The 576716-nt window shown below is 38.3% G+C and overlaps 4 protein-coding genes across 5 annotated transcripts; all 4 read right to left on the bottom strand.

Annotated features, from left to right (window-relative positions):
- Window positions 1-146817: 146817 nt before the first annotated feature.
- LOC146327374 (dehydrogenase/reductase SDR family member 13-like) lies at window positions 146818-154422 on the bottom strand. The gene is made up of 5 exons (XM_084716311.1): window positions 153892-154422; window positions 151618-151736; window positions 150997-151120; window positions 149141-149467; window positions 146818-147328 (listed from the first exon to the last, which is right to left on the bottom strand). The coding sequence occupies exons 1-5, from the start codon at window positions 154016-154018 to the stop codon at window positions 147069-147071; spliced, it is 957 nt and encodes a 318-aa protein (XP_084572437.1). The 5' UTR covers window positions 154019-154422; the 3' UTR covers window positions 146818-147068.
- Window positions 154423-166296: 11874 nt separating this feature from the next.
- Window positions 166297-174469, bottom strand: LOC146327373 (dehydrogenase/reductase SDR family member 13-like). The gene is made up of 5 exons (XM_084716801.1): window positions 174294-174469; window positions 171584-171702; window positions 168952-169075; window positions 167242-167568; window positions 166297-166705 (listed from the first exon to the last, which is right to left on the bottom strand). Exons 1-5 carry the CDS (start codon window positions 174415-174417, stop codon window positions 166446-166448), a joined length of 954 nt encoding a protein of 317 aa, XP_084572927.1. The 5' UTR covers window positions 174418-174469; the 3' UTR covers window positions 166297-166445.
- Window positions 174470-180719: 6250 nt separating this feature from the next.
- Window positions 180720-197600, bottom strand: phf12b (PHD finger protein 12b). The gene is made up of 15 exons (XM_084716800.1): window positions 196870-197600; window positions 196408-196589; window positions 193964-194036; window positions 193126-193582; window positions 191588-191708; window positions 191361-191493; window positions 191072-191236; window positions 190383-190526; window positions 187993-188692; window positions 185096-185200; window positions 184848-184994; window positions 184603-184698; window positions 183436-183518; window positions 183193-183331; window positions 180720-181926 (listed from the first exon to the last, which is right to left on the bottom strand). The coding sequence occupies exons 1-15, from the start codon at window positions 196933-196935 to the stop codon at window positions 181448-181450; spliced, it is 3090 nt and encodes a 1029-aa protein (XP_084572926.1). The 5' UTR covers window positions 196936-197600; the 3' UTR covers window positions 180720-181447.
- Window positions 197601-231996: 34396 nt separating this feature from the next.
- sez6b (seizure related 6 homolog b) lies at window positions 231997-538241 on the bottom strand. Of its 2 annotated transcripts, XM_084716798.1 has the most exons (18): window positions 537700-538241; window positions 478494-478559; window positions 415696-416226; window positions 409429-409562; window positions 341982-342171; window positions 300511-300696; window positions 295376-295544; window positions 287125-287291; window positions 281671-281865; window positions 279630-279768; window positions 267687-267883; window positions 258029-258223; window positions 251167-251358; window positions 242261-242455; window positions 235183-235218; window positions 234782-234890; window positions 232610-232709; window positions 231997-232035 (listed from the first exon to the last, which is right to left on the bottom strand). In XM_084716798.1, exons 1-18 carry the CDS (start codon window positions 537770-537772, stop codon window positions 232012-232014), a joined length of 2898 nt encoding a protein of 965 aa, XP_084572924.1. In that variant the 5' UTR covers window positions 537773-538241; the 3' UTR covers window positions 231997-232011. The 2 variants fall into 2 exon arrangements, with proteins under 2 accessions (XP_084572924.1, XP_084572925.1); XM_084716799.1 differs by lacking the exon at window positions 478494-478559 and having other exon boundaries at window positions 537700-538240.
- Window positions 538242-576716: the final 38475 nt, after the last annotated feature.

The raw sequence follows: 576716 nt of genomic DNA, 5'->3' as shown, positions 1-576716 counted from the left end.
CCACTGTAAGTTGCTTTGCTTGTAGTTTACAGTGAAATTCATCCACAAACTCCTGCATTTATATGAACTTACATCAGGTAGCAGTAAATTCAAAGCAAAATCCAATTTGGTATGATTTGACTGGTTAGCTGACCTGTTGAAATAATCTTAGTGCCAGCATTCTTTTAAGATGACTTGTTCAGCACTGGAATCCAGTATCTCTGTCCTGAGCAACTTTTGCTTTACTGATGCCGCAAGGAAGCTGCAGTGGATCTGTGGATCCAGAGGGGGGATCTGTGGAGCACTGCAGCGGTGTCTGATGACTGACAAAACACCCTATGACCCCGGGTTCATCACTGAAGATATTTCTAAGTAGCGCCAGAAAGTGTATTTCAGAATTTTGGCCTGTTCCTCATAAGCACTGTCATAAATGAACAAATTTGTTGAGTCATTATGAGTTATACAAATCTAGTCTGGGCAGTTTGATGAACTTAACTTGCCAATTAACTTTTCTTTTTTCCCCTTTTCCCCTCTAAGGTTGGTCAAGTCTTGACCATAGTACATCTAAAAGACAGTATCTTTTGAATGACTTTATAATCACGTGTCAACAGAAATTTGGAAACATAAATGCATAGATTTCAGCAGTCATGATTAAAATACCTCACTATCTTCAACTAAACCAGGTAACAAGTAGAACTTGTTTTCTATGTAACAGTGTTTGGTGTGATGGTTCAGTGTTACCAGGTTTGGAGCCAAAGGCACATCTGAGAGACCAGGCAGGTATAGTTAATAGTTCAGTTTTACTTGTGGTCAGAAAGAGGAAAAAGGCAGTACGAAATAGGCAAAGAAGGTAAGGCTGTTAACTAGTTAGAGACCAAGCAAAGGGACAGAAGTCCACAAAACAACCAGTGGTTCATGCATGTATGAATCAGGCAGGCAGAGATGATGTCTGTAATGCTAAATTGAAAGAAGTGAGTTAGATCTGCATGGACTGGCACAATTGAACATGGACTGCAGCTGGATTGGTATGTATGGAATCCAGCACTCCTGTTTGGCACACTCCAGGCCTGGAGTCAAATCTTCATCTGCCTGAATTTTACTCCAAATTTCCAGCGGCTTGTCTGCCTTTCCTAACTCAGTGCTCCTCGATCTTTGGCCACCAGCCCTCTTACTTCCCATCAGACAGGACATGGGTAGCCTACATAATTTCCCAGGTCATTAGCAGAGCCAGGGACTAGGCTACTGTCGAGTGGGACAAACAATCAACATGACATGCTCAACTGTGAAAATGTTACCTACCAAGCTCAAGAAGGTTGCTGAAAAGCTCAAGAGGATGCCTCAAAGTATTCTGAATCTAAGCGGAATTTATTTCCAGATTGTCAGTGTAGAAGTGGAATGGTCTCTCTTTGGATCAGTGGACAGATCCACAAAGCGTCTCTGTTCATTGACTCTAGTACCAATCTGAGCTTCATGGACAGCATGCTCTCCTCCCCAGCTGGGTCTCAATCAGGAACCTCTAGCCAATCCCATGGAACCTGGGCCCTCGATGGACGCCTCCTCTGGTTAGAGACACACTTAACTGTGTCTGTCTGTCTGGGCATGTCAAGTGATCATCACAAAATACTCTACTTTCACCTCATAGACCCTCCTCAACAACTCATCATTGTGGGGTATCCATGACTTGTCTGACATAATCAACATATTTTGGGCTGGAGTCACTCTGTCATCGTGGTTGCCTCAGTGTTCTGTCTGTCTCTATCTCCTTGTGATTCTCCTACATCAGAGTTTGCAGACCTCTGAGGACTTCCTCCTCAATACCTGGACTGAAAATCCTGGATCTGAAAAGGTTCTCTACCTATCCCCCCAAAATGACAGGAGAGTTAGTATATGGCAACAGAAAAGAGCAGATAGAAAATGTTTCATAATTTCATTGTGATGACACTGTAATTCCTTCCTGTATCAGAAGTGGATGGCAGAGGAACAAAGTATAGGACTTTGGCACCACAGTCTGTGGTTCGTGCCCAGACTCCTGCAACAACAGCACTGTGGTTATGGTTTGGGAAAGACTGGGATTTCAGTTAAATAGTTGATAAAAAATTGTATGTTTAATGATGAATATCAGACAAAATTCCAAGTGAAAGCCCAAAGCTTCAAGAACGCTGGATATATACTTTATCTAAAACATTTCTGGGTGAAATACTGGCAAAGTGACAGCATATCATGGATTTACCTCCAAAAGTTGCTGCGGCAAAATGCACCCCTCACTGTGGAAAGATGGACAAAACCTCCTGTCCCACTTCTCACAGCAAGTGAGTTTTGCTTTTCAATTTTGAGTGATCATTAACTTTATTAGGTCAACTGTTTCTAACATAACAGTGCGCACGGTCCCAGCCTTCTGCTGGTGATGCACCAGCAGCCTCTGAACGCTGACAGATTATGGAATCTGGCTCAATAGAATGACTCTGAAAACACTGAATAATGTGTTGAATAATTGAATAATGTCTGTTTTAACAAATTGTGTTTGTTTATAATATAAAGAATTGTAAAATATCACTTCATCAGGCTGTTCAGTCAGGCAGTGACAGATCACAGGTAATATATTTGGCATTTTATCCTTGCAGCTGTGGTGAAAGACAAGCTGCATCGAGCATGTGCAGTTTATATTGCGTTCATTATAATGTTGATTAATGTTGAAATGACATTCTTCTGCCTCAATAATTATTAGTACCACTAGATAATACATTAAAGTGGTCAGGTTTTGAACCCACAATTCTCCTTGATAGATATTTGCCTGAAATATGTTATGACTAATGTGTTTTGACAGTACAGCCAAAATTATACCTTAAAGACAAGTGCATTTCGCTGGAAAATGAACTTCTACTCCCAGGTTACACAATGTCTCATTTTCAGCAAAAGTTCAGACTCCTCACCACATCACACAATCTAACATTACAGGGGCTGACATTTTTGCACACCCCAATGTTTAATCCAAGCCATGACTGTACATATAAATAAAGTATCAATATGGTACCTGCTCAGTGTTAATTAATGGTGCAGCCCTATGTTGGCTACTTAATTATTTTCCAGGTAATACACTAAATAATATACTCCTGTTGACACATGGCAACAGTGCAGTAATTTCTGATTTGCAGAATGTGTTGTTGTTAGTCTTCCAATTACTCTCCTTCCACCTGCCCTCTTGCTCTCACACCCCCGCCCTCTTCCATCCGTCCTCCTCTCTCTCCGCACTGCTCTGGGTATGCCATGGGGTGATGGATCTCTGGCTCCCCAGCTGTGTGGCTGCAGGACAGGGGCGGTCACTTTTAAGCCCAGCATCAGCACTTTGTCTCTGCCAGAGCTGTCAGCGCACACCACTCGCTACAAAGAAAAAGAACAGAGGAGCAAAGAAAGAGGGAGGTGGGAACGACTGAGCGGGCCCTGGGTGAGATGGACAGAGTGAGAGATGGCCGCCTGATGAAGGAAATGAATAGATGGAGGAGACTCAACAGACAGGAGATGGAAAGAGAGGTGAAGAAGAGGAGACAAAGTGCTTCTCTCTTCTGTCATGTCACAGCGAAGAAAGGCCCTGCAGACACCAGTGTGTATGTGTGTGTTTGTGAATGTGAGGACATTTTGTTGGTTCAGTGTCTTTCTGAAATGGAATCGTTTAGCACACCACGCAGCTGTACATCCTAACATGTGCTGATATTAAACGCACAATATGTAAGTTCTGCCACTAGGGGTCTCTCTCAAATCAAAACAGCAACAAAGGATGAAGTCTGATGTCTTGAAGTGTGAGACCTGTTATCTTCACAGCAAATATAATTTCTGCATGTGCAAGGGTCCACTGGGCTTTACATTCACACTATATAAGCCTCCTCCCCCTCCCCTCTCCCTTTCTAACGGTCAGTTACAAACGTACCCTCAGTGACTCTCAGTCCAAATGAGCCCAGCACTCCACTTCAGCACACTTCAGTTCCAACAACTCGACACAGAAGAAAAAAAAATACCATCCTGTCACCGTCCTCTGGCTCTGGTGGCTCAAACATGTCTGGACATGTCCAGTAAAGCTGCTAGACAGAGCGTCCATGTTCCAGGTTGTTTTCAGGACATTTTGAGGTTGTAGACAATGCAGCGAAGCGGACACACCCCCTGTGTTTCAGAGCAGAGAAAACTGCTCATGATTCTGAGACTTAATTCTGAATACATAGAGATTTTTTTTAATATTTCAAATTTCACTGGGTGGTTAGTAACACATGTTTCTGTGGTGTGACAAATTCACAACACATATTTATTATTCCTTCACACAAACTTTAACTTGGCAATGGGTATAGGGACCTCAGTGTGGACACTGTTTCAATATTGTCTCCATTGCTGTTTTGGGTGGAGAGGAGGCTGTATGGCTCGTGTCCAACAGGCAACACACAATGTTCTTTGACATCCTCTTCAACTCACAGTCTTTACACATATATTATAATTCTATTCTCTGTATTACAAACTCTGTTTTCAAATTCTTGCTGTTTTTTGTGATTTTGTTGTTCTGTACACACATCTATTGCACACGTCCATCCTGGGAAGGGGATACCTCCTCTGTGGCTCTCTGTGGTTTCTTCCGTTTTTTGCCTGTGAAAAGGTTTTTTTTGGGGGGGGGGTTCCTTACTCTTTTGAGGCTCTACAGGACAGCAGGGTGTCACACACTGTACAGATTGTAAAGCCCCCAGAGGCAAATTGTGTTTTGTGATATTGGTCTGTACACATAAAATTTGACTTGACTTTAGGCTAAATAGATGACACAGATTATTATCCAGTACCAGTTGTAACTTGGAATTCTGTACCTCAGTAATTCAGTTCAATTACTGATTAATTCAATGCTCTTTGTCTAAATATTCCATGAGGATTGCAGGAATATCTCACCGCCTCAAACCCATTTGTTTGTATCTCTATAAATGCACTTTGCCTCTGGTTTATTTCAATATAAAATTTCCATACGCCCTTGACCCCATGTTCATCAACATTCAAATTCTACCAATGACAATGAGCACATTGAGATATGAGAATGTAAGGCCAAAAAACCCTGATACATTGACAATCCTTTTCGATATCACCTTTGATTCGCTTAAAGAATGAGCAGGGAGATTGGATTTCTGCGAATGATACGGCGCACCCAGGAGGCCATTCATACCCGGTACATGTTCTCACTTTGTGTTGGCTATTCAAGAGGAACCTCCATGTGGAAGGCAGCCTTTGGAACGGGCCTTATTATTACCTGTGAAGCAGGGAGCGCCCCTGTGAACTATTCTAATGCGTGAATGGGACATGGGGTTTGCGGGGAGGAGGGGGGAGACTATTGTGTCCTCTGTTGCTTGTGTGTACTTCTCTGCAAACACTGGAGGATGACGGTTTCACTGGCCTCTGCAATGGCCTGTCACTACCTTTAGGGGGCATCCCAGGGTCTCCACTGTCCTCCGTTAAAGACAACAACAGAGGGGACTGCCTAAACATGTAAACAGATGGTGCTGACTATCTCATTTGCTCTGTGTATTCGGCTCTAGATTTCATAGGTAAGACTGAATGAACAAGGGGGCATGGGGTACAAAGGCTGAGGGGGGAACAGAGGTGGGAGGAGGGCTGAAAACCTCATTTCCATCCTCCACTGCCTCCCTCTGCCTCTGTGTAAGAGATTACTCTACAGAACACCAACCCACATTCTGATGTGAGTGTGTGATGTGTGTGTTTTTAGGGAAGAGGGCAGCACCCTTAGTAGGGAAAGAGAAGAGTTGTTGCAGGATGACAAATACACATACACAGAATAAGATAACACTGAGACAACAAAAGAAAACAGGAGTCTTGGGTGGATGAGGTGACCAGGGGGCTGTACTGTGAGCGAAGACAGTATAATAAATAGTGGATGGAGCTTGTGTGATGTCACCAGTAGCGTTCTGAAGAGCCATTTTGAAGCTCACAGTCTGATAGCTGTTACTATCTTGGCAGTGCCTGACTTAGCTAAGTCCCAACTGATGCAAAAATGGGCAAAGAGGTGGAGCGTGGCTGGAACTGAGGCGGCTGAGTAAACATGCATGAACACGCATTTCCAGGGAAACAACAGTAACAACTGAGCCATTTTGACAGAATCCAGTGCATATGCAGCCTGAGGTCGCCGATAGCCTAAATGAGGGAGAGTACAAGCGTGGAGAGGACAAAGAGCCGACAGACAGCTGCTGAGAGTTGAGGAGCTTTGGGGGAGAGAGCCGAGGACAGATCTGATGCCGACTTCTTTACTGTCAAGAGGAGAGCTCAGAGTTTATGTTTCACACTTTTGGACAGATTTATCTTCACTCCTGCTTCTCAACCTGTCTGCAGCACCACAGAGTCGCAGACCTGTTTACGAGTGAAAGGACAGCTCACAGTTTGTATTTTAAAGTTGTGAGATTGATAAAGCAGATTCATCTTCACTCCTGCTTCTCAACCTCTCTGCGGCAGTGTCTCCATACGAGGTGACCATGGTCAGCTTTATACAGTAAGCTAATTAGCCTCTTTGTCCATGGTGACTGCTGACTGGAGGATTGATGTTATTTTCATGAACGTACAGAGAGGAGGGGGGAAAGAAAAGAGACAGAAGGAACATAACAGAAAGAACCAGCTTCTCTGGTGAGTGCTGTCAGGGGCTGACACCCAAACACTGCCAGCCTTGTTGTTAGCATGTTGCTCATTAGCTTATGGCTGCCTGTTTAGGGTGAATAAACACACTTGTGCAAGTCACCGTGAGGCAAACATTTGCTTTGCTTTTGGCGTGAAGCACTCACAGTCGGTCTCGCATCCGTCACCTCCCCTCCTACCCCTGTCCTGCGCATAAACGCGAAGGTCACCTGTTGCTGATTGGCTGGAATAGCGTTGTGTGGCTCGGTCCAAGCCACTTTGTTTAATATCCCATTTACAGAACCAGGGCTGTGTAGAAACATCTGAGTTTTTTCAGCGTGCACACAGAACAGGGAGGATATAAAATTAAATTTTTTAATTTTTAACTTATTTTTTTAATTTTTCCAGCACAAATGCACTACAGACTCAAAACATACAGTTATGACCTGCTGGACTAACACAGGTACAGAGCTGTTCATTGACTTTCCAGCACTCTATAGTCAGTCTGGTACACATTTTTAAAAGAGTATGGCATTGACGTGTGTGTGTGTCTCTGTGTGTGTGTGTGTGTGTGTGTGTGTGTGTGTGTGTGCGCTCACACACATTTTGTAAACATGCACATATGTACTTGCTCATTTGTAGAGGCCCAGCCTTGAGCCTTAGCCTTGGAGATGTAGCTCTGGACCTGGAGTCCAGCCTGCTAATCAATAGCAAATCAGCCCACTAGGGAAAGGACAGAAGAAGAATAGAAAAGGACAACAAAGGCAATGCCCCGCTCTCTCCATTTCACCCAGCTGCATCTTTCTCCTCTCACCTTGCTCCATCGACCCCTGGCCCCACACACGCTCTGAATGTCCCTGTGTAAACACAAAGCTACTTGCTATTCTCCATCACTTAACAGTGCAAGGGTGTTTGCAGTCTGCTGCCCTTCAACCATTCATTATCAACATGGCCCGGCCCGAATTCTTTACAAAATCACAATACGAGCTCATGCCACACTCTGCTTTTCACATCACACGAGCCGAGAAACTGAAACAGAAACAGCATTGTTTGCTCTCAAGTGTTGCATATTTTCAAATCTGCATTCAGCAGATTGCATAGATTTGAGGAGCCGCTTACAATAATCATTTTGAATTCAGCAGCACTTAACAAGCACATAACTTCTAGTAGTGTTGTGTGAATAGGGATATAGTATGATGTGGTAGACTGGCCCAGCAAGGCCATCATTTGATTTGAATGAATGTTACAGCTCTTCAGCATATATACTATAGGAGAAAACATGGAGTACATGGATGTGAATGGACAATAACAAAGACAGAAATAAAGATGAGCAAATAATGATGCTGAAGTGCAACAATCTTGCATTCTAACATGGTGCAAAAGGCTGAATGATGGAGAACTATACATCGAGGAGGGCAGCAGTCATATATGCAGACTGGAGGCCTCACAAGTGTTATCTTTGCTGTTGAATGAATGGTGCATAAAAAATGAATTGTTGAGAGGTTAAGAAGGGAAAAGTAATAAACGCCCAACCTTAAGTAAATTAACAATATGTTTTACTCTCAGTTACTTTGGTAAAGTCAAGCAAACATGCTTTTTTATTGCATCTTTTTGTTGTAATCCTTTAACATCAGTTCAAAAATACAGTATAGGCTCCGCAAGGGGCAATTCAAGGTTCAAGCCTTTTACAGTCCACAGAAGCTTAACTTTAAATTATATTTTCCATAAAATACTGCCCATGAAAGGTGTGTCCTCACTCTCCATTAGATTTGTGAAACATTTTGGTCTGCTATTACACTTAGAACCCCTTTTCCATTTCCTGTTCATGGTGGATACAGCAGTGGGACACACAGATTCCTGTCTTGATGCAAGCGGCATTACTATTTCCTTCACATTTGCAAGATAGCAAATGAACTTGCACCTGTCTGTGCACCTATTGGTGGGAGGTCTATGTGTGTTTGGTATCTCATTGTAGTTAAAACCTCTTGTGCCACAGACCTGCTTAAACCTGGTAAAAGCATAAAATCTGTAGCGCTTCACGTCCATCTGCACAAAATAGCAAGTGACACGTTTGGCTGAGGCGCACACACATCTCCACAATCACACATGTTCCCACAATCATGAAACACTTCATCTACGTATAATATGTTTTCTTCCACATAGGAGCCTGGATCAGTAAAGTGTCCTTTGAACACATTTCAGCAATAAAGTGTATATTGAAATAAACAGATTGCATGTGTGTGTTTCTAAAATTATTCTCACAAATAATGAATGGGGAATGATGATTAGGATTATAAAGCCTAATAAATATCAACAGACCTGCAAAGTGTGCACAGGATGGGATCACAGCTGTCAGATCGTCTTTAACAGATCAGTCACATGACAGTTGGACCAACTATAGTGTTTGTGTCTGCATGTTTATTGGGATCCAGAAAAATAAGGATTAAACAATAATCAACAAAAAAAATGAACAAGACGTTCTGACCATGAGACCGGTGTGACCCAGGAAAAAATGGTATGTGTACTTCTGTCAGAGCCTGATGTTGGTTGTGCATCACTTCCTTCAAACTTCAGAAACACTTATGTGAATCCCCACCATTTGTGACTGAGGTCACAGCCATTTGAGCACCAAAATATAATCAGTACATCCTGGCATTCCATTGGTTGTTTGTTCAAATTTTGAAGAAATTCCCTCAAGGTGTTCTTGAGATATTGTGATCACAAGAATGGGATGTATGGATGGAAAACCTGAAAAATAATGGTTCTGGACATGGCTGTCACCGGCACATAGAGGCTCATAAACCAAAATGGCTCCAGTGTACACATGGATAAGAAGACAGAACATTCCAACAGAATTCAGCTCTGATGGAGTTGACATGTATACTGATGTGACTGACAAATCATCCCAAAAACTCTTCATTATGACTCCTCTTTTAGAATGTGAGGAATTATTATGTCGAGAATCCTGATATCAGTGCTTAAAGTGGTTTAAAAAAAAACAGATAAAGGTTAAAAATGTTTAGAAATGCAGATATAGGTGCTAAAAATGATCAAGAACCCAGATATCAATGTTAGAAGTGGTTTAGAACCAAGGTGTAAGTGTTAAAAGTGGCTAAGAACTCAAATATCATCACTAAAAGTGGTTGATAACCTAAATATAAGCATTAAAAATGGTTAAAATCCCAGATCTAAGCAGTGTGATGACGGTAAGACACTGTGTCTATGATATGTTAAGGTATTATAGTCCTATTACACCTTGAACATGGCAGTTAAAGGTATCACATGGTAGTTACATTGTAGTTAATGTTGTAATAAGATGTTGCATTGTAACCAATAATGAATTTTAAAAAAGACTGTAGCGTTTCACTTCATCTTCATGTGTTCAGTTGATGGTTATGTAGGGTAACAGGAAAGGCTGACGGTGTGTAACAGGGTGGGATACCTTTGTTGATTATGTAGCATGTGCATCCAAGTTAAATGAAAATTGACTTGCACAATACTTGAATGTGGCAGATAGATGATGTATTTCAGTGCATTTTTTATTGTTCATAAAGCCAGTGAGTAGCAAGTCTGTATCAGAGTTCAGCACATTAATGTTCACCTTTTTTGGTGTCCATCAAGCATAACTGCAATCTGCCTAACCTTAACCAAACCTTCTTGTGTTTTGCATAACTGTCAAATATAAAACTTGTAGTCTGGTGGTAGGGTTGAAGACGCACGTGAGGAAGGACAAAAGAAAGACAATAGAAAGAACAAACGCAACAATGCAACATCCATATTTATTGTGTGCTCTCTACAGCTGTCATCATTTCCATATGATCATTAACACATTAAGTGATGCACAAATCAGCAGATGACAACCTGCACACACAGGGGATGGATAGGAATACAAAAAAGTCCGTCCCTGAGGAGCTGAGACAGCTGGGGAGCTTCCCCATCAATGCAGCTACAGCACAAGTCCCTCTTTTCTTCACACATCATAAGAATGAACTACCACTACTAAATATAGAGGTGAGCTTCAGAGTCGGAGTCTCAGGGGCTCTGGACGAGCCTTATTTGATAATTTGGCCTCATTTTATGGATCCTATATAAACCAGCCTTAGTGGGATTGCAAGCAGAGACACCTAGTGAAAAGGCTGGATGGGGTAGCGTGTGCATGAGGAGGGGTAAAAGGGCATATTATCTACATATACACACTTATATCTATCTTTATATTTGTGTGTATGTGCAAATGTGCGAGTGTAAAAGTCCTCACCGCTGTGGCAGCTTCAACCGAGCAAGAAAAAGTGGAGCGGATCCCAGTGGTGAGACTATTAGCGCCTGCGAATTATAAAACTATTAACCAGAATGTAGCTCCCAATTAAAAGATGATTCAATATCAAGATCTGATGGCTGAATTTTGATTAAGCAGAGACCCCATTAGGAGCGAAGGGAGATGGACGGCGGTCGGCGACTGGGCCTCCGCTTAAGAGGCAGTGGTCTAATACAGATTTGTCTCTTTTTGGGCAAATTAAGGTTAATTACTTTAAATAACATGGCTGGGAGCAAATGGAGGGAGAGATGTGTTTTAATTCTCTGGACAGTCGGAGGGCAGGTGGAGAAGGTGGACCTGCTTGTCTGCTCCAGGATATTGTCAGCCAAGGGTGAACGGGCACACACACACACACACACACACACACACATTTCTTTTGCTATACTTATAAGGACTTTCCGTTGACAGTGTTCATTCCCTAAATCCCTAAACCTAATTTAAACTTAATCCTTATTCTAATCTTGAACCTAAACCCAACTTTACCCCTAAACTTACTTTAACCACAGCTTCCACTCTTAACCCAGTTCTTAATCTGATTTGAATTTATTATCCAGACCCTAATCCTGAAGTAGGATTTGATTTTTGGGTTTAACAAGATTATCATCTTGTACAAACCTCCATTATGGAAATTTGGCCAGTAATATTTTGAGATACTTTTATGTGCTAAAGATGTTGGAGCAGAAATTTAAAAGTGAAGGATAAAGGTATATACAGTATATTTATATCTGACTAAAAATGATCATTTTTTAGTAGATATACTTGTTATGACTTGTTATTTGTTGCACTGTGTACATATGTTAACCCAAGTGTTTCCAATCATATTCAAATCAGAGACATATGTCATTTAAATCAAGATAATGGTGATTTATGGTGCGTTGTCAGTCAACTGCATCCAGGGAAACATGAAATTTGTGGAAGAAGTCGACTAAACGTAACATGAATAAAACTTTGGCAGGCTGCATGAATTCAAAGATCAAGGAACCACTAAAATCATCTTCTGGAGAACATGAACAACATGAACATGATTGATGTTGGTCTAACTGGTCTGTACTGGTTAGATGTCTTGCTCTGGACCACAGTGTTTGAATATGCTCAGACAGAAAGACCCTGGAGGTAACAGCCAATGTTTCAATGCTTCCGGTGTATCCAGCAGACATATCGGACCAAAGACTTCCTCCTCTGTGTGCCGGCCAGTGCTTACAGCCCTATTTACATCTTGAGATGCAAGAATGGAGTTGCAGGCAGAGGTGGGGCAAACATACTCACATTCTGTACTCATAAAAGTATAAGTAAAAGTATAGATACTTGTTTAAAAACTGGTACTAGTAGAAGTATGGATTCAACTTCTTTACTGCAGTAAAAATGAAAAAGTACAGGCTCTGAAATGTATAGTAAGTATAAAAGTAAAAAGTCGTCCTCTGAAGGACATTTCTACTGATGGTTTCAGTGCAAAGCTAACTGAACCTCATCTTCTCTCCACGGTCGAGTCTCCCTCTCTGTCTGTTTTATCTTGTTACATCTTTTATGTCATTTGTGTCTTGTTATGTCCTGTTATGTCATTTGTGTCTTGTCCTATTACTTCTTTTTAATTGTTTTCATCTTGTTGTGTCTTTTACATTGTTTTTCTTGTTACAACACTGGCAGTTTGTTACATCTTTTACATAGTTTTTGGCTTGTTATATCTTTTACATAATTTTTATTTTGGCACATTATATTCATCTTGTTACATCTTTTATGTCATTTTCCTCCTATTTATTGTTACATTGGTTCCTCTCTTTATATCTTTTACTCAGTTTTCATCTCATTATGTATTTTTATGTGATTTTTGTCTTGTTACGTCTTTTTATGCTGTTTAGGGCTGGGACTAAACTTATTTCGATTATTGATCAATTCATCGATTATTTGCTCAATTAAACCATTATTAATCAACTAGTTTGGTCCGTAAAATGTCAGAAAATGTTGAAAAATGTTGTTCACTGTCTCCCAAAGACCAAGGTGATGTCAGAAACCAGGAAATATTCACATTTGAGAAGCTGAAACCAGAAAATGCGGGCATTTTTATTTAAAAATGATTCAAAATGTTTAATTGATTATCAAAGTAGTTGGCAATTAATTTGTTAATTGATTAAGCCTGTAGCCTGTTTTGAAATTAAGTACAGATACCTGACAAATTTACTTAAATACAGTACAATTTAGTAGGACGCTAATGTCGATGAGCAGATATCTGCATATCAAAGCAAATCATTTAAAAAAATAAAATCCCTAATGGATTCAGAAACTGCATTTTGGTAATAAGTTCTGTCTCTTTTGCTTTCAACCCAGACTGTCTACTGACAGCCAACCAATGCTTGCTCAAACATGATTGGTCAATAGGCTATTCAGACTATAAACAGACTACAAATAGGAAATCAGAACATTTCTGGCACAAAACCTGTCCCTCTCCTGCAGATTCTGTCTTCATATGCAGATATCTGTTTACAGAGCTTAAACAAAGGACAACTCTTCAGCACCATCATTAGGTCCATCATCTGTTTAGACAAAATAAGTCGCTCAAAACATTTGTGACACAGAGGTCACACAGTCATACAAATACCAGTGAATGCTGCATGTGATGTGAATAGCTTTAAATTAAACCACACCGACAACAAAGAGCCACCATGTCCTCTACAAATCAAATGACGAATACTGCAGACTCCATACAGAAGACTGAATGATAGAGGACAACAGTGTGCACACTCCATACATTAACACTGCCAGGAAGGACTCAAGCGTCCGTTTTTCACCTCTTCGTGTTCCATCTCCCAGTGGTGTTATAACTGATGATGATGTCTGTCATTGATTGGTCAAACACAGCAGAGAGGGTGAGAGACACACACACACAAACAAACACACGCACAGATCGAGGTAGTCATGTGAGTCCTCTGTGGGTTCATATGGTACACACACTATAGGGCATTACACAACGCTGCACATGGTATATGATAATATGCTGAAGAATGTGTCGTCACTGCTTCAGTGGCTCACTGGCTGATCAGGAAATATCTCATTATTATTATCTGAAAACTACTGTACTGTGTTTGTGATGTTCTTATGGTATAATGGGGTGTTTCCATTTTATATTGTTTCACACTTATACTGAGACCTGGGAGATATGAAAAACCTATCATGATAGTGAAGTTTCATATTGGTTTATATCAATAATTATTGATCTTGTAGGTTGTCATTGACAAACCAACATTGACAAATCAAATATCACAATATTTTTGGACCAAACAGCTTGTTCAATATTGTGAAAATATTAAAGGGATAACTACTGGTAACCTAACACGGCAGATGGTTTGTTACACAGAACCATCTGGAAAGTCACCCTTAGAAACTGTTTGGAAAAGGGCAGGCACTTTCAAGCAACAATTTGATGATTGGTTGAAGTTAGCCCATGTTAGATGTGGTAGTCAGATGGTTCATCCAGTCACCTGCAAACTCTTGCCAAAGCTGGTCAGGAGGAGAACAAAAACATCTTTTCCATGGAGAAAAGCCTTCAGTGTTGTTCTTCATTTTCTTTTAGTGAACCATCATTGTTTGATCAAGATGAGTCACTTCCATGGACACTTCTCCCTGTCACACCTAAAACCACGCCTGTAGCTGCCAGTAGTCCCTCCTACGATGCTGATTGGCTGCAGACACAAACAGATAACTTGAAGCCTGGCAAGATGGATTCTCACACAATCATGTGATCTCATAAATCCAGCTGCCTTGCAAGGAAACACTATTGGTGCTTAAACTAAAAGGTAGCAGCCAATAATGCAAAGGTGCCTTTGTATTATTGCACTAACTTCACTGACCCAAAAAATAACCAGTTCATGTTAAGTTCTTCCTTTTTTAAAAATTCAATCTATAAGTAACTTCCTCCCACCAGAGACACTGGAGACCACATAATTATATTATACTAAATGATGCACAATATTCATGTTTTTGCATGTATTTTATTTCTAAATGTAAAATTACTTTTAATTCAATTCAAACAAATAAAAATAAGGATTTGTGATACAGTGGGTTATTATGATTTTTTTCTGTGCTAGCAAACAGCAAATATGAGAAAGATGTGAAACACAGGGGGGTGATGAACTGACACAGAAACAGAGAAATAGAGAAACATCAGGACTAAATAGGAAAGAAACTAATCAGACACAGGTGAAAAAAATGCTTATCAAACAGGGTGGGAAAGGGACAAAGAGAGGAAGTAAAGACAAGACATACAAGGGAAGACCAGGACTACAAAATAAAACAGGAACTAACAAACCCCCCAATCCATGAGAAGGTTTAAGCCAAATATTCAAAAGACATTTACTGTAAAGTATCTTCACTTTCACCCAGTGTTGACAACAATGTGTGTTGACAGTTAGCTCACCTCAGACACCTTACTCTTAACCACAGGGGGTTCACTTAGGGACCATCAATAAATTACTCTTTGAATGACACAAAAGTATGTTTTTTTTTTTTTTTTACCTTTGTGCAGATCTTCACATATTAATGACAATAATATTACAGAATAATATCATATATACTAACTTGCACACGTATTTTGGTTGCTAATGTGTAATTAATTCATTTTAATGTGAAATAATTGCAGTCTTTTGAATAGTTTCCATGCACTGTGGCCCAGTGACTCCAAAGCAATACCAACTAATATGTATTATATTGGATTTTAATTCTTCTTCTATTTTATTTTATCAACATTTTTAATCAAAATTCGGCATTTTGTTTTAATAGATTGTATGTCATATGTGACCCACTTGTTGGTACTTGTTAACTAGTCAAGCTGAGAAAAAAAATGACCAGCCAACAGCCAGGAGAGTTTTTTTTTTTTTTCTTTCATGTTAATGCCTGTGCCAAAATAAAAAGTACAATTTCTTATATTTTTTTTTGTTTGTTTGTTTCATATTGTTATACAATCTAAATCCTCATGGACACTTTTGTGTGTCAAATCATGATTTTTTGTTTTCACTTACGTGCAAGAAAAATATCCAAGGAAAACCCTGCACAGTGCTATCTGCCTCCTTGTGTCTTAGTCTGTTTGAAACTAACGTTTCAAGTTATTTGCCTGTGGGGAGGAACTTGTATTGATGCTCAAGGTTTTGTTGTGAGCAAATACCTGCTGATATAAAGGACAGAAGTTAATTACAAAAATGCAAACATTAATCAGTCACAAAAACACTCTTTAGCCTTCAACCACCAACATTTTATCATCACATATAAATATATTTTACTATCATTATGAGTCTAAAGCTTGAATGGCTTTAAAGAAATGCCTGTAATTAATTCAAATAAACAGATCCATCCTCACATCTTTGACACCGTGAGCCTCTGTTGTGGTCAGCTGTTGTCTATTTACATGTCCCCTCTGGTTTCACTCATTGTTCAAGAGACTCCAAGGCTGCTCGTGGTGTGAAACAGCTTCTGAAGGACACGCAAGCCTCCACATCTCTTCACCAGAATCAGACCAAATAAAGCAGCCTGTCTTTGAACAAGTGAACCACATTATTGACACGGCCCTCCCAGCATTACTCTGCACTGGGGTTTGTTGTGGTTATGTACAACACCATATGCTGACAGTGAAAGATATTTGCTATGTTGCTCTGACATAAAGGAGTGATTTAAGTCCTCCTCAGAGTAAATTATTATTTACTCCTTTTTATTAATATTTTTCACTATACAGAAACGTATATATTGGCATACAGATGACGTGTGTCACTCTCCTCCCTCCTCCAGTCCCACATCACATACACATAATAATGACAAAGACAATAATGGCAGTGATAAGAAGCATACAAAAAGCTGGGATTAAAAACAATAATATTAAAAATAATAATAATAAAGTTAAAGCCAGACAACATAATAGGAACAATTTCAGTTACAGTTTATTAATTTACAGAGAACATAAGAGCCTCATCATATCTAATAAATGGGGACCATGATTTACCAATTTTTTTTTATATGAACTACATACACCAAATTTGAAATACATTATGTTGCTGAACAAACATCATTGCTGCATGATGTCTGCGCATTAATTTGGTTGTGGAGTAAAGTATCACATTTTGTTTTTTTTAAAATGCAGATAGAACAACAAAAATAAGAAGTAAAACTAAATAAAAATAATAAAAATGTCCATCTTGTTAGATCTTTAATGTAGTTTATTTATTTGTAGTTTATTCTTTAATATAATCTCGTTACATCATTTTTTTTACATTTTATACAATTTTTGTCTTCTCATGTTACATCATTTCCATATTATCCATCTTGTTGCATCTTTTATGTTATTTGTGTGTTATTGTTGTGTTACATAATTTTCTTCTTGTTACACCTTTTACATCATTTTTGTGTTGTTACATCTTTTAGTCTTTTCCTTCTTGTTATGTCTTTTTGCATTGTTTTTTGCATTAAAACTAAATTAACAAGCCTGTTTTGAAAATGTAATGAGTACAAAGTACATATATTTGTGTTAAAATAAAAAAAAATGTTGGAAATTTAAATACTCAAGTAAGATACAGATACCTGAAAAATCTACTTAAGTACATGAACAAAGTATTTGAACTTAGTTAATTCCCATTTCTGGATTTGCAGAATATGGCAGAAATGGAATATAATATTACTAAATATATTTTCATTAGTGTATAATCACCTGAAAATAAGAATAATTGTGTTTTTTTATGTTACTTTAATGAGGCCCATAAGGGGTTGGTTGGACAATAAGATTTTGCCACAAGCTCCATCAGCCAATCACACCTTTACTGTCAAATTTTCATTGCAACCCTCCTCCACCTCATTCATCTCCAGTTTCATCACTTCCAGTCCCCAGGTCTGATCCCCTCTTTTCATCCATCCAGATCTCACCATCCTCTTCATCCACCACCAGAATCTAGACTCCATCGTGGAGCATCCTACCCTAATCACAGCTCCGCTAGCCCCTTTAAAAATATGGCAAAGAGTTTTCATATTTATGTTGTGTAAGTGTTTACTCTAATGAAGCCTGCCCTGGTTGAAATATGTGTAGACTGATGGTAAAATGTCTAATTGAAGCTTAACCTTTATTCCAAAGTTCTACCTCAGCAGTATTAGACACAGGGTGCCCACCTGTTGAATAATCAATCTACATTTCACACCCACTGGATTCATTTGAAGTTTGCAGAATGTGAGAAGCTCAAGCTTTGTCTGAGCTAGTGAGCTAAAACCCATGGGTACATGGACCCCACACACACACACACACACACACACACACACACACACACACACACACACACACACACACACACACACACACACACACACACACGCCTCCCCATCCAGTGTCTGGCAGAGTGTCACTATCCCATCATTCTTATGTGTTACTTTTCAATTTATAGCGGAGAAGCAGAGTCTGGTCCCTGCCAAGCCTTTGTGAGGGAGATGAAGAGCGGTAGCAAGAGGAAGATGGGATGGGAGGGTGGGCTGTATAATTGACACTGACAGAGAGAAGTCAGCCTTGATTAGTTCAGCCTTGGTAAGCAGTTCATTAGCAGCCTGGGTTCAAGGGGAATGGCAGAAGAGAAGAAAAGATGGGGGAAAGAACACCATGTGCAGAGACATACGTGGAAGACACTATGTGAGGACAGACTTACAATTAAAACTGTGTGAGGCAATATTGCACCTTGGTGGCCTCAAGTGGTTGGAAAATAATTGGAAAATAATAGTTTCCTCAAGGAACCAAGAAATTGCATCTTAAAGATCACGCAAAGCAACAATAAATGTATTCTGACTTTGTCACACCACAGAAACGTGTTATTTACCACCCAGCTAAATTTCAGTGATTCAAAAAATCACCAAGTATATGCTCTGATACACTGAGGGTGTGTCCACTCTGCTGTCTCAGTGTCAAAAACCATTGAGACCTGAAAATTACTTGAAACACAGACACTCTGTCTTTATTGGACATGTCCAGACATGTTTGAGCCACCAGAGCCAGAGGACGGTGACAGGATGGTATTTTTTTTCTTCTGTATCGGGTTGTTGGAACTGAAGTGAGCTGAAGTGAACTGCTGGGCTGATTTGGACTGAGAGAGTAGCTGAAGGTACGTTTGTAACTCACTGTTGGGGGGGGGGTGAGCAAATGGGGAGGAGGTATTGTTTGTGTGTTGGTTCGTGGGGCTTATATAGTATTGGGGGACCATGGCTCCAGGACGTAACTGAGACATGTTTCAGGTCAAGAGTTATGACCTCAAAGTTTGGGCTAGGGGATGAGGGGAGTATCATGAATTATAAGTACCCTGGGGAAAAGGGAAGAAAGGAGAATTGAGACAAAAGTGCAAATAAAGGTTCTTTTTAGTAATAAATCAAGTTCAAATTAAGTAAAGCAAAAATGCCAACAAAATACAACAAGTGTCTTTGCTACCTGGGGGAATCTAGCAAACAAAATGATACACAAAAAGTCAAAGATACACAAACAGTCTAGCCTGTCATTGCAGGACTAGACCGCAGACATGCTGACCAAAGACTGCCAGACGGTCCACTGGTCCTGTTCTCCTGCAGACTCCCTGCTTTTAAGCAGCAGACCCTGATTGCTGATTGACTGCAGCTGCTGCCAATCACTGCAGCTGCAAGGAGGGGGAGGAGCAGAACCTGGGCACAGGAGAAACCCAGCAAACAACACACAATGTGGCACGTTACACAAAATCATGAACAACAGTGTAATGGTTTAACTCCACAGTTAAGTACTACACACACACATTAAAAACTCAATCATTAAACAATTACACACTTCATGTTTCCAACTTCTGGCACTTTACACTAAAGAATACCAAAGGGATTATCATAGTCCTTTCCTGCATAGTGACTTCCAACTATTCTCCTAAACTGTGATTTAGAATGGCTACAATCTTAGCCACACTAACAGCACAGCCCAGTCCCATGCCAAATGTGTAATAAAGACACTGATCCACTTGAGGATACCATGTCGGTGTCGGGTTTTGCATAAAAAGTCCACGACAACATGATGGTGAAGTACCAGCAGGACTTTAACAGAGGAGAAGATGTGGTTAGTAGTTATTTTAACCCAAACCATTATGTTTTCAAAAACTTTCAAAAACTAGTTTTGTTGCGTAAACCTAACCAAACTTAGCCTGAGAACCACACAAATCTGCCAAGTTTTCATTTGCAGATCCAACCACCCTTCCATTCAGACAAAGTCCAGTCCAAACAATTTATTTAATATCCAGTTGCATCCAGTCAGCAGGTTCTTCCAGCACAACATCTCCCATACTCTGCTCAAACTGTCAAACTTGGCAATGCTGATCAAATATGGATAAAGATTCTGTCGCTGCATTGCCTACTTCTTGCCTCAAATGTTTCCCGAAACATATTTTAGTGGATTGTTTACCATGGTGTAGTGCTTGGAAACAGACCAAGCACTGTTAGGTCACATACTTCGTTGCTCTGATTAGCTGTAGTCTCTCAATTGTGTCCAGAGGCATTTTTGATAACACCCTTTGGAAATGAAGAAAAATTAACTGGTTCCAGACTAATTCAGATTTGCAAATTACTTGTTGGTACTAGTCTAGTGTCATTTCTGGAGGCACACGTCTTATCTTCTGTTTGATGTGTGATTTAAGTCATGTGATGTTGTATAAGGAGTGAGCGAGTATTTGCGTGGAGGAGGTGGGTGGGTGGATGGGTCACAGAAATTCAGCAGACTGGGGTCCATATCCCAGTGAAGCTGTGAGTCAACAAAGTCATTGATTTATTTTGAACCAATGTACATAGCTTAAGTTATGTAAGTTATGTGAGTAAAGTAAATCACACAAGTAGTGAAGTTTATTATAACCACAATCTTTGCCTGCAACACTGCATCGTTAACAATGTCTCTCAGCTAACTTTATTTTGAAAGTCATGTTGTTGTGGATGTTGCACATTTGTTCTTGATAACTTGACAGCAGAGCCCTGCACATGTGAACATAATAGTTTGAAGTGTAGTGCCACTGACCAAGCTGCTGTATTTGATGAAAAAGGAATTACCTCACAGAGTTGATCACTGCATTGAGGGTCATTTCCACAAATAAAGAGTTTGGAAAGTTGTTTTTGGTCAATCATATCTCTGCTGTCACTCTGCTATTAGCATTATATCTAATATCACTGGAAAACCTGTTCATTTCCCTTTACAATGATGTCCCATTTGAAAGCATTTTTGTGATGAGCAGCTCAGCTGATTATGTGGGTGGGTCCCAAGTGAAATGTGCCAAATTTCCCTGCCAATATCAAACAGAGTATTCTCCTGTTGGTACTGACTCTATTGTTTTGAGTTGACTGGCTGACTGAACTCTCAATCAGTAACAAGGAACAAACAAGACATATTGGTAATTTTACACGTTACTTAATGAACAAACAGTCAGGAGCCTCAGTAGCAGGTGGAAGAACCACACACAGACAACATGGCAACATGGCAGGTACAGGCTCTGAAATGTACTCATAGTATAAAGGTAAAAATTCACCATCTGAAAAACATTTCTCCTCAGGGTTTTCTATACAAATCTAACTGAACCTCACCTTTTCTCCATGGATAAATCTCCCTATCTGTCTGTTTCATCTATTTCCAGTCTTTTTGTTCTGTTATACTAGTTTTATCTTGTTATGTTTTATGTTACTTGGTCTGTCATTTATGTCATTTTCATCTTACGTCTTTTACATAACTTTCATCCAGTTACGTCTTTTGTGTCATTTTCATCTTTTTATGTCTTCTTTTACGTCACTTTTGTCGTTTCATCTTATGTCATTTATGTCATTTTCGTCTTGTTACATCGTTTCCATCTGATGTTATTTACATCATTTTCGTCTTGTTACATTGTTTTCATCTGATGTTATTTACGTCATTTTGTCTTGTTACATTGTTATCATTTTATATTATCTATGTCATATTTGTCATTACATCTTTGCATGTAGTTTCCATCCTGTCATGTTTTATGTCTAACATTGTATTGGTCTTGTTAGGTCTTTTACATCACTTTCATCTGGTTTCATCTTTGTCATTTTCATATTATGTCTTTTATGTCACTTTTTATCTTGTTACGTTGTTTTGGTCTTGTTATGTCTCTTACTGTATGTTGTTTTTGTCTTGTTACGTCTGTCGCGTTATGGATACAACAAGGAATTTTCTTTTTAAAGTGTTATTGTCTCACCCATTTGGGTTGAAATCAGTCTTGATGTTAGGAAGGTGGTGTGCAATAATGCAAAATAAAAATAAGCAATAAATTAGTACAGATATTTGTGTTCAAGTGTAGGGAGTCAAAGTAAAATACTCAAGTACAGTACAGATACCTAAAGCTCTGCTTAAGTACAATAACAAAGTATTTGTACTTAGTTTCTTCCCACATCTGCTGAAAACTGAATATAAAGTTGGTGGGAACCACTGCCCTTACCCTTGAAATGATGCCACTGAATACTGCAGGTCATAAACTCATGTCTATATGTCCCATCATGTCTATAAGTCTTTGAGTGTCTACTCAAGAACTGCATCTCATATTAGCTTTTGTCCAAAGGTTAGAGGAGACACTTTGAACCAACCCTGATGTCATCTTCAGTTCTGTTTCCTCTAAGAAATATCTTTACTAAAGTCCATGGAAAAAAAAGTGAAGGATGATGATGACGATTATCATGGTTTCGTTTGCAGTAAAGAACATCTTCATTACCTTTTCTTTTCCCGAAGAAATGAAGTAGGGAAACAAAATGGAAAACTGGAGGGCTCTCCCCGCTGTGAATAGAAGACACTGGAAGACAATAGAAGAGAGAATAAATTTCACCCCAGCCTGTTCATAGTAGGCGAGGCAGTGGAGAGACTGCACAAAAGGAGAAACACATCATAATGTTCTCTCAATGGTGGCTGACGTCAACACCTCTATCCTATTATGGTCTATTGAACAGGATGTGGTCGGAGAGGAGAGAGGGGACGATAAGGCTTACATTACCAAATCACTCTGTTTGTGTGTCTGTGTGTGCGTGTGTGTGCACCCAAGAAAAGATATTCTGAGTCTCTAAAACAAAGACAGATACAGTGGCGAGGACAAAAACAGAGCAGGGACTGCAGTGTGTGTGAGCAGGAAAGCAGAGGAGATAAGATGGAAGCAAAACATGAAAAGGAGAATATTTAGTGTCATAAGGAGAACGCTTTGTGAAGAATTACACAGGACTATTAGGTTTTTGACCACTCTGGCTTTTTGTAGGCCAACACAATATTTGTGCTGATATTCCAGATCTTGTTCAAGACAAAAAGAGAATGCAAACACAAAAGTTCTACATAGAAAAACCTTGTTATGACTCTGTCACTGGATAATTCTGCCAAGTGGATCCAAACTTCTGTAGCATATTTCTTCTGTGACTACACAACTTCCAAGTGCAGCAGAACTGTAAATAAAACTTACATTAAACTGCAAGATAATGACTAAAATTAAAGCTACAGTTGGTAACATGACAAATATTCATATAACTATTCCAGCAAATACAAGTTATACTCAGTGAGAATGGTGCTTTTTTTGACTAGCTGCTAAATGCTTTAACTTTCTGGAAAACACGTAGTGACATGAAAAGGGAAGTCAGCAAACGTGACTAAACAGAACGTAACACATTACCTCATCAGTGAACGTGATTTCTACCTCCTCTCAAATAGATTTTCATCTACAATTGGGTTTGTCTAACAATGAAGAAAACAACTCCCATGATCCCATGCTACTTCACAACATCATCAAACAATGTCTTTTATTATTGTTTTAATGTGAAAGAGACTCCCAGTGGCAGAACTGAGATATTGTTCATTTAAGGGCGATTTTATGCCAAATTTCCATATTTTTAAATTGATGATCTAACAGTTACTACAGGGAATTCAAGCTAGTATTTGTACTAAAGTGAGGCATTATCAGTCCTAATATACAAACGTTTCATATTTAAGTGTCAGTTAAAATCTGAATGATTATGTCAGTACTTTCTGAGAGCAAAGTCTACAACATAACATTATATAAGTAACCAATCATCCTTCCCATCAAGCACCCACCATCATTTCAACATTGTCTTTTGAGCTAAATCTGGTTGGTCCATTGTTGCTTTTATTTAGCCCAAAAATAGATGTTGAAAATTGGGCTGTGTTAGTCTGTTTTTTTTTTTCCAATGATGACTTGTCACCTTTCACTTTCAAATAAAATTGGACATAGATGGGACATCTGAAATACTTGTTTCTTCGACGACTCGCAACAAATTTTGTTGGATGGGTTGTCCTTGAGGCAAATGTTAACTAATATATTACTCTTGACAGATGTTAAAACTGACAAGACAAAAACAACTGTAAGACAAGATGGAAGCGACATAAATGGTCTAACAAGATGAAAACCATGTAACCGTACATAACAAGACAAAAGTGATGTAAAACACGTAATAAGTTGGAAACAACCTAACAAAGTGAAAAACAATGTCAAGATGTAACAAAACAAAAATTGCGTAACAATACATAACAAGACAAAGATTATGTAAGAGACATAACACGAAAATGTTGTAACACAACATAAACAACTTGACAATACATAACAAAATAAATATGAACTAACAAGATAAAAATGACATAGAAGGAGTAGCAAGTCAAAAACTACATAACAACACAAACACATAACAAGACATAAATACCACAACAAAAAGATTAAAATGACATTTTAGAGTTAACAAGATGTAAAAATACAAAAACTGTAGAATCACAGGGCAGAGGCAGGACTAAGGCAAAACTGAGATTTTAATGACGTTCAAAACCAATAAATCAAGACAGAGCTGAGATACAGAGGCATCAGGTAAAGGTTCAAAACAGGTAAGCAGGCCCAAGTCCAAAAAGACAAAACATATGAGCTGGCAGGAAGGAGCACAAACAACGATCTGGCAAACAACAAATGCAAACTGACCGGTATGAGTACTGAAAGGTGAATGAGTGTTCATGTAACAGGTGCTACATGAGCAGACAAGCAACAAGTGAGTGGCAGACTGAACAGGCTGGCTACTGATAGGCTGACAGTCAATACAGGGGGCGTGCTAATGGGTGTGGACAGTGTACTGGTGGAGAAAAGTTGAGCTTCAGTTATCTATGCACAGAAACAGTCAATAGAAATGTCCTTCAGAGGACGACTTTTTACTTTTATACTTTGAGTACATTTCAGAGCCTGAACTTATTCACTTTTACTGCAGTAAAGAAGGTGAATCAGTACTTCTACTTTTATAAGAGGGGTGTTTTTGCCACCTCTGGACGTTTCTTGTAAATGCACAGAGCAAACATTTGTTTGCTGATACATTAGCTCAAGGGTGGGTAATTATTTTTCATGGGGGGGCACATGAGAAATTGATCAGGCTGCCATGGGCCAGACACAAATGATATAAAGTCCTGATAATGACCAAATCTCTAATAATGGAATGGTTTCTTCTATACAGGGCACCTCTACTGTTGGTCACCTTTTTCTGAATTGCCATGTGATGAACTGAACAATAGCAGCAAAAGTAGAAGAACAACATAAACAACATGGATGTGCAGCACTGAATGAATAAAGTTACAGTTTAATATGAAAGATACAGTTCATTATCATTACCAATGAACACAGCACTGAGCCCTTTCAAAATAAAGGTCTGATAACAGTGCTAGATGTTTAATTTTTGGTATTTCCATGATGGCCTTGCAGGACACATGAAGCCTTTCAGTGGGCCACATCCGGCCCCCAAGCCACATTTTGCCCAGGTCTGCATTAGCCACTATAATCTTATATCCCAGATATACTGAGCCTGTGTAGCTGTCACCTAGTTTTGATGGGGTTTATGCTTCTTAGTGACCAAATATTCAATATCTATAATTTTCACAAAATAATTCAAATCAATTACACGTGTGCCTACATAATCAAACTGTATACATTATTTCAAAAGTGGATGAAGGCACTTGGTCCAAATTAGATAAAAATACAGCACCAGCCGTCTATTTCATCAGAATCAGATATGTTGGTGTAACCAGAAGCAACACACACACACGTTATAGGCATGGTAGTGCTCTGAGACAAACATAACAAAAAGCCTCTGAGGCCTGAGCGAGCAACCGACAAAAAGGCCATCCCGAACAGTTCCATGATCTAAATCCTAATCAAACATCATTTACAGCTTGTTTTATTTGGGCCCCTGGAGAGACTGTCCCTCCCCGCTTTTTGCCATGGCAACCCGCCTCTCATTTCAGAAGTGTCATGCCACATTATCATCCAGCGGGCTCACATACACTCCCGCCTGACAACTTCACCGTGGACCCTGGTGAAAAATAGCCAGCCTTTTTACACTGCCTCTTCACCTCCCTCCCTCTCTATTTCTGTCTATTTCGCTCCCTGCTGTACCTTCACCTATTCGCCTCCCCCCTCCTCTGTGCTCCTTTCTTCTCTCTGCAGGTAACCAGTGAAGATTGGATGTGTGATATATACCTCTTCTAATTGGAAACAAGTCCAGGCACTGGCATCGGTAACAGAAATAGATAACGATTAGCCAAAAGATGGATAGGACATGTATGGTGTCTAATGTGCATGAAAGTGTAATGATTTTTCATCAAGGTCACACTGAAACGCTTATAATCACACAAACATGCATGCAATACAGCGGTTGTGCTATGGTGTGGATTCATTAATCAATGCTGGAGAATAAGTAGTCCAGTGCAAGCCTGGTTGGTGTTGTAATATATCAACCTGCTGATTAAATGCACAACTATGAACGGGAACAAAACTCACAGGGCTACAATTGAACAGCAATGACAGAAAATACCTGTGAACCTTCAGTTGTTGTACGTTGTATTGTGTTGTTCACACTTTAGTTTAAGGTCTGTGTAAGGGAAAAAGGGAGTTTTTCCTTTAAACACATTATACCAGTTGCTGAAAACATGTGAAAAGACTAGACTGTTAAAATGTTGTTCTGTGTTGAGGGTTTTTTTGGTGGACCTGAAACATAGCTTGGAAACATGCCGGAGCCGTGGCCACCCAGTGCTGATGATCTGACTTACGAATGACTCCGCCTCCCCGTCCCCAACGGTCAGTTGCAAACGTACCATCAGTGACTCTCTCAGTCCAAATCAGTCCAGCACTTCACTTCAGCTCACTTCAGTTCCAACAACCAGACACAGAAGAAAAAAGAAAATACCATCCTGTCACCGTCCTCTGGCTCTGGTGGCTCAAACATGTCTGGACATGTCCAATAAAGCTGCTAGATGGAGCGTCCATGTTTCAAGTGGTTTTCAGGTTGTGGTGGTGGTGCTGAGACAGTGGTGTGGACACACTCCCAGTGTTTCAGAGCACGAAAAACTGCTCATTTTTAAATGATTTTGAGACCTTATTTTATATACTTAGCAAATTTTTAATCATTCATATTTGGTTTATCTTATTCTTTCTGTTTTATTGATTTATTTAACAGAGGCAGTGCACATGTTACAAAGTCACCCTAAAAAATAGCACATGAGGTTGAAATGACAAAATTGTTCATCATTTATCATTTATAAGCATCTAGAGCAGTTATAAAAAGAAAGTTAATAGAAACATCATTCTGGACACTCACCCACAGTTTTCGCCAAGCACGGCTACACCGCGTCATGGCCACACTGCGGCAGTTGTAGCAATACATGCTCATTCTAGACAATGCTTGTGTTTCCACCAGAAGCACCATGACGTGTTTCAGACACTTCCTAGAAGCGACTCAGCATTCGGCGTTTTTGATGGATGCCACGTCAATTGGCACAGAGAAGGTCGAACGGGAAGGAAGTGAGACACAGAAAAAAAAAAAAAAAAAAAGTATATATATACATAGATAGATAGATATAACTACGTAGCCTGCATATCCATGGTAGAAGCACAACAAGCAAGGAAAGAGCATTTAATAAATAAAATCAGAGAAAGTAAACATAATTAGATGGGTAAAACGCTCAGCTGCTGAAACGCTTTTGAAACACTGCTGGTGGGCACTGCAGTTGCGTGTATGATGGAACAAAACCATGGCACACATGCAACGTCAAAAAGGCGTGTCTGGTGGAAACCCCTGGTTATACCACATTACCACATACCACAGTATTAAAAACATGCAACCCAGAGACTCATAAAACAACATATGCAAAGCAAATAAATGAGCAATATTAATGTTAATAGAAACATGGAATAAAGATAACATGCTGCATTATTAGACACTAAAATATGCAAAGCAGAGACATAAAAAACACAGTATAGACCTGCATGCAGGTAATAACATGTTTCTGTGGTGTGACAAAGTCAGGACACAAAGGTATTAACTTTAACAATAACATCTAAATATAAATGTTCTTACTGTCTAACTGAAATCATAATTAATCAACCAGTTTTGCTGTCAAAAATCATTTCAAAGTAATTTTAAAATTAGAATTAAAAGCAAATATTTTTATGTAAAAAATTCTCCATTAGGCTCTAGTTCAGATGTTTGTCCGTACTGGATATATAATTCACGATTGTTTGCATCATCCATCGAGCACAGATGAAACACTGCAAAAAGCGATGACCTAAGCGGACACAGCTGGGACACAGTTGTGTCCCACCTAAAAAGGTAAATTTTTAGTTAATATTTCAATAAACATACCCCAGCTGTGTTCACCACTTTTTAGCGTCCTCTGTGATTTTGGAATATCATTAAAGCCACAACATACAGGTTTGTTTGTGGAAAAATGTGTAGCTTTTCTTACATTTCAGCTCAGTGTCCCTGGTGTGGATCTGCAGGACAGGAATCATACCAGTGCTGTGGATGTCTTGTGTGGCCCTGATCCCCCCTTCTACCCACATGGACAGTTTGGCATGCCCTGCTTTGAAATGGCTGTTGTGCCTTTGAAAGAAAGTAGTGGATTTCCTCATTAAAACTGCCATGTCCAGACACAGAGCCACCGAAACCTCCTGCTTTGATGGACATGAACATCTGCACAGACATTTACAGGTTACAGTAACCGCCTTGTGCACGTCTGTGGCGTGAATGCAGCTTCACCAAGAGTTTTGCCTATTTTTTTAAGTGACGTGAAAATAGACAATAAAAATGTTCTTTTGATACTTACATCTACGTCATACCAGCAACACAACATCTTTCACTACTATTTCATTGTCTATATCTGTAACCTGACACACCAGGTGGTTTGTTACACAGAACCATCTGGGAAGTCATTCTTAGAAACTGTTTGGAAAAGGGCAGGCACTTTTGAAAAACACAGACATGATGAACAGATGGTTCAGCCACTCGCCTAACACTTAAACCAATCACATCAGCGTTTCCACAGATGCTTCTCATTTTTGTCACACCTAAAAGCACACCCATAGCTGCCAGTAGTCCCTCTGAGGATGCTGATTGGCTGCAACACTTTTGGTGCAGACGGATAACTCAAAGCCTGACAAGATGGATTCTCATGTGATCTTGTGATCTCACAAATCCAGCTGCCTGGCAAGGAAAGTAGAATATGTCATAGACATGAAAAAAACTAGAGGTGTACTGTATTTTTCCAGTGCACTCTCTCTATTTCGTTCCCTGTCTTTTGCTCTCTCAATCCCAAATTGACACCATTTGACATAATGTGGACATAATGAAACTTTTTATCTTGTGATTCTTGATTCTTCTTTATGTGTTTTTGCAGACACATTTCGCTTCTGCATTGACTGCAGTTATGTATTAGTTTGGTTAATGGTTGACATTTTAGTAATGTGTGTTTGTATTGATTACTGACGGTGGCTGATCAGGCTAATCAGCTAATTGTACTAATACAATTTAATTATCACTTATAGTTATTGCACCGTTGGTTTTGGGCTTGGTGCCCAAACATTTGGCAGCAATGCCCCAATAAACTTGCATTTATCAAAGGCCAAAGTGGCCTTGCTCTAAAAGAGACTTAATTCCAGGCCTGGATCTGTGTGGATCAGTATGGTTTTTGTACTACCACTGGGGAATGCTATTAGTTTGCATCAATTTGTTCCAGCACTTTATTGAAAGTAAACCATAATGTCATTTTATATTTCAATCAAATTGAAGTATTCTAGTATTGTATTCTGTGTCATTTAGACATATTTGCATAAACTTTTGTATTGTAATTAAATTGTAGATCCAGAAATACTTCTGGGAAATAAGGAAAATGAAGAAAAACATGGACAAGACTGGAGGAAAATAAAAGACCTGGAGCTCCTGGTGAGCTCTGAGATCATTCACAGTCTGAGTTGTAACATAAACACACACAGTCACACTCCATATACACACAGCAAGTGCATATGTTAATAACTATCTGCAGCTAATGGCTGCACACTGAGTGTCTGGGCTGAATGAGCAGAGAGTTCACAAACAGTCCAGACATATCACAAGGTGAAGGTTCACTTTACCTTCTGTCTGTATGTCTCTCTCAATCAATCAATCAACCAATTGCACACAACAAAGGAAGGAACAGCAGAACAAACTAATAAACCTAACAACATAACATAGAACACTTAGAGCAGCAACCATTAACATGTTATTGATTGACTACTAAATCAACTTGCATCTATTTTGACAATTGATTAATCATTTTGAATTTAATTTAATTTAAAAAGTCCAAATTCTCTGATATAAGCTTCTTAACTGAATATTTTCTGGTTTCTTTACTCCTCTCTGACAGTAAACTGAATATCTTTGAGTTGTGGACAAAACAAGACATTTGAGGACATCATCTTGGACTTTGAGGGACATTTTTTTCCATTTTCTGGACAACAAATCGATTAATGGAGAAAATAACTGTTAGTTGCAGCCCTACAAAGTATTAGACTAAATAATTTCACCATATTTTCTACTGAGGTAATCCAAAAGTTACAGAAAGTAACCAACTCACATTACTTAACATTACTGTACATTTTTAAAGTAACTTTCCAACTCTGCTTCATTTTTAACACAACTTCAGCTACAGTCACAACCAACGACTGCATCCACAACAACATTCATCTTTTAGGCTTACTTCAACCTTTTGGCTTTTATCTCGTGTGCTTTAGTCTTGCTAATAATGTGCCAGTTGTAGAAAGAATTAAACCCATGACCAAAACATTCTGTAGCAAAACTCACTCACCAAACTTCCTTATCAAACCCAAACCAAATCCAAAACTTCTCAGTTCTACTCTCCAAAAACACATTAAAGTTCACTCAGCTAAACTGAGACAAACCTTTGGGGTGTCTTCTGAATTCCAAATTATATTTCCCATTGCAGTGACATGCAGAGCAGCTGGTAGGCCCTCCCTCCCTCTGCCTAATCATTCTGATAGGCTGCCTTCACACCAGGCTCCGGCACATATAGCCAGCTGGGATCTCCATTCCAACAATCATCAGAAGCGTCTAACAAAGTGTGCCTGTTTGTGTGCATGTAAATAAATAACCATATTCACTTTCAACTCTTGTATTGGCCCCATGACAAATTTACTGTAAAATCAAGCGAGGATGCTCCTGGGTCGTCCACAATAAAGCTGGCAAATTGCATCGAGATGCAAACATCCCAATAAAAAATCTCATTTCACCCCAAATAAACCACAGGTTCCATTGATTGCAAACCACCACTGTTTTCATATCAAGCAAATCAAAAGATATGACAGCCCCCCTCCCTTCGCTTACAACCAAAACACAGCACGGCCCCTCGGTTAATGGGCTCGGTTCATGCATTTTAGCATGCAATGCAAATTAGGGGAGGGGAAGACGGGGACGGGGCCTACGCTTCCTCCTCTGCTGTTTTCTAGCATCATTGCAGGTTAGAGCCTGATGAGAGCCAATCACTTTAGCATAATATTTGCTTGCATGTGGATCAACAACACACCCCTCCTTCCATGGTCCTGATGCTGAGAGGAGGCATGTCAGCAGGGTGGCCATCCCTCCATCCCTCTATCCGTTCACCTCCTACTACAGGATGTAGGCAGGCTCAGGAAGGACAGTAAGGGATGGAGCAAAATGGAGAAAATGAAGGAGGGAAGGGGAAGTAAAAAGAGAGGAAAAAGGAAGAGGGTGAGTGAAGGAAGAATGGAAAGAGGAAGTATAAGAACAAGAGGAGAGGGAAATTAAGGAAGGGGAAGGATGGGAGATTCAGGAAGTAGGGCTGGAGGAAAGAAAGGTACGGACGGTTGTGTTGGACGCAGGAGGCAAAAAGATAAGGGATGGAGGACAATGAAGCAAAACAAGGAAGCTGAGGAGCAAGAGGGAGAATGGGAAGGAGTACAGGAAGTTAATGAAAAGGGGAAAGATGTAAGAAAAGGATCATATAGGGAGATTCAGGGGAAAACGTAAAAGGGATGTGGAAAAGGGATGTGGAACGCAGGAAAGGAAGGAGATGTTGCGGAAAGCATGAAGAAAAATGGTAGAGAACAGTGGGAAATGGAACAAACGCTGACAAAAAAAATTCTGTTTTGATCCACTCAAAAAGATAATCAAATTTTTTGGCATCATATTATGTAGATCAGGCAAGAATAGTCTTTGAATAAGCTACTTAAAGGGACAGTTCACCCCAAAATCAAAAATGCATATTTTTCCTCTGAATGTTGTTTTTTTTTTCTTTTCTTTTTTTTTGGTGTGAGTTGCAGAGTTTTGGAGATATCAGCTGTGGAGAAGTTTGCCTTCTCTCCAATATAATCTAAGTAAATCATGACCTGGTTACTCAATTTAATTCTAATAGAAAAAAGAAGTAGAGATGGCACTACGGGCCACAGGAAAAGTATGTATTTTTTGGATTTTGTCACTTTAAGCAAAGCACTCTCAGCATGTTTCCAGTCATTTTTGAGGGCGTGCTCTGCATAATTTCAAGACTGTCATGTAGTTAACTATGTACTTTTGTAAAAAGAAATTTGCCTTCCACCACTGGCGCTTCTCAGGGGAATGATGGAGAATGGGATTTCTATTTGGACTGAGAGTGGGACTAGTAACCTGACATGGCAGATGGTTTGTTCCACAGAACCATCTGGGAAGTCATCCTTCGAAACTGTTTGAAAAAGGACAGGCACTTTCAAAAAAACACTTGGCAGGTAAACCATCTATCTCACTGAGCAAAAACATCTTTGTGAAGAAAAGCCTTCAGTGTCGTTCTTTGCTCTTCTTTCTGTGACAAAATACTCTCTCTTCTGATATAACTGATGCTATCACAGTATCTACACTAACCTCTTCAGGAGCCACCATTGTTTGTTCAAGACGAGTCGCTTCCATGGATGTTTCTTGCCGTCGTCACACATAAAACCATGGCCATAGCTGCCAGTAGTCCCTCTGAGGACAATGATTGGCTGCATCACTTTTGGTGCAGACACAAACAGATAACTTGAAGCCTGGCAAGATGGATTCTCATGTGATCTTGCAAAAAGGTCACATGGTCGCTAAAAGGATTAGGCTAAGGTGGATGGGCCTGAAACTCATCATCAATAAATACTTTAAAAATAGATATACTCACGCTAATATACACACTTATTTTTTTATTGTTAATATCACATTTAATTATGCTGTATTTACATCTGGAAGCAAAAGAGAGAGGAAGAGGTTGAAGCATGGAGGGAGAGAAGGAAGGAGGTGAAAGAAAAAGGGAAGAGGTTCCCTTCCCAACACCTTCCTTCTCTCCTTCTTTCACACTGTCCCCCATTTTCTTGTCTCTTGCCCCTCTTTCCTTAACTCCTTCCTATGCACTATTCCCCCCTTTATTAATTTTGCTCCCTAGCCTCCATCCTCCTCTCCCTCCATCCTTCTCCTCCTTCCCTCCTGCTTCCCTCCAGACACTTCTTTCACCTCTTTCTTTAACCTCCCCGTTTTCCTTCACTCCCTTCTCTTCCCTCTCCTCATTTTCATCTCTTTTGCTCACTACGGCCTCTTCCATTTGCTCATTTCCCTCCTTTTTCCTCCTGCGTCCTCCCACGCCTCCTTCCTTCCCTCTGCCCTTCCTCTTCCTTACTTCCTCTCCTCCTCACCCTCTCCCTCTCTCCCTCCTCCCTCCTCGCCTCTGTTTCGTGCGGTGGCAAAATGAAATTCCCATCATCAGAGGCTGCAATTTTCGCAAAACAATGTGAGATCACACGGCATGCTGGAGAGCCCCCCCTCCTCCAACCCCCCCACCAGCCCCCGAGGCGACCAGTGCCTATGTAGATTGGAGGATTAATGTTCTTTCAGTCTGTGTGTGTGTGTGTGTGTGTGTGTGTGTGTAAGACAGAACAACGGCGGCAAAGAATTTAATAGTATTTTCAGAATTGTATGTATGTGTGTGCACGTGACATGGTGTGTGTGTGTGTGTGTGTGTGTGTGTGGAGGGATGGTTGGTTGGAGGAAGCACACACACACACACACACACACACACACACCGACACGCACATACCTGCTAACAGGACAGCAGGTTCAGACAGGGTAAATGGAGGGGGTGAGGTGGGCGGTGTCTCCATCTTTCTTCTCAGCATCTCTCTCTTTTAATATCAGTGTTTTCAAAGGATTGAGCTAAGCTTCCAGGGTCCTCTTGAACATGGGAGACACAGATAAGGGACGGGATTGTGGAGCAGAGCAAAGAGAGTCGGAGTGAGAGCGTGACTTTGCCAGGGGAAAGTTTTTCACACACAGAAACAAAGGGATGGAGAGGCTGTCACGAGATGCTGCAGGTCCACGAAAAAGTCGAAAAGTCTTTGTGTCACTGTGCCATCTGGTGTACACAGGCAGGACAAACACCAGGTCAAGCACGTTAGGAATTGAAGTCAGTTGCACTTCACTTAATCTGATCAAGGCGTCGCTGACACTTGATCTAAATTACAACAAAAAATAAATCCAGAGGATGCAAAATCAACCTTTTTTGATTTTGGCATGTTTATGGTGAACCTTTCTACATCTAGAACTCAGTAAAGATCCCTACCAGGCAACAGATGGTGAAGCACCTACTGCAATGACATCACAACTGCCAGATGCAGCCAGCAGAGATTAACTCTAGAAGTGGCAAAATTCCAAAACTGGAGAATGACCATAAGCTTCATTTTGACCTTTGACTTTCAAACTCTATTATCTGTCATTATAAATACCAGTCTTAGAGATTAATGCATTTATTCTGTTAGTTTATCTTTTTACAACACCAAGATGTACATGTCGTAAAATGTATTTATATATTTCTCAATATGCATGTCATTGCATGTAATGAAGCATAAGGACTGCATTATAATCACAGCAGTATTTTTCTGTAGGACAAAAAGTCAGATACCAGCAGCACTGTTTATTTTAATTCAACAAAGTTATTGCACATATAAACTTGGAAACTGTCAAAATGACTGCCTGGCTTGTTCTAGTGTTAACATGTCCTCCACATACATTGCCCTGAGCTGAAACAAGATTTCCTACTGAAGAAGTTGTTGATCACTTGCAGCCCCTAGCGGTTAAGAGTGAGAAGTCAGCTGTCAATCATAAAATAGAATTAAAGCTGCAAGCAGCGTTTTACGGGCCCTCGCACACCCGCGCCACTCGGGGGGCCGGCGGCCGCGGCCTCGTGGCAGGATTCGCCCCGGGCGAAGAGGCTCTGCGATTGTCACGGCCTTTTGACGTCCCCTTAAGGAATTCGATGCCGCTTCCTGTCGCCGCTAGGTGGCGCTATGAGTATGTCTCCTGATTGGCATGTGGATGTGTTCAGACCGTTACTTCTATGACACCTGTGAAGTTTGGTGAGGATCAGACCATTAGCACCCAAGTTATAGCAATTTCGTTTTTCATGGCGAGACATCAAAACTCGACGCCACGCCACGGCCACACCGTTTAACGTTGACCAAATCTTTTCATAAGTTTTGATTACACGCTTGTCTAGATGGTACACACCAGTTTTGATGTCAATTGGAACATTTCTGTAGGAGGAGTTCGTTAAAATGCGACACGTGGAAAACGCCAAAAATGACCAATAAATTCAAAATGGCCGACTTCCTGTTGGGTTTGGCCAATGGGTCCAAGAGGCTTTTTTGTGCGTCTGGATGTGATACATATCTGTACCAAGTTTCGTGCATGTCGGTGAAACGTGCCGCAGGGGCTGATGTTTAAGGGGTGTGGCCAAGCCATTTGGCCACGCCCATCAACGAAACTCATATCACATGTTCAGACCTGGACCGTTAACGCACAAGTCAAGTTTCAGGCAGATTCGAGTAAGTATAGTGAAGTTAATGCTAATTTTTCATTTTTGGCGAAACATCAACTTCACCGCTCCGTCACGGAAACACAGTGTGACATCACGGCACGATTTTCATAATACACAATTATCAACATGTTAAAGACGGTTTGACCAGATTTGAGTTGGATATGGTCAACGTGCTTGGAGCAGGACCTCAAAGAGTAAAACATGTCATTTCCTGTCGCCACCAGGGGGCGCTATGACAATCACACAATATTGTGACATAGATGTGTTCAGGGCGGGACTATTATCCATCACAGCAAGTTTGGTGCAGATCGGACCATTTATGCTAAAGTTATAGCAATTTCGTGTTTTTTGATGTGGGTGTTGCGAGATATCAAAATTCGCCCTTCCGCAGCGACCGCGCCCTTCAACGATACGAAGATCTTTTAATAGCTTTTGATCACACAGTTGTCGAGCTCGCACAAACCAATTTTGAAGTCAATTCGCTGAAATCTGTAGGAGGAGTTCGTCAAAGTACGACGTGTGAAAATGGCCAAAAATGACCTTATTTTGAAAATACAATTCAAAATGGCTGACTTCCTGTTGGGTTTAGGGGGTCGCTCCAAGAGGCTTTTTTGTCCGTCCCGGCATGATACATATGTGTACCAAATTTCGTACGCCTAGGGCAAAGTTAAAGCAGGGGGCTTCAATTTTGAAAACTGTTAGGGGGCGCCGTTGAGCCATTTTGCCACGCCCCTTTCTAACGACCATAAAATATCGAATTTTTCGCAAGACCTGATGAGTGTGCAAAAATCTGGGACTTTTTGAGCCCGTTTAGGCCCTCAAAAATGCGATCTTAGGGGAAAAAGATAAAAAATAATAAGAAGAAGAATAATTCCTTCAGTTTCAATAGGGCCTCGCACCGCCTTCGGTGCTCGGGCCCTAATTACAGCCTCACAGTTGTTTGTCTCCACAAGCCAGTCAAGTTACAGTTTACATCCATGTCTGTCCACACTCATATAATGTCTGTAGTGGCGACTTAAAGAAGGAATTTAATGGAAGTTTATTTTTTGGCAAAATAGAAGTTCTTACTATACATGTGTGATTCCAGTGAATAAATTTCAGGTAGAAACATGCTGTCATCACTTAAAGACTATAGGACTGATAGAGAGCTGAACATTATGATGTCACAGTGAAATTGACCTGTAATTTTGTCATAATTAGCTCATGAAATCTTGAGTTGTGGCCACAAATGTGTTTCATGAGGTCACCATGACCTTTGACCACCAAACTCTAATCAGTTCATCTTTGAGCCTGAATGAACATTTGTGTCAAGTTTCAAGAAATTCTCTCGAGGTGTTCTTGAGATATCACGTCCACAAGAATGCGATGACCTAAAGATATAATGCCTCTGGCCATAAAAAATGTTTTTCAGCATACAGTCACATGCACAAAAAAGTAGGTTAATCGGTCCAGTTGTATATAAGATTAGCTCTGGAAAAGATGCAGGTCCACACATGTGCAAACGTTTACATGATCCCCTCCCAGCTTACAATTGGCGGGAATAATAATTTTTTTGTGTAGTTATGTGAACAAAACAAAATTCTGACAACTTTGTAATATTTTCTTTAAACTCATGTTTAACTCACCAGGTCCCTTGAGATGTTATACATTTTCTAACATAGTCTCAATGCAGAGCTAGTGTTTACCAAGCTAACAAAGCTTACCATTTGTTACCAGGAGTGACATGACATGACTCAGCAAGCTATTAAAACTTAACACAGCACCTGTTCAGCTCATCAGTGCTCTCAGACAGGACACTTCACACAGTCAGTATTTAGTTTTCGGCTGCTGCAAGTGAAAAGAAAGAAAAACATGTTCATTAAAAACTGTAGCTGATATTAGTTAGCAACATTCATTATAGTCTGGGGCTGCAGCTAATGATTATTTTCATCGTCAGTTAATCTGTCAATCATTTTCTAAGTTAATTGATTAATTAAACCTGTCACAATCTTATCACTTGAAAAACAGGTCCAAACATATGGAGCACACGGACATGTTTGGACCTACATTTCAAGCCTGTCCTGTAATGATTATTTTTCATTATCAATTAATCTGTTGATAATTTCTTGATTAATCAATTAGTTGTTTGGTCCATAACACATAAAAAAAAATTGTGAAAAATGTCATTCATTGTTTCTCAAAGTCCAAGATGACGTCCTGAGAAAACAGAAAATATTCACATTTATGAAGGTCAGAGAATTTTCCCCTTTTTTCTAAAAAAAAAACAAAAAACGCTCAAACCAGTTAATCACTTATCAGAATAGTTGGTGATTAATTTAATAATTGATTATTAATTGAATTTAATCAAAATTAACTGATTAATTAATCATGCTAAATTTGTTCATGCTACTGAGTTCATGCTAGCAACTGGCCAATTCACATTTAGCAATCCCTGCAGGAAGTTGTGATGTTGTGATCGCAGCAGTTAACGAAAATTCTACATGACCTGGCAAATTTTATCCAATAACCCCAACTTTTTTTGGTCGCTCACACAAACATCATACTTGTAGGTCTCATTGAACTGAATGTCTTATTATTTATGTTTTGTTTTTGTTGTATACAAATATTTTTCATCTTGTTATCTGTACAGAATAGAGCACATATAAATTTATATATATTATTTTCTGCTATTTTTACTGAGTTCAAGCTCCAAAAAGATTTGCTTTTTTTGGAATATCGCTAAAGTGCATGTCTTCATTTACAAATAAATTTGTCACCAAATAATTTAAAATTAAAATCAGGGAAGGTTCAAATTCTCATAGCAAGGGCTGTAATACATTTTTACTTATTTATCTTAGAAAATGTGTAGTAAACCCTTAAGTTAAACTTTCAGATGACTGTATGGCATTTATGGGTTTATGTCTGGAGTTTTAATTTGGAACCATAAACTGGAATATAATATTCTAGATTATGAGTAATCACTAAAGACTAATTGATTCCATTTTCCAAGTAACATATCCAACATTGATCAGTACCTGCTTCCCTTGTGACTGCAGGATTGTGACTTACTCCTCTATCACCATATATGCTGGAGTATAGTGGTACAGATGGCTACTTGTGCACAGACACACTCTCTGTTTCTGTGTGTGTGTGCGTGCATGTGTGTGTAGTGCACGGACCTGAGGGAGTAGGAGCTGCTTCTCGGTCCCTGCTGTAATTTCCTGGAAGGCTGGCGGTGAGGTCGGCCCTGGGCTGCAGCCGAGCCGAACAGCCCTCACCTCGCTGACCTGAGCTGCTGCTAAGCTTTTCCCACAGCGGGACAATGGGCTGCAGACAGCGCTGTTTCTTTTGTTTCTCACCTCAGGAACACTGGAAGGGGTGGGGGGGGTTTACCTCGACTCACTAGTACTTTTTTTTCTCTTAAACCCACAGGCCCACATGCACACACACACACACACACACGCACACTCTCTAAGTCGTTGTTTATGGTTCTGAAGAGGGAGAGGCAGCAGAACAGGGATGCTGGATCCTCTGGATGTGTCAGAGGGTGGATTAGTAAATGTGTTGGCAGGTGCTCGGTCATGAGATGAGATGCTTTGATAACCAGTGTAATAACCTGTTGTCTTTGTTCACTGAACACAGTGAAGGAATCATTACCATCATTTGCTAACTTTTGAAGAAAATTCTTTCAAGAAAAAGCTTCACACTTTTCCTCCATTTGTCTGCAGCAGGACCAAAAGATACTGATGTTGATAGGTCTGTCCATCTCAGAGACAAAAGAACATGCATATACAGCATCAGGCTTAGGGAGTAACAGATTACATGTAACATTACAGACAAAAATGATGTGATCAGATTAATCTATTGTTAATCAACAATTAAATTGTTTGAATCTCATTTGTCTCTCTGACAGTGAACTGATTTGGGGACATCATCTGAAACTGATCAATATTTTTCACCATTTTCTGACATTTTATGGATCAAACACCTAACTGACTCATGGAGAAAATGGTCGACAGATTAGATCCAAACGTGAAGCACTGAGATGTTGCACTACACATGGAGGAGGAGGAGGAGGAGGAGGAGGAGGAGGAGGAGGAGGAGGAGACCAGAGGTTCATGTCCCATGTGAAGCCAAAACGTTATCAAAAGTTGTAAGTTGTAAGGTTCATTACAATCATAACATCACGTAACAAAGGTTGCATGGCTTTCGTGTTGCATTCATGGAGTGACACCTGAGTTCCATATGTCACATGACTTTGGTGTTGTGAGTCACTTCAGTGACACGTGACTTTTGTAGTCATGTTAACCCCAAACATGGATTTATCCAAAACCGAACCATGTTGTTTTAGTGCCTAAACCTAACCAAAGTGCCAACATCTTTCTGATCATGTATCACACTGGAGCCAACAGACAAAGGACTCAAAAGCACTCACTCACTGAGAAAACACATGAAATAAAGGCTAGAAGTTAACACTCAAGTAACTGAGACAAACTGGCAACAGACACAGGGGAACACAAGGAATATATACACAAGGGAGGAGGGGTAACGAGGGACATGTGAAACCAATTAGGACAGAGCAGGTAATCACCAAGGTGAGAAACACACAGGGGCAGGAAGTAAAGTATCCGAAATGAGAGACAAAGGTGAGTATCAAAATAAAACAGGAAATACTGACAGAAAACAGGAAACAATGAAAACATGACCTTAAGTGGGAGATCAGGATGTAACACCATGTCAGATACTACAGCCAGAGGGTGTCAAACCTGTGACATTACATCAGTATCATTTATACATTCACATTTTTGTTGTTAAGTTACTAGGTGGGCTGACTGATGAGTGGCTGAAAGAGATAGAGGGGCATGACTTCTTTTTATAAGAAAGGAGAAGCACTGAAACTACTGACTGAAAATTTAAAGAGCTGGAAAAGTCAGGAAACTAGTTGTTGTAAAGCACTATATTGCTTGGCGTAAGAATGATTACAATAAAAACTGTGTTTGTTGTTGCTGTGTGTTTATTTTATGACACCTTGTCAGGTATAAGCAATAACTGCATATAATACTGCATATAAAAGCAATATGTCACACAATGCTCAACCTTGTATCTAACACTCCAACTCTCCTGTTCTAAAATCACTGTCAGCCATGGCTTCCTGTGGATCGTTGCTTCATTGTACAAGATAGAAGCCATTTCTCAATATGCGTTCTTCTCTGTACTTGTGGTCTTGTGTACTTGAGAAACGTTATCAGTCTCAGTCCAAGTACTGTTCCTATTCAAAAGTCCGCATCTCGCCAAGTACAGTCAAATACCCGGATGTGTTCTTGCCCCGCCCGTTTTATCGAGGATGCATCGGGTGGTGACTTGTGTTGACTTGGGGCAGCCATGTATCCCAGAATGCATTTCGTAGCAATAATGGCAGAGGAGAGGACCCACAACTTTAAGTTACAAGTGTCAAAATACTACTGTTTTAGTACCATGGAATGCAATTTTAAGATTATTTTATGCGAGAATATAGACATTAAAACTTCAAATCTGTGGTCGATTCATCACGATAGCGCGTAGTTTAAAATTTGCTCCGACGTTTTCGGAGATGTGTCGTCCTGCTAACGGGACGACCAGCATACCTCGCCAGCTGGCAAGATGACCGGGCTGATAGCATACATGTTACCCCGCAAAAACAGCCTTATCCCGGCATGACCTTTTGAAATTGGCCACTGGCTCTGATGTCTCTATAGTAGTAAAACAAGATATAATTTGTTTTCCGCACATTTAGACCAAAAGATAGAGGGTTGTGTTTTATATCATATTTCATTTTCAAATATATATTAAAGGTGAAAATAACTGGAAGTGGGTAAGCCAGGATGAGCTGAGATGGTGACATCATTAAGTACGCTACTGTCCCAATAGCAGAATGACCGTCCTGTGTCCTCCCGTCCTCGAGACTGTACTCCCAGATCAAACTTGCTAAGTCCGAACTGCCAAGTCCATAAGTCCGAATTTGGTGTACTTGGTATTGAGAAATGCCTGGAGTCTTGCACTGGGTTGGGTAACGGGTACCCAGTGGATGACCCACAAAAACATGTGTGTACGGCGCCCCTATAGCTCAGTCGGTAGGGTGTGCGCACCATATATTGAGGCTGTTAGTCCTCTGCAGCAGCTGCCGGTTCGAATCCTGCCTGTGGCTCATTTGCTGCGTGTCATCCCCTGTCTCTTCACCCCCCTTTCCTGTCATACCTTCAGCTGTCACTGTCAATAAAGCCAAAAAATAACCTTTAAAAAAAAACAAAAAAAACGTGTGTAACGGGTAAAAAATGTACTTATGGGTTCAGGCATGGGTAAAAATGAATTAATTGTGGGCAGGCAGCAGCTGAGAACAATAATATAACACAGACAATACAATAATACGTCCAGAAATAAAATTGATCATGTTGTATTTTAAACATTTTTATCTGCTAATACAGTAATACTTTTATTGTGAAAGCCTGAACCTTTGACCTCACATCCCACCATCATGTTTGATCTGACAGTGACGAAGGCTCACTGACAGCTTAAACTGATGGCTTAGCCAGTGGAGGATAGCAAATTGTGGACAATACTTTGTCGAAGGTTAAGTGGGATGCGCACTCAGAGACTGTGAGAATAACATTGTCAGATGCTTTGCTGTTGTAGAAAGTTCAAAAAAAGTGTTAGCTTTTGATAGCTAGGCTCGCCGTCACTACGGAAATACATGGACAGCTGCAGAAGCACAGGTGCGGTACCAATTGAGAACACAAGTGAGTGACTGTATGTGTGTGTAATCACAGGTGCAAGTCGGGTCATGGGGCTGATATAAACAGATGCGGGTAACGGGTCAGCTTTGATTCTCAGATTTGTGGGTTCGGGTGGGGGCGGGTTTGGAAAACTGGACCTGTGCAGAACTCTGGTACACTCTGGTATTGGTATATGCCTTCCATACAGTGTCAACACTGTGGCCTGATGGTGGCACTAGAGGTCATTAAGGCTTCCAAATGGACAGGGTTCATCCTCCATGGAGCATGAATGTGCTCAGTAAACATGACAATCTGCTAAATGTGACATTTCCTCTATACACATAATAAATGGTGGCACTAAAAAAGGTCAGCAGGTCTAACTGATGCATTGAAACTGCCTTAATAGCCATAACAGTAAGTTTTTTTTTTATTTTGTTCAAAAATGGACAGAGTGACATGACTTGATAATAAAGCCTAATATGCTCTGCATGAAAGTCAGTTCAATACAAGAGAAAAGAAAAAAGCATGACTAATTCTCATAATGCCATTTTGTTTGATACAAAATACTGAATGTAGTGTCAAAGCTGTGTATCACTTTCAAAATGTGACACACTGTGCTGCATATCTCCCACCACACTCTAACATACACACACACATACACACGTTGCACTTCTATCCAGAAGGTGCCCATCAAACATCAAATTCCACACACCACATTTAGCGAACTCTTGACACCTCAGTTCACTCATAGTGGTTAGAAATTTCACGGCCGCAAATTAGCTAATAACTCATGGGCCGTAATGAACCAGGGGGCTGTCATGTAAAATTTATGCCGTATTTTCAATTGTGTGGGGGGGATATTCATTTAGCTGCAGGAGAGAAAGGAGGGGCCGAGCAGGAGAAATAAAAGGAGCAGAAGTGGAAAAGTGCTCTTGTCTGTGTGCACATTCAACCAGTCATCAGAGACGTTTTCTTACACATAAAGACATTTTTCTCTTTTCTCTTAGTGGTAATACGTTACTGAACCAAACATAGGGTGAGGTTAAGTGTTTATAATTGCTCTAAGACAGATAAGTTGAGGACCACAAACATAATAAACTGGATTCGTCCCTTTAGTAATTTTTTACCAATTTGTCCATAATTCCTATCACAGTGAGAACACTGTAGATACCAGTTTAACTGTTGAGAACTGGTGATGACCAAAACTACAAATATAAGACCCAAGTTGAAATTAGATTTGTGAGCTAGTGTCTGGTGGAGTTACTGCAGATAAAGGTGTTGGACATAAGTGAGAAGTAACTAAGTAAAAATACCTAGTTACTGTACTTAGATTTTTCAGGTATCTGTACTCTACTTCTTACATTTTCAAAACAGGCTTGCTACTTAAGTTTTAATCCGAGGGGAATTTTTATTTATTTATTTATTTATTTATTTATTTATTTTTGCATCATTGTGCGCCACCTTCCAACATCAAGACTGATTTCAAACAAGTGGATGGAATAATCAGACAGAAAAGATGATTTCTTGATGTATCCATCAGTGCATATCACACACAACAGACATAATATGCTGAAAATGGTATAAAAGGCGCAACAAGACATAATAAGATGTAATGAGATGAAAATAATGAGAAAGACGTAACAAGAAGAAAACAATGTAAAAGACACAATGAATTGAGAATGGAGTAAAGATGTAACAAGATGAAAATGACATAACATGACGAAAACAATGTAAAAGGCATAATAAAAGAAAAAGTGTTGTAAGAAGATGAAAACAATGTATAAGACAAAACAAGCTGTAATAAGATGTAAAGAGACAAAACAATGAAAAAGACAGAACAAAATCAAAAAAAGTAAAAGATGTAACAAAACGAAGATGACATAAAGGACATAACATGAAAAAATTACTTAAAAGACATAAGAAACCTAAATGAAGTTGCATGTCATAACAGACGTAATCAGACACTTTAGACTTACTTTACTTTTTTTCTTTTTTTACACATGTATCTGCACTTTTTCTTGAATAAAGAATGTGCATCAATGTGTGTGTGTAAAGGGCTGTGATGGTTTGAAATCTGATTTTATTATTTATTAGAGGTATTGAATGCATCACCAGTAGACAGTAAAACTTATTATATTTACTGCACTTGGGGGCAGATCTCAGGGGGTGTCGGAGGGAACCCCCTGACCCCCCAATAAATTATTCCTAAATGAGTTACTGAATAATATATAGTAAATTCATCATAAATGGATTGTGTCCACACCAAAAGCGGTGCAGCCAATCAGCATCATAAGGCAGCTACAGGCATGGTTTTAGGTGTGACAACAGCGAGAAGCGTCCATGGAAGCAACTCGTCTCAAGCAAACAATGGCTGCTTCTGAAGAGGTAGCCACTGGCTTCAGCTTGTTTCAGTTTGATCCGACTGAAGTTAGTCCGTGTTAGATGTGATGGACAGATGGTTCATCCAATCACCTAAAAAGTGTTTTTTTTTTGGGGGGGGGGGTGCCTGCCCTTTTCCAAACAGTTTCTTTGGATGAACCTGAAGGTAGGAATTTGGCAACCAAAGTTTTACACTTTACTTTTTCATCCTGATACATCTGAGCACAATTGAAGCTACTATAACGAACTTTAATATTTTGTTTATTTTGGAGGCCCCTGTGCGTATTGTATTGTTTCCACAGTAATAACCACAAGATATAATGTCAAAAAATGTAATGATCTAAGTAAAAATCTCCTCTTTGTTCCTCGTAGCTGACTAATGTTCTCACTGTGACTTTGGCTGAGAAAATGTAAACACAGACACGTGTCACTTGATTTTTATGGAGAATCCAACCTGATGGCATGCATTAAGATTAACTAACAGAAACAGCCAATGTTCTCACAGATGGTCTCGTTAAAAGTGTTTTTGTACTTTGCATTTACTTTTTAGACATAGTGCTTACAGGGAACATATTCCTGAACAGATTTGTGTTCAAGCAAATTGCTGCAAACTTATCAACACTTAAGCAACCTAGGGCCAGTACTGTTACAGAGCAATGGCTGATTTCTGGGTCAGCTGATCTCAGACAGGAAATGTTTTCCATTTGTATTCATGCATATACACAATTCTGTATTACTGCATTTTAATATAACCGTTTTGCAGGCCCTGTGCTTGCAGCAAATTAGGGGAAAAATAACGTATAAATCTCATGTGCATCAGCTAATGTTTGGTTTCTGTTGCCGTCTGTCTTTGCAGCCACACACAGATATTTTGCTTTTGCACACACACACACCCTCAGTGTCGAGGCAGAAATGGACACCAGTGCTGCTGTTTCAGAGAGACTCGGTTCTGCCTTCCAGGCGATGTCGCGGGTACCTGTTTGTGTGTGTTTATGCGTGCGCGCTGTTTGCAGTGGCAGTCTGAGACTCGGCGTGCTGTAAATGTCACCCGTCATCAGGCGTTTGTGCAGCGCGTGCCCTTGTAGGAAGGAGAAAGTGCCGATGTTGCAGATCCCAGCCTTTGATTTAGACACGAAAGGCAGACCGGCAGCAAACGCACTGAGGCATGAAGGTAAATTCCCATAATTCACAGCTGAAAGGTTAGCCAGTGGTGCGCTTTGCTCCTCCCTCATGATAGTTGCTAACAAATGTCACCTGATTGAAATAAGCACAGCTATACATTCTGTGTGTGTGAGTGTGTGTTTGCTGGTGCGACTCCTCTAAAACTGATATAGTGTGTTTTGTCAGAGGGTCTCGGACGGAGTAAATCTGCAGTGTTGGTCTGCGTCGGCACAGATGTCGTCCTGTGGCAGCTTCAGTCAGCCAGTTCATGAACACTACAAGGGCAGCAGCTACAGTGATACATGTTCTCCACACAACACGCTGAATTATTCCAACTGAACAACACTCCCCTGCAAACACCATTAAGGCCTGTATAAAAACCCTTTATTATACTAGTTCTACCTTTTTAATATGAGCTCTGCAAAAGCGTCTTCACTTCACTGTATAATGTTTTAAACATTTGCATGTGAGAGCTTAAGAAGTGATGCATATATGAGAGTTGCTTACCTGGTGCATAAGCCAGAAAAGTTTTCTAGCTTCTAGGTTTATTTGCTGGTTATACAGCCCACTGAACATGGACTGTAGTGTTTCCCCCTTTAACCCGCAAACAAGTTCCTACTTCACCTAAAGACTCCAACATTAGTCCTTACTCATCCAGACCACTGTCCAGAAGTGTGGTCAAGTGCATCAAATAAAGACATGTAAAAACTAGAGTTAGTCCAGAATAGAGCAGCACCACTTGCTCCGAACTGCAACAGAAGAGCTAACATCATCAGAATGTACATAACCTCAGGTTGGTCATTGTTGAGGGACAGGATGGTTATTAATTCTGCTCTGTTTTAAAAGATATATTTCTTTGTTCATGATCCTGAATGTCCTGTACAATCAAATGTCATATATGACAGAAAAGGACATAACTTTAATACAAGGCATGCATCAAAAGATTGTTTTTTACCTCCTGTCTGAAAAATTAATGTAAGGTGGTGTACTGTTATGTACAGAGGAATTACAAATTTAATAAGGAAAACTGTTTTTAAAAGGAGTTTCATTCAATTCAAGATAGAAAGAGTCATAACTGGCCTTGTTTGCAGTTTGAGGTGTCTTGTCAACAGTTTGCTGATGTTTCTTTTATAATGTTGGCTTACGGGGGGAAATTGTTTTTGGGGCGGTGGGGAATTTTTCACTGCAATACTGCAAGTGGCCACTGGGAAACACTGTCCACAAAGCTGAGCAGCAGTGTCCTGTCTAGTTCTATTATGAGTCTATAGTCCTCTTCCATGGAGGCTGCTAGTAGTGTAATTCACAAGTTTCATCACGATACAATATTTTTCGATATCAATTTAGTTCAATCAATTTAAAGGAGAAGTGTGTGATTTCCAGTGGCATCTAACGTTCAAACCTTAGATTGCAACTAAGAGGATTTACCCCGACACTCTCACCAAGAGTACGGTGGCCATCAGCAGACAAAATGGCGAGTGAAAGCTATCTCACAACAAACTACAATTATGTGTGTAGGATGAATTACCTGTCCAGCAGAAAACAGGCAACCTCGGCGTCACTGTGAAAACGTTTGTCCTCCATCAGCGATTTCCATCGTGTAAATGCTATGCCGATGTTGATTCGTGTTTTTCCCTTTTCCTGTCATGCTTGCGTTTACTTTCTTCGCGTCTCCGCTTCTTGGATGACAGGGATTCACTGTCCGCTGCTTTTTGTTCTGGTACAGTGTATGTATGATCCTCCATTTGTCAAAACCAGTGCCAGTCAAGGTTCACAATGCTAAATGGTCTGCCAGCAATCACCCGCGTCTATCCTCCCCGTCTACTTCCGTGTTTATGATGCGGCGTCTATGTAAGGTCGCCATGGGCTTCCCAAGACTCACTGTTAGTGCAGTTTGTCTGCTCTGTGCTGCCATAGACGGCACAGGATGATGATCTCCGTAAGTCGACCCGACAGTATGTAACTATAAATGGCTATTTCTAAAGTAACGGGAACATATAGATTATGAGTTTATGTTGATTGATAATAATAAATAACATACTTATATATACTATATCTCATTTATGTACATAAATTCCTGTAATTATTACACACTGGTCCTTTAATTGTGTGTTAGGGCCCCCCAAAGTTGAATTTGGGGGTGCAGTAACCCCCCAATCTTTGGTCAAAGAAGGAAAAAATGCAGTTGTAAAATAGCCATAGACTAATAAATTCAATTGGTATTTGACAGAAAAGGAAAATAAAATCATAGCATGTTTCTATTTAATTTTCATGCAGGGTGGTGCTCTTATGTGTCACCAAGTACACCGAGCACTTTAATTAATTTGTGAACAATCACAAAGCGTCATTAATTCAAATACTCTGATCATTAATGTACTTAATACAGTAACTTGTGGCTCTACCATCTAAATGAGACACACAACACGATGTCTACCACCAGCTTTGTGTGGAAATATCAGACAAAAACCCAGGTGAAGCCCAGAGTTTCAAGAACACTGAATTCATACTTTATCCAAAACACATCTGGGTGAAAAACTGCAGCATCCAATGGATCTTCAGCAGCTGGCTGTGACAAACAGCGCTCCTCACTGAAGAAAGACGCCCAAATCTCTCAAAGAATCCATCCACAGCCTCACACAAAGAGAGTGAGAACTTATTTAGAGTTATTCTTTTTAACTTTCAGTGATCATTAACTTCATTAAGCCAACTATGTTAAACATTGAAGCGCACACGGTGGGAGGCATCTACTGCGCTCAGCAGCAGCCTCTGTGCGCAAAAATAATGTGGAATCTGTTTCAGCTCAGTAACATGACTTTAAAAACACCAAATGACTTGGTTTAACAAATTTCATGAGTTTAAAATATGAAGAATTTTAAAATATCACTTTAATGCGGCTGTTTAGTCTGACAGTAACAGATCACAGACTGAACTTGGTATTTCATCCTCACATGCAGTGAAGGTCAAGCTACACACAGCCTGCAGGATATTATGTTCATTATGATGTTGAAATGATGTTCTTTTACCTCAGTAATAATTATTAATACCACCAGATGACAGACTAAAGTAGTCATGTGGTCAAAATGTGTTATTTTTCGGGAAAATATTAATCCCTACCCTTCACTTCATCACACCTTCACATTATATAGACCAATATTTTTTGACCCCCCCCAAGTCAGCGCCTATATGTCTGTTTAACACATTTAGTTACTTTTATGCCAACTCAAAAAGGGAAACCAAATTAGGATTTGACAATTCTATGACTGTTGACACAGATATACCATGGGAATTTCAAAATAAAGGAATATCTTAAGGATCAATACTTCCACTTTGCATGAATGACACTGGATCACTGAACAATCAATATATGAATCGTACAGTAGCCCTGAGCGAACAAACCAAGCACCAGCTGTGGAAGCGGTCCTTTGCATTTTTCACAAGTTTCCCTTCCTACACACTTGGAAGGGGAGAGTGAGGTGAGTTGGTACACACTGGTGCTTTGAAGAAAAATGTAGTCATGTCCACGAGGATGTTTTGAAGCTTATGGGAAATGTGGTCTTAATTTTTAGAAACATGTGGGCCTGCAGCAGCACTGGGAAAGCAGCCATCAACTGTCTCCCATTGGGGTCATTTTTGTAAATATACCAAGAGATCACAGGTAATTTGAAAATGATGCTCTGATGGTTATAAGTGACCCATGCTGCTCCTTTGCGACATTAAACTGATTACTAAAAGTCATTCATGATGGATAATATCAAAAAGGAGCTGTGAATCTAATGTGTGAGGCAGCAGAGACTCAAAGACCAGAAAAGCAGATAGCAACAAAAGATGCTCAAAAAGCGAGTAAAGCCATAAAAGAAAATTGTCCTTGGGGGGGAGAAAGGGGGCGGGGGTAAAGAAAGAGTTCCACAAACGCAAGGCTGAAATATAGAGAGGGAAACTGAAAATAGGTGAGATTATTTCTTCCCCTTCGATGTCTGTCACGCTGCCTTGGGAAAGCAAGGCGACCGGTGAGGCTGACTTCGCAGAGCTACGCGTCTCAGTCTCTCCACTTCACCAAGACATGGCTCTCATTTATTATTTGAACAGCTCAACAGGTAATTTTCCAGCTAAAATCCTGATTTCTGCAGACGTCTGCTTCTCTTCAGCATGTATTCTAATTACCGGCAGCTCGCTTTGATCTGAGGCCCCTTTGCAGCTTCACAACTTCCCCTCCGATCGCTTTTCATCAGGACTCCTAATTTCTTTTTGGCACCGTAGCTTTCTCTCTCTCTTTCTCTTTTTTTCTGCAATGGTGGGTTCAGTTACGTGGCTGAGATAAAGGCAGAGGGGTGGTGTTAATAGAACCAAACACAGGCAGGGGGAGATATCAGGTGGTGGCATTTTCCCAGCATCCTTCGAGTTGGACACGGTGTTACGACAATAACGTCTGGGATGGAGTGAGCGGTGGAGAGTCTGGATTAGAGTTTCACCTCATTAAAAGTTGGAACTAATGTGTAATTTTCATCTGCCCTGGAAATCAATCATGTGACGGAACACACATGTTCCAGAACTTGTAATTAGAGCGTTATATTTTGTAAGGAGTGATTGGCAGTGGTGGTTAGAGGAATCATGTGCTTTTGTTTCATTTGAGTTCCTCTCTGTCAGTTCACGGGAAAAGCAAAAGTGACAAATCCTTTGCCCGGAATATCTTTGCTCTTAGTGTCATCGCGCTCCAAAAAATCCAGTTGTGACTCCTTTGTTTTTTATCCCCGGGCCAGTCCAGGATAACAGCCTGATCAAGAGCTTAACCTAAGTCAGAGTATCAGCACATTACGCTCTCCGCGTTACGTGGAGGATAAAACGAGGTTAGACCTTGTCTGCGACACTGTAAAGGCTTTGAGGATGAATTCCTGTGCATACTTATCTCGCTCTTATGTCATTAGCGCTCCGCTCGCTCTATTCACTCTTCAGCCCACAAGCCGGACTGTCATCGTCTCCGCTGTGTCCACTGTCTTCAGCCCAGGCAGGCAGGCGGGGTGTCGGGCGGTGGGGGGGGGGGGGGCTTTTTTGTTAGAACAGTTTCCAAGCTTATCTCTCGGGGACAGCGCCGTTAAAGAACGCCACATGCCGCAAACCTGCGACCTCCAACCCCCTCCCTCCACCCCACCTCCCTCTTGCTGTGCACCCATTAAGGCAGAGTTAATTAAACCACAACTCATTGCCTCAGCAGGAGGGGGCAGGAGGAGGAAAAAGGGAGGGGAGGGGAGGGGGGGCACAATTATACATTGGCATTTACCTTCCATTTTCAACGTATAGCGCTCGACTGGCAGTCGCTTCTTAATGCATGTGCCTCACGCTCACACACACTGTAAAAATAAACTATTAGTTTTAACTTGAATCCTGGATCCAAAGGAAGTGGGGATCATGTTTCTTTAGAAACTTAATATATGGTAGAAGAATTGGTGTTTAAAAGTTCTGATGTGTTCTGAAAATAAATAGCAGAATTTTTAAGTTTAATTAACTTGAATAAATAAAACGTGTATATTTATGTTAAGTAAATGTGTAAGCATACGTTGATTTGACCAAATTCTGTATGATTGTTTTTGCAGTGTGTCTCAAGGAATATCTTTCCAGACAGAATAATGATGGGACATGTTGAATCCAGGATCCATCACATTAAGGAAGTCTGTTATATGGGGATCATGTTTCTTACAAAACTAAATAGAATGAGTTAAAAGAACTCTGTACAGTTCATTCATTCAACTCACCTTTTCAAGTCAAAAGACTTCAAGTTAGAAGAACTAGTGTTTAAAAGTTCACATTAAGTTAATGAGAGAAGATAAGTTGATCTTACTAAATTCTTGTATTCTTGGATTTTGCAGTGTGTCTCCAGGAATATATTTTCAAGCTGGATAACTGAAGTCTGAAAAATTAAGTATGCTAATATAGTGATCATGTCTCTAGACACTCAATGAGTTGATTGAACTCTGTACAATACATTCAGTCAACTCATCATTTCAAGTCAAAAGACTTGTTAGTTAGAAGACATTGTGTTTATAAGTTCTGAAAATAAATGCTAATATTTTTAGATTAACTTAAACAAATAAAACTGTAGTGTCTGCACTGCCTTAAAATTTGAAGTTGACTGAATTTGAAAAGAGATCTTGATGTAATTTGTAATAATTAAAAAAAAATAAATAAAACTTTTGTAGTCAAAACATGTTGAATGAGCTCAAGACATTAAGTTGAACCAACAACTCTTCAGTCACATTCATTCATTCATTTTCTGTAACCACTTATTCCGTAAGGGTCGCAGGTTGCTGGAGTCTATCCCAGCTGACATTGGGTGAGAGGTGGGGTTCACCCTGGACAAGTCACCTGTTCACCTGTTCATCGCATAGAGACAGACAACCACTCACACTCACGGACAATTCAGAGTCATCAATTAACCTAGCATGCATGGCTTTGGACTGTGGGAGGAAGCCGAAGAACCTGGAGAGAACCCACGCAGACACGGGGAGAACATGCAAACTCCACACAGAAGGACCCTGGCTGGGGGATCGAACTCAGGACCTTCTTGCTGTGAGACGGCAGTGCTAACCACTGCACCACTGTGCCGCCCCTCTTCACTCACACTGACAAATATTACAAACAAGTTTGATTTCCTTTTTCATTTTCTCAGTTTGAAGACTCGGTTCTTCTTCTTTCACACAAAGAACTTCCAGCTGCAGCTGCTCCTGTTGGAGACACTTTGTTCCAGCTTTGGAACAAAGACAATTTGTGAAACTGCTCCCTGTGAATTTATTACATTTTAAGTGCGAGGAGGAAGAGACTGATTTCAATACTCACCTTCATCACTATTTGCTGTGTTTTCATTATTGTGAAAATAAGAAACCATGACTAATCCTACAGTGTATTAGAGACAGCAAGTTTCTTCATATATGTTTTCTTCAAACTATAAAACAGAAGGGTCTCAAACAATGCATTGTGGTAAGTATGATGATCATGTTTCTTTCAAAACTTATTTTTATGAGTTGATTGAACTCTGCCTTAGACTTAAGTTAGAAGAACTCATCTTTATAAGTTCTGAAGTGAACAGAAAATAAACACTAGAATTTTAAGTGCTATTAAAGCTACAACACTTTTTAACTGGTTTTGTTATGTCTCAGCTTAATACTGATGCTGTTATATGGCCTATGTAAACAAATGAAGCCATCTGTGAAAAGATGGTTTATTTCTATGTAGTTATCCTTAATGCCTGCCACCGGGTTGGATTCTCTGTGAAATCAGGCAAAGTTATAATTAATAGCACATTAGCCTGTTAAGAAGAAGCAGGTGGAGATTTTTATTTATAGATCATTTTATTTTTGATGTTATATTTTGTGGTCATTACTATGGAAACACTACCACTTTTGTCCACAGGAGGCTTGTAGGTTCCTACAAGGTTCCTTGTACTACCTTTAAAATGCAGTCGAGATACACAGCAGGTTTTCATGTGTCTCTTCAAATTAGGGACGCACCAATACCACTTTTTTCAGGCCAGCTACTTACATTTGGTCACTTGAAGATAGTGAGTACCAGTGAATACCTGATAATGTAGTTACAGTTGCTACAATGACTTTAAAAGTTTTATTTTCATCAGATGTTCCTCATTTTGTAAGTGTAACTAACTGTGGTTGCTATATCCCACTGTTAGCATTAGCAAACTCCCTGACCTCTGCATTGTGTTGGTTGTGTTTGCTTGTGTTGAAGGAGCTACTTTTCATAAAGTGGTATTGGGTGTGTTGATATCCGAGTATGAGTTCATTTGAGAGATTTGGACTGATACCTCTGGTGTTGGTATTGGTGCATGCTGGGAAGTCTGCTAATATGCTGATCATGTTTTATTTATTAGTGTTTGACAAACAGCAACAAAGACTAAAGTTAACTGTAATGTTAAGTGTTGTTATTATCGCAGAGTCTATAAAATGTCAGACAGAAGTGAAAAATTTACATTCTAATTTTTCAAAGCCCACATTATGATGCATTCAGGAACTGCTCAGATAAATCCTCTTGACTCTACCTTTAAAATTTTGTCAGTCTAAAACCCAAATATATTCAGTTTAATGATATTAAATAAAGATTACCCATAAACCTCTGTACTTGAGAGGTTGAAATCGGCCCCTTCTGCCATTTTTGCATGAAAATTTTAATTCAACTCTTTTTTTCACCATTTTCCTGGTCGGGGCAAATGAGTTGCGAGATATACTTGCATTCGCTTATCAAACTGCTTGTCTTGAAGAAGCTACTTTCTGTAAAGTTAAATCAGGTGTGGTGGTATCTGAGTAGTTAAATGAGTATGAATATGCACAGACTGATACCCAGACTCGGTGGTCCTATTGTTAATTATTTGGTTTTCTCAATAACAAGCTTGTTTGCTTGACAAAACAAAAGGCTGCTTTCTCAGTAACAAGATAATTTAATCCCAAGAAAAATTTTAAAACTTACTTTTGTTTTCTCAAGATCAAGAAATGATTATAAAGAACTCAAATGAGCATCTGATTCTTTGGATCAAACCTGATTTCTGAAAGCTTGATTTCTTGTGACAGCAGATTAATTTATTTTGTTATCATAAGAAAACAAAAGTCAGATTTCTCAAGATAATTTAAAACTTAATTTCATGAGTTGATTGAAATTTTCAGTAGTGCAAGTTAGAAGAATTCATCATGTTTATGAGTTCAGAAGTGTTCTGAAAATAAATACTAGAAATTTTCAGTTTGATTAACTTCAACAAAAACAAATACAACTTTTATCTTTACAATGAGTTAGTGAGAAAAGATAAGTTGATTTCGTTTAATTCCTGTGTGATTTTTTTACAGTGCATCACCCTCACCACTGCAGTTCATCGCTCAGAGACGGCGTGCTGGAAGTCAGCGAAGCTCGCTTTGAACCGTGCATCTTCTGAAGAATCTGATGGCGAATCGTCGTGCTTTCGAGCAACAATATGTGTCCATCTGTCTGTCTCCCATACAAGGTCATCAGGTGGGGACGCGGGGGTTCAAACACTGTCACCGTGCCACGCCGAGCCCACTGTAGCGCCTCTCTTGCCCCCTCTCCAGTCGTCAGATATGCAAGCCCCCCTTTACCTGCTGCGATTCCATTACCCCGGCTGCCTGTTCCGGCACTCGAATGTTTCTGTAGCATATTAAACAGATTAATAGAACAATGCTCCAGGGAGAGAGCAGCCTGTCAATCTCAGCTAAAAACACAAAAGCAGAAAATTAAAAAGGCCCATGGCTGAACTCCAGCACTGATAAAAAAAAAAAAAAAAAAAAAAAAAAAAAAAAAGTGCTGGAATCTTGCGTGGTGGAGAGAGAGAGAGAGAGGGGAGGTAAAAACACCACAGATGGTAAATATTTATTCTCCTATCCTGCTTACACAACACACACACACACACGTGCACACACACACAAATAGATAGGCCACAGTGGTAGCTGAAATGACAATGGGGAAAATTAGCTCTGAAATTATCAAAGAATGTCGAGGCAAACACAGAGCGCTTTGTTCCTTTTGTGTGACTATCTCTATACTGGGGATCAGCTATAAGAACTCCAATCTAGAAAACACGCTCCTGCTCTCCGAGGACGCTGCATTTCATGCCAGATGGACTTTCCTTTGTTTATCAGCAAATTCCCACTGTTGACTAGATGTAAAATCTAAAGTGAATCCAGAGCGTTCCCGCCGCATGGCCGACGCCTTCGTATCTGAGGCGTGCATCTATAGGGCCGCAGCAGGAGGCGGCGAGAGGGAAGTATCCTCCAGTGACGTCCGCTCTCATCCTGGGAGACTCCGGAGGAAAATTCAATCTGGTCCTCTGCTTGCAGAGATATTGGGAGATTGAGTGAGGTCTGCAGACGGCGGTGAGGGGCCCCGCTCGGTCTTTACCTCGATTGTAAATAAAGGCTGAGAGACGAGGCCTGCATCACAACAGGAGCCGCAGCGGGGACACGCGTGGCAGGTTCAGTACGGTGCACACGGCAACACGTCTGCATATCAGAATAAAACAGGACTTACATCACAGCACAGTTTGATCTTTAGATACATGAAGAGAACATCTGACATCAACAAACTGTTACAAGATCCAGCATCAAAAACTCACAGTACGATAATATCACAATATTTATCACGATATTGCAAAACTAAGAAGAATAAAACTGACAAACTGCACTATAATGTACACGACCTGTGCAATATCATTACCTACTCAGGTCTAATGTCACTTCATACTATGCAATATTTCACTCAGGTAAATTCTAATATCAACATTTTAGTCAGGTGTATTATCATTCCAATGTGCAATATCAATATTCCCTCAGTGGAATGGTATAAATTCAGCTGCTGGGTCTGTTTATATTCTATATATTGTTACATTTTTTTCTCATTTGCTCTTGTTTAAACTATTAATATTATTTTTATATTTCCCTTTGTTTATGTTGCTTCTTTACTTGGTTTATATTTATAGTTGTTATTGACATTTCTTTTATATTTTTGCTATCCACCTTACAGCATCTTATCTTATCTAAGCATGTTTTAATCGTGTTTGTGCAACTGTAAAACTAAAACAATGCAGCAGTCAGCAACAGTTCTTTGCAAAATTAAAAATAAATAAATAATAATGATCATGTAATATAATGGCAGATATTATCACAGTCCACTGTGATTTTTTTATCATGATATTGTGATATTTGATATATTGTTGCATCCCTGCACATTAAGCTTTGGGGTTATCACAACCAGATTTTAGTTTTAAGTTACACATTTAGAAATGTTCCAATTAGAAAAACAAAGTGAATCATTTTGAATATTTTCTTTAATGCTTAATCAGCTGATTGTTTTTATATTTCGCAAAATACTCAAGGAGTGCACACTAACTTTTCCAAAGCTTTTAACCACATCTGGCTGTCTTCATCACAAATAAAACCAAAACAAATACTGTTGTTTGAAGACCTTAAGTAAAAATTATTTTCTGAAAAAGAGGCTGAACATGAACAAGATTCACTGAGGAAAACTTCAGTGATCTGAAGTTGTCTTCATCCCATAATACTCAGCATGTGACCTTGCAGGTCCATATATGGTTATCACCTGATTAAACCTGAGTCTCAAGATATAGATAAATGTTATGAATATCTTATGTTAATAATACTTTTATCTCTTATCTGAAACTTGTAAGTAATACATATGACAACCAAACCATGTATAATGTCCTCAGTAAATTGGTGTAATATGAAACTTAAATAATTTAGGATCTTACAAACACTATATATGACAACAAATACACATACAATATCCTTAGTAGGTATGTTACATGAGTTGGGTAACCATCAGGGACACGGAAATCAAATATTGAACAAAAGACTTTCAGCACATGCAAGCTGTCACATATAAGATTACTTTTAAGAACCAACAAAAACCTGTATATGAAATATATGTCTTTATAACTGAGACATGTTTAAATATTCACTTAAAAACTACAAACACAGGAAACCCAGTGGCTCACCTAGTAGAGTGTTTACTGCAGAGCTAAATATTATGTGGAACATATACAGAAAATATGTTTACTTGATTCATACTGAATACAAAAAAATGCAAAAAACATCACTTTCACGAGTAAATCTGTAGGAGACATAAAAGTTTTATAACACATACAATAAACATTTACTATTGGAGGCAATGGGATTTTTTTTATGTTTTTCCATGTTGACTGTTTTGTGGATCAGATTATTTTGTCAAACTACTATTTGTATTGTCAAGACAGAACTCTCATGCTTTATTTCTGATGAAATGAAATGGATAGCCACTAATAAGGGGCTAAAGAAAATGTGAAAGATTGGCATCAGACTTTCCCACAAGCCAAGAAACACTCAAGCGTGTATGAAGTGACCACTAGAAACATTTACATCCCTGTGATGTGAAATTAAAGTTATAAACCATAGAATTCAGCAGTAGATTACTTCATTATTAATGTGCTGATTTCACTATTAATCACTTTGTCTATGAAACGTCAAAAATCACAGTTTCCTAGAGCCCAAGTGATGTCTTCAAATTGTCCAACCAACAGTCCAAAACCCAAAGACTCTTCATTTGCTGTCATAAATGACAAAGAAAGGCAGCAAATCTTCACATTCAAGAAGGTGGAACCAGAAACATCCAACCTTTGTGCTTGAAAAAACTGCAATGATTATCAATCGATTATCAGTATAGCTGGCAAAAGTATAGCTGGTTGAAAAATCTAGATTTTAGAGACTGTATTGTCCGTCGATACATCTGGGACTTGGAAATCGCGACCTCAATATTTCAGTAAACCTTTGCTACATCTCTGTGGTGCAAATGGAAAATAATAGAACAATGAAATACTGCAAAGTCAAAGTGGATAAAATTGTTCCTAGAGGAGAAGTTTTTTGGAGGTCTTGTGAACATTAACTGAAGGGAGGGCTTGGCTTTTGCCCTGTAAGTACTGTATCTCAAACCAAGCTAAGGAAGTACACTTACCAGCTAACTGTTTTATTTATTGTTATTTTGTTTTTTATGTATAATAGTTTTTAATTGTGTCTTAAGATTTTGCAAGAGAGACACTACCATGCAATACAATACAACGCCACCCTCCCCTGGATTTGCAAAAGTATTTTCTCTGACAGAGCTTAGTCTGGGTCACTAAGAGGACAGTGCCCTCTCCCAGACCCACTGACACAGAGTAAGAATATGTACTTTGTGCATGTTATATATATGTTTATGAAACACACACAGACAGACACAACAGGACAAATCACTCCCCAAGGACCTCTACCCCCAAACACCAAGAATTTACTGTACACAGCACCACATCAGGTATGGTGTCCACATTTTATCATATACCTTTAACCTTTCTTTCAAATGTTTTATTACTAAGTTTACGGACATTGATGTTTCCCATTCCTTTTGTGATCTATCTGCAGGTTCTTTTATTGTGAACTATCCCAAAGATTTGAGATCTGCAGATGTCAGTGCTCTTCAGTAACTTCAATATTCTATATGCAAAATATTTAAGTTTTGTAGATCACCTCTGAAGACCGCACCTTGTCTTACAGAACTAAATTCTCTATTAAAATCACTTAAATCTGGATTATCATGAAAGGTTTTCCTTTTTCCCTCGATTTGAACATATCTGCAACACCCGTTTAATTTTTACCTATTATTTTATATTTAATGTTATTTTGTTGTTGTGTTTTCATATTAATTATTATTTTTATTAGGATTTGCATATATATTCATCATTTATAATCATTTATATGTGCTATGTCTCACCAACCTGTGAGCGGAAGTCAAAGCGGAGTTGATGTGTGTAGTCCAGACCGTTTTATCAATAAACTAGTTTTCACTGTGCACCAATCCCATATTGAAAGAATTTGCTCCTCTATTTTCGCTCTTTTGTGCATCAGCATCCCTCAGATGCATGCTGGGAAAACACCGGTTAGTGGCCTAATGTGCCATGTCTCTAAAACCTCCCCCCACCGTTCAGAACTGTGTAGATCAACTTGCTCCATTTATCATGTCCGTCCTGGCCGAGAAGAAAAAGGGTCCCTGTAATCTTTATCTGGCCAACAATGAGAGAATAAAGAGTTAACACTATCGTCAGCCAAAACTCTTCTATCTCCTCTCTGCACTGGAACACTGCAAATCATCTTTAATAGTCGTCATCTTGATGGTTCATTACGTTAAACTATCTCTGCTAGCATCCTCTAATTCAATGGCTCTCCTATGGCCTGAGGGGCTGTGAGCTCAGGGAGGGAGGAGGCCGTGTGTGTGTCTCTGTGTGTTTGAGTGTGTGTGTGTGTGTTGGACGAGGAGGGGGACTTGTGCTCATTGTATTATTAGCAGGTTAATTGCCCCGGTGCAAAAGAGTGGCCGGTCGGCAATAGGATGCCATTTTAGTTTAATTGTTAGCCATCCTGTACTGTAAGGCCCAAGTTGTGCACCAGCGGCCCCGCGGGCGCACACACACACCACCAGAGGCTGCAGCTGTGTCATACTGTATGTGATGTGAGGCACATCAGCATGGGACGCTGTCAGGGAGAGGAGCTGGCACACAGCGCCACCTAATGGAGACAGAAGAAGACAGCAGGACTGTGAGGATCTGCAGAGAGCAGCGTCTGCTCTGCAGGATCATGTTAGATCATGAGGAGAGTCACTTTTGTTCATTCATTTCTTTTTCACTATAATTTTAACATCATGTGTCCTAACATGAAAACAGGTAAGGCAGTCATTTTGACTGTTTTCAAATTGATATGTGCAATAATTTTGTTGAATTAAAAAATATAATGCTGCTGGTATTTTCATTTAAAAAAAATTAATATATAAATTACACAAAAGACAAAAAATATGTGAACATTTTTATCTATTTCAGCCACAGGCGGTCATACTGACAACATGGAAATTGCCACTGTTATATTGTCATGTTTTACACAGTTGGAGATGCATCTTGGTTGCTTAGCAACTATCATTGTCCCTGTCATTAAAACTTTGCAAGAGGTCTCAATTTCCAGTTTCCCCAACATTAAAATGCAAATAATTAATCGATTAGACTCAATTAAAAATAAGTAGAGGAGACCAGGGATGGTTGTAACATTTTTTGTCTCAGCACCTATAACTCACTGAAGTTTTGTGTTAAAACTCTCAAATTTTGAACAAAGTACTCATCCTTATTAAAACCACAGTGTTTTCAAGTTTTGCTTGCACCTTTTCATATTCTTTTCATGCACAGCGGATTCTACAGAATGTTTTATAGTTTCATCCAGAACTAACCTGAGGGGTTCTATGGTGAACGTTTTTCAAGGGTTTTGTCTAGAACCCACACAGGGGTTTCTCATGGTACAGGTAACCCTGTACAAAAGAATTCCTTGATGATTTCAGCAACCCTTCTTCCAAAAGTGTTGTTCATGGTACCCTTTGTCTTAAAAAGAACTCTGTCCTCAAAAAAGGCTCTTTTGAAGCAAATGGTTCTAGGTGGAACCCTAGCAATCTTGCAGGAACAGGCTTCAATACACAAGTTGTTCTTGTTCTGGTGTATCTGACACGATGTGTTCCCTGTTGTTCATCTTTGTGTTTTGTGTTAGTATTTCCTGCTTTATTTTGTAGTTGCTTTCCCTCTTGTTTCTGGCTTAACTTTCCCGTCTTCGTCTGTTTTTCCACCCTCACTATTTTCACCTGTCTTTGATTGTTTCCGCTTGCCCCTTGTCAACTTCCCAGTATATTTAGTCCTGCGTCTGTCCACTTCCTGTCTCTGTCTTTTCTGCCAATTTTGATTGACCGTTCCACCCTGATTAGTTTCACCCTGATTAGTTTCACCAGTGTCTTGTTATCCTCCCCCTCATAGTGTATTTAGCTGGTATGTGCCTTTGTCGTGCCAGTCTGTCTTTGTGTCATTTTTTAATTTTAGTATTTCCTGTTTTATTGTGTAGTTATCATCCCTCTTGTTTCTGCTTTACCTCCTGTCTTTGTCTGTTTTCCAACCTCTTTAATTCATTGTTTCCACCTGCCCCTCACCCTCCTCCCGGTGTATTTAGTCCTGTGTGTTCCCTCCTTAGTTGCCAGTTTGTCTTCGTCAGTTTGTGGTCAGGCCTCCCGATGTTTCCCTGCAATCTTTGACTGTTCTGTTTTCATGCACTTTGGTCTTTGCTCTCCTTTTATGGATTTATTTGCCTCCCTGCTCAGAAGGTGTTTGAGTTTTTCATTAAACTGTTTAATTTTTGCACTTACTCTTGTCTGTTTCTTGGACTTCGCTTGTGTTATGACATTGGATTTCGCTCATTCTCTTGGATGTGTTGTTGGCCTGCTTTCCAGGTATTGACCCCTGTCATACAATATTTACACCTGAAATCTAGTGTAGTATCAGAAAATGGAAATGGTGAAAAACAGAATAAATACCTCAAAACTTCGCTATAGTACTTCAGTAAATGTACTTGGTTATTACCCACCCCTGCTGTCCCTGAAGGGAACTTGCACATTTTCCTCCATTTTTTTTACATTTCTCATTTGTGCCCTGGTCTACATTAAAGCAGAGGTTTTTGAAGTGGGTGGCGAGTCTCCCCAAAGGGGCTCCAAACATTTTCAGGGGAGGCTCAGTGAACTGAAGTGAAAAACTATGACATTAGTTATTACTATAGTTATCAAAGGACGATCACACAGAATAGCCTAAATGCATGTGATTTGGTTAAAGAGAGTTCAGAGATACAGACAGTCAGAAACTAATAGAAGCCTGTGGACAGACTGTTTTTATGGATTTGCTGCAGTTTGAAGCTATGTAAAACACATATATCTTGGCTCAGTTTGAGTGTCTATCAAATAACATAATTATGATGGTGAAAAGTACACTGTAAAAATAACATTATAATTTCAAGGCAACTGCCCTCACTTAGTCTTGTATAGCCAGATGTCTCTCTATGGCGCTCAGTGGTGGAGAAAGGTCTGGCTCCATACAAACACACTCTGCTGTAGGGGCATTTCTTTAAACCAATCACAAACATTTGGGCGGAGCTAAATCCAGGACTCAGTAATGGTGCTGCTGCAAGATACTGTTGAGGGGGAACATTTGCATGTCCGGAGGCAAATTCTGACATTAAAATGATTACATCACTGCTAAAGAAAGGCTAACAGCTGTTAGCTTGTTTATCTTCATACCATTAGCATTCCAGGCACTAATTTGCTATTTTCAGTGTGTAGGTTGCAACTAAGAAGTTTCTGCTTGATGACAGTATGGAGCAACAAGACTTTAATTTGACCTCTGAGACAAATTTAAGATCTCATTAAAGGCAACAGAGTTTTCTTTTAGATCTCACCGTCAAAAGCTGATTATTTAAGACAAATTTAAGATCAGTGCAGTGAGACATAAAGAACATTTTAAGATCTTCAGTTGGGCTCAAAATAGTCTCAGGCTGGGATGAGAAAGAGGCTGTTTCTCAGGAGCCGAATTTAACAAGTATGAGAAAATGGTCCTCGATTGAGTTCATTTAGTGTATATCTGGGAGACAGTGGCTACACAAAGACAAGGTCTTATTTTGAAGTTTTGGGTTGCCATGGAATTTTGCATCTGTACCCCCATCTTGCAAACTGTTGGCTAGTTGGTTTGTTAGCAACACGCAGAGCTGATCGTAAAGAGGCAAGAGGACGTGTGACAAACTGCAGTAAAATCCCCAACTGAGACTCACATTCTGAATGTCCAAAGAATGCTCCTAAAACAAGAATAATACCAGTGTGTCTCACATGTCTTAATCAGAATATGCCCCATTCAGAATAAGGCCTAATTCAGAATATCCAACCGAGGTAGGCGTTTACATGGTCCAGATCAAATTAAGAATATCGCAACATTCTGAATAAGACTGGAAAATTAGTGTGCATGTGAATATAGCCACTGTGCAGATTATTCAGGACAGGCAGGTCCAGGTTTACTCCAAGTTATTCCTCCCCTTCCTATACATGTACTGTATATTGACTTTTTCTGCATTTAATAAACTCAGCCGTGTCTTCCAGGAGCATATTTTCTCATTTGCTTGTTTTAAAAATATCAAAATCACACCATGTTTTTAATTAAACCTTTACTCACTGGTTCAGTTTGTGTATCTGATGCTGCAAACACACTTTACGATACAAAGCCCAATCATAACTCCCGTTAGCCATGACCAGAGTTCTCCAAGATCACAGACACTCTCCAGTTATCTGCCCAAAATGGGTGAAGTCACACTGGACACTCAGCAGGTTTAATCCATTATTTGAATTCTAAACATGTCCTGCAGTGTGTGTGTGTGTGTGTGTGTGTGTGTGTGTGTGTGTGTGTGTGTGTGTGTGTGTGTGTGTGTGTGGCAGGGTGCACTACCAGACATGTAAGGACTCACATCTCTAACCTACTGAAAAACAAGTGATGCTCTGACGGTCCATTTCAGTAGGATGTCAAAAAGTATAAGAAAATATTGTTGAATATTAAAGATCCATGACCAAGATTGTACAAAATAAAATAAAATACAAAAACTAAAGCACACAAGACTCCTGTACATTTGAAGTTACTGCTTTAGCTTTGATTTAATATTAGAATAACAAAATTACCCACGTCACGTCGCCTGTAAATCAAAATATAAATCCAATATTTTATTCTTTCCAAAGACATGCAAAAGAGACTTTTTTAGTCCAGTTTCCATGCATACCCAAACAAGCTCCACCAATCACAATTGCAGACACCTGTTTTGGGCCTTTGAGGTCAAATTCAGGGCAACAAAGTCCATCAAGCACTCGCCACCTTACAGAAAACTTAAAGGTATAATATGCAACATTTTCTTTAAAACAATATATAGATTCATACAAATAAAATCACTTTCAATCATCACTTATGCCTGACTAGAGGTGTGTAATGTGTGAGCTCCTACAGCACTCAGCCTGTATTTTCTTTTATTCTTCCTTATTTTTCTGTCAGTATTTGACGTGTTGTATCTTTCTGATGCATTTACAAACAGCTCGGAAAAAATCCTACTGATTCTAATATTCCTATGAGAGCATGGTAATGCTTGAAGATGACACAGTCCATTATGCATAACGTTTGAATCAACTAAGACCTTCTCTCTTTGTCTATTTGTGCATTTTGTGTTGTTGCGTATTGTTACGTTGTTTTTGTGTTGTTACATCTTTAAGTAATTTTCGACTTGTTATGTCTTTTACACTGTTTTTGTCTTATTACGTTGTTTTCGTCCTGTTGCATCTTTTACTTTGTTTCATTCCGTTATGTCTTTTAGGTTGTTTTTGTCTTGTTACATTGTTTTCGTCTTGTTGCGTATTTTACACAGTTTTTTTCGTTACATCATTTTCATCTTATGTCTTGTATGCTGTTTTTGTCTTGTTATGTTGTTTTCATCTTGTTGCTTCTTTTACGTTGTTTTTGTCTCATTACCTCTTTTATGTCATTTTTGTTTTGCATTAAAACCAAAGTAACCAGTCTGTTTTGAAAACAAAAAGTATAAAGTATAGATATTTGTGTTACAATGTGGGGAGTAAAAGTAAAAAGATGTCAGACTGTACTGTAATGAAGTATTTGTACTTAGTTACTTCCCATCTCTGCATGTGAGTATTAAAAAAAATCTGAATCTAACCTTTAACGAAGAGTTGAGTTTCATATCTGTGTACTTTTTTCATGCAAATGTGCTTGTTCTGTTTTCTTCATGAAGTATGGAAACACAGACTTCAGTTTACTGGCTACAGATTGTGATTTTCAGCCCAGACTCTGCCCCACGCACACACAGCTGAAATGAAACCTCCACCTTGCATTCAGATGCTTCACCGCTGTCTTTGGGACTCCACTCTTGCCTTGACCTTCTGTCCTCTTCCTCCAGCAGCATCGGCTGCTTTGTGCACTCGTCTGTCTCACGAGTCTGACACCTTCACCAGCTCCTCTCTCTCATTCTTACACACACACATGCACCTGATCCTCCCCCACCTCCACCCTCCTACTCTTTTATTTTTCACCCCCGTCCCTCGTTCACATTCCTCTCCCGGTGGCTCGCATCTCGCGGCCCCCGCAGATCATCTCCCAGGCTCCAGGTGCCCAGGCCGGGCCCTGTCTGTTTTCATTCCCCTCCTGGAGGACAAGTAATTTGGGGGAGAGAGAGGGAGAGCAGATGACCACTGGCTCCTGACCTTTTCTCCCTCAATTTAACTCCTCACCGCCGTGCCCGCCGAATGTGGCAATCAGGCTAGGCAGAAGTGACACCCTCATCTGAGCGTGGCCGGGCCCCGCACACAATCACGGTGTCACTTTCCATCTATATGTGGGGGCCGCAGGCAAGTGGTAGTCCTGGAATAGGGAATGGTGGAGGTGAGGGAGGAGGGGGGATCAGGTCCCAGCAAGATCCCTGTTAGCATACTTAGCTTCATAGTGCTGCAAGTCATGCTAGTAACTTAGCAAAAATGTTTAGCTGTCATCAGCTATGAAGAACACGTGTGCCATTAGGTCTACATATATTTTAGTTTGCTTAATGTTTTGGATTTCAATACAATGTAAAAAGTATGTTTCAGTAGGAGTTGCAGTAATGTAATGTTTTGAGTCCCATTTAGCTTTTTGTTTCAGAGATGGTATTCTGTTTTTGTGGATTATAGCAACTTCAAAGTACATCCTGTTCCCTCAACCTGCTGTTCTTATTTCAGACAAAGCACATCAGTCAGGTTCGTCTCAGTGTTGTACATCCATATTGAACGTCCATGTTTTGACCCGGCATTTTCTCTTGGCGACTTTGGAAAGAAGGTTACAACTAATGCAGGACAAAAATTATATTTGGTCATCTATTAATACAGTGGTTCCAGTGGCACTTCATTTTGCTGCCAGTTTGCGGCCCCGACTCCACAGTTTTTATCAATTATTAATAATAAATGGGGATGGAACGGGAAAAAAAAGATTTCAGTGTTGAATTTTAGTAAAATAAAGGACAGCAGGATAAACTCTTGTTTATTTTCCCTGTATAGATCATAATCATTCAACTTTGTTTCATTTTATTTATGTCTCCCCTGGTCACAGTTAAAGAGGAGTAAGATTACATTTATTTTACTTTTGGGAAAAGCAAATAATTGAGTTGGGAAATCTGAAACTTTTAAGTTGCATTAATGCAAACTGTTGATTTGAAAGTAATCAGATTATTAAGTACATCTCATTTAAAGCAGTTGTGTTCATCTAACTTGTAACCTTGATTTGAAAAAACTTAATTCATTTGTATGTTACCACCTGAAGTAGTTTTTTCAGTTTTCAGTGTAGAGAAAACTATCAGAACCATAGATTGCCATCAAAAACACACTTGACATTGGACAACATCAACATACATATTACCCAAGAATCATAATTAGACATCTGTATATGACCAAAATACCAATGAAAAGAAGAAATTCTTAATTGAATAGTTTTATAGTTTATTTATCATGTTTCATAGTTCTGTAGAATAAGTATATCACATACACTCAACAAAAATATAAGTGCAACAATTTTTTTTTTGTTCTCATTTGTCATGAGTTAAAGTGTCACAGTTCAAGAACAACAGATTTGGACCCACGTGCAAGAACTGGAGACAGTGAAAGCAGTTCAGTGATGCTTAATGAACAAAAACAAAACTATGCAAAAGGTTTTTGTGAATATAAGGCAGGGAGAGTCCTCAACTAAAGCAAGGTAAAACCAAACAATAAACCTAAAATATGAAGAAGGAAATACGACAAAAAAAAAAAAAAAAAAAATGCAACAATCTAAAAAAAATAAATAAATTTTAAAAAAAGCCTGAGAGACAATTGAGGAAATTTCAACACAAAACAAGGACAAAGAAGCAACTAAGGAGGCAGAGACACAGGATTAGATACACTGGAGAGGGAGAGGATAACAAGACACAGGTGAGGGCAATCAAGAACAGGTGAAAATAATCAGACAAAAGAGCGGGAAAACAGAAAGACAGGAAGTAAAACCAACAAGGACACGCAAGGGAAGACATACCAAAATAAAACAGGAAGTGACCATAAAAAACCCAAACTGTTACATAACGTCCGAGAGCTAATGTGGAATGTGTGCCATCAGTGGTACGCAAGCTCCCTCTAGTGAGAAGGAATGTCACTGTTTTTAAATGAAATTAATTTATTTAAAATTATATACTACTATGAAAATACTACAAAAAGTCAAATGAAAATACATAAAAAATGATGATGATAATTTAAAAGAAGGTTGTCCAATATTTTTGTGTAAATATCAGCCTATAATCATGATCACATACCAAGTGGATGTACAGTATATCATCCATGATTACTGGTAGGTATGAGCTAAACGGTGAGTGGAAAGATAAAAATAAAGATAAAATGTAGAGAGACTGAAAAAACACTTTAACGGTAGCTCCAAACTGAAACTATTTTGTGGAGAAGTACAGATCAAGAAGAGCATATTTCGAGCACCGATGCTGGAACTGAAATGGATAACAATGAACTAAGCACAAGCGGTTACTTAAGAAGTGCCAGTGAGGTCTCCACAGCGTCTGCCAGCACCAAACAGCACGGAGATATGACTTGAGTTACCTCAGAATTTGATTCATTTGGAGGAGGGACTTAAACCTGCCTGCTTCATGAACTGTCCGCAGCAGAACAGTGTAGGTCTACTCTACTGTATTTTAACACTGGTCCTGATGGTGGTACTTGGGGAGCTCAAAATTTTCTGAAGTGGTACATGCTGTGAAAAGTTTGAGAAACACAAAAAAAGGTCTATTTCTCTCAACTTTTGTTCACAAATGTGTTAGTGAGCACTTCTTCTTTGCCAAAATAATCCATCCTCCTGATAGCTGTGGCATATAGAGCTGCTGATTAAAGAGCAGGATTGTGTTGGACTGGTCACAATAAAGCAAAACTCCAAAATGTGCAGGCTGATCTTGAAAAAATACATTTAGTAGGCACTGACCTATGGCTCTTTCACACAGGGCAACAAGGACATAGTCTTGACCTGCCCTACTTTTCCTGTTATTGGCTTACACTCACCCAGCCAATCACTTCTCATGCTTAAACATAACCAACATGGCTTTACCTTCATGAGAAGAAAAAACTTCTGTCACAGCTCAGTGTCTAATAAATGTGACCTTTTATTGTGACCAGTCCAACAAACCTGTGCAATCATCCTGCTGTTTAATCAGCAGCTCTATAAGCCACACCTGTCAGGTGGAGGGATTGTCTTGGCAAAAGAAAAGTGCTCACTACAGAGCTGCAACTGTTAATCAATTATTAATAAATCATCAAATGAATCTCCAACCATTCTGATAGTCCATTTTCTTTTATAATAAACAACTATTAATCCATTAATCCTTTACAAACACAGAGTTTAACAGATTGGTGAACAAAATCTGAGAGAAACAAACCTTTGGTGAGTACAGAAAAAGTCTTCAGTTTTATACTTAAACTCTAAGATCTCTAAAATGAAGGCAAAAACAAAAGTGTTGTGGTTATATTTTTGTTGAGTGCAAAATAAGTATATGATTTTGTTATACATTGCTTCTGACTATTTTAACAAAAAAAAAAAAGAAAAAAAAGAAAGAAAGATAAGAAAACCATGATGGAAATGACTTTGTGTTTTGAGGGCATATGTAGCATTTTTTTCAGTTTAATACAAGTTCTATGAACACAAGTGTATGTCCTAGGTGGCAATCTGAGTCACTCACAAAGGCCTGTTGTCCATCCAACATATTGTTGGAAGCCCAGCTCTCTCTACAAGCCCCCCACCCCACGGGCCCCAGTGTAACTGCTGTGCCTGCACCATCTAGATTTACGCCCCTGGTCACCAGTTGCACTTAAAGCTCTATTATGTAACATTTCTGCATTACGAATATCTAAAAATGCTAGACCTATGTTCTATATTTTGCTGAGCTGTACACTTAAATTATCCCAAATGTTTCAGACGTTCAAATGCAGAGAAATGTGGAATTTATTCAAGGTAACAGTGTGTTTCCTGCTAACAGCTAGTTGCTATAGCTTCAACGGGACATGAGATACATCATATGTCAGAAAATAATGAAGGAAGTCGGAAAACATGAGAAAACTTAATACATTATCTCAGTGGTGAACATGATATCTGTCACTTCAGATGGTGGTTATTTAACAATGAAGACAACAACTTCCATGATCTCATGCTACATCACTTCATCAAACTACATTTTTTGTTCTTGTTTTAACATGAGAGAGATCCCTAGTGGCAGAATTTTCATATTGTAAGTTTTATTTTTCTTACTAGCTGTGTGTGTTTAGCTTCTTTTCCATCTCCATCAGAGGAGGATTCCTGCTCTTCACTCTCCAGCATGATTAGAGCACACATCACTTCTTTTCCACACGGCGGGTGAACCAATTACGTAAGCCAAGAGAGGGAAAATCAGTAGATATGTTTTTTCGCTGAGCTGCTCAATATGAGGCAGCCTCATGACCGTTAGCGTCAAACGATTAGACCAGCGTAAGCCAGTGTGAAATACAATGAAACGCAGAAGGCCGAGGAACATGCGTCAGAACATGAGCTGCCATGTAATAGACTGACTAAGAAGGAGGCTGAGAGTGGTGGAACATGGGAAGAGGGGCTTGGTTTGGTAAGTTAGCGGAACAGTGTATCCTCATCTGCAGAGAAGAAGAAGCCACAGCGGGGCCCGGGAGTCTGCTGGAACAAAGGATGGAGGGCTGGAGACAAAGTGGAAGTGTGGCTGTGGATTATAGTTTGTTGATAGCATGGAAATGTGAGAGAGAAGAGCGATTGGCTTTCCACTTCCTCTTTTGAGAGCGATTTGACAGAGAGCATCAGCCAGGGAAAATAAAATGAGGGAGAAACAGCTTGAATAACGTTCAACAAAAAGTTTAGAGAATGAAAAAGCAACATGATTGTGCTGTCGATGTTCTTCTTTTGAATGTGTGCCTCGTCCATCTTTAAAGTTTGAATCCTTAAGATCTCAAACCTTTTTGATTTGTGCAGCCACACAAACTGAGAGCTGAGAGGATTTGTCACATCACATTTTAACAGACAACTACAGAACACAGTCAACAATACTGTGCATGTGGTGTGGACTTGTGTCATAAATTTTATGACTTAAGATTCAACTTGACAAAATCTGAAAAGACCTGCAACTCAATTCGGACGTATGAAAACTGTGTGGTGGTCATTGTTGCAGCATGTAGAACGTGCAGATCAACAATTACAGGCAGAGACACAACACAACACCTTGCAACTTCATTCAACATCTGAAGTTGCATAAAGAACAGTAAGTGTCATCAGTCATCAAAATTGTGATGAGTGTTCCCAGTATGCAGTGTACAAAAGTGGTCCAAGTGAGGACAATCAGTGAATGCCCAAGACTGATTAATGTATGATAGGAAGCAAAGGCTAGGCAGTTTTCAGTTCAGTCCCACAGAAAATGGAGCTGTGTAGCCCCTGTGCACTGCCAAAAGCACCAACAATGGACACATTTATCAGAACTGGATCATGGAACGATGGAAGAAGGTAGTCTGGGTTTTACAAGGCGTTGACTCCAAGTTCCCCAGATCTCAGTCCGATTAAAGATTGAGGTCCAATCCAGAGAGGCTGCACCTCGCAACTTAGGACATGTTTACATGACAGCAGTCTAGTTAAAATTGGAATTGTCTTTCCTTTGCATTTTAAAAATGTTCTGTTCTTCACATTGTGAAGCGACTGAAAACACCGTAGCATGCATGCCAGGCCAGTCCATGTTTTGGGCTGTTGTAGTGGTGTTTGACACTGAGACAGTGGAGCGGACACGCCTGAACCCTGAAGCGGGTATACAAGCTCTCACCCAAGCGGCACGGCACGTTGAAGTCTTCAGACATTTCCTTCTATGTTGAAAGTTTGCAAAGTCAACTGTGCGTGTAACAAGTCGCTATTTCTGAGCAGATCTCTCTCTGTTGTCTGACTCACTTCCAGGTAGCATGTAAACACAGATGTGAAGGTATCGCGAGATCTCGTATATCTCGTGTCCCGGCGCTTGGGCGAGAGCCTGTGTACCCACTTCAGGCGTGTACACGCAGATCTAAAAACATGGTGTAAATGGCGTCTTTTTGGGTCAAATTTTAATGTTGCGGTTTACGGACACTTGGATTACACCACACGAGCAGTATGGAGACATTTTGTGTTTTTTTTGTGTTCTTTTTTTACATTTTAAAACTGTTCACCCTTCACTTCAATTGTACTGGATTTGGCTGCAACGCTATTTTCTGCTGAAGCTCCAGGAGTGTTTTGTGAACTGGAGATCTTCACCCATCCTCACATCAGCACAGGGGTGACTAGATATTGAGTGAAATTTCATTTTTGGGTGAAGTATTGCTTTCATAACATGACTCAGTAGTGTGACAAACTCAGAACACACATTTATTGTTGCTTTACACAACCTTTAAGTACACTTTACAGTTAATATGCATGTAGTTATACTAATTTAGGTATTTATAAACCATAGTAAGGTCCCTCTGCAGCTGACAGATTGAGATGTGACCAGTTTAATCAGGCCCAGTCAACCTTTGTTTCATTCCCTGCCCCCTCATTTATTGTCATCTCTCTATTTGCTCTATTAAAAGCATCAAATGCTCCTTTTTTACATGGTTATATTAGTACTTTTCCCGTAAGTTAAGACTTATGCACTTCAACTACTATGTGAAAGTTCATCTATACTTCTAATGGGCTCATAACTGCAGTGCACCTCAAAGAAAGTGCCAAAACACAGAGACACGTGCCTCTCTGGTGTTGTTCATCAGGCCTGAGGTGACGTGTCTGCACAGAGAGGGACAGAGTAAGAAAATCTAAATGATGATCCGCCTCTGACGGGGACATTATCATCTGAAAGGATCCAGGTATTGTGCGACTCGTCCCCTCTGTGCCGAAAATGAAATTGTCTGATGTGCAAGATTTACCTTTGCGGCGTTGTGGCCCCTGGACGGGCGCTGAGGGTCGCGAGTGTCACGTGTCATCTGCTGGCACTGCCGGGGCGCCTCCAATTTACACACCGAGCCGCTCTGCATTTCAAAGGAGCCCCGTCGCCAGCCTCCTGTTAGCGATCGCTATCTGGGCCCCACCGAGGGAAGATTAGGGCCGGCTTGAAAAACTGCTAACCACTACACACGCCACCGCCCCCTCTCCTCCCCTCCACACATTTACATTTTCATTTTCATATTAGATTTTCCTCCTCTGCTCGACCTCGCCTGTCACCACCTTCTTTCTCTTTTTTTATCCCCTTACCTGGATCACAACCGCTCTCTCTGTCAGCCACACCAACATACCAGTTTATCCATACACCAGACTCACACTGTCATTACATCAAAATTAATGAGAGATGAACATGATGCTGTTCAGTTGGTTCTAATATATCTAATATATCAATACACTGGTTGTCCTTAACCTGAACCTCAACTAATTCCAGGATTTATCTGCTGCCACAATAGAGAGATATCTGTCTCTGTTAATATAAGACACATTTAGAGTCACATAATTTCAATGCCATTAAAAATGAGCAAATATTAATTTACTTGTGGCCATCATGTTGGTCACATATAAGTTTTAGATCAGCAAAGAGATGAAGCGAAACAGCAACTCTACCAAACTGTCAAAAGTTACATTACTTTTCAAAGTAAAAAATAAAGGTAAGCATATTATACTTCAGATTTGTTCCTTCCTGTACCATACTTAACCACTAGAACAGCCAAGACAATGCTGCTGGTACCTGACCTTATTTTTTTTATAGAAATTACACAAAAGGCAAAGAAAATGCGACAATTTTTGCCTATTTAAGACACAGAAATTGCCACAGTTATATTGTTACTTTTTTCACACTTTTGGAGATGCATCCTGGTTGCTTAGCAACTACCATCGTCTTTGTCAAGAGAGCTTCACAAGTAGTCTCAATTTTCCAAACTTTAAAATACAAATAATAAATTAATTAAATAAATCACAAATAAAGTAGGGGAGACCAGGGATGGTTACGTCTTTTACGTCACTTTCGTTTTGTTGTGTTGTTTTCGTCTTGCAACTTCTTTTTGTCATTTTCATCTTGTGTCATTTTCTTCTGTCTGTTACACGGTTTTCATCTTCTTACATTCTTAATATTGTTTTCATCTTATTATGAATCACTACTCCGTTTACGTCTGGTTAGGTCTTTTACATCATTTTCATTTTATTATGTCATGTTACATTGTACTTGTCTTGTTGCATCTTTTATCTTTGACATTTTTGTCTTGTTATTTTCATCTTGTTGCATCATTTAAAGTTGTTTTTTTCATGCATTAAAGTAAAGTATTTTGAAGATGTAAGGAGTAGAAAGTATATATTTGCATTAAAATTTGTTTGTATCTAAAAGTTGTCAGAAAAAAAAGTTCTTGGACACAAAAAAAGTTCTCAAGTAAAGCTACCTGAAAAATCTACCTAAGTACAGTAACAAAGTATTTGGCTTAGTTACTTCCATTTACCTTTATGTCTGTACTGTTTAAAAGATCAAAGCTCATAATTAGTTTTAATTTGACTCAGATGAACCTAAAATCGCCAGCTATCAACTCTTTTGGGGAAAAGAAAAACAGCGGAAAGAAGTTTTTACAAAAGTACAAATATCTAATATGGTGCTCAGGTCAGTCATCTGTGGTCAGGGTGATGCAGAACACCCTACTTGTTGGTGGTATGCCAAATTGTACTGCTTACTGTTGTATCATTGTATTGTTCAAGTGTACTTTTCTATATGGCAGAAAACATGTATATAGGTGACATTTTGGATGATTTTCATACCAGAAAGTACATTAGATATTAACATGAAACATCTAGCAATCTATCTTCAATCAAAGATTACAAATTGATGAACCACGTCTTCACATAGATGTGAGAGCAGTATACCTCAAAAAACATATTGGTCAGTGTAGCTTCTCCTCCTGCAGCTCACCTTCATCCCTCCTTCAGAAGGGAAGCCAGTCAGCTCATACTCTCCTTCAAACTCTTCCCTCACACGCGCTGTGTTTCTGTCACACTCTCCCAGCAGCCCCTGCCTTTCAGCTAATGGAATAATTAATGAAACTTTTGATGTAAAACAAATAATGGAGTTAGTTGACTGTGCTGCTTTCAAGTATTTCATCTCTAGGAGCGAGGAGAGTGTTTGAGCGAGAACATAAATAGATCAAAGACTTCCTCAAATCTAAGCGTTAAAAAAAAAAGAAAGAAAGAAAAGAAAATACATTCAAAAAGTATCGTGAAATTAAACGAGCTGCAGATAACGTCAAGTTCACACATGCTCATGAGAGCCAGAGAGTCGTCTCTGTGAATTGAAGAGTGAGCCCGGACCGTTGTAAACTCATGATCTGAAGTTTTCTGCTCTCGAGACGAATAGAGAGAAATTTAAAGACATACAAACTGAGGAGGACGTGAAAGCTGACGTCTTGTCTTGGCACTCTGCTCAGAGAGGCGTGTTCCCATCATGGGAGATAACAAACTAAAATGCAGAGACAGTAAAAATGAGGCACTCCAGGAACTTGAATAGTATAAGAAAATCATACAGAAATTTAGTGGAATTAACTTATCTTTGCTCATTAACTTCATATGATTTAACTTGAAATTTCTAGTATTTATTTTCAGAACACTTAAGAACTTGAGTTGTTCTAACCTGAAGTCTTTTGACGTGAAATGCTGAGTTCAATCAACTCATTAAATTAAGTTTCTGAAGAAACATGATCAGCAGATTAGCCAAATTCCCAGCATGCACAGTCTGAGAGTAGAGAGTCTCCTTAGAGTTTGATGAAAGCATGATGAATCAAATGTGTTTCAGCTTAATATCTTAAGGTTATTGAACATGTGTTCTTAAGTATTACTGGATTAATTAAGTTTATTTAAGTAGAAAAGTTTATTTTTTCATTTCATTCATTTGAATCATTGCAGAATTACCTCAACTTGCCCTAATTTAATATTTTAAGGCAGCCTGGACACTAACTCTCTTAAGAAAGCAAGCAAACAAAATGTTAGTTCTATGGCACAGATAGTGAGCCACGAAAGTTGCAGCCACAAGAAAAGATACATAAAAAATACCAAACCAAAACCAATTAAAACCAAAAGCAAAATTAAATAACTTAAGACCAGCACCGACCAGTAAAATAGTACGACATGAGAATTAAAACCATTTAGATAACATAAGCTATAATAAGATGAAATGAAATAATTAAAAACAGTTGTTGCGCATAAAAGCATGTGAGGTAAAAGAAATAAGAGTATAACTAAAATAAAAATAAAAGTTATGATCCACCAACCAGACTACATTCAGTTTACTTTTAAAAGACAATAGCTGTGGCACACCTAACATGATCAGGTAGCACATTCCAACAGCTTGGAGCATAAAAGATAAAGGCAGGTTCACCAATTTTTGAGGAGAGCTGGGGAATAACCAGGCAGCCCGTTCGAGATAACCTTAAGGATTGAACTGGTTTATAGCTTATAGCATGAAAAATTAGCAATAAAGTTGAAAATAAATTCTAAAATTCACTGGGAGCCAGTGTAAAGACCTAAAACTCCAGCAATCAAGGTGCAAGCAGCGCAGCAACACAGTCGTGTAGCAATCTGGAAAGAGAAGCATGGCCGTAGTTTTTCAGCATCATCTTTGGCTACAAAAATCTGGTTTTAACTATACAGCTCTCTATATGGCTCCAGACAGTGAGGTCAGCGTCCAAGATGATGCCAATATTTCTGACCTGTGTGCTGCTTTCCAGAGACCACTGTGACAATTTAAATGAGATTCCCTGCCTGTTAGCTTTAAGGCTAAATTCCACCAGGCGCGGCGGCACCACGTCAGCTGGAGCTGAAGGCAGCCATTCTACACAATGCTTATGATTCCACCAGCGACGCCGCAGTGTGTCCCAGAAGTGGCTGTCCGCTCCACTTCAAAAATGTGCTGAGTCTGTTTTTGATGGATGCCTTGTCAATTAGCACAAAGTTGATCAAATGGGCAGGAAGTCAGACACAGAAAAGGCAGGGAGAATCTGGTTAATTTTCAAAATAAAAGACCCCATGCAGACTCATGATCTTAAAGATTATTTAACCACGTTGCCTGCTTATCCATGGTAGAAGCACAAAGAGCAAGGAAAGAGGACCTAATTAACAAAATCTGAGCAAGTAAACACAATCAGGTGGGCAAAATGCTCTGCTGCTGAAATGTTTCTAAAACAGTGCTGGTGGAGCTTGCAGCTGTGCAGAGGATGGATCAGAACTGGTGTAGACGTGCCGTGATTGGTGGAAGGAACTGGTAAGCCACAATAATGATTTCATCTTTCTCTCTCATTTAAGTTAAAACAAAGTTTATTTTTACAGTGAACTCTGCAGCTCTGAGCGGAGGATAGGCCGTCAGCTGAGGCAGGCTATCCCAGCATCCTCCACTCTGGCGCTCTCTGTTCCCCTGTGAGACAGACAAGATGCTAATAGAGGCGAGTGAATCCTCCATTCTGTATGCCTCTCTGTCTCTCTGCCAGACATTGTTTACTCTCTCTGCTGGGAGGTCTCATTCAGAGGGATGGTGAATAGACTTAAATACTAGGCAGAGGAGAGACACAGACTGGGACAGACAGGCAGAGCTGAAGGGGGGAGACAGAATGAGAAAGAGAGTTGGACGGAGTTGCAGAGCTGCAGCAGATGCACCTGACTCACCTGCAAATCCCTCCACACCTTCTCTTCTCAATAACAAGTCAACATAGACAGGGACATCAGAAGACATGCGGGCGTCTGATGTCACTGAAGGAAAAATAACGTGTGACCCTACATTGGCTCAACAGCCACAATGTAAAAAACTGAAAATGTCTAAATCTGGTGCGCCCAAATACAAATAGCCATTGGGAAAAAAGGGTGATAAGGGTGCTGGTGGAGCTTCATGCCTCCAGGTGGAGGACCAACAACAAACAACCTGCCTGATATTGCACCGGGTCATATACATAAACATACCCGATAAGTGATCCGCAAAAACACTAACGGGTGGAAAATATATTTATATAAATTTGCAGGTACGGGCATGGGTAAAAATGAACTAATTGCAGGTGGGCAGCAGATGAGAACTATAATTTGACACATACAATACAATAATATGTTTTTTTCATAAATGAAAATAATTGTGCAAAATTTTAACGTTTATATTTGCTAATACAGTAATATGAAGTCTAATCAGCTGTCAGGATTTTAATGTGAAAGTCTACAACACAACCTTTGACCCCACATCCTGCCAAACAATGGGATGTAACTGTTTGATTTGGCGGCGATGAGGCTTAGCTGCTGGTTACAAATTATGACAAAGTTTGGGACATTTTCGTGCACTCAAATATTGTGACAATAATGTTGTCAAAGGCTTTGCTGCTTGTGCATAAAAAGTGTCAAAAAGTATTAGCTTTTGATAGCTGCAAGCTAGACTAGTCATCACTATGGAAACACATTGACAGCTGCAGGACCACAGGCTCTGCACCAGTTGATTACACAAGTGAATGACTGTATGCTTTTTCATCATGGGTGCAAGTCAGGTCGTGGGGCTTCATGGTTACAGGTGGATGCAGATTTGACTTTGAGATAATTGCGGGTAGCAGGTTCTGGTTCTCAGTTTTATGGGTTATGGGTTTGCAAAACTGGACCCATGCAGGACTCTGGTTTAGGTCCCCCTCATGTTGCCAAAACAGCTCTGATCCATCGAGGCATGGACTTAAAAAGGACTGTGGTGTCTGGCACCAAGATGTAGATCCTATAAGTCTTGTAAGTTGGATTGGACATGTTGTTCAAGCACATCCCACAGATGTTCGATCAGATTGAGAGCTGAGGAATTTAGAGGCCAGGTCAACACCTTGTCAGCACCAGGTCACCTTCTTCCACTGCTCCATGGTCCAGTCCTGGCGCTCAGATGCTCAGTGTAGATGCTTTTGACAATGGACAGGGGTGTCAGCATGGGCACTCTGACTGGTCTTCCACTACAAATCAGAAAGCCACGGAAAGCCATTACCCTGTCTCTGGGTCAACTGACTGTTCACTTGCAAGGTTGTGTTTCTCTGTTGCATTAGTGTCCTCCTCCCCTTGGCCCCTATCAGCTGTGATATCTTTTTTTTACTATGGCCTTTCCCCCCTAAACAGCATTTCCCATACTGCTGACCTCTGTGTCTGTCTCTGTTTTGGGGCTTTAGGATAGGGTTAGGTAATGATCATGCATTGGGATTGTCTCTGTGGAAGAGGAGTACTGCATCCTTCCTATAGCAAAGTGGGATGCAGCTCTTTATTGGAAGTATAACTTTGGTATTTTTCAACCTGGATCCTATTGCCCCATTTTTTTATGTGTGTGTGACGAATGGAGACAACAATTTTTGAAACTGGTCCAGTATTGAGGAGAGAAGTGAAAATGAGCTGCAATGTAATACCTCCAGAAAACTGTGCACCATCAAAGTCCATCCATGATAAGTGCTTGTTTTACCACTGATGGGCTCAGATTATTGTAAGTGCCTGACAACATTATAGAAAGGATCCAGAGAGAGATAGAGCGTTTTTTAACAAGTAAGATGTGTATTTGTTTCACCAGAAACAGATGTGCAAAGTGACCAGATACCACAGACAAAAACTGCCGCCTCAATCAGTTTTTAACCCTTTAAAAAAAACACACAAGTCATACAATAAAAATTAGCAAAAATATCACCCTATGTGCAGGTTTGCTTTGGTCTGAACAAACAAAATGCTACATATTGTACTTAACTTGACACACCGAGTGATTTTTTATACAGAACCATCCATAGAAACTGTTTGGAAAAGGGCAGGCACTTAAAAAAACACTTGTCAGGTGATTAGATGAAACATCTATTCATCATGTCTAGCACAAGAGTTTGATCTGATTGAAGTTAGCCTGTCAAAGCCAGTTGGGAGAAGAGGGAAAACCTTGCCATGGAGAGAAGCCTTCAGTGTTGTTCTTTGCTCTTCTATCAATGAAGAAATACTCTGTTAGCTCTGATATAACTGATGCTATCAGAGTATCTAAGCTAACCTCTTCAGGAGCCGCCATTGCTTGTTTGAGATGAGTCGTTACTGTGGACACTTCTCGCTGTCAGCGCACCTAAAACCACATAGCTGCCAATAGGACGGTGATTGGCTGCACCACTTTTATTGCGAATGCAAACTTGAAGCCTGGCAAGGTTGATTCTCTTGTGATGTCATGATCTCGCAAGTCCAGCTGCCTCGCAATGTAAGGACCCACATCTCTTGCAGTCAAAAAAGCTGCATTCAAGAGCAAATTAATGGTACCATATGTACCCCGGACTGTGGAAAGCAGCAGTGACATAGAATGGATTGAGCAGCGCATAAAAATGAAAGAAGAACCTTGTTTGCTTTGGTCTGGGCAAGTGAAATGCTACATAATGTAATACTGTAGTGTAGAAAACTGTGTGTTTTGTTTTTTACAAACACAAAGATGCAATCACAAAAACTGCAAATTAAAAAAATGACGTAAAAGTGCATTACAAGACTTTAAACATGAGCACAAAATACCGCCTAAACCAAATATATTCATACCTGCCTCCAAAAATACACAATGATCCAACCCTGACGTGAACACACACACACACACTCACAACGAGCTGTCTGCGGGTGTGTGTGCTTGGATTAGGCCTGGGATCAGTGCTCGAGAAGAGAAGAAAGATGAGCGAAACACAGAGGGAAGGAAGGAAGGGAGTAGAGGGAGGGAGGGAGCGGCTGATTTTACATTTTGTGCATGTTGTCGGTGGCAGACAGCTGACCTTCAGCGCAGACACGCTCGGCTGGGTAACAACAGCGAAATGAGGGCCGTTCCAAAGGACTACATGAAATGGACCACATGCTTTAAAGTTGTTCAATTAGATTATCCTTTACATTTTCTTACTCGGGTGCAATCAGAGGATGGATACAGAGAGGCGGCAACAAGGAAACATCACAGATACATATGCTCCTGAGCTCACACAGCCAGGGAGAGGGGGAGGAAGACGACAGACAGAGAGAAGGTTGGACCAATCCAGCAGCAGGGACAGTTTGTGACTGCTCACAAATGCATCATGTCTAATGAAAAGCTGGTGAATCATAATTATATTAATTCAGTTACAACTGAAATGTACAAAAGATAAGTGCAATACACCATTTAAGCATAGATCAGAGGTGGCAACAGTACACACGTTCTGCACTCAAGTAGAAGTACAGATACTTGTTCAAAAAAAAAAAACTGGCTCTACTATGAAAATCTAACTGAACCTCACCTTTTCTCTGCAAACTTTTGTTACATCTTTTATGTTGTTTTTGTCTTATGTCTTTTTCATCTTGTTACGTTGCTTTTGCCATGGTAAGTCTTTTACATCTTGTGGAGGGTTTTGCATCTTGATAGGAGTTTTTTTTGTCTCATTACATTGTTTTTGTCATGTTAAGTCTTTTACATCTTTTTCATCTTTTTAGGTCTTTTCCATCATATTTGTTTTGTTATGTCTTTTATGTCATTTTTCTATAAATGCTATAAATGAATAAACTTATGCAACACAGAACCAAGAAAAAATAACTAAAATACTTTAACCAGAATGTTGATGTATATGAAATGTAACCAAATATAATGCAAAACACAAACAAACATAAGATAGTATGTATTTGCAGGGTACAGATGGATGATGGAAACAATATTTTCAGTAGGTACACATCCATGTTCTGTTGGTTCTTTGAAGGTGATGGTGATGGAAGTGCATTTGTTTTCATCACATAGAACCAGTATAGTATATTTTAGGTTGTAACTTGTGTATTTTATAGCTATATAACTACAGCTAAGGTAAATACAGTAGGTCAAAACTAAAGCTGGATGTGGGTCTGTAAACTATGAAGGATATTTATAATGAACACGTAATAATTTGTCTAAGCTGAAGGTTTGTTTACAACCTGTCTGATGGTCTGATGCTCCCACACAGTATTATAATGTCTGGTACACCATTTCCTCACTGCTTTTTCCTCACAATGGTCCACATTCATTTGTTGATGATGTTTTGGTCAACAGCCTGAAGTTAGAGTTGTAACAGAGTATTCTGTGGTGATTACATTTGAACACAACCATGACAGTGGTTTGTGTCAAACTAATATGACAGAGAATTTGGACATTTTTTAAATTACATAGTGACTCAAAATGATGAACTGATCACCAGAATAGTTGGCAATTAATTTAATAATTGATTATTAATTGTTTCAGCTCTAGCTGATTTCAGCTTCTTAAATGTGAATATTTTCTGGTTTCTTTACTCCTCTCTGACAGTAAACTGAATATCTTTGAGAGGTGGACAAAACAAGACATTTGGGGACGTCATCTTGGACTTTGAGAAACACTGATCAACATTTTTCATTATTTTCCGACTTGTTGCAGACCAAACTAATCAGTTATGAGAAAATGATCGACAGATTGATCGATAATGAAAATAATTGTCACAGGAAAGATTTGAAAAATAGGTCCAAACATGGAGTATATGGACATATGTCCACAAATATTATGACACATTATGACAGGATTAATAATCGATTAATCAAGTAAATAATCAAAAGATTAATCAACAATGAAAATAGTGGTTAGTTGCTGTCCTACCAACAGCAACACATATCAGATTTCTAAATGCCACAGACATCAGAGGACTTGAAAAGACTGTTTTCAGTGGGATAACTGATAATAATAACTGGCAGAACTAGTAATACCATTAATTTTTATATTCCATTTTCATTTATTAGTAATTACTTTCCTTTTGCTCCTTTACGATGTATCTGTTTTTGATTATATTTACCTTTTATTTATTTATTTATTTAATTTTTTAGTATTTTATTACCAGGATGCAAAGTCTGTTGACACAGCTGAACACTATACAGATATTAATTTTATAATGATATTAAACAGAAAATCAGCTGGAACAACAGAATGGTATTTATGCTTGATATTACCTTTTCATCAACCAATCAATAAAATCACTTAATCATGAACACAATATGAATGTATATACTTATATATATACAGTTATAAATAAGAATATAGTAGTACATTGGAAAATGCCTAGATATAGAAGTGTCAATGAATAAGAGTATAGCAATAGGGTGGGTAATTAAAAGTTAATGAATAAGGTTGTAAGGTGGTATTGATAAGACATAAATTCTTAAATATATATTATTAAGTTTTATTAAGTATTATTGCATGTGAATAAGAATACAGTAGCCTTTACATTTCCAGGAGGAATTTGGTTCATAATATTTTTCTGATTTTAATATCATAAATGTCATATAATTACTAAATTGTTTGTGTCTTAACTGATGTCATGTTTTTTTTTATGTTTTGTGTGGACCCCAAGAAGACTAGCAGATGCTCGACATCAGCAAATGGGCATCCTGATAAAATCCTAAAAAATAATATATCCATATAGACATTTCTATGTGATGGTTTTATAAATTCAGTCATAAAGACAACAACTACAACACCAAACCACTGGACTGTCACCTCACATATGATGTAGGAAGTGAAAAACACAAGCTGAGGGGGGAAATATTCCTCTACATTTATTCATTCACGTTTGGCTGTTTGGCGATCGCCACATCACTGAACATGCAATATGTCAAACAATATGTTTTGCACACATCAGGAAATCTGAAGCCATCACTGCAGACAAAGGCAGGAGAGGGAGTCAGCATCTGTTGTAGAATAATCTACATGAGAAAAGACCACTGCAGCCCCCCCCCCCCCCCCCCCCCCCCCCGTCTACTCTCCACCCCCTTCTCTTCCCACCCCTCCCCTCCCTGCTGGCTGACAGAGGACTCCACCTGAATGACATTTACAAATTACCCGGCCCAGAGTGCTCGGTCCCCTGACCCGTGAGCCTCTGCTCAGCACCCGGAGAGACTCGCCAGCGTTTTGTCATATAATTACTGCAAATCCCCTGAAAGTAGCCCCCCTCCAACCACCCCCCAACCACACACACACACACACACACACACACACACACACATATACACTCCCTTCCTAGATGTATGCAGACAGATGCATGTAGGTGCATAAGAAGAAAACTTGCAGAGCTGAATGTTAATATGTGATGAGCCACTGAGTGACCAGCGTCCTGACAGACTGCAGGAGTGTGTCAGCTGAGAGGGACCAGAACACAAGAAGAGAAGCAGCAAACATCTGATGGACACTGCAACACAGTCTCCTGACAGTTCAGGAAATAGTCACCAAATTTCCACTATTAGATTTATATACATGAACACAAATTTTGTCTTTTTTTTCATGATATTCATCACAACCTTCAAAATAAAGGTGCCCACTTGGGATGTTAATTAATTGATGTTCAGCAAACCAGTTGTTTAGAATCAGACTCATCAAGTAAAATTTAATCAATCTGCTATCAAATAAAGATCTGTAATATATCATTATTTTAATGAACACGTTCCACTTATTTTGGGTTTTATATGTCAGCCTTTACATTTTTATATGTTTCATAAGCTGTAAACCTGTCAGAGAACATGTAATATGTTGCTGAGGAAATAAAGGGAAAAAACTTACACTGTAAAAGTGAATGCTCAAATGTTCTTTTGTCTTTATTAAACTCATAGTTTTTTATTAATGAGGGGAGTAATGTCCCTAAAAAAAACAAATATTTTAAGGGATTATATATGCATAACTATATTGAGTTTACTGAACATGAAATAATGAGTTTTTATACTTAGAATTTTTCTCATGGAAGGAAGTGAATAAATTTCGACTTGCATGTACTGAAATTACTTGGCTTGATCGATACTTTTAATTTAACTGTTGTCAAAGAGTGCATGTAACACTAACTCAATATATTTAAGCTTTGAAAACCTTCAACTTTTGGGTTTCTAAACTCAAGAAACTTGTTTTCTTGAGTTCCGTTAACTTATTCTGGTGTACAGTGTATTTGTTCTTGGTATTTTTCTTAAATAACGAATAACTGATTAATGAATTGGTGATGTTATGATGGATTAATGAAATTCTTACAATTTGCAACCCTCATGCCCTCCATATTTTCCAACCTTGAGACCTTGAAAATACAGGAGAATAGTGACCCTGGGAGGAAATAGGGAGAGGCCAATGAATAACAGGGGGTCTCTCTTGGGAAAAGTTAGCTTAGCTAGCTTTAGCTTTAGCATCGGATTCAGCTACGTTTGTAAACTAAACATTTCATCATGACTTACTTGTCTTGATGAGATTGTGGTGTGTTTTTTAATGTTGTGTTACAGAGTTTGTGGAATTCAGTATCAGTTTTTCTTCCATCACCCCTCTTGCATGTGTCACTTCCAGCTATGTCACATACAGCTGTAATCTCATTGGCTGGGCTTTTTCAACCATTATTCGAGGAAGAAGGTGATGCTTTCTTTTTTGCAGGAACATCCTGATTACATTTACACAGTTTACACCTTGAAGCTGCCCAGAACAAGCACAGTCTTATCTGCTGACCACTGAGCAGCTCCACTGGAGCGGTTGTGGTTAAGGGCCTTGCTCAAGGGCACCTCAGTGGTGGTAATGAGGGAGGGGCAAGTCTTTCACTTTCCCCACCCAGATTTATCTTGCTAGTCGGGGGATTGAACCAGTGACCTTCTGGCTCCAAGTTCACTTCTCAAACCTTTAGGCAACCACTGCTTTGAAAGGTCAGCAGCAGCTGAGGTCAAAGTTGAAATAATCTGAACCTTGAGCGCAGCGCTCGCTGGTGATTTCAAGCAGTGCACCACACCAAAGGCAGCACCTCCACTAGTTGGCTGCTACTGCGTTTCTCACAGGAACACAATGGCACAGCCAGGAAAGGGACAAGTATGGACTCTGATGAAGACACAGTAGTGTCGAAACATAAGTGTTTACAATATTAAAGCTGTATATTGATCAGTTGAGGTCCAGGAGTTTTTTGAGTTTGATGTTTTGGATTTGGATACTTTTTTAAAAGTTATTATTGTGCCCAGTATTACTTATATGAGCTCAGAATACTAACCAATGTACATACAACAAACCTATGACTTAACATTTCAAAGATCCAGTGACATTTATTATCATTATACAACACAGGATTGTACAACAATATTGGAGCTGGACTTGTAGTTCCTTCAACCCTCTTAACCCACAATGTTAATTTTTTGGCTGTTATTTAATCATTTTTTGTGAGTCATCACTGAATGATCCCGGCATGAGTGGCCTTTTGTTGTCTCCCTCGACTCCTGTCAAACAAGGAGAAAAGGTGAAAAAACAAAAGCATTTCTGTCTGTATGAAAAGGCTTTCTCCCAACAGCCAGCCTCCTCCCAAGGGCCTGAGGAGGAAGGGGAACCCCTGCACTCAACAGGGGCCAAAATATGAATTAAAATTAAAAGGTGGTTAAAATTGAACCCTGTCTCCATGAAGCCCACTTTTTAAATTTGTTTTCACATTTTTTTTAACATTCTGTCTTAAACAGAGAATGGTTGTGTGGTTAATAGTTGGACATAATCCATTATAATGGCAAGCCGATTGGTCAACATCAATTAGCATGAAGCGTGATAGCATAGATACTAGGACTGATAACAACTCAGAAGATGGTGCACGGCCTCCTCCACATGGTCCTCAGCTAAGCAGCTGTTTATGTCCTGCTGGTTAAATCACGCCACCCTCCTTTGCTTCACTTGCAGAGCAGTGTTGACGTTAATGCAACTTAAACGACTGATTAGCTACATCCCTAGCAAACTAGCCAATGCTAATCCCCATGGCAATGCTCAGTGATAACCTTGTTCTGGTCCATGGTGACGGGACGGCATTATTGTTGAAGCATGGTGCATTCATGTCGAGTCAGATTTTATTTCTATAACGTCTAGCTTATGTTGTGTCACCACAGAACAAGCAGCTAAAGGGTCAAGAGGTATGACAGTGCAGCTGACCAAGCTTGGAGGATGACATATGACCTGCAGCTTCTGTTATAGTCACGGTTCCATTTTAGCTGCTTTAATGTTTTAACATTGAGCATGAAGTTAATTTGTCGAAAAACATTTGGCAAACAGTGTGGATAAAGCCATAGGCCTTTCAATAGGCCTATCAATGCCTGTGAGCACATCTGTCACTGGCATGGATGCATCATGGTTTTCCAAAAATTGTGACTCATGGAGGTCCTTCAGCATGTAGTCATTAATATGCACAAAAAAATAGGCTGTTGGGTACAGGAGTGGGAAAGAACGGACATGCACAAAGTCAGCTGATCACACACGCAATTGATTACATCATCCCCTCCAGGATTATGCCTGATAGAAATAAATAGATTTCCATCTGATGGGATGGGGCAGATTTTATTTATTTATTTTTTTTTTTATGTGCACTTGTAACAGATTACATGTAACAGGATTATGTAATCTGCATAAAAAAGTAACTGATAGTAACTCTAACTCTCTGACAATAAACTGAATATTTTTGAGTTGTGGACAAAAGACATTTGAGGACGTCATCTTGGACTTTGGTCCATGAAATGTCCAAAAATGGTGAAAAATGTTGATCAAACAACTAGCTGATTAACTGAAAAAATAAGCATTAGTTTCACCATGTTTTATACTGAGGTAATCCAAAAGTGACTGAAAGTAATCAAGTTACCTTACTTTAATACTGTAATACTTGAATCACTACATTTTTAAACAGGTAATCAGTAACTATATCAACATAAATTTTTAAAGTAACCCTCCCAACACTGAGAATGTATGATACAGTCTGAAGGTCTGGAATAATATGAGTTTTTTAACCCTAAAGCTACTTAACAGGTAATTAAAGGGGCAACCTGGATTTAAAGGGGTTAAGGAGGAGGATGGTGGGGTGTAGAGGTGGGATTTGGGCAGTCAGGGTTCAGGTTTGTGTGATTTTGTGTGTGTATGAAGTTTCCTGTGGTAGATCTAAAATGTAATCACGGCAGCCCTCGCATATGCCTCGGCTCTATAAGCCGCTGTTTTCAGAGATAGTTGATCGAAGGCCGGAGAGCTGGCGAGAGATTGAGTCTTGGCCTGGCTTTGATAGATAGAGCTCTTTATTCAGACGGGGAGAAAAGGGGAGAGTGTGGGTGAGCAGGGGGGGGGGGAGGAGGGTCTCTGAAAATCAGCAGAGGCTGGAGAAGAGAAGAGAAGAGGCGGCATCGCGGCTGAGGTGAAGGGGGTTTTGAGAGTGGGCACAATAGCCTATCACAGACAACCTGCCGCTGCAACAATCACACCGGTGGAGAATGGAGAGATGCGATGGCGCTCAGCGAGACAGAAACGTATAAAACTCTCCAGCCAGCCCTATTATACCCACTGTAATAAAGCCCAATAGTCTGATAGCACCTCTCCTCTCACTTTCAAGCTATAAAAGTCACCACTGAATGCTGCAACCGCTGCAGGAAATTTATGTCACGCTGTTTATTTGTCCTTCCACACACTTGGTAAAGAACTGGAACCCTTTTAATGCTGTTTGAGTCCAGGGTGGCTGCACAGGCTGATTTTTCTTCTGTTGTTTGCAAAGAAAAAAGACTGAACTTAGTTATTAGCTGATTGTGCATGTGCAGACTGAATATAATATTTAATACATGATGTTAGAGAGCACGTCTGCACGTTAGCAAAAGGATGAAAAAAATAACAGAGGCTGTCTTGTTGGTGAAGAAGATATCAAGGTTTAAAGTCACATACACCACCCTGAAATCTTGATGCTTCACCTCTTTTAGTTGATAAAAGTGTAACAAGTTGTGCCAAATCAGTAATTAAGAGATAAAAATACTCATGTTACCTTAAACAAGTAGTTTTTTCAGGGTACTTTTACTCATACTTAAGTATGCATAACACTATGTTATCTATTTAGTTACTTTTAAAATCATAATTGAGTACTGAGTACAATTTAAATTAATATCCAAACCTTTCATCTGCATTTTTGTAACCAATCAGGTGATCTGATCACAAACAGGCAGGTGAAAACCAGGACAGCACAGGTTTGGAGTACGGGTGTTGATGATTAATCAATCATCAATTAAGTGCATTGAAAATTTGACCAATTAATTCATGAGTCTTCATGAGTATTTAATCAATAGTCTAGAAATGGCAGTGCTTGCACCTCATTTGACATTTATTGAATAAGGAAACTTAAACTGACAATGACAAAACAATCAAAAATGAAAATTAGGGAAATGCACAAAATTTACAACCCTAGTTTGGAGAGGTGACCTCAGACCAGAAGAGAGCAGGAGTTTCAACTGCAGACTTGGAGAAACAGAAACACCTTAAATTGAATGCTGCTACTGATAATGTGTTAAAAACAGTTTTTGAGGTGAATACTTTGTACTTATACTTTAGTATTTTCTGACACCAGTAGTTCTATTTGTAACTGAGTAATATTTCCATGATGTAACAGTACTCGCAGTCACCGCTGGAGTTAATACCCTCTTAAAGGGATATTTTGAATATTACCTACAGTTGATATATTTTAGATGACAAAAAAACTATATCAGTTTAAGTGCACACTATAATTTAGAATATATACACCATTTAAACTTGCTGTCAGACAATCATTTCAGATGCAGCTGTTACACATGGGTGATTCCAGAGGGAGGGGGGGCTTGGGGGCCATCTCTGAAATTTGATTGGCCACTCCAGTGTCCAGTGAGAGGACTGACCTTAATTTGAACCAGCAGTTTGACAATTACCTGTTAATGGGTGTTTTATTTTGTCACCTGTTTTTTTTGTTTTTTTTCTAGGTTCTACCTAGGAATCTATCAATCGTTTTATAATATAGGGTTGTATAATGAGATTAGATGGAGAAACGAAAAACAAAAACAAACATGCACAAAAAATCCTATAACCTACAGCAATAAGTTAGTAATAAATAATGATATAAATTAAAGCCACAAGCAGCATTGAACAGGCCCTCGCACCCATCAGGATGTACACCCACTGCGACCAAACCACTGGACCAGACAACAAGCCTCTGAATTGTCACGTGTTTTGGACACTGCAGGAGGGAGTTTGACGCCACTTCTCATCTCCACTAGGTGGCACTACAGAACAGCCACTGATTATGTCATGTTCCAGTATATTAAGTGCAGACAACACGACAACATGTAAATCAGATGATGACTGTATATACTCAAATTAAAGTAATTTCCTGTTTCATAGCAAGACATCAAATTTCAACACCATGTCATGCCCTTTAACAATAACACTAGACATTAGAGTATGAGGAAGTTTGTCTTGTGCAGACTGGACAAAAGCTTTAAATACACATATGAGTTCAGGCCAGAGACACAATAACATTTTGGAAAGCTGCAAAAGTAAAAGTGGTTATCCTCCATTTGTCACCTCTAACATAAACTCTAGCGATGGCAGTCAGACACCAGTGCTCCAATACGTGCTTCAAACTCAAAACTACACTTCCATTGAACCACTGCTTCGATGCTTGCTCTGGTGCAGACAAAATCGCGTGATCTATGACGTCCAAAGCAGCAACTGGTTCATTCCCTTGACGAATCAGGTTTGTTGTACCACGTACCGATTTTGACAGGTAGAGAAAGGTTTGAATTTTGAAAGTTTCCCTGCTATATATGCACTCAAAACAATACACAATGTGTGAGGTTTAATAGTTGTTTTCCCATCCAGCACACACTCTGATTAATTTATGTGTGCATTTATGCATTTTGGCAACATGGCAATCTGTATTTGTTCAAAGAACCTACATGACACTCCGTATATACATACACATATATGCTACTACATAGTGTGAATTACATAAAATACAGTTGATCCGTCTAATCAGACTGCACCAGTGATTTTCTCCAGTAGAGGTCACTGGTTTTCACCAAAGCTTCGAGTAATGAACCTTCACCCTGCCCATCACTAATGACCACTCTTAAACATTTCACATAGTTAATAAATTCCTGAACATACCTGTGAGTCCATAAAAAGCCTCTTCACGGAGCAGCTGTCTCTGTGGCCGAGGAAGAAACAAAACTGTTGTAGAGGCAGCAGTGAACATATATAGAGACCAAGTCAAACCAAATGACACACAAGGGGAAAACAAGATGGACGCCAACTACAACTAATACAAGGCACAAACTAATTAAAGTCTAAACTCCCCTCTGACTTGGCAGCACATGGTTTGGTCCAATGAGGTGGTTTTCCAACTGTGTACAGAAATGCATCAAAGTGGTAAAACTACTGGTTATAAAATGTTTATCCCCTAATCAGGCCAGGCACCTGTGGGTCTCCCCTTTCTGTCTCCCGCTTTGTCCCTGCTGTGGCTGTTCATTGTATTCACTCCATGCCAGAGGTGGTGAGTAGGGTTGCAACATAAAATCATAATATACAGTATGGTGAGCCTGGCTAACTCTGGTTTCCTCCTATTTCAGGTTTACTTGCCCTTTAATCACTGCTGGTTTCTGTTTTTCCCATTATTTTCCCATTAGTTTAACCATCAGTTATCTTTTGTTTTGCTATTATTTTGCTCATTGTTTAGCCATTGATTGATGGGTTAGTTTATCCTAGTTTGCCCATCATTTTGTCATAGTTTGCCCTGATCAAGTTCTTATGGTCCATTTTTCTTGAGTTATTTGGTCGTTCTGTTAAAACCAGCTGTTTGTTTCTTGTTTCTTCTTTTTCTTTCAGAAGCAGAGAACCCTGTTGTTGGGAGGTTAGCCACCCATGTTGAGGTCCCTTCGCTTTTGCATGTGAGTAAAGACACTGGGACACCATATGGACTGCATCATTTTTGTTTTGAGGATTGCCGTGATGTTTGCTGTGTGCACCTGTGGTGAATAGTGGTATCACCCACATAACATAAAGATTACAGACTGGTGTCCCCAAGAATACACTACTGTGAGCAACAAACATCATGGCAAAATGCAATCATTATACATCATATAGTTATTTCATTAATGTTCCATTATTTTTGGAAAGTTAGTTAATTTGCCTATTGGGTAAACAGAATATTTTTTTTTCTTGAATTTTTTTCTTGAATTGCAGCTTTCAGCCCAAATACAATCCATATTTACCATCCTTTGATTCAACAGCAACTCAATCTTTTAATAGCTTTTAATCACAAACTTGTCCAGATGTCACACACACACATTCTGAATTCTGTAGGAAGAGTTTGTGTGGAAAATGAAAAAAGTGACCATAAAAGTAAAAACTTCTGTTGGGTTTAGGCTGTGGGTCAAAAGATTTTTATTTTTGTGTGCGTCTGGGCATGATACATGTGTGTTTTCACATTTAGCCGCTCAAAAATGTGACTGAAGAGGACGAAAAAGAATTCCCTAATAATATTCATTTGACCTCATAGAACACGACAGTTAATGTTATCTGAAGAGGACACAAACAGATCATTATTATTTTAGGAAGGTTACAGTTGCACATAGTGTGAATTGATTTTATTTATTTATTTTTTAATACAAATTGCAGCTTTTATCCCAAATAAAATCCCCATTAGTGCTTAAATGCTTATTTACCATCCTTTGATTCAGGTATCATTTAGATGTCAGTCATTTCAAGTAAAAACATCATTTTTGTTATATTTATGTGCTGACCCCAGTATAAAATAAATTAAATAAACTCACATTATTTTAAACTTTAATGCTTTTAAACTGTATTTGTCTTCAGTACAAAAGTAGACCTTGGTCTCAGCATGATCTCCTTTGAATAACATTTATTGAAGCTTTATTCTAAATTGAATTGTATGCATGCGTGTCTCCTTCAGAGGGCCCCTACGTCCCCATGACCCCAATACATCTGCATTTAATAAAAAAGCACAAATCAAAACAGGAAGAGTAAACAATCTTATAAAGTCATTAGAGACAAATTGACTAAAGGCATGAAAAAGCTGTAATGATGGTGACCACGGTAAACATGATACCTGCTGAATATCAGTGTGTTATTGTGAGCATTCAACTCAAAGCACTGAGAACTGACATGTGGCCAACATTTTGACTTTAGTCCAATGATTGTTCCACATCTCTCTGTGTCCCCTTCACCTGTGCATGACACTTCTAATAAGTCAAGTGTGAAGGTTGTTTGTATGTTCTGTCTGCATTAACACACGCAGCACAAGTAGAACATAAAGGTGGTGTACAGTGAAGTCCTCCCAGCAGAGACACTGATGCAGAACCTTGTCACAGTGTTTGATAATCAACATTAATTAGAGTCACTGCTTCAGGTTTCTCTTTTGTTCAGCGCTCTGCTGCAATTAACCATCAGATGTTTACATAAAAAGGACAGTTTCTTAGATTTTTTGTCTGCAGATGTGAACCAACCTTGGTCTGGAGTGTTTAAACCTGCTGGTTGCATGTGTTTCATGAGAATAACACCTGGAATTAAACAAACAAGACACGCCTTGAGTGGAGAATATGTAAAGGGTGTAAACTTGTAAAGAGCGTCTATACTGGCTTGATGGAGTCCTTGACGTTTTGAGGGAAGAATACAGCCCATTTGGATAAACACAGCCGTTAAACTCAATATCAATCAGTGTCGCTCTGACCTGCAGAATATTCCCTTCAGCACAGCTGCAGCTTTGTGGTTGGAGGACAGACGTACATGAATAGCCTTCTCTGCGGCGACGCTGATTGGCCACTTAAGAAGAAAATGAGACGTCGCTTTCAAACATGATGGTAATAGTGCATCAGTGCAACTGTACGGCGCTGATGAAGTAAAACTGGGGAGAAACACTTTGTGCAGACGGGATGTCTGATGTGTCTGCTGGTCTAATCAGCCGGGTTTTCGTATCTGGATACTGAGAAGTCATAAAATACAAACACACACACACACACACACACACACACACACACACACACACACACACACACACACAAACAGCAACATGCTCAGGAAAACACACTTGAGAAGTAAAAGAGGGGCACAATTGACCCCTCATTAAGCCCCGCCCCCCTTAGTTACTGTTACTATGCCTTTCAAGCTTTCCCTTCCAGCATAGCACACACTGCAGTTTACAATATGCAGGTTTTCTCCGTGCCAAGACTGGACTTATGTCTTTGGATGTCTGAATTTAGTAAGTTTCTCCCAGCTCTCCCTGGAGAATCATGTTTTTCATTGCCCCTTAAGTTTCCATCAGGTTGCAATTCTCCCATATTTCTCCTGATTTATGACAAATTTTCACACCTTTTTTTCTTTTAAGTTATCATTGTGCAGCATCTATTATCCTGTCGTAACTGAGTCAGAAATGTAAAGAAAACACTCAAATATCAAGACATCCTGAAAAAAAAAACAAAAAAAATCCTGTTTCTTATGGAAAGGGGCACATTTTTTCTGAGAGCAGCATTAAGAAAAAAAGAAGTAAAATATTCATTTTCTGTGTTATTGTTGCCAAATCAAGGCTAGATGTTGTCGTTCCATTGAGGTTCCCAGATAAATCAGTTACCAGTCATCTGCAAGCAGGGTTGGGAGGATTATGTTAAAAACATAGCCGGTAACCTAATCTGAGTATCACAATATTGAAGTAATGTTACTTGATTACTTTATGTTACCACATAATAAAATATGGTGCCATTGTTTAGCCTTTAGGGGTGCAACTAACAATTATTTTCAATATTGATTAATCAGTTGATTATTTTTTCAATTAATTACTTAATTTTTTGGTCCTTAAAATGTCAGAAAATGGTAAAAAAAAAAAAAAAGATCAGTGCCCAAGATGACATCCTCAAATGTTTTATTTTGTCCACAACGCAAAGATATTCAGTTTACTGTCAGAGAGGAGTAAAGAAACCAGAAAATATTCAAAATTTAAGAAAGTGAAATCACAGAATTTAGACTAAATTTAAAAAATGACAAAAAACGATGAATCAATTAATTAATCCTAGGACAATCTTGTGTGTTGTCAAATAATTTATGCATTTGTTGGCCTAAAAGTAGTCAACTTAAAATCTTCTTATGAAATACCACCGTTATTTAATCAGGATTAAGTGAGGACATGACCTCAGTGGGTCATCCAGCCTTGAACATACAGGATTTGGTATGTTTGGAATCCTTGGAACAACCAGCAGAATTTAAAATAAAGTTCCGTGGCTTTGACTGAAGTTTGGCAGCCCAGCATGGCTTGGTAATGACTGGCCCAGTCAGTGGGTCAGCGGGGCTGAAAGGGTTAAAAATACAGTCATGCTAAATGCAGTAAGTAGCTTCAAATTGGTGAGGCAAGCTGTGAAATTGAAAAAGGGCAACTAAGTTACAAAAAGCCTTAAAAGGCCTCAGAAGATTATGACCACTTGGATTAACTTGCCTTTAATTAGCTGAGCGCAGGTATGAAGGTAAATGCACGTGAAGAACAGAATAAGTGAGCAGATCTCGGTGATACTGGTCGCAGGAGAGGAGACCACTGAGTAACTCACTCACTGTGTTTGTTTCTTTATCTGTCAGATAGGAAGATTGGAAGAAAAGAGAAGGAGGGAGAGATACAGAGGTGTAGAGTTTTAAGCCTGGCAAGGCTCAGTGGTTTGCCCCAGTCCCCTCTTCACACTGCAGGCCTGACTGCAGCCCAATATGGTAAGAACTTAATGCCACCAGGGACCCAGCCCATTTGAATGCTCAGGCTTCCTTTATCACAGGCACAAGTGGTGCAGAAAAATTGCTCGGGATTAATTCTGGAGGCCTTGCAAATACACACAGCTGGGATCAGTGCTTACAGCTTTCTCGGAGGTGGCACTCTTTAAAAAGTGGGGCTTTTTCGGATGCTTTTATAAACGGTGGGACGGGCCTTTCCATTGAAGCTTTGCCTTTTGTGGGGCTGAAGGGGGTACCCGATTTGCTAATGCAACTTAAAATGGTGTTATAAGACATAATAGCATACATGTACAAAGTGATAAGGGAATTAAGGCTTTTTCGGCACTCCCCAAAACCCGAGCCTCCACCGAGGTTCCCGAATGTAAAGAGTTTTATCGCCTTGTTGGCTGTGAACTGTGCTATGCTGGTATATATCACCTCCAAATACAGTGCATGGCAGGATTTGGGTGGGGAAGATAGGATGGAGTGCAGTTGTAAGGAGGTTTTTCTCTTGCTGCTGCACTTCTTTCACTCTGTCCATTAACAAGAGGAAGACAAGAGTGAAGCAGGCAGCTGCAGCCCCGGACCTTCCCTGGACCTGAGCGCACACTGACGACTGTTCAGAATAAGAATTCACCCGAGGACTGATTTAGGACTGGATGGAAACTGATAAGCCTGTGGGTCTGGAAGTACAGTGTTAATACCATTTATAACCTCATGTTGAAACACATTTATTCATTACAGTGGGTCAAATCAGAGCTGTTGTACATTTTTATGTTGAAATTGCAACAGTGCAGAACAGGACTAATCACATAGCTAAAATGAAAAATGGCTGAGGGGGTTCAGGCCAGTGTTTTGCAGAAATGGTTTGCAATGTCCCCCAAACACTTTTTAAAAAAAAAAAATCTTTTCATTTGTGGGGGGTTGGAGTAGAGTTATACCTCAGAGTGAGTCTAATGATTCCTGTGAGTCTTATAACTGTATGGATAATAATTTAATTATGGCCAGGATTGGGAGGCTGACTTTGAAATTGTGTTCTGACACAGTTACTAATACCTGTTTAAAAATGTACTCAGCAACCTAATCCAAGTATCACAATACTAAAGTAATGTAACCAGAAAATATTCATATGTAAGAAGCTGAAATCAGAGAATTTTGAATTTTCTTTAATTTAAAAATGACTCAAAACAATTATCTTGTCACAAACTTGCCACTTGAAAAGTCTAAAATAAATTCTTGTGAAAAGGTGCTTTCACTGTGTGGAAATTTCACCATTTTTTTGAAAAAAAAAATCAATGAATTGCATACAACAAACACTTCTATTATCAATCTATTTTTAATCTACTATTAAATTAATTTGTGCGTATTTTTACAATCGAGTAATCATTGAGTCATTTGTTCGGTTAAAGAAGTCAAACTTATCTGATTTCAGCTTCTTGAATATTTTCTGCTTTCTTTACTCCTGTCTGATGATAAATGGAATATTTTTGAGTTGTGGGCAAAACAAGACATTTGAGGATGTCACTTTTTGACAGTTTATGGACCAAACAACTGATCAATTAATTGAGAAAACAATCGACCGATTAATCAGTGATGAGAATAATTGTTAGTTGCAGCCTTGAAAACACTGTATTAGGCAATCCAGAGAAATTAAGTTATATTACTTATAAATATTGTGATACTTGGATTACATTACTGCCTACATTTTTAACAGAATAAGTTTTTACAGCAACCCTCCCAACCCTGGATACATACAGTATATGTTTAAGAGTGAGAAGGTCTGCATATGGAGGAGGCTGAGGTGGACGATCAATGCCAAGGTCTAAGTTACTTACATTACGTATGTGACTTACGTAAAGTAACATTTATTTTAAGCCAGAACATTTTCCTAAACTTAACCAAGTAGTTTTGTTGCCTAAACCTAACCAAACTGTATGACTGTTAATGGTAATGTCTAACGTCATGTGACTTAGATGACATATAAGATCCAGTACACTCATCACTGGTACTGTTGTTCTGGGAGTTATCAACATGTTCTGTTGTTTAAGCATGAGAAGCATATTAGTATTATTGTGTTTACAGCGACTCCACATTATTAGCCTTGCTTAATTGTATTATGATTATGACTTTATTCTTTTTTCTTCATCTGTCTCTAACTCCTCAACCTATGTCTATACAAGAAAAGAACAATACAAGAAAAGAGCAATACACACACACACACACACACACACACACACACACAGTGGGTGATGGCTGCAGCAGCCTAAAGGTAAAATGCTAGCAGCAGCACACACTGTCGCCCATCTAGTGGAGTGCACTTTGAGCACCAGTCTACAGCACACAGCCAAGCTATCATGAGACTAGTCAGCGTGATGCACACACACATTCACACAAACACACAGTTCAATAAACACAGACAATCATTCCCTCCCCCCATCACTCTCTCTCTCTCTCTCTCTCTCACACACACACACACACAAACACACACACACAGAGCAATCAGCATGGGCATTCCCCTTCCCTTAATGCTGATGACACCGTTTCCATTTCTGTGGAGACAGTGCTCTGTAGCTGTGGCGATATGGATTCTTATGGCCGACACACTCCATCGGCCAGCGGCATGCTTCCAGCCACATAGCTTTGTTTATGTGGAAAACCATATCAAAGTGAATTACTATTGAGAGGTAGCTAAATCAAATATGTGGTGTGAGGAGAGAAGAAAAAAAAAACATCAAGTTTCCCATTTCAAAGTCGTTTGCCCTTGAATGTTGTTCTAAAGCTGTTAATAATGAGTGCTTTTTATGATGTAATAGGGACGCTGGAGACATCCAGAGCTCAGCTCCCCCGAGGTGAGAGATATGGAAGTGGACAGACTCACTAACCATCAAGGAAAGCGTAATTTCACTCAACTCCACCACCCCATGTTACTCGTGCACTTGATAAAAGGTCATGTTCAAATAAGCTTTGTGTTTGCTGCACACTCAGACTGAAGTGAAACTAGCTGTAGCTCTGTACAAATACACAGAAGAGAAGAACATCACACACATGATTCTGCTACTCTGAAGGCTCTTTCATACTGGCAGTAACAGCACATGAACATTGGTGTGGTATCTAAGTTTAGGAGAGATTTCACAGAACCCAGAGTCTACGTGTACAGGGTGTTCTGAGATCTGTTCAAATCACACTGATGCAACTTTTTCCTGTTTTGTTAGAATGCAATTCATATTCTTATTGGGAACTTTTGGGTTTATAATCTGTTCAGTCTAGACCTACTTTATATGAAAAATGACCTGAGTTAACTTTATACAAAGAAAATTAAAGGTGGGGTGAGTCCTCCTTCAGAAGCCCCCTCCCTCAAATTTGTGTACACACATTGCCATATTGCTCAGCTGTTACCGTTGTTTCCTTAGCAGATTCCAGCACATCTGCAGCCCAAAGTTACCGGCAGCTTCAATAGAGGAAAATAATATTTTATCGCTATGAAAATCAAGTGTGATGAGGAACGGGACAGAGCTGAGGCACAGAGCAGACAGACCTTAGCTTCTGGTGGAAGAAACACCGAAAGTCAGAGTTAATGTTTCAAACTTTGGGGATAAAAAAGCAGATTTATCTTCACTCCTGCTTCTCAACCTGTCTGCAGCAGCGACCCACGGAAAAATTGTGGACTCACTTATGAGTGAGAGGAGAGCTCAGAGTTAAAACCTGGATTTATCTTCACTCTCGCTTCTCAACCCGTGTGCAGTACCAACCCACAGACGACCTGACCGCGCTCAGCTGTTTACCATATGCCAGTCTCTCTGTCCATGTAGACTGCCGACCGCAGTATTTTAACCTTTGTGAGAGATGAGGGACAAAAAGAAAGAACCTAACAATACATAATAAGATGAAAATTAAATTACATAAAAGTTATAATAAGATGAAAACAACCCAACAATACCTAACAAAATTATGTAATAATTTGTAACAAGATGAAAATTATGTGATAATGTAATAAGATATGAATGACGTAACAAGATGAAAATAGCATAAAAGATGTTACATGATGAATCAGACAAAGAGAGACCGTTAACTTCGCACAAAAACAGTCAGTAGAAATATTGTTTAGATTGTGACTTTTTGTTTACATTTTGTGTACATTTCAGAGCCTGTACTTTTACTTGAATTACTTTAACGTACCAAAGTCTTTTTTTTATCTGTACTTCTACTTGAGTACACTTTTGCCACCTCTGATCCACAGACGGTGAGGAGAGGAAATAAAGCCAGTGTTCAGGACAACCGAGATGAATCAGATTGTGTTCAGGTTGCAGCCTTTTGAACTCAGCGAGGTGGTCAGATGGGCGCACGGCGCCGCCTTTTAGTAAATATGTGTGATAGCAATCAAACAGCGTCTGGCTCAATTGTCCATTCCCATCAGGATGAGACGCACAGTGAGGTGAGGGAGGTCTGAGGGCGAGGGGGAGGGCTCAGCTACAGCAGCTCTCTAATCAGCCAATGGACTGCCGGAACCCGTCAGCTGCTACCGTCTGTTCCACGGCGTCCAGCCCCGGCCTTCGGATCATTTCAGCACACACTGCGCCGTCAAGTGCAATCGTCAGAGTAAATAGGAACTGCTGTTTGTTTCCTACTCCGCCACTATCTTCTTACTTCTTCCTCTCTTTCTCAACCCCTCACACACTGACACACACCTCCTTCCTCCACTAAAGACGGGGGGAAAAGAGGATGCCATTAGCTCATGATACACAATCCTCCCCAACTGGCGGGAAATTGCTGTCAGCGGGGCAGCCCGCCGCACGGCAAGCCGCAAGACAATGGATGGGCCTCGACCAAATTAAAGCTCCATAAATCACAAGGTGTTTAACTACGCCACGCATGTGAACAAGGGGGGAAGAGATGGAGAAAGATGGAACGCAGATGGAGGGGTGTCACAGTGTGAGGAGGTTTGGATTTGTGTGTGTGTGTGTGGGGGGGGACTAATGACAGAGTCGTATCAGCAGCGAAGGAGGAGAACATATTCCTGTTTCCTTATGGGAGGCAGGATTATTCTGTTTCAGCGTAACGCCAGAGTGCAACGCTACAGGTACGACTGAGCCTCCACCAGCACCCAGGTGAGACACAGAGAACAAAGAAATCCAAAGTGCTGATATAGAGCAGCCAGAACACCATGATACAGTCTGAACTGTGTACATGTGCTGCTTTCTTAAAGGGGCAGTTTACCCCCAAATCAAAAATACATATTTTGACTCTTGCCTGTAGTGCTATTTATGCATTTTGGTAGTTTTGGTGTCAGCCACTGGGTTTTGGAGATATCAGCCGTAGAGATGTCAGTATTTTCTTTGATATAATGGAACTAGATGACACTCGGCTTGAGATCTATGCCCGAACCAGATGGGACCCGACAGGTTAGGGTCAAGTTGGGCCTTTTCTCCTTCACATACTTCACAGGCTCACATTGGGTTTGGGCTGTATCCCCAATTTAGACCTTTAATCAGACCTCAAAAGTTGAGCCTGACCCTCATTAACATTTTTTCAGTCTGAACCAGATTCCAGCCTGACATTTGTCCCAACAGGCTTCCCTCTATGCATCATAGGACAAAAAATGCAGACAGGTAGGATAGATTGTTATCAGGGATCAGGGCATGTCTTGTATGATGAAGACTCAAGTTAGACAGTCAGTGTCCCATCCTTGAACAGCACCTGATTTTTTAATCATCAGTTTTTTCCTTTCACAATGCCAATACAATTTTTTTGGACCTTGTGCAGCACTCCCCATTTTTTCTTCAGGAATGCAGTGAAGTTTGAGGTACTTACTAGCTGTTGCCATGAAGATGATGATGCAGTGTGTTGCATGCTCATCTCCCTCAGCTGAAAAGTGATTCATGATTAGTGATTAGGGTTTTTGAATGGGCTCTACCCAGGGAAAAGACTAACAGGTTAGACAAATTGAAGACAGTTTAATATTTTGTTCTGTGGCAAGAACATAATTTTATTAAATGAATACAATGTTAATATATGTTTGTTAGAAATGACTAATTGTATAATTGTCTTAGAACTACCTCTGCTAATCATTGTGTAATTACACTGCTTTCAATGTTCTAATACTTTACTCTCACCTCTTAAAACTTGATATTTAAACATACTTGAAGTGGTAAAATTCTGTAACTACTAGAATACTCAAGGGGTCATTCTGGCATTTGACTTCCAAACTCTGTTATCTCTCATGATTCATACCTGACATCTATTCTGTTTATCTTTTTAAAAATAAAATGACACCAAAATGTACATTTTGTAAAATTATTCATATATTTATCAATATGCAGGTCATCATGTGTTGTAAACCTTAATGATTACATATATTCACAGCAGTATTTTTCTGTAGGATAATAACCATCAGTGATCTGATTCAAATTTTAGATTAATCTAGAATTACTCAGAGCGAAAAACAGTTAAATATATTTTATAAGATTGTTAACATGTTATTTTAACATTAATAAAAAATATCCATCTAGAACTATCACAAAAAAACTAAAAAAGTTGCTGTTTGTAATGAGAAAGGTTTGAAGATTTGAGCACTTTAAACACAAAAACTCAAAGTTATAGGTGCTGAGACAAAAATGTTACAGCCATCCCTGGTCTCCCCTACTTAAAAAAATTCTGTCTGATTAATTCATTATTTTTATTTTAATATCGGGAAATTTTAAATTAAGACCACTTGTGAAGTTTTATCAACAGACACAATGATAGTTGCTAAGCAAACAAGCAACTTTGATTACAACTGTGCTTTAAAACACAATAAAGCTACATACCTGATGGAAAAAAAAAAAACTTATTTAAATTTAAAATGAATTACCATGGTGACCACTAACCAATCCAGTGTAGACAATATGAGTGTTGAGCACTACATGCCCCTAAACAAACGCTGCAACAACCAAACTGTGACAAATCAGTAAAAGACGGGGCCAAAGCCGATGCCACCAAAACAGCTGTGATGGCCTCTGAAAGTCTATTGTAACTGCCGCGGTCACAGTCATTTCAAATAAAAGTGAAATTGTCTATGAACTCTCTCCAGCCTCTGTGTCTTTTTTCAGCTGAAATAATTGAGCTGGGAGTGGAGGTGCTGCACACCTCAGACACAACATTTTGATAGGAAGGACAGAGACATTTTTTGTATCATTTTTCAAGGGCGCTGTGCTGCTTTCACGAAGGTCCTCATGGATTTTCAATCAGTGCTAACAGCAGTATTTGGTGACTACTACTCAGGAGAGGAGCTCGCACAATGATATTTGACTTGGGGTTCAAAAGGCCGTAGAGTCATTCAGACTTTTTCTCTTTTTTTCCCCTCATGGTGGCTGAATGTAACATTTCAGACTGAATGGAAGCCTTTGTGTGATACGCGCTGACAACAGCCCGACAATGACTTCTCATTACTTAAAAGATATTTGGAGCAGTCTCTTAAATTACACTAGGCCTGACAATTGGTTAGACCTGGAATTCGTTTTCACTGAAAAAGACAGTTGGACAATTTTCAACTCTTACATCTCTCGAAGAGAGAACAAACCATTTCACCGAGAGGAGGAAGAGGACTATTTTGTGCGCTGAATTGTGGGACAGCTTAGAACAGATGAGGAGTTCTTCAAGGTCCAGTTACAGAAACACGCTGGAGGTTGTGGAGTGAAGACCATGAGATATTAGTAGGTACAGTCCACGTCCAGAAGAGTCTGATCCAGCCTGCTCTATCAGTGCACACAAACCTGCACACGTAATAGATACATTTCTTTAATATGCATGGGTGAATAATTTCTGCCCACCCTCAGAAGAGAAGGCAGAGTTCAGAGTCCTGCACGGGTCCAGTTTTGCAAACCCACATGCACCTGCAATGTTCCAGAACCAACCCTCCTGATTTTTCCCAGATGATTCCTGTTTTTGATCGCCATCTCCTCATTCCATGATTCTGCTATATTTCTCCTGATTCATGACAAATTTTCACGTTTTTGTTTCCCTTTTCATTATCACAACCTTTACAGTGTGTATAAGCCCTGTAGACAAATCTGGTGAAGTGCTGGAAGTTAACAAGCTGCCATTGCTGCACTATGAACATAAATGGATGTTCGCCATCATAAGAAGTTTACAATTTTCTACTTTTACACTTACTTTTTATGTAATGTTGCTTAGGACAATAATATCTAGGAAGACAGGAAGAAGCTGTTCAGCTGCTCCAGCAGTCGTGTTGAACTTCAACTTTGGAAAAAAAACAGACTACTAAAAACTCAAGCCTTTACTTCATGAAGAGTGCTGCTGTCTGAGAGCAGAGACTCAACATATTCACCAAGTGTGCAAGTCAGTTGAGAAAAGAGAAAACTGGCGCACAATATGATTGTCGTTGTGTATGAATTCAGTTGTATTGTTTGATATTGATAATATTTGTATTTATTTTCCATCAGTTTGGGCTGATTATGAGCAATTTTTGGGCTGGAAGACAATCTGGGAACACTGGTCAGAGCAGGTCTTTATTTAGCCAGATGTGAATTTAGGCAGCAAAGGTTGTCGTAGGCTTTCACAATAAAACTGTGAATCCTGTTGGCTGATTAGGCTTGATAGATTAAAAGTACTGCACATTTTATTTCAGATTTCTTTTCCAAATTAAAAAAAAAACATTTTTGTGGGTTACCCAGCAGGTACTGAACCTGGTGCAGGGTCTGGTGGAGGTAGTGTTTTGCTGTTATACAACTGAAAGGCCTGTTTCAACAGTTTTTGGGGGTTTTTTGCCTCACATTATTTACAAGAATTGAACAGTTGACCACATCAACAAACTGTCTGCACTGACTGTATGTGTGTTTATGTATACATGTATCTCTTTTATTCACAATATCAATAAAAGAGTGGAAAGCAATATACATGGAAAAGTGTACAAAGCTGTGCCACATCATTACAAACCCAAAGTCTGAGGTAGGGGATGAGGGGTGTAACAATAATTGAAAGTAACTGGTGAAAAAGGAAGATGGGAAAGTGATGTCACTGATTTTGCAGCCTGATCTCCTCGGGCAGGTTGCTCCAAAGTTGAGACATCTTGATGGAGAAGGTGAGGTCATGCTTCAGTTTTAGATTTAAGTCTAAACAGCCAGGAGAGCCTCGCCCCCAGGGATCCAAGGCTGCACACTGGCTCATAAGGGGTTAACATTTCAACTGTGTAACTTGGGGCCAGACCCAGAACCCAGGCTTTAAAAGTGATCAGAAAAATCTTTAAATCAATTCTAAAAATGCACAGTGGAGGAAAGCCAGGACTGGGTTGATTTCATGTCGTCTGCTAAAACCAGAAGAAAGCCTCACTGCTGCATTTCTGACCAGCTGGACAAGGAGTGTTTCTGCTAGCCGGAGAAGTTAGCAACAACACATAAGACACAGAAAGACAACAAGTGTCCTTGCTGTCCAGTGAAGCTTGCAAGACACGCAAGACACAGAAGACACAAGCAGACTAGCCTGCCAGCAGACAACTTGTCTTCTCCTGCAGACTCCCTGCTTTTAAGGAGCAGGTCCTGATTGCTGATTGACTGCAGCTGCTGCCAATCACTGCAGCTGCAAGGAGGGGGGAGGGGCAGAACCTGGGCACAGGAGAACACAGCAAACACACACACACACAGAACACACAGCAACAATCATCAACACAGTGACCCGCTCTGTTCACACATGAGCTCAGCTGGACATTATTGACTTTTAACGATGATGCTGACAGCAAGTCCATTTAGTCCAGTACTTGTTTTTTTATCTTTCTATTTTTGACTTACTGTATGTATGTGTTATGCACCAAAACAGCCAGGCAAATTCAGCGTAAGTGAAAACCAATTTGGAAATAAGATATGATGATAAGATAAATTAAGATAAGGAAAGAAATTTGTAACGTTAGAGCAGGAAAGTGGATAGCAGAATAGAAAAAGCATCAATAAAAAACAAAGAAATAATGAATAAGTCAACAATCATTGTAAACAGGAAGAAATATAATAATTAGGAGCAACATAAACAGGAAGAAATATTTTAAAAAGGGAATATAAACAATAAACAGATTAAACGTTGTAAGTTTTCATTGTTTACACTTTTTCTGCCCTCTCTAAAATTTGGTGATGTCAATTCAATAAATAAAAAAATGTGATAACAGATCAATCAGTCTGGTTTTTAAAGAAATACATGTTGGTGACTGTCTGTTTATTATATAAAAGTCCCTTAAAGGAGACAGGCCTGTTCTTTTTGTGTTGCTCCTAAAGAAGAAACCCATTTTAAAATAGTACCAGCAAAACATCCTGCCAATGACTTCTGCATAAAAGATTTAAATTTATAGTTGATCCATGTGACTTTCATTCTTGAGAGTAAAATAGTTTGAGCTTTGCCTCCTTCTGCATTAAAACACTATATTAGGCAAAACAATTTCAACATATTTTATATTGCGGTAATCCAAAAGTAACCAATAACCAACCAGTAATCAAGTTACATTACTTTAATATTGTGATACTTGGATTACATTACCAACTACATGTTTAACAGGTCATTAGTAACCGTATAGGAATATATTTTCAAAGGAATCCTCCTAGCCCTGCTATTCCATCAGTTTCCACAAACCAAAACCAGCAACTGCCTTAGAATTTACCCAGAATGCACCTGTGGAAATTTGTGAGCATCTTCAATAGATTTTATTTCTCATCACTTAATATGATGAAGATGATGAAACCCATGACTAGAGGATGTAACTGTGATAAGAGTGCAGCAGCTCTGACAGGCTGCACTTTGTCTTCCGTGTGTGAGCACGTATTGAATCACAAGTTTGCTTAAAGTCTCCATAATGGAATAAGATCTGTGGAGGCAATTGCTTTCTCAATACTGATTAGTACACAGTGGCCTCTTAAACCTGCTGCCTGAACCTGCACCAACACACACACACACACACGAGTCAGTCTATCTTGCAAATGAGGGAATAACACACATTTCCTGACTTATTACTGAAATAAACACATTTAAAAATCTGGTGCAAAATCTGTTTTGGTGAATTAATAATAAAAAACTAATCATAAGGGGAAAAATGAAATGGAGATATGGACAAACTGAAATGAAATAAAAATATGCCTGATTTGTTTTCTTTGCTTTTGGCAGTTTTCTGAGATGAGGAAGAAATTGTGATAAATGATCAAGTCATTATCAGCACATGTATCAGTTCATATTGTTAGTATGTTCTTAAAACTGAAACTACTGCAACACACAATGTGAATTTTTAAACAGCTCAAATAAATTTTGATTTGACAATTATGAAAGCAGAAAGCTAAACCTAAAAAAGCAAATCATATAAAGAAAAATTAAGATAAAAATAAGATGTTTTTTCATCTCTGCAGGTCTCCGCTGCCTGCCAAAACTTTTCATATGAGCTGTTTCTGTCTGCCACTTCTGTGGTTCAGGTTTGATTCTGTTCAGGCAACTAAAACCACTTGGTTAAAGCTAGAAAACATTGTAGTCACAAGGCTGACTGTTAGCAGAAGATGGAAAGCAACCAGCATTGAACTTTAACAATTTTAATTCCCGACCATCTCAGCCTCTTCCTGATGCTTCCAGACTGAAGGCAAAAGTCATTTTAGAGGCAGAGTGAGCGGACAGTGATGAACAGGACACGTTTGTCATTGAACTCCTTAAAGCCACACTTATCACTTTCACTAATTATCACAGAAGCATTTTTGATTTACTTACCTCACACTGAAGTTAATACTGAAGTTTCTGAGACAACAACTGAATCAGTTGCAGTGAACATTAGACAAAAAAAACATAACACAAAGAGAACACAAAGGAGCAACTTAAGAGACATTAGATTGGCATTCTCACTATCAGTTCTAACATTGATGTTTGGTCCCTGTCTTGTTTTATATATTCTAAATAAAGTTTTTGACCCAATTCTGAAACCACCTTCCTTAAAATTTTTTGGACAACCTGCTCCACCACCTGAGCTAATGAACTGATGTTCTGCACATCTGTACAATGTGAAGTGAGACTATAAACCTTTAAAAGAAGAAATGACTTTTTTCTCCTCCAGATTTAAAGTTGAATTAAGGGGAAACAAAATGCACCATCACACAATCCAATTCTCTCTGAGGGCTTTTGTACTGCAGTCTAACTTGTTCTGGTACAACCACTAGCTTATGGTGGCTAATTTTAGCTAACGTACGGGAGACCAGGGCCAATCATAACAGGGGAGAATGGTAACACATTCCATTCCTCCAATCAGAAATAATCTAGAGTGATGACTCTTGCACGTGCTCAGTAAGACTCTCTCTTTGCTCATGGAAGAGGAGCAGGATCATTTTAGCTTGGCAGAGGTTTAAAAAAAAGAAAAGGATTTGACTTATATGACTTAAAAGATACCCTTATGTTTTATCTCAAGGTTATTGGCCAAAAAAAACATACAAAGGTCACATGCTGATATACTTTTACGTTAGAAAAGGAACATATCTCACTAAATTTAAGTGTAAATTACCCAGAAGTCAATTGAAAGAATTTAAATCTAGTTACCACAAGAATAGTATCAAATATAAAACACTTTTTTTTTTTAATGCTTGACATCTTAAAGAATTACAGCCGGTTAAATATTAATAATGTCTTCACTGTTGCAATTCCATTATATTAAATATCATATCTGTGTCTTTATTAGTGAAAATATAGCAATTGTATTTTTAATTAGTGCACATATGTTTCTTTCTCTCTTCCCTTCTATCAAAAATGACTAGTGTCTTTCAAGTAGTCTGATTTATGAAGGTAAATGTAAAAAAAGAGCAATGTTATAATCACCCCTTCTCCTCTACTATTACTGTAAAACTGTTTTAGTATTTATCATATACTGTAATTGTGTGTATGTCAGTGTATACACAAAAAATATTTAAGTTTTATTTTTTTCAAGTCCACTAGACTTTGGCAAAATTGAAAAGATTTTGTGGCAACTCTTGTGAAACGATGAATAAAATAAACACAAAAATATGAACACAAAAATGTGTTTCACATAACCCCAATAAAAAAAAACAAGTCCTTACATTTTACAGTGGAACATTTACACTTGCGCACACATACGCAGGGTATTAACTGACTGAACTCGAAATAACCAAAACACATGTACACAACTATGAATAGCATTTTACAGCAACAACTTATTTACAGTCCATACTTTGAGTATAACTCACCTTGTTCCGCTTACCAAGGGTGCAAAATCTTCTCTGTCACAGTGTGTCAAAATAAAACAAGACGGTGGACCCAAAAATGCAGAGAGCAAAGCAGAAACCAGTTCAAATGTATTTAATAAAGAAAATGAATGATCAGAGCTCACGTCGAGGCAGTCAGGTCACAACCAGAGTCCCAGAAATGAAAAGATTCCAAAAAGGGTAAAATGCAAAAACACAGTTCAAGAAAATAAATTCCAGGTCCAACACATGAAAGCATAATCAGGAGTGTACAGGGTGACACACAAGGGGTACGACAAACTGACGCAGTAACAGAAAAACACAGGGACTAAATAGACAAAGAACTAATCAGATACAGGTGGAGCTAATCAGACAGGTGAAACAAATGGCAATCAAAAAAGCTGGGAAAAGGACAGAGACACATGTGGGAGGACCAGGGGTGCTTTTCATTGAATTTTGCCTCCTCATCTCCCCGGAAGTCGTTTCCCCTCCGCCATGATGAAGGATTTTTCAATTGCTTAAATTCACCTGGAGGAGACGAGGAGCGAGGAGAGAGGAGGCTTCTGGAGGAGCTCAGAGCGAGGATACACCAGTGTATCCTATGCAGAAGTCTTTTATCAATTAAGGGGTGTGCTGTAGAAATGACGCACTTCACGTTATCCTGAACACAATGAAATCATTTTAATTACACAGTTTATTCTCACGGTTACATGATGAAACATGATATCATGCACCATCAGTCTGTGCATGATGTGTCTGGGACTTTAGGATATAACTTTAACTTTTTTTTGAGTGATCATCAAACAACACAAACCCATGCATATATTAGATTATTTAAAAGAAAGTTTAAATGATCCACATATTTAAACAAATTACAAAATTAAAGAGTCCTGTGAGTTTTTAGAAATTGTTCATAAGTAAAGGCTTCTTTGGGCATCCAGCTGCAGTCCCTCTGACAGCTAATACAGCTGTGCAACACGTCATCAGTAACTGACGTTGCTTCGGACTGACGCTGTGGAAAGAGGATTTTTCATCTTCATCTCTCAAAGCAAGTGGAGGAGACAAGGAGACCAATTTACCAAATGAAAAGCACCCCAGGACTACAAAATAAAACAGGAAATAACCAAATAAAAACCCCAAACCATCACATTCTCTTGTAGTGTTTGCACTGTTCTTTAATGGATTCTCCTTCGCAAAACCAAACTCCACACTGGCTACGTTTACATGCACACAATATTCTGTTTTTTTGTTTTTTTTTTACCTTCATTCTGAAAAAGATCATATTCCCATTTACATGCAGCTGAGTGTGCTCTGATTATGGACGCTTCTTTCCATCAAAAAAGTGTTTTCAAAGTGTTCCACCGGACTTGTTTTATCTTGTGAACTCTGCCTCCTCTTTCATTCATTTAACCACCTTCTTGAAGAGGTCAGCATTGTGATATTTGTGCATATCCAAAAATATGTTGGTATCACATGTTTGAAATGTTTAAAAGTAGGTGTTTCTCCCTCCAACCACAAATTAGAGATTTTCTTTTTTGCTTGCATCTCTATCCCTACAAACTGTTGGCTGGATGGCTTGTTTACACCACAGAATATCCAGTTGGAATATGCTGTTACATGACCTGAATCAAATTCAGAATTTTGTAATATTCTGAATATTAGTGGAAAAGTAGTTTGCATGTAAATGTAGCCACTGATGCACTGAACAAAACAAAACACAGATTCCCAGAACAATGTATATTAAAGTCATATTAATTATAAACTATACGATTAAAGAGACAACAAAACTTCAACATAACCTTGCTGATCCCTGCAGAGGGATGCTTTCAACCCCCTCATATGACTGACTACGAGTTACTGAGAGCTCAGTCACCACTTACAGTGTTGGACCGGATTCTCCTGTGTTCTCTGAGGTTTTTGCTAAAGGAGTCTGCTTCCTCAAACTGAGTTGTGCCAACCGCCATCTATGGTCCCTCATTCACTTCCATCCAAACTACTTCCAAACGATCCCTTTAAGCAAACCGACAGACAGGCGTTAAAGCATAAGACATCTGAGTGTGAGTAAATTTTGAGTCATAAATCACCAGTGCAGCTTGTGATGGAGAAAACAAAGCTTGTTGTCATGTTTGCTCACTTCCAAAGGCAAAAGAAGGGCACCGGGGTCTGTGAGGGTCTGTGAGGGTCTGTGATGGTCTGTGAGGGTCTGTGTGGGCAGCAGACATCAGACTGTCATTTGGTTTCACATAAATCAGCCTGTGAGTGCCAAATCACTGCTGCTTATTGTCCCACAGTACAGCAGCAGGTGAATTCCACCACAGTCTCTCTGTTTCAGTGAAGAATGAGAATCTGCCACCAGACTCAGCACCCTCTGAGAGTCAAAGTCTCTGCAACACATTCATGTATAAATTAAAAAAATAACGTGTTGTTTTTTTTTTTTTTTTGGTCACTTTCTCCACTTGTTTGTTCTTCAGTGACACATTGCACAGAAGCAAAGTGAAACACGAGCAGCAGAGTCATCATGTATGGGGGCCCGCAGCAGGCTCAGCCAGCTGTGTGGAGACGGAGCTGGTCAAAGAGGCCACTGCACCGTGTCCAACAGTGTGTGAGCTGCCTGCCTGCTGTATGATCGCAGCTCCATCTAGTGTCGCACACTGAGAACACACATTCAGCCAGCTGGAACAATGCTCTGCACGTACACAGCTACAATATACATTCTTATCTTTCATCTATTCCTGATCATTTTGATCAGTGGAGACTAATCCAAGCTGAATGTGATACAGAATCCAACTAAATATGGAAATAAGGCTTTGTATGTTCATGTTGTATGTCTTCATATGCAATTAGATTAGACCTTTTTTGTCATTTTTTTGTTGATTTGTCTGAGTACTGGCCATCTGTAATCCATCATGACTATATCACAGTGAGATACTGCATAAAGAAATGTTTTTTATCTACAGAAACATCAACACTAACTTACAGATACAGTACAAGATTACAGCTTAAAGTGTTTCTCGTAATACGTCTTTATCAGAGAAAAAACAGAAGAAAGACAGGGAAAAAGTCATAGAAATACAATTTGAAAGAGTGAATTTGATAATAATATAAAAATGTAATATTATTAGAATATAAATAAAGACAAAAATATGCTAGGACTGAACAGTTATTCGAAGATATTATCAAAATCACAATATGGCCAAGTGCAATATCCAAACCGCAGGAGCTGCAATTTTCTGATGTAGAGATGTATAAAGAAGTACTGTAGAGCTGCAGGGATGTTTTGTTCTACAAATCCTGCTCTCAAGATGAAAGAAAACATGTTTGTTGACAGACCTCAACAAATGTCACATCATCATGATCTTTATTTTTTTTTTCTTCAGTGAAAATGAAATGTAATGTAAAATGATCATTACTACTAATCCTGATTCATATCCTGATGTGTGTCAAGATTTCTTTTTTATTTACCATATCATGCAGCCCTAAAAAATATGTACAGTGTTTATGAACATAAATATTCACAGCATCAAGTTGGTATACGTTGAGTCAGGACTTGTTTAAGGGTAAAAAATGATAATAATGATAATTTTGGCTTCATCTGTATCATATAAGCAGGTTTTTAAACAAAAACCTGAACATTACATGTTCTATTATTAATGATAAGGTATGTTTTCACTCATTTGTTTCCATAGCAAGTATAATATGACTTTTGATTGCCATTATTTCATGAGAAAATGTTCATTTTAATGAATATTTGCTTGGAAAATTTGATGATGGATTCTAAATGTTACAATTATGCCTGCATAATAACATCTTATATCATTCACTTTCTTGTGATTCTTTCCATAATCTTAAATATTCTGTTACAAATTAAATCTATAACCTCTTCTTGTCATTCTTTGTTTATTTGACAGGACCATACAGACAGACATTGTTAGATAGATAAGTAAGTTAAATAAGTAGTAGTCTGTTACATTATTTTATATTTATATATCTGCTTTAGTTGATTGTTCTTCTTTTGTTCTTGTTCTTCTGTGTGTCTTGTATTTTTATTTTGTATCTACAGGGTTTTGCCCTCAATGATTTTCTGGATTAAATAAAGACAAATAAAAGTAGTAGTGCAACAAATGTCCCAGTTCATTAGCAGGAGCAGCGCACGTTAATGAACATCCATATAAAAAGATGGGATGTAAACATGTCGGATTTTAGCAAGAATGCTCTACTTACGTGTCTATATGTGTCTATATGCAGGTAACACAAACAGAGACATCACAAGTTAAAATGTACAAACACAAATATACAACACAGATTAAAAATGCAACAGTTAGGATTTTAAGTTCAGGTTCAAACAGATAAACAAACACATACATGCAACAGATTGAGAACAGATCTGATCAAACAGACTGTGGATATTTATATGCATGTGTTTATGTGTGTGTGTGTGTGTGTCTGTATTGGTATATAGATGTGAGAGTGTGGTTGAGGTTTACAACAAAATATGAATACATAAATCCATTATTCAATGCCATCACCTGTTTATAGTTACGGATTAGATTAGTTGGTCTCATTCTTTTGTTTTTCACTTATTTTATTTCTATTCACCTCCTGCAGAACAGGACAGTTAGTAACACGTAATGACCTGTCAGGACCTTTGAGAGGATGAGCATTGCCAGCACCTCATCTTGTAAACAATATACATTTCCTCAATAAAAGTCATAATTAGTCATGTGATATGCAAAAGCAATTGGTGCCATTACTTTGAAAGCACATGATCTAAATGTAAACCCACTGGAAGCTCTTATTACTCTAGAATTGATCGGCAGCTCATTTAAAAACAAGGACTAAAGACATGACAACAACCAAATAAACATTTATTAATGCAGTGCTAAAGATGATAAATAAAGCATGCTTATTTTGCAACCATAACTTGTACCTGTACCTCTAAATAATATAGTCAATTAAGTGTAATATACATCATTTAAATTTTGAACTGCATCCAGTGTTTTTTAGATTGATGAAAGCCACATGAATATGAAAATGAGGAAATACAAAAAAAAAAAAAGGCACAAACATGTCTGCATAAAGTGGGTAAAATAAAGTGTGTTGCAGTGAGCTTGCATCAGAGGAATGGCCCAGTCACCTTTTGTTTCCTTCCCGGGCTCTGAAATCCGCTAAAGGGCCCAGCAGCGGAGCATATCATACAGCCACATGCTGCCTATCTGGGAGCGGCTGCACGCTGAAAGACAGATCCTGCCTATAGCGCCTGCACCTCTCACCCCCACCAGCCTCCCCTTCCATCCCCGCTGCATCCCAGTCTGAGTCCGCCTGCCGCCGCCGCCTCTGCTGCTGCCGCTGCTACCGCCGCTGCACCGAGAGGGAATTTACATTTTAATAGGCAGAGCTGCTCACCGTCTCCGAATGAGGGTATGTGTTCAGGCAAACAGCAGGAAACGCACCCAGCTGCACAAGTTTCCAATGAACCCTCCAGACAATTCCTGGGCCAGAGAAAATGATATTTTTAGCCACCGGGCCTCCCTGGTCTGCAGCTTATGGCAGCATATACATAAACATACATATATATACACACATGCATATTTTACTAAACAAACCAGATCTCTGAAATGAGATTTGAGATGGTGCCACCTTACATCAGGGGTGATAAGGTGAGATTGCAGGCTTGTGTTTGACCTTCAGAGCTCCCTCTCTGTTGGGAGTGTATAGAGACGGAGAATGAGGCGAGCGGAGGCGGCAGCAGAAAGAAGGCCTGGCTGCGGGCCGGTGTGATCACAGAGCATGACGGTTCCATCACAGCTGTCATTAGGCACCAAACAAAAGGCACATCAAGAGCAGGACGGAGAGGAAGAGGCGACGGGGGGGAGGATGGTCCTCGTCACTCCTGCTCTATCACAAGGCCTCTTGATGAAGTGTCAGCCCCGGAGCACGGGGAGAGAGAGGTCAATACGAGTGCAGCTACAGACGAGCTATAGACTACAGAGGAGGATCCAGGACCAGTGAAACACAAACACATTTAATACTGAGGCCATTACAGCAGAGCGCTGCTCTCACAGCACACAGAGAAAAACACAGCAGCATCACCCTGCAACATGGAAAGTTTACTGTTATAACAACATTTTTGTCACGTTATTACACGTTATACAAACTTATCGCTTACATTTCATGTTAAAATATGACCTTTTATAACATGAAACATGTTATGTTTACAATGTAATAACAATAAGTTATCACATTATAACATGAAACATTTATCAATGTCATAAGAATAGGTTATTCCTTTATAACATGGAACCTTTTATATCATAACAAAGTCATAAAGACAACTTACCAAATTATCACTTGGAACATTTTATGTGATAACAATAAGTTATCACAATATGACATGAAATGTTTTAGGTCATAACAATAAGTCACTACATGATAACATGAAACCTTTTATGTCATAACAATGTCATAATGATAAGTCATCACATTATAACATGAACCCTTTTATGCTTTAACGATAAGTTATAATGTTATAACATGAAGCATTTTATGTTACAGTGATGTGCTGTTACATCATGAGAAGTTTATTTATGTTATAAAGGAAAGATTTTATGTAATAACTTTAGATTAACACATTATAACATGAAGCACTTTGCTGTAACAATAAGTCATCACATATAACATGAAAAGTTTCACATTATAAAGTGAAAGACGTTATAACAAACTATCACATTATTATAACAAGTAAAGTTTTTGTTATTTACATGATTTGTTTGTATAATGTGAAAATATGTTGTTATAACATGAAAACCATCTTGTTATAATATTAAGCTTCTCGTGTGAACGTGACACTGATCTGTTTTTATTTTTCTGGTGTGACAGTCATACACTTCCACAGGTCATGACTATATGTAGTTGCTTACTGTAGCATTTCTAGATAGTATTAGTGTTTTCCATCTCTTTAGTGCTTTTAAGCATCAAACACACTAGAAAACAGTGATACAATGAAGTAATCACATCAAATTAAGCTGTCACTGTCCCCACAGACCAAACAAAACACTACAAACATTATACACAGTCAACAGAAATCCCACTACTTCTCAGCTGTTTTCAGCACACTGGCTCTGGTCGTGTCGACCTGCCCAGCAGCAAACAGCAGACACGCACAGTCAGAGCCTGGCTGGTGAACATAGTGGAGCAAAACAGAGCTAATAGGAGAGTGAATATTGGACTCATCATCAGGTGGACACAGATACAACTCCAACTGAATGTTAATGTAGCTCTGTGTCTGCTGGAGGTGTCAATAGGCAAACGTTTGCTGACCTGTTAGCCACTTCGACTGTGTCAGACCTGAGACCTGAGAGGGATATTGGAGAGAAGCAGTGAGTGATAGTATTTGGGAGATGACTCCAAAGTTTACAATAAGAACATCATATTCTTTTGAAAGAGAAAGAAAGGTATTTTTTATTTTAACTCTTCACTTGTAACTTGTTTGGTCACATTGCACATCTTTACATATGATTGAAAGCAGTGTTTGAATTAGACTGTTGCAGACTCAATATATATGGCAAGCAGGCATTCAGTATTTCTAGAGTGCATGATGAGTCTCCAAAATCATATGACAAAATAAAAAAATATAGTACAGAGTGCATCGAAAGTCTCTTCTCACTGCAGGTGTTGGCTGAACATTTTAATGCTAGGCCTATGTTATATATTTTGTTGAACTGTGTACTTTAATTATCCCAATGTTTCCAACAATGGTCAAATGCAGAAACTCAGAAAAACATAATTTAGGTAAGGTAATGGTATGTTCTCTACCAGCTATTAGTTGCTAGAACTTCCAAATAAACACAGGATATGTCAGAGAATGAGGGAGGAAATCAGCAGACGTGATGGAATAAAAAGTTAATGCATTACCTCATTGATGAAGTTGATTTCATATTGTGTATTTTTTTTCTGCAATGGATATGGCAGAATTTCATAACTACTAGAACAGCCATGAGCATCATTTTGACCTTTGACTGCCAAACTCTGATATCTCTCATGATAAATACCAGACTAAGAGATTATTGCATTTATTTATATATTTAGTAATATTCGTGTGTGTAGTAAACATTAACGACTGTATATATTCACAGCAGTGTTTTTCTGTAGGATTCAAATTTTAGATTCATGTAGAATTACTCAGAGTGAGAAACAGTTAAATGTATTTTAGAACATTATAAACATGTTGTTATAACATTAATAATAATAAACTTCCACCTAGAACCATCACAAAGAGGCTGGAAACGAGTACAAACATAAAATCATAAAAAGTTGGAAACATTGATATTTGTAATGAATAAGTTACAACCGTCCCTGGTCTCCCCTACTTTATTTAATTTTTAACTGAGTCTAATTAGTTAATTGTTGTATTTTAAAGTTTGGAATTTGAAAATCAAGACCCCTTGTGAAGTCTTATTGACAGAGACTATGATAGTTGCTAAGCAACCAAGATGCATCTCCAACTATGAAAAAAGTAACAATATGCAGTGATATGTGAAGGTGTGGCAAGGCCTCTTATGAATTCTCAACATATACTGTATTTATTCTAAAAAAAAAAATCTAAATTCAGATTCAAGATTTTTTTTCTGAATTAAAAGATTAAAAATCATATGTTCACACACACACATACACACACGTGTATTATTGTAATGGTCTTCATGTACTACAGTACACTGGCAGTTATGAAAGTTCTTCACTTGAAGTATTTCTCAGACAAAAAAAAAGAAAAATGTAAAAAAAAATGTAATTTTTCACTGGCTGAAAATAAATGACTAGCAGGACACTCTGTCCACATTTAGCTGTTAATAATAAGCTGTTAGTTTAAAAGACGTTAAGGGGTTACAACCCCCACCCCTGCACCAGTCTTTGATTTTTCACAGCATCTCTGTTATTCTGGAGTGTGAGACGACACGATGCGTCACAGCTTCGGGCGTGCAATCAAGACTGGGGCCCCTCCCCACTCTAATTAATAACTATTGAACACGCCAACAACAATCAACACTAATTAAATTGTGTGCTTGTTGACAAGGGTACAAGCCTTATCAAAAGACAGGAGGGTGTGTGTGAGTGTGTGTGTGTCAGAGGGTGTTGGTGAGGGCCTCAGTTTTCCATAATAAGTTAACTAAGTGCCCCGAGCCATAGTTTTAATTCAAAAGCCGCCACAACCGCCGTCACCCTGTGACACTGACTGTTGGCAGAGGGAAGCAGGACGGCTCCCACAGCTGCACTGTGAAATACACAATATGATTGTCTGTGTGTCTCTCTGTGTGTGTGTGTGTGTGTGTGTGTGTGTGTGTGTGTGTGTGTGTGCGCGCACGTGTCTTTCAGAGGATTTGATCATTGCAGCATCACTTGCTGAAACAGACACTCTTGTCCATGGTCATCCCAGGACACTGTGTGTCCTTTCTAGTTACATGACACACATCACACAGGACAGATCCTGCTGCAGAGGGTCAACTGAGTCCCTTCACACATGAACTGCACCTCTCAACTTATCTATAAACATCTCATAATCATTAACCAGAGCAGCTATATGCAGAGGTAGGAAGTAACTAAGTACAAATACTTAAATACTTTTACACTCTGCATTTGAAAACAAATATCTGTACTTTTCACTCCTTACATTTTCAAAACAGGCTTGTTAGTTTAGTTTTGATGTTTTTGCATCATTGCACACTGCCTTCTCAACATCAACACTGTTTTCAGCTTCATTGATGGGAGAATAACAACTAGAAAAGATGATTCCTTAGTGTATCCATAAGTGCATATCAAGTATGACAGATGGACAGATGTAAAAGATGTAACAAGACAAAAATTACATAGAAGACAGAAAGACAAAAATGACCTATAAGAGGTGATAAGACAAAAACAATGTAAAAGACGTCACAAAATGAAAGATGTACAAGGGAAAAAGAGCTTAAGAGATGTAACGAGACAAAAATTATGTAAAAGACATAGCAAGAAACAAATGACATAAGACAAAAATATGTAACAAAGCAAAAAAGAAAAGACAAAAAAGATATAAAAGACATGACAAGAATAAAAAGTCACTTAAAGGGACAAAAACTACTTAAAAGGTGGAACATTTAGATTACGTTAGTAAGTAACTAACGTTAGTAGAAATGTCCCTCAGAGGACGACTTTTTACTTTTATACTTTGAGTACATTTCAGATTCTGTATTTTTTTTTTTTTTTCACTTTTACACCAGTAAAAAAGTTGAATCAGTACTTCTACTTTTACCAGAGTCTTTTTTTTTTTTACAGAAATATCTGTACTTCTACTTGCTACCTCTGGATATATGTCTGAATCATTTGGAGCAGACATTAAACAGACTTTACACTGCGAGCTCCCTTGTACACAGTCCATGTAATGTCTGATTAAGCCTATGTGTCAATAGAGAAGGACATAGCAGAGAGCACAGCCGGCAAGTGTGCAACTGACATGAAACCAGAAGAATACAGACGCAGAACACTGTACTTTTTGCATCACGTCCTGCAGTGTTTCCAGTTAGTGAGAATGTGTCTGATGTGGACAACCTCTTGTGCGCTTCATGTGTGAAAGAACTGGTCTCATTTTTAAAATGGACTTATGATCATTTTTGATCTTACAATTTTTTCTCTTGGAACTTAAGCACACCAGTGCAAAAAAATTCAAGACATAGTTCAAGTACAAATCAAGAACATGTTCATAAATGAGGCCCCAGATCTGATTCGTCAAACACTGTTTGGAGTTCATATGAGAAAACGTCTTAAGTTGCAAATATCGGCTAATGGATGATAAATTATTTACTTACTCAAATCATTTGTACACATGCACAGAACAGCCATGTTCACCTGTTCAATCAAAAATCAAGCAATTTTGACCTTGTGAAAAAAAAAAAACATATGTAACTTAACTAACATTAGTTATAGAACTTAACTCAGTTGAGTAAGTTAAGTGAAATAACTTATGTTAACTAGTTTATTTACTTTCATCCAAAACATGATCTTCTGGGGTTTAAACCTCTACTCAAAGTCTTTTTATTGGTATTTAAAGTCATACAAAATGTAATCAGTCACAGATGTAATATAACCCCCATGTTTCTGCTCCAACAGAGCCTCATCCCTATAACAGTATTACCGTCCCATTTAATAATCAAACAGAGCTGATTTAATAAATGGTTACATTCATCCATATAAATAAATTCAATGTGTCAGCCAAAAGAAGAAGAAACATTAAGGAATAACTTATAATACATATGTAATGTGGGGTCAGCAGTGTAACATTTCTGAGCTCACAGTGAATCATCTCCAACACCAAATGATGGCTAAGATTTTTAATCCACATCTTAAAGGTTGGAGGGAATTTCTCCTTCCATTAAAGGAATATAAGACGTCGAGCTAAAAGAGATGAAAAGCTTTCACAGCTTTTGTCTGAAGACTAAGATGTATATATCTTGTGAATCTACTCCAAATACTGCAGTAGTAGCAGAAGGTCTGTGGGTGCTTCCAAAGTATCTGAAATGAATTTAAATATTGATCGACCAAAATGATTTAGTTTTGGACTAAACCAGTCTGGGGCCTAAACTTAACCAAACTGTGACACATCACAACATCCTCGCCTGAAAGACCAAATAATTTGACTGACCTGAAGCTGCTGAAGCTTTATTTTGAAAGTCTATTATTGCTAATATGACCACAGAAGTGACAACTTCTTGCTCTGATGGTGTCAAAGGATTTGACAAAAACTCTTCCAGTCCTACACCTACAGGACATTATACTCTGATCAAATACAATAATGTTTCTGTGTAAAACTACCTCTTAAATGACTCAAAATGCATTTTTATAGTGTTGATAAATTATTAACAATTAATAAAACTATTAGATACGATTTATGAACCTTTACAAAGTGTGTCTTATTAGCAGAGGAGTCAAAGGTACACACATTCCTTACTCAAGTACAAGAGCAGATAGAAAAAGTGAGAAAGTACAGGCTGTGAAATGTAAGTGTAAAAGTAAAAAAAGTTGGTCATTGTTTTTCATCATTACATCCTTTTTGCCTTTTACATTATCTTGTTACCTTTTGTTTTGTCTTCTTACATCTTATTATGTCTTGTTATGTCTTTTTTATCATTACAACTTTTTTTTTGGTCATTACATTTTCTTGTCTTTTAGGTTTTTTCGTCTTGTCTTACTACTTTTACATTGTTGTTTTGTATTATTATGATGTTTTTTACATCATTTTTCAACTTATTTCATCATACATATTTTATGTCTTTGTCTTGTTAGGTCTTTTGCGTCTTGTTTTTCTTGTTATGTCTGTTATATGTTCTATCTTTTATGTCTCATTATGTTTTACTATCTTTTTTATGATGATTTTTTTGTCTTATTACATCTTTTTTGTCTTAATCTTTCATGCCTGATATGCACTGATGGATACACTCGTAAATCATCTTCTCTATGTGTTATTGTTCTGTCCAAGTCAGTGTGCAATGATGTAAATCAACAATAATCAATAATCAGAATCAGATTATAATACAATACTTTATTGACTCCCAAGCCATTGGAAGAAAAAATCCAAAAAATATTTTAAAAGTAAAAATATGTACAATCTACCAAATATGCAGAGACATAATAGCAATAATAGATAATAAAACAAAACATATACAGTAAAGTTATGTGCCAATAACAATGGAGATATAAAATAAGAAATTAGAAACATTAGAATTTTGTACACAGTGTGCATCATGATCCAAAAGTATATTTATTTATGAATAATAGTATTAAAACTAAAGTAACAAGTCTGTTTTGAAAATGTAACAAGTAGAAAATACAGATATTTGTGTTCCAATGTATGGAGCAAAAGTAAAAAGTTGCCAGAAAACGAAATAGACGACAAAAAGTACAGATACAAGTTCAGTAACAAAGTATTTGTACTTCATTACTTTCCACCTGTGCTTATTACAAAGTGTTGCCCTAAGACAACAGTCATATAAGGTCATGTCTGCATGTATTCAGTGATGCCACATGAACCTCAGTGGAGCTCCACATTTATTGAAAAATTGATTATGAACCTGACCTAGAAACCCTTTAGCCTGCTGAAGCCAACTTTGAATGGCCTACATTCCACACGCTGACAGTCCGCTGGGTGCTGCAGTCCCCAGCGGAGCCGCAGTAAATTAAAAACAAGTAGCTTAGCCTGTTCAAATGGGACAGTTCAAGGATTTAAAGAAGCAAGGTCACTGACACGCAGAGCAGAGCCGCAGCAAACAGGTGTATTTGTTAGTGTGTGTGGAGAAACATACATTCTCCAGAGGTCAACAGGGAGCCTGGAAAGCCAGCGAGGTGTTTGTACGTGTGCGAGTGTGTGTGTAATTGCTTGTCTTGAGAAACATGCCGGAGAGCTCCAGGATCTTACAGCTCTAATATTACAACCTGTGCTTGGATCAACAAAATCAAAAGCCCTCAAGTTTACAAGTCAGACTCTTGACCTCGACATGTTTTCACTGGGCTTTATGGGCCCCAAGCCCGAAGCTAATGAATCAGCACTTTCATCCACACTGGGTTTTAGGTGGAAAAGGAAAGGCAGCAGAGAGTGAGACACTATACTGTGTTTCCTCTGAACATCAAGGATGACGCTGTTTTTAGCCATGGGTCTGAGATGAGTGATCACATTCACCTGGACTCACCAGAATCATCTGAAAATGTGAATTAGTCTAGAAAATGGCTGGGTATCGTTTATAAAATTACAATAACAGTACTAATACCAATAATCCTTCCACATTTTCTGCATTTATTTTTATCAGATGACACACATGTGTAGTGCAATACTATCAGGGATGCACTGATACCACTTTTTTCAGACTGAGCACAAGTTCTTACATTTGAATACTTATCATACAAATTATCATTTGACTGAAGAAGTTTCAGTGCTATTTGGTACAGGTTTATTTCAAATGATACCTTAAAAGTATTGAGTATTGATACCCAGCCCTGGGCTAGATCTCTCAGTTCATTTTAAATTTCCAAGGGGCTTTTTCAAAACATGCAGGCCAAAATGCCTCTGAACGGAACTGGACAGACTTACAACCAATCAGAGACATGTAACATTTGAGGGGCAGATGCATCTGCCAGAGCAAATGAAACCATGAGTTCTGCAGATTCATTTGATTCCCAGGCAGCCATCACATTAGTCTAGACTGTACATCTCAACATTGGATGGGTTGCCAAGGAATGTTGTAATTAGCTCAACGTCTGCTTGATAGACTGGGACAATTATTAATCACATTTGTGGACTCCAGACAATGTATCCTTATGATTATTCATCTAGGACCACAAGCAGGTCAACAGAAAGTTTGTATGTTCAACAGCAGATGGTAGCTATTATTATTACCAATAAACATTTTGCTGATATTGAATGTATAACTGATACTAAGAGTGGAGGAAACAGTCCTCAATTCTCTCTAGAAAGATTATGAATTGATGCAGAAAACTGAAATTTTAAAACCCAATTCTCAAAATTATGATCGCCCATAACAATGTTGTAAGATGATCTGTATGTTACTCAAACATTGTCTGGGGTTCATGTGAGTAAATGGCTTAAGATTGGAACCATTTACTCATAATGCAGCCTTTTCAAAGGTTTTTGTAAGTGGTAAATATTGGTTAATGGATGATAAATTATTCATTCATTCATTCATTTTCTGTAACCGCTTAGTCCGTAAGGGTCGCGGGGCTGCTGGAGTCTATCCCAGCTGACATTGGGTGAGAGGTGGTGTTCACCCTGGACAAGTCGCCAGTTCATCGCAGGGCTGACACATAGACAGACAACCACTCACACTCACATTCACACCTACGGGCAATTTAGAGTCACCAATTAACCTGGAAGCCGGAGAACCCGGAGAGAACCCAGGCAGACACGGGGAGAACATGCAAACTCCACACAGAAAGGTCCTGCCCCAGCCAGGGAGCTGGGGGATCGAACTCAGGACCTTCTTGCTGTGAGGCGGCAGTGCTAACCACTGCACCACCGTGCCGCCCTGATAAATTATTTACTTATTAAAATTATTTGGACAGTCATAAACCAGACATGGTTGTTTTCAAGAGAAAATCAAGCAACTTTGACCTCTAGAAAAAAAAACAATAAAAGATCTAAGTAGTTGCTTTGCACATCACACCCCAACTTATGTCAGTTAACTTACATTAACTATGCAACTTAAATAACATACTTACTTTAACCCAAACCATGATCTCTTCCAGACCCTAACTAAGTAGTTCTAGGGTTTAAAATGAACCAAACTGAGACCACATCACAATGTTCTTGCCTGCACTTAATCTGAAAGTCTATTACTGCTAACTTGACCACAGAAGCAAGAAACAATAGATTCTTAGAGGCATCAAGATTCTCTCTAGACTGATTATGAATCTACTGCACAAAAGTCAATAATTCAACATTTAAAACCCATTTCTAAACATTAAGATCACCCATAACAATATGTTGTAAGACTGTATGTTCCTCATGGCTGGAAAATTGGATGGTTAAATGTAGCAGAGGTAAACATGTGCATCATGGTTGGTGAGTATGGTAGACTGGTGTGACTGGGTGGTGATGATAGAATCTGTCCAGCATATCCAGGCTTAAAAGTCTAAAACTTTGATGGATCAAGATGCTTCAATAATCATTGTAGTCCTCTGAATCTGCAAGAAAGTGTGACCAACTTAAACTGACACTCATATTTACTCCAAACATCCATTGTCAGGGTGATAGTATGGTCTGATCAACTTTCGACTTTCATCATCATCGTCACAGAAGTTGGTGAGGTATTTCAGTCTGGAGCAAAGGGGTGAAGGCCGCACAATTAATCAAAATGTTATCGAAATCACAATATGGCTTTCAGCAATTTTTAAATCACAGGAGATGCAATATTTGTTAAAGGCAAAATGTGTGTCAAAAAACCTTATTTGTGCTTTGTCACTTTCAAAGTAAGAGACAGCCACACACTGCCCCCCTCATATGACCTGGCCTACTAACAGTGCAGGCTGCTGGCACCAGGCCCAGACTGGAGGCTTAATTCTGACTGACAGCTACCAAATGGACACTTGTTCCCATCAAAGGCTCCGGCCAGAGACAACTGGGTTGGCCTGTGACCCCGAATCAACATCAGCCCCAGCCCAGCCACCCAAACACAAACATGCACAATGCTCATCCTCATCAATGAGTTGATCAATAGCTTGTGACTGATATTGATGACGCTTCTTCATCTGCTGTCTGTCTCCAGCTAGTGGTGGTGGTGTCACACACACACACACACACACACACACACACACACTTGGTGAGAGTGCTGACAGATGTATAGTATTAAGGTTGACAGTCACACAAATCTTTATCTGCATTTTTTTTTCAATCACACACATGTACAGCACACTAAAAATTTAATTCCATAATTTCCAAAGTTTTATTTTTGACTGTATTTAAAATATTTACACATTATTGCACTTGAACTAATAGTGCAATTCAAGGAAAGAAATATGTAAGGGATAATATACAGTCAGCAGGTCATTATTGGATGATGCGGTTTTGAATCATCCCGAAGGGGTTTATACTGTAATAATGGCCTGCTCACTTTACATTAGTCAGCTTGTTTATATGGTTACGCACCAAAAAAAAAAGGCATGTATTTATGTGACACAAAATATTAATTTTAAAATGATTTTAGTGGTTTAACAGTGATGATCAGAACCAGACTCTATGATCAGAACTGTGTCCATAGCAACAGTCTGTTATTCATAACACTGATCTATTATACATAGCAATGGTCTAGAATGCTGTAATTGACCAATCAGAATGAAGTATTTAACAAAGCCATGTAACACAGTGGTGTTATTAGCAGCAGCAAGTCAGGAGGATACAGCGTACAATAGTATATTTAAAAGTGTGTTCACACATAAAGACTGAATTGAATTAATGGAACCAATTTGAGAATGATACATTCTTTCAATTACCAAATGATGCGGTTTGCACTCACAAAACTCAAATGGTCTAAAATGATTAATATCATTTGATTATTGGTCAGCAGTAGGGCTGAACAGTTAATCAAAATTTTATTGAAATCACAGTACAGCCTACGGCAATTTTCAAACTGCAGAAAGTGCAAAATGTTCTATGCAAAATGTGTGTCAAGCTACAACGTTAGATTATATATTGTGCTGCAGAAACGTCCTGTCCTACACATCATTTTACAGATGTAAGAAAACATTTTTGTTTGGTAGAGATCACACAATAATAATGTGTTTAAAAATGAGAATAATAATGTAAAAATTAACAATCCCTCTCATACTGCAAATCATACTGCAATTGCAAGATCATTCAAAATAATTGCAATTAGATATTTTTTCAAAATTGTTCAGTCAGCAGGTAAAAAGACAACAAATAATCAATTTCTACTCTGTCAGTTATCATGGAGCACCGTCAAGTTCTGTTTATGTTGGTGTTGCACTGAAGTGTATATCAGCAGACTTTAGAAGACCGTGGTCACAAGACAGCTGGTAAATAATCACATAATGCAGGAATTTCTCATATTACCATGAGTCCCTGTTTGCCCCCTGCCAGAAGTTCAATCACCAAAACAGGAAGAGCAAATGCTTTTAACCAATGAAATGACACATACAATGGTATGCTTCTGTGATTGGTTTGAATGGTGTTCACACCAGAAATGAATCACTCCAGAGCTGGTCGACACCCCCACTTCAAGATGAGCCAGAGAGCAGTTGTTTGGTCCACACCAGAGTTCACACTCCAGGGTTCAGTTCAAACCGACGTCTCTCTAGCGCTCAGTGCTCGAGGAAAGTCTGGCTCCACACATCCACATTCTGCTATTGGGGAAAAACATGCCCTTTCTTGTTTGCATTTCTTTAAACTGATCACAAACATCCGGGGTGGAGGTAAACCCAGGATGCAGCGATGCTGCTGCTGCAAAATAGTGTTGAGAGGAAACGTTTCAGAGGAACATTTGCACATCGAGAGGCAAGTTCTTGCATTAAAATGACTACATCACTGCAAAAGACAAGGTAACGGCTGTAAGCTTGTGTACGTTTGTACCATTAGCATCTCAGGTGCTAGCTTGCCATTTTCAGTGTGTAAGCTGCAGCTCAGAGACACAGACGCCATGATGGTGTTTGGAACGAGCAACCAATGGCAGGACTCACACCAGTGTGAATCAGTGTGTAAACCAGTGTGCATCAAGTGAGACAGACTAAACCAGACTAAACATGGCTGGTGTGAACCCGCTCTAAGGATGTGTTCACTCGTAAACGTGTAAACAAAGCAATCTGGTGTACTCTGTTTTGGTTTAATGAGTAACCTACATCTTCTGTTTCTATTTTCTCTACACATTACTACTTTAACACTTTGTGTAGGACTTTAAATGCAGGATTTTTTACTTTTAATGAAGTATTTTTTCATTGTGCTATTAATGCTTTAACTTCAATAAAGGATCAGAGTACGTCTTCCATCACTGCAGGTCACAGAATCTGATGGGTCACCAAATACAGTGTAACACTGTCACTAGGACAACGACTTATTTTGCTGAGTCAGCAGTTAACCTATTAAACCAGGACACCGGTGGGTCTTGCTTCATTACACATTTGTTTTTATTTCCTTTGTAACTTACAACAATGATAGACATTAAAATGGGATAACAATATTGATACAGTGGGAGTTATCCTTGATTCAGCAAAATGATTATGATCTGTAACATTAACTTTGTAAGATAATACACAGTTCACTGAAGTTAATGTTATCCAGCTATGCAAACTGCTGTAAAAGGTGGACGTTTAATTTTCACATTAAAATATTTTATTGTGAAGCAGCCAAAATAGGAAAGGTTGTTTTACTCAGCAGTAACTTAACCTTGCTGTGAGTAAATTCATGCAGGACCTACTTTTTTTCTGTGGTAGAATCGACTGGAACTATTTTAGAATATATACTGGAACTACTTTCTTTCTACTTGACAGTTATATCCACATAAATATGCGGTACATAAATAAAGTGGGAGGTGGTGGTGGGTCAAAAAAAAAATCACAAAGTAATCTGTGTGCCCTGGACTAAAGCATACACTCCTCTAATAGGATATAGGACTGTGGCTGAAACATTGTCAGAGAGCTCAGGTGCACCAGGTGGCTGTGTCAGAGCCCATCTACAGCAGCTGCCACATTCATAGCTCATCCAAATATCTACAAGGAGGCCTCGGAGTAAAAATCCAATTGGGATGTGAGCCGAGGGGGATCTCATCCTGTAGCTCAGGTGCAGTTTGGTTCCACATTCCCCCTCTCAAGCTCCTCCACGTCCCACACTACACAGATCCAAAGATGGTCTCCCTAAATTAAGTACTAAACAGGCTGGAGAGGCCGACATTGTAGAGTTATTAAACCGTAAATGTAAAAACAGCTGGAACAGTTACAAGCAATTAGCAGGAAATTAAACAGGGAAGATTAAGAGGCATGCAAAAATGAAGAGGCAATACAAGATTGATGGGAAGCATATGAGAGCTGTTTCATTTATGTCTAAGATTTCACACTACTGCTTGTTGGAGATGGGTATTCACATGGTACAACCTGCCCGAGTCATGTTAAACTTTAATTCTATAGGTCACATGATGACACCAAATGGTGCATGAATAACAATGTCATGTCATTTCATGTGGTTTATCAAGACTTTTGCTTTTTGCCATTATTATATATGCCATTGTCATTTCATGATGTTTAGCGTGTAGTGAGTTGTGCAGAGACGGTTTTGTAGCATGAAGAACAAGAAAGTCCGCAAATGGAGGAGGTGGGTTGGATGGACGGGTCAAACTGACTTTCACCCAGTTTTGAATCACGTGTAAAACTAGAATTCAATGTTGAATTTTTAACTTTCGTACATATGTTTAATTATGTAATGTATTTAACTTACAGAGCTAACATACTTATTTAAACCAAACCACAGTCTTTTTTTTCTGTAACCAAGTAACTAATAAATGCACTGGAATTAACGCTGTCAAATGACAGGAGAAAAAATGTGCTTGAAAGTGGTGTGCTATTTACATGCAGGTCCTGGGAGTAACAGGTTACATACAATGTGATTATGTAATTTGAATACAAAGTTACAGATGAAAAAAGTAATCAGATTACAGATACATTTAGTAAAAATGGGGATTATTAGTAGGATTACAATTTTACAACAAAGAACAATATCCTACCATGCACAGTGCACACACAGCTGACAATTCATTATCATGACCTCTAGTGAAAAAATACTTCACTGGGTGGAAATTTCATCATTTTTTATCTTTAAATCAATCAATCAATCAGTTGTGCACAACAAAGGAAGGAACAGCTGGACAAACTAATAAACCTAACAACCAATGTAAAACACTTAGAGCTGCAAGGATGCATATTTTATAAACTGATCAGTTAATCAGCTTTAGTCATTTTTTAAATTCAAGAAAATGTCCAAATTCAGCTTCTTAAATGTGAACATTTTCTGGTTTCTTTATTCCTCTCTGAAAGCAAACAGAATATTTTTGAGTTGAGAACAAAACAAGACATTTGAGGATGTCGTCTTGAGCTTTGATCAACATTTTTCACCATTTTCTGACATTTCATGGACCAAACAACTAATTGCTTAATGGAGAAAATGATCTACAGAGTAATCGATAATGAAAATCATTAGTTGCAGTCCTAAAAACACTATATTAGGCAAACCAGTTTCACCATGTTTCATACTGAGGTAAACCAAAAGTAATGAAAAGTAATCAAGTTACATTACTTTAATATTTTGGCACTTGAATTATGTTACTGACTACTTTTTTGGACAGATATTTAGTAACTGTATCAGAATACATTCTTAAAGTAACCCTCCCAACCTTGAGTGTTTTTTAGTAGAAAGGAAAGACCTGAAAAACCTGACAAGATTGTGACAGTTTTACGTAACTGATTAACCATTTTGAGTAATTTCTTAATTTTAAAAAAGTCAGAATTCTCTGATTTCAGGAGGGGGCGGGATGCAGCTTGAGCCCACAGGTCAGGTGTCAGGTGTGTTTGTTTGTGTGCTGATATGTTGTCTGTTGTTCTGGGTCTCTGTGTGTGTTGAGTTTGGTTAACTCCCTTTAACCAATTCAAAACAGCATCTTACAACTAAAACTGGACTTTCATGGCAACCCTATGACTTCTAAACGTTTGTCTAATCTATAAGGCTGACCTCCATCCTCATGTTGGCAGTGAAAGAAAGGCAGGCTATGAGCTGCGTAAACAAGACCACCTCACAAAGGGAGGCAGATTCCTGCACCACACACACCCAAAGAACACTTTTTCATGCAGGCTATTGTATACAGTAAGGTGTTAATTGTACGAATAGCTGACTTCGATCTGTGACTGCCAGCTGGGGATGTTTGGCTTTTCTCACCCGCCCACAATCAGTGTCAAATCAATGGCAGCGCTCTTGCGGAATTTCTCAATCAATTTTCAATGAAAAGCGGAGATCCAGCAGCCTTGAGGAGCTGTGTTGATGTAAGTGTTGCATCCATGTGCTTCAGAAACCAACAAGCTGCAAACATTACTGAAGTTCTTATATTGTTTCAGTTTAAAGTGTCGACATTAGAACCACTTGTTTTCACACACAGCTCAAAGGGACAGAAGTGCTCTTAAAGAAGAGAAGGTATTCTGATTTGGATTGCTTCTTCTTGATTGGACTGGGATCCAATACCACAGTATGAGCCTTCTGGCCTTTACACACCAACAACGAGGTGAAAAAACAGCATGAAATAGCAGGCAAATTACTACCTTTTGGTTAGGTTAAGGCAATAAAACTACTTGGTTGGGTTTGGAAAAGATCGTGGTTTAAGTACAAATAACTCATGTATGTCACATGACGGAAGTGACACAATGGATGTCACATCTATAATGACATTTTAAATTACTCAAAACTTTACTTTTTGTTAGAAGACTCAAACTGCAGACTTTGTCGCACCTTATACCTCTGCTGTCGCACTTACTTTGTCAACTAAGGGGCATCACCTAACAACAAACACATATCGGTCAGAATAAGCCAGTGTTTCCAGATCCTGGTCCTCAGAGCTCACTGTCCTGCATGTTTTAGATGTTTCTCTGCTCCAACACACCTGATTCAAATGATCAGGTTGTTATCAGGCTTCTGCAGAGGCTTGATGATGAGCTGATCATTTGAATCAGGTGTGTATAGGTAGGTGTGTATAACCAAATAGCAAACCCCAGACTGTCGTGTTGAAGTCGTACTTTGTAAGCTTGCCATCCAGCCCAACCAACAAGATGGAAAATCCAGCTCCTCATATGAATGTAATGTTTTAAAGAGTGAACATCATCCAGACAGGAATTATGTTATCACTACAATGTAAGTGTGAAAACAATCTGGTTATACACAAAAAGTCAGGAATTTTCAGTCACATCTTTGATTGATTTGAGTGAAATTTGCATTTATTTGGCCATATTTTTCGTCCACATGGTTCACCATCGTATGACACGTCTTCACGGATCATTACCACGAGCTGATTATTCGCTTTTATCAATCCAAACCTCGACTCGTAACAGTAAAGGAGCAAGAGTCCTCAGGAAATAAAGCTATTGTGACATAACAAATACATTTTTCTGTGCCAGTAATTGGCAATTTGTCACCATAGCAACCAACAAAATAGTATCATGTGTATTCAATTAATAGCTTTTACAGCAGTAACCTCTCTGGTACGTTGCTGTTTTACAGTCTCCGCTCAGCAAGAAGAATTTTCTCATTAGATTATTGCAAATTGCAAAACGCATGAGAGTGGGCTCATTTAACTAAGTGCTATGACTGAATGTATGTTTAAGAGGCTTTTAAAATGCTGGAGCTTTGCTTTCTCTCCATGTGTCTTGTTGTTTCCAGACACAGTGGGTAACAGGGAGGGTCATTAAAACACCTACAAGACAAATGAAAAGAGTTCACATGATTAAAACTTCTATTAACACCTGCACACTGAGTCTCATAGTTATAGCTGCGATTTGTCACAAAAGCTGAAGTTGTTCATAGGAGAAACTTGTCACTTTAATTTTAGCCAGTGAATGTCAGTGTTTGCATAATGTACAATGTTGCAAATGTTCAAAACAAACGAATAAATCAAGGCGATAATATAAAGGTTTGCCACACAATGCATGATGTCTGTCTTAAGTCCAGTTACAACAAGACTCTCTCAAATCAAGCAATCTGACTGGTTGTTTGTCCTGGTATAAACACTTCATACAACGGAGATGACATACAATTTCTTTATACAATTAAGTATCACTTTGCTATACTGTATGAAAGAGAAAAAAAGTTACCCTAGCAAACTTGTTAGCCATGCAGCTCATTAAAAATGGGAACATTCTAGGTCAGCGGTAAGTGCTGTCACATAAATTCTGTGTTTATGATACATTAATAAATAATTCATAAGGAGCGTCATAATTTCATGCAGTAAGCAAGTTTTGTACCTGTCTTGTCCAGCACTAATGGTCCCCATCTGTGGTGCACCTGTGGCCAAGTTCATTGTGGGACTATATACAACGCAAGATGAACGTTGTGCTAGTTTTCATTCATTCGAGTTATGTTCATGTCTGAAGCTCAAGCGACTTTAAGAAACCTTCAAGGACTTTCAAGGGACTTTTCAAGGACTTTAAACCTCTTTCCACAGCAAGCAGCCAACGAGGTATTTACTGAAGTTGTATTATTTTGTGATTTACTTTTGTTTTTATGCCATGTGTCCTGTAATTTATTGAGATATTTTTGTACTGTATTTTGTACTTTATTCATGAATATAGTTCTCACAACATGGTGGAGCGACTAAGGCGAGGATGCAGTGGAAAAACAAGCTGTGCCCTTGCAAACGCCCATTTCAAAGAACCGACATGTCTGTGTTATTGTGAGGAGAGCTACATCTGCTTTGACCTTCGTGGTGACCCGACTATAGAGAAGTGCACTGAGCAGTACATATCTCCTGGAGAAAAATCACTGCCTGAACCTAAACACGACATGCAGAGATGAGTTGATGAATTGAAAGAAAAACAGATCACAAGCAAATAAAATGGGCCATGAAATGCTTTTGAAGACAGGTGTCAAGATGAAGTTGTAGTTTTGGGTTTTAAGACAATGGCAAAGGAGTAGGGCAGTGATAACCTTATGAGGTAGTTGGATTTGCATCTTCTCAGGCTTCAATTTATCCATTTGTGTCTGCGCCAAAAGTGGTTTAGCCAATCAGCATCCCAGGAGGGACTACTGGCAGCTACAGGCGTGGTTTTAGGTGTGATGACAGCAAGAAGTGTCCACAGAAGCGCCTCATCTCGAACAAACAATGGCAGCTCCTGAAGAGGTTAGCGTAGATACTGTGATAGCATCAGTTATGTCAGAACAGGAGAGTATTTCTTCGTTGAAAGAAGAGCAAAGAACAAGGCTTTTCTTGATGGAAAAGATGTTTTTGCTCTTCTGCTTCAGCAAGAGTTTGATGTGACTGGTCCCACCCATCCTCAACATACCTGCCTTTTCTTTTCACTCAAGAAGAAAAGTGATCTGCAGTGACAATATTTTGGTAAATTGACCTAGTGCATAATATTTTGTCTAAGATTAGGGAACCATAGAGTTAATGAAAATTTATGAGGCCATCCTGGCATTTAATGACCTAAGCTACAGCCTAGATGTAAAAAGTGTCAGTTGTGTGTTACACTACAGTTGAGAGCCAGTGGCTGTAAAGCAGAAGCAGAAGAAAATCCGATCTCAGAGCTTATCAGCTGTATCACAGCTGCTAATTGGACTGTAAACAATGACCAGAACATGGAAGAGGAAGCCTTGACTAGATATTAGTATTCCAGACATCCACTAGCTAAACTGGAATCTCCCAAAAGATGGGTGCTATGGGTTTGGTTCCTTACAGCTGTGAAGAGGAGAGCTCTCAATGTACCAGGTAATCTACATTCCAACCTTTGCATGTCACCTCCCAGGACCTTTGGTTAATGATCACAGATACAAGTGGCTGAGTAAAGTTTCCTTCACAGGATGGCTGAGATCTAACGAGACATGCCAGATGGTTTGTTACAGAGATCCGTCTGGGAAGTCATCCTTCAAAAGTGTTTGGGAAAGGGCAAGCACTTTCAAAAAACACTTTGCAGGTGATTGGACGATTTTTGGATGGATTTTTGTGTGCAAATGGAATTATCTTTGGTATAATTTTTCCAACTAGGGCTCAGTAACATAACGTTAGGTGTCCATGGTTCTCTCCTGCAACTTTAATAGACACTGTTGGATGAACAGGTTTAACATAATTTGATTTAGGAAATGAATTGATTGGTGGATTCATACTTTGTCAGGCGTTAGGGAAGGTATGAAGTAGTTTCAAGTCAAAAGACTGAAGTCCAAGTGAAGTCACAAGTCACTTATGTTAGAGTCCATGTAGGGTTTTTGATTTTGTTGAGTTTAGTTGAGTTTAAGTTGAGTTTAAAGTCATCAAATTTGTGACTTGAGTCTAACACAAGTCCAAGTTGTCCAAGACTCAATTTGAGTCCACAACTCTGCTCTGAGGGACACCTGAGCTCTTCTTTCTTTGCTCAAATTGAAAGTATGCCAACTGCCAGGAAGGTGGGAAGTGTTCAGCCTGAACTGAAGCTTCAAAACATGCCTCCAGAAAAACCCATGGGTGACATCTCAGACAGGAGTTGTCAAGGGAGGCAGGAGATTCATGGGGAATGGAGCTTTAATTTTGAGAAATTAATTGTTGTCACAAGAACATAATGTAGTTAATTAGGAAATTATATGTTCACATTGTGGTGGTGGTGGTTCAGTGGAGGATCAGTAACAGTCTGATGTATCTGCAGTACAATATGGCATAATCATGATTTACCAACTTTCCATCATTGGGGCCAAAGCAACAGAAAATCCCAGGAGAACAGTTTAGTTATCCTTACTGTTGACAGCCTGAGCTGCATGTGGGAGGGGCTGGGAAAAGGAGAGGAAGGGGTGTACTGTGAGTGAAGCAGTCGAACACACCGCAGCATATCGGTAAACACCGTTAATCACAGGTTAGCAGATGGGAACGTTAATTGCAGAGGAGGAAATAACAAGACCCAGAGGATGCTTCTATTTATCGACACCCCTACTGTTACTGATAAGGGCCGGACGGGTGCTGTGTGTGTGTGTGTGTGAGTGTGAGTGTGAGTGTGTGTTCACACTGAAAGCTGAGGAGTGTCTGGAGGAACGAGGTGATTTAATGTTGAATATGAGCTTAGCGACACTTTGCTTTGTTGTGTATAGTCTCTCACCCCCCTCGCTCGCTGTGCACGACGCACAAGCACACACAAACACACACACACATGCACACACACACATAGTTAAGACTAACTATAATTCAAAAATGTACCTTAATCAGTTTTAGATAAAATCTGATAAAGATTATTGTTGTGTATAATAATCGTATAATTATTGAAATTCTCATCTGCTTTTACTTTGGAGTTTCATACATTTTAAAGAAAGTAAAAGCTTTTTAAATGCAAAACACATGGTGAAGGCAGTCAGGTCCCAGTTGTTTCTACTGTATCTGCAATACTGAATATTCATTGTGATCAATGTGTTTATGCAAGGATGTCATAGATTCATTACCAGAGGTGGGACCAATTTATTGTTTTGCAAGTCGCAAGTAAGTCTCATGTCTTTGTACTTAAGTCTCAAGTCAAGACTGACAAGTTCCAAGTCTTGGTAGTTTTTACTCCAAAACAAATCATAATGCACTCTTCACCAAATGTAAAGCCATTTTATAACAACAGTCTCCACTCACTGTTCTTTGTACAACATGTCGAACAAAGTTTGGAAGATGTTGTGTCTTCATCTATAATTTTCAATCTGCACATTTTGCACACTGCAGGTCATTGTTTTTACCACCTTGTAGTTTTTCTGTGCAAACAAAAGTTTCTTTGGTATCATTTTTTTCCAACTGGAGCTCAGTAACAGAGCATTAGTTCTTCATGGTTCTCTCCTGCAGCTTGATTGGATGCTGTCAGATCGGTTTGAACAAAGTGGATCCGGGGAATTAAGTGTCGACTTGCTGAAAACAAATAATGTTAAAGTTAGCTGATTTAGGAAACGAAGGGACGTGAATTGATTTGTGGATTCATGCTTTTAAAATCACAGACATATTATTCTTTTGGCTTGGGGGAAGATATCAAGTTACCTTATGAGGCGGCCAGATTCACAACATCATGCGAGAATTCATCTCACCAGGATTCAAGTTATCAATTTGTGTCCGCACCAATCACCATCTTAGGAAGGACTACTGGAAGCTAGAGGCGTGGTTTTAGGTGTGAGTCTATGGAAGCGATTTGTCTCGGACAAACAATGGTGGCCCCTGAGGTGTAGTTCATGTAATAGCATCAGTTATATCAGAACTGGAGAGTATTTCTTCAATAAAAGAAGAGCGATTGGTTGAAGTTAGCCTGTTAGACATGACTGACAGATGGTTCATCAAGTCATCTGCCACATTTAAAAGTGCCTACTGTTTTCTTAACAGTTTCTAAGGACAACTTCCCAGATAGTTCTGTGTAACAAACAATCTGGCATGTCAGGTAAGGTATCAAGCATTTTCAAGCAAAAGGCCAACTGAAGTCACAACACTAACTATCCAGTTTTTGCATTTTTGCATAACAGCTGCAGACGAGCTCCAGCCCCGTTGGTCAGGCACACATGCACACTCCTGCAGGCTCACGTCTGACAGAACTAATAAGTCAACACGTTCCTCCTGTTCTCACTCCTGATGTGTCAAATACGGCATCTTGGCCAGTGCCCCTATGCTTCAGACTACAAAGCTGTAGTTTCATTTCTGGAGCTGCCCCACAAACACAGGACTTTCACCCAGGAGACTGGGGTCGTGTTCTGTGTGAAACCAAAACTTACCACTGACTTCTTTTTAACTTGTAATTGTAAGTTATGTATGTTACAGAAGTCTTCTTAAATCAAGTTACATAACGTATATAACTTACATAACTTATTAGAAGTAACTTATGAAAGTAACATACTTATTTTAACCAAAACATGATCTTTTCTGCAAGCATTTTTCTTGCCTAAACTTACCCTAGTAGTTTTTGTGCCTTTATTTTGAAAGTCTATCCATGCAAAATTGATGCTGGAGAGTCACCTACAGCATCATAGTTTGAAGTGCTTCTTACTGTAATATTTCCCTGTTGACAGTCTGCAATTCATGAATAAAATCACACTCTGTGGAGGCATGCTAAATATCATGTTGGTAAAGAGTTTCAGATACAGCCAGTTGCTAAGCGCTGGCCAACACTAGTAAAAATGCTAAGCCAACCGAGACAGTTATCACAGGAAACAGCCAAGTTATCTCCAACAACAAATTATCTAACAAGCCAATTCATCACCTGAAGATGTCGATGAAGTTACTCTCTCACCGAGTTGCGCTCCCACATACCAAAATCTTGCACAGATCAATTTAATGTGAATTGGTAACTCTCTAACCCTAACCCAAGTTCAGTACTCAAATGACCCAAATGAAGATGTATGATGATTTATTTACTTGATTAATTTATCAACTTCATTGCATGTTTTCCATGATTACAAAGTAGGTTTAAAATGTCAAGACGGCTTATGTGTTGCTGTCTATTTAAATACTGGTTTATCCACTTTCACTGCCATACACTGGCTATTATACACAGTGACAAAAGAAAGAGACAGAACAAAATATCAGTTTTTCTTTCACTCAGATGTGTTGATATTGTCCCCACACAAACAAGCTGCACATGGCTCCCACAGCATCTAAATCAATCAGCATGGCTCTATGCATCCAATAGCTGCCTAATTGATGCACTAATCCAGTCACTAAGTACTGCAGCGCTGTGGAGTCTGCCCAAAGCAAACAGCACACACAAGTCATCAATGAGCTGCTTCTCAAACAAGAGAGTGGAGCAGGACTGACAGAACATCTATGGACTATAGATCAAGGAGGAGAAGTGTACACTGCTGAGCTGCACACCTCTGGCCTGAAACAACACTGCTTTCTTAGCCAATGTCACATCAGGACATGACGCTGAGAGACACTGTGATTGTTTCTCCTACTTTTATGTAATATTATTTTACAAGTGTGACCACGAGCTTTGCATTAAGTTTGCTGACATCACCTCACTCTTCACTAAAGTCACATCCTCTGTACTTTAACTGGAGTTTAGTAACTGGGGGGGACTGATTTTGTCCAGCAGAATTTTACTTTTACTTTAACACTTTGGATCTCTATGTTGGAAAATAAAATGGTCACATTTAATAAATTACCACTTTAAAGAGAATTAAGTGACATTGTGATAATTATAAAGAAAATAGGGACAAAAGGGTGAAGGGGGAGGACATATAAAAGTAGTACAGAACTTTCTGATATCAGTCCAGACTAGTTGTTGAAGCTAGTAACCTTGTACCACTGGAACTGCAACTTGACTGCCTGCAATGGAATCTCAACACCCAGTGTGTAAGATTTACAGGGATTAATTGACAGAATATGGCAGAGATGCAATATAATTTATAAGTATGCTTTCATTAGTTTCTAATCACCTGAAAATAAGAGGCATTTTGTGTTCATTTTATCAACAGAGGGAGCAGGTCCTCCTCCAAGGAGGCTCCCATGTCACACCACCATGTTTCTACAGTAGTCAAAAACAGTCAAACCAGACACTGGCTTAAAGAGCTCTATGACCCGCAGAACTGACTTTACTTTTCTTCCCCTTGTTGTGTGGCAGCTGGTGGGCACACGAACGGAGTCAGGTCTGTGTCGGAGTGTAACTGAGTCGGTGTAAAATGACATGCAGATTGTCATGCTGCATCAAATGCACTGTATACATATTGTTGCTGTGCTGCATGTGGTGAAAAATAGCCTTAAGAGGAGGTGTTACAATCTGCAGGCACATCGCTAGATGCCACCAAATCCTACACACTGGCCCAACTAAATTACGGACGATACCATTGATACTTCTCCATGTCATCCTTGGTTACAGTGGTAAAATGTTTCTTTTCTGTGGACCTTAGTGTGCGTCTGTCGATCATGACGTTGTTATTTGTGCTAGTGTTTTCTTAGACCATTTTAAATGAGGTACAGGGATGTACGTTACACTTACATTTGACCGCTCCTTCTGCTGGTGATGACAGCCAAGGTTTTTTTGGCTGAGTGAGATAGTTGGAGGTTGCCATTGGAGCAAAAGTGAGAAGCAACAGTGACTACAGTGGTGAGCTGGAGAGGATTCTCCCCACTCACTTGAGCAAGTCGGCTTTCCTGCTGTGACATCCTTCCTGATACAGTCGAAGACGGAAACCCGACAAACACCATTAACCCTATCGTTATCCATCAAGATTTTTTACTGTGGACATCATCATGCCAATTCAGTAACCACTGCCCAACCCTAGTGCATTTGTTGCATTTAAATTTATACTGACCGACCGTTTTTAAACTAAGTTACACCAAATGATCTAAATGCTGACATCTTGCCATGGAATGCATTTACCACATTTATCCTGCTTGTTGTAGGTTCCATAACAGAAACAGGAACATGCTCTGGAAGACACTGACCTTCCTTTGGAATCCCACTAAAGTTCATGACTATTATATCCAAGAATTCTATCAACACTTTGAATGAAGTGTTGTCATGACTGTCTGTTCAGTCCAGAGTGAGAGAAAGGTTGCAGTTTAACACAGAGGCTTTCAGAGGACCTTGTTTGAAGAGAAGGACTTGACCTAGCTATCCTCTCCACCAACTGCCACAACATCCCAGGAAAAACCGACAGGCTTGACAGATTTGCAAAGCAAAGGCAAAATCATCACCACTGAAATAAGGCAGAGGTCTGGACTGTGGTCATGGCTGAGTCATGTGCAACGAATGGAGGAAGATCACATCCTAAATACTGAGCCATAAAGGTGTCAAAATCACACACATTCTACACTGCAGTAGATGTATGGATACGTGGGTAAAACATGACTTTGGTAAAAGTACTGATTCAAATTCTTTATTCAAGTAGAAGTGAAAAAGTACAGGCTCTGAAATGTACTCAAAAAGTAGCCCTCTGTCTGTTTTGTCTTGTTACGTCTTTTGCATTGTTTTTCATCATTTCATCTTTTTTGTCTTTTACCTTGTTTTTTGTCTTGTCAAGTTATTTTGTCTTGATATATGTTTTCTGTTGTCTTCAGTCCGGTAGCATTTTTTTCGTCTTTCATCTCATTTTTGTCTTGTTACATCTTTTACATCTTTTTTCACATTGGTTTGTATCTCATGTCATTTTTCATCTTGTTACGTCTTTTATGTCCTTTTTGTCATATTACATCTTTTGTGTCTTGTTAGCTGTTTTACATCTTGGTACATTTTCTTTGTTATGTCCTTTGTGCCTTGGTAGGTCTTTTACACTTTTTTTGTTGTTATATTTTTTGTGTCTTGTTCCGACTTCTACATCTTGTTACATTGTTTTTGTCTTGCTACGTCTTTTATGCCATTTTTTGTCTTTTACGTCTTGTTAGGTCTTTTTTGTTGTTACATCTTTTGTCTTGTTAGGCCTTTTATGTTTTTATTACTTCCTCTTGTTATGCCATTTTTTTTATTACTTCCTCTTGTTATGCCATTTTTTCTAACATATTTTACATCTTGTTCCCTTTTTTACATCACTTTTTATCTTCTTCCATCTTTGTTTGGCTTCTTATATCTGCCATGTGTGATATGCACTGACGGTTACACCAAGGAATGGTCTTTTCTATATATAATTGTTCCATCCATTTAGGTTGTAATCAGTCTTTATGTTAGGGAGGCAGTACACAATGATACAAAACAAAGGTAATCAATAATTCCCCTCAGATGCATTAAAAATACATTTTGAAAAGGTAAATATAAGGAGTAGAAAGTACAGATATTTGTAGGAAAGCAAGAAGTTGCCAGAAAAAATTTACAGTCCAAATTTTTCTCTCTTTTCTACATGTGAAAAGCCCCGTACACAATCTGAGAGTTATACAGAGGAACAACTGAGGAGACAAAGAGTGAAGTGTGACGGTATTTGATTTAATAACCAGGGCAGGTAAGACCTCACTCAGGCAGCCTGAGGGTGTATTTTAAAGAGAGAACATTGTTGAACATTGAGGACATAATTGCATTTATGTTACTTTTCTAATTCTGAAAATAAAAAAATTATAATTTACTACTTAACATCTGTCTGTCTCTTATTGATCCAGTTACATTAAATATTCACATTTATTTAAGCAAACAGCTGAGGCCTTCAGTGAAGGGGTTTGTGTGTTAAACTTTGTATTCTGTATTGTTGTTTGGCTTGATATTGAACTCGATGACCTCTTGCCTATAACCGTTTGCCCAGTGTTCGCTGGAACAGGCGAGGTGAAGTGCTGAACTGTAACTGGATTAAGAAAAGATTGTCATTAAAGCTGCGACTCAAGGAGGATTCAAGTTTAGCACAGGTCCTTTCAGCATGCAGCAGAGACAGCGGGGTGGTGGTGGGGGGGTGAAGGAGGGGGACAGAGGGATAGTTGAAGGCAGGAGGAGATAGGAATCGATCGTGGAAGTGTGTTCCTCCCCACCAACGCTGAGGTTAAAGGAGAAGCCTGCGCAGAAGAATGTCCTACTGAGTAATTACAAGAGCACCTCTCTTAACACACACAGCTGACCCGGCTTTCATGCCTACCCGTGTTAATAATCAGAGCTCATAATGAACAGAATCCATAGGTCTGCTGGGTTAAGGTCCTCAACAACCTTGCTCCAAGCAACAACAGCCAAGGAACAGCATGAAGAGACGCTGCGGCTTCTGTTGTTCGAGCTGTGCTACGCTACTGCCCCCCTGTGGACGCAACAGGCAAAGACAACCTCCGGTGGATTCAAATGGTCAAAAAGTTTCAGGAGACTAAACCCACATGTTGCAGCTTCTTAATCATACATGACACTTCATGAGGTCAGTTTACACATTTCTCACATGTCTCATTTGACTTACTTGTCTCTGGGCCAGCACTCACCTCTTACAAGTTTTTTCTTCTGCTTCTCCCCTCGTAACAGACAGGAGAGGCTGCTCAGCTGTCAGTCATCTGTCAATTCACCACAGAGATGCAGAAGTCTTTAAAGGGGAAATATGTAGTAACTGTACACGCAAAAATTTATCCAGCAGTCCAAACAGTGAGTGTATATTAGTAGTATATTAAGTAGGTGAAAATTCTGTTTAATATACCATCTATGGTGGAAGCCCCCTCCTCCACAGATTTGAGGAAGTTCAGGCTGGCTGCAGGAACACTGCAGGAATGCAGGATGACTTCAACCTCGAAAATTAACAAAAACAAGCGAGGACGAGTCCTCCAGTGTAAGTTGATCAGCTGTTCATGACTGTCAGTTGTCTGTCAGTGTAAAGTTCAGTCTGGACACTCTCGAGTTAAGTGGCTGCCTGTCTCACTACCTGCCAAACTCTAACATTTTGCTCATTTTAACAATTATAAACATCTATGCCCTCTACAAAACTACAGTGATGAACATTCAGCATTAATTTGAACTGTAATCAATGTGAAATAGGCAAACTAAAACAATTATTCCAGCCCAGAATATAAATTTCAAAGGGGGAATGCAGCGGCTGTAGTGTTGTTCTCAGAGAAGTGTTTCAACATGTTTCCTTAATCACTGATGATGTATCATGATCATTTTATGATTTATCACACTAAATATATTGCTCTTTTAATATGACATCTGCAACATCATTTACATTTTACTGCTCAAATGTGTTGTTCTGCCTCCTCCCTAATGACATTTTTCTTTAATTTTGTTTCTAGTATTTTTACATTCCTTGTCAGGTGACTGTGGTGGAGGAGGTATTCAGATCTTTACCTTCAAGGGATAGTTCACCCAAAAGTTTCACAGGAAAATTTCCCAAACTGTGGAAGTGAATAGTGACCCGTTTCAAACGAAAAAACACATCCAAAGAAATAAAAACATAAAATGCCTCCATACTGATCGTCTGGTGTAAATCCAAGTCTTCTAGAGGCCTGACATGCCGTTCACTTGTGTGCACACATCATCACACCACACACACACAGTTCAGACAGTGTGCATGTACACATGCTGTAAATGACGTCCTCCAAGTCAACTTGGAATGTCAGGGCTTTAGGAGACTTTGATTACACCAGACGAGCAGTATGGAGGCATTTAATGTTACTTTTTTCAGTTTGAAAACTGGTCACCCTTCACTTAAAACTGGTTGGGAGATTCTGCAACACTGTTTTCCTGTGAAACTCCAGCAGTGTTTTGTGGACTAAAAACTAAACCTGACCTTCAAATGGCATGAGGGTGAGTGGATAATGACTGATTTTTCATTTTTGGGTGAACTCTCCCTTTAGGTGCCAAAAGTAATAATGCAAAAAGTGTGATTTCAGAATAATCTAAATTACATTACTGGACTGTTTTGTGATGCATTACTGTGTTCATTATATTATTGCAGTTCGTTAAGGTGGCTCATTTAACTGATCTGATATACTGCTGGGTTGTTTCATTTATAAAAAAATACATCAGAATTTGATAGATGGTTTATATTTTATATTAGTAATTTGAACCTGCAGTGTAACAAGTGACTTATAACTTAACTTATATAAGGTATAGTGCAGTAAAAAGTAAAATATTTGCCTCAAAAATGTGGTACAAGAATAAAGTAGCAGGAAATACTGTAAAATTGAAATACAGTACTTAGTTACATTCCAGGTTCTTGTGTCATGTATGAATGGTACATCACTTATGTTCAGGTGATTTTGAGAAAAAAATCACCTGTCATCCTTCAATAGCTGTACATAAAAAGTACCATCCATCTACATTATATCAGACTAGAATTGAGAGCTCCTGAGATATCACAGCACTCACAACAATGACATGGATACACGTATGTGCATAACTGTTGCGGAGGCATAAAAATCACAATAAATGTCAATGGAACTAAACCACAAATATAACAACATAACAAATACAACTATAACCAGTAAGACTTCAGTGAAAGCAAATTCATCAACAAAATGAAATACAAAAGGAAGGGACTGATGTAAGAGAATAAGCTAGTTTCATTTGACTAATGCAGGAAACTACTGTGAGACAAAATAACTGACATTGTTATGAGCCCAAAATGTGTTATTCCTATTTCTCACCAACAAAGAGAGTTGAACCATGTCAGTGATCTTTCCATTTGATTCCTGGCATCAGTATTATATAAAAAAGGGAGTTCATTTGTCTTTGTATGTTGTCTGGTTCAGGAGTTATGGAAATCTGTGTTTTTTGACATTTGTGTAGACATCAATTTAAGATGTCCTCCATATGACCCCCATGACACATAGGTTGACCTTAGCAACATTAAAATTTTGAAAGTAAAACAGGTTACAGTGTATGAGTGTGACAACATCAGTCTCATCCTGATCTGACTGTACTGAGAACCTCTGGGACCTCTAACAATATGTTATCCTGCAGAACATACATTTCATTGTGTTGTTCAATAACTGATAACTGCTTTCAACAGCAACACTTTTGCATTTTGTTGTGTAATTACATTTTTACTTACTGCCTTTAACAGCCATAGTCATTCCAATAACACACTGATTTGTGCAGAGTCGCTGTGTTTCGGCCACAGCGTTTCTGAGTAATCTGATATTTTGAGTGACATGTCTTAAACGGTTGAACCTGTGACTGATAACAATCAGGGCTGAGGATTGTTCCCAGACGAGTAGCATTGATACAATCTGGTATGAGCACAGCTGTCCTAATCCTCCTGTGGAAATCTGCCAAACATCTTACAACAGACTAAATATGAAACAGATCATAAAGCAGGAAAAGCTGCACTGTTACTTGTTCTGTCCTGTCATAACTCACTTTGTACCGACTCAGGAGTGAATGAACTTTATTAGCACGGGTACGAAAAGCGTCTCCAGTCCTCACAAAACCAGAGAAAATGTGTTCATTCTTGTTTTGATTTGACTTTTTTTTGTTATATTGCAAGAAAAAAGGCAGAACAGACGGAAAAGACACCATGGGAAAAACAAAATAACAGGACAGTTAACAAAAGTTTAGTCAGGACAAGGTGATGTTAGTTGGTTTAATGTTGGTGCGTGTGTGTATGTGTGTGTGGGAACTGTCAGACTAGGAAGACGTCTATAATGGTGGATATGGTGAGCTAAGGGAAAAACATGGGGAGAGGAGAAAACGTTAATATGAAAAAAACATGTAAAATTAAGGCAGCTGGCCTTGTCTGATATTAGGCTGTTTAAGTAGAATTCTAAATTTCTTTATTATTATGTCTCTTTGTTTTACAGTTTATCCACAGAGATGCCACTGTCGTCACGGACAACGTCGACGTCACATCAGGGACAAAGTTTGCAAACATAAATATCAAAAACCTTAAGGACTGAAAGAGGCTAACAAAGGCACTGGAATTCAAATTATTGAGTTCCTCAAAGATAAAATGTACAGGCATTTTGCACTTGGAGTGAAATTTACACAGTGATAGCAGCATTCAATAAATTAATGTTTAAGATCTTCCCAAACAGAATTTAAGAGTATATAATCCTTTTTAATACATTTAATTAGTAAATGTGAATGTAAGACATTTTAAGACTTTTTCGGTCAGTAAACTCCAGTATCAGTAGGATTCTAAGGACAGCAATCATAGGCCTGGGCAATAAACTGGTGATATGTATCAGCAATACATACTTCATCAATAGCGAATGAGAAAACTGTTCAATAAAATAATCAAATAATTTCACTCAAGTCCATGAAAGCAGATAACCAAGACACCCCGCCTCATACATGGCCTGTAATATCCCTTGATAATGGAGTGAGCTGAGTGACACACAAACAGCCAATCATTTAACAGATGTGTTGTTCAGATGTACTTTTTTTAAGTCTATCAAGTCTATTACCTGTGTGCCCTGATAAATAAAGTGGTTAAACTCAACATAAGGCAGTTAAATTCAACCTTTTTTTCTCCCGGTCTATCAGGGATAGACACGTCATCAGTAGCAATAGGAAAGTAGTTTGATAAAACGTTCAATAGTTTCACTTAAATGCATTAAATGCAAACAACAGACAGACCCTGAGCATGGTCCCTCCCTCGCTCACAAACAGCCTATCATATCCCTACAGCAGGTGCTAATGGGACAACTATCAGAGGGTGAGGGGCTCAGATTAGAACTGTTCCTTCTTCACACTGAGAGGAGGCAGCCAGGATTCCACCACCTTTCCTCAAGTCAAATTCAAGCACTTCTCAAGTGTTATCAAGGTGCATTTTAAAGCTTTTCCAGCACCTCAAGCTGTGGTAAATGACTTATTTATACACATATACCTGCTCAAAATGTTCAAATCAGATGTTATTGTGCGATTAACAACCAGAATTATGTTTCATGACAGAATTCTACAAGAGGGAGACAAATTTAACAAAATCATGACCAAGTCATATTAGAGCTGCAACAATTAAATAATCACATATTAATCAATAATGAAATTAATTGGCAACTATTTTTGAAATTGATTAGTCAATTTGAGTAATTTTTTAAGGAAAAAAGTCACAATTCTTTGATCTCATCTTAAATATAAATATTTTTGGTTCTCTGACAGTAAAGTGAACATCTTGAGTTGTGGACAAACAAGACACTTGAGGACGTCATCTTGGACTTTGAGAAAGACAGATCGATATTTTCTGACATTTTATGGACCAAACAACTAATTGATTTATAGAGAAAGTGATCGACAGATTAATCAACTATGAAAATAATTGTGACAGGACAAGTCTTTTTTTTTTTTTTTTTTTCAAGAAAAAAAGTCACAATTCTCTGATTTCAGCTAGAGTGAAAGTAATGCGATTACGATTTCAAGCAGTTTCAAGCACTGTATCAAAAAAATCAAAGCACTTTTCAAACCTTGAAAACACTGCATTAAAATTCAAGTGTTCTCAAAAGTTTCCAGCACCTGTAAGAACCCTGGCAGCTGAGGTGGACGAGTTGGAAAGATTTGCAGCAGAAAGGGACGTCATCCTCGGCCAGCTCCCACTGCAATCTGATCCCCCCAGATATGGATGGATCACTGGTGTGTGTAAACTAGACCTGTAATTCTTCCACCCTTTGGAGTACACTACATGATGTCAGTCGCCATCTACAGTACCTACTGATAACTTTCCTATAGTGATAGCTAGCTACCTAGCTATATCACCCAGATCTAAGTGCAATCATGACATCTCTTTGTGGAAACCCGTCCTTTGATAAAGCGCAGCAGTGTGAGGTTCTGCAAATAATAGAAAAAGTAAAATATGATACTGCCTCATGTTCTGTCATTAGTCAAAAGATCCACTACCTCACACATGTGTGAGACCATGAGACAGCAGCCCTTAAACAAACAGAGAGCAAAACTAAGACCTGTTGAGGCAATGTTCATGCAGTCCTCAGTCTGTCATGATGAGCTGGTTAACCTCTCACTCACTTCCCACAGCTTCTTCGCCAGAGCGTCATCTCGTCCTCTGGCTCCCACCTGCTGCAGTGCACAGTTAGAGAAGTAGCGTCCGCTGAGAGGCTCGATGCCCTCCTGCAGGGCACAGTGCAGGGTGGTCTGGGACCCTCCCTCAGGGTCCAGAAAGAAGAGCTTGGCGAAGGGCGTCAAGAGGAGGTGCTGCCACAGGCTCAGACTGCGACACAACTCTGTGTAGATCACTCCTGGAAGACAGGAGCCACACAGATGATGTTTGACTGAGGTGTCCATGTTTACAGTGAGACACAGGTCGTCTGTTCTGTCAGTTGGGACACTTACACAAAGATTTAGTTTTGACATAATATAAGTTGGTAGCAGCCACACTGGGGGTCCATAACATCCTGCCAACAAGTGTAGATGTAGTTTCAAGACAGCCACAGACTGAATATCCACAAAGAACAAAATGCAACACTCTCTCAAGCTTACACTGACCAAAGACTTAAGTCCAAACACTTGTGGAAAAAATGCAATGATATCCGACACTGGAGTTATTACTAAAAAATGTTAAGTCTCCAGATTTTAGGACCAAAAGCCTGTAACACTCTGTACAATGACAAAATCATTTATATCACGGTTCTCAATGATTTTTGGCCTTTATACCAGGTTTCTTAACCATTTTAGTGATAATATCTGGGTTCTTAAACATTTTAGTCTTTCCTTTGGCACATCCTAGACTCCTTTGGCACACAGGAGTTGCTGGTCTATGCTGTACTGTTTTAAAAGTTTAGTTCGGATTCACTAAAGTCACAGACTGAGGCAGCAGTAGAGCATAACAGAAGTCTTCTGTCAAAAAGACTGAGAGAGGTAAAAAAATATATATATATATTCTAAATACAGTGTACACTAAACTGACATTGATATTTTTAGGTGTCTAAAATACATTTTACTGCTGAACCTGTCAACAGTAGTACATTGCTTAGCTTCCTATACCGGTACTTCTGCTGCTTCTCCAACCTGGGGGTGTGTCAACTGCCTTCTACAGTAGGTAACACACTGAACCTCATACAACCACACTTCAAATGATCCAAACTATACTACTACTATATTTAATTATCATCTTTTATGCATTAATATAAAAATACAAATTGTGTAATAAACCAGAAATGATTTAAAGAGCCCCAGTCAAAATAAAAACAAAGTAAAACAATGTGGAAATAGTGATGGATATATGACATTTCTGTTAGTTTCATCCAGCTGCTTTATGCACACTGATTACAATCAGCTCAAATAATTGTGATCAGGTAATAATGTAATAATTGTAACAGGCGTGGTGAGAAGTGAAAATGTGTGGCACACTTGGTAAACTTAAAAAAATCAAATAATTCACTGGCCATCATTGAAATGACACATAGGCATAAGTACTGAAGAGATCAAAGTGTGTTTGTTGTCGGTCCAGCCTGCATCTTTGTGGATTTGTGTTGACTTGTTTTTCTCTTTTCTTTTTTAACAAACTGTTGTGTAACTATTTACAGACTTACTTTAATATGGATGAAATTATGAGTATCCAGAAAAAAAATCCATGTTTGTGCACAGTCAGATTATTTAAAATAAACTTTCAAATTATGAAGAACGGCGCACTGTCTTTTAAACTCACTGGTGTTCTTCAGCACTGATACAACTATCACATAACAGTATAGTGTGTTTTTCTGTACATGTCATGTCTGTAACAGAGACCAATGTCTGAATGGCAGAGAGCCATCACTTTAACACATGGATGAAGCCAGCAATGTTATGTACTCTGTGTCTGACTATGACTGAAGAAAACGCATGCTACACGATTTTAGCAACTGTCTTGAAAGATTTCCAAAATTGCAATCTGCAGCTGAATGTGGTCTTATGGAGTGTGCTCAGATGTTCAACAGACTTGGAACTGCTAAACAGAAGAGGCAAGTGAAACTGAAAATGCTTTCCCGCTTGTTCTTAACCTCCATATTAGCTGCCAGAGGATATGTTACATCACACAAACTTCCTGTATCAAAGGTGCAGTGAGTGCTGACCTGGGTGGAGGCTGTAGCAGGTGACGTTGGTGCCCTCCAGCCTGTTGGCCAGCTCTCTGGTGAAGAGCACGTTACACAGCTTGCTGTTGCAGTAGGCTTTAAAGTTGTGCCAGGTGGACTGACTGGACACCAAGTCCTTGTTGGAGGCCAGCAGAGGGAAGTCGATGTTTCCCAGTCGGTGCAGCAGAGCAGCCACGGTGATCACCCGACTGGGACCGCACTGCTGCAGACGCTCCAGGAAGAGGTTGGTGAGCAGGAAGTGACCCAGGTGGTTCACCCCAAACGCCATGCCGAAACCATCCTCAGTCTGTCCTGGACCCATGACGCCTGAAACACAGAGTGCTCCAACCACTTACAGGGTGTCTTCATGTACAAGCAACTTACATGTCAGACTTTTTAATTAATAATAAAATAATTGAATTTAAGGCGATTTGTGCAATAAAACTACACATAAAATGTGAGAATATAGGTGAACTCTTCTAAATACCTATATTTTCAGTTAGAAATTATAGATGATTATAGAAAATGACAATAACTAGTTGAGTTAAAGAACATTCAAATTCATTCATTAGTGCGGACAAAAAAGTCCTTAAAGGAGCAATGTGTAGCCACTGCACATGCAAAAATGAGCAGGCAGACTGCAAGAGCTTTGCAGGAGCTGCACAGGAGAGCGGGATGCATGCAACCTCACAAACTGACAATAACAAGCAACGAATCAGCTGTTTATAACTGTCAGCTGTCTGTCAATGTAAAGTTCAGCCTCTTATCCTGAAAAAGTCCACTGCACTGAAATGGACAAAGAACAGTTATAAACAACTACGCCTTCTGCAAGATTATTAATAATTTTGTACGACTCATCTACACACATACACACTTACTCATTCTGCAAAAATTCAGCATTAACTTGATCTCTGATTTAAGTGGAAACAGACATACAAAATTATTATTATGATCCGGAATAGAAATTTTCAAGGACACAGCATCTGTAGTGTTCATGTAAAGTGAGGCGAGTATTTCAATTTGACATGTTTCCTTGATGACACATTGTGTTAACTTTATGATTTATTATAGTAAATATATTACAGATTCCTCCTTAATGATTAATGACAACAATTATAGCCAGAGTCTGAAATTAGGTTCCATGAAGGTAGAATTCCCATTTTCTATGCTTTATATTCATTTAGTCCCTGGCTGTATTATTATTGTGGTTGTTTAATAGTTTATATGTCTTTTAAATAAACTGTCACTGCCTTCTTATCTCAGTTAGCCTACAGAAAGACAGTCTGTTGTCAGAATGAATCTAGTCAACTTCTTCATGTAGACTGGACTGATGATTGCTCCACTTTTTACAGCTTGTTTTGTGCCCAAATATTGGTGGAGAAACTGGAGTCTTTGAAGGTTAGATAACTAGCTAACTCCTCCTATAGATGCTACGGTGGTCACCAGGGGACAAAGTTTCCAAACACAAATAGCAAAAACAGAAGTAATCAAATTCATCTCTTGTTGATTGAACATAAAATATACAGGCATTTCAGCTTCAAATAAATATTACATATTTACAACATTCAATGAATAAATATGTAAAACCACCTTAAACAGTATTTAATACTATTTAATATTTTTTTCTGGTATTTTATTAGTTTATGTGAATCTAAGACTTTTTAGGGACCTGCAGCCACTCTGACTTAGTGTACTTCTATTTTACAGCACTGTAGTGGTCAAGTCAAAAGCGTCTTGTTTTCTTTAAGTTCCTTTAAGTGTACTTTACCTTTTCTTCTGCTGTAAAAACAAAACAAAAACCAAATGATGTACCCTGGAACAGAAAGTCTCATTTCAACATGTTTGAACCTGCTCACCTGCATTGTTGATGAGGAGGTCCAGTCTGGGCTCAGTCTTCAGGACGTTTTCAGCAAAGCTGCGAACAGACTTGAAACTCGCCAGATCCAACTGCATGAACACCACCTGATTGTTCCCACTCTCCTGGGGGACATTAAAGGGACAGTTCATGCCAGTATTAAAAATACATATTCTCCCTCTGGTCTGCATGTTTTTACTGAATAGTGTCCAAGAATAATCGCCAGCCAACCGATCTGGGAAGTAGGGCTGCAGCTATTGATTAATTTTGTTGTCAGTTAATCTACTGATTATTTTCTAGATTAAGCATTTAATCCTGTCACCATCTTGTCAGCTGAAAAATAGTTATATTTCCAGTCTTTCCTGTAACAACATCATTTTCTTAATAAATCAGTTTTTTGGTCTATAAAATATCAGCAAAAGGTGAAAGTCAGCACCTCCCAAAGTCCAAGATGTCCTCAGAAACCAGAAAACATTCACATTTTTTTCTTTAAAAAATGACACATTATTCAATTAAAAAAAATAGTTAGTGAGTAAGTGAGTAATTGATTGAGTAATTGTTGCAACTCTAAATTGGAGCGCGTCTCCTTTGTGGCAGCCTTGCTAACTTTCATTGTACTCACTCTGCGGATGTCAAAAGCAGCAGCCTCAGCCTTCTCCTTGTTGCGACAGGCCAGGATCACCCTGGCTCCTCTCTTTGCCAGATTCAGAGCTGTGGCCTTACCGATGCCAGTGTTGCTGCCTGTGCAGGGAAACCATTCACATACATCAAACTCAACAAAAGACTGACAATGAGCTGTGATGACCTCAGTGACCCTTAACTAATTGTCATTCAAGAGCTTGTCAATTTATTTTAATGTCACCTGAAAATACACTGATTGTAAAACTAAAGGAATGGAGCCACAGTATAGACAAAGCATTACTCTTTTCATATATTTGGTGTAGAGATTACACAAGCGTTTCAGAACAATGCCCATTTTTAACTGTGTATTTTGGTGGAAAAGGATAATAGAATATAAAGATGAATTTTGTAGGTTATTTCCTTGATGACACAGCTGGTTCACACAGCCTGCATGTGCCTGTGCGTGACAGCTACCTTACTGAAGTGCTGTGGTTGGCACGCCTGTGGTGTCCACACAGGCAGCATGTTGCTGCTGCTGAAAGCCCTATCTTTCTGCATTGAGTTAACAGTGACTGAAAGAATCTGAAAAAGGAGAAACAGGAAAAGAGCTGTATTAAGAAGGTAATCAGTGATTTTTTCCTCCTCATTCAGTGAAAGAGGGTAGAAGGGAGGGAGAGAAAGAAAAAAGAGTGAAAGAAAAAAGAAAAAAACTGCCCTGCTCCCAGTATTTTCATGTCTGTGACATATTCCTCAGATATAGACTCTGAAACTGTAGTGAGAGGTGACCTGGTGCTGATATGACCTTGGTATGACTGTCAACAGATCATTTTAACTGTGTATTTTTGCAGAGAACCCAAATCTCTACATCAGTGATTCCCAAATTGTGGACTGTGAAGGTTGAGAGGTCATGAAAAATAGATAAATATGTTTTCAAGTTTTAATTTCATAAGTTTGAAATTATTATTATGATTAACAGAACTAATAAAACTAAGCCATGGAACTTAAATTAGTGTTCTTCCTATATCTGACGTCATTCAACAGGTGTTACACTGAATATCTGGACACTGGTCACTTAAACACCAGAATCTCAGTATTGGTACAATTTGTCCCATGTGTTGATCAGAGCTGTGAATCAATGTTTGGATGAACCACAGAAGTTTTTTACATTTCAAACTGCAGTTTGCAGTTTGGGGAAAGCTGCTTTAAATGAAGCCGACTGCCGCCGTGGTGCTCACATGGGCTGTGTGGCTGCGCTAACCTGTTAATGTAAGGGCCAAAATAAAAACCAACAGTTAATATAAGGGGTAATTATGAGACAAAAAGCCATAATTCTAGATAAAAAGTCAATGTCATGAGGTAAAAAAAGTCAAAATTAAGAAATAAAAAGTAATATTATGAGATGAAAAGTACTAAAAAGAGATCAAATGCATCTTTTTCTCTCCTAATTTCAGCTTTTTATCTCATGAAAATTACTTTTTGTCTGTAATTATGACTTTTTATCCTATCATTGACTTTGTCACATAATTTTGACTTTTTTGTCTCATAATTATGACTTACCATGGGGATTTTTTTTCTTTCACTGGCGGAAATATGCTTTCATATGAAATAGCAGTCTAAACACAGGTGTTTTCAATGAAGCTGAATAGCTTCTGTTCCATCCAAGTCAAATAGAGTCAAGGTGCTGCTATTGTAAATGTTGGCTCACTGGAAAGGCTCTGCTACACTAAATGGAAAAAGACCTTCATTAGTGTCAGGTGTGGTAACACCTGTGTTTAGCATATTGTGTCATACCAATATGGCTGCCGTGAAAAAAAAAATATTAAGGCAATTGAGGTGAATAAGTTTAATGGGTGCACGAAAACACATACTTCAAAAACATCTTAACAAGGAAACTGTAGTGCTTATTTAGTAATGTGGAAAACACTAATTCAAGAGACAGTCTGTCTATTCAATGTTTAAGTAAGTGGCTTATCCATATGCAAACTTTTATTTGACTCCATCTAACTTAGCTAACTAAGCTTAAGTTGTAAGCTTAAGTTAGCTAACCGTAGCTTCGGTTTTGCCTCCCAGCTGTGTTTCTGCTGCTTGTTCTTTTATATTTATGTCGGTGGACCAGTTCGTGAGCTGGTGAAAGATGATTCAGAGCAGCTTTGACACACAGCAACACGTGGGAAAGTGTTTGAGAGAACAGAGACGCTCCTTCTGTTTACATGGAGATGAAGTGACAGTCTGACTGAAGCTAACGTGTTTAGCGGCAGCAGTTGACAGCTGTTACCTGTAACAATGGCGGTCTTCCCCTTAAGTGTCACTGAGCTGGAGCAGCTCGCGCTTCTGAACACACTGTAGTATACTACGACATAAAAGAGAACCGCAGCAGCAACGAAGCACAAGAACACCGACATCACTACAGCCCATCACTGACTGCAAGAACGACAGGTCCACCAGAATTACAGGACTGTTTCGGTCGAGACTTTCAAAATAAAGTCTTGATGGGAGAACAATTTTGTTTTTCTGTTTGTTCGGCGTACAAATATGAAAATTATTACAAAATTCATGCCAACACAGGGTGCTTTTGATAAAAGTGGCATGATGATGTTATTTAGAATTCCATTTTAATTTCACCAAAATCATAAAAACTTTACTTTGAAGGAAAATCAAGCTCAGACAGTACCAACATCCGGTTGGGCTTCCCGGTTTAGGTTTAATGGACCGGCAGATGTCGCCAAAGACCTTTTCAAAATAAAATTCATTTGGTCAAAGGGAACGTACAGCCAAAACAGGATACAGTCTTTATTCATTTATTAATGTTTTTAAAATCCCAAAGTCATTGTTTGTCGAGGTATTCAGATTGTGCTTTAATGAATACTGTGACACATTTGCATTGGAATGGTGTGGTTTATTCACCTACTATATCTAAAAATTACCTGATATATGATGATATAATCTGGTTTACACACTCACACTAAAAAGAATGTTAGGTCCCGTTTATGGGAGAATTGTAGAAGAGAACAGGGTAGCGTGAGCCAGTTTTTACATTTGATCATTACTGCTAAATGAAAGTTAAGTTATTGTATATACCTCAGGTTGCTGTGTACCCATTGAAATTACAGCCGGTTATCCTATTATTATGGTTTGACAACCATGACTCGTCAAAATAAGTAAGTCCTAGAGCACAATTTGCCCCCTCCCCAGGTATGGGTATAGTGACCATGAATGCTCAGTCTAGTTTTCAGCAATAGAAATGCAACTCTTGCCTGCTCACTCAAATGCAAGTTCTCTGTATTTTCAAGGACCATAAAACTGGTCTGCAGGTCTGCAAGTTCACACTCCATGTTATCATCAAAAAAACAAATGATTTTGCTAGTCTGGCATAACCTGTTCTGATACCTTCTTCTCCTCTTGTTTTGTTGAGACACTTATTCACTATCTTCTTTAATCATCCAGTGAAGCTGAGCCTCTGTTTGTCTTTCTGTTGTGCCGTTTTGCCATCTTGATTTTATCTGTAGACAGAGATGAGCACAGATATATCAAAAAGTATCTTGTTACAAATTACAAATACTTTCTCATCAAATGTATTTAAATAAAAAAGGAAAATGTACTTAAATATCAGTAATTTGTCATTTGAAAAAAAAAAAAATACATTCTATAGAAATTAACTGATGTGTCTGACTTTAACCTCCTGTTGAATTTCAGTTTTCATTTGTCATGTCACGTTTCACTTACACTCAAAGACTGTAATTGGACTAAATGTAGTTTTTTTTTTCCTACAGTGTAAACCTGGGGATAAAATGTGTCTTATTTGAGAACAAAATGATATATTAAGAGGCTTGGGGAGTAATGGATTACATGTAACAGGAGCACATGATCTGGATATGAAAAAAAGGTAACTGCATTCCATTACAGTTACAGTTTAAAATATAATCAGATTACAGATTCATTTAATAAAAATGGGAAATATTATTATGCACAGTGTACACACAGCTGCCCCTGGGTGTAAATTCCACCACCATCAATAAATCAATGATGAAAATAATCTTTAAACACTACATTAGGCTAATCATTTTCACCATATTGAAAGTAACCCTCCCGACCCTGTATATAAATAATGTATTTCTAATACACAAAAGTGATTAATATGCATTTTAAATACATTCAACTGAATTTCTGTCCATCTCTGACTGCAGAACAAATATTAATACTACAGAGGAAAATACTTAAATACACAGGTCAGTCTGTATGTAGCCTATATAAACTTTTAGGGGTAAATTGAGCCATTGACTCAACTTGCCCCAACATCCCCCACAGCCATACTAAGTTTATGCTTTTCAGCTTACAGCAGTCTAAAACATATCTATTTTAATTAAAATACAAGACTGATAACTTAACTAAAATGATGAATTCACATAACATGTGACAAAATATTTTTGGTTTGCTCATCATTCTCTCCATGTGCTGCAGGTCCAAGATTGAGACTGACTGGACTGAGTCATGTGAACTGTAACCTACTTCCTCAATTTGTGGTCATTACACAGTTATTTTTATTATGTGTGTGGTTAGTTAGATACAAGGGGCGGCTTATTTTACCCACTGGCTCGGCTCACCCCATTCTCCCCTAAAGGTTATAAGAAAAACTGAGGTAATTTAAAGACGTGCTGGTTGGAGCAGCTCCCAGATTTAGATGAGAAAAGGCATTTATGGCTCCAGTTTTTAACGGTTTTGTTGGAATGTATTTTACTTGTTCTGCACTCAATGTTCCCTGCACGTTACATGTGGGGAGCTAAAACAAAGCTAATTTCATGGACTTTGACTTTTATTCATACAGGAACGTCCAAAGAGGGTTGCTGTCTCTCCTCTGTGGTGGATGTCTGTATGGAAACAAAAGCAGTGCACACAATTTAAACTGCAAGTGCAATAAAGATAATAAAGTCAATCATTAATGCAAATAGTAAAGAATTCAAATTGAAACCAAAGGTACAAATGTAATAAGACAATACTGACAAAAAGCAATAAATAATATGTGCTTAAAGTCCAAGTTCTGTAGCATACAAAGCTGATCAGGATTTTTGATATCTTAAAATGATAACTTCTCTGTTTTAAGTTAAATATGTTTGAGGCAAATGTCCGGGCCGTAAGCACAATGGTTACAGCAATATCAGTTCCTCTCCAATAATCTGTATGGAATGAAAGCAACATGAAAGTAACGGTCACCAGCTTTGCAGGTGGTTTTAAAAGGTCTTAAAACGTCTTACAGTTCACCAGTTAAAACCTGCGGGAACCCTGAAAATGCAGTAAACAACACTGGTGTGCTCTTCTGAACACATACACTGCACATTCTGACACAGATGTATTAATAATTTTACTATAATAATGCTATGATAAACATTTAATGATTAATGTGTAAATGTGCTTCATTTAAATTTATTGCATGGTCCCAGTTCTGACAGGACTGTTGAATTAACTTATTGTTTCTTGACTGTAGAAGAAAAGCAGGTTTTATGTCTTGAGAGAGTTTATTTGTAGGTGTTTGTCTTGAAATGTCATTTAAAGTATATTTTACCAGGAACTTCACCAGGCAAAGGTATGTGGAGGAGAACACCTGTTCAATCTGTGAACCACCTGAGGTTTTCAGAGTACAGTATGATAGTGTACAATCACTGATAATTCACTGGCAATCGTACAGAAACAAGTTGACCCATTGCACACATGTCAGGATGACAACAGGGAGATTTGATTGTATTCAGAGTGGCGACACACACCTTACACTGCAAACACAACATTGCATCACAGACAATACACTGATGAAACCTGCTAAGTCATGGTGAGTCAACCATCAAGTTGGACTGGTCTTTTATCTTATTAGGTAAGGAGTGGAGTAGGAGAGATTTTACAGTCAGTTGCTGACTGAGTTCCATGCTTAATAGAAAATATTTTTCACTGAGTAGAGGCTCTCTTACGAGCTTGTTTAGTACATACTTGCCAACCCTCCCAGTCTTCCTTGAAAACTGCTGTTTTTCATTGCCCTCTCCCAGTTCCTTCCAGGGTCACCGATTTTCCCATGTTTCTCCCAAATATCTGGCTCTACACACTGAGTATAAACCCTACAACTCTCAAAGTCTTGCTTGGCAAATTCAAGTACTTCCCAAGGATGCATTTTCAAGCTTTTCTAGCACCTTACAACTTTTGAATTACATATTTGTATGCATATACCAACATGATTATTTTGCACCTTCATCACATTAAGTCAGATGTTACTGAGCTATAAACAACCATTTTTATTTATTTATTTATTTATTTATTTATTTTCGATAACATCCAAGGACTTTTCAAACCATGAAAACACTACAAGAAATTTCAAGTGTTTTCAAGGATTTCAAGCACCCTGTTGTGTTTAGATGGGAACCCTTGATATGCAAAACTGTTGCAAAATTTGTTTGCATTGTTTTGTTAAAATCTGTGTAAGTTTAGGGACAGAAAACAGAAAACACTTGGTTAGGGTTAGAGAAAGATCATGGTTTGGGTTGAAGTGAATGCAGGAAACAAAATCTATGAAACTCAAGCAATTTTGAGGTCTCAACGTTGGCATGTAATATGATGCAATAAGTCTTAAAAATACTTTATTATAAGACAGATACAAGATAAGGGAGAGATAAAAGAGAGCACCATAACAAATAGAGCAAACATCAATGTGATTGGACTAGTATTTGGGATGTGTGCGCCTAGTCAACTGTACAAATAAGCGTCACTACCCTCACTAGTCTGCACCAGAAATACTAGTCGATTAAACTATTTATTAATATTTTATTCATGTAAAAAATGCCAGTGAATGATGCCTCTACAATGTTATGCTGCCACCTGCTTCCCACAGACACTGTGAGCCTGTTCGGTCTGAAACACTAAAGCATTTAGTGAGTTGTTGTCATATTTTGAAGGATAATGTGTAATTTGTTTATAATGCATGGTGCAAAGTTGCAGAATATGATTCTTGATCTTGAATCAGGACAGGTTCACTGCAGTGTTTTTCTTTGTAAAAAGCAATTATAAGCTCCTGTGTGTCCCAAAAAGCTGATGAGTGCACTTACAGACCTCAGACCATAGCCTATACCTTTCAGCACATGAAATGGGCATGAGTCGTTTCTGTAAGCAGGTTTCTGACTACCTGTTTGCCTGAACAGGAAAACAGGAAAAGAATTCTGAGTGTAATAAATAAACACTGCAACTTTATCTGTGTACTGCCCTCCTGTTTCTCAGGCCATGACATGTCAGCTTACTGTGAACATAACTTATAGTTATCACATACATGCAGTTTTTTATATAAAATGTGCAGAAAACTGTCTTTATTTTAACCATCCACTACTTATCATGAACTGTTTTTGCTGAGTCATGCAAACAGGAGACTATACAGTTATGAGTAAGTGACGTACTGGTGTAACAAGCGTAAAACAGATCCTTATCTGTATAAACCTGAACTAAAAAATAAGAAATTACTAGAGAGGAATGTCCAAACAACCATACTGCAAGTTGCATTTGATAATGCAAAGTGACACTGTACAGGCAGAAAGGATGTAAAATCAATGGACAATTCTTAAATAAAACAGATTTTGTGTTCAATCAAGTTAATTTTCTTTATATAGCACCAAATCATTTACCTTGCAGGCAACTGGATTTGGGAGATTGTACAAAAGGTGGTGCAGCCAATCAGCATCCTAGGAGGGACTACTGGCAGCTACAGGCGTGGTTTTAGGTTTGACAACGGCGAGAAGTGTCCATGGAAACGACTTGCCTCGAACAAACAATGGCGGCTCCTGAAGAGGTTAGCATAAATACTGTGTGGCATCAGTTATATCAGAACTGGAGAGTATTTCTTCATTCAAAGAAGAGGAAAGAATGGCAATGAAGGCTTTTCTCCATGGAAAAGATGTTTTCACTCTTCTCCACACTTGAGCACATGTCAGACTGGTGGTGTGAGCGATACCTAAGAGAAATTGGAGTGGGAGATAAGGCGACGCTCCATCTCTTTAAAAAAAAAAAGCTGCTCCACACTCCATCCAACCCTTCCCCGCTCCGCTCACATGCTCTGATTCCATGTAACAAACCATCCAGCATGTCAGTTTAACTTTTCATATAATGAGCAAGCAGTGATGAGGAAGAACTTGCTTTTAACAGGCAGAAACCCATGAGCAGAGCCAGGCTCAGGGTGAGCAGCCATATGCCATGACTGGCTGGGCTGAAACGGTTGCATGCCACTGTGTTAATTAGACATTGTAGATAGATAGTCCATATTGTCAGTGGAAGTCATTTTGTTTTCACAACCTGTACATCCTTATAAAATAACAAAGACATGTCTTACATCCCTGCGAAATGAAAAATAAATCTGTTGCTATTGATCTGTAGTTGATCCTTTTAAACTCAGTTCTCTCAGTACAATGGGCCAGAATTTATCATGATTCTTAAATGTTAGAGAAAAATGACTTTCTTAGATTTTGTTCATTTTCACCTTTTCTCCACACCTGATCATACAGAAGATAGGAGATAAGGTGAAATATTATAATATATAATATATAAAGTCACATGCCTTGACTCAAGTAAGAATTTGAGACTTGCATGACTAACATTTATTTATAAAAGATTCGATTTGACTTTGACTTGGTATTTATGACTTGAGACCTGAGACAAAAGGCTTGAAATTACTCAGCTTTTTAAAATTAAATATGTGCATTTTTTTTTAAGATACTGAGAAATTATGTTTTTGTTTTTGAAACATGATTGGATGATTTCTAGTGAAATGCATGCTCCTATGTGCAACTCTCATGATCCCACTCTCCATTCAATTAGGAGGTTTGTTATTGGTTGACATGAAATGTCAGATATCAGTAAGATGTATAAGGTGTAAGCACACTGACACAGTTTTGGTCAGTGTTGAAAATACAACTCAAATAAATTTAACTGGGAGAAAAAGGAATGAAGGAAAACTGACACAAAAATGTAATGTTCTTTTATTAACAACTTATGTATAAAAATAAGTTAAGTTAAATAGAACAAAAGGGTTAACTTAACCTACTAAATTAAACAACAACATCACACACACAAAAGACAAGCGTCCATGCTAGCCAGGGACAGCTAACAAGAACACAAACACAGAAGACAACGAGTGCCACCCTCCTAGTGAGATTTAGTTACATTTTTTCTTCTATTATGATATGGTGCTAAAAATAAAATTGATTTTATTTGACTTGATTGCTGCCTAGTGTCAGTGCTGGCATATTAGCAAAGACAAATCAAAGTCCAATTTTAATTTGATGAACTACAGCGGTTTATTTTGACTGTCACATAAGCTCTCTTTACAAAGACTCCTTTTAGAAGGAAAGATAAGAGCAGTTACATAATGTCAGTACACTTCCTTCTTTGTTTTAACACTGCTGTTTACTTTTCTCCAGGGAGATCTGCTGTTGTTACATCATTATCATATGCTGCCATGGAATTTTGTCACGGGCTCAACAGTGTTCTGATGATGCTGAACCAGGAACATGATCATTGCTGGAATCCATTTTCACTATATAGTATCCCCCACTGTCTCCTGCCTCCTCCCACTGTCAGTGGTCTAAGTATGTTCTCTGTTGCATCCAACTCACATCCCATCATATACCTGTTTTACACAGGAACACTGATAACAGTCGGTACTACTATGCTGCAATAATACTACAGGTCCTGACAACCTGCAGTCCTGCATGAGGTGGGATATCCATGGGTACCTGTCAGGTAACCTGCAAAAAGTTTTGTTAGCAAGGGTATGGGCACAGGCTAAAATGAACAAATTGTGGGTGGGCAGCGGGTCAGAACAATAATGACATAATAATAATAATGTACAATATAATGACATTCTTTTTCCTGGAAAAATCAGAAATGAAAATAATTGTGCATTATTTTTAACATTTGAATATGCTAATAATGTCGCCGCATGCAATATTATTGTGAAAGGCTAGCTGCTCGCTACAATTGATGACATAAAGGCAAAAATAGCCAGTGAAGAATACCAAATTGTGGACGATAAGTTGACAGATGTTTGGGAGAAGCTTTGTGTGTTCAGACTGTGAGGATAACATGCCAGTAGCTTTGCTGCTTTTATTAGGTGCTAAAAAGTATTAGCTTTTGATAGCCACAAGCTAAGCACATTGTCACTGTGGAAACACATCAACAGCTGCAGGAACACAACTACTTGTCCCAGAACACAAAAGAGTGACAAGTGATGTATTTAATCAGAGGTCAGGTGGTGGGACTCTGGATTTGACATCAAGAGAATTGCAAGTAATGGGTCGCTTCTAGTGTAAAATTTTGCGTGTGCTGGTGGGTGCAGGTTTACAAAACTGTCCCTGGTCATCAAATGACAATGTCTTTGTTATGCCCCTCACCACCCTCAATCCCCTACATGAGCTAGTGGGGTGGTTTTAGGTGTGACAACAGCAAGAAGCATCCACAAAAGCGACTTGTCTCCAACAAACAATGGCGGCACTTGAAGAGGTTGGTGTAGATACTATGATAGCATCAGTTATATCAGAACAGATGGTTCATCCAATCACCTGCCAAGTGTGAAAGTGCCTGCCCTTTTCCAAACAGTTTCTAAGGACGATTTCCCAGACGGTTCTGTGTAACAAACCATCTGGTGTGACGGGTTAAGTAAGGTGAGGTTCAAGTACTACTTGGTTCAGTTCAGGATCAACGTTTGGGTTATATTAAGTAAGTCATGTGATGCACGTAATGTTATTTAACTTAAAACTTTAGATAATGTTGACCTTTGCTTACACACAGAACCAACTCATCTATCCACCCCTCCTCCATATGCCACCTTCTCACTCTTTACACCACATAAACTGACATGGATGGATTTACATGAAAGTTACTTGAGTCAGGTGCGTCTCATATTGATGCTAAAGGGTGTGTGTGTCTAAGACTCTACATAGAAATGGACAACATGAGAGCTCCCTATAAGTGAAGCCAAAGCCTCTCAATCACACCCTGGTGGCTGGCTGCAGCATAGGTCATAGATCCTGCCTTCCAAATGTTAATAGATGGGACATGGATCAATCTAAAACATCAAAGTAAATGTCAAATAAATGTTTCCCTAAGATGGTTTCTGTTATTTTAGGCAGTTCTTATCACAGTGATGTTTGTTTAAGTGTTCATTTTCCCAATCAGTTTGGTTTGAATTAGTTATTTGATGCTACAATTAGGAATTTCATGACAGTTGAGCTCTGCTCACAACTGAGTCAGCTCTGATGCTGGTCACTACTATCCTGACACACCACATGTTTTGTGACACAGAACCATCTGGGAAGGGCAGGCACTTTCAAAATACGATTGCTCAGTATGTATTCCAGCCTTGTATACAATGATTAGTTACTAGTTGAATGAGCTACCAGTGTGAGACTCATCCACAGAAAACAACAGACACCCAGCAACAGGTTATATATGCTCTATAATTATGCTGTATTTAGCTTCTGAATGATCCCATTCTTTATGTTGACTTATCTGCCTAATTTCCATTTCAGGTTGTCAGCAGGTTATATATTCATTCAAATATTATTATGTTTATTGGGTGGTCTGTCTGTCTGTCTGTGGTTTTATAGGTTTACTTTGCTCTGTCTGATTGCACTGGATGCAGCATTCCCTGCAACAGGACAAGCAAGTAGCACCAGTTATGCAAGCATAGTGTGATCTGCATGTGTTAAACACTAAAAAAGTCCCTTATTGAGAATAACTACAAAACCACCTTGATTAATGTCATCAGTCTCAATTTTATGAATTCTTCTGTGTCTCTCAGAACTAACCTCCAGTGACAATTTAAAATGTCAGACTAAGTAATGTCCCTATTGATAGTGGGATTTGAATGATTCTCATTTATAACGCACTCACAGGTGTTTGCTGCACACACAGTAAACACTTGGCTGCAGGTCTTGCTTTGCAATGCAGATAGTTATATGCATGTCATCAGCTGATCACTGCTGCTGCTTCTGTGTGGAGTTTAGTCACTGGCCAGAGACAGAAAGACCTTATAATATGATGCAATCAAAGATGGCAAAACCACAAATTATAGGTTCAGAACACAACATCTCTCTGACTCAGTTTCAGTGAAGCCAGGTGGATAGATTTCTTGTTAATATGGTGTTTGTTGGGAGTAGAATGGAGAAAAACTGGACCCTTTAAAAATCCATGGAACCATGTTGCATTGGCCAAAAAGCATCATGACTGAGCTCTTGTCCATGATTACAGTGATACAGAGTGTTGCAATAAAGATGCATTTCTGTAGACCAACCCAGACGTTAACATCACCCTTAGCTCACTCATCAAAATCCAAATTAAAGTTATTAACAACTGCTAGGCTAAAAACAAGGCTCACATTGCAGTTAATAGTCAAAATGTTGGTGATTACCAAGGACATCTGAATATTCTTTTTGGGCTGAATTTTAGAGTACTCTGAGTGACACTTTAAAAAAAAACAAAAAAAAACAAACAAAAAAAACATTTAACGTTATCAATTAGGTAATTTTTGCCCAATTTTGCTTTCTGAGTGTATCATAGTTTTGCTAATCGACTAGTCCAAATTAAAAACTCTGTTTAATAGACAATTAAAATAATCGCCCTGGTATTCTCCGACATATTTGATGTCCTAGAACAGTGTTTCTGAACCCTGGTCCTCAGAGCTCACTGCCCTGCATGTTTTAGATGTTTCCCTGCTCCAACACACCTGATTCAAATGATCAGGGCCCCAGAGTTGGAAAACAGCCCGTAAGCTTAAGGGAGACCTTAAGATACAACTTACGATGCACGTAGTGCTACGAAGGCTCTGGGAAACGGGGCCCAGATTGTTTTCAGGCTTCTGCAGAGGCTTGATGGCAAGCTGATCATTTGAATCATGTGTGTTGGAGTAGGGTTGTCCTAGAACAACACAGTCCTTATTTCAGCTGTCTAACCAAAAAGCCATTTAAAAAACGCTGGCTTTGAGACAAGGGAATCAGAGGTTTAAAAACACTGTCTCATTTCCAGATTTCAGGGCTCATTCCTGCAGCATTTGAGGTTTGTTTTGTTTAGTCATTCATTGATTCATTAAAAAAAAAACCCAGCTCTATGTGCAGTATGTCATGCCTTTCTCAAGTATTTGTTCTTACCTTCTTGTAAAAGTCAGTATGAATGCATTAAACAAAGACCACATGCAGCAATTTGGACATGAATATGGTCAGATTGAAGCTGATCCAAGCTTCCAGTTTTGTGCATGAACAAAAGAAGGTACTTTGCCTGATAATCTGATAATCTAGTAAAACTCCTGGAACTTGTTTTCTTAGAAATTTCTCTGACACGGTTATTTCTGTCTAAACAAATACATTTATGATAAAATGACATGCTTCAGTGATGTGTGGGTGTGGTTTGAGTTGATTCAATAGATGGTCTGTCATCAATCAGATTCTTACTTGACATTGTTGAATTCCGCCCACTCTAAACCAGTGAAACTAGAATACCAATGTCTACAGTTAGCAGGTGTGTTCATGAAGAAACCCATCACTTAGAATAACATGCAGTTTCATGGCCTTTGAAAAAAACTCATGCATCTAACATTAACTGTAATAGTTTATTTTCACTGGCCATCAATAATTCAAGATATACAATGCATCAATAAATCTGGAGATTTATTCCATCTTAACAAACTCTTACAAGCTGTTACATAAGCAGTCATTACCTTATCTGTTAGTACACATCTTATGCATGCAACAATACAAAACAATCAAGTGAAACAGTGCTGTAAAAACTACTCTGTTAACTCCAAAGATAGTGCAACTAGCAGACTGGCTGTTTTCTTTAGTTGCACTGGGAGAGGACTGGTGTGGCAGTTAAGGGTCGGCCAGAGAAACATTTATAAAGTGCCTTCAAATGTATCTTCCCACAATTGACCCTTCCTAAGTCCCGCCCCTCTTCAAACCTTGGTCGACTTTCTCCTTTCCTGTTTGCTGTACTTGATATGTCATGTGTTCGTCTCGTCTTTGTTGGAAAAAATCTTGATCAGTCATCTTAACTTGATGCAGATTGGCTAGCTAGAGTTTTGCTGCAGAGCAAAATACACAAAACACAGTGCAAAAGTTAGCTAGCACTTTACTTACATTAGTGAACTTAAAGGACAATTCAGCCCAAAATCAAAAATACATATTTGACCCTGTTGATCATGACCGAGTTACTCAAGATGATCCACACAGCTTGTTGTGAGCAGTTTAATGTAGGAACTACTTATGGTGGAATCTACCAGAACTACTTTCTTTCTGTAGTAGAGTCTACCTTACCTTGCAAGGTAATCAGCGTCCTAGGAGGGACTCTTGGCAGCTACAGGCTTGTTTTTAGCTGTGATGACAGTGACAAGCATCCGTGGAAGTGCTGATCTGATTGGTTAGCCTGTGCTAGACATTATAGACAGATGGTTCATCCAATTACCTGCCGAGTGCTCTGTGAAAGTGCCTGCCCTTTTCCAAGACGTTTCCAAGGACGACTTACCAGATGGTTACATGTAACAAAACACCTGGTGTGTCAGGTTAAGATCTACCAAAACTACCTTAGATTTTACCAGAACTACTTTCTCTCTACAAGAAAGAAAGTAGTTTGTACATAAAACTGCTCACAACAAGGTCTGTGGATTATCGTTACTGGGTCATTAAAGATCAAAGGCAAAAAATGTAGAAAAGAAAGGAGAACATTGACCAAGGTCCCAAAACAGGAGGGGGTACTTAGTAAGTGTTAATTAATATCTAATATAAACAATGACAACCCAGTATCAGCAGTTTGATGGACAGCCCTTTATGCAAGACCGCACAGTCTCTCACTGAGCTCCCACAGCTTCTTGGCTGCAGCGTCATCCCTGGCTTTGTTGTACAATTTTCTCACGGTGCAGTTGGAGAAGTAGCGTCCGCTGAGGGGTTCGAGCCCTGCCTGCAGAGCACAGTGCAGAGTGGTTTGGGCTCCCTGGATGGTGTTCTTGAAGAAAAAGGCAGTCACAGGCATCAGGAGGATTTGAAACACTGAGCTAGTGTTCCTTGCCAGCTCAGAGTTGATAGCACCTACAAAAACACAGTGTCAGTGAGATACACATCCCTAATGATACCAAAGATGATTTTGTTGTCATGTTGTGTGTTGGTGAACCACAAGCGAACTGCAGTATGTTGAAATATTACAATAACACAACAACTTCCAACTGTGATCTACATTTGGCGAGCAGCGCATTATGAATTATTTAGGACTCTGGACTCAAAGTTGAGGACTTGGAACTTGTCAGTCTTGACTTTGAACTTCAGTTCAAAGACTTCAGATTTACTTATGACTTGCAAAACAATGACTTGGTCTCATCTCTGCCAGATTTCGTAGCAATCCTTTCAATATTTGCCAAGATGCTTCAGTCTGGATCAAAGTGATGGACTGACCAACCTCAATTACTGTCCCTAGAGCCTGTCAACTTGTCCTCAGTTTCTGTTGAACTGTATAAGAACTCCCTCCTGTGCTGCATTTTATGCAAGCAGCGCACTGTAAGTCCCCATTTTAACACCTAACTCCTCAGTTGTCTGCATGAGTTGAATGGTGACATCCTCTGAATACTGACCTGGATGGAGGGAGTAGCAGGTGACCTCAGATCCCTGCAGTCTCTTGGCCAGCTCATGGGTGAAGAGGACGTTGCATAGCTTGCTGTCGGAGTAGACCTGGAGAACCTCCATGAACGAGGTCCCCAGTCCCAGAGCTTTGTTCTTGTTCAGGCAGTCAAAATCAATTTTCCCGAAGTTATGCGCCATAGATGACACGGTGACCACCCTGCTCGGTCCGCACTCCTTCAGCCGGTCCAGCAGCAGGTTTGTTAACAGGAAGTGACCAATGTGGTTGACGCCAAACATCATCCCCAGTCCGTCCTCCGTCTGACCCTGCATAAAAATACCTGTGACAAAAACATGGAGAAACCGTTTCTAGACATGGAAACATGAAAACAAGCAAGTCGAGGATTCCTTGACGCAGACAAGCATACACTGTCAGTCCTCCAGCACACATGAAACCCAGACTGGTACATGTCAAGACCATATATAGTCAATGTGCTTCTGAGCAAGAAGTTGCGGACTGTTTGTCCCATTTATAAGCTTTGTTTATGCTCTCAGCAGTGTCCCCAGCTGTGAAGGCACCTCCCAGTTTTTGAGACAAGGTGCCAGCTGCGCTTGCAGGGATTTTTATTTCAAGATGGACAAGTCTGAAGGGTTGTCATAGGCAACTGGACTTGATAGAGTTGCTCAGTTGCTTAGACAACCCTTGCTACGAATACCATGACCTGAATGACTGAGAATCTTCACAGACACACGTTTGAAGGGTTTTTTTTTTCTCACTTTGTTGAATACAAACATCAAACAGGCACCTGTAGAACATGACACACCACAAATAATAATTAATATTTTTTTAATATTAGGATGTCTCAAAGGATTTTAAAAAGCCAGTCAGTTCTTTTTTGAATGCTTTAAAAACAGGAGATCTTCAAAATCTGCATTATTTTGACAGATAATATGATTGCAGTATGATTCACAATTAGTGGAAATGGACATTTTGTCATCCCAATTTTCATTTTCACCGAAAAAAAAAAAAAAAAACTTAAAATCATGATGATGTGACATTTTGTTTGGCTCTGTGCCAAACATCTAAACTGTTTTCTACATCTGGAGAGCAAGATTTATAGGTCATCTCTGTAGCAATACAGTATGTCATTGTAAAGCTGCTCTCTGTACTCAGGGTTCTACTCACAACCTTCTGACAAACTCTTTTGTGAAGAAAGGTTTTGTCAAGGGTTCTTTGTAAGACTTAGGGTTCTATTAAAACCCCTTTTTTTTATCCAAATAAACCTATTTTAGAAGAAGAGAGTGTTCCTCAAGGATTTGTTGAAATCCTTGAAGAACTCTTTCGTCCAGTTTTCATCAAGAGTTCTTTGCACCATAATATAAAAAGACTTCTGATTGGTTTGATACCTGTCATCAGATTAAACCAACAAATTCCACCCACTTTAAACCAGTGAAACCAGAAAATGTTCATGTCTGCAGTTAGAAGGTGTGTTCATATGAAGAATGAAGTATACACACCTGTTCCATTGTCTATTCTGCAGATTTAACTCAGCGCACTTAAGCTCAAACATTTGTAACTGCTGCACAGAATACACCACGTTAAACTCCTCAGGAAAAGCCAGTCTCTCTGCATTACACTATGAAGTTAAAATAAAACTTGAAATAAGCAGTGAAGACAGACAGCAGGGTTTCTGATGCTGCACAGCTGAGATGACCTTTCTAACCTGCATTGTTGATCAAGAGGTCCAGTCTGGGTTCAGACTTCAGGAAGTTTTCAGCAAAACTGCGAACAGACTTGAGACTCCCCAGATCCAACTGCATGAACACCACCTGGTCACTGCCACTCTCCTGTGGGACACATGAAGCACGATTCACACTGAATGAGAAAGAGTGTGTGTGTGTGTTTACATGAAAAATATTATTGCATTTTATTTGCCTCATTGATCAATAATATATATATTATATCAATATTAATCAAGATATATAATTTGAAAATGATGCCAGTTTTATCAGTATACTGATAATGACTAAAGATATAAGATTAAGATATTCAGAGCTGGGGCGACTGGTCAATGTAATCGGTGGCATTGTTACGAAAATATGTCAATTTGTGTAATGAAGGTTGATAAACTGCTGTGAGCTGCTGCGCTCGGTCAGAGGATGGAAGCTGCTGAGAGCCTCGCTGTGATCATCTAAAGTGTGGGAGTATTTTAGACAGAGACGTAACAGTTTGACTCTTTAGCTCCTCAAACTGGACATGTCTTATCACAGCAGGACAAACTGCTGCACATGAGTGCTGGACATGAAGCACAGAGTGACCTGTCCTCCTCCTGCAGCTGCAGCATCATCGTCCTTTTACTTTCTGTCAGCACTCAAGCACCATACATGAGGATTATCAACACTTAAGATAAGATAGAGTAACTTTGTCTAGTAGATGATATCTGCTCACTCTCTCCCTCCCTCACCTGTTTGCTCTTCTGCTGCTGCAGTGTGTGTGACAGTCACACTCTGCTCTGCACAGTAACACACACACACACACAGGAAGAGGGTGCACCTGGTTGGTGTCAACGGTTAGTCTTTGCAGACTCCATCATTAACAACAAGCCACCTACTCACAGCTCAGCTGCTGCTGCAAAAACGGAATTATGGGATGAAAAAATCCAGAACACGACTTGTGTTTCTGGGCGACTTTATAAAACATCCTGCTGATGAAGAAAGTCAACAGATCAGGGCGAGGGAGGCGTGCAGGGCGAGCCTCTGTGTGTGTGTGTGTGTGTGTGCACAGTAAGAGTAACCAGAGGTTTCCAGGTGTGTGAGTGAGGAGAAGAGAAGACTAAAACTGTGATATGCCATATGATTAGTGGATTAGTGATTAGTTTTCATATTCACTGACAAAAAAAACACTATTAAAATCATGATGATGTGATAACTATTAAAGTCTGTAACAAACAAACAGGTTCTACAACAAACATGTTACATCTGAAGAACAAGATTTTTAGGTCAGCTCATCTGTGCAGCACTACAGTGCTTCATTATAATGCTGTCTTCTCAGACATTTTTCCTTTATCAAAACAATTGCAATATTATTCTGATTCTGCAATTTGGATATTGCACTTGGCCATACTGCAATTTTACAGCAATTGCAATTAATTGTACAGCCCTAGTAAGCAGATGAAAGTAGTTTGTGACTAAACATTAAATGAAAGGGAAAAGTAAAATAAAAATAGTGAAATAAGAAATAAACCACTAAAATTATAAAATAATGTTATAGTTATTATATTAATTCTTAAATCCAAACACACCACAGAACACCAAAGAACCCAAAGACTTTTAGTTTGATCTGGCCTTTGTCCCACCTGCTAACATGGAGGGGGCGGGTTTAAGACCTATACTGCAGCCAGCCACCAGAGGGCGATCAGGACGTTTTGGCTTCAATTTTGGGGAGCTATCATCTTTATCTATCTATCTTTATATACAGTCAATGGAATTGACCAGCACTCACAGTGATATAGTTAGGGCTGCAACTAATGATTGTTTTCATAAATAATCAATTAATCGGTCGATTATTTTCTCTAGAAAATGTTCAAAAATGTCCATCAGTGTTTCCTGGAACTAAAGATGTCCTCAAATGTCTTGTTTGACTCAAAACGTAAAGATATTCAGTTTACTGTCATATAGGAGTAAAGAAAGCAGAAAATATTCATGTCTGAGAAGCTGAAATCAGAGGATTTGAACTTTTATTTCTTACTTTTCTTCCTTAAAATTACTCAAACCTATTAATCGATCATCAAAATACTAAGTGATTAATATCAAAATCAATTAATCTTGCAACTCTAATATAGATATCAACATTTACTTCTGTCTTGATGAAAACTGACACAGGGACATTTAGTATATGCCTACACAACATGGTAAAAAGTCATATTGCAATTATTGGACTGAAACAGCAATTGCAATATGCGATATGATTAGTGGGAATGATCATTTTACTTCATTATTTTCATTTTTACTGAGGTCTGTATCAAACCAACATGTTTTCTTTTATCTAAAGAACAAGATTTGTTGGTCAGATCATCTCTGCAGCACTACAGTACTTCATTACAATGCTGTTTTCTCACACATTTTTCCTTTTTCATAAAATTGACATTTGTTTCTGGTTCAGTTTAGATTGTGGCCATATTACACTCTTAATTCAATTGCGATTAATTGTGCAGTCCTGCTCTTCACAGAGCAAGTGTCTGTATGACAGAGTTCCCACAGACTCGTCAGTTAAGTTTTCAGGACAGGGATCCTTCTTTATAGTGTCAGTAAATCAGTCGATCTCAACAGAGGAAACAGAGCAGGACCTCTACTCACCCTCTTGACATCCTCGAGAGCAGCCTCTCCTCTCAGCTGGCTGCGACAGGCCAGGATCACTCTGGCTCCTCTTTTAGCCAGATCGATGGCTGTGGTCTTCCCGATGCCCGTGTTACTGCCTGGAGGGGAAGGTTAGAGACATGAGTGAGTCCAACATATGTGGAAACTTATCGCACTCAGAGTCCAGACCTCCACAAAGGCTGCACAATACTTTAAATAATATCAGCTTCATAATTTCTGGGAGTTTTTCATGTAAATGGATGCTGGATCTGCATAAAATAGACAAACTGAACTGAACTGAACTGAATGAAGACTCAAACTACACTGACTCATAAAACAAGATGTATTCAAGCTCCAATTCAGTGACTCAGAGGACAGATAATAGTTACAGATTATGATTTTTAAATTCTTTAATAAACACAAACTATTGTGCACAGTATCAGTAAAATACTGTAAAATATATATGATAAAAACATTCTAAAAAATATCAAATCAAACATCAAGTTGGGCGTTTTAGGCTGAACTTTTGTCACTTGGAAGCTCCTTTATATTAGAGGACAGTATATTTTGGAGTTGTCACGATACCAGAATTTTAAACCTTGATACAATATAGATAAAAACAATACTCTATAACTCTTCCAATACCACACCCAAAAAGAAACAAGTCCTCAACACAGAAAATAGTCTCTTCATTTAACAATAAATAAATGAGCGACCTGAAAAGCTGTGAGAAAATTTTAAATTTCTCACCAACTTCTTTCATTCTTCTTCGAATCAACCTCAAACAGTTTAGTTCCACCTCCAGTCATGTTTTAAACAATATGACATGCTCTGCAGTAAGTAATAATTCTGTCTGATATGTATTTTTTGCAAAGTTCAAATATCTTGTTAAAATGTCTTACATATAGCTCTTAGGGATGTCCTGATACAACTTTTTCACTTCCGATATGATACCGATATTGCAGCCTTGAGCATTGGCCGATATCGATCCGATACGATATCATCACGAATCATACATACTTTTATTACTTTTTTTGTGGTGTGGAATGTTAGAAAAGGCTTGATCAAGTGATGTTTCTCAAACAAGAGAACAATCGTCAGCAACCAGAGTCATCCTATGGATAGAAGTGCTGGAGTGGAAAATGAACTGCTTATCGGAGCGTTTATATCTGAGATTTTAGATGCAGTCCGATAAAATCCAATACTCGATTTTGGCTGATATCGGACCGATATCCGATATCAATATTGGATCGGGACACCCCTATTAGCTCTTCACCTTGATTTCATTTAGTCTTCAAGGATTCATAAATATGCAAATAGTCCCCATTGTCTTTTTTTTTTTTTTACAAAAACTGTCCACAGTGAGCTTTCATTATTGTCATTATTATTCACTTTAACCTCAAAGAGTTCATTCAACAATTTCTGAAATACAATTTTTCTGTGTTTGTAAAACTCAAAGATTCAAGTTTATCTCAGGAAGAAAAGTAAACTATCTACACGTTATCAGCCGGTAAAACTTTTTCAGAACTTGAGAGTTTGAGTTGGGCTTAAAACTCAAAAATCTACTGAAGTGAGCTGCATTCAACTTCTGAGTCTCCTCAGCTTTTGTTTTTACAGCAAACCAAATTTCAGACAGGAAAAAAAGACTACACTGAACTGAGGTCTTGCATGAAGATTTGCTGTGTGCCACCCCCTCACTCTGCACCCTTTACTGTCACTCTTCAGCCGTCTCCAGGTCATCATCTGGATATTCAAAAAAGTAACTGTAGATTTAAACAAGATGTAATCACATTACAAATGCATTTAGTAAAAACAGGGATTATTGGTAGGATTACAATTTTAAAACAGAGAATGATATCCCACCATGCACAGTGCACACACAGCTGACAACTTTTAATTTTAAAAAGTTCTCTGATTTCAGCTTCTTACATGTGAATATTTTCTGGTTTCTTTACTCCTCTCTGACAGTAAACTGAATCTTTTTGACTTGTGGACAAAACAAGACATTTAAGGACGTCATCTTGAGCTGATCAACATTTTTCACCATTTTCGGACATTTAATGGACCAAACAACTAAGAGAAAATAATCAACCGATTAATCAATGACGAAAATAATCGTTAGTTGCAGTCCTAAAAACACTATATCAGGCTAAACAATTTCACCATATTTTACATTGAGGTAATCCAAAAAGTAATCAAGTTACATAAATTACTTAAATATCGTGATACTTGGATTATGTTGTGATTACATTTTTAACAGGTAATTAACTGTATCAAATACATTTTTACAGTAATTCTCCCAATGCTAAAGGAAAAAAGGCCCAAAAACTATATTTGAAAAAAGTTTGATAATCACTTCTGTTATGTCATGTTCATGACAGTTTATGCTGATTACAGATTAAAAGTCTGTCTCTCGACCTGAGCGACCTGATATGACCCCAGCTTCGCTTTCAGCAGCTTTAATGTCCAGTCTTCATAACGAAGACATTTCAAACTATGTCACCTCTGCATTAAAATGACAGAAGTGACGCACTGGTGTTTTTGTGCTTTCAGGCTCGTCTCGTCATTCAGAGTTCTTATAACTGCTGTATGAGCTGCTTCTGAACGCATCATTTGAATGTTGTGATGTCGCTCACGTAACCAGCGAAAGTGCACAAAGTTCGCGAGCCACCTCTGCTGACACACAAGAGTCAACCGTCCGTCCACTCACCGGTCACGATCACGGTCTTCCCATGCAGCTTTGCGTCGCTCGTGCAGCTCTTCCCCTTCACCACGATCTGTCGGTAAATGTAGGCAGCTCCTACGATCACACCGAGCACCAGCAGCAGGTACATGCTTCCAGCCTCAGCAGCGTCTCACACCACACTGGCTGCACTGAGGAAGTCGCACGCTCACATATTCAAACAAACACACCCATTTCCTGGCGGGGCGGGGCGATGTGTGTCTATTATCAGGGTACAGCAGACTGGAGGGACCACGTGACTCACTGTTGGGGACACAGACGGAGTTTGTTGGACGGGAATGTTATGTGGAATCAAAATAATAAGTCACAAAAAAGTTCTCGTCTTCCTCCTGGCCAGTGTCGTCCAACAGGACAGCAGCAGCGCCACCTGCTGTTACGGATCCGTATATGTCCAGACCTGCACAAAGACAGAGCTGCTCTTTTATAATATAATAATAATAAACTTTATTTATATAGCACTTTTCTTAACAAGGTTACAAAGTGCTGTACAGAAAAAAATAAAAAATATGAGCAGCCAAAACAAAGAAAGAAACAGCAAGTAAAGCAACACACCATCAAAGCACAAGGAGTTAAAAAATGCAGAAGGTGAAATCACATCACAAGTACAGAGATAAAAACTGGTTTAAAAAAAATAAGTGATATAAATAAAAATAAATAAATAAATTAACCAAGCCAGAGCAGTGTGGGAAAACCACATGACTTGGATCAGCAGTTTGCAAAACCTTTCCTATAAAGGAAGGTTTTCAGCAAAGATTTAAAAGAAGCTAATGAAGTAGCCTGCCTAATTTCGATAGGGAGACTGTTCCAAAGCTGTGGGGCTCTGACAGCAAATGCCCGGTCACCTTTGGACACGAGCCGGGATCTGGGGACAACCAGGAGAGCAGCATCCATAGACCTCAGTGACCGCTGAGGCACATAGCGGATCAAAAGGTCCTTCAAATAATTCGGAGCAAGGCCGTTTAATGCTTTAAAAGTTAACAGAAGAATTTTAAAGTCAATACGAAATAAAACTGGAAGCCAGTGTAAGTTGGCAAGCACTGGAGTAATGTGTCCAAATTGTTTTGTGCCTGTTAAAATTCGAGCAGCAGTGTTTTGAACTAATTGGAGACGATGGATGGAGCTCAGGTTGATCCCAGCATAAAGTGCATTGCAGTAATCTAATCTAGAAAAAATAAAAGTGTGAATAATTTTGTGCAAATCAGTAGAGGACAAGAAAGATCTTATCTTTGAGATTTTTTTGAGCTGATAAAAGCAAGACTGGACCACACTTTTAACATGAGCCTCAAAACCAAGGTCTGCATCAAAAATCACACCAAGATTTTTTGCTGTCTGCTTAACATTTTGATTAAGAGAGCCAAGTTTGCTGAGAGGTGGGCTTGTGGGGTGTATTTGACCTACTATTAAGACCTCTGATTTATCATCATTAAGTTTTAAAAATTTTTGTGACATCCAGCATTTTATATCGTTGAGGCAGGCATAAAGATTATCTAAAGCACTGGAGTTAGTGGATTGTAGGGGGACATATAACTGTGTATCATCTGCATAACAGTGATGGGAGATACCATGGTTTTCAATGATCTGGCTCAGAGGGAGCATGTAGATTGAAAACAGCAGAGGGCCAAGGATGGACCCTTGCGGAACACCACAGTTAATCTGAGTGACAGAGGAACAAACATTTGATATCATGACTGAACTGGTTCTATTAGACAGATAAGAGTGCAGCAGTTGAAGGGCATTTCCCTTAATACCAACCCAAGCTTCTAAACGGTGCAAAAGGATGGCGTGATCAATTGTATGGAATGCGGCACTCAAATCTAAGAGCACGAGGACAGAGCAGTCACCTCTGTCTGCTGTTAAAAGTAGATCATTACAGACCTTCACCAAGGCTGTCTCTGTGCTGTGGCGAGCTCTAAAACCAGACTGAAAACTGCTAAAAATATTGTTGTTATGCATAAATGAGATTAATTGGATTGAGATAACTTTTTCCAGTACTTTCGATAGGAAAGGTAATTTAGAAATGGGTCTATAATTGTCTAATACTAGTGGGTCCAGGCTTGGTTTTTTCAGTAGTGGTTGAATTATTGCATGTTTAAGACTGTTAGGAAAGTTGCCAGTGGTCAGAGAGCAGTTAATAATTTGTACAATAAGAGGAGCAATGGTGGGAAGGACCTGCTTTAAAAACTTAGTTGGTAAACAGTCTTAAACACAAGTGGAAGAGTTCATTTGGCTAATTATTTTACTGAGCTCAGTGATATCAGTAGGGTCAAACTGGGTGAGGGAGGCAGGATTATTGTAGGCGATGGCTAGATGCTGCGAATTTGGTACAATCTTGGACCGAATAGCTATTATCTTACCAGTGAAATGCGAAGCAAATTTCTCTACCCAAGCATTTCCAGGTTCAAAATCCACAGTGGTTGGAAGATTTAGAACAGAATCAATGACTTTGAATAATATTTTGGGGTTATGAGAGTTTTTTGATATAATTTGAGAGAAATAAGCTGATCTTGCATCATTCACAGCTGACTGATAGCTTATCATGAGTTCTTTCAAGGTGGTAAGAATGACAGGTGATTTAGTTTGTTTCCATTTACGCTCATATTTTCTGCATTGTCGTTTTATAGAGCGGGTATGATCATTAAGCCAAGGGAGAGTTCTTGATTTTGGCTTTCTATTTTTCAGGGGAGCAATGAGGTCCAAAATAGAGAGACAGTGGCTGTTAAGCACAGATAACAGTTCATCTGAAGATTGTGCGAGAGTATTCGTACCCAATGAATTTGTCAGCAGAATCAGCAGTAAATATGCGTGATCGTGTTGAGGGTTGAGGTTTAGGAGACAACAAAGAGGGTAGAGGAGCATTAAAAATGACAGCTTTGTGGTCTGATATAAAAACTTCCACTACTTCCACGTTGTCAGGGCAAAAGCCGGAGGACAATACCAGATCCAGGATATGACCTTTGGAATGAGTTGGCTTATCAACTGATTGCAACAGACTGAAAGATTCAATTAAATCTACAAAATCATGAGACATGGGCCGGGAGGGGCAACATACATGAATGTTAAAGTCACCCAGGATAAGCACTCTGTCATATTTAGAAAGAACTATAGATAGGAGTTCAGAGAATTCTGAAATAAAATTGTTATATCCTGGCGGTCTATAAATTAAGATACATACAAGAGGAGCAGGGCCAGTGATAATAAAACTTAAAACCTCAAAAGAAACAAAGTTCCCAAAAGAAACAATAGGGCACTTAAAGCAATTCTTATGAAAGACAGCTAATCCACCACCTCTCCCAGAGGGACGAGGGAGATGGAAATGTTTAAAATCTGCGGGAGTAGCCTCTATTAAAGCAGCAGAGTCTGCTGGGGTCAGCCAGGTCTCAGTCACCAAAAAAAAGTCAAAATTGTTAGCAACAATCATATCATTGATTATGAAGGACTTATTACAAAGAGACCTTGCATTCAAGAGGCCAATTTTATTACTCAAAGAATCCAGCCTTGAGAGAGGAGCAGATTTCCGGCTGAGTGGGCGGAGATTGGAGGTATTAGCTCCTCCCCGAGGTCTACCCGGGTAGTGAGGTCTGTTGCTGCAGATGACAGGAATTGTAAAACACGGGTGAGGTCGATAGGGGGAGCATTGTGTCTGGGCACAAGGGGGGGCTATTGAGCCTGCACCTTGATGAGGTGAAGATGAGGGCGGGGCGGGAAAAAAGTCGTCCTGACCGGAAGTGACTGGTGTCGCAGCAGAGCCCCTTTGTTCACATGAACTTGAAGCAGGACAGCTGCTTCTTTATTTGCTCCCATTTCACTTTATTCTAAAAGCATGAGTGGATGTGGGTACAGAGCTATGAAGAGGACATGTGCAAGAGAAAATAAAACATTTTAAGTTTCCATCACCTCTGCCTCCCCTGGGAGTTGAAGCTACCTGACAGACTTTCTCATAAGCATGGTAAACTTCCTCATCATCATGGGAAACTTTCTTGTGAGTGCAGTAAATGTTCTCAAGAGGACTGCACAGTAAACTTTTACTTTACTTTCACTGAGAATGGGAAACTTTCTTGTGAGGTCGACAAACTTTCTTGAGAGCACAGGAGACTTTCTAGGTATCAAAGACTTTCTAGTAAGATGAGTTTTTCTAAGTTTTTCTTCTGAGATGCTCATTTGCTTTCTCTGAGAGCTGAAGCATGGTAAACTCCCTCATCAGCACGGTAAACTTTCTTAAGAACACAGCAAACTTTCTCACGCGCAAGGGAAACTTTCTCATGATCACAGGAAACCTTTTTTTGAGCATGGGAAACTTTCTTGTAAGTACGGTGAACTTTTGTCATGGGCAAGAAACTTTCTGAGCACAGTAAAATGTCTCAGAAGCACGGTAAACTTTCCTGTGAGCATGGGAAACTTTCTTATCAGCATAGTAAACTTTCTTGAAAGCGCAGTAAGCTATCCTGTGAACCCGGGAAACTTTGTTAGGAGTAAGGTAAACTTTCTAATAAATATAAGAAATGTTCTCTTGCTCGTGGGATAGTTTCAGAAATGTAGAGATTTTGCTTAAAAGTTTAAATGTTAATTCATGTGTAGTTGTTCTCTTTGAGGTGATGTCAGAATTCCACTTGCTGTTTCAGACTTTGGTCACAAGGTGGGAGTGTTTAGTAAAACGATTGTTTATTCTGCAACGTACACCTTGGTTTTTCCTACAGACAATCCAATCCTGGAGGAACAATTTTTTTTTTTAAATTTAGATCAGAATTATCCAGATTTTATAATCCATTTTAACTATCCAGATCAAACTAATCCTGTAGGTTTTGTTCTGTTTTATCAAAGTATTGGTGTTGGTCACAGTGATATTTCATTAACACAGACATGAAAATGTTGCATGAATCAGTTTGTATATTCTCATTATTTATTAATTATATGTATGTATATATATATATATATATATATATATATATATATATATATATATATATATATATATATATATATATATATATATACATATATATATATATATATATCATGTGTCTTCCTGTGTTGCCAGTGGTCAGTTGGTGCTGTCCTTAGAGGACAGTGAACGATTACACCATCACAATGCTGATGGAAATTATGTTGCACATTGTACTTTCAGAGGAAGCTGGTTTGGAGCTTGGTGTTTTTTTGGTGTTTTAATTGAAAAATATTTATTGGCCGATTGTTTAATTTACAATGAATGTTTTTTGGCATGACCTGTGTTAGATTTGTATGCATAAATTGAATAAAAGAATGATTAAATATGTGTCATGCGCCCTGTGTTTCTAAATCCACCATTTTAGCGTCAGAACTGTCCTAATCTGCACCTTGGAATTTCAAAATACCCCCAAACAACACTTGATCTGGACTCTGGATAATCCATTGCTACCCAGAATCCAGATCAAATGTTGTTTGAGGGTATTTTGAAATTCCAAGGTGGAGACAAAATAAAAGGATGATCCTGATCCCACTGGAAGGGTGGATTCAGCATGGACTCTAGAAGGATGTAAAGACATGTGGGGCATATGGCACATATTTAATCATTCTTGGAAGAACTAAAAGAACAATTAAAAACTTAAATGGATCAGCTGGACAGTTAGTGAGAGATGCTCTAGTTATTTTCTTGAGGGTCTTTTGATCAATAATAAACAGTAGCAATAGTAATTCCGGCCTATGTATTGTGTACTAATGCAGATAAGTTAATATGAATTATATGAAAACTGATCTGCACTTCTTCCCAACATTTTCACATCTGTGTTAATGAAATGTTGCTTTGACCAGCAGATGCAGCCTGATTCAAAGACTGCAAATCTAGATTCTGCAATCCTCATCTTGAGGTATCTGGATCAGAGTGATCCTACCTGAATATTCTTTGAAAGACCAGGACAAAATCAAGACAAGGTTAGCGGTGCTGTGAATCTGTCATGTAAAGTAGCAGCTCTGCATGTCCTGAACCCGTTTATTATTCCTGATTAAAACTACTTTCCTACATTTTCACATTTCTTAAAATGTTACTTAATTTAACTGCATTGAAATATAGAATCAATTACACATTTAAATGTGAATCACTGGTTATGTTCCTGATAAATTCATCACTTGATTTTGTACAGGTGGCATTTTATTAACTTCTAGTCTTACTTTTCCTAAATAAGTAAAGTGTGACTCTGCTGCTGGTCACCAACTCACTGACAGACTCATTTGGGAGCTCAGACCAACAACAGGAACGTCTGTGCATCTATAAGAACAAGAGTAACATTTTACTCTTAGCAGCTTTCTGTCCAAAGACATTGTGGAGACCCTTTAAAGCGCTGTGACAGGCAGAATGTGAGGAATGAAAATCCAGAGTCCCGAGTGGACCCACGAAATAACAGAGGACACAAATCCGTGGAGTTTGTTCTTAGAAAATCTTTCTGTATTTACAGGTTTGAACAGACAAGCAGGTACAGACAAAGAGTGCTTATATACAGAGCAGCACAAGATGTTAAAATGAGTGCTAAAACAATATGGTATTTACATATGGACTACAGCGGAAAGTACAGACTAAGAACAAGTTTTATCACAAAACTTCTGGTACTCTACACAGTATCACAAATTCCATGAACTGTACAGTTAAAAACCAAAAAATGGTAAATCTACATGAAATCCAATGTTTCTCCAATTGAGAGGCACTGAATTATATATATTTACATTATATATACATATAGTGTATAAGCATGTATGTTTTCATACATATATAGCTACCTGTGGTGCAAAAGCAGCAAAAGAAATTAGAATGTATGGAATTCATTACTACAAAATAAAAGGTTTGTGCTAAATGGGCTGACTGACAAAATAATGTTACACCATACATAACCAATATACTGGCAAATGAAAAGGTGAGCGCAGGTAAATAATGTTCGCTCAAAGTCCTAACGGTCTGAAGTGAACAGAAGGTTACTGTCAGTCATTCAAAAACAGAAGAGATTGTCAATAATACTTCAAGTTCATGCAAAGATATAAACCATTAAAAATGAAAAAATAAACTTTTCCCTGTTGACCAACCAGCTGTGCAGCTTTCCCTTCATTGTGACTCGGAAGGTGCAAAACAAAAGGAGGGAGGGCGGGACTTCCTGTGCGGGTTATGGAACAGAGTTGGCGTGCAGTACGGGCACTTGGTGGGGAGGAACAGTCTCAGCGTCGGCCTCGTCCTGGCTGGACGGGCTGCTCACTGTGGCAGTATTGGGTGGTGGTGGAGGTGTGGTTGTGGTGGTGGTGGTGGCGGCGGCGGCGGTCAGGGTGGTGCTGGTAGTGGTGCTGGCCGCGCTGGTGCAACTGGCGGCAGGCGTGGCGGTCTGCTCTTCTTTGGGCTGCTTACTGGCGAACTCGGTGATGCTGAAGACGAACTGGAGGCAGCCCAGTTTGATGTAGCTGCCGTGGTGGAGGAGGGCGGTGCCCTCCCAGCCCGCCCCGCTGCCTCCGATCAGGCTGGAGCTGCTCGCCTTGCAGCTGCACGACGGCTCTGAGCCGCCCTGAGGCTGGCTGCTCATCACGCCGCCAGCCGGCAAAAGGCCCACCGCCGAGCTGGGACCCTCGTCATCCTCGCGCTTCTTACTGCGACCTGCAGGAGACACGGGGAGACAGTTGGAGACAGACGCCAATACAGACACACGTCAACACTGTCACTATCATTTAGAAAAGGAGGGAACAGCAGCTAATAGTCCAATCACAGTTGATCTTTGAAGACGCGACTGTGTAGGGGAAATAACCACTTTTAAAGGGACAGTTCACCCTAAAATGAAAAACACATTTTCCCCCTGGCCTGTAGTGCTGTTTATCCATCTAGACTCTTTGCTTTGAGTTGCAGACTTTTGGAGATATCAGCTGTAGAGATGTCTGTCTTCTCTCCAGTATAATAGAACTAGATAGAACTCAGCTTGTAGTGATCAAAGCACCAAAAAATACATCTAAAAAACTCCCTCCCAGAAATCATGACTCAGTTACTCAAAATAATCCACACACCTTGTTGTGATTCATGTAGGAACTACTTTCTTTTTGTGGTAGAATCTACCAAAGTACTTTTTTTTTTTTAAAAAAATGGAATACAAAGTAAATACTAAGTGTATCTTGCTTCACAAACATAAAAACAACCATAATTTTATAATAATCATAACTAATCACAGACATACACACATATTACATGTACATAAATCTTAACTTTTATATAAGAAATCTTTTCTAGGAATCATTTCTACCTAAATTCAGACGAAGTAATTCAACCTGTTGCAGGAAACAAAACATAAGAAAAGGAAAAAAGTCTGCTACTATTAATTCATGATATCGAAGAACAATTACAACTGAGAAAAGTAACAAACAAACTCAAAACTAGAGATTTTGTCAAGCAACCCAACAGTAATACATCAAGTACTGCATTCTGATCATCCTGAAAACCCAGATTACACTTAGAGGGGATGAATGTACAAGGGTTGCTTGTTTATCTAACCAGTCTGCCACCTGCTGCCACAAACAGAAATATAAATAAATGAATTATATCGTCCACCACCTCAGCACAAATCTACTGACACCATCATCTCTTTTTTGCTATATTTTAAGCATTTTTTTTAAAATCAGCATCATCTTGTAAAAAAATTTTAGTTGGATAGATAGGTAGTACATGATGGCTGGTAAATATACCTAAAAAAAAGTTTTGTTTTGTATAAATGTTTGAAAATGATGACATAAAGATGTGATAAGCATAAGAGTTCATTTATAAGTCTCCAACCATTTAGCCAATACCTCTGGCTCGCTGATCTCCTTCCAAACTGCACATACTCTGAATACTTGAGCGTTTGAACACCTTCAGTGTGTCAGACCGAGCTGTACTCACGGATGATCCCTTGGACTTTGGCCACGAGGCCGCTGGGTGGAGACGGCGAGGCTTTCTCAGAGAAGTCACAGGAGTACAGGACGTTGTCCACCGTCGTGCCGTGCTCGCTGTAGTTGAGCAGCTCATAATGCTTGGTATTCTGGAGAGGACACAGACAAAATATTTACACCAGGTCCAACAACAACAGCACCTCTGTGTCTTTGTACTCCAACATTTAGTCAACAGAGCAGTGAAGGTCCATACCTCATCGTAGAAAATACAGGCGTGTTTCCCCGATATGTAGTTACAATGACCGTAGTTTGTAAGGCACACGTCCATGTCAGCACCTTCACAAAACACATTCAATACAACAAACAGTCAATTTTCTGGCATGTTCATCTCAGACTAAAATTAAGATTTTTAATGTAATTTTACATCTCTACAGATCAGTATTACTGCAAGTTTTAGGTTTATGTTGGTCTAAATGTGATTTCACCAAGAGTCCAAGTAAAAAAAGAGAAAACCATTTCAGCTCTCAAAACTTAAAACAGTCTAAGTTATGTGTCTTTGTCTGGCAGCTTTCTCTGCAAACTGTCAATAAATTCAAATTCAGTGCTATGATGTTTCATTTTGTTGCCACTCAGGTTTTGATACAGATAGCAGAACAATTCTTTCCATACCTTATTTTTTAGAAATACAAACCTGATATCTACTATAAAGAAAGCCAAGAGTTGTTAAATACTTTTTTTTTTAAACCAGTGCTTCTCAACAAGAGGTCACATGATTTGAGGTTTCACAAAAATCATAGTTACTAATTACTTGTTATAAAGTGTAGTCAGTAACCTGATCCAAGTATCACAAGATCAAAGTCATGTATAACTTTTGGATTACCTTAATATTAAATATGGTGGAACTGTTCAGCCTAATAATAAGTTTTATGTTTATTCTAAGGTTTATTAATTCATGTAATTCTGCCCATTTAAATGTTCCTTGATAAGTAGTTAATACTCAAACTTCAAGTAAACTGCCATAAACTTATTTTGGGGCTATTTTTAACAGTAATGGAATACAGTTACCTTTTTTGTATCCAGATTACATAATCTGCAATCTTTTTACTCACCAAGCCTGCGCTGCATCAGCCTATAAAGGCAAACTAGTCAGCTATGTATTATTGAAACATATTAGCCAACTAATTGTATTATTATTATCTCAAGTGTACAAACACTCCTGTGAGTCACAGTCAAGAGAGTCAGACACACGTTGAACCTGAGAAATCACCGGTGACAGTGCAGAGGGTGGCACTAACATTAGCCTCAGCAGCATTATCAGCACACAGCACTGAAACTATGAGTAATATCTCTATCACTCTGCAGAGGCACATACTGTGCACAACTGTGTTGAAATGACTGTGATACAGTCGACATGACTTACCAGATCCTATGTATAACGTCCTGTAGCACATGCTAACAGCTCCTCCTTTTCCTGTCAGAGGGTAGAAGACAGCTCGAGCCTGCACCTTCTTCTGACCTGCAGGAGGAGATCACATTAAGCTTTATTTTAACAGCAAACACACACACACACACACACACACACACACACACACACACACACACACACACACACACACACAGAACAACAGTTTGAAGAGCAGTGTCAGAGGGAAGTTAAACTCGTACTCTCAGGACGGGGTGACGGGATTTTGGGGGCAGCAGTGGTTGCTAGGGGAGATGGAGTGCTGGGGGCTTTTGGAGGAAAGAGCTGCTGGATCCTCTGCCAGGCCAGGAGCTTGATCATGTCTCCGTCCAGTTTGTCCAGCTCGATCCCTACGCACACAGAAAGCTAATTATAAGATTTGTTTGCTTCATTAGAAAACGTGACATTTCTACATCACTGCAGTGGTTCGGTATTGTCGTGCGTCACTGACCTCCGTCCTCTTCCTTCCCATCCTTCATGCAGCTGGACAGGTTGGTGATGGAGGACAGAGTGCTGGGCAACAGTGAGTCCATCAGTCCAGGACCAGCCTTTATGTCTGTGGAGGAGACATGCAGAGACAACGTGGTCAACTGATACTGATCTGGACGCAAACACTCATTCATATTTACACTGTTGTTGCATATTTATTTTTTTTCTACTTTTTTTTATATTTCTATTTAAATTATTATATATTGTAGTATAATGCACATACTTTTTCATTATTATTTTATTATATCATTCATTCTGAGAGTGAGAGTATTAATACCATTTTTTGGTAGGACATAATGTGTCTCACATCAAAAGAACGGGTGATATATTTTACTGATATTTTGTTCTATATATTATATTGTATATTGCACACATACATTTACACATACATACATACATACATACATACACACACACACACACACACACACACACACACACATATATATACATATATATATATATACACACACATATATATATAGATAGATAGATAGATAGATAGATAGATAGATAGATAGATAGATAGATAGATAGATAGAAAAGCAAGCTATACCCCACCCTTAAGGAGCTAGATGTCAGATGTATCAAAGTATACATATTTTTTCAATACATGATACAATATTGGGTTAATTATTGTAGTGAAAGTACCAAAGACATAAAAAAATGATTTAAGATCTCAGTTCAGTTCCTCAAATTTGTCTTGCAACAAAACCAGACAATTTTCAGTCACTTTTAGTGTACAAACACTGTGTGCAGGTTGTTCAAAAATTGTGTTCTATTTTGTGTGCCTCAGTTTTTTTTTCCTTTTTGCTACAGTATCAAAAGAGGTATGGAGTATCATTTTTCAAATTCTAAACTGTGGTACTGTGGAAAGTCTTCCCTTCACTGCTGTTCAGACAGAGTTTCATTTTCTGACATACATAATGAAGGAACTGTCTCTCTGTGTGTTATGGCCTCGCCCTCACACTTGTTAGATATCTTATAGGGTTCTGACAGAATTTACTCAAACCACTAACACCTTGAGAAGATGCTAACATTAATAATTACTGCAACTTCTTCCATCAGCTGCTCCCTTCAGCATGAAACAAGAATAAGGTAAAACACTGTCATTCCTGACAGTCAACTGAAAATTTATTATAAACCCTTATGATTGAAATGTCATCTGCAGCCCTACTGGATGAAATTAAACTTGGTTACTTAGAGATGCATGTTGGACAATTTACATAATGCGCTCATTATCAGCTAAAATAAAAAAGAAACCCAAAAATGTCACAGACCTCCCAGAGAGAGACATTATTTAAAGGTTAATGAACTCAACAGTGCATATGAAATATAAGAAAGCATTTCTAATTATGCCCTCGTTAGCATATTAATCATTAACACCATATCCAATGAAAAAAGAGCCTCATTTTAGATGTTTTATTTACCATTATGTTGTTACTATTTTGTTTCTGTGCTAGAAGGATATAGCCCACACCGTGGCACTGTCCTTCCAGACACTCACCAACCTGTGTGTAGCATTTTTCTATGTAATAACGCTGATCAACAAAGATATTAGGGTTGGGCAATTGGACTAATATTTCACCCATCGACGATGTGCTAAATCCATCACCAGTTGCTTTTTCTGGACAATTTTTTGGGTGATATTCGTCATTTTCTTTTGCTAAATTAATGGTCTACAGAGTGACAAGGATATCACCAATCAATGGGCTGATGTACGATCTTCTGGATAATGTTAATATATCACCCAACCCTAAAAGACACAGCATGATTTGTTAATCTGACTGGCCACAGGATTCAGGCTCCCAGTAGCTCCTCAGTGATGTCGTTTTCTTATTTTATGCATTTAAACTTGTAAAGACCTCACAATTTTTGATGTTTGTATTGATCACCAGTCTAATTACAGAGGCTGTTTTGCCAAAAATGGGCAGAAACATGACACAGGAGCAAAGTATCCAAATGGGTTGCTCTGATGTATATAGTGGTGTTTTCTTTATACAATGACAGATTTCCTAAAATTAGATAGGGAAAAGTAGCTTACTATATCACAGTCTACTGAATCAAAACCCCTGTATTGTGACACATATTGTACTGCCAGATTCTTGCCAATACACAGCACGAAAAACTAGGACTAAAATGTTTTTCTCTCATTTTCCCAGATATCACCTGACTCTAGATTCCGTGTTTGCTTGGATTTGGGAGACACAGGTAAACAGGCACTATATACTGCATATCTACCAGAAGAACTGCACATTTTAATCAATGTAACTTAAAAGTAAATGGATTATGCTTATTTTTGGGTTATATATTTTTGTTTGGAGGTTCTAACAGAATAGGTTTAGAGGCTTTAATGTTGATAAAACACATTATTTTTCTTATACTGCCCATTTCTGCCGCTCCTTTATTCACCCTCTGTCTGAAACACACTGCCTGCTCTGATTGGTCAGCTCCCTGCTCAGGGGAGGTGGCACTGCCCACTGTGATTGACTAAGTATTCAGTGGGCAGGACAGTCACCTATCTGGAGGCTGTGCTAAGCCCTTTGTGACATCATAAGAGGAGGCAAATCTGGCTGTTGTTGTGAAACACACATCTTCTGAAATGGGGAGCAAACAATAAAAGAAAAATGTATTTTGCATAATATGTGACCTTTAACTACTGGATGTTGATTCTTCCCAAACAGCTGCTATTTTCATTACTGCCTATGCTTCCATTCATCATGACTGAATATCAAATAAGCAATCTAAAGAGGTAACTTGTGATTGTGTGTGATGTGTAATTTTCAGTATTTTTGCCCTAAATAAGAAGCCAAATGAAGCTGGGCAGCCAATCAGCTGTGTGTGAGCAGTGTATTGTACCTGGACTAGGTGATGAAGACCCCAGTTTGGTGGGGCTGTGGTCCTGGTTGCCTTTAGGTGGTGTGTGGCTGGTGAGGGAGTAGGAGGGTTTCTCGTCGCTGCTCATGCTCTCCTCCTGGAGCACCGCCTGGCTCCTGTGGTTCTGCTGGGGCCATATCGTCGGGGCGGCGGGGCAGTGTTTCTGGGCGCAGGCCTCTGGAGTGCTCTCGGGCTCCTTTTTAACTGTTTCTGTTCCTATGTGGTTCGTCAGCCCCGAGGCCAGAGTCGAGTCTGGAGGGGCGGCGCCGGACTTCAGTCTGTGCTGCAGCTCGGCCTGCCTGCAGGCGTCCGAGGCACTGTGACAGTCTACAGGTCCGTTGGCTTTGGGAGGCTGAACCTCCGCTGCCAGAGGTCCGTTGGGTTTCCTACAGTTCTGACACGGCGTCGTACTGCATTTACAAACAGACAGCTCTGCTGAGATAGAGGCCCCCAGCGGGTCGTCAGGTGCACCACAGGGTTTAGAGCAGGGGTCACGGGGAGAAGTCCTTTCTATAGAGGCCTGAGTTTTCACGCCGTCTGATGTCACGCGTGATTTCGTACTGGCTTTCTGCTCAGAAACCCATTCTGCTGGTGACGTTACTGATGCCGTCGATGAAGCCTTCTGCTTGATGGAGAGATGTCGCATGATGCTGCACTGGAGGGCGATGACGTCCTGAAGCCACTGTTCAACACAGACCAACCACAGCTTACAACACAAGAAGCAACCATCACTTCAACACAGTTCTGCCATAGGGAGATAATATCAAATGAAAATCTAAGAAATTTTGAGGACCTTGTTTACCCTCCCAGAGTCTGCGTTTTGTTTAATATCACAATTGGATAAACTTATATGACTGATCTTTTAGTAAAAACATTAAAGGGATAGTTCATCCAAGAATGAAAATTCAATCACACTAATGCTGATTGAAGGTTAAGATTAGTTTTTTTAGTTCACAAAACACTGCTGGAGTTTCACAGGAAAACAGTGTTACAGAATCTCCCAAACTCCAGCAGTGTTTTGTGGACTAAACCTGACCGTCAATTGGCATGAGGGTGAGTAGATAATGACTGAATTTTCATTTTTGGGAAACTATCCCTTTAAAGCAATGACTTCCTCTACCTTCATGGTAATCAGTCCACAAACCAGCCCGACATCCACATTAGGTGCGACTTCTTCACTCAAGGACCAGCCAGTAACAATCAGAGCACAATCAGACATTGATAATTGATGCCTGTCATTTGACACATGTCAGCTGATAGTCCTGTGGTTCACTGCAGGAGTCAGATTTGAAGTGTTTGTTTAGTGATATTGCTATTAATAATTTGTATAATAAAATATTGTCCTCTAGGGTAAAAAAAATATCATACTAAAGTCATACTAAATTGTGCGCAATATCCATGTTTTTGTATTCATTTTTCACTTGGCTGTTACAGGGTTTCAACTAGTTATAGCCACAGTTTGCATTATTGTTTATTGGTTCAATTTTGGTGTTGTTTTATAGTTGTTACAGCATGATCATGACAAGTCTTTCCCCTAAGTTGAACCCACTTTTATATAAGGAAACATCAACTTTGTAATTTAATTTTTAAGACCTGTCAAAATCGTATTTTAGAAATTTTAAGACATAAAATTCAGATAATTGGATTTTAGACTTTTTAAGCTGTTTAAGAACTGTATTAACAACATTTTGACAACAGTTTGAGACTGTTTCACATTACAGTAGACAGCAAACTGAACACTGACATACATCGAGGAGACGAAGACGGAGAGACATCGCATCTACAGTTTTATTATAGTTTATAATAATACAGTGCAGTGACAGATGAGACCTGTCTGTCTGTTAACAGAGACTCCGGTCTGCAATGCAGTTCATAATTAATTGGTAAATCACACAACTGTGCAGAAACATTAGGCTTCATGATCAAAGGTTTTTACGTATAACTGCCAACAGTTTGACAAATTTCTACTTTCCACCTTGACATTCTCTCTGCTGAGAGTCTGCATCACGCTTTAAAAAAAAAAAACTGATCGGTTTTATAATGCCTAGTTTCAGGTGGTGCTGCAGCCCCATCAGCACCTATTTCTCATGTCCATGTTTGTTTTTACTCCTTTTAGCTCTCTCCAAACAGACACTGTAACTGCAGAAAAACAGCTTTGGTCCTCATTTGACACATTTGGTGCCTGTCAGGCCATTTAAAACAACAGGGGTCCTTCAAAACATCAGACACTTTCAGCGCGTTTGGGTCCTTTAGTGACTCATGCAGAGGAGACAAGATACAAGCCATTATTGCGGGGAACTATTATCAGACTGATGTAAAATTACATGTTTGAAAAACTGTGTAAACTGTGTCCTGGCGTTTATTCTGCCTACCTCCTGCTGCTCAGCTTCTGTGGTGAGGTGTTTTGAGGGCTGATGGTCGGGGACGCCGCTACAAACCAGCTCCAGCTGGCGCACCCCTGCAGGAAGCAGCGTAGAAGGAGGATTCTGGTACTGGGACTTGATGGCATCTGGCACCTGTGTCCAAACAATGACCGTTAGAAAGAACATTAACTCACTGAAAAGGGTGCATCACATGATGACTGTGCTTGGGTACCGTGACATGAGTGATTAATATCTAAGCGCATTATTTCTTATATTTAATTTCAGATGCTATGATAGAATTAACATTTTATGTCAATGGAATCATTTCATTTCTCTCCAAAGCCACCAGATTCCTTTCGAAAAATTTTGGACGGATATTTTTTTTATGTTTTGTTAGTTTTTGTATTGTTTTTTCTTCTTTATTTTTTTCTTACTTTCTTTTCATATTACCCATCTATGTGAGACATATCCTGTTGAAAAGGACTGAAAAGGTCAGAATTTAAAATGATGCATTTTGCATTTGCTCCCATTTATAACTGGGGGAGACTCATGACAAACCTTTTAATCTTACTTTCATATGCTTATTATTCATTTTGTTTTGTTTATGTTTTTTAATATGTGCTGAATAAATCAGATCAAAATTTATGTCCTGTCAGCAAAGAGAAAACCCTGTAGAAAACATGAGGTAGTTAGTCTACCTTGATGCTCTTCTTGTTGTGCTGGTGGCTGGTGCGCCGGTTGGGTGCGTTCTGCCGGTGGACTCTGCGCAGGAAGTCCAACTTGACAGCGTGCTGGGACATCCTGTCCTGGAACTGGTCAAAGAGCTGACAGCGGCTGGACAGGCTCAGGCTCCTTTGATTCAGCTGGACGCCAGACAAACGTGAGATGGAAAAGTCATAATTCTGCTGCAGCAGCCCAGCTGAGACAAACGTTAAAAAAAACACACATCATGTTTTGCTCTGTCTGAGCCAAGAGCACGCCTCTTACCGCTAAGTGCTCCACATGGTTTGGACACATCCATTTTCCAGCGGGTAAAGCTGTGAGGGGAGGGTCCAGACAGTCCATGTGGAACAGAAGGGGACAATAGTCACACTGGATCAGCGGAGCCAACCTACAACTCCTGAAGAGGAAATACAAGTTAACCAGTGTATAATATGAAACACTTCAGCTGTGTGTGTACATCTCTGTTTTAACACTAGTGTGGTTATTCAAACCTGTTGCATGAAAAGCAGACTTTGACTGGCAGAGGGACCAGACCGTTGGAATCCAGTTCATGCTGAGGCCTCCTGAATGGCTTTCCTAATAGCTCCTCTTTTCTCCTCCGTTTACTGCTGCCTGCAAACCAAACCAAAACACTTCAAAAATGTATTCAGATACAGTTACTAATTACCTGTGGAAAAAATATAGTCAGTAAGGTAAAGCAAGTATCACACTATTAAAGGGGTGTAACTTGATTACTTTCCGTTACTTTGAGATTACCTCAATATGAAAAATGGTGAAATTGTTTAGCCTAATACACTGTTTTGAGGGCTCCAATTAGTGATTATTTTCTCAATTAATCAAATAGTTGTTTGGTTAGGAGACAGTGAAAAGTACTGATCAAAGTCCAAGATGATGTCCTCAAATGTCTTGTTTTGTCCAGAACTCAAAAATATTCAGGTTATTGTCAGAGAGGAGTAAAGAAACCAGAAAATATTTGGACTTTTTTTTTATTAAAGAAACGAACAAGATGAATCGATTATCGAAACAGATGCAGACTAATCTAATAGTCGATTAATAATAGATTAATCGTTGCAGCTAATGAGTGTTTTATGTTCACTGTTGCAATTCATTGATTGATTGGTTTAAAGACATAAAAATTTTGAAATTTCCACCCAGGGAAGCATTTTCACTAGACGACATGATAATGAATTGTTAGATGTGTGTGCACTGTGCATGGTAGGATATTGTTCTTTATTTAAAAAAAAGTAATCCTACCAATAATCCCCATTTCTACTAAATGTATGTGTAATCTGATTACGTCTTTTTATCTGTAACTGCAGTGGAATACAGTTACCTTACTTGTATCCAGATTCCGTAATCTGTTACTCTCCAAGCCTGGACAGAACATTTGAGAAACAATCCTGCCCAGATCTCCTCATGCTGTCACGAGTCAAACAACTGCTCAGTTTATTCCAGGACACATTTTGTAACCCAATTTGCTTTTATATTTAGTTTTCCACGAATTGCCTCATCTACACCATATAAAAACAGAATGCATCAAATTGAGAATGAGAGTATATTTACAATAAAGTTTATCACTTTAAACATCAACAGCCAACTGACTCTTTTCATTATACATTTCCCATTTTATCTCACAGTACACTGGAGTTAGTAGTCAACCACTGCCTCAATTGCTTAGTTGGTTTGTGCTACTGTGTAACTTCAGTGAATACAAACTAACCTTTTAGAAGACTGAAAGGTCAGAAAAGTCTGTCTGACTGCAAGACAAAGCAGTCAAAATATTCTAAATATAGCATACACTTAAATTGATATAACATTTTCAGGTGTCTAAAATATGTTTTGCTGCAGTAGCAGCTTCCTACATCAGTATTCTCGCTGCTTCTCCAAACCGGGGGCGCATCGACCGCTATCTACTGTAGGTAATACACTGACTATATACCTCATACAAGCACACTTCAAATCATCCAGACTGTCCCTTTAATGTTTGAATACTAGTTGAAATAAACACAGTATCATGTGACTGGCTGACCTGGCAGTGCAGTGGTACAGGTGAGTTCACTGGGCAACTGAAACTGCGTGGGGTTTCTCTCCATGGCGGCTGCTATTAGCAGCTGAAAGGGTCTCTTGAGGAGGCGTGGCGTCGGAGCAGATAGTGTAGCTCCCTCCAGCTCTGCGCCCTGAATGTCATCTTCGGCCTCAGCTGCCTCCTCCTCCCCGTCATTCTGCTCCTCTGAGGGGGTCGGCGTGGATGAAGTGTTGGAGGTGGGCGTCCCTGGCCTGCTGCTCGGCCTGCTGCTGGTCCTGCGGTCCAAGAGGCGCACCTGGGCCACACGCAGACCGGGCCCCGCTGCTCCGGCTCCCGGGGGCAGGCCGTCGAGCCGCAGCGGGCCAGCGTTGAGCTCCAGCTCCACGGCCGGGGATGCAGAACGCTTAGACGAAGACCTCTCTGGTAGGCCATTGGTCTGTTCTGACTTTTGCTCTCGCTTCTGACCACAGGAAACAAAGACAGACCCATCAGCCCATATAACATACAAATATTATTTTCTCGATTAACTGGTTAGTTGTTTGGTCCATAAAATGTCAGAAAATAGTGATCCCTGTTGCCAAAAGCTCCCTGTTGCCAAAAGCTCAAGATAACATGCAGTCATGTCTTGTTTTGTCCACAACCCTTACAGTCATTGGAGGAAAGAAACAAGAAAATTTAACAATTTAAGAAAATGTAATCAGAGAATTTTGACTTTTAATCCCATAAAAAATTACTCAAATTGATTAATCAAATATTAAAATAGTTATACTAATTCACTGAACCAATAATTAATTGCTGCAGTTCTAAATTGGATGTGTAGAAGAGAAGACTTGAGGCTCACCTTTTTTCGAACATTGCAGCGATGACACATCCACTCCCCCGGGGGAAGCATTTCTTCACTTAGAGGTGGGTTGCTGTAAAAATCATCAGTGACCAGCTTAATAACTAATGCAGGCAAATTCATAAACATTATCAACATTCATTCATGCAGTCATGAAATTATGTTTCACAATTTTGTTATCTATGTTTTTTCATTAAAGCCGAAATTTAAAGAACTTGAATATTCATGATTTTACAAAGATGACACATCTTATAAATGTGAAAAATTAATTTTCTTTTGCTTAATATTAATCAGGGAATTTTGACTTTTCTTCAAAAAAAAAAACCCCAACTCAAACTGACTAATCAATTATCAAAATAGTTGGCAATTTAATAATTGATTAATCTTTGCAGCTCTATTTACAACCATATCGCCCACCAAGCTATCAACATTCCACTGATGCTGAGAGCATATAGTGATGTAAATGATATTTAAATACACATTCAAAATGACAATAAAACACTGTTTTAAAGAATATAAGGTAAACCAGTCATAACTCAACCAGTAAACTCAGCCCCTCTGCCTCCATCTAGTGGACATACAGCTACATTGCATTAAAGAAAATGCCTGACGATGTGTAAAGTAATCTCAATTTCAAATTTGTTTACAATTGTATTGCAACAGCTGTAATGGGAATTAATAACATCCATGTGAAAAGATTCAAAAAATATTCTAACTGACCATATATAAACGATGATTATACACTGTCCAGATAATAAACATATCAAATGACAATATAATACAAAGTAGAACATGCGCAGGCAGACAATGGATTAAAAAATGTTGTCATAGTGAAAGCGCCCATGTGCCAACTGGTCGACACAATAACAACCAGTCGAGGAGGGCAGCGTTATGAACGAGTTACAACGGGCTACAACACATCCACAGCCTAAAATCTCCCATTCACAAACAAAGATGAGCAAGTTATCCAGTATAACTCTACCTTTGTGATTATACACATTGATGCAGCAGGTTCCTTTCAAGATGCAGAGATAAGATGTTACAAACTGAGAAGATGAAGCCATTCACCGGTCTGACCATATAAGGAGAAAACGTAGACAGCCTGAAATCACCCAAAGTTAAAAGAATCCTGCCAGCAGATGTTAAACGGAGAGCCGCGCATAGCGGCACCGGCCCAACGCTACAATGAGACGACCTTTGTTAACATATTAAAATGTCCACCAAAAACACTGCCCCTCCGCTGCTCCAGCTCAACTAATCACTAACATTCCGCCCGTGTTATATATGGAGTCTTTTTTCTCAAAGCTGAATTTTAAAGGCTGGTAAGATGGCGGTGAAATAGAAAAGAGAGCAGTGAGGTCGCCATATTGTAAACAGAGGCAGCCTCGACTCCATTTTTAGCAGCAGCAGCCGCGGCAGGAGGGGAGGACCGACTGCAAGCGGATTCTAGCCGCTATCACACAGCAGGCTACGTTTCTTTCAACCTTAAACCGTCTATTAACGTGTCTTTTCATTGACAATAACGAGTATAAAAAATATATTCTCACGGTCACTGTACAAACAACCATGACAGCACATATTCTCTTCTGAGCGGGGACACATAACGGTTAGCTTCTTAAAGTTTCCCTCGACACAGACATATTGGCAGCAGCTGCCTTTGCTCTCCAAACTCTATTCAGTAAACCCAAGTTTACTGTTTACTTCACTTTGCGTTTACCAAAAGCTCGAAAAACATTTCAAGATGCGTTTTACTTTTACTGATAAGCTGTGCTGGTAAATTCGGCAAATATACTTTATGGCAAAATGCTACACAGGGCTCACTATCGCCCTCCTCGGTTCAGCTGTATGGGAGAATACAGTGAATATGAGAGGAGCCAGCGATGGTTATATATACGTTTATGTTATAAATAACAACGCATTTGTAAATCTGACACTTGCTGGACAATAACGACTGGTAAAATCTATTTATTCCTATCAGATTAGCTCGTTCAATATAGAATCAAAAGGATGCCACAAAAAAGAATAAAACCTGTAAACGAATAGATGCAATGCAAAGACATACAAAAGTGCAAAAGAATAATTATAATAATTTTTATTCATTTTCAGATTCAGTTGTTTATCTCTATATATTTATTTAGATATATTTTTATATTTACATATTTACACGTTTTCTTTTTGTTTTCCAGACTTTTTTCCTTTTTTGTGGCACTCTATTGATTCCATAGAACAAGGCTCCAGGGGCATAATTTTATTTATATACTTAAGTGAGATGTCACATGAACAAGATCAGCAAAACCTAACTTCATCGGGGGAGCAAATCCACACAGAAGTCAGCAGTGAGCATACAACTCATACATGCTACAAGACAGACAGAGAGTTGCAGCCCCTGCCTTCACTCATGCATGCAGAACTCTTTTGTCCAGTTAACTGTATTGTTAACTCACCAGCACTGGAGGTGGAAGGCTGCAGGACAGTGGTCGCAGCACAGCAGGTCTCCCCCCTCCCGGCAGCTGTCGCAGGTGTCGTGGTTGGTGGCCCTGCCGCTCCTCCGGACGTCTCTCACCAACTTCCTGCTCCTCTTCTCCACCTCCTCAGACTTCGGGGGAGCCAGCAGAGTTTGGATTTGCTGTAAAAAGTTGGTCAGAAGTTTAGTATGATATATCACAGCTGCCCTATCTCAATGTTAGTCCACAGAGCTCTATATGTGCAGCTTTGTCCCCCTCCAGGCTCAGCGCTAATGTTAACTTGTGGCCTCCATTATCAAGACAAACTATCAAGTTAGCAGGCACACAGAAGCTTGACAGCAGGCTGCTGATAAGTGTATTAAATACAATGGAAACCACATTAAGGCATTACAATAAAAGAGTATTTCACTCATTCAAGGCCTCCGAGCAGATCAGACTCACCTCCATTAAGCCCCCAGAGGTATCCAAATCGTACACAATCGTCGGGGTCTCCATTTTGTCCCACATTCATCCAGGAGCAGACGCTGCAAACGGAATTTGCGACACAAATGCCCACCAGGCACTCAAAGACGAGACTAAACCCCGTAGTAAAAGTCCCTTTCCGAGTGTTTTAAAGCAGCGGATGGCTGCAAAGCGGTGCTATGTGTCGCTAGCTGCTAAAGGAGCTAACGACGAGAGCAAGACGTCAACCAGTCAAGGTTGTGGGGCTAGCGGGCTCGCTAGCTGCTGCTGTGGGCCCAAAAAAGACAACAAAAATGAGCGAGAAACGTGGAATTAACACACTGGCTTCTTAGCACCACCCTTTAAGTGCTGGTGCCGAGCCTACATGCACTATTTTCTACCGACAGAGCGCTGCTGTTGGATCCAAAACCCATCTGCGGCCTAGCTGGCCAGCCATGATTCTTGTTTCTGCTCCTGCAAAAAGGAGCCTTGTAAATGTGCAAAGCCCTCCGCTCCCATCGTCAACACAACATGTAGTCCGGAGATAGTGAAGGGGACTCGGCGTGGCTCGGTCCAATGCACGGTGTCCGACGGCGTTCGGGATGTAGAATCCTCAAATCAGGTGTGTGTAGATGCAAATTTGGTTGGTGTTATTGTTGTGAAAAAGGCTGTGCATCTACACTGGCTGCTAGCAACATCCTCTACCAGTTGGCGCAACCGCGAATCGCCGGACGCGCATGCGCATAGCGACCGATGTAGATAATTACGAGGATACATTGTAACAAGGAGCGAATGGCTGTATGCGTGTGTAGGCTATATTTTATCTAGCTCATACCTTTGTTCTGAAATCATACTAATTTATATAACACTGTTATTCTGCTACCAGTCATTATTGCTGTCTTCAAGTGCTGCTGTCAGTAACAGTTACTGCTGCTTGTATTAATGGCTAACGGACGTTACTGGTACCTCATTCTCTCATTCCGCTATTAGCTGTAATACTGAACCTGTAATACTGTAAGTTACTGCTGTAACTTACTGCGCTTTTATTACTGAATAATGATGTTAATGAGAAGATTGTCTTATTTTGAAAGGTTGTAATGACTGGTCTCCGAGAACAGAGGTTCCCAACCTTTTTTCCTTGCTGCCCCCCACCTACCCCTTCTTGTATCTAAGGAAAGCTGAGCCCCCTCCCAGCCTGAACACAGACTTTAGCATAAATTTCAGGGGTCGTGCAGGTGCTGGAAATCCGTGAAAACACTTGAATTTTAATGTCATCTTTTCAAGGTTGGAAAAGTGCTTACATTGTGGATATAGGGCTTGAAAATGCTTAAAATGTAATTAGATTACTTTCATAATAAATTGCTGCCTGACTGAATTAGTTAAGTTTTAGATATAAAATAAGTCAAGTATTTGCTGAGCCAGATTGTATATGAAGTTAATGATAAATCATTAATTGATTCATTTTCAATAAGAATTTGATTGATTAAACATGCATTAATTGCTAATTAATCAATAGTCTAGAAATGACATTAATCGTACCTCATCTGACATGGTTTTGTCTGGTGGAGTCAAGAAACTTAAAATTAAATGATAAAAAAGACAAATAAAGAAAATGAGAATAAAAATGTGTATTTTATATCTTATTAATTATTGATGATTCATCAATTAATCAATTATCAGCATTTTCAGCAAAGTAAAATGCACAAAATGTGTAAGCCAAGTCTACTTACAGACAAGTGACAGTTTGACATTAAACTTTCTGACACAAAACATTTTGGTTGATAACAGCACAATGATGTGATTTAATGTGATGAAGAGGTGAAATAATCATTTTGTATGTAAATATGTCATTTACCAGCTGGAAAAACTTGAAAATTAAGATTGAAAATATTTAAAAGGAGCTTGAATTTGATTTTGTAAAAGAAGGAATAATCATGGAATAATCATGGGATTTCAAATTAAAACATGACCATGCACCATTTAGGATGACATGTAACACCCACAAACATAATAACAGCCCACAAACGTAATACAAATCTGCAGCTTTTAAAGTCATGATCCCTAACATGTAATAAATTTCCCACAAATGTAAAAGCAGTTGCCTTCTACATATGTAATACGAAATTTCCTGGGGGCTGCTTCATTGAAATGATGATGGAGCCATTTTGCCACACTGACTAAATATTGTCCTGTAGATGTGTTTAGGCCGGGTATCTTATCAAACATGTTACGTTTGGGGCAGATTCAACTGAGAGGTGCAAAGTTACAACACCTTCCTGTTTTATGGCAAAGCATGAAAACTATCGTCCTTCAACGACAGCTAAATCTTTCAATAACTTTTAACAGAGGAGTACAGTGACTGATAGAGAGCTGAAGATTATGAGGTCACAGTGAAGTTGACCTTTGACCTTTTGGATAAAGATAAAAAAAAAATAACCCGCAGTGAAGGTGAATGCCCACCCCCTAGAGGCACCCTGGAGCTACTTGATTGGCTACTTCCAACATGGCAGCCAGGCTCCAGAATCTTTCACAGCAACTGACACAAGTTAGGAGCTATTTTTGATGTCAATGAAACAGGAAGTGTTAGGGACACTTCTGAAAATAATTTGGATTACAATTATATTCCAACTGTGATATAAAGGCTTTAAATCGGTGTTTTGTTTTGTTTTTTACTTCCCCTCAATTTAATTTAATTGTACACAATTCAAGACTCAGAAGTTAAGTTACAAATTTGAGTAGAAACATATAGGATGGGAAAAAACGTAATCTGTTCTGTAATCATTAAACAATGCGTGCATGTTCCAACAGGTAATCTAATAAATAATAAGGTGAAGAGCAAGACAAATTACACTTATACTGATGCCGTTTTCAATTATGCAGTGAGGCAGATATGAGTGGATAATTTCATATATTGTGTTTTGTAATCCGTTTATTTTTTTTATGACTTCAGTTCGTTTTGTCTCCGTCTTTAAATGTGTGAAGTCCATTGTTTCTATTAGGACACGGGCGGTACTGGAGGGTAAAGACGCACAGCCGAGGTGCAGTGGAGGCGCAGGGCGCACAGCTGCAGCACATCTGACCTGCTGGAACACACAGCGAATAAAAGAAATGGAAACTCTTTTTATGGGAAAAGAAAAGAAAAGCCCTGATTATTTTTGTACATAAATGTGTTGGTGCATTTGGCTCACTCTCATCTCAAACAGGATTACGCAGAGCACACTGTGCCCCCTCCGTTGTCTCCAACACTCCTCCACCCAGGTGGGAGTCCCTGAGAGTCAGTTTCTCATCAAAAGAGCGAGGTGTCCCTCCGGCACAAATACACACACTCACACGGCCTGTGGCTCTGCGCTTTCTGACTTTCACTTTTCTGTCGGACCCCTTCTTTTTTTTAATTATTCTCGGCAGCAGTATTCACAGTGTCCGCCACGCGCTGCCACTCTGTCCACAGTGTCAGTTTGTCCACCAAGTAACATATTTTCCTTGTTTCAACCTCCGCAACAAAAACGTTGATTTCATTCTTTGAGACATTTCTTTTAAGGCTTTCTGTCTGCGTTTGCCACGATCATCCTCACACAGTCAGTGTGAATGAATGTTACTTTGGAGCGACTATTTATAGGCAATTATGGGCGTTACATGACGTCCGCAAAAGGTGCGCCATATTTTAAGTTGACTGTGATTTATGAAGGAAAACTGGCGTAGGACGTGCCAATGATCAGTTTCATAAATCTGAATATTTTTTTGCATAAGCACTTCCTGTGTTTCATCCGTAGCTCATCTTTTCAGGTGAATCCTACTCACAGTTTTAGAAATGAGGCCCCAGGTCAAACCAAATAACACACAAGGGGAAACCAAGATGGACTGTGTCTACAACTAATACAAGGCAAAAACTAACTAAAGCCTGACCCCCCTCTGACTTGGTTTCACATGGTTTGGTCCAATGAGTTGACTTGCAGATTTAAGAGGCTCCACCCCTCAAACTCTTACTCCAGTCTTCTTTGTGAAACTGCTCAAACTCTGTCAGGTTTCACAGTGATCAGGCATGAACGGCTCTTTTCAAGTCTAGCCACAAAGGCTCTACTGGATTGAGGTCTGGACTTTGACTCGGCCTCTCCAGAACATTCACCTTGTTGTTCTTGAACCGTTTCTGTGCAGCTGGGGCGCCTGGGTAACTCAGTTGGTAGAGCCTCTGCAGCGGCCTTGGGTTTGACTCTGCCTCATCCCTTTGCTGCATGTCATTCCCCCACTTTCTGTCTCCCTGATTTGAAGGCATGGAGCCCCCCCACTAAGAAAACATTTCTGTGTAGTTTTCACTCTGTGCTTCAGGTCGTTGTCTTGGTGGAAAATAAATCTTTTCCTAAGTCATAGTTCTCTTGCAGGCTGAAACAGATTGTCCTCCAGGACTTCCCTATATTTTGCAACATTTGTTAATTCCATGCTGTCATTTTGTTTGTAGGTGGAAGTGGCGTTTCCTCTCATCACCACTGTCCCGCTCAGATCTAAGTTCATGCAGCAGCTGATCATCACTCTTGGCAGTTTTCTGAAGAAAAGGAGGAGCCACGGGATAGAAAATAAGGAATATCATGGCAGACTTGGACAAGATGTGTTTTTGTAACGAATGTTTTCTGAACTAATATTTTTGTTTGTTCAGTTTCTTTTATGTACTATTAGTATGTAGCTGTATTCCTGTTGCATACTAAGAGACAGCTTCTTGAGGGCATACAGATTAAGATTGTCCCAGTGTGTGATAATAATCCCTCTCAGTCATCACTACTGACCCACTGTCAGTGTGTAGCAGTGTGTGAATCTGCAGAGACTCTGTCCTCTGCCTGGATTTTCTTAGTTTCTTACTATTTTTCTGTTTTCTGGATGTTTCTGCGAGGAATTTGCATCATGCACACAGTTGTGGTCATGTGAAACAAACAGTTTTATTTCTCTGATTCATGTACCTCAAATAAAAGCACATTCCATCATGCCAAAAAGGTACTTAAACATGTGAACTTAAAATCATGGCCTGAAGTTGAAGGTGAAAAATCAGTATCCTGAACAGTGTTAATTATTGTACACTACAGTAATAATATAACACCTCTTTTCTTTTGTAGAATGATGCCACTGAAACCAGATGAGCCTGCGTCCTGAAAGCACTAATTGTTTACCTCAACAAAGACCCTGGAAACCTCAGAAGAGAGTACCTTGTAAGTATTTTGGCCTCTGCTTTGTACATAATTTCTTTCCAGAAACTGAAAATGTGACTGCTGTTTTACTTTTTGGAGTTATTTCTAAACTGCTACAGCACAGAAGAATAAGATATCAGGCTGAGGGTACACGTATAACAATTTTTAGTAGATCAGTTCATTGTTGGTTGGAGCCAAACATGAGATTTGTTGACAGTAAGAAAAATAGAGAAAGTTACCTAACATATCCTTTAATGCAGCCCTGCGTTCCTCAGTGCAGACAGAAAGATGACAGCCATGGTTCCATAGTAAAGTCCTTTCTCACTAACATTAATAGCAGTGTGTGGACTATAGAATTCTGTCATGAAACAATTTTGGTTGTTTATAACACAATAACATCTGATTTAAACATTTTGAGCATGTACATGTACATGTACATGTACATAAATGTCATTTACCACAGCTAGAAGCTGCTGGAAAAGCTTGAAAATGTACCTTGAAAATGCTGATTGACCTTAGAAAAGGCGTAAGAACCCTGACAAAGTTACATATAACAGAAATATTACAGTACACAGTACAGTACAGTATACAGGTACCTCAAATGTGTACTTAATGGCAGAGCTTGAGTAAATGTACTTTTTTATATTCCACCACTAATAGTCACCTTCTGTTTGTACTGCAGCCAGTGTACGTGCCTGCAGCTGAATGACTCTTCACCATACGAAGAAAAAAAATACAAAATCCAGGTAGTTCTGCAGACAACCTCAAGAAAAACACTGAGGCACTCGAACCTCTGGTGACACGACACTATAAATTTATTCTTCAGGCAAAGGCAAACCTACATGTATTGACTTTATGTCTTCATCACACACAGTCAGTCTGAATTAAATGCTATAGAGGGCATATACATTCCTGCCTAAAAAATGGAGCAACTGTGACATTAAATTAACAAAGTGAAAATATATGAAATTCTGGAAGAAACGCAACAAATACTAATAACTGAATAACATTCAACAATATATAAAAATAAAGACATAAATATCCATGCCACAAAATATGTGAAATCAGCTTAACATCAATGAATTCAATGAATCTTCAGTGAAAAAACAAACAGAACTTTAACTAATTGTATATAAAGAAAAAAGATAATAAGCAGAAAAATATATTTATCTATGTACAGAAGTAAAAAGTCAGTAAAGCAATGAATTAGTGCTTTTAGACCTAAAAGGGATTTTTCTTGGGTACAAATGTGAATAAATCAATATGTGTCTCTCTATTTGATCTCCTACACACATATAATTAAAGCATATACTGAAATATATGTGCAGGGAGGAACAGGTAAAACCAAGACTGAGGAATGTGATAAACTCAAGTGAGTAACTAATTAAAATATAAAAGCACTTTAAATATTAATTCATTATCATCACACCGTGTTCAGAATAATACAAATATGTTTTAGAGATTTTACTAGAATGGCAACAATTACCACAAGGGATAAGTAATTTCTTCAGACGCCAAGAGGTTTTTGACTGAACCAGCTTGTAGTGAGAGCCCTTACAGAGACGATAGATGGAGCTTCAGGAAACGCTCTGTAAAGATGCGTCACTGTGTTATAACTACTTTTCTGGAGTATCATCACATACATCAGTGAGTAAAGCAGTTTACTCAGCAAAATAATACAAACATAACAGCACAGCAAAGCAACTTGAAATGTACGCAGAGGGTGTGCATGAACAATGGTGGAATGTAACTACTGTACAGATTTGAGGTACTTGTACTTTACTTGTTCATGACACCTCAGGGGAAAATATTGTAGCTTTTTTTTTACAGCTTTATTTACTTGACAAATAAGATTTTTTATGCACAAAACATTTGAAGAGTTTGTGAAATGTGTTTTATTATAAATTAAATAACAAATACAAAACAGCTGAAGTGATTAGTTGATCAGTCAGAGTTGAAAATTAATTGGCTACTATTCTGATAATGCTTTAAGTCATGAATTTTGTAAAAATGTGTCATAGTTCCATCTTCAGATTTGCTGCTTTTTCTTTGGATGATTGTAATAATTGTAATATATCTATAATAACATGCAGGTTTTATACTGTTGGTTGGACAAAACAAACATTGTGAAGGCGTCACTTTGGGCTGTGGCTCATTGTGATGGCATTTCTCACTATTTTCAGAATTTTTACAAACCAAATAATAATTGATTAATAGAGAAAATAATCAGTAGATGATCATTAGCTTTCAGTCTGATACAAAATGTTCAAAATGAGCTCCACCTCCAAAACTCCAACAGTCAGATCCTGCAGATACATGAGAACAGTCACAGGGAACATTTTACTGCAACAAGTACTTTGACTTTTACCACATTAACTACATTTTCCTGATTATACTTACATACTTTTACCTAAGTACCATTTTTTTATTGCAGGACTTTTACTGGGAGTATTTTCACACTGTGATATTTGTTACTTTTACTGAAGAAAGAGATGTGAAAACTTCTTCCACTATTGTTCATGAGGTGTGAATTATATGTGAATGTATCGTTTTGAGTGATTGATTTTATTCTGAACATAAAAAAAAAATGAAAAACAAAAGTAACATTGTCTGAAAATGAGTAGGTGGGAAAAAAATGATACTTTCCTATATAATAAAACATATTACAATACTACTACTACTACTACTACTACTACTAATAATAATAATAATAATAATAATAATAATAATAATGATAATACTGATCACATTATGTTTTTTCATTAAAAAAAAACATTTTTTGAAGACTGTTTTTCAGAGGACATTTGTATTGTGTAGCAAACAGTTTTAGTCAATGTATTGATCCAAACTGTTCGATTAGGCTTGTTTGACCCTAGAATGTCCCTGATAACCTTCATCCTACCAACAGATTTATCAGACTCTACTGACCGGAGTCTCTGGCACCTCCAACAATAAACTGCTGCAAGCATCATAGCACAGTGTTCACTTATTTTTGTGTTATAACATTATTACTGACATGAGTTTACTTACTACATGACCTCCCCCTTCAAAGCCATGACAAACATGAACTCAATCAAGCTTTTATTTTTATTTCATTTTATTTGGTTTTAATACACACGTATTTCCTTTACATCACATGATTTTATATTTTTATTAGTCAACTGTTGATTTTAATTATTTTATTTCATCTTGTGTTTTCTTCCTTTAAAATGGTTTTAATTCTCATGTCTTAATATTTTACTATACTGTGAACCCCAATAAGTTAGCAATACTTGCTACATATACTATACTATACTGATTACAGTTGAATTAAAATATTTGATTATGCCAACTCAAATATTTTAATATTTTTTAAAATCAAATTTTATTCACACCTCTCATTGCAACAAGATAACACAAACTTTCAAAGTGTTCTCAAACTTTTGAGTTTGATTCAAAACTTTTGGTCTTGCGAAGGCAACTGCCTTGAAATAATGATTTCTGTTTTTTACAGGACAGATTATAAGAATAAAAAACTATTTCATGTGGTAAAGTTAAAAGTTTAAGTTTTAGGTTTTCACTAATTACAATTAATGAGTATTAAAAGAGTATTTGATTTTACAGTGTGCATGGTTGGTTTTATAGCATCTGTTCTTGTGGCTGCAACATTCATGACTCACTCTTTGTGCAGCACCTTGTGTCTCCACCTGGAATGAAATATAAAAATAGTTTTGCTTGCTTGCAATCAATAAAGAGTTCCATCTATTAAAATTTCATAAACAGAATTGAGTGCTTTTGACTGGAGGGCCCAATATGTTGGTATACTAATACAGAAGCAATGATATGCCATCAGCAACGAATAGATTGACAGTCATGAATAACTGGAATAATAGAATAAAGCACATGTAGGATATTATAAAAAGTATACTCCTGCAGTCTGCTGGTAGACCAGTCAGTAGGATTAAGGTGAACTTACAGTGTAGTTATAAATGAAGTGCTGCCCAAGGCCTTTATTTTACATCACAAGTCCTTCATAAAACACAATAAAACTCTGAAAAGTTGCCTAAACCAGCTGATGCTGCCCCAAGGCAACAGAAAGAAAATCCTCTATTAAATATATTAAAGTTGTCAAAGCTCTATGTATACTTGAATACTTTTTGATACTACATTTTAAATGATAGTCTCCATTAATTATACATTTCATTGCAACAGAAGCACAGAAGCTATAAAACTGCTCAAAGACTCAAGACTTCATTCCAGTCTTTCTTGTTCTGCCTGGAAGTTGACTCTGTTTTATTTGTCCAGAACTTGGAAACTTTTGCTGTGGTATCAGAGGTATTGAGTATATACAGTACATACATATACATTCTTACTTCTTTAACACATGTGCAAGCTTTCAAGCTTTTTAAATATGCAGCTACTTGTTTGTCTTCCTCAAAGCAGCTGCCTCCCCCTCTTGACACTTCATACCCACTCCTGCACCTCACTGGACTGTTCATAAACATACAACACATGATCAGGTGTAGGAATAAAAAATGGTGAGAGACAAAAAGCCTCTCTGTTGGCTGAGGGGCAGCACAGGGTTAAGAGGATGTTTAAGCCACAGTCATGACAGTTCATTTGTCACCCTGGCCAGCAGAGGGAGCCAGTGATCTGCAGTGTTTGAGGAATTGACCAAATGGATTCTCACCATTGAATTTTACAGTTAGAATATCATCACTTCAGGAAAGTTTGACCATATGATGGTGTTCAGAAATAAAATGGTCACATTCAGATATTCAGATATTGGTTTTAATGATTGTTTTTAATCCAAAATGATGAGTGTTATTAACCTTCACAAACCTATGTACAGCTCAGAACTTTAATGGGACAAAACTGGTTCTATGATAAGAAACATTTCTAAACTATTTACCACTTAGACTCTTTTAATTTTTTAGGAGCCTTTGTGAAAGTGGAAGCAGAAACATCAGCAGTTAGAATTTTCTGTAGGCTAAAGCACAGATGATCAGTGACAGAAAGAGTACTGAAAATCTGTACTCAAGTACAAGTACTGTTACATTGCTAAAGTATGTAATTACAAGTAAAAGTACTGGTGTTAGGAATATACTTAAGTCAAAGTACAAAGTACTTGCCTCAAACACTAGTTGCTTTTGCAATTTATTAATAATTAATTATAAGACAGACAACATTTTTTTTTCTTTTTTTTTCTCATTTTAATTGTTCGTTTCTTTATTCAACAAATGTCTCCACCAGACAAAACAATGTAGAATGAGGTGCAATTATTACTGCCATTTCTAGACTATAGATTCAATGGGTACAATTCATGGGTACAGTTGTAACTGATTAAATTCTTGATGCTGATTAATGATTAATCATTAACATCCATACTCCAGACCTGTGTTGCTTAGTTTTTGTCCATATGTCCTGGTTTTCATTGGCCTGTTTGTGATCAGATCGCCTGATTGGTTACAAAAATGCTGGGGAAGTGTTTGGATATTAATTCAAATTGTACTCAGAACGCAATCATGATCTTGAAAGAAACTAAGTACATTTCGTGTTGTAATGAATACTTAAGTAATTAAAGTAAATATACACTACTTCAAGTAAAAGTATAGACATTATAATCTACTCATAAAAGTACAAGTACCCCCAAAACTACTCAATTACAGTAACTTGGGTGTTTGTAATTAGTTACCTCCACCTCTGCAGATGAGCCTTTGTTATTCTGCTGCTGCCATCACAGCTGATGAAAAATCAGCCATACACAACTGTGACATTTTCACCCCACAAATTTTCATGGTCCTATAAAGTAGCCGTTGCCACAGAGTGGGTCACAGGAGTTTTTTTTATTTGGGTCGCCAGATAAATTAAAAACTATGAAAAAAAAACCTTAAGATTTATATCTTCACTACACCTTTTCTAAAACTTTTAAAATGTTAAATTATTTTACTGATGGGAGGAAAAAATGAGAACCAGTTAACTTATTTTGTTTCATTCATAATGTAGGCTAAAATGCCTCAAGAGAATTTAAGGTGATGCAGAAATAGCAGTAAAAATGGTCAGGAATGTTCATTTAAGCACAAATGAACTCTTCCCAAGATTTATTATTTACCATAGTGAAATGGGTCAAGATAGTTTGTCATTTTAAAATGAAGGTCCCCAGAAAAAAAAATAAAAAGTTTGGTTAACACAGCTATAGAGGAATGAGTCCATATTGCCATTTTGGCATCCCAAAATGGTAAAAAAAAAAGACTAAGGCAAGCAATGTACTGCTGTGGTCAGCAGCAAAACATATTTTAGCCATCTAAAAAAAAAATCAATATGAGTTAAAGTGAGTGTGAACACTATATTGAGAGTATTTTTGCTGCTTTACCTTGCTGTCAGACGACACACAGCATCGTCTCTTGGAAAGTTGAGCTGCTGCTTCATCCAACAAGCAGCATCATCTATCCACTCACCTCTGAACTTCCCATGGTCGACAAGCAGAAGAACAGCAGGTGGGTTTCAGGCCTCGCACACAAACCATTTTGCATTAATAAATCGTTAAACTTATCTTTTTGATGGTGTGGTCCTTGCTACTGAAAAACTATGTGAATCACTGCCAGCAACTCATTGATAATTAGTGTGTTGATTTGGAAATTTGGAAAGGATCGTGTGTACAACACTGAATTCAGGATGTGATTAGCCTAGCTTAGCACAAACAGTGGAAGCAGAGGGAAACAGCTAGCCTGGATCAACCACATGAAGCAAAGAAATGATGCAACATTGGCTTTGCGACTAAATATTTGTTTTCCAACACCTGCAAACTGTTCACAGATTTATATCTGACATTTTGTGCAGATTTGGAATAAATGTACTTTGGTTAAACCCATGAATTTCTAAAATCATGCCTGTGCATGTGCTGTTCTGGTCAACAGCTTCATTTCACCTGTACAGATGTTTCCATTCCCCCAATGCTCTTTGCCATTTTACCGGCACCATTTTCTGCTGTCAGCAGTGGTAGATGACATCTCCTAATGATGACAACATTCTTATTCCCACCTAAAAAGGTCAGATTGGCTGGGTTGTTTTTCAAAATGGAGGCAGGGGGATCCATCAAGAGCACAACAGCAGACCTTGTTGAAACACTGAATCAGAGATCTGGAGCCAGACTCAAGCACCGAGGCTCATTTACCTTCACATTAACACTCAGATATTTAAGATAATTCATGTTAAAACCCTCAATCATGAGGGCCAAAGTCATGTGTTCAGCTGCAGGTTTACGTGTGTCGTCCTGTTCAGATAAGATAAACTTTTACTGATCCCACACAGGGGAAATTCACGTTACAGCAGCTCAAAATAGAGCGTACACATAAAAAAGATAGATAGACTGAACAGTACATTCAGACCATATACACCTTGTACAGACATGGATAATTGTTCACATGGTGTGTATGACTATATTTAGACAAGTTTGACAGTTTGAAGATAAACTGCACATGATGGTTTAACAGTGAAATATGGAAATATACAATATATTACCCTAAAATGTTTTTTAGGATGCAAAAATGACAAACAAAATTGCCAAGGTGAAAAAGCAATGCAATTCTCAAAATTCAGTGAAAATACTTTACAGGAATGTATTTTGGTTGCAAATATCTTTAAATGTGAAGGATTAACAGTATGTATATATGAAATTACAGTATATAAGAATATATTAGGGTGGCACGGTGGTGCAGTGGTTAGCACTGCTGCCTCACAGCAAGAAGGTCTTGAGTTTGATCCTTTCTGTGCAGAGTTTACATGTTCTCCCCGTGTCTGCGTGGGTTCTCTCCGGGTTCTCCGGCTTCCTCCCACAGTCCAAAGACATGCATGCTAGGTTAATTGGTGACTCTAAATTGCCCATAGGTGTGAATGTGAGTGGTTGTCTGTCTATGTGTCAGCCCTGTACTGAACTGATGACTTGTCCAGGGTGAACCCCGCCTCTCGCCCAATGTCAGCTGGGATAGACTCCAGCAGCCCGCGACCCTTACGAAATAAGCGGTTACAGAAAATGAATGAATGAAGAATATATTATGCAATAATCCTACTAAATCCCTACTAAATGTACCGCGAGTTGTTGACAACTTCACCGACATCCTCAGGTGATTAATTAACGCTAGCTCGTTGGATAAGAGGTTATTAAAGATAATCGGGCTTTTTACCATGATAACTGACTTGGTTAGCTTTAGCGAGTTTACTAGAGTTACTGTTAACCAACACTCAGTCCGTGGCTGCGTCTGACACTCCTGCCAACATGATATTTTAACAAGCTACAACAGTGTGTAGGGTTTATTAGTAAGTGTAAAATCACTACTAATTGCAGATAATTAATGGGCAGCTGTTCCAGTATGCATGTACAGTTGTGGTAAACACATAACATCAGAGGATGAATATCACGTTTTTCCAACCTAACATGTGCCTTGATGTCTGGTAGCAGACTATGGAAACGGTTTGAGAGGGGAGAGAGATGGATTTTATTTTATGTTGTGTAAAATGCTCTCAATAAATACACATAATTTAAAATAATGTCATTAGACAATTAGCTAGATAACCAGTTAATAAACGCAGTAGAATGGTAGGTACTATAAACACACCCACAACAGCTCTTGACAACAAGTAAACACTGAATGGGAACATGCACTGAACACTGCAGCAGATACACACACTCATGTAAGGCCACCGTTATAAATCACAAGGTTGTGACCAGCTTACACCAAACGGTCGGGATGACAGGAGAGCGCCATAACTCTTGGTTAACTCACTGAACCAGAGTCTCTCGAATTATGGTAATACTTTGACGGTTACAGTAATTTAAGAGTTACACACGGCTGTCCACTCACAGTAATATTACAGGTATTAAGGTTAGTAGTGTTAACAATAGCTATCTGTGACACCTGACAACATAATGATAAAACAACTTTATGTGACAGGCAATATTTCTAAAGAAAAAAGCGGGCATTACCAAAAAGCTAGCGAAAATGGTTGCTGTCTGCTGACTGAAGATGTTGTGTAGCAATAGTATGACAACATAATGATAAAACGACTTTCTGAGATAGACAGAAAAGTAACTAGCATAACATGACCAAATATTTAAGAAAAAAAAAAGCAGGCTGTTAGTTACTTAATATTAGTGACAACGGTAGCCTTAACAATGCTGTGGTTGCCATATAACAGTAACATGGCACTCAAACAAAATTATAAAAAATACTCAACGGATGGAAATATAACATTTATGACTATTTAAGAGCTAGACTGAAAACATGAAGTAGTTAAGTAACTTACTTTGGCGTTGAGTCGTCTCCTGATTCACTTGCTGGGGGCAGCTTTCCATCTGTTAGCAGCGACGTACACAAAGAAAATGAAGTTAAGTTGGCTATGTAGAAGTTACGTTGGCTACGTCCAATGTCACCCTGCAGTATGATTGGTCTCCTTCCAATTTGACATCATGATTGACCCCAATCCAATGTCACAATGGACAGCGAGTATCATGATTGGATGATGAATTTTATATTTTTGGGTGAACTATCCCTTTAAAGACAACTATTGACATTTTCAAAAGCTACTGATTCAGACAGTGACAGTAGTGATTTAGTACACTGGTTCCCAACCTGTGGGTCCTGACCCCCACTATGGGCTGCCAAAGAGTCACAGAGGGAAACAAGGTCTTCTTGATTTTAAAGGGAAAACTTGCCTTTGTCTTGTGAAGACAAATCAATTAATTTATCTTTAAAATTTAAAGTGCACTCTAAGATATAAACTTAAAAAATATCTTACAGGATAAAGACGGGTTGCAGACCTGAACATAAACTATATTCACAGAGCCTTCACACTCTGATAAACAGCCTCATCCTGCATCAGAACAGTAGAAAAGAAAGAAGACAAAAAAGAAAAAACTAAATTTGTCAAAAGAAAAGATACTAAAAATACTTAATAGGCCTATTAACCTAAGTTTTTAAGGCCTATAAACAAAACAAAAACATAATGCATCTGTATTATAGAATTGGAGAAAATGTTCCTAAAATGTCAGGGAAAAACATCTCTGATGCAATATTCACTGGAAAATATATGCTTAAATTTCAATAAAATCTCTCATTTTAAACTTTATTGCAGTGGCTGTGTTCTTTAGTTTGGTTAATTGTAAAGTTAAACAGTTGTTCTGTCTGGTTATTGTTATGAATTGAATATAATATGAAACATGCTTAAATATATTAGTCGGGCTGACAGTTTACTTAAAGACAAATGAAGGGAAAAAGGTCAGGAAACACTGATTTAATATAGCAAGTACACTTTAAAAAGTCATTAAAAAATAAATAGTTTTATATGAATTTGTGACAAGATGACTGCCAGTCCTTAAAAGGAAATAGAACTCTGACCATGACATCACGTCAGGGTCAGTGACATCACAACGGAACCTTTTGCAAATAGAATTCCGAGAATTCTGGGCCTCATTCCCAAACCGACCTTTGATGAGGTAAGACCTGATTTTTTTGCTCGTGTGTTTTGGTTTTGTTGAACTGTATCCTGCTCAGAAAGGAGTAAATGTATTTTCTTTGCATATTATGTGAAGTAAATACATTTTTGTGAGTTGCTTTCCAAATAACATTGAAGCAAAATGTAAATTTTTTTGTCTGTAATCAGAGAAATGTAACTGCAGTTTTTGTCTCACACAACACAACTTAAATTAGCAAACTTGGTCTATTTGCTGTCTAAAATGCAAAACGGACGGCATTTATAGTTTCTTCTTTATACTAGAGGAAATTAAATGTTGAGTGAAATGAATTGAAGAAAATTTGAGTAAATATTACTCCAAAATTCTTATTTTAAATCCCTGTTTGCAGTTTTTCAATGATTTTCATGTTTGATTAATTAAAAATGACTAATGCTGTTTATATTAGTGCTTCTTCCAGCGTCTGGCTCCACTTAGCTCACAGAATAATCTGAAACTTGATAGACTAATATTATCAATGTATTTTAAAAATGTAGTCAACTGTGGCTGTTTTACATAATATGCTTTTATTTTTTATTTTTAATGACAAAGTATTGTAGAATGTACCTAGTAATAATTCGTCATGCTCTTTGTTTATATGAATGTATATTTACATATTTGGCAGATTATTATCAGCATTATTTGTTGCATTAATGGTCCAAGTTGCAAAAATAAGTGTTTATGTTAATAAATAGAATGATTTTAAATGTCCACTAATGTCAGTTACATTTGTACATTATTAATACTTGATTTCAGTTTAAAACCAGCTAGTCTTTAGATGAAACCTTTTGGTCTTTATATGTTTCAGTGTTTTAGAGGAATATTTTCTGGTTGACCTGCTTTTATTCTAAAACTGAATTTGAACTTGTTGATACACAGTGTACTGAAGGTCCAGTGTCTAAAATTTACTGGGATTTATTTGCAGATTATGGCAGACATTGAATATTTAAATTGTTTACTTTATTTGTTTATTTGATAGCATCAGTGAATGTTAATCAACATCAGTTTAAAAATACAAAATGTAAACATGCCAGATTACAGCAAAAATGCTAATTTTCATCTTTAATCCATGGGGTTACAACAATGAGAGACTTTACAATGACAATGTACAAATATAAATTTACAAAACAGGTTTTAAAAAAAGACAAACCACAGTGTGTTTTTGTTCACGTGTTCATTTAGAGGAGGTGGGGGCAGCCCACGCAAAGCCTTAAATACAAAATAAGCATATTTAAAGTATTTAAAATGTTCATGGTTCAACAAGTTATGTTTTCCCAGAATGTTGTGATGATGATTTTATGGCTTTCTTGAAAAGTGATTCTATTGGTTTAAGTGTTGTGACTAGTAAGTAAAACAATATTTGATATGGGACAAAATCATGCAAAAATATTTGGGTAGCATTAAGTGTCAGAACGGCCTAATCTATTTAAATTTTGGTAAATTTAATTTTACTGTGTTTTACTCCTTTTCACATGACTTTTAAAGATTAACTTTGAGTCCAATGTGACTCCAAGATACTTCACATATTTCAGTGAGTCATTTCTACTGATGGTTTTGTATAAATCATATAAACTGTTTTTTAGTGTTCAATAAGAGACGAGTCCTGAAAATATGTCATTTGACAATTTTGGAACTGATAGTGTTTTCCAGTTGTGATTCTGTTATTTCCAGTATTTTAAAAACAGTCTGTGCATGATTAATAGGTCTATATGTAATATCAAATGGAGTAAAAAGCTGACTTATCTCACATAAAAAGTGTTAAATTTAGTGGCGGATTTTGTTTTTTCTACAGATAAATTTGTTTTGTTATTTCCTTTTCAATAATATGAATGAAGAAATTTGCGTTGACCACAGCCACCATCTACCATATCTCTGAAATAGATGAATTCACCTCAATAAAACTCTTTCAGAGCTGCCTTAAAGCTGTGCTGTTAAATCTTTGGGACTGTGTCTTATTAGGATTTGCATTTAAATAAATTTGAAAAGTGTACTTTTGTGAACTTTCTGGGGAAAAATTGTAGTATGTTTTTTAAAAGCATGTTATCATTAGGGTAAGATAAGAATCATTTGTAATATGTACAGAGTTTGTGGGTTGCTGCCATGTTGTACCGCCATGTTTCTGCTGTAGCCCAGAACAGACAAAACAAACACTGGCCTCAGATACTGCCTGTCTCATTTTTCACTTGTTTCACAGTCACTGTAGGTTGGAAGAGGAAAGTGAAGCAGGATGTTTGCAAATTGTTTATCAGTGAAATAATCAGTGTGTGTGTGTTTGTGTTTGCAGTTCTTCAAAGTCGGTTAGTGAAAATACCATGAGTTCTCGAGCGAAATCCATTGAGAGACCTCGGCCCTCTTTCCATCATGGAGGAGTCTGGAGGAAGGGGTGGCAGACCTTCATCTCCTGGAGGCCTTGTCCTTCGTACCACCATGAAGGCGCACGAACAAAGGGGTGGCAGACCTTTGTTTCGTGGAGGCTCAAAACCTTATACCACCATGGGAGCGCACTCGCAAGGGGGTGGCAGACCTTTGTCATGGGATGGCAACCCATTGACCATCGCATGGGCACCGAGGCAAAGGGGTGAGAGCCTTTTGCCTTGTCAGGACACCAGCCCATCCACCACCACCACACGGGCACTGGGGCAAAGGGGTGAGAGCCCTTTTTCTCTTGAGGACACCAGCCCTTCCAGCCCATCCACCACCACACGGGCACCGGGGCAAAGGGGTGAGAGCCCTTTTCCTCTTGAGGACACAGCCCGTCCACCACCACATGGGCACCGGGGCAAATGGGTGAGAGCCCTTTGTTCTGTCCTTGGGGTGAACAAGCTTTTGCTTGAACACCCAGACACAAACAGGACAATGTAGCGTATGTAGTCCAATGTAGTGAGGAATGCACAGACCTGTACACTGGGGAGACGAAACAACCACTGCACAGGCACATGGCACAACACAGGAGAGCCAGTTCCTCAGGACAGGATTCAGCAGTCCACCTACACTTCAAGGCAAAAGGACACTCTTTTGAAGACAGCAATGTTCGTATTTCAGCCAGGGACATATTATTTGTGAGAGGAGTAAAAGATGCCATTTTGTTAACATTGAGCAACCATCCCTCAACTGAGGGATGCAAGAACAAATTTGTATTCTTAAATTTCTCTAACTTTTTATGTTTTTTGCACAAATGGCCCGTACAAACACACCGCTCAGATTCAACAAACTCTCATAACTTCAGAAAACCATGTTTAGAAATTTTTGTTTAGAAAACCCATCTGTGTGTATTCGACTGCACGTGTGAGACTTAATTAACGCCCCAATAATACCATATAAAGCTGTGCTTCCTGGGTGACTGCGAATCTCCATAGACATGAGAGCGGGGAAGCGATGCCTGCTCTCATGAATACAAGAGAAGAAGGCAACCATTAGTACCTAATCTGGTTAGCCTCAGTGTGCCAGTAACTAGCTTCAGGAGCTAAGGACCAGCCAAGCCTGTAGCTGTTTCAACAGAACTTGTTTGTGACCATCCTCAGAAGACAGTGACCAGCCGAGCCAGTCGCTGGTCTGCGGGTTGTTAGCCTCAGTGCGCTGGTTACCATCCTGGGAAGCTCGTGATCAGTCAAGCCAGTAGCTGATGCAGTGGGTTGCTAGGTTTAATGCATTTTGTCTAATGAATAGCTGGCTGAATACAGATCAAGGCCTCCTCTCACACTGGTGTCCAGCAACAGGCACCAATGAGACTCTGGCCTCCTCCTCCTCTTGTAAGTATTTTAAAATCTCTCTGATGAAATGTTAAGATTTTCTGCATCATTTTTACAAATTAAGGTTTTGGTTTTAGGAAAAAAAAAATAAGGAATGGACTGTATGTTTCACTTTATCTTTTGTCTACTCTAATTCTTAAGGTACCTCATTGAATGCCATCCTCTGACCATGAAAAATAAATCAAGGCCTCCTCTGATACTGGTGTCCAGCGATAGGCACCATTGAGGCTCTGGCTTCCTCTTCCTCCTGTAAGTGTCTTAATGCCTCTCTTATGAAATGTTAACAATTTTTGCATCATTTTGAGAAATTAAGGTTTTGGTTTGAGAAACATCTTAAGGATTTGGCTGGCTTTCCGCATCATACCCAAAAAAAACTATAAGGGTTGTGCTGTATGTCTCCACAGCCACAACAGGCACCAATCATCATCATCGCCATCAAAGTCTTGCCAAACCTTTGTGCTCCACTCCACTATTCCTCTCGTAAGTATGCCAAAGCCTCACCTGTGAAATGTTAAGATTTTCTGCATCATTTTGAAAAATTATGGTCTTGGTTTGAGAAGTAGCCTGTATGTCTAACTTTCTGTTTTGTCCACTGTCTTTTTATTAAGGTGCCTCTGCTCAGCTCTCTGAGATCTGGCTCTTTTCTCCCCGAGCAGAACACGGAGAGAACCAATGTAAGTTTAATATGGACCTTTTACCTCTAGAATAATAATATTCTATATAATATTCAAATATATTAGATTCTTAAGTTTAATCCTACATTCATTAAGAAGCAAAGATATGTGTCTGATATAAATTTATTCATGATGTTGTGCCACCGCCACTGAAACGATGTGTGTCATTCTACAGGAACGATGCACAGCCTGTTCACAGATACAGAAGTGTTTGCTCCTGTACTCTCAGACTAAGGAGCAGCTTCTTCCTTCAGGCTGAGACTCAGCTCTCTGCCATGCAACATCCAAACATCCAACCACAACAAAACCTCGCTACACAACCCTGTGTTGTATAATTGTAAATAAATCTGCCTTGCCTCTTGTACCTCTTGTGTTGAATGTATTTGTCTGAAAAATGGTTTATAGAACTGAAAATCTTTACTCAAGAAGAAGTACTGTTGCATTGCTAAAATATTACTCAATTACAAGAAGAAGTACTGGTGTTAGAAAAATACTCAAGTAAAAGTACAGAGTACTTGTTGCAAAAACTACTCAGAATATTAGTTACTTTTAACTGTTGATGTCATGTCACCTCTCCAGACTAGGGTTGCAAATTTTGTGTTATCCTACAATTGATTAATCATTAATAATTTATAAGTCTTAAAACATGTTTATTTCCTGATACTGGCTGTGCCCAGTCTCTGCAGTCCCAAACTGTCCACACTGTTTCAGGGACACTGGAATTTGTTGAGGTCAAACTGTCAGATGTGATGGTGACGGTGCTGGATGGGAGCCGGGAGAAAAGAGAAATGACATATATGGTGTGATACAAAATGAGACATTCTATGAGAGGCATAACAATACAGATTATTCAAACACATTTTAAAAATTTCAATACAAAGTCATTTATCATATTAGATAAACTTTCTTGTATCACAATGGATAAGATAATAAAAAAACATAAGATAAGAAAATTCCTCTTCAAGGGATAATAAAGTGAGGTGAAATTAAACCAGACACTATGAGATTCACAGAATTTGGAAGAGATACACAACAGCAGATCATCTTGGACTTTTGGAAACCCTGATCAATATTTTTCACCATCATTCCCCATGGCATGGTGCTGCTTGGGTTGGGATGCCATCTGAGGCAATATCCTCCAAAGACACAAAACTAATGTATAACATTAAATAATGAAATGCATAATGCATAAAATTACCATGAATGAGTCATTTCTATCATCAAAATCTAATCTACAAATTGCTTATCAGGAAGCATCTTATTATGAATGCATTATAATGAAGTAGAGTAGTGCTGCAGAGATGCCCTGGCCTAAAAATCCTCATACAGACCTCCAAAAATGTCACATCATCATGACTGAAAGTTTTTTTTTTTTTTGTGAAAATGAAAATTGTCATGCAAAAAAGATCAACACTGATAATGTGTCATATCACAACGACTGTCAAGATAATTGCAATATGAATTATGTTTTTGATGTATCCTTCAGCCCTTCCTATTATAATCATTGCTGTTTTTCTCAACATAATACTGCATTGTAGGGTCAAAGCCTACAAGTCACAAAGATGGTGTCACAGTTCTGCAGGCCCAGTTTCCCTTGATCTGTCCCCTATTCTCCCAGTTTCCCTCCTCTCACTCTGCCTCAGTAGTTTTCCACTCTACCTGTCAGCCACTCCCACCTCATCAGCCCAACTCTACCCACCTGCGAGCTCAGCTTCAGCTCATCCCCAGTCAGCCCAGTATAAAGCCTCTCCAGCGGTCTCACTCCTTGCCAGACGGTTCTTCAGTATTTCCCTCCAAGACTCTCAAGCCCTTGTTCCTGGTTTGTTTTCCCTATTGCCTACCCTGCTTGTTTCTGTCTCTCCTGCCTTGCCTGGTTCCCAGATATTCACCACAGCCTTCGATCCCTGATCTTGTGATCTGTCTGATTTTTGCCTGTGTTTCATCAAAAGCTTGACAGCCTTGAACTGAAGCTTGACTTAAAATTAAATTACACAGCAAATCACAATATTAGTCAGAAAAATTGCAATTAGATATTTTCTCCAAATTGCCCAGCCCTAATCCTGACTTACATCATGTTTTATGTTCTTTCAGGTTACTGTTTTCTTCTGTATAGCCAGAGAGATATGCAAGATTTATCTGCCATCTAGAAGTGAGTATTCTACTTATTCGACATGCAATTTTCTGAACTTTTGAAACTGTTGCAGCCATTTTTTCTCTAGCCTTTGGTCATCATATCCAAATTACTAATGATTAAAAATCTTGTATGCAAATATGTTATAAAACCACCAATATCAGATGCCTACTGGGCGCCCTGCGGAGGTGTTCCAGACCAGCCCCACTGGAAAGAGGTCCCGGGGAAGACCCAGGACACGCTGGAGTGACTATGTCACTCGGCTGGCCTGCGAACGCCTTGGGGTCCCTCCGGAACACCTGGAGGAAGTGTCCGGGGAGAGGGAAGTCTGGGTGTCCCTGCTCAGACTGCTGCCCCTGCGACCTGGCCCTGGATAAGCGGAAGACAATGGATGGATGGAACCACCAATAGTCATCCCTACAATAGCATCACAAGATTGATATTGAGGCATTTGGGCAAAATATTTTGACATTTGATTTTGTCTATATCACCCAGTGCTACTTTATATGGTAGTCGACTTTATTTCTGTCCAACCTCTGATCTCAGACTGCTGTGTTTTTCAGACTCTTCATTGGGATCAACCCAGATAGAGGAACCAAGGCCAGCCGGGGCAAGATTGTCTTCAAGAGGACAGGGAGAGTCGTTCAGAAGAAGTCTGTCACAGTCAGTCCCTGTGTGTCCACTCTTCTGAAGAACTTCACAGACCTTGAGTGGAATTTCATATAGGACAGTGAAAGCTCTCTACCCAGGCACTTCACATCAACGCAGCCACAATTATTTCCCCGTGTTTGTCTTAAGTTATGTGTTCTTATTCTCCTGTCCACTGAATTTGCTATATTTCACTTCAAAAATTTGCATATTTATGCTGCAGAACTACTATTTATTTTAACAAGAAGGGATCCTGTTACTTTCCCAGGACAAGAGTGCTCCTGTATGTTCATTGTTGTTGGTCAGCAGAATCCTGGTAGACACTTGATCAGTTCTATTGTAAGTGGACTCAGTCTTCTCTTTATGTTTTAAGACAGTGTTCCCCAATCCTGGTCCTCAGAGCTCACTGTCCTGCATGTTTTAGATGTTTCCCTGCTCCAACACACCTGATTCAAATGATCAGGTTGTTGTCAGGCTTCTGCAGAGGCTTGATGATGAGTTGATCATTTGAATCAGGTGTGTTGGAGCAGGGAAACATCTAAAACATGCAGGACAGTGAGCTCTGAGGACCAGGGTCAGGGAACACTGTTAAGATACCTGTTTAAGTTAATTTGAAAACACTTGCTTTGAAATGCTGAGTTAAGCTAAAACTGTTGAGTAAGAATTTGTGCAGCGTATTTCACTTTTGCAAAAAATTTTGATTATCAAACACTGTTAAAATGTGAACATGAGTGTGTGAGCTGTTTGTGAGGTATAGGCACTGGGAGCCCTGTGATTTCATAGCATATATAAGCAGTAGTGGAAAGAGTACTGAAACTCTGTACTCAAATACAAGTACTATTACATTGCTAAAATATTACTCAATTACAAGTAAAAGTACTGGTGTTAGAAAAATACTAAAAAAAAATAAAAGTACAAAGTATTTGTCAAAAAATACTCAGACTATTAGTTACTTTTACCAATGATGTCACCATCACCTCTCCAGAGGCTCTAAATTTTCTGTATTTTGCTTTACCAATAGTATAGTATAGTACTAATGATCAATTAATCAATAATTGATTTGAGACAAAACAAGTGTTTTTTTTCCCCTCACTTTGATTGGCTATCTTTTTTTTTCTGTCATTTCAAGTTTTTATTTGCTTATTCATCAAATGTCTCCAGCAGACAAAACAAAGCTAGATGAGGTGCAGTTACTGCCACGACTATTGATAAAATATCCATGAATACATTTTTAACTGGTTAAATTCTTGATGAAAAATCAATTAAAGATCAGTCATTAAATATACTTGTTTGTTTTTTGTTCATATGTCCTGGATCTTGTTGGGTTTTTGCTATCAAATCACTTTATTGACTATAAAAATGCAGATAAAAGGTCTGGATATGAATTCAAATTGTACTCGGTACTCAGTAACTAAGATTACATGCCATAATGAATACTTAAGTACAAGTTAAAGTACAGACTTAAATCTACACAAGTACAAGTACCCCAAAAAACTACTTCATTCCAGTAATTTGAGTATTTGTAATTAATTACTTCCACCCCTGTATAGAAGTGACATATATGAAATAAATGTGTGCAATATAGAAATATTGTGCTATTTGATTTTGTCCATATCACCCAGTCCTAGTTTTAAGGAATGATGTATCTTGTCAATGTGTTGTGAAATGTCTTGTATTATAGAGATTTCTCTGATTGAAGCACTCTAATTTTGTGTAAAAGATCACTAGCTAGATTTTCCATCATTTAGATTGTAATAAAAAAAACCCCACATTTTCATTATTTTTCAATCTCACTGACAGAATGTGCATTTTTTTTTATCAAAAAGGCAGTGATACTCAGTGTGATACTCATCATTTCCCAAAGTTTATTAGAAAGTTTATTAGTGTTACCACATTTGATTAACAAATATACTGCCTTGTTCTGTCAAGCATACTTGAAGTTTCCAACTGTATTGGAAAAAACAGTTTGTTTGTATCAAGTTTCTTCTTTTCCATAGATTTTTTTATTACTGCATTTTAGTTAACAAAGTCATTCAGTATATGTTCAATATATCACATTGAAATTACTAGTAAAGATTACAGTTAAGGCAATGTTTATTTCATAATGACTGACTGTCATCAGTATGGCCAGTAATATGCTCTTTTTTGAAAAATTACTACATGGTACTGTATTTGGGATCATGGTGAAATTCCATTACTATTTTGGAAAAAAAAATATTGTAGACCCTGCCACAAGTATACTGTAAATTCAACTTGAATACAGAACTATACTGTTTCAGTACATGGTATTATAACAGTAATAAAATGTAAATCCGTTTACAGTAAGCAAACTAGAAAAAACGGCAATTTACTGGCAACCCTGCTGCCAGTAGTCTGCTGTAATATCAAGAAAATACAGCAATGTACTGTAACTCAATAGATGGTTGTATTACAGTAACATACTGTATGGTTGATTACAGTAGAACTGTAAAATTAACAGTAAACTACTGGCAACCCTGCTGTTAATCTACATGACAAATGTTTACAGTGTATGCATTACACTATGTAATCTACTTAGTTCCTGTAAAATCCTAATTAAGTACTGAAGACAACTGGAAATTCATATCCACATCTTTCATCTTTCATTTTTGTAACCATAAGGCTGTCTGCTCACAAATGTCTCAAAGAGAACCAGGACATACAGAAGAAAAAAAAAAAACTCTGCAGCAGGCAGTTTGGAGCAGTATTAGCTAATGTAGCATATTAGTTAATGTCAGCCATCATAAGCTACTGTCATAGCAGATCAAATAAGACTGTTGCAGTAAAAGCCTGAGGAAGAGTGCTTTTAATTATGCCTTTTGTGCCAATGGAGCACAAAAGTGCCCACTTTCATTAAAAAAAAGTATAAAAGTAAAAGTATGTAAGTAAATATAATGAAAGTATTTAAGTGTACTCCCCAAATAAATAAGACTATGGAAAAAATCTGCAATATCTGCAATACCTATAAAGCATCTTAGGTGTGTGTATTGTTGTTGTACTGATGAGAGGAAAGTGCATATGTTTTCAATATTGCATCAAAATAATATAAGTTGATGTGAAAAAGGCAGAAAAAAATGGTCAGGTTCATTTATGCACAAATTACTCTTCCCAGAATTTATTAACAAGGTCTATTGAGAATGAGTGATGGTTTAGTATTTTTAAAAAGTGAGTCCTTAGAAAAAAAAAACAGGTTGGTAAACACTGTGTTAACTGTATTAATGTAGATAATCGAGTTCATTATGTACTTTTTTTATTCCTGAAAATGTTAATGAGAGGTTTGTCTTATGTTGAAAGGTTGTATGTTTGGTCTCTTAGATGATGATGATGATGGACAGTGGGACACTTACAATGCATACAAGATTAACATTACTATAATGTTGAAATTCCATATACATAAATATACATTTCCAGGTAGGAAGCCATGCTTTGTCATTTTAGCAATACATTTATCCTATCTGACACTGAAACAATGGTTAAAAAATAATTAGGTTTTGAGAAGAATACATGGTACTTTTACTTGAGTAGTTTTCTAACACCAGTACTTTGGCCTCTAATTGAGTAATATTTTAGTAATGTAACAGTACTTGTGTACAGATTTTCAGTACTCTCTCTACCATTGATTTCATGTCAGTGAATATGATATACAACCTGCTGATGTTGAGTGATGAGTGTGTAACAGAAACATACTGCTGCCTTAACAAACACTCCATGTCGAACAGCAGTTGCGCTGCCGTTTCTTCTCTTCATGACTTCACTGCGCAGCCAATAATCACGTTTAATGAGGCTATTTTCACGTCTTCATTACGGCACACTGACACTGATGTCTTTTCTGGAGACACAGCTGAGGAGGCCCGATGTAATGGAGGGCTGAGATCACGTTCAATTCCAGCAAAATGGAATTACTTTCACTGCGACTGCAATTATTGCAGTGTTGTAAAGAAAAGTACAAGTTAAAAATGATGGATTTCTTTAATTAATGCCACAGAGTGTTTCTGATTGGTGATTCTTTCTGCCTTTGTCTTTTTTTTTTTTATTTGGAACAACAGGAGAGTCATGTAGAAATTTAGCCAAACCTGCAGGAGAACAGACAGCTGTTTGTTCTGACTGCCAAAACACTCAGACATTTACATCATTCATAGGCTTTAATCACAGTGAAAATGACATGTTTTATACATTAAATTATATTTAAATATGTCACACTGTAGTGTTGGTCTCAATACTAATAAAAAGTGGGCATGTAGTTTTCAAATATTTGTCTATTCTGTCAAGTTCACATTGTCAGATAATAGAAAAAAGCTCTGCTGTTGGCTAAATCACCCTATAATATCACTGGCATCATATTTGACAACATCAATATGATCAATGCATTCCTCAACAACTTGTTAGGTGTAATGTGAGACATGTTTTCTGCCCTCTGGTGGATCATCAGTGCACTGCAGGCAGCCGCCTGCATCTGAGTACAAAATCCAACATGGCTGCCTTGATGTAGTTAGTCGCATGTCTTTGGAAGTGAAATCTTTGCTAATTTTGAAAAAGTTACTGTGAGAATAAAAGTTATATTGTTACTAATATTTCAATATTCTACTTACTTTACCAAAACAATATTATAACATTTTATGGTAAAATTGTGATGAAAATGTGTGTATCAGATGTGATGTAGCTGGTGCAGAAGAAAATTTGTGAATCTCTCAGTCATAATTCTATTGAATTTCATAATGTGACGGATGTGTTTAGGACCCAAATGCAGCACTCTGGAAATCTGTGACAGTTGGTGCTTACCTTTATTAATAAACAGGCAAAATGGGAACTTGGCCAGATGAAGAAGTACAGGTAACAGTTTGTTCTTCGGGCTCAGAGCCCACACAGTCTCAGGGTTTCAGGCTTGGGGAATGGGTTGAGCCAAACCTGGAAGCGGGACCGAGGGTGAAGACGTGAGCCCTCAGACCCGAACAGCTCCGTTCACTGGCTGGCAGAAATGACAGAGAGGAGCCTACAGGAGGCGAAGAGTCCAGATCCAGAAGAGCAGCCTAGGGACGGGCAGCAGGGAAGTTGGGACCAGGTGGAGAAATCAGGACTAGGTGAGCAGAAAGAAACCAGAGACGCTGAGGTTCTGCCTCAGCGTCTCTGGTCATGGTCGGGGACAGAATGCTGGTGAGTTTACCGAGAGACAGGCCATCATGTAAGTAAGAAGTGCTGGAAAGTCTCACGTGTGCTTGAAGAACAATCTGGCAAGGAGTGAGAGTGATGGAGAGGCTGCAGGGCTGATTGGGAATAAACTGTACCTGAGCTTGCAGGTGAGTGGAATTGGGCTGATGAGGTGGGAGTGACTGGCAGGTAGAGTGGAAAATTACTGAGGCAGAGGGACAGGAGGAAAACTGGAAGAATGGAGCTGTGACACATGATGCAAACTGTATAATTCCACAACAATCACAAATACATTCTAAAACAAACTAATTTAAGACTGAAATAACATCTTAAGATAAATTTAGAGTGAAAATTTAGATATTTATATGCATTTTATTATATATGCAACCTGCTCTCTTTATAATCACTTGTATGTTGCAAACAGTTATGAACACTCACTAACAATTGTCTTTTTAATTGATTTTCACTGAAATAATTCCTGGACTATCATAATTGTATGTTATAGCAACCAGTTGAGTTTATATTGATCAAGCTGCTGTTGACGACCAAAATGTGAAATATCAAAAATACCTGACGCATCAAATATGATACAAAGTATTATACAGATTTTTATAATTTTTTTTGTTAAAACGTCCCTATAAACTCTTCTTGACCACTGTTAAATGAACTCTGGAGTGTTTCATTTCTGGTGTGAACACAACTTGAACCAATCACAGAAGTGTACCACTGTATGTGCCATTTGATTGGTTAAATAAAGTTTTCTCTTCTTGTTTAGGTGACTGGCAGGGAACAAACCTGGACTCACAGATGCTCAGTTGCACGGTCCTCTAAAGTCTGCTGATATGTCCTCCAGATCAACACCAACATGAACAGAACCTGACGGTGCTCCATGATCCAGGTACAGCTTGGGCCATTTGTTGTCTTTTTTGTCACTGACTGCACCTTTAGATGTGAAACCACCTTAGTCAATTTCAAACTGAGCATGAACCAAATGAGACCTTTGCCCTAAAAACTCTTACAGAAAATTCAAGAAAAAGTCCAACTTGACTCAGTGAGAATTTAAGTTTACTGCAACTTCAGGCAGAAACAGTAAACTGAGGGCTGGTCTGGACACCAGCACACTGAAGAAAAACTGCCAGGACTCTTCTCCACCCTATTTCACAAATCCAGGAATTTGACACCATTGTTTATAAGGTATTTCATTAAAATGGAATTTATTCTACTCTTATTTCTGCATCCTAATACACTCTATGGTGTTTCAATAATAGCTCCCTCTAGTGGTCATTACACAAACACCATACGTTTCACTGCACCAAAATTGTCAGGGTTCCCTTGATATTTAAAATAAAAATGAATGGCACAATATTAACCTCACCAATAACAATAAAAATATCACCACAGCGGCTTCAAATCTGTCCCTGTATGCTCTCAGATCTTGGCAAGTATCTGCATTTGTTTTGAAAGTGAAAGTGAAAGACAATTTAGTATTATTTTTCTTATTTAAACTGATGTTTGGTGAAACAAAGTCAACTTTTTTTTTTAGTACCATTTAGTGGAGAACTAACAGATTGGATTACTCATTAACAGTAATTTTGCTGAGAGTTGTCCTGTGCTCTATCAATGTCCATTTTTCTCTTTGCTGATCCTGCTTCACAATCAGTCATAACCACAAAATATAACGTCAAAAACTAAATTCTCTCAAAGGGAAATCTTGTTTCTCTCATTCATTTTAACTGGTTAATATACTGCTCACTGTGAAACTTTGGGAAAATGTACTCACAGGCTCCTCCCAGAGACATACATGTACACACTGCCAGTCTTGTGGAGTAATGGATTACACGTAACAGGATTACATAAACTGGACACAAAAAGATAACTCTATTCCATTACAGTTACAGATGAAAAAGATGTAGTCAGATTTTTTTTTTAAGTTAAAATTCTTTTTTAAGATTTCAACTTCTTAAATGTGAATATTTTCTGGTTTCTTTACTCCTCTCTGACAGTAAACTGAATATTTTTGAGTTGTGGACAAAACGAGACATTTGAGGATGTCATCTTGAGCTTCGATCAACATTTTTCACCATTTTCTGATATTTCATGGATCAAATTATTAATCAGTAATCTGAGAAAATAATTGATTAAATGATGATGAAAATAATCATAAGTTGCAGCCACAAAAACACTAAACAATTTCACCATATTTTATATTGAGATAATGCAAAAGTAACAAAGTAATCAAGTTACATTGCATATAATATTGTAATACTTGGATAACATTACTGACCACATTTTTTCAACATATCATGACTCATTATCAGCTGACAGATGTAAACGTTGTGCTTTTGATCCAGGAAAAACACAGCTCACGTATTTGTTTGCAGGCCAGTCTTGACCAGAAAAATATGACAGTGATGTTGACTTACTGCAGCAATGGACCAAAGTGACATCTATGTATATACCAGTGTATGTATGTATGTATGTATGTATCTATGTATTATCTATCCATCTATCCTCATCTAATCTTCCTGCCTGCTATAAATGTTTTATCTCATTTTGAAGGGAATACAGCCAATCTAAGCCTGTGGCAGCTACAGCTACATACTGTAGAAATATCCAATCTTCTCACTAATGGGCTCATTTACTTTTTCATTTACTCATATAGAACACTGGTTCCCGACCTGAGAATCAGAAGGGGTCTCTAAGGCTTTGTCTGCTCTGAGGCTGTCAAAAATTACATTTGCACATGTTAACTAAAATCACATTTTATCCAGCACTCTCCATATGAAATTATTTTCTTGTCTTAACTCAAAAACAGCATGCTACACCTCTGTGACCTCTCTAGCTCTGTAATAATGAGTCATCATTGCTTTGGTAAGGATGAGTGTGTATTAGTTCAGGGGTTCCAAAATCTTTACATGCCAAGGCCCCCATAGCATTAGCTTGTTGCCCCTTTTGTAAAATGTCTTCAATAACCCAATGACCACACTATAGGAAATGTCAAAATATTGATATAAAATGATTAGAATTCTATTTGCAATTATACACATAATAATGATAAATAATTTTTATTTATTTAGCATTTTCCTCATCTCTCCCCCTTGTTTCAGGAATCCGAGTTCAGAAAACAAGAGAATTTTGAAATTGTAGACAAAAGTTCAACTGCAGTCAATTTATAATGATAATTTGAAATGTCTTGCAAATTAAATCTCCCCCGAATAAATCAGAATTTCTGCAATACAAATATCATGGACACAAACTAATCACTCACCTGTAACCAAGGAGCCTCCTGATTCAGCAAATAAATTCAAAGCATCCGTAGTTTTTTTTCTGAACAATAACTTTTATTGAAGATGTTTGTGAAGTCGCTTAATCGGTACTTTATGTACAATGAATCAAAAATAGGTTAATTATTATCATTGTCATCACACCAGCTTGCATGGATACATATTATCATAGGACAATATATACTGTATGTTTGAACGACAGTAATGGTCTAAATTTAGACGCAATTTCCAAACAGGCAATGGCAATGTGAACAACAGCTTACCCAGTGTGCATAATGTTCCTTTAGCTTGGTACAAAGAATAATGCATGGGACGTCACTAAAAGTGTGTAATGTCAAACTTGATGCTGATAAAACAAGAGGAAATCAAAACGTCTTTGTCTTTTCACTGCAGAAGTTGAAACTTTAACGGGAGTTGGGTTTATAGGGAAAAGTTTATTGGTAACATATATATAATCTTAATTTATATGGCAACACTGCTTTTTAAAGAAACGTTGGGGAGAACTGTACTTGTATTTGTTGCTTTTGGAAGTGAGTTTGATGTCTGTGGAGCTGGATCAGGACATGGTTAGCCTAGCTTAGCATAAATACTGGGGGCAGGGGGAAACAGCTAGCCTTACTCTGTTCAGACCAACACTTCTAATGGGTTTTAAGACCCACTGGCAGCAAACAAATGATGCAACATTGAATTTTCCACTTCTTACTTGTTGCTGTGAGCTTGTTCATCAGCAGTTATTGTGTAAATAAGCAAACTAGGACATTCTCCAGCAGTCTGCGTGATCTTGTGCCAGGCACTGCATCAGGTCTGTTTAGTTCTTGTGTCTATAATCTTGAAAGCAAACAAAGATTCCCAGAAACTGCTGATATTTTTCCACACCTGATCAAAGCTAAGCTTCTTGCTCCACCACTGTGTTACTTTTTCTGTGATGGCTTTTCAGGAAATCACTACTGAGCATACAGGAAAATTCAAATTTCACTGTCATTTGCAATGTTGAAGGTGGATAAACTCTTGGAAAAAGTAAACCAGATTATAAACGGATTAACAAGATGTGTGTTTCTTCAGCATTTCCTCATTCCTTGTTGTTAGACACGAGAGATGGTTCATCTAATCACCTGCCAAGTGTTTTTTTTGAAAGTGCCTGCCCTTTTCCAAACAGTTTCTAAAGATGACTTTCCAGATGATTCTGTATAGATTTATGCTAAGCTAGGCTAACCATGTCCAGATCTGTATTTAACAAAGACAGATTGGTATCAATCAATCAATGTCACTGTCAGAAAGAAAGATTTTCCTTCATGAGCCTTTTATTTAAGGCACAGTCTGACTTCCTCTCTCAGAATTTTCCATCAATTTTTGGGCAAACTGATAAAAGCAAATGCTGCTGTTTTTGTGTGATCTTACTCTTAATAGACATCCCATAAATCCATAAGCATTGTTCTTTAAATGGTGGCAGGAGACTTACAGTGTATAATGTACATAACACAACGTAACATCTGTGGTTATATGCACTTAATGGCACTAGTTTCGCATTGGTTCCCTCTGCTTTCTGAGATGGTGAATTTGCAGTGAAAGTCCTCAGGATGCGAGCACAGGATTAAAAACTGTACAAACTGCTGCTGCTGGACCGTTACTGTTGAAGAGCTAGAAAAATAATCCGGTGGTTCAGCCTTTCCAGGGCTGGTGTGGTGTCCTCTGTTGGGTAAATAAAGGGAGGCTCATATTCAGTGTACAGAGAACAGGGTGGAGGCGTCAAGGGAGTCACCAAAGGTGAGTGTGACAGACCTTGAAGAGGCCAGCAGGCTTCTTATCTGTCCATACTGAAACACACAAACTGGCTTCAGAACTTCAGATGGAAACCTCGTATTCTCTTGTTTCCTGTGAGGACATGGGCATTATTAGTATGACTGCAATTTTAAAACAAAGAACTATATACAAATTCATTATCATGGCCTCTAGTGAAAAAATACTTCACTGGATGGATATTTCAACATGTTTTATCAATCAATCAATTCCGCACAACAAAGGAAGGAGTCATTTTTTGGGGGGAAAAAAATCTCTGATTTCAGCTTCTTAAATGTGAATATTTTCTGGTTTCTTTACTCCGCTCTGACAGTAAACTGAATATCTTTGAGCTGTGGACAAAACAAGACATTTGAGAATGTTATCTTGAGCTTTGATCAAGATTTTCACCATTTTCCGACATCTTATGGACCAAACAACTGATTGATTAATAGAGAAAATGGAAAATAATCATTACAGGAAAGACTTGAAAAATAGGTCCTATTTTTCAACTGAGATTGTGACCATATTAATCACTCAATTAATCTTTGTGAGTACTTTTTATAGTTAAAGAAAAGTCCAAATTCTCTTATTTATTGATTTATTTATTAATTAATCTGCATCTATTTCAATAATCGATTTAATCTTTATTTTTTTATTTATTTATTTTTAAATAAAAAAAGTATTTTCTGGTTTCTTTATTCCTCTCTGACAGTAAACTGAATATTATCTGGACCAAACAACCAATCAGTTAAATGAGAACATAATCGGCCGATTAATCAATAATGAAAATAATTGTCAGTTGCAGAAAGTAATCAAGTTACATTACTTTTTAATATTGTGATACTTGGATTACATTACTGACATTTTTTCAACAGGTAATTAGTAACTGTATCAGAATACATTTTTAAAGTAACCCTCCCAATACACACATGAGCTGCTGGATAAAAAGCACATTAACATGTCTTCTTTTTATATTCAAAGGTTCATAATCTACGTGGAGTAAGTTAGAAAAAAAATTACTTTTTTTTACTCGTCACACATCATGACACACTGGATTCAGCTGAGAGATGTAAACGCTGTAATGCTTTTTATCCAGGAAAATGCAGCTCATGTATGTTTGCAGGTCAGTCTTGACTGGAAAATGTGGCAGTGATGTTGACTTATTGCAGCAATGGGCTGAATTACTTTACTGACTGCATTTTTTAACGGGTAATTTGTAACTGTATCAAAATAAATTTTTAAAGTTACCTTCCCAACACTGTTATTGTCTGTGTGAGATGCAGCCAGAATTTTTTTTTTAACATATTGTTAACATTGGAAAATGGTCACAGTTTGGTTTAAGAAACATGGTTTGGGTTAAAATAAGTATGTTATGTTCAGTATTGGGCTGTAGTGCATTACTCACTAATATATTACTTTACCCAATAATGAGATGTGTAAAAAATGACACTTTCCAAAACAGTAATTATATTACAGTTACTAATCCAGGTGACTCTATGTTAAGCGATTTGTCTTTTGACCTCGGTGGACTATCTTATGATGATGATGTGTACATGTGGCAGGTCAGGTTAGCTCTTAGCCAAAAAGGTAAACGAAGCATAAAGTAGAGCAGGTGGAAGTACTGTCATTACTTTAAGTTTGTGTGGCTACCTTGATGGAGAGACTGTGGTGATGGACTCTGATCTGAGGTCACACTCAAAGCTAAAAAAGCTTTCCAAGTGTTAATAGTTTACTGGATCAGCAGATCAACTTTGGAGCGCAACAAGGCTGCCAAGAAGCTATGAAAGTAATCTAGTAGTATAATGAGTAAAGTAATCACTTTTGATACCAAGTAATTTGTTAAGTTATTGTATAACTTTTTAAAGGAGTTATAATTAAAAAGTAACTTCTCACACTTCCTGAGTAACTTTCCCAACATGGTTATGTTACATACGTCATGTCAGCCTGTTCTGATTCCCCAGTCAGAATATCATCAGACTTGTGTTCCTTATGTTCAGTCCATGACACTTGAACTTCCTGTTTATGCATTTAATGTTTTGTCTCTCATTTTATTCACATTAGCACTGACTCACCTCGTTGTTCTTCAGGATGGACAGCATGGAAGAAGAAGAGAAAGAGTGATTCAACATAAGAAACACTTTCATCTGTTAGAATGACGCTGGATCTTATTGATGATTAAAGGTGTAAACAGAAGATGGACAGAGACAGGGGCCTTTATAGAGAAAGGACCTTATTATTACTGTTATTAAGCATGATTGGCTCTCTGTCCAGTAAGAGGCGGGACCTTGGTGATTAGAAATCTCCATTGTTTTCTTTTGCATGTAGCCTATTTCATTTCAAAGTATATTTACTAACTTTATTGATCATTTTACAACAGAGGGTTGAATAATGTTAGCTGAGGTTCTTGTTATGCTTTTAAAAAACTACATACAAAAAAAGGTGCAAATAATAAATCATAAAAATAAACGTATTTTGTGGTGGAATACTGAGGATTGAGGTAGAATGGAGGTACAATTTGTTTTTCAGCTCTTGAAGTGCAGAAGTTTTATATTTGTGTTATTCCACTGTGTTGTGTAGTGATTGGTTTTATATTGGATTTTTCTTTTTAAATTAACACTAACACTAACCATTACACAGTGTGACACGTTGACTCACCGTTGTCTCACAGACAGAGTTGTCGAACGTGGACTCTCCAGTGATGTTCTCATATGGGAGGTTGGAGGACAGGGAGAGCCGTAGAGGCTTCCTCTGAACCCTGAACACACACACAATACATTCATGTCAGTGAATACACCTCTTAAATGCAGAAGGACAAATCATGTGTGGACTAAATGTTCTGTTGTCTGTGTGTGATACAGTGTGTTCTGGTTGGGTCACACTCTGGCCCTATTTTTCATCACTGTGTGCTGAAATCCTTGATCCTCATCCTGTAACAGCTATTTTTAAAACGCAGTTGGTCTTTCTAGATAAATATAGCTGCATTTGCTTCCAGTTTCGACAGAAGCTGTCCACACTGCCTCTTTTGTCCAAGAGATCAGAAAATATTGTTACTAAAAGACACCATGTACAGTAGGAATCTCAGGAGGTGTTCAAGGAAATGTGGTGTCTATTTATTGTCTATTTAAGTCTGACTTTTTCTCTGATGGGGCTGAAGATTATTAATTTACTAATATATAATAATTAAAATAAACTAACTATTTTGATAATCATTTTATATCTTTTTTTTTAAACAAAAAAAGTCAAAATTCTCTGATTTCAGTTTCTTAAATGTGAATATTTTCTGGTTCCTGTACTCCTCTCTGACAGTAAACTGAATATTTTTGAGTTGTGGACAAAACAAGACATTTGAGGACGTCATCTTTGGCTTTGGAAAACTGATCAACATTTTAACCATTTACTGACATTTAATGAACCAAACAACTAACTGATTAACCAAGAAAATAACTGACAGATTTATCAATGATGAAAATATTAAGATAATTGTTAGTTGCAGCCCTAAAGGTGTTACGTTATTAAAACTTTACATTTGTCTTCCTTTGACTTTCTCCATCTGACTCAGTTTTTGTCCAAGCTCATACTGTTGATTAATGTGTCTCAAATCCAACCTGACAGTGTAAACTGAGTGTGTCTGAATGTGAAACTGTCAGCTCACTCTTGTATGTACACTGTAAAACCAAATGCTCAAGTTAATTATTTAGACTAAGTAGTGAAAACACAACTTTTGTTTCGAGGTTCTACTAACTTCAAAATGTTGAGTGTCGGTAGAATTTTCCCCCTAAAATGTCCATGTGGTGTTTTTTGATGTTTTTCCAGACATATCAGGAGAGAAATAATCAGTAAATACCATGTCTGAGAATTCCCTGCTTTTAAACTACAGAGAGCAGGGGCAGCCTAAAAAATAAACCTAAGGAACCAATCCCGTTAATCGAGGGGTAGTGCTATACATATCATTAATGGTGATGCCCCGCCCACATGAGAGGCTGGATGTAGCTAGTTACAGTGATTAGCTAGCAAAACAGTGGAGAAGCCAGGTGCAGAAAAAAATAATAATATTAACCCATCAAATACAATTTAATACTTCTTGCTTTCCAGCCAATGAGGGAAAAAGGTCCCCAGAACACAAATATTTTAAAATATGTTAAAAACCTATTTTATTTATCACTGTATTGAGTTTACTGAAATGAAGTACAATAAATACGCTAATTTTCTTCACCTACTGAGAGGAGAGTTTGAAAATTCAGAGTTGCAATTATTTAAGTTGGCTTTATCAATAATTTGAATTTAACTGCACCTTTTGAGTTTATGAACTGCCTAGGTTTATTTGAGTTCTGTTAACTACTGCATACTCCAGCAGTGATTTGTGATGATGTGGACACGGAACGAATGGAACTTTAACACAGCTCACTTCAGTGTGACCTGATCATGATTCTGAGCTGCAGTCCAGCAGGTGCACCATGGGTAGTGCTAATAAGGCGAGGTGTGGGCCAGCTGTGATGGAGGTGTTGTGGAGGCGGGTGGTACACTGAAGGGTCAGACCTCATTAGTATTTTAAGTGACACTTTATTAGCAAAACTTGAAGAAGTGTCAAAACCTATGTGTGTATAACAGCATGTCTTTTATAAACAGCAGGACAGGTCCACGTGGCTGCAACCTCACTGCAACGGCAAGAGCGTTAAAGGAGCAGTGACCAGTTTCCCCTCAGGGACGAAGTCTATTTACTGTAGTGCTCGCAGCATCATGATGACAGCATGATCATGTTTTATCAGTGATTAAAAAAAGCAGCTGGTGATCAACATTTTTCCATCTTCACTGGTGAATCAAACCTACTTTGAGAAGTAGAGGTAGATCCCAATGATGAGGATGAGGAGGAGGATGACGGGGATGAAGACAGCAAATGCTACTTGGGCCCCCTCCATTCTCAGGTCTGCAGTAGATACTGTTGGAGAAAGAGAGAGGACATTAAATACATTATATACTGACAGGTCAAATGTTTTCATCACCTTAATTTACACTAAACTCTTCTGCTGTCTGTGTGCATCATGTTTCAGCAGCGATGAAGTCATTAGAAATCCGTTAGCTAACTTTAAATGGGAAAAATAAATGAAGGTTTTTGTAATGGCTGAAAACATGTTGGGAGACTTTGCTTTCAGCTGCAACACAGGAAGTGTTACTCTTCGTGCAGACTGAAGGTGTGCAGTTAAAATGAATTTTGCTGGTTTAAAACTTACCATCTAATCTGTGCTCGTCATAATCCGCTGGGTGAGCTGAGGAGAAGACAGGAACATGGTGAAAAGGCTTAATGACTAAATACAACACAAAAAAGGACAGAAGAAAAAATACAGCATCCAGTTACAGTGGCTATTATGAGTATTTATTATTCTAGGAAAATCTCCACCAGAACTATTGCAAGAAACAGATCAGTATCCATGAAGCAAATCACGAGGATGTGGCTCAAACCTGGAAATCCATCAGTTAAAAAATGGAAACCATACAGGTACTTTGAGAAACAAAGAGAATGACTATTTTTAGAGTTAAAAAATGAAGAGAATGAGCACAAAAGAAGCTAGTTTAACTGGATAACTAATGAGGCCATTTCATTAATTAATGAAATTAAATACATTCAGTATATTAAAATAATGTACAAAAGGACAGAGGCAGATCTTGGGGAAATATATAGACTAGACACATACACACACACACACACACACACACACACACACACAAAAAAAAAAAAAAAAAACACCCACAAAAAAAAAAAAAACACCCGCTCCCCCTTCTTTGTTTCTTTCCTTTTTCTTTTTTGTCACCTTTTCAGGAATCATGCAAGTTTGAGTCCATATATATCTATCTATATATATTTATATATATATATATATATATATGTACATATATATACAAACATACAGAGATCCAGAGGTGCTAAATGTATGTATATGGATGAAGATAAAATCATAGGTTTTGTTGACATTTGCATCACTGGGACTGTGTATGTAGATACACACACACACACACACACACACACACACACACACACACACACACACATATATATATATATATATATATATGTATATATATATATATATATACATATATATGTGAGTTGCAGAGGTTTGGAGATATCAGTCATTGACATGTCTGCCTTCTCTTCAATATAATGGGAAGTAGATGGCATCAGTGCTGTGCTTCTCAAAGGGCCACAAATTACAATTGAAAAACTCAACAGCAGTGTCTCTTTACAGAAATAATGACCTGGTTGCTCAAAATAATCCACAGACCTTGTTTTGAGCAGTTTCATGTAGGAACTGCCTTAAAAACTGTTATATATGATCTGTGGTTGAAACGAATTGTTTCCCCTCCTCCTCAGTCAGAGACAGACAGGCTGCAGGAGCTCTGCAGGATGTAAGAAACCTAATAAACTGACAATAACAAATCCTCCACTATAAGATGATCAGCTGTTTATAACTGTCAGTTGTCTGTCAGTGTAAAGTTCAGCCTGTTATCCTGACAACAAAAGTCCACTGCTCTGAAATAACCCACTCTGGATGATGAGTTAAGTGGCCGCCTGTCTCAAACTCCATTAACATTTTGCTCAATTTAACAGTTAAAAACCTCTGCTCCTTCTAAAAGTTTGATAATGATTTCTTGCAACACTTACTCATTCAGGGGAAATTAATTTAAACTCTGAACAATGTGAATCAGACATTAAAAAAACAGTTATTCTGATCTGGAATGGAATTTTCAAAGCTGCAGTGTTCATGTCAGAGGAGCAAGTAGTTTCCTTGATCTCTGATGACATAACATGGTCACTTTATTATTTAATACAGTAAATATATTACAGATTCCCAGTGGTAGAAAAAGTACTTAAAATCTGTACTCAAGAACTGTTAAATTGCTAAAATCAATCAAAATACTCAATTACAAGTAAAAACACTGGTGTTAGAAATATACTTCAGTAAAAGTATAAAGTATTTGTCTCAAAAACTACTCAGAGTATTAGTTACTTTTAACCACTGATGTCACGGTCACCTCTTTCATGCGTTTTCCTGAACCAATAGTTGAAAACACTAACAACTGATTAATCATTAATAATTTATAGGATACATAGCACATTAAAATTTCCTAATTTTCATTTTTTTCTGTTTTTTTGTCATTTTTTCTCATTTTAAATCAAAATTTAAGTTTCCTTATTCGATGAACGGCTCCACCAGACAAAACAATATCAAATGAGGTGCAGTTACTTCCATGACTATTGATTAAATATCAGTGAATACATTTCTTTTTGGGTAAATTCTTAATGGCAATTCTTAATCAATAAATTATTAATCATTAACATCCTTATTCAAAAAAGTGCTGCCGCACCGTTTTGTTTTGTTTTTCAGTTGTATGTCTTTGTTTTCATTGGCTTGTTTATGATCAGATCACCTGATTGGCTACTAAAATGCAGATGAAAGGTTTGGATATTAACTTAAATTGTACTTAACTATGATTTTGCAAGTAACTAAGTAGATTACATGGTGACATTAATACTTAAGTACAAGTAAAAGTACAGACTTGAAAACTCACAAAAGTACAAATACCCCAAAAAACTACTTAATTACAGTAATTTGAGTATTTGTAATTAGTTACTTCCACCCCTGCAGATTCCTCCTTCAATATGAGATAGAGCACAACATCTGATTTAGATTTGTTTGAATCTACAGGGACAGTTGTCGTACTGTCCATGAATGGTTATAATGCCTTCGCTATGCTTCGCTTTGGCTCTAGTAAACAGTAAGACTACTATCAAGCTGATTGGAGGTCAGGTCCAATTTTTGAATTGGCTAGAGTTTTGAGACACTGCACTTCAGTGTTAGACTGAGCAGATGCAGAGAGGTGATAGAAGATATGATATAAGACCATCAGTAAGTGTCAGTTGATTCACAGCAGTCGGGCTGTGAATCTTCAGATAATCTAAAAGCCACATAACAAACACACACGTCTCGGGCTGCGCCCTGACAGGTATGTCCTCAGCCTGCTTCTTTGTCTAATGTGTCCTTATAGCACCGTCTCCCCGAGGTGCTTTGATCAGGGCGCAGACTCAAACTTAAAGGCCACTCCTTTGTTATTTCAGCCTCTAGACTGGAACAACCTTCTCCCAAGTGTCAGGACAACAAAATCCACAGCCATTTAAAAACAAAAAGCCTTTTCCTCTGCAGCGTTCACTGTGACTGATGTGTTTTTCCTGCCTTTTTGAAACATGCTCGCTCTTCTTTGCGAAGCTTCTTTCTTGTTTTGTGAAATTGTCTTTCAAACTGTCAAAGTCTGCTGCTGGAGGCACTAAATAATAGAGGACATTTAATGGATCATGTGAATGTCCAAAAGAGACAAAACATTCAGATCCATGTCACCAGACCGTAATTGTAATGTCTTTTGTGAGATGACACCAAATGAGGGCAATATAATGTCTTCTTCCAGAAAAAATGTTTTCACTAATGAACACTTCAACTTTGGTTAATTTATGATTTGGATATTTTAATTTTGTCGTTGCAGCACATATTCACAGTGTTAACAAGCATAAAACCAGAAATGATAACAAAAGAACATATACAAAACTAAAGAGAAATTAAGTTAAAATGCACAATCAAAAACATAATAAAATATACAAATGATATACACAGTATTAAAGTAATTTTGCTGTTCTTTACATGGAATACATTTTGGATTTCTGAAACAAAAGGCAGCACATTCCTCTCATTCCTACAGTCTTTTCCAATTAAAACAGTGCAGCCAACCAACAGAGGCTGACAAAATTGAAAATGTAAAATCTGTACAGAAATGCAGTTTATCTTTTGGATTATATTGATGCTGAATTGACGAAAGGACTTTGAACATTTAACACTTTCTATCTTGTGTTTGTAGAGTTATGTGTTTTAGTCGATACATAAAGAATTGTTAATATGTCATATTTCTTAAAGGGAGTTTGGTGTAACATTTTCCCCAGAGAGCACAGGAGCTTCTGTTTGGACTGACTGAGGAAACAGTAATAATGTGTGGTTGTATTGATTACTTACAGCGGCTGATCACAGACATACGTGCTTCAAATACAGATTTGACTGCATCTGACTGACGGAGGCTGGTAATGAGTTTGCACAGAAATACAGTTTATCTTTATGGATTGTATTGACACAGCATTGACAAGAAGACTGCGAGCATTTAACACCTTTTATTTTGTGCTTGTAGAGTTATATGTTTATGTAGACTCATAAAGAAATGTTAATATGTCATATTTCAGTAAAGGGAGTTTGGTTTGTTTGATTCAAACTGCTAACATTAATACTGGAAGTATATATTTTTTTGATGTTTTGTCACCACTAGTGACTGCTAAAGTATGATAAGGTTGGATCTTTTTTAATGGTTTCCAGTATGTATTGATTATTGACAGTGGCTGATTAGGCTAATTATCAGCTAATTGTATTTGTAATTAGCACTTATTTTTATTGTCGTAATAAATTTGTATTTATCAAAGGCTAAAGTACTCTTTCTCTGAATCTGACCAAGCTCCTGGCCTGACATTTGGATTGAAAGGATATAACTTTGTGAATATACTTGTAATAGAACATGTAGAATCTGCTCTGCGCTCTGACAGTTCAGGAATCATGGAAGCTGCCAGGAAGCAGAAGGAATTGTGTAGACTTGGTCTCACTTGTGCCTCTTGCAGCAGTTAATACAGCCTGCTCTGACAGTGCAGCCCTTCATATATATAAAAAAGAAATAAAATAAATGGTGTGTTGTGAAAAGTTGACACCGAGAAGTGCACTGCTGTGCATCAACAGTCTGAGAGCGACCGGAGGGGCAGGAGGACAGCTGAGGACAGAGACACCACCGACACTGACTGAGAGGAAATGTTCATTCTGAGCGCATTCAGCCGAGGCCAGAGCAGGACACTGCTCAGGGGCCTGGAACTTCAGAACTGTGGGCCCCCAGCAGCTCGACCTGGCCATGCATTTAAAGGGACACTTCACCCCCAAATCACAACTACTTATTTGTCCTCTCTGAGTTTAAATAGTTAATTGTAATATTTTACATATTCTTGGACCATTTGTCTTCATTAATATGGTTCAGTTCATTCATTCTCCACTACATATTCTTTTGAGTTTGGCCGGATCTTAAAGGGGCAGAAAATCCATATTTTTTGGTGTTTTGGTGGTTTAGGTGTGAGTTGCAGAGTTTTGGAGATATCAGCTGTAGAGATGTCTGCCTTCTCTCCAATATAATTGGATTAAATGGCACTCAGCCATTTAAAAGGACAAAAAACCCACACATTTAAGAAAACTCAACAGTAATGTCACTTTCCAGAAATCATGACCCAGTTTCTCAAGATAATTAACAGATGTGAGCAGTTTCATGTAGGACCTACTTTGTTTTTAGTTCAAATTAAGTAGTTCTGGTAGATTCTGCTGTAGAAAGAAAGAAGTGCCATTCAGTCTCATTATACTAGAGTGAAAACAGACATCTCTACAGCTGACATCTCCAAAACTCTGCAACTCACACCTAAACCACCAAAACACCAAAAAATATGGATTTTCTGCCCCTTTAAGATCCGGCCAAACTCAAAAGAATATGTAGTGGAGAATGAATGAACTGAACCATATTAATGAAGACAAATGGTCCAAGAATATGTAAAATATTACAATTAACTATTTAAACTCAATATTACAAAATATTTTATTTTTCCAACCTGCAACTTAAAGCTGCAACAATTAAACAAATAAATACATAAATTATTATTATTATTATTATTATTATTATTATTATTATTATTATTATTATTATTTTATTCTTTAGTCCTCTCTGACAGTAAGCCAAATATCTTTTAGTTTTGGACAAAACAAGTATGGAACTTTGACTCTTATAATTAAATATACATTATAAATATAACTGTGAAATTTAACCACTACTAAAATCTTAATGATGAAATATAAGTAGCATTGATTTTACAAGATATTTTACTTTGAAAACCATCTGGATTCATGTGGGAAGAAGGGTATACAATTCCATAGAATTTGAATATCAATGTTAATTATTCAGTGGCAGTAATATTCAAATAGTCAAGTCAAGTCTAATTTATATAGCCTATTATTCAGCTTGCATCAAGGGGCTTTACAGTCTGTACTGACACCCTCTGTCCTCCTTAGACCCTCGATTCAGATAAGGAAAAACTTGCCCCCAGAAAACTTAAAAAAAAAAAAAAGACCTCCAGTTGACTTCAGCTATAAAGTATCAAATTATTGAACAAATTATTAGCACATTTGTATTTATTAATATGAGTTATTTAAGAAGGTTTCATCAATATTTGTATTTTCCATGTTCTTAAGACTAGAAGTGTCAGAATTCCATAACTACTAGAACAGCCAGAAGAGTTCATTTTAACCTTTGATTTCTAAACTATTATCTCACATGGATAATAAAATAAAATGTATTTATATATTTATCAATATGCTGCCATCCCATGTAGTAAATGGTAATGATTATATTTACAGCATTATTTTTCTGTAGGATAATAACCATCAGTGATGCTTATTTTCCTGACAATTAAATGTATTTAATACGATTGTAAATTTTAACATTAATTATAACAGCAAGTTTTGTCATCACAAAAAATAATCATAGTCTATGGGAAAAGGCTGGAGAGGAGTACAAAAATTAAACCAAAAAAGTTGCAAACATCAGTATTTGCAATAAGTAAGGGGACTTTGTTTCAAAACGTGAGAGCTTTGACACAAACATTCAGTGAGTTATAGGTGCTGAGGTGACAAAAAGGTCACAACCGTCCCTGGTCTCCCCTACTTTATTTTTAATTGAGTCTAATTAATTAATTATTTGCATTTTGATGCCAGGAAATTGGAAATTGAGAGCACTGGTGAAGTTTTATTGGCAATGATAGTTGCTAAGCAACCAAGATGCATCTCAAACTGTGCAAAAAGTGACAATATAACAGTGGCAATTTCCTTGTAGTCAGTATGACTGCCTGTGGCTGAAGCAGATAAAACTGATCACATTTTCTTTGCCTTTGGTGTAATTTATTTAAGAAAATATTTGAAATGAAAATACAGACACTTTTAGGAATAGTCAGCATTGTACTTTCTAATTCAACAAAGTTATTAGACATATAAATGTGAAAACCATCAAAATGGCCACCTTGTCTTCTCTAGTGTTAAATGGCCATATATTAAATCAGATATTATGTATTGTATGTATGTATAAAAGCAGATTTTTAAGGATAGTGTGATGATGTAGAAGAGACCTCAGGCTGCAGTACCTTACCTTTGCAGACAGGTGGCAGCCCACTCCACTGGGATGGGTGTCCAGGGACACAGTGGAGAACAGGCTCCCCCAGCAGCTGGTGGCCTGTCAGGCAGGAGTAGTGGAGGGTCTCTCCGGCCTGGAAGTGGAGCTTGGTGGTGCTGGGGATCCCGTAGGTGGGGGTTCCTGGGTGACTGCAGGGCTCGAAGGTCTCGGCTGGAGTTAAAGGAGAGAAACAGTTCAGACTGAAACAGGAAATATAACCCACTACAGATATTGTTTGGAGGTTTGGAGTCAGATATGATAATGTTTTATTAATATTTTTATTCTAGCAGTGGGACCAGTGGAGAGTGGTACCACTGTCCAGACTGCCATCAAATTAAATATGAATATTCCTGGTCTGCAGAGAATAACTTCATCTTTTCATCTTTCTCACAGCATCACCATCGAGCTGAAAAATTCAACTTCTACACCAGAAATGTCTGAATGTAATGTGCAGATTGTCATGAAATGTGCTGAACACATTAATGCTCCTCAGAGAAAATGTATGGAATCAAATAAGGGTCAAAACTGAAGATTCTGAGCTTGTGAAATGATCTCATACATATGTTGTGTGATTTTAATTTAATTAATGTACTTAACCCTTTATTTAAACAGGCAGTCTAATATAGTCTGTATTTCTCATGCTTTATAAATAAACAACATGCAAATCATGTATAATTTCTTGTGCTTTGTGCTTTCTTGTACTTTACTTGATCATCATCTATTAATGCCACATTCTTCTTTTACTGAACTACAACCAGAGGCAAGTATTTTACGTTTACTTCATGATGAGACAGCTTCAATGATCTGTTTTTATTTTTAGAAATTCTGAACAGTTTGAAAAATATGATGCTTTGCTTTAAATTAAACTACCTAACTCTTTATACAAGTACAGCTGGAACAATTAGTCGATTAATCAATTATTCGATTGAGAGAAAGTCAATTTGCAACTATTTTTATAATTGTTTTTCATGTGTAAGGACTGTTGCTGTATTGTACTGTAATATATAATAATACTTTGAATATATCATAATATTTCACTGACAGTCATTGTATCAACATAGATAAAATGTACAATCATCTATCTAATGAGCTCTATGTGGGCTTACAGTAACTTCAGACTCTGAACTTCATTCTGCCTTGTTGGACTTGTGAGAAAAGAGAAATGCTACTTATTTTGGCAAAACTAGTAAAATGAGAAACACCAGAGTAAGAAAATGTTTGGACTGTGTTTCTGGGGGTGTGATGATCAGGCTGCAGTTATTGTGAGGTCATGACTGAGCACATCCTCCTCCTCGTCTTCCTCTCTGTTCTTCACGCTGCTCCATTTTTTCCACCTGAGGCCTCTTTTACACTCTGACACACGATTGAAGCGTTTTGCCGATTGAGTTTGAACTGGTGACATTTTTTTCAGGTGAACAAAGTGTGCAAAAAGAATTTATCTTTGTGCAAAAATGTGACTTAAAATTTATATTTGAGTGAAAACAAAGGAAATGTGCTTGGAGTCTTGCTGTTATGTAAGCTTTGAGTTTTTAGACTTGTGTCCAGTTACAAAGTGTGTATACATCTGAAAAAAACTAATAAAAGTGAAGAAATATATTCAGAAGTTTGTTTGTTTTTCCTTGAAAGTTTGGGAACCTCTGCTTTAAAAATAACTACGCCAGTAAAATCCGGCTTTTACGTTAACGACTGAGTCACAATCATGTAATGCAGGGGTCTGCAACCTTTACTCACAAAACATCCACTTTTGGCCAAAATGAAAATCTGTCTGGAGCCACAACTATTAAATTCTCTGTTTTTCTCGGGCACTTTTCGTTTTTTGGATTTGGCATTCACAGCTAGCTTAAGGAGACGTAAAGGGATAGTTCACCTAAAAATGAAGTTTCACAGGAAAACAGCATTGCAGAATCTGCAATTGAAGTGAATGTTGACCAGCTTTTTTACTTCCATAACAGTTTTTGTCAGAAGCCACATGGAGCCACAGGACAGGCTGCAGGTTGCTGAGTCCTGAACTAATGAGATCAGATGTAACAGCAGAACAGTCACAGAGGACATTTTACTGCATTGAGTAATTTTAATACTTTAAGTGCATTTTGATTGATTATACTTATAGTTTTACATGTAATGGAGCATTTTTACATTTTTTACTTTTAATGAAAGTTAAAATCTAAATACTTCCTCCACGACTGGATTGTAAATAAAATTCTGTATATTGTAATAAGAGGTGTGCAAAAGTTATTTGAGTGGGAGGTTACACAAAGACAAAAAAAAGTTGCCTCTGCAAACATCTGTCTGCACATTACTGTGTGTGAAACTCCCTCACTCACTGTAACTCCACAGACACACACACACACACACACACACACAAACACACACACACACACAAATTGAAGCTGGGAGTAATTCTTTTGAAGGCAGGGCAGAGATTGTACTCCTTCACTCCTGCATTGTATGCCTGCTTTTAAACACCTTCACATGAGCGTGTGCATACAGTGGGCCTGTTTTGGAATGTGAGGTTTTTTTTTATGGAAACTGTCAGTCACAGCATCTTCCATCTGCTGTCAGACAATCTGACAGCACTTGGCTCCGAGCACACCGGGGCCTTTAGAACCGTCGGCTCTGAACCTGAACTCTGTGAGCTCAGCTTTCCAAGACAAGCCCTTTAACATTTCATCAGTCACAACTGTAGATATCAACAAATGCTTTTTGACTAGTTAGAATTCCAAGCCAACATATCCAGAATGTAATTTTGACTAGTAGAGATTCTAATTAAAGATATCTACAATTCATTTCTCACTAGTCAAAATATTAATTCTTATTCTTGAAAATGAATTAAATACTTGTGGAATCATCTGCAGCAGATATCTGTGAGTGGTATCTTAAATTCATCAATAAATCCATTTCCACTGGTCTCAATCCTTTTACATGTGGAAATTCAATTGTAGATATCTGTCATGTTATTCTTACTAGTAAAAAAGTAATAACTGATATCTATAATTAAATTAAATATAGCTCTGTGTGTGTATACACCCCAATAATATCAGTTTGGACTAGTTAACTTCTACACGTGAGCATGTAGCTATAGCCTTTATCATTGGTTCTCAAATAGGGGCCTGCGGCTCCCAGGGTTAAGTATTCTGCCACAGGTCTGTGAAGGAGTCATTCATTTAAAGTTACTACAGTTTTTTAACTGGTTATGAAACAGTTTCAGTTTATTACTGATGTTTCTATATGACCTACATAAGCAAATGAGACCATCAGCGACATGATTGGCTATTTTTACATAGTTATTCTTACTGGCTGCCACCAGGTCAGGTTCTTTATGAAATCAGATGAAACGAACCTTTGTTTACATTTTCAGTGCTGAAGTTACAGTGAGTAGTACATTAGTCAGTTAAAGAAGGTGGAGAAGATTATTAAGATAATTGTATTTTTGATGTTTTTTCTTTTTTTTCTTTTTTTTTTTTTTGGTTATTACAGTGGTAAAGCTACTGGTTTGTCCACAGGGGCCTCCAAAATGGCCAGTGGTGGCCCAAAGGTTAGAGAAGTGAGTTTATGACTGGAAGGTCACTGGTTCAATCCCCCGACTAGCAGGATAAATATGGGTGGGGAAAGTGAAAGGCAGCGCTTGACCCTCCATCATTACTACCAGTCAGGTGCCTTGAGCAAGGCTCTAACCCCAAAATGCTCCAGTGGAGCTGCTCAGTGGCTGCAGATAAGACTGTGGTTGTACTGGGCAGCTTCCAGGTGTGAATGTCTAACTGTGTGTGAATGTGATCAGGGCCTTCCATTGCTCTCAGTGTACCTACCCTGAATAAATAATGGTTAAAAAAAAACATTACCAACAAAAAAGTTATACAGTAGTTTTAAATTACAATGATGTAAAGGAAATATTCTTTTTTTGATCAAAATCAAATTTCAGAGTTCAACAAACACTATTTTACTTTTACTTTGAAATCAAAATAATCCCCCTGTCAGTCAAGCATGCATCACCAATCAGTGGTGGAAACAGGCTCTTTCTATTCCAAGGGACATAAAAGAGGGAGTCCCCTGTTTATTTTCTATCTAGTTAGAGAGACAAAACTTTGAGAACCTTAGAAATATTTTGTAACATGTCAAAATTGTCGGAAAGATGTCTTAGTTGAACATTTAAACATGTACAAATGTCATTTTGACATTTTGAAATGTCATGTCCACCAGTGAAACAAAACTGCTGCTACTCAGCCTTTGTGATTAATAGTTAAAGGGACAGTTCACCCCAAAATCAAGAATACATATTTTCCCCTGGCCTGTAGTACTATTTATCCATCTAGTTTTTTTTTTTTTTTGGTGTAAGTTGCAGAGTTTTGGAGATATCGGCCATAGAGACCAATATCTCTCCAATATAATGGAACTAAATGGCACTTGGCTTGTAGCACTCAAAGCACAAAAAAGAGACAGAGAAAGAAAAATTCTGCAGTAGGATCTACCAGAACTACTTTCTTTTCTACTAGAATGAAAATAGTTCCTACATGAAACTGCTCACCATAAGGTCTGTGATTATCTCGATTAACCGGGTCGTTTTCTTTCTTTTTTTCTTTTTTTTTCTTTTTTTTAAATGTATTTTTTTGGTGCTTTCAGCACCACGAGCTGAGTGCTGTTTAGTCCTATTATATTGGAGAGAGCCTACAGGAAAGAAAAAGTTCAAAATTAGATCTCATCTTTGTCTGGTCTGTGTCTCCAAGACACAAATGAGCTCAGTTTAAGACCACTATAAGACTTTAACCATTTTTTAAAAAAAATTTGGCTCCTGAGAAACAGCCTTTGTCTTGTCTCAGCTTGAGATTTTAAAATGCTCTTTTTTGTCTCATTGCACTTATCTTAAATTTAGCTCAAATAATCAGCTCTTGAGAGAAGAAAATTTGGTTGTCTTAAATGAGATCTTAAATTTGTCTCTGTCCTGCTTTTCTTTTGCTGTTTTTTTTCCTCCCAGGGAGGTTTAGGAGAAACTGATGAAACCTCAGTCAGCTCAAAATAAGAATCTCATTTATTTCTCGTAAGTCAAAAAAAATATGATTATGAGAAACAAATGATCTCTTTAAAAGACCCTGACACAGACTTTGCTGATTTGTAGGTCAAACTAAATCTAGATGTCTACATTATAACTGACTGATTACTGCATGAGTTCATTTGTAACTGTAGCAGGTTCTGAAATACAGTCATAGGAATACTGTTGAAACAATGACATTTAATAACCCGGGGGTGTAAAAAACTTTTCAACCACACTGAGCAAAGTTTTAACTAAGAAGTCTTTGACCTGCAAAATCACTGAAACCTGCCATGAAACTTTGTCATTAAATTTAATTATGCTGGTCAGAATTGGGCTACAAACTGCTGCAGTGATCAGCCTGGAAGAAAATGAAACGAGACCATGTGCACCAGAGTCTTTCAAGAAGCCAGAGTGAGTTGGGCGAAAGGGAATTGCATTAGGAATAAAAGAGGTCTGTGATATGTGAGAGACAGTTCCACTTCTGCACTGTGACACATTGACACTCTGCAGCCGTCTCCTCCTGAAGCTGAGGAGAAGTTTTGGAAGTACAGTTTTCCTTTTTTTTGACATAATAATTGTCTTTTGCTCATGATCTCCATCTCATGCATAACAATGACCTGGCTTGTCTTCTCCAAAGTAATTTCCGTTGTCCGGTTAAATTAATTGTTAGTCACTGCCATCGTGCAATATGTCTCCACCTAGAAAGTAGGTGAAGCAGAGTATGAGGCGTTCATGCAAATGAGGTTAATGCCTTCAAGGCTGTTTGAAGAGGAAATTATATTTTAATCAGACCGACGCACTCGCCAGCTTTATCGGAAACAAACGAGTGGCAGGAGGTCAACGTACTGAGGTCAGCTGCTGGGGGCGGCACTGAGGATTACTTTAAAAATCACCTGAAGACTTCTGGAAACTTTGGGAACACTTTATGTGGAGGGGTGTGCATACGACTGACATTACACTGTTGTAACCATGATATGACACTTTCAGAAACGGGAAGGAGTCTTTTGTGTGTTTTTTTGTCATTAAGTGTCATTCAGTAAATTTTGTCACAAAGTTGACATTGTTTGAGACATCTTTGTTATAACAACTTGACATTAACCAAGACAACAATGTCTTTGTTATAACAACTTGACATTAACCAGGACAGCAATGAATTTGTTATGACACAAGACAACAATGTCTTGTCATGACAACTGAACATTAATCAAACCAATCATGTGTTTGTTATGGCAACTTTACACCAACAAAGACAACATAACCCTTCCATATCTTGTTATAACAACTTGACATTAACCAAGACAACACCTTTGTTATGACAACTTGACATTAATCAAACCAATAAGGTCTTTGTTTGGCAACTTGACATTAACAAGACAACACAACTTATGAATGTCTTTGCTAAGACAACTTGACATTACCCAAGACAACATAACCTGCCATAAACCTGCTATAGCAGGCCTAATTATTATTGTAATTGTGTCATTAATCTTTTCTTAAAGTGGTACATTGGACTTCTCATAAAGATGTTATTAAATGCTATAAGGCAGTTTACAGTACCAAGGTGATTTATGGAGTTTCCTTGTGGACAAATAGCTAGCTAACTGTTACTCTGGTAGGCTAACCATTGCACTGTAACTGGAGTTGTCATAACAGTGAGATTTTTGTCTTGGTTAATGTCAAACTGTCATAACAAAGACATTCCAAACAATGTCAACCTTGCATTAAAAATACACAATTGACCAAATGACACTTTATAACAACAGTCATAAACAACATCCAATGAGACTCCTTCATGTTCATGACAGGCGTCATGGTTATGACAACACCACATCAGTCTTATGCACGCCCCTTAAAATGAAGTGTGAAAATGAACTTTTCAACTAGAATTGCTGATTAAATAAATAAACTAATTACAGAAACCTATATGCATATTATATTGTATTTTACACAACAACTTTGAGCATTTTAAAATATGCATGTAGATGAAGACATGCTAACATGACTTGTGTACTTGCTCACACATAAAGTCAATTAAAGTTAATATTTTAAGTGATATCTTTAAAGTTGACAGTTGTTTGATAAAACTATCACTCCTGTCAGTTTGAAACAGATTTCAGCCGTCATGGGACACAAAACCCTTCAATCAAAACCAGGCTAATTAACTTCTTTTAATCTTAGTAGCTCTGTAAGGGAAAAGAAACCTGTGATATATTAGTAGCAGACCAGAATAAAAGTCTAAAGCCCCTCTGGTGGCCCCGAGAGGGTACGATGTTAAGCATGCCCCCACTGCCCCAATTTAAAATGGCTGAAGAGAAGAGCGAGGATACTGAATGACTATTTCCAGAGGGTTCTTCTCCAGGAAGAGTCATGGAGTGGTTCAAATAAGAAGTAATACGATTTAGAGCTTGAAGAAATAATTCAGTTTTTCAATGCAATTATTCAGTAATACAAATTCATATTATGTGATTCAAATAAATTTTCTATTGACACATATTTCTGCCCATACCAGAGGTTGAACTGGCTGAATTTAAATTGTTTGAATTATATTACTGCACCAGAGCTCAATGGTTATATAATTTGCTGAACATCTCACACGTGGCCATGTGTTGAATGCTTGTTTCCATCCACCATCGCTTGGTTCATCAAGATAAGCAGTAGGTGGCGCCAGTTCTCCAGTTAGAAAACCACTACACCACTGCAGAAGAAGAGGGCGCAACAAGATGACATTGTTGGTGTGATCATGGATGTATTATAGAGCCATGAGGAGACTGTCACAGTGGAAACAACTGACCAGTCACGTGAGTTAAAAGGACAGTTCAACCAAAAATCAAAAATAGATATTATCCCTCTGGCCTGTCGCGCTGTGCTGTGGGACAATCTACCTGGACTACTTTCTTTTTAGTTCCCACTATATTGGAGACGAGACATTTCTACAGCTGATTTCTCCACACCAAACAGCTCTAGACATATAAACAGCACTGCAGACCAGGGGAAAAATATGTATCTTTGATTTTGGGCTGAACTGTCCCTTTCACTATGTCAGATAGTACATGCAACCAAATGTTGACATTAATTAATTGTAATAAGCAGCAAAGACTTAAAATTTAAACTTTAAGTTTAAGCTTTAGTGAACATGACATGTCATTGTTTTTTATTCTTAAACTTAATCAGTTCTGTGCTTTAAAAAGAAGAGAAAACTCAGGATTTCAACATAGTCACCTTCACTTTGATAACTAAACAAAGTTTTGCCAACCTATAATCTTTTTTGAGGTAATTTAGTTCATATTTAAAAATTGTTCACAATGAACTGTGAAGCTGATTTGTCTTATTTGGATGCTTGGAAATTAATTTAATGATTTTCTCAACAAAACGTTATTAGTTGGTAAAACTTTTTCAAAACTTGAGTTGGGCAAATTTATTGACTTTTTTTTTTTTTTTTTTTTCCAATTTTATGTTTTTACAGTGTGTTAACTTACTGCAATGAGAGGGGTGAATGAAAATACTTGTTGCGTGTACGAAAATATTTGGTGCTGCACTCAGTTGAACCCATGAAAAGTGACAGACGTACAGTAGTTGTGTAAGAGCTTGAGAGAACTACAAACCCCTACTTCTGTCACACCTCCACACACCTGGCCAATCACTGCACAAAGTGGGTGGGATTGTCATATTGCCTGTTTCAGAGAGCTGCAAATCTTTTTGACATCGTCCAATGATCAGACAAGCACTTATTTGTTTGAAGCATAGCGGTGCGTTCACACTTTCTGCTGACTCATTATTGGCAGCTCACTGGCTGTCAGAATTCATCTGAGCGTCTCATGTCAGGTGTAACTGCTGTTCGTATTGAACTGGTACATACGCAGGCATCTGGGCAGCTTCTGGTTCCACTTGGGGCCGGAGGATCCTCGATTGAAGCAGGTCAGCAGGCTGTTCCCAGACAGACTGAAGCCCTTGTTGCAGATGTACTGGATGGTTGAACCCACGGTGAAGTGGGGACCTGACAGCACCCGCCTGCTGTGCTCCACCTTCCCAGGGTCAGCACAAGACACCACTGGATGGACAGACAATGAAAGAACAGTTTTTATCTTCTAGTCCTCTGTCTTCCTTTGTCTTACTTCAATAAATTACTTTAAATCAGCATCTGCAAACTGTACAATTGATGCTCAGCTGCTCTGTAATGTTTTGTCACAAGTTAAAAGAGATTAGAGCAGTAAAGATACACCATACTGAATCTAGGATTAAAGTATGAAGTATGAGCAAGTTGAGCTTTATAAAGGTGTGCAAGACAGAACCAGCTGGGATGGTATTGTAATATAACAATGAATGAAGCATTTGCAGTAAATAAAATATAAAAACAAACACAGTCTTATACTTGCACTTTTAAACATTGTGGGGTAGCAATGCTACTGTACTGACACTATTATTGACTACTATTATACTTTAACCCTGATTATAAGCTCCTCCTGAACCTAACCACATAGTTTTGGTGCCTAAACCTAACCAAATGGTGACCCTTTCAAAAAAACTGTAACAATCTGTTGTTTTCTTTTCTTTTGTTTTCTTTTTTATTTTATTTTCACAATGGCATTGAAGGTCATTTGGAAAAGGTCACTTGAAGTTTGCACATCAAAAAATACAAAGATATTAAAGGCAAAAGACTCCAGAGAGAATCAAAAAGTGTATTTTCAGGCACAAGGGGCAGTTGGAGCAGTGGGCTTTTGTTGTTCTGAAACTCAACAATCTGACAAACATCCCACTGGACTGAAAGCTCATTTATCTGACAGTCCATTATCCCGAAAAACAAAGTTCATTGCTTTGGTGGTCAATTACACATGCAACTTAACTGACATGACTAACATATTTATTGTAACCTAGACCATGATTTCTTCCTGAACCTACTTTTTTGTTTAATTTCTTTGGTTACAGTGGTGACCAACATCACCTGGGAAAGGTCACCTGACATTTGCACATCAAGATACATTAAGATATTAAGGGCAAAAAAGTCCAGAGAGAGTCAAAGGGTGTATTTTTGGGCACAATAGGCATCTGTATTTTGTTGTTGTACAAATGTGACATGTTTCTGACTATAAGGGTTTTGGAAAAATGGGCCATTAAAATACTTTTCTCTTAGACGTAAGAAAACCTCATGAAACTCATACTGACATTTCTCAATACTTGATTACTCTCCTCTGCTAGATTTCAGTATATATTCAGTAATAATGGTTACCTGTAGCCACAGAGGTGCTGTCGAACACAAGATGCACTATTCTTCACTTTTTTTTAATCAGGGGTGGAAGTAACTAACTCACTACGACTACTCAAATTACTGTAATAAAGTAGTTTTTTGGGTACCTATTCTTTCCTGAGTATCTTTTCAAGTGTGTATTTTAATTGCACATAAGTAAGCAATACACTATATCTATATATATATCACTGCAAACTACTTTTACTTTTAAAATTGAGTACCGAGTACAATTTTTAATTATATCCATACTTTTCATCTTCATTTTCGTAGCTAATAAGGATATATGGTTGTGAGCAGGCTAATGAAACCTATAAATTCTGTGCATTTTCCTAAACTGATAAAATATAAATAATCTCTCTTGAATCTCTGCACAGCTGAATGTGTGACAGGTGCATTGGAGGAAGGTGCAACATAAAGAAAATGACAAAAACCCGCGCTGTCTCAGTTACTGCTGACATATTTATTTAATAATGACATTGCATCAGGTTATGAAAGTTGGATAGACTGAAACATCATCATGAAATAAACATGTCAGCAGTGTGCAGTCTTATTGTCACACTGGTAGTTGAAAACAATCAACAGTCATATTTTTTTCTCTCATTTTAATTTGTGTTTTTGTTGAAAAAGGAAACTTATTTCTGAGAATCTGAAACCTCTTTGATTGAATGCTGCTACTGATTATGCATCAACGGTTACAAGTAACTAAAACTGAGTAGCTTTTTACAAGAATACTTAGATTACTAGCCTAGCTAGAAGTCTAATATTGTAGCGTAGCACTGAGAAGAATAGACAACAAAGCTGCCTGGAGGGAAGAAAAAATCATCTTCTCAAATATTTAATTTTTCTTGTGAAATACTGAGAAGTTTGACCTCAAAACGCTCCTTAGTTGAACTGTGTGTTGCTCAAAGACACATACAACCTGTGATCAGGGCTCAAACGTAAATATTACTCGCCTATAGAGTATTACAAACAAAATGACAGGGAACAATGTGCATCAGGTTATAAAAATAATGTGTGCAGACATGCTGTTAAAATACAGTTGACACGATGAACAAAGTAGCAGCAGATAACCTTTAGAGACTGCAGATAACAGAAGCTTTGCCTCCATGTATCAGAGGGTTTGTGTTTGTAAAGAAAATATGAGACAGTCAGCTCAGTCTGTCTATCTGAGCCAGGTTACATAAACCCACAGAGGAGGGATTAAGAAATGAGCGGCGTCTGTCCCGGCATCCAGTCAGGCCAGTTCTGGGCCCAGCAGGAGAGGGGCCAGCCAGGCCACAAACACAGGGTGGAAGTCAGCCATGCTGGAGCCGAGGTCCCCGTCTGCTGCCAGTGGGGCTGGGCACTGGCAGCGAGGCCTTGCTACTGCGTGTGTGTGTGTGTGCATGTGTGTGTGTGTGTGTGTGCATGTGTGTGTTTTTATGTAATAGCCTAATGAAAAACAGACTTGTAGTTTTCATGTGGCCTGTTTTGCAAAGTCAGGTCATTTTGCCTTCACTCAGCACAATTAGATGCAACTATTATGCAAAAACATCTTCTTGAGAAACTATTAGTCCTTCTTCTTGTAATCAATTATTGTAATTATTATTAGGGTGTGCATGGTGGAAAATCTCTGTGACCTAGCTATTAAGTTTATTTATAATGAGCAGAAAATTAAGAACACTGAGCACTTATGAATCACCACATGACTAATATGTGTGTATCATTGTAATGTACATGCCAAGAGAATTTGTGAGGCGATTATATAGTCGATATATTTCATAATAGTAATTTTGACCCGTTAATAAAATGTCAGAGTATGACACTGGAATTTCTCATTTTAGACCATGCCTTGAAAAATATCAAAAGTTGATATTTCCAACATCAGCAGGAAAAAAACTGACCCAACACAGAGGGCATAAAATTTAGATTTTTATTTCAAGATAGATTTAACAGAAAAATTAATGAAAATAGTCGTTTCCAGAAATACTTGAAAAGTTTTTTCCACTGGCTAGATTGCGACAAGATTAATTAATCAAATAATGGAGAAAATAACTGACAGATGAAAATAATTATTAATTGCAGACATAGTATCCAAACTGTGAAAAATGAGTTTTGAAAGCATTTCAAATATTCAGTATCAATATTTATCCATATATCAATATTTCTGTCAGCACTGGTGTACAGTGCATTAGGGCAGGGTGATGTGGCTTTTAAATTATGTCTCTATATATTAACGCCATTTGCCGATACATAATATATATCTCATTATAACTGACATACCGTAAATTCTCAAATAGTGCAAACATGGTCATCTTATAGAATATGATGCATTACTGTAGATTAAATGAACTAATAAAATAGTTAAAATGAGCTCAACCTTCAACATCCACAACAGGAAAATGCAACATACATCCAGTGTTGAGCATGAACGTCCTAACATAGCTGTGTTCACTGAATATGCTGATATTATTGGTGAATAGTGAGTGAATCAGTTTGAATCAGTTTGTCTCTCCTGAAAGATAACAGTACTCAGCTGATTGTTTAATGATGCAATTGACACATTTTCACCAATAAGGACAAGACTGAAATATTAAATTTCATGCAGGATGTCAGAGTGTTATCATTGTCCTGTTGGTGGGAGAAGTTGGCACAGTGGTTGGGGACAGTTGAAACACTGAAAACTTATGTCTTATTAAGCCACTGTGTCTCAAGTAAAAGCACACCTCAAAGTAACCACAGTGCTGCTGTAGTACCTGATAATGTTACTTACATTTTAATGCTACTATTCTGAGATTTGAATTATTTTAATTTACTTACTAATTAATTTCACATTTAAAACCGAAATATTTATTTATGTTTCTCATTGTAACTTTGTTCATTATTTATTGTTTTGTCTCTGTTTTGTTTATTTCTCTACAAGACATTTTATTTTTTTAATGTTCGAAATAAATCAATCAAAAGTAAAATAAATACAAATATTTAGTATAATGTCATTATGTAGACTCCAGCGTCCCTGATAGGAGCAAAATCCTGAACACAGAAATTGTAAACAAGTTTAATAGTCGAACTCCACAATTCAGTGGTTCAACTATTTTCTAAAATGTATAATGCGTTTCTTTCTTTTTACTTAACACAGGCTTCAATTCATGCTCAGATGTATAGAATATTTAATATATCATCCAGCCTTAGCTTATAGGGTGTGATTTCAGAGAAAGCCCTGGATTCACCAATAATGGCTGAACATTTTTTCCAGCTTTTTCCTCTACACACCAAAGTAGATTACTAATATCTAATGAAGCACACGCTGTACTTCCTGTTGGACGATTCCTGTTGTATGAAATCCTTTAATTCAGTTACTCCTCAGTGCAAGCTGAACTTAGAGCAGCTATAATGTAAATATTTTCATAATAATGTATGAAATGACAATGTGAAAATTGTGACAATGTGAAATGGGTCTCTTAGTGAGAATTATCAGCAGAATCTGCAGCTTCCTCCAGCTTTATGGAGCTTTATAGAGTTTCAGCTCACTCTTTATTTGTAGTGGAGCATTTAGCAGCTAAACAGGCAGATATTTCCCTCAGGAGTTGACAGAGACCTAAAACAGAGCTAAAAGAGAGTGAATATTGAACTTACTCACATCAGGTGGGCACAAACACAGCTTCAAATAAATGCTGATATTGCTCTGTAATTGCTGGGTGTGTAAATAAGCAGCTGATGTTAAAAAGTTCAATTGAATTTTAAAGGTGAAGATATGCCAGTGTTGTGTTTACAGCTTGTTTCTGCTGCCCCAAAGTCACCCAGTCTGTTCCTGCAGGCTTATAAAGCCACTAATTATGAGATTTAACATGCTTTGTCTCTGATCCAAATAGCCTTTCACTAATGGAAATGATCAGTAAATGTCACTGGATTAGAAAGTCATTCATTGGCTCTGGGGGCAGCTTACACAGCTGCTAAGAGGACTCTCAGCTGATTCAGGTACCTGGAAGGTGACAGAGATCATCATCTCCATGTTTGATGATTGATGATTGATAACTGACATGTCCCAGAACAAGGTCTGAATAGATTTAAAACTGAATTTAAATTAGTTCTGGGTTTATCTGAAATGATCTACCAACATGATCTACAAAGTAGTGGCTGGTCAGTAGAGGGCATTAGGGTCCCACTCAACTCTCCTCACATCCTACAACTTCAGTGAATAAGACTCAAATACTTTGAAATATTTACTGTATATTTAAATTAACAAAGATAATATTGTGTAGTTAGTAGTAAAGCGTATAATCTGCAATAAAATCTGCTGTTAAAATTGTTTTACATTGTTTTAAGTTACTGATAGGACACTTATTTCTCGCTTGGGGCACAAAGTTTTTGCCCATTAACTCTTGCTGTAAGTCGTACATGTACAATTCAATGGCAATTTTTACATTTCAAATATAATACCATATTTTTAAATTATCTATGCTTAAATTTTGTTATTTCTAAATAGGTTCTCATGTGTTCATAAATTCTTACATTGTCTCAAAGTTTGTGTTACCAGATGTCTACATATTAATTAATACTTTTTGCTTACTTAAGTATTTCAGCATAACAAACTGTAGCGTAAAAGATAATATCATACAGGATTTATACTGATTGTAGTACCTTAGCTCAGTCATTCCCAAAGGCTGGTTTGGGACCCACAGATGGGTCACAGGAGATTTTATTTTGGTCACCAAATAAATAAAAGAGTGTAAGAAATCCATGTTTTTTTTTAAAAAAGTGTAGATTATTTTGCTGGCGAGAGGAAAAAATGTGAGCCTGTCAATTCTGCAAAAATGCTCTTATTTTGTCTTATTTATGAAGGAGGCTAAAATGTCCGATATTTCTTTCCTGATGAGGGGAAATAAAAATAATAAAATGGCCTGTTAACTCAGCTGAAATAAATGTATTTCTCATGAATGAAATATTTAAAGTATTTATGATTTCAATAAAATGTGTCAAGATAACACAAGGTAATGCAGAAATGGCAATGGTCAGTTATTTATGCATAAACTAACTCTTTCCAAGATTTATTAGATTGGATTGCAATAGTTTGTCATTTTTAAAAGTGGGTCCCCAGAAAAAGTTTGGGGAAACACCGCCTTACTTATAATATATGCAGGTTCCATTAGGCTATAAAAATTGTTTGTTCAGTTTAGCAAATACATACAAAGTTTTGAAACAATGGCGGCTCCTGAAGAGATGTAGATACTGTGATAGCATCAGTTATATCAGAACTGGAGAGTATTTCTTTACTGATAGAAGAGCAAAGAACAACACTGAAGGCTTCAGCAAGAGTTTAATCTGACTGGTTGAAGTTAGCCCATGTTAGACAGGTGGTTTGTGTGTTTTTTTGAAAGTGTGTGCCCTTTTCCAGACAGCTTTTAAGGACGGCTTTGAAGATGATTCTCACACTCTCCATCTTTCCCCTCTTGAGTGGATCATGCAGTGGCAGTGGTGGTAGTGTTTTTGCACTCACCTCTCTCACAGCTCGGTAGGTCGCCGCTCCAGGTGAGGTCCCACTGGCACATGAGCAGCTCGGCGCCCACCACCTGATAACCCGGGTAGCACTGGTAGGTCACCACAGTGCCCTGAACCAGCTCAGGGTGAGATGTACTCTTCCAGCCATTAGAGATCTCTGGAAGCTCGGGGCAGGTGTCATTACGAGCCACTTCTGCAGGAGTGTGTGTGTGTGTGTGTGTGTGTGTGTGTGTGTGTGTGTGTGTGTGTGTGTGTGTGTGTGTGTGTGTGGAGGGATCAGAGGGAAACAGAAAGGGAGAGAGGAAGACAGTGAATTAGGAAATGAATCTAACATTTGAATTGATATATGCTTTTTTTTTCATCATAAACACACTAATGTCAGTCTCTGTCAAACAAACAACTTTGGTTCATAGCAAGAAATCTTATTATACTCATTTCCTGCTCTCATTCAAACTTTGCCTGGACTGGGAGCTTGGATCACCCAACAGGAGCTTTTGCACCGCCGGGAGAATGAGTTTTGGCTTTAATTCACCTCAGTACAACACTCCCCTGGTGCACTGAGTTAAGAGGGTGACACAGGATTGAATTTTCACTTGTGTCCCATCCCAATCCCCTGACTGAGTAAGAAAAAAAAAAAAAATCCTGTCCCATCCCATCCCCATCAATCCACAGTCCACACACAACATTACACACACTTTTATATAAAAAACTTATTGTTATCATGATTCCGACTCCGTCCCGCTCCACTTGACTTTTGTTCCTGTCCCATCCTCTTCCTGTAATGAATAGTGAAAATGAATCCCACTGGAATCCTGTGACCATACTTTTCAAACTTGAAACCACAAAAATCATGTGGATTTTGAGATCTGAGTGGAGGGTCTGCAATATTTGACTTTTTGAGACTTTGCTTCTCAGACTCTGGTGACTTTTAAACAATAAAAATAACAAAATAATAAGTAACGCACACTAAAGTTGCAAACAAATGCCTGTAGATGACTTCTAACTGACAATTATTAACTAGAAAACACAACAGGATCACAGCATTTAGCCTTACCTAGTAGTCCAATTTTACATTTGATTACACAGGAAATTAATATTTTACAAATGATTTTCTAAGGGTATATTAATAAGGCTGCTCTTTCTCCCAGAAAAATCTTCCTCTGACCTATGTAATTCCCCAGAAAATGTCTTGAGCTCTCAGTCTGGGCAGAGACAGCTAATAGGATGGCTAGCATGTGTAAGAGCTGGATTATACTCCCTGACGGACGTGCAGTAAGTCGCCAGAGGCACCTATTAGTTCTGTTTATACTACTTTCTGGAGTCTGCATGGAGGACGAGTTCCACACTGTGCAGCAGGGGCACAGTAATGTCCACACAGAGTGTACATGTACACCCTCAGAAGACAACATTTACATGGCACTGACCCCAGTGGACCCTCATAGACATGCAAAGTGGAATAACTGACCTAACAGCAGCGACATTTAGCAGTAGTCAGCGGTTACTCTAGCAACAGATAGCTATCTGTCCATCAGGGAGCTCCATAAAGCACAGAAAGCTGAGACAGAACAGCCAGAGGACATCAGAGGGAAAACCAGACATTATTTAACTTAACAAGTGAAAAAGCACTTTCTGCAAGACACAGTGAACAAACTCTAAAATTGAAGAGTAGTCCTGATCAGAAGGAAGAATAACAGACTGAGCAGGTGGATAATGTGTGTCCCTGTACACTGCAGTTGTGCTGTAGCAGATGAACATGCAAAGAAATATGCGGTGAGCCCACATCAGTTTGTTGTGAAATGAAAAAAAAAATGAAAACATAGTAGCCTGGTACTGCTGGCTAATTTGTAAGGAAATTTCTTGTGGATACTCACATTCCCCTGAGGATGATCCCTTGATTACATTCTGCCCATTTTTGTTTTTGTACACAATAAGTAACTGAATTTAAGTGTCACATTAGCATGAAATTTATCTGGAACATCCATTCTCCTCAGCTTCATTTAGAGCTACCCTCAGGCCAAAATAGCAATTTGCAAACAAAATATTCTTGTGCATCATGGTGGATGAATGAGTCAAAAAAAAAAACACCCAGGAGTCCAGAGTTCATGTCAGAACCAAAAGTCAATGCTATAGTCAAATTTTAACATAACGTACTGTTAACCCAGACCATGATCCTTTTTACCCCCAAACATAATGCAACAGTTTCACAGCATTAATCATGTACTTATTTTTGTTACCGTGACAACAGGTCACCTGACTATGGTTCTGCTCTCCAGAGAAGTAAATAAGAAGGATGAGTGTATGCCCTGCATGCTACTTCAGAGTGTAAATTTGAGTTATGTGTGCACAGATAAGAGATTGCACTGAATAAAACTTAAAAACCATAAGACGAGTCTGGACCATGTATGCTTAAAGGGACAGTTCAGCCCAAATAAAACATTTTTAGTTAGTTATCCATCAAGACAGCGTCATTCTCCTGAGGGTCTACAGGACAGGGCGTCTTGCACACTGGACAGACTGTAAAACCCCCTGAGGCAAATTGTGGTGTGTGATGTTGGACTATAATAAAATTTGACTTGACTAACTTTTATGCGAATTTAAATATATATGTCTGACATTGTTCCCAAGCCCCAGCTGTTGTGTCACAGGATCACTCTTATAAATTAACAACCAGAGATTTCTGGACAAGTGAACAAGGGTCATAATGTGCAAAATTGTCAAATGCATGAATGAAATGCAATCTTTTCAGTAGCTTTTCAAGTTGGCATCTGCCTGAATAGAGAGCATAAAATGATCCATAAAGATCTATTTTTATTGGGGCTTGAGACCAGGGGATGCCTTCCTGGAGCATCATTTTTCCAGCAACTCAAATGAGCTCTCCTGTGGGGTGACAGTGTGCTGCCAGGCCTGTTGGCGCTGCTCTGCTCATTCCCAGGCACACAGCAGCAGGTTCAGGCCCTCTGCTTAGGAGTCTAATTTGGACAAACACACCAAAGTAATTGCACTTGGGCACCAGCAAAACAACGTTCTCTGACACCTGCCCACGTCGCTGTCTTGTGTTTACATTCCACCAATGAGATTCATGAAGAGACTGTATTAAAAGCTTTCCCTCCTTTTATTCCTCTTTGTCGATCATCTGTATTCTGTAGCCTTTCCTTCCCCTCTGAATTCATTAACTCTTATCAGATATAGTGTGCTGGCTGTTGGAGTGGCGCTGCACTGATGGAAAGGCCCCGCCAACACCAGGGACAGCCTCTTATTGCTCCCATTTTTAGGTCCCACACCAGCAAAAACAAACTCCCTCTTCTCTTTCATTTTGCCTCACTTCTCTTTTCGTGGCATTACTCACCTCTAACTTCTCTGTAGCTGATAACAATGCAGAATTCACCTTTAGTTTGCTACACTTCAATTAGCTTCTTTAGGTTGCTGATACATCTTAAACTTTATTTATGTTATACATTTGAAGAACAGTCAACCTGTTCTGATCCCAGCTTGTAAAATACAGACGCTGAAGACAGAAACATTGCTGTTAAACTTATCTCGATGAACAGAGGAAAATAATGGATTTGGGGACAAATGTCCCTTTAAACATTTTAACACCAGTAATTTTACCATTTTTGATACATTTCTGTACACGGTTGGACATGCAGAGAATGTGTTTCTTTGTCTTTGACTTACTGGAGTTGTTGGGGGTGGTTCACTTCCTGATTGAATAAAACGTGTGTCTGAGGGGTGGAGCCTCTTAAATCTGAAAGCCACCTCACTGGACCAAACTCCCAAGGCAGAGCGGGGTTCAGACATTAGGTAGTAGGTACGTTCAAGATGATCCAGGCCTGTGCAGAATTGATCAGCGGTGATCACCACACAATGCAGGCTGGTTAGATTTGTGTCCAACTTGACCCCGACTTGCTCTGACGTCATGCAGGCAAGGGTAAGCTCATGAGATCGAGGCGGCTGCAGTTTGTAGCCTGATTGATGAGCTGACAGGCTCTGATTGGCTCTTAATTTTGACAACAAACACCACGTGTTGTATAAAATACTAATTTTCTGTGTAACTGAAATATTTAACACTGGATATATTAGTCTGATGTAATGCAATGAAGTTTTAATCTATCAACAAGCAGATATCTTGTGGCTAATAATAACTAAGTTTATTTTTATATGTGACTTATCAGAAGAACAGTTACAAGGCAGATAAAAGAACAAATGTTAACGTAAAAACATAACAGAAAGGGGATCTCTGTTTCAACTCAATCAGCAATCAAGAACACACTGTATTGCTTCAACTATGAACATGGTCTACAAACTTCAGGTAACCTACAGGTGAACTAACAGGATGTTCGTGTCTCTTCTTGTATGTTCTCTGAAGTCTGCTGGAAACTGTCCGATTTGACTGCAGCTTTTTGTCTCCACCTCCTGCTGCAGCTGTCTGATCTCATCTAGTCTCTGGGCGAGGCGCAGTTCATCTTGAACGTACCTAGTTTTTGCCTTGTATTAGTTGTAGTTGGCGTCCATCTTGTTTTCCCCTTTTGTGTTATTTGGTTTGACTTGGTCACTATATATGTTCACTGCTGTTTAATGTTAGAGGTGACAAATGGAGGATAACCTCTTTTACTTTTGGAGCTTTTGAAAAAGTTTCTCTCTTGTCTCTGTCCTCCTGAGCTCGTGTGTGTATTTAAAGCTTTTGTCCAGTCTACACAAGACAAACTTCCTCATACTCTAATGTCTAGGAAGTTACTGTAATTTTACTATAAATGATCTAATCAGCCCCTTTACATGTTTGATAAAAGTCCCTTCATGATCACATTTACATCCCAATCAGGAGTTCTACTCATTGCGCCACCTACTGGCAACAGGAAGCAAGCCTCATGTGACAGTCATCATCTGATTTACATCAAATTTTCAGTATTGTCTACATTTAATATACTGGAACATATAATGAGTGGCTGTGATGTGTTGCAACCTATTGGAGACAGGAAGTGGCATCAAACTCCTTCCTGTGGTGTCCAAAAAATGTGACAATTCAGAGCCTTGATGACTGGTCTGGTCAGGTGATAGGGGCCCTGTGGGCGCACATCCTTATGGGTGTGAGGGCCTGTTCAGTGTAATTAAGCTGTTGTTTGATAGTAGGAGTTGTAATAATCTGTATGAATCAGTCGGAGTTTCTTTTTATCATTCTTATTTCTCTGTCTCAGTACCACACACACAGTTACATGTATCATAGATCTCCAGTTCTATTATTTCTGTCTACCAACACAGCTCTGTCCACTGTGCTGCACTGTTGGAAGTAAAGAGGATTCAAATGTCTGAAAATTGTTTTCTAACAGACGTGGGGGCAAATGCAATTTCAGTCTCCTAAATAACACAGTCCTTGGCAGATGCTGTGCTGCAAAAGTCCAGCTTGAAAAAGGCAGTGCTATCGAGTTAGCCATGTAACAACAGTGTCAGTCTCAACTGCCTCATCTTGAGCAAGATATCTCTGTCCTTCAAGACGGCCTACGGGATTATTTTTGGTCCCACCCACTGTAAATCAAAATATGATTGGTTAATTCACCTGTTGCTTTTTAAACAAACATGCAGGCTGTGGCCTTCTGTCCCAACGATGAAGTTCAATGAGTAACCAATGAATGAGCCAGCTTTAATCTTTCTCTGCCTAGAGACAACAACAAAAAACCTGACTGGATAACTCTATTTTTTTTGTTTTGTGGACAGTGTCCTATTCATTTCTGCATCAAAGTTGATAGAAAATTAAGTTGACATTAGAATTATAAGAGAATAGTCTAATAATTATCGTAAATAAATCAAATATAACATTTGAATACTGATGTGTTAGGCCTTCTTTTAAGGCCCTCAGGGTTCCCCTCTGGCCTAGCTTAGCATAAGGGCTGGAAGCAGGGGCAAACTACATGAATAATTTATTGCAGGTGTTATTTCAGTCAATGGCTGACCAATAAACTTTTACTTTCTTCAACTCAAATGAAAGTTCCACGAACCACGTTTTGTTTTTTTCCACAAAACAGATTTTCAGTGATTTACTGGCTATATTAGAAATGTAATTTAATATTTATAGGAATGTTTTCATTAACGTATAACCACCTGACGTATAACATGAGAATCACTGTGTTTTTGTCATGTTAGAATGAACCCTTTATATCTACAGAGGGAGCAGCTCCTCTTCAGTGGAGGTCTCCATGTTGCACCGCCATGTTTCTGCAGTTGCCCAGAACGGACAAACCAAACACTGGAGGGTGAGACTAAACCCTACACACTAGTCCTTTAAATCTGTATTAAAAATGCCAGTGCACATGTTTAGAACAGGAATGCCTGCGCCTGCATTTATCTATAAATAAATATGAATGATTCTTCCATTATTGTCCACAGCTGCTTTATTATATTTTCTGAAAGTTTCTCCTTGTGTGGGTCGAGTCCCTGCAGCCATCTGAAGGCAGCGAGACACATATGCTGATAATCGCCAGCCTCTGATTTGAGAAGTGCCGCGCCAGAGGGCAGTGCCATTACACCCAGCCGTTCAGCGTGTTTACCTTCATTAAATTATATGAAAATGACACCAGGCTGCCACGAAATCACGACACACACACACACACACACACACACACACACACACAGAGGTCTACACACATCAGATGGGTCCGTTAAAGCTGGGTATTCTGCCTGTTTGTGCACGAGACGTCAGATAACCAGGCCTCATTAATCCTGGGCATAATTGCCTCTTTTCCAGCTTTCTTTTGAACAGAAGTGGTGATTCATGTTTTATTCTTGAAATACATCACAGTGCAAACGCTGCTGTCACATTTACTAAACAATGTGACCATTTATGACATGAGGTACAGTTGAAATATGACTAAAGGATGCATCGGTTTGATGCAACCATATAAACTGCCTCAACATGTCTGTAATGACCTCTTTCCGTTGTCATAGTAAAAACCTCTGACAGCAGATTTATGGTATTGCAGGTTCGCACTGTGCCACTTGTCCACACAACAATGTGATTGTTGTCATTCTTCACTGTGATTGGCTCAGCTGTTCTAGAGCTATGATACCAGGCTGTGATTGCCTGAGAGTCCATTTATTAATCACCACGCTCTCTGATCTACTGTATATCCCACTTCACACAGCACTGCTGCACTTACATGAACCAAAATAGCGCACATGCTTGGAGATGAAAGTAGGGTCTTACATGGTCAGTGCCTTAATCCCCGAGAGCCCCCGCAAACTGAATATTTGATGTGAAAAAAGTCAAATGTAATAGAATAATAATAATGGAATCTCAGCACAGCTGTTGAAATATGTTGATATGCAGCTACTATCAACTGTTTCTATCAATTGTAACTAAATTGGTACCTGGCAAAACAATAGATAGCAGATCTCCCTCATGAATGAATCTTGAGGTTTAAAGGGAAAGTGCAGGGTTTTTTTTTAAGTAGGATTGCATGAGGTACTCCACCATAGTCGGTGTATTACCTACAGTAGATGGCAGTCGACGTGCCCAGGTTTGGAGAAGCAGCAGGAGAATCTGTGCTATGTGCGGTTGTACAGGGCCCCCAAAGCCACCAGGGGGTCCCCAAGCATTGTAACGCAAGTCCAGAGATCAGTGGGGAAGCTCCGTCATACTTCACATCACCTTGCTAGAGTGCTAGCAGCTAGCTGTTGTCATTATGTTTTCAAATTCCCTCAGACAGAAGATGTTCTGGGCATGTTGGATACCAGGTCTTTAACAACAACTGGCGGATTGTGTGTCAGTGATGAGTTTGAATATATTACTGATAATGAGCAGCATCTCTCTCATTTATGTGGATATGGTTGATGTGCAATTTCTTGATGTAGTGTTTCCCATTAATCATCATTTTCTGTATGTTTAAATAGCTGGAGTCTGAAATGTTTGAACTTGACAGAGAAAAATAGAGATGTTTAAAATTCTCACTAATCCAGGCTCTTTTGCACTCAAAGAGCACCAGACTGCTACATTCAAATGTTAAATGCACGCCCTGCACCTTTGTTCCTCAAAGATCTGTCTTGAGACTTATTATTTTACATTTAAATAAATGATCTTAGTTTAGGATTAGATTTAGTTAGAAAATAAACTTCTATGCAGATAACACTATTATTTATACTGTGGCACCATGGACCCTTTACAGTCAGCATTGAACTTATAACAGCTGTCACTTGCTAAATTAAAATTGGTTTTAAATTCTAAAACAACCAAATTTATGACTTTCACACATCTAGAGAAAGTTACCTTTTACAAATACATTGGCATCTGGCTGGATGTGTTAGTTTGTATTCACTGAAGTCCAGACAATTGGACTCGAGTCGTAGGGACTCGGACTCGAGTCGCAAATTTGACGACTTGCAACTCGACTCGGACTTGGAGGGTCAGAGACTCGAGACTCAACTTGACTTGAGACAAGATGACTTATCTCGACTTGAGACAAGATTGATGACTCCCCTCGACTTGAGACACGACAAACGAGCCCCTCCCGCATCACTCGTTCACCTGACTGCTGCTCTCTCCTCTCTCTCATCCCCCCGCGCGCGCCCGCTTCACCACGGTGCAACGAGCCCCTCCTTCACCTGACCGCAGCGCTCTGCTCTCCTCCTCTCTCTGCCTCCTCTCTGACAGTCAGTCAGCTGTTCCTGTCAAAAACATGACGTGTCGTGGCTTTTATACCTGTGGATGTTAACATTAGAGCTGGACAGTATTACGTTACAAGGCTGGTAAACATATAGCTTCGCTGTTTGTTTTTGTTTTGTTAGTTTTTTTTATCCTGCGCTACGTTGACTTTGCTCGTCTCAGCCATAGACTGTAAAGGTCTCAGCTTTATGGTCATCACCTTTTTAAAATATATTTAATAAATCTCTAAAGCCTCTATTTTCTTCTTCTCTTTGATTTTCTTCTCTGTGCATCGGACTTCTACCGACCGCACATAGAGCATACTGAACAAAAAAAAGACAACGTCAAAGTTTGATGGCCAAACCATTTGTGTGTGTTTTTTTTTTTTTGGGCGGGGGTCTTCACTATATTAAGGACAACTAGGGGGGGGGGGGGGCTATTATGATAACTCAAATATTAGATTTTTTTCCACAAATAGGCCTGTTTTGAAATATTTTAAATAATTACTCCATAATTTAATGAGACTTTACTTGACTCGACAACCTTGTGACTTGACTTGACTCGACATAACCTTGTGACTTGACTTGACTTAACTTGCCCATGACAAAAAAACTTGGGACTTGCTTGAGACTTGGACCGAATTACTTGATACTTGCTTGGGACTCGGATTGGAGGGACTTGTGCAATTGTCTGCTGAAGTCATACGATAACACAAAAAATATAACTAAGTGAAACAGCGGTAGGCCTGCACCTCCCTGGTTCTGTGCAGTAAAATGACAAAGGAGTCTGGTTGTTTGGACAGAGCAATATTTGGCTTATATAATGGCAGTTTGCTTTTGGAAAAAGTTGTCTAATGACAAGGTAAGGGGGGAAAATAGTGTATCTAAATAGAGTATAAAATAGGTCCCATGATAGATCCTTGAGGAACACCTGTCTTTACTGTTAGAGGTGCAAAGTTATAATTATTTACTCACTTCAAAAAAATATGAACTATCACTTTAAATCTCTATGTGGTTCCATGACTTACCAAAGAAGTGGACTATGAAGCCGTTGCCGTAGCCGTAGATGTTGGTGGCGGGGTCGGACTGGAACTGGATGGTGACGTCTGCAGTGGAGGTGTAGAGCTTGAATCTGGACTTCGATCCACCATACTGACCCAGTACTTTGGCTGTGAGGTCATCTCCATCATAAAAGGTCACCAGGTCATTCTTCCCAATGTTCAACCTGAAACAGGAGGCACACACAGATTAAAGTCTGTATCTAGGGTTTTTCTTTTTAGTTTTTTTTTTAATATGCATAAAAACCAGACAGATATAAATGCGTTTAACTCCCTGCTCTCACCTTTAAACTGTTTCTTGCAGTGAATGATGTGGTCACAACCTACAGGTCAAACACCACCTCTGAGTGCACACTGCACACACATACATAGCACTTTCACCCATGACAGATGCCTGACAGAACATAAAAATTAATGGAACACCTCACAATGTGTTCTTGCATTTTTAAAATGACAGTAATTGCACAAAGAGGGCAACAATGACGCCAGGTCATACCAAGGTTACTTATTACTGAGACAGACTACTACATCATTCATGAGGGGCAGAATCCCTGTTTCCCTGCTCCTGAGGAGATCATTGTCGGGATGATACTGGGACTATTGGCAAGGTTTGCATCATGTAATATCCCCTTTTATTGTCTTATTTTTTATCCATTTTGACAGTGGTCATCATGACAACGTGTAATTTGTCATCTTTGTTGTTGTTACGATTATGAAATACATTCATGAGAAGTGGGACAAATCATGCTCTAACAAAAAATAATATAATAATAATAATAATAATAATAATAATAACAATAATAATAATAATAATAGAAAATAATGAATAATATAATTATTAAATTATTTAATTAATAAAAATAAATCCAACTTTTTGATAAAAATTTACCCTTTAAGGAATTATATGTGAAATATATGTAATTTATGTTTTTATTTTTATTTAGATTATCTTTACTTTTATTTATAATGTGGTATTGTAATTATCTTTTAAAAATTGATTTTTGATTTTTAATGGACATGCTGGTCCTTTAAAGTTGTGTCCCAGACTTAACAAAATTGTGATTTAATCAGGCATTAAAAGGGTTAGCTATACCCTAAGGACCCCTGTCTCACTTCCTGGTTTAAAAAAAGGTGGGAGTACTGTTCTGCACTGGTGAACTTTCTATTTTTGGACAAATTCATTAAATGTTATATAATAATAATGTTATAAATATTTGTATCAGATGTGTCTCAACCAGAACATGTCGACTCTGTAGCTCTTCTAAATCAAAGCTAAATAAGAATTATGGTTTAAAAATGTCTTTTGATTAACATTACGAGACTCTGAGAGACATTAAAAAATAAAATGCTCACTATGACTATGCTGTGAAAATAAAAAATTTAACATTTTGTCCAGTCTGTCAGATGGAAAATCTCTATATTTAATAAAAAATTAAATCACAAGGAGGTTGGCTCATTACAAGGTTTAATAGCCGAGAGTTTGATCTTTTAAAATATACTTTCCAGAATGAATAATTTACATAAATTCATGGGTGGTTACCAGGTGAGAACAATAATATAAGACGTAAAACTTTTTTTTTTTTCCTGGAGAAATCAAAAATCAAAGCTAGGAATGATGTCCCAACCAAGTTGACCGTGCCCCAGTAGAACATATTGAAAAATAACTTTTTTGTGCTTGATAATAACACATTCTGCAGTATTTTGTGCACACAAACACTGTAGCATGTCCACTGACAGTACTGTGTGCACAACCAATTTAATGAGAAACAAGAGCTAATAAACAGCTTTACTACTGTAGATGTGTGGAGCAGCCATATTTGTATTTTGAGGTTGCGATTGATGATTTTTCTCCAGCTTTCTAAATCTGACTTCAGAAAATCCAAACTATCTCTTTAAGAGATCTAAATACATCCTCTGCCACAGGTAGTCCCCAAGCCCTCGCTGACATCACCGTTTTTGTGTTTGTTTGTTTGCATATTTCCAGACTCTCAGAAGACTTTTACATGCTACAAAATGTTTTCGCCACCTGAGGTGTATCCTCCCTGATGACTAAACTGATCTTGATGTGTCATAGCTGTGTTTTGTATGTAATACAAAGGAACTACAGCTTGCATTTCATTGTACAAGCCTGTGTTAAAGAATGTTGAAATCAGTGGAGAGCCCAGTGACAAGGAATTCCTTGCCTCTACTGATACTTTCCTTCCCCAAGATCATGTCCCCACATCTCTAAAACTGAGATGTTAAGTAAAATGTTGTCATGACCAACAGTCATAAAGGAAATATGAAGTTATAATAATGAAACTGTAATAAAAGCATCTATTTTCTGTCAGATTCAGACAGAAAAGGAGCACAACAATCACGGCACTGACAGTAATTGGACATTTCCCCATCTGAGATGAATGAATTGATGTAATGTTGAATAAGCACACTCAGTGTCACAGTTGAACTGTCAGAGGGCCGTGTATTTGTGCTGATTTGTCCGTAGCCTGTAGAGCTGGAACTCTTACAAACCTCAAAGCTGTTTAAAAGTGTCACCTGGGGCTGAGCTATCTCTTTGTAGAGAGAAGATTTAGAGCAGGGAAGAAATGGCTTAGCCAGAATAAAGCAGTGACATGCTCTTTGCTGTTGCTAATTAATCACCAGCGGCTCCTGATAAAACTCATTAGCCAAGCTGAGATTGAGCTATTAATCACTATGGGAATGCTGGAAAATCAAAGGTTCAAGAGGCGTGGATTGAATCGACACATGGCACAGCCTGACAGAACATGAAATGTTTATTTTTGATTTGGAAGAAATTACAGGAACGCAAGCGAGTTTGTGAACAGACGTGGGGAGTGTTTGTCTTTCCACAGGCACAACCATTTGTCTTCTGTCAGCTGTATGTTTAGCCACACACACACACACACACAAACACACTCATACAGACATGTTTTCATCACGTCAGAGGACATTACATTGACTTACATTAATTTCCTGGAGACTTACCGTAACCCTACCCATAACGACTACTTGCCTAATTCATTAAAACCCAACCCTACTTGATTCTCAAGCCCTAACTGTAACCTTCTGACCTGAACATAAGCTGACCCAAATGTAACCATGGCCAGTGATTATCATACCTCTCAGGGAAAAGAACTGGCCTGATTTTTGTCCCAAAATTCTGATACATATTTTGGTCCTGCCTCAGGAGTAAATGCATCTTCTTTAGCTGCATAAATCAACATATTCTCACTTCCAACTCTTGTTACTGTTACATTCAGCCTGTCCTCACCAGAAAAAAATTTATTAATCCGACTCCACCTCCAACTCCGACTGTTTCCATTTGTTGTTAGGGGCCAACCTTTAGTGGCCACAATACATAATATAATACAAATCGGTAATTAAATAATGTGATTAATGGCTTCAAATGACTGTCAAATGATGCAGTATTTTTTCAGCTGAGGTTTAGCAACTTTACCAGCTTTCAGGGTGTTTTCTTACTCGTCTAAATTTAAATTTGCATTTAATTGACAGGGAAAATAGTTGCCAGGAACATTCGTAGTTTGCTTGATTACTAATAATTGGTATCTACCCTAAGAATAACATACTGGTAAACCTCTAGTACATAGTAGTCTATGAATATCTTGTCAAACACCCACAAGTGATCTTATTTCCTCCATTTCATATAGTTTGTTGTGTATCAAATAATTAAAATCAGTCTGTCAGTGTTTTTTGTCATTTGTTGATTTCACAGCATCAACAACTCCTGAGAGGAACTACAAGATGTCATCATTCAAATTCACCCTTTGAGAGTGTACTTCATTCTCAAAGCATAATTTCCCCTCCCTTCCTTTACAAATATCTCTCATTTCCAACTCTGACTGCGTCTAAAAATATTCTCTCCTCAAAGTTTCACTGTGGTGTTGACGTTTGATGAATATAGTGTCTGAAAAACATAACTCTTTAAACTCTGATATAAATTTTGTCTAAAAAGCTGAGACATAATATGAACATTGAATCCTGCACAGGAAAAGCGTGCTGACCTTGATAAAGCTCCCGTCCTTCTGAAGGTTTACAGACGGTCCTCATAAGTATAGAGAAAGGAGCCCGCCGTCTTCTAAACTCATGGTGTTCTGTGTTTATTTGATTGCTAACGGATAAAGCCTCTCACCTGCTCAGAGCGAGGCAGATTGAGAAATATTGTCGGCTGGCGTCAAATTTGTTGTGATTAAGCTAAACAAGGCTTTGCGCGGCTCTGCAGTGCATCTGTAGAGGAAAATCAATCACAGCCTCCATTCCCTGACACTAATTTGATTTAGTTCAATTTGAAAAAACAGGGCTGAGTTTGGCCTGGCCCGCGGGACCAGCTGGCATCGCATTTTACCCCAACAATTCACTTTATGATCTGATATTTCCATCTCTCCAAAAGTATGAAGAAGAAGAAAATGCTCGGAACTGTTTTTGGCTGGCTTTACACAGATTTTCTGTGAACTGCCAGCCAAAAATATCTGTCTAGATACACTGGTCAAAAAATATCAGTTTCACTTTTTTTTTTTAAAGATATTTAGACAGAAAAGATTATAAAGCATAACTCTGGCTGATCACAAATCTTTAGAATTGTCTCTAAACCTGTTTTTGTTTTTGATCAATCTGAATCCTCACAATAGTTTCACCTGGAATCAACAACATGAACTGTCACTGTTTGTCATTTAGTGATCTCAGTTCTTAAAAATCAAGTTGGATACAACTACTTATTGGATTTTTGCTCTGCAAGATCAGGTGTAAAACCAATTAGAAAACTAAGGAAACCTTAAGTTGGTGTTTAAATACTCTCACAAGCAATAATCAGTTGAAATGAGAAGAAAGTGTAGAATTCAGAGAGAGAGGGCAATATCATATGATATATATATATATATATATATATATATATATATATATATATATATATATATATATATATATATATATATATATATATATATGTACAGTATTTAAGAATGATGTTTCACCCTATTTCACTCACCTGCAGCCCATACTCTATTAATTAGAATGTTAATTTTTTATGACTGCACTGATTAATTGCAGTGCTCTCATGAACTGTGAACCTGTCTTGAATAATGCACCTTTGACTTTAGACCAATTGCTTTTTGTTGCCTCAACATAGCAATGCGCCTGACCGCATATATGACCAACATGCCTATAGACGCACACATGAGTATAAGTACATTTGCTACTTACATGGGATGAAAATGACAATTGCAATGGTCAAAAACCAGGAATGACAGTTGCACTGCATTCCACTTTGCACCAGCTGTAAGATAGGAAGGACCCTTAGGGTGCCCACACATGATTAGTGGTAAAACCAGTCTATGCTGGCTGTGTCATTGTTTTACTATGAGAAGAGCTACCCTTGTCATGACACACTGCTCGAAACTGCTACTGAGTGCTGTGTTTCAACATTGAACACACCATACAGTGTGTGCTTGGTTGGCATTTCCAGGGTTGCCAGTTTTGCAATTCCCATCGAATTGGTCTACTTTTAAATCATATGATATGTAAAGTATGTTTCAGAACTGTTTGACAGTTCTTCGTTTAATATAATGCAGGGATTTCCACTTTCACTAAATAGCCTTATATTTTATTATATTGTGTAAAGGTAAATATCAACAGCATTGTGTTAAGCAAGCTGATCAGTTGATCCAACTCCTGTCAGGAGATGGGTTCAAAACAGAGATTGGAAAAGAGGACTCAGGTCCCAGTCTAGATGATCTAAAACATGGTCTAAAGTGCACAGAATTACTAAAAGCAGTCTCTTTAATCATTGAAGTAAATCATTGAAAAAAAAAAAAAAAAACACACTCAGACAACAATACAACACACAATAAAGAAATTACCGGGAAAGCTTGCGCTGCTTCGCATAATGTTAACGATAATTTAATGATTAGAGGAAGTGTTTTCAGTCATTTGAAATGTTTCCATGCCTGCAGCAATATTGTTTAATGAAGTTAAGCTGCTGTACCTTGTGTGTATGGGGAGATGCTTCATCCTATTTCACCCACCTGCAACCCATCACCTATTAATTAGAACGTTCATTTTCATTAGTGTTTGTGTACTGTGAACCCACTTGCAGGCACACACTGCTATCTGAATGATGCACCCTTGACTTTAGATCAAGATAGCGATGTGCCTGACCACACCACATATATGATCAACACATCCATGGACGCACAGATAGGTGCAAGTATATTTGCTACTTACACAACATGGGGTGAAAATGTCAGCTGTGTTGGTCGGAAACTAGCAATGACAATAACGCTGTGTGACGCTTTGTGTCAGCTGTAAGATATGACCTGAAGGTCACCTGCACATGATTAGTTGTAAAACTGCTCTGTGCTGGCTGTGGCGTTGTTTTGCTATGGGAAGAGAGATTTTGCCCAATAACGTGAAAGTGCTAACTTTGCCATGGCACATGTGGCTTGAAACTGGCTGAGTTCTGTGCTTCAACATTTAAGTTTTATAACAATGTACAGTATGTGTTTGGTTGGCATTTCCATTGTTTCCAGGTTTGCATTTTTCCTGCAGAACTGGGCTACCTTCAAAATGAGTCGCTGGATGGGTGAACTTATTTTGCAAGCAAATTATATTAAAAATATATACATGTAAATTCATATTTGAAATAAAATCATTTATTTCTGCCTAAATCCTACCAAACTGAGTTTAGATAAGCACGTACACACACAGACATAGCACATGCCTACATAAACACACAAAAATACGATGTGCCAATGTTCGCAGCCTGCCGGCACTGGTTATATTGTGCATTGGCTCATTTTGCCCCACAGACCTGGCAACCCTGGCATTTACCTTTGTTAGCTTTGTAGCTTTTTTAGGGCAGGACAACATACACCTTTATCAGCCTTTTTGGTGCATGACTTCACATAATTCCTAGCATAGCTTCAACAAAAAACTTTGACGTGAGCAGATGGCTAATTAGAATCACTGGAAACAACTGCACTGAGGCATGATACCTTAAGAAGTATAGAGCCAAACGCCCAGTCAGATTGTGACAAGGCGCAATCTCAACAGCCTGACAGCCCGCATACATTTGCTATCACAATTGATTTGCTGTTTCACTCACATAAAACAACAGATTAGAATCTTGGGAAATGTAGGACATCATTATAGAAAGCAAATGAGGCAAAAAGATGAACTAAATCAACAAATATGCACTGCACTTAAAATCTGACATTTAATGATATAGACTAACTATCACTTTAACAGTTGCTGTTATTTAAAAAGGCAGTCTTTTGGGCAATGCAGTGCAAGAGAAGGTGGTTACCTTTCATTCATTTGACTTCCCTCACTTTCATTTTAATCACACCTTTCTCTCCCTCCTCTCTCATATGAAGGCCATCCATAAAAGTCACTCGATACAGCCCGGTGATAATGTCCCTCCTGCCATTACACAGATGGAGCAGGAGATATGTGCACGTGTGCACAGGTGTCTTTATGGAATAGGAACCGGTACCCAGGGACCTTGTTAAAGGCCTCATATATCTCTGTACACTGTCTACCCAGAGGGCTCCGGGAGAACAGCTGCTATTGATAAGCTTCATATAAATGCTCAGACACCTGCTAGGCATATGTTCAGACAGTGAGGAGGCTTTGTGCTAGATTAGAATGCATCTCTCCGTGGAAATCTCTGTTTTGCTATATTCCCATGAGCCCTCTCCGGGAAACTGGACCGCAGTGTGCTGACACCTCAAGTTTAGTTCTAGCTGCACACTTTTCACAGCTTATCCCTGTACACACCGATGCTCACACAAACACACGCAATACACAGAACAAATAAGACTTAGGATCTAAATCCCCACTAACAATCATTAAAGGCTGCAGTGTTTTTCATACACCACAATTCAAAAATGAACACCCGACCAGTGACTTTACCTCTGTCAGAGCCTTGCTTCCATGGGGCTAAGGTTTATATTTTGACCTCATGACTCAAAAACTATTGTATTATTAGTGCTCTAACCCACTACCACTCTATCACATTTAATTTCATTGTGACCAGATATGTTCTTTCAATCTCACCATCTTTTTTATATTAAAGGCCCTCTTTGCACCATAGCACCAATGACAAATGTTCTGCTGAGATGGTCTCAGTTTGTTCCTGCTCTCAGTTGCATGCCATTCCATGGTAGCTGTAGTGCACCAAGAAACTTAACAATTTGCCAGGAAAGGCAGGGGAGGAACAAGCACAAACTCACAATAGCTGCGACTACCTATCATAAGCTATAACGACACCTGCTGCAAGAGACTACGACAGACTGTTAATAACCTATGCAAGGGGTTGTGGCTAGGGATGTGCGCAATTAGTCACCCACACAATTAAATTTTGCCACCCTCGCTAGTTGGCACCAGAAATACTAGTCAGTTAAACTATTTTTCAGTATTTTATTCATGTGCAAAATCAGTTAACTGTTGCCTCTATGGTGTTATGCAGCTGTCCACCACTAGTTGAGGCTGCACCCCCATCAGACAGGAGCCCTTCTTGCCGTAAGCAAGTATGCCCTGATGGCCTGTGCAACCCCACATGTTTTTTATCAGCAAAGTCGAACAGGTGACAGCTCATAAAACCAGCGTGGTTTGGCATGTAGGCTGTGTCAGAATAAACTGGCATATAACCACTGGACTGGAGCAACATGTGAGCACATTCAGCACAGACACGGACATTAACCTGCAAACAGAGCGACTGCTTTTGCTGCTAGCACTGCTAATGTTAGCCACACTGTGTGTCAGGCTGGCAGCTAAAGTCAGCTGTGATCCTCTCCAGTCTGAAAATATGGACTTTTAGTGAGTTATTGTCATGTTTTGAGTGTTCATTTGTAATGTTTGTATCGCACAGCAGAAAGTGTCACACATTTCAGTGGCATTTAAAGCAGATGTAGACTGTGATTAACAGCTTCAAATGACTCTTAATACACAGTATTTTTTTCAGACAGTGTTGAACATTATCAATTAATAAATTGTGCTCAACTGCTTTCTGAGGGTTTTCTTATTGTTAGACTACTCGAATAGTCTGGATGAAATTTTGCACTTAATCTATGCATGCAGTGATGCCTCCCACAAGAGTCTGCGACTGACAGTTTTGTATTGGTATGTGAATCTGTTTTAAAGTTATGCACCTTTTTGTTGCAGGCCACACCCACTGTCATGCCCCCTTATTGCCAGTTGTTATGAACAGTTAATTATCCACTTGTCCACTAAATCTTGTGCAACTCTGGAAGTTGTGTGCCTTTTTGCGACAGGCCACTCCCACTACTATACCTCATTTTAGCCAACTGGCAGGAACACAAACACACACCTTCACACACACACACACACACACACACACACACACACTTGACCTTCATGCCAAATTTCAGTCTCCTAGGACCAAAAATATGGCAGCCAAATGATGGGGAATTTTTGTTTTTTTATTTTTTTTTCTACTTGGTTGGGTTAGGAAAAGATCTGTTTGGGGTTAAAATAAATATAAAATAAGTAAAATAAGTGTGTTAAATATGTACGTTAAGTGCAAGATACATTACATACATGGTGAAGTTCAGTACCTAAGTTGGTTAACATACATAACCAGTACCTAAGTTGGTTAACATACATATATAGATTCAAAATCAAGTCAAGGTTTACGTTTGGGTTCACACAGGACACAGCTAACACCTAACTCCTAAAAGTAAAGGTAAATATGAATTGTAATAAGCTGCTTCCACGACCTATATGACTGTTTTTCTGGTGAGGACCAAGTGGCGACCTGTGGGGCTGGAAAATAAAGTCAACACCGAGCAAAGTGCCAAGAACTGCAGTTCCTCAAATGTGAACCACCTGGTGAAACCTCATTGTTCTACCAAGGTCAATGCTCTAGCACAGAGGTCAACAACCTTTACTACCAAAAGCTAAAAAAGTAAAACAAAAAATCTGTCTGGAGCTGCAACCATGAAACTCTTTATTTTCTTCTCCTTGGAGTCCTTTCTTTTGTTGGGTTTGGCTTAGACTCCTGGTTAGACTCCAGGTTAGACTCCTGGTTAGACTCCAGGTTAGCCACCTGCACTGAGCTATAGACATCAGCTATGATACATATTTTAGATACAAATTTTTTTTAAGTTGGCGTATAGGCTACACATTGGAACTATAAGAATCAATTTTGGCTTGAACAATTTTGAGAGAATGTCAAATTGCAATTATTATAAGTGCTATTGCAATTATGATATAATTTGCAATATTATATAGGGAATTATAATTTTTACATTAGTTTTCTCATTTTCGGCTCCTGTAATTAGAAAATTGCTGTGGGATTTCAACAAAATTTTGTTCAGCCCTAACTTAGGCCTATAACAAAGATAAATAAAAACTAAAATGCTAAAGAACTGTCCTCGAATTTTTTTTGTCAAAATCACGGGGAGCCACTGGAGGTTTTGTGAATGTGGTTTGAAAATTTGGATTTGTGTTTAGAGTTTTGAGAAAACAGTGGAAGGTTTAAAGAGATCAGTAGGTCAGAAGGACCTCCAGTCAGTACAGAAACTATATTGAATGTCCTCAGATATTTTCCTTCTGCTTTCTTACGAGCTCTCGGCTGCTGAACAGTGTATCAAGCTAAATTCACTGTAAAGTTTTCCTGAACTTAGTGGTCTCCTGTGTTTCCACAAATTAATATACCGCACTCCTCATTCAGGTAATAATTCCTGCTGTATTCACGCATGTATTAGTTATTCATTGCATCTATTCATGGTTGCATTTATTAGTTGGCTCTCATTTTCCCTTTTTTAAGCCCCGAGGTGAATTTAATACAAGGTCAGTTCTGTTATTTAGTATAAATATTGATAATTTCTGATAGCCCAGAGTTGACTGCAAATACTTCATGTTTTATACCAATTAATGTGTTAACCTCTGTATCATTTTGAAGCTTATTTATGATCATTACATATTTTAGCTTCCTTTAAGGCATTCTTAAAAATCCTAGAAGTTGTGAAGTCAAAATAAAAAAAAGTAAAACATGATTTTCACAATGAGATGCAACACATGCTGTCTTCTCTTTGGTTTTTGGTTCCATATTTACACAGGGTTTCAGGCTGTTGTATTGTGTCAATGTTTTCACAGGATTCTTCACTTCTACTGAAATCACCTGCTCTGCTAAATGAACAGCAATTACTTATGTTGACAGACTTCCTTTCGAAAACCAGAGGAAGCCATTAATCAATGCTTCTTAAAGTACAACAAGAGCACAGGTGCTGTTCACAGAGAGAGAAAGCAGAAAAAAGCAGAGCTGAAGATGCAACCTATGCAAATGAGCCCTCCTTAATTTGCTTGCAAATGGCAAATGATTTTCTACGGCTGACTGACTTATCGGGCTAAGACACGGCGGGGTGTGTTGTTCTGTGTCTTCACCTTGGCACCGCAATCACAGAAAACACACACTCCCATGCTGTACACTCGCACCCTCTACTCTACACAGCAGCCATTACAGGAATGGAGGGAGAGCAGCGGCGGCGGTGGTGGTAGTGGAGGAGGGGGGGGACGCTGCCAAACAAACCTCCCTGATATAATTAGTTTTCTCCGCTGCACCTAATTAACCTTTGTCTGTGTGGCACTTACGCATCTCATTCACAAGCCAAGCGCTCTTTCATTAGCAGCACGTTGTGTTTTTAATGTGTTTTACAAGTCATGGTGAGGTAGCTCTTTGTAATCTTCAAACTGCTTCCATTGGCGCTGTTTGAAGCTGGGGACCGGTGCACGTGTGAGCGCAGGAGATGAAGTGGATTTTTTGTGATGATTAGATTCAAAGAGACAGAGGAGAGGGTTCGCACTGATGTGGTTTCATGCATATCAAAGGGCGGAGGGCGAGGAGGTGGATCAAACATGCAGAAGGTGGATACATACACTTGGATGTCCAGCATGATCCTCTTGTCCTCCTCGACGTGGATTCCCCAGATACAGTCCTGGCCTTTATCGTAGGCTTCAGGCCAGTTAGGAGACAGCACCACTCCTGCTGAGTCTGTGATCTCACCGCTACACACAGCTGTAAAATACACACACATACACAAACATGGATATTAAGGTCTTCTCTACACATGTACCGATATTTTTTACCTAATCATATTCCTGTAAGTTCTAGGTTGACTGACGATGGCTTCCAAAACAACATATATGACTGTTAGAGAGTACCGGACCTTCTGTACAGTACATAAGTCCTGTGACCTAAGTCATGTCACATTAAAAGCATGTTGTGAAACAGTTGCAGTTTGGTTATAACCTGACATGCAGATGATTTGTTACATAGAATCATCTGGAAATCTGTCCTTAGAAACTGTTTTGAAAAGGGCAGGCACTTTCAAAAAGCACTAAAACCCAATCCCTAACCAATCAGATTAAAGAACCAGATGAAGTAGAAGGAGAGTTACATTGTGAGGCAGCTGGATTTGAGAGATCCTGTGAGAAACTTTAAAAAAAAACATCTGGCGAGTTAGGTTACTACCAGCGGAGCCAGTTGGTAAATCAAACCTTTGCTGAATCTGGTCAGAAGAAAGTGAAAATACCTTTTCCATGGAGAAAAGCCTTCAGTGTCATTCTATGCTCTTCTTTCAGTGAAGAAATACTCTCCAGTTCTGATATAACTGATGCTATCACAGTATCTATGCTAACCTCTTCAGGGGCCACCATTGTTTGTTGGAGATGAGTTGCCTCCATGGACACTTCTCGCTGTCATCACATCTAAAACCCATGCCTGTAGCTGCACCACTTTTCGTGACACAGTCTGACAACTTGAAGCCTGATCCAGCTGCCCGACAAGGTAAGTTTGGTTAGGTTTAAGCACCAAAACTATTTGGTTAGGTTTAGGAAAAGATGATTTGATTTGAAATAATGTGTTGTATGCAGATTTAACATTAACTGTGGCCTCAAAAAGTGGTCACCCAATATTCCATGTAGGTGGCTCCCTGCGCCCACCAAGTTTTATTCCCATACTGTGAGCCAAAGTAACGTTACAGTTCCACAAATATCCTGATTCCTTCAGGCCCTTTTGTTCAACATTTTACAAAAGCAGTGAACAGTGCTTGTTGTAACTTCATATCGGGGCTACTGAAGTCTGGGTCTACTGAGCTGACTCAAACTGCTAAGATGATCTTTAGAAAAGAACCAGAAACACAATGCCAACTGTGAAAAAACCAAAGGAGTTTAAGTGGCTTAAATCACATCTCAGAACATAATGTACTGCTGTGTGTGCAGCCAGTTTCCTCAACTAGCCAAGAGGTCTAGCTTGTTTTTCATTGGAAACACCACATCACAATTCATGGGAGAAGTGGACAACACAATGCCACAGTTAAGGAAGGCTGTGTTACATTGTATTAAAATTCCTTTTTTGTATTGTTTTTACATAAGTTTACATTTCGGCCACCAAAAATGTACTTTGGTCACCAAATTGGGGAACTTGGTGGCCCGTGAGGCCAGTGCTTGAAATATTAATGTCTGTCCCTGGTATGTCATACAACTAAAGTATCTTACGTGATGCAAATCACATATATTTTGTAACTTCAGGATTTGTGTCTTGTAAAACCAAAAGTCACCATTGACTTACTGAAGTTACTGATCTCCTAGGTGAAAGTCATGTTTGTTTGTCCATTCACCCCGCCTCCTTCATGCATGGAGTTTTGTTGCACTGTATACTACGCCACTGACTTTGACAGTACATCAGAACATGAAATTGGAGAGGCGCCTCCAGAAATTAGACTAAAAGGGTCCCCACAGTGTAATGGTTTGAAGCATATAGGTAACTGACTGAGCTGCCGTATTTGCTGCCCTGAGCCACTGTCTACTCATTTGAATAATATAATTTTATAAAAATGTCTAAAATAAAACATTTGATGAGACAAAGAGTTATTACAAACAGGATGCAATCAAATGTGGATGGGTCAGACATACAGACCTCTACAGGCAGGCTCAGTCTCATTCCACTGAGGGTTGTTGGGGTCCATGCATTCAATGGTGACAGATCCTTGTTCCAGAGTGTAGCCGGGGTCGCAGGCAAACTCCACCACAGCTCCCACTGCCCAGGTGGTGTCGCTGCTGGTCAGGTTACCGTACTTTACGAAGGGTTCGTAGCAGTGGCCGGCGGCAAAGGCTGCGGAAGAAAGAGTTTTTTAGTGGTGGAAATGACTTAGCTGTTATCAAAGAGCAAGCAAGAATCTATGCTGGCTAGATAAGTTAGCATCTTTCTTTTATATATTTGGAAACAATGGGCTAGTTATCACATTTATTTAAAGGGCCCCTGGTTTTCTGTGAGGGAGAGGCAAAGGTTGTATGATAACAAATATGCAAAACTGTGTTACAGCAAATGCTTAAAGTGTTCATCCAGAAATGTCCTGCATTACAGCAGAAGTTTGGAACAGGTGATGATTTGTTTGGTCCAATGAAGATAGATTATAGATGTTTGTAATTATGGCTCTAGAGATGGTGATGTCATTATTTTGGTCAAAACTGAAATATCTTAAAAACTTTGGATGGACTGCTATAAAGATATTTGGAGGATCAACAACATGGATTCACACAAAATTAGGTTCTAAGATGCATAGTTCCTAAGTGCTAAGTGCAAAATCTAAATCACACGAGCTGCAAGGTAAAATGTGTCACATTATAAATGAGGAAGCATGTGGTACAAATCATTTTCCATACACTGGAGATGCTTGTTTGCAACTGACCCCAGCGATAAATAGGATCATCATCTTTTTTTTTTCAGTGAGAATGAAATGCAAAAATTATTATTCCCACTAAAATCGGGAGCTGTATCACAATCGCAATACCTAATATATAAAAAAAAATACTATAATTTTTCTTTGTATAATGTTTAGCCCTAGTTCCCAGAGGGTGAACTGCAGTCTAGTACATGCAAAACTAATGATATCCCCCCTGCCCCATTTCTAAACATCGTCATTGTGAGCATGTTAGCATTTAGCTGGTCTCTACACTGCATTTAATGCAGGAGCGGAAAACCTCCTGTTCTACCAACCTGGGAGCATTCACACATTATTCTCACTGTTACAGTTCTACTCACAACCATTTCAATAATAAATCAGATATATTTATTCATGTTACATATTTGTAGAACTTTGTTAACAAGCAAACATGTACAGTCACCGTTGAAAACTAACTAATATCACTCTTGCCCAGTGTCAGCTGGGATCGGCTCCAGCTACTGGCGACCCTTCAAGGATATGGTTATGGATGGATGGATCCAGAACACATTAGCTACACCCAGAGGAAAGGAAAAGTTGAGAATAAGATCTTGTCTTTGTCTAACCTGTGTCTCCTTGACATAAAGCTAAATTTAAACCAATATGAGATGTTTGACTTTTTTCTCACGTGTCTTAAATTCGGCTCTGGAGGAAACAGCCTTTGTCTCGTCTCAGCCTGAGACAAATTTGAGCCCGACTGAAGATCTTAAAGTGTTTTTTTGTCTCACTGCACTGATCTTAAATTTGTCTTAAATAGCCAGCTTGTGAGATCTAAAGAAAACTCAGTTGTCTTAAATGAGATCTTAAATTTGTCTCAGTGGTCAAATTAAAGTCTTGTTACTCCAAACGATCGTCAAGGAGAAACGTCTGAGACACCTATGAGCTCAGCAAAAGATCTCCTGCTTTTCTTTTGTTTTGCTCTTTTTTTCTCCTACGGGGGGTTTAGGAGAAACAGATAAGACCTCAGCAAGATCAAAATAAGAATTTCTCAGAAGACAAAGCAAAGACGACTGTAAGAGAAACACAGTTTTCCTCTGGGCATTTTAGAATTCATGTAGGACCCATTGCAATGAACATTTAAGATGGATTTATGAATTCCAGAAACTTGCAAATTCTTCCTAATGGACACTGTTTTGAAGAAAGAAAGAAATGGCTAGATGAGTGCTCATACATGAGGTTAGCTGTTCACCAGGGTGGTGATGGTTTGTAAGGGTGAGGGAGGGACCATCAAATCTGCTGGAGACGAGCTGAGCAGCATTATGTCCTGTTAATGGCTGTAATGAGGTCCGTTGCTCTCTTTGGACATAATCCCATTTGCGGCAGTGAAGCGGAGGCCTAAACAGATTACAGTGATTGTATTTCCAAGTGGTCCTCGAGGACTGCAGACGAGCTGCCTATTTGATGGTGAGTGCTGAGACAAATGTGAGGATAAAAGATTAAAGAAGCTAAGTGATATCTCAGCAGAGCCATTAGATCGACCCCTGTGCCTTGAAACAAGTGGTGCTCAAAAACCTACTGTAAAATACATCATATGGACTCTTGTGTATGAGGTGATGCTGGTACAAGCTAATATTGTGCACCTGAAAGACTGTCTTTTATTTTGAGGGGTAAAAAGTATGAATACACTGAGAGCTTCCATTAAATGGCAACTAAAGCAACAGAAATAAAAGAAAAACAAATAAAGATGCATCTTCCACACAGTTATGAATGTGTTGGATGCACTCAATAATGTGTTTATTACAAAAACTATGACTAAGGCAGGAATGACAGCATTTTTTTCCTTTGACTTATCTAGAGAGTATCTACCTAGAGATGTTTGCTCTGACAAAAATGTTTTTTTTTCCTCTCCTACACCGATCACATTCCATAGAGGAGATATTAAGGTTTAAAGAGAGCTATGTTTTACTGCGTCAGTCTCTCTCAGCCATACGTGGCTGCTTCTTTCTCCTTTGGTTGGACCAAATTAGGATTTTTAGCCATGCCAGTAGCATGGTTTTAGGGGTGGCTGACTGGAGTATCTCATAAAATATTGTATGGATTACCATGGAATTTCCTACAGACATGAAGGGTGCCAGTTCCAGACAATGTGCCCTATCTTGCACCCAGCACAAATCCAACTGTGCCTGTGGCACCTTGCTATCTTACACCAGCGCAATTGCCATTTTTGCAGCATCTGCAAGATAGCAAATGAACTTGTACCTGGTCTGTGCGGCCATGTGCAGGAGCTGTAAAAATGAAGGCAAAACAAAAGCGTGGCCAGGTGCATTTGCTATCTTGTGCCTGGTGCATTGGAGAAAAAAACACTTGGGCCTTAGACCAGACACACATCCTCTCAATCACAAAGTAACTTCATTTATGTTCAGTATTTTCTCCACATAGGAGTGTGGATTAGTAAAGTGTCTTTTGAACATATTTTATTTCAGAAATAAAGTGAAAATATTGAAGCAAGCATGTGTGCAATTTTTAATATGTGTGTGCGTCTGAGATGCACGCACACATATCTAAAAAAAAAATCACAAAACATCTTTTGTTTATTTTAAACGGCGTGCTGCAAGTGTGTCTAAAATTTTTCTCATTAATAAGGAATTATTAATTAAGGAAGATTATTATTAACATTAAATTATTAATAAGGAAGTATTATTATTATTATTATAATTATAAAGCCCAGTAAATCCCAATAGACCTGCTAAGTGCACATGGGACAGGATCTCAGCTGTCAGACCGTCTTCCACAGATCAGTCACATGACAGCTGGAGCAACTCCAATGTTTGTCTTTGTGTTTGTTGGGTTCCAGAAAAACAATTATGATCTATGACATACAAAACGAACAAGACATTATATCCTGCTTAAATCCATTGTACCTTGTGCTTTCAACTTGCACTTTATATCAGTGTTAAGACAGGGCCCAATGTATTCTAGTGATTCTGGTAATCCTCTGACTTTTCCTCGAACAACAATGAGGTTTAAAAATTAAGTATGCTATGTAAGTTTACTTATGTTAAAAATGTTACTTATGTTAAAAGCAATGTTTCACAAACACTAAACTGCAGGAATTTAGAGATTTCAACATCTACAATCCATAATATCATTCAAATCTGCAGAATCTCGTAAGAGGTAAGACTGAAAACTAACACTGAATGTCTGTGACCTTTGACCCCTCAGGCAGTGCTGCATTAAAAACTGCATTAAAAACCCACATCATTGTATAAAGGATACTACATGGGCTCAGGAACACTTTGGAAAACCGTTGTCAGTAAACACAGTTTGTCTCTGCATCTACAAATACAAGTTCAGACTCTACCATGCAAAGAGAAAGACATATATCAACAACATCCAGAAACACTGCTATGACAGTCATGTGTAAAATGACATGCTGTCTATGCAAGTTTGTAAGTTTGTATGTGAAAAATAACTGGCGTCAGAGCCAATCCTGGCCTCCATGGGGCCCTAGGCAAAATTCTGCTAAGGGGCCCTCCTGTCTGACCAGAGAGCCATGTAAACCATTTACCACCCAGTCACACCCCAGGGCTCCCATTACAGTCCTCCCTCCTTTAAACCGGTTTGCTCCACCTGTCAGTCCAAGAATAAGCAGATCTATATAGAACAGAATGAAATACCAAAAACAACATTTATTGAATAGAATATTTTGTGCTGAATCTTAAGATAAGCAAATACTGGCATTAATATAAAAAAGAAATTTTAAAATATACAAAATGTAAAAAATACTAAAACATGACACTGACTTTTGGCTCTGCTGCCTGGTAATTATACAGTAATTAATTCTGAATTCAATATTAAATCAATCATAAGTGAATGTCAATCCATTAATTTCCATCTTGCATTGTTTCAGACTTCACTGACTTTAATCAGTGGTAGACAGTAACTTAGTACATTTATATGAAGTACTGCACTTATCTTGTAGTTTAGTTCCATTTGATCCAACTTTATTCTTTATTCTTCTATTTTTGTGAATGCAGGACTTTTACTTGTAGTGAAGTATTTTTACAGTGTGATATTTGAACGTTTGCTTCAGTAAAGGATCTGAATACTTTTTACACTCCTGGTCACCTCAGAGGAGTAACATCATGTCCATATAATGATTGGACAGACAGACAGTAATACAGTACACCTTTTAGAAACCTGCCAAACCTTTTTTAAAACCTGTTTTCTACCAGTCCTCAGATCCCCTCCACCAACATCTTCTCTCTCTTCGCCGTTTGAAAGCGTTTGAAGCCTTTCTCTTCTTTCATACAGTCTCTGCAGCGCTTCTTTTTTAGCGGCGGTATCGCCCTCGATTACCTGAATTTCATCTTCGCTAGAACTCCTGACCTCCATTCAGCAGTCACTGTCTCCAAGCCTTTCATTCTGCACTACGCTTTCACACTATATTCTGAGGAGTGCTGTTGTTCATTATCGCATTATTCACTGAGAATCCACAGCAGGCCAAAGTTTATGACTGATGCTAAGCTGTTCTTGGCCTTGAGCAGTTAGCGAGCTTAGATGAAATCCCTTTGTGTGGTTTTATAATGAATGCCTAATAATGACGCTTGATGCAGCGTTTTCTCCAGGTTTTTTAGAAGAAGCAAGAGCCTGCATGACCCTGACATGACATCTTGTGTCATACATGATTCTTTAGCTCTGGTGCTCACCTTGGTACCTGATGGCAATGCCAGTGGACGTGCCCGTGGCGTCCGTGGTCAGCTCAATGAAGAGATGTCGGGACGTGCTGAGCAGACCTTCATTGGGTAGATACTCCACCTCATAGGAATCATACAGGGCAGCTGCATCTATGCTGTTACCATTCTTGATCAGCAACCTGGAGGAAAGGGAACAAAGAATCACTTAGAAGGTGGTGACATGAAATCAATATCGGAGCTACTTTTTACATTTGCTCGCTTTTGATTTTACTTGTCAAGAAGACAGTTCATGCATGTAGTGCTGTTTATCCGTCTTTTTTTGGTGTGAGTTGCAGAGTTTTGGAGAAATTGGCCATAATGATGCCTGCCTTCTCTTAATGGGACTAAATGGCACTAGTCCTATGGTTCTCAAAGCCCCCCAAAAAATACATTTGAAAACTCAACAGCAATGTCTTTTCCCAAAAATCATGACCTGCTTACTCAAAATAATTCACACTTCTTGTGAGCAGTTTTCAGTTCTGGTACATTTGACTTCTAACAACAAGGTGTGTGGATTATTTTGAGTAATTGGGTCATGATTTCTGGACAAGAAACGTTGTTGTTGAGTTTTTCAAATGTAATCTTTGGTGCTTTGTGCACCACAGCACTGGTACCATCTAGTTTGATAATATCGGGGGGAGGGTAGACAGCTTTATGGCCAATATCTCCAAAACTTTGCAGCTCACACCAAAACTATCAAAACTAAACAGCCTGACAGGCCAGGGGGGAAATATGTATCTTTGATTTCGGGGTGAACTGTCCCCTTAAAATGACACTGTTTGCTGGATCATCAAACAGCTTCTGACATGGTGAACTATTTTGTTGAATACATACCCTGACCATATGCTCCTCACACTGTACAGTGACAGTGATCTTACAGAGTTTGCACTGGTCTCATGTTGTGTAAAGGGGAACACAAAGCTTTGGATCGATTACTGGTACTGTTTCTAGTAGAGGCCAGAGGAAATATATGTATTATTGATTTTGTCCCTGTAATCCAGGAGTTTTTTGTGCCATGGCAAACAAAAGGGCAAGCCAAAATCTCAAGGCACACCTGTATTCACATCTGTGCAAAATAGCCTCTGTAACACATTCTGTCACTCTTATCACTCTGTGAACATTTATTCTTATTTACTGATGCCAAATAGCTATACTACTCAGGAACAGTGAAAACTGGAACATCAGGACCAGCGAAACTGGGGTTCACTTTATTTTTATTTTTATTATTTATTTTTGACTGATATAATAAATTGTACATTTATTAATGGCTTTTTGTATAGTTGTATATTGCTATAGGACAGAATCCCACAGCTAGGTGCATTATATCTAAGTCCTGCCACTTGGGGCCTCTCACATTAAAACAACAAAAGACATAGTTTGAAGTCATGATGTTGCACAGGATCATGGGAGTTGTTGTCTTCATTGTTAAACAGCCACTATTGCAGATAAAAATGTATCTGTCATGACTCAGCCAGAAATCATGTTCACATGCAAGGAACACATGTACAACATAGTAAAGTTATTCATGTTACATTCAGTCACTTTCACACCTTCCTTCCTCACTCTCTGACACATCCAGTGTTTAACCAGAAGTTTCAAGACCAGCAGCTAAAAGGAAACACGCCATTATCTTGAATAAATTACAGATTTCTCTGGGTTTGAACATTGTGAGAAACATTTGGTGTAATGTCAGTGCACAATCAGCTCAATAATATATAACCAAGGGTGGAAGAAACTAATTACAAATAACCTAATTACTGTAATTAAGTTGTTTTTTGGGGTACTAGATTTTCAAGTCTGTACTTTTACTTGTATACATTATAAGATATAATCTACTTAGTTACTTTTAAAAATCATAGTTGAGTACTGAGTACAATTTGAATTAATAACCAAAGTTTTCATCTGAGTCTTAGTAGTCAATAATATCATCTGATCGCAAACAAGCCAATAAGAACAAAGACACGTAAATGCAAACAAAACAACGCTGCGGCAGCACACATTTGGAGTAAGGATAACATTTAATCATTTATTGATTAATTGCTATCAATAGTTTGACCAGTTAAAAATTATTTAATTTTAGTTATTTAATCAATAGTCAGGAAATGGCAGTAACTGCACCTCATTTGACAGTGTTTTGTCTGGTGGAGCCATTTGTTGACTAAGGAAAAACTTGAAATGAGAAATAAATGACAAAAAAATTGAAATGAAATGAGGAAATAAACACGTTTTGTATCTTATAACTTATTAACGATCAATCAGTTGTTGGTTAAGTAGTTTTTGTGAAAATATTTGTACTTTTACTTAAGAATATTTCTAACACCAGTACTTTTGAATAATACTTTAGTAATGTAACAGTACTTGTACTTAAGTTTTGAGTGCTCTTTCCACTACTGTATATAAGATATTTAATATGGAACTCTTACATATTATAGCCTTAGTCCCTGTATAGAGAACTGTATACTTTGTATTAAAGCTGCATTATTTTTGTATTACTGATTTATTCAATTTTAGCTTGTAATATAAAAGGAGTTATTCATAGTGATGAACCCACAACCTGGAGGTTTGTTTACAACCTGTGTGTTTGTGTTTCCATACAGCAAAAATTAATTAACAGTTAACTTAAGACTTATCATTTAATGAATCCATTTGCAATCATTAATTACACCATATACAGGCAGCACGCCTGTGAAGAACCACTAATCAGGATTCCTACTCATGGCAGACAACCAGCTGATGCTTTGTGGTGTGTTGTCATCTGCAGTTGGAGGTCTATTTAAGCAGCCAGTCAGACTCAGTGTTCAACCTCTGCATGTCACAGCCCTCCACCAGCAGCAGCCTCCACCTGTGGCTCTGTTCCCCCGTGGTTCCCCACGGAGCGCTGCACTGATCTCTGCTAGCTCTGCCTTTGATCACTTAAATTATGCTTCTCAGGTAGCGAGAAGAGTGTGTAACAGAGCGCAACAGAGCCTTGATGTCAAAATAATATCTATATTTACATTTATTCTTCATGTTTGTATTCACATTGACTGTATAAGCTGAATGTGAATTTGTTCTTCCTCTCTGGGTTCATTTCTCTTGACTGCTGAAGAGTCTGGTTTCATCCACAGTTCAGTTTGAAATAATTTTATGCAATGAATACAAAGAGTCTAAAATGAATCAGAAAATTCAACAGATTCTACTACATTCTTGTTATGTGATCCATTATTAAAATGCTCTGATATTCCCCTAAAAAGACCCAAAGATTTGATGAAACTCCCAGAAATAGTCTGGACCAAAAACAGCTGCTTAAGAAATTGCTGGTGTATTGCAATACCCACAAATCATGTAGTGAATGCAGGGTTTTGAGTTTTTATGTAAGTATAATGGTAGCTATTTGATTTTCTAGCTGCTAAAAAATCTCAAACAAGAGAGCACAAAGGATGCAGCGTGCGTGAATGCAATGTGTGTTTAGTTGGATTTGTTTAAGTTGGTGTGAAACTCTGGTACAGACTAAACAACCAGACCAGGATTAGTTTAAAAGATGGGTCTTCAGCTTCCAAGTAAAATCTGTCACAATTTGTTTGTGGAGTGGAAGAGCCAGACTGAAAGCTGGCATCAAGGAGGCAAAGTGGAGACATCAGCAGAGACTGGAGAGACACCTCAACACTAACAACACCAAAGATATGTGGCAAGCAATCCAGAACATCGCAGGCTAGCAAAGCAGCAGCACCCCTTTCATGTGTGAGGCCACATTGCCAAATCAGTTGAACACTTTTTATGTAAAGTTACGTTAGCCAGTTAACAATAAGCAGGGGGAGACCTTTTTCTAGATAAATTTAGTTTTGACTTTATATTTTGTGATTACAACACTAACACTTTGGTCCACAAGGGCCTGAAGAATTAATGCAATATCAGAGTTCCTTGGAGAAGCTTTAGGGGAACTTGAAATAGCAAAGTTTCTGTGCCAAGTGCTTGTTAACTTTAACAGAGGAACATCCCAACTGGAAACATTACGAAATTGCATGGTTTGTGTGCAGCCCAGGACAGGCTGGATCTGTAGCGTGTGATTAAATCTGCCCAAAACATCATTGGTACCAATCTATCGAAGAAGTATACAGCACTGCCAGGCCAAGACTGAATGCTGGCATCAAGGAAGCAACATGGAGACGTCAGCAGAGACTGGAAAGAGATCTCAACACCAACAACATCAAAAATAATGGGGCTTCCGAAGCAGGACAATTCTTGTCTTTAGTGCTTGTTACCTTTTACAGAGGAGCATCCTGACTGGACAAATTACGAGATTGCCTGGTTTGTGCATGGCCCCGGACAGGATGACTATGCAGCGGGTGATGAAAAGCGGACAGAATATCAGTGGTACCCATCTACCAAGCATCAGTGATACCAGTGAGGTGCCTGCAGAGCCCAGAGGACACTAAAATACAACACCCACACTAGCCACAGCTTCTTCACCCTGCTGCCATCTGGCAAGAGATACAGAAGTATCTTCTTGTGTACCACCAGACTGAAGAGAAGCTTTAAATCATCCAACCTTATGTTTTAGAGGGACAAATGAATTAATCTTGAACCCTGAGAGTTGCCGAAATTGTTCAGTGAGCAGAATTAGTTTTGGTAAAATTTTGATGTTTCTTGGTGATGTTTACTTGATCAACCCTTGAAACAACATCACCAAAGTCGCTAAAGCGGTATGGCTAGAATGACAAAAAAGTAGGTGGCTTTAAAGAAGAAAATCTTGTCTCTGAAAAGCCTGCAGACCTCAGCTCATTACACAACACTTTTTTATACTTGTGCCAACTGACCCTTTGCGAAGCCCCTCCTGCAAACAGAGTAGCAACTGTAACAAGGACGCCACAGGCCTGTCAAACTTTCCATTTCTCAGCATGTTGAAGTGGTGTGCATGTGGCTAAAATACACCACTCAGTGAGTCTGGACAGTGGCATCTTTTTTGTAGTCTTTCATCTTAAACTTTGTCCTTACCTGCTCTAACATACACTGTGAGCATTAGCATGTCTGGCTAACTACCACTAGCTTCCTGTAGATGCAGTAATGTTACCTCCAGTCAAACTTGTTTGAGATACCATCATGTGGGGGGGGTTGAGGGGAGGATGTGGGCTGATGCAGAATCAAAGTGGGCTGACATCGATGCATCTCTCTTGGGTCTAAGCTTGGATTTTTTAAGCTCTTATTACGGCTTTCTCAGTTGCGGTTGGTCTTGTTGGGTGACTATGTAAAGGTCCACTGCACTAATTGAGTCCCTGCACTTCATTTTTCCATGTTAATGAGTGTATTTCTGTCATCTATAATATATATTGTATTTCACCTTCTGACCAATGTTTGCTGAGAGCTAGCTTTAGCAGCAGTACTTTAGTAGTAATGTTATATCATGTACACAGCTGTTAAGTCACTTTACATATTTAAAACCCTTTCACAGGGTTCTTGTTCAAAATGTGTCTGCTGGGGATGGACTTCTAGGCTAATTCAAAGAGTTCAGGTGTTAGCATGAGCTGACATTAGCCAGCTACACTTACGAAATCTACTAGGGAAAGTTTTTGCCGATAAAATCCATGGTTGTCAGCTAGTAATGAGACGCTGCTTTTGTTTACTTCTCTGTGGTGGAGTCAAATACCTTGTGTTTCAACAGTTACTCCAAATTTTGATGTTGAATCTGCCCCTGTTATAACTGTAAATTACATATGTGCAGTGCAAGAAGGGAACACTTGACAGGCGAAGCAGTGATAAATAAGGAGGGTGGGGCTTAGCGAAGGGTCAATTATCGGTCTCCTCCGTGTTATCACTTCTTTCTGATCTTCTCACTTTCCTCAGCGCTGTCCAAATGTCTCTTCATATCTATGAGGTCTATATTTGTAGCACGAGTGTAAGAGTGGCCCAGAGCAGCTTGTGGCTGGTATACAAAATTGATTATTCAGCTAATTTCCCCCCTGTGGCTCTTCCTTTCAGTCCTCTGTAATGAGAGCCCCATGCTGCTAAAATGACACTGCACTGTCACCACTATGAGCTGCACTGACAGCCAGTTGTAACCCTGCGGACTCCTCAGAAATAATGTTCTTTCAGTGACAAAGCAGAGGGTACAAAGCACAGGAGAGCCTGATGATTGAACATAACTGAGAGAACGTGCACAAGTAAAGAGGACGATTATAGAGGAGTATGAACCATAAGAGATCGACCTGTAACAAGCTCATGTCAAATGTCATCACGTCAGAAAAGAAGGAAATGCAGATTCTTGTCTGTCTGAACCATTCACTGCAGATCATTTTCTCTTTTTCTTGGTTGTTTGTCAATGTGAATATCTTTAAAAGTCTTGGTTCTTGAAATTACATGAGATAGTTTGATAAAGACTGAAATGGGGCAGTGGTTGGGGGCAATAAATCTCTTAAATCTGGGTAGGGAAAGTGAAAGACCAGCTCCTGTCCCTCACTCATTGCCACCACTGGTGACCCTTAAGAGGCTCTGTAAGAGGCTGCATAAAGTCGGTATTTCACCCAGAGGGTGTGGTTTTGCAGGGCTCAGCCATGCATGCTTCAGTGAGCTCATGATCGAGCTCTGTGACCTTTTCAGTGTCAAAGTATAGGCTAATATTATTTAATTATTTATTTAAGCTTGGAAGGTTTGACAAATGAGACTGAATAATACATGCATAGAATATGAGCTACATTTATTTGATGTTTTTATGTCCGATTTGGCAAAATACTCCACTGATATCAGAATACAGACTCCACATCTTAGGTTTTTTGTTTGTTTGTTTGTTTGCATATTTTTTAAATTTAGTCATTTTTTTGCTAGTTTATCTTAGTCTATCTTGTCACTATATTTAGTTCAGGGGTGTAGTGAGGAGTAAACCCAAGTAAACTCACTTTATCCACCTGAAATGAGGCTGAGAGTTAACTCACCTGTTTTGAAATGAACTGTATCAGTCAATGAGGGGATACATACCTCTGTTTTTACCACTACATCCCTGATTTAGTTTTATTTTCCAGTATAAAGTTATGATGTTGATTTTTAGAATTCATCAGCAATCGGTGAAAGTCATTTGAAAATCAGTGAAGTTTAGCATTAGTCAAGGTTGCAGCAGTGCAGCAGTACAAGGAGCCAACATCTAAGTGCATCTTTGTAATTGATGATCACAAAGGGATGAAAAAATCATCTCTGTTTCAAGTCACAGTCAGGGTCGAGGTCTGCTGTTGGTTTAATTTGGTGATTAAGCCAAAAATTAGGCTGATAAAAAACTTTTTAGGTCCCAGTTTTGCTACTTTATTCAGAAAGAGACAAGACAACCCAAAAGAGCCTATATGAGGTACACAGCACTGTCTGTGATGCAGGATGCAGGGCTCCGCTCCTGAGCAAAATGCTACATGTTTTAGTTTTTAGGGAGTCCCAGGCATGTAAACCTCAACAGCTCCATTGGAGCCACCCATTTTCAACTGTGAAACAGTCGCCAAAAGAAAAAAAAGCCAATCAGCGTCCTAGCAGGGACGACTGGCAGCTATGGGTGTAGTTTTAGGTGTGCAGGAAGCAAGAAGCATCCATGGAAGCGCAAAGAACAGCACTGAAGGCTTTTTTTCATGGAGAGGATGTTTTTTGCTCTTCTCTAGGCTGAGTTTGATCTGATTGGTTGAAGTAAGTCTGCTTGGTGTTTTTAGAAAGTGCCGGCCCTTTTCCAAATACTTTCAGAGGAGATATGTAATAAATGTCCATAATTTATCTGGTGAACCCATGTGACTTACCTGAGTCAATCACAAAATATTTACAAAAATGTATAGAAAATACAATAGAAAAATATATAGTAGAAACAAAAGAAGAAAAAAAAATACTAGCATGACATTAGGCATCACATAGGCATAAAGGTTACAAAGAATACATCAGGAAGACTAAGAAATTGCATGTGTGCTTGAAGCATCACTACCAGCATAATAAAGTCTTTTAACCAGTGTGCAAATCTGTCTGTTTCAACCTGACCTACACCTAACAGTAAAGACCATCGAACTGTCCTCCAGACATGGAAATTATTTAAAAAATCTGTGGTGTCTTTTTTGATGCTACCACTGTGGGGAGTAGTATGCCCAGTGGCTTTAAATAAAGATTTACATTTCAGAAATGCTGAAAAATGAAATTATCAAAGCTCAGAGAAAATACATCTTCACTGCAAGTTTAACACACTGGTCTTATGATGTCCAGCCATCCTCATCCACTAGTTGAATGTCCTGCTCACCGATCATCATCCTCAGCCAGCGCCACCTTCTCAAAGTGGATGTGCAGTCTCTGGCCCTCAGGGGCCTCCAGCAGCCAGTGGCAGGTCAGGTTGTTGCTGTAGTTGCTGGGAAAGCCAGGGGAGACGATCCGGCCGACTGTGACGTTCCTGATCAAACCGCCGCAGGCAGCTGAGGGAGGAGATGAAATGCAAAACACAGTGAGAGTCAAACAAATTCACAAAGTGGTGCTGCGAGCATCACATCAACACATTAGCTCACTGACATTAACCTTATCCCACAAGTAACTCTGGTGTCTGTGCAGACTGTCAATAATCAGGCCAGAAAAGACATGGATGCTATTAATTTTTCATGACTTCAGGAACACTAAAATCCCTTAGATCATTTAAACCTTTTTGTCTCCAAATGCACTTACAAAAAACATAATAGCTGGAGGCCAATACAAACAAGGGCTACCTGTTAGCAGGCTTGAGGAGTAACAGGTTATGTGTAATGTTACGTAATCTTGCAGACAAAAAAGACGTAATCAGATTACAGATACACTGAATAAAAATCAGGATTTAAAATACATTTTAAAATAAAATAATGCTATACCACCATGCATGCATTACAACACCATCATTAATTACCACCACCGTTGTGATGAAAATGATGTCACTGGGTGAACTGAACAATTTTGCCATTCGTTTGACCTTCAAGTCAATCAATTTTAAATAATTTTCATACGACAAAGGAACTAACAGATGGACAAACTAATAAACCTAACAATGAACATAAAACATTATATGAGGCTAAATTTCACCATATTTTATATTGAGGCAATCCAAAAATGATGGAAGAAATCACATCACATTACTTTCATACTTAGATTAGGTTACTGACCACTACTACTTTTTTTTTTTTAACAGGTAATTAATAACTAAATCAGAATAATACCCCTTCCAACCCTGTCTGTTAGTGTGCCTCACATGTTAAATTTAGTAAATATCACCAGCGATAATTTGATCAGAAAAACATCATTTCTGTCCTGATTTCCCAAATAGTGCTTCTTCAGATGTAACTGGCTAATGTGAGCTAATGCTAATGCGTGAACCCCTTGAGTCAGCTGACAATAGGGTTGGGCAATTGAACGAATATATCGTCTGTCAATGATGGGCTGGATCCAGCGATATTTGTCATTTTATTTTACTGATGTAATAGTCTGCAGAGTGACACACCCAGTCAGCCGGACCATGAGTGCTCTGAGCTGGGTGAGAGGAAAACAGCCTGCAGAGTCAGACTCTTTACACTCTTTCCACGCGGTGAATTAATTTGAATTAATTTGATTAAACAAGTGGTGGTGTTTGTTGGAAGAGTGGACAGACTAACAAAGACAGTTTTGATGAGTTTTATATGTTTTTCTGTCGAGTTTGTATGAAGTATGTTTCATGAGGAGTTAATGAGCCAATTAAGCTCATCTTCATCCGCTATAAGAGGGATTTTTAAATTCAGAATATGAATGGTTGTGTTTTCTGTTTAAAAAGGAGAAAAAAGTTTGAGAATATTGGATGTACTGAGCGTGTGCAGCATGCGTAATATAGTCAGTTCACCACTTGTGTACACCTGCCAGCTGAGACCTGAGAGGACGAGAGGATGGTGGGAGGCAGGACGAAGATATCACCAATCGCCAACTGATGGGCTGACGATGGTCATTTGGAAAATTTTAACATATTGCCCAACCCTAGCTGAGAAGTCCGTCTGCAGCGGACTTTTAATGTTTCCATCTGACACAATTTAAAATGAGAACCCTGTCAAATTGTCTTAAATACTTAAAGTTACTTAATATTTGCTAAAGCTAGCTTACAGCGCATACATTGGTCAGATGGTGAAATACAAAATGTATATGTATGCAATGGGTGACAGAAATACACTCATTAACGAAGCGCAGGGATTAGATTAATTGCAGCGAACAATGAGAAGGTCATCCAGCCTGACTGCCATTGCCCCAGGTAGAGAGCTGGGATAAGAGCTAAGCTAATCTGGTTTAGACCTGAGAGCATGAGCCAGATGTGATGAGAGATGTGTCATCGTCAGCCTGCTTTGATTATGCACCAGTTTATTCCCCACATTTGTGCCTTTGTGTTTTATGTTTTTGAGAGACGACAAAAAAAATACGTGTCCAGCCTTATGAAACTTTTTCTCCGAACCTTCTGCACAATGCTTCAACATGGAGAGAAATGCAAAGCATGACAGGCCTTGGGCACCCTGGTTATGGTTGCTAATCAATGACTGGACAGTTGCTGTTCACAGGAGGGGCTTCATGAAGGGTCAATTGGCTTTTAAAAAACCAACATGTGTAATATGTGTGCAGTCATAGAATCTAAACTTTGAATTTCATGTAATTCCTCCAATTCCCAGATTGCGTCCTCAATGGTGCGTTGTCTGAGATTACTGCCTCCAGCCCATCACAATGGTGGCAAATAGAATTTTTGTTTGTGGTGCTTGAAAGCAGTAAAAAGTTGTTTAAAAAAATTCTGTATCTTTCAAAAAAAAATAATGTTCCTATTACTCAGAATAATCCACAGAACTCACTGTAAACAGAAATGCATCCTAACAAATAAATTAGTCTGAAAACTGTTTACATTGCATGCATGGCTGGATACCATAGAAGGTAGGTGAGAAAACACTGAATCAACCAAATAATAACTGTATATCTCAAAAGTGGATCCTGAAGTCCCGACTTATCAGTTATCAATCACATTTGATTTTAAATTCAAGAGCATGGAGGGAACCAATAAATTAGGTGGGAAAGAAATCATAAGAGATATGATCAGATTTACCAACACAGAGAAGATACATCTACAGTTGTGTGTGTGTGTGTGTGTGTGTGTGTGTGTGTGTGTGTGTGTGTGTGTTGTTTCCCAGCTGATCGGGTCAAGGTTACTCATGCAGACAAAGCTTAATTAAAGTAGAGCAGGAAGAGTAAACCCAGTGGCATCCTGCCCAGCCTTCAGTAATCACACCTCCATACACCTGCTTTATGCTCTGACACACACACACACACACACACACACACACACACACACACACACACACACACACAATCAAGATGGCAGAGATACAGATGCACAGCCACACAAACTCCCTGTTTGAAATTGCTTTCAGAGAAACATTCCCTGTGCTGTGAATCAAAGTGGTCAGGAGTAAAATGGTCACTTATTATTCATCAGCCAGCCTCATCGCAGCAAAGAAAGAAAGAAAAAAAAGAACATTCATCATCCTCACACTCCTGCGGGAGTCCAGGTCTGTCTGTCTCTGTGTCTGTCATACAAAAGGACCAGAAGGTCCAATAGATAACTCTTGGCTGCAAGTCCTCTAAAAATGACCCAAAATGCTGTAGCTGTTGAGGGGAATTGTGTGAAAAGCTGGCAGAGAGGCTGAAACACAATAAACACTCAAATTCAAAAAGCAAAAACAGAAGTCAGAGCCTGAAAAGACCAAGTCTACTGACAATACAAAAAGATACAACAATAATATACTGCACTTATGCTAAAAGACATTAATAGAGGTATTGCTAATAGCAGTTATAATGTTAATATTATTAATATTATAATAAAAGTTTTAAGATTTCTGTTATAAATATTGAATTTGTCTGTACTGCACACTTTATATGAATTTATGGTTAAAAAGACATTAATGCTATCACTGATTATGTTAATAATAATGTTACGACCATAAAAATATTGTTTTATAAATGTCAATTTGTTGTTATTATTTAGTTTAGCTATATGTGTGTAACTGTTTTAGATGTAATGCTAATTCTAATAATGCTACTAAATGTAATATAAATATCAAAGTAATAATAATGTTCACAGTTTAGAAATACCTGTTTATATATATTCATCGTATATTTATTATGTACTTTAAGCAATTATTCATTATTATTTTAGAAGTAATCTGCTAAACAGTGTATTATAACAATGCTAATGCTAATAACATTATTTTAGTTTGTCTATGAATTATTACTGTTTTTATCACATATTTTAAATCATATCTGTATAATGTTTTTTATGTAATGCACAATAGGATAACAGAGTAATAAAATAATAATAATAATAATAATAATAATAATAATAATAATAATAATAATAATAATAACAATAATAATAATAATAATAATAATAATAATAATAATAATAATAATATCATATTCTGATAGTATTATTAATAAGAATAATAGTAATGCTGATACTGTAAAAAAAATATGGGTTTAAAAAACATCTTTGTTGATAAAAAATTAATTGCTTTTATTACATCCTGGAGTAACTCATATATTGTAAGATATAAGATAATAAGTTAAGCAAGTTAATAAAACGTATTATTCTCATTCTTATTCTTATTCTTATTCTTATTATTATTATTATTATCATTATCATTGTAGTAGTGGTAGTAGTAGTAGTAACAGTAGTATCATTATTGGTGTTATTTTAATAATGGTGACATTGTTAATAGTCAAAGTAAGTAAAGTAGTAAAAGAAATATATTGATTCTGTATAAATAAATAATATATTGATTATGTATAAATAACTTGTATTTTTGCTTGAAGTACAGTTGCCATCATTATCATTACTATAAGTCACATTATATTTTTTGTTATATTACTTATTATAATTATTATGTTAAATTTAAGGGATTTAAAACACCAGCTATAATGCTAATCCTATTAGCATTTTTTTACATGTTCCATTATTTAAGATACTAGGTTATTATTATTGTTATTAATAAATTCTAAATGAATAAACCATGAATATACAGTACTGTGTAGAAACAGAAATAAATTTGCACTCATGACCCTGATACATTCTTTATGAATTAATGTTTCCTTTGTGCCTTTTTCATTAATGTTATGTGTATAACACTGGCTCAAATATATAAGGATTACAACAGAATTGTGGCTGTGCATCTAGGATATGTGTTATTTTTTTCTTGGCACCTATTTAAACGATGACAGGTAATTAGAAAATAAATCTCTGTAATTAACAGACTATATAGGCAGACCTCTGCAATTACTTGAAATTGTCATTAAGTGTTTAGTTGTCGTCCTTTCTATATGAGGTTGAGCTGTGATAGTGTTCCCTCCTGGTTGTGGTGACCTTACCCAGGCAGTGTGGTTCCTTGCCACTCCAGTAGGGGGTGCTAGCATTGCGGCAGGTCAGCACACTGGGGCCCTGCAGCTGGTAGCCGGTCAGACAGGAGAAGAAAGCCTCCCCTCCAGAGTGGAGACTGCTCACTGATACATCACCGTAGAGAGGCCGCTGGGGGAAGACACAGCTCAACACGAAGGCTGCCGAGACACAGAGAAAGAGACAGAGGAGTCAGAGGGACACAGACACGGACAGATATGAAGACGGAGAAAGGGAGAGAGAATGAAGCTGAAAAGAAGTGGAACTTCAGTAAGAGCTGAGGTTTAGTTTCACAAGTTGAAAGGAAGGAGTGAAGTTAGTTTTAGCAAGCTGCTGATGTCACAAGAGCTTCCTGCCAAATTAAATACACATTCCCTAAAAATCTCCAAGAATTGGCTATAAATGGCTCTGGTTTTTGGATTTGTTTGTTGCAAGAGTGATTGAACTCAGGCTTTAACAACTCCTGAAGTTGTTGCTGTGAGTATGTCATGCTTAACAGCGAAAATGGGACAAACTGTATCCTCATTTATTTGATCAATTTAGCACATTCACTCTTCCAGATTTCAGTTGTTGGGCATTGAGTGTACACTTTAGAGATTTACCCAAAGTGGAAGAAGCAAAAGCTGCATTTTGAAAACGAGAACCTCCACAACCTCCGATTGTGAGGCAGTGCAAAATCCAAAAGCTGAACCATAGAGAGTGAGATGAGCACCCAGAGCAAAATTTTGTTTATATTATTTTATTTATATTATTAAAGTCCTAGAGAAAATAAGAAAAAAACGCATTTGATGTGAAACAAATGAAACCATTCTAACTTTGACAGAAGCTCTCTGGCTCTGTTATACTTTGGCAGAAAAATTTAATTCACCAAAAAGATTCTGTGACTAGAACCTGACCGAAAAAATAGTTTTGCAGGATCTTTAGCAAGATTAATGGAGAGCAGCAGAGTGATAGGTATGATATTATTTTATTGCTGTACTAATGGCATTAGTGCTGTGGAAGCAGAAGAAAGGGAGGCTTCTTACTAACTTATGATACAATCTTGGTAAAATTGAAAATAGAGGCATGTTTCCAATAAAATACAGTATATATGGTTACTAAATTTAAATTCAGTCAGCCACATTTCCTTTTCAATCAGGCTTTCTTTCAACATGACAGCACAGAGACGGCTCGTAGAAAGGCTTTAAATGATATTCATTTTAATAATGATTCAGGCAAGACATCAGTTTTAGTACTTTTAGATCCTAGTGCAGCCTTTGATACCATTGATCTCAGGACTGAAAAACTTGGGTTGGTTTAAAGGAGCAATTTAATGGCTGACATCATACTTGGGGGGCAGGGAATATTGTGTTGCTATTGGGAACCATATTCCAAAACACATGCCCTTGACCTGTGGTGTCCCTCAAGGGGTCAACTCTTGGCCCACCTCTGTACATGCTCCCATTTCATCATTCAGAATGACAACTTTGCTTGTCATAGTTATGCTGATGACACCCAAATTTACTTAGCTTTCTCATCAGATGATCCTATTATGCAAATGCTGTCCCTAAATACATAGCTGATGTGCTTGAACAATATAACCCTGTGAGCCCTGTCAGATCACTGGGAAGTGGACTGCTAGTGGTGACAAAAACTAAACAAGCAGCAGCATTTAGTCATTATTCATGTATCTTACTCTTTTTTAATTGTGTCATTTTAACAGTTTAAACTTGTAATGCATAGTTTCTATTTCTCTGTACAGCACCTTTAATCTCCCTCTTTGTATGAAACATGCTTTACAAATAAAATTGCTCTGTGTTGCCTTATTCAGTGTCCATTTACAGTTCTGTCACCAGGTAAGATTTTTTAACTATCTTCAGGCTGCTTCATTATATAAATTCTCATGCTTCTTTATGACATTATTTTTGTAAATGTGACAGAAACTCCATAAGCTGTGACTTTCCAAACTTTGAAATTAATTTTTAATTAAAAGGACTTTTCACCCCAAAATTCACCAGAATATTCAGTATGTCCCCCAGTGCCTCTAGCGCTGTTTATCCATCTAGGTTTTTTGGTGCGAGTTGCAGAGTTTTGGACATGTCAGCCATAAAAATGTCTGCCTTCTCTCTAATATAATGGGACTAAATGAGCACTTAGGTTGGGGTACTCAAAGCAGGAAAAAAAATACATCTGAAAAATTTCAAACCAGTTTCTCTTTTTAGAAATCATGACCTGGTTACTCAAGATAATTCATAGACCTTGTTGTGAGTAGTTGCATGTAGGAACCACATACTTTCTTGCAAAAAAAAAAAAAGACCATTAATGATGGGTACTTCTAAAAGAGAGAAAAGAGACTTCAATCCATTACTAGTACATTCATTTTAAGACAGCATAATAACTGAAATGAAACTATTTCTGAGAACATTAGCAGCCTCTACTCAAGGCCAGATTATCAACTGGGCAAAGTGGGCAACTGTGGCTCCCAAAAGCCCCGGGTTTACTGTGTGTCTGTTGTTACATTACTACATTGTGGAATTATCATGTAAATAATGTAGCTTTATCTTGTAGATTGGCCCTGTGTAAAAAATGTAGCTCTAAAACCTGAACTGTTTTTATTTTAGATAAGATATTTTAGATGAAAGTAAACTTGGGTTTGTCACAAACAAGATATTTTAATGTAGTAGAGTGGAAACATGGTTATGCAAAGGTGTTACAGTTAAATACAAACACATATTTTCCCCCTGTTCTATAGCACTATTTATCTATCTGGAGTTTTTGGTTGCGAGTTGCAGAGTTTTGGAGATATCTCTCTAGTATAATGGGACAAAATGGCACTCAGCTTGTGGAGCTCAAAGCACCAAAAAGTACATTTGAAAAAGCTCAGAACCAGTGTCTTTTTTTTCAAAAATCATGACCCCTTTACTTAAGAAAATCCACAGACCTTGCTGTGAACAGTTTCATGTAGGAACTACTTTCTTCTTAATAGAACACAAAGTAGTCCTGGTAGATTAGAAATAAAGTAATTCGAGTGCCACTTATTTCCATATACATATAGTCTCGGATTGCCAGATCTCTCACCACAGCACTAAAAATGCCCTGCCTTGTTTGCATTCCTTTAAACCAATCACAAGCGTCTTCTGCGATGCTAAGCTCAGGATGCAGCGACAGTGCTTCTGCAAAATGGTGTTGAAGGGGAACTTGTTTTGGTGGAACATTTGCACGTCTGGAGGCGAACTCTGGCATTAAAATGACTACATCACTGCAAAAGAAAAGGTAACAGCTGTTAGCTTGTCTACATTCGTACAAGTGTATTAGCATCCCAGCCACCAATTTGATGTCTTCAGTGTGTAGGTTGCAGCTCAGAGATTGTTCTTGTTTCCTGGGGACTTATTGTAGTAAAGGTAGAAATGCTGCAATGCTGCTTGAAGTTTACACCCACAGTGTGCATCCAGTGAGACAGATTACATGGTAGACATGTCCATGATATATCTAAAATTCAACAACTCACACCAAAAAAATCTAGATGGATAAATAGCACTACAGGCGAGGGGAAAAATGTGTTTTTGATTTTGGGGTGAACTGATCCTTTAAGCCGTCTGCAAACACAGACGTAAATAAAACAAACAAAAAAATGTCTTGAGGAAAATACATAGCAACCACACAATGGTATTTATTGTAGCAGTGCTCCTCTGTGGCTACCACCTGCTGGATTGGTAATGCAGCGGTTACACCCTCACACACACACACACACACACACACTTGTTCAAAGACTTGTCACATCACTGCCAATATGTGGGGAACATGTCCAGGCTGGATCTCAGGTGACCAGTTAACTAACTGGCTTTTTTTATTGCTACTGATTTGTCTTCCTTCAGCCTCCTGGCGTCCGGCCAAACATATTAATAATATATTTCTGCTAAAGACACTGATCCATCTCACTGTAATTGTCCTAGTTTTATTGTTAGCCCTCGGATGGCTTGGCAGTAGCGCTGCTATTGATTCTGTCTGTTGGGGACAGCGCTGTGCCTCAGGCGAGGAAATATGTAGGGAGATTAAATAGGCCAATAAATGACAACCTACGACCTCAGCTGCTTCCAACACTCTGTTAGTGCTGAGGGATGTTTGCCAGCTCTATAGTGTCTCACAGAAATAGAGATAAGAAGAGCAGTGTTGGTCTTTATAGTATTTCTCATTAGAGCAACATCCCGGACTAGTGCTGCCATAGCAGCAGCTGCTGGAGCTGTGTCCTATCGCTCCCTGAGCTAGTCATTACCATGGTCAGCTGTAGCTATTAATATCCAGGCCAACCGAAAACTATGAAACTCGGAGGCTCACTGGAGACTAGAAAGAGATAAAAGAGCCATCATGGTAGCATTGTGGCAACATAAGACCGCTGCTAACTGGGAGCTTTCACAGAGACAAATTGCCTCGGAGTGGTAAAATGGCTGCTATATGCTTCATCACTTTGTCGTGTCTTCTTAGGCCTTATGGCCATTTATCATGCTTTGGTTTTAATGAAAGGTTATTGATAAGCACTGCTTTTATTTTTTCTCTGTCATACTAGAGGGCACAGGTTGACCTACAGTGTAGTGTTCAGCTGTAAATTCTACTGAATCACAGGGGCAACCCACAATTTTTGCCACCTTACCCAAATTCAAAATAAAAATAATGGTGAATTAGATGAGCGCGATCTAAAGCACATGGTTAAAAGTGTAAGGGTTTTCATTTATTCGAGGCGTATCCAAACCTTTGCCTTGCCACATACACCCATGGCGCACAGCGGGATACCCCTCATCAGCTGTGCACAAGTGCATTGTTAAATTCCTGGGTGTGTTTTGAGGTGAAACATTCAATAAACATTCAATAATCAGACAGTCAGCTCTCATCACCTTTAAGAAGCAGATCCACCTGCAGTGCAACCATTGGCAGCATGATGGTGAAATTGCCAGGCAGAAACAGGGAGAAAAGATTTTCAAGCGAGGAGTAGTGATGCACAGTTATGCGCTGGTTATCCAACAGCTATATCCAACAGATATATCCAACCAGCATCATGCGCTGCTTATTTCAATGTACACTAGAATATATGTTCAGACTTTACTAATCCACACTCCTGGGTGGGAAAAACTTTAGCCTAAGGCGCCGGTTGTTAACTTGTGCAGATGGACCAACTGCAGCAGAGACTTTGCACTTCAACCAGGTTTTAGCAGGTCTGTGGCACAAGAGGTTTTGACCACAATGAGCCCTGCACAAAATACCAAACACGCATGGTCACGCCTTCGTTTATAGACCTCCCGCCGATGGGTGCGCAGACAGGCTCAAGTTCATTTTACTATCTTGCGCGTGAGGAAAATCAAAACTGTGCTTGTTTAAAAAAGCAAAGCCACGTGAGTCACCAGCGTCATCCACTTTGCACCAGAAGTAAGAGAAAATAAAAAATGGTGAAATATTAATGTGATTTTTACCCCTGTTTACCCCTTTCTCACAACAAATGAAAAGTCAGTGTCTCATCGTCCAATTACAGAAGCAAAATCAAATCAGCACAGGATGATAACTGACCCACAGCCTTAAGTCTTCTGTGTAATTACGGTAATAGTAATTATGGATACATTGTTGTTTTCCATAATCTATGCTAGTGCTAACATATATGTGTTGAGCAGAAGAGGCCCAAGAATGGAGCCTTGGGGACTCAACATCCTTGTATGCTTTGATGTGTGACTACAGTCTATACACACTAATCGCTGTCATCCAACCTTTCAGCTGAACCCCCCCCAAAAAATGAGAGAAGAGACACACACACCCACACATATCCACAGACACGAGCTTTCAACAAATTACAGACAGTTACTGTTCTAATCTGACAACATTTTGTTGTTTTTACTGTTCCAAGTAACATTTTTGCTGTTAAACAGCAGCTCCCCTCACTCAAAGTTTGACAAGCATATGTTGTCCAGCCTGCTGGTGCTGCAGACCTGATTGGTTCTGATTGGTTAAGGACAATACAGACCCTATGCCTGGTATGGAAGAATTGACAGCTTAACTTTAGGGAATACAGACACATCATTCAGTGATGTTTTAAGTGACGTACCATTTTGAGATTAACTCTGACCGAACATTTAACTTCATTTGTTCATTTCATCTCAAGGAAAATCCAGGAATGATCAGAGAGAGAGGAAGATCAGTGGAAACGGCAAAACCCCAAAGTCAGGTTGTCTGTGGGTGTTCCTAATCTGACAGAGTTTTCCCTTGTCACAGATTCTGATTGTGACACCCATGGACAGGATCTTAGGGTGCTTAGTCTGAAGAAAATGGATGGATTGATGGATGCATAAAGGGTAAGTATTCTACACATGTTATTGGCAATAAATCCCTTCAAAAGACCAAAACCAACAATGTATTAGTCTGTCTCTCAAAATTTTCTGACTTCCCTACACTGTCTATGGCTGTCAGCTCTGAGCACATTGTAGTGAAGGTGCAATTCTTTAAAAATACCTCACAAATATAGCTTCTTAAAAAAAAAAGGCTCCGCAATTTTCTAAAACAGCTGGTCGACAAAAATGTAATTGTTGACAAATCTTCCCCTTCCTTTGCATCTCTGCTGAGAGGTGTAATCAATCAATCAATCAATCAGACTTCATTTATATAGCACTTTTCATACAAACAGAGTGCAACACAAACTGCTTCACATGAGAAAAACAAAAAACAATACCCCCCTTCCAGAAACAACCCTCTTTGTGTCTCTGTCTGTCACAAACTTGGGTGAAAAAATTCAAATCCTGACTTGTATTTTTTTTAACTGTATTTAATTAATTGTTTCAATAATTGATGACAAATTGTCTGTCAAAACAGTCACTGTAGTTTTTAGCAAACATTACTCAAACTGATGAAATGGTGCATTTGTCTCCCACCATAGTATGATGCAGGTGTAAGGAATGTCCTTGTGGAAATTCCAGCGCTCCAAAATTACAAATAAAAATTTCTGTCAGATCATCTGCACTGTGAGGCATAGAGTCTGAAAAAAAAACAGAACAAATGATTTAAAAGTTGTCACTTGCACCTCCATTTAGTGAAATGCTACAGGCTGTGACTTCTCACATTTTCGCTGGTGTACCTGGGAATGTGGGCATGCTTGTCACAGAAACAGATCATAAGATTGTGACGTTTATTGTCCCTTCAATGATATCTGCTGCCTTAGCTCCTCTCAGCTCGCTGGAGCAGCTCTGTGTCTGTACATGGGACACAGACCTCAACCTTGCTTGTCTATTACTCATGAAGTGAAGTAGCGGCTAGCCTATAACCAATCAGGACATAGTGTATATAATTATTTATTACATATTATGTATTATAATATACAATGGTTCTAGTAGACTATATCTATATATTATTGTTATTACCATTACTATTACAACTATAGACAGAGGCTAGATGAATCATTTGTGTATCTGCAATCAATAATAATTTCTCATGAATGCACTTGATGACTTAGATATTGAAGCGTTTCATGTATTTACAGGAGGGTTATGTTACAGGTTATGTTTCTGTACTTTATGTCATCAAGAAATGAGGGATAAACCTTTTTTCAATATACAAGGTGTAGACACTAACTAAATCTTAACTGGAAACTCAAGATGAGTGAAGCAATTCAGTTTAGCATCAGATATTAAAATATTCCACATCATTCAAACATTATTTTATTTAACCTTTAAATCCAGCAATTCAGTTCAACCTCAGCTTTTCATCAAGTATTCCACATCATTCAGATATTAGTTTACTCAAGTCAGCATTGCAGTTCAATGTCGGCTTTTCAACAGCCAGCATTAACACCCGCAGTTTCTTCAGTTTACTATTAAAATGTACTTGATGATGTCTACATTGAGATCATTGTCCTGGGGAGGGACACCTGAATGTTTCCCAGGAGCACAGTAAAGTGTTAATGTGGTGTTAATCTGGCCCTGCAGACTGTATAACATGTACAAATCAAATTCAGGATCTTATTCTGAATCATTCTCAATATCCATGCCACACAGTATAATATACTGAACTACACACTCCTGATCCATTTTACATTTCACTGGTAAATATATCTTTTTATCTGGACTTGGTGTGTCGATTTTTATAATCCTAGTGCTGCTAGACTTATAAAATCTCAGCGGAGTTATCAGCACTTGTGCTTCAGTTGGATGTATTACCGTCTCCTCTGCTGCTCCTGAGCTGCTAAACCAACACATGAAGCCCAGACTGGCCATAAGCCAGCTCTCTACAACCGCTGTGAGAAAATGTTGGCCTCCAGTGTGTCTAATCAGGCCTCGTGGCCACAGTGTAGATCACAGGGGAAGAGCCATAATTTGAGATGTTTAATGGTCCCCTGTAGCTAGCGGATGTAAATTGAATTTATTTAGTTTACAGTCGCATTGTGATCCGGCTTTGATGTGGAATGGCTCCGCTCGGATCAAACCTCATCTCTAATCTCATTTGCTCCCTCAGAGCGTTTATTTCTGCTGACCAGTGGCCCTGCATTACTGTGAGGAGCTGACAAACTCTGCAGAGATTAATGTATCTCGCTGCTCTGTTTTTCGGGCTTCGCTCTGGAATAGCTGCAATCTCTGCGCCACAGAGTTTGTGGGCTAAAGACACCAGGCTATTTCTGAGTGTTTCATGCTTCATTTATGCTACACATGCTAGGGTTGTCTGAAAGGGCAGACTATTTTAAATACTCTCCACAGATTCTTTTACCTAAAGGTAGAAATTCAAATTTAAAGCAATCTGATGTAGGTTTTGCACAACATCCAGCTGTTAACACCATTTTGTCAGGTTCAACATTTGAGCCTTAAGCAAGATTTCTCAACACCAACTGAACAGATTGGTGTGCATGCTTCTCTGAGAACGAATTCATGATTTTAATGGCCTTTCCTTCCGCACTACTGTCAATTCAAATTTACCCCTAATACATGAGAAATATTGAAATACACTGAGAAAACTGCTGTTAAATTTACATGCACATACATGCAGCCCAGAGAATGAAAGTTTGGTTTGGATAAAGTTGTCTTGGGAGCAGCAGAAACAAGCTGTGAACACAGTTACATATTAAAAGTTTTTTAAAGTTGAGATGGTAAACTTGTTGCAGGGATTCTAGAGCTTCTCCACTGAAAACACCTGTTTGATGATAGGAGCTGCACACTCTTTTGACTGTATTAGATTTAGCTCGGAGGGCATAATGAACTGGACAATGAGTTTATATTTCATGCATTGAAAGCCACGCCAGTTCATGCCGAAAAGGAGAACATACATTTATCTGTTAAATGGACAGTTCACCCAAAAATGAAAATTCAGTCATTACCTATGCACACATGTCAACTGAAGGTAGGGTTTCGTTTTTTAGTCTAGAAAACACTGCTGGAGTTTCACAGGAAAACAGTGTTGCAGAATCTCCAAAATAACTGAAGTGAATGGTGACCAGTTTTCAAATGGAAATAACAACCAAACAAAAAATAACTAAATAAATGAGAATAAAATCCTGCAATACTGCTAATCTGTGTAATCCAAGTCTCCTAAAGCCCCAGCAAGTGCAAATTCACCATAATACCACACCCAGTTCAGACGGTGTGCACAGGTGCATGAACATGGCTCCAAGCTAAGGATCTACAGTGAAGATTTAGGTTAAAAAAATAGTGTAAATTCCGCCTTTTGACTCAATTTGGCCTGTTGGGACTTTAGGAGACTTGGATTACACCAGACGAGCAGCATGGAGGCATTTTTTTGGTTGTTTTTTACATTTGAAAACTGGTCACCATTCACTTAAATGTGCTTTGTGGACTGAAAAACTAAACCCGACCTTTAATCAGCATGTGGGTGAGAAGATAATGACTGAATTTTCATTTTTGGGTGAACTATCCCTTTTATACCAGATTTGAAGAGATATTGTTTTTTATGAATAGGTTTGAGTTACACTCAAAAGTTGTATTAACTTAATTAAATGGAAAGTATTTCTTGAATGGCTTGAATTGAATGGCTTTCTCTCAGCATTAAACAGTTCTGGTTGTTCAACTTAATTAACTTCGGCTTGATCAACTAGTCATTTACTCATGTAATTGCGCGACTGTAAAATTACAACCTTATTTAGTTTAGGAAATTAAGTTGGACCAACAGAACTGCTTAACGCCGGAAGAAAGCATTTGACAATGTGGAAAAAATCTTCCATGATTTAATTAAGTTCAGTCGAGGAGTTTTTCCTTTTTTTTTAGTGTGCTGTGAAGCAGGACCCTTTGGTTAGACTTGGAGAGTTAGGGCTGGGAAATAAATGGATATTATATCAGTGTCTTAATAAAATATAGATTTTGGACATCTTAAATCATGATATGACATAAGTGTTTTTCTGGTTTTAAAGGCTGCATTACACATATCATTTTCTGAACTTACTTGACTGTAGCTGTTCTATTATTTGCCTTTAACCACTTTGTAATTGTATCCAGATTACTGATGAATATTTATTAAAAATGTCTTTGTGTTAATATTTTGTGAAAGCACCAACCCTAAAAAATTATCGCAAAATCGATTAATAAATATTTATTTATTTATTATTTGAAAGGAACGACACATTTAGGCTTACATTTGTTGGGTAGTTTAATCTAATGCATCATATTCTATTGCACCATCACTATTTGAGAATTTATTGGTATGTTATTTCAGAGAAAATGTGTATATTGAGATATACTGTATATTGTATATTGCGGGAGTATTTCAAAGTATCAGGAGATTATTTATAGCCATATCGCCCAGCCCTAAACAGTGACATTTGTGTTTTACGAGTCTTAAAGGTGCAATATGTGACATTCAGACAGATGTAAAGATTCAGTTTAGTTACTGTGTCTTGAGCAAGAAACTAAGTCACATTTGTCACACCTCTGTGTGTGCTGTAATCTGATACACATGTTAGTGCATGTGAAACAAAGTAAGTAATATGGTAAAATATGTTTCTTTAAGGAGGATAACAATAATTGTAGAATCATTTTTTATGCAATTAATTACTTAATTAACATCACCATCTAATACTAATACCCTGAAAACATCTTGCCAGATATTCATAACCTATTTGGGGAATATTTATGTTTTTTTTAATGGTTTTAGCAATCCAATGAATATAAAACAGCCCGTCCTCACCAGAAAAACATGTTGGATGTGAAAACAGCTTATTCTGACTGATTTGTCTGTTTATTGTTTGGTGGTGTAGTAAACATAGCAGTTGAAGTACAAGGAATGAAAAAGTCTGCATTTGAAGGAGGTGGGGTGGATGGATGGCTCAAACAAGCACAGGACGGGACGTGGAACAAATAGTACATGTAGAGTTATTTAAAGTTTTGAGTCACTTAATATTTCCTAATGGATGAGGTGTCCGCCACATCACATTTGTTGTATGAAGGACATCATGAGTCATGTGACATACGTAACACAAGTATTTTAACCCAAACCAAAATCTTTTCCTAACCCTAACCAAGAAATTTATGTTACTAAACCTGACCAAACTGTGACTGTTTCACAATGTAAACTACGTGTATCACGTGAAATAATGTCATCGCATCAGTGACATCACTTCCGACACTTCCATCACATGACATTGTTATTTAACCCAAACCACAATCTTTTCCTAACTCTAACCAAGTAGTTTTATTGCATAAACCTAACCAAATTGTTTTACAATGTAAACCACATGTTGTGTCACATGAGTTATGTCACGTGACCTACAGATGAGGACGAAATTATTAGCCCCCGTATGAAAATTTCATTTTTTAAAAAGTATTTACCAAGTGCTGTTAAACAGAGCAAGGAATTTTAAACACAGCTTTTCCAAACATCCTTGTTTTATTTTGGATGCTCACATTATTTTACTTTGCACACAGAAACAAAATTATTTCAGAAAAACCAAAAAACTACCAGGGTCAAAATTATTAGCCCCCCTGATGCTAATAGTCAGTTGTGTATCCTTTTTGCTGGATAACAGCCTGCAGTCATGTTTTCAACAAGTCTCAGACACGTCTCCTGAGGAATTCTTTGGTGAATCTCTCAAGTTTCTCCAGATTTGATGGTCTTCTGCCATGGACCTTGGTCTTTAGTTCACCCCACAGATTTTCAATGGGATTCAAGTCAAGGCTTTGTACAGGCCAGTCAGTGACATTCACTTTGGTCTTCTGGAGTTACTTCTTCACCAGGAGTGATATATGTTTTGACAAAGCGACGACCCAGACCCAGTTTTGCTGCTGACTGCTTGAGGTTTTCTTTCCAAATCTTCACATATCCTTCTTTCTTCATGATTCCTTCCATCTTGAGGAGATACCAGTTCCAGTTGCACTGAAGCGTCCCCACAGCATAATACTCCCACCAGCATGTTTCACTGTGGGGACGGTGTTCTGTGGGTTATACGCTTCTCCCTTCTTTCTCCAAACATAAGCAATGTCTCTATGGACAAAGAGCTCTAGTTTTGTCTCATCTGACCAAAGGACACACTTCCAGTATGCGTAATCTTTCTCCAGATCGTCCTTAGCATACTGCAGTCTGGTTTGAAGGTGCCTCTTCTGAAGAAGTGGAGTTTTTCTTGGTCTGCAACCTCACAGTCCATTCCTGTGCAGGGCTCTAGTGATTGTCTTCTTTGAGACTACAATTCCTGACTTGGCTAAGTCATTCACTAGTGTCTTGGCAATTGTTCTGGGGTCTTTAGACTCATCTCTCACTAGTTTTCTTTCCAGAATCTTTGAAATATCTGGCCTCCTGCCTCTGTGAGGCTTGTTCTGTACTGTGTGTCTCTCTTTGAATTTCTTGATGATACTTCTCACTCCACTTCTCGGCACTTGGAAACGCTGTGATAACTTTGTATATCCTCCTGCTTTGTGAGCATCAACATTTCTTTTTCTCAAGTCTAAACTGATTTCTTTTGTTTTTGACATGATGCTTTCTCAAGTGACAGCTCAAACCCTTTCTAAAGTTTTTATACTGTGTGTAAATTGGAAGATAACCCTGTTTTAACTTGATTTTACAAGCTTTGAGCATTACAAAGCACATCCTTACACAACAGTGGTTTGTGCTATGGCTCAAAAAAAAGGTCACTTCTTGAGGGGCTAATAATATTGACCCTGGTAATTTTTGTTTTTTCTTAAATAATTCTGTTATTGTGTGCAAATAGAAATAATTTATGCTTTCTAAAGAAAACTAGTATGTTTAGAAATGCTTTGTTGAAAACTCCTTGCTCTGTTAAAAAAGCACTTGGGGAAATTTTGAAAAAGACTTTAAATTTCATAGGGGAGCTAATAATTTTGTCCTCAACTGTATGTAATGTAGTTAAGCCTGTCACTACCAGTACTCTCTACCAGTAATATACTGTATACTGTTTTGGGAGTAATTAACAATCCACCTATTCTGGCGTTTCAGTAAGAGGATGTGTATAAAATGAAGTATAATATTCAAGTCTAAACTTAAAACTTAACCTTTTGATGAAATATTTAGAAAAGAGGATAAAAACAACATCCAAACCACCAAAACTGCAGTCAAGCTGATCAGATTCATGTAAGTGAATTAGCAGCTCTTTACAGTGGAGTGTAGTATGTTGTTCTGCTATAAAATCCTCTTGTGGAATCATGTGTGCTCTGACATCTGATATCAAAATATCATGAATAATGACAGAGGAACTAGATGTATTCAAGGAGGAGCTGCCATTATATCAGAGGTGTTGTTAAACAAAACCATGTTCTCCTCATATTCTGTTTTATCCATATCCCAGGCTTTTTCTGCATTGTCCTAATTTCAGTCTGATCTACTGGGAGAGCAGTCTGAGTCTTGACAGAGAGAATTGCAGAGGAAAAACAAAGAAAAAGATGGAGAAGACCTGCAGTAGCAGCTCGGAGGAGAATCCGCTGGGGCTGCACCCCTCTCCTCTCCATCCTCAAGAGGCCATCAACTATGATAAATAGCCAGCAGCAAAGAGAGGATGAAGGCGCAGAAACACACACACAGAGATCATTCATAAAGCAGAGGAGCGCGGATGATGCAGGATGAGTCGAATAGCAAAGAACGAGGGAAGAAACAAATTGCTGGCAGACTGTGGTCTAATCTATGTTGCAGTGAAAACGCAGCTCTCTTCTTTATTCCCTCACTCCCCGAGAGTCAATGAGCCAAAGACGGGGCTTCAAACATACAGTACAACCCCCACACCCGCCCTCCACCCCTGCAATCCATTTTATTTATTCTTTATTGCAGCAGCCTCTCTGCTCGGTGGGGGCCTGTGGCTGCGGGACGTGGACATGTTGTTATAGCAAGATCACCCCGCCGTCTCTCTTTCAATTAGCCCAACATGGTATGGAGCACTGGACCTCCCACTCAGAGGTAAATCACCCAGTAACAGCGAGAGCTCCTGTCCTCTGATGGCCAGCTGCTCTACAGGCCAGTGGAAGGACGTGTGGGGTTTGTAATGACAGGGACCATGACAAAACTCATGAGGTGAACCACCAGCAGCTGATGCTAACGTAGTTTTAATGCAGTCCGCTGAATTGTGCAAGTATGCACTGTCCAGTCCTCTAATGGACACAAGTGTCTTGTATCAGTGTGTTTCTAAAGGACCTTTTACACTGGACAAAAACCCACTAATACCTAATATTTGGCATTTGTCTTCATTGGGAAAGGGTGCAATGGGTATTCAGTTCAGGGTCAAATGACTCTGCAGTAGTCACGGATATTTAATTGCTCCAGGTCTGACTGGCAGTGAGAGTGGATATCGCTTGGGTTTTTTCAGACAACGGTGCTAAAAGGATTCAGTACCAGTGTCTAAACAGTGCCTGAACCAATACTTTCTTTTGAAAAGACACAAAATGATGATCACTAGAGGGCTTTTCAGACAGGAAGCAATTGACGGGCGAGTGGGCAGGTAGGAAGGCATGGGGGACGACACAGGTGGAGCAATTGCAAAGTCATGAAATCATAACCGTGGGTCTCGACTCCATGCACCCTGTGCATCGTCACATACTTGCCCCATTTACAAACAATTACTTTAAACATTTGTTGGACATCTTGCCCACTACTAGAATCATTTCAAGTGACATGCATCAGTACTTTAGTTGTTTAGCTCAGCATTTTAACGGTGTTTTAGGAGACTGCTTGCTAGTGGAAGGCTTCCTGCTGCCAGAACTATGTAGAGTGAGTGTTGTGGGTGTTGTTGTTGCTGATGATTGGTCTGTTACGTCTGTACCGGGGAAACTGTTTCAATCAACAGCTCAGACATCTGGCACCAACATCAGACACTGTATTCTGACACTGTGTTGTAATTCAGCTGAGGTTGTACCAGTTGTGTGAGAAGCGGTGCCATGTTGGCACCAGATTTCAATACCCAACCCTTATTGGCAGTGATGGAAACAAGACTCCAGAGGGAACATGCCAATGTTTGCCCCTTTTCCACTTGGCTTGACTCAATCAGCCCAGCACAGTGAAGTTTGCACCCTCTTGAAGATTTAGATTCATCTTGAGTCGAGCGTCTATAAAATTGTGAATAAACATCCGCTAAATTCTTCACAATAAAAGTCCTGCATTATTTTGTTATCTAGAAGCTTTTATTTTGAGACAGCAAAATCAGGAAATGTTGGGTTTTCATCAGCAGTGACTTAACTCCTATCAGCTGAAAGCCAACATGATACCATGAATTAAAGCAGATACCTGAAAGTACAAACAGCGACGCAGGACAGAACCTAAACTTCAAACCACAGAGATTCAGTTAGAAGCTACAAAAGTACGGAGAGTTGAACACACAGACACTTTTAAAACTTCTTTCTCTCTGCTCACCTGCACAGAGGAGCTCAGTCTCGACTTTCCAGTCCACATCAGAAGTAACCAGAAAGGCCAACTTGTCTGCTGGCAGCAGGAAAATGGCTAATTGTTTATTTTGGTAGGTTTGGGCATATTTCAAAAAGCTGCATATATGCTTTCATTTAAAAGGCATATTTTGATGCTGCTAGCATGAGACGGGCAGTGTCAATAAATTTGTTGGTCTAATACTTTGGTCCATAGAAAGATATTTCAACTAGAACCAGAAGGCCATGGAAGCTAGTATGGATACATCACATACAAAATTCAAATCTGTTGTTCTGAGTTTCTCTTTTGAGCAGAAATACTGTTTTCAGTCACTAATTAATTCCAGTTTCTTCTACTTTGTCTGCTGCTCTAAATGAAAATCAACACTTTCTGCTGTTGTTTTAAATTTAAAATTACATTTTAATCATGCACTTTGAGCTAGTTAAAGCTTTTAACATGAAATATCAGAGCAGGAACTGATGGGTTTTGCTGACAATAGCTTGTCAAGGATCCAAATTATGACAAAGTAAAAGCAATTGAAAAATACTGAATAATTAAAGCTGCAAACAGCAATGAAGTGGCCCTCGCACCTTCTGCAAGTTGGGTGTGCCGCGGCTGCTTCTTCATGGCGAAACATGGAAATTTGACGCCATGCCATGGACACGCCATTCAACAAAAACTTAAAAGCTTCACAGTCCACCAACGGAAATGAGATGTAAATTTGTACAAAATGGCTGCTGAGACTGATTAATACCTGGCTGAGACAAAATTGTGGGAGAGGGAAGGTAGAGAGAGATTAGACCATTTTCCATTTTAACTCTTATTATCAATATTTCATTAATAACTATATTAGAACAAGAGCCACTTCAACACAGCAGGAGAAAGAATACTGAAGAATAAATTAAATGTTGAAAAAAGTCACTTAACAGGAGCTCCAGAAGACAACAGATCAGAGCACTACTGTGTTATTTTTTTTACATGGTTTGGTCTGTCTGCCATTTGGTAGTGAGCAGGTAGCATACAGTGAGTTTTTAAAGCTTTTTCTCTGAAAACAGGTGCCTGCTGTGGCAGAAAATGACACTTTAAGAGGGGTGAGAGTGAACCAAAACAGTGGAGTTGCGGGCCAGGCAGCTAAACAATGAGCTACAGCTCACTGTAAAGCTCTGTAAAGCCGAGGGGAGCAGCAGATTTAGCTGAAAACCTTTCACATCCTCATATAATTTTCATATTCTCTTTTTCCACATTGTTATTATAAAATGTTAATTATAGCTGTTGAAATCAATACAAGAAAGAAAAGAATATAGTAAAATATATGGGTGTTGTTAGTGTCATAATATGATCTGTGTACAGCAGTGAGCTTATAAGTAAATAACTAAGCATGTAACACCAAAATGTATTTACTGAATATGAAATATTTATTTTATTTTATTTATTTTTTTTTGCTTGATCACAGTGGAGATTGATCTGAAATGTTATGAGTGCACCCATAGGGCCTGAACTGTTGCTGATGAAGACTATGTGGTAAAAAAGCCAGTTAGTCAGTTTGAGTTGGTTGGTTTTATTAGTGTGTAAAATTTAGTAGGGTTTATTGGTTTATTATTTATGTAATATTTTGAAGTAAGGTTTGATTAGTGTATATTAACCTGAAAATAAGAAACATTTTCTTTTTGTTACCTTAGAATGAGTCCTTTATATCTCCATCTTCCATGGAGGTCAGCATATTGCAGCATCATGTTTCTACAGGAGCCCAGAAGGGACAAACCAAATGCTAACTCTGTACGGTTCTCCTTCATGCTTGAAAGGGGAGGTGAGCAGTGTTCAGTTGGTTGCAATCTATAACCTCACTGCTAGATGTCATTAAATCTGGCATGCTGCTCCTTTAATTCAAAGCTGACATATTCTTAACCCAGAGCTATCCTTAGCCCTGGGCTAAGAGTTAACACTGGGGTAACTTAGCTTCTTTTCACACACACACTGTTAATCCAGGGTTAAGATAAGATAACTTGGCTGACTATCTTCTACTTCTAACCTTTTAACCCTCTTTCACACTGGCTGCTTTAAGCCCTGGGTTTAGCCAATTTTCAGGGGATAACCCTACAAATCATTTTTGGGAAAGTTTCTCATTATTTTGAAATACTAACTCACTAACACCACCTGTTCTGTAAACCAGTCATTCCCAAACACTGGGTCGGGACCCACAGGTGGGTCACAGGAGAAGGAGATGGGGTCACCAAATAAATAAAAGACTATGGAAGAAATTCAGCAGATTTAAGATTTAAAATGTCTATATTGTTTCACTGATGAGAGGAAAAAATAAGTTCTGCCAAAATACTAAGTGGATTATGTCTCATTTATGAAGCAGGGTAAAATATCCTATATTTTTAGGAAATAAAAATAATAAGATGGCCTGTTAACTTTGCCCTAAATAAATGTATTTCTGATTTATGAAGCACTTAAAATAAAATGCATAAAGATCATACAAGTTGATGCAGAAATGGCCTTAAATGTTTATTTATGTGCAAATTAGCTCATCCCAAGATTTACTGTTAGGGCCTAAATAAAAAGTTTATCCCAAGAAAAAATGTTTGGGAAACAATGCTGTAAAACATCAAACGAGTGAGGCAAAACGTCACAAAAAGCTTTTAAACAGGGAATAAATAGAAGAAACCTCAGGGTGAGCCACAGAAAAGCGAACCCCCATCTCTGGATGAACAGACATGCAAAAGATAAGTCATTCTCTGGATATACGCTGGTACATATTTAAGTTCTCTATATGCATAAAACCATTAAATGTTGTCATAACACAGAGTGAGAGTAAGCTGCTCGCCCCAGTTAGCAGTCCAAGTCTTTTAAATAAAGCTGCACACCTTCAGTTTACTCTCCTGCGTCCTGACAGCCCCGCAGACATTCTATATTTATAGCGCCATGAAATTTCCTTTTGCTAACAGAGACAAATGGTCTATTAGCAGTCTTGCATTTTACATGGACTGATGAAAAATAGATACATCTTCCTCTGTGCCTGGACATCAATAAAAAAACTGACAGAGGGGATTCATTCACGCCTCGCTCATCAGAGCTCATTGAGAATAATTGGGCGTGACAGGCTTGTACAGGGCCGGACACTGTGGGTGGGAAATATCCTTCAGTGATGAAATTCAATTTCACACAATGTCGTAACCTTTGCCGCGTGGGACGGGGACGGGCTCTGGAGTTTTTATGGAGGGATGGCTTCCTGTGCTGCTACCTCTGGACTGCACAAAGCTCCACCGAGTTCAAATATTATAAGACTTATCTGGACCACATGGCTGTGAGGGACAAAATTAGATCCAGCAGGAGGTCTACATTGTCTTTGATGGCTTAAACTGAAATTCATCATCATTTAAAGAGAATGAGGAAATACATCATTCTTCTGGGAGATTTGTCATCATTTTGTTGCCATGACAGCTTGTCTGAGTCAATGGAGGACAAGGAGACACAGTAAAAGAAAGTAAAGCATGAATGTCATCTAAAATAATCAGATTTTAGAAAAACAAAAAAAAGAAAATAAAGCATGAAAAACTGTGACATCTCTCACTCTTTTTTTAGTCCATTATTTCTTTAGGAAAAGTCAACATAATAGTAAAAAAATATGTATGACAGTGTTAAACTTCAGATTCTCTCCAGTGGAAATGAAATCACACACTTTCCATTATTCTTAAATAACAAAGAGATGCTGAAGGTGCTAAAACAGAAAGGCCTAGAAATAACAGGAGCTTCACAACTGCTGTCAACTTGTGTCTTACTGTTCCCAGTTAATTAAAGATCAAACTGAGTTCCATTTCAAAGTGAGATTTGATGACATAGCTTCAGTTTAAAAGGTACTGAATATAACATTTAACCTCAGTGGATGTCAGCAAGCAACTGTTTTCAATCTAATCGCATCATGCCTTCCTGAGCAGAGTGTGATGTCATACTTTCTCCATTTTTGTTGTTATCATTCAGTCGTCTCTGTTTGGCCTGGATGGCTGTGTGCCTGTTCGTGTTTGTGCAAGTGCATGTTTGTGCATGTGTATGTTTGTGTGTGTGCATGTTTTGTGTGTGTGTGTGTATGTTGTGCATTTGTGTGTGTGCATGTTTATGCATGTGCATGTTTGTATGTGTGTGTATGTTTTGCGTGTGTATGCTTGTGTGTGTGCATGTTTTAACATGTAGGTCCTTCTAAGTCTTCCCTGTGTCTGTTTTCAACATGGGAGCCTGGTGAGTAATTTTATCATATTACTGCTAAACAGCCACTAAAATATATTTCTGAAAACATTTTAGGTAAGAATGCAGGGGTGTCTCTAGAGGAAGGGCACAGGCCACTCCTGAAATCTGATTGGCCAACCAAAGTGCCACCCCATTATCCTCAAGTATGATTGATTATCTGCCCTGTGAGAAGTGGAACCTTAGCTTTTTAAATGTGTACTATTTTCTTTTGTATGTATCCTATTTTTTACTTTACACAAGGATAATTTACTAAAATAATAAGTCATGAAAATATTTTATTTTTCACAGAGTGTTGTGGATAAATTTAGGAGTCTCACAGCCTGAGGACAGAGGTAGAATGATACGATACAATACGATATGATATACTTTATTGTCCCCATAGAGAAATTTGTTTTGGACTCAAATTCTGCACACAGCATGCCTCCACAGTGTGATAAAACAAACAACATAATAAATAAATTGCACATAATCCACATTGCACATTACAGATATTGCACATACAAATACATAACACATATTGCACATGCCCTGTGGTAAATGGACTTACAATTTCTTTTTGAGGACTTTAGATTATATTTTTTTATGGTGCCACTCTGATATATTAAAATGATCATATATATATGGATGCACATACTCCATGCCACCCCTGCATAAGTCAGTGCCTAAAGTGGGCTACCCCTGTCAAAAAAGTCTGGAAAAGCCCCCCGCAAGAAAAAGGCAATCCAGTAACAGAATATTGATGCATTTCTGATCAGCACTGCATAATTTGACAGTTTGATCTGAGTTTCAAGACTCTGAGTTGGAATTGTCTCGAAAGGTACTACAGATTTGTTAAACTCTTGCAAGATTTGTCTGCGTAAAACAATTACATGCAGCAAAGGGCCACAGGCAGGAGTCGAACCGGCGGCTGCTGCAGAGGACTGATAGCCTCAGTACATGGGGTGGACGCTCTACCAACCAGGGTTAGGGTTAAGGGTTAGACACGAGAGCCAGACTGACAGCTGTGTGGTTTTAAGCGAGAAATTGTCAATGCATCAACCTAATCTTGATCCATATTTGATCAGTGCTGCCTAATTCGACAGTGTGATTCGTGAACATTGTGAGTTTCACTTTATCGAAAACACAAAGCGTGCATTTGTTTTGGTCTGAGATGCTGGTGCTCCAGGGTAAATGTTGAATATACCACCTTTAATGGCTTCAGGTACAAAAAGTGTTTTTGGCAGTGAAAAGTCCAGATTGTATCTGCTTGTGTGTTCAAGCTTAAATCCAAAAGTTTCCCTGAAATGAGTTTTTCATTGATGTTAGAGGTCATTTCGGGGTGTGTGCCAGGTGATCAGTCTCAGGAATAAACAACAGAAAGAGCAGCACAGCAAAACAAACACACACACACACACACACACACACACACACACACACACACACACACACACACACACAATGGGCATCAATACTGTCTTTGTTTGGTTATTTATTACAGATTGGCAGTGTGTGCAGTGGGGAGTTCCACTGGCCAGCAAATGCAGACTTGGAGGCAAATTCAGGAGCTCCACCTGTTTCCTGCCTTGAAAATAATGTTGCTGTCTTCTTTTTAAAGATTCAGTGATGGCTGGAACACAGAAGTTTAAGCACTGAAAGACATTACGCATGTTTTTATGTGATCACAACATCTCTGAGAAAATTCATTCTGATACAAAAAATGCTTGTAGAAAAATAAGACAATCCTGATGAAAACTGGTGCACTTTTAACCTCAGTGTGCATTGGTGTCAGGCAGAGTGTGTTTTTGGTAAAGTTAACATAAGTGGATGCAGTGGATGAATGAAATTTCCTAGATTAAAGTCTGTGTAACAAGCAACAATAAATGTGTGGTATAAGTTTGTCACACCACAGAAACGTGTGTTATTAACCACCCAGTAAAGTACGTAAGTATACACCACTACAACCTGAAAACCACCTGAAACCTGGACGCTCCGTCTAGCAGGTTTATTTGACATGTCCAGACTAGAGTTGGGCAATACACTAAAATTTTCCAAGCAATCATTGTCAGGCCATCCATCTGCGATTGGCAATACCATCATCTCCCCACTCACCTTCTCCCGACCTCTTGGGTCTCAGCTGGGAGATGTGCGCAACCAGCGAATTCATTATGTTACGCATGCTGTGTACATTCACCACGTCCAGTGGACAAAATAAACTCACAAAGTGTCTACAAATGACATGTTTTCACACTTATTTTCCATTTTAAATGGAGAAATACAACCGTTCGCCATCTGAATTCAAGTTTCTCTCTTTTACTTAACTAATACAAGCTTAATTGGCTCGTTAACGCCTCAGAAAACACACATCATTTAAACTCGACAGAAAAACTTGTAAAATCAAAACCATCTTTATTAGTCTGTCCACTCTTACAACAATCACCAACTCTGGTTTGGTCAAAATAAATCCTCTGTTTACTGCGTGGAAAGAGTTTAAAGAGTCTGACTCTGCAGGCTGTTTTCCTCTCACTCGTCACTCAGCTCAGTGCACTCATGGTTGGCTGAGTAGGTGTCAACTGCGCCGCTGGATGAAAGTGGGTTGCAGAACAGAGGCTGTCACTCTGTAGACTATTACATTAGCAAAATAAAATGACAAATATCGCCCTATCAGGCAAAAAAGCAATTTGCGATGGATTCAGCTCATTGTCGATAGACGATATAGTCATCCAGTCGCCCAACCCTAGTCCAGACATGTTTGAGCCACCAGAGCCAGAGGACGGTGACAGGATGTTTTTTTTTCTTCTGTGTTGGGTTGTTGGAACTGAAGTGAGCTGAAGTGACTGAGAGAGCCACTGAAGGTACGTTTGTAACTGTGTTTTCAAATGTTTCAGCAACTATTTTCTAACATGTAGAACGTGGTTAGAAGGAACAAAGGAAGAATTTCCTCTACATAGACTTCATCAGCTCAAATTCGACTAATATATGTAGTAGTACAGTGATTTTTACTGACAAAGACGAGATAGCAATCTTAAACATGTTTTAATGGATAAATGCTGCCTGAATAATGTTTACTGTCACTGTATTCTTCAGTAAAGCATGTGATTCTAAACAGAAGCAGGAGGTCAGGGTTGATGTTGGTGAATGTAAAAAGCACAGGACTTTTGTCCTTGGTTTAGACAGCAAAAGCAATCTCTACAAAGCTTTTAAGTGTCTTAGAAACTCGTTCCTGTGGTTTTCCGGCACGCTAACTCTGCTCTCATCAGCATTGTTTCCTGAAGCAGCAGGCGGCTGTTAAAAGCTTTCATAAAGCCACTATATGCTACCTTTTCAGCACCAAACAACAGACAGACGCAGTAAGAGACCAGCTACTCCAGACAGTGGAACTCAGAGACATTTTCATTGAGACAGTTGGTGGAAACCAAAGCACACCGACTATAAGTGAGAAAGTGGAAAGGTATAATAGATTTACATTCATCAGGTGGACACAAACACCACTCCAAGTGAATGATAATGTAGCTGCTGGATGTGTAAAAAGGAAACTGTTTGCTCACACACTTGCTATAACAACTTTACAGGGTGATAATATGTCAAAGTTGTGTTTATAGCATTCCCAGGGCCCCTTAAAAGCAATAAATTATTGCAGTTTCTAGGAAGGCAGGTACATTTTTGTGACCAGGGGATCAGCCACCAAATTCTGGAATGCACTTCCTGTAGAGCTTAGATCATAACCAATCTGAGTACAGTTTAAAAAATACAATTAAAAAAATAATTTTAGGATGGAAATTTGATAATATCCCAACATTATATGTGTCTGCGTGCTAATTACATGGCTTTGTTGAATACTTGATTCTGATTGGTCAGTTACAGCATTCTATGGTCTGTTATTTCATCATCACAGACTGTGTCTATGTATAACAGACCGTTGTTATGAAGAACAGACTGTTGCTATGGACACAATTCTGATCATAGTCTGGAGGAACAATAAAACCATTTTAAAATTTATATTTTGTGTCAAATTATTGATACTTTTAGTACATAATCATGTAACAAGCAGGATGATGTACAGTGAACAGGGCACTGTTGTGACAGAAACCCCTACAGGATGATGTGTACAGACGTCATACCTGCCAACCCTGCCGATTTTCCCAGGAGACTCCTGTTTTTCAATCCCCTCTCCCTGTTTCCTCCTGGGACCACAATTCTTCTGTTTTTCTCCTGATTTCTGACACATTTCTTGGCCTTTCCCACAACTCTTTCAGACAGTGAACAAATCTAAAGGTCTACTGTTTCCACCTGGACAACAATACAGCTACAACTCCATGCTGACTATCTAAGAAGGGACTCCTGTTTCTTAAGGAAAGCTTTAAAGAAAAGGCGTCGTGCCAGCAATCACGCTAGAGGGACGAATTATTCTGTGTTTTGTCCTGAAACTTAAAAACAAAATAAAAATTAAAGGATTAAACATAAAAATGCTGTTGCAGTTGCATTCTTTAAAATGCACCAACAGGGGTTGAAGTAACTAATACTCTAGTTACTGTAATTAAGTAGTTTTTTGGGTGGCTCTCGCCAAAGCAGCACAACATGAGATATACAAACTCTTGCGATACTTTCACACCCGTGTTTACATGCTACCTGGAAGCGACTCAGACAACAGAGAGAGATCTGCTCAGAAATAGTGACTTGTTATGTGGGTTGCAGTTGACTTTGCAAACTTTCAACAAAGAAGAAAATGTCAGAGGACTTCGACATAGAAGAGGAACATCATTTCTTTGCTGCAGTTGCGCCGCTTGGCCTGTGTATTCGCTTCAGTTGTGTGCATGCAGAGAGGTCTGAGAGGCTGCAGTTGACATTTAGGCTAAAAACATGGTGTAAATGATGTCTTTTCAGGTCAAATTTTAATGTCGCGGCTTACAGACACTTGGATTACACCACACGAGCAGTATGGAGACATTTTGTGTTTTTTGTGTTATTTTTTTACATTTTAAAACCGGTCACCATTCACTTCCACTGTACTGGATTTGGCTACAACATTGTTTTCCACTAAAGTGTTTTGTGAACTGGAGATCTTCACCCATCCTCACATCAGCACAGGGATTTTTGGGTGAACTTTATATCACACAGTATGATACACATGTAGGTATTTATATGCATTTATGTAAGCACATATTTCCTTTTATCACCTTGTTTAACCACTTTACTATTTAACAGTTACAGTCATGTTGAAATTTTTAATAGTTATTTTAACGTTTTTTTCTTTTGCTTCATTAATCTTGCTTTTATTGTCTTATGAAGCACCTTGCATCATCTGTTTTGAACAGTGTTACATCAATAAATGTATTATTATAGACTATAAGTCAGGGACCATTAACTGGTAAAGTACATGACAGGACAGTCCATCGCCCTCCACATGTTGCAGATACACAGCAGTTTGGTGTGTATCTGACAGTATTAGATGATGTATAATAATGAGAAAATTGTACTTGAATTTTTTAAAGTGATGCAAACACTTTCCTTTCCTGTGTGTAATTTTTCACATTTGTCAGAGCTCACCTCATGTCTTCTTCATGCTTGACAGACTCATCTGAACGCTCAGCATACTGTATTTGTGTGTGCTGTTATTCATGCTATCTGATGTATCTGATGGCAGTAATTTAATGCAGGAAAAAAAAATCAATTCGACTCCCCCCCATAATTAATTAAGGAAAAATCCTGTAGCAATTACATCTTCATAATAACCAAAAGAATATTAGATACATGCCCATTTTAAATTAATTTGTCAGCATGTCAAGGGTTTATAATTATCTAAGGAACAGAATGAACTGGCCCATCTGCCGCTCAACATTTAGCTCAATATCCCAGCACCACTCCCTCCTATGATGCAGGAGTCAAATGAAAGATTCCTGAGTGTTTTTCATCAAGCAATTAGATGAAGCGTGCAGCTCCTCAATTCACTTTACATCAGCTACATCAGCTGGATTGTGTTCTAATTAGCTTTTTCTGGCACTTTGAAAAGGAGATATTGACACCAGTAATTTTAAATTGAGACAGTCAATCGCTGCTACAGCGACATTAAATATCAATGTATTAAGCTGTTTTAGTACAATACGAGATTTATTCTTATCAGGGTGGGGCATCCTCTGAAACAGCTTTTACTAATTCAAAGAACACTGTAGTCCAGTGGTTCCCAATAGTTTTTCCTTTTGAAAATTACACTGCGCAGTACTGGAGTCTAACAGAGGGGCAGTAATACACCGCCAATGAGGATGTAGCCTCCTTAGCCTGCTCTGAAGTGTTTGTGTTTGATTCTCACTCACGCTTGCCGTCCAGTATGGACAGCCACAGTTTTCAAAAAAGCCAACGGAACCACCATCTACAGAAAGCTGTACATCAGCAGCAGCAGCAGCCAATGAACCGCAGACAGATGATATTTCAGGTGAAAATGCAGGTATAACACTTAACATAACACATAATCACAGCTGATCGGCTCTATACGTACATTACGCAAGTTGCAAAGGGCCATATCAGCTACGCAAGGGCTTCACATCCCCCTCCTGTCAAAGCATGTGTCAGTGTTTACAACTCTGATGAGAGGATGAAGCAGAACTGAAGACATAGTAACATCCCCAGAGTGAACAGTATCAGGTGAACTCATCTCCAAGTTTGATATCATTCATCACAGTAACATTCAGTTGATGCTCCTCCCTCTGTCTGTCTGTCTGTCTGTCTGTCTGATGTTAGCTGTGCTGCAGTCTGTCTGTCTGTCTGTCTGTCTGTCCAGACCGTATTTGGACATGATGTGACTCCTCTGAGGTGAAGCAAAAGTACTAATATCACACTGTAAAAATACTTCACTACAAGTAAAAGTCTTGCGTTCACAAAACCTTACTGAAGTAAAAGTATGGAAATATTCTCAGATAAATGTACTTAAAGTCTTCATGTTGCAGTAAAATGTTCCCGTCAGTGTTATTATGTCTGATGTTTCTGGATTATTATTGCATTAATGTTCCTGCTGTTTACTGCTGTAGATGTTTAAGGCTGAGCTCATTTTAATGACTTTATAGGCCATTGTGGCTAGTTCAATCTACAGCAATGCATCATGGTCTATAAGACCATTTAATGTCTGACACGTCACTGTCCTGTGAGAACCATGCATCTCTAAAGTCAGTAAACAGCCGTTTTTCAGCTTTGTGGATTAAAAAGTTCAGTATTTGCCTCTGGGATGTAGTGCAGAAATATAATCTTTGATAAAAAGGAATTAAAGTACAAAATCAGTACAGTCCTTGATGTAAATGTACTTAGTTTGCATCAGTAACAGGTGTGAATTTATGTGCATTAATATGTGTTCCAGTGCCTTCTGTCCACTTTAAGTTCTTAAGACATTTCAGCAGAGGTGCAAAAACATTTTGCTGGGTTCTGAAGCAAAAAAAAACATGGCTACAGTCTCTGCCCCTGATTAGCTGAACATTTTTTCTGTAAACAACCCAACAGCTCATGCTCACACACACATTCTGACCAAAAGAACAACAATGATTTATTATCACAGAGTTTGAGAGATCACAGAGTTGTGGTCTGCTATTTTTAATTGAGTACACAGAAAGAGAAAGAAAAGAAAGAGACTTTTGTTTAAATTACAGCGTTCATAAAGGTGCTGGAATTCCTTGAAAACACTTGAATTTTAATGTGCTGTTTGTTTGAAAAGTGCTTGGATTTTGAATACTGCTTGAAATTGTAATCATATTATTTTCAAAAATTGCAGCCTGACTGAATTAGCTAGTTAAATTTTAGATATAAAACAAAATAAGTCATATATTTCCTGAGCCAGATGGTATTGGAAGTTAATAATTACTCATTAATTGATTAATTGCCAAATAAATTTTAACCAAGTAAACATGTACAAATTGATAATTAATCAATAATATAGAAATGATCTTAATTGCATTTATTTGACATTGTTTTGTCTGGCAGAGCCATTCATTGGAAAAAGAAACTTAAAATTAAACTTAGAATAAGAAAGAATTAATCAGTTTTTTTTAAAAGGTGAAAAATACACAGGAATATTATGTACACAAGTATGTGAAAAAATAGGTGTCTATATTTTACAAAACACAAATGATCAAGAGCAGAAATTAAATGTCTGTACAAGTCAAGTGTTTCTTTAAGTCGAATCAACCAAAATTTTCTCATTAACTTAATATAAATATGCATTGATTATTGAATCAAGTTAATTAAACTTATAATTTCTAGTATTTATTTTTAGAACACTTCAGTGTTTATAAACCTGTGTTCTTGTAACTTGAAGTCTTTTAACTTAAAATTATGTTTTCAATGAATGTACTGTACTGAGTTCAATCAACTCATTCAGCAAAGTTTAAAAGAAACATGATCAGCATACTTCTTGGCATGAGACATTATTTTTTAAAATTCAGTCAACCTAAAAGTGCAAGGCAGCCTGGACACGAATTTTTTTAATATGAAACAATAATTTATTTTTTACAGCGTAAACATTATAAAGCGTGCAAAGAACTGAATATTGAATGGATATACACAGAGTGGGTAATTATGTACTGTATGGACATGTATACAGAATACATGTCTATAGACAGTATACAGTGTATACAATAACAGTTATAGTGTAAACAGTTAAAATGCAGAGCTAAACGGTCTAAAGTGTATCTGGACTGGTTGGGATGTTCAACAAAGAACTGTGTCTAAACGAGAGAAGCATCTGGCAACACGTGGGATGTGATTTTCTCCCAGGATGGCAAAGTCATGTCCCACGGGTCATGAAAAAATAAATCACAGACAGGACACAGAGACCCCAGAGACAAGGAGGATATGAAATACTAGATGAGACCCGGCATAATGACTTGACATTTCTGTCTATGATGATGATGATGATGATGACAGCAACCTTCATCAGGTTAGAAAATATGATCATATTATTTAAAAGAGTTGCTGAAGTTTGAAGCTGGAATTTTTATTTATTTTGTTATTAGGACTGTAACTGTTATGACATGTTAATTTAAAGTAGCTGGCTTAGATTATATTCATCATATTAATTTGTTATGTAAGTTTGTTTTGTATTTAGTATTTAGTCATGTTTATATACTTATGTGTACTTTAAACTGCACCTCAGCAATGAGACCATCGTTTTATGGGGAAAAAAAACAATTTCTCATCGAGAGAAAACAACAAATATGTCTCCTGCAGAGGTAAAGAGTGTTTACTGCTTGTTTTATTTTTGATATGCTAAAACGTAGTGTGAAACGGAGTGAAAAGTCCTGAACATTCTGCAAACTGACTGAGTCACATTGCTAACACTAGCTACAGGGCTTGAAGTACTCAGTGGCTTTTGGGGGAGCTCTATTTACATGTGTGTGCCGCCACTAAAACAAGTCACATGCATGTGCACACAAGTGTGCAGCAGCATTACTGCAGAAACACATTGTATTGTAACTACAGACAGTTAATACTGTCAGAAACAATTCATTTTTAAATAACATGAGGCAACTGTTTCAAAATCAAATAATAATCAGAGCAAAAAATAGTTTTAAAAAAATCATAAAATCAGTAGGAAGACAGGTAATATTTTTCTACTTTTCTTTCACTCATTTTAAAGAATCACACCAACCTCAAGATCAGACCAGGGCAAAATGTGGCTCAGGGGCCAGGTGTGGCCCCCTGAAAGGTTTCATGTAGCCCGCAAGGCCATCATGGAAATGCCAAAAATTAAAAGCCTAGCAAAGACAGTCAATAGCATTTTGCTTACTATTAAATTGACACGTAAAGACTTTTAATTTGTAAGAGGACAATTGCGTTGCTCTTATTTTGAAAGTTCATGTAATCTGCTGAACCCAAGGTCTCAAGGTAATTTATCAGCATTATACAAAACAGGTTTGCACAATGAGAATAAAGTTCAGTCCCTAAATTTAACCCCCACAATTAAATGCAGAATGTAAATTTATCACCCAGTGACCTCATGACCTATTCATTTACATAAAAATTTTAATCCATCAGATAAATCTATGGATCCTACATGCTATGTAATGGCACAAACAACCATTCTGGCCGGTGTCTCTGCATGGGAATCACATGGAAAAATGCTTTCTCTGGCTAACATATTGCATATTGTCCCAAACACTGAATTATACAGTGAGCTGCATTGTGTAGCCTGCTCTCATATGGGCTGTATGGTAGCTTCCTGATAAGTAAGAATATTGACTCAGGATGTGGTTAGAAAGCTGTATGTACATGTCTGAAATGACATATTGCAAAGCGAGCATGTTCAGAGCATGTTCAGTGATGAATACAGTCCCATATCCATGGTGCCTGTCTGTCATTCTCCTCCACCGCTGCCTGGCCTGCACTTTCCTTTCTCTGCCGGGGAACAATAAGTGGCACCAGCAACTCAATGTGATGAATCCTATCTCAGCCAACACACGCGCTCCTTCACTGCTCAAGCCAGTGCAGTCCAAAAACATTGAATGTATTGATCAACAGTCTGTTTTTTTTTTTTGTTTTTTTTCAGTATTTCAGACAAAAAGCCAGGAAGGCGAGGCTAGCTCCTGGAGGGATTTGAATAGTGAAACACAAAATGTTGTGCTTCTGTTCTGTATATCTGTGGAAAGTTTTAGCACAAGGTGTGGGAGTTTAAACTTCTTCCGCGGTCAACTGACGGGTCAGTACAAATGCACTTATTAAGGGAGGAGCTGGAGAGGGACGAGCAAACAACCACACAGACACTGCTCTTCTCTTTAAGCCTCAAGGCTCAATAGTTCCCCCTTTCTGAACCAAAATAGATTTGTTTCAAATGATGTTACACAAACTTTCATGCCTCCTTTATGTTGGCATGGATGTTAAACCATACATCCACTAGAGGGCACCACTCAGAGTCAAAAGTTAAAGTTACCCCATATGGAGAATTCTTTTCACAAACTGACAGCCAGAGGTGGGAAGTAACTACATACAAATACTTTGTTACTGTCCTTAGGTCGATTTATTATTTATTTCTTTAGCAACTTTTTTCTTTTACTCCCTACATCTCAACAAAAATATATGTATTTTCTACTCCTTACATTGTCAAAACAGACTTGTTACTTTTGTTTCATCATGGAATTTTTCTTGTATATGTGTGTCATTCCACACCACCTTCTCAACTCAGCATCAAAATTGATTAAAATCAAACTGAATAGGTAACTAGTAACTAGACATACAGTGATGTAGAAGACATAATAAGACATAAAAGATGCAACAAGACAAAAAATGCACAAGATGAAAAAGATGGAATATAACAGATTATGACATAAGAGACAAGATGAAAAGATGCAACATGACAAAAAAGTCATACTTAGACAAAAAAAAACATTAAAGACATAATGGAAGTTTGTGTAACATCATTTGAAACAATGTATATCAGCAGACCCACTGTCTTATAAGACGTTATGCACAGTCCTCTAAAGTCTCCTGATAAGTGCTCCAGATCAGCACCAACATGAACAGAACCTGGCGGTGCTCCATGATGAACCATAACCAGGTAGAAATTGGGCCATTCGTTGTTTTTTGATCCGCCGACTGTATGACCAATAAAGTTTTGCCTTTGTGAACACAGTCCTGACCAGTTGCAAAATTGAACAACTCATCATCTCGCACTGGTTCGATTCAAAACCAGACCTTCAGGTGTGAACGCACCCTTAAAACCAGAAACTAACATTAATATCACTTCTTCAAAAGTTGCTTCCAAAGATTTGTGATTACTAGGCTGCAGTGCTGTATGTCTCTATCAATTCAACAGAGTTGGGAGTAGTTATGTGGGCCATATAGTATGGTGTGTGTGTGTGTGTGTGTGTGTGTGTGTGTGTGTGTGTGTGTGTGGTCTACAGTGTAGGTTTCTTGCTGATCCAGCTCCTAGCAGTGCAGAACAAAGAACAGATTGTCTCAGAGGAGAGAATTTAATAAACCAATACGTGGAAGAATGAGAGGGAGAAGGAGGGTGAGAGGATTGAGTTGTTTTATCGTGATTCCCACTTTTAGAATCAATCTCCCCCTGCGAACACACACATTCATATTGAGACAAAAACACTCACAACAAGCATAAACATACTTTGTATCTTGCAGTGTTCCAAAAACACATCCATACATTTGGCAGAGTTGGCCTTTTATTAAAGATGTGGCCTGGTTCAGTCTCTATTTGCTGTTCACACACAGCTGTGGACAGTAGCCAGGGCCTGTATTTACCTCAGCTGCACACAGAAACAGTCTTAAAGCCTCTGGAAATTTGCCTCAAGTAATATATGATAAAAACTTTGAGTGTCTCATACAGCGTCCACAACAATCTGATAAAAAATAAATGATCATGACTATGATTGCGTTTACATGCAGGTATCCTAAATTTGAGCCTTATATATGATGTTTACATGGAACATGAGAAAAGTGGTTATTCAAATCCATATATATACATACATATATATATAGAGAGAGAGATAGACAGATAGATAGATAGATAGATAGGGGCACTACCCACCCCTGCAATCTAACTGGCCACCCTAAGTGGCATCCCATTATTCTCAAGTATGACTGGCTGACGTTGGACTGTTAGTTCCAGCCAATTGTGCGAAAAGATAAGATAAGATGAACTTTTTTGATCTCACACTGGGGAAATTCATGTTGCAGCAGCTCAAAAAGAAAAAGGGGTGACTGATAATAGAATACTTAATAAAGATCAAATAAAAGATAAATATATACATAAAAATATAAAATATAAACTACTAAATTTATCAAAACTATTCAGATAAGACTATATACACCCTTTAATACAGGTACATGGAGACATTTTGATATATGGACAGATATATGGGTATACTGTATACGGATAACTGTGCAGGATAATTGCACACAAGTCATGATACACATGATGTGTAGCATTATAATTAAAAGAAAAATAATGTAGATAGTGTTGCCTTGTAAAGACAGATTGCACTGAGACAGATCGGATAGCACAGAATACAAGCAGCCAAATTCCACAGTTTGAGAAATAAATATTGCACAGAAGATGATTACTGATTATTTATAGGAGTTAGGTGTATAGGTGTTTTTCATAAAGTTAAATTACTTTTTGGATCATTTAACAACACAGACCTCTACATTCATTTATGCCACAGACATCACAGACATGACTATTTATCCTTTGAATAAAAAATAAACAGGAAACTGCAAGATAATTTAATGTTAGTAATTAAAGAATGTCCTTTATGGATCAGAGACATGGAGAATGACAAAAAGGACGTTGGAGAAGATCCAGACATTCATCAACGGCTGTTTGAAGCACATTTTTAAGATCAGTTGGCTGAGAAAAATCAGCAACAAGGAGCTGTGGCAGAGAAGGAGACAGGAGCCAGTACAGATCCTGAAGCATATGTGGGGACGGATCAGCCGCACCTTGAGGAAACCGACATCTAGCTCTACAAGCCAGGCCCTGGCCTGGAACCTGCGGGGGAAACATAAGAGAGCCCAAGAAAAACTGGAGGCGGGAAACAGAGGCAGAGCTCAAGAGGCAGGGGACCAGCTGGAAAGAGTTAGACAGTCCAGACACTTCCAGACAATTTCCTTTTAGGGGCAGGGGCAAAAGATAAATGAATGAAAGAAAACTGAACATTCATTTATGTCAGAGATTTACTCAAATTGATGAGATATCTCATCATTTAAGACACAACACTTCCCTGCCACTGACAAGATATTCTGTCAAGTGCTGTTATCACTGCTGGGCAATAGGAGATGCTGTGATGGATCATCTGACAAAAAATTGTCACTCCAAGAAGAAGACAACCACTGGAATTGAACAGCAGAAGAAGATGATCTATAACAGGAAAGTATTGGTTCTCAGCTGCAGATCTACGGGTCAGATAGCAGCGTGACCCGGCCAGAACCTGTGCACAGAGCCTGGCCACAGAGCACGGGTACAGAGCGGGACTCCCCAAACCTCCACAGCAGCCGGTACACAGCGAGGTTACTTACACCGCAGCCCCTGGGACTCATGCTGCAACAGGGGCAGAGAGCACTCCAGTTCCTGGGCCTCTCAGACAGAGCTGGGTATCACAGCTAATGCTAACTACACTGGTGACAGTGATGTCACACACATAATATAAAGTGATAAAAACCACAAATAAAAATGTGAAGTCAATATTCTGATTAAAAATGTCTCTTGCACAGAAAATCACTGCTTTCTCAGTTTTTTGTCTGAAAAGTGGATTTTTTGATGCAACCAACCAACATTCAAGTGCTGATAAAAAAAAGAATGAATGAAGCTGGAACAAAACATTTTTATGTTTGAAACTAGAAGATCTGTTCTCTCTTTTGATGTATTCCATGTTAACATATTCATAGAAGTGAATATTCTGTGGGTGTTGGAAAATCAGTGAATTTTGTCAAAAATGCTGGCACTGGCTGGCAACTTTTTGTAACACTGGTGGCACAAGGGGCACAGTGTGTCAAACAGCCTCTGTCTTCTCAAATCTGTAAAATCTTACAAACTACAACAGAAACTTCAGTAAAACCGTTTTTTTGCCATCATCCAACTTTTCTGGCATGGAAACATCTTTTGAGCTCCTGAGGCTGAAAAACAGCTTAATGTGTATTTTTTCAGAAAAAAATGTGATCTATCAGAGGTAAATGGCAAATTTTGACTGTATATGCTGTTTATATTGCTTGTAACTGAGAAAAAGCAAACATCTGTTAAGTGTTTTTACATAAACCTATGGCTGTATTGATTTAGAAAACAAACAGTAATGTGAGGGGACCATCAGACACACCAACTCTGGCTGAGTAACAAAAACATGAACACCACACAACAAGGGTTAAAAGTCAGCAGACTGCAGGAAATAAACTCTCTGAAACTCAAATTTCTTTGCTATTGAAATAATCCCTATTTTTGAGGACATACACACACATGCATGCATACACACACACATTGACAGACAACTATCAAAGCTGTATTTGGTTCTAGTTCTTAGTGGTGAGAAAGCAGCAAACACAGCACAGATTGCTTTTAAGCAGCAGGTAATGATGTTGATGGCAGTGTTTCGCAGGGGAGAAGTTTGCACAAGCCATCTGCGCTTTGGAGTTAAATCAATGGAAACAAAGATAAATGAAGAGATATCAAGGAGAGGAATCTCCATAGTTTTCAGGATGAAGTCTGAGCAGCAGGACCTCAGCTGACCCCGTCTCCTGGTGGGGCGTGGAGGTGGGGGGGGGGTCAGTAAAACACCATTGCATATTTACAAAAGCCTTCGTGGAGGTTCACTGCAAAGGAAAATAAAAACAGCTGCAGCAAAGTTCACTCCTCTGTCATCAGCAGGCAGCAGGATACAGTCTCTCAGACAGCTCCTGTACAGTAATTGATAAGTGAAGCAGTTACACAGATAATGTATTAGTTAATCATGTGGCAGATTGATAGCACAAGTCATTTTCTGGCTGAGAGCAACAACACATTATGTTAACAAGCGATAACACACACTCAACACATCACCTACAACCTGCCAGGAATACTAGACAGGTAGGCTTCTCATGCTTGATCTCACAGGAGACAAAGAACTCTAGTCTGGAGGTGAATATGTATTGTATTAGACATTATTTTATTGCCACCCTTGTGCCCCATGTTAAAAAAAAAGACTGCAGAAGTGCCCCTTGGCAACTCTGGTAGAAACACATATAAATGTCATCTGGAGTTCTATGGTGAGGAAATTTAATTGGGCCTGAAAAGTTGAGCCTGAAAAGGCCCAACAAAATTCAGTCTGAACCCGACCCAAACCTGTCCCTCATTAGCATATTTCTGCCTGAAAGCTGATTACAGCCAGACATTTTTCTAAACAAGCTTCCCTCTTTGTACAAAACAGTAGGAGTGACAGGGACAGTGACAGGGACAATACATGGGGGGAATTTGAAAAATGAATGAGAAAAAAAAACTACTATTACTGATAATACTAACAATAACAATAGTTAAATCAATCTGCTCCTGCTTGCAACTTTCCTCACATGATCCAGCTGAAAATGTCTTTTTCTTTCATTTTACAATCAGGAAAAAAAAAAGGAAAGTCCACCTCCAGTCATGTTATAAACAATTTAAAATGCTCATTAATTATGTTTGTTGTGTTTTTATTTTTATTTTATTTTTATTTTTTGTAAAATAAGTTCAAAAACCTTGTTAAAAAGTCTTACATATAGCTGTACACCTTGCCTTCATTTTGTATTCTGGAATCATGAATATGCAAATAGTCCCCACACCCTCACACCCTCACAGCCAGACCTCCACCTCTCTATACCTGCACCTGGCTTCTCTGTTTTGTTAGCTAATCACAGTACCTGTCTACATCTAGCTTCTCCAGTGGGCGGGGCATCGCCACTAATATGTATAGCGCCACCCCCCTCGATTAACAGGATTGGTTCCTTAGGTCATCATATACCAGCCTGACTGAATGTTTTTTTTTTTTTTTTTAGACTGTTCTTGTTCACTGCAGTTTCAACTCAAGAAATGATCAGACATTTTTTCCAATGCTTACTGCTTATCTTCTCCTGATATGTCTTGTAACACATGAAAGACACAACATGGACATGTTACCAAGGTTAAAAACCTGACTTTCACTGGAGTGGGGTCAATAGATGAGTAGTTTGATCTATAATTTTTTTAATGTACTTTCGATTTGGTAATTAAATAATGGAAATCTGTGAAAATATAAATGTTGCCTTCACCAATCCTCTACGGATTCTTACCATGGCATTTTCAATGCGTGTTTTTTAATTTCAAATGGTATGAATTTTAAACTGGTGAGGCAACTGAATATTTTACATTAGTATAGTAGTATTATATTTATTCAAATTTTAAACAGTAGCTCTGTTTTTTCATTCCTTACCATTATGGCACGGTATTGCTTGACCTGGACAAAATACAAAGGTTTGTCCTGCAAGGCCATCATGGAAATACCAAAATTTAAACATCTAGCACTGTTATCAGACCTTTATTTTGAAAAGGCTCAGTGCTGTGTTCATTGGTAATGATAATGAACTGTATCTTTTATATTAAACTGTAACTTTATTCACTCAGTGCTGCACATCCATGTTGTTTATGTTGTTCTTCTTCTACTTTTGCTTCTACTATCATTGTAACCTGTCTGCAGCCTGCATGGTTCACTGTAAAACATCAAGTTTTGGATTTTGACAACAAAAGTTCTTCACATGCAGTTCAGAAAGGGTGACCAACAGTAGAGGTGCCCTGTATAGAACACTTCTGATCATGCTTTTATTAGAGATTATTATAGACATTATTAGGACCTTATATCATTTGTGTCTGGCCCACAGCAGCCTGATCAATTTCTCCTGTGGACCCCCATGAAAAATAATTACCCACCCCTGCCCAAGAGACATATAAACTGTCCTACATGCCAGAAAAGCAGCTGGCCTTTATGTCCCTCTAAATGGTTAAATAGTTCATAGTTCTCTGTGTTTTTATTACTGAGTAGTTGTTATACTATATAAGTCACATTATGAAACAAACTGAATCTGATTGGAAATGTTTCACCATAAATGCATCATTACTTTTGGTTGTGCCCCGCCATGCACAGCCGGTGTCCTTTTTATGTTTTGGCCCCTGCCCCTCAGACAGCCTCAGTCTGCCACTGATTCAGACATTTCAACCTGCCTCTCTCCTGCATGTTTTAAAAGCCTCCAGTGAACATAAATCTATTAGTGAAATATGAGTCTTTATAGCCCTTATAGTTTGGAGATTTGCTAGTTAGTGTGTAGAAAAGCTTCGAAAGGCTAGTTACCCTAAATTCCTTGTTGTGTTGGAATATTTAAATAATTAATGAAGGTATCCACGCTGTGCCAGCTGTGTGTGAAATAAACAGGATTTTGGAGGGGCTCGAGTGTGTGTCTCTGCTATCATTTTGGTTCTGAGCAGAAGGAAACGCAAGGGAACATAATGCACTGAAAAAATGGAGGCTGTCTGTCTCCTCAATCTGCTCTATCACTACATTTTTATTTATTTTTTATTATTTATTAATGTATTTATAATCATTTATCATCTCCGGCCATTGTGCAGCATCTTGTCCATGAGCTCCTGTCTCCAACAGCAGCTCTGAGCCTGGTTTTAATCATGGCTCAGGTCTGGTCTTACAATAGATTTACAGAAATGCAGGTTTACTTGAGCCTTTTAAGACCCATAGTTATTTAAAAAAATAAAAACTCATGTGTGAACTTGTTTTATAATATTTTCACTGACATGTCTTACTATAAGTGTAATGGGTGGATCATTTTGTGGTGATATAAACTGTAACACTGTAATATTCATCTTGACAGGACAGAAAAAAAAATGTTTCTGACTCTCTGGAGAAAGCAGAGTTTGGATGGATTTGAATTTGATGGAGCTCAGGACTCATCCTGAGGACAGCTGCGTTCCTCCACACGATTTAACAGTGAAACTGGGAGTGTGTGAGGAAAAGCCTTCCAGTTTGATGTTTAGAAAAAAAAACCCAGACAGATCCTGTCGCTATGTCAGGAGATTTAAATCATTAATGATGTTGCTGCTGTTGTGCCATCCGTGCATAAAATTATGCGTATCCCTCTCTCAAATCAGACACTGTAGATGACACACATATCACTCTTACTGATGTGTGAGGACTACAGGTATTTAATGAATGTCAAAGACCCTGACAGTCTACAAGCTGTTGTGGACATCTTATTTACCAAACAGACAGGGCTGGGGAGTAAAGGATTACATGTAATGGGATTATGTAATCTGGATACAAAAGAAGGTAATTGTAGAGTTACGGAAAGAAAGATGTAATCAGATTACAGATACATTTAGTAAAAATGGGGATTATTAACAGGATTAGAGTTTTAAAATAAAGAATGATATCCTATCATGACCTCTAGTGAAAAAGTGCTTCAATAGGTGGAAAGTTCAACATTTTTTGCCTTTAAATCAATCAATCAATCAATAAATTGAGCATGAAAAGGGAAGGGATAGCTGGACAAACTAATAAACCTAATAAAAACTAATAAAAACAATGAACATAAAATATTTAGAGCTGCAACAATAAATATATTATTAATAGACCAATCTATATGGATGTATTATATATATTATATAAACAATTTCACCATATTTTATATTGAGGTAATCCAAAAGTAAATGAAAGTAATCAAGTTACATTACTTTAATATTGTGATGCTTGTATTATGTTCCTGACTACATCAGATGTTTCTTCAGAGCTACACAGAATTACACTCATGTGGATGACATTATTGCTATGAAATAAGATTTTCTTGCAAATAAAACTCAAAACAATCTGTGAAAAGAGGTAGAAGTTCAAATAGAATAGTCAATTTTTCATCTATGATCTGCAAATCTGCAAATGCAAACTTCACATCATGATTATAGTGACCAAAATGATCTTGGTTATCACTATTGTCGCTGTTTTGTTCAAATGTGCTGAAAATATTAAAAAAAGTACTGATTCACACTTTGAGATCATTTCACCAAGTTTTATATTGGAAAGCTCTGAGTGATTTGAAACGGCATCATGTCCCATGTTTCATTGCTGTGTCTGCATCTGGAGACTGCTGCTAACTGCAGTTGATGCTGGGCAGTTTTTACTGTTACTTTTTCTAAATGCAGTAATCAAAGTCAGTTATCGCATTAATTAAAATTTGAAACGGTAATACTGATTGCCTGGAATTCATCACGAAACCAATTATCATTTCATCCCTACTGCAGACAGTTCACATTTGGATGTGAGTAAGAGTATAATCAGCTGCATAATACATATGAAAAAAGCACTGTTACAATTGTGGTGGTTCTCTCATAAAACCACTTTCCTTGAGTGGCCCTGTCTCCTAGGTTTTTGAAGGATATGCAATAACAACCAAAATATGTTTAAGGGCATTTTAATTAAAGGGCAAATGTGGAAGATATTTACTGTAATTAATCATAAAATGATCACAATGTGTCATCTGAGATCAAGGAAACGTGTCAAGTTGAGATACCCACTTCACTTGACATGAATGATGCAGTTATGGTGTCCTTTGAAATTTCCATTCTGGGCTAGAATAACTGCTTTGTATTTGTGTAATGTTTCTCATTAATCGGTTCAAATTAAAGCAGACTTTTCACAGAATGAAGAAGTGTCTGTTTAGGAAATGTAAGAAATCTGTAATCTTATAGAAGGCATAGATGTTTATGACTGTTAAATTGATCAAAATGTATATAACAACGAGCCTAGCATGCAGCTGTCAAAAGCTAATGCTTTTGAAGCTTTTTACATGCAGCAAAGCCACTCACAGCGTTATTCTCTCGTCTTTGAGTCCACCACAATCCTCCCAATGTCTGACTTGGCCTTCAGTGATTTATTGTCCGCACTGGCTATTTTTGACTTAATGTCATCAGGTTTAGCAAGCAGCTATCATTCATCACTGTCAAACTGAACAGTGTTGTCCCATTGTTTGGAAGAATTTGAAGTCAAAGGTTGAGTTGCAGACTTTTACAATAAATTCCTGCTGGCTGCTTTACTGTGTTAGCTGATATCAATGACAAAAATACGGTACAATCCTTTTCATTTCTGATTTCTCCAGGGAAAAAAATATTATTTTATTGTATTTGTTATATTGCTCTCACCTGTTGCCCACCTGCATCCACTGATACCTGACTCTTAACTTCACTACCATCTATTGGATTTTAGGATGTATGGCATTTAATACTGCTGGTCAAATTCCCTGTTTTGCAATGTTAATAAAGTGAAAAATAATTTGTGTCCACCATGTGATTCAGATCCTTTTCTAAATATTTACCGTTCTACTCTGGCCCATGCTCTACCCTTCCACCAAGTTTCTTGTAAATTTTGACAGTAATTTTTTTCACAGTCCTGCTGACAAATAGACACACAGTGCTGAAAACAAAACCTCCTTGGTGGAGGTAATAACAGGTGTTTAGTGATTTTGGAGAGGCCTGTGTGTGCATGCCACCACCAAGTAAAGCCACGGAAATTGGCGTGCAACTGCGATAAGAAGTGGTCTGAACAGGTTTTGATGCAAATGCAATTTTGTGTCAAAATGAGTGCCAAAATTGCACTGCACAGCCGAATCAGCATGAACACATCCTCAGCAGAGCCTGTCCTCCCACCACAGCGCTAACACGTTCATTTGGTGCCAGGAAATTACCAGACAGGTATACAAGCATTAAAAAAAAAAAAAAAACACACACACACACATAAATACATAATGCATAAAAACTATGTTTGCTCTGGCACTAGCTTTGTGCCTGCAGGAAAATGCTTAGGACTACACCATCATACATGAACTTGTAGACATGTAGACATGCTTCAGTTCAAGTTCCTGTGTCTCTGTCTACAGCACACATGAAATGTGTTGTGTGGTTGACACGTACCTTGGTATCTGAGCAGGACTGATCCGACCTGTGGCCTCTGGCTGTGGAAGCGGATGGAGATCTGATTGCTGTGGCTTCGTACCACCAACCCCCTCATCAGGATGGACTCGTTGGCCAGCATGGTGTTCTCCCTGTGGCCCACATCTTCAAACACCACCTTGTCTCCCTCAGACAGATTGACATTCATCACCTGACAGAAAACACAGGACAGAGAGATTAGACCATTTAGGTGTCATATAAAACAAAAACAACATAAGATTCTGGGATGTAGAGTCTCTCAGGACCTGAAGCAAAGGACTAACATGGACTATTATCATAAAGGCCCAGCAGCATTCTGCCACTGTGGCAGCTGAGGATCTTCAGCTTGGTACAGGAGCTGATCATCCCATTCTACTCAGCGACCAGTGACAGAAAATAGGTCCAATGTTTGGACCTATTTTTCAACTGATAAGATTGTGACAGGATTAGTTAACTGATCAACCATTTTAAATATGTTTTTAATAAAAAATAATAAATAATAAATAAAATAAAAAGTTATCTGATTTCAGCTTCTTAAATGTGAATATTTTCTGGTTTCTTTACTCATCTCTGACAGTGAACTAAATATTCTTGAGTTGTGGACAAAACAAGACATTTGATGATGTTATTTAGGACTTTGACAACATTTTCTGACATTTTATGGACCAAACAACTAATCAATCCCTGTGGCTTTGACAAAAAAAACTGTATGCATTTACATACTTTTCATTTATTGTTGTAGGCCTAAAATGCTTCTTTAATCATAAAAAGCCGCCCTCATTAGATTTTTAAGTTTTTTACGAACTCAAACTCTTAAGTTTTGAAATAAACGAAACAAAGTTTTGCTGACCTGTAATCTTTTGTAATTTTCTTTAGACAAACTTGAACTTGGTGAAACAATAAGTGTGATCTGTTATTATTTGGGTGCATGAAAATAAAATGGTTGCAATTGAAAACCATTGTTTACTTTCACTCTCAGAGTTTGAGCTGGGCTCAGAACTCTGAAAGTATTATTGAATTAAGTTGATGTGATGTAAATTCCAATTTCTCATGTTATCCTGTATTTGCACATTGTAGGTACCTAAGGACGGGATGGAGAGGAGGGTCTGATATACTGTGCATCACATAGCCAGAATTGCTATACTGTTTTCTGACTGTCCTGTACCATCATATGATAGCAATATGAGACTCACACATTCCTGACCTTGCAGTTATCAGTGTGTATAAAACACTGACACCTTCTCTGTTGTGGGCTCACTCTGCCCAGCTCATTCTCTGACTGTGCTGTGAGTCCGTCTGCAGACACCTGAGCAAACCTTACAGACTTTGTGCTTTATTCAACAGAAACTGTCACCACATTGCTTTGAAATTTTGAGTTTTCTTAACCTTTTCCTTTTCAGTGTATACCAAAAATGTTTTAATATTTTATCAACTAAAATGTGGGTCATAACCTACGTCTTTGATTCAGCGCCTTTTCCCTCTAAATTTTGCAGGTTTCCAGTCTTGAGTCTCTTTTGGCTTGCTATGGATGCCAAATCTAATAAAAAAAAATTCTTAGAGAGTTTAATAGTGGTAGGTCCAGACAGATTTTCTATTCTTTTTCTTTCTTTTTAACCAAAAAGGCTCTTTTGCGAGTAAAGGTTGCAGTCCTCTGTGCTAAAAAAAATCAGCATATTCAATATTGAGTAATCCAAAAGTAATGGAAAGTAATTATTAGTTTAACACTGTGATATAAGATTATTTTACTGACTACATTTTTAACAGGTAATTAGTAACTGTATCAGAATACATTTTTAAAGTAACCCTGAATACATACAGCATAAACAGAACGATATATACAGGAAGTGTGTTGTCTGTCTTTGTCTTTTTGTACATTTGTTCTTTGCATTGTGTGTAACTTTATCCAGAGGTAGAATAAAACTTTCCTTGTATGGTTAAACATTCCTGACCAGTGCATTTAGAAATGTGACTGTGACTCAGTGAGGGATTGTGCAGAGAGGAACACAGCACCACATGTGACTGTGCTGTTTACCGACCATATAAGCTGAGTAGAAAGCTGGTCACAAACAGCGTCTCTCCCTGCCCGTCACAGACATGCATGCATGCATATGTAAATCACATGTAATTTCACTATTTACATAATACGTATTTGCAGTCACGGCCATTCACATCAAAATTGCGCCCAACTCGCTAACACTTTACTACAGCGGCTCCACACATTATTCTGGATAATTTCAAAAGAGGCACAAAGGCTTCGCGCACACTTTATCCACTCAGAGTGGCAGCCATTATTGTCGCCACACCGCGTCCTATTCATCAGCCAGCGAGACAGCAAAGCACAGAGACTTCCAATTTCAGACCAGTTAATAAAACGCTCCTATTATGAGCGGGCCTCGGGGCACAGGAGTGCCAGCCTTCATGGATTAATTTTACATCTGAAGCTATTTGCACTTATAATTTGTGATGAAGGGGTTATTACTTGCACAGTTCAATTGCTTGTTTGTGCTTAAACTTGCATGAAAAATCAGCACTCTGGCGGAGTGAAGGACGCTGACCTGACAGACTCGGGAGGCGACCTCGACCCCTGGTTCAATCACCCTCTGTGACAAGTGCAGAGTTAAACATTTCATTAACACCACATCAGTGTTTGGGAGTCTGCTTTGCATAACACTCGGGCACAAATCAAAAGTAGGAAATATGGAAAAGCCAAAAGGACGATGTAGAGCTCAGTGATTACACTGCAGATAGGCCTGATAATTGTCAGCTTGTCTCCTTCGCTGACAGCACGTCTGGTGAGAAATGTCGCTTTTATCAGCTTTTATCACGCCAGGTATATCTTTATTCAGGCGTTAAAAGGAAGGAGGCGTCTTGTCTTCATGTGGCCCTCCATAGATCATATCGACTGCCTCCTATCTCACAGAGCTGGGAGATGAAGCCACAGCTCTCCAGAGAAAAGCTGCCGAGGGAGTCTGTGCTGATACACACTGACAGGACACAAGTGTCACGTAACAGTGTGTTCCAGCACCAAATGGTGTTTGTTTTAACACAGCAATGTCTTATGTCATTTTGTGTTATCAGAATGCCTTTTTTTGTTTTTTGCATGTCATTTCATGTCCTTCTGTGAGGTAGTGTAAAGCAGTGTTTCCCAACCCTGGTCCTCAGAGCTCACTGTCCTGCATGTTTTAGATGTTTCACTGCTCCAACACACCTGATTCAAATGATCAGGTTGTTGTCAGGCTTCTGCAGAGGCTTGATGATGAGTTGATCATTTGAATCAGGTGTGTTGGAGCAGAGAAACATCTAAAACATGCAGGACAGTGAGCTCTGAGGACCAGGGTTGGGAAACGCTGGTGTAAAGAACAGCAAAGTCTGTGTAAGGAGGAGGTGGATGGATGGGTCAAACAAACACACAGAGGCCGTGTTCCGTGTGAAACCAAAAGTCAACTTTGACTCACCCGGTTTCTGAGATCGCTTGCTCATTAAAGGGATAGTTCACCCAAAAATGAAAATTCACCTTCACGCCAATGGTCACCTGATCACCATTCACTTCCATTGTTCGGGAGATTTTGCAACCCTGTTTTACTGTGAAACTCCAGCAGTGTTTTGTGGACTAAAAAGCTAAACCTGACCTTCAGTCAGCATGAGAGTAAGTAGATAATGACTGAATTTTCAATTTTAGGTGAACTATCCCTTTAAGAAAAAAAAAGATTCATTGTGATTCACAAGAGTTTCTTTATACTTAACATAATAATACAGCTTAGTGGCTGATATGTTTCAATAATATGTAGCTAAGTAGTTCAACATTATGAATAGGTGCTGAACAGTGATTTAGCAGGTTAGCTAGTGCACATGATCACATTATGATTCACTGATAGCCTTTGGTCAAAATTGTGGATATTAAATGTTTTTTTTTTTTTTAAATAATAGACTGATTTATCTTTGCTATGTTTGGATTCATGTTAATTTGTGTTTTCATACACACATTCAATATTTCAATATTTTATTTTTGAGTAAAAAACAAAACACAAAGAACAAACAACCTTTCAAGGGTTCTTTGTAGAATAATATAGAAGATTTACCTGTAAAGCATCCTGGATGGGTTCTAGACAAAACCCTTGGAATATAAAAGCGTTATTGGTAGAACTGCCTGGGTTGGTTCTCAAAAAAAAAACCCTTGGAATATAAAAGGTTCTCAGTAGAACTCCCATGGCTAGGTTCTAGATAAAACCCTTGGAATATAAAAAAAAGTTCTCGCTTGAACCCACTGAGTATGCTCTAGATGAAACTTATGGAGTTTAAAAAGGTTCTTGGTAGAACTCTGTGGTTGGGTTGTTGTTAGCACCTTTACAAGGTGAAAAGGTTCTGGATATAACACCCAGAGAGGGTTCTGGGTGGAACCATTAACTGTAGAACCTTTCATGGATGATTGTAGGTATAACCCTTTACGTTGGAATCTGGGTAGAACTCTCTGAAAGGGTTCCAAGGAGAACATTTATTTAAAAAGGGTTCTCCTATGGTCTCCTTCTGATCTGGTTAGCATATTTATTTCAAACTTGTGAGTCATGCCACAGGTAGGTAGTGAGGGACTGTGTTACACACTTACTTTTGGTTTAAAATATAAAATGAGGGAGGAACTGATGAATTTTATCACTTAAACCCACTTAATACTGCTTATATAATATACTGTACGTACAGTCCATTACTCAATTACAGTGCACTTGTTGAAACTGAAAATTGACTTCCAGCCCACGTACAGTCAGAGCCTGAATGCAACATGAATGACTCACAGTGTACCAGCTCGGCCTCTGCAGCGTGCTTGTGTATAACAAGTCATAATGTGCCGTTAATGAACTCATGGACACAGCATCAGGATAATAGTGCGCTGAACAAAGGGCATCACCAAGTAATCACATTATGCCTTCAGCTCAGGGATAATAAAACACTTGAGGGAACATTGGGAGACGTAATCCAATTTGCCCTGGCACCAGTCCAGCTGCTGTATAACTGTACCTCACAAACATAATCACGAGGGGTGAACCCACGTCTAGAAAAAAAAAGAGTTATTACCCTGACAACATAATGGATCGCAGTACACTTTCAAATCTGAATCATTAGCTGCAGTAAATGCAGAGTGAGATATGTGAGGAAACATCAACACATCAACAAGTCAAAGTCACAGCAGAATCTGCTGACAGCTGCAGCAGTGGTTGTGGAGGCCCGATTTGTTGTGCCGCTGTTTCGCTGAGATCCTGATCGACGCGTACTCACTCTTGAACTCTTCCTCTCAAACTGTCAATTCCACTTTCACCAGTTTATTAGCTTCAACACTTATAAAAGCAGTAGTAACAGGACAAAATCAGTAAAACACACACAAATGTCTCAATTTGCCTACTTCTGTACTTACACTTCCTGTTTTGAGTGCGCAAGTGCACATTCACGTTGACATTTATGGTAAAACCAAGTGTACTGCGAGCAGTGGCAGATTAAGATGGTTTTGGGCCCCTTGGCTACTCTTTATGTGGGACCCCCCTGACCTATCATGCTTCACAAGAGAGTGGCATGCAAGGAATATTACATGTCACACACTGGCGCTGGCATACTCTCTCATTAAGATGGCTTTTACTATAGATGAATCGCTTTGTGTGTTCTGCCATCTAGCAGCGCTGCCATTACTGCGGTGGCACGTAGTGTTCGTCACGCTCAGCGTCTGCTGGCTGTGTCTAGAAGCGAACCCCAAATTTTGCAAGACTCTTGTGAGATTTTTCTTGGTTTTGGTCAAAATGTTCACTGGCCCCGGAGTTTCCTTCTAGTCACTATGTCTGCTGTTGCCTGCTGACAGTGACGTCATGGATAACTGGATTGGCGGCGTTGGACAGCAGCCCTCAGTGACTGATGAAGGTTCCTTTTAGGATGGCAACATTAATGATGTTCAAGTTTTACACAGTAGTTTGACGTTGGTTGTCATTACAGCCAGAAATAGATAATAGAGCAAAGAAAAACAGACCCCCACCACATTTAAGTGATGAAGTACTATGTGATATAGGAAAAAAATTCCTTTCTGTTAATATTTTTGATCCACTCTGACACATGGTGCTTCTCTGTACACTCAGTGGATCTCTGTAGAGTCTCTGCTCTCAGACAGCAGCTCTCTTCATCAAGTAAAGCTTTGTGTATTTTGCATTCTGTTTTTTCCATTTGACACAACTGTTGGAGCAGCTGAACTGCACAGGTTCTTCCCGAACTCCTAGACATTGTTATCAAAAGTAACATTACATAAACAGTAAGTGTAAAAGTAAAGAAATGTAAACTTCTTATGACACAGCAATGAGACACAGCAATAGACTGTTAATTGGCAGGCCTGTGAAGTCATGGATTATACATGTAACAGGTATAAAAATACAAAAAAGGTATCTATATCTCATTACAGTTATATTATTTATCAGGATTACTATTTTAAAATAAAGGACGACACATATGGTGCACACACATTATACAGTACTTCAGAAGTCTTAAGTCACACCAGTCTGGTGTCAGTGAAACCACAGCTGATGTTACAGTCAGTTCATTATTATGTTCTCGAGTATTTTGTCTTTAATTTAGTTAAGCTGAATAACATTATAGTACAGTACAAGTCCAACTGTTTATCCACTGTAGGGGCTCTCTAGAGGACACTTTATCCTCTGGAAGAGCATCCTATAAGACATTTTATCACTTCTTTTCTACTGGATGGCCACTCTGGAGGGCACTTTTGTAGTGTCTTTTTCAATTATAAGGCCATGACAGTGAGTCCACTGGTGGCGTTGCTCCAAAATGAATTAAAAACAGTAAACAAACTCCTTAATTTTACTAGAGATAAAAACTTTGTGCAAATAGTTTCTAGTGAATACACGGCAGTAGAGAGAGAAAGACAGCAGCAAGTGATGGAGACAGAGAGGCAAGAGACAGACACACAGAAACAGCAGTAGATGAAAACTGTAATATTCCAATAAACCAATGTTCATATGAAGACATTTAAGTGTTTTTCCAGCTCTAAACCCAACTCGCTAAATATTTAATGATAGGAGATATGAAGTATTCTGTTTCTACTCAATACTAATACTAATTAATAACAACAACAAACATTTTTAACATCATAATTCAGAATTAATCTGGAAAGTAAACAACAGTTTTTGAGGTGCACATTTAATTTTTTCAATGATTAAGATATGTATTCTGAATTTAAATAAGGTCCCAAAGTGCAAAACGCTCCTACAGGACTGAGCCTCCAGTGCCCCTGTTTCTGTCATGTATCTGAGCTCACACACACAAGAACTGCTGCTTTACACACCAGCACATACGGAAACATGCACAGCTCTACAATAACAGTACAAACAGTCAAAAGTCTAACTCCATCCACTTCATACAAATAATGTAAGTAATAAAATATGACCTCATCCTTTATTTTCTTTTGTCAGAACACCTTTTCATCCTCGCCATGAATTAATAAATAATATAATAATATGAAAATAAATATTGTGATAAAAAAATATTTGTTAAATGCAGTTTTTAAAAGTTTTGAGTGGCAAATGATACAAACTTTACATTGGGGGTTGATATGATGCAGAAAATTCAAGAAGAGGTTTTGTGAAAGAAAAAGGTGGATCAAAATGTGTTGGTAGCAGTGTTGTGCATGAATGTGCTAAAAGAGGAGCATTCATTGAACATGCTCATATTTTTGGTGAACAGTGAACTGAACAATTCAGTTTGCAATTAACAAACGTGAACATGAGCGTCACTCCCAAGGGAGGTAATGGCGCTCGCATCATCAGCTGATTAAAAAGTGTGATTGCAGCAGAGTGTGAATATGGACAGAAGCGTGATATAAAAAACTTCAGTTGATCATAAGGCCTCATGTTTCTCTGTCTGTCTGTAGTTTATCAGTGAAGTGTATGAACTACACTGCAGACTGGAGAAACACACAGATAGATCCACGTTACACACTCATCTCCAAACATCTGTATCTGTGGAAGCACATTTCTGCCGATATGATGGAAAAAGAAGATCCTGTAAGTAATTTAATGAGAAACTTTGTTGAGAAACTTAAGCTATTAAGTCATTATTTTGAGACAGGGGAGACCTGGGGCAATTTTAACATTTTTGCTTTTGAACTTTCCTTCATAATGTCTAATAAGGACAAGACAGTTCCATCTCAAAATAAAAAAAAAAAAGAAAAAAAGTTAACTATGAACAAGAACAAGTTCATTTTAATCTCTGTGAACTGAACTTTGAGCTAGCTCTTGTGTCTTAGTTTTGTTTTTTTTTTTACAAGGTTAATTTACTTAAATAATAAATCATAAAAATAAAACTGTTTTTCATTATGAAATGTGGAGGATGAATTTCTCACAGACTGAGAAAAGAAGTACAATTGGAGAATTTAAAGAATAAAGTATTGAAGTTTTGTCTAATATTTGTACTGTAATATTTATTTTTTTAAATAAAAATTGGAATGAGAAACTAAGATAATTTAATGTCAGTTATCAAAGTAGAGAAGAGAAATGGTAAATTAATGTGCACATTTACATACCCACACATGTATGCATGCATGCACACATATACTTCCTGCCACCCCAGCATAAGTCAGTACCCTACTTGGGCAACCCCAGTTAAAAAAGTCTGGAAATGCCCCTGATTCATTCCTTCATTTAATTATTATTCATTCATATCACCTGGACTGTGAGTACTTGTGGAATTACTAGTACTACTTACCTGTATTAAAACATACTGTATATTAACTGAGAGGAGAAGTAACAAGTATTTTCTTACTTTTCACTTTCACTCCCTACACTTTAACACAAATATCTGTTCTCTCTTCTCCTTACATTTTTAAAACATTCTCACTACTTTAGTTTTAATGCAATTGAGGAGAATAATTGTTTATTTTTATTTTGCATCATTGTGCACCGACTTCCCAAAATCAGGACCAATTTCAGCCTAAACTGATGGAAGGATGACATAGAAAAGATGATTTCTTCATGTATCCATTGATGCATATCACAGACAACAGATGTAACAAGACAAAAAAAAAAAAAAAGAAGATGAATATTAACATAAAAGAGGTAACGAGACTTAAAAGACGTGGCAAGACTAATAAGACGAAACAAGATGTAAAAGATGTAACAAAATTTAAAAGACGTAACAAGACACATAAAACACTGTAAGACAAAAAAATTATGTAAAAGACCTAACAAGATGTGAAAAGATGTAAGAGATGCAACAAGACAAAGAATGATGTATAAGATGCAACAAGACAAAAAATTGACAGAAATTATGTAACAAAATGCAAAAGACAAAAAAGACATAAAATGTAAAAGACATAACAAAACAAAAATGACCCAACAAGATACATAAACCATAGCAAGACAAAAAAACTGCATAAAATACCTGAAAACACGTAACAAGATAAAAAACAATATAAATACAATGAAACATAAAACAAAGTTTTGCTTTTATACTTTGACTACATTTCAGAGTCTGTAATTTTTTTTTTTGTTTGTTTTACTTGAGTAAAGAAGTTGAATCAGTACTTTTACCAGAGTCATTTTTTACACAAGTATCTGAACTTGTACTCGAGTACAGGACTTTTCCCACCACTGTTAACTAGAAGACTTGAAGTATGACTTGCTGATCAAAGATTCATATACTATAAAGGCAGAATTGATCATCCTGGAAGCAGCGAAACTGACAGTTCCAACACAAATCTGAGAATGTAATGAATTCTCTCTCAGCTGTGTATATTTGGAATGCAATCAGCTGTTCAAAATCCTCTCCACTAAGAACTGAGGACTTCTAATATGGCTGCCACGGGGTGCATTACACCACCTAAAAGCCCTCCACTGAAATATATTCCTCTTTATTCCATCATGTAACTAACATATTTACATACTGAATAACTAAACCCTCATAAAAAAGTCTTATCTCATGCAGCGACGCAGCAGAGAATAGAGTTGTAAAGAGAAAAGCCTCTCTGACATCCATTTATTTTATAAAAGCAACAAATGACAGCTGAATAATTCAACTGACACTCCCTCATTAAATATAAGCCGACAACTTTGGGGGACAGCATGGAGGATGAGAGCAAAACAGGGACAGATGGAACCCTGGGATATGGTGTTGACTAATGGATCAAAGTCTATATACTGTATGTGTGTGCCAGTGTGTGTGTGTGTGTGTGTGTGTGTGTGTGTGTGTGTGTGTGTGTGCGGAGAGACGAGTGAAAACAAGCGCAGGAGACAGAAATGAGAGTAGATCCAGTGTAATGCAAAATTGTGTTGAATACTGTTGAATGCGTTTCTCTTTCATACGTTCTCCTGTTCTCCTTGGAGACTCTTTGTTGATCTTCTTAGTTGGTGTGGCGCATAGAGAACGCCAGGCCCAGCCAGTAATAAGAAGAATATTCACCACTAATTGCTCGCCTCCTTCAAAACATCACACTTCCTGGCTTCATCTGTAATTACAGATCTGTAAACTGCTGAACCTGCCTCGAGCTGTGCTTTATACATTCGCCATCCCTTTTCACGAGACAGAAGTACTGTATATGTGCTCCTATAGGGACGCGCATGTGTCTGAGTGCGCGTGTCTGCTAATTAACGGCAGTAATTAAGAGGGAGGTGAGTAAATGATGGAGTCGAGGGAACATCTGTTTCAACAGGAGAAGTGGGTCACAGTGTGGAGAGAACAGAGACAGACTGAGGTGTCTCGCAGCCTGTCAGAAAAGGCCGCTGATTATCTAAATCCTGTTTTCTCTCTTCCTCCTCCTCCTCCTCCTCACTAACTGTCTCACTGAAGTCAGAACCACAGTCAAGAGGACATTAAGAGGTACAGTTTAGCTAAATTCTGACCGCCTTCCAATTAGCCCGCTAAATTAATAAAGATGGTTATGATCATCATATGTAGGGAATCAAAGACTGATGAATGGAACAGCTGCGCCTATTGGACTTGGGAAGCATTTGTAAAAATGTAATCTGATACTAGATATTAGTTACTAATTACCTGTTAAAAAAAGTCACTTTTGGATTACCTCAAGCCTAATATTGTGTTTTAGGGCTGTGATTAATGATTATTTTCATCATTGATTAATCAGCTGATCTAAATTAATTGATTAGTTGTCTTGTCCATAAAATGGTGAAACATGTTGATCAAAGCTCAAGATGTCGTCCTCAAATGTCTTGTTTTGTTCACAACCCAAAAATATTCAGTTTACTGTCAGAGAGGAGTGAAGAAACCAGAAAATATTCACATTTAAGAAGCTGAAATCAGAGAATTTGGACTTTTTCGTTTAATTAAAAAATGACTCAAAGCAATCAACTATCAAAATAGATGCAGATTAATTTAATAGTTGATTAATAATGGATCAATAGTTGCAGCATCAAGTGTTTTATGTTGGTTGTTAGGTTTATTAGTTTGTGCAGCTGTTCCTTCCTTTGTTGTGAGAGATTTATTTATTGATTGATTGATTGATTGATTGATTTAAGGATGAAAAATGTTGAACTTAGAGGTCATGCTAATGAATTGTCAGCTGTGTGTACACTGTGCATGGTAGGATTTCATTCTTTATTTTAAAACTGCAATCCTACTAATAATCCCCATTTTTACTAAATAATAACATAATCCCATTACATGTAATCCATTACTCCCCAAGACTGTATATGCGTGTTTTTGCATCCCTGTTTTCTGATCATATAACTAGCTATTTTTAAACATTTGAGCTAGTTTGAAACAAAAATAGTTCATGAACATGATAAAATCAAACTTGTTTGATATTAACGGTGTGCTCTCTCCAGCACCAAATAGGAATCAGCTATCTGAGTAGTTACTTGGTAATGGATGTAAAATACCATCCCATACACACATGTTAGATGGTGAATTAGTAGTATTAGTAGTAGGTGTTTAATTAGCTGTGTATGTGATCCACCAAACAGCACTTATTTTAGTGGGAAATCTTAATTTTTGAGACTTTTTGCTTTTTATTCACACAGTCCTCTCTCTAAAATAGCGCAGCTAACCAACGTAAGCTGGTTGAGGAAACAAAATCCAAAATGTAAAGTTTGTACCCAAATACAGTTTATCTTCATGTATTATATTGAGCTGAATTGACAAGAACACTGTCAACAAATACTGCCTTTTATCGTGTGTTTCTAGAGGTATGTGTTTTTCTGGACACATAAGGAACTGTTAATATATTTTTTAATATGACTTGGTGTGATATTTTTCCCAAAGAACACGGTTAACTTTAGTTGACTAAAAGTGTATATTTTTGTAGGTAACTGATACTATCTTTGGTTCAAGGACAAGTCTGGTCTTTTCATGTGATTTCTTGATAATAACAAAAAATGTGTAGTATCTTTATCCTCATCATGGATAGATACATTGGAACTGTCTACTTTCTACAGGTAGAAAGAAAGTAGTTCCTACATGAAACTGCTGACTAAAAGGTCTGTAACCAGGTCATGATTTCTGAAAGGAGACATTGTTTTCTAATGCATGTAGTGCTACCTAGTTCCAATATACTGGAGAGAAAGCAGACATCTCTATAGCCAGTATCACCAAAACTATCTAGATGGATAAATAGCACTACAGGGAAGAGGAAAAATATGTGTATTTGATTCTGGGGAGAAATGTCCCTTTAAGGTGCATGCTGTTGGCCACTATATTCTAGGTCCATCAAACTTGGGCTGTATTGAATTCTACTCAGAAGGTCCCAACATTTATCACATACAGAGCTCAAATACACTCACATAAATCATAGTTTTTTTCTGTAAGAAGACTCTGCCAGCTTATTTCACCTCTTCTATATTGTGTTGTTTGAGTATCATAGTTTCATTAAAGGTTAATTCCAGTCAATTATAGCTTGGATCCTATTTTTATAGTTTTATCCATCATTTGAACAAACCTCCAACCTGCAGGTCAAAAAACTTATTTGGAAGAGAAAACGATTATCCATCCCGCATGACGTAAAAATCCATCACAGTTAATAGCTTTCGTGTTTCCTCTTTCATGTCCCATCAGGTTTCATTGTAGTGATGTAATCGTGCACCCAGATATCAGTCTGACTTTGGTGAGTACAATGGTATCATAATGGATAGAACTGATTAAAGTTCACGACCAGCTATTGTGCCGCAACACTCTCTGACAGGGGTCTCAAACTGCTGGCCCAGGGGGCAGAAACGAAAAGAAATAGTGCCTCAGAAGTACAAAAATTCTTACAAAAATAAAGTGTAAACAGTACTTCAAGTAAGAGAGGTTTTCTATAAGGCAAATGGCAAAAACAGTGAAAAAGGTTCTGTAATCCTGTAAAAATCTGTGAAAAATACCTAAGTAAAGAATCTGAGTATTTTTTCCATCACAGCAGGTCAGTGATCAGTGTTTCAGTGACTCTCTGTGGATCAGTGAATAGTGTTTTATTTATGGCAGCCCGCCACATTAAAAACATCAACACCACGACATGATTTTCTATTTTTGGAGCTGCGCACCTTTTTCGATCGTGTCTAGAAGGTAACTTTATTTGCACAACTCTCGCGAGATTTGTGTTCGTTATTTCTACTAAAATAATCAAACTTGCGCAATCTTTCGCAGGTCTAGGGTTCCCTTCTACACACGACCCTCTCTGTCTCTCTGTCAAACTACAGACAGCAGACTGTCTGTAAACAGCACGATGTTTCACTCTGCAGTGTTTCACACAAAGACTTTATTTGTGTGGACACCCAGGTTTGGTTTGTCACCAACTTTGTCATTTTTATTTTTTAATCAGTCCAAGAGGACGACGGTATCAGTGATTGATTAGTGATCAGTCTGCCCTCCTCTCCTCCCTCACCTGTTCACTCTGCTGTGAGAAGGTCTGAAAGTTTCTCTCAGAGAAACACAGACTCTCCTGTTTTACGTATAGACAATTGTTTAATTTTATAAGAGCATCTGGTTGGTGATGATGTCATTAACCATCACGTTAGTTTCTGTTGTAATAAACTCCGTCATTAACAACAGTCTCCTCCACACGCAGCTTCTCTGCAGTTGGTCTGTGTGTTTCCTGATCAGATAAACCAGCAGCGGAAAGACTAGAAAAGTTGTGCCAGTTAAAATAGAAGAGTCCCGTCAAAAAATAAAATCTATTAATGATTTCTTGGTTATAGATCCGAGTCCGTACAGGACGGTGCGTGGGTCCGGACTCGGACCGCGGTCCGCCTGTTAGGGACCCCTGTCGTAGACTGAGCCGGTGTTTGAGCCGAGCGCAGGCTCTGGCTCTCTGCATACTCCAGCACATGTTTTGATTTCAAATGGGAAAATAAATTGCTCGTGTTAGCTTTGTTGGCGGTCACAGTTACTCCACACATCTTGCAGATGACATTTTTCTGCTCAACATCCGACTTTTTAAACCAGAACCACGTCCAAATAACGGATGTTTTTTTTTTTGTTTTTTTTTTTTGTTTTTTTACCAGCCCCTCCTTCTCCGCCGTTACTGTGCTTGCGACCATTTTCACACAGAGGCAGGTGCGATGACGTCATCGACGGTATGACGGCAGTTTCTACTGTCATACCGTGTATACCGCGCAGCCCTACTGTCTGTACTCTCTCTACCCGTTCTTTCACCAAATGAGTGTTTGTTTACTGCAGATTGTCTTTGTTTATTTCAAAACTGGATATTTTAACTTTAATCTTATCAATATTTACACATTTCTCTGTGATACAAATATTATGAAATAATCATGGAAAGATTTCTAAATGCCTCTTAGGGGAATTCATATTCTTCACACACAGACACACACACAGAGACACGCACACACACTTGACCTCTATGGCAAATTTCAGCCTCTGTTGCTAACAAAGGGTGAGGAATTTTTGTGGAGCGACTAATTGAGCAACAGATCGATCTACAGAGCTGCAGGTTGTGGCTAAAAACTACAAAAGTTTGGAGATGTCAGTTGTAGACATCTTCTCTCCAGTGTAATGGCACTAAACAGCACTTGGCTTGTGGTGCTGAAAGCAACAACTACAATAAAAAAAAAAAATCTAAACTTAGACAACACATTGGAGAAGAAGTGAAATAAGCTGACAGATCCTTCTTACCTTCTTACAGAAAAAAACAATGATTTATGTGAGTGTATTTGAGCTCTGTATGTGATAAATGTTGGGACCTTCTGAGTAGAATTCAATACAGCCCAGATTTGATGGACCTTAAAGGGACATTTCTCCCCAGAATCAAATACACATATTTTTCCTCTTACCTGTACTGCTATTTATCCATCTAGATAGTTTTAGTGTGAGTTTTGGAGATATTGGCTGTAGGCATGTCTGCCTTCTGTCCAGTACATTGGAACTAGATGGCACTAGATGCATTAGAATCAATGTCTCTTTCCAAAAATCATGACTGTTACTCAAGGTAATCCACAGACCTTGTTGTGAGCAGTTTCATGTGGGAACTAGTCTCTTTTTGCAAAAGAATCTGTTGGAACTACTTCTTTCTTACTAGAAATGATCACAGCGCCATTTAGTTATATTATATTGCAGAGAAGGCAGACATCTCTATGACTGATATCTCCATAACTTTGCAACTTACACATGCGCACACAATTTAAATGAATAAATAGCACCTCAGGCCAGGGGAAAAAATATGAATTTTTAATTTTGGTGTGAACTGCCCCTTTAACCAGAAGCATGCTTAGCGGTAAATGAATCCAGGTTTTGAAAAGGTTTGTTGGGAATCTTGTGGGTGAGTTCAGCCTCCACAGCTTTGCTCCTGTCAGTCAACCAATCAAAGCGCGTCGCCTCACTCATTATCACCCTGTTTCAAAAGTCTGCTCAGGGAAACAAATGATCCTCCCTTCCAAACATCCCCTCACCTGTCTGTATGAGCTCACTTTTAAGTGAGGCACATCACCATGGTAATGGTTCACTGTGTGTATTTGGTGTGTTTGTCTTTTCTTGTTAAATGAGTGTGGGTGTGTGTTTTCATTAGCTGCCTCCAAACACTTCAGATTCAATTCAGCCTCACTTCTATCTAGTCATATTGCAAACATCCTTACTAATGGAATCACCACTTGCAACGGATCATGTGACCTTTCAAATAACCTTTGTTGTGTAAAATTCCCATTTCCCCAAACCTATTATGAACAAAAACACTGCATTCAAATAAATGAGACAATTAATATAAAGAAACTATTCAGGGGTGCTTCAAAAAGCAGCAGAACCACTTTGCTCTCATCAGTCAGAAACATGATATTTATTTTATCAGATATACAGTCATAAATGGACCATTTCCAGGTCACTCTCCCCCTCCAGCTATTAAAAAAAGCCTCCTCTCAACTAGCAAGTAGCTTACATTAGTGGACTGTACAGTGCTGATCAATAATGAATCAACTCTACTGTTGCATATTAAGTGCACTGGAATTCTTTCATCATTTTCCCGAGAGTGATTGATGCAATAGATTGCACAAATGCTCACATTTTTAAAACATGGAAATCTTCTCACAGTCTCAGTAGGAGACATGCAAGTGTTTCAGTCAAAAGATGTGGAGCTGCAGCAGTCTGCTTTAATGACCAGACAGAGATAAGACTATTAATGCAGTTAACATTCTCTAATCCACTTTAACCACGGCAGCAACACACTTACCTTTAATTGTAGAGCTTGTATTTTCTCACGATTTTAATTTGCTTTTGATAACAACGCACATTTTAACAGCTTAATTGGCTTTATTATTTACTTGTCATTAATTTATTTATTTCAAAAGCCTGAATCAGGCAAGTGTTTAATTAATTTTAAAGGGTTAGGGTTAATAGGATTAACACACTATTTCTGACAAAGTTGGAGCAGTTTTGGTTATTTTGCAGGAAATATTTTTTCTGTGTAGTTTTAACTAGTATAATGAAGTGGGCCAGGCTTGTTTGTGAGAAGACGATGCAATGCACCAATCAAGACCGAGTGATATTTTGAACCAGGCTCTGATGAAAGGACGTGGGTTGTTTGGTCACTGTCAATCAAATCTACTCAAATAACACCCACATTGTCCTGATCAAGTTGCATTTCTGTGTGTTCAATAACACTTAAAGATGTTTTTTAATGTGATGTTTTTAATGTTTATTAAAAGCTTGTTCAGGCAGGAATGTTAAATAGAGAACTATGAAAAGGGACAATGGAAGACTATAAGGCCAGGTATATGGAAAGTAAATTGGAACGTTAAAAATAAAGTGTAACTGTCGAGAGGAAAGTTGGAATCTTGACAGTAAGGTTAAAACCTTGAGAATAAAGTTGAAATTTGAAAAACTTGAAACGTTGGGAAAGAAGTCAAAATGTTGAGAATGAAATTGAAATGTTGAAAGTAAAGTTAAAATGTAAATAGTAAAGTGAAAATGAAGTTAAAATATTGAAAATAAAGTTAGAATGTTGAGAATAAAGTTGAAAAGTGAATAAAGTTGAAATCTTGAGAATTATGTTGAAACACTGAGAATAAAGTCAAGATGTTCAGAATTAAGTTGAAATGTTGAGAATGAAGTTGAAATGATGAAAATAAAGTTAAAACATTGAGAATAAAGTCCAAATGTCGAAAATAAAGTCAAAATTTTGAGAATGCAGTAGAAGTTTAGAAATGCAAACCCACTGCTCCCCCAAAAATTCCTTCCTTAAGTTACAGTTTAACTTTATTCTCAACTACTCTCTTATGGCTGGGCCTAATACTTCTGCTTCCATAGAAAACCAAGTTATCAAGAGCTTCATGTTTATTTTATTACTTTCTATTATTTACTTTTATTCTCTTAATAAAACTGGAGGAAACTGCAGGATATCTGCGTTTCAACCACAGATTTCCTGCATTATAAATGTTGCCAGAGCGAATAGACGTCTACCTGTGTGAGACAGGTTACAGGCAGGGTGACACTAACTGGGTTTGGGAAGACAACTACCAGAAAAATACGCTGATGACTGAACCTGATTCACGAGAGGAGCCCCGAGTCTCCAGCGGTCATCAGCTGAAGACACTTTATTTAGTTGAAAAGTCAGTTATTCAACAAGAGAGTGGCCTTACAGCAGAAGGTAGAGCTAATTAAAAATGATGCGCTGTGTGGGCTGTTCCTCATGAACCTCATCAGACTTTAACAAAACTTTATCTGTAAAACTTCTGTTCATGACTGAGATCTATTAGCCTCCAGACAAACTAATATTTGCCTCCAGCTGCTGACACAAATCTGTGGGCAAACACTGTGAAAATGTGTCCACTAACTGTACACCATCTTATATCTCATTTCGTGGGTGGCTTATTTAACAAATTCCAATTTTCTTTGCATACAAAACAACCATTCTAGATGTAAATTGTGTATACTGTATTATGCCTCACTCATTACACTGTCATGGTACTGTTAGTACGCTGGTGGGAAATGAAATCAACAAGTACTTCATTAATTGCCACATCATGGTAATGCGGTCAGTATTTATTTGAGACATGTTGCTCCTTGTGAGGAAAAAACTACAGACAGGTAAACAGCACCTGCATCACTTGACTGATGTGCTGCATACAACTCATCCAAGCTCACAATCTGCAAAGACTGTACTCACTTCCAACGAGCAAATACTAAAAACAGACACACTGAACTGTACGACCAGAGTCATTTCCATTAGTGTTGTATAAAAGTGATGACCAGTGTGGCTTTTCAGCTTGTTCTCTACGGTGGCTGACAAGGACAAACACGCTGCATATACAGAAACAAGTTACATATACAGAAATGAGTTGCATATAAGAAAACAAATGCAAAATGAAAACACTGCATATCCAGTGATACAACGAAAGTGCTTGAGGCCTCTAGAGACAGACAATGTATGTATCATCGTATGTTATGGAGCAGTGAGAAGAAGAAAGTTATGGTTCTTTTTTTTCTTTTTCTTTCTTTTTTTTTTTTTGCTTTTTCATATACTGTAAAAGATTAAGGCCAAATGTGACAAAAGAAAGAAAGAAAAAAAAAATACGTACCCTTATGTACCTGTAACCTTCTTCTTCTCACTCACTCCCTCATCTGCTCCATACCATACGCTGATGCGTCCATTGTCTGTCTCTCAGGTGGAAGCTCAACACTGCCTGTAGAGGCCTGGAGCACTTCTTTTGTATGACTGGATATGTTTGCCTTTGTCAGCCACTGTGTCACTCCAAAAGCATCAAATACAGCAGCTTGGTCAGTGCTGCAACTGTATGCTTCAACAGACTATATATTATATTTTGTTGTGCCGTCAAAGTGACATAGTATAAAGACGGAGGAGTTCAGCATATGGAGGACATGGGGTGGATGGGTCAAACAAAAACAGGACTTTTACACAGGAGACCGCATTTCAGGTCCATGAAAACAAAAATTAATGTTGACTTCTTTTTTAAAAGAGAACTCTGTAATATATTTACTATAATAAATCATAAAGGTACCACAATGTGTCATCAGAGATCAAGGAAACATGTTAAGTTGAAATACTGACATGAATGCTGCAGCCGCAGTGTCCCCCTTTGAAATTTTGAAACGGGTTTGTATGTCTGTTTCACATTAGAGTTGAAATTTGAAAGCTGAATTTATACCAAATGAATAAGTGACTGTTTATGAGAATTAAGAAATCATTAATAATCTTGTAGAAGGCATAGATGTTTATAACTGTTAAACTGATCAAAATGTTAATGGAGTGTGTCAGGCAGTGAGACAGGCAGCCACTTAACACATCATCCAGAGTGTTATTGTGTTTGTTTTCAGGATAACAAACTTAACTTTACATTGACAGAAAACTGACAGTTATAAACAGCTGATTGACTCACAGCGGAGGACTTGTCCTTGCTTGTTATTGTCAATTTACAAGGTCGCGTGCATCTTGCAGTCTGTCTGTCTCTGCCGTGTCTGGGAAGGAGGGAGCGGGAGGAAACAACTCGTTTCAACCATAGATTGTATATTAAACAAGATTGCAACCTATGTAATATACAGTCTATGGCTCCAACTCCCTACCTGGACTGCAGGACTCATTTTTGAATGTGCAATGACTACATTAACATACATAACATACATAAGTTATGTAATGTTCAATAGCTTACTTAACTTTGACCCAAACCATGATGTTTTCCTAAGCCTAATCAAATAGTTTTTCAGGTTGTATTACCCAGATGGTGAATATTTATTGCCACCTTCACTGCAGAGCCCCACACATGCAGAACTGACACTAGAGGGGACCTACAGTGTTAGAGTTTGAGGCATAGAGCCACTGACCAAGCAGCCGTATTCAGGAGTGAGAGTGTGCTGCTAAATCACATGATCTTTATCAGCAGATTGACTTGGCTCAGTTGAAATGGAAATATAGATATTCGAACTGTCCATGATGATAAAGGCTGGGTGAAGAGGAATATCAGAGCGTATTAAAGGACCAGTGTGCAGGATTTAGTAGCTTCTACTGGTGAGCTTGCAGACTGCGAACACCTCACCTCAACCCGCCTTCAAATCATATCAGTAATAAAGGAACATACGCTGGCTGCTAAACTTGCAAAAAACACGGAAGGCCATATCTCGAGCCAGTGTTTGTCCATTCTGGGCCACTGTGGGGCACATGACAGTGCAACATGGCTGCCTCTGTTGAAGAAGACCTGCTCCCTCTGAAGATGTAAGGGGCTCATCGTCAATTAACAAAAACAAAATTCAGATAACTATACACTAATGACAACATACTTATGAATATTATGTTCCTTTTTTGCCATATTCTGCTAATAGATCCCCCCTGACCAAAGAATGTGTCTAGAGGTGTGTGCTTATATTGTAGCAGCCTGCTGTCATTTGCATATCATTTAATAAAGATAGACACACAGAAAAGACGTACAAAATTGTCACTGCACTCTTGGGTGGCACTTTTTAAATCAGAGGCTGCAGATGTATCCACTCATGAGACCTGCTGCATTCAGATGGCTGCAGACAAGCTTTGCATACAGTATAAAGCAGCTGTAGACAGCAGACACTGGAAACATGACACATGTTCATTTATAAACCATATTTTCAAGGGGGTCTTGACTTTTATTCTTCAGTCATGCCGGAAAATATATTTTAAAAGATCAAACTCTTGGTTATTAAATCTACTGGCCAACCGCCCAGTGAGTCAATTTTTATCACATTTTTTTCTTAAAACTAATCAAAATATTCATTTTCAAACCATAATTCTCATTTAGCTTTGATTTAGAAGGACTACAGAGTTGAAATGTTATGGTTGAGACACATCTGATAGAAATATTATTGAATTCATTTGTCTAAAAATAAAGTTTACTAGTGCTTGAGCAGTATTCCTGCCTTTTTTAAACCAGGAAGTGAGACAGGGGTCCTTAAGGTATAGCTAACCCTTTATATGCCTGATTAAATCAGGTTTTTGTATAAATCTGATGGAGTTGAAAAAAAAAAAAAAAAAATCTGGGACAATCTATTTTTTTAAAAAAAAAATCTTAAAACAAAGACGATTATAATAAATTTTTACACCTGTGGAATCAGTAAGAATTGTTAGTTTTAGATTTTGATGAATTCTTGTCTGGGACAAGGCTGTTTTCTGTCCCAGAGCACGTTTAGAAGCTAAAAACATTAAAAAAGACCAAAACACTTTATAATATTTCATATGTATAGATCTATACAGAGTAATTTTTCAACAAAAGAATGGAATTAGAGTGCTGGTATGAACAATTGTTTATTTATTTTTTCATAGGACATGATTTGTCCCAGTTCCCAAAAATGAGTGACAGATAAATGCAAACTGATTTATTGACATTCCTGCTTGTTTCTTGTGCTGATTTAACCTCCTGCTTGGGGAGTATTCATAGTTTATTTACATCTGAAGCATTTCTGCATTGTTTCCATGCATTTGCTCCAAGTATTTACAGCAGTTTGCTCTCTATGATAAAAGTCACCAAACTGGCAGTGGAGTGATGATGAACCAGAAACAGATGTGGTTCCAGATGGGTAAAGCAAATTTCAAGGTCAAGAAAATATCAAACAGTCACTGCTTGTGCTTCTCATTGAACCACCATGAAACTAAGGCTTTATGTTCTATAAAAAACGTGCTGTATTTTACTCATATTACACAAGAATATAGTATCTACACAAGGTGACAGGGAGGTGTCACTGTAAATGGAATGATTCCATGACATTTTGACTTTATTTAATTTGGCAGTTGAACAAATAGTTTTGCATGCAGTGTCTGCGCTAATAGAGTAGCAACAGAGAGGACACAGGGTGAGCGTGGCCTTCTCTTTGTGTATAAAAGGAAAAAATACCCAGCCTGCTTTCACAGTCCTGTCCTTGAGTCGCCCTGTAGTCTCAAGCTGCTATCACACAAGAGCCCCGACAACAAACACAAAAGAGAGAGGCTCGAGATTAGTCTGGCTGTTTGAAAGGAAATTGAACATTGTGTCACAGCAACCAGACGAGAAGAGTTCTATCTCTGTGTTTTATTCCCCTTTTCCCTCAGGACAGCCAGGTAATCATCGCTTCATGGACAGTATGAATGCAGATGGGCAGAAGGTCGTCTGAACAGAGGAGCGGCTCGCTCAAGGTCAAGACTGGGAAGCCTGTAAAGTCTGTCCTCACAAAGATGAGAGCGACCTTGCTTGGTTGCACAAAAAATAATAACAGAGATCTTGAAATGAAAAAAAAACAAAAAAACAATTAAATTGTTTGTCTCATAACTTGTGATGTTTTCAGGACATACAGTCCTTTATGCTCCTCTGCGCAGGACGTCAAGAAAGTTGCATATTGACTCCTATATCTGTGAAGGAGAATGCTATTTTATGAAACCTGTGTCTAGCACAGGATTTTCTGGAGCTTTAAATATGTCAGTGTTGTTTTCCACACTCCCAAGCGGCCAAAAAATGTGTTATTGCAGGTTTAAAGGGACAGTTCACTGCAAAATCCAAAATACATATTTTTGTACTATTTCATGTAGTGCTGTTTATCCATCTAGGTAGTTTTGGCATGAGCTGCAGAATTTTAGAGATATCAGCTGTAGTGTTATCTCCCTTCTTTCCAATATAATGGAACTAAATGTCACTCAGCTTGCGGTGCTCAAAGCACCAAAAAATACATTTGAAAACAGACCATAGGAACTACTCTACATGAGAATATTTTTGCAGTAGGATCTACTGGAACTACCTAATTTTGTATTAGAAAGTAGATCCCATGGTCTGTAAGTGCTTTTCAGTCCTGTTATATTGCACAGAATGCAGACATCTCTATGATCAATAACATCAAAACAGCTCTAGATGGATAAATAGCACTGCAGTCCACAGGAAAATTTGATTTTGGGGTGAACTGTCCCTTTAAGTCATGATCAAATGTCTTCCACATCATGTCCAGTATGTGCATGCATCGCCTCCTGCGGATCCTCTTTGTACAGGTGAATGATTTGATTCTCCTGCAGGAAAGATGGATTCTGCTCCACTAACCACACACTGACACTACTCTACAGAGTATAATGATGTATGTAAATACATAGAATGGCTGAACAGAAATCAAAAATGAGATTTGATGTCATAAAAATTTTAAGACTTATTACTGACATGTCAGAAGTGACAGATGCAGTTACATAGTATTTCAGAGCATTTATGTATACAGCATGATGCAGCCTTGATGATTCTGATATGCAATTCTATTCTGTCCTTGACATGAGATGTGCTTATAATTGTACAGCCTGGTCTCACCAAATGGCACATGAATATCATGCCAATGTGTCCAATTATTTTGTGTGTTACATCTTTTTTGCTTTTCATGTGTCATTTAATTTAGCGTGTGTTGACTTGTACAGAGACTGTGTCATTTTATATGTGAATATCATGGACAAAAAAACAGTCAGGTGACGTAGTATGATGTCCACGTATGAAAAAGGTTGGGGCGGATGGATTTTGTGTGAATTCCATATGAAACCACAGTCACTGTTGAGATACTTCAACTGTAGTATATAAGTTTAGTCTACCACATATCTAACTAAACTTCCTAAACTCTACCAAGTTTTTTTCTTGCCTAAACCCAACCAAACTGCAACCGTTTCACAACATTAACCACGAAGATCACCATGATGACAAAGGTTATCTTACTATCATGACGCAGGTTACTTGACTATTGTTACCATACACAAAACTCCCGGATGTTATAGCAACTAGAAGGAAACACATCGTTAACCATGAAAAAATTAAAGATTCCTCTGGTTTGATGTTGTTGTTGGAAACATTTGGTATAATGTAAGTGCACAACTATACAAAATATACAAGATAGATCCAGTGTTTTTTGACATTTTTATGTGGAAATATTGAATATTATAGGATGAAGATCACCATGACAACAGAGGTTGCCTAACTCTTGTAACGTCATCCAAAACTTATAAAATGTGCCAGAATAAACAGCATCGAATAACAAAGAAGATAAAGATAAAAGAACAAAAAGATAAAATTGCATAGTTATGACATGCAAAATGTCCTCAAGGATGGTGTGCTATTATACACCATCCCATGAGAATATATTGACTGTAATGTTGGCTGTCCAGCCTCCACAATGGTGGAATGAGCTATTCACTGACATCAGGACAGCAGAAATACTACACGTCTTCCAGACTGAAAACTCACCTGTTCAGTCTGCTCCTCAGCCCATAACTAAAAAAAAACAAACAAGAAAAATCATTTTCTCCATCCTTTATTTTCTTAATGTTCAAAATCATGTACTTGAAGCAACTGAGGCTATTTGATGGATGCAATTGTATGATTCTTGCAATTTTGGGGTTGCGACATGATTGAATGCACTTATTGTGAGTTGCCATGGATAGAATTGTCAGACAAATGTAATGCAACTCTGGGAAAAGGGAAATAGACTTGGTGTGTTGGAATTGATTTGTTAAATATGAAAAGAGAAATTAATGATAGCTGTCCCCTCCCTAAAGATTGTGTAAAGCAACAATAAATGTGTGTTCTGAGTTTGTCACACCACAGAAACATGTGCTATTAACAACCCAGCCACATTTTAGTGATTGAAAAATGCTAAGTATATAATATTAGGCCTAAATGGTCTCAAAATGATCCGTTTTCTCTGCTCCACTACGACCTGAAAACCACCTGAAATATGGACACTTATTGGACATATCTAGACATGTTTGAGCCACCAGAGCCACAGGACAGTGACAGGATGGTATTTTATTTCTTCTGTGTCGGGTTGTTGGAACTGAAGTGAGCTGAAGGTACATTTGTAACTGACCTTTAGGAAGTTCGTGTGTCAGTTCGTGAGGCTTATATATTGCTAGGGGACCACAGCTCCGGCACGTCACTGAGCCAGGTTTCATGTTTACCAAAAAAAAGTCCTGAACACAGAAATGGTTGACAACAGTTTACCAGTCTAATTCCACAGTTCAGCATTGCAGCTCTGAGTCTTTTCACATTTTCAGCTACTTTACTATAACATGTATGGTGCATTTAGAAGAAAAGTTGAAACCACTGAAATCCTGAGAGCTCCCGTGGAGCAGCTCACAGAGAGAATCCTTCAGAGTGAATGTGAGCAGCTCTATGACTCTACACAGGGCTGGGAAATCTTTCATACATCTACATATATGTATAGAACTACACCCAGTTCAACATACTCTTCTCACCAGCAGGATAAAATCCTCATTTTCCTACGCAACAGAACATCCACTCACTTTATGGGTCTGCACTTATCTTGTTTTAACATTCACCTCGCCTATTGCTGTTTCATTATCACCATAATCCCTACACGCCTGTCAGAAAATTGGTTTTATGCAACACGCCTGAATGAGAGGCGGAAAAATCACTGCACAGGCTGAAAAAACAACAATGGAGAAAGAAACTATAAGCAAGTAAGGTGAAGGTGTAAATGAAAAATATATTTAGGCGCAGTGCAGTGTAGGCTACTGTATGTATGAAGGAAAAGAGAATTTACATTCTCAGGCCTGTTTGTCATTGGAAATGGTGCTGAAGAGCACAAATTGCATGGAGGGAAATAATATATGTATTATTGAGGGAACTGCATGCAGAAATTGGATATCAATATGAAGCAGAATTGAGAAACATTGTGATGGTATGATAATACTAGGACTGCTCTAGGAACCGCGCTGAGAATGCTAAGTTGATACTGTGAGTAAACCAAGCACTGATAATTGTCTTTCCAAATGGTTCTCTAATGTATGTCTCTGGTGGACTCAACATCATCAGACAGAGAAAAGCAGATTGTATTTGTAGTTTTTCTCCAGACGAGCCTCCAATATCAACATCTTATAATTACATTACACGACTAATAACTCTTAACTATGCAGTCAGCAGGGTTGGGAGGGTTACTTTAGAAATGTATTCTGATACAGTTACTGATTACCTGTTAAAAGATGCAGTCAGTAAAGTAATCCAACTATTACAATATTAAAGTAATGTAACCTGATCACTCTGTTACTTTTGGATTCCCTCAATATAAAATATGGTGAACATTGTTAGCCTAATGTAATGTTTTTAGAGCTGCAACTAACAATTATATTATCACTGATTAATCGATCGATTAATTGATCGGTTAATTAATTAGTTGCTTCGTCCATGAAATGTCAGAAATGAATCAAGATGACGTCCTCATATGTCTTGTTTTGTCCACAACTCAAAGATATTCAGTTTACTGTCAGAGAGGAGTAAAGAAACCAGAAAATATTCACATTTAAGAAGCTGAAATCAGAGATTTTTTTTTTAATAAAAAAAAAGACTGAAAGTGATTAATCAATTATCAAAATAGATGTTGATTAATTAAATAGTTGATTAATAATAGAATCATCTTTGCAGTGTTTTATGTTGGTTGTTAAGTTTATTAGTTTGTCCAACTGTTCCTTCCTTTCTTGTGCACAAGTGATTGATTGATTGATTGATTGATTGATTGATTGATTGATTGATTGATTGATTGATTGATTGATTGATTGATTTAAAGACAAAAATGTTGAAATTTCCACCCAGTGAAGTATTTTTTCACTAAAGGTCATGATAATGAATTGTCAGCTGTGTGTGCGCTGTGCATGGTAGGATATTGTTCTTTATTTTAAATCTGTACTACTACTAATCCTTATTTTTACAAAATGCATTTGTAATCTGATTTTTTTTTTTTTAACTGGAACTGTAATGGAATTGAATTACCTTTGTTTTGTATCCAGATTACACAATCCTGTTGCATGTAATCCAATACTCCACAAGCCTTACAGTAATCCAAACAACTCTTTTAGTAGTCACCAGTGAATCAGGGCCTGTTAATTAATAATTATCTGAACAAACAAACCTTTATAATAGATGATGATAAGCTAATTGAGATGAGGCTTTAAGATGTATGTTAATGAAACTGTATGTAATAATTAGATACAAGGTGTTTGTGATATCTTAGTTTTTTTAATCAATTGTTCCTAATTAACTCAAAAACTAAACCAAGTTTGTCATTAATTATAATTACATAATGGTGCAGAATCAATAACTTTACATTCATAATATGATTTGATATAATGAAATGACCATCTATAATGTTTGTATAATGTACCAGTCCATGACATCATCATTATTGGTCACTATCTTACATATTAAAAAATATTCTTTTTAATGAATACTGTGCATTTTTGCACATTCCTGCATAAAACTGTACAAAACTGTACATTTCTTTCAATTAAGTATTTTTTTAGTAGTTTTTTATAATACATTTTTTCATATGTTAATGTATAATTTCTATTTTCTGTTTGTGCTTCTTGACTTGCGGCAGTGTTTCTTCATACTATGGCAAATTCCTTGTTGGTGAAAACCTATGTGGCAATAAACCAGATACAGATTCCAACAGACTTTGCAAATCTCTGCTGGTCGCATCTGGCAGTTGTGGTGGCATTGCAGTAGGTGCTTCCCCATCTGTTGCCTGATGGGAATCTGCACTCGACTGAGTGACCTCTTCTAGTTTTTGTATGAGTCAAAGTGTTATTTTTAGAAAAATCCTACACAGAATTCCTTTAAGCTGCTTAGTTTAGAAGAGATCAAAGAGAGGCGATTCTATATTCTCCTTTTAGATACTTAAAAGAAGTACTTTCATTTTTGAGAAGTCTGCTTTCTCTGCTTGTGAAATGTCAGTAAAACCTCGGTAGCTACTTCTTAGAGTGGCGGGATGGTGCTTTAATACAAACAGTGTGAGGTCAAGGAACCATGAAGTAATGAAGGATTACTAGGAACTATACACTGTGCGATACACAACTTTTCTTGAAGTGATACAAAAATATTAACTAATATGAGTGTAATTACAAATGAATGAGTATTTATTAGGTTTACACACAGAGACACAAAGATGAATTTGTCTGACTTTCTTTCTGTTTATCCTGTTAGTGAGTCACTAATTATCAATTCATTCCTGAGGTGGGAAGTAACTAAGTATTAATACTTTGTTACTGTAATTAAGTAGATGTTTCAGGTATTTGCGCCAACATTTTTTTTTGCTTTACTCCCTACATTTTAACTGAAGCATCTGTTCTCTCTACTCTTTACGTTTTCAAAACAGGTGTTTTACTGCTTTGGACGATAATTATTGATTATTTTTATTTTGCATCATCACGTGCCACCTTCCTAACATCAAGACTGATTTCAACCGAAGCAGACCAGACAGTAACACGTAGAAAAGAAAATTCTTTGTTGTATTCATCAGTGCATATCATGCACGACAAAAAGTGATGTAAAAAGCATAACAAAACAAAAACAATGTAAAGGATGTAACAAGACGAAAGCATCAAAAACAACCTAAAACACAAAACAGGACAAAAATGAGAGATGTAACAAGATAAAAACAATGTAACAAGATATAACAAGATGAAATTGATGTAAAATATGCAACAAAATGAAAATGACATAAGAAAGTGAAAACAAAAAACTTAACAAGATGTACCAAGATGGAAACAATGTAACACAAGGAGCATAACATAAAAGATGTTACAAAGACATAACAAGACTAAAACAATGTAACAACACATGAGATGCAAACAACGATTTTCAACAAGATGAAAATGAGATAAGAAGGTGATAATGACATGGAAAACATAACACAGATGAAAATGATGCAAAAAGACAAAAACAACATAAAAGACATAACATGATGAAAATAGCGTAAGAGATGGAGCAAAACAAAAACCATGTAACAAGATGAAAATGACGTAAAAGATGAAAATGACCTAAAAATTGTAACAAGACAAAGCAGACAGAGGGAGACTGAACCGCATAGAAAAGTTGAGGTTCAGTTAACTTTCCACTAACTCAGCTGGTAGAAATGAATTTTTACTTTAAGTACATTTCAGATTCTGTACTTTTTCACTTTTACTTGAGTAAAGAATGTTTACTTCTGCAATCTCTGATTAGTTCCTGTATAAAATATATATAAAGTTGTGTCAGTTGAGAGTGAAGCATGTGAGTCCAGGTCAGTGTGTGTACAGTCTGTGTACTGTATTTATTTACCGGAGTTCTCCAAATCCATTCAGATCTTCTCGATTCATTCCCAAACAGTGCCTGAGCTTTACAGAGAAGCTTACATTTATTTTGCTGTTTTGCCCTTCTCCTCAGTGTTTGTGTGAGGTTAGCAGAGCTGCCATATCTTTCTCCCTGTGTCAATAAGATGTTAACACAAGACCAGCTTTAATCGATTGAACAACTCGGAGCAGAGAGGAGCCTGCAGGTAGCTGCACTCAGCCCCGCTCCACTTCAACTCTGTTTCTCTTTTGTTCTGTGAAGAATTACCTTTCCTCATGGCGCTAATTATCATTCTGTCACCAACACAGAATGAGAAACAGAATTTTTGTTTTCTATTTATATGTATAAAGGCTCCTCTCTTTCCTTAAGTGAGCCTGTGTTGAGAGGGAGGCTGGAGTTTCCAAAAGAGCCAAGTGAAAAGTCAAGGGCAAGAAGAAGGAGACTGTGTATAAAGGTGTACCTGCACGGCGCTCTGCGAGGTGTACATGTTTATATGCATGTGTGTGTGTGCAAAAGTGTGTGTGTGTGTATGTGTGTGTGCGTCTTTGAGTGGTGAATCAAAGGCCTTATGTGCAGGGCTGCACAGAGCTGATAGCTGACCCATCAAGCGTGGCCCACCTAAAGCAGAATGAAAAACACCCACATCAGAAAAAGCCCCAGCAGAGAGAATTTCTAAAGTGCAGTGCTGCACTGTGCACATCTAAAAGGCCTGCCTCAGCCACAAACACACCTCAAATCCTCCGCCAACAATGGGCGCTTACAAAAGGCGGAGCTCAGGGCAAAGAGACGGAGAGGGGGAGAGAGGGATGGGTGGAACAGACGCGTGTCCTTCACTGTTCAATCTCCAGCCTTTCATGCTCGAGCGCGGTGCTTCCTGTCAGTAACACACTTGTACTCTATGTTGTCTGGAGTAAAGGCCAAAGTCCCCTCCATCCTATCTGGAGAGATCACACACTGGAGTTTTTCGTACACAGGTTCAGTCTGAGACCAGAGACTTGGTCTGAGTCTGACTGACAGAGGTGGTAAAAGTCCACAAAAAATAAAAAAATACAGGCTCTGAAATGTACATAAAATATAAAAATAATGAATCACCCACTGAAGCACATTTATACCTGTTGTCTATGTGCAAAGCTGAAAGAACCTCACCTTTTCTCCATGATCAAGTGTCCTCCCATCTTGCCGTGTTGTCAGCTTCATCTTGATTTATTTTTTGCCTTATTTCTTGTATGTTGTGTTTTTCTTGTTGCATCTTTTACATTACATTTTTTGTCTAGTTACATCTTTTACATTGTTTTTTGTCTAGTTATGTTTTTTCATCTTGTTACATAGTTTTTTTCATCTTTTTGTCTGATGTCTTTTATGTCGATTTTTGTCTTGTTATTTCTTTTTGTCAAGTTATGTCTTTGGTATCGTTTTTCGGCTGGTCAGGTCTTTTTCATCTTGATACATCTTTTTTGTTGTTTTTTTGTCTTGATACGTCTGTCTAATTGATATGTTACGAACTGATGGATAAGCTAAGATTTTTTCTGTTACAACCATCATTGTCCCATCCACATAGGTTTAAATCTTTTTCGATGTCAAGAAAGGCGTTACACGACACGCAAAATAAAAACCATCAATAATTCCACTCAAATTAAATCCAAATTAAAGTAACAAGCCTGTTTTGAAAAGAGTAAGTACAGATATGAGTGTCCAATCCTTCAGTGACTCTCTCAGTCCAAATCAGCCCAGCAGTTCACTTCAGCTCACTTCAGTTCCAACCAGTGTTAATTTTGTTGATGAAGAATTTTCATCATAGTTATCGTCAACGACCTTTTTTTCTGACTAAAATGAGATGATAACTAAATAAAAATTCATTCACGAGGACTAAGATGATGACGAGGTGTACTGACATTTTCGTCAACGAATAAAAACGAGACGGAAATGTCTGCCAGAGATGAGATCCAATCAGAACTAATTTTGTTTGTGGAAGGTAATGATGATTTAGGAAGAGAAAGAAGGAGCTGGAAGAGAACCAATCAGAGCAACGTGATAAGGAAGTTACGTACACACTTTGAGCTAGTTTGAGACTGACCCGGGAATGTATACAACTTGTTCCCAACTAACGTGTTTCATACGGAAGACAACAGAATGTCAACGCCTGGGAGGAGGAGGAGAGAAGATATATGGACAAATTTTACATTTGATATGAAGGAAAACAAGACGTTGTGTAAAAAGTGTAGCGCGAGGATTACCGGCAAAAATACAATGATCTTGAAGAGACATTTACAGTCAAGTCATCCTGAAATCCACACACAGGTGAGCATGTTAAGCAACGGATGGGGATGAATGGAACTCGTTCCATACATCCTGTCGGAGTTCATTTTTCCACAACATACAACTCACTGGACATCATCACGTTCATTACACGGCTTACGGGTGAAATATTAAATTTGAGACGTGATGTCCATCAAAATATGACTTTTATCGATTAGTGATATATTAGTATATTTACATATTAGATATTAGTGATGGTGATATATTTGAGAATTTCAGCTGACTATTTAACAGTGAACTGAAGCAAATACCATTTTTTTTCTTTTTAATACTTGAGTTACACTGATTCAGAGAGAGCAGACCTGATGGCATTATAGCCTATGCACTTTTTCTTTCACTTTTTTATTTTTGCACTAATGGCACTGCTGATTTTACAGCATTACAGGTAATAAATGTTTGTTGCAAATAACAAATTAAATCTGTGTCTGAGTGTGAATTGCACATACCTTAACATTCCTTAACACATTCATAGAGGTTTCATTTCATCTAGGTGAACGTAATGACTTTCAGAAATTTAAGGGAAAGTTTACATATTACCCTTTACACACTGTTTAGTCGACTAAATCTACTGTAGTTTTCGTCGACTATAATCTTATGATATTTCGTCAACTAAAACTAGACTAAAACTAAAATAATTTAGATGTCTAAATTATGACTAAAACTAAATTACATTTTAGTCAAAAGACTATAACTAAAACTAAATCAAATTTTGCTGTCAAAATTTACACTGGTTCCAACAACCCCACACAGAAGGAAAATACCATCCTGTCGCTGTCCTCTGGCTCTATCAGTATCAGTCTATCAGTGACACTGAGACAGCAGAGTGGATACACCCCCAGCATTTCAGAGGACAAAAAACTACTAATTTTTCCATGATTTTTGTATCTTTTTAATCATTGAAATGTGGCTGGATGTTTAATAACCCATGTTTCATGGTGTGACAAACTCAAATCACACATTCATTATTGCTTTACATGCACTTTCAAGTGCAGTTATCAACTTGAGATGTGAGAATGGAATTGGAATTGAGACACAACATCTACGACCACATTGTATCGCATATGAATGCAGAAATATTTAAATGAGATAATAAAAAGCTAAATCATTGTCAGATGACAGCTGTTGTGTTCTAAGATTGTATTTCTGTCAATGTGTTCCGCCTCCTTTGCTTTCAACAGACTGTTTACCTGCATGCAACCAAACGTGACTGGTCAGTACTCAGACTACAAACGGAAACCAGAATTCTTCCAGCACCAACACCTTGTCCCCTACAGATATCTGTTTATAGTGATTAAATATCAAGACCAGTGGTGGACAAAGTACTCAACCCCAGTACTTGAGTCAAAGTATAGATACTCCTATAGTTGCTTAGTCAAAATTTTACTCAAGTTAAAGTATTAGAGTTCTTGCTTTTAAAACTACTCAAGTATTCAAAAGTACATGTTTTTAAAAATACTTAAGTATTCAAAATACAAAGTACATTTTCTAATATCAATACATGCTGTATTGTTTTCATGATGCATTTACAGAAGCTTGTAACTCTCTGAAACCATCTAATGATGCACTGATGCTTGTAGAACCACTCTGCTACACAAAGTCTATAGAAACACATATAAAAACTTCAGCATAGAAATACAATCAAAAACAAAAAGGACAGTTATTATCATTTTCTGATGTAACTGTATTAAAATCACATCATAAAATTAGATTGAAGCCGACTGTAAGGAGTTCTCCTAGTCTGTTAAATAACTGAGATTTCTTTCTGTCTTCAGGATCAGTATATACATGAATTATGTGATATTTTTCACCCTGATAAAAACAATCCAACTTTAAAAGCTACCTGGAACAATTAATAATTATAATAACATCTTGAGATCTAATTCTGTCTTTCTCCTGCTGTCACCATTACTGCTTTTTGTTTGAATGAAAGAGGGAGAGTTTGCTTGTGCTTGTTAGTGTTCCTGGACGTATTTCCACTTTTACATCAATCCAGAGGAGCTACTGTGATTGGTTTCTGTCTGTGAGGAAGACAACATGTGACCAACTGCATTTTAGAAAAGAAAAACACCAACAGCTCACTTCAAAGCTCAGTCGAAAAGTAACAACAACCTTCCTAGAAATGTAGTGGAGTCAAAAGTACAATATTTGTCTTTGAAATGTAGTGGAGTGAAAGTAATAAGTTTCCAAAAAAACAAATACTCAAGTAAAGTACAGATACTCAAAAAATGTACTTAAGTACAGTACTCGAGTAAATGTACTTCACTACTGTCCACCACTGATCAAGACACTTATCAATGTATCAGGAAAAGGCAGGTAAGATGTAAAAAATAGCTTTTCAAATGTTTTATGGTGAAGGGAATACCTTCAACATGTCTGTTAGTCCTCAGGAACACAGACAGATAGGAACATAAACACTTCAAACTAGCAAGTGGGAACATCGCGTTGAAATCACAAACTATCAGTGAAATTATCTACTCGCAAAGAAAATTAACCGTAACTTCTGCTGATGTTCTGTATCTTAGCAACCAGAACATCTCAACTGAGATAACACTGTACCTCCATGGCGCTCTGATGCGCTCCCAGCTGAGTGTTTTCTCGGGAACGCCTGGCATTTTCCACTGGGAAAAAAATGTTACTCCTTCAGTTGTGCACAGCTATCTCTATCATGAAACTGCTCATATTCATATATAGAATTTTTTTAAATGTATTTTTTGGTGCTTCGAGGACCACAAGCTGCATACCATTTAGTACAATTATATTGGAGAGAAGGTAGATATCTTTGCAGCCGATATCTGCAGAACTCTGCAACTCACACCAAAAAACTCTCGATGAACATTACAAGCCAGGTGAAAAACATGTCTTTTTGATTTCATGGTGAACTGTCCCTTTAAGAGTGAAACAATTGAACCTGCTGTGAAAGCAATCTAAATGATATCTGGCTTCATGAAAAGAATATCCTGTTACAAGTAAATGCATAAAGGAATGTAAAATTGTCATTGCAACTACACTGAAATCTATCTGCAGCCAGAGTCATTCCAGAAACGTCCCTCCAGCACAGGACTGATGAAAATGCTTCGTCTTTTACACACACAGTTTCTGCCCCACTTGCTTTTTGTGGAGAGTAGCAAATTCAGAGCGGAGAACAACCCCAATCAGTGTCGCTGCATGTTTTTCACACCATCGCCCAGGTTGACGGTGGCAGGAACAATCACAGCCAGATGATACAGTCACGACTCCCCCGCTGCCAAATTAAGTGCAACTCCATGTTTCTCTGCTCCCCCAGAGTGATGTTAAGTGAGGCTCCACATGAAAATCCTATAATTGAACCTCTCTCTGGTCTTTGCTGGTTTTTCTGAAGACTACGTTGCAGCCAAACAGGGTAGAAAGACAGACGGGGAGGAAAACACTGTCACTAATCACTCTCCTCCTCACACAGACTCCTCAGACTCTGTATCATTCAATTCTTTTGCAATTTAAATACATAATCAAAGGCAACGACAGCAAAATGTATATCATTTTCAAGCAACCGAGTGGAAAATGGTAAACAGACTACAGTTGTGGTCAAAACACTAATGTAGAGACAGAAGAGAATAGAGACAGAGAGTGTCAGCAAGTGTGAAAGAACATGCACATTATCTGTGTAGGAAATATGATTGGATAAAAATTTTAGAGCCTCCACAGAATTTTATGTGATTATAGTGTTGATCTTATGATTCCGATGATACAAGTTTTTGAAAGTTGATGGAGTTTATGTCAACATAATGCACTGGGTCACGTGTGTCATTCTGTCCACATTCAATGTCCCATACTAGACAAATCAGACTCTTATGTCATTTTCATCTGGTTATGTCTTTTATTTTTATTTTTTTGTCTCACGTCATTTTGGTCATGCCTCATCTTGTTACATTTATTAATCACATTTTCATCTTCGTATGTCATTTTTGCCTGGTTATGTATTTTTTTGTCTTGTTAGGTTGTTTAAGTCTCATTATATCCTGTTACATTGTTTTGTCATGTAACATCTTTTATGTCGTTTTTGTCTTGTTACATTTTTAATCTCATTAATTTTGTGAGACATTTATGGCTGTATGCTCAAAAACCTGACTGATTTATTGCAAAAAATGAATTTATTGTTTCTTAGCAACTGCTGACTCCTCACTCTTCTTAACCAGCTGGTAGGGGCTGCAAGTCATCAACAACTGCTAGGCTAAAAACAAGGCTAGTCCATCACAGGCCACATTTTGGCTGCATCCATCGAAAAAAAAATTCTCCGATACTAAACTGGAGCATCTGCAGATTAATTTCATGCTGGATATTTTATGTTCCACTAAAGTTAGGCACAATTCATGATGAATAAATCCTCATTACCTTGACTGTACCTCATTGGCTGTATGCATCTGCACAGTTGCCGTATTGGTGAGTTCTGCTAGTAAACCATTTGTACTGAGAGATCCAGATTTCAGAACAAAATTGGCTGTAACTTCTTTAATTTTAAACTTCATGAACAACTGTGGGTTGTTATAACAGTTCAAATTTGAATATGATAGTGGATACTTATTGGAATTAAAATCAATTACTGGGGGCGATCTAATCAGCTCTGTGGCAAAATATGAACCCTCTGAAGAGTCACAACTTCCACTGGGATATGCAGGTTCCCACCCATGATTAGGCAGCAACAAGTGACAATTGTGCAAATGAATATCAGCTTTTGTGAGTTTTTCCAAAAATGTAGATCTCTATATCTATTATATTGCTATTACATTGTCTGTTCACTTGTTCTAAATAAATACGAAAATGTTTTAAATAAATAACAAATTATTCAAAATAAATAACATAATGTTCTAAATAAATAAGAAAAACGATCTAAATGAATAGCAAAACAGTCTACATAAATTAAAGAATGTTCAAAATAAATAATAAAAGTTTCTAAATAAAATATTCTAAATAAATAGTAGAACATTCAAAATTAATGATAAAATATTCTACAAAATATTATAAATTCAATATACAATTTACAATATGAAGCTCAGCATAAGTTCAATCAGGAAGACCTTCTATTTCACTGCCTTCATTCACAACTTTCCTTTACTCCGTCTCTCTCTTCCTATTCCCTCTAATCAGCTGTTTGTGGGTGTTCACCTTCGTCTTTACTATCCAATCAGATTTTGCCACGGTCGTGATAGCCAGTCAATTTGCTGCTGACAAACTTTAAATCACCTCTGTCTTTGCTCCATCAGTTGTCATTCAGTCAGTCGAGCGACCCTCCTCCACCCCTGTCTCCTCCAGTCATTGGACCCAGGTAGCAGAAGATGTTCACCTCGATCCTCCCTGACGTCCTCTCCTCCAGTCTTCAGGTCCAGTCATTGGACCCAGGTAGCAGAAGATGTTCACCTTGATCCTCCCCGACGTCCTCTCCTCCAGTCTTCAGGTCCAGTCATTGGACCCAGGTAGCAGAAGATGTTCACCTCGATCCTCCCTGACGTCCTCTCCTCCAGTCTTCAGGTCCAGTCATTGGACCCAGGTAGCCACAAGATGTTCACCTCAATCCTCCCTGGCGTCCTCTCCTCCAGTCTTCAGGTCCAGGCAGCAGGAGTCCAGAGCCACTTCACCTCATCTGTCTCTGCTTTGCACCTCTTCACCACCACCACCACCAGACCCCGGGGGTTCTCTTCACTACAGCTTCATCACCCCCATTTATATATGTGTTTATTGTTTCACCTCAATGGAGTCTAACCGCCAAAGACTTTTCATGTTTCATATATATCAATAAACCATTTTTTTTTACTGTTAGTCTTTCCTGATTGAAATTATGTTATGAAAAAAGTAACATTGCAATACACAATGAGGAGGTACAGCACATCTCTGCCAGGCAACAGATGGTGAAGCACCTCCTGCAATGCCAACAAAACTGCCACATATAAACAGCAGAGATTTGTGAAGTTTGGAATAAAGTATTTTTAATAGTATATTCTAGTGAAAGTTTTCTTATCTAGTATGAAAAGTTTTAAATTAAGTGTAATGTTGACCTCAAATAGATAATAAAACATTATAAATAAATAACAGAATATCTTAAATAAATAACACTCAGTCCTGGGTATGGCATTACATTATTCTATGCATCTTACAGAAAACTGAGACTATATTACACAAAAACACTTTATTCAAAACTTTTCATACATCTAGATAAGGACATTTTCACTAGAATATACTGTAAAAAAAAAAAAAAAAAAAAAAAAAAAAAAGACTTCATTTCAAACTTAAAATCTTCACTGGCAATTGTGGTGGCATTGCAGTAGGTGCTTCACCACCTGTTGCATGGCCGAGATCTGCACTAATTACACATTGTGTACTGCAAGTGGATTTCCTGTAACATAATATTTTACCAAATTTCCCTTATTATGTTTTCTTTTTACATGTTTATTAATTGGAACATAATGACGTATAGCACTTAATTTGGGACATCACTGCTTTATTTTTTTTCTTTTGCAACGTCATATTATGCAAAATGTTGAAGTTGTAAATGCCTACAGTCACATGACCAATGCCACAGGCTCTTATGGACATCATTATATGTGGTGTGTGTGGCTCAAAACATCACCTTTATCTTCCTTAATAAATAACAAACCTGAGGAGAAGAATGGATTGTATCTAGTGTTTATTTACTGTGTATATCCTGGGAGCAGAACAACAACACCAAAATCTGTATTCACCAATCGTTGTAATCAATAAGACTGAAACAGAGTCTTGGCAGCTTTTCTACCCTGACAAAAATACACTTCTGAGGAAAAATACTTAAATTTTATATTGGACTGAAAGTTTCTAATTCAATAATTAGGCCAGTGAAGGTTAATTAAAATAAAAATCTAATATTTTATTATTGTTGATATCATTTATAGATGTTTTTACTTGTTGTCTAGTTGGCTTGTTGTCTACAGAGTCTGGTTCATTCCTGAGGTTATCTGATCTGCTGCTAATCTAAATATCTAAATTCAAGTGTTGACAGAAGAAAGAAAGAGGAGAAGTTCAACGAGTGAATGATTGTGTATGTAGGGGGCAGAGACGGGGAGGCAGAGAGAGATGAGGCTGCCCTGACAATAGACTTGTTCCAGGGCAGTGGCAGAGGAGTGCAGAGGTTGTTTTATTGAATGCTGCTGTCTATAGAGCTGTTTGACTGCTGTTCATTGAGCCGCTCACTGTCTGAGTGTAAACACTGGAGTCATGAGGGAGAGGCACAGGCAGCTTTTCCACAGATGAAAGGGAGATTGGCCTGGTTTAGCGTGGGCTATGCATCATGGGAGTTTGAACAGATACAGTATTCTGCTGCACTGCCTCTAAAACCAGGGGCGAGGAAACCACCGAGGGTCTCTGTTGCAACTGGTGATGTAATCAATTCAGAATAATGTAATACTGTAGCTGGTCAAAATGCGGTCACACCGAGCAGTGTATGAAGTGATTTATTTTTTCAAATATTCAGCCATCCTGCTGTGGAACGTTTGAAAATACATAAATAAAAACTGTGCTCCCACTCATAGAAGCTGATGTGACATGTCCATTGATCTGCCATGATTTTATTCTGCTGAGTTTGTACCTCACACACTGTCATAAATTGCTGTAAAAATACAGCCATGTACCATTCAGTAATGTACTGTTCTTTCTAAATACAGGGAAATACTGCCCTATGTTGCACCCAGAACTAAAACTGACCCAGAACTGATATCACAAAAAAAAAACGGATCTGAAACTCAATTAACTGACTTCACAGTAGAACTGCCAAGGTGGTCATTTTGATTGTTTTCAAATTAATATGTGCAATAACTTTGTTGAATTAAAAAAAAATACAATGCTGCTGGTGCCTTGCTTTTCCTGAAAGTATCTTTAATTTTGTTTAAAATATTTCTTTTTTAAAATAAATTACAAAAAGGCAAAACAAAATGTGATCATTTTTACCTGTATCAGCCACAGGCGGTCATACTGACCACATGGAAATTGCTGCTGTTATATCATAGATGCCTCTTGGTTGCTTAGCAACTATAATTGTCTCTGCCAATAAAACTTCACAAGTGGTCTTAATTTCCAAATTCGAAACATTAAAATACAAATAATTAATTAATTAGATTAAAGTAGGGGAGACCAGGGACGGTTGTAACACTCTTTGTCTCAGCACCTGTAACTCACCGTTACAGCTCTCAGTTTTTTAAACAAAGTCGCCTTACTGATTACAAATAGCAATGTTTACAACTTTTTTTTGTTTTCTTTTTGTTTCCAGCCTTTTTCCACATGATTACTTTTTATGATGGTTCTTGGTGAAAATTTTTTATTATTAATATTAAAATAACATGCTTATAATCTTTTACTGTTTCTCGCTCTGAGTAATTCCACATTAATCTAAAATTTGGATCAGATCACTGATGATTATTATTCTACAGAAAAATACTGCTATGACTATATGCAGTCATTAAATGCATTACAGTCTTAGTCTGCTATTTATCATGAGAGATAATAGAGTTTGTAAGTCAAATGTCAGAATTACTGTTTATGGCCATTCTGGTTGTAATGAAAAAAAGTTACTGACTAAACGGAACAGATGTTTGGGCTGCTGGGACCTTAAATATCCACTGGTTATATTACAGTGCAAGATTATTTTAACATCTCTTAGTTCAACCTAAATGTGACTTTTAAGCCGTAAGTTGCAGCAAGGATGGTTGTTTCTTGCTGCTGTGTTTATATACATATATATTTTTCACCGAATAAGGTTTTTGTTCATAGTTTTTATGTATTAGATTCAGGATAAAGCCTGGGAGGCAGCTCAGGATATTATCATTTATACAGTAGGTTTACACTGATGCTCTGAGACAGTTGCATGCACTTATATAATTACATTTTTAAACATAATGTATGTAATATTTTGCTTGGTTTTCAAGTTACATACATTACTGTCTTTAAGTAAATGTTATCTTCCATAAAGCTGTCTCTTTTGTGCTACATGTTGTAGAGGCTGTGCATTTTTAATGTGAAACTGAGTTAATTTCTAGATCTCAATGTTGGATCATTAAGATTAAAGGCAGATTGTTATTTATAGCATATGCAGTTTACAATTGTTTCTATTAATATGAAGAAAATTTCTAGCAGTTTAATGTAATACAGTTAGAAATGAGTGTAGATTATAACAGCAAAACTGTAGAAATGCAGTTTATTACTGACATGATAGCCACAGTATTATACTCTTAATCTCACATTCCACTGTACAATACTGTAAGAAAATTATAGTTTGACACTGTGAAGGTAAATTACAGTAGTGAAACTGTAGAAATAACTATAAAAATTGCATCCCCGCTGCCAGTTGTTGCCAGGGAAATGTGTTACAGTGCAGCCAGGTATGCTGTAGAAATTCAAAAGACATCTGGTTCAGAACACTTGCTGTGCTGAGCACCGAGAGCTGCTGCTGATTTGTGAATATCACTTAAAATTCTGGCAAAATTAAAGAACACATGAAAGCAGAACTCAAGGTAACCCTTGATTTGAGGGTGTGTGTGTAAGACTGTCATTATGCCGTGTCCTTAAATAAAGAGGGAATAGCGTGGGAGAAGGATGGAGGAAGACAGCCACATGCAGCTCTCACCTTCACTTGTCTGTATTGAGTTATATCAACAAAGCACACAATATACAGTATTTTCACATTTTTTACCTAATTCATTTAAGCCCATTAACTTATTCTTAGGGTTGAATAAACTGCTTGTTTTTTACAGTGTTAAAAGAACAGCTTAAACTGTGTTTGGCTTATATATATATGTAATGCTGAGACCATGTCCAAGCTAAGCAACAATTCTTCCAACAATGGTTCAACAGCAGTACAAAAACACTAGATTTCCTCCATATAGAACTACAGTAACACAGCGACAATGCTTACAAACATGTTAGTAAGTTCAGAGTGCTTGGTGATTGGTAATTATCTTAAATAAAGGGAATAGTAAGTGAATACGATGAAGGAAGACGACCACATGCAGCTCTTGCCTTCACTCCCCCTGCAGGAGCCCTGAGGCATTACCAACAGACTGACGAATCATCAGCAAGGATCTGCGTCTGTTATCTGTGTTCCTCATTTGAATCACTGGTTGCCTAAACAGTGTTTAAACAGTGACCAACACTAATACGCAACACTCAGAGAGCCAAAAATAAAATGACATGCTCTGAACATAGAATACTGCAATAACGCTAATAAGAAAATCATTAAAATGATCTTTTCAAATGAATTACTTATGTCTTAAGATGAATTACTCTTACATTAACTACACAATTTCACTGTCATTACAATGTCATTCAGTCAATTTTGTAATTTTAAGGCAAAGTTGGCATTGTTTGAAGTGTCTTTGTTATGATAACTTGACATTAACCAACACTGTAATAGACTGCTGGGGAAATACAACCAAACAGTAATGTACTGTTTCTTAAATACAGAGAAATATCATAAATTTACAACTTTCATGTTTTTGGAGCTAAAAACAAGAACAGACATTAACAGTAGGCTACTGTAATATTTGACAGCATAATGCAGTATTTTCAAATCAGCCCCGTCCCACCCTGGTTGAAAGATCAACACTACATATTATTATTATAATAATAATAATTATTATTACTACCTTGCATTGTATTATTTTACCTTTGTGCAATACATTTAGCTTTGCTCACGACTCCTGCAAATTCCAGACTATAGCAAATCAGAAAAACAAACAGCTACACTTTCCTGCACACACATACACAGAGACAGACAAAAGCCGCATTGGAAAAGGAAATGTAGATATTCACGGTTGTGTGAGGCCCGTTGGGTGGCTGCCTAACAGCGTATCCTGGTCAATGAGATCTTGACAGGCTGCTGCTATCTAATCAACCCCTCCACCGTTTTAATCCTCTGGCCCAATCTATTGCCTTCTCCAATTTCCTCCTCTCTGAAAGGCAATCACAGAGTGTAGGGCATTTTAATAGCTATTTGGCAGAATGCACTTGAAGGCACCATGAGCTCAGTACAAGGATCTTTCATTAGATTGTCATCTTTGAGTGATGTGAAGCACTCTGGATGGCACGAGCACAGGGGCAGGGGAGGGGCAGTGGAGTGGAGGGTAGAGCTGTGACCTTGCTCACATGATATCTCTGCAGATGGATAACTACAACAACTGCATCTATCCACCTCAGTCACGCTGACTCAAATATGACACATAACAAGAGCGTCCCCCGTGATTAATTCTGGCTGTTGGCCTCTAATGGACTCATGCACGATTAGTTATCACTATTTCTGACAAGCCAAACAAGCTGAAGTCCAAATGTTGCAGCAGACACATTGTCACATTTCATATTGGAGCCATGTCCAACAGAACAGCAGCTTTTACAGTGGATGGTGCTTTGTGATCATGGTTACAGTGATCAGCTGTTGGTATGGATCAAAAGCCTTTGCACAGCATTATTCCTTTATAAATGCTGTTTAAAGAATTTGCTGATGGAGATTAAAAAGTGCACTTACAGTGTTCCTTTTGAGTCTTTTCATACATGACAACATGAGGGAAAAAAACCTAGAAGTACAGTAATCAAATTCTATTTTTCTTACTTTATTCCCACGATACTTTGCCTCATGGTAACACATCTGCTTCCAGCTGGCTGAGGCTGGTGCTATGTGCACATCGAAAATCTTGAAGTCAAACGCACAAATTGATTTAAATGCAATCTACAAATCACTTGAGGTTAATTTTGCTTTTTAGACTTTGGTGCAGCAGCCAACAAGTGGGACAAAAAGAGATTTTGATTTTGCATTCAATTCAAAATCAAAATATCAAGAATAAATGAATGCATTGGTTACATTTTTTTTTCATAGGGTGTGGGAGTGTCCAAGGCTTGCAGAGATTCTGTGAAGCATATTGTCCAGAATGTTTCCTTATTGACCAGAAGTCCTGTTATTTAATGACGGCTCCAACTTGGAGCACTATGTTAAGCAGAGACGTCTCTTACTAGCTGGCCTTACAGCTACAAAGCAACTTAGCCAACAAGCACCAGGCAACACAGAAAATATATCACACTGGAAACAAGCTATCCTTATAATTAAATCCTTAAAGTCAAGCTCCAGCAGGTGAGTTGGGTGAGTCCAAAGAGAGGGATTTGGGGGTTTGGGGGAGCAGAAGTATGTTGTGGTTGTTTTTGTTGTTGTCTTTATTTCTTTTCTTGTAGTTGCTAGTCAATTTAGCACTGTAAAACCAAATTACACATTACACACATCACATTAATTAATTGTAATGAGTAGTGAGAACTTAAAACTTAAACTTTTAAGTTGAAGCTTTACTGAATATGAAATGATTGATTTTTTTGTCTTAAAATTCAATTCTGTCCCATAAAAAATGAGAAAACACATCATGTCAAGGTTCAAAGTTGCCTAAATGTTTGCATTTTGAGAGTTTAAAAGTTTTGAAATAAATTAAACAAAGTATTGCCAACCTAAAATTGTTTGTTGAGATAACTTACTTTTCTCCTTTGTGAGTTCTAGAAACCACCCAAAACATTGTATTATGAAAACTGTTCCCAGTGAACTATGAACCTGATTTGTCTTTATTTGGATGCTTGAAAATTAATATACATTTCTTTCATTTTCAAAAATGGTTAGTTGGTAAAACTTTAAAAACTTGAGTTCAGCAAATTTATTGAATTAAGTTGCCTTGAAATATTGTTTTCTCAACTTTTTTGTTTTTACAGTGCAACTTGCTGCAACGAGAGGGGTGAATAAAAATTCTTGTTGCATGTACTAAAAATATTTGAGCTGGCTTGATCAAATATTTGAACTGTAATCAAAGAGTATATATAACACTAAATATATTTAAGTTCTGGTAACTTCCAACTTTTAACTTTATCAACTCAACAAACAAAATTATTTGGGTTTACAGTGAGGACAGATCAGTGCATGGACATTTTTGATTATATGCATTCACTTTATTGGTGATCTATCACCTTGTAACCCCATCCTATATAACTATGTTTAAATACCAATTTAAAAAAAATGATCGCGAAACAGAATAAAGTGTCAAAAGTGAAGGAAAAATGCAATTTTGACTCTATCTCACACACATTTCACATTTCATATAGTAAAGTAGTAAACTGACTGACAAGCAGAGCCATTTGCTGTCACTTTGCGTACAATGTAAATCATTGTGTGAAGAGATCGAAAAGTTGCTGATGGTGTGCCAAAATGCTTCAGCTTCATATGTCGAGGTCGATGATGGTAGCTGCTCGTTTTACAATGGTATGCTGCTGGTTCAGTGACATATGCTGGTGTCTACAGTGTTACATGCTATGTATTTTCCACTGGCATGTGGTTTCTTGACAGCAGGTGCCTCTCTGGCTGTCAGACTGCCACCTCGATGCATGTGCAAAAACATTTCATATTTCCTGGGTGATAGCTCACAGGGCTGAGGGTCACCTACGGTACTGTAGCCCGGCTGACTCATCAATAACAGAAATTTAGAGCCAATTGACCAAATAATATTTATTACACTTTGTTCAGGCCTAGAACACAATCACACATGACACTACATCAGATTCCATGTCACAAAACATTCATCAGGCATATGAATATTATTTATCATTCACCATAAATAGTATGGAACTGGCTGATAACATCATGGCATAATAAGTCTTCTAGCAGCATAGATATGATTGGCATAAATGTAGGTCCGTCTGTCTCCAGAAATAACAATGTATGTATTTAATTCATATATAAATATAAATGATATGTCTAAGTGTCATTACCTGGCACATAGGAACCTATAGATTCACACCAGTGTTGGAATTTATGGTAAAACTAAATCATTGACATTAGGTCTGGCACTACAAGTCATTTAGTGCCTTGATGTCAAGGAAAACCAGACCCATGTGAAACAACACTGCTAAAAACACAACCAACTCTAAGTGACATTTGCAGATGGATCATCCCAAAATTAATGCAAAGGCTTATTTTATCAGCTAACCTGAGCAGGTGTGTTTTCACTTGAAATACAAAACAAGCTAAAAGAAACCACTGCTGTCCACTAGTCACTAGATCGATCGACATGACAAAGATCATCATGAAGTTAATTAATTAATTAATTAATGTTAATAACAGGTTAATATATGTTTCCTCCAGGAGTGATTCTAGAGAAATGTGTAAATAATACATTATTCTTTAATTAATTTAACCTGTTTGACTTTAAAACTTAATGATATTAAGTCAGTTAAAACTTGACTAAAACTAAAACCATTCAGACTGACTAAAATATAACTAAAATGAAATGGGATTTTGGTCAAAAGACTAATCAAAGTCTCAAACTGCTACCAAAATTAAAACTGGAACAACGAGCCATTCTTCTGAATGGGTCTCAGAAAGAAAGACAGCCATATACTCTATTGGAAAACTCTATATGGCCTATATGAACCTCAGTAACATTGTTTCCTATGAACTTTTATCATTAAAATGTCATCTACAGGCTTATCAAATGAGATTAAGCTGGACTGCTAAAAGTTGCATGTTGGGTAATTTGAGTAATTAACATAATGGGTCAATTAATTTCCAAACACTGGAACTTGAGAAGGTTCATATCCTTTTTCAATATTTTCCCATCTTTTTTCAATAAAGTGACTATAAAGCAACAACAAATGTGTTTTGAGTTTGTCACACCAGAGAAATAAGTGTTATCAACCACCCCACCAAATTTTAATGATTAATGAAATCTTTAAGTATATAAAATCTTGGAAAAACTATCAGTTTTCTCTGCTCTGAAATGCTGAGGGTGTGTACGCTCTGCTGTCTTAGTGTCAAACACGTCTTTGGCCACCAGAGCCAGAGGACGGTGACAAGATGGTACTTTTTTTATTTTCTTCTGTGTCTGGTTGTTGGAACTGAAGTGAGCTGAAGTGAACTGCTGGGCTGATTTGGACTGAAAGTTGTAGACTGACCATTAGGGAGGATGAGGTTTGTGGGGCTTATATAGTGTTGGGGACCATGGCTCTGGCACGTCAACGAACCATGTTCCTGGTCCGTCTTTTCACATGGTTTCATCAGCTGTTTTCTAACATGTTTAGAAGAAAATTTCCCTTTTCTCTTTACATAGACTTTAAATATAAAGACATGAAAGTGGGGCTAGAATCTTTTCTTATAGTTTATATGTGCTAAGCTTACTCTTACTTCTTCATTTTATCTCACAATGAGCTAATTATAGTAATCACACAAATTGCCCATCATGCATCTCTTAGCAACCAAGTCAGGTTTCATCCACCAGGCCAATCATAAATGTTTATAGGAAATACCATTTCTGGGTCCAAGAAATTTCCAGTTGACTAATAATTCCCATCACTAATAAAAAGGCAAATGCTAATTGCAGGTGTGTTATGTGACACAAGTCTACTGCATGAAAGGCTGACGTCTAACATGCCCCACCTGCCACCTCGACCTCCACACTGCTGCGAGGGGCACACTATTTCCCTCCATAATGGCGTGCTTCAGATCAGGCAGTGTAACTTATCCACTGGGTTAAGGTGATGGAAAATGGGTGGTCATAGTTAAGTAATCAAAATGTCACTGCTGACTTTGAGGCGTGACACAGACTCTGGATGCTGATGAAGGAAGATGCTTTACATGTACATCCTCCATCCCCCTACACTTCTCACTGCACCGTATGAAGGTCACACTGATCTCTGCCACCGAGCATCGCCATTTAATGTAAATCACAAATGCATATGAATGTGGTTTATAAAAGAATGTGTTGACATTGTAGTGGTAGTGGAGGGAAAAAAAACAAAAAACACAGGGACTGGCGAGCCACTAATGGCTTTCAATGACTTAACAGCTTTCCTTTTCACAACTGGATGCTCTGCTGTACACACACAGCAACAGAATGAATGAGGAAATAAAGTGTGCCCTTTACTGTACTGCAAAGTTTAGCCTGTGGCTACAGGCTTGTGAATTTGTGCTCAACTGTTTTTTCAAAGTGTAACCAATGCAATTAACTCTTTGAAGAAAATCCAAGCTGACCTCTCCTCCTCTGACAGTGCAAAAAGAATGAACGAGCCAAAGGGTAAAGATATGCATGTTTATGGTAATGAATCTCATGCATAATGTAGCATTGGCGTGCAGCTTCGCTTGAATTAATTATCCTCTGCTTCAGGTATCCTTAAGTATGTCATTTCTTCCTTGTTTCTCAGCTCCTCTGTCATTTAGCATGCATGGGTTTATTAGTCTAGGTGACAACACGATAAACCTACAGGCCTCAGCATGCAAACACGGTTCAGTGGTTTTACAGCAACAACATGCAAGCCCGACCAGTCATAATACACAGTGACGGCTCATTATTACAAGCCAACAGCTAAGCAGAGAAACTTAACCTGGGAGGAAGCTGCACATATCGCAAATGAGCAGGAAAATACCTAAAAGTGATGGGCCAGCTGCTCCCACAGGACGTAAATGTTACCCATTCCTCTTGGAAACTGTCTTAGCATTGACAAATGCTTCCTAATCAATCTCTGCCATCAGCAGAGACAGGGACTGAAGATAGAACTGTGCTTTATTGAACTGAGGTGGAGTCTGGCTCAGCTAAAGCAGTTGAGGGTATTGATCCGCCAGTCGATACCCTGCACTATTCGTGGCCGAACCTTTGCTGACTGTTGTTTGTATCTGTTTCAAGCTCTCTTCAGGGAGATTGCTATTTGGCCTTGGCTCTCATCTTTATATGGTCAGTTGGGATTCGTGCTCGGGCTGCACACACCGGGAAGACTCTCATTAAACAAGAAGACTGTCAAAGTAATCACAACACAGTGTCACAGCTCACGGCAGTGTCAATAGTGAAGCTAATTTACTTATGAAGCACATTTAAAAACCACACAACTAAAAGTGCTGCACAGAGATACTCATATTACTCAAACAGATTTTAAATAAATGTCCCAGCGCAGGTTCGAATCCTCCCGACAATGCCAAATTGATTAAGGAAAACTTGTACCTCTGGTCTTATAAACTCTGCTTAAATATATGAGTTTAATACAGCACATATCTGTTCACAGAAAGGAACTTGCTACAGCGAGTCCACATTGATACAGTTCGTACCAAAAGCTTCAAGATACAATAGAAACACTCATTTCTGTACAGTATGCTTCACATCATACAGGATCACAAATCACCAAGGCACCAGACAGGATGGCATCTGATAACATGAGCAACTTTCAGTCAATGTCATTTCTCAGCAAATAAAACAGAAGCTGTTATGACTTTATCCAAGGTCTAAGATATCTGCAGCTCCAGACAGCCAGAGTCTGCACAGTAAGTGCGCTGTAAGTGAAGCACACTGAAAGTCTTATATACATTTTAAAAATGCAAATACTGTGTAATGGCCACTTTGTTTCACTTTAATTTTCTCTTTTATTTCACTTGATTCATTCAGCTAGCATGGTTCTGTCCAAATGGTACAGCGTTCATCTACCGGCACCTCTAAAACTCTCTAATTAACACGTTATGTGTCATTTATTTAATCTGTGTAGAAACTGAAGTGTGAAAACGACAATTTGCTATTTTACCGGGAGGTATGGACCATGATATTTATTGGCAAAGACCAGCTGCCAGGCAAGTGGGCCAAGAAATAGTCCAGCACATAACCACCCATAAAATGTGAATGTTCTTTCTGTACATTTTGCAGAAATTCTGGAGAAAGGTCTGACACTACATGTGCACATTATGCTACAGGGGGAAAAAATGCCCAGTCTTGTTTGCATTTCTTTAAACCAATCACTAAGCCCAGGATGCAGCGACGATGCTGCTGCAAAACAACAATTACAACAATTGTTTTGGTGGAACATTTGCGCATTGGTAGGCTGACCACTGCCATCAAAATGACTTCATCACTGCAAAATAAAAGCTGTTACTTTGTTTAAGCTTGTACCATTAGCATCCCAGGTGCTAATTTGTTGTTTTCAGCATTTAGATTGCAACTATGAGGATGTTCTTGTTTCCTGGGGACTTTGCAAACATAGATAGCGGACACTGTGATGCCACTTGAAGCAAGCAACCAATGGCAGGACTTATACCCACAGTGTGCATCCAGTGAACCAAACTAGATTTTTTTTAGAATTATTATTTCTTGTGAGTAGATGTTCTGGTAGGTGGATTTTGTTACCCCTGTACAGAGCCACACATGCCACCCCTTGCTTCTAGTCAGTATGGCAAGCTAAGCTAACTAGCTGCTGGCAGTAGCGTCATATTTAGATACTGACATGAGAGTGTAATCAGCCCTCTAATATAACTCTGCAAGGCAGCAAATTCTACATAGTTTTACTTTACTAGTTTTTCTACATTCAGACATTCTCATTGTTCTCCTTTTGGGATCCTTTCCTTTCCAGGGAGGATGGGGAACCAGAGATCGTGATGGATTTGTATTACAACCTGCTACACAGCAGCATTTCAACATTTTCCAATCTCTGCCATTGTGTGAAATTTGTGTTTTGTTGTATTGCCAGTCTGATCTATGAAAACAACCACCAATGCAGTGAGCGCATCATGACAGACCATCTTCATTCTTAAGAGACTGTACCACATGCAGACATTATTTATAATCTAGAAGTAGTTTGAAAGTGTTTGAATTTGTGTTCTCTAACAGGCCCAGTACATGTCTCAGCTCTCAGGTGTAATGTGGGCTGTTCATTGCTGAGGTCTTATTATGTCCTAAGATAAGAACTGTGACACCGGAGCACCTTCGCATTTCTGGGGAGCGTGGCCAGGTGAGGAAGAGGAGATTGAACAAAGATCACCCCAGGGATGCTTTGCTTGGGTGATGAACTCTCTTTTCCCCACTGCCGGCAGCACTTTTCACATATTCTGTGTGCGGGCCGCACCCAGATTCATACACTGAGAGTTCAGCACTTCAGACCCCCACGCTGTGAGACGCTACTGAGGTATATGAATTTATTGGAATACGAAATTACCTTCTTACTTCTTATTAAGTGCATTTCTGCAGACAGACTGAACAGATCTGCAGTCTCTGACAGGATGGACACAAACAGGATGGACACAACAAAAAGAAGGAACCCAGTAGCAGGAATTGAATCTCATCTACTGTGCTACACTTCTAAACAATGTGTATGTACATTTAAAAAAAAATCTAAAAACATGTGGTGTGCTGTTTAATTCAGTCCCTACAGGAAGTTGCAATGTTGCAATCACAATAATTCATGCAAATTCAACAAATCCATGTGAATTTTGCACGACTTTGCAATTTTTCCCAATCACTGCCACTTTTCTGCAAATTTGACCAATCATTGTAGTTTCCTGCAAGTTTCTCCAGTCACTGCATTCCCCCATGTATATGTCATTTTGTCACGGACACTGAAAAAAACGTAATGTTTGTCACTGTTATTGACATCTATCAATGTGCATTTAAATGTTTTTGTATTTGCTTTTTTGATTGAGTTTGAGCTCCAAAAAGATTTTCAGGTGCAACAATCTCAAGAAAAGGCTGTGAACCCCTGCAGGGACTGTTAAATAGAATACAGGGTCTCTATTTCCACAGGACATTATGGTTTTGGTAGCTCTGACAAAATAAAAATGAACTGCTTTTAGACTCTTTTTTTCATCTTGAAAAATGGCAGCCTCAGTTGTTGATTCAAAGACCCAAACAGCCAATTTTTATATTTCCTGGACAAGAAAATGGCCATTTGAGTTATGTGTCCTGTCTGTCAGTGGCAAAGACAGAATGAGTGTCACATTGTGATAGACTCAAAAACCTTGTAATTAGGAGGCTGAAGTGTGAGTGATGGGTCAACAAAGTGTTGGACTTTGACACAGGAGATTACTGTTTTTTCCCTAAAAACACCTCAATTTTAAACCAGAGACAAACAGCTCCTTCTTAAGTTTTTACCAATGGTACTCATCTTAATTATGTATAATTTTAAGTCTTAATACTGTTGTCTTCAATGGGGACATTACCTATAGAGATCCAAACCATGATTTTAGCCCAGCTGTAAACATGTCCTGCTGTAAAAGTTGGACATTTTAAGGTTGATGGGGACTAGTTGGACTTGTTGGCTCAACCACGTATGTTGCCACTTAGGGTTAATACTGAACTTGGTTTCAATGTAACCGTCATCACAAAAGAACCCACTAGGCTGTTTTAAGAAATAATTATATTGTTGTTCATTCTAGGGGGCTTGTTTTGAAGCCTGCTGTTGGCATCCCGTCTCCTACGTATGGCTTGTTTCTTTTAGCCATGACCACCAATGTTAACCAAGAAGTTTTAATTTTCTAGACTCATCCAAATCTTTACCATAGAGGTGGCAAATCAGAAAACCTTCATACAAGTCATTGTGGAATGGTCATATGGCATATCGTGTTATATGGTGGCTTGTGTCAAGTCACCAGCCCAAAGCATCAGTATTTGATGAACTGAAAATAAGACTCGATAATCAACTCCAGAAAAAGACAACCAGTCACCTTCTGGAATCCTGTGTCTCTTTTTTATTGAACTAAGATGAGCTACATTGCCTTTTTAACTCCACATGCTTCATTCAAACTCATCAGAAACAAAATAAAACTCTACAAAACTGCCTTGGTTCATCTTTCCCACTGCTCAAACAATCTCAACTCTCCTTTGTTTTTTCCCTGCTGCCTCTCTTTGCCATTGCTGGCCTCTTTGCTGCTGGGTGAGCTCGCTGAACAAGAATCTGTCACTGAGCAGCAGCTTTCACTTCTTTTAGAACAATTGTTAACTTCTGAAGTTAACCTGGCTTTTATGCACAACTGTGCATGCACCATATAGCAGAAGAATGTTGGATTAATTTCCAAATCAAGTTGAAAGTCCAGTGTGTGAGACTTGAGGGCATTTATTGGCAGAAATGAAATATAGTTGCTTCCATAGCCGCTTCTTGCCATCATCAGACCTAAAATCACTTCCATACCTGCCAGTAGTCCCTCTTAGGACACCGATTGGCTGACACAAGTGGATACCTTGAAGCCTGGCAAGATAGATTCTCGCATGATGTCATGATCTTGCAAATCCAGCTGCCTCCAAGCTCACCAGTAGATACAACTAAGACCTAACGCTCATCCTTTAAGTTGTTGTTTAGTTGTTGATTTGTTTGCTAAACTAACATCATTAATATCAAAAGAAATGGAAGAACAGGAGGACTTTGGAAAAACAGGAGATACACTGGAATCACCAAAACTAAAACCAACCAACCAGAACAGGTACTGATCCATGCATGCATGGTGGAGTTGATTGGAATGATGCAAAGAGAACTAAGCCTTTTAGTTTTTATGGAGACAGAGCACATTTAAGCCCCGCCCACACCAGAGGAGGAAACAATCCATCATTCTCCATTGATTTTGTTTTGTGTGAAGGTGCCTCTTGTCACTTTCTGTCAAAACACAAAAATGCCTAAAACATGCTGTGTACTGGGATGAATGACCAAGACCATCAAGTTAAAGAACTCAGAACTAAGATTTTATCAGCTGTCGAACCAAAAATAAAAACAAAATGTCTTTAAGAAGACAAAAGTGAATACAGACATGAGTCATCAGCAGGATGAATGGGAAAACTGTGGGATCCTGGCTTTTGGTAACGTTATGCCTCGATTACAGTTACTGATTTATCCAGATTAACTGTAAAGACTAACTAAACTATGAAAGGCCTTGTTCTGATCTTTGTTAGGTTAAATGATGATCTTACAGTTTATTCAATCAAACAGTTGTAAATATTCATTTCTGGTCATTCAGTGGGATCATTTCTCCAAGAAAAGCAAGGTAAGAAGAAGGGACACTGAGGTATACAGGCAATACTGAGTTTGTCAACGTAACTTTTCCTTTCTGGTAGAATGGGGTGCTAAAATAATCCTTTGCTGTCATGCTGAAATCTAATGTTTTTAGTTAGCTACACTCACTTTGTTGTGTTTAGTTGCATCTTGTGGTGCTGATTATTTTCCCCCTGGTGAGCAGGGCTTTGTCTCCAAACTCGAACCTCAGAATGGTGCTTTTACTGCCATCACTGCTGTCTGCAATTCCATAATTCAGCTGAGTGGGAGATATCACAGTGCTACCATACATGCACTGCTCCTGCTGCAGGGGTTTTGGGTTCCTACCTGCTAAAAGAATCCAAAGTCGACCCAACAGTCCCTCTTATCAAAGTCCTGGATCAGGCTGAAATCTGGCTTATCTTGTACAAAAAGACAATCAAATTAGGCTGCTGTGATCCTCCAGAGCCAATAAAGACCGCTGAAGTAGATTAATGAGCGTGATTTCTTGATAAGACAAATTAGAAACCACCTCTTAGTGTATAAAAAGCTCCGATTGACCTCCCAGGTCCACCTGACATCTTTGATGTATGTCCAACATTATTTGAGTTCCACATTTGTTTAAGTCTGTCTATCCAGGGAGGGAACCCTTTCAATTTAGTTAAGAGAAGCTGATAAGACATTTTAGCCGAGGCACATTTAAAGAGGTCCGTAAACAAACAAAAGGAGAGGACAGATAATCCATGAACAATTAATTAACCGCCGCAGCTCAGCAACACCCGGACACTGGAGTCGTTTTTAATAATGAAAGTAAATGGAAGATGAGGGAGAACTGCATTTATTTTATCTCAGGTGTTAGTCTGCTTATCACCTCCTCTTCTTCTTTTTTTCCTCTGCTTTTCTTATCTTTCTTTCCCTTCTCTCTCCTCCTCTCATCTTCGTTCTGCTTTCTCTTTCCTCCTCATCAGCTCCTATCTCTCTGCACTTCTTTTCCACCTCATCTTGATATCCCTATGTCTCTGATGGTTTTTCTTTCCACTCTTTCTTTTCCTTCCTTTCTTTTCTGCTTTTACCCCTTCACTCACTTTCTGTCTTACTTCATCCATTCAGACTGACACTGTGTAATTTTAGTCCACTTCCTGTTTCGCTTTGCCCAAATCAGTCAGCAGTGAGTGAGGTATCCATCCAGCTAACTTCTAGCAAACAGAGTTGCCACTGCAGAGAGTAATGGTTGCTCAACACTATCATTTTGATATTAGACAATTTTCAAGATTACCTTTACATTTCTTTACATCAACTTCTCAACAATTAACAACTTTTGAAAACATCTTTCTTTCTATAATGTCTACACATGGTAATGTCTTGCCTGATATCATTTACCTGATAAATAACTTGTTGCAATCTGTTTTCCTGTTCAGTGTAACCTTGCCTCCACTCTAACCGCCAGCTTGACAATGCTTGAAGAACAGCTTGAAAATGGCGCAAGTCCCCCCGTGGCACTCATTGGATCAATTGCTTTTTCAACTGAGAAACTGCTGTTTCGTGTCTTCATGCCATACAACTCAGTGTAGAGAGGGTAGATTCAAAGGTCTGGATGCAGGCAAGGTAATTTCATGGTCACATGGTTATTTGTCCTATTGACTGGTTGCCGAGTATACAGAAATGTAGGTGTTATCTAACGTGAGCCTGTCAGTAGGAGGAGGGGAAAGAAAAAAAGATTCAGGAGGGTGAAGGAGACATGAGCACGAGAAAGCCGGCATGCCGCAGGTAGCGAGGAACTTGATTGACTGATTGAGGTGTAGTTTCAGTCTGTATCCTTTTGTTAACATAAATCAACTTGAACCCCAACACCTAGCTGCACCCCATCAATGCATGGTGTCGTGAAAGACCAGAGGATCCTACTCTCACCAAGCAAAGAGTAAGTCAAGACTGCAGGAGACAAGAGGAAGTGACTGTGAGTCAAGCTCACCAGGATCAGGTAGGCCCGCATCCTTTCTTGTTGGCCAGCAACCAAGGCACTTATACAATATGCTATGACCTGTATAGCCACAAGGCTTAGTATTAATTGGTCCCCCCCAGAGGGCCATGCCATTGTTCTAACAGCCCATTATTTTAAATCCTCTGTAGTCCGAAAGCCCTTTTGTCCCATAGCCCATCACCATGAAAACAAATGGCCATTGCTCCGAAAATGGACACCCTCCCTGCTGGTTCTAATCCTAACTCTAACCCATCCAACAACTTGGGTGATGTGGGCATACACAAACTGGGGTTCAATTCTTATTATTTTATTCCGACATTGGAAATTTGTCTGTGAAAGTAAAACTTCATTTTTGGGGCAATGGGAGTTTGTTTCTGGGATAACAGACAAATGGGGGACTTTTGGGGTTTTGCGATGATGGGGCGGGACAGTAAATAAGGTTAGGGTTGCCATAGTTTGGTTAAACTATGGTCAGGTGCAGACAACTACAACACTGAGTCAGTAAAAAGCAAGTAAGACATGCTACACATGCATCCACCACTGTGACTTTTATTCTCTTACTTTCTGCCTCGTGATACACTTATCACTATTTTTGCTGTTTGTCATGGATGCAGGTAGGTCCCTGGCTGGGAAGATGATGTACCCGTTCCTAATCTCACCAACAAAGCTGTGACTGGTGGGCTGTTTCTCATCCAGGAAAAAATAGCTGTCAGTGAGCACAGAACCTGACGTATTGGAATCACTGAACAGACCTGACTGGTGGGCGGTGATTCAGAGGTCGGCAAGCTCAGACACATGTCACCCTCAGTTTTCAAAGTCTTATTCTGTACAGTTTGATTAACTCAGTGAAATCTTTTAAAACAGTGTCCTTTTACTGTCCAGCTGTCATCGAATTGATTAAATGATTGCTTTTCGTCATTCTGCACAGCAATAAGCTTTAGAAAGTTGCTTTTACTGTAGCTACAATGAGGGAGATGATGAAATAAGCTGAGTTTAGGCACATTTTGAGTAGTTGGATGATCTGAAAGGTGAGTTACATCTTTCCTGTGTTTACCATTTTTTCCTTTCTTATTCATTGACTAAAGAATCTGATTATGTCTGAAAGTAATACACTCTTGCTCTCATTGTGTCTTTTTTGTTCTTTTATTTGTCCTCATCCACCTCCCCCTCATCCTCTTCCTTTTGGCCACCTAATTCTCTAACATCTTTCCCCCTTTCTTTCATTTCCTTTTCTTTCCTCTCCTTTCCTTTCCTCGCCACATCAGCGACAGGAAGCAGCTGGGAGACATCATCGCCGATGATTTGCAACCACATATTCATTTTTTTATCCTAAATATATTAGGCCAGGCATCTGGAAGGTCAGTGGCGTAATGGCCATTGTATATTTTATGAGCAGCAGGAAGCAAAGCTCTTGGAGTTAATCATGTGGATGAGGGGGTTTTCAGGTAGAGACAAGGGCGCTACTTAAATCATCGCATAAGCCTCCCCAAAAAGGTCAGACGCTTCAAAACGACACCGAATGCCCTAGAGTGGATAGAGTGGCTGTAATCATTTGGAGCGCCTGCCATTGTCTACGGGCCAAACACATTTGTGGAGGTGACATTGGACATCTACGGTACATTTCCATGTCTGCTGCATGCTAGTATGTGCTGCTTCTTGGTATGTACAGTCACATTTTGAGGAAGGGAGATTAAAATATGTCTCCCTTTACTCATGTCTTCACTTTCCTAGAATCTTTCCAGTTTGTTGTTAGGTAAACCATTAGGTGTTTCTACAGGAAATTGTTGCCTCAGTGCTGCCAAGTGCTCTTTGGTGACTAATAGCTGGCCACTAGTAAGTCATTTTAAACAAGACAACAGCGAACATGTTGTCTTTTATCATTTCCCCTCCTGTGGGTAAACCAGAGCGAGCGCCAAAATTTCTCAGAAGCGAGTAATATCTGTGAACCTAATTTCAGTGAAAAGATCAACATTGTCTAGAACATTTTTGGCATGATTACTGAAACAATCAACAAACTGACACTGATACTGACCCTTGTTTTGAACATCTTTTTAATGAGTTTTCCTGGATGCTCATCTGAAGTACTGGTCTACATCAGCTACACTGAGTGAACAAGCCCTTCAAATGAATGACAAAATGCATCATGACCATACCTTCCTGAACAACACAGGAGCCCCCAGTGTCACACAACATCGTTTGTCTGTCGCTCTGTTTACATCTAACATTAACATGTGGCTTGAGTGATCCGATCACGAGTGGACAGCTTCAGTGCAAATGCGAATGCACCCAAGACGTTGAGATCTGATTGCTCAGACCACATTCAAAGGAGGTCTGTGCTGCCTATGGCCAGACACATTTAAGAGCATATACACTAATGTGGCCAGCCCTGTCTCAACTCTCAGTGTTTCTTGACAGGCTATTTTACTTGTTGCTGTTGTTAGCTTTGTAGTTCAGTACAGCTAGCAGTCCTATTAGTAGCTAACTGGACCAGGAGTGTTGGCGTCTATAATAGGGGTGTCAAGGATTGTCCTTGGTCCGTGATCTATAAGGATCAACCTCCCACAGATCGGCCTGCATGTGATCCACGGATTAACACAGTTTTACTGTCACTGTTACATTTTAAAGTGATAATTTCCTGAATCCCAGTGCAGAGTTGCAGTAAAAAGATGAGACAGATGCTACATTTTACTCAGCAGCACATTTCTGGCACAGAGACATCACCTCTATCAATTGAAATTCTGACCCTGACTTCAGGTATTTTCACTGGTGTAACTTACAAACTGGGCATGCTGTCCTCATAGAAATAGATCATGAATTGGTGTTTACTGTAACTCTGGCGATATCTGTTGTCTGAACTCCTACACACAGCTTTGCTCAGCTCACCGGAGCAGCTCTGTGTCTCTGTGACAGGCCTCAGTGTTGATTGGCTATTACTTGTGGCATCTAACCAGTCACATAGCACTGTGGGTGGGACACTGAGTGAGACTACAGACTGTAGTAGTGTATTATACTGTAGAGTGTCTAATTTTTTATATGTACTATAGTATAGAATAATACTGCAGAGTATAGTATCTGATGTGTATTGTACATAATATTAATACTACTACTACTAATAATAATAAAATAATTACTATTATTATCATCATTATTATTAAATTTACCATTACATTACTACAGTGATGACTATAGACAGAGAGATTAAAGCAAAGTACATTTTGAAACTAATTTAGCCCTGATGCTTCCTTTGTTCTTTCTTTTTTGCTGATACAAAATATGATCCCAACAGTGAGTTTGTGGTCTGTTGCACCCCTAGTTTACACTGCTATCATAGGAGCTTTACTGCTAGGAGGGGGGATTTCAATAGAGCTAAATAAAGTTTTAAATAACGTTTAAAGCTTGTCAGTTTTGGAAATTACAAAAAAAGGTCAGGTCCAAACCTCCCAGGTGCAGAGGGAGTTTTAAATAATATTTGACAAACCAGCAAGCGCGGGATGCACCTCCCAGCTGGAGCTTCTGCTGTTGTGGTACCATCTTCAAGATGTCTTTACCAACAATATAGGGACTAAAAAATAAGTACCTGAACAGTGAGAGTGACCACATAGCTGGCATAGATGGAGGTTGGAGTTTTGGTGAATAATGCATGCATGCACGGCATGACTCTGAGCAAAAACAATCTCTATAGGAGCCCCTGGTTTTCTAAAACTAGACATGTGACAGGGTTGAACACGAAGAGCAGAGGTAGACTGAAATGTCGTGGCTGCTTAACCTAAATATCAATGTAGCTGTGACAGATCTAAAGTCCAGTGGGAAATTTTACAGCATGGTTAGTGACTTATTAACCACCAAGAAGGAATTAAATACACACACTCTCTCTTCACACGCCGTTTCACTGATGGTCCAATGCTGTGGCAGGATTGTGTCTATAAACATCATCATAGTCACACCTACAAAACCATAACTGTGTATGGATCAGAGCAGCCACACGCCACTTCCCTCGACCGTGTCATTCATGCATGTCAGTGTAAGCGTAAGCGTAAGTGTAAGTGTAAGTGTAATGCCACAGTAGACAGACAACTGAAACAGACAAATGGTGTCAGAAATACATCACATGGAGATTCAATAAAGTACTCTGTGGAGTAGTTCTTCCAGTTTGATGGAGTCAGACACTCACCAACTTCTAATTCTTTCATTTTTTCCTATGCAGTGACACTGATCGTTGATCGGCAAAGACACAGCATGATTGTTCACATGACTGGCCACAGGATTTAGGCTCCTCAGTGATGCAGTTCTCTTATTTTATGTGTTTAAACCGGCAAAAACCTCAGAATTTGTATTGACCGCCAGTCAAGTTAGAGTGGTTGTTTTCACCCAAAAAGGGTTGGAAGCTTGACACGGGAGCAAAGTACCTGAATGGGTTACTCTGATTTATGCATGGGTCATCATAGGTGAAGTGAACTGCATAACATCATGTAAAATAAAAATAAAATGTCTATGCGTTATATTGCAGTCTTGAAATCTGTGGGTCCTTTGTGTTCCTGATTGCTCTTTGCAATCCTGTCTGATCCATGACTTTGATTTCTACAAAGTCAGAGCATTTCTTAAAGGACTAATTCAACCAAAAATCAAAATTCAGCCATGATCTACTCACCCTCAGCCAATTAAGAGTTGGGTTGATTTTATTAGTTCACAAAACACTGCTGAGTTTCACAGAAAAACGGTGTTGCAGAATCTCAGACAAGACGAGTAGTATGGAGGTATTATATGTTTTTATTTGTTTTTTCTATTTGAAAACCAGTCACCATTCACTTCCATTGTTTGGGAGATCCTGCAAAACTGTTTTCCTGTGAAACTTTTGTGGACTAAAAACCAAACCAAACCTTTAATCGGCATGAGTACATAATGACTGAATTTTCATTTTTGGGTGAAATATACCTTTAAGGAGAGAGCTGTCTCCCATTCATTCATAACTTAAAAGTCCATTCTGTTGGTACAGAAGAAAAATACAGGAGAAAAGGACAAATTTTGCAAAACAAAATAAGTATATAAAGAAATCACTTCAGATTCAAATAACATCTCCATTATTTCCAGTATTTTCACATTTTTTGTTAATGTGTGTCAGAGTAAAAGTCAGTCATTCCATCATATAAATTTCCCGAACAACCTTGCTTTCCTTTTAAGATGCTCTGTATAATACATAATTAACTTAAACAAGCAAGCAGACATGTAACACTGTATGTAGGCAAGACCTCCCACTTGCGATCCTGTGTATTCAGACTGAATAACCCCCCACCAGGCATGTTTTAAGACATATAATTTGTTCTGAATAATAATATCTGTCTGAGAAGTGTTTTCCACATTGTTCTCCATATTGGAAAATCACAAATCTATTAAGATGCAAATGTACCGAACACAAGATGCCTCCTCCTTCACTGAAAAGTCCATTCTGACATGTATGTATGCACACACACAGGAAGTTGTAATGATGGAAAACCTTCTTTTGACTGCCGAGGGACTTTAACAAATAAGACAGGTGTTAAAATTTAAAAAATAATCTATCGGTTTAACCCTACTTTAAACATAAGCCCGTTCCTTGGTTAGGTCAGTGTTTTTACAGTGTACCGTCATGATGAATGTGTCAGAACCACCGACAGCTTCAGGAAGAGAAAGCAAAGAAGAGGAAGGAAAAAACAGAAAGCTTCCTGGAATGGTCGAGATGTGAGTGCATACATATATGGACAGAGAGAAAAATAACAGCCTTGCAGCCCAGTTGTTGAGAATCACCACTTTAGAGGATCAAGCTGTCTCACTTGGCTTCCACATACGTTTTTTTTCCATCATGTCACGCCGCTGCTCTGAACCACTGAGGCCCCACACTGAGAGGTCTTACTGCCAGAATATGCAAAGAAGTCATGCTTCTATTCAGGCAATGAGCTTTGATGAGGACTCGAGTCACATGACTGACAAAATCGAAAAAGACTCATGACTCAGCTTGGATTTAAACACCAATGAGTGATACATTCCCACAAGCCCAGAAAAGTCTGCTGTATATATATAAATATATAAATATATAAATATATAAATATATAAATATATAAATATATAAATATATAAAAAGTGTGAATCAGTTCATTTCCCTTCATTTCCTGAAACAACTAACACTAAACACTATTCAGAATTCTCCAGATCCGCTTTGACTGAACCTTCCAGCAGCATCCCATCATGTTGCAGAATGGAACCATGAAAAACTATTGTTATGTTACTGAGCTCCAGTTGGAACAAAATATTATTTGCGTACAAATACTACAAGGTGACTACAAGATGATCAATAGAAAACAAACTGCAGAATGCAAAATGTGCAAGTTGAAAATTACAATCCATTATTAATGATAGCCTAATAAGAACAATACACAAGTTAAAACACATCGATACTCATATATTGGACAAAAATGAAATCCTGAGTCCTGAATTTTTCAGGACATCTGGTCACCCTCACCCTACATCTGCCAGATCTCCACAGGGTTCAGCGCTGAAGAAGCCCAGTTCCACACACATCATCCTGCTATAGGGGGAAAAAATGCTCTGCCTGGTTTGTATTTTTTTTTTTTTTTAATCATAGTCGTCTTGTGGGGGCACTGAGCCCAGGATGCACTGTTAGCAACCAGGTGCTAATTTGCCATTTTCAGCATGTAAGTTGCTGGCTTGGAGGTTGTTGTAGTTTCCTGTTATAACAGGGGCCTTTGAAAGCACAGAGGATGATGAATGGCAGGTCTATACCATTCAGCCAGACTGCAGCTTGCCTGCAGCTTGCCTGTCTTGACGTGGGACTTGAGTGCAGAGACTTGAGATTTACTTGTGACTTGCAAAACAATGACTTGGACCCACTTCTGGTTTTAGCTTTAGCTTGTTAGCATGCTTTCTTATCTGTGTAGGTCCTTTAAAGGATGTGAACACTGACCTACAGGTCACAGTGCTGAACACTGAGATCGTAGCTCCAAAATCTGAACTCTGTTGAGTCAAAAATTGTTTTCAATCACATATAGAGGAGCAGCTGATAATTTTAACAATAGCATCATAGATGAGACCATAAAGTAAATTCACAGAGGTATTAAGAATGGATCTACTCATAGCTTCATGAAGTGTAACCTTCAGATAAATGTCCTCATTGACCTCAAAATCCAAAGCATTTTCCTCTTGTCATACATAAGAAAAACAAACTGTTTTGTCGCATTAATTTGGTCTATAAAGGCATGTTTCTTGTTCAAGGATATATATGACATATTTCTGGTGAAGTGCTCTTACAAATTCAAAACATATGGTAGCAGTGAGACGAGACATAATGGAACTGTATTCTCAAAATGAACAGTGAATTGCTCTCCTGTCGGGGGCAGCTGCTATGTGAGCTTTATATCTGCCAGCCCTGAGACGGCTGGAGGAGTACTGTTGATGAAAATTTTAAATGCTAATTGAAGCCATCCATCTGACAAGAGGCCACATCCTGCTCAGAGTTTTAACCGTTTAAAACAGGGACAATGATCTGGACAAACGGTCAATGTCAGAGTAGGTCTATAGTCATTATACGCACAGGGACGACACAGTGTCTGCATAAATACGAAACTAAGCCTGGCACAGGTCACATACACTCTATCGATTATGATGTCAGCATGTCACCTTGCTCGAAAGGCAATCCATTTAAATGCCTAAACAATATGTCTATAGTCATTGAGTCTTGGAGATCACACCCTCACAATCAGACGGCTTTTCTACGTATCAGCCTTTCTTGAGAATTGGGACAAAGACATATTTTGAGGGGGGTTTGATTTTCAGTTTTCAGTTATGCTGGAAAATAGATTTTAAAAGATCAAACTCTTGGCTATTAAACCTTGTAACGAGCCAACCTCCTCAAGATTACATTTTTTATTAAATGTAGACGTCAACTCTGTCAGATCTGACAGAGTTGACGTCTACATTTAATTGACAGCTGACATTTTACAGAGTTTACAAAATGTTTCAGTTTTTCATTTCACAGTGTGGTCGTAGTGAGCAGTTGACAGGAGTTGACATGTAATGGTTGAGACACATCTAATAGCAATATTATTGAATGAATTTGTCAAAAACTAGAAAGTTTACTTGAGCAGTATTCCTGCCTTTTTTTAAACCAGGAAGTTAGACAGGGGTCCTCAGGGTATAGTTAACCTTTTCTATGCCTGATTAAATCATGTTTTTGTAAAAATCTGACAGAGCTGATGGAAATCACGGACCCGACTTTACACAACATGTTCAAAAAAAAACAAAAAGATTTCAAAACAAAGATGATTATAATAGCACATCTGTACACCTATGTTTATGTTATCAGCAGGTATTGTTAGTTTTAGATTTTGAAGGATTTTATGAAGATGTGAATTCTTATCTGCAGCAAGGGTTTTTTCTGCCACTGGGCAAGTTTAGAAATTAAACAAATTAAAGCAAACCAAAAATTATATACAGCTCTGAAAAAATTAAGAGACCACTGCAAAATGATCAGTTCCTCATCAGGTATGTGTTTTGAGTAAAATGAACATTTTTGTTTCATTCTATAAACTGCTGACAACATTTCGCTCAAATTTGAAATTAAAATATTGCCATTTTGTGCATTTATTGGCAGAAAATGACAACTGGTCAAAATAACAAAAAAGATGCAGTGTTTTCAGACCTTGAATAATGCACGTTCATTTAACACTAATATTTTAACTTAGGAAGAGTTTAGAAATCAATTTTGGTGGGATAATGTCAATCTTTAATCACAGCAGTGTTTTTTATAATCTTCCTCATAAAATAAGATTTGGTTCAGGTGATCACCTGATCAGGAATCCAACAAACACTTGAATGGACTGGCTGCCATAGAGATGCTGATTTAAGAAACATTTGTGAGAGTGGTCTCTTCATTTTTTCCAGAGCTGTATTTAATATCTATAAATCCTTAAAGAATACATTTACCCCCAAAAAAATTACATTTCTGGAATCATTTTTAAACTTTTGGTCACATGATTAGTCCCAATTCTCAGGAATGGGTGACACACGTTTTTAAAAAGCAACACCCTGTTTTAGTTTGAACATTACAATCGAAAATGCGTTTAAACATCCACTACTATCTCAGTGTCGCTGGCTTCCATCCAGCGCAAAGTGGCACACAACTTAGCGCAGCTGTCATTGCTAGTTTCCAACTGACACAGCTGTCATTTTTGCGCCCATGTTGTGTAAGTGGCAAATGTACTTGTTCCCATCGGTGCACCCATGGGTGTGCTGTTTTAATATGAGGTGTGGTCAGGCACACTGAGGCAGCAGAAAGAGACTGCGCCACTGACCAACAAAAACCTGGCCTGAAGTCAACAGAGCAGCATTTCCCTGCTATTTAAAGAACGCATTACCAAGACAGTAAGATGAGCTACGTCAGCAGACTCACAAAGTGCTTATACTCTGCTTGGTAGACACACAGGGACGCACAGCCTCTCTTCCTCAGGTAAATATCAGTGCATTCGCTCATTCGCAGTCAAATGGAGTTGTTGACAGAACAGAGGACGAGGGTCCCCGTCTCCTGACATCATTATCCTGCTTTTGGCATTGCGTGGCTGTTTTGGTGATCCCAGAAGACGAGGACACGCTCATTGCTAATTCCTCCCGACAGGCTCCGAGTCCCATCCAAATCCGCATGTATGCATAAATCACCTGCCTGCCACCCACCTGGACGAGACGTTTTTTTCTGATTTACAGCCCCTGCACCTGCACTGACATTCAATTCCACTTCTACTGCTCTCTGTAGGCTATATTGCCTTTTAAATGATGTCAAGCAGCACAAGCTTTACAGGTGATTTCTTTATCGTGTGTCGTATTGATGTGTGAGTGTTTTATTAAAGGATTTACTTTGATTAGAGGCTGTCACGGGTGTTTTATGAGAGCAAGTTTAGAAATGAGAAAAAACAAGGCAAACAATTTCATAAAATACATATATTTATGTATATTAATTCATAAACAATACATTTTCACCAGGAAAATTGCAATTAGAGTGTTGGTATTAATACGTTTTTTTTTTTAGTAGGACATGTTTTATCCTCTCTAACTCTCAAGAGTGGGTATAACATTAATATTATCATAGTTTTATTAGTTTACATGTTGCGTATTGTATATCTCTGTGTTACATTTTCTTGCAGCCCTTTAGAAATTAATCTTTGGCCCAGAACAGGTCTGTGCCCCAGGGGTTGGGAACCACTGTCTGGAGGACAGATTTACTCAGTTCGATCTGGTCAAAGTCACAGAACTGCTGTTGTAAATAACGCCGTGGACTTGGACCAGAATCAGCAGACAGTATGTGTCTGTGCATGTGTGTAATTTACTAACTCAAAAAAAGTGGATTCAGTGTTTACTTGCTCCAAGGACAGTCTGAAGGTTTTAAAACTGGAAATTTCTCTAAATGCTCACAAATGAGAAAAGAATCATTTTTGGGATGCAAGACATTGTGGTTTAAGTCGCCAGCCAATAGATATGAGGTAGTTACTGCCCATCAGTTACTAGATTATCTCTGGTGATTTCACGTATCACTCTGGTAATCCCATCCTCACAGTGAAGCCACAGTGGATACACACACACACACACTCAAACTCTGAAGAAAAAGCAAATGATTCCTGAATGTCAGCCAGCTAACAAGACACAACAGGAAGAAAGATAACTTTGGATTTACTGAAAAGTCCCTTTCCACACCTCCAGCCTGTGTGTGTATCCTATAACATCTTAATAATCATCGCTCATTCTTGAGAATTAGCACAAAACCATATTTTGAAGGGGCTTTGATTTTTACTCTTCAATTATGCTGGAAATTTCACTTTAAAAGATCAAACTCTTGACTCTTGCCCTCTTATTTAACTTTGATTTAGAGGTGCTACAGAGCTGAGATGAGACACATCTGATATCGGTATTATTGAATGAATTGTCAAAAAACAGAACGTTTACCAGTGATTGAGCAGTATTCCTGCCTTTTTTAAACCAGGAAGCGAGACGGGGTCTTTACAGTATAGCTAACCCTTTTTATGCCTGATGAAATCATGTTTTTGTAAGCAAAAATGATCATAAATAGCACACCTATGTTATCAGTGGGTATGGTTACTTATAGATTTTAAAGGCTTTTAAGACATCAAATTGTTTGAAGTTATGAATTCTTGTCTGGGAGAAGAATGTTTTCTTTCTAAAAATGTTAAAAAATTAAAGCAAACCAAAACATTTCATATATTATATTTATTTTGTATTTACAATCCTTAAAGAAGACATTTTCACTAAAATTTTGGACTTGGAGTGTTCCCACCAAGCACCCAACATCATTTCATTGTTGTCTTTTTGGGCTAAATCTGGTCAGTTTGTCTGAATCTTTGAAATTTCCATCTTGTTTGTCTGATTTGGCCCAAATAGGGCATAGGTAGACAGTGAAATCTGGGGTTTGTTGAGGCCGTCTGTCTATTCAACAATGATTTTTCACCTTTCATTTTTAGCTAAAACTGGACATAGATGGATGTCTTTCAATAGTTGTCTTTCAATGACATGAAAAAGGCATCTTTTCATCTGTCGCATTCAAACAGAAGAAAAAGGTTTCTAGATGATTGGCAGAGTCATTTTTTGAATGTCTTTTCATCCAAATTTTGGCGGGTGGGATGGCATTAATAGTTGAATTAATTAAAGTTTTGTTTTTTGTTTTTTGGTAGGACATGATTTGTCCCAGTTCTCAAGAATGGCTCAAATCTGACAGCCCTGAATTTCAATAATAACAGAAATCATATCACGCTACACAATTTTGAATAAACTTGAATTCTTGCAGTTGAGAGCGCATTCAGAGCGCGGCTCTTACCTGGACCTCCACTCCGTAGCCCATGTAGACAGTGATGATGTAGCTGCAGTCCATGGTGGAGTGAAAAGCAGAGCTGGACTGTGGCGGAGCCTCTATGTATCCCTCTGGCCCCGTCAGGTTCAGCTGGCAGGGAACTGCGGGGACAAACAGCAGCATGGCAGTGATTCTGATGGAAGCAGTGAGGACACACTGGTGCCCCGCTCATGTTCCAGATTCACAAACATGTGTACCAACATTTTCAGTCGTGTACTAATCTATGCAAGCTAAAGCAGCTCTCATGCCAGCTGTACTGCAGCTGCTTTTTCCTTCAGAATTTCACCCATAACGGCAATAAAAGGCTCCAGAAACAGCACAGAGACCACAGGACACTAAAAAACTCTCACTGGTTTGGGGAGCAACGAGGTTATGTAGTTTGGACACAAAAAAACGTAACTGTATTCCATTACAGTTACGCATAAAAGCGACAGAATCAGATTACAGATATATTTAGTAAAATCGGGATGATTTGTTGATTATAATTTTAAAATAAAGAACAATAACCTACCATGCACAGTGCACACACAACTGACAATTCATTATCATGACCGCTAGTGAAAAAATACTTCACTCCAATAAAATTTTCTGGTTTCTTAACTCCTCTCTTGATCAACATTTTCTTTTTAATTTTCTCACATTTTATGGATTAAATTACTAATAGATGCTAACATGTGGAGCACGCCACATTTGGACCTATTTTTCAGCTGACAAAATTGTAACATAAATTATTTGCAGCCCCAGACCAAATTATTATTAAATTATTGTTTAATATATTCATAATAATAATAATAATAATAATAATAATAATAATAATAATAATAATAATAATAATAATAATAATAATAATAATCAGTGTTACTGCTCTTGTTTTGTAATGTAATTATGTTTTGCTTTGTTGTTACATAATACTTTAAGGTGTTTAATCAAATATGTTTTTGTAATATTCTGAAAAAAAATAGCTTTTTATTGTTTGGAGCAGAGAGAGAATTAAGACAGGAGACAGACGGCTGTTTGTGAAGAAATTGACTTATTTTTAAACTGACAAGATGGTGACAGGATTAATTAATTTATTGATTGTTTTAGTCATTTTTAATTAAAAAATAGCGAAACTCTCTGATTTCAGCTTCTTCAATGTGAATATTTTCTGGTTTCTTTACTCCTCTCTGAAAGTAAACTGAGTATCTTTGAGTTGTGGACAAAATGACATTTTTTCTCAACAGATTAGTTAAGAGAATAATCAACCAATAATTGATGATGAAAATAATAATTAGTTGCAGCCCTATAAACTCTATACTAGACTAAAAAATTTCACCATATTTTATATTGAGGTAATCCAAAAGTAACGAAGTAATCAAGTTACATGACTTTAATATTGTGACACTTGGATTACATTAATGACTACATTTTTTGACAGGTAATCATTAACTGTATCTGAATACATTTTTAAAGTTACCCTCACAATCCTGCAGGTTAGTTTCTTTAAATCATGACCATGACCTCTCCCTAACCTTAACCAGATGATTGTAGTTTATGTAATAGTTCTACGAGTCATATTCTGACAAACATCCCATTTTGTGGTTTAGATATAAAGTCTTGTTGGGCCAATACAGCTGATCCATGATGGCCCAGATTGTGCCTGATTGTGATTAATGGGCGTGTTGTGTAGTACCATCCTGAGGTTGAAATGTAACATGACTCATACTGTCAGCAGATACTCTATCTACACATTTTATTTTATACGTTTTTTTTTTTCTCATCTGAAACAGAAGTATAAGGACAGCTTATAGGAGGTGCACTGTCCAAATCATGGACACGTACTTCACTGTGCCCATTGTAAACTAATTATTATCCCTGATCGAGCAATCACTTCAGTGTGCAGTGTGAGTGCATGAGTGAGTGTGTGCATACATGATCATCAGACCTGCATCTTGTCCAGAGCTAATCTCTGATACTACTGGACCCAGCAGCCAAATTTATTTGTACACGTTTATGACTATACCCTCAAGGATCTCTGAGATTTAGAGTTTTCTAAAAATCTTTATTTTCATGGCCTTGGTGACAGCTGTGGCCACAGGAATTTTGTTTTCAAATCATTCCATTCTTGTGAATGCAATGTCAAGAACGCCGAGAAGGAATTTCTTTAAACTTTTTGCAAAAATTATCATTTGGACTGAAGGATGAAATTATTAGATTTGGGTGGTCAAAGGTCAATGTCACAGTGACCTCACTAAAAACATAACAGAATTACACGCAAATATCTAATGGGATAAAATCATGAGATGATGACATTTTATCTGTCTATCAGTCCTCTGTCCTCTGTAAAAATAGTCTCTAAGTGAAGACGGCATGTTTCTACCAGGACATTATTCACTGGAATCACACATGTATAATGAGAACTTCTGTTTTGACAAAAATACAAGCAAAACTTTTCATGAAATTCTTTCAAAGTTACAGGTTAATATAGTAGTAAGTTCCATATTAAATTCAGACAAACAACTGTGAGGCTGTAATTAAATTTTTTGATTGACAGCTGACTTCTTACTCTTGTTAACTGGCCACTAGGGGCCACAAGTGACCAACAGCTGCTTCAGTTTGAAATTTTGTTAGGTAATGTATGTGAAAGTCATGTTAATGCTGATGGAACTTGATAAATCCCAGCTGGTTGCATCTAGCAGCTGTGCAGTAGGTGCTTCACCATCTGTTGATGGTGGGGATCTGCACTCTACTGAGTGACCTCTTCTAGTTTTATGATCAGCTTAGGTTTAGGGACAGAAAACACTATAATAACCCTTGCAAGATTTTTAATAGATCTAGGGTTAGCTCTCTTGACACAACCTTGGGTTGTTGTTTTTTTCTTTAAATTGTGGCTCCGCTGTGAAGAATAACAACACAAGCCACACCACTGCCAGATGTAGCCCAGCCAATCAAACTGCCACATGTTCTGCATATACTTACATCTATATTAACATGAGTTTTTGTTGATCCAGGACAGATATCTAGAACTGTTTTATCTTACATGGTCGCTGCCACCACTGGGTTGGTTAATACTAAAGATCAACTGTTACAGTAACTACTACTGTCATATTAACACAGTGACACCAATATTAGAAGTGTCGATTCCATAACTACTAGAACGGTCATAAGCATCGTTTTGGCTTCCAAACTCTCTTATGATAAATACCAGATTAAGAGATTAATGCATTTATTCTGTTAGTTTATCCTTTTAAAAATGTAGTAACACCAAAATGTAAATTTTGCTAAACGTATTTATATATTTATCAATATGCAGCCATCACGTGAAGTAAACGGTAATGATTACATATGTTCACAGCAGTAGTTTTCTGTAGGATAATAGTCATCGGTGATCTGATGCAAATTTTAGATTCATCTAGAATTACTCAGAGCAAGAAACAATTATATGTATTTTTTTTAAGATTATAAACATGTTATTTTAACATTAATAATGACATATTTTCCACCTAGAACCATAACAAAAAATAATCACAGCTTATGGGAAAAGGCTGGAAATGAGCACAAAAAAAAACAAAAGACACTGCTATTTGTAATAAGTAATGGTATTTTGTTTCTAAATTTGAGAACACAAAAATTCAGTTGAGTTATAGGTGCTAAGATTAAAAGTGTTACAGCCATCCCTGGTGTGTTTGATGTCAGGAAATTGGAAATCAAGAGCACTTGTTAAGTTCTTCTGACAGGAGACACTGATGTTTGCAGAGCAGCCAAGATGCATCTTCAACTGTGCAGAAAATAACAATATAACAGCAGCAGTTTTCATCTGGTCAGGCTGAAATAGGTAAAAGTGATCACATTTTCTTTGCCTTTTGTATGATTTACATAAAAAAACACATTTTAGATGAAAACGCAGACTCCTTTAGGAAAAGTCAGGTATCAGCAGCATTGTGGGTTTTTTTTATTTCAATAAAGTTATTGCACATATAAATGTAGAAACGGTCAAATTGACTACCTTGGCCGTTCTAGTGTGTAATACAGTAATACAGGGAATAAAGCTCACAGCCAGCTAGAGGCTAGTTTTTGAAAGATGTAAATGGAAATATATGGATATTAGAAAAGCCAAAATAAGTAAACCAGTGTAGCTGTATTGCACATACTGTACAGTGCAGACGTTGCTACAAACTCACTGTATCTGACTGTGTTTGAAGGTTTTCTGCCTCTCTGGCTGCCTCTCTAAGCAGCTCAGCCCTGTGATGGGACAGCTGAGGACAGAATATTTCCTGCTGGCCTTCAGGGGTTTCTGCTCCACCACCTTCATGCCTCCTCTCTCTGAGCTAAAAAGTAAACTTTTGCTGAAGTGCTTCCTTATGAAGAAGAACATCCTCTGTGTGTCCCCTCTGCACTCCACCTCAGGGAGCGTCCACTCAAGCTTTATTGCTGCACTACACTGTTGTCATTCAGCCTCTGCCTGGATGTGTTACAGTGGGACTTTGTGTACAGTGCTGCCCGTCTGTGCTGCGACCAGCCGTCACCCTGCACACAGACGAGCTGATTAATCAAGCTGCTCTCCCTGACCTGCAAAGTCCACCAAGAAATCACCACCCTGATATTTATTTCCTCCATCCACTCTCCTCATAACTGTGCTGTGGTCCCTGTTTGGACCTCTTGATTAAGGGTTAGTGATGCACTGATGCTGCAGTAATTTATTCCAGCCCCATGGCTGTGTGATCGTGAGAGATGCAAATAGAGAAGATATTAGTTGAGGGTGTGAGGGCAGCATGGCTGCACTCGAAAAAGACATAAAAAAAAAAACATCCTTTGGAGAAGTGTCAGAGGAGAGAACTCTGCTGTGTTGAAGGATTCAAACTGATAAATATTTAGAATATATATTAATATTTGAAATTTGATTTTATGAGTGAATTCTTTAGAATTGGGACAAAACATATTTTGTGGGTGGTTTTATTTGTATTTGTTTTGTTCAGATTCATTTTTAGAAAATGTATGCAATACATTTTCAGATTCTGATGGAGTTGACGTCTTACAGAGTTGACAAAAAGTATCACATTTTGTTATTCATGGTGAGCAGCCATTTTATTTTTTAAAGTTGCTCAGAGTTTCTTAATGCTAATCAAAATACACATTTTTAAACCATAATTCTTATTTCTGCGTCCAGCTTTCTTACACAGACACTCTGCTGCTTGCGCTCTGCTTTGCTTACATTCTTTTGTGGATATACTTGTTTTTTTCTGCAAAAAGGTACAGAAAGTGGTTCCTGGATACTTACACATCACCAGGATTTGAATTTCTGAAAGATACAGGGGGCTACTGCCATATTTTTGCAATATAAATAAACTTGCTTTGTCTTATTTAGCTTTGATTTAGAAGGGTTACAAAGTTGACATGTTATGGTTGAGACACATCTGATAGAAATATTATCTCATGAATTTGTCAGAGAATAGAAAGTTTACCAGTGCTTGAGCTGTATTCCCATCTTTTTTCAAACCAGGGTCCTTAGGGTATAGCTAACCCTTTCTATGCCTGATTAAATGTTTCTGTAAAAATCTGAAATCAAAACAATGTGAAAAGATGTAATAAGACAAAAACAGCATAAAAGACTTAGCAATACAAAAATGACATAAGACAAAAATCACTAAAAGTATGTATAGAGTGTAACAAATGAAACTTATGTATAAACAGAAAAATGACATAGCAAAGTGAAAACAATGTAAGTAAGTGTAATGTATGTACATATTTGTACATACTTCTTATTTTCTATTCTTATGATTCTCTAAGCTTATATATAGTTTCTGTTCTTGATCGGGAGCGACAGTAATGTCAACAATTTCCCCCCAGGGATCAATAATGTATTTCTGATTCTAATTGTGAAGGTGAGTCTGGTCAATCCTACAGTGAGCCCATGAATATACATTAATTTAGAACATATTCATATAAACTATACTATGGTTGGTAAAGAGCCTTTTTTAAGGATTTCATACTTGGATTTAAACACATTAATTCAAAATAATGTGAATTAGTTAATGAAAACATTCTTCATATTATAATTAATAACTCCAATAAAATCAAACTCTATTTCCCAGCTTTTACTGACTCCAGTCACAACACTGGCTCACCGCTCCGCCCTCACACGCCACACACATCTGCATGCACACGACAGACATTATATTTTCAACTATAATTATTTTCAAATAATCATAAGGAATATAATTCTTATGCTATGTGGTGTATCTACTGTGCGGTTACCTGGACTCTGCATGGTGGTGATGATGGTGGTGGTGGTGATGGTGGTGGTGGTTGTCTCCTCTTCATCACTCTGCTTCAGTCCAGGCTGGTCTTCCTCTCCTGCAGCAGCAGCAGAGGGGCTGATGGCAGCACGCTCTGGATCTTTTAGGACCGTGCTGGTGACTGGAGCGGGTGTGTCAGAATGAGAAGTGGCAGCTAATGCATGCATCACAAGGGGTGTCTGCATGTTGGAGCTTTCAGCGCTCTCATCTGAAGCCTTTTTATCACTGTCACCCAGTAGAGGTCTGGACGGCGAGGTGGGATGGGAGCTGGGTCCTCCGCTGTCCTCCAAGTAGCTTGGCTGACTGTGAGGGCCGAGCGGGGCCTGGTGCTGGGGGGGAACCCTGTAGAGAGGGTGATGGTTCGGGATGTTGATGGGCGGGGCGGCGGTGGTGACCATGGGGAGCCTCCTGCCCGTGTCCTGGGTGGTGGGGTACAGGCTGGCCCCGCTCTCTGGGCCCCCCGGGGTGATAGAAAGACCATCCTCAGAGGCTGAAAGAGAATGAAAGAGAATATGAGATGTGATGGATGTTGATTCATAACAGACTCAGAACAGAACAGGCCACGTGGGCAGGTGCAGAGGTTTCTGGCCTCTTTTCTCTGCTCTGGCTCCAGACGTCTGTGTCTACAGCCATTTAACACTCTGCCAGTCCCATTTTCAACTGTTTAATGATGGAGGATGGTGCTACAGCAGCGACCAGCCGGTGTCATAACACATCTCAGCAGCACGGGCCAAGAAGCCTTCAAGCCAGAAAATATCAAGTGTGAAAGCAGCCTTCACATCGAACAGATTTAAAGGGACTGTAAAGCAACAATAAATGTGTGTTCTCAGTTTGTCACACCACAGAAATGTGTTATTAACCACCCAGCTAAATTTGAATGATTAAAGATCATGAAGTATATAAAATTAGCTGTAAAGATCATGAAAAAATTAGCCACTTTCTCTGCACTGAAACACCACTATAACCTGAAAAACAACCTGAGACATGGACATTCTGTCTAGCAGCTTTACTGGACATGTCAAGACATGTTTGAACAACAGTTTAATGCAGTGGTGGCTGGTGATTTTTTCTCCAGGGAGGGCTATAGTGAAAATCAGGCAAGCATCTTAAGGTATCACACCAGAGTATGTTAATATACAAAAAAGGGCCTTTATTTGTACTTGCAGGACTTAATGACAATGTTCTATAACCTGATGAAATTAGCTTTGTTAAGGTAAGTTAAGGTACTTCAATAAGTGCAAATTCTTTATAATAATTATATTTTATTTTACAGTTCATGCTGAAAGATTTAAGTAGGCAAAAAGTACCTCAATAAGTATGAAAAAAATCTGATACCACAAACCTTCAGACAATAGAAAAAAAATATAAACAAACTAAAACCTATTAGAAAATAACAAGATTTAAGAATTAATAAATTAATTAACTAAAATTGCCATCTTGTGGCTTAAAATGTATTTTTTTGTCCATAAATTCTCCCTGACAGAAGTAAATGTCTCAGAGACTCTGTGGTTAAATGTCTTTGACAGGTTTATATAAAGTACCTATTTTAAGGTGTGTCACACACTTTTCTGCATAAAACAGCAACTATTTAAAAGTTTGCAACAGACCAACACCACACATTCAGCTTCTATCATCTCCAGTAGGGGAATGTAACTAAGTACATTTACTCAAGTACTTTACCCAAGTCTAATTTCAAATTACATCCATATTATATTACTTTATAGTTCTACTTAACTTTTTTACTCCACTACATTTATCTGACAGGTACAGTTACTAGTTACTGACAGACCGCATTTTACTGCACAGTGGTCACTTTTACTTTTCATACTGACAACAGCTGATAATATTTACATACTGAAGTAAGGTTTTAAATGCAGGACTTTTATTTGTAGTGTAGTATTTTCACAGTGTGTATTAGTGTTTTTACTGAACTAAAGGATGTGAATTCTTTCTCCAGCACAGTTCACCTGTCTGAAGATCACCTGGTCTCAGTGTGAGGCTGAGTTCCTCTTTCACTATGTTCTCCTCAGAGAGTTTATCATCTTCCTCTGATTGTTGTTGATTTATGATGTCAGCTGATCAGGTTCTTTAACTCTCAGCTTCATTCTCTTAAAACACGTTGTTTCTGGTGACTTCGTGGATTTTATGTTTCCATTGTAGCGGCTGACATGCTAAACTCCTCAGCAACACATCTCACTCTGCAACACATCTCACTCTTCTGTGTTAATTATCAGCCTTTAATTGCATTATAGAAATTTTTTTTAAAAAGCTATATCACAGAAGAAGTAATTGTAACAAATTACCACAAACTATTTGCCACACAGTGAGCCGGATGGTTGTGACCCTGAAGGAGGACACCCCTGGAAGCTTTAGCAGCAGTGGAGAGCACAACTCACCACAGCATTATGAAATATTGTGGTGGAATTGCACATTTTGCTGCACTGTACAAAAATCCATTATTTCACTGATCTAGTGTTGAATTCAGCAGTTTTCTGTCAGGTGCAAACCTGGAAGGACTGAGCAGACATTTCTATTCCAGTTCTACTATAATTAGACTTTGCTGCTATGTGGAGTTTATTTCAGTTACATGCCATTAGAAGATGTTAATGTCTGTGCATTATGAGTGTGTGACCCATTCCTCAGAATGAGGACAAATACCTATTTTTAAAAAAACTTTGAAAATTATTAGTTATACATTTTATGTTAAGTTAGAAATTTTGGGGGCAAATGTATTCTTTAAAGATTTATAAATGTGTAATACATGAAATTTGTTAAATGTTTTGGTTTGCTGTTTGCTGTCCCAGACAAGAATTCATGACTTCAAACAATTTGAAAATGTGTCAAAATCTAAAACTAACAGTAGCTGTTGATAACATCTTTGTTTTTGAATCAATATGTTTATGAGTTTGTTGTTTCTTTAAAGTTGTGTACCAGATTTCTGTCAACTCCATCAGATTTTTTACAGAAACATGACTTAATCAGGCATTAAAATGGTCAGCTATACCCTAAGAACCCGTCTCACTTCCTGGTTTAAAAACGGTGGGAATACTGCTCAAACATGGCTACACTTTCTGTTTTTGATAAAATCATTCAATAATATTTCTATCAGATGTGTCTCAACCATAACATGTCAACTCTGTAGCCCTTCTTAATCAAAGCTAAAAAAAGAATTATGGTTTAAAAATTTGTACTTTGATTAACATTAAGAGAATTTTTAAAAATAAAATGGCTGCTCACTAGTCTTATTTTCCATCTGACAGACTTGGTGTCTATATCTAATAAAGGTTTGATAACCAAGAGTTTGATCTTTTAAAATAGATTTTCCAGCATAATTGAAGAGTAAAAATCAAAACCCCTCAAAATACAGTTTTGTCCCAATTCCAAGGAATGACTGATATACTATACGCCTGTGTGCTGCCCAACAACCCTGTTTCTTTACTCAAAAGAAGAGACCATCAAATTTCAAATAGCAGTTTTCCAACAGCGTGTCACTGATTTATCTCTGTTGGAATGTAAGTTTTATTTCACAGCGCTGCAGTGATTCTGACAGCAGAAAGTATAACTTCATAGCCAGAAAATAAATCTGAAATTCAGTCACCCTCTTTATCTCCCCCTGTTCACTGCTCTGCTTCACTGTACTTCACTCTGACATCAAGGCCCGTCTCATGCTTCAGGATGGAGACAGGAACGTTCACTCACACGGCTCTGCGCTCCCCAAAGCAAAGTCACTCCATCGTCGGAGGCTGACTTTTAGCCATATTTCCTCTCCTTTGTGGGGAGCGGTGCATTAGTGCCGTTACACTGAACGCCACACAGTACAATCCAAACAGTTCTTGTAAACTGCGCACATCATTGGCTTCTCCCCTCCCTCTCCTCCTCGTAATAAGACTTAATATTCATTCCTGAGGAGATTTGATGAGCCGCTATAATTCTCCCAGTGTAATGATCAGCGCTCCCCTCCCAAGTGCACCTGTGAGATCTAATCTGAGACCCCTTCAGGAGGCTATCATCCACTGAGGGAAGTCTTATGTTTCTTTAACAATGCTTCATTTCCACCATAATAGCTCCCACTCTCTGCCGGCTAATAGCTATCTGCTTCAAACAATCAGGCATTATTGTAGCTGTGTCACTTTCCACCCGGCAGCTCGCTTCTCAAACGCACTCAGCTCTCTGCACACAGTCTGACACATTGGTGGCTGAATCTATAGGAAAAATAATGAATGAGACAGAATTCCAAAATGAGTGACTGGAGGTCTGTCATCACCCTGCTGCTACAAGGCGTGAAAGGTAATGTACACACTCTGGACGAGCAGTGGGTTTTGTCAGCTCCTTTTGCTCAAACCAAATCAGACGTGTCTGTGAAACATGACAGATGCTGCAGGAGGAGACAGCTTTTAAAATGTACATTCACATATCAAAAACATAATTAAGTCACAGGTTTAAAATGTGAGTGCTGTTCTTGTATTTCTCGTATTTATACACATCGAAAAAAGAAAAAGAAAAGAAAAAAAATGAATATTTGATTATTTTCAAGATGGACCTTTCAAAGTAAACTAATTCCAGGAATGTCCTTAAACCAATAAAGAAGTGAAATCAGAGCTAAAACAATTTGGATGCCTAAAAAACAAACAAAAAAAAGGAGCCAATTCTTTCACCTATCACACCTGAGAGAACTGGGATGGAAGCCAACCATGCACAGTGGGCCAATCAACCCGAATTCTCCTTTAATTCACTCAGTACTAAGAGAGGAAATAAATGAAGCAATTGGTAATTTGCAGCCTCAACAAGATTTCTTAAAAGTGGGACTGAAGGAGTGCAAGGACAAACCGGTTGCTTTCTGATACACAAGAAAGAGTGAATGAGGTGGAGGTCTGTAATGTGCTGCAAAGAGAGAACAAAGAACTGAGAGAAAGTAAACAGAAACGTTTGGAAATTTCAGCTGTAGATTCGATATCAGAGTATTTGGCCTTGACAAAGATGTGAAAAAGGGTCAGCCTACAGAATTCGTGGACCTCATTTTGTCTTTAAAGAGGCATTTAAAGATAAAAATCTTCCCGGCCAGCCTGAAGGGGAAACTGCACTCGCAATAGGACCTGCAACAAAGGCTGGTTCACAACCGATGATCATCACAATGCAAAGATATATGGTCAAAGGTACAATATTTATCTCTGCAACATCAATATTACTCTTCATTATCATTTGCCATATTGTTGTCAATATAACTGCAATATTACTTTTCATTATCATCTGCAGTAATACTTTGAATTTGATTTTTTTATTATTATTGTGTCATGCACAAGCATGTTCCCAGCAGGCTTACAAGACACCATTATTTAGATAAACAGACCAGAAGCCAGAAAAAAACTAAATAAAACAAAACATAGATCACAATTAATGTTAATTAAATAACCCTTCCTGATGCTTTTTCCAAGCTTTAGAAACAAAATTAGCCAACTTATAAACATTAAAATTAAACAGCCATTCCATTCTGTCATCATTGGAGCACCATAACTTTTTCAACATCATGTGCAATATTACTCTTCATTATCATGTGCAATATTATTCTTTGTTAACATGTGCAATACTTTTCGACAACATTACTTTTAAAAATCACTTTCAATATTTTTGCCAATATTACTTTTGCATTTTAAGTTGAATTGAATTTAGGTTTATTTTAGCTGACTTATTTTTCTAAATGTATCTTATGAAGCTCAGCGTAAGTTCAATCAGGAAGACCTTCTATTACACTGCCTTCATTCACAACTTTCCTTTACTCCGTCTCTCTCTTCCTATTCCCTCTAATCAGCTGTTTGTGGGCGTTTACCTTTCTCTTTACTATCCAATCAGATTTTGCCGGGCGCGATAGCCAGTCAATTTGCTGCTGCCAAACTTTAAATCGCGTGTCAATATACCATTTTCTTTTACTCTTAGTCTCTCCTGATTGAACTATAGTTATTGTATGAGGCACTGTTTTATCTCGCACTTTGTATTTATTATTCTTTTTATTTTCTTGATTCTGTAATTTTGGGAAAGCCCTACAACAAGAATTTCTTTTAGGATGAATAAAGTTTTGTCTTATCTTAGCAAAACTTGCTGAGTGTTATTAAAACAATGGCATTAAAAAATCCATATATCACAACATTATGATGCAAATATGTGATTTAAGCTAATGAATATAGACAAATTCAATATTTGTGAAATGCATTATAAGGACAGATTGCATCACTTAGATTTATTCTGTACATTTGAGATTTTTGAGATTTAATCTGCTGTTTAATATTTAGCTATCATTTCATTAGATAAGGATATTAACTTAATTTTTTGAGTATTATGTTACCTGTTGCTGAGCTGCCAGAGTAAATATCTGTCTTACTTCTTTATGCCATGGTCCTACATCAGCCAGTCTCCTCTCACATTTCTTTTATTTCAAAACAACATAATGTCTTCCAAGATTCATTTAAACGAGTCTCAACTATATTAGATGATTGACAATCAACCCAATATCAAATATTCAGATTAGAATGGAATACGGATACAGGCATCCAGAAATGTATCTCTGTACACATCTCTTTTCACATGTCTGTTGGAATAAACACTGAGGATCAAATCACTCACCCACGTGTTAAGACTAGTGTGAAAATGTACCTGTAAAATGTGGGATGAAGCTTCAACCAAAATCAGCCAAACTCAAAGGTGTGAAAGCCACTGCATCCACGACCCCCAAGAATTCAGTCTTGCATGTGTCTCTGTGCCCTTGGCATGTGGATTGTATCAATGAAGATAATGGCGCTAACCTTCAGACACTCAAAAGCATTTCTCTCTTCTTTTTTTTTTGTACATGCAAAACCTAGTTGTGTGAAGGATGAAAAAAGAGAAGAACACCTGCAGCAGATTCACACCTCCACACACCTAGCTCATCATTGACAGTCAGATTGTTGGTTTTTGAAAGTTGGTTTGTAGAATTCTATCTGGGATGGAAAGTCTTAAATTGTGCTCGTGAACAACTTTAGGAAAACATGTAATTTGAAATTATTCTGACCAAGCTTTCCTAAGCTCTAATGGTAGGTGGTAGCTATGGTAGGTGTTTGTAGATTTCAGCCAGGTGCATGCATAGCTCAGGCTCGACCACCAAAGCATGTAATAGAAGTACATGCAAGTGTGCAAGTGTACAAAGGTGCAGCACTACCAGCAAACTAAGGCACCAGTCAAGTGATATGTTTTGATGTGCTGTTAAACTCAGGTGATGTAGTATCAAGTGGTGCTCCAGCACCCCCGAGCCCACAACCCTGGGGTGCTCCAACTACTGTACACCCATGACTGCAGCCCCAGACATGGAGAAAACCCTATTTTGAAGTTTGCAGATGACACCACCATCATCAACCAAATTTCAAACAACGATGACACTTCATTGCAGGAAGAAATCAACAGACTAGGAGAGTGATGCACAGAGAACATCCTGCTGCTCAACATCAGCAAAACCAAGGATCTGATTGTTGATCTTCTGGTAAAGACGGCTCGGAAATAGCTACATTTCTTCCTGCTAACTTCTACAGAGGAGCAATGGAGAACATCCTGGAAACATCACAAACTGGCATCATGGCATGTGGACGGCCCAGGACAAGAAGACTCTATAATGGATCATTAAAACCGCCCACTGCCCATCTACTGAGTATCAGTACTGTCAGGGAGGTGAGATGCCTGCAGAGCCCAGAGGACACTAAAAGACAAAACCCATCCCAGCCACACCCCATTCACCCCGCTACTGTTTGGCAAGAGATACAGAAGTATCCACTGCCATATCACTAGACCAAAGAGCAGCGTTTTCCCTTAGACTGTGAGACTGCTCAATTCATCTTCAGCACTGCACCATAGTCATAATGTTGTTCTATATTTTTATTTATCTCTACAATCAATTCTAATCAATCAGTCTAAATGATAAATAAAATATGTTGGATCCTTGTAACTCCATTTTCTGGCATCACAGTCCTGCACCACACACCCACCTCCTTGCAGTGCCGGCTGCTGGTAGACAAAAGCCACGGTTTATTCACTCAAAGTTGCCCCTGAACATAATCCAGGCAGCGATTATGTTCGTCACCACAGAATACTAGGGAAAACTATTTTGGAAATACATAAAGCTAATTTGTGTGAGATGGGGTTGGCTGGACTGTATCACAGAGCAGCGTTCTCTCTGCACAGTGAAGTAATGAAGTGAAACTGATATTTACATCATAACCAGTTAACATGCTATCAAACAGCAGGGTCATAAAACCTCTGCATTAAAATGATTAAAATAATCCTTTATCCACTGAGCTGCTAAGAAGCTACAGGCTGTGTCTTGACCAAAGATATCTGACAGCTGAATAATTTATATCAAAGCAGCACATTAACGTACTGTTAAACGTTCATCTCCATAAAGGAGGTTGCAGCTTCCTTTTGCTTTCGCTTCACTTCAGCAGCAGTTTTCTGCTCTTTGTAATGCAGCACGAGGGAGAATGTGAAAAAGGGCAAAGCACCTTAAGGGACACTTTGATGTCTTTCCCCTGGGCTGTCAAAGAGCCACAACAGAATTTAAGCCTCCCTTTGAATAAACCATGAGTCCAATACGAATCCCAATCATTAAAGTTCACTTCCAGGAGTTTACAGTAGGAGACAAAACAGCCTGGAAGAAAAGATCTGCCGTGTGCTTCCAAAGCCCTGATCACTGGATTATTTTTAAACCCTCTCTGAGGATCATTCATGGTCACTCAGATGAAAACTACTCCATAAAATACTATATATACTGTATAGTTGCTGTAGATGAAGGTGTTTCTATGCAGTGTGGAGTCTGGATGTCCTCCTTACATACACTGAGATATTTCAGCAAGCAACACCAGTGCACTGGAGAAGGGTCATATCTTACCCCTGGAAAATTCACTTTTATTTGTCTCCTGAGTGAACAAAATAGAGCACTTATTCAGTGTGTATCTGTGTAGCGAGGAGCATCTGGATCAAACAGTTGTCTTGCTGCGGATGAACTAAAAACAGACATGAAAGGGAGCAGAGAAGCAAACTCCTTCTGTGCCTTTTAATAGGATTCCTTTGATTTCAGCTTCTCCAGCTAGATTGACTGACCACTTAATGTGTGTGCTGCACTACAGAGGACAGGCAATAAAAGGATACCAGCAGGCCACGGACACGTGTCCCTGACACACTGTAACCACACAACCAAGTGGAGCAGGGTCAAGAGCGACTGTGTGTGTGTGTTGAAAAGATAATGTAGACTGAGGAATAATGTCTAGATGTTACTTTGTCCCGATAAAAGGTGAAGAGACTGGACAGAGTTAGAACAGAATGGAATACAGGAAGAGAAGAGAAGAGAAGAGAAGAGAAGAGAAGAGAAGAGAAGAGAAGAGAAGAGAATGAAGAACGCAATGGAAAAGAATAGAATAGAACGAAATGGAACAGGATAGAATAGAATAGAATAGAATAGAATAGAATAGAATGATACTAATGAAGGTCCCATTCCATTCTGGTTGAACAGAGTCAGGGTGATGCTGGCTCACTGCAAAAGGAGCCAAACTGACTCTTAACACTTCCATGTTCTACATTAAGCGCAGGGAAGAGTTTGTTCTGCCTTTAAAACAAGTGGACAGGTTGAAATGTGAAACATCTCACTTTGCCAAAGTTCACACAATTCACAATTGCCCTGACAGCAATTAATCAATAAGTGAAAACAATATCTCTGTTAAAAAAGGTACTGACATCTAAACAAAGTCTGATATTTTGATTTTTCCCATTTGATTTTATTGAAATTGAGAAATTCTTTCAAAGAAGTGACATTGCTTTAATATTGTGCATCTTGGATAACATTACTGATTACATTTTTAACAGTTAATTAATAACTGTATCCAAATACACTTGAAAGTAACCCTCCTAATCCTATTAATATAATATAATATAATATAATATAACATAACATAATATAATATAATATAATATAATATAATATAATATAATATAATATAATATAATTCCACCACATTTCACAGTCTTCATCAGTGGAAGGTTGCCGTTGAAGACTGGTGGATCTTGAACTGACATACTGTGTCAAACTACTGGTCATTTTAACACTCAAGGGATAATATGTTCTCCCAGAACAGGGAAAATAATGAATAGAGGCTTGTTTCAGATATATACCTGGCTCTTTCTGCAGTTGAGGTAAATAAGAGAGAATTGGCCAGTTCATGTATAAACAGCATATTTGCGGCATGTTTTGGATTTTTATATGAGGCAGAATTGATTGCAAGGCCGCTGTCCTACTCCCCCTGAATACAAACCAGACTCTTAATCCAGTGTTGCCTGTAGCAAAATGTTACCCACTTTAAAATTTCCCTCATCGTATCGATCGGGCTCCTAACACCCGCACTGAGGGACACTCATTCATGCAATCTTAATAATAGCAGGTATAGGCCACCGCCATTATATCCAAACACAAGGCTCTGAGCCTCCCTGTGGCTCCTGGAAAACTGAACAGTAGTCACAACCAACAGTGACAAACTTTGCTTTGGTACAAAACAGCTGAATCTTTTTTATCCAAACACATGCACCCGCAGCAAATAAATGAAAATGTATTCTGTTAGTTACACAGCATGCTGTTTGTCCTTGTTTAAAAATTAAAAGCCTAAAAAACAACAAAGCATCAAATTAGACTGGATGGTGTTTTGGAACATGTCTTTTTGCATGATTTATATTTAGCATACTGAATGGCAGCTTTTTCAATTTCCAAGTCCTCATTTGCTTAAAAAATATATGTAAAAAAAACAACATGAACTGCTAATGTAATGAATGCATCTATAGTGCTACTGCTCTCCATTAGTGCTGCGTCTGACATAAATGCTATTACTATAATTACCATTAAGTAATGCTGCCAGTGGTGAAATGTAAGTCGCACATTGTTGAGAACTGGAACAAATCTTGTCCTACCAAAAAAAAAATTAAAAATGATCAATACTTGCACTCCAATTTGATTTTTTTTAATATATTCAATTTCTAAAGTGTTTTGGTTTGCTTTTATTTATTCAGGCAGAGTTTACTGAGAGTAAAGTTTTCTTTTGCAGGAACACGCTGGTCCTGTTCACACAGTTACACCTTTAGACCTGGAGGCTGCCCAGTACCACCACAGTCTGATCTGCTGACCACTGAGCAGCTCCACTGGAAGAGTGGGCCTTGCTCAAGAACACCTCAGCAGTAGCGCTTTAGTGGCGCACCTGAAAAGTTGAGCACGTCGAGGCCTGAGACCCTCATTCGGATATTTCAGCCCGAACTCGATTACAGCCCGACATTTTTCTTAACAAGCTTCTCTCTGTGGACCAGGCAACTGGAATTGGCAACAACTAAACTGGGGAGAAAAATTAAAATAAATAAATAAATAAATATAGTTCAGTCTGAACCCAACATGAGCCTGTGAAATATGTGAGAAATGTGGCCCAAACCATTCTGAACCCGTCGGGTCCCGTTGGGTTCGGCCACAGATCCCAAGCTCTACTCTGTGGTGGTAATGAGGGCGGGGCAAGCACTGTCTTTCACTTTCCCCACCCATTTATCCTGCCGGTCCCCCTGTTGTTTCTCTAGCTTTCTCTTGCTATTTTTATAATTATTTATATTATAAAAAAATGTGCTAGAAACCTTCAAAATCTAAAACTAACCATGTAGTAATACCTACTGATAACTGAGGTATAAAGATGTGCTATTATAGTCATTTTTTAAAAAACAAAAAACAAAAAAACATGTTGGCCCTTTAAAGTTGTGTCCCAGTTCTTTTTTCTTTTTTTTCTTTTTTTTTTTTTTTTACAAAAAACCTGATTTAATCAGGCATAAAAATGGTTAGCTATACTCTAAGGACCCCAGTCTCACTTCCTGTTTAAAACAGGCTGGAATACTGCTCAAGAACTGGTAAATGTTCTGTTTTTTGATTAATTCATTCAATAGTATTTGTATCAGATGAGTCTCACCCATAACATTCTTCAAGTTAATCAATAATGAAAATGATCATTACAGGAAAGAAACCAAACATGCTCCACATGTTTGAACCTATTTTTCAACTGACAAAGAATGCACCAGGATTAAAGGAGGAGTATTAAGGAGTAAACAGAATATTTTTGAGCTGAGACATTTGAGGACATCATCTTGGACTTGAGTGGACGTTTTTCACCATCACTAATCGACTAATTGGAAAAATAATCAACTGAATAATCAGTGATGAAAATAATAGTTAGTTACAGGCCTAAAAACACAAGATTACAACGAACATAAAACATTATATTAGGATAAACTACTCACGTATTTTATATTGAGGTAAAACAAAAATTAATCAAGTCACATTACTGTAATATTGTGATACTTGGTAACTGTGTTAGAAAACATTTTTACAGTGACCCTCCAACCTTGTTCCCCAGCTGCACACAGGCACAGTTCCTGTATCGAACAGTGAGTTCCACATGTATATATCAGAGAGGTGATATACAGTAAAGGTACTGCAGCGTCTGTGGACGGTCTTAGCTCATTATATAAATGACTGTAAGCATCACTGTGAGGCAGTGTCAGTGCCGGCAGCCCTTATTCTTCTGAAGGCTGTTAAACAGTCTCCTTTCCACTCTGACACCTCTGGAAAAGGTCACTCTCTCATCTCCATAATGACCGAGGACAAAGACGAGGCAGAGTGGATCAATAGGCAGCTCCAGCCCGTATCAGTGCAGATGCATTGATCTGCTGCTCAGAGAGAAGACGAGCGATGCTCTGTGCCAAGAGACTGCCCGGCCTGTTTTTCTAGCAGCAGATGAGAGGAGAAGTGGCCCATGTGAATATCCACTGCCTAGAACCCCGCAATACACCTCAATACTGTAAAGCCTGTATGGAGACCATATCCATACAGGCCAGTGTCTAGAAGCATAACTGTATCCCACAGTCAATCTCACATGTTAAGTTTGATCTGCGTTTTTCAAGGTCATTTATTTCAGGACTGGGAAGAAAATTAAGCAGAATTCAGCGTGAACTGATGCTTTACAGCAGTGTTTCTCCACATTTTTTCCACTTTTAAAAATGAGAAACCATTGTGATCACAAAAAGCTTTATCAGTAAGGTCATTTGTGCATAAATGAACATTCGCCATATATAACATACGCCATTCGTGTATCACCTTATGTGTTATGGAAAACGTATACACAGGTTAAAACTTTAGAAATGAGAAATAAATTCATTTAGGCTGAGTTAACGGTCACTTTCAATGATTTTATTTCCTCTCATCAGGAAAACAATGCAGGATGTTTTAGCCAACATCATAAATTAGATAATTAAATAAAATGAAATTAACAATAAACACATCATAAATGCTTTGTAAAAGGTGTGCTCCAGATATATATCTTAAATTTGCAGAATTTCTTCCATAGTCTTATTTATTTGTGGACCCAAATAAAACCTCCTGTGACCCACCTGTGGGTACCGACCCAGTCTCTGGAGATGTCTGCCTTCTCTCTAAAATCATTTAACTAGTTGACATTAGTCTTATAGTGCTCAAAGTGCCCCCCCCCCCAAAAAAAAAAAAGCATTCAAAAAACTCAACAGCAATGTCGTTATTGCACATTGTTGTGATCAGTTTCATATCGGAACTACTTTATTTCAGCAGTAGAATCTGCACTGAAAAAAGAGGAACTGAACTGAAAAAAAAATCATTTTTTTCATTTGTAAGTTTTTTCAAATCAAGTTAACAACTTAAATGAAGACAACTGTTTCGTCAGATGTACTTAATAATCTTATTGCTTTCAAATCAACAGTTTGCATTAATGCAACCTGAATTGCGGCAGCCCAACATAACGGTTTTCAGTTTTAAGACTTAATTATTTGCTTTACCCTCACGTGAAATGCTGTGTTCAGTAGAATTACCATAACTGCTAACTTTAGCATGACTTAAAATTAGTCTGACTTAACCCTAGCTGGTTTGGTTCAGTGATTTTAGAACTTAAAAAAAAACATGCAATTCAGGTGAACATAATACTTAATTTGATTACAATAATACAATAATATAATGTTGTCTTCAGTCTTCTTTTGCTTTCCAAGTCAGCAAGAGAAAATGGCAACTAAACTGCAAGACTGAAAAATCTGGACGTCAAGATGTCAGATGCACAAAACTAAGAGAAACCAAGCTGACGTGCTTTACTGTAATAAAAATGACAGGTTAAGGCAAGAGGGTTTAAGTTGACTGCCATCACTACAGCAGAGAGCTGAATGAGACTCATTCAAAACATTATACTACTTTAGCTACAACTAAAACAGAGGTTTTACAGTATGCTGGAACTACTTTACAATCTACTTCTGAGGATTATCTTGAGTAACCGGATCATGATTTTTGGAAAGAAACGCTTGTTTTGAGTTGTTCAAATGTATTTTTTGTTGCTTTGTGCACCACAAGCTGAGCACCACTATATCAGAGACGAGGCAGACATGTCTGTGGCCAATATCTCCAAATGGATGAACAGCACTACAGACTAGGGGGAAAATATGTGTTTTTGGATTTTGGGTGGACTGTACCTTTACATATCATTCAACATTCAAACACATACTGAACAGTGAGATTGATGGAATGAAATGATCAAAAAGAACCACACTAAGTTTGCAGTGTGCAAATGTTCAGAAAAAACACCAACAACAAGTAAAATCAAAGAAAGACAGAATGCAGTTTCTGCAGGCTGGATATGACTGGATCAGTCTGTATTTCTCATTATTTTTGTTTATATTCCACTTTAACTTCAACTTTAATTGTCAAGTTTTACAGAACTTATTGATTTCCCACAAATGAGACAACTGAAGTTATTTTCAAAGTTCCCAAGCAGTGACTCATCGATAATTTGTGTAAAAAAAATGATGGAATATGCAAAATATGAGATTTTATCTCAGACTAACAAGGAAGAATACATTAGTTCATTTCAGTCATTTCTTTTTATTGATGGACATATTTTACTTGAACTGGGATTCCCTTCTGTTCATAAATGAACTGATTTTGGGATGTTTTCTAAAGGCTGTGGACCCTCATAACTTAAGTATTTTTCAACCTGGACACTACTTTCTCATGTTTCCCCAAGTGACTAATGGTGACAACATTTTTGAAATTGCTCCAGAGGGAGAGCACTGAAGCCAGCAGGAGTGAAACTGGCTGCAGCAAAGGACTTCCACTAAAAGTGCTAGTTTTTACCACCAAGTGTCTGACAACATTATAGAAAGGATTCCTACAGACACAGAGCTCTCTGGTCGAACAAAAAGGATCTTCCTCTTTAACAGAGACAACAACAAGCCACCAGACTCACACATGATAAAACTCACCTAAACCATCTTCTTTTTTGACTGTTCCTAAAATCACCAACTTTAGTTTGGTCAAAATACACACAGAGTTAGACATGGTTCATTTGTACGTACAGTACTGAGGCAAGCAAAGTAGGATTTTCCCAAAAAACAATGCATAGATTCATGAAAAAAAAAATAGAAGAGATTAGATCTGTCTGTGTACAGAGCACATATATACAATATCTGCAGGCTGGCTGTGATTGGATCGGCCTGTATTTCTCATTATTTTTTTTTATAAATATTGCTCTTCTTTAAATTTCGTTTTCAGGTGTTACAGAACATATTGATGTCCCACAAATGAGTAACTCATCAATAATTTGTGTAAAAAGAAATGGTGGGACGTGCAAAATATGATGTTTTACCTCAGGTTTTGCAAACTCACAAGGACAAATACATCAGTTCAGTTATTTCTTTTTATTGCTGGACATATTTTGCTTTGGCTGTGGAAAAAATCCCTTCTGAATGAACTGATTACAATTTACTTTGTAATTAAATTAGTTCCTCTTCAGCGTGTGGAAATCATTACAAGCCCAACCACTCATTTTTACTAAGTTACAAGAAATTTTGTCAAGGAATGGCATGGACGGATGAACAGATGGACAGATGAATGGAAGGCCCAAAAACATAATGCCTCTGGCCATCCACATGATCTAAGCCAGAGTTTTTCAGACTTTTTACACCGTGTACCACCTCAGAAAATACTGAGCTCTCTCTCCGCCTCCTCCGGACTACTCAAAATAGTCTCCTCCTGATCTGCACCTCTCGCGTAATAGTTGGAGCCATGACTACAGTTTTTTTGAACTATTAAATTTCAGTCTTTGATTTTACCTCAAAGCCACATATGCACACTACATGGATGAATGTAGTGAAGTAGCAGCTGATATTGAAATAAATATACAGAAAAACCTTTTACTTTTTATGTTACATTTCAGGGATTTTATATTTTGCGTATATTAACTCTAAATTCTGCAGTATTTTCATAGTATTATACATTTTCTTTTATTCCTAAAACATATTTTGGACATTCTTCTGCATACCACCAGTGTTACTTATACCACAGTTCGAGAATCCAGGATCTAAGCCACTTTATTTAGAGGTTAAACCAAATGTGAGTGTACCTAAAATGTTGTAATAATTCTTCACTGCACAGTAAAAACTGTGCACACACCTACAGCAGATGCAGTAGGTCAAAAGTTGAAGGAGGCAGCGGGTCTGTGAGCAGTGATGGATGTTTGCAGCGGATGGCGTGGGTGATAATTTTAGCGTTCACCTTCGTTTTCCCTTTCGAATTAGTTTGACTAACCTGGACCTGTTGCTTTCAGACCTGTCAGACTTTGTTCTAGCAGTGTCAGATGTTGGTGTGAAAACCAGAACAATGAAAACTGAATTCTGTGTTTCGCCACAGTCCTGACTGATGTGTCATCGAGACATTCTGACTCAAACTCGCAGCCTCACGTCATTATACAAAAAAAAAAAAAATGAAACAATGTGCCAGCAGCTAATTGAAACTGTGTGTGTCTTCTCTGTCACCAACTCAGTTGAAATCCTCCTTCCTGAAATTCCTTTCTTTCCCCTCCACCTCTCTTTACATCTTTGCTTGTTTCGTCACAAACATTCACCCTTGAGCTACAGATTAGCAATGCCGGCTCTTTGTGAAGCTGTACAAAGCCTAAGCAATTAAAGGCTCTTCTCTCGCTTAACAAGCTCTAATCCAGACATGCTTTTATTGCATTTGATTTTGCTCGCTGCTTCTGCCAAAAACGCTGAGAGACAGGGACCCTGCTCTTGCTCTAAGTGTAGCAATAATCAGTGAGGATTCAGACGGCGCTCAGGTTCTGGCAGCTGTCACTTTCGCAGCCACGGATGGCAAACAAATTAATGTAAAAAAACAAAACAGCCCTAGAGAGAAGCCTGGATCCACCTATCAAACAACGGCAAATGGAAATTGTTTGGCAGCCTTGCGCCTCAGCAATGCCAGGAATTGTTATTTAGAGGGTGAGTACTTGCTGAGACAACACAAAGCAATGCTCTCTACGCTGAATATGTCTGACCCAGCAGAAATTCATTCAGACCTGTGGAAATGATTGAATGCTAACTGGAAACAGATTGATAACTGAATGTTGTGGCGGGCACACAGGTGTATGCCGTTAACGGTGAAGTAAAATAGAAGTGCCCGTTGCCAGTGTCTGTGTGCAGAGATAACAAGCAGGGAGGAATTCTATTCTTATAGTCTTCAGCAAACCTGGAGAAGCACTATTCTCCTGTTTAAATACAAGCTGTTTGCTTTGTTGTTGTTTCTTCTGCAAAGCCGTACACGCCAGCCTCTATGAAACACAAGTAAGCCTATGTTTAAAGACAGAAAGCATTCAAACTCAGTGTGCACAACTCCATTCAGAAAATGGAATTTTTTTCTTTGTATTGCTGAAATTATACATAATTGTGCTCCAGATTCCAGTAGAGCGTTGAGTCAAAGTAAAATGTATGTTCAAAAAGTCTGTTTGCTGTGTACTGTTTGAAAGCCTTTGTTGAACTTCAGAGTGTGGATACACTTTTCTGACGTTTGCATTTGCAGTCTGTGTAGTATTAAGCAATCATCTTAAAGTGGGTGACGGTTGTATGCAGGTAAACTGTCCATATAGTGAGAAAAAAGGGCAGAACTCATTGACTAAAGTGCAATCTCAATGCAATCGGCTATGGTGTAGGGTTGGGCAACATGTTAAAATTTCCAGCCACTGTCAACCCATCAACCTGCGATTGGCAATATATTTGTCCCACCTTCTCCCGTTTTCCTGTGTCTCAGCTGGGACATGTGTGTGAGTAGCAGGTACATTATATTCCCTTCACTACGTCCAATAAACATTTCTTTAAAAACTAGTTTTAAGTAGTATCAAGGTAACACATGGATCACGAATGTTCCTTGATTACAAACGTCAAACACCAATCACGGTTCTTAAGAAGGAAAAACAGAAACTGATGAAATTAAAGAAAATAAAACACACAAAAAGACGAATAAAAAAAATACATAAATAAACAAAATATAATAATAAGGGGATACATATTATGATTTAAGGTGTTTTATTCAGCCAGATACCAAGTTACAGGTGTCCATCTCTGGACAAAAATGTCTTTTGTCATTTGCGATCGCAAAAAAAAGTTAGTTCTTCTATTATGCACATCTGTCTCAGTTTCTCAGTCCATTTTTCCACTAGGGGGTTGATTTTGCAACCAAGAAATAGTTGCCGTGCAATTAACAATAATATCCTTAAGATATACAAATTATTACATTCGAGTGTACCTTTCAGTTAATATTCCAACATATAATACAGCGGATCCAAAGGAAAAACAACAAAAATGACTGTGCTCTCACTTTTAATATTCTTCCAAAATTTCTGCAACAACCAAACTCAATAAACAAATTAAACTCACAGAATGTCAAGAAATGAAACATTCTCTTGCCTGTTTTCCTTTTTAAACAGAAAACCACGCACCTTCTGAATTCAAACTTCTCTCTTACCAAACAAGATCAGCTTAACTGTCTCATTAACTCACCAAAACCATCTTTGCTAGTCTGTCTGCTGACCCAACAATCACCAACTCTGGGTTGGTTGAAATAAATCCTTAATTCACCACGTTAGATGTTTAAAGAGTTTTCCTCTCACTCCTCACCCAGCTCACTGCACTCTGCTCTGGCTAAGTGGGTGTTATCTGTCAACAGATATTAATTCACTATTCATAGCACTGTAAGCAATAGACTAAAATCAGCGCACAGATGACAAAGTTTGGGCCAGTGCCAAATAAGTACTGAGGTTCAATACCCAGAAATGTGTGCCAACAATGGCGATGCAGTGACATCATCCTTAGAAACTGTTTGGAAAAGGGTATGCACTTTCAAAAAACACTAGCAGGATGAATGGATGAACCATCTGTCTATCACGTCTAACACAGGCTCTTTGTTCTTCTTCCAGTGAAGAAAAACTCTCCAGTTCCGATATAACTGATGCTATCACAGTATCTATGCTAACCTCTTCAGGAGCCACCATTGTTTGTTTGAGACGAGTTGCTTCCATGCACACTTCTCGCTGTCGTTGCTGCCAGTAGTCCCGCCTAAAACTGATTGGCTGCACCACTTTTGGTGTAAACAAGATGGATTCACAAATCCAGATGCCTCGCAGGGGAGCCTCGATCTACCAGTATCTTTTAAGGTGGAATGTTTTCTTGCACATCACCCGTTAATCAATCAATATGTCAACTTTGATGATTCCTTTTGTCATTATTGGCTCTTTTGTATGATATACAGTTTAATTAAATCTTCAAGTGTGTAAAAACTTATGAATTTCAACCAGATTAGGGAAACTACAAATATTTCCTCAGTTTGGGGGCAAAAAGTGGCAGACCACTGTTCTGAAGCACTTTACCCATGCACCTCTGTAATAAAACCACAGGGAACTATAACTGTCCAACCATTCAGACGCACATAGAGGTCAACTATTTTTCTTGCATCCAGGGCAGTGCAGCATTTTGTAATGCTGTAAAAGTGCTCTCCTCTGTTCTAATATTTCTGTCAAGATGTCTGTCTTATTCCCTGTAAAATGGTTACAAAAAGTATAAAAGCATCTCAGCGCTCTGGGGCTGGGTGATTATCATTTCAAATGTCACTGAAATCATTTGATGATATTATTGTTCTATATATTTCTGCAGTCCAAATTGAGGATTCTAAGCAAGCTGTAGTGAAGAGCCACCAACGTCAGTTAAGTTTTTGTTTCAAATACTTTTACTGAGCCAGAGAATATAAAGAATTTGGTCTCAAGAAACATGAACATCTGTTTTATTACTCTACATGGAATTGTGTGTCCTGTGATTTATATATCCAGATGAATATGATGACTTTAGCTGTATCACTCAGGCTCTCATTTTTGGTTTGGACCATCTGTGCAAACTCAGACTGTCACGATATTTTGGCTCCAACTGGACATGAAGAGCCACATTCTGATAAGCTGTAGCTATTATGAGACTGAAAAGCTGTTTTTTCAAGTGAGATCTGGCCAAGGTGGCACTAAATTACAAAAAATCTAACAGTGATATAATTCTAAAAGCCTTTTAAAACAAACAGTTCTTCTCAGAATCGCTCCTCACAGCATAACCAAGGCAGAATTAGCACTGCAGCAGCCTCAACAGGAAGTGAAAGACAGCTGTTGATTAGTTGTAAAGTTCTTTGACCTTCATTACTCGGATAGCTACTGGTTAAGATACTGAGTGTAGCTCAGCTTTCTATGGAAGTTCACTTTCTCAATTTGTCACTTCCATTTGGTTTGGTTCCCAGCCAGATTTAAATTTGATCAGGTGAGGTGCCTGTCAAGCTGTTTCAGTGTTTTGTTGTACTACCAGTGGATTTATTTTCCAATTTTCCCACCTCATCTGTGGAATTTTTGACATTATAATGACTGATGTAGATTAGCTGGCTAGTTAGCTAGTGGCAAGCTAGGTGCTGGAAAACATTCCTTAGAGATTTTGGTCCATATTGACATGATAGCATCACACAGTTGCTGCAGATTTGTTGGCTACACATCCATGATGTGAACCTCACGTCCCACCACATCGAGCTTTGTGACATGGTGTGTCATCCTGCTGGAAGTAGCCATCAGAAGATGTGTACACTGTGGTCATAAAGGGATGGACATGGTCAGCAACAATACTCAGGTAGGCTGTGGTGTTTAAACAATACTTAGTTGGTACTAAGGGGTACAAAGTGTCCCAAGAAAATATTCCCACACCATTACACCACCACCAGTCTGACTCTACCATCTGAATGTTGCAGCAGAAATTGAGACTCATCAAACCAGGCAATGTCTGGTTTGATCTATTGTCCAGTTTTGGTGAGTCTGTGTGAATTGTAGCCTCAGTTTCCTGTTCTTAGCTGACAGAAGTGGCATCCAGTGTGGTCTTCTGCTGCTGTAGTCCATCTACTTCAAGGTTCGATGTGTTGTGTGTTCAGAAATGGTCTTCTGCACACCTTGGTTGTAATGAGAGGTTATTTGAGTAACTGTTGCCTTTCTATTATCTCGAACCAGTTTGTCCGTTCTCCTCTGACCTCTGGCATCAACATGGCATTTTCACCCAGAGAACTGCTGCTGCTCGATGCTCGGTTTGAACTTCAGCAGGTCGTCTTGACCATGTCTACATACCTAAATGCACTGAGTTGCTGCCATGTGATTGGTGGATTAGATATTTGCATTAACAAGGAGTTGAATAGGTGTACCTGATGAAATGGCCGGTGAGTGCATGTCACTGTCTTCAATTTTCTTTTCAGCAGAGACAAGCCTAGCATCTAGAATATCTAAGTAGTCTACAGGAAACATGAAAGGACAAAGCTGACCAAGATGCCAAAAGAGTACATGATAAAGAACGTGGTGGATACCATCAACAGTAAGTGGAAAATATGAAAAATGAGTCTTTTCTCTTTTAAAATTTGGTTGAATGAGCCCTTCAAGATTATGTAATCTGAATGCTGGTTGCTCTTATCTGTTGTATCCCACTCAAATTCACACACAGAGAACCTGTCATGGAAATCATCAGGTTTACAGGATTACATAATCTGGATACAAAAAAAGTAACTGTATTCCAGTACAATACAATTGTCTGATATCAGCTTTTTAAATGTGATTAATTTCTGGTTTCTTTACTCCGCTCCGAGAGTAAACTCTCGAGACATTTTATGGACCAAATAACTAAATGATTAATGGAGAAAATAATCAATGGATTAATCAATGATGAAAATAACCATTGGGCTAAACAAATCACAATATTTTATATTGTTGTAATTCAAAAGTAATGGAAAGTAATCAAGCTACATTACTTAAATATTGTGAGTCCTTGTAAACTTTTACAGAGGAGCAATTGAAAGTATCCTGATTGGAAACATCACAGATTGTGCACAGCCCAGGACAGAAAAACTGAGACTGTTTCATTCATCATTGGCACTCCTCCAGTATAAATTAGTTTGTTCTATATTTTTATCTCTTCAACCAGTTCCAACCAAACAGGGAACTACGTGATCTCATCTTGCAACCTTGTTGTAAATGATGAATAAATCACCTTGTATTTCCATGGAGGTTAATAGGACAGGTGTGTTTCCTGTAATGTCCAGCAGCTGGTCACTGGATGCCTGCATGCAAACATCACCAGTGACAGAGACATTTATTCTGACTGTAGCTGGACAGCTCTCAGTCAGTCTGGTCTGACCCTCACTCAGACTGTCTGGTGCGCTGCACAGTGTCTGCTGCCAGTCTGTCAGCTCCACTACACTGTACTGCCAGTGTCCAGCAGCTACCGTCCATCTGTCACCTTGGATCTGTCCACCCACTGTCTCCATCAATCCCAAGATCCAGCAGCATCACTGAACAAGATGTTCCCTGCTGACAGCCTCCTACAAAAAGCAATGTGCAGCTTCACCAGAGGGTGGACAGACACGATTTGACTTCATCAGGGGCTGGAGGGGATGAAGAGAAGAAGACAAAGAAAACAACCACCAGGAAGAGAAAAGGTGATAGAGACAGAGAGGGATGGAGGACAAGACAAGAAAGAGACAAATATGAATGGAGAGGAAAAATTAGGAAGCAAAGTCATTACTTAGGCTGTGTCGGGAAGCCCCGAGCTAAGTAATCAGCGGCAGAATGCAGTAAATGTGGAGGAGGTGGTGCTCGTATACAAATGAGACACTGACAAGCTGCAATCCAATTAGATGAAGAAATATGAGGGGTGGGTGTGCTGAGATGTGGGACCTATCAGCGGCCTGCAGCTTTGGGGAAGATCAAGCACTTCAGCACCTTGGCTGCTTACTGCCGGCAAACGTGATGGATCACCTGACACACAAAGATACTGTAGACACACACACACACACACACACACACAAACAGTAAACTCAGCACAGCCCATACAAGAAACATTTTACTGTAATCATAAATTTTGGTGTAACATAGCCATCATCTACAGCTCTGACAGGATGGAGATTTATTAGAAACGGGACAAAATGAAGGTACAGTCATTATAAATAGGGACACCTCCTATCTAACAGGTTTAATGCAGCTCAGACGACACATAATCAGCCTGATAATACCCCGACAGACAAAAACCACATCTGCCACATCTAGGATGCTGCACACAAAAAGATTAGCGTGAAGAATTTTTTTTCTTTCCATGAAAAATTCCACAACATTGACCATCAACTGTAAATTGTCAGCTGACAAAACAAACAACAATGTTGACCAAAAAACTGCAAAACCATGGCGGCTTTACCAGCTGAAAAGTAACTGCCGGAGTTGGCACACGTTCTTTATTTAAGTAGAAGTACAGATACTTGTGTAAAAAAAAAAAAAAGACTGGTAAAAGTAGAAGTACTGATTCATCCATCTTTCCAATCTTTTTTATCTTATTTTGTTTTCTAGCATTTTCACCTAATTGCATCAGTTGTGTGTGATATGCACTAATGGATAAAATCATCTATTCTATGTGTTATTGTTTCATCTAATTAGGTAACTTTATGTTATTAATTTACTTTTTAAAGGACAGTTCATACCCAAATCAAAATGCACATTTTTCCTCTTACCTGTAGCGCTGTTTATCCAGATAGTTTTTTGGTGCGAGTTGCAGAGTTTTGGAGATATCAGCTGTAGAGATGTCTGCCTTTTCTCCAGTATAATAGAACTGGATGGCACTCAGCTTGTGGTGCTCAAAGCACCAAAAAATACATTTGAAAAACAGCAGTGTATCTTTTCAGAAATCATGACCTGGTTATTGAAAATAATGCACACACCTTGTTGTGAGCACTTTCATATATTTTCTTTCTCCAAAACTACTTCTGCCAAATAAATGTGCTTATGACAGTGAGGAATGTAATCATTAATGGTGTCCTAATGTTAGCAGTTGGCAGGTCAACTGTCCCTTTAACAATAATTACTACAAGAGGTAAAGAGTAAAAAAGGTGTTAGACAATATGCTTTGTAAAAGCTAGACAGAAAAATGAGAAAATATGAAATTATTATTTCAGCACAATGCCACTGAATGATGGTGCGTTCAATTTGGGTGGGAAGTAGGAATTTTCAAGCTACCAGTCAGAAATGTCAACTGGAACACCCTCTGAAGTCAAATTTCAAAATCAAAATTTCAGTCAAAATCCGAGATGGCTGCCCCGCACATCAAAAGTAGCGAGAGCTGGAATATATGCTATTTTTTTAGCACTGTCTTTATTTAAGCTTCATTAAATTAGTCATGCACATTAGTCATGCACACAGTACAGAAGCTCCATCTGTGGCCATACTACAATGGTGTTTGTATGAGCAAAATACTACTAAATGCGCTGTTATCAAGAGGTATTGTTAACAATGGCTAACTTGGCTATAGCACAAACTGTGACTTCTTTACTTAAAAAAATATTAGACTCTCAAAGCCTTCTTTACTGGAATGTTGCCTACTTGGGTCATTGGGTCCATTTCTAACTTCCGAGGGTTAATGGAATGCAGCACAGGATTAAAAGTTTACAGCCACACGATCAGCTCGGTTAGGCTGTACTTTGAGTGGTGATTTGGTGTAAATACTAACCTCAACATGCTATCATTGACGATGTGAACATGCTTTAATATTTAGCATGCACAAAACTAACCACTCGAGATTACTCAAGGAGACTTGGGTGGTAATCAAACCACATCAACAGCATTAATGCTGATTAAAATAACTACTTTAGTACATAAACACAACAGCACAAACCAACACAAAGCTGTCTTATAACACAGGTCCATTCTTTGTCCAGATACCTTCAATACACTGTTCGCACAGAACACAACAAGAACAAACAACTTCAAGGCCTGTTTGAGCGTCAGTTGGAATCTGGACAGAGGCTATATTGCATTTCATTGTCCTCTCCCTCTTTTATTTTCCTCACCACTGTCCAGTGTCCATTGTAAAATATAATTCAAAAGCAGAAAACAATCTTGAGAAGAAGAATGAAAGGATTTGGGAGGAGACAGTTTGGAAAGAGAATGACAGGACTGTGTACAGAGAGAGAAACCCCAGCAAGTTATTCCAAAAAGAAAGAGAAGAGAATTCCATTTGGGGATTCAACACAGTAATCCCCCTTCCTTCATTCACAACCCCCACTGTCTCCCACCCCGCGGTCCATAGCGTGATAGAGCTGCTGTCATTAATTCTGTAGAATGGGGTGAAGATGAGAAAGGCAGCGAGTCACAGTCTTCACAGCCACATATATGGGAGCCTGGCCCCCTTTCATCTCTCCCAGACAAAAACACAAAGATACTATCTGCTATGCCTGAAACCCATTTCTCTGTACCATTAGGAGCTGAAATAGGGTCCTTCAGAGGACCTGTGGGCCTGGAATCATCAAAGCCAGTGTATGTTACTGAGTGATTCACCTGCATGAGTGTTTTCTGCTCACAATCTGCCTGAAAACCAATGAGCGGAGCCTGGATACACAGATTAGGGGACTGGTTTTGAGCCAGCGAACGGGATTCACATGTTGACTATCCAGAGACAAAGACAATAAGAGTTTTATTTCCCTGCATGTGAGCCCATCTCTCAGACAGCGGTGCGTGTAATCACACATCCCTGTTCACAAGCTTATCAGAGATGGAGGAAATCATTTTTCTTTCTTACCTGGAAACTGTGCACACACGAACAGGGTTGGAAGGGTTACTTTAAAAACATAATGTCAGTAGCATAATCCAAGTAAATCAGTATTAAAGTAATGTAGCTTATTACTTTATGTTACATTTGGATTACCTCAGTGTAAAATATGGTGAAATTGTTAAACCTAATATAGTTTTTAGGGTGGCAACTAATGATAATTTTCATCATTGATTAATCAGGTGATTATTTTCTCAATTAACTGATTAGTTGTTTGAAAAGTCCATGATAAGTCTAAAAATGGTGAAAATTTTTGATCAAAGGTCAAGATGACATTGTCAAATGATCAAGATATTCAGTTTACTATCAGAGAGGTGTAAAGAAACCAGAAAATATTCACATTTTAGAAGCTGAAATCAGAGAATTTTAACTTTTTTTTATTTAAAAAATGACTCAAAATTATTAATCAATTACCAAAATGGATTAATAACAGATTAATCATTGCAGCTCTAAGTGTCTGATGTTGGTTGTTAGGTTTATTAGTTTGTCCAGATGTTCCTTCCTTTGTTGTGCGCAACTGATTGATTGATTAAAAACAAAAAAAATGTTGCAGTCTCCACCCAGTGAAGCATTTTTTCACTAGAGGTCATGATAATGAACTGTCAGCTGTGTGTGCACTGTGCATGGTAGGATATCATTCTTTATTTTAAAATGGTAATCCTACCAATGATCTAAATGTATCAGTAATCTGATTATGACTTTTTTATTTGTAACTGTAATGGAATACAGTAAGCTGTTTTGATATCCTGATTATGTAATGCTGTTACATGTAATCTATTACTCCCTAAGCCTGCTCATGAAGTGCAAGACCCCAAAACACTGAGGTGTCAGACCCTTTGCACTGTTCAGAGATGCTACATAAAACAAGATTTCATTTGCCAGGATTTCTGGGATCACTTTGGCCTAAATGCCTGATTTCATGGCAGGCTGTCTGGAAAAAAACTGGAATGTCTGTTACATGTTTTGAGGCTGTTTTTGCAATGAAATTGTGGGAGCAAGTGAAAATTGAATTAATCAAAAACCAAAAGCAACTTGTTCCACTGAGAATAAAACCACACTCTTTTGAGTTTTCGAAATAAAATTAACAAAAAGCCTCAGGATTACAAAATTTCTAATAAAGTCTGTTTTTTTTTGTAGATGAAGAAGTGCACCTGCGGGGTCTTCCACAGAGAAGCAAAATCTTTTTGGAGCTCAAACTCAGTCCAAACAGACCTCAGCATCCACACTAATAATCACTTTTGGAATAAAATCTGCAATAAAATCTTTAGCACATCCAGAAATATTAACATACAATATGAGATCATTCACGGATAAACATCATACATGCACATAATGGGACACATGCACTCATTGTACACTCAACACACAACTGATGACTAACTCCACGTATCCTGGCTCCACCACTAGAACACTTGTTGGAAGAAGTAACCCCTGCACTGTCTCTATTCCTTGGCTGTAGCTTCCCACTATCTCCTTCTGTTTGCATACTCATGATCTGGAAAACACTCAACACATGCTCACCACAAATCATAATACCTCAACTACTGCCAAGAAAACAATACTACCAAACTGGAACAGAAAACTGAGGGAAAAAAATCAACATCTCACAATGGTCTCGTAACACAACAGATATCAATGGAACAACAACCAGCTCTACAAAAAAAACAAAAAAACAAATCAATAACATATTCAACAACAGCTAGTTCTACAACAATGCAAGTAAATGTAAATGTAGGCATGTAGCTGAGGAAGGGGGGAATCAGCTCATCATCAAGCCTCTGCAGAAGCCTGATAACAACCTGATCATGTGAATCAGGTGTGTTGGAGCAGAGAAACATCTAAAACATGCAGGACAGTGAGCTCTGAGGACCAGGGTTGAGGAAACGCTGCTCTAAAACAATGGTTGGAAGGTTGGAAGAAGGCCTTTTTCATAACCTTGCCACCAAAGATAGTCTGACACAAAAGTCTGATAATTTAGGATAACCATCTTACTTAGTGACTGCTGCTACAACCTACATCTACCAACCAACCAATAGGAATGTAGTGTGTGTTGGTGGACAAAAACAGATCATATCGGTAGACGCTACAATGCGCACCTGTATTTATGTAAGCTGTTTTATCCTTAACATACTGCAAAACCACTGGACATTACCTCAAGCTGTCTTTGTGAAATTGGTGTCCCAAATGGACACCTTTTCCCTCGACTGGGTCCACACATAAATTCCTTTATTGCAGGGCTCTAGTCTTGCTTAGCTTCCTTGTTTACCACTATCATGGTGCAGATGGACAACCTGCACTAATGACATTTTCTTGTATCTATGACTTGTATTGCAGCCTACAATTCAGTAGGTGAGGTCACTGTACAGTCTACATACGTCAAACTTAAGGACATACCAAAGTTAATTAGATCCATGTTGCAGTGTGGCTCCAATGAACTAAGTATAAGATTACTGAAATCTCAGAGTCTGTGTAAATGGCATGAGATTGACTGAGATTTAGTGGAAAAATGTGGCAGAATTTTTCTTTACATTACTTTAGATTGAGCCCTTTATACTTATACAGGGAGCGGTGCTTTTTCCATGGAGTAGCCACAGAAGCAGGGAAGGGAATTTTTCAAAATATCTTTAATTAATGTTCATTTAAAGCTCATAAATTGGGCTTTAAATTTTTTTAATGATTTGTTCCTACACATTAAAAATAAAGACAGTGTACTGTAGTGTTTGCTGATGCAGGAGGCTCTGTTTAGCTGACCAGACACGTTTTCCTTCCATGTCAGGAAAAAAAAAGGGATAAAACACCTAAGAGCAGCAGATTGTTCAGCAGATCAGCTGCCTTCCAAGTCATGAAAATCAGTATTATTCAGTGTTGGCTCAGTTTTTGCATTATTGAAGTTTTTCATCTGAATGTTTTTCAAAATTTAAAATGACTATCTATACAAATCCTGATTTCTTTCAGTGAGGGAAATAAAGAGCCTTTTGTACAGTAACTGGGATTACTTTCTCTACATTGATGATGCTTTGAAGGTTGCACTGTACCTACAGTAGCTTTTATGTGCTACATGTGTACTGTCATTTTGAACGACAAAAGCAATAAGAAAACAGAGTGTACAGTAATAGGTTTCTCCACATGAGGACAACACATATAGACGTGCTCCGAAGAAGGAGAGAGGAATGGCGAATCACACAAAACATAACCTCTAAATCAATATGTGGCAGGTTTAGAAGCGATGCCATTGTTCGGTGGGAGGGGAGAGAAAAGAGTGGCTCTTGCAGCCTTGAAGCCGGCTCTATTTCCACTGCTGGGACTGCCGCTGATGCCGCGCTGTGTTCCACATGGCTGCCCACCTTCACCAAACTGACAGCCACAAAAATGAGTGTTTACTGCTCTCCGGCGGAGCAAGATAAGCCCACAGATGGGCCTCTCCACTTCAACAGGTCGAGAGGAGAGCCATCTCCAAGTGACAGAGGGTTGGATGAAGGAGATGAGGGGGGCCGGGGTGATAGAGAGGGTGGTGGTGGTGGTGGGGGGGGCACAAATAGGGAGATGCAGAAAGCAAGTGGCAACATCTGAACCAGTTCAACATGGTGCGAGTGCTTCTGACCGACACGTGGTTATCACGAGGAGCATGCTCAACATTATCTGCCGTGTAGTGCTGCACTTTCAACTGCTACGATACACCAACACTGTTACACTCTCATAACACACATCCTACATCGTGCCGCAGGAATGAAGCTTCTCACAGCTTTGGATTAGAGGTAAATATTTAAACTGCAGCATAAAACTTCAAACACTCATCACTTGAAAGTCAATTAACAGTAGAATATTCAGAGCTGTGTAAAGGAGCAGTCTGGACTGCTCACCTTCAACAGCGGTAAATGATTTAATTACTAAGAGATTTAAAAAAAAAAAAAAAACAGAAAATGAGATTAACTAAGTGATGAGTAAAATGCAAGCACAAAAAATAAAATATATAAATGCAATTTTTTTACATTGTGGACTGCTTAGAAAAAGTGAATTGTATATGTGAATATACACAGACAATATATCAAATATTGCAATAAAATGCCATACAAAACTATGACGATATTGAATGTAAGATTTAATGGTATTAAATGTTTTTTTCTTTATACTTTACATTTTATCAATCCCCAATGGAGAAAATACAGTTTTTTCACTGTAATTTTTTACATACATACTCAATGCACAAACAGGACCTATAGACATACATCAGAGAGATGTTAAAGCAAGTAGGCTGCACACACACACACACACACACACACACACACACACACACACACACACACACACACACACACACACACAAACCCATATATATAGTCAGGTGGCCCAAGCAGTTAAGGGTTCGGTACCTTGCTAAACTCAGCAGTGTCCAGGAGTCCACACTCTGTACTTTGGTCCATGCAGGACTTGAACAGGCAACCTTTTGGTTCCCAAACCAAGTTTGGGAACTACTGCCGCTTATAACATCCAACTTTGGCTTTATTAGCATCAATTTATTTTATTTTATTTTATTTTACAAAAGACTGCTACTGACTGCTGCAATGTTGCTATTTCACAGTTCTTCATACATAATTCAAAGCCAAAGACAATTCATGCTCATTTTTGGCACATGTTTTGTTCATGGCTGCTACTTTTATTTACTTCATTAAAGAAGGAAAGCAGAAACGCTTTAACTCAGGTTGCAGACATTGGATTTATTATCTAATAAAGAACGTTTTCTCAAGTTGTCACTTTTCTTTGTAACATTGTGATAACTATCGTGCCATCAGTTTCCTGTATTGTTACATCCATAGTATATCTACACACACATATGTATACATTATATATGATGTATAAATATTAGGTCTGCCACCTGATAGTCAGCTAAACCATTAATCAGTGAGAAGAGTCTCAGTCATTATTTGTTTGTTTCAAAATAAAAACAAAACACAAATTCCATGTGGTAGCTTCACCTCATTGTTAGGCCTGAGGGACTGTTGCAACATGGACCTTATCTCTTGTAACACTGTAGTCACCTGCTGGTAACAATGCTGCACAACACATATTTGTGTTGCTTTCCAGTGTCTTTAAAGATCGTGTAAAGCAGAAATGTATATGTGTGTTTCTGAGTTTGTTACACCACAGAAATGTGTTACTAACCATCCAGACACATTTAAATGAAAATAAATGAATAAATAAAATAACTGCCAAGTATGTAAAATTAGGTCCCAAAATCGTTAAATGAAATGAGAAGTGTCTGCTCCGCTGTCTCAGAGTCAAATACCACTACGACCTTAAAATGACCTGAAATATGGAGGCAGTGTTGTTCTTGTGTTGATTTGTGGGGCTTATAGTGTTGGAGGACCAAAAAAAAAAAAAGATTTAAAAGGATAGTTCACCCAAAAATGCAAGTTCAGTCATTAATCTACTCACTCTCATGCCAAGTGAAGTTCAGATTTAGTTTTTTAGCTGGAGTTTCACAGAAAACAGTGTTGCAGAATCACCCAAACAATGGAAGTGAATGGTGACCAGTTTTCAAACAGAAAAAAACAACCGAAAAATAACATGATACGGCTTGTCTGGTGTAATCCACGTCTCATAAAGCCCGACATGCTGTTTGAACACTGACACACACACACACACACACACACACACACACACACACACCAAGTACAGCCGGTGTGGATGCACCCGTGAACGTGGCTCCAAGCTAAGGATCTGCAGTTATGTTTCAGGCTAAAAACATTCAAGCCTTTCAAGTCAACTTGGCATCCTGGGGCTTTAGGAGACTTGTTTTTTTCTGTCTGAAAAATGGTCACCATTCACTTCCATTGTTTCGGAGATTCTCTAACACTGTTTTCCTGTGAAACTCCAGCAGAGTTTTGTGGACTGAAAATCTAAACCTGTCTGAATATCTTTAGTCGGGGGCGGCTCTAAATTGTTCTTTCAGGTTAAAGATAAATGTAGAATGCTTTGGATATTTTCTTATGTTTTGTGTGAGGTTATACACTGTAGGACATTTTGTATAATCAACTCCCTGTCCCCGATTTGAGGTATCTGTGCAGCAGCTTTCACTGAAAATGACCGACATCCTGCTGCTTGTTGTCTGTTTGTATCCGCATGTTTAAATGCACTGTCAAGCTGCCCATCCCAAGACTTTGGTAATTAACCAGGTCAATAAAATAACGCCAAATAGTATCCAGTAAGAGCCAGGCTTCAACGGAATCACTTCAGGGGATTCACACATCACAACAAACCCCCACAGCAATCATACAAGCTCCTCCATCATTTCATACCGCAGTGTTCCTTAATGAAGATATTTGCCTGTTTTATGAATTTGAAAATAGGGTTATTTCAAAACTGATGAGCGAGAATGGGACCAGTTGTGATTCAGCTTGAACCTGAAGCCATCAGAATATAGCTGAGAGGAAGGAGAGGGGGAGGGGGTTACACTCAGATGTGCTTGTAGCTGTTTGAGGAATCAGGCAGCCTGACAAGTGTGAAATTTGAGTGAAGCCGGTGGAGTGGAACGGAAAGGACTGTCAACATCCAGTGACTGAGAGAGCGGAGGGAGCCCAGATGAAACACTGGCGCTGCAAAGACCTTTGAACTTCGGACGGAACGGGACACTGGCGGCGACGAGGGCGCTCAGCAAGAAAATAAGCCATACGCCGGTGTCCTGCAAGGTCCCAGGCCTGCTTCGCCAGCCAGAATGGTGGCGATCCTTGATTTCCCAAGTGCAATTTTTAATCAGTGAAGTGTGAGAGAGGGACAGCCGCAGGGATTAATCTGAGAGAAGCAAACAAACAAACGGGTTGTATGTTTAGGGCTGAATTTAACTATCATCTCCAACAGCAAAGCAATTGGAGTAGTTTGTTTAGAAGGGGAATGAAAAGAGGAAGGATCTCACTCCGGCATGATTAAAATACTCCCCCACTAAGCAATCTGCATATCAGTACAGTGACCAGAATAATTTAAATATTTGAATTAGGCACAATGAGTGGGCGGCATGTGCTTTTGAATTATCAGGAGCAGAAAGGGGAAAGAGGGAGGCTTCATTTGCCTTTTTGTCTAAGAGCAACCCAGGATCAAGCGGGGCTTACTGTCTGTCTTATCAGGGCGTCAGACCAAACCTGAGCAGCACTACCTGACAATTTCCCCCAACACATGGGAGATAACTGACAGCAGACAACCGCTGATTCAATCGGAGATGGGCATGCAATCTTGCCCCCTCGAGTCCCTCATCTCACTGCGACAGGCAGCCACACCGGGCGGAGATAACAAGAAAGGGTGGGAGCAGAGCGGGAGCAGGAGCCGGGGCCGGGCGGGGAACCCTGCTGCAGTCTGTGTGGATACATGTCAGCTGCTTTAATCAGACAGTGAAGAAGAGCAGCTGAAACAAAAAAAAAAGGCTGGAAGAAGAGAGGGAGATGGAGGATGGATGTTGGCGTGACAGCTGCAGCAGCACTGACAACACTTACAAATATAGTGTTAAAATCAAAGACAACATCTGCAGCGTTGAGGAGCTGCTGCCTGTGTTGTTGTGTAAACTTAAAACAGCTTTCTGGTATCTGGTATTTCGTACCATGCTGTGAAACGTCTAGCAAGGTTTGAAGAAATGTAGAGCATTGTCACAAGCAGCTGGTGTGGTTTGATATGATTAGACTTTTTTATGTGAAATTGCAGATTTGAAATGAATTTGGTCAAAATCAATATGTTTTTCATAGTCTGAGTATGTACAGACATATGGTTTTGAGGTAAAAATATCTAAATATAATTTAAGGGATGAGACTGAAATTGTTCTATATTTAACTTCATTTAAATCCCATCAAAAGAACTACACCAACATTGTGTTAGTTTGTCTTCACCCTGTCTGTGGATCTCAGCCCCAATTCCTGCTGAAGAAGAAAGCTTTAAAAAAGGTCCACAAATACAGGTTTTTAACAAATGTTTGGCTACTTGAACGTGAGGGAATAGTGCATTTGTTGGGGACTATTTTCAGCAGCAGATTACTCCACATTAAGTGGTTTAGTGAGTATTTGAGGCAGCAGGATGGTGTGTGCAGGACTGAGTCAAAATAAATTTGTGGGGGTGGGGGTGGGGGGGCACCAGTAAGCCCATATTGTATATTTTACCAATGATGTGTTAGATATGTGTCAAATGACTTACGTAGGCTAACAGTTAGTTTAGTAATTTGATTGGACAAAAGACATTCCATGAGCACTGTCCATAGGTCTCATGGTGTGTAGTCATGTTCAAACTGGCTGGATTTGTGTCCCAAAAAAAGTTCAAAGTGAATTTTAAAATTTAAAACTTAAATGTTCCGTCCAGCCATCACAGTATGATCAGTTATTTTTAATCTGAACTAGTAACTATATGAAGCTTTGCACTGATGACTGACAGCTGAATGTGTGGCTTGTTTTGCCTGTTGGCTGTGGTGTCATGGTGCGTTCAGCGGCTGCTGCCTCACTAATAGCACATTAGAAGCAATGAAATTGAAATTAACTGTTGCTGCAGAAGGCAAATTACAGTTTCCTGAGCACATCAACAGGAGATCCACTTTACTTCAAACACTTTAATGCAATATGTTATATATGTAGTAATGTATATGATATAACATTAGGTGGAGCACATACATCTTTTGTGCTAAGTGGTTCTTGGAATGATGCCAGTTCCACATTAGAATTTGTATACTGACACACACACACACACACACACACACACACGCACACACACACACACACACACACACACACACACACACACACACACACACACACACACACAGTTTGATGGTGTTTTGCATATCTATTCTGAAGGTAAGTGCTTAAAAAATAGTGAGAATCCAGTCATGGCGAATAATTAAGCTCTGTATTAGAAGCATGTGTAGCTGTTTTATGTAATTCTAATTTTAGTTCGATTTATCATTTAATCCTGTTTGTTGTAATTGGTGTGTATCCCAGCGCAGACATTTTACATTCACACAACATAACACTGCAGTGCTTCAACGGCAATGACAACGTCATTAATTCATGCCAGCGAAGTTTTGGGTCTAGCTCAAGAAAGCAAACACAATTACCAAATCAATTATGTTCCGCTGATTACTCTTGATTTATAATTACCGAGCTCGGGGCCCGCTCTGCTTTTTAACATTAATTCAATAAGCTTGTTTGTGCACAGCACTGGCTCGCAGCGGCTGATTGGCGGTTTGGAAGGTGGCACAGGTGCAGGTCCTCGGCCTCCGTTTCCCATCTGACTGACAAGAGGGTCTGTTAAACAAACTCAGACGGGCGATCTGAGGCAGCGGGAGCTCTCCCAGTGGGACGCATGACCTGCAGGACAGCCGTGAGATGAGCGAGACGTGTGTGACAAGACTTTGGAAACATAACCAAGTCGGTCCTTCAGAACCAGCTCCTCCTGCAGAGGCAGACACTCATCAATAGGAGACTTCAACTAATATGAGTTTATGAAATCCAGTATTGATTTGTGTGTAATCAAGATGCTGATGTTTAGGCCCATGTTTAATATCCTGAGATGTGACATCTTTGTAGCCAAGACCGCTGAGACAGCACTGAGAGAAACACAGCAAGTAAAACTGATGCAAGCTTCTTTTACTTAGCAACATTTTAAAGGACCATACCAGCATTTTTGCATGTTTTAACTACAGAAAGTAGAAGCAGTCAAGTAGGAGAATCTGCTCCACATTTCCAGTGTTCCTCAGCACACAGCATGCTGTCCCTGCAGTAGGGCTGCACACGCAATACTATCAAAATCGCAACATGGCCAAGTGTAGCATCCATATTGCAGAACCAGAACCAAATCGCATTTTTTTAGAAAAAGGAAAAGTGTGTTGTAGGTAAGTATTGTAGGGCTGCGGAGATGCCCGACCTAAAAGTCTCCAAGTTCTCCAGATCAAAGAAAAAATGTCTGGAACAGCCCCTAACAAATATCACATCATCACCATTTTAATAATTTTTTTTTTCAATAAAAATGAAAATTGTAATGTAAAAATTCCTGTCTTTTTTAAACCAGGAAATGAGACAAGGGTCCTTAGGGTATAGCTAACCCTTCTAATGCCTGATTAAATCAGTTTGTTCAACTCTAATGGAGTTGATGGAAATCTGGGGCGCAACTTTAAAGGGCCAACATTTTAAGAAAAAAAATATATTTTAAAACAAAGTTTATGTAATAGTAATAGCACATTTTGATACCTGTGTTATCAGTGGTTATTGTTAGTTTTAGATTTTGAGATTTTTTTAAACTCATTTCTACACTGCTGTGCCTTTTTAAAAACTTAAGAAATTTAAAAAATGAAAGCAAACCAAACGATTTAATAAATTCCATATATATATAAATCCTTAAAGAATATATTTTCACCAAAAAAAAGAAATTAGAGTGTTCCATGAATAATTTAAAAGAATGGTCAGACGTGATTTTTCCCAATTCTCAAAAACTGGTGATATAATAAATGCAAAATCAGATCAAATTACCTGAGCTGACATTTTTGAGGTCACCTCAGTTCCTGACTTACAGGCTACATCAGTATGGCTCTGTTTTACTTTTCTCAGACTTTATGCAGCAGGGCAACTTTTCACCAATAAATGAATGAAAACATGAATTACACATGTGCATTATATGGCTCAGACTATGTTTTCCCAGTTTACTGGGTAGAGTGGAGATGGAAGCCCAGAGAATTTAGATATCTGCTGTTATCAGTTCCAACCAAATAATCAAAGAACAAAACAAGACTACAGTGTTTATTTTGGCAAGATTTTTAATTTAGTTTCAGTCTCAGTCGCTAACTGAAAAATTTGAGTTAGTTTTCACACATTTGAGTTATTTGATTATGTTTTGTTTTTGTCAAGATTTTGTCAGTGGAACTCAGTTTGAATTTTAGCTATAATTTTAATCAGTGCTCTGTAGACGCTCCTAACACTCCACAACCTTCTATATTTCATCCAGACTTCAAATCTCCCTGATGAACTGTAATTGTCTTATTTTTCAGTGGATAACCTTGTTTGTTAATCAAAAAATTAGGCTCAATTATGGCAGTCAAAAACTGTCCAGATTTAAAAAAATAAAATATTGCATAATGGATGCCACGTACATTTGTCCAGCTGCTTTTCTTGCCTCCTCTGCAGCGGAAAAATATTAATAAGACTGAACATTTGGGGAATAACCCAGCCATATTTTCTCTACATTTGGCTGGGTTATTCATGTTCTTTTCTGTTTGGCCTGACCTTGGCTTCTTTTTCATTTACAGAGAGGGATCCCATTCAATAATTTATCAAATAAATAATCCATCAGCAGTAGGGGCACAGTCTCACATCGATCACCCAGAGAGTCTCAGGTTTGATTCCTGCTGCCGTTGCCTTCAGACTGCATGTGGCTCAGACTACATTTTCCCAGCTGACAGGTTGCCTCCAACAGTTAGGTAGTGTATAGTGGAGATGGGAGCCGTGCCCAGAGAATCTAAGTATATGCTGGTACCACAACAAGCAAAACAAGACTGAAAATCTAAAGTTTAACTAGTACACCTTCATTACAACCAAGAGTATAAAAGAGCTGGACAAAACAAAAAATATAATACCAACTTTTGCCAAACTTCACTGAAGAATACTTTGCTGTTCATGTCAGTAATAAATACTGGAGGATGGACAGGTTATTCAAGACAAAAGGCACATCCTTTATGGAGCAAAATTCACTGTAACAATAGTACTGTAGTACTGGAACATTACCAAAACATTACTCAATTACAAGTAAAAGTACTGGTGTTAGAAAAGTTTTTCTCTGTTCTGCTCAGTTGTCATGCTCACCTCTCCAAACTAGGGCTAAAAATTATGTGCTTTTTCCTTAATCAATAGTTGTAAAGACTAAAAATCAATTAATCAATTAATAATCCATAATTTATAAGACACAAAAACTCATTTTTCGTTCTTTCTTTTTTTGGGGTCATTTTTTGTCATTCAGTTTTTTCTTATTCAACAAATGAGGTGAAATTACCATAATTTTCCAGACAATTGATTAAATATCGATAAATACATTTTTAAAGTGATCAGCGAATAATCATTAACTACCCAATTCAAAACCTGTGTCTGCAGCAGTGTTTTGGGGGTTTTTCATCCTTATTTCCTGGTTTTCATCGGCCTGTTTGTGATCAGATCGTCTTACTGGCTACAAAAATACAGATGAAAGGTTTTTGATATTAATTGATATTAAGCTGTATCCAGTACTCAAATATGATTTTAAAAGTAACTAAGTAGATTGCATAGTGTAATAAATACTTAAGTACAAATAAAAGTACAGAAAGCTACTATTATGTAGTTCTAGTATAAACTGTTCATAATTGTGTATTCCCCGTTTATAATGTTCCTATTTTTAGTTTTACATTTTCTCTGTTTAAATTGTTCATATTTTTTACATTTCCTCTATATTTTTATATTTTATTTTAATGCTTCTTCCACTGAGGGACTAATAAAGGAATATCTTATCTTACTTAAGAATTTTATTGAGCTACTAGGACTTACTAAGAATACAGATACCTGGCAACACATTGTTCAGGAAATTGCTATTTTTTAAGATAATTGAAGCTATATAAGTATGTAAATTACATCAACTTACTGTGGATCTGTGGAGGCAGTGGTAGGCACAGTGTTCACCATGCTGCCGTGTTCATGTTCAGTAGATAATATAAGAACAGCGGTCTATGGCGAGTGAGATATTATATTTTGATTCCATTTCAATTGTGCCATGAATTACACGTATGTTTTATCCACTTAAAACAATTTTGGTCAAGAAAGTCTTACTTTGTCATAGGTTTGACATAGTTTCGTTTAGTTTTGTGTGCTCAGTAAACTATATCTCTTCTCTTGCACAATATATGTCACCAACACCAACCTCACTGCCTCTTGTGGTGTTATCTTACCTGAAGTGTTTTATCAGCGACTTCTGGTCTTTTTACCAGCCACAAGGAGAGAGAGCGAGTAAGACCTGCTTCTGTGTGACAACATCCCAGTACACAAACACACAGGCATTGCTGCTTCAGCGGCTAACATTAGCTTTTGGGGGGGGGGAAATCATGATGTCACTTCACAACTATTATGACCACCTGCCTAATATTGTGTTGGTCCTCCTTTTGCTGCCAAAACAGTCCTGACCCATCGAGGCATGGACTCCACTAGACCCCTGAAGGTGTGCTGTAGTATCTGGCACCAAGATGTTAGCAGCAGATCCTTTAAGTCCTGTAAGTTGTGAGGTGGAGCCTCCATGGATCGGACTTGTTTGTCCAGCACATCTCACAGATGCTCGACTGCATTGAGATCTGGGGAATTTGGAGGCCAAGTCAACACATCAAACTCGTTGTTGTGCTCCTCAAACCATTCCTGAACCATTTTTGTTTTGTGGCACGATGCATTATCCTGCTGAAAGAGGCCACAGACATCAGGAAATACTGTTTCCATGAAAGGGTGTACATGGTCTGCAACAATGCTTAGGTAGGTGGTACGTGTCAAAGTAACATCCACATGGATGGCAGGACCCAAGGTTTCCCAGCAGAACTTTTCCCAAAGCATCACACTGCCTCCGCCGGCTTGCCTCCTTCCCATAGTGCATCCTGGTGCCATGTGTTCCCCAGGTAAGCGACACACACACACCCAGCCATCCATGTGATGTAAAAGAAATGATTCATCAGAACAGACCACCTTCTTCCATTGCTCTGTGGTCCAGTTCTGATGCTCACATGTCCATTGTTGGTGCTTTCTGTGGTGCACAGGGGTCAACATGGACACCCTGACTGGTCTGCAGCTATGCAGCCCAATACACAACAAACTGCGATGCACTGTGTATTCTGACACCTTTCTGTCAGAACCAGCATTAACTTCTTCAGCAATTTGAGCAACAGTAGCTCGTCTGTTGGATCGGACCACACGGACCAGCCTTCACTCCCCACATGCATCAATGAGCCTTGGCCACCCATGACCCTGTCACCGGTTCACCACTGTTCCTTCCTTGGACCATTTTTGATAGACACTGACCACTGCAGACCAGGAACACCCCACAACAGCTGCAGTTTTGGAGATGCTCTGATCCAGTTGTTTAGCTGTCACAATTTTGCCCTTGTCAAACTCACTCAAATCCTACTTGTCCAGTTTTCCTGCTTCTAACACATCAACTTTGAGGACAAAATGTTCACTTGCTGCCTTATATATCCCACCCACTAACAGGTGCCATGATGAAGAGATAATCAGTGTTATTCACTTCACCTGTCAGTGGTCAAAATGTCATGCCCGATCAGTGTACATTTCTTAACAAATACTTCAACATTAGTATTGTAACAATATTGTTGAGATAACTGTTGGTGGTTTCACAAAATATTAACACACAGTAATGGGACTTTTTGATAAATAAACATTAATAATGTAGATATCATGACTAACTGGGTAGGCAAATAATAGTACAGCTAGAATAGTCTGGTTCAAGTTCAGAAAAATGCTATAACTTTACTGTGATGCAGCCTTTCAAACCAGGAAAAGACTTATGCCATATCATGATAAAAAACCATTAGTATCTCTGGTCTCATATCGCAATACAATAAAATATTGATATATTACCCAGCTTTAATGCATCCTTACAGTCTGATGCGTCAACACTTTTAAGACAAACTGCAACTTTCAAACAGGATCAAAAAATAATTGGTCTCTCACCATTACCCACAATTCACACCTTTTCTGGTGGTCGAAGGGGCGTGCCTCTCTTTTGCCATTTTCATTATCTTGGTTCAGTGTGTTATGCTAACATTTGCTAATATTAACAATGCACAGTTAAATAAAGTTCTGATATTTCATAAGGTCTTGCAGTGGCTTTCAGGTGTAGCCCTCTAGACGAAAACCACGCCCATAGCTGCCATTATCTCCTCTGGGGACACTGATTGGCTGCACCACTCTTGGTGCGGACACAACCAGACAACTTGAAGCCTGGCAAGGTGGACTGTTATGTGAAAAGAGCATGGTTCCATTATGAATTTGTATGTGAGGGTGAGCGAGGCAATGCAGAGTCATCAGGTGGACAGTCTCTTAATAACTGGTGTTAAAAGCAAAGTCAATTTATTGACTTAAATCTAAGAACTAATGCTGTTCATGTCTGCGCCAGTGCTTTTTTTTTTAGAGTGGCTCAACGAGAATATGAAATGAAAACTATGAAAATAAACATCCCTCCTCTTCAATGACAAGTCACAGGAGAAGGACAGAGGTACATCCCAGTGTGAGAGGAGGCGAGGAGTAGATTAGTTACAGGCTGAATAAATAATTCAGATTGCAGCATCAGCAAAGCAGATTTTTATGAAGCCTCAGAAGACAAGGTGACACCTGCGAGGGAAAACAGCTCTGTCTCCTTCATTTATGGAAAAAACTTAGTTCAAGTAGCTGAATATTTTATTTTTTCCCCTCTATATTCCTGTCAAAGCTGAAACTACAGAGAGAAGAGAAATATTGATACACAAAGTCAAAATGAGGTCACGTAAGCGCCAAAAGGACTGAAAACTTCATATTGAAATATTTTCTTATGACTGTTTTAAAATGAAATGGAAGACAATCAGAGTGCAGAGCCGAGCAATCGAGATAAAGCTGTGGAGTGGAGAGCTCTTCAGATCAGATGGAGAGAAGGGGACATGTGAGTTGATAAGCTGACTGATTTGGAGAGATAAGTTGACCGAGAGATGACCTGCGGCGATGTGAAACTCATATGAAGAACCTGAGGGTTTTAGACCTAAAACAAAGACAGCTTTAACCACATGGCACAATGACTAAACTCTACAAGAAGGCTCTAATACAGGTTAACTATATTTCACATCTTGAATCTATTTATCTATATTGGACATTATTCATAGGAGAGCATCTGACACCCTGCTGTTGGCTCCAGATTAAATGTTCACTACAACAACCAATCTGAAAACATCCTGATGAAGGAGTTCAGCAACAAAGAGAGCAACACAGAGGAGGACACCGAAGGAGGACGACGGACTGAGACAGAAACAGAGAAACACAAGGACTAAATAGACAAAGAATTAATACGACACAGGTGAAACAAACGGGAAGTAAAGACAAGACACATGAGGGAGAACCAGGACTACAAAATAAAACAGGAACTAAATGAAGCTCAGCGTAAGTTCAATCAGGAAGACCTTCTATTACGCTGCCTTCATTCACAACTTTCCTTTACTCCGTCTCTCTCTTCCTATTTCCTCTAATCAGCTGTTTGTGGGCGTTCACCTTTGTCTTTACTACCCAATCAGATTTTGCCACGGTCGCGATAGCCAGTCAGCTTGCTGCTGCCAAACTTTAAATCACCTCTGTCTTTGCTCCATCAGTTGTCATTCAGTCAGTCGCGCGACCCTCCTCCACCCCTCTCTCCTCCAGTCATTGGACCCAGGTAGCCACAAGATGTTCACCTTGATCCTCCCTGGCGTCCTCTCATTTTCTTTTCCTCTTAGTCTCTCCTGATTGAACAAACAAAAAACTCCAAACCATGACAGAATATACTCAGTACTCGATACACTTATCTACTAATATTCAATATTACAATTCTTGTGATTTTTGTTTGCTTTTTAACACTAGATCACAGATAAAAGTTGAATCATACCCTTAAGAGACTGTCATGACTTATTTCCAAGAACAGTGTTCATCACTGGTCAGTCACTCTCTTTGAGTTTCATGTCAGCAGTATTATTGCTATACTGGAAATAAAAGTAGTAAATAAAATGCTTTTTGAAGTGAACTTTAGCTGTTCCTGCTCATCAAGGTGGTTCCATGAAAATAATAAATAAAATGATGTTAGGCCATGTTGTCTTTGTCTTGTTATGCCTTGTTGCATCTTTTATCTTGTTTTCGTCTTGTGACATCTTTTACATTGTTTTCATGTTATTACGTCTTTTGCGTAGTTTTTGTCTTGTTATGTCATTTTCATCTTGTTACATCTTTTACAACATTTTCCCCTATTTTCGTCTTGGACATTTTTTACATTATTTTGGTCTTGTTATTTATTGTCAAGTCTTTTCCATCTTGTTGTGTCATTTTGTCTTGTTACTTTTTTTCTTTTTACATAACTTCTGTATTATTACGTCCTATATGTCTTGTTACATCTTTTATGCTGTATTTGTCTTGTACATCATTTTACTTTGTTTTCATCTTACATTGGAACTAGTAGCAAATAACAAGCCTGTTTTAAAAATATAAGAAGTGGAAAGTATAAATTTTTGCGTTACTTGACTAAAAAATAGTCAAGTATAGATACCTGAAAAATATACTTAAGTAAAGTTTTTGTAGTTCATTACTTCCCATCTCTTAACTTTAAAGTAACATCATTCACATATGAAATTGAACTTTTGAACTGTGAATTTTGAGTTTGAGTTTTGACCCTTTGAGTTTGCTGTAGTTGTACAAAGAGTGTTTAAGCCAGAGTAACTAATTGATCAAATCATCAATATGAGGTCAGCAACAATTAGACAAAGGATCTACACAGCAGCTGCACATTGCTCCTGATACCAGGATGGATTAAATGCAGAGACTGAATCTCTCTGTATGTTTTACTTTATATAACTGTAAATGTAACAATAAAGTTGACCTTTACCTTTAATGTCTTACATTTTGGAAGTAACTTGACCAACACTGATGATCACCAGTATCAGCACACGCAGCAGATTCATCTTCTGTGGATTATGAATAACAAATACAATCTTGTATAGAAAATGGTTGTGTGAATAGTGCCATGGTACTTGGGGGAGCTGTCATATTAGCTGTTTCCCACCATCCAAGGTAGAGCTTTTCTCTGCATATCCATTTTTTACCAAGTTTCAATGTTTTGTAAACCATAAATTCAGTGGCACTACCACTGGCGGTGTATTATAGGGTACAGGGTATGTTGTATTATGGTGTTTTTGGGCTTCAAAGTGTTTTCCCCAAAATTCATTTAGGTTCAGCATTTGGGGGGGATTAATCCTCTGTGAACCATAAATATTTAAAGTGAATTTCATGGCTGCGTGGTCATCAGCTGTCTTGATCTGGAACAACCAGCCAACCAGTGTCATCATATCTGAAACTTTCTCCAGAAAGCAGTTCAATAGCAGAATGTACAGAAGTTAAACTTCAGAAGAGCACCAGAGAAACAGAAAGTTATATTGTGCGGCAAAAATCCATATCACATTTTTATATGGCCCTCCATCAACTGCATCAACTGATCTTATTGCTGCCGGCTTAGATATTATTATATATCCATGGGGGAAGAAAATCACTTGTCTGTAATGTACCTGCAGATAGAACAGATATAAACTGTTAACAACCTAGCATAAAATATTCTGGACAATTTCTTCGTTACTGTCTTTTAGGATTTGAATTCCTTTCAGATTTACGTGTCATTTAACTGAAAGGAGAGGTGGAATGTTTTAGAAGGCAAAGACCAACAAAGTTAAGATTTAAGAGTGGAGTAAGGGTTAAAAATGTCTGGCTGTAGTGCTGCCTTCCAGGTTCTGTGGAGCATGTCTATTTTAGAATAAGGCACACTTACAGCTTCACACACACACACAGCACTCACACCGAGGTAATGGAGGCATTACTGTGAGTGATGGGCCACGCCGGGCTCCTCCACTCCATCACCTGCCCATCTCGAAGACATCTCCATTTGCTCACCACACCTCAGCAACACTCATACAGTGAAGAGAAAACAGAAAAATACTCGCAGAGTAAAGTATAACTCTGCTGTGTCCAGGAGAGCTAAATGCGCGGCGTATGCATTCTGTGCTCTGTCATATTTTGGTGCCATCTATTTCCAGGACGTGCTAATCCAATATCATCTCATTCCTTCAGCAGGGCTCGGTGCCATGAGCCACGCTCGGGGCTTCATTAGTCACCTGAATGGCAGGTTCACACTTCCACACCACGGCTCGGGATTCTGGTCGAGCAGGCGCCACACACACACTGCTGGCTCATCTAAAGCCTGCATGCGTTTCTACTGTAGCTGCCCGAGCACATTAGTATAGTGATTTAGCTGTCGCGCTGCTGTGAGTCTGAAACACTCCTGGATTTCTTTACTCACAAGAATCCATCAATGCTAACACCACAAACACGCTTCCAGAGCCAAACAGCTTTAAAAACACTGGAATAACAACGTAATTCTGCCATCAGCAGCAGTTTAAACTCAACAACACGTCAGTCTGCCCAGACCTCCCAACAAACATATGCATCATTTTAATTCTGTCATTATATAATATAATCAGGGATTACATGTGACAGGATTATGTAATCTGGATGCAAAAAAACAGTAACTGCATTCCATTATACTTAAAGATAAAAAAAAATGTAGTCAGATTACAGAAACATTTAGGAAAAATGTGGATTATTAGTAGGACTACAACTTTAAAACAAAGGATATCCTACCATGCACACTGCACACGCAACTGACAATTCATTATCATGACCTCTAGTGAAAAAATGCTTCACTGGGTGGAAATTTCAACATTTTTTGTCTTTAAATCAATCTATCAATAAATTGTACAAAGGGAGGAGCAGCTGGACAAACTAATAAACCTGACAACCAACATGAAACAGCTGCAACAATTAATCTATAATTAATCCACTATTAAATGATCCACTGTCTTTCACACCTTTGATTTTCCTGGTGGAAAGGACAGTCTCTCAGTTTGCCAATATTGTTGTGGACTTCTCTGGACCAGAGCTCTGTGATTACCCTGTCTTTCTCTCTGTTTACTTTGTATAATGATATTGGGTGTTTTATGTCTGTTGTGTGTATATATTTTATTGTGAGAACGTTTAAATAAAAAACACAAAATATAATAATAATCATCTGCATCTATTTTGATAATCGATTGATTGTTTTGAGTTATTTTTAATAAAGAAAAAATGTCCAAATTCTCTGATTTCAGACATTTGAGGATGTCATCTTGGACTTTGATCAACATTTTTCTCCATTTTCTGACATCTGACAAGTGTGTGATATTAACACATTCCCCAGGTGTGTATGCAGTTATGTCCAATATAGTGTTAATGGTCTTAGGTCATGGCAATAAAGGAAAGACCATGGAAAGACAATTATGGATTTAATTACATTTTTATACCTGTGCAAGGAGGGCCAACCAGCTGTGCCAACGGTCCACAGATTTTTATTCCAACTACAGACTACACTTTGGTGTTTTTAAGTGTTAATTCAGGTTTACCGAGGTCACACAATAATACAAACAAACTAAGAGATCGAGGCAGCGGTAGAGCAGCAGCTCCCGTGCTCTGAGGACCAGAAACCAGATGTTTAATTGACATATGGTCTGATGACTTTATAAAGAGTCAACATGATTCACTTTGGTACTGCTGGTAGTAGTTAGGGCTGCCATTTGCGATTATTTTGACTGATATTGCAATTGCAATATTATTTGCAATATTACAGGTAATGATCATTTGTATATCATTATCCTTAAAAAGACTACGTTTTTTTTTTCACTCAAAAATATTAATTAATTGTGCAGCCCTAGTCGTGCCACAATAATAATTTTACAGTGACAACCATCTGAATCTGACATCAGGCTACCTGCTGAAGAGTAAAAACACCAACGTCAGACGTACACCTGTCTGCAAACCAATCAATATCAAATATAAGGAGATGTAACTCACATAGGTGAAGACGCCATTGGATAACTGCAGTGTGAAACCAAAACTAATTGGACCAAATGTAAAAAATGGCTAAAAAAAAAATCCTCTCCAAACTGGGGCCTATCAACTGCCATCTACTAATAAGTACAACAACTTTTCAGAAAATCTGAACTATCCCTTTAATGTTTTCTATGATGGGTAAAAGGGTAAAAGAAATTCACTCACAGCAGACCATGTGCTTGCACAAATTTAGAATTTCACCTTGACCATTGGAGCTGAAAGTAAGTGCATCCGCCCTTCCAAATGCCCCCAACCTCCACACCCACAGTCCCGCTCCTTCTTCCTGCACATATACTGTATAATAATATCCTCAGCCTAATTTCCTGCCAGGGAATTGTATTTCTCTCAGACTTCCTGCATGGAGCAGCATTTTAAGACATTTCAGCTCACTTCAGTAATTTCAAATTTTGAAAGAGCAGGGGGAAGCAAACGCAATACTGCAGCATTAGCACTTCCAGTGCCGAAAATACTCCACCAGCATGGTGACTCTATGGCAACAGGCTGCATGAGTGCTTTATTTATTATGCACTATACGGGCACTTACTGTGCATTAAATGGGTCACAATGCCTGATGACCATGCTGTAGAATGTGCTGATATGCTGATATGTCAGCATGACGCGTGCATCATACCTTAACCAGGCATGAGTCATTTCTTATTAATGCAACACATGTGGTGGAAAGATGTTTCCAAAAATACCCATTTCATTTCCATAGTGTGTCGAGTGGAGGAAAGTTGGAATTGAATTTGATTTCTCCATCATGGAGGAGAGGGGTCTTGCAGCCTGCAGGTAATCAACAGTTCCATATCTTTTCACAGCTCCACAGGAAACACAGGAGTCCAAGCAGGAGAGGCGTTAACTAAGGCTGCTGTTTTGTCTCAGTAAACACAAGAGGCTTAATGGGATTTCACGATTATCCTCCCAGGCTAGATACTGCAAATCTCCCTCACATCCCCGTGTACAGGTGGAGAATATTAATGAAAATTAGGTAGGCTGAAGACATTCCCTGCAGATCTGGTCAAAAGCCAAACATCTTTCTGCAGACGCTGCTGGAGGGTCAAATTCTCCCCGGCCACTGGGCAGGGACAGAAAAGGTGCTAATACACTTTATACAGCTGGGACTAATCCAGTGATCCTGTTACAGATTTCATTAAAAAGTACAGGATTACAATTTGAAACTGAAGTGTTACATTACAGTTATTTATCCCTGTAACCCTCTTCTTCTCTTCTGTCATCAGATATTTCATGCAGTTCAGTCCAAAGATCTGTAGTTGCCGACTCTTGTTCAGGTTTTTAGCCATTCTGAAGTAGAATCAGGTTATTGTGGTCAAATCAACGGCTTCATCAACATTTATTTGTATTTATTTTTATTGTCATTGTTCAAATTAAATTCATATCAAAGACAATTAGAGAATCTCTCACACACTGTCTTGCTTTCTGCTGATATAATTATTAAAAATCGATGCTTCGGTCTGAACAATCTTCATCAGGTATTCTGGCAGCATCCAAACATTTCCACAGAAATACATTGAGTCTGCCTCAATTTTTAATCACCCAATGAGAGGGCTGCTGAGATTAATCAACACCCGAGTCTAATCAATGTGTCATCAGTCAGACAATAGAGTTGAAAAAAAAAAACCTCACAATAAATATATCACAATAAATCTTAAATATCTTATAAACATCCATTAAATGGTCATCAGATGAACAGATGTTAGGATGAACAGAATCAGTGTCCATACGTAGGTTCACATCCATATCATTTAAATAGTAGAAGGAAAATATTAAAGGCTAGGAATAAAGTCTAATGACATGTTAAGTCGAAACATACTTTTCAACAAATACGGTGCTGTTTGTTTCAACAAATTAAATTCATAAAACACACACACACCATCTGCGTTTGGCTGCAGATTTATGGTGCTGCATATTCACACACTTGACATCCTCAAAAATAGGGAGGGTTATGAAATCAAAAAATGTTAGTTTTACTTTCTTGCATTCTGGTGACGTCTAAATAATGACAATAACAAATTAAGTACACTGCATTAGCATTTTCATGTGAAATATTTTTAATTCTACTTTTAATTCTAAGAAAAGAATACAGAATTTTTTGCCCATTGGCCGTGAAGTTGCATAAAACTCTGGCATGAACTAATAATCGCTTGTTTTCTTTCATTTATTATTTTGTTATCTTCTGAGGCAGCTGGATTCTGACACAAGAATCCATCTCATCATTTAAGTTATCTGTTTGTGTCCGCACCAAAAGTGGTTCAGCCAATCAGCATTTCAGTAGGGACTACTGACAGCTACAGGTGTGGTTTTAGGTGTGACGAAAGCGAGAAGCGTCCATGGAAGCAACTGATTTCGAACAAATGGCGGCTCCTGAAGAGTTTAGCAAAGATACTGTGATAGCATCAATATCAGAACTGGAGAGTATTTCTTTTGCTCTTCTCCCGACCAGCTTTGACAAGAGTTTGATCTGACTGATTGAAGTTAGCCAGTGTTAGACGTGATAGACAGATCAGTCACCTAATCACCTGCCAAGCATTTTTTGAAAGTGCGTGCCCTTTTCCAAACAGTTTGTAAAGACAACTTCCAAGATGGTTCTGTGTAACAAACCATCTGCCGTGTCTGGTTCTATTTTTTCCACTGCCTTTAAAATAAAACAAACTCACAAATGAAATCCTTCTTCCTTAAAAACTTTCTTTAGGAAACTGGAATTTGTTTTTCCAGGAAGTCTGGTTTGGTGCAGCCGTTTTGTTGTCCGAGTAGAGTACAAGAGTTGTAGGGCTTGTACACGTTGTACGGTGTCAGGTTGTGACAGGTTATAATGATGGAAAGGAAAAAAAGTGTGAAAATTTGACAGAAATCAGGAGAAAGGCTGAAGAATTGTGATCCTGGGAGGAAAATAGTAAGAGGTGATGAAAAACGGGAGTTTCCTGTGGAAATCGGGAGATTTGGCAAGTGTGTATGTTCACATGGTGCTTTAAGCTTGATGTGTTGCTGGTTGAAACTGTTTGGTACAAAACTGTGGTCTGTACATGGACATTTTATAAGGTTCAGCAGGCAATCAAACTTCATTAATGGAGTATCCATAAATAAACACCAGGAGCCACACTGACAGACAGGTGGTATCTTGGATGTGCAGAGCATACAGATTCTTCAATTACAGTAATAAAACATTATTTATAACATCACACATACCATACCTTGTGAATGTTCAAAACTTTGTGACAAAGTGTTCTGCAAGGAATGAAATGAGAACAGACAAATCTGGGAAGAACTAAGACATGATGACAAGTTGGAGTCCAAGATTAAACTGTTTATTATCTGTTATTATTTTCTCATTAGTCTCAAGTGTATCACTGCTTTGATTTCTTGAAGCCATAATTCACTTTGTTGGATGATTCATACCAATAACAATATTAGTCTGTGAACAGCTGACTTTCAGCAGTATCTGCCTTGATAATCTGTTCTAACTTCAGCAACATTCAAATGCTCGGTGTCAGATTTGGCTTAAAGAGATGGTAGAAGGATAGATGGTGGCTTTGGCAGAATGAGAAGATTCACCCCATGGACACATTTATTTCCTCAACATCTACAAAAACATACATTATGGAAACTTCTGGAAGATCAGGCATCCTAAATATAAACCAAAAGAGTTCCCTCAGAGTGTAGATGGTGAAGCACCTACTGCAATGTCACCACAACTGCCAGATGCAACCAGATGAGATGTGCAATGTTTGATATAAAGTGTTTTTGTATAGTCCCAGTTTTCTTTAAGATGCTTAGAATTGTGTAATGATAATGTAACTAAGCATCATGTGTTCGCTAATTGTAAAACCTTCTCCATTTACATATTGTTCTTTATTTAGAACATTCTGTTATTTCATTAGAATATTTTGTTATTTAATTAGAACATTTTGTTATGTATTCAAAATATTTTTTATTTGTTCAGGACATTTTGTTATTTATGGAAAACTACATTTATGGAGAAACTGAAAATTGAAAAACTGAAATTCTGAATAATTGACACTTGATGTTGCCTATTCACAGGAGCCTGTATATTCTTTATAACAAAACAAATTTCCTGAAGATTGTTTAGGTCTGGCGACTTCGCAGACACATAGTGAAGATGGTGGCGATGGTAACAACAGGATTTATTCATCTTGTATTGTGTCTTTAGTGGATCATAACACTGGGCATGAAATGTATTTAATAAAATGTATTTAATAAAAATTAATCTGTAGTTGCTCCAGGTTAAAATGAGATAAAACTTTTCTATGAATGTCAGTTTTTGAGCAACAACAAAGTCCAATACGTGTCCTGCAACAGACTAGGTAAGCCTTGTTTTTAGCCTAGCAGTTGTTGATAACTTGACTTGAATAGGATCTGTTTAAACAAGCTGGTGCATTATTTTAACTGAACTGAACACTCTGTAGGTAAATGGAGATGCAATACAGGACACAACCACATCTTCATAATGATGGGTGGTCTAAAATACATTCCATATACACTGTCAACAATCAAATCATAGCTGTCTTAAGCAGGCCAGTCTATTCAGACACCAGTGAATGTTGATGTGTATCAAAGGGACAGTTCACCCCAAAATCTGGCCTGTAGTGCCATTTTTCCATCTATACCGTATTAGTGTGAGTTGTAGAGTTTCGGAGATATCAGCTGTAGAGATGTCTGCCTTTTCTCCAGTATAATGGAACTAGATGACACTAGTCGTAGTGGTGCTCAAACTAACAAAAATACATTTGAAAAAATCAACAGCAATGTCTCTTTCCAGTATTACTCTATTTTCTGTGGATTATTTTAAGCAACGGGGTCATTATTTTTGGAAAGACACACTGGTATTGAACTTTCCAGATGTATTTTTTTGGTGCTTTGAACACCACAGAACTAGTGCCATCTAGTTCCATTCTAACGGAGAGAAGGCAGGCATCTCTAAGGCTGATTCCTCCAAAATTCTGCAACTCAGACCAACAAAATTTACAGGGATAAATAGCACTACTGGCAAAGGGGAAAATATTTGGGTGTGAACTGTCCCTTTAATTGTAATGAAATGAGACACTCGAGATGTGAGGCAATAATCCTGTGTGAGATGGACAGGTGCAGTGCTAACTCCATCACAACATTATACTTCTTATTTACATCTCCAAAAGGCTTCAAATTATGGGAACTGTAGTTCCAAAATAGTGGTCTGGACCAAATGTTGTGTATGTACAGTAACTTCTGTGCTTTGCAAATGGTAGAAGCTATTGGTGGGAGTATGAGCTCATATAGGATTATGCGTGCTAAAAGGTAATGCTGCAGGGATTTGGAGAATGTCAGAATGGTAGTTTATCTTGAACGTCTCTGGTGCAGGCTGCTCAGATCAAAGCTCTATATGTATTCTGGCATTTCCTTGTTACACTGGGATTAGCAGAGCTAGCTGCTATGGAGGGGTTGCTGTGTTATGGCACTCCTACCCTGCTGCAGCTACTTAACCCTGCTGAGTTCTCCACAAACTAACCCTCCCTCCTCAGCCTGTCAGTGAGCAAAGCTGAGAGTCAACCACTGGATCTACAGCACGTCAGGCGTAATTAATTACCGGCTTTTGTAGAAGCAGTCATAGTGTCACTTGGTTGAAATTTGGCAGATGTTTGGCCATTTTGACAGAGAACTGGCTTACACACCGGAGCACAGAGCAATAATATTCATTTGAAGGCCATTTTGGAAGTCTTCCGACCTCAATAATGAAATAGATCATTTGTCATTATTTTCCAAAACAACCCATGCAAACCTTAACAATGATCAAGAATGAAACTTAAAAAGAAGCCCACAAAAACAGTTTGATTTGACACCCGTATAAAAGGTCCATTCTTTCCCAAACGAACTATATGACCATTATAAGAACTTCTTTTAAGTAACAATATGTGACTAAATATTCCAGGGGAGCAGAGAACTGCTACATATATTACCTTGAATATTTTTGTGTCTTTGCTTGTCAGCAGTCATTGTAGCATGGATAATGTTGGGTGTGTCAGCCTCACCTTCTCCACTGTTGTTGATGGTTTATGAGTTGAAGGGTTTATGCTCCTTGTGAGGTTACAAAATCCACTGTAGCTCACAAGAGTGTCTGTACACAATAACACAGCTGATTGGCAAATATGTTTCCATAATACGCAGCTAAGTAGTTCACCATTATGGATAGGATATTTTTGGAGGCAACTGGATTCGCAAGATCACATGAGAATCCATCTTGCCAGGCTTCAAGTTATCTGTTTGTGTCTGTACCAACAATGGTGCAGCCAATAGGAGGGACTACTGGCAGCTACGGGCGTGATTTTAGGTGTGATGAGGGCGAGAAGCATCCATGGAGGCAACTCATCTCAAACAAACAATGGTGGCTCCTGAAGAGGTTAGCATAGATACTGTGATAGCATCAGTTATATCAGAACTGGAGAGTCTTTCTTCACTGAAAGAAGAGCAAAGGACGACACTGAAGGCTTTTCTCCATGGAAAAGATGTTTTCGCTGTTTTCTCAACTGGCTTTGGCAAGAGTTTGATCTGATTGGTTTAAGTTAGAAGTCAGACATGATAGAGAGATGGTTCATCCAATCAAAAGCCCAGGGTTTTTTGAAAGTGCCTAGCCTTTTCCAAATAGTTTCTAAGGACTTCAGGTTAATAGATAAGTGTCACAAACTTATTTAGGAGGTTAGCTAGCTCACCTCATTGATATATTCATGGGCAGCCTTTCATCACTGCTGTTATTAAAGTGTACTTTTGGACATATTTTAACTTTTGAAAAAATTATAAAGATTAAAATTATTAAATTAATTAAAATGATAAAACAATAATTTGGGGGACCCCCTGCAGTAATTCTGAGCCCCCCCAACAGAAAAAAACACATGAATTTCCTGTTTCCACATGTGATCACATGTAATCATATGTGGTGTTTCACATGGGAATACACATATTACACTATGAAAATGTTTCAAAATCACGGTTCTTATGTGCAAAGAACATGTTTAACAATATGTTCCACATGTTTCACGTGTGCTTTTTCTGTAAGGGCCCCTATGGGTCCTGGACACCCTGCTGAAGACCCATGACATAGTCTTAAATGTAGCAGCCACATCTTTGTGGGATTTTTTGTTGTGTTTTTGTTTTTTGTAGCTCTCACCATATGTTCTACCAGCTTCCAGTCCTTGATTATGATTGGCTGAGCTGCATTCTAACCTGGTGTAAAATACTCTGCATTACATGAGTATTACAGAACCAAACGAATTGTTTCAAAATGTCAGATTTTGGTGTGAATTTTGATTTATTGGGTGGGCTGGGTGTGGATGAGAGGCTGAAACAGATGGACAGGACAGAGGAGGGAGATAAAAAAGGACATGAGGCACGCTGAAATGAATAACAGAGAAGAGCTGGAAAAGTCAAGAAATGAATCCAGGACCCTTAAAAAGACTATTTGGCCATTTATCATCCGCCAGGACGACAACGGTCAGAAGTATGCTATTATTCAACTAATGCACAAAAACCCACAAAGAAGCCAGCAAAGGAAACAAAGAGAGATTCATGTCTGAGCAGCCAGGGAACCTGTCGCTTTGTTGGAGAAATACCTCTCGTTGCTTCTGCTGCCCAGTCCGCGGGCCTTTTATCTCCATCCAAAGCAGACAAACTACTCCACCAATCCATGGTAACAAGGCAATTTTAGTGAGCTTGCATGTAGGAGAAAATATGTCAGCGACAGATCATTAATGTAAATCGTCCCCACAATCTTACTGCTGTCCAAACTCCAACAGAGAAGGTGCTGCAGCAGTATCCTCACTGCTGGCACCAGGCAGTTAAAATACAAACCTGTCCAGAATCAAACACTCCTGCACCAGAAAAGGGGAGGTAATGGCACTTGGCACTGCAGATAAATATTAGCCTAATAATCTACTGAGATCCCAGAATGTGGCGTCATTTCTAATATAAGTCTATTGTAACTCTGGAGAAAGAACACAGCAGTCAGACAGGTTGTAAAACACAGCAATTTTGATAGCTTAGTGACCAGTTTTAGATATGAAACCAAGAGTGAAAGAGCCCAGATGTAGCTCAACAATGACACACTCACGGGCACCATCTATGGGGCCGTTTGGTTTTATGGCACCCCTCAGAGTTCAAATGGAGCAAAAAAAAAACCCAATCTGGAGCAAAACAGGAAAAAGCAGCTGCAAAAATAATAGGTATTTCAATGGCATGTGCAAGGACCACTAATAAAGTCATAGCATATCCTATAGTATTCTTCATCTTTAATTTACATGATGAGGTGTAGCATGCGTCTTGTGTGTTGTCGAATGAGCACACTCAGTGCTTTGATTAATTAGTTAACAAGCACAAAGCGCCATGAATTCAAACACAGTACAGTAACTTGTGGCTCCACCACTTTGAAAGATTAAACAATGAAAATGCAGAGTGTGCGCTGCGCTCTAACAGGGGATGAAATATGCCTGACTGAGGTTTGCTGTGACATATCAGACGAAATTTCATGTGAAAGCCCAGAGCTTACCTAGAGCTGTTTCCTTAGTTGAATCAGTTTTGGCTGTCCTATACGAATATTTGACTATTTGGCACTTCAGTTATTAAATCAGCAAACCTGTTTCTGTCCCAAGGCTGCAGCCACTGTCCAGTGTCACCTGTGCTGTGCGCTGAGCGCTCCTTTATGCCTTGAGTTAAGGATTTAATTGGACCAAACCACAGCTGGTGATATTTGGGATAGTGGGAACATGATCTAAGAAGTTTTTGGTGAGTTGTATTTTAAAACAGCTGTTACCTGTGTGCTCTGTGGGTGACCCACGATGAGTTGCTGGACAACACGTCACGCTGCTCTGCATTTCTATCACTCACTTTTTGTAAGTCTATCTGTCTTATCCTGTAACTGTAACACTGACTGACAAAGGAAGAAAAAAATATTTGAGGGGGGACAGCAGGGGACAGCCCTAACTTTATTCAAAATACTTTTGGGTAAAATTCTGGCAGACATGGCAGCATATGGCGGAATTGCCTCCAACAGTTGGCTGCAGCAAAATGCGCCCCTCACTGCAGGAAGACAGACAAAATTTTTGGAAGTATCCATCCAAAATTTCTCACCAGGTAGAGATAACTTTTGCTTTTAAATTTCATGTGACCATTAAATTTATTAGGCCGACATAGCAAACACAGCAGTGTCCACGGTGCCAGTGTTCTGCTCTAGTTGTAGCAGCCTCTGAACACCAACAGAATATGGAATCTGTCTCAGCTCAATAGAATGACTTTAAACAACTTGTTTGAATGAATTTTGTTAATTATTATATGAAGCATTGTAAAATATCATCCATGAGGGTGCTCAGTCAGACAGTGACAGATCACAGGTGATAAACTTGGCATTTCATCCTCGCAGCTGTGGCAAAAGACAAGCTGCTGCACAGTTTATATTATGTACATTATAATGCTGAAATGTTGCTCTTCTCTCAATAATTTTTAACACCACAGATTTGAAACCCACAAGTGTTAAATATTTGCCTGAACTAGACTATGACCAGTGTTTTGTGGAATAGCCAGAATTAGACCTTAAAAAGAAATGTATTTCACAGGATAGTGAGCTTTTACTCCAGGGTAGAAAATGTCTAACTTTAAGAAAAAATATGAATTCCTACTCCTCCAAACATCACATCACCTAACATTACAGAGGCTGACATTTTTGCCTCTACAGAGGACAACTGTTATTTGCATGACAACAAGAGGTCGCTTGTCAGAAAAATGTAGACGTACTTTAGGTTGTTTAAGTTACTTCAACAAAGAACCAATGCAGTCAATTTTCAGTCCAGTATGTCTTGTATAAAAACAAGCCAGTGCTGTGAAGCACCATGGTTTCACATCTCACAACTAAAACTCTAATTTTGATGTGTTTAAATCTGAGGAAGGAAATGTGTGACATAGCACTATTAGCAACAAGACCGCCTCCCATCCGTGTTTGTCTCACCTGGACTCTTTCCATGGAGCCATATCAAGAGCTCCGTTTGAAATCCAGCCGGTATTATTGAGCTGTGTTTAAGGTATTAAGTAAAGCCCTCTGGATCCATCCACTGTGCAATGATTCCCTTTAATTAAAGAGTGCACTGAGCCGACTGGAGGTCTCAGGGGAGAGTCCGCTGGTCACACTCTGCTCAAAAAGTCAAACACTGCCACAAGTCGAAGATCTGCTTTAAAGCTCATTAATCTAGCCCAACCTTTCGCTGGGAGCGCCCCGAGGGACCTGCAGGGATTTGAGCTGGCCAGTATTCCCTAAAGCAATATTGAACCTGAAATCTTCAGGGAGCGGTAGAGCCCCTCTTGACTCCAATTTTTGCTCCATTAAATCACAAGGTGCTCCTTGCATTGAGCCTTTCAGGGTACACTAGAGCGATGAAGACTTAATAGTGAGCGCTAAGCAGTTTGAGAAATGACGTGATTATTCTAAGCATAACTAATACTGATCCTTGCATTTTTTTTTCTGCATGGGGAGGAAGACAATGAAGCTTCCACTGCAAGAGATAAATCTGCAAAGCAGGACCACCTTATTGAATCCAGTTTAAGTCTAATGCTCCACTGAATGATGACGTACTGTACCCATATCTTCCTTCAAATGCAAAAATAGAACTGTTGAAGAATTTTTTTATCCTTCACTTGTGGCGAGTTTATTATACACACTACCAGATTTGGGGAGTAACAGATTACATGTAACTGGATTACGTAATCTGGGTACAAAAACAAGGTAACTGTATTCCATTACAGCTACAGATAAAGAAGTCATAATCAGATTACAGATACATTTAGTAAAAACTGGATTTATTAGTAGGATTACAATTTTAAAATAAAGAAAGATATCCTACCATGCACAGTACACATACAGTTGACAATTAATTATCATGACCTGTAGTGAAAAAATACTTCACTAGGTAGAAATTTTAAATCTTTAAATTTAAGCTAAATTAAATTCTTTAAAACGTTAAATCAATCAATCAATCAATCAATCAATAAATTGTGCACAACAAAGGGAGGAACAGCTGCACAAACTAATAAACCTAACAACCAATATACACTTAGAGCTGCAATGATTAATATGTTATTAATTAACAATAGAAATTAATCTACATCTATTTTGATGGTCGATTAATCATTTTGAATATTTTTTAATTAAAAAAGTCAGATTTCAGCTTCTTAAATGTGAATATTTTCTGGTTTCTTTACTCCTCTCTTACAATTGGCTCTGATGATGATTTTTCACTATTTTCTAACAATTTCATGGACCAAGCAACTAATCAGTTATTTGAGAGTGAAAACAGACCAGAAGACCTTTTTCTCCATCAGTAGCATTTCTGAGAGATCAGCACCATGAATGGATTATTGAGACAACAGGCCCCTGTCCACAACCACAATTCCAAAAAAGTTAGGACATTGTGGTAATATGTAAATAAAAACAGAATATAATTATTTCCAAATACTTTAAGACTTAAATTTAGTTGCAACTGCAGGAGACACTGCAGTGTGAGTCTTTATGCTTTAGAATCTAAAATATAAAACATGTTGCCTTGGTTTCACATTTTTTGCTCACTCACGTCTCTAGTATTTTACAATGTAGAAAAACAATAAAACTAAAGAAAAAACAAACATTTAATAACACTGTTGTTATTAAATCTGATTTCAAATGCACATGGCAGTATGTGAGAGTCTTTTTGCTTTTAAATAAAATATAAAACATATTTTGCATTATTATCACATTTTTTGCTTCCTTCATAACTCCATATAATTCCACATTTTATTGTTTTGATGCCTCCAGTATTAGACTAGAATGTAGAAAAATAATAAAAGTAAAGAAACAAAGGATTCAATAACATTATTATTATTATTATTATTATTATTATTATTATTATTATTATTATTATTATTATTATTATCATTGCTTTCTACATAATTTCATATGAATCAATATTTTATAGTTTTGATGTCTCCAGTATTAATCTACAATGCAGAACAATAATACAAATAAAGAAAAAAGTAATATTTAATAACATCGTTGTTGTTACGTGCTGAAGAGCGTGAGTCTTTTTGCTGTATATTGTATTCTCCTGAGCACCTGTCGATGTACAAGTGTGAAAAAGTTTTTTGCTCTTTGATATTTTTGATTCTTCATAGTAGCCATCTTTTGATCTGTGATGGCAGCTTTGCACACTGTTGCTATGATCTGAACCATTTCTTAAAAAAAAAAAAGAAAGAAAGATAGAAAAAAACATTGAAGAGAAGAAGATGTGTCCAAACTTTTGACCGGTGCTGTAGATCAAAAGGATTTTGCAAATCATTGCATTCTGTTTTTATTTATGCTTTATACAACATCCTGACGTTTTTGTAATTGTGGTTGTAAAAGTATAGGAGCACACCCAGATTTCTCTTTGTAGTCATTTTGTCTCTCTTTGTGATAATTTTGTGTCCCTTTGTAGTTGTTTTGTGCTGCTTTGTGGCAGCCATGTGTCCCTTTAGACTTGTTTGTGTCTCTTTGCAGTAGTTGTGTGTCCTTTCTTAAGACTTTTTGTCTTTTTGGTAGCAAAGTGCCCCTTTGTAGTTGTTTTGTGTATCTTTGTGGTAGCTGTGTGTCCCTTTGTATTTTGTGTCTCTTTTTGACTGGTGTGTCTATTTGTAGTTGTTTGTGTCTCTTTTTGGTAGCCGTGTCCCTTTGCAGTTCACTCGTGTCTGGTTTTGTAAGCTGTGGGTCCCTTTGTAGTTCTTTGTGTCTTTGTGCTGCTTTCAGGTCTCTGCGGTCATTTTATGTCTCGGTGGTAGTACTTATAATTATATTATAATATAAAAATGACTATCTGCTCTAAAACATAAAACAAACATGTTGTAATATTACCAGTTCATTCTCAAAACATTTGTGACATTCTTCTTGTAAAACAACATATTTCTAAACCTTCCTATTACAACTTTTTCTTCAAAAATAAAAAATCTGTAATATGTGATTTTTCCCCCCAAAATTGCTCTCCTTCACAAACTCCAAATAAATAATGTATGAGATGATAGAAAAATAATTTATGGAATGTGTAAGAGGGTCAGGAAGGTTTTCTGTTACCCTAGCAGCAACATGAAACAGGCAGGAGTTAAACAACACAACAAATACATTTTGATTTTTCAATGCGCTGTTGTTTTAATAGGATAAAACAGCAGAAGCGTACTTGATTTTCTCTGCCCCCTCACTGGAAGACCACTAAGGCAACAAGGCAGTAAATGAAACTCAGATACGTAGCTGGATGTCTTGTTATATTTACTATCTGAGCTATATATCTGCTGTATCTGCTCTGCTGTCAGCGCTGATACGAGCTGCCTGCATCTGAGGTCACAGGTTAAATTAGCTTCTTTTATGTCATACCAGGAGGTAAGATTATACCAGCCCTGATCTGGAGGCTTTGTTTCAAGTGTCAAGCAAAATCTGACCTGGTATAAAACATGTCTGACACCCCGGAGCTGCAACATTTACACTCTGAAGTCCTTCAAAGTAACACAAAGAGCACTGCTGCCATTCTCACTAATGCTGTGTTAAACTTTAAGTGTGTGTGTGTGTGGAAAGATGTGTTGCTTTTACAGATGTGCATGTCCAGCATCTTTCCAGAAATCTTTTCTCAGTAAGTGTAGTAAAGCTATATGAAGCTATTGCTTCTATGTCACATAGAAATACTCAGCAGTTGAGGGGGCAGGAGGAGGGATGCCACCCCTCTTATTAGCAAAATCCTGTTTGGCCTGTTAGAATCAATGGCCCCAACCGTGGCCCTCAAATATCAGCAGCTTGAGGCCTAGTCCTTTAAAAACAGCATTTTAAAACCAAAACAATCTCTGTCTGACATTGTTTCATCATCTATATTAACACATCTGAAAACACACATCTCATGAGAAGTCACCTACATGCAGCATGTCCATATTGGTGTGAACAAGAAGCAGATTGTAATAATGAGGCTGTGAGATATGACTGCTGTTCACACTGTCCTCCCTGATAATGCTATTTTTATTTAAATATTTTTAACAGCATGTGTTTTTATCTCTTTTTTTCTATAATTTTCTATCATATGTCTTCTTAAAAAATATTTGGGGGGCTTTTTTGCCTATTGTGATAGTGACAGCTGAAGATATGACAGGAAAGGGTGTGGACAACGGAGATGACAAGCAGCAGCCGCTACAGAGGACTGACAGTCTCAGTACATGGGGCGCACGCTCTACCAACTGAGCCACAGGGGGCACCCTGTGTTTGTGTCTTTCTACTTACAGATAATATAAGTCAGGGATAATCGACAAGTAGGTGTGTGTTACATGGTCTGAAGTGACTTCAAACCATTTAAGACACACCTACAAGTTGATCATCCTGCTTAAACCATGGCCATTTGCCAACAATATGAAACAAAAGCATTCACAGATTATTTTGGTGAAAGTTTTGCACTCAAAATCATAAAGTTATGAAGCGAGAGCTTACTGTTGTCATGACAACGAATAGTTTTAGTCCCTTTTAAATCGAAACTCAGTTGCTCACTGCAGTTGATAATGAGTAGAACCATTTCATAACTAGAAGTAATGCCAGCGAACAACTGCCCAAATATATCAGTGATTTTGTAGCTGTGCACTTGAGACTCCTCCCTCTGTAGATGACTGAATTAAGTTATTAAGAGTTATTTATTCACAACTAACAAAATGTTCTTAAATCAGCCTTGTTTCTGTGTAACTGGACAGTTTAACTAAGTATCTAACTCCCATAACTTCCGTTCTTCCTTCCAAATCCTGTCATTTTTGAGGATATTCCTATAAAAAGGCTGCTGTGGATCATATAAAAGGTTCTGCTTCCTCTCCGCCACATTAATTAGTCTATCGTCCTCACTTTGACTACTTTGAAGAGGGAAAACAGAAAAGTGAAGGACATCACATCCATTTTAACCAGATAAAACAAGTTGGAGGTGCTTGAAACTTTGCTGAAACAGAGCCAGGGCGAGGAATTTTTCAGCCCGTTGGCTGACGCACAGAGCAGGTTAGGACGTCCTTTAGGAAAACTGAAGCAATCAGCTGTTTGCTTGCACGTACGTTCACATCGCCTCCAGTTAGGAAGTGGTGTGAGCTCTGACAGCTGTGCTGTTTTATATTGCTGTGGTTACATGTTGGGTAGCTTGAGCTAAGTGTGTTAAATGGTTTCAACGCACACCTGCTGGCCAATCAGAGAAGAGTATTCACTCAGACCACGATATAACATCCATTAAATCAATGCACAGACTTAAATAGCCAGTATCATAACACATACTGAGCAAAATGAACACACTAACAGCACACTGACTAAAGCTATCATGTACCAGCAAACTTTAAAGCATCAAATAAAACTATTATTGACAAAATCGTCCATGAAACAGTGCTTGTAGTCACACAACACTTGTCCATTCAAGAAAAGTTTCTCTTCTATGTCGATGTGGATTTAGCTCAAGGTTATTTTGGTTCGATGTGCGGTCAATACCATGTGCCTGGTGGAAGTTGATGACAACATTCTTCAGTTCAGGCTCTGTATTTGGTGTTTTGATAATGACAGTCCAAATGCATTTGCAGTTTTCCAGAGTCACAGAGGTAATACAACATACGCCTGCAGGCTCTTTTAATGTATGTTGTTCCCACTGCAAACTTTTCTTGCTATTCTCCCGCTGCAGGAAATAACCCCTTATGTAAATGGACAGGGTAACCATGGAGATGACAGTGTACGCTGACGTCAAACACAGGAGACAACGGCACACACACGCTGACATTACAAGCCCAAAACGCTGGTTTTCCTCTCTACATGATAACACTGAGTTTTTAAATATCTTCACCCTGGCAGGCATTTTTTACAAAGCTGTTTTTAGTGACCTAAAATGCTGCTTGCGTGTGGACGAAAGAGCAAGAGTCATAGAAAAAGCCACATTTTTAAAAGTACCTGTGTAGGTGAGGACAGTGCCAAACAGTGCCGTGTACTGAAGAATCCAGGGTGCTGTCCATGGTGCTGAAACAGAAGACAGATCCTTAATTGCACCTTTTTTTCTCTCAATTTCGCCCTTCTGTCAGTTTCAACTTGGATCTATAATATTCTCTAAACTATATACTATGGCTACTCAATTCTGGATTATATTGCAGCCTATATTCTACATATTAGTGCCATGATCATCTAGTAGCAACTTGTAGTCTTGGAGGAGTGAGAGATCATAGAGACACACTGCTGCCTGTAGAATGATTGTTCTGTAGTATCTGTGCAGCTGAAAATAAAATCCAAAGACCACCCACCTCTCTAAAAAAATATATTGGAGAGACATGAATACAAATGTAGTATTTTCCTACAGGACTAGGCTTAGGAGAAGGAGTTAAGTGTAGGTTTAGGGTTAGTGCCATCCACACAGGGGTGTAGCAGAGGATAAAACCAAGGACACTCAGTCTATCCGCCTCTTTGAAATAAGAGTTTACTCATCTGTTTTCAAATCATCTGTATTAACTGATGAGGGGAAACAAGGTGGGTTTACTGCACTCCTGCATCCCTCCTAATAACAAACAAATCACTGACTTGAATTCTACAACTGAAATGAAGATCAGAATTTGAGCTTAAAGAACATTTTTAAAAATTAAACACTCATCAATGTGAGCATTAATTAGTGTTTAATTTTTAAACTAGAAAACTTGGAAGAAAAATCTATGAAAATTTAAAGCTGCAAGCAGCATCGTACCAGCCTGCGCACCCCTGTGCCCGCCGGGGTATGCTGGTTGATAAGGTGCTGGATTTTCATGAGCTTCGGATACCACAGGAAGGAATTTGATCACACTTCCTGTTTCCACTTGGTGGTGCTATGACAATGACTGAATATACTCATGTATATGTGTTCAGGGCAGGACTTATATCAAACATATGAAGGTTGGTGCAGTTCAGACCATTTACACCAAAGTTATAGCAATTTCGTGTTTCATGGCAAAACATCAACGACACCAATCTTTTAATTACTTGTGATCACAAGGTAGTCTAGATGGTAATACACCAATGTTGAAGTCCTAACAATGAATCCTGTAGGAGTTCATTAAAATACAACATGTGTAAAACGACAAAAATGATGATGAAATTCAAAGTGGCCGACTTCCTGTTGGGTTTAGGTGATGGGTCCACTGGACATGATACATGTGTGTACCAATTTTTGTGCATATCGGTGAAATGTTCTGTGGGGGCCAAATGGCTTGGCCACGCCCATCACCAAAAACCTTATCACATGGTAATTTTCACCACAACTGATGAGTGCGCCAAATTTTGTGTGTTTTACTTTTGTCGTAATAATAATAACTCACTTTAGTTTCAATAGGGTAATTATATGCTATATATATGCTAGTTATGGAGAGTGTTTCTAAACTTTTAATTTGTCAAAATAAAACCATAATGCATGCAGAGGAAAACATGGAAAATGATCATATCCCCTACTTAATATGACACTAATGAGGCTGATTAACCTACTGTATTATTGTTGTTGTTCTCTTAAAGTGTAAGTACTAAAATATATTCAACAAAAAACCTAAAAACTAAAATAATGCTCATATTTGTACTGTATACAGTAAGAACATGCTTAACTGTTACAATAGCAGTGAAGAATGGAAACACCCACAAGGGCAAATGTAGACTGAGATTATATGGCAAACGCTTATGAAAATAGATGTCAATTAACATAAATGTACTGGCTCTCAAGATTATGTTCAGTAGTAGTGTGTGCTGGGACAAGGCAACAAAAGCTCTTTAGTTAGAGACAGATTCCTGCTTTGGTTAAATGTTAAACTTAACGCCCATGCTTCAAGTCACTTGTAATTATATATTTATCCAAAATCCCCATCCGTCCCTTTCCTTAGTTAAATGGTGTGAGTCATGCTTTTGCTTTTGTTGCCACAAGCAAATAATTTGTTGTCAGTGAACAGTTTACTGATATGTTGAATATCAACCTTTTGTAACTTGTCAGATTATGAATATTAAAGATACAGGGATCCACGGAAATGTATTCATCATTTACAACAAGATTGTATGATGAGATTTAGATATAGTTCCCTCTTGACTGATTGATTGTTATTGGCTGAAGAGATTAATAAAATTATAGAATAAACTAATTAATAATGAGTGCTGAGGATGAACTGAGCAGTCTCAAAGTGTGAGGGAAGATACTTGTGTATCTCTTGCCAGATGGCAGCAGGGTGAACAAGGTTCGGCTGGGGGGATTTTGTCTTTTAGTTTCACCTCACCTCCCCAATATCAATCATACACAGTAGATAGGTACCAGTGATGTTCTGGGCAGTTTTATTGACCCACTGTAGAGTTTTTCTGCCCCGGGCCATGCAGATCTAATGCCACTTTGTGATGTTTCCAGTCAGGTTGCTTTCAGTTGCACGAGAATGTTGCCTTCTTAAGTGTCCTTAAGAAATACAGCCATGTCTGAGCCTTCTTTACCAAAGAGGAGATGTGTGATGTTCATGATTCCCAGCAACCTAAAACTGTTCACTTGCTCCATCTCAGCTCCACTGATATAAACCAGGATGTGCATTTTCTGTGCATCACACTCACAAGATTTCCTCCCAATACAAAGTCTGATCGTTGTTTGAAATCCAGTCGATGATGGTCATCTGTAAACTTCACAATAGACTTTTCTCTGTCCGGAGGCTGCAGTCATGCTGGGCTGGGCACATTCATCATATCGATGAAGAACATATTCCAAGCAGCACTCCTTTCTTACATAATATATTCATGCCTATTGTACTGCAAATTTGTTTGAAGATATTAAAGTATGACAGGCCCCTAAACCCAATCAAATCTGATACAATATATTTTTTATTTTTACAGAATGTGCAGTTTATCTCATGAAAATGAGGAATCCCCTCCCTTGGCACTAATGTGGAGAATCTATCTCTAAAAACATCTGTTGAGACAGGTGGAAAGGTCAACATGTGACAGCAGTCCAGCCTGAGACATCTTAATAGTTCTCTCCTGAGGTGCTGTGGCCCTGCTGTCACCACTTGTTGAGTCGGAGTAGGAGGCTACACGAGCAGAGACATGGACAAAAAAGGCAGCTTCAGTCAGCGTACGACTCGTCGCGCCCGTGGTGATGGATAAACACCAGATATTGCTGTCTCCTTCACCCCAGCCGGAGCGTCGCTCCGTCAGCATGTGTGGCCTCCAGAGAGACTGCAGCTGTCACACAGTCTCTCTGGAGGCCAATTGAAATGGTGTGACCTTGAGAGAGTAGATTGAACTAATGTGTCAGCCGAGGGCCGAGAGGGGATTTCACCTTCCTAATGGAAAGCTTCCCGAGAGACGGCGGCTGAGTGATGGCTCGGTGTAAGGTGCCACCTATTTGGATTAATAAAACACTGAGACATTAGGAATGAGGCTGATAGCCTCTCTTCCTGTGTACAGCCGTGAGCAGATAAAACGTTCACTGGCACACACAGACATGCACACACACACACACCATGGTGCTGTTTTTAAATCTTACAACCCGACACAATTCACACAGTTTGTTCTCAAGTGATCAGAGCACACTCACTAGAAATGTTGCCAAAAACAACATCACACAATGACAGATTAAACACACTATCAAGAGAATTCGAACCTCGAACACAGCGATCTCATTGGCTATCTGTCTCTTACATGTGGCTTCAAGGTCATTTACAACTACATTAAATAAATACTTAATATAGATTACAGCTTAACATGATCAAATGACAGCCTGCAGTCCAAACAACTGTCTGTTCACTTGGGATGTAAGCTGCTGTCTGTGATGTAAAATAGCAGACTATGTACAGAATGGAGTTGCACACTGCATTTTAGACGTTCATAAGTTTGCTCCTTTGGCTGTTCTGGGTGATCTGGGTTAGATTCTTGGTTCAATGAGGTAAAAACCTGACATGATCAGTCTGTGGAATCATCTCTTTACAGTTTTTCACTATTGCTAAAACACTGAACTCCATTCTCTGAGCCAAATGCTCACATCCTCAAACCCATTTATCAAATCATTCACTCCTTTGACGAAACTCAAAACACAGTTTTACTTGCAAAGACAGACTGTGATGCACTTCTGCTGCAAAATGTTTCCCACAATTGTAACTTTAAATGCAGCCACTGAAATCTGAAACTGCAATATTGAAGTACAATTTCAATTCAATGTAAATCACACTTTTTGCAAAACACTGCACACAGTTTCCTATAGAGGCTCAACGATCAGAATTATACTGAAATCTTGTGTTCCTTCAGAAAGCAGCTCCAACCACAATGCCAAGCTTTATTTACTTATTCACTACCAGTAACCAGAGTTTCATACGGTAAATGGCTGCATAGTCTGAGGCTGAAACTCATAGACCAGGGAAAATGTCTACAGATGATTTGGCCTGCAGTGATTGACTTGGAGTTTTGTCAAGTCTTCATCCAGCACAGAGAGTTTACACCTGGCTGTCTAGTGTGGACATTTCTTGTGATGTAGATGAAGTCCTCTGATCTGACCCAGAAAGAAGACAGGATGCTGAGGCAGAATGAATTATTTGTATTACTGTGTTACTTTAAGTACTTACAGTATACAATATGTTCTGATCTAAACTAAATGTGAATATGCGTTTTTACATATATTTTTGAAAATTCAAAATGCATTTAAACACATACTGTAAAAATGTTTTCCTGTAGCTACATGCTCTGATCACTGTGTTTTCATTTTTTCATGTAGTGGGTACTGACTGCTCAGACTGGTAGTGTCTATGATCTGAAAGCATCGTTTGATTTTTGCCAGAAGAGTCAGAGGTTTTGTGAATGTAGTTTGAGAGAGTTTAGACTTTTGAGAAAACAGTGGAAGGTTTCAAGAAATGTGGCTGAGCAATTGTGCAAAAGGCTTCTTTCTTTTTTTTGGAGTAACTGTACTGTACTGTAACTATACAATTCTCCATGGGTTAAGGATATTCATGATATTTTTGAGGAAACTGAGTTACTATATATAGAGTAATCATGCAGCAGAAACATAGTTATAAGAAAGTTAGCTGTTAGATTTGAGGCAAAACGGTGAAATTATGTTAAAGCCAAAATTACAAACATTCAAGTCAAGCACAATGATGACCCTGAATCTGATGTTAGAGCAAACTTATCAAGAAGTCAGAAGTGTTTAGTTGTACAGCTGAGAACAGGAATCTTGAGAATTAATCTCATTTTTACTTCTGTATTGTCCTTTTCATGATGAATGAAAAAAAATCCAGAAATTCTCTAGTTATCTGATGATGACAGAATAGAATGGTTGTTTAATTTTTAATAAGTTAGCTAACTTTGTTTTTAAAGTTTGGAAAAAACATCAGGATGGTTTATTTGTTAAATATTACTTGTCATTTATGTTGCTATTCTGGTTTCTGGTCTGTTTCCCTAAATAATGGTGTCTTATGCACCTGTTTGGGCTTGGCACACGGTTTCTGCATGACACTATAATAAAAATCTGAAAACATGAAGTTGTCCCCCCAGTAAATTATTTCTAAATAAATTATGTCATTGAAAATATATATTTAAGAGAAGCTGACATGTCTTAACACTTTTTTAAGTTTTTTTATTATTATTATTTATGCCCTCCCTACATATCCTGCTCAGTGGTTTGAACCATTACATACATCACCCCTTTTGAGTGGAAAACAAGTGCTGTAAAAAGTGCTGGCACCATGCCTAAAAGCTGCTGCATCACATTTTCCACTTTAAACAATGATAATAAAAAAAACAGCTTATGCTTTCCTTTGCTTCCCTGTAGAACAAAGGACAGTAACTCAACGCTTGTACATTTCATCACAGGTTAATTAATGATGTTACTGAGCAAATGACATGTGCTGATTGTGCCTGTTAATCAAAGTGAAGCAGAGAAGAGCCTCAGTGATGGTGGAACTAAAGTTTTTACAGTGAAAAAAATCTATTGCCACCATAAAACACCTGCTTTTAGAATGGAGTTTGGTTTAACAGTCTGTCCACTCGAAAGACTGCCGGGAGGCTATTTTATTGTGAATAATTCACATAAATTAAGCTGACCTACCCTCTAATAATGAACCTGAACAGAACCTGAACAGCATAAAATAACTGAGGAAGTGGAGCTTAAACTGACTTTTTTCACCGCACTTCTCTCAGCTTGGAGTCAAAGGCTGAGTAATAAACACAAACAGCTGTCATCCAGGGATAAATTTCTTTACCCCCCAAGTTGTAATGAGATCTGCACACTTGACCAGAAGTGGGAAGTGGCTTTCACTGTTAGTTGTTAGAAGCTGTCTAGTCTGCTTTCTTTTTTGGATTATATTCTACCGCCTATGCATATGTCAGTGTCTTCAAATTCATTTACACTTCTACTGTTGACAAGGCAACATCCCCCTCAGAAAGAAAACAGGCAGTGTTTCAGTGGTGTACAACTACACCTCCCTAATTCAAACCTTCAATACTACTACTGATACAATAACACTGGTGGACAGTTCACAATATATACCTCACACCAAGTGCAACACCTTGGGGAGGACTAAATCTAGCCCAAAAAATGTGTGTGTCATAAAAGCATCTGTCAAAAGAATAAATGTAATGTAAAAATTGTCCTCTTCGGACCCGCCAACGCTCCCGTTTTTCTCCCATATTTCAAGGCCATCCCTTCTGTTTTGTTGTTTCTCCCTGGAAAGTTTGGCAATCTGCATGGCTCTCCAACAACCTGATTCATGGGGTAAAGGGGTATGTGCGCAGTCGCTCTCTGCACAGGCAGACTGGACAGCTACGTTAGTGGCTGTCAAAATGTCAGGGCAGGACAGCGGTCCACCAAAAAAATCAAAAGACACATGCAAACTTAAGCAGAGCTGGACTGAACGGTTTCCATTTAAATCCAGTCTGGCTCACTGGATGCACACTGCTGGAATATGTCTGGGTCTACGTTTTCTAAGTCCCTGGGAGACAAAAAAAAAAAACCTCCAAGTTACAACCTACATGCTGAAAACGTCAAATTAGTGCCTGGGATGCTAATGGTTCAAACGTAAAGAAGCTAACAGCTGTTACCAGTGCTGTAGTCATTTTAGTGCCACAGCTCACCTCCCAATGAGCAATTGTTCCACCACAAAAAGTTCCCCCTTGACACTAGCAGCAGCACCATTGCTGCATCCTGGGCTTAGCTCCGCCCAAGACATTTATGATTGGTTTAAAGAAATGCATACATGGCAGGGCATTTTTCCCCCCATAGCAGAATGTGCATGTGTGGAGCCAGACCTTTCTCCAGCACTGAGCGCTGTGGAGAGACGTCTGGCTATGCAAGACTAATTTACATCTGATAGCAATGCTAGATACTGATGGATGAAGAATAAATTCCTAACTTTTGTATATAGTTGTATGTTACAATAATACTGTAAGTTTATCACAAAATCCCACAGCAGACGTGGACTTCCCTCATGGCACACTGTTTGGAACCACTGCTCTAGTTTCTGCCAGAAACAAGACACACTGCACACTTATTATTAATTCATCACATGTAACCATCATCTGCAGTGATATCTCAATCATCACCCAAATCCAGAATGCTAATCAATGATTTAGTTTGCAGCGCTGATATCAGAGCAGACTTTTCCTCATACAATGAAGGATCAGATGAAAACAATACAAACACAGAGTCATAAAATAAAAAAATGATACAGTTAGATTAATTTTGATCCCCACTTCATCATTTCACCTTCAGATCATTCTCAAAAGACAGTCTGATCTGAAGTACATGTGAGGTATGACGCTCAACACATATTATGTTTTTATGTTAGTTTGCATGTGTGAAATGGCGTGTGCATACCAAGAATAATATCTTTTTTTTTTCTCACAATCGTCTTTTGTTTGTCTTATGAGAAATAAATGAGACTTTTGTTTTGAGCTCACTGAAGTCTCATCTGTTTCTCCTAAAACCCTGCCTTAGGAGGAAAAAGGAGCAAAACAAAAGAATAGCAGGAGATCAGAGGTGGCTCAGAGGTTTCTCCTTGACTTCAATGCGACCACTGAGGAGAATTTAAGATCTCATTTAAGACAACCAAGTTTTCTTTTAGATCTCACTGTTATCTCAAGAGCTGATTATTTAAGAAAAATGTAACGTCAGTGCAGTGGAACAGAAAAAAAAGAACATTTTAAGATCTTCAATTGGGTTCAAATTATTCTCAGACTGAGACGAGACAAAGGTAATTTCTCAGGAGCCGAATTTAAGAAGTCTTTAAAAATAATCATAGTCTTATATCGGTCTTAAACTGAGCTCATTTATATCTAGGAGACACAGGCCAGTCAAAAGCCAAAATCTTATTTTGAACTTTTCCTTTCCTCTTGGTAGTTTTGTGCATAATGCATCGTCTAGATAGATTTCATATAGAACACATCCAGGGGGTCCTGCCGAGAACCACTCGCCATTTAAAGCTGATATTTGGCAAAACAAGGCTTTCACTATCAATCTTAGAATTAAAAATGTTAACTAAAACAACAAAGGTTTCTTTGGCTTGTCCCCATAAAACTTAAAACTTTTTGCTTTTTTGTAGAATCTTTTATAAAAGTTTCACTTGAAACCCTTACAGAAGCCTTTTCCTTGAACCAAGCCTCAAGGGTTATAATCAGAACCATATGAGAAAGGCTGTATCCAGAGGCCTTTATGAGGAGTTTTACAGAGAACACTTCTATGGTGTACTGGTTCCACCTAGAACAGTTTGGATGTTGATGTGTTATTGAGCCAAAGAGAATGACAAAAACTATATGTCAGTTGTCTTCAGATGTCTTGTGAGGGCTCTATGAGAACCGTATTGTACTACACAGATCAGGTAAAAATTTTATCGAATTGAATCTTACAGATTGTATATTACAGTCATCCATCATTTTAGCAATCTCACAGAAAGAAAACATCTCTTCACGCACATGCTTCCAACAGGACCTTGAGGACCTCTTTACCGGATGACAAGGGTTCTAAATGGAACCCAAAGTCTTAGAAAGAAAAAAAAACTCTAGTTGAACCATGACCAGGAGTTGACCCCACAAAGGAGTCGACCGCTTCAGCCTCAGGACACATACACTCAAAAAATTAGACCCAACAAAATTATGAGAAATACATAGATTATTGGACAGATCTAACAGAATCACAGAACAAAATGGAAACCTCTCTAACCCTAAACAGAGAGTACACTGTTGCAACCTACATGACCACAGTGTCTGACAAACTACTGAGAAAAATACAGAGTGAACACAACCTTTCAGTGGAGGTAGACCGACACAGACAGACCTGCTGCCCTGAGAGGAGACGTTGTGTTCTTACTGTGACCAGGGTACAACAGAGACAGAGCTGCACTTCCTGACTCCAAAAAGAATAAAAATATTCCCTGATTTCTGCTTCCTAAGAGACTGTGAAAGACGTCTGGCCTTACTGGGAGAAGAGGGAGGACTGCTGGAGACTGGCAGCAAAATACGTTGCAGCCTGCCGTAAGCTTCACGACTCTGTGAACCCCCTGACCCATGAGGACAATAATTAATGTTACTTATTAAAGAGTGATTGTTGTAGGTCCATTAAGAGATGATGAACATACAACAACTCTTACCCAGAAATTCCACTAGGCACGGCACGTCTACGCCACACTTCTGATGTGTCCGTTCTGTTCTGATGTGCAAAATAGTTTCTCCTCTATCTGTCTTTATGATGGCGAGTATGCATGGGGACATTTATTTTGAAAATCAACCAGATTATCCCAGCCTTTTCTGTCTGACTTCCTGCCCATTCGATCTGCTCTGTGCTAACTGATGCGGCATCAGTCAAAACTTCTCAGACTCGGCGCATATTTGAAGCCAAGCAGAGCGGAGAGCTGCTTCTGGGACGCGCCATGGCGCTTCTGGCAGAGTCACAAGCATTGTCTAGAATGGTCACAGATCACTCCAACTGCTGTGCCACGGCTGTTACGCAGCACAGCGCAGCCATGTGCCTGATGGAAATTGCGGGTCACTACTCTATAGCCCTTCTTATTTTTCATAGTGTTTTGCCCTTTGTGTTGTCATTGTTTTTTTTTTTACTATGTGAAAGTTTGTATTGATATGCTTTGGCAACACTGCAGTCATGCCAAAAAAAGATATAGATAGATAGATCGATAGATCGATAGATAGATAGACCTCAAATCTAAACAATTACAAACTGAATATCATTATTTCATAACAACGAAGGGTCAGTAAAAACACAGAGCTGTAAATGCAGACACAGTGAATTAACATCTTTAGAGAGAAAAACATCCACCTCAACACTCTTCCTGTTTTTCTAACCCTCTTATTAATTCAGTGAACCTGATGCAGATATTCCAGTGTGCTTCATGTCCAGATTGTTCAAAAACTCAAATGTCCTTGGAGTGAAGATCAACCAGAGTCACCCAGAGGTGACCCAGCCAGCACCGGCAGCCGATACTGCAGCCTCTCTCTCTCCCCCTCCCTCTATAACCCACACCCAGCTCATTTCCAGTGACAGGTGGAGCACTAAGACAGCAATCCATCAGTGCTAATATGTTTGACTCAACCAATCAATAGCACCATACAGTATATGTGGGCTAAGAAAAGAAGCTCTTAAATGAATGCGAAGCAGACAAGAGTATAACTGCCTGGAGCAAAGAGAGGTCTCCCTGCTATTAATATGAGCAAAGCAGACATCTCCAGGAAGAGTCTGTTTAATTTATATCTTCTGCTTCCAGCCATTATGGACTGCAATTCAAATCTAGAGGGAAATAAAAGTCTAGATGGTGTTGACTGTAAAATATATTCAGGATGTCAATAGAATGACTGTTTTTGCAGGTTTAATGTTGTAAATGTCGACGCAGCTTTTTGCTTCGGGGCTAGGTAAATCTAGTCCTCCATCAGGGCTGATGATGTTTTCCCAAAACATCCTGCAGTAGAGCTATTTGAAGCCTCTCGGTAATAATAAAGCAAATGGCTAATGGTGATTGTAGCGGCATTACCCGCAGCCCCACCAATCATAATCAAGACGTAGCTGATTAACATGCTGCGCTCCTACATAAACAAACCCCAGTGTTGGCTAACGACAGAAAGAACTCTGCATTAAATAACAATTATACTCACCAGGATGGATTCAGCTGCTGTGCTCCGTGACATTTTCAAATCATACATGAGCGGATCTATTCCATTTTTCAAGAGTCAAACTGAAGTGTGCTCTTGCTTTACTCTTTTGCCCTTTAAGATTTTTGAAACATCTGAAATCATTTCATTCTCGCTTTGGTTCATGTAAAATAGATGAGATAAGCTAAAAAATGCAACAAAACACAAAGACTAAAGTATTTCAGAGGCTAAAACAACACAAAAGGCAGTGTGATCTGGCTGCACTGTACAGAGGGAGCGACCTTTAACACCAGTGGCTCTGACCTCCATTTGAAGTCAACTAAACTTAACCCAAATCCGGGAGCAGGTGTTACAAGCAAAGATGAGAGATAAAAACCCCACTCCAGAATTCATTTGGATGTATGAATTTTAAATACTTCAATTCTTGAAGAGTTTGACTTGTAAATAGAGAACCCTCTGTACTCCACTCTGTTTTACTTCACTGTTTCCCAGCATTAGCACTGCAAACAATATCTTAAAATACAGTACATACAGCAGTCACACTCTATCAACCCCGGTATCAGGCTCATAGCTCAGCACGTCTGTCTGAGAGATATTGTTCAAACACGTTGAGAATCCCATATGAGCAGCGGAATGATCTGTGTTTAAAGAGGCGCTGCTTTCTATACATGCCGCTTCTTGACGGAGGAGAGTGATGCTGAGAGCGCCAACATACTTAGCCTGATACAACACATCTGTAATCTATATTTTAAATGCATTACTAACACAGAAACAATGCATGCTTAAAACATGAATTATTTAGAATGGATTCCTCCACACAAGAGACGCACAAATTTGCAGAAATGGGCACATTAAAAGCAGCAGAAAGGAAGAGTGTCTGTTTATAATAAAAGTTTTATGAACAAACTAATGCAAACTAATGCAGTAGACATAACTATCTGCATATGTTACACTTGACTTTACTTTAAATACATTTGTATTCAGCCTTTTTCCCCCCATGACTCTGTCAGTCTTTCCAATAATTTCATGCCATATTTTGAATGTGAGTAACAACATTTATCTGTAAATTAATATGAATGATTCTTACAGTATCTGTTGTCTACAGCTGCTGTATGAACACGCTGTCCTTCAGTTCATATATTCCCTGCAGCCAGGCACCCAAACATCATGTGATATTACAGTGACATGTGCATGCTAATGATCTGGGTTGGGAGGGTTTCTTTAAAAGTGTATTCTGATACATTTACTATTACATTAATGTATTGTAACTAATTACTTTCCTTACTTTTAAATTACCTAGATATAAAACGTGGTAAAATTGTTTGGCCTAATTTAGTGTTGTGGCTGCAACTAACAATTCTTTTCATCATTGATTAATCCATTATTTTGGTCCATAAAATGTCAGAAAATGGTTAATAATGTTGATCAAAGCTCAAGATGACGTCCTCAAATGTCTTGTTTTGTCCACAACTCAAAAATATTCAGTTTACTGTCAGAGAGGAGTGAAGAAAATATTCACATTTAAGAAACTGAAATTTGAGCATTTTGAAATAAAAAAAAAATTTAAAAAATGACTCAAAACAATTAATTTGTTATCAAAATAGATGAAGATCAATTTAATGTTTGATTAATAATAGATACATTGTTGTAGCTGTAAGTATTTTATGTTCATTGTTGGTTGTGTTGTTGTTTCTGTGAAATGTATTTATTGATTGAAATGACTGAATGAAAAAATGGGGAAATTTCCACCCATTGGAATACAGTAACCTTTTTTTGTATCCAAATTACATAATCCCATTACATGTAATCTATTATTCCCCAAACCTGTTAATGATACTGTTGCTCTTCGTACATTTCAACACTGTTGATGGTTTAGATCTCTGATTTCTTTCTGACAGAAGAGCATTAGGACCACACATTAAGAAAAAAAAATGTTTAATTGTTATTGTCAATATTTCAATTTTATTCAAGAAATGCAACATAAAATCTTCCTTGTAGCTTTTACTTTCCTTAATATGCTCCTAATACTCTGTCAGACCTCCCAGTGTTGGCCTCTGAAGCACTTTGTAAGCTTCACAAGTTCAGTGATTATTCATTGCTGTCTTCGCTGTGCTAATTAAGACTAAAAAAAATTAATAAACACACCAAATGGCAGCTGTGTTCAGAGATTTCTACACATTCTTTGCTCTCGATACGTATCACAACATAAAATCCTAAATGTAAAACACCACAGATACAAAGATAAGATGATCATTCAGAGTGGAATTTTCCACATGTGCACGGTGTTCCCCAGGGTTCAATTCTAGGTCCTTTGCAGTTCTTAAGCTTCTTGCATGTTATTCAGAGAAACAGCATATTCCCCCTCAGTAAGGGTTGATCTATGCCTCCATATAATGATGCATGACTGCTGTTCCTTTATTAATGTATGCTTATGCAGCTAGCGAAGAATCCAGCAACAAGCCTTAAATTACATGCAAGATACTTGACAGTATCAACACTGTTTTAGCTTCTCTGTGCAGATCAAATTTCAAAAATTTGCTGCTTATTTGCATTTTATGTGTTGAACTGGCAGCACATTACATCCATTCTTTTATTTCCCGACAAACCAGACTGCACCCTTAGGTGCTACAGTATAAATTCATTTGTCCAGACTGAATACTACAGATGATCAGATTTTAATCCTAACGACATCAGTATTGTGAAGAAGCTTGGTGAGGAGATGAGACTCTTGGGTTTCTGTACTTTTATCTTTTTGCTTAATATAACTGCTCTTGGCAATTTATTATGTGCATATTAATGGGACTATTAATATTACATGTTAACACTGGTGATGGTTTGGTTGTCTAATTGCTTTCCTATGTTGTTCTATGTGGCGCTCTTTATTCTTATCTTGTAAAGTCCTCTTCAAATACAGTTCATGTCGTCTGCTCCTATATTAACCAGCGCTACAAAAAGCTCTATAATGACATCAACAATCCCACATTATTTCAGTGCTTTCTACATTCCTCCCACTGCGAATGATAAGCGATAGTGACCCAGGTGAGACAGATCAGTGGCTTGGCTTTAATGACATTTTAATGGGAAACTAATGGGGGTTTCTGCAGACAGACCTCAGTGGGTTCAGTGTGGGGTCAATGAGGCATGAGAAACAGGCTAATTGCTGCTTCATAAAGGCTGTGTATAAAAACAGTTATTGTTCTGCTCCATCCTCTCTGGGAGGTATTTCGCTCCGGGTTGAGGTTTTCTACTTGTTTGTGTCAGGCTGTGCTCATTGATGCGAACATGAAAGTTTACTACATGTAATACAACAATACTCAAATACAGAAAATCTGTTTTTAATGGCTCGAAGTCGAAGGAAAGGCAATTCTGAAAGCATTTTATTTCACATCTTTTCATTATAGCAAATTTTATCCCTTAAAGAGATGAGAGGAATTCAACATTTCCTATAATATACATTTATGAAAAATGTTGAATCAAAGACCCTGTTAAAATTGTTTGAATGGTTAAGGTGGTCATTTTTGACATTTTGAAATGTATGTGCAATAATTTTATTGAATTAAAAATGCAATGCTGCTGGTCCCCGACTTGTCCTAAAAGTGTCTGTACATTTATATAAATTACACCAAAAAGAAATAAAATGTGATCATGTTTACCTAATTCAACCATAGGAAGTCATATTATCCACTCAGAAGTTGCCACTGTAATATTGTTACTTTTTGCACAGTTGGAGATGCATCTTGGTTGCTTAGCAACTATCATTGTCTCTGGCAATAAAACTTCCACAAGTGGTCTTGATTTGATGTGTCCCAGCTATAAGATGCAAATAATTAATTAATTAGACTCACTTAAGACGACAGTAGGGGAGACCAGGGATGGTTGTAACTCTTTTTGTGTCAGTGCTGCAGCACTAACTCAATTTTTAGGTTAAAGCTTTCAAATTTTCAAACCTCAATGTATTTATTACAAATAGCAATGTAGTATTAATGTTACAATAACATGTGATTTTCTAAAATACATTTAACTGTATCTCACTCTGAGTAGTTTTAGATGAGAATTTGAACCAGATCACTGATGGTTATTATCCAACAGATAAATACTGCTGTGAATATATGTAATCATTACGCTTAACTATACATGATGGTATGCATATGCTAAATATAGAAATATATTTGACAAAAATTACCTTTTGGTGTTATTTCACATTTTAAAAAAGATAATCTAACAGAATAAATGCATTAATATCTATTATTTTTTTTATTTTTTTTAAAGGGCATTCCGGTAGTTGGCACTTCTAGTGTTAAACAGAAATGTTAAGACTGAATTTTAACTGAATTTATACTGTGGGTTGAATTGCAGTTATGAAAAGATAATAATATGTGATTTATCATTTTTTAAGGAGCGATTTTTGCAGAAATACATTAAAAAAAAGTAAGTGGGTAGAGCATCCTGTATGACATTATACATTAGGAAGTCTCTTTCCCCACTGGGCTCTGGGTGGTCGTAGGTGGTTTTGAGTCAGAGGGTCAAACTCTCTCAGGACCATCTGTTCCAACTGCACAACAACAACATGTCCAGAAACATGAATTCCACTTTGAAACCAGACATCATCTCCTCTTGGCAGCATGTTGGAGCTGCTGAATATTCATTTAGCCACTCTGCACATTACGGAAATAAAAGTGTACAGGATCCCCACACTGGCAGTGTGTCAGGAGGAGATGTGTGTTTAAAGGGGACTGGAACAACAAGTGTGACTGGCTCTGATTGACACAACCTCTAACATGCCCACCTACAATCTATGATAGTGTTTTCTGTCCAATATCCAAATATCCAAGTGCACCACAGGTGCGCCAGATGAGCCTGGACATAAAATGACCAAAAGTGCATTTGGCACAGCCCTGAGCCACTGGGTTGATTCAGTCTTTTATTCCTATTTCTACTTGAATTGAAATGGAGAATTGTTGAGATCGTCAAGCCTGACAGAACACTGGGCCTCATGAAAGAACATGTTCGTATTCTTATCTTAACTTTTTTCATATGAAAGGCTTGTACGAACACGTCACGTCAGATTCAGCAAATGCGTGTAACTTCAGATAACTGTGTAAATGATCTGACTGTGTATATTTGAGTGTATGAGCGTGAGACTTGTAAATTAGCAAAATTAATGCCCCAATAATACCATATAAAGCTACGTTTCCTGCCCTATATGTCAGGGAGTGTTCATTCATGAAAATTACATCAAAGAGTAAAAAGAACTTTACAGGTTCTGTGTTTAAAGTTCTGCTTTCAGAGGTCCATAAATGAAAATCTATCATTTTAACAGCATCAGCAATGGAATTAAAGGACCTGATAAAACACAGAACAGGAAAAATGAGTGCTGTTAATGATGTGTTACCTGAGGGTGGACTGTCACAGAAATAAAGAAGAAATGTCTCAATATGAAAATGTCTTCAAAGAAAAAAAAAAAAACACCTCTCCATAGCAAAGTTTGTTAGATGACTGCAACAGAAGGAGGGGGTCAAGGGGAAGAGACAGAGGACAGATTAATTGAGGATGTTCCCCTGGACAGCTATTTCATAAACCTGCATCTAAAGATATACAGCCGATACACCTGACAGCAGGTAATAATACATCATCAAATTAATGATGATTGGCTTTATGTGTAAAATTACAATAATATTATGATTTGAAATGCAGTCAAACAGGATAATTATAAAGTGTAATTTAGTTTTCAAAGTCAAAATGTCTTCAAACTAATAAAATATTCAGTCGTTAGTGAAAAACTTCAGTTTGGATAACAGCAGACTGACTGCACATGACTCTACGACAGGTCTGGAAATTCAAAATTCAAGAAAACTGAACGTGATAAGTGAACGTGATCACTTTGGCCAAACACAACACTAACTATAAGTATATGTACTGCTATTGCCTGCAATTTAGGTGAAATTGCTGTATAGTTTCCAATTTTTGTATATTTTGTTTTATATATTTTGTGTTTTTTTCTATGTATTCCTACAGTCATGTTACATATAAAATATAAAAAATAAAAACTGAACCTTTAATGTCTAACTGGATTTCTCCCCAGAATAGTCACTGGTCTTTTTCGATGTTTTTCAAGCACAATGCAGTTTTGCTGCAAGGTCAACATGGAATTCTAGCATTCACAGCACAGCCTGTGATAATCCCCTTTTCTGTAAGGGGTCAGCAGGTGAAGGAGTCCCCAGGGTGGTTGTGGTGTGTGTGTGTGCATGTGTGTTTGGGTGTTACAGCATGCTTTTCTTTACTCCAGCTGACCAACAGTAGTTAGCATGGCTGTTCTGTCAGGAGCTTAAAGCTGTAGTGCAGGGTCAGAGGCCAGGCTGCGGTTAATGCTGTTCTAAATTGCCTTTCCTTGGAGATTTGCCCCCATCGAGACACCTGAGAGAGGTGGGGAGGTCGCGCTGTGAGGAATAGGGTGAAGGAAGTGGATGGGAGCACGTGCAAGGCCAGTTAGCATGTCCACCATGCTACTATAACCCCACTTGTGAAAATGGACTGAATTCGGCAGGCTGCACTATTATCTGGTGGGCTTTTCTTTGGCTGCTTGTGTCTGATTCTGTCTGAACCACAGAGGGAAGCAGGTACTAAAGAGCAGGCGTTTATAATCTTATCATAACTGATTACTATTCCTTTAAGTAGTTGTAATTGTACTAATCATAACTGTACTTAACTCCACCACTGCTGTGCGATAAGTACTATAATCACAAATGACATGATCATGTGGTGTGTGTTCTTGGTAACCTCAGTCTAACAGGGTAATGGGTTAGAGCTGGATAAAGCAGGTAGTTTTCTCATACGCCTCCCCCGCATGAAGCCTCTTCATTACCATCACTGATATGAACAGGATTAATGAGTTTATTAAAGAGGCTGCGTGGATAATTGGTTTGACACCTGATTCATTTGAAATGAAAGAAGCAGGTGGAGAGTTTAAACCATACTCTAGTCTGAAGGTCACTTTCCTGTATGGCAATTTATATTTGCCTCTGGTCTGTAGCGCTGTTTATGCATCTAGATTTTTGTCAGTGCGAGTTGCAGTTTTGGAATTACTGGCTGTAGAGACTCTCCAATCTAATGGGACTAAATGGCACTCAGTTTGTGGTGCTCAAAACACCAAAGAAATACAACACCAGCGTCTCTTTCCAAAAATCATGACCTGGTTACTCAAGATAATTCACAGACCTTGTTGTGAGTATTACTTTCTTTCTGCTAGATAGGCAAACAGACTCTGGTTTTGAAATGGAAAATGGAAAATATTCATTGGGAGGTCAAACTATTTTAGTAGAAAACCTAATATATCTAGCTTGATATCCTATGCTGATGTTAAAAAAAACATCTGAACAGAACATTTATTCTTGAGAACTGGGACAAAACTGTGTTTTGAGACGTTTTTTATTTTTAATTTTCAGTTATGCTGGAAAATATATTTTTGAAAGGTCAAACTCGTGAAGATTTTTTTAATTAAATAGCATTATTTTTTGAACTTCTTTATGACTTAACAGAGGTGTCAGCCAACTGACACAGCTGATGTCACATGCAGAGGCGTGTCCATACTTTTTTTTTAACTGTGTGGCACAAATGGGGCACTAATTCATTTTTTATTCATTCCTTTATTTTCTTTTTAATTCAATTAAAGAGGTACTAATTTTAAACACATTACCCAATCATTAAAGAAAGCTGAAAGTTACGTCAACTCCATAAGGTTGAAAACAACTTCTTACAGAGTTGACCAAATTTTTTAATTTCATAGCGTCGTCATAGTTAGCAGCCATTTTTAAATCATAATTCTTATTTAGCTTTGATTTAGAAGGACTTGTTATGGTTGAGACACATCTGATACAAATATTATTTAATAAATTTGTGGAAAAATAAAAAGTTTACCAGTGCTTGACCAGTATTCCTGCCTTTTTTTTAAAACCAGGAAGTGAGACAGGGGTCCTTAGGGTATGGCTAACCTTTTTTTTTTGTCTGATTAAATCATGTTTTTGTAAAATCCTGATGGAGAAGAGGAAAGCTGAGACAAAACTTTAACGTGCCAACATTAAAAAAATAAAAATCTATATATACATATACAAACAAAGATGGTTATAATATCTAATAATATGTTATCTGTAGGTATTGTTGGTTTTAGATTTTGAAGGTTTTTAACATTTTTAAATCGATTGAAGTCATGTTTTTTTTGTCTGAGACAAGGCTGTTTTTGGCACAGGGCAAGTTTAGGAAATCACGTTTCATATATATATAAATCCTATAAAACATTACCAAAAAATGGTAAATCGGAATTAGAGGGTTAGTAGGAATAATTTCTAAAGTTTTTCTGGTTGGACATGATTCATCCCATTTCTCAAGAATGGTATGTTATATTCAAGTTATATGTTCATTTTTTAGGGAACATGTTACCGTTTCATTAGGTGCCATTGTAAAATGTATATTTCCTGCATTTTTAATGCAATCTTTTTAACCTCAGTCTAAAAAACAGTGCTGTAAGTAAGATAGTCTGCTACCTGCTGATGTCTTTCTAAATACCCTTTCTAAAATGAGATCACGTTTTTAATGACTTCAGCTGTGAACAGATGATTACTGTGTTCGAACATTCAGTACATGTTGTATGCAACCATACAAATCTTACAGAATGTTGTGTGAAAAATAAGGCAGAGTTGAGTGTAACCTTGCACAGTGTATGTTGCCTCTGTGGACGTGTGTAGCTCTGCCTCCAGTGCTCTCTACATTCACTTTGAAACTAACAGAATCAGGTCTACAGTGTTAAATATTTCATCTTACCTTTCCATGTAACTGTTATCCTGCTACAGCAGCCATGAAAACTAAAGAAAAAGAAGCAGAAGCCAGCATGAGGAGGCACCTGGCTTGACGTGCATTTAAATCTCGTCGAGGTGTTGTGAGTGCGTTTACCTCTGTGCTCCAAACAGACACCGAGCACGTGTTGCCAAATGCAACCAGGAATTTAGAGAGCATCACTCCATAGGCAAGTGACTTTTATTCATTTTTTCACTGGATTTGCAGAAATGAAGTGATGATTGGCCTTGTACACTATTCAAGATTGAAGACTTCAATAGTGGATGAGCTGAAAAGAAGCCCACGGAAAAAAATACCACAGCGTTTGACCTCGTAGATGTGGAAATGAATAGCAGACAGTGGCACCGATCCTTAGTGTAATTTGCGGGGGGGCTACAAATGCGAGGGTTGAGAAGAATGACACTGAAAGCACCTTCCGTCTGCACTGTGGAGCAGAAGCCATTACTGGCTATAGTGTTGTCAGCCGTTCAGCATCGGCTCCTTTGAGAATGAGGCTTTCAATCAATGTATGAAAAGCCAGTATCTCTGCGGAAAGAATGAGACAGAATAACTCATGACGGGGGCAGCGGCAGCAGTCGAGTGAGTAGGTGTTCAAAAGCAATGCAGCTGTCTAGAAGGAATTGTCTTGTTTTTATCCGTGCCATCGGCCTCGCTGCATTGTTTGTGGTAATGATGGTTTTCTTGGCTGCTGTCAGGCATATTTACAAGGATGACACTCCTGAGAGAAGTTAGTGTGACTGGACTGTATTGTTGGACTGGCTTATTTTCATGTGACAAAGAACTGTTATTTTCTAGTTTTGTGTGCGCCTCTTTAACATATGTGGATATTACTTCCTAAAGATGATAATTATATCACAATAATAACAATGTCGGGTAACACTTTATAGGAAGAGTGCATTAATTATCATGAATTTAAACACAATGAATTCATGGCAAGAATTAACAGTATCTCATGCATGACTTACATGGATTCACTAAGGCAACAACAAAGGTATTTCAATCATCATAATTTCTAACTCATATGTCAGTTTGCAGGTACAGGGATGGTTCATCCCACAATCAACAATACATATTTGGGCTATGGTGCTGTTTATTTCCATAGTTTTGGTTTGAGTTGCAGAGTTCTGGCAACTCGTAGAGATGTCTGTCTTCTACTAAATGGCATTCAGCTTATGGTGCTCGAAGCACCAAAAAAATAAAAGTGTTTCAAATCCGCAGACCTTGTTGTGAGCAGTTAAGAACTATTGCCTTTCTAGCAGAGAAGAAAGTAGTTCCAGTAGATTTTACTGCAGAAAGAAAGTAGTTCCTCCATGAAACTTCTCACAGCGAGGTGTGTGGATTATCCTGAGTAACTGGGTCATGATTTCTGGAGAGAGACACTCTTCTGAATTTTTAAAATGCATTTCTTTGGTGCTTTGAGTGCCACAAGCTGAGTGCCATCTAGTCCCATTATAATGGAGAGAAGGCAGATATCTCCCTGGCTGATATCTCCAAAACTCTGCAGATCTCACCAAAACTATCTGGGTGGATAAACAGCACTACACACCAAGGAAAATATATGTGTGTATTTTTGATTTGGGGGTGAACTATCCCTTTAAAGGGACAGATCAAAAACCTGACCAGTCAAGATTGTGACAAGATTAATTAATCAATTATTTGTTTTAAGTTATTTTTAATTTTTTTTAAAAAGTCCAAATTCTTCCAAATTCTGATTTCAGCTTCTTAAAATATGAATATTTTTCTTTTCTCCTCTCTGACAGCAAACAGAATATTTTTAAGTTGTGGACAAAACAAGATATTTGAAAACATCATCATAATAAAAAATAATCATTAGCTGCAGCCCTAAAAATACTATATTAGGCTAAATAATTTCACCATATTTTATTGAAGTAATCCAAAAGTAACTGGAAGTAATCAAGTTACATTACTTTAACATTGTAACACTTGGATAATGTTAATGGACACATTTATAACAGGTAATTTGTAACTGTATCAGAATACATTTTTAAAGAAACCCTCCCAACCCTGAATAAACCAGACAACAGTTTACATGATGTTTCATGAAAATCAAGTTGTGTTTTTTTCTATCTAAAGTGCCTTTTAAGTTTAAATAACTTTTTTATCCCTTGTGTTGTTCTATTTTATTGATTTTTAGCATTTTATTGTTTCACTGATGTAATGTTTGGTACAACTACGTGTCACATTTCACCCACACATTCATACAAACGTTCACAGCAGTAAAACACTCAAACACACTTTGACGGCGATCAAACCGCCGACCTTCCAATTAGTGGATGATCCGTTCTACCTCCTGAGCCACAGCCGCCATGGTAATGGGCTGCGTTTATTTGGCACTTTACTAGACTATGGTCCACTCAGAACGCTTTACAACTGCATGACACATTCACCCATTCATGCTCACAATCACGCACACAGTCACACACACCGATGGTGCAGCCATCAGGAGTGATTTGGTTCGGTTTCTTTGTGTGTGACTTACTGACTGCACCACTCGGGAGACATGATTTTTTTAAGTCTTGCATAATTCTATTTATCGTTGTCTATTTTTGTTTTTACTTTTTCATCTTTGCTGTTTTAATCCAGCTCTGTGAAGCACTTTGAGCTGCATGTTTGCATGAAAAGATCTAAATAAATCAAGTTGAACTGAGTCGAGGTATAATAAATTGTGAGACAAGTGATTGGCTGCAGTGTATATTTCCACAGAATGATGAAGTAACAACAATAAAACCCAACATGATGGTGACTGTGATGGATTAAGAAAGTCATTTAGTCAAACTGACATTTAATTTTGATGCTTAACTTTTAAGGCTACAGTTCTAAAAGTGCTACAGATGAAATATAACAGCTACTCAGCACATTTCAACAGATCCATCTTTGTGACAGCTGAGCAAACTCTTTCCACTGATGAGGACTGTGTGATATGGCAGAGCAGTCTTAGAAAAGCGACAAAGTGGACCTTGGGTTGGGATTGTTTTGCCCTCAAGAGGATTTTCATACTGGAGTGAGATGAAAAGAAAGAAGCTGTGGGAAGGTTTGAAGCACAAAGATACAAACAGGATTGGGAGGGCTACTTAAAATTGTATTCCATACAGTCACTAATTACCTGTTAAAAAATGTAGTCAGTAACCAAATCCATATTAAAGTAATCTAACATGATTAGTTTCCGTTTCTTTTGGATTACCTCAATATAAAATGTGGTGAAATTGTTTAGCCCAATATAGTGTTTTTACCGGTCCCTTTAAAACGACAGATCAAAAGTACATATTTAAAAAAAAAAAAAAACATATACATATTTTCCCCGGGTCTCTGGTGCTATTTATCATCTAGATTTTTTTTTTCATTGGTGTGAGTTGCAGAGTTTTGAATCCATGTTATACATACATACATACTGTCAACAATCAAATCATTACTATCATAAGCAGACCAGGCTATTCAGAAGTACATATCTTTTTCTGCTGGGCCATAGTGCTGCCAGAAAATATTCACCTTTAAGAAGCTGATATCTCAAAATTTGGACTTTTTTAAATTAAAAAAAGACTCAAAATGATTAAGCGGTTAATTAATCCTGTCAACATCTTGTCACTTAGGAAATAGGTCCAAAACTATGGAGCACACAAATGTCTGCATTTCAATTCCTGTTGTGATTATTTTCATTATTGATCAATCTGTTTTTTCTCATTGATTACTTATTTCTTTGGCCAATGAAATATCAGAAAATACTGAAAAAAAAAATGTTGATCAGTGTCCAAGATGACGTCCTCAAATGTCTTGTTTTGTCCAAAACTCAAAAATATTCAGTTTACTGTCAGAGAGGAGTAAAGAAACCAGAAAATATTCACATTTAATAAGCTGAAATCAGAGAATACAAAACTGTCTCCTTAAAAAATGACTCAGAGCAATTAATCAATTATGAAAATAGATGCTAGTTAATTTAATAGTTGATTAATTATAGATTAATCTTTGCAGCATTTTATGTTGGTTGTTAGGTTTATTAGTTTGTCCAGCTGTTCCTTCCTTTGTTGTGCTCAATTTATTGATTGATTGATTGATTTAAAGGCTAAAAATGTTGAACTTTCCACCCAGTGAAGTGTTTTTTCACAAGAGGTCATGATGAATGAATTGAACTATGTGTGCACTGTGCATGGTAGGATATTGTTCTTTACTTTATCTGTAACTGTAATGTAATGCAGTTGCCTTTTTTGTTTTTATGTAATCCTGTTACGTGTAATCTGTTACTCCCTGAGCCTGGATACAGACAGTGTGGTTTGGTTTGGCTGGTGGTGAACAATGATTTAAAGCTTACATGAACTCAGGTTTGTGAATAACAGACCATCACAAACACTCACTACTCTCACTCCTTGCTGCAGTAATTGACCCATCATCACTTAGTCAATACTAAATAACACACTTTTAAGTGGCACCATTCATTGTAATCCCACCACAAATTCCTTTCATGATCCTTTACTCTGGCTTAATTACTAACCATGCAAGTGAGCAGCTGTTCTGGACCTTCAGGGGCCCCAAAAGCCCCATGTGGTTATTTAACATACTAGTAATTTCATTATAGCAACTTCTTTTGGGAATATCAAGTCAAGCCACAGCAGAAGCAGCATCACACTGGTACCAGCATCCCTACACTGGCTACTGGTTCTTTGATTTATTTTGTACTTCTGTACCTCTGAGAACTTCTCTGCCTCAGGGGCGGAACTTACATGAGGAACAGGGTGGTCCAGATCCACTTTCTGATAAAAATCAACATATCATTGTAAACATAACTATATAATTTAAGCTAGTATAATAACATGCTCTGGAAGCATTTGTGTTAATTTTAGACAAATTTTAAGACACAATGTGTCTTCTAGTTTAGGAAGACTGCCCACCCCGCCCACCCCCCAACTGTGCAAATGGGACCTGTGTGAGGGGGTGTAGGGGTCCAGGCTTGTTATTTAAGTCCTGTCCTCCATGACTTAAACAAATAGAAATTAATTTTTGTCACGGACAGCTGAGCACGGCTGTTTCTCCGAGGGTTTACATTTGCTGAAGGAGTCAGTAAGTATCTATTTTATGCATTAAGTATCATCTGAATTTTATTTTCGACTGTTAAAACAGGATATTTTCTTGTCTTTCATTCAGAGATATAAATGTAGATGTCTCCTCCAAAATAACATAGCTACCACCTTGTTTATATTTCTAGCCTGGTCTATAATTTTAGTTCAGCACATTTACTTTTACTTTTAGGAATATTTAAAAAAAAAAAAGTGTGGTAATTTGTACTTTATTTTATTTACATTATTGTTGGTTGATTTTTCTATGGATGGCTCAGAAATCTGTGTGACTATACTGAGCTACTTCCTGCTCGGGTCATCTCATGTGCCTTAGTGTTGCAATCCCTGATCACCAGTAATTATCAATAAAAGTCAGAATATTTGAGGCATCATTAATATGCATGAGAATATTTTACCATGACACACACTTCTTTCATGCGTGCAGCCATTTTGTGCCTCCATGTTTTGTCCTGCTCGCTGATGCTCATACAGAGTGTAATTTGCCACACTCACAGGGAGGAAGGTGCCAGCCTGTTATTTGCAATGTGGGAGTTTTGAATAGCGGCCTTTATGGAAACAGGTGCCAGTTACTGTAGGGGAGCAGAGCAATCTAACTCAGTCTTCCTTGCTTCCGCCAGCCATTCAGAGCACACAGTACCCCCTGCAGCCTGCAGCATTTCCTTGGTACATAATTAAGCCTTATTCAAGAATACAGCATGACTAATACTGCCAATTTTTTACACTGTGCTGTTCAAAAATGACTCATTGCCCCACAACACTACACTGCAGGCTTATTTGAGCACAAAACAAATTCTGAGCACGACAGTAAGTGCCTGCAAGTCAACATTTGAGAGCACAGATTTGTAAGGACAGAGTCAGATCCCGATCAAGCGTGCGCTCGTTTCTGAGTCAGCGCTCTGAGTTTTTATTTTGAAAGTAGTAGAAAAGGGACTCACAGGATGATCCTTCACTTCCAGGTCAAATTGATCAGAGGCCTGTACTACGAAGTAGGTGGACCAGAGTATCTAACAAAGGTGAGTGTGTAAATGATAAGATATTTTTTCTAAGGGTACCTTTTAGTACTCAGAGAAACTTTACATCAGTTAAAATGATCATAGAAAACGACACACTAAAGTATATATAACACACAAAATTAATCACACATTAAAGGCAGTCAAAGGTGTAAATTAAAAGTCTTAAGCTCAGCTTAAAAGTATCAGCTAAAATAAGGCTGTGCCTCCAAAGCGCTGTCAGCCATGTGTTTTCAGGGTGTCTGGCTTAAAATATCACAACTCCACCATTAGAGCATCATGACTATAATTATATTTGTGTACTTCAATAAATGTGTTGTTGAGTGGATTCTTCTGATGTGTGTGACAGTTTTAGCTTTGTTCTTTCCGCTGCATCCCCGGTGCTGTCAAACTGATTTGAGAAATAAATATATACTTTGATACTACTGATTCTTTGTCATCTGATCAGCAGAAAAATTAGTGGTGCCATACACCACTATACCGTTTCAATAAAACTTCACAAGTACTCTCGATTTCCAATGTGCCGACATTAAAATACAAATAATTAATTAATTAGATTCAATTAAAAATAAATTAGGGGAAACCAAGGACAGTTGTAACACTTTTTGTCTCTCTCTCTCTGTCTTTTTGTCTTTGTTAAAACTCTCAGATTTAGAAACAGCTTTGCCTTAGTTATTACAAACAGCAATGTTTCCAACTTTTTTGGGTTTTTTGTATATATAATATTTTTGTACTCATTTCTAGCCTTTTCCCTCGGTTGTGGCTATGGTTGTTTTTTGTGATGGTTCTACTAACTTAAAATGTTTAGTGCCAGTAGAATTTTCTTACTTTTGTGTTTATTAAACTTTTTTGGTTAATGAGGGAAATAAGGTCACTAAAACACAAATATTTGATGAAATCAATGAATATATAAATATTTTTTGCTATATTGAGTTTATTGAACATGAAATAATGGGTTTTTACACATAAAATGTATTCACTTTCCTCAATTTATTGCGATGTGAATAAAAATTCCATTTACTGAAAATATCTGTCTTAATTTATAATGTTAATTTAGCTGAATGCATGAAACCTAACTCAATATGTTTAAGCTTTGAAAACCTCCAACTTTTGAGCTCTGCTAACTCATTCAGGTTTACGGTGTACATGCAAATAAATCTGACAAAATATGCATTGTGTTATTTTATTTCATTTTTAAAAAAGATAAACTAACAGAATAAATGCATTAATGTCTTAGTCTTGTATTCATCATGAGAGATAACAGAGTTTAAAAGTCAAAGGTCAAAATAAGGCTCTAGTAATGACATTGTAGTTGTTATGTAATTCTGTCACTTCAAGTATTAACTCTACTCAATGCCTGACTTGTAGAATTAAGATTAATATAAAAGGCAGATGTTCAAAAGAGACTGAGGGAACAAAGACAAAATGCTCGTAGTATGACTGTTACGTAAGAAAACTCTATTCACTCCTCACACACTCGGGCATTTGTCTTACTTTTGCAGATTTGCGATGCTGAGCGTTGGCCGGGCCGTTTGCTCAGCCCTGGGCGCTGCAGCTCTGCAGCTCACCTGACAACTCTAAAGGTAAATAATGATGCAGCTGATCTCTTCTGACAGGACTCTGTGTCTGTGCTCTGCATTTGCATGTTTTATGTTTATTACTGCGAGAACGGGAGCCTGCGGTGTGCCATCAGTGGCATTTTACTCGGTCAGTTCATTCCATGTGCGGCGGTGCCCGGCTCTGAAGCCCACCCCCGCCCTTCATTTCCATGAAAGTGATTAATACACATTTCTCCTCTCACAGTACAATATTTCATTGAATTTATGAGCAGTTGTACTTTCAAATGAAAAACCCACCATTATAAAACATCTAATACTTCAGTAATGTCACTAAGACTCTGAATTAATGTTCACAATATAATTTATACCCCCTCTCCCCTCCCTGACAGCACAAACACATCCAGCTCCTCCATCCGTACCGACACATTCAACTGCTGAATGAATAATCATTCTAATATCTGTGAGGAGAGAGAAATAGCTGAAGTGGCAAAATGAGAGCATGAAACCACGTCAGACGTCGCAGCACATTGTGCTCCTTCCTCCCTTCATATGGCATTGTTGTGCAGCAGCAGCTTGTGAGATTCTCAGCTTTCATATCATCCTCAGTTTAAAGCAAATGGCCTGGCTTAGTGTTAAGAAGCAACAGTGTGGCTGTGATCATCTGCAGTGCATACTGTACTAATGAGACCATTACAGAGAAGGAGCCAGCCCCTGGGCCTCACAGATGTCACCATTCTGCACGGCTTAAATACATATACAAGTACAGTGCAGTGCTATCTGTGCTCCACTGTATTGATCACATCTATGGGAGATGTATCTTCCACAGGTCTGAGCCTCCAAAAACGGCTCCAAGCTGTAATAAAAGCTATTTCTTTTATAAAAAACAGTGCGACTCCTATTTAAAAAAACAAATGCCTTTATAACCTGAACACAATTTACAAATGTCAGAGAAATAAAAATGGGAATATAGTAGAAACACTGCCCTGCAATGGATAGAGAGTCATATAATAACAGAAAAATACCACTATCTAAATGTCTTTGAAGTAGGCAGGGAAACCCTGTTCACCAAAGGTGCAGGGACATTTCTAGAAGGAGACCACCCCTGAAATCTGATTGGCCACCCCATTATCTCCATGTATGATCGAGGTGTCCAGTGTCTAGTGAGAGGTTCAAACAATGTTTTACCGTAAATATTTTGTGTGTAGCCTACTTGAATTTTTTTTACTTTTAATTTACTTTAAACTTAATTTACTTAAATAATAAATCAAAAAAGAGACAATTTTTCATGATGAAGTGTGGAGAATGAATTTAGGTGTCTCACAGCATCAGGAAAGATAGACTGGAGGTACATTTCTATTTGAGGATGCAAAGAATAAAATATCAAAGCTTTAGATTATATTTTTATGGTGAAGAGAAACGGCAAGATGCTGCAATAAGTGTAATCAAAGCACATATGGAAATGGTACTCCATACTTTATACCACCCCTGCATAAGTCAGTGCGTCTGGAAACGCCCATCCATAGGTGTCGCCTGGCCTGTTAACCCAAATAATTCTCCCTACTGGAAAATATCCCTCTTCTAATCGAGCACTTTACCACTAAAGATGACAGCAGTGTTGGAATTTTGTATCTTCAGTGAACGCAGCAGAGGAAAGAACAACATTTGGAAATACTTGTGCATTATTGGCTGACAGGTCTGTAAATTATTCAGCTGATGGAGTTACTATGGCAAACATGAGCCAGCTCATACAGTCAGTGTGACGACAGATTGGGCTTTTTTTTTAACCAGTAAAAAGTTTGAAGCTGAAGCAGCTGCACAAACATTCTCTCACACTGAGCTCCGAAAACACGGTAAAGTTCTGAGTGCAGTGTAAAAGAGTAAAAATATTTTCTTGACATTTAATGAGTTTATTTTGTTGGTTTATTAGACTTAACCCCCCCCCCCAATGAAAAGGGGGAACACTGTCAGTGAGAAGCAGTGAATCAGAGAAATAAAACCTTATTTCTGCAAATGATGGAAAGAGAAAAAGAAGGGAGTTTGCAATAAATGTTTAATGATAGCCGTGGTGAGTGTTTCTACTCAATAAATACCACATATTTTCAGTACCAAACTCATAATTAATTTGGAAGGTAAACAACACTTTTTGCGGAGCACATTTCAATCCTGATTCATTTTGCTAAATACATTTTGGGGGAATTGTAATTGCTGCCTGGATTACTGTATGTTCACTGGTAATGTGCCCCCCCCCCCCAAGCACAGAAGTGTGACATCCCAACTCTGCACAGACGGCACAGGAAGACTGAAGAGGTAAACTTGCCCCTGTTCCCTACTGAGAGATATTTGATCAGTTATCAATTGGTTTGATGATCAAAGCAGAGATCTACAGTAGCTCTGGCATTTTTATGCACTATAAAGAGCGTGCCCTATAGTAGTAAACAAGCCACCACTGCTGCAGTGGCATCCAACCCCCCACAGCATGTGGATGCTTGAATGCGAGCTGTCAGGAGTGTAAATTTTCTGTTTTCCTGTTTACCTTTATGTATGTTACTTTTGACAAAAGGAAGTGGGAAGAACCTGTGCAGTCTGGCTGCTCCAGCAGCAGTGTCAAACTTCAGCTTCGGAAAAGAAAAAAAAAAACACAGAATGCAAAATATACAAACCTTTACAGCATGAACAGTGCTGCTGTCTGAGACCACAACACTGCATTGATTCACGGCACTGCAAAATCAAATGCTCAGATTAATTATTTGTACTAAGTAATGGAAAATCGGCTTTTGTTTAGAGGTTCTAAAAAGTTAAAAATGTTGAGTACCAATAGAATCTTTCTTTTGTGTTTATTTTTTTTCCTAATTTTCAATTTATAGGGGAAAATTGTCCCTAGAAAGGTTACAAATATTTTAAAAGCCTATATTATTTATTACTATGTTGAGTTTAATGAAAATGAAATGTGTTTTCATTTTCAAAATGTATTCAGTTCTCTTAATGAGAGCATAGAATGAAAATTCTGAGCTGCAGTTACTGAAAATATTAAAGTTGGCTTTATCAATAATTCTTATCTAACTATAATTTAAAGAGTACATGTAACACTAACAAATATTCATAATCTTGTATAACCTCAGACTTTTGAGTTTATGAACTCAAGAAAAATGTGGCAGCTGATTGCCACAGGTTTTTTGAGTTCTGCTAACTTTTTTGTTTTTACAGTGTGTTTGCTAAAAGTGGATCAAGACCATGAATAGAAAGGTATGAACTCCCAAAGGTCTCAAATACCTGAATACTTGAATATCTATAAAAATATTAGTTATTGTACTTTTTTAATTACACAGTATTTCATCACTTAAACATGGTGGAGGTGGTCAGTTTTTCTCCACGTCTCTTTTACGTATTTCTAGGTATTGTCACAACCAACGTCTAACTCCTGTGTTAAAATTAATATCGCCATCCAAAAAGCCACCTTCATCAGTTTCTGAGGGCTCTTGTCTAACATCATCAACCCAGTTATCTATGTTGTCACTGTCAGCGGGAAACATCAGACATGGAGTCAAGGAGGGAACCCCAGACCTGCAAAAGATCTCCTGAGAGTGAACATTTTAACCCAAACCATGAGAAAGTCTCATGAGACGACACGACGAGATGACACGACCAGCAGACATGGAGTTACAGACACTAGGACACGCCACCACTGTGAGAGAACAGGGAGAACACAAAAAGTAGTCCCCAGATTTGTCTATATGGGTCATATAAATGGCCATACAACAAGCTGAACACTGAGATATTATCACATTATAGAACTGATGCCATATTCACATTACATTATTATCATTTATATGGAGTCATGTTTGTCTGTAGTTGATGAATGTAAGTCTAGTATCCACTCTCCTCTGAGGTCTGCTTTGGTCCCTGGCTCTTAAGCTGCTAAGTGCTCCAATATGTTCATCAGCTCGTCTCTAACTGTGTGTGTCTGCTGCTTCTCTGCTGTAATCACCAGTACAGGGCCACTCGCTCACCTCACTGTTTTAAATAGATAAACTATCTGTGTTCAACTGTTGGGAAATGTATCCTCTACAGATCACAGCTCCCCAAAACAGATCTACGCTGTAATAAAAGCTGTGTGTGTCTGCTGTTGGTGTACAGTGGGTTTATTACAGCTGTTTCGTTGAAAACACCTGCCTGCTGCTGTTGGACAACTACTGCTGTTGGCCCAACAGCAGAGCAACACAGTTAAAGGTGTGTGGGGGGGGTGAACTGTATCAGCATTTTACCTCTAAATCCAAAGTCCAGAGAATCTTTTTAATCATATCCTCAATGTTATTAGGAACACAAGAGTCTCCTGGAAAACTTAAAACAACAAGTTTATGGTATGACCAATACTTTTAATCATTTCAGTGTTGTTTCCAGAGGTTGCAAAAGTGCACACAATCTGTACTCAAGTTGAAGTACAGATATTTGTGTAAAAGTTCAGACTCTGAAATTTATTCAAAGTATAAAAGTAAAAAGTCGTCCTCTGAAGGACATTTCTACTGACTGCTTCTGTGCAAAGATAACTGAACCTCACCTTTTCTCTGTGATCAAGTCTTTAATTTCAATGCTGTCTTGTTCCGTCTTTTTACATTGCTTTTCGTCTAATGTTTCTTAGGTAATTTGTGTCTTGTTATGTCTTTTATCTTGTGTTAATCTTGCCTCATAACTAAAGTAACAAGCTTGTTTTGAAAATGTAAGGAGTAGAACATACAGATGTTTGTGTTAAAATGTAGATAATAAAAGTAAAACGTTCCCAGAAAAAGAAATACTCAAGTAAAGTACAGATACCTGAAAAATCTACTTAAGTAATTAAGTATTTCTTATCTGTGGTTGTTTCTGAGAAATCTTAACTGTCAGTTTGGTCTGCCACATCTTCATAACATGAGCCACAGTGTTCCCTGTAGCATATTCAGAGCAACAGTTGCAGAATTCATCTACAACAGCCAGAATCCAAAGTGAACTGATTAAAACTACTATACTGTATGATTATTCATTTTAAAATGTACAATCCAAGATTCAACCTGCTGTTAGTGGTACACACAGCAGAGTTTGAAGCTTGGTTATACCCTTGACAGTCAAAGAACCACATATTTTCTCATCATTTGTGCTGATGATTCAACCAGGAGAGTCCATAGAAGCCTGTCAGCCGTCTAAACATAGGGCCTCATGAAAGAACAACTCATACGAACAGGTTTGTTCTTAAGTGGTGTGGACGAGTGATTTAGGAGAGTTTACCACCTTCACCAGTTTTCTCATATTTTGAATTTTCTTTCAGGTGCAAACACAATTTACAAGGTCCAGACCTGTCACAGGAGTCATGTGCAGTCAGTCTGCTGTCATGCAAACCAAAGTTTTTGACTGTATATTTCATTAGTTTGAAAATCCTAAACTACACTTAATAATTATGTTCACATCATCCTGTTTAATTCTGCATTTTGAGCAATACACATAATATAGTATGTGTTTTTTGTCCATCTCTGTGAGTGCGACTTCATCTTGACCTCCTCCTCATGTTTTGTTTTAAGTCATTTTCATATGGAGCCATTTTTTCTTTATATCGGTGACAGTACGTGCCTCAGATGGCATTAAGGGCACTGTTGACACTGATAAAATGATCTTTTATGGATCTCTGAAAGCAGGACTTCAAATTCAGAACTTTTAAAGCTTTTTTCTCTTTGATGCCATTTTCATGAATGAATACGAAACGTAGCCTTATCTGGTATTACTGGCTGTTAATTATGATGATTTACAAGTCTCATGCACATGCGCTCAAATATGCACAGGCAGATCATTTACCTGAAGTTAGAAGTGTTTGCTGAATTTTGACATGGTACAATTGTACGAGCCCATTCCAAGTGAGAAGAAAGGGTAAGAACACTAAAATCATCTTTCATGAGGGCCAATGTGCCCAAAGTAAGTGAATTGCCCCATTCCTGTCCGTGAGGACGATATTGGAAGAAAAATCATCAGTGGTCCTCCAACCGGAACATTTGGTCTGTTTTGTCCATTGCTCTGACCTGTGAGGTCTGTGCTGACTGCATGATGAGCCCCGGAAGCTGAAAGCTTCACTCCTTTTCTGTGTGAGACTATCAGCACCTACTTATTTGACAACATAAACAATCTCCACTCATGCTGTTCAGATATTCAGCTCATTTTTCTGCCTAATCTGACCTGATGTGAGCCAAGCTGGCACACATTCCTCTGGTACAGATATTGGGTTTTTCTTGATATGTCCAACACATCATTATCTATGGTCCGGTTACAGAAACACTTTTCATTACATTTCTCTAAATCCATAAAAATTACACCAGTGGAAATAATGCTGTAATATTGTACCATGTAACATTTTCCCACTGCTCCATCCGCATCAGCTCCATCCTCTCAATGTTCACAAACAAGTCTACATACAGTACATACATTGTGCAACTACAAATGGCTGGTGAGCTGTAAGAAAAGACCCGACCTCATACCTAAATGCCAGAATAGGTTGGTTGTCAAAAATTGACATATAACCAATGGAGAGTAACTACATTACATAAGTCACTGACATCACTCACATGGTTTACACTGTAAAGTTCTCACAGTTTAATAACTATGTAATGTATGTCATGTAACAAAAGTGACATTACTTGCATGACTGAAGGGATGTAATGGATATCATGTCCATAATCAAATTTTATGTTACTCTAAACTTTAAATAAATCTATGTTTATTTTTTGGTCCATACAGGACTCAAACCTTGCTCAGCTTGGTGAAAGTGGGTGGATGGCACAAGCACAGGATTTTCACCTGGGAGACCAGGGTGTGAGTCTGTGTTTGCTTGAGCTGTCCGTCCACCCACTTCAAATGTGGACTTACTTATTCCTTGCGAGCGCATCGTGTTTACTACGTCCACTAGGGGGTGACTGTTGTTGGAAAAAATTTTGAGATGGGAGTCCTCAGGTCCTCCAAAACACCTATTCCTTCAAGTTCAAAAACTCTTTTAGAAAAGTCAAGGAAAACACTCAGTCCAACTTGATTCAGTGAGAATTAAAGTTTAAGAGTTCAGGAGTCTTCTTTTATACTCTATGGGACTTCTTCTATTGTGGAAGTTTTAGTAGTTTTCTAAGGCTCCATCCTATTTCACAAATCTGGAAATTGGAAACCATTATTTATAAGACATTTAATTAATATAGAATTTATTCTAATATCATTTCTGAATCCTAATATACTGTAACCTTTGGGATTTCAATAATAGCTCCCTCTACTGGTCATTACACATATGCCATACATTTTATTTCACCAGTATTTTCAGGGTTCCCTTAATAGTTGAAATAAAAATGAATGGGACAAGGCCTTTAATACAATATTAATCTCACCAGTAACAAGAAAAGTAATACCACGCGCTGTCTGACTATAAATATGTTGGTTAGAATAAGCTGCCTGCACTTGCACACACTTTTTCTGGTGAAGACAGACCGGTAAGAAACAACCATCGTTGCAAAATGTTTCCTCATTTCTTCTCAAAAAATTATTAATTATTTTCATTAAGTTGCGGCTATTTTGCATATGATATATGACAGAGTGCAAAGGAAATCTGTGAAAATTAAACTGGACAAGGGTGTAGTTTTGTCTCTGATTTCAGAAATTTATTCACACTAATTTGTTGTATTTTCACAACAGATTTCAGGTCTGAATGTTGCGTGCAACAGCTTCAACCCTGCACACACTAGACATTTCATTCTATCGATTATAGAATCGAGGATCCAGCTATCACCACAGTTACTCTTCTTCTCACTTGGACCTTTTATAAAAATGTTGATGAGACACTTTCCAGCAAAACAAGACCAAAACCTGCAAGAATCAGCAACAACAAGGACCCTGCAATTACAACAACTAGATCTGATTCTGCTGTAGTCAACTCAGGCCTTGGGCAAACAGTGCGGTGGTTTGGTTTGTTCACTTCTCCTCCGCTCATTTGTTCTCATCTTCCTCCCTTACCAAAATTCTGGCTTTCCCTGGCAGGATTTCAGCTGAGCTCGGTCAGCTCCCCCCGGGCAACGCTGCTTCTCTTTGGAATATAGATCCAAAGAAGAGGACATAAAACAGGGATTAAAATCACAGCCTTTACTGACAAGCGTTGTTTATCTCTTTCTCTTGCTCACACACTTGGACTTGTATGAACTGAGGCAACACACAAAATGAGCAACTTCCTTTGCTGCTGCCACTGAGCATCAAACTATGACCCTCCTCCCCTCCCTCCCTCCCCCAAACAGCTCTGCGGATGTGAAGCGGCGGTCTAAAAGAGAGCCAAGCCTGTCAGAGTCCTAATCGTTGTCGAGAGGCCCTTGGCTCTGTATGCACAGCAGACGCCAGCCTCAATTAGACAGGTGTATACAGTCTGCCGGTGCATGAGAGGAGAGTGGACAGGCCCGATTCTCTGTACTAACACTGGTTCTGCGCCACCGCTGCTGATCAATGCGGCTGTGGGACTCCGGACGTGGAGGCTGAGCAGCAGGCGGCGGGGGTGGCTGAAAATAAGGCTGAGGAGGACAGATGAGATGTTGACAGAGCAGGAAATGAGAGATCGTCGGGGAAATGAGGAGCAGTTGATGCCGATTACAAACACAACTTGTCAAAGCTGGTGTGCTGAGTTGTTGTTTCCCAAGTAACATTTTGACAGTGAACAGACGATCAGATGCCCGTCTGCCGCTTCACTGAAAGAGCGTGTAAATATAGAGCCACAAGGAGAGCTCAGACACCTTCTGTAGCTGTTTTAACACACCAGGAGGGAAATAATCTGTCTCATATCAGTTCAAAGATCACCCAGGTTTATTTTAACACCAACACATATTCAGAACAATTATACCTCCAAGCAGCTTTTTCAAGCGTATCGACATTAATAAAGACTTAATTAACTCTTTCAGGTCTCAGCCCTTAGTGAAAAATTGTGGTGATTCTGTCACGCTATGATATTTATGTCAATTTCAGCAACATCAAATACAGTGATTCCAAAGTGTTTCATACTTTTGTTTTCATCACAAGCTCAGTTTCAGTAATGTGGAAGCAGTATGCATGCCAGGCTTGTATTTGTCTTAAATGAACAGAAAACATAGACAATCTGAACATGTGGACAAATAACTGTGAAAAGCACATACTGAGAAAGTGTGCCAAATTGTTTTGGTCCTCCAAAGTGTTTGTAGAGGGTCTTTGCTATGTAAAGATGGCAAAATAATACATTCAGTGCATTCAAATGGACAAAAAAAATTGTTATAACATTATTCATATCACTGATAATTGCCAAAAAAAAAGGAAAGTGGGGAGGGGCGAGGTGTGACTGAATGTGTGAACTGCAGAGCTCTAGCTCCTGAACTGAACAATTTGATGTTTAAAATCTCATATTATTTGTGAGTGGACTCATTGGAAAATGGAAATTTGAAGGTTTCTGTCAGCATTTTATCATGTGTGTATGATAAAAACACACCTTATTTTATAAATACATTGTCTGCATCACTAGTGATACAGGACCACAGAGGGTTAATAAAGAAAAAATAAGACGAGATAAAAAAAAAAGACTAATAAGATAAGAAGAAGAAGAAGAATTAAAAAATATAAAAGTACTAAAGTTGTCAAAAACTATACACTGTATATACCTTTCATTTTTTCAGATACATGGAGATGTTTGGATATATGGTTAACTGCACAGAAAAACTGATGATTTACAGTTGGAAAAACATACAGTATATCCCATAGAAGATGATTTGAAAAACATAAATATATAATATATTGCGCAAGGTGGCTGCACATTAGAGATGTGAAGGATTAACAGTATGTGATAATGATGAAACTAGATCAATGTGACAAGAAAAAAATATAAACTCCATGGTGTCATGCAGTCCAGTATGAGAAGCCCATGATACCTTCTCACTACCAACTTGAGAAATATGGCAGATTGGTAGTATAGCATCAGTTCTGCATGTGAAGAGCTCTGCAGTCAACTTAGCAGTAATAAATATGCAACATGCCTAAGCTTTCAAAATAAAGGCAGAAAAACTACTTGGTTTTAGGCTTGTGAAACGACCATAGTTTGTGTTAAAATCAGTGCGTTAGTTCTGAAAGTTAAATTACATATTAAGTTTCTGTAGAGCTTGAATTAAGTGTGTTTTATAATGATCTGCAAGGTAAAATGCTGCATTTGTCAGTGGGCTCTGTTGCATAGTTGCCAGCCTTGAGACCTTAAAAACAGGGAGGATTTCAAAGGCAAAACATATGAGTTTCAGAGACTTTGTGTCCCGCATTTTGGTGACTCTTAAAGCATGAAAAGAGGAAAATAGTAAGTACACTGCAACTGCATTTTTATGTTAAGTACTTTAATTTTATGTTTAGTTCTCAGGAATAAATACAGAATAATTCACCCCTCTGGTGTGAACAAATAAATAAATGAATGAATAAATCTCTTTTCTTTCATTCATTTACTTTTTGCCCTTAGCCCTAAAAGAAAATTGCTCGGGCAGATTTTACAAAATGTATGCCCCTTTCCTTTAAAACCTATCTAAATATATAAATACAAGAGAATTGTGAACCCGGGAGGAAATAGGGAGAGGGCTATGGAAAAACAGGGGTCTCCTGGGAAAATCAGGAAGGTTGGCAAATACGGTCTGGTGACTTTGAAGACAGCAGAGTCTGTCAGAGGCAAAAACAAGTTCTTAGTGGACACGCTTTGACGTCAAGTTTGAAAATGTGTTTCACAAGGATCTGTGAGGTAAAATTACTGAACTATCCAATGGAGTCTGATGGACTAAAGCACATCATATGATGTAGTAGGAGAATCACCTTGCAAGGCAAATGGATGGAGATCATGTAAGAATCATTCAGTTCTGTGTAACAAACCATCTAGTTGTGATTGGTAAATCAAACTCTTGCCGAAGCAGATTGGGAGAAGAGTGAAAACATCTTTTCCATGGAGAAAAGCCTTCACCCAAAGCCTCACATGTAGCTGCCAGTAGTCTTTCCTAGAATGCTGATTGGCTGCACCATTTTTGGTGCAGACACAAATGGATAACTTGAAGCCTGGCAAGACGGATTCTCATGAGATTTTGCAAGGTACCTTTGGCGGTGCATACTATAGCAAACTATAATTATAGAACAGGGTGCCTTCAGGGCCCCCTGAGAGTCAGAGGCCCTGGGGTAGTTGCTGGTTTTGATCGGTTGATAGTCCAGCCAGTAATTGATTGAACTTGTAGCATTTATGAATCATTTTATAAAGACATAGAGTTCCAGTGAAGTGTTATTAAATTGAGTGTATAATTTGATATATTAATTGATATTTTGTCCATCACCTCCTGCTGACCTCCGTCCATCCAGTCCTCACTGGCTAGTGTCAATCAGTGGCAGTTACAGGTCCTGTGAGCTCCGTGATTCATTGATATTATTCTGAAGCAGGTCAAGGCAAGGCATCGAGCCCAGCACTGCTTAGATCAGCCATTGATTTGCAGGAAATCTCCCCAGGTGCCCTGAGCATGATGTTGAGTGACAGCTGCAACATGGCAGCTATCAATTAGAGCGTGCTAAGTATTAACGCAGCAGCCGGGGAACCTGGGAATTATTCTGAGAATTAAGGTAGAATTAAGTGCATCTGTGAGCAGAATTGGATTTAGAGAATGTTCTATTGTCAGATTTAGAAGCAAATGAGAGACATTCAGCTCATTCTGTGACTATTCGCGTCACGGCGTGTTATTCAAAGACCAGAATACACCAGAGAGCTGAAGCGATGTTCAAAGATGACAGGATGTGGGATGTGATGGTGACACATAAAGCAGGTGCAGTTCAAAGCACATCACATCCCATTTGCATCCTCTCTAATTTAACTCGGAGAGGCTCTGTCATGAGAAATCTCAAACAGGGGAGGAGACAGAGATATTGTAAAGCAGATGAATGCAGCCTTCAGGAAACCAGCTTTGACTGACAGAGACGAGGGTAAACACTTCACAAGCGCGCCGCTCGCTTCAGAGGCACTGTTATGCAAAGAAGGGGATAGACGCAGAAAAGGGAAAATGAGAGTGCTCCACCCCTCCACCCCCTCAGCTCCTCTCAGGAGGTGTCAGGAGCTGTGTGTAAAGAACCTAGCGCCCCCATTTCCTGTGAGAGGGAGTAGCGCTGAATTTTGATAACACTCATTTCCAATTGAGCTCTTCAAAGAGGAAAAGGCTCGGAGACAATTAGAGTGAGAGCGTAGCCCCGGCACCCTGAATAGCCCTTGATGAGAGCAACGGCCGAGTTTGGATAGGTTAATCAGCCGTAATCGGAAAGCAGGTGTTGAGCACGCAACCTCACAATCCTCCACCCCAAATTATATGATCGTCACATTCACAAAAGTGCGTCTTTTAATTAAACACAGTGTCCTTTCCCGCTGTCTTTTCCTTATTCAAAAGCGTGAAGCAGCGCTGATTGCATCAGATCAGTGACACCAAGAACAAATTGCTTTTCTGCTGTGGCAGGGATGATGAAGGGGGTGGGAACAGGGTATGCATGTGTGTGTGTGTGTGTGTGTGTGTGTGTGTGTGTGTGTGTGTGTGTGTGTGTGTGTGTGTGTTTGGGGAGGTTGTCATGGGGTAGGGGGGAGGGGTGATAGGGAGAGAGCGTTGCTTATCACAGGAGAGGCACAATGGTGACTTTAATCGGAAGATGATGCAAAAATTACTGTGCAAAAATTATCTTCTCAAGGCGTGGAGAAGAGGATTTCAAGTTTCGGCTTTAATAAGGGAATGAATCTTTTCAGCAGGCCCTCTCTGGCCTACAGCTCTCACCCAGGTATCATTTTTAAAGCAGATGAAGTCATGTGCAAATATAAATCTTTAACGAAGTGATGCTAAGACTGAAAAGTTCGCAAGTGGCCGCTTGTCCTTCAGTTACAAAAACATCTTAATGTTTTCGTGCATGGTTATAATCTATGATAAAAGCCTGCCTTCACTCCCAGCAAATGGTGATGTTGTAAGTACATATCATTTCTTGTGGCACCTCTTTCATGTTAATGTTGTAATTTGCCACCAAAGTCAGGTGGCCAAGTATAAAGATACAGTGTGTGGATGTATAAGACAAACAAACACAGGACTTTCACCCAGTAGACTGGGGTTTGTGTCCTGCATGAAACTAAGAACCAATGGTTCCTTATGCTGTGTTACATCACCTAATGTACATGGACATGCGGATCCAAACAATAATCATTTCCACCCAGACCTAACCTGATGCACCAGATGATTTGTTATACAGAACCATCTGGGAAGTCATCCTTAGACACTGTTTGGAAAAGGGCAGGCACTTTCAAAAAACACTTTGCAGTTGACTGGATGAACCATCTGACTATATCATCTAACACAGGCTAACTTCAGCCAATCAGAACAATGAACCATATGATATAGTAGGAAACCTTGCAAGGCAGCTGGATTCATGTGATCATACGAGAAACTTCAATCAATCAGATCAAACTCTTTGCCAAAGCCAGTCGGTAGAGGACATCTTTTTCCACGGAAAGAAGCCCTCAGGGCCATTCTTTGCTCCTCTTCCAATAAAGAAATACTCTTCAATTTTTTGTTCGAGGTGAGTTGCTTCCATGGTCACTTTTCGCTGTTGTCACACCTAAAACCACATATGGATAACTTGAAGCTTAGCATGATGGATTTGCATGATTTTGCAAATCCAGCTGCCTCACAAGGTAACCTGTACATCGCCACCACTGGGAAAATAACTGAAATTTAGTAGCATCTTCTAGTTTCTAGTTACAAATTACTGGATATAAGAGTAATTAATTACCAGTGAAGGAAATTTTTGTGTTACTTTTAAATGTATGCTCCAGTCCTCTTATTAATGCACACACAGCTATATGATTTTAGTGACAACTGTCACATTTTTATCTATCATTGTACCCTTTGTACTGGTTTAGGCTATTAATACCACCAATCAATTCCACCAGAGGGCAGCAGCAACTAGCATTCCTACATGTAAGCAACATTTTTATTGCACTAGATTAGACAGCAGAATTTGGTAGAAGACCACAGACAGTATTGGATATACATGCTAACCAAGTGCCGCAACAGTAGATAATAAATAGTGATAAGATGAACAGTTTATATTGTCCTATAATGAAAAGCAAGCTTGGATCACCTGAACTGTCTTGCAGCACCGTGCATGATGTTAGATCATAGATTGGGGAATGACCTGGCAGCCATATTTGATGTGTTGGGAGTGAAACTGTTGGATAAAAGAATGATTTGGCAAAATAATTTCAGTAGTTTTGGTTCAGTTTTTGCAATAACTGTGCTGCAAAATGATCATATTTGTTCTGCAATGGTTAGACTAATTAAAAGCTGTTGCCAGAATTAGTTGCTGCGAAGCAACCGCAGCAGTTTGTCTTGAGTGTAATCCTCACAAATGAAGTGCGATCAAATACTTCCACAAACACATCTTTGAATGCAAATAAACCTTTTAACACTTATTGGTTGTTTTAATAGGCATTTACAGGTAAATCTAAGAGTGTGCATGGTCAGATCTAACAACAGTGTGTCCCTGCTTGTAAAGAGAAGTTGAAAATGAATCTTTATGGCTGCACAAATAATGAATCAGCCACCGTTCGGAAACATCAGGGCCATGACTGGTGTGACTATGGTCAGCACAGGCCTAATGAAGGGCTGGTGTGTGGGTTAGTTTATGAAAATTTCAGATTGAGCATTACGCTTTCTGGGTTTCTGGGTTTTGAAGAGACAAAGTAACAAAAATAGCATTAGATGGAAAAAAGTGCATTGTTAAAAGTTGGGCCCATTGATATGAAATAGCCCAGGGACACATACACCGATCAGGCATAACATTATGACCACTGACAGGTGAAGTGAATAACACTGATTATCTCTTCATCATGGCACCTGTTAGTGGGTGGGATATATTAGGTAGCAAGTGAACATTTTGTCCTCAGAGCTGCAGACCAGTCAGGGTGTCCATGCTGACCCCTGTGCACCACTGAATACACCAACAATGGACACGTGAGCATCAGAACTGGACCATGGAGCAATGGAAGAAGGTGGCCTGGTCTGATGAATCATTTCTTTTACATCACATGGATGGCTGGGTGCGTGTGCGTTGCTTACCTGAGGAACACATGGCACCAGGATGCACTATGGGAAGAAAGCAAGTTGGTGGAGGCAGTGTGATGCTTTGGACAATGTTCTGCTGGGAAACCTTGGGTCCTGCCATCCATGTGGATGTTACTTTGACACGTACCACCTACCTAAACATTGTTGCAGACCATGTACACCCTTTCATGGAAACAGTATTCCCTGATGTCTGTGGCCTCTTTCAGCAGGATAATGCACCGTGCCACAAAACAAAAATGGTTCAGGAATGGTTTGAGGAGCACAACAACGAGTTTGAGGTGTTGACTTGGCCTCCAAATTCTCCAGATCTCAATCCAATCGATCATCTGTGGGATGTGCTGGACAAACAAGTCTGATCCATGGAGGCTCCACCTCACAACTTACAGGACTTAAAGGATCTGCTGCTAACATCTTGGTGCCAGATACCACAGCACACCTTCAGGGGTCTAGTGGAGTCCATGCCTCGACAGGACTGTTTTAGGCAGCAAAAGGAGGACCAACACAATATTAGGCAGGTGGTCATAATGTTATGCCTGATCAGTGTAGATGTCATTATCCAGCCATGTGTGTTATAAAAAACAAAGGAAATGTGGTTAATATAGCTAGTTATATTAATTATGAATTTATTTTAATCTACTTTTAATGTCCGGCATTGTTTCACTAATGTTGTGTGGAAAAATTAAATTAGTTCAACACGGTCTGTTTAGTTTAGTTAGATGTTGCAGCTAACATGGCTGAAAACACTGGCCTACATGTAATGTTTTAATGATAATGTGATATTCTCCTGGTTGTGATACAATCATCCTGTTGGCTACTACAGACTGAATAAAATCTAACAAATCCAGGAGAAATAATGACTGTATTTGTCTTCCTGACAGCTCCCAGGAGGAGCATCTAATTGATGAAGTCCATATAGCTTCCACGCCTGATCAATGCCAGCACACAGTGACTGACAAGCTCTGACTGCAGAGGGCTCCCGCTCGCTCTGCCCGTCATTTTTAACACGCTCATACCAAGTTTAGACCAAGACACTGATGTGCCAACACTGTCACTTACTTCAGAATCTGATATCAGCCTGTCACCATACAGTATTTTCTTATAGTATCACATGAGAGTTTGCATACTGTCTGTAGGGTTTTACACACTTAGAAGGATAAAGTGATATAGAAATTCCAAATGCTGTATTTTCACTGGTATGATAATGATGAAAATATAGTATTTAAAAACACCGGCTCTCAGCAACTTCATATTCTACAATTAAGCAAATTATTCATGGGGGTTTTCTCAAAGCTGTTGTGAGATACTTACAGTCACCATCTTTACATTTCACAATCTCTAGAAAAAACATTGTATTAATTAAAAAGATTTTTGTATTTCGTCACCAGAATTATATTCCTGGCAGTGTGGAGAAGGCTTTAATGTAACCCACTGTGGGAGCAGTGGACCACCGGTATGAGCTGTGGTGCCCTGAGTTACCAAGTTAGTTTGGTTATAATTGGACTGAAAGCTAAATTATTCAAGCATATATGCTGAGCATAATATTAACTCAAATATTTCAGAGGCCAAAACTCAATTTTGGATGGCAGGATAATGAGGTAAATGTGCAAGAAGGATGCCCATATGGTTTCACTTTCAATTGTGATTTAGTGCATCTTACAAAACAAATTCTAAACTAATCAAATTATCTTGCTGAACAAGTAATCTCAAACTATTTATTTACTTATTTATCAATTTGTTTCACAGAAATCATGATAATGTCAATGTCATTACTAGAATTATGAAGACTATTTATATGTGCCATGTTAAGTTTTGCTCATCATTTGCACATCATTATTTATTATTCATTTATTCATTTAATTATGTTTTCAGTTATGTCTTATTTGCTTGTTTTTTTGTCTTTGTCTGCCCTTTGCATTTTGTATTTTGTCTCTGTGTCAGTCATTGTTGTATTTGTAAAGTCTTTATTGTATTGTTTTTGCACCAATAATTTTAAAAAAAGAAGTGGTGGCCTTCAGAGCCCCTGATTGGGGTCTGGGGGCCTCTTGGCAGTCGTCCACTCAGCATGGTCTAGCCTTTTTATGTAGGGTAGGAAGATGAAGTGTACAACATGGATCACTGCCCCAGTTAATAAATTAATATAAATAATTAGTACATATATATGATATAAATTAGTATAATACTACTACTACTACCAGTAATAATAATAATAATAATAATAATAATAATAATAATAATAATAATAATAATAAAGAGTACGTTTTGTAAATAGTTTGATAACTTTACAGTCCTTTTCTGGTGGTGAGTCAAAACTGTATATGGGATGTGGGTTGAACTTAGAATCCTGGGAAATATTTCGCTATCAAAAATACTCACTGGGAGAAAAACAAATGCACAATTCAACACAAAACACACAAAACACAAACCACACACACGCACACACACACACACACACACACACACAAATCAAGGATGTGTTTAGCACAAAGGCTGCGTGCCATGGGGAAAACAGCTCGCCTGGCTTCATCGAAGTGAAAAAAATATACCTTCCAACCAAGGCTGCATTACAAGGGCAAAGCAAGCAACTACCCTGGGCCCCAAACCCTCAGAGGCCCTGAAGGCTCCAGTACATAATCCAATACTAAACCTTTTCTTAAGTATAGCAAGTACCACCAACCCTTGTAACCACTGTCATCTGACATGATTTGCAGAGCATCGTTTTCTGCTTGTTGTCGAAACTGAACCATTTCCTTATAAAAGTTGCTGCACCAGTTAGTTTGCTACGTATCTAGAAAAGATTGTTATTGGTACTTCTATCGGCCACTTTTCACACTGCAGCCTATCCCCTGCTCTTTGTGTCATGGCTGAGCCCCACCATACACACACAAACACACATGCAGAGAAGTCAGCATTGAGGCCACAGTGGAGACACTGAAGTGAACCAAACGAAGATCATTCAAAGCAGAAAGAAAGCGATATATTCTGTGTATCTATCAGATATTTCTATCTGCAGTCTGTCATCGCTGCTATGTTTTACACAAGCATGGTGCACTTCCTCAACTGTGCAGCACTTTTAGACATTTCAGGCTCTCACATGTTCCTAATGATAAGCTGGCACAGGCTGATCATGACAAATCTTGGAGCAACTTTTTCTTTTTGTCCTGCAGAGTGAGGGCTCTACCGATCAGTAAATCAGTATGGCATAATCAACACTCATACTGCATGGAAACTTTTTACTGTTTATACTGTCCACCCCCCACTTAAAGTTCATGTAAAGCTTATTAACCACCAAGAGAAATTTGAATGATTAAAAATTTGTATATACAAAAAAAGTACATAAAATTAGGTCTCATGGTCATGAAAAGTAAGTTTTATCTGCTCTGAAATGGTGGGGGCGTGTCCAGTGTCCACTGTCTCAGTGTTAAATACCATTATGGCCTGAAAATCACCTGACATGGACGCTCCATTTACCAGCTTTATTGGACATGTCCAGACATGTTTGAGCCACCACAGCCAGAGGACGGTGACAGGATGTTTTTTTTTTTTTTTTCTTCTGTGTCTGGTTGTTGGAACTGAAGTGAGCTGAAGTAAACTGCTGGGCTGTTTGGACTGACAGAGTCACTGAAGGTAGGGTGAGGGAGAGCGGAGTTGGTGGGAGGCGGTGTCAATTGGACTTATATAGTGTTGGGGGACCATGGCTCCGACACTTCATTGAGCCATGTTTCAGTTCCGCCCAAAAAATCCTGAACACAGAAATTGCGAACAACATTTTAATGGTCTAACTCCTCAAGTCCTACATACCTCCCAGTGTTTCACATATTTCAGATTTCATGTTTTGGAAGAAAAATTCAGAATTAATTTTACACAGACTTTAAATGATGCATTCTAATACAAAATAATTGTGCATAATCAACTTATATCAAGCAAATTACTAATGTTCATTTTTGCTCCATGGACACCAAAGTTGGCTAATCCAGCCCTGCTTTAAACAACTCACAAACTGTCCTTTTCATTAGTTGAGTAGAACAGTAGACTGGAGTTGGCGTTCAGGCGTTAGTCTTGATAAAAACCTTACACCTCCCCCGCTTTAAAAACCCATATGTGAAACCCACGAACATACTGCTTCCTCTCGGAGAGAAATGGTCACATGATCACAGTGAATGTGGAAGACTTTGGCACTGTGGTGACAAATGTACAAAGAGACACAGTGTTTGAACACACACAAATCAATGTGTGTGTTTAGGCTGTGTAGGACTGTGCATTCCTTGCATTGGCACTGAGCAGCGCGTCCCTTTACAATCTGAAGGCTGTGATGTGTGTGTGTGAGTGTGTGTGTGTTTGCTGTGCTGAGTTGCTGCTGCCGTTGGCCTAAAATAAAGCCCCTTTAGCCCAGTGAGCCTTGCAGCAGCCATTAGTTTGAGGCGGCTCTCCCAGCAGAGTGCTGACAATGATGACAGGCAGTGGCAGTGCAAGCAGGCCCTGGGGGTGGGACTCCAGGGGCATCGCTTGCTCCGGGTCAGCCGGGGCCAACGTATTTATCTGGGCTGTAATCTGAAGGAAAAAGGACAGAATGTCTGACCCCAAAACCTCAGGGACATCATCAAAACAGCTCCTATTTCAGGTCCACCATAACTCGGCGTGTCGCTCAGTGCAGCCTGCTGTCAGACAGCACAGACGGCTGTAACCAGAGAGAGGCGCACTGATGAATAACAGAGCAGCAATCAGCAGAGAGTGCAGCAGCCAGGGTAAACCGTTAAGGAGAAGCAGGACTGATCGTTCATGGATCTGAGCTCCGAGCTGAAACCGGCCCAGAGCTGAAACGGCAATATTGTCACCTCACGACTGACTGTGTCTGCACAGTGATTTACTGCAGGCTGCAGACACCTCTTCACTCTGATGGCTGGTGCATTTGCAATGCTTACAGGTACCGTTGTATAACAGTATACAGTTTGAGGTGTTTTAAAATAATACTTATTAGTTCTTCTTTTAACCAGAAATACCAGTTCCTGTGCACAGGGTGGATTACCAACTGGACAGAACTGGCATAATGCCATAGGGCTCCAGACCCCAGAGGGTGTCAGTCCCCAAAAGCCCCATATTAAGTGCAATTTAATTGATTTGTGGTTTGTGGTGATTTAAATTAAATGCAATTTAGTTTTCCAAATTTTGGAGTATGACTAACTACAAAAACAACTGAAATATTACGGGCAAATCCTGCATCATCATCATCATCATCATGCTCATCATCAGTGTGTGAGTGAATGTTACTGCAGGTCTGTCCTTCCTGCAGCTGTCAGTATCAGTATTATCATTCAAATGTGCAATATCAATATTTGAGTCAGGTGTGTTATCATTCCACTGTGCAATATTGATATTCCTGCTGTGCAATGGTGTAAATTCAACTGTTGAGTCTGTTTGTACTATATATATATTGCTCCTATTTTATATATATATATCCTTGTTTAAACTTTGTTGTTGTTTAGATTTACTTTTGTTTATATTGTTTAATATTTATTGTTTTTTATTGTTGCTTCGTTCTGTTTCTATTTATTATTTTATTTCTGTTGTTAACACTGAAAATTTCCACATCATGGGAATAATAAAGGAATATCTTATATTATCATTAACTAATGGACCTACCTTCTAGTGGGGCCTTAAGTGTTTTTTGAATAGCAGCTTTTATGAATTCATATATTAACTCATACAGCTGATCCTGCTTTATTTCTATAGGGACAGTACACATTAATAAACATCAATATAAAATTATGGGATACCTAATTTTAGCAAGAATGGTAATTTACATCTGTAGTCTTTTGGCAGGTAACAAAAACAGAGACATTATAAGTGACAATATACAAACACAAATAAATAAATATATTAAATATATTGTGCTTACACAGTGCACTTGTGTTTAATTATGGGATGAGCCTTTGTGTCACCTATTGCAGTTAAAATTTAGGTGGTGGAAATTCTTGAGCCACTAGCCGTTCCTGTGTGAGCTGTAACCATGGGTGACTGAAAACTGAAGAAAATGTCTAAGCACGATCACCATGCAGCAAAATCTGAATCTGAATCTGGGAATCAACATCACAGACAAAACGTTCATGGACATCACACATCTTCTTAAGGAAACTTCAGAGAGACAAATTCCTGTGCCAAGTTTTTATCTCTTACAGAGGAGCGACAGAAATCATCCTGACTGGAAACATCACAAACTGGCATCGTGGGATGTGCTCAGGACAGGAAAACTCACCCAGAACATCATTGGCACCCATCTACTGAACACTGCCTATGCAGAGCCCAGAGGATACTAAAAGACAACAGCCACCCCAAACACAGCCTGGTGCTGCCTGCTGCCATCAGGCGAGAGATACAGAAGTGTCCACTGCTGGACCATCAGACTGAGGAGCAGCTTCTGTGAGACTGCATGATTCATCCTCAACAACAACAATGTAAAATAGTTTATTTTTATTTATTCAACCAATCAGCTGTATATAAATTTAATGTTGTGTTTTTTTAAGAACTGAACCTTAATCTCACTATACAGTGCTGTGTTGTATGATGATAAATAAATCTACCTTGTAAAATCTGAAGTCATAAAAGAGCATTTCTATATGATTTCCAAGTAGAGGTATGGAAATTCACCATAAATAAACAACTAAGATATCACTGTCACTGGAAAAGACAGAAGCGTCCAAAATGCTGTATTATGTTTGTTACCAAGGGTTAATCAAATCACCAAAAACTTCTTGACACACAGCAAACCTGAAGTTCTGCTGAACATTTCCAAAAGTGAGTTTTCTACCTTCCACTTCATCATTGATTACTATTCATTTCACTGGATATTGTCTGTTTATTGTTTATATTTTAAAACATATAATGTTGCTATTTTTCCTCTTCTTTATATTCCTACTCTTAGTGTTTCCTTTTATCTGTATTGCTCTTTTTATTTCCTTGTGTTTTTATTGCTCCTACTTTTATATTTCTTAGCGTTTGTGTTCTTACTTCTAATATTTCCACTTTTTATATTCCTTCTATATTTTATACTTCCTCCTGTTTATGTTACATGTTAACATACCCATTATTTACAGTTTTTTTTTTATTGATGCTCTTTCTATCTTGCTATCCACTTGCTGCTGTAACACTGCAAATTCTGCCCTGACATGGGACCAATAAAGGAATGTCTTATCTTATCATTTTAATAAGATTTAATAAAATTAAGTGATACAATTTGTCTTTGTAAAATTGCGTGATAGATACTTGAGTGTGTCATCACGCCTGCACAAAGATCTGACTGAAAACAAAAGTTCAGAAATATCAGAAAACCTGATTCAAAAACCTTTTGTTCCTCAGACCATTTCTTAAGACTGTGGATGTGTCAGATCAGGTTTGATTGACATCTCCCTCAGGAGTCTCACCACAGAAGATGAGCAATGCACTGTGGTGAACAGGGTCAGCGACAAAATGTATGTTACACAGCTGAAAAAAATCTATATTAAGTGTACGCTATATTTAGAATACTTTGACTGCTTTACTTTGCTGTCAGACAGCCGTTTCTGACAGGAAACTGACTGACGTCTGTGCTCTCTCCAAAGCATCCTGATTCCTTTAACAAAACCAGTAAATTTTCCTTGCAGGAGTTGCAGGAGTTGTTGGTGTACCACTGTGTCGATCTGTTAGTTTATGTGTGTTACTGTGTGACTTTGGTGTTTTAAGATATTAGTTTGGATCTGAACTAAAGTTACTCACTGCAGATGGAGGCAGCAGGAGACCAGCAGGGAAATTTACTGATAAAATAAATTAATTAAATACATTTTTAAAAATAGAAGAAAACTAAGTTTGGTATTTATGGAATATTTTAGCAAAGTGTACAAAAACTTGAATTATTTTGAATTGGGATTAAAACTAATTTCTAATGATCAGATGCTTACTATTATGTTCATAAGACCCTGTTAGAAGGCTATTGAAGATTTGGGTTTTCAGTGACTTTAGATATAAAAATCCACTCACAGAAAATATACATTTACTAAATCTGAATTGGTATCCATGGCAGTGAGCATCATGTAAATTACCTATCATGTAGCTGTAATTGCAGATTATTTTGAAATGCCTGTGCTGTATTAACACAGCTGACAAAATGATCACTGTGAGCTTTCTGTCTGTACTAATTGATTTTCAGACCGTGCAGACATGAATGGAAACATGGCAGCCTGGAAAACAGTAAAAACAAAGACATTAGAGATGTGAAACACTCCAACATGATGTGGAAGATGGGCATATATGGTGTAAAGACTTTGTGATTTGTAATAAATGGGATAAAGTATGAACTTTATGTTACGCATCCCTGCAGGAAAACTGTCCGTCGTGCAGAGGGGTTGGAGGTCGAGGTCTTGCAGGAGGACCGTCTCTCTAAACATGGCGTTTATTTCATGCAAGGTTTATTTTATGCGAGCGCGGCTCTCAAACAACATGCGGTTTTGTGCATCGTTGACAGCGAGAAGCTTTGAATGAGTATCATGGCGAGAGGTGGCAGGCGGACATAGAGGCTGCAGGGTCCTGGCACCACTGATTACAGGCTAATCAGGGGGCAGGGTGAAGGATGGCCGTGGTTAATGTGAAGTATCACTCGCCTTGGGTGATACTTGTCTATTTGAGCAAGAATAGCATCTCATAAAGCTGATTAATCTTAACACTGCTGAGGATGGATGAACACTGAACATGCAGAAAACATGAAAAAGTGATAGATTCGATGATGCATACTTTTATTTCTGGAGCTGATATTTCAAGAAATGTGAAAAACTCGGACACACAAGAGCCCCGCTGGTTAATTGTACAGCCATGTCAGTAGGTACAGTGTTACAAGTTATGCAGCTGAGCATCGTTCAAACCCTCAGAATTTCTTTTTACATTCTCTTCAAGATCCCAAGTTTCCAGTGATAGCAAACATGTCAGGGTGAGTTATGTGGAAATGTGTCTCAAATGATACACAAGGCAGAAAGAATATTTCAGTTGGATGTTGTAGTGCAGCTATAAACACACAGCGTCAGGCTTTAGAATATTTCACTCAGTGTGAGGCTCTTATATCTTCAATAAGGGATCGGAACAATGTGACAGTGTCATAGAGTGTGGAAAACAATGTCATTTGACTTCAGAGCATCAGGACCTGGTAATGCAGCTGGTTTTCATTCCCAGGTTGTCAGAAACAGATGTCCGTCACGCCTCTTGTTGTCTCATACTGAAGCAAGAGGTACCCTTCAGTGCAGTGTGCCAAATGGTTAGCCTGCGGGCCACAACTGGAACGCCAAGGGGTCCAAAATGGGCCACTAGATGACTTTGCAAAGTGCAAGAAATTGCTTACAGAAATTAATTCCAGACCTGAATATAGTTCTCTGAAAAAAATCATGAATACTTATCATATCAGAGGTGGGAGTAAGTCACACATGTGCAAGTGTCAAACAAATCACTGTGGTGAGAATCAAGCAAGTCAAGTCATCAGTCAGGTCAAGCAAGTCATAAGTCAAGTCGTATGAAATTCTGATGATCCCTCACAGTTTCCACATGAATCCGTTCGTCATCATTTCAAACACAGATGTAAGTTTTATTTTCAGCATGAACTAAAACTGTTGCAGCCTGCTTACACTTAATATATTTTTCTGATATTTGATATTTTGTTGCAATAACAAGCCTCCAAAATGAACAAAAATTGAGGGGATCTCAAGAGTTGTGCCTTGTAGCAGAGGTGGAATGTAACTCGTACATAACTCTACTACTGTACTGTACAAATTAAAGGTATTTCTATTTTACTAGCATTTCCATTTTATGCAACCTTACACTTCTGCTCCACCACAATTCAGAGACAATTTTTTTTTACTCCACTACATTTGTCTGAGAGCTTTAGTTACTTTTCAGATTGGTTGGTGTGTTTTTCTTCTGTGTCTGGTTGTTGGAACTGAAGTGAGCTGAAGTGAACTGCTGGGCTGATTTGGACTGAGAGAGTCACTGATGGTATGTTTGTAACTGATTGCTGGGGAGGGGAGGGGGAGGCGGTGTTGTTCATGTGTTGGTTTGTTGGGCTTATATAGTGTTGGGGGACCATGGCTGTAGCATGTCACAGAGACATGTTTCAGGTCTGCCCAAAATGTCCTGATCACAGAACGATACAACTCCACAATTCAGTTCTACACAGCTGTTTTGAGCGCCAGTGTTTTTAACATGTATAATGTGTTTAGACCAAAAACTCCTTTTTTCTTTTACAAAAACTTAATGGGAGGAATGATTAAAGCAAGCAAAACCTGTTTCAAAGCTCAGTGACTAAAAATCCTTTAATAAAATCTACTTTAGGGATGTGAGGTTGTGACTGGTGTTTATCTGCCACAGCATGACTTGCTTTATCTTTTTGGCTCTTTAGTTTATCAGAGAGCAGAGCTGCAGCGATTAGTCAGTCAAAAGAAAATTAGTTGCCAACTAGTGTGATAACTGATTTGTCATCTCAGTCATTTTTTTTAGGAAAAAAATGTCAAACAGTTGCTGGTCCCAGCATCTTAAATGTGAGGATTTGCTGCTTTTCTTTGTCATTTATGACAGTGACTGAAGAATCTTTGGGTTTTGGACTGTTGGTTGAACAAAAGAAGCAATTTGAAGATGTCACTTTGGGCTCGATCTGGGAAACTGTGATGAGCGTTCTCACAATTTTTCACATTTTATAAACAAAAATGATTAATTCTGAAAATAATCAGCAGATTAATCAATAATGAAAATAATTGTTAGTTGCAGCTCTAGCAGGGAAAGCCCTCCAATGGAGAGTTTGACCTCTGACCTGCAAGGAGCTGAAAGACATCTGTACTAAAATGTGATGACAAATTAATGTTTACTGCTGCTGACTGGGTGATTATTAAGAAACAAGCCTTTATTAATGACTTAATATCATCATACACACAGAAATGACTTAGTGACTTTTTGCCGTTGGTTTAAGAACTTACAATATGTGTAATCAGCTATAAGACTGTAAGATTAATGCATGTACATCACGTTCATCAAACATGATCAACTGCTTCAAGCTCTGCATTTAGAAACAATACGAGGTAGACAAAGAGTTTTAGTTTGTTTTTCAGTGTGAAGACGTGTCGAGTTTCTCCCGTCCTGATGTCAATGAGGAGCTCGTTCCACCATAGCGGAGGCAGGACAGCAAACAGTCGTGACTGAACTGTTAACGACTCGCCGGGCGGCCAACAGAGGTTTTTCACAACCTGTCAGCACAACACTTGTTCTTATTAATAGCTAATAACTATTATGATCGATAAATCATCATTAGTTATGGCTTATAAATCCTTTATACTGGGCGTCAGAGGTGGAATTGATTTGTCTTCTCCCTGTTCCTTTTTCTGTCATGTATCTGGACTTTGTTACAGATCACAGTGTGTATTTTTTTGAAATTTTGTGATGATTAAGTGATTGCAGAAATATATAATGAAGCTTGATGAATACATACATTACACTCAATTTTCAGGCAATATTCTTCAACTCCTGCCTAATGAGTCGATCATTGTGACTTAATGTCATGACTTTAAATCTGTTCAATATAGTCAACCTTACTTTAGTCATAATCTACTCACCCTCGTGCCAGTTGAGAGTCAGGTTTATTTTGTTAGTCCACAAAACACTGCTGGATTTTCACAGGACAACAGTGTTGCAGAATCTCCCAAACAATGGAAGTGAATGGTGATCAGTTTTCAAATGTGAAAAAAAAAACAATTGGAGAAAACAAGAAAAAAAAAGATAAAATGCCTCATACTGCTCGTCTGGCATAATCCAAGTCTCCTGAAGTCCCAACATGAGGTTTGCACACCGTCACACCACACACACACACAGTTCAGACAGTGTGCATGTGGCTCCAAGCTAAGAATCTACAGTGAAGATTCAGACAGATAAAAACATGGTGTAAATAATATTTTTTTTTACTCAACTTGGTATGTTGAGGCTTTAAGAGACTTGGATTACACCAGACGAGCAGCATGGAGACATTTTATGTTTTTATTCTGAGGTTTTTTACATTTGAAAACTGGTCACCATTCACTTCCATTGTTTGGGAGATTCTGCAACACTGTTTTCCTGTGAAACTCCAGCAGAGTTTTGTGGACTAAAAAACTAAACCTGACCTTCAATCAGCATGAGGGAGAGTAGATAATGACTAAATTTTCATTTTTAGGTGAGCTATCCCTTTAACACTTTTTTCTACCTCTCTGACAATAGTATTAGACGTCTTCAGTGACTGTAGACAATTTTGTATGTTACGTCAGGTATTTAAATTTATTGAATACAGCCTGACTTATTTTTCTGTGTTAATGTTTCCTGATAATTGTCTGACCTCTGATCTACTGAGCCAATATTTATCTTAAAATGCTGTTTTTAATAACTACTTATGTCATAATTGAGGTCAAATGTCTGGTGATGATGTGTAGGGGGAGTTCACTCTGAGCCTCAAGGTGTCATCTGTTGCTACTAATGATAAGTTTGTGATGACTGGTCTTTATGAACCCTGCCTTTTCTATATATGGATGTTTGCTCTATTTGTAAGCATTTACCTGAAGATGGTCCTCGACTGAAATGTGTATTTTATTGAGCCAGTGTGGACAGTGTGCAGGTGTCTCTCTTTCTTCTTTACAAAAATGAATAGTCAAATTAAAGTTTTAAACTGAACAAAAAGTTGTTGAATGTTTTCTTTGTGTGTCTATCTTTCTCTTTTTCTACCAGTGTTTTTACCATCTCCCTGTATTGTGACTTTAACAGCAAAACTTAAAAAAATAATTTATGTATCTTTTCTCGCACATCTCAGACAATATACCACATATTAATAGAACTGTCACAATACCAGAATTTCAAACTTCAATACAATAAAAAAAAAAAAAAAATTCTCAATACCTTTTTCAATACCAGTGCAAAAAGAAAAAACCTTCTAGTCACATATTAAATAAGATAACAAGCTGCACACAGTGCTGGTACAGAAAAAGTCACTGATCACTCAGTTTCAGGCACGACAACAGAGACTGAACTGACCTGAGGTCTTCATTCAGTACTTTGATCATTTTTTAATATACAGCTTTGGCATTTTAATACTATAATTAATGGTGATTGCCTCATTTTAAAGAGTAGTGGAGTATAAAAAATAGAGTTCCACACATTTCACGATTGTAGCAAAATTTGGTTTGATGTAGATCAGTTATTAGAGATACTGAGGTTGAAATGTTTTTTTTTCCATTTTTTTTCCCAATTGAATCAATTTGTATATTTCAAGATATGTCAGAGGACACAGTGAGGTGTCTGAAGAGTTGTATTATTCTTTTTTTCTTCAGTTGCAGTCAAGAAACGGACACTCAAACACTGGAAACCCACATACCCTCCAACATCACCACACTGGAAGAAAATGTATTACTATTTGAATATGGAAAAGACAACAACCACGAAAAAGAACTAATTAACTCAATTGGAGGAAAAGTTTTAAAAGCACTGAGTGCATTAAATCAGGTCTTTGTACTTGAACCTTGCTTGAGGGCTTGAGATTTTGTTTGTTTGTTTGTTTATTAGTGTGTTTTTTCTTGTGTTTTTCGTTGTTTTTAGAAAGTAAGAGAGCTGGACAATAATGCCACGGAGGAGACTTAAGAAAAAGGATTAAGGTACTCAATAAAAAGGAGTAATACTCAAGTTATATATGTTGTGTGTTTATTCATACTTGTGGCTTTATGTGGTATGTTGTTTTGTTTTACCATTAAGATTGTATATACTGAATCTAAATAATGTCTTGAAAAGTAACAGTGTCAGTGTTAATACTTTCCCTGACATACTAATTGAATACAAGACTGCATGGAGCATTTTTTTAGTGTTCTGTTTTGTTGTTTATATGCAAAGCATCAACATGTTTTTCTGTTTCATACCAGAAGAAAATTACATAACTGCATCTTCAGAAAACCAGCTATAACTTTAATTCTAAAAAGGCAAAAGAGTGGAGTGCTTTTCTTTTTTTTTACCAGCTGTGAGGAGCTTCTCCTCTTCCCGTATGTACTGCATTGTGGGTCAATAGTTCGCATTAAGAGTACTGTGTAGTCAAAATCAGTTTTAGCCGACAGACTTATGTTTTTTAATATGCTTAATTTTCCTGTGGGAACCCACTTCAGACACAAATCCTTGAGTTAGTCTGTCGTATGGAATTAGGACACAGCTCTGTTTCTGAAGGTGTGCAAATAAGCCAGGACGTCTTTGTTTTAGAGCTGCAGTTCATTCAGATGGGTCGATAAAAAGAAAAATAGTTGACAGTTACTTTGGAAATTGATTCACCAACTATTCTGGTGATTAATTAATCGTTTTGAGTCATTTTTTAAGAGAAAAAAAAGTCAAAATTATCTGATGTCTCCAAATATATATGGGTATATATTTTTGGGTTCTAAACAAAACAAGCCATTTGAGGACCTTATCTTGGACTTTGACATTTTATGGACTAAACAACTAATCGACTGAGAAAATGATTGACAGACAGACTGAACTGACACTAAATTGATCATGAAAATAATCATTACAGAAAAGACTTTTAAAAAAGCACAAGCCTGTGTGCTCCACATGCTTGGACCTACTTCTCAGGTGACAAGATTGTGACAGGATTGATTAATTTATCAATTTATAATTTTCAGTCATTTAAAAAATAAAAAAAACATTCTGATTTCAGCTTCTTAAATGTGAATATTTTCTGGTTTCTTTACTCCTCTCTGACAGTAAACTGAATATCTTTGAGTTGTGGATAAAACAAGACATTTGAGGTCAATGAAACACTGATTGACATTTTTCACCATTTGTCCAAAAAACAAATCCATTAATTGATAAAATAATTGACTGATTAATTTATTATGAAAATTTTCCTTAGTTGCAGCCCTATTTTGGACTGTTGGTAGGACAAAAGAAGACATTTATATAGACATCGCTTTCGGCTCTGGGAAACAACGATGAGCATTTCAAAGACTAAACGATTAATTGTGAAAATAAGCAGCAGATTAACAGATAATGAAAATAATCTGTAGTTTCAGCTCTACTTTGAGTGTGTTTGTGAGTGTGTGTGAACTGGTTTGTAGTGTGTGTGAAAGCATGGTGCGTGAACAAGGGACTGTTCAACTTCTCACTACAGCAACACATTCCTAAATATCTGACTCTATGTCTGAAACTCACCTCACAACTTACAAAAATATCATCAAAACTTAAAATACTTGGACCAAATCCAGTAAGCAGCTCAGTCTATGTCACAACTGCCTTTTGCACACACACACACACACACACACACATTCTCCATCATGTGAGCAGCCAGAGCTGACTGCACAGAGCCAGCCGACACATTTTGTGTGATGCCTTGGCTTCACGGGGTGATTATGCAAACACAAACACAGGCGTAAGCATCCATCACAACCTGAATTAGCAAGGTTGTGGAGTCAGCCGGTGTCAGCTGTGTCTACACACACACATCCAATTAACAGATGACTGACTGATGACTGAGCTGAGTTGGACTGCACAGAACTTCTTCTGCCTCTGACAAGTTAATTTCTTGTCAAAGAGGAGTGTGTGTGTGTGTGTGTGTGTGTGTGTGTGTGTGTGTGTGTGTGATATTTCGACAATAGTTTTTTAATGCAATGCACTGATTTAATAATAAGCCTCAGGAGGAAGGAAGAAGCAAACACTGAGTGATTGTTCAAATTGCTGTGAGACAACTCTCTAACATCACCCATGTTTTGTAGCCTTCTCTATTTTGTCAGGGGGTATGAATAATGCAGGGAGGCTGCAAAAAAAAACACTATCAGCCATTCCACTATTGTGACAAGAGCACCAGGAGATAGGCTGCATTCATTTGGAGCACTAAGAGTTTTTTTTTCAAGCCTGGGAAATGACATTTTTATCAGCCTGTTTGCCTACTTGACTTTTCTCTTTTTTTCTTCTTCTTCTTCTTCTTGAAAATTGAAAACTTGAGGCCAGGATAACGAAACAGAGGATTGACAGAGGAAGTTTGAACTGTAATTAGACAGTGATTTCTATTAAATACAATGTGTTCTGACTGATAACTTTAATAGGATTTGATGATGCATGTGTGCATGTGTTATCTGACTGGAATGAGGAAAAATCCAGGCGAAAATGTAACAAATAGCACATCCATGGAGTGTGTTTTTTTTCCGCGGAAAGAAAGCCACGGAGCCGTGTGAGCACATGGAAAGGACCGACAAAAGAAAAAAAAAAACGTGAAAACGCAAAGCGAAAATCAGACACGATCCACAACAAGAACATCTCATTTCTCGGGGTAGCGAGGTGGAGGCTGGAGAGCTCCTGCCAACACTCTCCGTTTTCAAACACAGGGAGTAAATATTTGTGACATTTCTTACCTCCAGCGCCCGCGTCCGTCCCCACCGCCAGCACAACCAGCAGGACAGCAAAATAATCTCGTATCGCGTTCATCACGTTCCGTCCCCGGTTTGCGCTCCGAAAGCTTCTCGTGCTGAACGTCCTTGGGATCAACACTTTTCCTCTGAACACACTCAGAGCTCCGCCGAACACCCACTTACACGCACACACACACACGCACACAAACACACACTGAGCGCTCCTCTCGTGACTTCAGCCCGGGTTCGCTGTCTGAATGGACTCACTGGCAGAGACGACGGGCGGCTAGTTTCGGTCCGTCACTACAGACCACAGACTACAGACTGTAGTGAGTCCCCTGACTGAAGGCAGGAGTCTGTGTGGAGACAGGAGAGACTGTGGTAGAGCTGCTCCGTGCTGCTCCGTGCTGTGTGCTGGGAGCCTCCTCCTCCGGGCAGCGCCGCCGCCGTGCTTTCAGCACCACGGACAGCTCCTAGCGTCGGCCAGTGGAACACACGGAGAGCAGACAAGCTCCGAGTCTGGGACACACTCAACTATAAACTGTTTCATTACAGCAGAATTAGCTCTGAAGTGCTAGAAGTGTGTTTTGAAGGTGTGATAATACTTTATAATAGGGGATACCAGGGGCCACTGTAACATTTTGTAACATTTTCATTCATAACTCTTGAATACTCCTCTGATATATATGTGCATTAACTGATATCACAATTGATATGTTTTCACTCGGACAAACCTATAATACTAAATTTAATGCAAGAAGATTTTTACAGTTGGTGGGGGCAATTGCATCAGTGGTTGGGGCAATTGTAACACTAAAAAAAAGTCATATTAACCCACTGTATCTCAAATAAAAGTACATGTCGTAGTAATCACTTTACTCCTGTAGTAACTAATAATGGTTAATATATATATTATGGCATGCCGTTCAGGAAATTATTATATATATAATATGAAGTTTGCATATATGGAATGAAACTGAATGTATTAAATGAACCTCAAATATATGGAATACTGATGAAGCTCACAGTCAGCAATAAACTCCATCGGAAAACTGCATCAGAATTGCTTTTTTACTGCTAGCAGTGTGTTTGAAGTGTGTTTTGGAGGTCTGGTAACACTTTATATTAGGGGATACCAGGGGCTGCTGTAACATTTTTTATATTTTCATTTATAACTCACAGAGCACTTGAACTACACCTGTTCTCTTCAAATATAACAAACATGTATATGTGCACTAATTAATAATACAACTAACATGTTTTCACTGGGACAAGCCTATAATATTAAATTTAATGCAAGAAGTCAGAGTTTTACAATTGGTGGGGGCAGCTGTAACAGTGATTGGCTGCAATTGTACATCTCAAAGTAGCATTATTGCTGTAGTATCTAATAATGTTTAATAAGGAATGAAAATACTAGTATATTCTATATAATTATATTAATAATTAATATATTCTATATAATAATTATATATTCTATATTTCTATATAATACTATATAGAAACTAGTATTAGTACTATAATAATACTAAGTAATAACACAAGTGAAATGTTCATAATATTAAATTTAATGCAAGAAGTCTTTTACAGTTGGGAGCAATTGTAACACTGCAAAAATAAGTCATATTAACCCACTGTATCTCAAATAAAAGTATATCTCATACATTAGTAGTAATCACATTACTGCTGTAGTGTCTAATAATGTCTAATATATTGTCATAATGTCTAATAATGTAACTGTTTGAATTAAGTTATTTTACCTTTAAATGTAGTGAGCTCCTAGCATCAGCCAATGGAGCACATGGAGAACCAACCAGCTCTGAGTTTGGGACATGCTCAAATATTTACTGCTTAATTACAGCAATCCCAAAAGGTAACTTTCAGTCAGAATCAATCTATTCTTTTTCTACCAAGATGAAATGATCCTGCTCCTGAGAGACAGAATCATAGTAAGTTTCATCACTCTAGCTTGTTTCTGATTGGAGGAATTGAACATCACGCAATTCTCCCTGGTCTCCCTGAGTCATAGTCAAAGTGACTGTGACAAAACTGCTGTATGTGACTTGTTAGAAATGAGAACGTGTTGTCTACAAAAGTTTTCTGGATGGTTCTGGTAAAGTTGCAACAGATGTTAATGAAACTTTACAATTGCTTAATAAGTGTGCTTAATAAGCATATATACACATCACTTGTATGTTTATTAAAAATTAAATAACTATTTAACTAAAGTTTAGTTAACTATCAATTGACCATTTATTAATGGTTATTGTAAAGTGTTACTGTTTGGGTAAACTCACATCACTAAACAAAAAATGTTTTTCTTACATTTCATGCAACCGTTAATAAAATCACACAGGAATTTAGTGGAATCTATTAACATTAACTTAACATAAATATGCAAAGTTTGTTTTTTTTTTTGTTCAGGTTAATTAAAGATAAAATGTTTTTATTTTCAGAGCACTTCAACAGAAGAATTTTCTATCACATTCAAAGTCAACACATCTGCAGGTACGTGGTTTTCACTGGACAGAAAGGAGATGAAAAACTGAAATCTGAAAAGTAGCTAATAAATAGAGCTGTCGGAAATGTAGAAATGTAGTGCAGTAAAAAAAAAAAAGTGTCTGAGTGGTGGTGGAGTAGAGGTAGAAAGTTCCTTAAATTAGAAATACTTAAGTAAAGTTCAAGTACGTCAGATTTGTGCTTAAAACCAAAGTACAGTAATTGGTTAAATATACTTGTTACATTACACCAGTGAAGTATTCAGATGCTTTACTTAGGTACAAGTATTAACATAAAACTTCAACCTGAATTCAACTCTGTACTTTAGTATATTTAGGTGATTCTTTATTTGTGCTTACATAAAAGTAGTCAGTCCCCTTTCAGTTTTATATTTTTAGATGCATCTAATTAAAACTAAACCAGTCTAATACAACACAACAGTATTTTTATGTTGAATTAATGAAAAATAAAGAGAAAGAAAACTATCAGCAGTACTTTTCTGATGTTACCCAGTGAATGTGTACTCTATATAAAGCATTGTATCCTGCCAGTATGCATCATGATAGGAGTAGGCATAATTATGTTAATTCCATTGCAAGAGAGACTTGATGTTCTCTGCAAATAGGTGGGAAAAATATGTGCATGTATCGGCAATTGGCCATAATGAGTTGGAACATATCAGCATATCAGATACAGGCAAAAATCCAAAATTGCACATCCCTAACTGTAATGTTGAGTTTTTGTTCAAAGGGAGAGGTGTTGATTCCACTGTGGTTATTCTAAAAGCTGCAGTTTGTGCTACTGAACTGAATTACATTACGCAGAGAGGTGTTTTTTATCATTTAGCCTACCCTGACTGATATAAACGATGTGGACAAAATAGCAGAAACACCACAGTACAGTTCAACACATCATCGCCACAAACTGCAGCCTCCAAGATGATTATACAGCTGAACCTGCACGTCTTTTCTTCAGCCTGACGTATGTTCAGGGCTAAAAGTCGAGATATCTCAGCCTCCATTCTTTTTTAATCTGTCTTTTGCAAATCCCCCAACTTTATGAAAGTGCAATAATAAATCCCTGGGGTAGCTCTTTAACTCTCTTAGTGGACTGGTTAAAAAAATTCAAGTTTCTTACAAGGCTTAAAAATGACAGTTTGGTGTCTGAACTTTCCACAGTTCCTTTCCAACTGCTGCGATCTACTAGCTTGTTGGGCTTTGCATTTACACGTGTGTGTACATTGTTTGTGGGGATAAAGGTAGATATAATATTCAGAACTCCCAATGTGAGGCACTACATGAAGACTACAGTACACAATTTAAAGGGACAGTTCACCCCAAAATCAAAAATGCATATTTTTCCCCTGCCCTGTAGCGCTGTTTATCCATCTAGATCTTTTAGAGATATCAGCCACAGCATCAGCCTTCTCTCCAGTATAATGGGATTGGATTGTGAGCAGTTTGATATAGGAACTACTTACTTTCTGGTAGAAAGAAAAAAAAATTCTACTGCAGCAAGAAAGTAGTTTCTATACAAAACGGCTCACATCAATGTATGTGGATTATTTTGAGTAACCAGGTCATGTTTTTCGGAAAGAGATACCAGTTTTGAATTTTTAAAATGTATTTCTTTGGTGCCTTGAGCACCACAGTCCGAGTGGCATTTAGTTCCATTGTATTGGAGTGAAGGCAGACATCTCTACATCTCTATTTCCAGAACTCTGCAGCTCACACTAAAGCTACCTAGACAGATAAATAGAACTGTATGCCTGGGGGAAAATATGTATTTTTGATTTGGGGGTAAACAGTCCTTTTAAGCCTGTTTAAAGTGATAGTTATAGTCATTATCTAGTCATTCTCATGACGTTTGAGGGTTGGGTTTATTTTTGTTCTTCTGCTGGAGTCTCACAATGAAAACAGTGTCACAGAATCTCAAATGTCAAAAGGTTTTCAAACATAAAAATTAACTGAAAAAAAAAACAAAAAACCAGAAAATGCCTCCATACTGCTCGTCTGGGGTAATCCAAGTCTCCTGAAGTCCCAACATGCAAACATGGTGTAAATGACTTTTTTTTTTACTCAACTTGGTATGTTGAGGCTTTAAGAGACTTGGATTACACCAGAAGAGCAGCATGGAGGCATTTTATGTTTTTATTCTGTTGTGTTTTTACATTCGAAAACTGGTCACCATTCACTTCCATTGTTTGGGAGATTCTGCAACACTGTTTTCCTGTGAAACTCCAGCAGTGTTTTGTGGACTAACAAACTAAACCTGACCTTCAATCAGCATGAGGGGGACTAGATAATCACTGAATTTTCATTTTCAGGTGAACTGTTCCTTTAAGAAGGGTTCTGTTAAGAATAACCTTAAGAGCCAGAAGGCTAGAATGATCTTGGTACTCAGTGGAATAACAGTTCAATACTGGTAATAATAACTTTACACGAACAGTGAGAACCAGACAGTCACAAGGGGAAGACGTGTTTGGGAAGGAAAAGATGAGCCATACTCAAAAATGCAGCAGGATATGGATGCACTTAAGCAATAAAAGCAAAAATAAAGTGGAGGGCACTATTTACAAATCAAATATATCATTTAAAGCAGGATTGACCATAAATCTTCACCACTACTTAAAAAAACACAGCATCTAATGGTGCAGGTGGTCGAGGTGACACAACAGTGTTCCAGCAATCGGCTAACAATGACCAAGATAATGATGGCTTAGTGCTTCTGTTAAAACCACAACCACATCACCCATGCATCTAACTTTGAAACTAGCACTACGCCTACATCATTAACTGGCACCAAGCTCTAACCACTGCCACAAGACCTAAATCAAGACAGACATCTCTCCATGATTATGCAGTACCTGTCATAACGCCATTGAAACAGGGGGAGATAGATGAAGAGCTTACTAAAATGAATTATACTGACTTCCAGCCATTCAAAATAGTGGAAAACAAAGGACTGAAGCAATACAGCAACACTCTCAACCCTCTCTACACTCTTCCATCAAGGAGGACGGTTTCAAACATTTATTAGAGACAAGCAGCATCACTAAAGGAGAGGCTGCATGTCTGAAGTGTCAGCAGTTTGCCTAACTGCAGATTGTTGGACATCAAGGGCTATAACCTCATTTATGGCAGTGACATGCCATTCCTCCTGCCTACTGGACTGTTTTGAATTTAGTGACCTGACAGAAAACCTGGCTGAAAACCTTCTCACTGCTGCAAAAGACTGGAAAGTAGAGGATAAAGTGGTTTGCTGCATAACTGACAATGCTGCGAACATTATGAAGGCTGTACAAATCGTAAAATGGACCCACCTCCCATGCCTGCTGCATACCATCAATCTGATGAGTCAGAGATGCCCTCAAAGACCTAAAATTCATTCTGGATAAAGTGAAAGAGGTAGTGGAATACTTTCACAGATGCACAAAGAGAAAAAAGAACAATGGCTCCCAGAAAAGAACTGAGACGTAAGATCTAGGACCCTTCAAGATCACTATTAAATATGCAAGAACTAATGCAAACAGCCACACTCATTTTGTACTTAAAGCATAAAATTCTGTAACCTGACATGCCAGATAGTTTGTTACACAGAACCATCTGGGAAACTGTAGAAACTGTTTGGAAAAGGACAGGCACTTTCAAACACCTGGCAGGTGATTGGATGAACCATCTCTTTACCACGTCTAACTCTGCTGAATTTCAATAAATCAGAACAGCACTTCCATGGACGTGAGTCTGAGTCTAAGAAGTTAATTATATGATTACAGCTGTATATTTGCTTATATAAACTGCAAACAGTCATATGTGTAGATAGAATGGCTGATAGCTCCTTCAAACTTCTCTACTCTTCTCTCTTAAACTTTTATTTTCTTGGTTTTATTGCTGAAACAAGCATCGCTTGTGACAGAATTACACTCAGCATTGGGGAAGGTAGCGTGAGATTATAGAGATGATCAACAAATGCATCCACCCCAGGAGGAGTTGAGGTGAGCAAGTGAGAGTCATGCTACGCTGGCACTTGCAGGATGCTCCTGGGTCTGTCTGGTCAGGAAAATGAAATGGACCAAACAGGACTCAATGGGGAGCCAGAGACACAAAGAGACCTGCTCCACAGCATCCTGGATCACACAAGACACCGGCAGGACGAGAGGAGGACTGTTTAAATTGGTGATGCTTTGTGGTCAAACAAAGTCAAAGTTGATGGACACTGTTTTCCAGATGTTGATCATCCAAATTATCATCATTATCTTGTTGCTGCTGTTTACATTCAAACTGATGCAAATTCAAAAAATGACCTATGGAGTTATCTCCTGGGCATATACATTTATATTTATATACACTCAACCACAGTGCCACTGCTGGAAATGGCTATATGACACACACACACTATATGACATGTACTGACATTCTGCCACTACACACTTTAAGTGGGCAGATAACAAAGTCATGATGCATTCTAGGTCATGTAGTCGATGGACACTGTACTTCTGCAACACAGCATAGAATTGCATTGCTCAAAATAGATTCTGTTCACACTCTTGAGCCACATAAAATGAGGTGTCGGGCTGAAGTCAGCCTCTAGGCCTTAATTTAGACACACGTATTATATGCTTTTATCAACTTTGCTGGCTCTAATCAATTAGAAATGATTCTTGCACATGATATGTAAAATCCAGTGCGTGAATGATTCAAATGCCTACTATTAAAAACCTTCTACTTATAAAGATTGCCATTATTAAGAGGTCAATACACAAATGATGCACACGCTGTATTTTATCTCCAACATCACACATATATTATGTGTTGCCTTGAATTCTAGTCAGAAGGAAAAAAGAATTAGAAGGCGGCACAATGGAAATGAAGTGCTTAAATCAGTCTTTTACAGAGATTAACCATACAATGACCTGCTCATCAACAAGTTTGCTCTCTGGAAATAGCTAAATCTGCATAAAAAGAAGCAACACTAATGAAGCATACATGAGTATACACCATGGCCTTTCAGCGATAAATGCAGAATTGTTGAATGTATTGCTGTGCTGTGTCAAAACTGTTTTCCGCTGAATGATGATGTGTGAACTGTGAGCTTCCTCTTCTACATACTCGCGTATTGATGTGTCTCCCTCCCTGCTTTGATGTGACAGTGTTCCGTCAGCTCAGTCTGTTGGTTTTTGAATCATCCTACTGCTGCACCTCTGGCTACTTAAAACTCAACAGAGGTCTCTGGGCGGCTGATCTCAGCTCGGAGTTCTGATGCTTTTTGCAGCCAGAGGTCTGCACATCCCTCCAGTGTGTGTCCAGCCTCGCAGCTGCTGCTCACCTCACCGAAAGATGACTCACTACGTCAAAGTGGACACAGAAACGCAGCGCTGAATCTCCTCAACGTATTTGCTGTGATTTACGCACCCCCGCCTCACGGCAGAGAAGATATTCATGGATTTGACGCTCTGTACAGAAAAGGCAAATCATGCTCAGGCATTACTCATCTCATTAAAGGCCCAGTCTGCAAGCTTTTTGATCACATACATGTAAGTTCTGTTCACATACAGTAACCAAAGAGCTTGAGCATCAAATGTCACATATTTCAGAAATTCCTTCACAAATGTTAAATCAGCCTGTTGCATCTAGTGTGTACAAATCTTTAATCATAGCAGCCAAGATTGAAAACTTCAGTCTTTAAAAACATGGCATGGTTGAACATTAGATAAATCTGACAAACATGAAAATGATTGGACTATTTGAGATTTTTGGTGGTCTGGGATCAACTGACACGCCAGATGGTTTGTTATACAGTCGTCCTCAGAAACTGTTCAGAAAAGGGCAGGCACTTCCAAAAAAAAACCTGGCAGATGATTATATCTGTCTATTATTTCTACATATAACGTAATGCAACATCAAACTCTTGAATAACACTATTCCACTGGTTAACAGTTGCTGGTGCTGGAGCACCAAAAAATGTACCAATTTGTTGCTATTAAATCGACTCTGTAAATATGATATGAGGATGGAAACGGATTCAACGCTTTTTTAAGGCATTTTAGATCAGAAACCATAAAAGTATTTGTTGACAAGAAAACCCCACAAAGCACCTTTACAGATTACAAATAATCATTAGAAAACATTATTACATGGCTTTGTTAAATACTCAATTCTGATTGGTCAGATACAGCATTCTAAGATCTGTTATTTCTTAATAGCAGACCGTTGCTATGTACAAAGCATTGCTATGGACACAGTTCTGTTAAATCATTAAAATCATTTTAAAATTAGTATTGTGACAAATTATTGATTTTTTGGTACATAACCATACTACAACTATTGTCAAGTAAAACCATCTACATTTTAAAATTAATATTTTGTGTGAGAAATGTGTGCCAAATATATTGGGGTGGGGGGGGAGTAACCATTTAATAAGCAGGATAATGTACGTATGAGCAGGTCATTATTGTGAAATAAACCCCATTCAGGATGATTCTCACATCGTTGTGATTTATTTCACAAGAAGGACCTGCTCAGTGTACATTATCCTTTATTTAGCAACCTAACTTCTATAGTGTTAGCTCATTAGACCTCATACGTATGACCTCTTTTTCAGATTGTGCGCAGGAATAATTTTTAGCTGTAATAATGAGTTTAATGAGTGTGACAGGCGACACAGAACCTCTCATAATATGCAGGAGAAACTGGGACCATCAGTTCCTGTCTTCCAGGATATGGGTCAGTGGGATAGTAACTGGGGCTTCAGGCTTCACTTCTTCAAACACTCTCTCTTAACGTCTCTCTCTCAGCTGAAACTCACCTTTGCTACCTATGGTTTTAATTTCCTCCCTACTGTAGAGTCTGCCAGTCACAGAGTCAGTCACTCTCTGAGCTTTTCAAACAGCCCAGTCAAATACAGACACACTTCATTTCCTATTGAAATGCACCTTCATCTGGCAGGAAGAGAGAAAGAAGAAATTTAGATACAGACAGAAGACATATTATAATTTTCAGGAGAATATTACTTTCCACTGCAGCTGAACAAACCATTTTTGAATGCAATGACATACAAATGCAATGACATTTCTATTCAAGTTAAGTTCTCCTTTATTGATCCCTGCAGGGAAATTTGTTCTCTGTATTTAACCTATTCTGAGTGTTAGGAGAAGTGGACAGAGTCCAGGGACCAGCTTCAGTTCTAATCCAGTGTCTTGGTCAGAGAGACTGACAGGAGAAAGAACCTGACCTATCCCTAAAATTAATGTGTTTATTGGACCTCATCACAAAATCAAAACCACAAACATTCTATATCATTTACATATCATATCATATCATATCATATCATATCATATCATATCATATCATATCATTAACATATATGATAATTTGTTTGTATCTGTCATTTTTAAAAACTGATTGACCTAAATCTTTTTGATTTTAGAAACATTAACAAGTGTTTTTCATTGCTTTTGGAAAATCTGGCACACTTTTATTGGTTTGCTTCTGTTTTTTTCAGTGTAAACTGAATTGGCCAATATAATATACAATTATTATAAGCAAACAATTGTTTTAGTGAAAATCACTTAAAAAATAGAATTTTTAGAAAGTGCTCATGTGCTAATAATTGTTAGCACCATACAAGTGATTATAATGACAGCAGGTATATGAAAATGCATATGAATGTCTCAATTTCCACTAACTTTAAACATTTAAGCCTTAAATTAGTTTGTTTTACAGTGTATGTGTGACTGTGGTGGGATAATGCAGATTGAAGAAGACATGTCTCAGACTGATAAAACAGGTTTTAAAAATTAAAGCATTGATCATATTGATGTTCTAGAGGTCTCAAACTCATGCATCAAATATAATGCAAATGGAGTTATAAGGTTAACAGAGGAAGGCCTCACAAACACAGAGAGAACATGCAAACTCCACACAGCAAGATTCTTTCTCAGACAGGATTCAAACCTAGCTTTTTGCTTGACCATGTTTCTTGAAACAATAGCACACACAGGTGGGTCTGAAAAAGAGAAGTCAGTTTAGAAGACTACCAAGACGTGCCAGCAAACTAAATTCCTTCCTCTTGATACGTGATGTGTGAGAAGACATCTAGAACTAAGTTTATTTTCAATTCATCATTAAATGTATATAGCTCACCACTGACTACACTGACAATATGGATTATGTCAAAAGCATATAAGATGTCTCAATTAGTGAGAATTCTTGTATGACAAAAAAAATGCAATCCAGGCTAAAAAATGGCTGGATATTTACATAAAAGAATATTTGTCTAATGAGGGTTTGACAGCAACTGTTGCCAGGTTGCCAATGACAAGCATTTGGGGAAACTGGCAACCAAGTGGCCTTTGGTTGCTATCAGTGGCACATACATATAAATATATACATATGTATATATAAACTGGATGCTCCAACACAGTGTTTGATTTGTCCATTTTCAGGGAATACTCTAATGAGTATTCAAATATTTTCCAAAAAATGCAAAAACAATAACTATATACAACAGACACAATTTATAGAGAAAAGAGGGAGAAAAAATAATGAAAAATAATACAAACTGTTGCACTTATTACATAGATATTATTAAATCATATTCCTATATTTTATTATCTCTAGAAGGCAATTCCAAGTCAAAGTAATCCAAATATGGCTGCCAGACCCTATAAAATCACTGAGTTTGAAATTTCCATTCAGGACAGGAGTAACTGTTATGTATGTCTGTTTCTCATTAATCAGAGATCAAATTAGGATTGTAGGATTTTTGGAGAATGAGTAGGTGTCTGTTTAAGATGTGTACAAAATCATTAATAATCTTGTAGAAGATGTTTTATAACTGTTAAACTGATCAAAATGTTAATAGGGTTTATCAGGCAGTGAGACAGGCAGCCACTTAATTCATCATCCAGTGTGTTACGCCAGAGCAGTGGATTTTTGTTTTCAGGATTACAGGCTGAACTTTACACTGACAGACAACTGACAGTTATAAACAGTTGATCAACCTAACAGTGGAGGACTTTTACTTATTACTGTCAATTTACAACGTTGGACACATCTTGCACTCCTGCAGGGCTCCTGCAGCCTGCCTGTCTCTGCAGTGTCACAGGAGGAAGGGGCGAGGGGGAACAACTCTCTTCAACCATGGATCATATATCAAACAGGATTACAACCCATTTAATATGCAGTCTATGACTCCAACTCCCTATTTGGACTGCTGTACTGATTTTTGCATGCACAATGGCTACATATTGCTCCTTTAAGTTTCTCAACCTTTAAATGCACCATCACATCTCCAGCCGAGCACCTGTGCGTAGGAGGAGTAGCTGATTTCCAATAAAATGAAATAAGGCGTTGAGCCAACAGCGACGGACTGGGTAACAGATACAACCACCTTGCCAGGGACCACAGCAGAGACTGCAGTTTAAAGTTTAGGACTGAATTCCTTGTCACAAATGGAAGAAAATGTCTCAAAAGTAGATGACCAAAATAATGCCAACATTGAGCATGACCAGATTTATAATACTTATGAATATTATATTCCATTTCTGCCAATATATCCCCCTAAATCTTACGCACTGGACCTTTAATTCTCTAAATATAACAAAACTGTCAAGATGTTGTTTGCTCTGTCCAACTCTTTGTACAAAAGTATATGTTTCAACCTCCAGAGGCATCTAGCGGGGCTTTAGACTAACAATAGACCTGCTTCACAAAAGTTGCTGTATTCTTCTCTTGTTCACTCCCTTTTTTCCAGGCAGCCAGGAGTGTGTGAGACAGTAATTAGCAGGATTTAGAACAAGCAGTACACAGCATGGTGACAGATATATCCATTCCCTTCAGATCAGAGCAGTGCAACTTTATTGGATGTGGTGTGGAGTGGAGCAAGTGGCTCAGTTCTCTTGCCTCCTAATAACAGCATCACATTAAGGCTCCTCTGCACCTTTGCTCTGGCACTGGGGCTTATTTGTCTTAATAAGCAATAGTGTCGGGGCTGCTTCTATTAGACATGCGCTCGGCCTGAATGCATTTCCCTTCAGAACCGAGGATAGATTGCCCCAGTGGCTCCTCCTGAAGTTATTCTGGCAGTGCAGACCTGTCTGGCAGGACAGGGGAATTAGAGAAAAACATCTAATCAAGGTTTTATTTTTCACTATATGCTCTGGGTATAAATAGGAGCTACATTGCTAGTTTACTCTTGTTCTGCCTCAGTAGACGTGGTTGTCTTGTTATATAGAACACAAGGCTTGTATGTGACAACACACCACCATAAATTTATGGTAATCGCATGTAAAGATATTAATACTTAACGTCAAAACACTTTCTTTCCTGTGTGGCTTATTTATCAGCTAAAATACCATCAGAATGACACTGAACTAGTTTGAGGTTCATGTAGCCGAGTGATTTCAAAGACGGTGCAATAAGTTATTTTAACAAATGGGCTCATTCGGTATGCGGCTGCATGCATCCACCTCATGTATCCTGCTGAACAGTCCAGGCGTGCCACTGCTCAGTGAACAGAGGTCAGCTAATTTTCCTCCCTCTCTGCGCCGTGACCGGCTGTGACCCGCATAGCCGAGGCTCTCTCCGGCCGTGTTCACGCCGCAGCAAATAAAGTCCCAGTGAAGCTGTTGTTTTTCCCTCATGTGAGGCAGATCTGATGTTTGTGATGAGTGACCAGCATGATGAGCACCAAATTAGCGTCTAATTTTGCCCACTCACGTCTTCCCATTGACTTTGTATGCAATCGCACCACCTCTAAAATTGGCCTTGTATCAGTCTGGACACACAGTGAGAGTCGACACCCACACCAACGCTCTGAGAGGCTGCGCTGCTCCATCTAAAGAAAACCAGACAAACCAGAAAAGTTGAGGTCCAGAGCTGGTTTTTGATCTTTAACAGTGGTGGTGAAGTAAATGTAATAACTGGCCTGATGGTGTGTGAATAAAGATCTAATAGCAGCCTATATCCTGTGTTTAGAGATGTGCCAGCATTACACAGTTTAGTTGTGTAAGGATGAGGAAAGCATCATGTGAATTTACTTTTATGACTGAGATTTAATTTGATTTCATCTATTCATATATAAACATTTATTTTTTATTTTTTGTATTTTTATTATAAATGCAACACATTATATATATATATATATATTATTATTATGCAAATGATTTTATTTCAAATTATTGATATATATTATATATTTATATCATTATTTTATTTTAAACATCAGAAATGATTACATGAGTTATTTCTTTATATTTATTTATAAAGTACTATAAAGTACCTATGAAGTAAATCAATACCAAGTATCAGTTTCTCTCTTCTTATTGATCCATTTTTAGAGCAGAATTGTCTGTGCAAACACAGTTGAGGTGTGTAGTTCATGTGTCTGCATGTGTGTGTACACTCAAACAACACACATGTTCTGCCGCGGCGTGCTCCACGACTAGCTTAATCCGACACATAGCGATGAATGAATGAAAGAGAGGAGCTCCTTTTGGAGATATTTCACAGCTGTGAGTGAAAACGTGTGGTAGGAAAGCTGTTACACCAACAAATTTGGTCAAACGCTCAACAAAACACCTGGAGAAAGAGGACTTGGAGCTGCAGCAGAAAAGAAGGGATGAGGAGGAGGAGACCAGACTCTCTTCAGATGCTTTTTTAAAGGAATTAAACAAATTATATAACAATTATACCTCAAAGCTAAAATATGAAAATAGATATGAATATATATATATATATATGATAATCTTAGTGTAACTGTGGAAGTAGATTTGGCCTACTGATGATGCATTCACCTCATAAATAATGACACATTGTTCTCCCTTACATTGAAGTACATAAGCCACTTAATAATAGTAGCATTTATTGTGAATAATAAAACAATATCATTAATAATTTTAAAGTATCTGTAGTATCGGTATCAGCGATTCTGGCTCTAAATTATTTGGTATCTGATCAAAACCATAAGTGCCCATCCCTACACACATATTGGTAGGTATGTTCTGATTGGTCAGCCATGTACATGCAAATTTTCAGTGTGCATTTTATATTTTCACTTTAGAACCAACAAGACAATACAAGCCAACGGTCAACGACAACAACAGTACAGCAAACACAGCCTTTAAACTGGGAAAAAAGGGGGAAATTAAAAAATTGAAATAAATTGTGGCAGTGATAACTGAAAGCAAGAGGCAGACATACTAAAGCAAAATACAAATTACTATAGACTTAAGATTTTATAGCTGGAACGTTCTGGGCCCAGTATCACCAGATGTGGAGGAGTGTGGGGGCTGAGATACCCCTTTTTTTTAAAGGTGGTCCCTGATGGGACCATGTTTGTACAGTGGCCAGCTTAGCCCTATTAAATCATGCTGTTGTACACTCAAGAGAGACTATACACCAACCAGCAAGCAACATCGAAAGGTTGGGACAAAACCATTGACAGTATGGCTTTCTTCGCTGCTAACAGTAGTCTACGCAGATTTTAGATTGGAGAGAGCTATTACACATTCCAGTCCAGTCTAGTAGAGTCTCCGCCTGAGCTAATAGAACTAAGGTTACCAGATCATAACCTTTGCTTTTGGACAACAGTGGAGCTCTTCAGCACAGAAGAGAAAGAAACATCAGACTTTGGACATGTAAGCAAATCAAACTAGAAAATTTCAAGTGAAATTTTGAGTGTGCCTGATGTTTGTTGCCGACTAGGATATCCATCATATTGCCAGAAGTATTTATAGCAGTAGATGTATCATTGAGGTTGCATGTATCTGTGTGTGTGCACATGCACGCGCTGTCACACGCATGTCTGTATGTATGCGAGTGTGTGTCTGTGTGTTTGTGCATGTGTTATCATGGCGCATTTGTATGTATATGGGTGAGTGTGTGTAAAAGTCCCCTTACAGACACAAAGAACAGCTTTTGTGTGTGTGTATATGAGAAGTTGTGTGAGTAAGCGGGACAGAAGAACAATATGGCTGACATTAAAAATGTCAGTAGGTAGCCATGGATATTAGACTTAGAGCTAGACATTAAATTAAGCCAATCACAATCAGCCTTGTCAATTTCTGCCCAGCAACTGTGAGTGGACATGTATTCACTGTGTAGGCAAGATGGACATTTCATGAATGAAAGAATGAATTTAACATTAACCAGCTCAAACTTTGAATTTATTAACAGTTAAAAAAGACTGGCGTCTAAATGTCCACGTTTGACACAGAAAGACACAGACAGAGACAGACAGACAGACAGACAGACAGACAGTCATTTTAAATTGTTAAGCTGTTTCAGGTCTAATTGTCTCTGTATGAGGTTTTGGCTGCGAGTTTAAGAGAAAATTTCTAGATGATCTTATAGCTCCTCTCCACTCTAGCTCTAACAACTGCACCAAATACACACCCATTATAAAGTCTGAAACAGACTGAAAATCTCCCAAAACGAAAACTGTGATTTCGTTAAAGCTGTTGTAGCTATGAAAATGCCATTTCCTGTGAATAAAAGCCACAGTCTGATGAACCGTTCAAACTTTGAATGATTTCTTTATGTTAAAGTGTGGCAAAGCCACATGGCGTCAAGAAGGGGCATTTTTTGAGTGTTTTTCACAAAACTCCCTTTCACTTTGAATGGGAAATTTTTTTAATCTTTTTGCAATTTTTGTGGAAACGGTTTAGCGAATTGTTAACAAAAGTCATAGCACACTCGCAATCTTCCACACGTGCTTTTCATGTACATGCTCCCAATGGTGCAGGACTAGTTACGCGGCGAAAATCCAGCGGAAGGAAAATAATAAGAAGAAAAAAGTATGGAGGATATAGTGTGCCTCCTCAGGCACACTGAATTAATTCTCACGTGTAGCTGGTGGAGATCAGTGGGGCTGGGGCTGATGACAGGGCATTCATTTAACTGGCTCGACACACCGCACCCATGGAGTCCAGATGAATGCAGAGCCTGTGTGAGATAGAGTGGAGGTTACAATATGGTAACACCAGTTCTAATAGCACAGGCAGAGTGACTGCAAATTTGATTTTGAAGGGTCAAGCTCATGTTATCCGATAGGGCAATGCATTAAAGATCAGCGCACAGATCAGTTTAACTTAAGTCAAGAATGCAGTCTCTGATTGTCATCCACGATTGATGGTCTGATTGTCATTAGACTCAACCCAAGGCATCATGGGATTGCCAGTGGATGGCTAACAACAAGCTAACAATAGCAACAGTTTTCAAGACAAATAAACAAATAATTATAAGATGTTCAGCATTAGATTTATCATTATGATCACACTGGAGCTAAAGTTCGTCAGCCTCTCCTGCTCAGCTTACTCTGGAGCTAACCCCATTTCTTTCTCCAGAGGTTGAGAATTAACAGACATGACTTTCTCAGTCTACAGAAGCAACAGCATTGGGTTTTTTTGTTAAACTACTGCAGTGCCTGTTCAAAACGTGTCGGTTCAGAATGCTTTCTTGGCCTCTGGGGTTGCCGCTTGCAGCTTTCTGGAGAATTACTCATCCAAACCCTTCACAGTCGACACTGAGTGTGTAGGGTTATCAAAACCCAACCCTCTCTGTGCAGAGCTCTCAGAATAAAATCTAGGACTGCACCTAACTTTTCCATGAAGCTAACAACTCTTTTTGATTGGTCAATTAATCCTTTGACTGATTTAGTGATTATTCTAGAGGTTATTTTTTACTACTTGATTAACGTAGGTAAACAATTAATTTACCCAAAATAAATGCTAATATTTCAATAATTTATTCAATCATTTAATCATCATCTGGTTTTCCAGTCACTGCGACTGGAACACACACGACTTAAATTCCAAAGAATTTTTTTTTTGATTCAAAACTTCAGATGGTTGTGATGAGGGGTGGATCTAGGAGTTGAGGAGCTCCGGGGCTAAGCCCAAAGACTGCAACCATTTTTTTTTCTTCACGTCCACGTGCAGGGAAATAACTTTTTTTTGCTTCAGCACCCACCACAATGTTTTTGCTGAAATGTCTTAAGAACTTAAAGTGGACAGAAGGCACTGGAGAACACATATTAATGCACGTAAATTCACACCTGTTACTGATGCAAACTAAGTACATTTACATCAAGGACTGTACTGATTTTGTACTTTAATTCCTTTTTATCAAACATTATATTTCTGCACTACATCCCAGAGGCAAATACTCAACTTTTTAATCCACAAAGTTGAAAAACGGCTGTTTACTGACTTGAGAGATGCATGGTTCTCACAGGACAGTGACCCTACAGACATTAAATGGTCTTATAGACCATGATGCATTGCTGTAGATTGAACTAGCCACAGTGGCCTATAAAGTCATTAAAATGAGCTCAGCCTTAAACATCTACAGCAGTAAACAGCAGGAACATTAATGCAATAATAATCCAGAAACATCAGACATAATAACACTGACGGGAACATTTTACTGCAACATGAAGACTTTAAGTACATTTATCTGAGAATATTGCCATACTTTTACTTCAGTAAGGTTTTGTGAATGCAAGACTTTTACTTGTAGTGAAGTATTTTTACAGTGTGATGTTAGTACCTTTTTATACTCCTGGTCACCTCAGATGAGTCACATCATGTCCATATATTGTCAGGACAGACAGACAGACAGACAGACTGCAGCACAGCTAACATCAGACAGACAGACAGACAGACAGACAGAGGGAGGAGCATCAACTGAATGTTACTGTGAATGAATGATATCAAACCTGTAGAGGAGGAAACACACGTTTACCTGATTACTGTTCACTCTGTTCAATCTCTCTTTGTCTTTAGTTCTGCTTCATTGTCTCATTAAAGGTGTAAACACTGATACATGCTTTCACACGAGGGGGAGGCGGGGCCCTTGTGTACCTCATAGGGCCCTGTGTGACTTGCATAGTGTACGTACAGAGCCGACTGGCTCTGATTATGCTCTGCATGTAATTTTAGTTTCTTATTAAGAATCCCCAAAGATCTGAGTGAAAATAAAAATTCATAATTATAACTACTGGAAACCTTTGTTCAAAAAACAGCTGACTTGGCTGTTTAGAAAATTTTCCAGCCTGTGTCGGTGTGGCAGATGACTTTTGATGGCAATTTCTGAACGTGTGAGACATTTCTGGGGAAGATTTAGACACTACGCTAAGGGAGGGGTTTGCACCATCTCATACAATTAGGTCAGGATAATAAAAAATGAATAAAAAATAAAATCGACGATGCAGAGAGATAAGCAAGAGAGAAGTGAGCATGATGGTTCAGAGCCATTGTTGCTTTGAGACAACAGACTGGTGTTGTGGGAGCTTCTGCTTTAAAAGGTGACAAGAGAAAGACAGCAAAGCCTTAAATCCTCCCTGCATCTCCAGACATGGAGATGGAGGAGAATATAATCACACCTGGTTGCAGGAACAATTCTAAATGCTCTGCGAGAAGAAAATAAATATTGCACGTGGCTTTTTCATGTCCGCATGGAATGAAAACTACTGAACCTGCAGCTTCTCAGCCCAGATCTCATTTGTTTTACACAAATACAGTCATGTCATGGAGATGTTTATTCATTTCACCAAGGTCAGCAGTTTGCTGCTCAGGTGCTTCTCACAGAAACATTGAGTTTGTTTGATGCTTTGAAACATCTCCAGCAGCATTCTTGTGCCACATCCATTCACAGACTCTATATCAAGTCATAAAATGATTTTGACAGAGAGGGAACAGAGGAGAAAATGGGAAAACACTGCTTCCTTTAGGTCTCATACTCATAGACAGTCTGGGTAGAAGAGATCTGTGACATTGTTTATGTAGATATGATAAAAGGAAACCTGATCTGAAAGTGTTATTTTAATGCATATGCTAACCCACTGCGCTTTGATATCTAGCTGTTATCAACACTGACAGGGTACATTAACATTCAGGCTTATATTTATCATATAGTTTTATCACTGATGTACAGTTCTGACAATAGATCTTGTGTACCATTGCTATGAATGACAAATCCACCCAATGTACAAAAGAGGAAAATTCAACCCCCCAAAATTCTCATCCATCGATACTGGTTCAAGCTCAGACTTTTCTCTGTTTAATTACACACGGTCGGGTGGTTCAGACCGCAGTCATTGTAGTGAGCCCAGCAGCATTCCACCATGCACACCCTCTGGTAAAAAGAGACAACAGAAGCAGACAGGAAGCAGACTGATAAGATGCAGGTTCAAGTTGAGCACCAAGACACTGAGCACTATTTTACACCTGACGCACAGCACATGGAATGGGTGATGCAGGTGGCATTGCCATCCGACACCAGCGCAGTTGTCATTTTCCCCACAATTTGCAAGATAGCAAATGAACTTGCACCAGTCTGTGCACCCATGGGTGGGACGTCTAATAATGAAGGTCTGGCCATATGCATTTCGTATCTCATTGGAGTCAAAACCTCTTGCGCCACAGACGTGCTTAAACCTGGTCAAAGTGTTAAGTCTGTCTGCACAAAACAGCAAACAGCACATTTGGCTGAGGTGCACACATGCATCTCCAAAATCACAAAACACCTTCATATATGTTCAGTTTTTCCCACACAGGACTGCAGATTAGTAAAGTGTACTTTGAACATATTTTCTATCAGCAATAAAGTGTAAATATTGAAGTAAATAGCATGCACATGTGTGAGCCTCTTCTCACTAATAAGGACAAAGGAATTATTATTCTAATTATAAAACCTAATAAATCTTTACAGACCTGCAAAGTGTGAGCAGGACGGGATCACAGCTGTCAGATCCATCTTTAACAGATCAGTCACATGACAGCAGGAGCAGCTGGAGTGTTTGCATGTTTATTGGGGTCTAGATAAAACATTGATGAAACAATTATGATGTTTAAGATACAAAATGAACAAGGTGTTATATCTGACCAAAAGACACCTGGGCATCACTTCTCTCAAACTTCAGAAAGACTTTCCTGCTCTGTTTCCTCAGTAGTGTTAGTGGGAATCCCAGCCAATAGCCTTGTCTGTATAATCAGTGTTTTCACCTGTTTCCCTACCAGCGTGTGCATTCTGGGCTCACCTGCACCTGAACACACCTGGAACAAATTAAAACCTTTGCGCCTTGCACTTTGAACCACTAACTTTAATTTTTATGGGGCAAAAAAAGTATTAACATGGGTCTTGGGTGATATTATCACAAGTGGACAGCTAAAAGTACAGATGTGAAAGCACCCAAGATGTACTGACAAAGATCCAGTCACTCAGACCATGTTCAGAGGTGGAGTGGGTTGCATGTGACCGCAGTCTTTCCACAGTGTGTATGCAATGTGTCTGAAACCATATTGATGGACCACCTACTGAACTGATGTTCTGTAAGTCCACATGAAACAGCTGTCTGATTTCCATTTGGTTTCCATTTGGCACTCTATCCTGCTGAGACAAGCAGCAGGTTGCCATGAAGAGCAGGCAGGAGAGACTGGAGTATTTAATGACTGAACTTTGAGCAGGATGCACATTTTTTCTTAATAGTGCCTTTCTTCATGACCCGTGATGCCAGTCAGAAAAAGTTACAGTGTGTGTCCTGCGTCTGACAGCACAGGTCAAACATGAGGCTCATGTTGGCAGATACAGACTTCAGGGTGGTGCTGCACTGAAAAAAAAGTATCAGATAGTTGAATCTAGGTATTTAAGGTCCAAATGGACAGTGATGAACATTCAACTGACATAAAATCAGAGAAGTGTGTGTGACTTGGGCTGGAAGTAGTTAAGATTTACAATACTTAGAGCTAAAAGCTAACTTTGCTAAAGACTGACACACAGATATTGGCACCTTTGAGCCATGCTGCTTTTTTCTGTGAGGAAAGGGCAGGAATTCACATCACATTTTTTAGCACAGTGCAGAAAGCATTAATGAATTCATCAATTAAGAAAAATTGTTTACGGTGTTTCACTCATTCTTTAGAACTGTTTAAAGGGGTTTTGGTTTCCACTTTTTTAATTATACTGGAAAATATATTTTAAAATATCAAACTCTTGGCAATTAAACCTTTTAACGGGCCAACTGCAGATTTTCCATCTGACGGAGCTGCCGTCTTACAGAGTTAACATAATGTTGTTTTGTTTTGTTTTTTTCATTTCACAGCATAGTGGTAGACAGCAGCCATTTGATTTTTTTCTTACCTCTTTTTTCTTTTGATTTTCAGCTGAGTTGACATGTTATAGTTGAGACTAGGGATGATAACAATTAATTGGTGATCGACTAGTAACCAAGTTGATCAATTGTAAAATTTAATTGATCCACTATCAAATAAACAACTGAAATATAGCTATTTATATGTTTCATGGGCTACACTTTTCCAGAATGGTTCTTCCTGATGGGCTGTGGTTCTACCCAGAACAATTTGTTTCTGAAGAATCCTTTTTAGAAAAAAGTGTTGAGTGTGAATGCTTTTCATCCAAAGAACCATTTTAGAAGAAAGAGTTCTTCATGGATTGTTGAAACCCTTGAATAACTTTTAAGTCTTCTTTGTAATATAATATAAAATGGTTCCTTGGGTTGATTATAGATAAAAACCCTTGGCATACACAAAGGTTCTCAGTAGAACCCCCTGTGTGAGTTCTACATAAAACCCTTGGAATATGAAAAGGTTCTTGGTAGAACCCCCGTGGTTGGATTCTTCAAGGGGGTTCAAGGCGAAACCTTTCACAAATGGTTTTAGGTAGAACTCTTTATGTTGGGTTCTAGGCAGAACTCTTTGAAGGGATTCCAAATGAACTTTTATAAAAATGTTCTAACAGGAACCAAAATGATTGTCCTATGGGGACAAGCTAAAAAAAACTATATGTTTCTAGTAAGAAGCTTCATTTCTAAGGGTGCATGTGAGGTTGTCAGAGAATGTGGAACATGTTGCTGAGGAAATACAACTTTGATTGAGGGGAAAAATTTGTTTAGTTTTGTTTGGTACATACAACATTTCTATGATTAATCGATTAATTGATTGCTAATTTTACCAATGATCAATTAAGGAAAGAGCTTACAATTTGCCTGGTCCTGGTTGAGACACATCTGATAGCAATATTATTGATTGATTTTCAATTGATTTGTCAAAAAATAAAAAGTTTACCAGTGCTTGAGCAGTATCCCTGCCTTTTTTAAACCAGGAAGTGAAATAGGGGTCCTTAGGGGTCCTCAGGGGTCCTCACAACTGCACTTTCTAAGACAGGCCAGAGCAGACTCTACCTGCTCAGGAGTCAGAGGTCTTTTGGAGTGCAGAGGGCGCTCCTGAGGACCTTTTTCTGACACCATGGTAACATCAGTCATCCACTATGGAGCGGTCTGCTGGGGCAACAGCATCTTAATACACTGATCAGGGAGGCCAGCTCTGTCCTGGTGTGCCCCCTCGAGACGCTGGAGGTGGTGGGAGAAAGGAGGATGATGGCTGAGCTTTCATCCACAATGGAGAATGACTCCGACTCCTTGGAGGACACTGTAACAGCACCAGAGAGCTCCTTCAGCGACAGGGTGCTTCACCCGAAGTGTGTGAAGGAACAAGGTCCTTCGTTCTTGCAGCTGTCAGAGTGTACAACCAGCACTGCTCCCAGTAGACCACACACACCAAAACTGACAATGACTGCACTTGTAATGTATACCAACTGTGCAATATCAGTATTTCAGGTGTCATTTTCTACTTCAACTGTGCAACATCAATACTCCTTTGTGCAATGGTGTCAACTCTACTGTTGAGTCTGTTACATCTTTATATTGCGTACATTGTTCTATTTTTATACTTCTTCCTGTTGTAATTGCTCCTATTTTTCTATTTTCTACGGAGCCCCTCTGGTGACATTGGATGAAAAAAAAAAATAATGCGTGGCCACGTATTAATATGTCGTGGCCACGAGATAGTAATGCGTGGCCACACATTACTATCTCGTGGCCACGAGATAATAACGCGTGGCCACGAGATAATTAATGCGTGGTCGCGAGATAGTTAATGCGTGGTCACGAGATAGTTATTGTAGTCATCCCATGCAGACTGTTGGTTTTATCATGGACAAGTTTGATTTAATTTCATTTTATTTTAATATAGGAATGAATTATAATGACATACTTCAGTCACTTGTGGCAAGGCATGGAGTAATTCTTAGCGAGAGACTCGGAGCCCCTATGGTGACATTGGATGAAAAAAAAAAATAATGCGTGGCCACGCATTACTATCTCGTGGCCACGAGATAATAATGCCTGGCCACGAGATAGTAATGCGTGGCCACGCATTATTTTTTTTTTCATCCAATGTCACCAGAGGGGCTCCGTAATTTTCTGTTGTTTACATTGCTCCTACTTTTATATTTCCTCTCTTTAAATTGTTCCTATTTTTAAAAAAATCTGATTGTTTCTATTGCTTGTTTACTTATTAATTATTGTTTTTTTCATTGATGTTTCTTTGTATCCTATTTTATCTTATATTTGATAGCACATTTTTATATCCATGGTATAAGTAAGTATTGTTAGTTTTTGATTATAAAGTCTTTTAACACATTTTTAAAATGTTTAAATTCTTGTCTGTCTTGTTCATATGACTGTCTGGGTTCTAACAGCCATTTGCAAGCTGATGGGAGAGCAGCCATGTCTTTTTCATTAGAGAGACTTCGCCTGTCTGCCAGCTCCAGAGGGAGGGATATCGACAGCTGTCTCACCATCCCCCAACAGACACTTTAGATCTGCTACAGTATCCAGTCAGATCTGGTCTAGAAAAACAAAGTGAATGGTTTTGAATGTCTGCTTTTAAAGAAACACAAAAAAACAAAACATAAAGTAAAATAGACAAGGTGGTTATTTTGACAATTTTCAAACGTACATATATAATAACATGAATTAAAAAATACAATGCTGCTGATACCTGACTTTTCCTAAAAGAGTGTATATTTTTATTTCGAATGTTTTTTATATATATAAATTACACAAAAAGCAATGACAATGTGATTATTTTTATCTGTTTCAGCCACAGGTGGTCATAATGACTACATGGAAATTGGTGCTGTTATATTGTTACTTTCCGCACAGTTTGAGATACATCTTGGTTGCTTAGCAACTATCATTGTCTTTGCCAATAAAACTTCACCAGTGCTCTCGATTTCCAATTTCCTGATATCAAAATGAAAAATAATTAATTAATTAAACTCAATTTAAAATAAAGTAGGGGAGACCAGGGACCATAGTAACACCTTTTCTCTAAGCACCTATAATTCAGTGAATTTTTGTGTTTAAGTTCTCAAATGTTGAAACAAAGTACCTTTTCTTATTACAAATAGCAATGTTTCCAACTTTTTTTTTGTTTTGTACTCCTTTCCAGCCTAGGCTATGATTATTTTTTGTGATGGTTGTAGGTGAAATTAGTTATTATTAATGTTAAAATAACATGTTTATAAATCTTATACAATACAATGAACTGTTTCTCGCTCTGAGTAATTCTAGATTAATTTAAGATTTGAATCAGATCACTGATGGTTATTGTCCTACAGAAAAATGCTGCCGTGAATATATGCAATCATTACAGTTTGGAATGTATATTGATAAATATGGAAATGCATTTTACAAAATTGACATTTTGGTGTTTTCAAAAACATGAACTAACAGATTAAATGCATTAATCTCTTAGCCTGGTATTTATTATGAGATATAATAGAGTTTGGAGGTCAGAGGTCAAACTGACCACTTATGACTCTTTTAGTAGTTATGGAATTCTGGCATTTGTAGTCTTGAGGAACATGTACAGATGAGACAGACAACACACACTTTAAAGGATAAGCAGGTAGACCTTAGAGCCAGAGAAATGTGTCCAGCATCTACTGTCCACACAGATAGGGAAGGGAATGAAGTGAGCAGTTTGAGCTTTTTTTTTTTTTTTCCATAAACACCCTCCTGAAGTAAAGGTAATCCTGTTCCCCCTCAGTGAGCCCACATCTATCTGACGAGCAAAGAGCAGCCATTAAAATTGGCAGCAATAGGGGCCACAGAGGGAGAATGAGGCAGCTAATCCTCCAGCAATTCATGTACAGGAGAGAGCGGTCAAACAGAGTCATTAACACAGCAGAGGCAAAGTGGAGAGACCATTCTTCAGGTCAGAGGCGTCTCTCTGCCGTGGCCACTGGAACTATGCATTATCGCGGGCAACAAAGAGGACGAAACCACCCGCCGCCTGCACAGTCTACCTGAAACTGAAGCAGCTCTTCATTATTCATGAGGCTTCAGTTATTCATTAGATGTTCCTCAGCATACTCTTGTCCTGTTGGTATGGGCAATCGTCATGAATATTTACAAGAGGTGCTTGATATTTAAACATGACTCAGAATACATTGCCAGCAGTAAATGCCAGGTAAATAGCAGTGGAGTAGTACTCCAGTCTCAGGGAGTGCTGTCTTTTTTGCATGACCTTTTCTCAAATGAAGCTTATGTCACTGGGTTGTATTTACTGCCAAATAATCTATTCAGGCAGCCAAATGGCAGAAAAATCTGGCAGTCAGTGAGTGTGACATTAACATATGTCAAACATCTCAAAATTCTAAATCCCTGCTAGACTTTAAGTAATAATCCAGGATATTTCCATATCAGTAAATGATTAAAAAAATGGAAATGACTCAACCTATAGCAACTTTTAAAGCATATGATTAATGTTCTGAACACTTAATGTCTGGTGTACTTTTTTTTCTGAGACTTAGATGTTCTTGGAGGAAAACAATTTTTCCAAGAAATTACTTTGTATAAGCAGCAATTAAGGCCACATGCACCGTACTGTTTTACTGACAAGTCGTCTCTGCAACATAAAAGCAGCATCTGTAATAAAAGAACAAGTTGTCTCTAATAAAGACACCAGGATCAGAAGGTGTCGAAGAACACAGCAAAGATTGAGCCAGAAATACACTCCAGTTGCCAGTTTATTAGGTGCGCTTAGCTAAAATGAGTGCAGTCTAATACAGCAGTCCTGCGATAAAGCCTCCCTTCATGAAGGCTGTAATGTAACTGGATAAAATAAAGTTAAATAAACAGGTTTGGAGAGTAACGGATTAAATGTAACTGGATTATATGATCTGGACACCAAAAAAAGTAACTGTATGTTACAGATGAAAAACATCAGAATACAGCTGGTGTTAGTAGGATTAGTAGGATTATAATTTTAAAATAAAGAACAATATATCATCATGCACAGTGCACACACAGCTGACAATTCATTATCATGACCTCTAGTGAAAAAATGCTTCACTGGGTGGAAATTTCAACATTATTTGTCTTTAATTAATCAACAACCCAAAAAAAGAAAAAACAACAACAACAACAAACACTTGGAGCTGCAATAATTGTTGACTGTTGTGAATCAAATATTAAATTAATCTGCATCTATTTTGAAAACCAATCAATCTTTGTGAGTATCTTTAAATTAAAAAAGTCAGAATTATTTGAATTCAGCTTCTTAAATGTGAATATTTTCTGGTTTCTTTCCTCCTCTTTGACAGTAAACTGAATATTTTTGAGATGCGGACAAAACAAGACATCTGAGAATGTCGTCTTGAGCTTTGATCAACATTTTCCACCATTTTTTGACATTTAATGGACCAAATAACTCATCAATTAATTGAGAAAATAATCAACAGATTAACTGATGATGAAAATAATCATTAGTTTGCAGCCCTAAAAACACTATATTGGGCTAAAGAATTTCACCACATTTTATACTGAGGTAATCCAAAAGTAAGGGAAAGTAATCAAATTATGCTACTTTGTAACACTTGGATTACATTACTGACATTTTTAACAGGTAATGAAGAAATAAAACCCTGGCCTAACACAGCTGTCCCTACGTGTTTGCTCTGAACAGAAGACAAAGAGGGCTTCCTCTTCTTCCTCTCCTCTCTCCCTCCATCTTATATCACACATACAAACACACACCTACCTACAAACTGTATACCTACTCACATGTGCAGTGCAGTGAGAAAATTGGTAACACTTGGGTATCTGTATGCCTTTAAGGTATCGACTGAAATGAAGCAGTACCAAGTAGTACAGAGACTTCTCTGGTCAAATCATACCTGCATTCGATCATTTTTGTACCTACATCCAGAAGAAGTTTCTATTTGGATGGTTTTGCTCGCAGCCAATCACCATAAGCATTCAGCTGGGGAGTGTGTGTGAGTTTGCTGCATTATGTAAGCTATGCACAATAAATAAAGAAAATGAACTTACAAAATGTAAAGAAAGAAATATTCTCACACTTATTTGCTTTATTATTTCCACATTTTCTCTTTTTAACTAAATTAAACCAAGCTTTGATTGTTTTAATTCTGTAAAATACAAACTAAAACTCAGCAAAACCAATTTGCTCATCTCCCCAACCCGAATTTGGTCAAAATAAATCCATAATTCACCAAGTTACATGTTATCATTGGCTAGCTTTTCCTCTCACCTGTCCTCTGGCTAAATGAGTGTATCCTGTGGCACTGATTGAGAGCGGCATCTGTCACTCCCGCAGACCATTAAATTAGCTAAAAACCAGTGATGGACAACAATTGCCAATCATCCAACCCCACTGTGTTATGTGGTCAAGTTGAGTGCGGTGTATTTGATGGAGTTGGCAGTTCAGCGTGCCTGGATGCCATCAAAACGCTCAAAAAATATGGCTGTACTACCACATGTAGAACATGAAAAAAATTAATGCAGAAAATGAAGAATGATTATTCCAGCACTGCTACTCTGTTGGTATCAGTATCACTTTAAGGATACTCATAGTGGTACAGTTATCATTTTTTTAAATGATACCCAGCCCTAATAGTACATGCACTGATTCATACATGACTTTAAACTTGAAAAAACATGAATTAATTCATGTTGTAGATCATAAACTGTCAGGAAATTTGCAAGAATTAACAGCATCTAATGCATGACTTTACACAATAAAATACATTAATAAATACAGCAACTTGAGCATTTCACACTGCATGAAAAGTGACCTGATCTGTCTTTAACACTGATGAATAATATATTAATAAGGGTGACATAAATATGGAAAGATTATTCACCATTTGTTGCTTATGCATACATGATACATACACATTTTCTTTCCCTGACTAAAAAAAAGTATTGAAATAGTCAAGATTATTATCTGATGCGCATTTTTCTCAAATACATGATGCCTAAATAAACCACAGGGATGATTTTACCTGAATGTCCACAAACATGATGAAGTCACGAAAAAGTAAAGCTTAGTTTACCATGGTTACAACACTTGGAATTATGGGTACTGATGAAACTGGTCAGGGTCTTCCCTGTGCCCTGAACTGCCGACTTACCCATACAGAGGACATGAACATCATAAATAACGATGACTGAAATAATATAGTTGTTCCATTAATTAATGTATTGTTCTTGTATCAAGTCAGTGGTTCCCAAACTCAGGGGTGGGCCTCCCTTGGAGGGGTGTGAAGTCACTGCAGGGATGGTAAAGGATACCATACACAGATGTACAGAGTGAAATGAAGTTAAATGAACATGATTTATGAAATAAACAAAACAACAGTTTGCTGATGCTATCATGCTGACATCAATTTCATCAATCAGTTGCCTTCTGAGTTATAGTCTGCTTGCCAGCAACATGAACCTGTAAATGTTGAATACCCCAAAATCTATGTCAGAAATGTAAAGTATTGGCCCCAGAATTATGGCACTGCTGGATGCTATAATATTCAATATGTCAGCGACTGCTCAGCCAATTTGAACAATATTGGAGTGGTTTGAGGGGTTATTAAAGATACTGAATCAATTTCTGACATTTTCAGAATTCAAAATGGCAGTTTAATCTAGAAGAAGCCCTTTCTACTTTCAGCGGGCCAACTTTGATGAGGTTCAATTCAATATAGAAGCTTTAGAACACAATGAACCCAAAAGTTCTTCTGTTTAAAACCTGTTCCAGTACTTGTGTGTTCTACTTGTTGGACATATTACTTGTATTATAGTCACTTCTCTCTTTTTTAGGATTTTATTTAGACCCAGTGATATTTTAGTATGGTACTGCCTGTTATTACTTCCAAGATAGTGTAATGAGCTGTGCATTAAAATGGACATGTTATACATAATTTAGATAACTGTCTTCATAAACAACCTACAATTCATAACTAAGTATTAATCAATTCTCAGCATCCTCCAAAATGTCACAATTGACTGAAACTTCATCATCATCAGCCCAACATCAACATCAGTGGCATTAAGAATTGAAATATGGCTAAAACTGCCATTTTGAATTTTTTTTTTTTAAGTTAGTTTTTTGAAGTTATCTGTGCAATCCGATCCATTCAGCGTGCACTAAATCTTCAAACTGACTGGAACTTCATCAAAAAATGTTGGAATGTTGGAAAAGGCGTACTTCCAGTTTAAAATGCCCATTTTGAAATTTGAAAATGTTGAATGAATTTAGCTCCATCAATAACCCCCACATCACTCCAGTATTGTCCAAATCAGCCAAGCAGTTGCTGGAATGTTGTCCATAGGGGTGATTATGCTGTTTGCCCAGCAAGTTAGCATCCAGCAGTTTCATAATTTTGGGGACCTATACTTTACATTGCTTCCATAAAAGTTTGGGGTTCTCAGGAAAATATTATTATTGTTTGGGAAGCACTGCATTAAGCCACGCATGAGATTCTGTTCATTCTTGTACATTCTTGATAGTTCATGAAGTGCTCATAATAATTAATTTACTCTTACTATCAAATGTTACCCTAAAATCTAAATGTGAAATCTCAAATCTACTCAGGTTCCTCCTGATACTTACTTCATTACTTCAGCTTATCTGTATTTCTATTTGTTGATTGTTGTCATTGTTTCTCTGTATTTCTTCTCCATGACTCATATGACCAGCTGATCCTGACGCTGTGTGGGGGAACTGATCTAATCAGCAGTGCTATGTAAACAGCTGTCAATGTTTGTCAGACTGCTGCAGAAAAAAGTCTCTCATTTTTATTCCCCAGGAACAAAGAGGTGCTGCCTTTCTCTGCAACACTCCTGAATTCACAGAGGACGACTGTGAACGCATTATTGTACCAGAGTCTTTGTTTGACAATGGGACTGAATCAATAGATGGCCTACAGAAAAAAACATCAGCATCTGTAGAACTCACATTAATCTACATGCCGTCACATAATGGAACAAGCGGATCCCAAGGGGCTTGAGAGTTGCAAAGCTTTTACCCACTATTTCCAAGTCTTAAATGTTCACAATCTAAGAAGCTACTGATCAGCTGTCTAAGACAGTGGTTCTCAAACAGGGGGGTGGGCTCCCCTGAGGGTTTGGGGGCACAGAGGCACTGCAAGGGAGGGTGTGGATGACCAGAAGAGAAATATAGAGTGAAACAAAGTTGAACAAATGATTTATGCAGGGAAATAAACAAACAAGAGTTCGTTGGTGCTACCGTGCTGGCCTTTACTTTTGAATCCATTTTAATCAGGTGCCTCCCCAACCATTGTTCATGAGTAATAAGAATGATGGGGTAGGGGGCCATGAACTTTTTTTCAGCTTTTGAAAGGGGTGGCATGTCAAAAAAAGTTTGGGAACCGCTGCTCCAAGATACATGAAGATATATCTGGGGGGTGAAGGGAGCAGGAGGAGAGACTCTGTGCCGCTGCCAGAGGAGGGCTGACTAAGATTACAGTGTGCATGGGAATAAACTGCAATATAAAACATTTGTGTACATTTCTCACTTTGCCCTAGATGGCCTGACTAACCCACTAGACTTGACATGGGATGTTATTTGACATCCTCCAACACTGACATTTTTTAGATATACATTATTACTGTATGTATTAGAAATTTTGTCTACAAATACTGTATGTTTTGTGATTTTGCTGTTCATTTTTGTTTTCATATTTTTTGGGGCATTTTATGCCTTTAATGACAGGACAGCTGAAGATGTGACAGGGAACTGCTGCTTCAAGATAGATGAAGATATAGGAACTGGGAAAGCTGGCATCTAAAACCTCAGATACAGAAATAATTTTTTAGATACAAAGCAAACCTGGAAAAGGAGATAAAATCCAACAAAATGAAACTGTTGCATATCTATCATACATAAAAGGTTGCATATTAAGTAAAATACACTTTTTATTGGTTTTTCAACAAAAAATAAGTGTCCCTAAAGTGTCCCTGTCTCTAAAGACCTCCAAAAGATGAGAATGCCATATTTTCTCTTTTTTGCTTTGCTCCACCTTTCAGAAAATGTTCCAAAATACTAGTCAGATTTGCCTCCCATTATGATGTCACAAAGGGCTTGGCAGAACCTTCAGATAGGTGACTGCCCCGCCCACTGAATATGTAGTGGGCAGTGCCTGCTCCCCTGAGCAGGGAGCTGACCAATCAGAGCAGACAGAGAGAAACCCCAAAATAAAAATATGAGCCCAACAATGAGCATAATATGTCTCCTTTAAGAGGGGCTCAGATGACTACAAACCACAGACAACCTGCCACCAGCACATCATCACTGGATGGCCAATCAGACGCTAGCTAAAGCTAATAAGCAACATCCCTTACTTTTTTAGTCAGAGGTAGAAGAAGGAGAAGAGGGATGGTCAGGTGGGGAATGGCCCCCAGCCTAGAAAGAGAAGTTCTGGTAGAGTAAGAAAAAGCCAAAGACAATTCCAAACAGAACATCACACCCACACTACCTTATCTCCAGAATATGAAACTGCCCTACACTATGTAAGGGCCTGAATTTTGCCCCAAGATTAGAAACATTCTGAAAAGTTTTTTCATAGCCTGAGAGTTCCTTTCATGCAACAAAGTTTGTAATAAAAGCACAAGTTCATGTGAAGCTAATATGAGGCTTCAGCAGTCTGAGTTAAGACAAATCAAATGGATATCTTCCAAAGTTACAGTCTTTATAGTGCAAATTCTCCTCTTTGTAGTTCCCCAGACAGTGTTTCCACGCTGAGCTGTGGTGCAGGATAGTAACACAAAGAGGAAATTTCTCACTAAAAAGACTATAAGTTTGGAGGACACTCACTTTGTTTGTCTAACTCTGACTGCTGAAGCCTAATATTAGCTTCAGAGCAACTTTGGAAGGTATGAGTAGCATTAGACAGGAATCTTCTCACAGCCATTAAGGACAGAAGAACTATTATGACAAATGATCTTTTCTATATAGATTTGGGAATGTGAGTATTGTATTAAAATGCACTTGAAAAACTATGAATGTACCAGTGTGTAGGATTTGGTGGCAAATAGCAGTGAGGTTGTTGCTGTGTCACCCTCCCCCTCCAAGTGTGGAGGACAATAAATATCTCCCAGCTGGTCCAAGAATGGGATGGGGTGAGGGGAGAGGCAGGAGAGACTCTGTGCTGCTGCCAGAGGAGCGATGACTAAGATTGCAGTGTGCATGGGAATAAAAAGGCATTGTTTTGCTTTTATACTTAGTAAAGGTGTTTTGTCATAATACTTAACATCACTAACTTAAACTGACTACATACTGACAGACAACAGTGGTTATAGTTTATGTTTTTGATCAAAATCACTGAGGGACACTTCAGTACAGGTACTCACATGTCCATGTATCGTCCCTACCAACTTCTCCTTGGTTTGTCAGAACATGAGAAAAATGAGACAAGTTGTTTCTAGTGGCTGGATTTTCCATCCTGAGCCACTGCAGAAACATCCCACTAAGCACCTGTTGTCATTTCAACACTGTCCTTTGGGCTAAATCTGTTCGGCCCATCATGACCTTTCTTTAGCCCAAAAATAGATGCTGAAAATTGGGTCATATTAATTAGCTGGTCCGATTTGGTCGAAAAGTAACCCAAAAATAGACATTGAAACTTGGACCATGTTTTACGGCTGTTCAATTATTATAAATAATAATAATCGAAAAAAAAATTCGATTGATTGCCCAGCTCTACTGAATTTAGTCTGTCAGATTTGGTTTAAATGCAACCCAAAAATAGACCAGTGGTGGACAGTAACAAAGTACTTTTACTTCAGTACTTTACATTGTGAGAGTATCTGGACTTTTCTTGAGTATTTGTTCTTGTTTTGTTTTTTCTGAAGCTTCTGACTTTCACTCCACTGTTTCAAAGACAAATATTGTACTTTTGACTCCACTACATTTCTAGGAAGGTTGTTGTTGTTTCTTTCTTTCTAATCATAGTTTTGAAGTCAGCTGTTGCTGTTTCTTCTTTTCTGAAATACAATTGGCCACACGCTGTGTTCCTCACAGAAGGAAACCAATCACAGTACCTGCTCTCAACTGGGATTGATGTAAAAGCAGAAATAAGTCATACAGGAGCTCTGTAACAAGAACAAGCAAACTCCCCTTCTTTCATTCAAACTAAACTCAGTAATGGTGTCAGCTGGAGAAAGACTAAATTAAATCCCAAGATGTTATTATAATTAGAAATTTCAGATAATATTTTAATGTTGGATTGTTTTTATTAGGGTGAAAAATACCAGATAATTCATGTATATACTGCTCCTGAAGACAGAATTCAATCTAATTTTATGATGTAATTTTAATACAGTTACATCAGAAAATGACAATAACTGTCCTTTCTTTTGCCCCGTTTTTGATTGTATTTCTATGCTGAAGTTTTTAAGGTGTTTCTATAGACTTTGTGTAGCAGAGTGGTTCTACAAGCAAATCAGTGCATCATTAGATGGTTTCAGAGAGTTACAAGCTTCTGTAAATGCATCATGAAAACAATACAGCATGTACTGATATTAGAAACTTTTTAACTTTGTACTTTTGAAAACTTAAGTATTTTTAAAAGCAAGCACTCTGTAAGTTTGACTGAGCAGGTTTCGCTTGTAGTTGAGTAATATTTGACCAGGAGTATCTATACTTTGACTCAAGTACTGGGGTTGGTTATTTTGTCCATCACTGGTAGACAAATGATAAATAAATGTTCACTTTCAAGCAGACGCAGATAGACATCATTATATAGTTTTCAACAACTTGAAAAGATGTCTTTTCACCTTTCACTTTCAGTCTTACACACAGGACCTTTAATGATAATTTCTAAAGAATTCTTACTTGAACTTTTTTCACAAAATCAGATCTTTATACTATAGTAATAACTAGTTATACTTAAATAGTACTGAAAATCTGTTCTCAAGTACAAGTATTGTGACATTACTAAAATATTACTCAATTATAAGTAAAAGTACTGGTGTTAGAAAAATTTAAAAAAAATAGTAAAAGTACAAAGTGCTCATTTTAAAAATTACTCAGAGTATTAGTTACTTTTTAACTGTTGATGTTTAATACATTATCAATAGCAGCATTCAGTTAAAGAGGTTTCTGGGTCTCCAGTTACTCCAGTTACCAAATTAAATATTCATGGATACAATTTTAATTGTTTACATTCTCAATGCTGATTAATCTATTAATGATTAATAATTGACATCCATACTCAGTGTTTATTTTTTCGTCCATATGTCCTGGTTTTCATTGGCTTGTTCGCGATCAGACCACCTGATTGGCTGAAAAAAAAAAAAGATTAAAGGTTTGGATATTAATTAAACTTGTACTCAGTATTCAATTTTTGATTTTGACTAAGTAAGTAGATTACATGGTGAAATTAATACTTAAGTACAAGTAAAAGTACAGACTTTAAAATCTTAAAAATACAAGTTCCCAAAAAACTAAATACAGTAACTTGAGCATTTGTAGTTAGTTACTTCCACCTCTGATACTTAGTAACAATATTGTAATAATGATATATAAGTAATAATAAGTGCTATATCTCTCATCAGTTGGCAGATGAACCTTAATTAGCCTGAAAATAACATAACCAGAATTACTTTATAAGTAAAATCCACTGACTCATGTGCACACGTAAGCATACTGAATTGAAAACTGAATTGAATTGTGTGACAGCTCTCAAATTCATTCTAAGAAAGATTTTTTTTAAAATCTTGTTTATTGTGATTTAAAATATTCCCAAAAACACAGTGATCAGCCTGAAACACAAGCATGTGAACGTCTGCCCTTGTTTTATAAATTCTTGAAGTCGATCTAACACAGGGTGATGAGGGCATTTTCTGATGGAGAAACATAATTTTTTCAGGCTGCTTCCAGGATGCCTGATGTCAGGGACGGTGGCAGTGCTTAGTGGAAATGCCCTGACGCTGCATTTTCTCCCCTGCTGCAGAGCGCGGGGTTGTTTTAGAGCGAAAGGAGGCACACCGTTCATCATATTACACGCAGCTGAGGGACGTGGGCTTCTGGGGCCTCAGCGGCAAGCCTACGCCACGTGCACAGAGGGAATAAACTTTCACTACCAGCAGATGGTGATTTCAGTGTCCCAGTAAGACTCCCAGATCATAAACAGCACACTGATGTCTCATTTTATCTCTCTGTGGAGCTGTGGAGAGTCGCTGAAAAGGCTCGTCTCATTCCTTTCTGCAAACCAGGTTAAAAAATGAACCGTGAAACTGACATTGTACTGTAACTGAGCAAAAATCCTAACATAAAGAAATGGGCAGTATTTCAAATAAATGTATTTAGAAAATAGATTAAACCAATTTTAATTATTTTATAATTTGCATTTGTATTTGTAACAAAATACTTAAAATACATAATTTAAAGGACCAAGATTTTGGAGGAATCTGTTGGCAGATCTGTTGGAATATAATATTTTTAAGATGTTTTCACTAGTGTATAATCACCTAAAAATAATAATCATTGTCTGTCTTATAGTGAGCCTTTTACATCTACAGGGTGAATAGACACACTGAAAACTGTCTCTATATACGGCCTTTCATGTCTTGAGTTTCACAAGTTTCGTGGTCACTGTAGATTCTCTTATAGGCTTGGAAGGGGAGGGGAGGGTGTACCTCGATGCCACCAAATCCTACACACTGGTCATTTAAGATTCCATTTTACTCTAATAAGACACATTTTTATCCTTGTGTTAGCACTGTAGAGAAAGAACTGCACACTAGTTTGTCTAGTAAGTCTTTGGCTCAGTGCAAGTGAATCACATGCAGTGTTGCAAGTAACTTTAATTCCACTTCTTTTGTAACATGTAACCAATTACTTTTTTAAAATAATAATGCAATTGTAAACTGAGATTTAAATGAGCTTATTACTCCTTGCTTTTGTCTTAGTGTAGCAGAGTTTGTATTGTATGTAATTCCACTTGCTATTATTGCTATAATATGATAGTCAGGTACCTATGCAATTATGTAGTTATACCTATGTTATTGGCTCAAGGGCACCCTCTCTCAGAGGTAGTAGGTAAATGCCAATGCAGGCTTTAAAACGAGCACAGCACTGTGTACAAATATTGTGTATTAATGTCTGTATGTCCACCATATGACCATATATGCACTGTGAGTTATGGAAATGTTACTGGAAAGAGTAACAAGTGGGTTGCTGTACTTTTTAAGAGATAAAATGTCCAAATAACGGCATAACGTGCTTTATGAACTGGCTAGTTGGCCTCTGTGCTAAAATAACCTGCAGTTTTTTTTGTGTGTGAGCTGCCTGTAACGAGCCAACTGCATGACTGACCAGTACATATTCTGTTCATGTTCAGGTAAATATTTTTGTATTACTGTAATTGTATTAATAAGCTGTTGTGTCAGTAAGCCTGCTTTAATTAACATTGCCAGTTCACGAGAGACCCAGACAGGGTGCTGCCTATAACGAGCCAACTGTATGACTGACCAGTACATATTCTGTTCCTGTTCAGATAATAAATGGCCGTGTAAAAAGGACGACAAGCCTCCTCATTATCCACACAACACAGAGTCCAAGGTTTGCTTACCAGCAGTTACAGCAAGGCCTAACTGACTTCGGTTACACCAGCAGTAGACACATGTAGACGATAGCAGATGTAGCAGATGAACTCATTCTCAAATCTATGATTGAACAGTGGTGCAGCTCAGGTCTGGCAATTAGAGCTTGCTTTTTTTTAATAGTATAATATAAACAGTTCATCATATATATAATTAATTATTATTTACTGGTTGGTTTACATGTATATACAACACCGTCTGTGGTCTTCTACCAAATCCTACTGTCTAAACTATAAGCTGCATTCTGTACATAGATCAAACTCCCTTTTCTGATTCGCCGGATGCACACTGCTGGTATAAGTCGTGTCAAAGGTCGCTTGTTTCAAGCAGCATTGCTGCATCCGCTATCCACGTTTTCAAAGTCCTCGGGAAACTAGAACCATCTTCTAGTTGCAATCTGCACCCTGAAAATGGTAAATTAGCACCTGGGATGCTAATGGTATGAACATAAACAAGCTAACAGCTCCTACCTTTTCTTTTGCAGTGATGTTGTCATTTTTATACCAGAGCTCACCTCCCGACAAATGTGCAAACGTTCCACCAAAACAAGTTCCTTCTCGACATGATATTGTAGCAGCACCATCGCTGCAACTGGGGCTAAGCTCTGCTTAAGACATTTGTGATTGGTTTAAAGAAACGCTTACAAGGCATTTTTTCCCCTATAGTAGAATGTGTATGCGTGGAGCCAGACCTCAGGTAACATTCGGCACACCCTGCAACATCACCAATACAGACAGCATTCCTCCAGTTGTTAGCATGTTAATGTAAAACACCTGGATACCTTTACCTGCAACTATGGAAATTTTGCCATGACAGAAACAAAATATTAGTGAAACAAAACAAACACAGAGACATTCAACTTTTTCATCGCAATGTGGGCAATGTAATAAATGTGAATAAATGTGATTTTATTGATTTATAAAGATACATACGGGTGCATTTCAAAAGAGATTAATATTCAGATTATTTACAGATTATTATGTAATGTTGAATATATACAGACTACTATTATGTAATATTTATATTATGTCGTCCTTGATAATTATGAATATTATGATAAACGTTAGTTACAATATTTGTTACATGTAATCAGATTTTGATTAGTAAAATTATTCATTTTTAGTTAACAATATTTTTAAATCAACAATCAGCATGAAAAATAAAAATATTCATGGGATATAAAATTTTAAACTACACATAAAACTACATAAAACTCCATTGTTTGGTATTGATGTAATGACTTATGGGTAATCATTGAACTAAGCATGTTTCACTCCCTACATTTTGGTATCACAGTGAACTTCCAGGCGACAGAGACACACCAAGAGGCAATAAAAGTGTCACTTACAGGTAGGAACAATAGTCACTGCTGCCCTCCTGTGGTCAGGAGTATTAATAACTCCTATCAGTGATAAAGGGCCCAGTGATAAATAACAATTTGACAGTTGTCACTGAAAGAATATAGCTACACTAAATGATAAAGTAGAGCTAAAATTAATTTCCTTAGTAACCAGTTACTTATATTTCCAGTAACTGACAAAGTAATTATAAATAAATGGTATCCTTAATTAATTACTCAATTTCAGTAATTAGCTCAACACTGATCACATGACATGTCCTGTCAGGTCCAGCAACATGTTCATTTTGAGAAAACTGAGAAAAGTTGTTTTGGTTTCATACAAATTTCACCTCAGATATAAAATATGATGAGATATTGCTGCAAAGACAAGCTC

The sequence above is a fragment of the Lutjanus erythropterus genome, chromosome 4, assembly GCF_056507025.1.
Source record: "Lutjanus erythropterus isolate fLutEry1 chromosome 4, fLutEry1.hap2, whole genome shotgun sequence".
NCBI classification, from domain to species: domain Eukaryota; kingdom Metazoa; phylum Chordata; class Actinopteri; order Lutjaniformes; family Lutjanidae; genus Lutjanus; species Lutjanus erythropterus.
Note: the sequence above shows the minus strand (reverse complement) of the source record. Positions and strands in the feature narration are given on the sequence as shown.

Bases quoted from the DNA above. Each gene is read 5' to 3' on its own strand.
- LOC146327374 (XM_084716311.1), bottom strand. From the start codon at position 154,018: ATGTCGGTGTTCTTGTGCTTCGTTGCTGCTGCGGTTCTCTTTTATGTC. The intron at 149,468-150,996 runs GTGAGCAGGTTC...TCTGTGTTTCAG, and splicing joins CCTCCTCATCAACAATGCAG to GCGTCATGGGTCCAGGACAG. The intron at 147,329-149,140 runs GTCAGCACTCAC...CCTGTCTTCCAG, and splicing joins CTGCTACAGCCTCCACCCAG to GAGTGATCTACACAGAGTTG.
- LOC146327373 (XM_084716801.1), bottom strand. From the start codon at position 174,417: ATGTACCTGCTGCTGGTGCTCGGTGTGATCGTAGGAGCTGCCTACATT. The intron at 169,076-171,583 runs GTGAGTAGAGGT...TGTGTCCCACAG, and splicing joins CTCTCGAGGATGTCAAGAGG to GAGAGTGGCAGTGACCAGGT. The intron at 166,706-167,241 runs GTCAGTATTCAG...GTGTTTTTGTAG, and splicing joins CTGCTACTCCCTCCATCCAG to GTGCTATCAACTCTGAGCTG.
- phf12b (XM_084716800.1), bottom strand. From the start codon at position 196,935: ATGTGGGACAAAATGGAGACCCCGACGATTGTGTACGATTTGGATACC. The intron at 183,332-183,435 runs GTATGGACCTTC...TGTCCTCTCCAG, and splicing joins CCTGTATTTTCTACGATGAG to AATACCAAGCATTATGAGCT. The intron at 181,927-183,192 runs GTGAGTACAGCT...TGTCTCCTGCAG, and splicing joins CAAAGTCCAAGGGATCATCC to GTCGCAGTAAGAAGCGCGAG.
- sez6b (XM_084716798.1), bottom strand. From the start codon at position 537,772: ATGAACGCGATACGAGATTATTTTGCTGTCCTGCTGGTTGTGCTGGCG. The intron at 478,560-537,699 runs GTAAGAAATGTC...CTTCTGTTTCAG, and splicing joins GACGGACGCGGGCGCTGGAG to CACCATGGACAGCACCCTGG. The intron at 281,866-287,124 runs GTGAGCACCAGA...TTTCTTCCGCAG, and splicing joins CATTGCCATCAGGTACCAAG to CCTTTGCCGCCGGCCACTGC.